This window comes from Platichthys flesus, chromosome 16, assembly GCF_949316205.1.
Source record: "Platichthys flesus chromosome 16, fPlaFle2.1, whole genome shotgun sequence".
Classification (NCBI taxonomy): Eukaryota; Metazoa; Chordata; class Actinopteri; order Pleuronectiformes; family Pleuronectidae; genus Platichthys; species Platichthys flesus.
The window spans coordinates 14028249-14550364 of NC_084960.1; the positions used below are offsets into that span (position 1 = coordinate 14028249).

Below are 522116 nucleotides of genomic sequence, written 5' to 3' on the forward strand. Positions count from 1 at the left end.
GTTTTTCTGATGTTCTCTGTTACACGTAGCACCTATTGCACTTCTGTCTGTCCTGGGAAAGGAGTCCCTCACATGTTGCCCTTTTTGAGGTTTCTACGTTATTTTTCCCCTGTTAATAGTGTTTCCTCTTGTAGAGGGTTAAGGGCAGTGGATGTCGCACCTTGTTAAAGCAATATGAGACTAGTTCAGATTTGTGAAAGTGGGCTACACAAATAAAAGTGGATTGATTGATAAAAATCTCTGCACACAATGTCCAGCACACAAACAATAAAAGTGACAGTATAGTGTAGAACAGTTTGAGGAGGAGTGACTCATGACACTGGATTCATTCTGAAGTAGAATCCAGGGACTGATCACAGGACAAGAGAACAGAACATTCCAAATTGGCAGGTTCAGAACAGGCACTGCACCAGTAACTTTTATCTTTCCCTAAACCCAAAGACATGTTGGAAGGGGGTGGGGTGGGGGCACACACCACTGAAAGTGATTCAGCATCCTGCTTAAGAATGTTGTGATAAAACCAGAAAGAATAACATTTACCTTTGTGCGTTTATAAGGAAACCAGGCGGAACAGGGCAATAAAACATTTCAGCAGTGTAATACTTGCAGTAATAAACAGATAACTCACCCCATGCTGTCACCAAACCTGCAGGGTATTCATATTTCTTACATCTGCGGTGGTAACTCATGCGGGCGGCTGTGTGGGATTTGCACAAATTGTCATCATGTCTTTTTCCTTGAGTTTTTGCTAATCTCTGCTGTGTTTATTGTGTTTCAGACACACGCATCCTCAGAGAATTGCTGCAGACATAGGCCCGGCAGAGTGGGCTACGTTATCCAGGCCGAATTACGCCGCTGATCGACACAATGCGTTCAGTAACCTACTTAGACAACAGAGGGAGTCTCCAGACGATACCAGGTGTCCAAGTGCAGTGCACCTCTGCTCCTGCGTCCCACATGTGCTCTTTTAAACTGCAGCAGTTTCCTGTGATGGAGACGTTTTCAAACCCAGGAACATGTTCTGAAACTTCACTCCTGGCCCCGCAGTGAAGCTAATAGAGAAAGCTCTTGCATCATGTTCTTCTTCTAATCCTTTCTACAGACTCAAACCTGCAGTCCAAGTTGATTTTCCTGTCTGTGCCTTGCTGGACACATTACCATACCAGGCCCTGTCAGAGCTAACGACAAGAAGAGTCACTCTGCAGGCAGCCGCAGCATACTGATGGATACTCAGAGTGGCTGAGGGGAACAGACAACCTGCCTTGTATGATTTTTTTTTGCCTCGTGCCAAAGCAGCAGATCAATCCCGCCTGCATCCGACATCATTAAGCCCCTGTGGGATATTGATTGGGACGCTCGGCCCGAGAAGTGCTGAGTGGCACTTTACGGCCACAAGGTGTCTCACCACGTCAACTGTGGTCCCAGCTCTGAGCGGACACTGGGCTGCTCTCTCAGCTCGAAAGGCACAGAGCTGGAAACTGTGAATACACTCTGGATCTCTCGCTCTCTCTCCCTCTCTGACTGTTACTATGCTTACAAAAAAAAAGTGTGTTAGTCTCACACAAACTAAGTGAACTCCTGAGTGGCCCTGTACCATGCGTGTTGGGATTTGATGCAGGAGGGGTCCTCGCCCTGTGGCTCTGGCTGAAGGCGAATAACACAAAGCAGGTTGTATTGTCTAACCAGGAGCTGGCATGGCCTCAACACGGACTCATATTTTTCTGATCTGCCACTGCAGGGAAGTGACAACAATGAGCCGTACGCAGGCCCAAGGTTCCTGTGAATGCTGCTGTAGAATAGGCAGCATAAACAGACGTTTCCTCTGCCTCTCACTGTTCGTGAAAACACAGTGGCACAGTAAAAAGACAGAGGTTAGCGTCTGCTGCCTGGAAGAAATATGAATTCACCCCATGTGTCAGCAGCTAATTTACATCTGAGGGGTATTGTTCTCTGAGGACACGTCACATGCACCACTCCTATTATAATCGTTGCTTCATTAGAGGCTTTTCTATAGTTGTCAAGTCATGTATTCCCTCTGGCCACACCACCCCCGAATATAACGGAGCGATCAGCATATTGTATTTAAGGGCTGGTTTCAAATGGATTTGGCTTCCAACCATAAAGGACAATTTTTGCAAATCACCTCTCTGCTTGATGCAATATAGGCTCATCGTATAGCCCTGCCCAAAGAGACGAACCCACCCATTCTCTCTCACACACACACAAAGACGCCGATCCGTGAGTTTCAGCAGCTCTCCGTGTTTTCCAGGCTTCCTCTGTCTCGTCCCACTCACACTCTGTCAGAGCGCGGCGTTGACAGCCACTGGCCACTGATCAGCCCACTTTGTCGGGGTCTGTGTTTCCATGCAACACTGCTGAGAAAGAAGCTCCGACTCTCGCTCTTTTTTTGTTGCTTTTTGAGTGCAAAGCAAACACCCGCAGCCGAACAAGCGAGCCCGTGCACGGCATCGAAAGCACAACAAGTGACAAAAGCTTCTTTAAGTCCATTTTTGATTCCAGACTCAACTGTGTCCCTCAGCTCCCTGCAACTATGTCTGGAGAAGACGCACCTGCCCAGCAGCAAAACGACGTGGACCAGAAGCAGGAGACCAAACCAGCGGAGGAGCCCAAACCCGAGCCGCCCAAGACGGAGGTCGCTCCCGCCGGCGCGGCGGAGGCAGAGGCTGCACCCGCGGCCGCCACAGAGAAGGTCCCCGAGGAGGAGACGTTCACCTACCGCGCGCTGGTGCTCACCGGCTACGGCGGCTATGATAAAGTCAAGCTGCAGGTGAAGAAGGGGAAGCCGGTGCTCAAGGCCGGAGAGGTGATGGTGCGGGTCAAGGCTTGCGGGCTGAACTTCGCCGACCTGATGGCCAGGCAGGGGCTGTACGACCGCCTGCCGTCCCCGCCGGTCACCCCGGGGATGGAGTGCTCCGGGGTGGTGGAGGCTGTAGGGGAAGAAGTGACTGACAGAAAAGTAAGCAAACATGACGCTCTGTTTTATATTCCTGTCCATTGAAGTCACATTTCCTTGTGTTTCCTTTTTTGTTTTATTTAAATGATGAATATTTCTGTGGATGTGGTGCTGAGCAGCTACATCTGGATATGGGCGTGTCAGGCTGTGCTGGCTGCTCAGGCAGTGGCACCGGTGCTGCACATTGTTTCAAACTGTTTCACGATTTAATGAATTTAACACTGTTAGTTCAAACAGTCATCACTAAGCTAAACTAACAACACAACCTGCCTCTTATGTAGTTAATTATTGGTGTGGTTTAGCTGCTCATCCATCCATTATCTCGTGCGTAAAAAACGAGACACTTGTTATCTGAAAATGTGAAGCATTGAAGCCTGGTTGTGTTCATGTTGCATATTATCTGTTTAGAAGGAAACCGAAGAAACCAAAGTGTAGAAATGACACGAGTTGAGCACAATGAACGCAGAAGCAGGCGTCGCCCCTCTTGACTCCCCCGGTTTTCAATTGTGCTGCCTGTTCGCAAGGATGAATAAACTTCGTATTTGGCTACGAAATGGACTGGTCTCCTCGGTGAAGATGTACTAAGCGTTCATATACGAAACATATGTGTTAAGTAAATGTTAAGTCGACATGAACACATGCAAATCCGTGGGATGCTTTCCACCCAGGCTGCGCCTACGCGGTGCGCTCTGCTGTGCGCCACGGCGTGTCAAGCGAACCAGAGAAAGCCACGATGAGACCGGAAATTGGACCGTCCCGGCTTCAAAATGAAAGCTTTAACGTCACATGAGCACCTTTGTGTTTCTGTGGAGACAAAGTAAGCCATTTTGAAAATGTGAAAATGATGTGTCCTGGTTGAACCTTTATGGCTGTAACTTTAGCGTCAAATAAATCATTCTTGATAACAAACAACTTAATTTCCTATATCCACGACTTCAGATATGTTTCTCTCCGAATTTGTATTGATAGGGTCCTTTATTCTGGAGAATAAGGAGTGTCACGTTGTTAATACGGCTGACTTCACACTGGTGGGGAGACCGGAGCCACAGGCGTCTTTTGTTAACCGGGAGCGACGGTGGCGCACAGACGCACCGAGCGTAAAGGGCGAGGCGCGTCGCAGATATAGACAGCACGGTGTGATACACGGGATCACACGCCCTCTTTGTCAACACGGAGAAATTATTAACAGTCATTAAGAAGTGACGGTTAAAGTTCAAACTTCAACGAAACAATCACGATCAAACCGAGTTTTGCCTTCAGCGTGGTGGATGGAGTGGGTGATGAGTCACAGGCCTGTGTGCCTGTCTCCTGGCTGCATGGCATCACCACGGTAACGCCTCTGCAACGCAATTAGGCGACAAAGCCCTAACGTTACACATCAGCCTGCGTTGACTCACACCGTTTATCTGCTCGAGCACCACATTCTTCTCACATCAGCCTCTTAATATCAGCAGATAACCCCCCACCCCTCTCACACACACACACACACACACACACACACACACACACACACACACACGATATCAGTGCATGTGTGATGCAAGTGTGGAATCAGTGCATTTGGCTGGGAGTGGCACATGTGTTAGTAAGGTGTCAGATCCATATGAGTGTGATTGGTGATCGGCCGCGGCCTGTGGCTGCCAGGCATCACAGAATTTTGAGACCCCCCGTGTTTTTCAAGATAACTTAACTGCTTTCTCCCACATTGTCAGTAATGTATATTGGACTGAAAGGTCAAGCACGATCTCTCTCACACACACACATACACATGCACAAATGCAGAGCTTGTCACCGAGGCCCCACTTTCCCCCCCCTCGTTGCAGCACTCAGCTTATAAAATCAAGAGCCAATCTTTCTAATGGACTGAGATCTCTCAGATCTTTTGGCAGCAAACTCAGAGGGAATGTGCTGAACCTGGCATTGAGAGTTTTGGGGAGTTGAAATCGCTCGCTGCAGCTTTATCAGTCTGCCTGTAAATCTGTTTCCCTCACACACAAACACTCAAACACACACAAACAAACACACTTACGCCATACATAGACAAAGACAACACCCAGAATCGGGTGTATCTAAGGGTTTTCTCCTCCATACACTGCAGGCAAAGCAATATGGATCACATGCCATTTAATTTAATGATGCAACCAAAACATCAGAGTCTAAGTAAGTGTGATTGATTTTTATTTAATCCTACTTGACATTGCAATATATCGCTGAACCCAATGTTTCCAAATGTCATTGCCTGCTTCCTTACATGTATATCAGATATATTTACTAAACTTAAGTTAAGTTTTTCAAGAAAATAGGATATCTCTTTCAAGATATGAAAAATCCTCATTTAGACAATATCCAGCTCTAAGATATTATTTAAATTTCTCTATAATTAAAACTTATTTCCATAATTATTTTACATAAATGCTTCACTCGCCTCCCAGACGTTGTTGATGTGGAAAAATTATTTCATATGGATTTATTATCCCTGCCTCCTGTTGTGTTTCAATAACTGCCACCGCTTTTAAATGAGTGTCCCCTGGACCGACGGTAAAGTTGAGTGAAGTAAATCTACAGTGAGCTCACCCGAAATGACCTACAATGGAGCACAGGCAGAAAAAAGTATACCAGTGAGTAAGAGAGGGGAGAGGGGAAATATCACAAATCACACTGAAGCTCCCATGACACCAAACATCAGCACTTTTTTTCCTCCAGACCTTTTTTTTCTCATTCTCTTCCTCTGAGTTTTGGTAGGATCTGACCCATATGTTCTCAATTACCTTCCTCTGGCCCACATTGTCATTCTGGTATTTCCTCCAGCCCTCCTTCCCTCCCCATGTCTATCAATCCCTCCTTCCTTCGTTTAATCTCTTGATTCTGCCTCTATCAATTGTGCCGTCAGTGAGTCCTTCTATCATGCTGCCCTCCCTTTATACCTCCATTCTCCTTCTCCCTTCTGTTAAACCGATCTATCCCTCAGGACAACTAAACCCTCCTCCCTGTCCTGCTCTTCCCTGCTACATGTCCCTCTCTCCATGATCTCAACATTCAAAGCTTGATTTCATACTCGACATGCGGCCTGTTGACAGTCGGCCTTAAGCTGCCCGGGTGAGAGAGGAAAATCAGATGTTTCTCCTTGTTTTCACCCCCCCCCCCCCCCCCCCCAAGATTGTCCACTGTGGTTTTTCCCCAAATTCTGGAAATTTCTGAGATTTAAATTGTAGCGTGGCATCAAGGCTGAACTAGCAGGGTCGAGAACAAATGACATTGTGTCAGCGTGATGTGGTGATTTGTGGCAAGCAGCATGTAGGCCCTCCAGTCAGGGACGTAGCTGTGTGTGAGCAGTGCTGGGCAAAATGTGATAAACCACAGTAACACCTCTATGGACACCGGGGAGATATCAATGTTTCATTTGAATTACATCTGCCGGAGCCATAAGGGGTTGTGTGTGGGCGTTCCATTCAACCATCATGTGATGCCTCAACCTGACTCATAAACACTGAATCAGAACATTTTCTGCCCGTCTTTTATTTTTCCTTGCTGATTTATTTTTTTTTGCTGACTTCATCAAAGCTCCGAGCCTAGAAGTAGCTGACTTGGAGGCCTGCACCCCCCAATAAAAAAGCTGAATCACCATCTGATTAACTCCATTCATATACAGTTAACTGGACGTGTCTTTGTTCTGCGGCCACCCCCCACCCCCCGCCTTCTCATACCCATGACCCCAACTGTGACTGCATTAGACGCAGTGGCATGAATGCTGAGAGGGGAAACGCAAAAAGTGTGTTATTGTGTTTCTGTGTCACGCTGGGGAGATGTTGTAACTGAAGTGTCGCAAGGCTCGCTCGCTTGGCCTTGAATGTTCCTACTCAGTTTATTTGTGACTGACAGTAACTCACATCATTTATTTGGGCGACGAAGAATAGCTACCGATGCATTTGAATGGAATGTGTGAGTCATGGTTGTTTGTGTGTTTCCTGGAAAAAGCCTGAACTCCCCCGTCTATTGATTTGTGTCACACTTTACCCCCAATTAAAGCAGCAGGACTGGTGAGTTTGAAGACCCCAGGAGGAAGGAGAGAGAGGGAGAGGGACAGCGAGTCAGCATGAGTAACAAAGAGACGGCCGGAGAAGTAGCCCACGGTGAAAAAGGGAGAGCAGAGTTTTAAAACAAAACCAAATGACTGAGCCTCAGACAGAAAGATGGGGTATGAAAGAGAAAGAGAGAGGGAGATCTCTCTAATTGGAGAGGAGAGACAGCGAGGCGCATGGCTCCCTCCAGACCATTAGAGAGGGCCGGGTAGAGAGGGTTCGTTCCCAGGAGGAGAGAGCTTGTCTTATGCTCAGCCATGGGGAAGAATCTGGCAGGGACTCTGATGAGTGGAGAGAAGCCAGGGGAGAAGATGGGGGCCCATTGTCCTGCGTCGCTGATGAGGAAGAGGTAATACGGGACACGCCTCGCAATGGAAAGGAGATAGAGGATTGGGAAGACAGACAGAGACAGCGGACGATGAAGACATGGTGGATAAAAGAGGTAGCGTCGAGAAGACCGAGACGCAGACAGGAAGAGACGGGGGGAGCGGATAAGGGGAAGGAAGACGCTCTAACGTTGCGAGAGGAAAAGGAGTCGGGAAGTGAAAGAGAAAGAAGGGAAGAGAAAAAGTGAGATTAATGGAAACGGGGCAAGAAAGAGAGAGAGAGAGAGAGCTGTGTCGATAGAGGTGGATAAGGGGAGGAAGAAAACAGGAAGAGAGTTATAATGCTGCAGTCGTCTGCGTTTCCTGTGTCCCTAGAATAGGCTTTCCTGATTGGTTAGAAAGGGCGCTTGGGGGAAGTTTTCATCGGAGCTGCTCCTTCTGGAAAGAGACAGTTGTGAACCGGAGGATCCTGCTGTTGATAAGATATGAAGTCAACAAAAATGACAAGATGGTGATCAGGAGTTAAATTACGCCTGTGGCTTCCTCACAGTCAGAGTATTGGTTCTGAGTGATAAAAATAACTATTACATATTTAATCATATAAAAAGAAGATTCTGATGTTTCCATTAAACAGTTAAACTAAAGCAGGCAGAAAAATACAATTAACACATACATTTTTTGCAATTTTTCTCTGTTAAGTCAACACCATCTTCCCTCCTCCTTTTACTCGTCATTGGGTTACCTCTCTCTGAGTTCGCTTAAACTTGAACACTGCTTACAGACAAGCACTCAACTCCGCAGCTCCTCTGCATTTTCTCTGGAGGGGCGTCTGGGTTTTCAACAGACTTTATACGCCAGGCGTCCTCGTATAGAATCCGTAGAAAGTCCGTAGAATTCAATGTGAAAACACAGCAGGTGATCACACCGACCAAGAGGTCATGTCGAGGTGCTGTAAAAAATTATCACATGATCTCCGCCGCCGAGGAGCAAACTCTTTGAGGGTTTGCTGGTTGAGGCGGCTGCATGTTTGCACGTCACGCTACAGACATCATTCCCATGGTGACGAAGAAACAGTGAGTTTGCAGGATATTACCACGTCAGGGGGGTCGAGCGGTGAACTGAACTGTCGGTAGAGCCTCTTGATTTATTAGTTTAGTTTTCGTTTAATAAGATAGGGATGTGGTCTCTCTGTGAGGTTTGCATGTTCGCCCTGTGTCTGTGAGGGTTTCCTGTAGTTACTCTGACTTCCTCCCACCGTCCAAAGGCATGATGATCGGTGTTTGGGTCATTGGAGAAACTGAATTGCCCACAGGTGTGAATGGGAGTGTCAACTGTTGTTGTGTGTGATAGACTGGTGACCTGATTGTACCCCAACTCTTGCACAATGACACTTTATACAGTGGATGTGGATGAATAAAACCTCCCCATGCTGTCATTGTGCTGTGACGTGGCTCCTTCTTATCTCGGTGTGGTAAAACCCCCAGTTTTGGTGTCAAGTGGTTCAGAGGACTGCGTCTCTAGTGCATTAGAGCAGTGGTATCCAATCCTTTTGTGGCCCCGGTCAGATGAACTCAAGCACCTCTTCATCTCTGCAGCCCATCAATGGTTATTAAATTTTGTCTGATACAAGCAGCACCGTTTGTACCGTCCCCTCACTGCAAGAGGGTTTCAGGTTCGCACAGCGGTTCAACTGAGGCCATTCTGTGTGGAGTTTGCATGTTCTTCCCATGCCCTCGTGGGTTCTCTCCATGTTGAGTTCCACTAGCATGTGACTGGGCTTATTGGTGACTGCAAAACATCACTAGGTGTTATAAGTTGACGACCCAGGGTCTACGGGGTGCGACTGTGAAAGAGTTACTGTGTCACTAATGGACGAACGCATGGATTGCTGATGAAAACTTTTGATGTTCAGGCCATTAAGTCATTAAGTCTGCATTTGTATAGTATCGAGAGCTTGGAGTTGGAGTATTTAATTTTTGCATCACTCATATAAGCTGTTTCATTCATTCGTAAGTATTAGTTCACTGTTTGTCTTTGATTTGCTGCTGAATTGTCAGCTATTGTTTAGATTATTAGCCGCAGTTTGTAATGTTTAATGTGTTCTCTGACTCAATATTTTTAACATATCTTAAAACCAAATAAAAAAATTATAATTCATCAGATTATTTGAGTTTAACATTGCATTAGCACACATTGTTTTCATTAAGTGTGAATGGCATCAGATTCTGAGCCCTTTGCTTCACCCTCTTTCCAGCCCCTGTCATTCTGTGCCTTCTGTTGCAGGTCGGCGACAAGGTGATGGTGCTGAGCCGTTTCGGCCTCTGGCAGGAGGTGGCGGCGGTGCCGGCGAGCCACACCTTCCTCATCCCGGAGGGCATGAGCTTCGAGGAGGCAGCGGCGCTTCCTGTCAACTTCATCACCGCCTACATGATGCTGTTTGACTTTGGCAACCTCCGGCCCAACCAGAGCGTCCTCATCCATGCTGCTGCAGGTAGCTGAGTTACAGGATACACAGCGTACAGGGCTTGCACGTAGAGGACACACACACACCCTTTTATTCTATGGCGGTCTTAGGTTGGGAATCGATGGATCACTCCCCATGAAAGGGCAATTACTTAATTCAATATAAATTGATTCATAATTAATTATTAACTAAAATGAGCATTGTTTTCCTGTTTGTTTTAGTTGCTTTAAATAACTCACACAGTAAAAGCTCCAATATAGGTTTATGTTGCAATCCTGCAACCGAGAACCACATTTAATCAGTTTCCTCTCATCGATTGTTCATAAATTCTGCACAGAGCTCTGCGTGCTGCTCTCCGCTAAGTCGACACAAAGTAGATCTAGTTGTGCAGATCCATAGCGAGTCCTCTGCAAAGCCTCAGCGCGCCGACACAAAAGATTGTGTTATTGCTCCGAAGAAACATCCTGACATATTTATCAGACTTCTTCCTTCTCTGAGCCTCCTGTTTATACATTTCTTTGTTAATGTAAAATGTGGCCGTTTGGAGAGGATCCCACCAAACTTATTCTGGAGCACCTGCCACCTGGACTGTAAGGTCAAAGTTCGTGAGTGGGTGGGGAATAAAGATAGGGATTGAGGGAGTAGAATCACCTGCTTTGGGGCGGATGTACAGAGCCTGAGAGCATTTGATTTAGCTGTGTTTACACAGTCGGTCCAGCTGGAGAGAATAGGAGTGAATTAACAGAGAAAAAAATGATTGTTCTCTCCCCTCTTCTCTATCTCTCTCTCGCTGGGTCTATGTAGAGCTCTCACTTTGCCTCTGGTTCCCACTCTTTTTTGCACATGGAGTCAGAGAGGGGTCCCTCGACATTTGGCAGAGTGTGTGGGTGTAGATGGCTCAGGGACGTAAATTGTATATAATGAAACCTGAGCCTGTTTTCTCTGTGGGACGCACACAAAGTGACAGAGGGCTTTGAGGGAACCCTGCCAACCCAGGTGGATGGATCTCCAAAGGATGCAGATCAATAAATGTGCAAGATTCAAATGAAACCGTTATTTCCCTCAATAGCTGAACGACAGACTCATACTTGTGGGATTTATGGTCACAGAGGTATCCCGGAGGTTTGCGTTCGCAATATCATTCAGCTGACGTCACCCATCCCTGTGAACCCACACATCGCCCGAGGTTTTTCTGCTCGGGGTATGTTTTGCTATAGGAGGAATGCTGTGGAAGTGTGGTGCAAGACGCTTTTCCCCGCCGGTTCGGTCCAGGCGGCGTCTCTGGTTTCTCGGGGCGGGCTGCCAGTCTTGGCTCGCCAGCTGTCCCGACATCAGGATTGTAAAAGCACATTACTGAGGCTCTGACAAAAACATTTGCTCCGCAGTCTGCTTGCCTGCCTTCTGTCAGCCCTTGCATGTGTGAATGATTATCATGCTGCATTACAGCGCTGCTCCACTGAGACCTTGAAGCTCTGCAATAACTGTGTACATTATGGTAGTAGATGTTGTTAAAGAAAAAAAAAAGCTGTCACCGGTGAGTGAGATGTGAACATTTTGCTCTTAACGCTGTCTCTGTGCAGCGTAGGGCTACATGACTCACATGGGGCTGGATGCTGGGCCAACGTGTTTGTGTGTAGCGGGGGGACGACCCACCCCAAAGTCTGTCAGAAATGGTTCCTGATGTTCCCTGATTAGATATATCAAAGGTGTAGGCTGTGACAGTTCCAGAGAGAGACAGAGAAAGCGAGATTGTGTGTGTCCGTGTGTTTGTGTGTGTGTGTGTCTGACATTCTCTAATATTCTACAGGAGGAATATCAACCGTGCCTCATATTACTCACTGGATTAATTTTAGCCATATTGTTAGCAGCAGTGTAAAGTTAAATATATAAATCAATTAGCTGATCAACTGGAAATAATTTCAAACAATTTTAATACTCAATATAAATCAACAAATCTCCTGTTTTCCACCGGTCGATTATCCATACCACTGATCCTTTGAGGGTCGAGTGGGGAGCTGGAGCCAATCCTAGCTGAGGTTGGGTGAGAGGCGGGGTACATCCTGGAGAGTTCACCAGTTTATCACAGGGTCAAAACACAGTGACAACCAATCATTCAAACTCACAGTCACCAGTGAACCTAACCCAAGTCTATATGTCTCTGGACTGTGGACGGAAGCTGGAGAACCCGGAGAAAACCCTCATAGGGAGAACATACCAAAAATCATTTGGACTGTAGGTCGGACAAAGCCAGCGATGTCGAGTCCTCACCCAGCTCTGGTTAACTGTAATGAGCAGTTTGTCTGTAATTTATTTCACATGTCACCAAATGATTAGTCGACAGTTTCACAATTGCGGAAATGTAAATTAAGGGCGTGGCTCAGTATTGCAAATCAATACAAACGCAGGAATGGGTGATGGGCGAGGTAACAATTGTATGTGTTCTGCTCATGGGCTTGAGCAATGCTTAAGCATCGTATTAATATGTATTGAACTTGTTCTATTGCTACTGCAGCATATTATATAGTCATAATTATTATGATTGTTTTGTAGCCCTGACCTTTTCCAAATGTCACTTATTTGGCAGTGACGAGTCACTGGAAGATGTGGAACACCACCACTATTCCCTCAATTAAAATTCCTTGTTTCACTTTAAAAATCTTCCAAGAATTGATGTTTGTCTCTGAGTCAAAATCGATTCTGAGTAAGACATCAGAACACAGAGGGTTTGTTGTATTTTGGTAAACAGTAAACAACAAGTAGCGTGTTACCACCCGACCCCGCCCACAGCTCGGTGAACACCCCATTTCACCACAGACAGTATTAGCATGCGGTTAAATGGCTTTATTTTGTAACGGACAATTTCATAAGAAGTCCTATATACTAAATACACTGCAATCCTTTTGTTTGCCAGACATGTCAGCACAACACTGCAGTCCTGCTGGACCAGTTTACACTGATAAAATAGTGAGGTGTCTACATTACCTGCCCACAGGGTACAGAAGACAGAGCTTCCTTCATGGTGTGGTTTCGGAAATATTGTTTAAACCATCGCTATAACATAACTTCAACAGCGTCTTATTGCTGCAGCTAGACCTTGTTTTTAGGAGCAGTTTCTCTTCATAAGTGAATCTTTCTAGTAAAAGCTTGAGGGGCTCAGCGTCACTATACCTGTCACATGGTTGACCTGTTTATTGGGCTAATCATCCACGGATTTCATCACTTCAGGAAAAATTCAATTACTTTTCAGTATCCCTTTCCCAAAAGTCCCAGAAACTTTGAGTTTAACAGATAATTCGTTTTTAATTACCAAACTGTCACGTTTTACTTTATGTAAACAGCACAAAATCATAATTGTGTCTAAACTGATTTTACATGAGCATAACCTTCTTTCCCTTAAAGTGTAAAACCCCTTATTTGGAACAGAAATGTTGGAAACTTGAGCAACAGATTCTATCCAGGATATAGACAGCCATGCACAGTCTATGGCCAAGCACAACGAGGTTCTGTATGCAGAGAAGTGGTAGAATTACAATATGCAGAAACAGACTAAATATTAATGATAAAGGATTAACAAGGAAACACAGAAGATTAAAGGAAACACAGGATCTGTAGCATTCTCACGTCTGAATGTAAATGTTCTGACCTTTACCCCTGAATGTTTGACAGGTGCTTTGACTTTATCAGTAGGTCATCCTTCTATATGTGCGTGTGTGTGCGTGCATGTGTTTAAGTAAACTGTGGTGAATAGTCTCTCTCTCGTGGGTCCGCTCCTGTCCTCTCTCTCTCTCTCTCTCTCTCTCTCTCTCTCTCTCTCTCTCTCTCCAAACAATGGCTTGTTGTACTTCCTCCCATCGTGCCTCTCTTCTCCGCCACACATCTGCATCCTCCGCTCCTCCTCCTCCCCCCTCCGGCCCTCCGTAACCTCCGCTCCCTCTGCGCAACCTCGCCATATCCGCATAGTCCTCGTTGTTGGGTAACGTGCGCACGTTTCCCCCTTTGTTTTCCCCGGAGGGCCTGGGCGGGGGGAAGTTCGGTGACATTTGGATGGATCTCGTGGGTCCACTCGCTGTGCACCGGCCAACTAGCTTTTCCTCTGACCTCCCCCTGAACTGGTCGTGATGTTTATGAACCCTGGCCGGCCGCCCCGCCACCACACCCACACCACGCATTCCTGCATACATATGGGGCTCCGCTGCTCCCAATGATGACGTGCACCACGCTTTTATTTATGAGATCTTGAGTGACTGCAGGCCAAAGTCAAGTGTCACGCATTGTGTTTGCAGATGTGGAATGCATAATATGGATTAGGTGGTGCCGCAGGAGCCAGTGTCCTCGGATTTATCTGACAATTGTGCTACATCGGCTCAGTTGCTTTGTCAAGACTTTGGGACATTCTGGCACCGATGCCGAGTTGTGGTTGAGTTTCAAATGGAGCTCCTCAAACTGCACTCGCTAATAGCGCTGTAAGGTGCTTTGGTTTACTGAATAACACATGCTATCCATCATCTCTTCTCATAAACCTCCAGAGCAGTGAGTTTGAGGTTTGTGTGTCAGATTCCTCACGTCCTCACATCCTCACGTCCTCACAGCCATTTAGGCATATTAAACCTTTTTTATTTTCCCCCAACCATCCAATTACTGAGGCTTCCTTACATCTACAGCTGCTTCTTGTTGGAGTGTAGCTACACCAGGTTGCACTGACGATTATCCAGAAAATATTTGATGTGTGAGGTTTGCAGCGGCTGCATGTGGGTGCAGCAAAACCTTCACAGTGACGGATGACAGCAGTGGAGGGGTCAAGTCCTCCTTAATGCTCCTCTCAGGGGGTCAAGCTGCTGATTATGCAGGTAGTTTTTTTTCAGAGCTCTATATTAATGTTTAATATTTATAATCCATGATAACCTCAGTGTCCTTTACCATCAAAACGACTCACTCTCCCGGATGATTTAATTTCATTATAGATTTATGCTGCAACCATCAGTTTTCATCATTTTATCTTTGTGTCTTAGAATAGCTGAGCAAATTGAAATTGGTATTTGGAATAAAACTGCCATAGTTGCAAAATTCGACCAAAATGGATAACAGGTATGAACTGTGATGGCAGTCAGTAGAGCAAATTACTCCACTAAGGTCCAACTGTGCCCTTTCATTCAATCAAGCTACATCAAATTTCACTCTTTCATAGATATCAGTTCCTCACATATACCTCAAAATAATTATCTGGGAAATCAGTGAAAATGCTTAAAGCAATTAAAATAAAACTTTGATATGGTCTTTCCTGACCCATGTCACATCCTTCCACTAAGCTTCTTGTGAATCAGTCAAGTAGTTTTTGAAAAATCTTGTCTCCAAACAATCAAACACACAAACAAACAAATGGACAGGCTGAAAACATGAAGGGGAACTTTAAACTTTCTAAAGGATTCCTTCCTGTCGTGATTGTTTGTGTCGTTGTTGTGCATGTGACGCAACACAATTGTCTCGCATAACGTCTTATCTTGTACCATTCTGTTGCGTCTAGCATTGACCATGCAGCACATGAACCTCCTTTTCCCTGGATGCCCGTAATTCCTCCACCCACATTGTAACTCCATCAACAAGGTGTAACAGTGAGTGTAAAAGTTTCTGTCTTTAAAACATCTCTGTGCCTCAGACTGCTCCACTCGTGGCTAGATGTCTTGGGTTTGGTTTGAATGAGAGCTGCATCCTGGTGTAGATCTTCGCGGCTGCAGTCAGAGCTGTCGGCAGGGCCTCAGGCGCTACGAGCCTCCAGTGCACAGATGATTGCAGATGGGGGGCGGATAAATGACGGGCAAAAAAATAAATGTTTTGGGAAGACTGACTATTGCAAAACATTGTGGGCTTTGAGAAAAGAGGAAGATGGCATGACTACGTAGCTTATCTCTCCCCGGACTCCCTTCTAGATTTGATTCTCATTCTTTTTTCACCAGCTGACAAAGCCCCTTGATATTAAAGCACAAGCTCAAGTGTAGTTGCGACTCCCACTTTTAGAGATGCAGCATTCCTGCGTGGGAGCTATGATAAAAAACTCTGACGCCTTGAACCCCCCCCCCCCCCCCTCTCTAGTCTGTCTGCTCGGGAGGTTGCACCCCAGTTTAGAGAATGCTAATTCAGTCTGACCACCAAGCGGGAGTCTGGGCTGCGTGGTTGAACCGTCTCTGTGTTCCCTGGGCCTGGCATCGCCGGCGGCAGATCAGCTGCACTGATAGGAGAGGGAAACCAGGGCAACCTCCAGCCTAACCCGCCAATCACATTGCATGCGCACGCGCACATCGCTGCAGCGACGAAATGACCCCATCCACCCCCGACCCACCCTAACCACAACATGCAGCTGCAGGTGTGTCTGAAACCTGTGTCGTGACACCTGGTCTATATGTGTGTTTGTGTGTGTGTGTGTGTCTCTGTTTGTGCAGGGGAAGAAAATGGTACACATGAAGATGCACATTATAGGTGTCTCTCAATTCTGGTGCTGCATTCTTCAGAGGCTGCATTTGAAAACCACTTAAGTCACACCAGCGCTACTAGATCCTATTTGAAGGCTCCCTTCAAACGCGGCTGAGAAATGCGTCCTTCCATCCCCAAGAAATGTTGGCTCCAATGGGTGGATCCTTCTCTGGCCAACCTATCCCATGATTCATTGGGAATCGGTGGCTAACGGTTTTTCAAAGAAGGTAATGGCCCCCCGCCAAGGGAGGAGATGTCCGATGCTTAGGTATCAAGCTCTAACTCCACTGAACAGCTAATGGTAAACAAGGGGCATAAAAACTTCTGCCATGTCCAACATCGGCTCTGTCGCTAGGCAACAGCAATAAGGGCAGGGACAAGCTGGTGACGCCAATGACAGAAAGCTTCTGTAGACCCGACTGTCTCAATTCAGTTTGGCCTTTGCAGTCCTCTTAGGCCAGATAGACCGAGTCCCCAGAAGGATGTGTCCCCTGAATCGAGCCACAGCCGATGTGTTTTTTCCGTGTCCTGTCTTTGTGTCTGTTTCAATTTTACACACAAGCGAAGGATGTTTTTTTTTAATATACTCACTCAGTAAATAGAAATGTGCTTCCTGCGAGCTGCACTGGGAGAAATTCGCCATCAGAGCGAGCACATTACACTGCTCACGAAGCCCACAATGTGAGCACACACGCACAAAGGCACACACTTACACACTCATCCAAGAAAAACAGCAGGGTTACATAATGCAGAGTAATACCTCCGGAGTGCACATTCACAAACACCAAACCACATCTCCTGTCGCCATTACGCGACTCTATTTGTACTCCTCTGCAGAGAGTGGCGATAAAATGTTCATTTATTTGGTTTCTGCTTTGTTGGTGTTGCAACGCCACAGCGAGTGTGGGTCAAAAAGAGATGCCTGGGTCCACATTTGTATTCCATTCTTTGTCGGCCGCAAAGATAATGATAGGGCTAAGGAAGGAGAGAGTCATTCAGTAAGTGTGGAAACAAATGCAGGAGAAGTCGAACAAGAAAACCACATGGAGCTCAGCGATCAGGGACCAGTCATCTCTTTGGTGTCTCCAAACACGTCCCCCCTCTCACATTTAAACATCGCTGCCCGGCTCACGCAGTTCACAAATGCTCTGCCGTGACATAATCTGTATTTAGACCAAAAAAAAATGTGTGCGGTCAGTGTGCACGTAGCTTGACAGTAAGTTGGGAAGTTAGACACAGCAGACACAGTGTTTTTCTTACGATTCCGAAAGAACACGTCTGAAGTCCCTGTCCGCTCCTGAATGAACTCTGGGTGTGGAGCAATAACAGTGGCCTCAGTGTCAGTGTGGACTCCTCTGTGTTTTGGGGGGAAATTCCTTGTTGCTGCTAACAGTCATGTTATGGAAGCCAAGTGCAATTGGTGCCAGAATGCGAGTATGTAAAGGATTCAGGGAAAGACAAACCCCTGCTGTGTGCCCCATTCCTCCTGAGACACACAAATGGATATGTGGACGTTTTTTTTTTTTTTACATTTCCCTAATTTAAAAGAATTCGCTTAAGCTGCTCTCTGTTTCCTGTGCAATGGGTAAGTGTTTGTTGATGGCCCTCAATCACAGTCCACCTCCACCGAGAGAGAGGATTCTGGTAAAGAGGAGAAACTATAAATCAGGAAACCAGGGAAGCAACGGGAACTAAACTACTGAGTTGATTAAAGGTTAATATTTTAATCTCTGTGCATATTTGTGAAGATTAGCAGACACTGTTTAAGGCTGCAGTCCTGCTCCTGTCTGTTTTGCTCTTTTGAGATCTGTGTATGTATGGATGTGTGTGTGTGTGTGTGTGTGTGTGTGCGTGGTGCGTGTAGGGGCGCGGAAAGGGGTTCTTGGCATGGCTTAGCAGTCTTGTGATGGGATATCAGGAGTTTGTTCTCAGGAGTTTCAGAGACGGTACCTTCTTCTTCTTCCTCTCTCGGCTCAATCTCTCCGTGGAAACTTGTTTTTCCTCACCCAGATTTTGATAAAAAAAAAAGACTTCTGATCGCAAATTGAGGCTTACTGTGAGAAAATAAGAACAGTAAAGCAATATGATGAGTATAAGCACTGATTGTTTCGCTGAGGTTGTTCTCCCCTGGCTCTGCAACACATTCAAGTAAACACAGAAGGGGAAATGCTGTTTTTATGACAGCAGCGTTAGTTAAATATTAATATGTGAGTGCCTGGAGCAATGGATGCATCATCCTGTTGGACACCTCTTCACGCCTGTTTTTGTGTCTGAGGCCTGGCTGCTACTACGTGACACAGCCATGTAATAAAAACAAGCTCTTAACACCTTTAGAGCTCACATAATGTGTCAAAGGCAAACATGCACATTTGCTTGTTAAGTTTGCGTGTGTCAAAATATTTGTAGAAGCGCATTATGCCTCACATTTGACTGTGACTACACAGCCCTTTGATTTTACCATGAATAATACCCGACTATTCTAGAGACATATTCACGGATGATGAAGTTCAGTGGATTGCACCGGTCTGTCAAATGCCAACTGACGACAGACTGACAGACCGTGTGTGTTCGATGGCAGAGCCGTCAATGAAACAAAATGGCTCCCCTTGCTCAGTCATTGTTGGCAAATTGGCCAAGGTTTCCCTGGCAACACAAACCTGGTTTCTTGCTGAGGACATGAGACGAGTGACGGTGAAGTTGTAACACAGAAGCCGCCGCCACAACGCTCCCATCTAACGGCATTGATTCTGTGTTTTCATCAGTCCTCCGCTCAGTGTTCGGCAGCGTGTGCGATTACACAGCAATGCAGAGCAGCCTGTCCGTCTCACACTGACGCTCGGTGTTCGGTCTTTACACTGACATTAAGGATGATGAATGGGATCATATTCGTTTTCCGACTTTATTTTTTTCCATCTGGGAACCATTTCTGTAACCACTGCGTGCAGAGACGCGAATAAACTTTTTCACGTATTAACACGGAGCGATTTGGGTCAGAGATGAATAAAGAGGTTCATCTGATTTGGCCTCAGCCTTTCAGTTCAAGCTGGTTTTATTTGACCATCAGAGAGAAACTGCCAAGATTTCGTTGAGGAAATTGTGCTATTCAGCTCACTTCAAATAAGTTTCGTGAAGTGATGAAGGGAGCAGAGGTGCATCAGTGTACCGATCTGAAGAAATTATTAACATGGCAATATTCTTCACATAAATCATAAAATAAATGAACTAGACCGACTGGATGAAGTAATGATGATTCATCATTTTAATTTTTCTCTAATTTATTTAAACTATTTGCAGTGTCTGTTTGGAACGGGCTGTTTGTTTGGTCTGTGGTGACGATGCTGGTTGCGGCTTCTTATCTGAAACCGTAAAAAAGTGACCTGCAGTGATCGAACCACGGCAAGTGAAGACCTGCTGCAGGACTCAGTGCACAGAACCATGAAGCTGCCCCCCCCCCCCCCCCCCCCAGCTGCACAAAGAGCTGTTCACCTGTAAGTTCAGTGAAGCTCGGCTTAGTGGCCAGAGTCTCATGATCACATCACTTGTGCTGTTCGTCTGTTTATTCAATGTTAATTAATATTCAACTTATCACATCGCACCAAATGTAATCTTGTACCTCCTCAGGCCTTCAACAATACACATGCCAAGTGCGTATGTCGTCCTGCCTTTCAGATAATCTTACTGGGCGTGCATCCTAAATGTTTGGTGTTAGTTCGCCTGTGTAAGTGAGCAAATCGTGATTTGATCATTAGTTTCATATAAACTTGTTCCTCAGCCCTAGTTATGCCATTTAAAGGGATGTTGGTGAATCTCACGTGTTGTTTGATTCTTTGGTATCAGATGTGCTCTTTACTTAGGACTAAAGGAGTAAATGACCTTTATGGATGCCGTTCACTTCAAATCCTCCAGTCGGCCTCCAGTTCAAACAAGTCCCTGCTTATCAGTAACTTATTACTTCTTGCTCTGGCTGCCTTGGCAAACACCGGCTGAGGCATTTGTACACACGTCCAAATACAACGAACACAATTGCAGATATCCAGAGAGTGCACATTCTCTCAGCTTGTAATCTTTAAAAGTTATCTCGGACAATGGAGCACATTTTGATTTTAGCAGGCATTGTTATAGGGAGCCATGGTTAAGTGATTTGCGATAGAATGATCCCGTTCTCCTTTCCCAACAAAAACAGATACCTCAGGGACATTCTTTTTCGTCCTGTGGAATTTCTACGGATGTTGTTTTGTGTAAGGGAACCAAAAAATGGGATGTGCCATCTGAGCTACAATGTCTACTTCTTCCAGAGTTGGATGTGTGTGTCTCTGTGCATCTGTGTGTGGGTGTCTATTCTCCCCAGGCCAGCTGGGGTAATGTGATTGTGTTCAATTCCCTCTTTGCATACCCTGGAGCAAAACACATCCACTGCTGTTATTGACGGTCTTGTTGGGGGACAATAAATAATGTAAATCACATCAGCTGTCAAAGAAGGTATATGAGGACTGGGAATTTTTGGTGTTCTTGAACAGACGTACATTGATCTTGAATCCTCATCCATATATTCTTTGCATCGGAATCAATCACATGTCCCCCCAATTGATATTTTCTCCACAAATTCATTAATGGCAATTTAATTAACCCTACCTTTCTTATTCCAGGTGGTGTCGGCATCGCAGCCACCCAGCTGTGCAAGACAGTGAAGGATGTGACTGTGTTCGGCACCGCATCAGCCAGCAAGCACGAGACCATCGGAGAGGGCGGAGTCACGCATCCCATCGACTATCGCACCAAGGACTACGTGGAGGAAGTTCGCAAGATCAGTCCAAAAGGTGAAACACTTGACTCCCTGCTAGGGGCTGGGCATTAACACAGTATCAATAAATAGTGCAATATATTATTTAATCAATAGCAAAATGACAAAGGCTCAGCATATAATCGATATATTGCTCAATCATTGGGCAAACGAAATGAGGAGCAATAACTAATTATCGTTATCAAGTGTAATTTTCTCCTTATGAAGAAGAGTTAATACCACTTCCTGGTGACATAGCAGTGCGGTGGTTGGCTCTGCCACCTCCCAGTACAAATCCCAGTTAGTTTGGGATCTTTCTGTTGGGATTCTGCATGTTTTCCCCGTATATGCATGGGATTTCTCCGGGTGCTCCGGCCTCCTCCCACAGTAGAAAGACATTCAGAATGGGGTTAGGTTAATTGGAGACTTTAATTGAACCGTATGTGTGAACGTGAGTATAAATGATTCTCTGTCTCTGTATGCTGGCCCTGTGATGCACTGGCAGGCGACCAGTCCAGGGTGTGCACCACCTCTCACCCAATGTCAGCTTATTGGCTCCAGCTTCACCACAAACCAGTATAGACAATAGATGAATGAATGGAAAAACCACAACCTTCACTCTGGAGCAACGTCTGTCTTTAAACTTAAAATACATAATAATATGACATTTATCATGATAAATGTCCTGATGTCCATTTTTATCTGTTAAAAGGTCTCTGAATCAGAAGTTTGTGTGTGACTGGAAATAACGTTTTCAAATTGGCCCTGTTTAGACCGTCTATTAGTCACAATTTACAGTTATAGGCACTGAGATTGTTTCATAGAGAAATAGTCCAGATCAATGTTCCCACCGGCACAGAGCAATACTGTGTGACTGCAGCGATTGTTGAACGGTGCTGAACAAACTGCCGACAGTGAGATGAAGCATTTTCATACACTTGTGTTTTTTTCTCTCTTGACACAATTCTCCACAGAGCTTGCTGCCATGTGCACTAGACAGCATGTAGGGAGTCATTTTCCCCTACCAACAAACTCATTGAACTGAGCAGTGACGTTGTGGATTCTCATTAACATCGATAATGTAGTGTAATGAAATGTATTCTGCAGAGTTTTATTTAAATGTGCTCCTGGACTCACAATGGAGCACAAAGAAAATGCTGCTTTTAAGCTAGATGAAAAAAGAAAAAGACAAAACGCCCAGTTCCTGTTTCTTCTTTTGCTCTCTTCTGTTTTCCTCCCAGGATGTAGACTCTTTATGCCGAGGATCATTTCACAGTCGCCTCTCCAACCCGCCTCTGTTCGCTGTAGCACAGAGAGACAGGCAGAGAGAGACGGATAGGAAGACAGCGAGAACTGACACTTTAGACAGAATGTATCTAATTAGAGGCCCTGGATCAATGTGCAGTCCTGCTCGCTACCTTTCCTCCCTGTCTTTGGCGCGCCGTCAATTCATTGCGCTGTGGTCAAGGCAGAGTCCCGCTGTGAGCCTCTCCAAATCAATACAGCCAGGGTTTACTGGAGCAAGCAGGGGTAGCCCAATTTGAGGAGTCCCCTCTGGCACAAAGGAACGTCATTAAGGTTGAGCCGACATGGTAGAGACGTTAATCAGGGAGCTTAATAGTTAGGTTGCCATGCTTTACCGTCTGCTCAGAGGCGGGCTTGTTTGTTATTCCGTCTTCCAGGAATGGAATGAACTGTAATGGACAGAGATTTTATCCGTCTTGTCTTATCAGTGACAAGAATGAAAAACATAAAACAAGAGGGATCTTGCTCCGCTCTCCTCCGCTCCTCTCTTGGCATAGGTACACGGGCTCCTCTCCATGTAAACATGGCACAACTTGGCACAACGCTCGCTACTCCTAGTCAACTCTGGCATGCGGAGGGGGCCGCTGAAGAGACTTGGCAGGCTGCTCGCTCTGAACTCAAACCAGCGATAACTGTCCCCTTCTTATCTCTCCTGCTGCAGGGCTGGACATTATCCTGGACCCTCTCGGAGGATCGGACACCCATAAGGCCTACAACCTGCTGAAGCCTATGGGCAAACTTATCACCTATGGTAAGTCAAATAAAAGGTATCCTTTACCTGAGTGTTCAACAATGTGAATTTGATGGAACCGTCACTATGGAAAAATATTCGCCTACATCACTGATCCAAAACAACACAATCAGATTCAGAAGAAAGTGCATTCCCCCAAAGACCCGTAAAAATCTAACCTCAATTTCCAGTAGCAAATGTCTTGTATGCTAAAAGTGTTCTACGTACGCAAATCAGGATTTCAACATGGCGTATTTAATGCTTTTTAGCATGCTAAGAAGCACTGACCTTACTGTTAAAGTTACCTGCACAAACAAACATCCATTCATAAAGATTCCCATAAATAGGCCATTTGGTTCAATCACAAAACATCTCTGCAGTTGAAGAACATTCACCGCATCAGTATAGAGCATAAAACATGAAAATATGCATTTTATCTAGTGGATCTAAATTGGTTTCATTTGGGTGTTTTTTTCAGGCACTATATTGTAATAAATAGGATTAGAATCCTGTAACTACCACCAATATGCAGTTGAGATAAGGTAATGTGGCCTTAGCTTTAAGGACTGTTTTAATTTAAGGGGACTCTTACCTGCACAAACTAGCATCTATTCACATATCTACCCATGAATAAGTTCTTTACCATCCAATTAATAGGAAAATAAGGCTTCATATTCAGTGATTTCAGAATGAAATCTCGAAACCCCTCTGCAGTTAGCACAGTGCATCAAACTTGCTGGGGAGTAAAGCTGCTTCCTGGTGGGCAGCGTGACCTCTGCAGAGGTCCGTGTCCTCAGTGCGCTGTGTGTCATCCGTGGGTAGGCCCTATACGCTTGCTGTGCCGCAGTGCCAATCGGGAACAGCATGCATGCAACAGTGGGCAGGGTCGGCATCCATGGAGAACAGGGCCCTGCCTTTGCATGTTGCACAAAAAATCCAATATCCAGCATGGTGCCCCCACATCCTCTCTCACCCCAACCAGCAACCCCCCTCCCACAGGCCGCACCCCGACCGCCCAGTCCCTCTGCGCTGGCTTCTTCTCTTCCAGCTTATCAGAAGTATGCATGGTGGGACAATGGGCGTTCTATGCACACGAAACCTGGAATGTGTCTGAATGTAGCAGACTTGGTCCTTCTCTTCTCTCAGAGCGAGCTTTGTGTCCCCCCCCCATTCCCCTGAGAGAGATGCAGATACAGCGAGAGCACAGGAGGCTGAAGGAGAAGAAGGTGATGTGGTGACAGTCGGAGCCGAAGTGCTAAAGAGGTGTTCACGGGGGAGGGAGACGCTGAGAGGCGGAACAAAAAAAAACAGGAAGTAGAGGCACCTGACTGGAGTTGATGCCTTGTCACTGAAATATGAGTATGTTTTATGTTTGTCAATAATTGTTTGGTCAATAAGATGCCAGGAAATTTGAAAAAAAGAAAAGAAAAGAGGACATCACCAGTGACAAAGCTCATATCTTCAAATTGTCCATTTTTTCCAAACACCAACAAATATTAATCACAGGCCCAGGCAGAAAATTGACACATTTAAGCAACAATAAAAAGTTATAGTATTCTTTTAGATGACTTAAAATATACTTACATCAAAATTTCAAGCTAATGATCAGGCAAGGGCAAAGTGAGTCAGGTGCTGGCAAAAAACACATGCAGTAGAGATTCAGGCCCGTTTCCATCCTCTCTCCATCCTTCTCCGTCAGGTGCGGCGAACATGCTGGCGGGCCAGAAGAAGAACCTGATCGCCGTGGCCAAGAACTGGTACCACCAGTTCTCCATCCACACACTCAGCCTCATCCAGGGAAACAAGTCAGTGTGCGGCTTCCACCTGGGCTACCTGGACGGGGAGACCGAGCTCATCACGGAGGCCATGAACATCATCCTGGATCTGTACAAGCAGGGAAAGGTCAAGCCCCGCATTGACTCCACTTGGCATCTCGAGCAGGTCTGTGTCTGCACACCATTGTCTTTAATGTGGATTTTGGATTCATTCTGAAATTCTCTACAATTATTGTTTGTTTGATAGTAGTAGGATTACACAAAATCAACTGGACAGATTTCCATGAAACTTAATGGAAGGATTTGGGATGGGTCAGGAAAGAACTCATTAGTTTTGATGTGGATCCAGATCTGAGGGTGGATCCAGGAATGTTTTGTCCCTTTCTTAAAAATTGCGACATCTTGCTTTTTTCCAAATTTTGTGTTGCATCTAGGAGAATTATGTGTGAATCTTGATGAAAAATCTGACATAGTAAGGGGGTTGGAATTGGGGAATGTGTGCAATTTCCTGCGGATCCTAATAAAAATCGGTATCTGGTGAATCTAAATGTGGATATGATGATAGACTCTATGAGTTGCATATATCTGGATTTTCACGCCTGTTTGTTAATGTAACTAAAAGCGTCCCTGAGCGCCTCAGTTGGAATGACTCATTGTGACAAGGGTGAGTTCACACATGAAAGACACGGGTTCTTCCACCGTGTGCTTACGTAGCAGTCACCCACAATGACTGTGGATGTCAGGTGACTCTGTGGGTGGAGGAGGGGATCTGCTGGAGCTGGGTGTGGCCCCAGATTCAATAAGACATGCATTCAACAGGCAGAGCTTGGCCACAAAACGCACAGTGTCATAACTCACTGGGAAAGACAGAGTCAGATTGTTGCCGACAAAATTAACGCTGCGAGCACATATGAATAGAGAGAGTGTGAAATACACACAGGGAGAGAGAGAGAGAGATGGAGTCGGAGGCTGACATCTTCTGTTGTCCAAGTCGGAGCCGGTCAGTATTTTGGCCTGCGTGGCTGCTGCCGGAGAGAGACAAACACCTGCTGTCTTTCTCCGCCATCTGACGCCCTTTCTCTGCCCCTCCATCTGCCCCGCTCTTCATATCAGACTCTTTCTCTCTGTCTTTGGGTTATTGACTCCCTCTGTGTCTCTCTCCAACTCGCCGTATTCCCCACTTCTCCGGTCTCACTGTGTAGCTTTTCTTTTCTTTTTTGCTTTTTCTCTCTTGTTGCTATGGTGACATCCTTTAGTCAGTGTGTGCGTCTGTCTCAGGGAGGGGCCCTGATGTATGAAAAAGATGGAGGGTGGAAAAAACAGAGGAGAGAAGAAGGTATATTTCACTCTGGCTTGGTGTTTTAAAGCTTTGGATAAATGACTGCTAACACTGACACCCATAGTATCATCCAAGACGAAAAGCTGTTATATTATAACGAATAGTGTCTTTTATTACAGCCTGATTACAGACACCAGGCCTTGACCCCATCCATCACAGTCTTTTCTTTAATTTTCACCCCTTGTTTTTGCTCCAATAATCAATAATTGAAGCAATAATTAAAATTCAGCGCTCTCCCTCCCTCCTGTGGTTTCTCTTTCATTATCTACATCTGCACCGATACCCAGGAGGATAACGGCCGTGTCTGTAGCTGCAAATATAGCAGATGCCTGGGAGCCAGAGAGGCTGAGGGATCTTAAGAGAGCAAAGGGTGGAGGTGGGCGGAGTCGCAATGAAGAGCCTCAGTCGCTCTCACTGTGACTTTCATTCACATTGAAGATGATTCTTATGATTCCCGGACTCACCCCTCCCTCCCTCCCTTTCAATATCAGGACACCAGTTGCTCCCTCCATCCCCCCAAGCCTCCAACACCTCCTCTCTCTCTTTCCCATGTGTCTGAGTCGTCAGGGCCACGTTTCAGCCAGGCTTTACGTTGCTAGGAGATGGTCCCGTTGCCGTGGCACTGGTCGTTAGGTGGTCTGCCTGCCTCGCACGAATAGGGGCAATGGAAAGGGGGGGGGGGCGGGTGGTGATGGAGACGAGAACAGACAGTGGACAGAGCTCTGCGGTCAAGAGGAGGGTGGGGCTGGACCGGCGATAAGACTCTCCTCTCTTCGTTATGATTGACAGACGATCCTCCCTCAGCTAAAACCTCATGGTGTTTACAGAGCTTTTTCTACCGTCAGTTTTAACTATATAAAAAAATAATTGTGACTGTGGTCAAAGATCCTCCGTGATACACGTTTGATTAACCACTTCTGACTTCCATTTCTCTTAGGCTGTGAGGAAGCTCTATCTTCCAGCAGCGGTTTATTGATTTATTCATCTTCAATGGTTTCCCCATCACCAGAAAAAGAGTTCAAACTATTATGATCATCATTTTATTGGCCTCATTAGTGATTTTGCCACATAAAAAGACAATGAAATCAATTCAAATTGAGTTATACAACTACTCTTCATAAATCATGATATAAGCAGTCGAAGTAGAAGATTTTTTAAAAAAATCCAGCACCTAGTCATCCACAGCCGCAGCCTGTTAGAAGTGAAACGAATGTCTCAATTAGCAGAATATGGATATGTAATAAAATAAGTAATGGTTTGATTTGCCCCTTTGTTGTTTTCCTCAAACAAAATATAATGTTCCGCAGCATCACCCCTTTTTTTATTTGGAATAAACAGGTGACCTGTGCTCTGCGGCAGTCACTGGGGGCTGAGTTGACCGTGTCTTCTTCTACTTCCTCTGATAAACCACAGCAGCAATCGACAACTGGGTCAAACCCCAGGTCAAAATCACAGCTAGATCCTTTGACTAATTTCCCTTATTTTTATTCCATCATATCTGACTGTTGTGAGTTCATTGCAACAACATTCATAGAATCGCTTCCTCTTTAGCAACTATTCAAAGTAAACGCACATTGTTAATTGTTGCTATAATGCTCTATATTGAGTTGAATATAGAGCACTTAGACCATTGAAAGAGCTGACATGCAATGTATGAAAAAATAAGGTCAGCTCAGTAAATCACTCAAACTTGTATTTAATTCGCTATCACAGGGTTTCATTTTATAAAAAAAACTCTGACTATAAAATCATCATTGCAGATAAACCAGGTAGGATGAGCACAAAGTCTGTTTGACTTCACTCTGCACCTTAGACTGTTTATAATAATATAATATAATAATAAGAGCCCTGTTGCAGTGTATTGGATTGGGATTAGATTAATTTGAAACTCAAGTGTTGAAAGGATCAGCGTTTTAGATAATGAACCGATGGAAAATGTAATATTTGAAAAACTCTATTTGCAGTATGTTACTCCCTCCATTTGTTTCTTTGCTGCGTGTCATCTCATTTCCTCTCCAAGATTATTGAAGGCTTGTCTAAACAAATGTAATTTCAAATATACTGCATATTAAAGTCATATTTGTGGGTTTATAAGATGTGTTCCTATCAAAATAGAAGATTATAAGCATAGAATGCAATAGTGCGGTGGAAATGTGTTGGTAGAGGAGAAACTGGCTCCTGTGGAATCTCAATAGATTCTACTCCTCAATGACAGGTGTATTTAAAATCTCTCCCTGCCCTCCTTTCACCTTCTCCTCTTTCGTCCCTCCTTACATAACCATCTTCCCTCTTTTCATCTCTCATCCAGGTGGGCGATGCCATGAGGAAGATGCAGGAGAGGAACAACATTGGCAAAGTCATTCTCAGCACGGAGCCAATGCCCGAGGAGGAGAAGAAGGAGGAGCCTAAGAAGGAGGAGAAGAAAGAGGAAAAGAAGAAGGAAGAGAAGAAGAAGGACGACAAGAAGAAGGAGGAGCCCAAGAAAGAGGAGAAGAAGGACGACAAGAAGAAGGAGGAGCCCAAGAAGGAGGAGCCTAAGAAGGAGGAGGCCAAGAAGGAGGAAGAGAAGAAGGAGGAGGTCAAGAAGGAGGAGAAGTGAGAGGGAGGGATTGATAGTCAAGCAGAACAGCAGGGAGTTTGTGTCCTGGGAGCAGGGGGAGTGGGATGGTGGGGTGGGGTGACGGATGGGGATGGGGCGGCAGGGGGGGAGGGTGGAGCATAAGCAAGAACGGGAAGGAGTTAGAGGGCTAGATTACAAAATGATCTCACCACTGTCAGTCTTACACATCTCTTCTGCTTCAGCCTCTCGAGTCCATACTGGCACCGGTCACTCAGGCCTGGCTCCACCCAAGGCCCCTCGCTTACCATTGTCTAACCAAACAAAAATGATCCGATCACTTTTCCCACCCTGAGTGCTCAGAACTTTTCCCCTTGCCTCACTCCTTGCGTCACCTGAAGGATTTTTCTTCTCCTATTCGGAACGACTGAGACAAGGGAGCCGTGGAGGACTGTGGGTAGGGTCCAGGCTTGGGGGAGCTAGTGGTGGTGGTGGTGGAGGGGGGTTGTTTCCTTGACAACTGTTAATTCCCCCCCCGCCGACCCATGCCACGGCCCCGCCCTCACCCTCCCCCCCATGCCTCTCCGCACCTCAACTCCCACTGTGCTAAATTGTTCTGCTCTGACTTCCACCTGCCACCTCCTCTCGTCTCCCCCTCTCACCCACGCCCCCACTGTGCTGAGTCCACGCATCACACTCCCCCCCCACACACACACCAACCCACGGGCCGGACCCACAGGCAGGCGTCAAACACGGACGGACGGCCAGGCAAACGAAGAACCACGTCCACCCACACTCTCTCTTTGCGTCCAACGCTCAAAGTTATGTCACTGAGAGTGAGTCAGAGATGCCTGTGATTGGCTCATGCACCCCACCTCCCACCTCCCCTGTAGATGTTTGCATCATGGTTTGTGATTATGATCTGAGACAATGGTGTTAACGTTGCAGGGCCTGAATTTTTTTTTGATGTGGCTTCATCAGCAGCTGGAAGGGGTGGGGGGGGGGGCATTACACATGCGTTCCAAACCAAATTTCTGTGGAGTTTATTTAGTGGCTGCGGAATATGAATTTCCCCTCATAATGAGCCTTTCTCTTCTTAGCTCCAGATTTTTCTTGCTGACCAACTGTTGGCAAGAAGCGCGCAGTGCCAATTAAGGGAGAATTTGTTTCTGTTCAAACAAGCCACACACACACAAACATACACATACACACTCTGAAAGTGATGAAAGAGGCCCTGTCACGCTGAGACAGTGAAGCTTCTGAAATGAACAAGTTAAGAAGGTGAATACCAGCTCTTTTTCCTCGGGATCAGACTCCTTCTTTTCTTTTTTTTTCTCCCCTGATCCTCCCGAGGCACTCTGTGGCATTCTGCTCCTCTCACAGCGGCCGCTCGCCTGTCGATCACCCTGACCTGAGAGAGAGGAGAATTCAATTCAAGCCGGCGTCCATACTTTGCCTCCCCTCCTTCTCTCTACTGCCCTTCTCTCTCTCTCTCTCCCTCCTCTTTCCATTTCCCTCTCTACGGTCGGCATAGCAACAGGCGTCAGACTCGTCAGAGATGGCACTGTGGTCTGTTTCTCTGACTCCCTCTCCCTGTGTCTCTCGCTCCTGCCTCCCTCGCGCTGTTTGCCAACAGTCAGAGCCGGGGACCATTTTTTCATCAGGGGTAAAATGTATTAAGAATTCATGAGGCATTGAAGCACCTTTTTTTTATGTTAGTATTGCACCACCACCAAACTGTGTGTAAAAGTTTAAATCTAGTATTTGCAATGTGTACCATCAGCAGTATGCCAGCTTAAACTGCACATCGCTCCCTCTATTGGCCAGTAGGAATTTTCCCTTTTACCTGGCTGGTGTCATGTTAGAAGTTTAGGAGTAAGATCCTCTAGTGTTTCATCACAGGTCCGACTGGGTGGACTCCTAAATCTGTCCCATGGGTGGATATCAACCCTTAAACCGTAGGCATCTACTACCTGCCTGCCTGCCTGCCTGCCTGTCTGCCTGTCAGTCTGTCTGTGAGCCCGGCCTCGGTGTTGAGACTCAGATGGTGACTAGTGACTTTGTAAAAAAAAAAAAAATATGAAAATGTAAAAAAAAGACAGTAAACAAGATGTTGTGTTAGCATGAGTGGCCTCCCTCATGTGCCGTATGTGGTGTGCCATTGTGTGTGAAGATGTGTGTGTGTCCTCAGGTCGTTTGTCAGGTTTCAAAAGTCTCACCCTCCCCCCACCCCCCCCCCACCTGCCACCGCCGCAGCCCCACTCTCCTCTGCTACAGTACTATGTAGCTCCGGCCCTGCCTCCCCTCTCTCTCTCTCTCTCTCTCTCTCTCTCTCTCTCTCTCTCTCTCTCTCTCTTTCTATCTCTCCCCCCGTCTGATAAGAGGCCTGTGTTGTGAGGACAGTTGGTATTAGTATTTTTGCACTCTGCTCGCTGATCTTAATGCACTTACGAGCATGGCAGCCACACTCCAGTCCCACGCGGGCTTTGATAATGCTCCAGGTCTGCAGACCCTGCTTCCCATCATCCACCTCCCAGTGTTGTCTGCTGAAGCTCACTGAAAAGCACTCACACAAGCTCACACGCATGTACGAACACACACTGGTGTTGTACCGGTCCCCTCATTTCCAGCTTGCCAGTCCCTGTCCAGGCCAACTTCACCTGGGTGGCAGCTAAGAATCAAAGCGTCCATCCATCCTCGACTGGGGGAAGTAAAAACGCGGAGCAGGGGCAGAGTCCAACTGGGCTGGAGTGTGACCACCACGCTGGTGTGGGGAGTGACTGTGTCCTGTCAGCCTCTGGTTAGTGTTCTGTTCTAATCTGCTGGGCTCCCTTTGTGAACCTGTGGACGGTGCTTCTGTTCCGAGTGCCATGTGAGAAACAAACGCTTTCAGTAAGACAAAAAAAAAAAGAAGGATGTTTTACTTTATATGTTATTTGAATTGACCTCTTTATATTTTTTTGTTTGTTTATTTGTTTTATTATCCAAGGGTTTAAAGTTCAAAGCTCTCATACTCTCTTTTACCTGGCGACCCTGCGCTCCTTTTAAATGTGATGAAGTCTCTCTGTTGGTCTGAACCATGTGTGCCAAATTGTATGTATATTCCTCTGTCAATGCTTTCAATATTAACAGTGCATAAAAAGATATCCTGAAGGAAAATCCTGTTTTTGGATGCGTTTCCGTCAACCGTGAAGAAACAAAGTGAAAACACAAAAGAGTTGTCAGCTTGTCAGATTTCTATCCCAAAATGCTCAATGGTGCTGACAGATTTTTTGCTGCAGTTTACAAAAGGTTTAACACAATTTGTAGTTTTTTGATGGATCGGAGTCCTGCTCAAGCGTAGGCCTGCACTGTGCCTCTCTCCTTGCACACAGCTTACCTCAATCCGAGGCACCTCCCTCCATATTTATATCCCCTTTCACTGTACTTTACCAGCTCTTGCATCACATCAACCTCGACAGGTAGACGACTCCTGCGCGTTTAACATCCGTGTCACAGTGAGAAGGAACTGGACAAGGTGCGTTTAAGCTTCAAAACTTCGGCCGAATGAAATAACAGATGCACAGACGTTCCAAAAATTCATCCAAACCCAAATCTCCTTGGTATTAATCTCTATGGATTTCAGTATCTTTCAGTTTGTTTCCGAATGGCTTGTATGGCAAGTCGGGGAGCAGATGTTTTCACACGCCACTTCTGTAACACAGCTGCCCAAAAATCCCACCTCGCCGGCTGATCGTAGCTCAGCCCCGGTTCGCCCCAGACGCAACATTTCCGCTTCACAGCTGATCTCAGTTCACTCAAGGATTATCAGAGCTGTTTTTCCCCTCGCAGTGTCCGCAGACTTCTTGGCCTTCACGACAGAGCGCTGGCAGCAGCCCGACAAAAAAGCCCCTCCAAATCCCCCCCCCCCCCCTGTATCTCCACTTCACAGCAGATAAAACGCCACTCTAACATCTGGAATTTGAAATTGCATGCGTTCATCAGCATGTGGAAAACAGATTAAGATTATTTTTTTCTCTCTTTCAACATTTCCCCCCAGGTTCTTTTTGAGCTAAGAAGAACTCAATCAGTGGGGCGGGTGTTTAATGTCAGGGCTTTGGGATCTGTTGGTTAAACTCAAGCCCACAGCTCTCGACCGAGGCCCAGCTACCCGAGAGCTGTTCCACCGTGGTGACGCTGCGACGCACAGCGTGTCATCATGAAACGGTTTCTCAGTCATTCCATACACTTATGCAAGAGCGACTCAGAGATGCGCGGGAGTAAGACAGTGTTTTAAAGTGATTTCTGAATTTTAGATTTGATATTACCAATTAGCACTCGTAGTTTTAGGACAGAAAAAATGCACTAAGACAATGAGTTTGGTGTTTCGAATAGCTACTGTTCATTTTGTCTCGGCTTCCCAGGCACACCCACCGTTCAGCTTTGAGGAGATTCTCTTTCTTTCTCTTTTATCAGGTCATTCAGAACTGCAGACGACAGTGATGTACGAAACCACTTCGTTTTGCATTCAGCGACATCATTCTGTTTCACCGAGTTCACTGCACAAACTATCACGCCGACTTTCCTTCACAGCGTCCATGTTTGATGTAAGCTTTAGCACTGCGAGTCGCAAAAGGAGAGGCTCTGTCAGTGGGTCATTTCCAATCACAGAGCCACTGCGTTCACTCATCCACACCGAGCACCCAAACAACCACATCCGCCTGCAGCTAGTTTTTCGTTTAGAAAGAGTTTTGCAATGCATCAACTTGCAGAGACGCTAAGAAAAGTGCAACCTGGCTGGGCTTGTCATGTACAGTTTGAGGATCCATGGAGAGGAAGTGTACAGCTCGCCCTTCTCTTTCCACTTTACTTTAGTTGTCACGTAGAAGCCCTTCTAGTCGTATCAAGTCGCCAACGGAAGCCAATCCACTGCCCCCTGTGCCGCCTTGGCTCCCTGGCCTCACCTTTAGCACGCGCACTGTCACGGCCAGCTGGTACATTCATGACCCACCTTCAACTATCTCTGGGAATGCTTCGGAAACTCACCCAACATCCCTCCCCTTCACTGGTAATTTTCTACAAGGCATACCCGAAAGGTTGATTTCGAAGCTACTTCTCCGACTCTTTCCTCCCTTTGCATTGTTCCCCCCCCCCACCCCCCACCCCGTGGTTGCAAACACTCTTTCTCTCGTCTCGACTTTGTTTTTTAAACCCTTTGAATTGATGCTGCTTCTGTGCTTGACTCTGGGTTTACTGCGTGGTGCCATGTTGTCCACATGGCCTCTAGAGCTTGTAACGCTTCAGTGTGTAATGTTACCATATGCCTTACATGTTTTCCAGGACTAATAAAAAAAGCATAACAAAAAAAAAACTCAGGAGATGTGCTTTTTTATTTCTTTGCCCATTTTGAGGAAAAATAAAGGAAGCAAAGGAAAGTTTACAACATCAAAACTTTACTCCACGATATTCTCTATATATCTTAATATTCATAAAACCACACAGGACCGTACAAAAATAACATCAATACAATACTATTCACACTTAACGGTACAAAATCAATTTCTGCAAAATGAGCTCTTCACTGAGAAAAAGTTCAGGAATGTTTTTTTATATTCAAACTGTCTAATAAAAAAATGTAATGCACATATCATCAGACATTGTGTAAAAACAACACATAATAAACATCTCCACTGCGTTTTTTTGGTATCCTTCTTGAGATTTGGCTGGTTACGCTTCAATCCCATGAGAGGTCAAGACCTCAGATAAGCGAGTCAAGTAAGTGGAATCTGGGTAGCCTTTCCTGAGAGAGACAAAAAGAAGATTGTTCAGCTCTGATTCATGGACTCGTGTTTGTGACCTATAAACTCCACAGCTGTGGTTGCACATTCCCACCGGACTCGCTCACCCTGATTTGCCTCCCTGTAGGCTGGTCTTGTGCGGGATGGAGTCCCAGGTGACCCTGGCCCCCGTCTCTGTGCCCGTCACCGTGAAGGTGAGTCCCCGCCTGAAGGCCTTCTCCAGCTGGGGCAGCAGCTTCCTTGACTTCTCGCAGTCAGGAAGGAAGGCTTCGAACACGCCTCCTTGAAACGGGTTTCCTGGAAATGGGTGATCACTCTGAAAGGACAGATAGCAATAAACACAGTCATTACCAAAGCCCCTTAATACTACCATGCATAAGACATATTATTAGAGCTCAATGTGATAGGGTCACCCAGTCTGTTGATGATTATTGATGATAAATAAGTGTTGCCTGATGCAGATCACAGCGGACCAAGAAACACCCAATGGACAGAAACCAATAATGATTTCTGCCATGCAAACAGAAAAAAAAACTCTCACTTCCTATGCAGCACTGAAATGTTATTTCCTGTATAACAGAAAATAATAAGCCTCCCTGAAGGGTGTTAGTGTGATGCTTTTTCACATCCTGTAGAGTCTAAATATAAGAAAAGTTACAGCTAGATCTACAATCCAAATGAGAAGTCTTCAAACATAAAGATGTAAGCAAAGGATGTTACTTCTACTACTGCTAGAGATACTGCACATTTAAATGTGTTTTTTGAGCAATAAACTAAATTAAATTACAGTTTTTTTTGTGAAACACATTAATGCTGGATTTAATATCGGGTTTATTACCAAATGTATACAATAAATTTACATCCGTGGGTTTAACATGGCTCATAACTCCTTCTAATGTTTCAAACCACCTGGGAACTATCAGGCCAAATGCTTATGTAGTGTTAACTATTTGGGACGTCTCTCTATGTCAGGAGATTTATGTACATGAAAAAGTTCAGACCAGTGACTGCTCGTTCATTTTCAAATCTATGCTGCACCTAAACCCCTAAACCACCACATCATCTACCATTCAGAGACGTCCCCCATGGTCTCCTGCCCCTCCATGTCCTCAGGCATGGCGGCTTCAGCCCTATGCTTCAGCCCCGGCCCTCTCACAGACACACAATTGTATCGACTGGCTGACAAAGCTACCTGCATCAACAGGTCAAACAACTTGTGTTCTTCACCTACAGAGAATCCCTCTTCTTCAATAAGACTTTCTGTAGCCAAAGTATGTGAGCTGTTCCTGAAGTTGTCGCTTAAAGCCTGAAACATGCTTCTGCGACTGCGTCTGTGTCTTTTCACGCCGCTGTGGCGCAAGACTCGTTTTCATTCATGCTTCCCCAACCGTTGCGCGTCTTACAAAGCAATTCTGCGCCAGAACACTAGGCGGAGTAATGCTTTTTGTCGAAGAGGACCTTAGAGACGCCTTCTTTCTTCTTCGTCAATTGTTTATTTACATAGCCACTGCGGCTCCTCGTAGCCTTTTTCTGGCGGACAAATCCGCCAGTCAGTGACAGGTTATACAAGTGATCATACTATCGGATATCTTCTGCCAAGTGCTCTTCTATTTGGTCCATATTCGTTCTTCTAAATCTTCCGTGATTTCTGCCAGTATTATGGGGCATGAAACCGGAAATGCAGCTCCAGAAGGGATGTAGAGCAGACCAATCACAGCCTTGCGGGCTGAGTGAGCTTGCGGAGCTTTGCCGTGAATTTTAGAAAAGGGGGTCGACACCTGTCAGCACGTAAGGAGGGATACAGAAGCACGTAAGGGACCCGGAAGGGCTCTTGCGCTTACGGGCCCGTGAAAACGCAGAAGCATGTTACAGGCTTAAGACTACACAACAAAGATAAATCGGCTAATTGGTATTACCTGTGTGTGTTTAAGATCTCCGTGTGTGAGGGAAGGGCAGAGAGACGGAGGGGGTTTCTGTGAAAGGCATCTATTACATACAGCTGTTCTCAGTGACAGAGTGCACAGAGTTTGACACTCACCCCCTGGATACCATCAGGAATGTAGTAGGTGATCTTGAGAGAAGAATCCTTGAGGTGACCAGTTAAACTGATGGGCAGCTTAGAGAGGCTCATTCTGCCCTTGATGCCCTGAGGGGTCGGATCCGGCGCATAACAAACTCTGCAGTTGGCATGCACCGAGTCCATACATATTGAGCACATAGTGACCCCACACTTTGTCCTCTTCACTGACATCCCACTGTCCCCACACAAACAGGTGTAACCCTGTTCTCCATGTCCCGCCCTGGACTCCCCCGGGTTGTCCTGGATCTCGACATTTCGTTGTTGCACACCATCTTTTAGGTTGAGACGCAAGGTTCTCTCCGTGTTATGAACGCCCATGGCTTTATCAGGGCGGGCAGTTACGTTGCCGCCACCATTCACATGTCTCATACTTACTGCAGTAGCATTGTCGGTTAGTGCGTTGTCCTTCTGTCCATCCATCTCTGCTGTACCAGTCATTTTCACTTTCTCCTTAATGACAGGGTTTTTCCCAACAAATGTCAGATTCTCACGTTCATTCATAAGCTCTTTCTCATCGATGTCACTATTATGGTTAATTCCCGTTTCCTGTTCTCCATCAGTGCCTATTTGGCTTTCTAGCATCGCCTGAGAATTGCTTTCAAAAGAATATCGCTCCTCATTCCTCTGTGAAGAAGGCGGCGGATTCCGGTAGGAGGTGGATGGGGCAGAGAAGTCCTGTTGTTGGGGTGTTTGGGCCACATCTCCAGGAAACACCTCCTGCAGTGTAGCACTGACCTGAGAACACACCTGCTTTGGACCTAGAAGGATCAAGCTCTTCTTCATAACCTTGATACTGACCTTCTTGTAACGGCTCCGCACCTCAGCACAGCACACCTGTAGAGTTTCATCTTTAGGATCAGAGACGCCCAGCTCTGACAGGTGCAGCTCCTGCACAGAGAAGTCCACACTCACCGAATCAACCAGCTTCTGTAAACCCAGATGGCATGAACGCACTCGGGACTGGTTTGTCCCTCTGATGGTGACGGTTGTCGCACTACTTCCTTCAGGTGAATTTTCTTTAATCTTGACGTCAGAAGTCAGGACGTCCATTCGGGTGCTGTAGGCTTCTTTTATGTGCAGCCACTTCCACATGGAAACCTTAACCTCTGCCTTGTAGACTTCCAGCTTTACCCTCCCTTCAGTACTTGGGCTACTGAAGCTAGAGGACCTGCCCCTTGCTCTGACTGTGGACTTACTGGCTTGCTTCAACGTGGATCCAGACTCTGCAGGTGGAGGTGCAGTACTTCCTGACAAACTGGACTGAGGACTGCTTAGGTGGGTTGTTACCTTTTTGGAGCAACTGTCCATTAAATTTGTGTTCAAGGAGATTTTATTCTGCATTGAGGCATAGGAATCGCCATTTTTAAATAAGATGTCTCCTCCTGTGATTTGGGGTATTGCTGTGGAGAGTCTATCTCCAGGAATCCCTGCCGTTTCAGAGAAGATGTCGTGGCCTAAAATTGGCCCTGTGCCTGTTTGTCTACCCGGAGATGAGAGCCCTCTGAAGGTCAAGTCAGTTGGCCGATTGCCTAAGGCGGACAGCCGTTCATCCCGAAACCGAGCTGCTAGTTTGTACCTTCTGGTTCCTTCAGCTCTTCTCTCATCCTCGTCTGACCTCTCCAGCGCGTCGTTCAAACACCCTTCAGCGGACCGCATGGTGGTGGCTCCCACCTTATTTTCAGGAGTAAATGAACTTGAATCATAAGAGGAATGTCTAAGGAGACTGGCTACATCATCTTTTTTAGCGTTCACTTTGTCTAGGTCCAGGAGAAGGAGCTGCTTCGCTTCAGATATGTCACTGCTGCTCCCGATGAGGAAAATATTTCTGTCATCCTCGTTCAGGAGAAGCTTTGGAAGTCTGATCTTTAGGCTTTCTATCGCCTTTTGCAGTCCTGCCCTGGGGGACAGGATACTCTTAGGGAGCATAGCCCGACGGATCTTGGTCTCATTCTCCTGGTAAAGTCCACTTAATGCCTTTTGTGCCAACGCCAGGCGCTCCCGCTCTTGACCATCCTCCCTCACTTCTGCTGTAACCTGTAGAAACAGTGTAGTCAACCCCTGGTTGGTCATATCCACCACGTCAACGCCATACAGGTTGAGGATATCCTGGTACTCTGTCCAGCAGTGCTTCTGCAGATACTGGAACATGTCTGCATCCAAGATCAGTGAGAAGTCCTCCTCTGCTGCAGTCAGATTCCCAGAATGCCACAGATCTGCACCCTCGGCCTCTCCGCTATCTTCACCGCTGTAAGCACTGGGCATCAGGTCTCTATGAGAGCCTGAGGGTCTCGCTGTCTCGCTTTGTGCTCTTTGCCAGTTGGGTGTCCTGCTTTGATTTTCTGACCCCTGATTATGAGACTTCCTTGTGGACTGAGCAGACTCCGTGGAGCAAGTCGTATCAGGCTGACCTGAGTCCCCGTGTGGTGATTGTGGGCCTGCAGGATGCCCAAGTATTTGATCCAAAGCAGCCTGGACTTTGGAGTAGACGCCACGCAACGTGCAGAATTCTTCTGCGTCATAATTTATGTCGACATCAGCGTGGTTCTTGATGAGGTTTTTCAGCGCCGGTAATCCACCAGGAAGCTGGCTGCAGTTGACAGTGGCTGATAAATCTATAATGACCTATGATCACAAAGGAAGAAAGACAACAAGCGTTCATGGATTTTCCTCAGTATACAGAATTTTCCAACTTTATAGTTAAAACGTACAATGTGTAACTTCTGTCGCTCGGTGTCTCTTATTCAAAACAATCACAAAATATCTTGATTGATTATGAGCGACTAAGGCGCACATCATCATCATGGATGAGTTAATGTCTAAAAGTTGCATTCACAATAAAGAGAGGTCAAAATCATGATAGGTTACTAGTGACTAAAACAAACAGCCCTGGAAGTTATAGCAGAGATGGGCAAAGCCACGGGTAAAGTGGATATGACGCATTAAAAGTTGAACAAAATTCAACATCTGTGGAATATGTATAAATATAAATATAAATATATGAATGGGAATCTCTGTGGGTTTGAACATTGTTGGAATTTTTTTTCGAAAATGTACATACACAGGTCAACAAAATATATGACATAATGAAGAATTGTTATGTATTCTATAGTTACACATACCTTGTCTGGCTCCAGGCCCTCTTGATGCTCCATTGCAGTGAGTTTATACATCTTCCCATCCACTTCCAGAACGTGCCGGCTGAGTTGAACCACTCTGCGTGCCACTGTGTGAGAGGGGTCACCAGAGGGAAATCAATCTCAGTCTGTGAAGCATCCTGACTAAGCGCTTTAACCATTGCCACTCCATTGACCATTGCCAACATTCCAGCTCAGTGTAAATCACTGGTGACAGCCAACACAGTGCAATCCCTCACTATTGCTGCTGCTTTGAATTGGTTGCAACTTTCTTTTGGAGTCTGTAAATTGAAAGGTAATGGAGCAGTTTATGCCGAACCTTGAGACCTGCGTGTTTATGTACTTTCAAACCAGTCAATTCAGTTCAATTCAAATGGGCTTCATCGGCATGAAGAAAAAAACATTAACGGTGCTGAAGCAAGATTGAATTGAAAACGACACCAGCAACACACTTCATATGCACAAACATGCACAGGACCTGACCCCACTGACCTTCACTGTCCTGGAAGGTGATGAGGGCAGATGCAGGTGTTGCCTTGACAATGGTGACAAAGTCTATTTCCCCGCCCCCGTTCTTGGCCCTCAGGAAATAGATAAAAAGCTTGTCTGTCAGTCTGTCACTGTTAATGTCTGTGGGCAGACCGCACACCCTCACCATCCTGCCCCGCTTCGCCATCTGCTGGGAGGAACACAACCACTGTCTTCTGTGAGGGAGAAGCTTTCTGCAAGGAAGCAACACACACACACACACACACACACACACACACACACACACACACACACACACACAAACACACACCCACAAACAGGAATGGTGAGTGTAAACATCAACCTGACAAAATGATATAAATGAGAAAACAAAATGCTGCTAAGAGAAGCTGTAAATGTTAATGACAGGCATACATGTAGGACCCCGCCCTTGCAAATAGGAAGGAATACATACTTGATCATGTGACACCCTCTACTGGGGGTTTATCTGTCACTACATCAGCATGAGATATCCATTTCAGCTGCCAATAACAATAAATAAAATTGACATTCTGAGCAAATAATTCTCCAACTCAAATTGTATGAATGTGTCTCCTCCAGTTCATCTGACGCTGATTTTATAAAGCATTAGCAAGAGAAGACAATGTCAAGCTCTGGAGGCTGATATTTGACATTAATGCTCCAAGAGCAGATATTTGCTCTGGGTTGTAGAAAAAAAACGCAAGAAACTGGCTCCTATTAAAACACAGTTACAAGATACTAAAAAAAAGAGGAATAGGAAACAATTAGAGGCAATTAACAGATGATAAACAAGTATAAACCAGATCAAATAAAACCTTTTATGGGATCAAAATAGTCGGTAAGATCAGTAGTATGAGAAAGCAAACCTATGAAATGTGTCTTTAAAAGAAATGATGAGTAGTTTGCCAGAAGGAGGTGGTTTCAAAGAGCACCCAGTCTCCTCCAGTCCGCATCGGGGACTGTGAACTGGGGGGCAGGGCCTTCACTGTGGACCTCAGGTAGCAGTTCTCAGCATTCTTTAAATCACTTCTAAAATTTAGATAGAGGGGATGGAGAATCCAGGTGCATTAGGTGCAGGTATTGACTGTCAGGGTGAATCTTCATTACCTCGGAATTGTCAGTATTTAGCTGCAAGATATTTTTGAGCCATCCAGCATTAATATCCAGGATACAGTCACTGAGAACACTAACTCTAATACAACATCCTCTTTTAGTGCAAATGCACCTTACAACTAATAGTTGTGTGGTAGGGCGGGGCAATACAACAATATCAATTATTATCATAATTACACAAAAAAATCATCTTCCATTAGTACCTTTAGTAACTTAATTTATTGCTTTATGTACTTTTTATATCTGTTTGTGATTGTGACTATATGTAATTGTATCTTGAGTTCAATAATTCTTCTAGTATTTTGTAGACTTCAACATAAAGGTGTGCTTGATGTCTGAGTTATAATATTGTATCAAATATTTTATTTCTATATGATGATGGTTCCTGTGATGACATCAGGGAAATTAGTCTGTCATCAAGGCTCCTTTGAAGACTACGCTATAAAATAATATAGAAAAGAAACACCCAGTTATGCATGAAATAACACAGGAAATGAATACAGGTAATCTTGACCCATATTGTGCATTAGATGGGGTTTGCATAGCTTGTGCATCAAAGGGTTATGGGGTGCTGGTTATGGCTTAACTCTGTTTTTCTGAATAAGTATTTATCATGCTCTGCCCATAGAGAAGAGTTTAAAACCACATCCTTCACTTCGGGGAAAAAATCAATAATTTCCTATAATTGCATTGTTTGGCCATGTTGTGCAGCCCTGGTTAAATGCGTAAATTGTGCGTAAATAGTGCGTAATGTGCGCAGATTGTGCCAGGTGTTAAAGTTAACGCCCCTTCCCCCTCCTTCCCACATTCAGTTTACGTTCGGTCATCTTCATACCAACAACTATGAGTAAACTACCCCCACAGCTGCATCTGTTGTGATTTTCTGTTTATATTAAGGCAATCAAAACTTATTTGTAACTCTGGTGCTTTAATCACTAGGTTTCTATTCAGCCAAACATTCGAGATATGCGACAAATGTTAAATGTTAACTTCTGCAGGCTGTCATAGAAACAAAACAGAGAAAGACACAACGCACTCAGAGCTGAGAGTCACGGAAGTGGACAAAAAAAAAATCACACATCAGTTCATCTGTCGATCTGTCAACACGAACCGTGTGTCTGCAGCAGACCCTGTAACAATCGATCACAAACATCTGTCAGATTGTTTATCTATACTGACCTTATAGATGTTTGTCGCGGGCGGTTTCTCTCTATCTCTCACAGACCGTCACACTTTACACACCACCGGAAGAAAGTGAAACTACAGCCTGTCCTGTGATTCTTTGTGTCACCGCGAGGGGGAGACAGAGTGCAGTTTGCTCTATTTCGTGTTCAAGCACTGAACTCTCCTTGATGATTTCCACTTTACTTTATACTTTATAACTCCTTCAGAGGACACGAATTATTAAAGTGTTTCTCCTCAAATTGGTAATTTAATTGATTAAGTTACACATTCTTTATTTCAAATAAGAGAATTGTAATAATAATGTTGTATTCATGTAATAAAAATCTGTCAAGTTGTATTCTATTGCATTGTGTTGTATTCTATTATGTGTTGGTGTATTATACAACAATTTATCTTACTGAATATTGAAAAGTAAAGGTGTGTAACATTGTTTCACATTAGATTGTTACAATATTACAGCTGTTAAGGATTTTTACTTGTGGAACAAGGCTGTTGAACTCTAATTATGACAGGTCACCTATAGGGTAGGCATGTAAGTACTATAAGATAAGGTCTTATATAATACAATTTACAATAGATAGTGTTTTATATATATATCCATGAGTGTAGGCCACAGGCTTTTCAGTGGATCCAGTGAATCGAAGTGAACAAATATAACTTTTTACTTCAGTCAAGATGAGCCTATGTTGTTTTGTTATATTTAGCGTTGCCTCATATTGCTGTTTGAAAATGTTATTATTTTCTTAAACTTGGAGTTTTTAGGGGCTGAAATAAAAAATATGGGAAGCAGAGGCATCCAGCTTTGTGTTATAAATGCATAGTGTGCAGCCTATTTGTCAGCCTGCATGTAATAGAAAGACTGATCCATTCAACAACAACAACAAAACACAAGATCATACAAGTCACTAATTCAGTTCATGGTAAGACAGGTTTAATTGTTAACAGTTGTCATATATTGCTATTTTCTGTGGATATGGCAATTTCAAGAAAGCTGTTATTTTTTTTGTATACAGGTAACTGAAATGATTTACTCAAGTAATAATGTTCATTTCAATTTCCATTTCAAATTAAAATCACAGAGCAGACATAAAATAATGAATAGAAAAAGCTAATTTCAAGCAGAAACTCTCATTCACTCATTTTACTCACTAAGATTAATTTGAGTGGCCTGGTTTATATAATGGTAGATACTGATCAGGTAATGGAGCGATTATTTATCCAATCATTCATTTATTCAATCAATGAAGCAGTCACTTAATCTTTGGAGCATGCGATGTCTAGTCAGACACAGTAGGTGGCAGTGCTACGTGGTTAAAGTGTGTGTGCCCCAGTTACACGGACGCCGTAGAAGAAGAAGTTTGCCTTTAGTCCAATCAGAGGCTTGGTTGCTTCATCCGGTGCGCATGCGCAGAGAGGCGGAAACCTCATGTGTTGTACGTAGTGTCCGGTGGAGGTCACACGCATCTGAGAGGATCTGAGGTGAGTTACGACAGCTGCAGTGGAAACTCTCACACGGATCGTTAAACGTTTGCGTATCAACACTTATAAAGCGAGCAGGAGACGCTTGTTTCCCGTGATTTCCGTAGATAACGAGAAATCACGAGTGTTGCGTATGTATATATGTGAGAGGTAACATGCGCACCCGGCGTGCTCGTACTCGGCCGACACTCGATTCATGTTCGTTTTACTATGTCCCTCAAGTATTATGCGTAGTGTGTTATTGGTCCTCTCTAAGCTACAGTAGTGTGTTTATTTAACTTTACTTTCCAGAGGCCGCAGTTAGATGCTAGCTGGGGAGCTAATGCTAGCTAGCGCCCTCAGCCTTGGCATCAGTCAGTCCAAGGCCAAAGCCAACTGTTTTTTTAAGGAGGGGATTTAACCTGGCTTCCCAAAGGCGTGTGTTGTCCAAAACTGCTGAGCGGTTCACAGTTTGTTGGAGGAAGGTTTAATAGAGCCACTCTGTCGTCTTCTCTTCTTCATCACCTTGAAGGTTGCTGTCATCATGGCCAAGCTGTTTGAGTCCATTGGAAAGTTGGGGCTGGCCCTTGCCATCGGTGGAAGTGTTGTGAACTCTGCCCTTTACAATGGTGAGTGCTGGTAAACTGGACACATACTGGTTTGTTTTGGACAGATGCGAGGCTGAAACCTATTTTCAATCATTCGATTGACATTGACATGTGATGATAAATCGTCTGATTTTTCAAGCCAATTTTTTAGAGATGCTTAACTAATGAGTCTTTTCAATTTGGGCCTTCATTTTTAGTTATTACAGTGGTTATTCTAATGCCAGTGATATGAATACTGTATTATTCAGTCAATTAGTTTGGGTCAATATGGCCTGTTAAATATAACTATTATATTCTCTGTTTCTTTTCAATACATCTTCCCACTTAACTGAGGTATAATAAAATGATAATACATGTCAAAAGTAAACCCGGTAGCAGCCATGATAGATATTTGGACAGCCATATAGCTCCTCAACAATGTAATTCTTGTGATTTGAAAAGTTCTCAACAAACGTTTGACAGTCATAGAGCTATAAACTATTTAAAAGTTAACACCCAACTAGAGTGCTATACATACAACCTGTTTGGCAGAGAGTGTAATTGTCCGTTCTCTCCACAGTGGATGCAGGGCACCGGGCTGTGATTTTCGACAGGTTCAGAGGAGTGCAAGAGACTGTTGCTGGGGAAGGGACTCACTTCATCATCCCCTGGGTTCAGAAACCTATCATCTTTGATTGCCGTTCCCGTCCACGCAACGTGCCTGTCATCACCGGAAGTAAAGGTACATGAATAAGCTACTTAGTCAGTCCCCCGCTGCCTCCTGCATTTGCTTAATACACATTGTGAGTCTCTCAAAAATCAGCAGACTGTCCTTATTGTTTAAGGATACAACTACAACGTGACTGAACTTAATTTGAACTGTTCACCCCACAGATCTGCAGAATGTAAACATCACATTGCGTATCCTTTTCCGGCCGGTGACCAACCAGCTGCCCCGCATCTTCACTAGTATTGGTGAGGACTATGACGAGAGGGTGCTACCATCCATCACCACAGAGGTCTTGAAGGCTGTAGTAGTGAGTATCCTTGTTCAATCGAGAGCAACAAACAGACTGAGTTTTTTTGATGAGAAATTAAGAGAAAAACGACTGGAAAACTAATGGGGGTCTTTTTCAAAGGCTCGTTTTGATGCTGGAGAGCTCATTACCCAGAGAGAGCTTGTGTCGCAGCAGGTCAGTGAGGACCTTACAGAAAGAGCCTCCACCTTCGGCCTCATCTTGGATGATGTTTCACTGGTATGAAGCTGCTTGCAAATATTATTACAATGTCCATTTTATATTTTTGATGGGATTTTAACCAGTGGAAATGTTTGTATTTTGCTCTTTCAGACACACTTGACCTTTGGCAAGGAATTCACAGAGGCTGTTGAGATGAAGCAGGTGGCTCAGCAGGAGGCAGAGAGAGCCCGTTTTGTTGTGGAAAAGGTATTGTTTTTAAAATGCATATCACCCCTATACTACTTTTGCATTTAAAGTTTGTAGGCAATTCCTGTTGAGGGGAAAATATCTAAGCTTGAGATCTTTTGTCATTAGGCAGAGCAACAGAAGCAGGCTTCCATCATCTCAGCAGAGGGAGACTCCCAAGCTGCCTTGCTCATCGCCAATTCCCTAATGGAAGCTGGTGATGGTCTGGTAGAGCTACGTAAGTTGGAGGCAGCTGAGGACATCGCCTTCCAGCTCTCCCGCTCACGCAACGTCACTTACTTGCCCCCGGGACAGGGCACGCTGCTCCAGTTGCCCCAGTGATGACATCTTGCATGTCCACCCCACTCTTGCTGTCTCCCCCTGTTACACGGCCCAAGGAAGGGGTTGTTGGAGGATTCACTGACTGACTCTTCCAACTTCACACACATTCCTCCCACTCTTTCTTTAACCAACTCTGGACTGGGTTTTGCTGATAGTAGCATGGTGGGAGACAAAGTGAGAGGACTGATGGGATGCATTTATGAAGTCCACCCATGTGTAAAGGAAGTGGAGAGGGGTTAATTGCTCAATCTGTGTTAACCCACATATATTATATACATAGTACTTTGTTTTGAGAAGAATTGACATTGCAGTAAATTCTCTAAAGATTTGTCTTGCTCCATTATGTCAGATTTACAGTACTGGATGTGTGGAAAGTAACAATGATCTTTACATGATGAGAAAACAGTGTGATTGCTTTAAAAGATAAGCTGATAAGTTATGAAAGATGAATACTATCACTCTGTTATTGTGCTGAAACACTTGATTGATAAACCATAGTTTATTCATTTTAATTAATTTCTGTCCTGACTTCCGAGGTGGATACAAATTGACATTTATCTGCTTTCTAACAAATTCAATCATTTTGTCACCCGCTGACAATTGGAATGTGCCTGTCAGAAAGTAGATGATGATCTTTCGTTCTCTATTGATGTGTCTGTGTCTTTGGTTCATGTGGAGACAGTAATACGACCAATGTTTCACAAATGGCTCAGCTTAATAAAATTTTCTTTCTACCTCCCAGCGGTCACGCTTGTTGTTCAAGACCTCAAGTGTAATCTTAATTGTCACCACATGAGGGTGCCTCATTATTGCATCCCCTTTATTTTTTATTAAAATGCCAAAAGATACAGATGGTTGCACTTATTAGTGGTGCTTCACTTTTAACTCAATGTTTAAAAAATTGTGAAAAGTGTATCATTGGCTATGATGACACAGCGCAAGTTTTGTAGTCTTGTCTTTAGAAAAATGGAGATGGTTGGGAAGAGTAAATCCTAAATGTTTTCAGTTATGTAGTTCAATTCAAATATCTTTACACGTTGGATGTTTATTTGTGTTTCGTACACATTGCTACAATATTCAGAGAGTAAGCAGTTACCACTGTTAAAGTAAAGTTGAAGATCAAAACAATCATATTAATTTTATATACATTTTCGAGTCCTCCTCCGCTGGTTCATTTTCGATCTTACTTGAAGGTCTCCACAGAAACAAAAGGGGGAAATACATGAAATCCCTTCCTGAGACAAATCGTACGTGTCAAAAAACACTGATAAGGTGCAAGTCAACATACATTGTCTGGTGCAACAGGGACTTCCACTTCCAACTAGATCCAATGCATTTTACAATCTCCCAGAAGTGAAAAGCAAACAAAGGTATAACTGACATTATTTGAATGATTACTAAGAGAAATAAGTTTATTTTCCATCAAACACAACTTAGTGGATTGAAAGGCTAAAACAAATCCTTTAAATGAGGTATATGACCGTGTTCGACATTCCTCTGGAGGGTCCTGGTTCCTGACTGTAAGTTACATGGTCAGTGCTTAGAACCTGAAATTATTAGTTAAACTTATTCATTAAATGATTACCTGACTGTCAACAATCTTGATAACTGAATAATAGTTGAAATAATTTTTAAGCGAAGGTTCACATGCACAAGATTATAAATTCTGAATATAAATCTTTGAGTTTTTGACTGTCGGTCAAACAACAAAAGTAATTTGTTCACTTGGACTTCAGGGAATAATGGCAGATCATTTCTTCTATATTTTTGACATTTTATACACTAGAAAAACTATTATCAAACAAACAATAATGATGTAATAATACTGATAAATACGTCTGATTTATTGACATTACAAGAGAGAGGAGCCATCATTGTGGAAACTACACTGATAATTAATAAACTTGCCATCAATAAAATTATTTCGACTAGATTTTTAGAGTTTATTTGTTTTGTGAATTTCGGTCAACTATGAGCCCAATGTCGAGAATTGTGAAAAATAATACATATAAAAAACACAAAAATTATAATATTAAATAGTGAGAGTTAATAGTAAAAATAGACTAAATTACTAAGATTATCAGGACTTTCTAATCAGAGGATAAATTGTCCTCAGAGTCCCACTATGAGCCAAATGTCCAGAATTATGAACAAAATTATGAAGTCAAAGGAGATTATTCAATTGTGAGAGTTCGTAGTAAAATAGACTAAAGTAAGTACACCACCAGGACCTTCTAATGAGATGATAAATGGCCCTCAGAGTCTCCACGTTATTATTTAATCAATCCGTGATTTAAACCCAGCGGGAGCGCGCGCCGCCGTGTCCTGTCTGCACTGAACGGGAGAACCAGACACTCTGTCGCGCGGCCTGGGATGAGCGCGGGACGGCGGCGGCGGTGGTACGCGCGAGAGCTGTGCCGGGGCCACGTAGCGGGGCTGAGGACGCACCGGCGCAGGTTCCCTCCGCTGAGCCCACAAACAAACAACAACAAATGACAGCAGCCTGCCGCATTTTGGACCAAACAAACCAGCGGCGCTTCATAAATGCACGTCCGCGAAGGTGGAGGGAGCGAGAGAAGTGCGCGTGCAGACCCGAATCTGTGCAACTGTGATTGCTCGAGCGCAGGAGGGAGGTCGCTCCCGGCGGAGGTAAGGCAGCGAACCGACAACAAATATGCTGCTACACAACTTAATTTCAAGCCCCTGTAGCGCGGGTGGCATGCGTGGCAGCCGCCGGGGAAAGCGCACACGGGGGTCGCCGATAGCCGGTGGCCGGAGCCGAGTCGAGAAACCAGCGGAGCTCCCAGCATTGACTTTGTGACAGTGTCGAGTTGAGTTGTCAGGAGCGTTGCACAGCTCCGGGGATTTGTGTCGTCTTCCACCACAGGAAAGACGCGGTGTTAACCGAGCGTGACATCGGCTCCTCGTCGCCCTTCATGTCGCTCCAGCTACTGTCAGCCCCGTCAAGGTGCCGTGTCGAAATCCAGTGTAACGTTGATGCTAAAAACCCGAGCTTATGCTAGCTGTAAGCTAACTAGCCTCAATCAGGGCGGTTTGGGGTTTAACCCGAAAGTCTTGAATCTGTTAGCTCGTGCATGTCAGCGAATGCTAGTGTTCAGCCCTAGTTGCATGTGCAGTGTAGTGGGTTTGTTTTCCAGGTCGAGTAACCTATGCTCAAATATCTAATGGCTGCACCTTGAGCTAATGTAGCCAAGTTAGCTTGTCATGTGTGTGCAGGTTAGTACCTATGGAATATTGCTAGCTCGCTAGATAGCCTAAGTTGACCGGGCCTGCACAGTGTTTCTGCAGTTCGGTGTTTTTGTTTTAACGCATTCTTTGTATAATACCCACCGCAACTCGTGTGCTGTCGTCTTGTAGCTGAAAATAGTGGCTTCTGTCTTGCGAGCACTATAAACACAGACGATAGCTGCTGCACCACATCTCGTTATAGTTTCCAAATGTATGTTAAGTGTTCGCCTTCGCGCTGTGTAACCTCGCTTGAAGCTGTTTGTTTTTTACCCAGTCCTCACATTTGTAGTTCAGTATTGTTCCACAATCTGAATCAGACTTTGTACAAAAGATCCGTGTTTAATATTCTCATGTTATCTTTCCCCCCCTTTCAGAATAGAGGATTCACAGTTGTAAACATCAGTGGACTCTGTCTCCTGTCATGTATGACAGTGTGTGTGTGTGTGTGTGTTTTGTGTGTGTTGTGTGTTGTGTGTTTGTGTGTGTGTGTGTGTGTGTGTGTGTGTGTGTGTGTGTGTGTGTTGTGAGGAGACTAAAGAGACATGGAGTGGGAGATGATAATCCGGCCTCTCTTCTATGATACCTCAGACCAAAAACATTAGTTACTGCTCTATGACCAGATTATGAGTTTGAAGGCCAAATACCCACAGAGGCTCTGGGCACCCCTGCAGTGCACCACACAGTGAGCTGGTTAGGTCTTATGAGTTAGGACCGGGTCAGGAATGTGAACCCTTACACGGCCCGCTGCAAAAGGGAAAGCTCATTAATGTCTAGACTTTAGAGGGAGCTTGGATTCAAGGAGCACTGATGCATAATAAGAAGTAAACGTGACACAATTTTGGCTGCTTCGGACTTGTCTCATTTGCTTGACTGTCAGAGCTCAGCCCAAGCACTTGTGAACACTCGTGCCATGTAGTGCTGTGAGGCTTCCCATCCTGTGTCATTCAACTCTTAAGCCTCAGTCGAAACTTCTCGGTATATGAGGCTTTGTGGCTTACGCGATATGAAATGAGGTTTGGCTTCTCGTAATGTCCCAGAAGCATTGTCAAGAAAGGCTTTGAATTGGTTGTTATCTATAAAACTTTTATATTTTTTGGCAAGTTTTGCTGAACATTAATGCTTTGGATCACTGAATGTTGCTGTCAAAGAGATATTCAGGGCAAAGTTTGGCCAACCAATGTGAAAAGCAGATTGAGTCAGCTAATTACCAGTGATATTGAGCACTCTACTTGATTCCCCACATCAAAGGGTTGCATTATGAGTGAATCTCTGAAATGACTCATTGATAACAGAAAGCGAGGCAAAGGATTTTTTTTTTCAATATTGGTAAAATAACACGCTCTTTGTTTATTTGCATGTTTGCAATTTTCAGCTGTAAATATAGCACTTTTGAATTAGTTTAATTTTTTAATTGTAAAATTATTTACATTCTCAACGTTAGCTGTCGTATTAAACAAGACCTAGTTGCATTTTAAGTCAAGTTTGTGCAGTGGTTTATCATGGAATTTATATTCCTCTGTCATCCAGAGGCAGGATAATCTATCAGGCTTTGTGTCTTAGACAGCCATGTGAGTTGAGATGCTGTGGTAGTGCAGAGCGGGCCCTCCCCCTGTGGTCTTAATGCTCTCTCGAGCTGCTGTCCAATTCTCAGAAAGGATCAGAGTCGGCGTGCACAGGAAGACAGGTGTGTCTTGTAGCGTTGACATTAACATTCTGCATAACTAGCTTTCACTTTGAGTTTCAAACTGGTAGAACAGATTTATGTATGTTTAGGCTATAATAAAAAAGCTAACTTTGCAATCTTTTCTATCTGCTAGGTACAATTTATTGTAATGAATGACAGGATGAACAAGAAAATCAGTTAAAACTTAAGCCCTGATTGAATGTTATGATACACAAAATGTCTATGTGACAGTCTCCTTTTTAGCTTTCAAAAATCTGTCTCTGGTTTGAAATTCTTCAGGTTTTATTTTTATATTATTGTTAGCAGGTGCAGTTTATGTTCAGTGGGAATAAGAGTTTGAACTGAACTCTAAATAATTAAGACATTGCTAGGACTATACAATTATAACAATGCAAATTAAAGCAATATATTTTAGGTGTCAAGTGCTGTACACTCATCGTGTCATTGTTGATTTTTTTTTTCTGGCTTTGGGAGGCTTTCTATTGAACCAACCGTCCTGTTGCACACTCATTATGGTTATCAAGTTGTAAGGTTGTTTGAGGTCACTCAACTGTCAGCCAGGGACAACCCAGCAGATGTATGCAAAGCTCCAGAACAGACCAACAAGTATAAAAGTAAAGATACCACAGGGAAATATATTTATTTGCGTTAAGGGCTAAGGTTTGCATTGCAGTTATCTTTAACTTGCATACAAATTATGACATGAATCTAGGCTCCAAATTTTGCAGTGCTTAGGCATCATTGAAAGTTTGATATACAGTTTCCTGTGGTTGTGTTTGCAATACAGGCTCTGGAGCTGTGGTTATCACTACGCTCTCTAACAGTTAACAGTCAATGGGAGGGGTGGTACTTAAACATTTATTGTTTAAAAACTAAGATGATTTCGTGTTTTATCTTTTGTTTTGCCATCAAATTGGTGTTGGTTGTTTTTTCGGGGAAGTTCTTCAAATAGTTTTTCCAGATTTTAAACAGAAAAGACATGAAACATGACAACAGTAAAAGGTGTTTTTGATTGGAGCAACTATTTATTATGATCTAAAGCAATTCAATCTGTGCTTTCATATTTTCCATTTCTAATTAAATGGAACGATTAACAAGCTTTTCAGGTGATATAATATAAATCTTTTCTAACTATCATGGGACCAAGTTGCATTTCCAATGTTGTAAATAAGGGCTGGGCAATAAAACAACCTCATTAATTGTCGCAATATAAATCTCATCATTAACAATATTACAAAGGTTTAATATAAATATAATTTTGCTTATACATTGTGTAAGCTCAGTAAGGACGTATAACACATAATTGATCTGCCTCAGATTTGCTCATAAAGAAGACTTTAAAACCACTACCTTCACTAAAGAGCCGAAATATACTGACACCAAAAATGTCATTGCAGTATAATTTTAGGCCATATAGTAAATCTGATCTTAAATTAACAAAATGTATTATGGTGGATCACTTTACAGGGCAAACCATCTCTGTTATATATTGAAGTGTTTCACTTGTGGTCGGGAAATATTTAGGTTGCTCTTTCTTTTTTTCTTTTTTTGACACTGAATCTCACAGTAATTTGTGAAGAGTGTGGTTCAACTCCTACACACAATACTGAAACTTTTGTGGGCAAATGTGGCGCTCAGCGCTGAAAACTTGACAGTATCGCTTTAGCTTCACCTCACACTCTAGTGACGCTCCACAGTGGAACAGTACCTTCCCCTATTTCATATGTATTTCTCCTTTTTTCTTCTCTGTCTCATCTCACAGGTAATGGACTGTAAATGGCTCTTCAAGCAAGACACAAAGGTCCTTATAGCCGTTCCATGTCTGGCTTTCAGCTTGTCTTTACCTGCTCTGCAATTTGAAGACACTGGTACCAAGCAGAGCTGCAGTCCTCACAGACACTGAATCTGGACCCGGTCTACATCCCGTATAAGTGCCGAGGAATTTAACTTCAAATGTTTGGCATCAGAGACACTGAGGCTTTGATTTTGCTGTAAGATTTTTTTTAAGCATACAAAACAAAGCTTGGAACAGATTGTATGTCTTTCCAACAGCGTTCCCTACCTTGGAAGGCATGGATGCTCTCTTTGAATCGGGTTGACTGTCTCTCACCTCATCCCCTCCTTCCTGTCTCCTTAGCAGAAGGAAGGTGGGGGATTGAAGCGGCGTCCCCTGCCTCTCCTTATAGAATACGCTAGTCTAACAAGGCAACATAGAGGTAATTTACCCCAATTTCTATCACTCTTCATGAAATCCTGCCAGAGCCTCAAGGAAGAGGTTCCCATCCCTAGCCTTGGCGGGATGTCACAGGAGGAAGGACGCAGGGCGCAAGTGTCCCAGTCCTATTTTCACTCCCCTAACCCAGATCTGGACCTGACGGGCAAGCTGTACAAGAGAGAGGTTGGTGGCAAGCCTTATTCTGTGTTAGTGGACAATAAAATGGCGGCCAAGTCATCCATGGGAGATCAGAACATTGGTCACTTGCCCACACAACATGTGACCCCTCAGCAGCACCAGCAGTATTTCAGGGAGGGAGGAGCAGTGCAGGAAGCAGAGATGCAGGCTGGCAACAACGGCACGTCTGACGACACTGAAGATGACGACGACGATGAGGCAGAAGAGGGGGAGGATGAGGACGGGGAAGAGGAGGCCTTTAAACGTGAGCAGATCATTGTTGAGGTTAACTTGAACAACCAGACACTTCATGTTTCCAAGGGTGACAACAAAGCTGGAACCACACCAGATAACTCTGAGAGAGCTGGCAGTGACGATGATGATGATGACGATGAGGAAGAGGAAGACGAGGAGGAGGAAGACGAGGAAAGCCCTGATGAAGAAGAAGAGGAGGACGAGGAGGAGGATGAGATAGAAAGCCGGAGAACAAGGTCGAAGAGGGCCCGTCGGGATGCCAGTAGCTCAGCAGCTCCCAGCAAGCCACAGAGGAAAAGCCTCAGAACAGCTTTGAGCACCGCCACTGGTGGAATGACCACCAGGGGGCGTCGGAAGCGCATGGAGCCTTCGAAGGGCATGCGCAGGTCAGCCAGGTCAGCCCCATCGTCTGCAGGTTCCACAACCACAGCATCCGGAGGGAAAGCAGAGGGGGAGGAGAAGGAGATGCTGGCGTGTGAAAAGTGCCCACGTGTGTTCAATACGCGCTGGTACTTGGAGAAGCACATGAACGTCACGCACAGGCGAATGCAGATTTGTGACAAGTGTGGCAAAAAGTTTGTGCTGGAGAGTGAGCTGGCCTTACATCAGCAGACTGACTGCGAGAAGAACATACAGGTAAAGCAAACATCTCCTTGCCCCTACCATATCTCTGCAATTACCCCTACAAATGTTATTCTTAATGGGAGAGCAGTGTATTTCCATGATTTACCACACAGATATTTGTTATTTAGATAGATAGAATTTGATACATTAAGCACCTGCCTTGGCCTTCATTATATTTATGGTAGATTTGTTGTGTGGTTTTATGCAGTAGCATTAGTTTTTGCTCACTCAGTCACATTCTTAATGTAAAAAATGTGAGGTAAGATAAATAAGTAAGTGTTAGCAGGAAATCTGAAAACATAGTTTTTAAAATATTTGGGGTAGTAAGTACAGTCTTGGCACACCTTTGAGACTGCCAACATGTGGAATTTAAACAAAGCGAGAACAATATGTTTTCACTTCTCTAAAACTGAAAAGGGTGATTTGATATATTGAAACCCAAGGGGAATGAGTTTTGAATAGCTTACTTTACCCTCCTGTTATGCTTAGAATGATTTGCATATTTAGTTACTTTATGAAGAACATACGTCTTAACCCAGTTGTTTAAGCCAGATGAAAGGTAATTTCTTATGATTAATGTTTTCTAATAATTAGTTGAGCTTCATGGAGGTGTAAATGGCTTTTATTGATGCAGTACCTGATTCTGTCTCGTAGGAACAAACAAATGAAAACTGATTATTAATTTCTTTCATTATTTGAAAGTGTTCTTTGAAAGGATCAGGCTACCTCACCATGTAAATTTAGGCTCAAGGGACTTTTTTGACAAATCAAATGCACTTTATTGACATGCTGACTTTTAGATCTATAATTCAGACCATAAAAAGTTGTCAACTCCTCATATATCAGGATTATCAATCGGAACGAATCATAGTGGATGTAATAACAAATTTAAATGCTTATGAACAGGATAATAATTCAAATTCTTTTCAATTAGGTGCCAATACTGTATAACGCATTTAATATCTGTTCCACTCTGATCACACAAAGAAGAATTAATAGCTGGTGGCATCAAGTGTCTTTTAGAATTCACATAATAAGTTGAACGGAGATCGTTTGCATTGGATCTCCGTTTAGTGAGTGAATCTTGAAGTTCTGTCAATTGGTTTGCATGATATTCAAAACTATGATAAAGATAATCACAAATATCATGTTTATGGCTTAGATGGAAGACTACGTGCACAAAACTATTTATGTGGTACTTAATGGGAGTAGGAAAAAAAAGAGAGACTTGCGAAAAAAAATCACATGATAGGTTGGCCAGTGTTTGTAAGAAGGCATGTGGGAGATTCTGCAACAATTCTATTTGATCTAAAGACACACAATTTAATGTTTTGTTCATCATATGAACTGCTTTATTGCTTTCAAATATTTGTGGTGTAATCACAGCGTGATTTTTGCACATCTGCCGCTCCGCTGTAGGCGCTGCAGACTGAGATAACTGCCTGCACAACTGGATTTATCTACTCCGTTTACATCTGTATTTGCTTCCAAAAGTGTCTAACCTGAGTTTAAATTTGAAACGAAGGAAATATATCTGCATCAGTTTTATAAACCTTTATTGTTAACTTTGACATTTAAACCTGTATCCTTTGAGCAATCTCAAATAACATTAATACACGTTAATGTCATTACAAGATATATGTTTAATACCATATACCTTGTAATGACATTAATTCCTGCTGGCTTTCCCTTTGACTAAGGGACAAAAAGTATTACAGAGCATTTATATGAGGTATTCAAATCTTTAAAGTCTTAAATTAAATTTGGTAAACAAAGCATTAATCCTGATACAGGAATACAGGAATTATATCAAGGAACTGGCATTGACAAAGTCCACATATTTCTCCTTGTTTATTTTGGTTTATTGACTGTGATCAGCAGATATCCAGAGGAGTTTCAGCTAATTAAATCCATACTGACTTTAACCCAGCAGAGGGAGCTGGACTATAAGGAAACAATTAAAGCAAATGGGAACCAGCTAATGACCCTCAGGTTGTGTTGCTCATGATACCAAACAGCAACAATAAGCTTTTTTTGTATTTTTATGTGTTTTACTTTTAGTGTGTCTCCTGCAACAAGTCTTTTAAGAAGCTGTGGTCACTGCATGAGCACATTAAGATTGTCCACGGTTATGCAGAGAAGAAATTCTCATGTGAAATCTGTGAGAAGAAGTTCTACACTATGGCTCATGTCCGTAAGCACATGGTTGGTAAGTAGGAGCCTTTTTCTTCTTTTTTTTTCACAATTCAAACCTTAATGGACCAAACACATCCCATAGTTCAGCATGACATGAACTACAACAACATGTTTTATATTATAGATTTTTTTTGATAAGATTGTCAAAAACAATTTCTTTATCTGTGTTCTGGTTCAGACCAAAACTGATTCAGTTATCTCTATGTTGTTTTCCTCTGTCTTCTCTTTCTTCAGCTCACACTAAGGACATGCCCTTCACCTGTGAGACATGTGGGAAATCGTTTAAACGCAGCATGTCCTTAAAAGTTCACTCACTCCAGCATTCTGGAGAGAAACCCTTCCGTTGTGAGGTAAGATTGTGTCTGTTTGGATGTGATATCCTGTATTCACAGGAATCTGGACTGGGCTGGAATCTAGTGGAGTTAGACTGTGCCTGTTAATACTAAAGTTAGGGCCACAAGTAGATCAACAACTGATTTCTGAAGCTGCATCAATACCTGCATGTTTTATTTGAAATATGTGAGGATTTTTATCATACGAACACCTGAAAACTCCTGTCATGTACACTGCTCCAGCTGTTGTTTACAGAAGCCAATTGTCCACTCTACGTTCGGTTGCTTACTTGCAGATAATACTTACAACTAAGATGAGTGTGACCCCGTCATTACCGATATTAATGAGTTTTTTGTGATCCGATCACAAGTGGAGAGCTCTGAGTGTGTGCGTTCACACCTGACATTAATATGTGGTCGCACATGTCTCTTGATCGGATCTCAGCTCCCCCCTCTATACAAACATACTTGTACGTCATCTCTGTTCAAGTCCAACTTGTGTTGCATTTACCCATCCTTAATATGTATGTCCCATGTCACTGTTTGTCTGTGTCGGCATGAGTGAGGGAAAGTGAGGTAGACAGACCAGTCCCGAAAGACTAAATGAATCTCCTACAGCTGCGCTGTGAAGAAATATTTGACCAATTAAAGGAAAGTATCGATCATTTTGTGGTGGTCAGTGTGTCATAATTAAACACATGAACGAGATGAGAAAGAATATGTTTGATTTATAGTGACACTGCAGCGGGTCAGACAACGTCGGCTAAGTAGGAGGTCCCCTCATGTGGCCCAGGTTTGGTTTGCGTTCACACTGCTAAAGAATGTGGACACGTGTGGCCCAGACCACCTCCAAAAGTGGACTGGCGTTATTGGATCGCTATCCGATCTGAGTGCTTTCACACATGTACTTATAGCTGTCCACTTGTGATGGGATCACAAAAAACAAATTGTAATTACACATGTGTGCGGGTTCTGTGTCGTCGTTTCCAGACATCTCCTTGTCTGCCCATTCTAGTTAAACACAGCCCCAGAGTTTTCATCTAAAATAAGGCAGGCAGCATTTATAATGTTTTTTTTTTGGTGCTCGAAACTAAACTAAAATGTATTCATGTCGATGTTGCTTGAGAAAAGCGGCTAAAACAGCATGTGGGAGGTTTTTTGTGCTTTATGCAAATTGTCCCTCTGTGTGCTCACAGTGTTTCACACGTGGCTGCTCAGTATGAGTACAGTACAGAAAATCCCTGTCTTTATAAGTCATATTTTAACCATCATTCACATAACACATATGCCATATGACTTAGCAATTCCCAACCATACACTGGTTTTCCAAAATGGTATAAATGCCACACTGTTGTGTTTCTCATAATTGTAGAGGTATTTTTTACCTCACTGCTCATACCAAGCATGAACAAAGATGTGAACAGAATATAATGTTGATTTAGTGGAGTGATGTTTTTAAAAAGCGATTATTTGTCATAAATACACACACTTGCATTTCATTGTCTTTCCTCTCATCCTTTTCTAACACATTTATTTTGAGCTGGATTGAGCTCTCTAGTCTCATTGTATTGAGTGGAATAAGGTCACAGTTTTGACGAATGTCCCCTTGTTTGCCTTAGTAGAAGCATCAGAGAAGTTTTCACTCATTGGATTAACAGATTGTGGTTTATGAACAACACAATCGTTATTTTCAGTTGAAGTCTTCCTGTGTGAGGGAGAGCGTCCTCTTTTATTTTTGAACCTTCACTGGACTGTTGGACCATTTGAATTCAGCTTCTCTTTAAAACTCAAACCATGTCAAATATTAGCAAACCACATATAAACAGAGTTCACCATTACCTGGAACACAAGAGGAATGTTAGAACAAAATATGTCTGTGTTTTAAAGCTTTGACAGACCTCATTCAATGACAATGTTTACACAGACCGCAATACTCCAACTATTGCCCTTATTCTGAATGACGCATTATTTTGATTATAATGTTTACATGTCTAGCTTATATATTATTCCATTCATATTCGTGTTTACTTTTTGCAGGGCATGATACCTTTGCTATTCCCTTGAGTGGCAAAGCTTCAACTTGTTATTTTTCCATCTTGTTAACACTCGAACCCAGGGCATGTTTCTTCAGGCAGTTGGTAACTGCCGTTTGTCGTTTATTGAGATTAAGACGTTTACATGTCAACATAATGCTGGAAAGGTTGGGAACACTCATCAGAAAATGGTCTTTACATGAGAGTACCTTAACATGCTTTCAAACATTCAATGAACTACCGACAATCTCCAAGTTTTTTTATAGCAGGATATTGTCTGCAGTGTTCACAGCAAGCATGGTGGGAGCGCTGATAATATTTCTAACACGTAATTGACACAAAAGAGACACAAAATAAAAGAGTACAATTATCTTGGGATTCGAGAGCTTTAGGTTGTAAGGACAGACGCAGGGTCATGTGCTATAAACACAAACATATGATCTTCACTCCAGAATACGTTGTGTCCTGCCTCCTGCATGCTCTAACCAGACGTCACCCATCATCTATATAATCTGGAGAATTTCCTGCTGTGAGTGTTTCTGATCCAGAGAAAGTCTGGACCCCATTGTCCTGCAGTTCATGTCATATAATGACCTTATTCACACTATTGTCTTAATCAGGTTCATGCTTGAATATTACTGTCCATGTAAACATATGAAGATACATTTTGTCACATTATGGTTAGGGACTGGAAGCTATTTCAGCTTGAGTTCAGAGTTGGCAGCAGTTGATAATCATAACCCAGTCGAGAATCATAAGTTCAAGGGCTGACAGATGGGCGGCTTTACTCCCACCCAAGGCCTTTTAATGTCCAACCACTTAAATGGACAGCACACAAGGAGCATGTGTGTTTGGGTGGAGCTGCCATTCTACTCCGGAACATGTAATTACATGCTTATTAAATGTGCGTTTCATGTATAGGCAATTCTCCTTAGTGGTCCTACTCTGTACTGCCATATGGAACCTGCTAGATTCTTTTTCCACAACATTTATTTAGTCAGGTTGTGTCATTCGGGTTGTAAAAGTCTCACTTCAGGAATAGACATGACCAACAAAGCCTCATAAGTCAAATATACAGCCTGGTCACATTCACACAAATATTCTGGGTATTGTTGGCTTGGTGCAGTAACCTCCTTTTGTTATGTATACAAAGCTGCTTTCAGACATTCACTAGACTCAACAGAGCCTCCGTGACGACTCCAGAGGAGGTGCATGTGTCAAAGCAAATGTCTGAGTGAGACACTATAGATTCTACGGACTTTATCCTCTTGACCTCCTAGTTTTAAGTCCGTAGAAATCCAGGAGAAGTCGATGTGTTAGTTCATAGCAGGGGATCCCCTGCTGGATTCACCACAAGCAATTGGGTGGGGGGGGCGGTTTATGACAAAAATCCTAAAAGCGGTGACACACGTAGAAGACATCTAATTTGTGTTGATAGGAAGTATTGGTAGACGACTGGGTCGAGGTGCTGTAAGTGTGATCACGTGATCAATGCAGCGGAGTACATACGTCACCTCCTGCCTATGTCTGCTGCACCCTATTGCTCCACCACTTGATTGAATAATGGAGAGAATCTTCCGCTGCATTTTCATGTGTGAAAGGCAAGTTACGGTTAAACCCTGTTGCCAAATCTCTGGATATTACCCCGATATCTTATGTGAAAATGACTCCTAGTGGACTCCTTCATATACATAATGGTTACGACTATGTTGTTTCGCTCTTTAGTGCCCTAACCTAACTTGCCCCTTCTGCCTGGTTTCACTTTTGCATATAAAGTATGCCATGCACAGTGATCACATGACAGCAGTGTACACACAATTCAAAATAGATTATATAAGAACAACGGATAGTCACAATCTTGTTCTATAATCTCGGAAGAGCGTGGCCTAGGGGATAGAGCGGGTGTTCTGCAACAAGAAGGTTGCCGGTTCAAATCCCACTCTTTCCTATCTGCATGCCTAAGTGTCCTTGGCAAGAATGCTGAGTGTTCTGAAAATGTAAGTCGCTTTGGACAAAAGCATCAGCTAAATGACATGTAATGTAATAATCTAAAATAAAATGGATCGTCTAACGTTAGATGAGTATTTTAAAAATTAGCAGCCCAATCCAGTTTTCAATGTTGTGTGACTGCAGGTATGTTTGTGTGTTTTTGTGTTCATCCTCGTGCACTGAACTGGTTTGTGCCTTTTATCTGAATGCCTCTGTTGTCTCTGTTGTAGAACTGTGACGAGCGGTTCCAGTACAAGTACCAGCTGCGCTCCCACATGAGCATTCACATCGGACACAAGCAGTTCATGTGCCAGTGGTGTGGCAAGGACTTTAACATGAAACAGTATTTTGATGAGCACATGAAAACCCACACAGGTGAGAAAAGACATGTGTTGTAAGGTTACTTTGGCCTTTTGTCATGTCTGTTTTTGATCCAAAAATGTTTTCAGAATCCTAGTTTACACTTTAAAAGTCTGTTATGAATACAGAGGCTTCTCTACAAACTGGTAACCTTTGCCAGAACATAGGAACCTAACCAAAGTAATGTCACGCAAATCCTATGTTTAGGCTATAAGATTATAAAATGTCCCTGTTCCAGAGATAGTTCCTGGGCCTTTGGAAACAACTGTCAGGGTGGATTCTCCAGTAAGGCTGTTCCAGCTGGTATACAGGAATACTTCAGACGGGTGGTTGCTAGTTTCAATAGTTATAGTTTGGGAAAAGTAATTTATTTTTATATTTTTGACATTGAAAATATGCAGCCGTCTTTTCCAGCAATTATAAAAGGCGGTAGCTTTACAGAAAATGAGGGAACATGGAACATTAACTAGAAGGTTTTAAAAAAGTTTGCTTGTGAACTAGCTAAAATCTGAAAAATGCTATTTGGTAGATGTGCGTCCAGCCTCTCTGGCGTTTTAGTCGTCCCTTCAATCTTTGCTAATCTCCTTTCTATTTAAATATCATGCAATACTGCAACAGGAAATTACAATGAATAAAAAAATGACTGTGCTTCATGAAAAGCAGTCATTTTGTAATTTAAATCAGTCTCTGTTGCTTTATCATAGTTTCCCAATAGAGATAAGGACATGAATACAAAATATTTTTTTGTTGATATACTGCAGTTCTGTTATGTTGAGCGAAGAAAACAAACAACCATGTTCAGGAGATCGTCGGGCAGCTTGTCTCCATGCACTCCCTAAAAATGGAGAAACATGGGATGTAGCCAAGAGGAACATTATAGTGGTGAGAGCAAAGGGACACTGACCAGTTTATGTAATGAGAGGGATATTTCACATCAAAGAACGGCCTTGTATACAGTATAATGCGGCTTATAATGACTACCCAGACACATGGTGTTTTAGATCCCTCTGATTTTCTGCCCCTGCTGCATTGCTATTTCTAAGACCGAACTGAACAGCGAAGCCTGTGCGTCCTTCACTGGTTTCTCAAGCCGTGCCTATCGTGGGTGGACACACCGCTTTCAATTGGCCCTCGCTGTTCTATTTGTGCTGTGTAATTACACTACCCTCTCCTCTCCCTGCCGCTAGAAACCAATTTAGTCTCCAGCAGGAGGAGACACACCCAGTCATGCCCTGTAATAGGCTGAACACATGTTAGACACCCAAAGTTTGGTTCACTGCACAAAGTTTTCCACGAACTCCTGGAAGTGAGTGTAAGTTAACATTTACTTAAGACTTCAGCACATTAGCTGTCACCTTTTGATATTCAGTTGGTTTTGAGGTGCTTCACACATAACATGGCAGAATAAGGCACTCAGAGAGCTCCTCAGCAGCCTGTTAATAGATGGCTGTGTGGGTGGTAGCAGGCACATTCAGTGGCTCCATCGAGGGAGGTTAATGAGAGTGGCATTCCACCCAGGCTCCTGTTGTTCACTTTCACATCTCCTCTTCTCAAAGTGTGAATGGTAATAGCTTCCTGTGGAGTGGGTGGGTTGACAGCAAAGACCCTCTGTTCAAGATGGCGACTGATTTGCATTTTTAAAAGAGAACTGTTACTCAGAAATGTGAAAAAAGCTTACTTTGTCATTCTGAGGGCTTTAATCAGTTGAGTATTTAACATTTTGAAAGCATCAGATTTGGCAACAAAGGATCTGACTCCCTTGCATCATATTATTTTCTCTGCATAGCCACTGTCTTTTTTTGTTAACTGATACAGTGTCTGTCTCCCTCACTCACTGGTCTCTTATCTTCTGAATCTGTGTAGGAGAGAAGCCTTTCATTTGTGAGATCTGTGGAAAGAGCTTCACCAGTCGGCCAAACATGAAGCGTCACCGCCGCACCCACACAGGGGAGAAGCCCTATCCCTGCGAGGTGTGCGGCCAGCGCTTCCGCTTCTCCAACATGCTAAAAGCACACAAAGAGAAGTGTTTCCGGGTCACCAGCCCTGTGGTTCTGCAGACCAGCGGCCCGCCCTTGCCTGTCCGCATCTTCAGCAACACCTTCTCCTCCTCTTCCTCCACCTCTGGCCCTGGCCCATCAGATGCCAGCTCGGCTACCCCCTCAGCTCCCCTGGGCCTCAGCCCGACGGGAGGGCCCATGCCTCTGCGAGGCCCTGTGGGACACACATTCTCCCATGTGCAGCTTCACTCAACCCCTTCTCACCATCACCCTCCAACAACCCAGCAACATCTCTCAAACACACCCCAACACGCCCCACCTCACCCCCACCACCACCTGGCCGTGCCCCCAGTCTCCCACCTTCCCCCACCCCCTGCCCTATTCAAGAGTGAGCCCCTAAACCACTGTGGGCATGAAGACAGCAGCTACCTGCACCACATGGCTCATCCAGACAAGGGTCCTGGGGCCCCACAGCACCACTGAACTGTGCTCCGGCACTGCGGGCCACACCAGACCACGCCTTGTTCCTCTTGTTTCATAGTCCTGCCTCAGCCCCTCTGATGCAAGGCTCTTAATTTAAGGGTATTCCTCTCAAAAAGAGTTAGATAAGTTAAGCTAAACATACTCACGTGAAAGATCCAGACTTATACATCCTCAGTTCACGCATTATATAAAGTATTACCCCTACTTAAAAACCCTGGTCAACTGATTTTACACAGTTTTTTTGTTTTCCTGGAACATTATCTAAGGAAATCGAACGATTCCTGTACAAGTTCTCTGTTTGTACATTGAGTGTAAAGTATCTCCCTTTCAACATAAGCTGCTGATGAAGTCAACATAAGAATTACCTGGGCTTCTTAAATCTTCAAGAATAAGTGTCATTGAGCTCTCAGTTTAATGTTGATGACTTATGGTTGCACAATGGCTTTCTGTGCAGGTCTGCCCCACAGCAATACTCAACCTGTCCTCCGAATTGTACTGCAGAGGCTCGGGCATCACATAAATGTTAAATGAATGTTGTAACTGGTTCTACCTGAGTCCTTCTCCGCCCTAAGTCGGAGGCTGAGGCTTTCTGTACTTGGGCCACTGAAGTAGTGCGAGATGCAGTAAGGGGGGGGGGTTGTTTGTAACGGAAATGGAAAAAAAATGTTTTGTAACTGCTCGGTTGAATCTTGACATAGTCTAAGATTCATGGCTAAATGGTGCTTTCCATTCCAGTACATGATATATTTCTTAATTTTTCTCTTTCCATTTGATTTTCAGAAGTGTAATATTACACACAATCGTGTAATATTACACACAATCGTGTGATATAGGTAATGTCTTGCCATCCTGGCTTTTCTTCAACAGATTTGAGGTTTCAACTATTTTTGTTTATGAAACTCAGTTTATGCAGAACTTGCCCTCGGCACACGCATCCTCACACCTACTCAAGCACACGCAAAAGACATGAGGCCACATGGTCACTGATTTACTTACTGTGACCAGTGCAACCTCAGTCTTCAACACTGCTGGTCAACAGATGTGTTTAGATAACAGATGACTGTCAAATACTGCCACTGTGAGGGGCCAGACATGCGGCCCCATCAGGATCTACCCCAACTCCCTTCGCTGCTGACGAAATGATACGGGTTACCATGTTAAAGGTCGTTGGACACACACACACACACAGTATACGCAACACGCAACTGGGACCTTTCTCATCACCGGTCTTAACAGACAATTATGCATATTCCTCTCAGCCTGTTTTCCACAGTTTGGTGTAGGGAGTTGTAATGTAAAGGTTTGTTTTTCACTTTTCATCATCCTGACATTCTTTGAGCCACACAGGCAAAGGTGTCGAAACCTGTTGAATGTTGCCTACGCAGAATGATGGCTGAGGAGTCATTTGTGTACTTTTTTTTTTGTTTCATTTTCTCAGTTTTAATCTAATGGAGGGTTCTGTAGTCTAGATATACTGTCGTTAGCACATGATAGGAAACGTCAGGATAAAAGGCAGTGGTTGTACAACCTTAAATACTTGGAATTCTTGTATAGATAAGCATACATTTGAACAAGTCAGTGCAAGAAGTTACATTTATCAATGTAAAAGCCAATGGTGTGAATGTTATTTGTTAAATAGAAGCTGGTTGGCGAGTATTAAGGTTGCTTGTTTGCACCCGGCCTGGTGGTGTGTTGAGGAGGAAGATTGCGGAGAGCGAGTGCTTAGGTATGCATGTGTTATTCTCGACCAGCCTGTCTGTCTCTCGGTCTGTCTCTTTGTCTGTCTGTCTGTCTGGTTGTCCCCAGTGCTCCCGTACCAAAAGCTGCTTTTACACAGTGTGCCCCAATGTATTCGTATTTGGGGATACGTGAGATGGACAATAGAAGTGAATTCAACATCGTTCTGCCACTCTAACAGAATTCAGCATGAAGTGGTAGTGAAGCTCAGTAGTTTAGGATGTCCCTTCTTTTTTTTTTTTTGAGACCTGCAATTATCCTGCCATTTCTGTGGGTCTTAATACCGCTGCATTGATTGCTTATCATCCTTTCCCCTTTGGTTTCACTGCAGTGCTTCAGCATTTTGCAGTATGACTCTTTTGTCTTGTTTTTTTTTAGCCTTTTCATTAGTGTGTATTCTCTGCACTTTACTGCTGCGTGGGTGAGGCGCAGGGAAGGGAGGGACTGACAATGCATTGTGGAAAAGAGTGCAGTTGTGGCTGCATGGGAAAGGGTGGAGGTGATTACTTCGAGTGGATGTTTTTAGGCAAGGAAAGGAGGAGAATCCCTGGGTGGGGTAGGTTGGTATGGAAGGGACCATCGCAAAATGCAGGACATTTCTTTTAGTATGTGCTTACATTCAATTTCTTATTTAAAAACAACACAAAAAAAAAGCATTTTACTCCAGTATGGACATTCACTCAAAGTTAAAGCACTGTTCATCCTGCTTTGTCATCTTTACTCTAGCCCCTCCGAGTAACACCTGAAATACATTCTACATTCTACTTTATGTCTGTTCATGGAGCCTCTCTGTCACGTCCTGCTACGTCTTCAGTTTGACGAAGGATTCTCCTCCTCCTTTCTTTGTTATATAGAATGCACTTTCTACTAAAATTCTTGGCTAGTTAAGAAAAAAAATAACATTGTATATTCTTTAAAGATGTTTTAAAAAAATCTATATACTTTTTCCCCTTTGTATTTTTAACCACTTAATGTAGCATTGCGTATTTTATTATTGTATCTGGTACAAAATGTGCAGCTTTATAATGTCCTGATTTGTCTTTTTTGTATGTTACCTGGAGATTGAGGAGAAGTGTAAAAAATTGGGCCTTTTTTGATAATATACATTTAACTGACTGCTAACTTTGAGAAGTAAAAACGAGTAGCCATGATTATCACACATTTGTCGTGTCTGTGTACTGTCTTCAATCACGATGGGTTTACAGAAGAGAAACTGAATATCAATGATTGTGCACTGATGGGTCAGTGCGATCAAATACAGGTTACTTCCATATGAAACTTTGCTGAAGGGCCTAAATTCCAACTGGCGCCTGCTGCAACTGCACATACTGGATTTGCATAAGCCATAACCTCATTTTCGGGTTGTAGGTCCTCTTCTCTGTCGCACTTCCTCTTATTTCAGTGTGCCTCGCCCTTCACCTATATTTGCAACAACATGCATGTTAGCAAGTCTTTTAGAAATTAGAGTTAGTTCGACTTTGCAGATATGGATTTCCATGCAGTATGGATTATTGTTGTCACCGGCAGTGACCTCAGACAGGAAATCTCCTGGCTAAGTAAATCAAAGCTTCAATCTCATCTAAACCCATACATAAGCAGTAATATATGCGGAAAGCTTCATTAAATTACTAACATTTCAATATCAGACCAAGAGTAAAAAGAGTTATTTATTTTCAAGTATTTTTTATTCTGTGGACACACAGGTGTTTTTAAGTGGTGCACCAATGAGTCACATATTCCTGTAAGGTAGCAGAGCAGGCCGGTGTGTGTGGAGAGAAAAGTGTGAGTGGGTGGTCAGGTACCCAGGCTCACTTCACAAGCAGAGGAGATAATAACACAGCACCGGTACATCTCCGTTTCCATTCAGGGTTCAGAAGTAGTCAGCCACCCCAGCTGTTAGTCATTATGCCCTGTACTGTGTAGAGGAGGGAGGAGGCCACGTCTATCAGGCAGATAAGCAGAGGAGGGCTTCAGTGTCATGTTGTTCAGGCACGTGATTGCCGCTCTCAAAGTTGCTGCATTTGTCCTGCATTAATCATAGTGTATTTGCAGGGTTGTATCGTTTTTTCTTCCAGAGAAATGAGCAAACAACATGCTCCCTGCACGCGAAGATGATTGTTACATTATTACATTTCATTTAGCTGACGCTTTTGACCAAAGCGACTTACAATAAGTGCATTCTACCATGGGTACAAACCCAGAACATACAGAATCAAGGAAGTACAATTTCTTAAAAAAAGCCAAACTACAAATATATGCTTTAAGTAAGTGTAATTTAAGTGCTACTAAATTGTTAGTTTAGCTTGTATTCAATAGATAATGTTTCTCTATGATTAATAAATAGAAATGCACCTTTTTCTAGATTTTAAATTATGTAGGCTACTGATGTAATTAACTTTATTGATTGAATGCTTTATCCTTATTCCTTGGAATTTACATAGATGATTAACCATTAACAATGCTGTTGAGTTTGTTAAGTTAAACTAAAGTTTTCTTGGTGTTGTTGTTCTAATGAGGTGAGCTCGTAATAAAAAGGTCAGTGTGATATTGGAAAAGCAGAAAAACAATGATTCTGCTGCTCAAATGTCAATACAGCTTTATCCTACTTCCTTGATCTCCCTTACAGCAGAGGTCAGAGGTCGCAGCTTCAGTGCAGATTTGGGATTTTTCCACTTTCTCATAGTCCCTTTGACCCTTTTTAGTTGTTTAGCTCATAGGACTATAATACACTTAAATAGTCTGTCACCAGCTGAGCAGTATCCCACCAGTTGGTCACATATTGAACTGTCTGCTTGTATCTGCGGTTTTTCCCGGACACAAGGATCCAAACTGCCTTTTTGCGGTTTCCAGATTTTGCGGATTTGACCTTGGTCTTTTTCTTGGAGCTGTGACCACCAGAAATATAAATTCTCTCCCATGAACAAATGATCCACATAAGGAAAGTGCGTGAGCGGCCTAAACGACGAACAGATACCTCTCTGTGTCAGTAATTGACAAACATATATACACATCTCTGGAAACAGAAGGTAACAAGATGTACTCGTTTTTTGTTCCTTCCACAAAGCTCTTGAAAGTGTCGTGAACGCGCGCGGCAGGCTGCTATTAAATGGGCGGGCTCGTGGGCGCGGTCACGCCCAGCGGCCTCGGGCGGTGTGGGCTGTCACAATAAAAGTGCGCGTCCCCTCTGCCGAGCGGCGGGACTCTGTCTGGACTCTGAGGGACCGGATCGGACCAGACCGACACCGTGGACCGGATCCAGCACCGGGGATGCACATTCAGCCTGTTTGTGAGAAAGCCAGAAGCGTCAGAGCTCCGCGTGCATTTGTCTACCAGGCGCTGATGCTGTGAGGAAGTAGGTTCGTTTTGCAGTAAATAGATAATAGAAAAAAAAACGGTCGCTCCAGAGTCTGCGTTTATCTAGGAATGTTAGATCAAGAGAGGTGGGTTTGACAGCCTAGTATTCCATTTTCAATATATTTAATGTAATGTACAGTAAGGGTAGCCTATTTTATATTGTTAAATTAAATTTAAATTGTGCGTGACACGCTGGTATTCTATTTATAATGGGTATAAGCTATACATATTGAAGGATAAATGTATTTATTCTAAAAGAACGTAAAGCTACTATTTGTTCTGCAGGTGTGGTCTTTTTTACAGGTTGATGCTTTGCCATGCAACTCATTGTGTGCGGGTTTGCGCGTGTGTGTGTGTGTGTGTTTTTTTTCTCATACAGGGAAATACAGCCACCATTGATTGGATCATATCTACACGGGAGGTCAGCTGACATCAACCAGGTCTCAAACAGGTACAGCACCACAGGCAGCAGGCTAACACTGTGTTGTTTGTTCGTGTGATATATAGTTCTATAGTCTGCTTGCTTGCTGGAGCATGAACACACCCAGTCTGCCAATTCAGTCTGGTCTGGGCGTAATCATATTTAATTCTTAGTTTCTCTCCAGCTCGAGCAGCTTCCTCCTCCTCCTCTTCTTCCTCACCCTTTACCTTCATAGACACATTTCCTCAGAGATCCATGCGTTGGAGGATGCTGCCTCCTCTGGGCTGACATGCTGCTGGTTGGCTGCTCTGCTCCCTTTTTATAAAACTTCACATTTATTCCTTTATGTATGTTCCTATATATTAAATCTGCTATTGGTTCTGTTCACTCCATCCTCCACCTTAGCCTCCACCCTACAGTAGGCCTGCCCGGAGTGGGATGCAGGAGAGTGGGATTTGATGCCACTTGGCAACTGTAAGAGGTGTGGCATAGTCAATCATGAGGGATTCAGTCTTCAACTGCTGTGTTGTCCCACCCCATCCTCCAGGAGAGGAGGAAGCCCGCGGGCCCAGACGCACGGAGACCATGGCCTCATCCTCGGCGCACTTCCCCAACGACAAGCGCTTCCTCATCTTCTTTGACTTTGACGAGACCATCGTGGATGAGACCAGCGACGACATGGTGGTGCAGGCCGCCCCGGGTCAACACCTCCCGGGCTGGCTGAAGGACACCTACCAGCCCGGTCGCTACAACGAGTACATGCAGCGCGTCCTGGCCTACCTGGCGGAGCAAGGCGTCACCGAGAGCGACATGCGCAGCGTCATGGAGAAGATCCCGTCCACCCCGGGCATGCCCACCCTCTTCCAGTTCCTGCGCGCCCGGCCCCCTCAGGACTTCGAGGTGGTGCTGCTTTCCGACGCAAACAGCTTCTTCATCGAGTCGTGGCTGCGGCGTACCGGGGCGCGTCAGCTCTTCCATCGGATCTTCACCAACCCGGCCACCTTCAACAAGGACGGCCGGCTGGTGATGAGACCGTTCCACTCCCACGACTGCCTGCGGTGCCCCGACAACATGTGCAAGCAGGTGGTGGTCCGGGAGTATGTGGCCCGCAGGACGCAGGAGAGGGGCCGCCCCTACCAGAGGGTTTTCTACGTGGGGGACGGGGCCAACGACTTCTGCCCTGCGCTCGCCCTCGGGCCCCGGGACGTGGTCTTCCCGCGCCGGGACTTCCCCATGCACCGGCTGATCACGGAGACCCACGAGTCCATGCCCGGGGAGTTCAAGGCGGTCACAGTGCCGTGGGCCAGCGGGGAGGATGTGGTGCAGCGGCTGAGGAAGCTGGTGGCAGAGTAGAGAGGCTCACAGAGGAACAGATCTAGGGCCAGTTTAGACTTTTAGTCATTTTCTCAGGTAAACACAGTAACAGGAACCAACGTGTATAAGGCAATATAAACATGCGAGGATGTGTAAAAATAAACTGTATATCTGGAGTCCAGCCTGCACAGGACACAGCGTCTCCCGTTGTGGTCCAGAGGTCCCTCAGTTTACCATCAGCTGGTTAATGATTCTAAAAGCCTGCCACTGTAAATCAATAGCATACCCAATGCTTTGTGCTTTAAACACTATTTAGAGCTATATCGCTTTAAAGTATATGGGTGCAAGTGCATAATAAATACCATGCAATGGGTATTCTTTACAGATTTAAGGGATACATTTATCACCTTAACATTATTTAAAACGTCACCATTGGCCTACACCACAACCAAGTGACTGGTCGCCTTTGAAATGCTATTATAAGTGTATTTTCAAACAAACTGCACTTTTTTAAGATGAAATATTAAATTATAGTGTCAATAAGTGAAATCACAGTAACATTGTTTTATGGGCATTCCAATAGCTCTGCAAGGTGACTAAGCAAGACGTTTTGTATCTACATGTTTGTCATGAAATATACTGTACGTCTTATTTTACAAATGTATGTATGTATGTTGGTTTTGTTATATTGTTTATCAGTCTGTTGTGTCTTTGTTGTGTATAGGCACTGTCTATAAATATATTAACACCAGCAGGAATAAAGCCATCAACTGAAACCCTGCCTTTGTCTGGTCTTATCATCCACCCTCACAACAATGAACCATTCATAACCATCACATAAATAGCACTCCTGCCATAGAGAGGCCCCATGATAAAGACCCCACAGTTAGAATGAATATCACAACTATTAAGGACTTTCCACTCTTCATACACCATCAGTCCCAAAGCCATTAAAACAGATTTTTATAAATAAACCGATGCATTAAAGGTTTGAAAGACGTATACTATCCCAATTGATTGTCTAAATATTAGGGCCAGAGCACTGACAGGCACTGAGACGCACTGACAGACAGTGAGGCCCTATTGAAATTGTAATAATTATAATTTCAGTGCTGCTTTGCAGTCCTAAAAATTTTATAAATTGTATTTATAGTTTGTACTTTCAGAGGGTTGAGCAATCCTGGTTATTTTTTCAGGCCAATGAATTAGATTTTGTTATTATACATTTTTTTAGGGTTTTTAATTTAATTTCAATTTTTGTATTTTGTTTACATCCTGCGCAGAAGCGGACTGCGCACCTCCTGCGCAAAATCTTGGCCTTTTTCTGTATCACACTCTAAAATGAGCAACTTTTTAGGCACATTTGCAAATCCTTGATACACATCTTTTACAAGATCATTGGATTATAGGGATTCACACTTTAAGGGTTTTTAATTCTTCTTTTTCACACAAAACTTTCGATTGACAAACTCATGATATAGTTCAATAAATCTTGTATTTTATATTATCACATTGATTTATATAACTCCATAATCGTCATAGATTGTATTTCCCTCAGGGTTGAGAACATTGTCCTTTCAACTAATTTCTAGTGTCCATGAGTGTTTAGTGTCATCTGGTGGTCATAGTACGTAACTGAACCTCGGTCCATTTTCATAGATCTACTGTAATAGTCTCAGAATAAACAGAAAATAAACAAACAATATTTGAGGTTTGTCGATGTTTGGTTTTTCTCTATTTACAATGATTAATGTCATTAGAAGGCAAACAGGAAATTGCACTTAGCAGGGTGCCCAACCGATGGAACACACTACAATAACTGTTTGTTATTATTTATTTATTCTTATTTTTATTTAGATAAAATGTAACCAAGCGTTGCGATTTGAAGAAAACCTCGTGAGTTATGTGCCATGTTCTTCTAAAATCAACCAAACGGGCTTTTCTGCCCACGGATTAGATGTGACGTCTCTGTCAGCCAGTAGGGATGCTACCGAGTTTTAACTCTGAATGGTTCTTGCCATCTGCTCAGTAGAAAAAGAAAGCCGGAAGTAGTTTACCCATACGCATGGCGGCATTTGGGAAATTATTTATCTTCTGAAAACGTCTCCAGCTTTTATCTGGTTAAGAATCATATTTACCGACTCCGTTCTAAGAGAATCCAGGTGAGTACATATTAAAGGATTCGAGTCATAGCTCAGTAGCGTGAGTTCGCGTAACAACATCAACGTAACTGAAACGTCGGCCACGGGTCATTCATTTCTTTGCTTGTTAGCGGGTTAGCATGCTAGTTTTAGGCTAACAATTGACATGGTTCAAAACAAAGCACGAGAGCAGGTTATGGTCTATTTCAAAAGTTCAAAGTTAAGTTGAACTTTTCTGGCGGCGGGAAGCTCATTTAAAACTAAATAATCGGTGGTGCGTATTTTGCCAAAGAAGTTAGCGCTAGCTTTGGTGGTAATGTAGCTTTACTTTACATGGCAACATTTTATTTTCAAAACCACACAAATATGACAGAAGCTGTTTTTAAAAATGGGCTTGTTCTGCAACTTGTCACATCTTTGGTTTAATCCACAATCGACACGTTTGGTGTGATATTATAATATAACAGCTAATATGCTAACGGTGAAATAGTTGGATGCAATCTGTTCCTAGGGCACAGAAAATACATGATCTGCATTAACTAGATTTGTTTAAAGTCATTAACGCTGAATGTCTCTCTCAGGTCTCTGCAAGATGGAGGCAGATCTGTATGATGAGTTCGGAAACTACATCGGTCCAGAGCTGGACTCTGATGATGAAGAGGATGATATCGATGCAGAGGACCGAGATGTTGATGAGGTACTCTTCTTAAATCCAGTGTTGATGGATATCGCAACATGGGGCCTGAAGTTAGTGTGCGCAGTGTGTGCTTAACGGTAATAACACTTTACTTGTGCAGGCCGATGAGGATGATGACGACGAACCCGCTGATGCTGATGAAGAAGTCCCGGGCATGGAGGTGGTTCTGCATGAGGACAAGAAGTACTATCCTACAGCGGAGGAGGTTTACGGTCCCGAAGTGGAAACTATCGTCCAGGAGGAAGATACACAACCTCTTACAGGTTAGAATTAAACAAAAGTATAACCTGTAATTGCTCAATTGTATTGGACATGATTGGGATTTTAAAGTGAAGTGGAAGAAGCTAAAGTATAATTTTTTCTCTCTATTCTTTCCAGAGCCCATCATCAAGCCTGTGAGGAACAAGAGGTTCACCCTGATGGAGCAAGAGCTGCCTGCCACTGTTTATGACATGGAGTGAGTAGTGGTTCCCGGCTCATAAGGAAATGTTTCCAAATTTGAACAGCAATATCTGTGCAAAATGATACATTTTTTGGTGAATGTTGTTTAGATATTAGCTGTGTGTCGTTTCAAACTGTGATTCCCTTTTGTCTCTTTTGACAGATTCCTCGCAGATCTGATGGATGGTCCTGAGCTAATCCGTAATGTCACCCTTTGTGGTCACCTGCACCATGGCAAGGTTAGAGCCAGTCTCACTGCCCAGAGTCTCTTTTATCTGGGCATCTACAGCAGTTTGCCAAAGAGGATACTTGTTCAACTGTGACTCATGGAGAGCTAATGGATTTTTTAATTCTCTCCAGACGTGTTTTGTCGACTGCCTAATTGAACAGACGCATCCAGAAATCAGGAAGAGATACGACATGGATGTGAGTGTTATTTACACATGTTTGATAATAGAATTTGCTTTTTATAACATATTCGTTCTGTATATGACTCCAGGATCTAACCTGTTATTTTTTTAAACATTTCTAGCTCCGATACACTGACATCCTCTTTACAGAACAGGAGGTAAGAGATTGGTTTCAACTGTGATGTAAATATGATTCTGGACAGAGGGATGTTTTAAATTGACTATATGACTTAGCCTTTTAAAAATTGCAGCATTATTATTTTAAATAACTTAAAAATAATAGATTTGTTTCGTTTCCTGCAACGCTTTTTCAATAGAGAGGAGTCGGTATCAAGAGTACCCCTGTCACAATGGTCCTGCCAGACTCCAGAGGCAAATCTTACCTCTTTAACATCATGGATACACCAGGTATTATAATATTATTAATGCTTTTCTTGATGAATAAGTGTTTGAACGGCTTGGTCAAAAGAATAACATAAAACTGTAATTTGAAAATGATGTAAAATGTGCTCTTCTCAAAGGCCACGTGAACTTCTCTGACGAGGTCACAGCGAGCATCCGGCTCTCCGACGGCATTGTCCTCTTCATAGATGCAGCAGAAGGAGTGAGTGCCCCAGCCCCCCCCCCCCCTTTTTGATTCTTCCATTCCTGCGCTTTCTCTTGACACAAGTAGATTTGCTCTGCCCTCCATATAACCTCAACCTCTGTGTATCTCTGCTCAGGTGATGCTGAACACAGAGCGACTTATCAAACATGCAGTTCAGGAGCGCATGGCCATCACCATCTGCATCAACAAGGTGGACCGGCTCATTGGGGAACTCAAACTGCCGCCCACAGATGCTTATTATAAACTGCGCCACATTGTCGATGAAGTCAATGGTTTGCTCAGGTAATAAAGGAAACCCGTCGCACTTACAATGTGCTTTAATATCAGCAGAAGCAATGAGCATAGAGGAGAGAACAACTTATTTTACAGAACAGATCTTTTTTGTGTGCAGCATAAGGAAGTGAGTTTTTTTTTCTACTTTCACTAATTTCTAAGGCTGCATTAGAAGTGGAAAATCTGATGCTGAATGTAGTTGATTCATAAAAACAGGAATAACAAGATTTCTTCTAAATTGGAATAAGATTAACCATTAAATCCAAAACACAAAGATTTTTGGGCCATGTTCAAACAGTATTAACATCTGCCCTGAGATATCTGATCACAGGTGGACAGCTCTACATTACTATTATTATTAAAAAGGTGACGTGAACACTTGTGATCATATCTTTTTCCCCCACTCTTTCAGAAAGACCAAATAATGTTGTTTTTAGCCAGTTGTGTCGTAACTCTGCTTGCACGAGTCTGGAAGAGAGAGGAATCAGAAGGTGTTGAATGAATCTCTAGCAGCTTTGCTCTAAGGAAAATTGTAACATTTAAGAGAATCAATCATTACATATGGGCACAGAGAAGAATACAAATATTTTTGGTTCAATGTGGACATGCAGGGGCGGACTGGCCATCGGGAATACCGGGGACATCCCCGGTGGGCCGATGGCCGAAAATATAAATCCAACGGCCCATCACTATGATGTACCGGCCCACGCCCATCATCGCATCAGCCCTACAATGGTTGAAACAGCGGCACAAGCGTAATTTTCTCCAAGAGCTATACCTATCTATTCGCACTGACTGCTTTTATACTGCTACTCGCAATCGGTCTTCACACTCATGGTGACTATTTTTCGATTTTTTTTTAAGTGTCTTTTAATATGTGTTTTACAGACTTCGGAAGTCCAAAGTAAGAAAAGATCTCCACCTTATTAATAAACACCTCTAAATTGGTTCTTACACAGCCGAAGTGTAGAGAATTTGGATTTGCATACATACACGCAACGCGGCACCCAGTTATACGCATGCGCACAACCCATGAGGCCCAGCTCTTCGTTGCCTTCGTTGTTTTGGAGAGTGCGAGAGCATGCCGTCGGCACCAAAACGAAAAGGTGGAGCTGAAAAGCTAAGAGATAAAAAGAAAAAATGTCTGGAGAAAGGTGCCTCAAAACATTTAAAAATATCAAATTTCTTTGGAAAACCACCGACTGGTGACAGTGAAAAGGTAAGATAACCCTAACCCCATAGACCGTTATGATCTGGTAAAATAAGCAAGCTGGTGTTGTTGTCAACATCTAGATTATCTATTTTAACATGTTAGCCGTAGTCACTGGCTTACAATTGATGAGCAAGCTATCCATGGTGGTAGTTGTAAATAGGACAATCTTATAATTTCTATTAACCTGTGACAAATAAGTTAACCAGCTAGTTTGTTATGCTAAAATCTAAAATTATAAATAATGTTTATATGTTATCTAGATTGTTAATATGTTATGTAGAGGCGTTGACTTGGCCAAGTATAGCATGCATTTCACAACATATTAAACAAAATGTTAATATGTTATCTAGATTGATGATTCAGCTGCTGGAAGCAGCAGCCAGGGGCATGAGAGCCAAGATAAGAGCCAGGCATGTGTCCATCCAGGCAAATTGGTGGATCCAAATGTTATTAAAAAACAAACATACATATATGATGTAATTTCTTTGTAATCATCCAAAATAATGTTAAGTGTATGGGTATTTTTCCCAGAAGGCCACTGACTGTTCGATACGCGCGATCCATTGAGTGGGCAACGCGGCTACTTAGTGGGCCGCGCGCCGTGTATTGAGTGGGCCGGTCTGACAGAAACTCCCGGGCCACTTTTTTCCCCCAGTCCGCCCCTGTGGACATGTAGTCAGTTAGAGGATATCCGCTGAGTAGGCATTCCTTCATATGGGCCGAGGACACATTTGTGTTGACACAGCAAAAAGAATTTGGCCACATGAGTCTCAGACAGCCTCTTCATGTGACTTTTGTGATCTCAGTTTGCACTTTGGTATGTTAAAATCGGCCATCGCTGACCACCTGTGATCCGACCAATCAGATTGGCTGTTATGTCCAGATCTGAACAAGTTCTTATTGTTCATTCTGTCAAAATCAGAAAGACCTAACCCTTGGTGTCTGTGTTGGGTCATGTTTCTTGCCTTTTAGCACGTACTCCACCGACGAGAACCTGGTGGTGTCGCCTCTCCTTGGAAATGTATGCTTCGCCAGCTCTCAGTACAGTGTCTGCTTCACCCTGGGCTCCTTTGCAAAGATCTACTCAGACACCTACGGTGAGCAGACTCTCCAGCCCATAAGCACGAACCAACACCTTTCACATCCTCCTTATCTCAAATATAATTAGTGTGGTATTCATTTGCTTTATGTGTATTAAAGGGGACATCAACTATAATGAGTTTGCCAAGAGGCTCTGGGGCGACATTTACTTCAATCCCAAAACGTAAGTTACTTATTTTTATTATGATGCAGCAGATGCTGAGACAGTGTCTTCATCCTCCTCATCCAACACATCTTTTCTCTGCAGTGAATTTAGTTTTTGTTTCTTTTCAGTCGCAAATTCACAAAGAAGGCTCCCAGCAGTAACGCCCAGCGCAGCTTTGTGGAGTTCGTGCTGGAGCCCCTCTACAAGATTCTTTCACAGGTTAGACAATTTTCAAACTGGCAGCAACCGCTACCTCAACACCTTTGGGCCCCATCAGGCTCAGACTAAGTTGTCTTATCCTCACCTGAATCCTCTTTGTGCTCAGGTGGTTGGGGATGTAGACACTTCTCTCCCTCGAGTTCTGGATGAGCTGGGGATCCACCTGACTAAAGAGGAACTGAAGCTGAACATCAAACCCCTGCTGAGGCTCGTCTGCAACCGCTTCTTTGGGGAATTCACTGGTATTGTCTTATGTGTTTGTTTTCCGTCTTAGTTTTGATGGCCAATATTCAGGGCTCTGCTTCTTGATTTGTGACATTTGAAACATTCAATCACATCCCCAAAGTTTTAGAAACTGTTTCCTTTATTTCCGCTGATTTATCAATTATCAAATAAGAAAAACATGGCATTGTCAAAGACTGTACTGATTCCCAATTTTACACATTTGATTCTCTAATTGCTTTGTGCTCATTCCTTTGATAGTTTATGAAATTTGGACAAATGGCCCTAAAGCTCCAGCTCTCATTACATATAATATAACAACTAATTAATGGAGAATAAGCTTTTTTTAAATTTACAATCAAACTCTTTTAATTGCATTAACACTTCAGAGTGCGGTGACAGAGTTAATCTTTTTCTATATAAATGAAGTAACCATGATAGAAGTGCATGCACTTACATAAGATCTGAATCTGTCTCACTTTTCTGCTCATAAGTGTAATTTTAATCTGGGGATAAATGGTCATGCTTCAGTAAACGTGATGAATCAATTTCAAATTGACCATGAACGTCCTCCCTCCAGGCTTTGTGGACATGTGTGTGCATCACATCCCCTCGCCACAAGAGGGCGCCCGGAGCAAGATAGAGCACACCTATGCAGGAGGTCTGGACTCAGACCTGGGGGAGTCGATGGTGGAGTGTGACCCTGAAGTGAGTATAACAACGAAGGCACAGTCTCCTGTTAACCTTGGTTATCTGATGATGCCTGCAGTCTGTTTCCAGTGGAAGTCAATGTTGTCTTTTGAGCTGGTTGTGAAGGCAACAGGATATTTGACTCTGTTTGAAATAATCCAAGTTAAGACCGAGCAGGACAATGATCAAAGTTGTCCAAGTTCCTGTTGATAGATTCCAAGTTCCTTTTGCCGGAGCCATCTTATGTTTAAGGTTGAAATGCTACATTCCAGCGTCCTAATTTCTCTCTCTTTCTGTGATCCCTCGCTCGTCTCTCTGCGTCAGGGTCCTTTGATGTGCCACACCACTAAGATGTACAGCACCGAGGATGGGGTCCAGTTTCATGCGTTTGGAAGGGTGCTGAGCGGGACCATTCATGCAGGACAGCCCCTTAAGGTTTTAGGAGAGAACTACACCCTTGAGGATGAGGAGGATTCCCAAATCTGCACCGTGGGTCGTCTGTGGATCAATGTCGCTAGGTACCATCCAGAGTTTTGCTTCAGTAAATTTGTAGAGACAGGAATCAACAATTGTTTGAATTGTTTTCTGATTTGGCTTCTTCAATTTTAGATACCAGATTGAAGTGAATCGAGTACCTGCTGGCAACTGGGTCCTCATCGAAGGTTGCGATCAGCCAATTGTCAAAACCGCCACAATCACAGAGCCCAGAGGCAACGAAGACGTGAGACATAAAAGAGAAAAACCAATGAGACGTTAAGAACTAGAATATGAGCAGCAGCTTATACCGTTTTTTTTTACTTTCTCTTCCAGGCTCAGATTTTCAGACCGTTGAAGTTTAATACAGCGTCCGTTATCAAGATTGCAGTGGAGCCCGTCAACCCATCGGAGCTTCCGAAAATGTTGGACGGCCTGAGGAAGGTCAACAAGAGCTATCCATCTCTCACCACTAAGGTACGTCATTCATTCCTCTGATGCAGAACTGAAGCGTTTTTCCAAATGAGCCCTGGCTCAGAAGTTCATGTAGTTCATTTCAGTGACATTTGAAAAGGCTGCAGTAAAAAGATTTCAATCTCATTCAGGTGAAAGGGAAATATTATGCAAACCATCACAATGACACACAGACTGTGATTGAAGTCATACTTAGAACTATCCTAGCAGGGATTGTTATTAACCATACCTGTTTGTGTTTCAGGTGGAGGAGTCTGGAGAGCATGTTATCTTAGGCACAGGAGAACTCTACCTGGATTGTGTCATGCACGACTTGCGCAAGATGTACTCTGAGATTGACATTAAGGTAATATTTTTTTATTATGGTCCCATTATATTACAAAACAATGTTTATTTAAGTACCATGTGGTTAACATAAGAATATATCACAGCAGTTCCACGGGAAGTCAATAAAATATTCTATGTGTGTGTTAGAAATGTTCCCGATACCAGCATTATAAAAAGCCTCTTCACGAGTACATAAATCGATGAAACATTACTTTAATTTCTTCACCCAAAACAAAACAGCATCTGTGCTTGTTTTTCGAGCTGAAAAGAAGAAGCCACAGTTGGCAGCATTTTGACTATATTTCACGCTGCAAAGTCCCACAAGTAAAATGGCCACATGTTCCATTTGCACGACTTCAGTTTTGTGTGGTGGCCCAAGTGTTTCCTGTTAGAAATCATCCCTTCCATACATGGCTAGTAGCATGCAGCTTTTTAAATGCTGTATTTAAGTAATTGTTTGAATGCACTGGAATCTGATCGTACTTGTTATCAGCTGAAGGCCAAAGTCAGTGTGTCGAGTTGGGAAAATGCTATTGGAACATCTCAAATATGAATTTATTTTTATAGAATGTTCATCTTAGATTGTTGTGACCATCTTTTCCTCTCCTCTATACACAGGTTGCTGACCCAGTGGTGACCTTCTGTGAAACAGTTGTGGAGACATCATCTCTCAAGTGCTTTGCTGAAACGCCAAATAAAAAGTGAGTATGAAACGAGATATTTTAAATATTTTATTCGCTCACTTAACAACATGTGCATTTTGGAAAAATCTTACTTTTATTAATTTTACTCAAAAGTCAATGCTTTGTTTCTAATTTCTGGCAAATGCTGTTGTTCAGACGGCTGCTTTGGATGATGTGTTTCGTGTTGTGGTTAAGTTTGGGCACTTGGTGACTCTGCATCAGAGGCCGTCCTTCCCTCTGGCCGAGTGTCTCCCCAACCAAGAGTATTTGATTGACAGCTGTGTGATGTGATTGACAGGAATAAGATCACCATGATTGCTGAGCCTTTGGAGAAAGGGCTGGCCGAGGACATAGAGAACGAAGTGGTGCAGATCACGTGGAACAGGTATGATATATAAGATATATTACCACACTCGCACATATTGAAATTTAAATGACGTCTTTATTAATTGAGATGATGAAATGTCAGATGTGCCTATAGATATTATCCACTTCAGTGATAATCAATCCTATTACTTTCTTCATATTTTAGAGATGATCATATATAATTTATCCTTCAGTTAACTGCGATAAATGAGCAGACATGCAAGACTGATGATTAGTCCATTAAGTAAATGTTGTCATTAAAGAAAGTAGAGTAATATAGAAATGCCCATGGCTGAAAGAGTCATATAAAAAGTGCAGTTATTGGAATTGAAGGTAATAAACCTATTTAAATCAATACGTGATGTACCCAATTTTCACTTTTAGTGACGACAATGTGCTGCACTTTGATATCACTGTCGTCACACAGTCTGGTGGACTTTTTTTTATTAAAAATACAATTTTGTTTCATGTGCTTGACAAGTACAGTTTGGAAAATTGTCACTGCTGTAGAGCAAAGTGCCAAAAAACTGCAAATCCACTCAGACTGAGAGTAAATATGAATTCCTGCTTCACTTTGTCTGTTTGAACTCAGTTTTAGAATCCAACCCTGATAAATATAAAAGCCGTATTCATTACTGATACATATCTTATGTTAAATACATGCAGAGCTTCTGTTTAATTTGTACATTGAAGCAAAGTAAAGCTCCATCTGTACATTTCGACAAGTAGGTGCTTATAAAAATCCATCTTAGGACTATTGATTAGTTCTCTCAGTAATTGAATCATGCACTAAAAGCATGCATGAATTTTTCTTGTCCCCGTGACTCAACAAGCGTGCGTGTTAGTGTGTTAGTTTGTGTGTGTTAGTGAATGTGTTCTGCTCGGGAGCAGCTTCCTGTCAGTATGCAGCTCGTCTTTGAGGCCATCTGGACCCAGCACTGCCAGCATGGAGTAGCAATGCCAAAGGAGCAACATACTTCACACGCTATTAAACTAAACCTTCGCTCCGCTCCTCCCATTCCATTAACCCCCGTGCCCCCCGATCAACCAATCTACTTAATGTTCCGGCCTGACACAATGTGCAAAACCTCAGTTTAATCCACGGCCGCTCTGTTTCCTCACGGCAGGAAGAAGCTGGGAGAGTTTTTCCAGACAAAGTACGACTGGGATCTGCTGGCTGCCAGGTCTATCTGGGCCTTTGGACCGGACACGACGGGGCCAAACATTCTTGTAGACGACACGCTGCCTTCTGAGGTGAGTTATGTGTTTAGGAGGCAGGTGATTCACTTCTAAACTGGGCTGCATAAGTTGTCTGGTTTATATTTATTTAAGGGAGATAATATAGATTAACAGCTGTAGTTTTCACACTCTAAATGTGGGGCTCCATGCTGACTCCTTTCCCAAGGAGCACATGTTCTCCTCAATGAAAGCACAGTGAAAAGGAATGGAGGGATTGCAATAGTTGTTAAGAAAGGAGGGAAATATAATTTTACCTTTCGACCGGAGCCACTGTTTCTTATAGTCTAGTGGTTTTAATCTTAACTTGCACACTGTCCTAAATAATAGTTCCTGGTGGCACATTTAGCACATTGTATTTTCAGTGTAAAAATGAGTATGGTACTTACCTTCAGAACCGTGAAATGTCACATTAAGCTGCAACAGTTGCATTTTAAGTTTTTTCAAGTAATCTTGTTCTATAAATCTACCACTCAGATTTATGATTAAGGCTCAAACTATGGCAGTGTTGCTCTGTCAAGCCCTGATTTACACGTATTAATCTGAATCAAGGTTAAACAAGGTGACTGAAGTCAAATTGTTCTGTTGCTAACTCAAAATGTTTGTTTTTCCTCTGTAGGTGGACAAGGCGCTGCTGGGCTCGGTCAAAGACAGCATCGTCCAGGGTTTCCAGTGGGGCACCAGGGAGGGACCTCTGTGTGATGAGCGTAAGTCCTGGAATTCCCTCTTCGCCAGAGCATCTGGCGTCACAAACATTATGCACAGTGCTATAGGGAAGAAAATGTATTTTTTTTCTCATCCGTATTGTGTCACCATAACTCTGTTTCTCTCCACCGCCCTCAGCCATCAGGAACGTCAAGTTCAAGATCCTGGATGCAGTCATCGCCCAGGAGCCTCTCCACAGAGGAGGAGGCCAGGTCATCCCAACAGCCAGGAGAGTGGTGTACTCTGCTTTCCTCATGGTGAGCTCATTCCCTCCAAACAGTCCATTCTTCCTCTCATCTACCATCAGCCCCCCCCCCACCTCTCATTCAGGTTCCATTACCTTGATTACAGCTCAGGATTTTGCTGACGTGCCTCCTCCTTAATTGTAGTCCAGTAACATTGTTTTTTTTCTTTAACGATTTTTGGCTTTGTCCCTTGACTCATTCTGCTCTTTGACGTCTCTTGTCATAAATTCATGGTTTAGCCATAGATTGGACCCCCCCCCCCTTGTTTCTACATGATCCTGCCGTCCCTTTAATGCACAGTCTCCCTTGTGTTGCAGGCCACACCAAGGTTGATGGAGCCCTATTACTTTGTGGAGGTTCAGGCTCCGGCTGATTGTGTCTCTGCTGTCTACACAGTGCTGGCGAGAAGAAGGTTGGTATGAGCCCGGGCTGAGATATTCATTCTAGAATCGAGCACCTATTAAATTGATTATTTATGTGAATTCATTAAGAACAAAAACAACTTGAGGCTTTTTAACTGTAAATATTTCCTGTCTCTTGAGATCATAAAAAGAGGATTATAAAATGTTGGATGCCCGATGGAATGAATGAGGCAATTTTTCAAATGTCAACATGAATTTTGGGAATTTTTTTTCTGATTCCTTGCATGATTCATTGAAAGCAATGAATCAAGACAAAATAATCAGATTAACATATAATGAAAAGAAACATTTCTTGCAGCCCCTCTCAATGCACGTGCCATGTAACGTTTCATCTGCAGGAATTTGATCGTTGATTTAAATTGATCAGTTTTTTATTCTGTCCTGTGTTTGTCCTCTTCCAGGGGTCACGTCACTCAGGACGCGCCTATTCCAGGGTCTCCTCTCTACACCATCAAAGCTTTCATCCCAGCCATCGACTCCTTTGGCTTTGAGACAGACCTTCGCACACACACACAGGGACAGGCCTTCGCTCTCTCCGTGTTCCACCACTGGCAGGTATGATTTACCCACGCAGACCTGCTGCGATGAGAGATATAAGAGAGCTCCTGAGTTGTTTGTGTGCATTTGCCCGCATTTAAAAAACGGTGTACACCAGCTACTTTTGTGTAAAAGGGGAATTTGTCAGTAACAGTTTCACTCTGTTGTCGGCCCAAGATAGAAACCTGTGATCAATTGTTCACCCTGTTTGTTTCTTTTGTTTAGTTCTCAGTATTTTCTGTAACTAAGCAACCAACTGCAGAGTAGACTATCTGCTTCCTGTTTGCACCAGCACACAAAAGCCCAGTATGAGTGAATGTTTTCGGAGCTAAAACGCTTGTGTGGACAGATATTGTTGATAATCACCTGCATGCATCCTTACTGTGACCATCAGCGCCACAGGAACTTGTCATAGTTCTCCAACAAACAAATCCAATTTAGTCTTTCACGAATTGCAATGGTGCATATTTGTTTATTTAGAAAAACTCCTCTGCTCAGGTGGGAAATTGGATTTCTTTGTGTCTTGTCTGGTCTGTCACTCTCGCATAAAACTGTGCAACTTGTGTAGCAGAGTGAACAACCTTTGTGCACATGTCTGACATTCTGACTAAAGCGCTTTTGATGTGAAGTACGGCAGAGTGTTGAGTCATTAAGTTTCAAATGTGGCTGTCGTGCCTGACATGTGTTGGTGTCTGCACTCTGCAGAACTGTGTCAGTAAAAGTTAACTTCACTCAGTGCAGATTAATACCCCCCCAGTTCATTCAGCTGGAAGGAAAATGAGGATTTTATAGGTACAAACGTGAACGTTTTATCCTCCTGTCTTTGTTTTATCCCCTTGCGGTGAAAATGCACATGTTCGACAAGAAGCCAGACATTAATCAAAGAGCGGATACACAATGAATAAAAAGCATTGACATTTTTTTGATTTAGCAGAACCACAGAATGTATTAGTTGTAATATCATCAGGGTGAATACATTCAATTTATTTCAAATCATGAGTTAGCTTAATTTTACACATCTGTTTCTCGGATTTCCTCTGGGACAAATGTTTTTGTGCTTAAAATCGGCCGAATCGGGCCATTTAATTTCCGATCCCATTCAGTGATTTATTTCCATGTGGCCCAACAGTAGGTCCAGAACCAATCACCTTCTCCATCTCGTCCCAAATTACTTTCAAAAGGGCAGCTTCAGTCAGTCCCAGGTTCAATCACAACTCTGAGTATTTTTCTCTGGTCTGGACGTTGACAGAAATGACTCCTGCTATCACATATCAACTCAAGTGCCTCGGAAAATAAGCCCTTGACCTACAAGGCCCTGAACTGTGGCGTTGCCCCATTAAACTATTAAAGAGGCTGTATTCTTTCCCTCATAGGTTTGATTATGTTCTGCTAGTACTGGCATGCAAACGTTAGAGAGTTGCATTGCTGTTGTAAGCAGCTCTCTTCCATCTGTTGATTGGGCTTCAGCCTCTCCATTGACCATTTCCCCTTGTCCTCCTGTTGTATCCTTCCCTGAGGCCGGGAATGTCTTCAACACAGCAGGGGCCTGTTCATCGGAGTGTCTTCAGGTTTAGTTCAGGGTTTCCGGTCCTACGAAGCTCGTTCACGTCGTATCAGGCTTAATCACCATGGCAACTTATGCTGAACAGCTAACCTGCTCCAGACCAATCACAGGCCTTGCCTATTGCGTCGCATTAAGAGCTGCGAATGATTCCAACAGACTCCTTTTTTTTCTTCGTTGCTGTTCTTTAAGAAAAAGGAATTGCGCTTCAACATCGATCGGCTTAATTTCAAATTTCCAGCTGTATTTTGACACAGGCTCACTCAGAAGTGCCGGAACCTTTTGCTTGCACACTTGCTTTCTCACACACAGCCCCTCGGGAGAATATCTGGAGTTCAGTGCCTGTCTGAAAGCAGCATTAGATATTGGATTTACTGAGTCATTTTAAAAGTCTGTAAACTTCTTCCGACTCAACCTGCTAACGTTGCATCGATGCTGTCTTGGTCGCAAACCAAAAGCGTGACAGCACTCACACATTGCTTTTTCCATCATGTTGATGGACGCAGTCCTGACTCGGTAATTACAGAAGAGACTGGCAGCATAATCAGATATTTAGCGAAGGGTCACAGTCACAACTAGAAGTGTCTCCTCAGCTTGTTCAAGCTGAAAGTGTAATGTGTGCACGTCGTGATTTGAAGGGGAAGATTTTCACCGATGCCAGTCACTCATTTATCTCTGCTTAACTCCTGTATTTTTTTTCAGATTGTACCCGGTGACCCCCTGGACAAGGGTATTGTGATCAGGCCTCTTGAGCCGCAGCCTGCCCCCCACCTGGCCAGAGAGTTCATGATCAAGACCCGAAGACGCAAGGTGAGCTTTGCGTCCGCTTGTTGATCATTGTTTATTCTATTGTGCATGTAAATCAGCCTTTTTGCATCACTAATGTATTCTGTGGTCCTGCAGGGTCTCAGCGAAGATGTGAGCATCAGCAAGTTCTTCGACGACCCTATGTTGTTGGAGCTGGCCAAACAGGACGTGGTGCTGAACTACCCCATGTGAGACTGCAAACCTGGCCGATAAATAGTAAATCCTACCTTTACACTGTACTGCGGAGCCAAGGAGTTCTCATAGAATCGGAAACTCACACAACAGAACATACTAAAAGGTCTATAACAATGTAAGATCCCTGGGATCTGTTGTTAGAGTGATGAAAACCACAGAAGTACACATGGCTTTGGGAAGTGTTTCTCTCTTTACTTTGGAGAGCAGCTGTAATTTGTCAAGTCTTCAGATCTTTGTTTCGACTCCTCTTTGTCTTTGTATTTTTATTTTTTACATGTATAAATGATTGTTTTTGTAGAAAAAGATAAGTCAAAAGCTTTTTTTTAAAAAAGATAATGAAATTATCTTTCAATGATCTATGTCTGAATAAAATGTGTAACTCAAAGACACTTTCAGATGTACTTTTTTTTTGTTTTTGCCATTGTTGATGTTTAAAGCTGGTGTGGGTGTAATTAGGGTGTAGCTGGAGTGTAGCGGAGTCAATTCCATCTGTGTTAGTTGGAGGTTTGCTGTTGGTCTGAGTGATCAGTGTCTGTTCGGGATGCTCTGTGGGCGGTGACTGATGGACAGGCGGCGGGATGGGTGGAGGCAGCAGGAGAGGTTGAGGCCACGTGGCTGACTAAAGGAAAAAGAAAGAACGATGGCACTTATCAAACGAGACAGATGTTAATAACCTAAAAAGACTTGGTTTTGTCTCTGAGGTAGGTGGGTATGAAATGTTTGCTTGATCTTTTGAGTCAGTCAGGAACATTTTGGGCACAATAACAAAGACCTGTGTTCAACACTAGGGGAATGTGGACGGGACGTGGGGGAAAAGTGTTGAGTTATCTTTGCCAATATTAGGATTCAAATAAATAAAGTTTATTCTTCAAACTTTTTATAGCAAAAACTAAACTTGAATTGCTCTCACTGCGTGTCTGTAAGCTTTACCAAATTACACACACGCATAGCTATCGGTCGCATAAAAATTAATTTCTTTCCATCAAGGTCTATGAATTATTGATTAAGTGGAAAATGATTCCTGGATCTACATCCAAATGTAATGGGTTCTTCCCAGTCACATAATGCGTCCTTCTACAAAGTTGCATGTAAATCACTTAAGTTGTTTTTGTTACATCTCTTACAAAAATAAATAAATTGAGCAGTTTATAAACTTGTCAACAAAGGAGGCCCTTCTAATACGAAGTGGGGGTTTGAGAAAAAGAGAATAAGAACATAATGTCTGTCAGATGTTGAGGAGATTTAACTTACTAAATAATTAGTAACCAGAGATAATCCATTTGGACTTTTCTAAAATAGTGAGCAAGCAAAAGAAAAGTGAGAGCACAAAGTAAGACACCAGATAAAAGGTTCAAATGTGAATATCTCCAAGTACAAGTTGTGCTAATGGGACCAAATCTGCTGAAACTAGAGTCAAAACAGAATTTCCGGATCTTAAAGAGAACAGAGGTCTTGTTGACGATTTTCTTTAAACTCATCTGATGGGGCTGTGGGGGGGGGGGGGGGGTGTCAGACGAGATTAGGAAGAAGTGTATTAAACTATATTTAATGCAGGGATGCACCGTCATCTTAAACCACTTGAATCTCAAACTGAGGCTGATGACACACTTGGTTCCTTCTGTATGAATAAGTGGCTCTAATTGGGTCAACACCCCTTGTAGACGTCACCTGCAGGATATTAGATCTTTCTCCTCTGTGCTAATTTCACAAAGTGTGGAAGTGATTTGACCAGTTCAAGTGTCCAGGTTGTAGGTGAATCATTTTTCATTTGCAGCTGCTGAATATACCGGTATCCATTTTTTATGTAACATTTTTCAAAGGGATTCTGTTGAATAAACATGTGAGAATCCCATTAAAACATGTTTGTGTTTGTGAGCTGGTAGCTCACCATTTACTTCCATGTAACTGTCCCATAACTCTTTCATTAAAAGTCAACATTTTGGGCGGGGGGGCAGAGAAATGTACATATGAATGCAGATAAATTAAATGCTGATGTAATTCGGTCACCGTCTTTTCCTCTGGCCCCGACATCTTGTCCCCCGCCTACAGATTCTGCATATTCCCGTGCAGGAATCTGTTTCCAATTCAATTTTGGTGTGACTCTGCATCAGGGGGAGGATCTGGGAATTTCTTAAACATTGTGAAACAGAACGCTTTCTGACATTGTCATCAATTATATCAGGAAATGACTCATCGATCTGAAAAGAAGAATATCTGGCATATTTTGGGGAACTGATGCAGCTTGATTAGATTTAAGGTGATTGTTTGGCCTTGACAGATCTATGGGCTCTACTGAATACCATTCTAGTTTCGCCATGTCCTAAGTGATCTTGAATTTGAAGTCTCCTGTTTGTAAGGCAGCTGAATATCCTGTGGGCAGTTTGAAAAGTTTCCACAGATGCCGGATCCACCAGAACTGACTGAGCCACAGCGGTCACCTTTCAAAGCCCAAGTACTTGATCTTTAAGACACAGATATTGAGTGGAGCGCCGGTTAACTACACTTCAAGATGAGTGAATGTTGTGTGGGTCTCGTCACCGCCGCAGACGACTTCTATGTCCGACCGACTCAGTCCCTCATCACTCAACTCCGGCCCCGGCAGTCCTGGAGGTGGTGCAGATCGGGAAGGTAAGAGGGGCCCTGGCACGAGGTTTAAAAAAGAGCTTGTGCTGCTTTGACATTTGGACTGAATGTCAATCCTGTCCAGCGAGACGAGGCATTTTTTTATTTCAGCCGACGTGTGTGGACGGCGATGGGGGATGCTGTGCCCTTTTCAAATGCATAGAGGAGGAAGAAGAAATGAAGGGATCGAGAGATTCCTGTAAACAGGAAGGCACCGCTTGGAAACGAGCCACAGTAAGTAGAGTGATGGTATCGACTCATGTCAGCAGGAGTCAGATGCTTTTAGGGATTTCTATCCTCTCACTTTGCTTTGAAGGCGTCTAGTAAACGTGCACTCAGACGACACGGTCCCGTGGCTCCTCTCTTCTGCTGGCGTGAGCCGGGATCGTGCCTGGCCCCGGGCGCTGAGACGGATGGCAGCAGCTCTTGCCGGTCTGAAACGCAGCCCCGGCCCCGGAGCACTTGCTACAATCTGTGGTTCTTGTGCTAAATATAGACGGGAGCGAGACTCTGTCCTGGTGCAAGGCTGATTAGGAGCAACCCACACCCCCCGCTCCAAGTCAGGCCTTTCACCTTTTTTTTTCTTTTTCCAGCTCCATCTGCTCTCCACGCACCTCATCAGTCACCTCTTCCTGCAGTGAATCTGTCTTCGGCTCTTACCTCTCCTTCATCTTGTCCAGCATCTCCACGCACACCTCTTCTGCTCTGTCCTGTGTCCGACTCAATCACACTTGTCTCTCTCTATTAACGTTAGGGGGGCAGACCTCTGTCCCCCAAGAACATCCAGCCCAAGGTAGGGCATGTATGTGTAGGCTGTTCATAGTTATAGGTTACTACTCTGAGTAAAAAAACTAACTGTAAACATAAACAGTTGTTTTTTTGGTATTCATATATGTCATTGAATAACCTATTAATAATGTACAGTTCTATATCACCTTTAAATGTGAGTCCTAGCATGTTTGCTCTTATTTGCCAAACAACGTCCTATTTCCGATGTCTTCTACTTGGAACGGCCTGTCCTACAGAAACACAGGGGGGCGCCATCACTGTCCAGCAGGTCTGGCAAGGTCAAAGCTGAGAGCACACACACACCAAACGCAGAACCACATGACTGTGTGACTCCTGCACCCTAGGGCACCTGAAGGACCCACAATACTGAGTCACACTCTGCTGACTGAGGATCCAGAGGTGAATCCATCCCAGACCGACTGAGGCTGTGCTTGCCCGGGCAGCAGGATTAGAGGAGGGGTATCGGGTGGGGCGTGGGGGGGTAGCTTGATTTGGAACAATCAAGCTACAGACTCAAAGCAACTCGCTGTTTTAATTGGACGAATGAGCCACGTTCTCCCGTGCTCGAGGCCTAGCACATATTGAGACCAGACGTGCAGCCTCACACACTGAGCTGCTGTATACCATTCAAAAAAACACCTCAGAGACATCATCCGCCGAAGGATCCGTGTGCGGCAGTCGTTTCCTTCGGAACATGGTTTGAAGCCCCGTGGTGAAATTGGTCCTTTTTGCCATATGTCACCAGACTGTGAGTTTCCATCTAACAGGGTAAACTCGTAATAGGTGCACTTGGCTCTGCAACCTAATAACTGAACAACTGAGGGCCTAATGATGCATCTGTGAGGGGCCGACACACACACACACACACACACACACACACACACACACACACACACACAAACACACACGCTAGACCGGTACAAACCAGACCAAAGCTGATCTGCTCTGTTATAACTCTACATTGGCTTTACTGTCAGTGTTTTTACCTCCGGCACGGAGGGTATATTTTAGTCTCTGACTCAAATGATTTCCATGAATTTTTTCTAAAGCGCTGGAGCGTGACTAAAGGAATAACCCTTTAAATGTTGGTGTCGATCCAGATCAGAGGGCATTATTTCCCCCTCTTTCTTTCACATTGTGAGAATGGATGTGTTTTTTTTTTCAACATTTTTGTTAATTTCTCAGGGTTAGGGAATCTTGATGAAAAATAAATCCTTGGCTGAGGTAGGCCCTGTACTGAATGACGTTTGAGTTTCTATATTATTTCATTTGAATTCTTTCACAATGTGTTTTTTGTCCCACTTCACAGCATGCATTGCAGAAAGCCCCTTGAAATTGCTTATGTGTTTAAAAAGCTGCAATAAATAACAAAGTTAAAAAAAACTCCTGACTGCTGCAAGGTTTTATTCTGTGAGGGACGCCAACATTTTTGAATATAGCTAACAAGACGTGGTGCATTGAATTCACAGAATATCAAACACACAAAATAAAAGTGTTTCTACCTTTTTTGGTAATTCTATACAAATCTGTAAAAGCATGATAATAAAACGACACCTCGGCAGTTAATCCCATGGATTGTGGTGGCAGCTGATTATGCCGACTCACATATGCTATACCACCATCATAACAAGTGTTATTGCTGCTCCCTTCATCTCTGGGCTACTTTAAACATTGATGCTAGACACTGTCTTTTCTCATGAATGTTGTAATATTATTATTTTGTTGCTGAGACTCTGAGGTTTCCACATTTTTTCTCTGTTGAAAGTTTTTTTTGTAATAGTTTTTCCTTACTGTTGTCGAGGGTTAAGAACAAAGGATGTAACCCTGTGATGCAAAATGTGATTTATGAATATGAGCTGTACATATAGAATGTAATGGATTGATAGGTAATCCAATGATTATTTCATTCATATCAATATGATATAATTATGTGAATCCACTGGGTAATTTCTTTAAGGCTCCGCAATAGAGGCTGCGAACCTAAAGTGAAGCTTTCGTTTAAATGTGGCTCCGATGCCCTTTTCTTTTAGGGCAGATGTTTATGTACCCGAGATGTGTGTGCGTGTGTGTGTGTGTGTGTGTGTCAACTCGGCTGCGCGCACTGTCAAATACGCGTACGCGCAGCATCCTGCTCTCCTGCTCCTCCTGCTCCTCCTGCGAAGGAGGGTCGCCACAGCTCCAGTCGGAGGATCCAGCTGTCAATCAGCAGAGACCCCCGCTCAGCCGGTGTCAGGTTGTGTGTCTGTGTGTGTTTGTGGCACATCGCGGAATCCCCGCTCCCGATAAATACGAGCCCAAAGACCCCCCGCCGGATGCATGTGGACCTCCGGTGATCAACAGATCTGCAACTCCGCTGTCCGCTCCCTCCGCGAGCAAGACCGAGATGCGGGACCCGACGGACGGAACCGGAGCGAACTGGCACGTGTGACACATTCCGACCAGATTCTCAGGCCCGTCTCACGAGACATGGAGCAACCGGCTCTTTGGTTCTAATCCCCGAACTGTTCCTGGCGGCGGAGCAGCCTCAGTTTGTGCCAAAATGACCAGACCTTTGTCTCGCGTCGCTGTAATGGAACGGGCCCGCTGGAATTTTGGCACGGGTTTTACGCAGCAGACCACATAGTGGAATCGAGGCTCCTCCACCGAAGACAGGCTCGTGCGGCTGGCTTGGACAAAGAGAGCTCACGCATCTCGTAGTGATGCTTTGAGATACGAACCAGGCAAAAGAAGAAGAAGAAAACGCACCAGTGAAACACGCCGCTGGTTCCTCCCGAACAAGTGGAGCTGATCATCAACGGCGGGATTCAAGTTTGGACCTCAACGAGACCACAGCAACCCTTCCCTCCCAAAACACCAGGATCTCCTTACATCTTAAAGCATCTTCACAGACTCGCACAGAGCGGTAAGAACCCGTCAATTGGTAACCAGTAATGTGATGTGCTTGTCTTCCAATGTGGCTGATCTCCCACCTAATGGGAGCCCTGCTGAGGGGGGGGGGTGTCGGGGGGTCACGGGCGCACGGGTTGGCCCCCTGACGCGCAGGCGGCGGTGGCGTCTCCGCGTTTAATTTCTCTGTAATTCGCTGCAGATTCTCGCCCATCTGTCCCCGTGTGGCACTTCGGACGAGGTCAAGCTGTGCGCGGCCACAGATGAACTTCAATTCTTTTTTTGTGAGGAAAAACATCTCGTTTTAATTGGCCTAGGCTGCTAATTAGGAGTCCGCGTGCAAACCTAACAGCTCCAATTCAAATCCAATTTCAGCCTGGGAAAAAAAAATCTTGGTTCGATATCTTACCACAGGGTTTCCACAGCCTTTTGTTCTCAGATCCAGGAACATGGTGTAGATGGGCGGTGCAGGGATTCTCCTCTTGGGTTTGGGTGAAATCCTGCAGGAGATGTTAAAATCAAACGCACACTTTGTTATGACTTGTATTGGTTGACTCATGAGGGTAATTAACAATGAATATATTTCACAACTGCTGCACAGCCTTGCCTGTTTGCACTGTAATGATGTATAACAGGCAGGCTCATATATAAATCTATTGAGTTGAATGGTTTCCATTGGGATGAGAAACGTGAATCGTTATTTAGAATATACAGCAATTCTAATTCATGTGCTTTATCTATGATATATGATGTAGTTGTTATATGTGCGTTTATAATATGTGCACATCTGAACCCTTTGGATTGAATTTGCACCACCATGTTGGTGCTGGTGTTTTTACCCATGATGCTCCGGCTCTAAAAGCCTTTTACCTCTCCTACAACAGAATGTGCCAATTACTGTATTGCTTTGGCAGCTCCTACACACACATGCCACACACACACACACACACACACACACACACACACACACACACACACACACACACACACACACACACTGATTTAGTGATTATCTCATCATTTCTGAAGTCAATATATCAAAAAGAAACACACCCACCACTCAGAGCAGTTAACCCGGGAGCAGCCGGCACCTGGCATCATTCACCGTGATGAGAAACCGTTGCATTGTGCCTGGACGCCTTTGAAATGTGCCACGTTGCTTTCCTGCGTGGAGCATTTGTCAAAGCCACACCGGCAGCCTCTCAAATATGAGCCACCGTAATGAGATTCTCCCCCATGTGCCTCGGAAGAATCCTCGACACACGTAGAGTCACTGTGATGGATTTGGGCTGAAAGACGTTCTGATGCCAGTGAGTGATGCTTGTTTTCCATCCCAGCATATAGGCGGTATGTATGTATTCTGGATGTATTATTTAAGCGGCCGGTTGAAGCTCATCTACTTCCATCCGCCCGTTGTTTTCCATCCAGTGAGTGTGATTTTGGCATTTCACATTTCACAGCCTTGCGTTAGCTGTAGATTTACTGAACATTTTTATTTTGTGAAATTGTTTCTGGGAGGCAGTCCATCTCTGCTGCTCCGGCACCCCCCATCCACCCCTCCCTCAAAACCATTATTTCACTCCCTCTGGCTTGGAGCAGAAACTTGCACCAATATGAGGAGGCGAAGTCGACCCCTGTGCACTCCAGCGCCGGGAGAGAGATGAGGAGCAGATTCCGTGTGGCAGCAAGGAAATGCCCCCATCACTTGAGCTGTAGTGTCATGACCGCGCTGTTCCTGTCCTCCTTTCTTTTACTGTAATATCACACAGCGCTGGGAACACTGCTCCCCGAAAACCTCATGAGTTGGCAGATATAAGTCATAAATTGTGAATCTGATGTTTATTAAATGATCCGAAGACATCTTAGAAAAGAATGAAAAATGTTTCACAGCCTTTTAGGTGAGTGCCGGGTTGATTTATAACACAATGTATAAATGAGTTATTCAATTGGGAGGGATCCAACGTGAGTCCATCCAAGAAAAGGCTCCAAAGACCACCAGTCTTTGGAGCCTGATAGAAACGCTGACAAAACAACTGTGTTCATTTCACATTTAATTTGATTAATGCCTGAAATGTAGAAATATATTCAGATCCTCTAAATACATTACTAATACTGCAATAGATAAATACTCCATGTACAAGTATAAATCCTCAGGTGTTTCAACAAAGTCAAAGCATCAAAGAAAACTCCTATTTCAAAATACGGCCACATACTTGGTTGAACTGTCAAATATTTGACTATTTGATTATGATTACTGATCTGTTAAAGCATAAGTAGCATTTTACCGGCGATGATCGAGTTTAAGTTAAAGTATGATAGTAAGAATTTGAATCTGTTGGCTCTTCATATTTAATTTCTATAAATATTCATGTGGTTTGCAGGAAAAGATTAAATGTAAATAAATCTTATTTGTAGTACATGCATCATCTAGTAAAATAAAAATAAGAATACACTTAATTGCAATTAATTCAGATTTATCCATAGCACTTGAATCTATGTGTTTAGTTGCATTCCACTAATGCAAAGCAAATTCAAATCTTCACCATGCTAGAATCAATCACAATAATTTCATGGTGTAACCGTACCTGGAGCTTTTGGAAACAGGTGGAAGCTGCTCTGCTCTGTTCTCTGTTATTGAATTTTAAATTGCTTGTCACACACGGAAAATCAATATTTTTCTTCCACCTAGAGTTTCACTGGGTGGAAGTGATTGATTAACTGAAGACGAAGCAGATTTCCCTGCAACTTTCCAGTGAATTTTCAAAAGTACAATTTAAACAGTATCATGGTTTAATGTTATATTTAATTACATGGAATAGGGAATAAAAAAAAGACTCAAATTCTTTCATAGCAAACGTTATGCTGAAGCTGTAATGGTGATTTCTAACCAGCCAAGAAAACATCAGCGTCACAGCTCCACAATTCTCACATATTACAGAAAAGGCATCAGTAACTTTCAATCGTTAAATTGCCTAATTTACACCATTTAAACTCAACATCAGCAGAATATCGTCTGCAACAAACCTTTCTAATGTCATTTAAATGCGTTTTCTATGTTAATTGATTGCAATTAAATCAGGCATTTACAATTCCCTTCATTGTAAACTGAAATGTCTGCAGGGATGTGTTTAATCACAATTACACGCTTTGCAGGCAGATATCTTTGAGTAACTGGAGTAATTCACTTCCTGTTTTTCCCAGACTCCTGCCTTCAGAATGTGTGATGTGAAGCCAGGCCAGTAAGAGCTACCCCCCCCCCACAAAAAAAAACAACCACACCCACTTTTGCCGTCCACGAGGAGCGGGGGGGGGGGGGGGGGGGGGGGGCTGCAGCATTCAGACGCTCAACATGTTGTGACATTGACGTCCTGAAAAGTCCACAAGAGTTGTGGATGAAATATGAGGCGCTGATGGGAGCTCCATCACCACTGAGGCCTTGTTCCTTTAAATGGCTTCGTGCAGTATGAAACATCAAGGTGTTGTGTTTATATCTTGTTCGGCAGACATGAGAGCAGTGCCAGCCTTAATTCTCGGAGTGCAGCACACCGCGGGGGAAACGGTGTCTTTGTCCGTGCCAACTCCGTCTGGATTCCCTCCGCCTGACACCCTGTACCCTGCTCTGCGTTTTCTGGCTGCCAGTTCCTGTAAACGGCGTCACGTGCGAGGGCGAGCACGGCGAAGGTGCCTCGCTCTCTTTGTAATTACAGAGTGATTAGAATTGATAGAGGTCATGGAAGTCTCGAGTGGTAGACAGTGGTAGAGTGTGTGTTTAGTCGTCGGGCTCCCCTGTTTGTGTATATTTGTGCCTTATTTGGTGGGAGAACTTTCATCTGCACTGACGCTGTTGAAAGTACAATGTCGATGTGATTTATGGATTTGGATGAAGTGTGTGTGTGTGTGTGTGGGGGGGGGCTGTTAATGGAATGAGCAAACTGTGATTTTCCTGGAGAATAGTTTGAATGACTATGATTAAGTTTTGTTCAGTTGCAGCGATATGGAAATATTTGGAGAGGCTGTGTGTCTTTAGATGTTTGTGACGATTCAAACCAGATTTTAGTGAAGATATTTTTGACCTCCATGTTTCCCCCGGAACTCAGGCAGATCACATGCTGTGGATGAATCTGTTGAGCGACAGATTACCGGGGGTGTTAAGTGGCCGTTTACAGAGCGCAGCTCGACCTGCTTTCGTTTCCACAATGCCTGATGTTTCAGGTGAAACTCGGAATATCAGGCAGCGATGAGGAGAGTGGGCAGGCTGTGTCGAGCTCCCGGTGACTCACGATGACTCCTCAGGAAAACGAGCCCTGAGGTCGACCCTGGCCCTTCGCAAACAGCCAACATGTTTCGAGCTGTGTCGCTGCACGTGTTGCTGCGGTGCCACAGCACATCTCTGAGTCTTTAATTGAAAGAGGAAAAAGAAAAAATTGATAAGAAATGTCTGACAATTTGAATCCTGACCACCACGGCCCCTGTCATCCATGTGGATCTGCAGCAGCCACTGATGGATATGCAGAGTCTGCGATGCAGCAGTACTGTTTACTTCAGATTTTATTCAGTGCTGTGTTTGCTCACACGGAAGCTTGTAATTTAATAAGCACCCAGGAGAGTTGATTGCATTTATTCAACATATTCTCAAACAAATGTGCTGAGGAATTGATTGGCCTGTCAACAGGAATTTACTCATCAACAGTTTTCATAACGGATGAAACTCTAGGATATTTATGAGGCAAAACTTTTTTTCATAAGTTGCTGGTTTGAGATACGAGCATATGACAATCTGCCACTTTTTACAGTTTTATTTCGGTATTCAGTAAATTATCAAGGGTTTTAAATGTTGTTCAGACGTAAGAGGCAATTTAAAAACATGATTTTGGGCACAGAGACGGTGCGATGATACATTTTGTTTACAATTTCATTAGCTTAACAACCAATAATGACCAGAAAAATGAATGAATTATTTGATAATGTAAACAATTGTTGGTTTACCAAATTTACTCTTCAATCAGGTAAATCCGGTTTTACTTAATAAATTGTCTGTATAATGTTTTCTATGCTTTATCCTGTATTTGAAATCAAGCCTTTTTTCCCTGTCATGTGGAATTATCATATTAGGGCTTGAACCAATGATTATTGTCATTGTGCAGGGATAATATCTTTACATGAATCAAAATAAAACACAATTTTTCATCACCAGCCCAAAGAGATACCTAAATAGTAAATGTTCTACGTTTGACTGACCCCAGACCATAAAAACTGAAAAGGTTTGAATAATTTCCAGTGATATGAAACAGAGAGAAGCAGTATATCCTGGTCCCGGCTCTGAGAAGGAGGGAGACCCTCGCTGAGTGTGGATGAAATCTGATGTCACATCCATGTGGCCTCCACTCATGAAGAGATATGGGCAGTCTGGCAAATGAGAACAGTCATGAGGCTCCTTCCCAGCGGGAATGTCACTACAACATACCTCAGACGTACATACTGTGAGCCAGTACACACACACAAACACACACACACACACACACACACACACACACACACACAAACACACACACACACACACACGCACACAGATGCACTGAGCCGTGCACGTACAGAGATGTTTACGCTCCAGTCCGTGTTGAACATGCATATTCAAACTGATATGTCGGACTCAGGAATCTGTGCATGCTGACACATTTACATATGAGCTGAGCCGTCGGGGCCCGGGCTGTGATGCGGGGTGACAGGTCTTATGCCACTTCCCTCGGGGTCACCAGGGGGGGGCGGGGCCACAACATGACAGGCCGAGAGATGCGTTTCATTCACTGTCACGGTCCAATGACACAACTTTACCTCCTCTCTCTCTTTTAGTCAGGCGGAACATTCTGACTCATACCTGTTGTTTTCCTGTCGTCTGTGTTCTGCAGCTCGTGCTGTTGGTGCAGGTTAACTTCCTCACTGGGATGAGGTCAAGTGATCGCTTTGTTGTTCTCTTGTTACTGGACACGGACCAGTCATGAGGTTTGAATTCTTAAAGGACTTATTTAGAGCACATGAATGATATGCACATCTCAGACTTCCCTCTCCTCACCTTTTCTTTACATGTGGGTTGTGGATAATGCACTAAAAGCTCCTGTGTGAGCACATCGAGGATCAGGAGATACATATGAAATGGCAGCAGTATTGTTTTCATCACTTCTGTTAATTGCCAAAAAAAAAAAAACTTCTTGTTTGTAATATAATGCAGTCAGTCGTCCTTAAGTGTGTTAAACTTGTAACATACACAAACCGACTTGAGGGATGATTTGGCTTGGGCAGCACTAGTTTAGGTGTGTTTTAGTTTCTCCCAGAATCAATCTTCACACAGCCTCGACAAATGATATAACGGCTTAAAACGCCAAGTCTCCTGTCTTTTGTCTCAATGACTTCCACATCGCTGTAGCACCTGTTAAAAAAGAACTGGCTCCTAACTGTAAGATAGATACTGAGATACTACTACAGACAAATTTCTTCTATTTGACAAGAAATATGTATATTTCTGTGTTATGTTTATGTTTGTGCCTCTATAGGTTTATCTCACTAACTCGTATATTCCTTCTCAACTCTCGGTTATATTATTTAAAATGAGAGCAGGGTCGTGACTGTGATCAAATGGCTTGGGGAACGGTGAACTCTGGATTTGGGTGCATTATTTTCAGGGTTGGGCACAGTTGTGCTTTCATTTGTCTTCCCTAAAATATTTAGCTTTTACAGTATGATATCTGCTTGTAGCAAACTCAGCACGATTTTATGTTTTTTATTGAAAAAGTAAAAAGTGACTAAGATGTCGAGATGAATATACAATTAGTATTTAAAGGTCTATTGGTACATTTCTAAAATACTTTTTCATCTTATTTGTTCTAATCCTCTTTACATTCCGACGGCCATCAAAAGTTTAAGTGGGGGGAGGAAACCAGATGTTTATGGCCCTCGCAGGACTTTAATAAAAAGGACCAATCACTTTATTTTGACCGGATGAAAGGATTGGCTGGTGTAACCTCTGTCCCAAACTGATGAGAGGGCTGATGGGATAGGACGCCCTATTGTAGCCTGCTCTTGGCATTTTTTCCTGGTTAACCAACCATAGCTTTAAGCTAAACCACCATCTTTCCCAAACATTACACAAAATCCATTTGCCCTGTGTGTAAATCAGGATCCCAAACCCACAGTCCTTTGCTTTGTGTGCTCGCCATCCACCCACTCTAAATCCCTACATACATTCATATACCACCACTGTATTGTTGGAAAAGATAATTAACTCAGATGATATAATCCAGGAAACAAATAAGTTTCAGATCAAAACGCCATTAATGCTCTATAAACATAAATTATATGTGACAAAGAGAGGATACAAGGTTAGATTTTGTTTTCCTTTGAATATGTCAACAATAAGGGTTTGAAACAATTTATTTCAATTTTGTCATAGGTCAGGTTTAACAGAGCCATTAACCATATTAAAACTTTAACAGACTCCAGCCTGGTAAGAGTAACATCCTGGGGGAGGCTGCTGGTGTCAGCTGTATTGAAACATATAGCAGCCAAAGTTGTGTTCACAGACTGTTTCCACTCTCAGGATCTATAGGGGCAGTGGAGGAGGCTGCAGCGATTCACAGTCACCTTCATAATCTGCAAAAAACACCCTCACGAGTGATCAGCAGAGCAACGCTGACACTGTGGAGAACATATTAGAATCCATAAGGGGATCTGTGCCACAGCACTGCACATGGCGGAAGGCACGCGCTGATCCGGCCACGAGCGCTCACGCCTGATTGGCCCAGATGGGGCAGCCACGGCCGGGCGACGTCCCCCTCGCTCTCTGTCACTGGAGTAGCTAAGCAGAGCAGCCAGGTTCAGGGACCGCGGCCGACACCCTGTCACTGCCCTGCCTGGCACACTCCACCACACACTGAGGCAGGCGGACCCACACACACATAGAGACTTACACATAAAGAGACTTACACACATAGAGACTAGCACACACACGTATGCACAGACAGAAATGTGAGGAACACTGGACCACGCAGCGCCGAGCAAACCTGAAGTAGTCGAGGTCACAGCGAGGATTGCGTGATGTCCGAAATGTGTTTCTGGAAAGGAAACATTTTTCGGGGGCGTTTTTGTTGCCCGCGTAGTAATGATTCATCACAACAATAACCAAATGCACATATTACTCCCATTTCGTCAGTGCTGTGTCAGCGTTTTCCGCCCTTCCATCCTCTTCCACTCCTCCCTCCCCTTATTTGCCACATTCAGAAAGGTCACGGCCTCCATTACTGGGCCACGGAGCCTAGCTCAGAGCAATGCACAGGTTTGTGTACCTTTAATTTATTTTCAGCACGGAGTGAGTTAAAGAATCTGTTTGTCTATCAAAGCGCGTTTCTGCCACCTCCACCTTCTCCAGTGTCAACATTGTTTTATTCATCTTAACACGCACAGTAAACCCCAGCTCCTTTCTTGAATCTGTTTTTGAAAGCTCTACCATTTTCGCACTTATGCAGATATTTTTTTTTAAAATTAAATATTTATTCTGTGATTTGGCCTCTCGTCCACACGCAAACAGCATTTTAGTCAGTAAACAGAGATTTTTAGAAACTTTGGTTTCCGTGTATCCGTGTGCAGAACAAATCTTTTGGGAAATGGTGACGTCACGTGAGTTTGTGCATAATGTTATGTTTTGAGTCGTTCTTTTTTTACGGAGGAGAAATGATCATGTTCAAAAGACATATCCGCATTGTGTAGACAAGGACTTGATATTTATCCCCACATGAATCATTAGAGTTTTGTCTCTTTAAACATCTCAGACACTGATTTAACTCAATTGAGCATCTACTAGGGTTCATGAAAAGCTAGAAGGAGACAAGTTAGACCCGGGTTATTTTTAGCCTCTGTTCCATATACAACATGTTCCTCCAGACACTAAGATGCTCCCAGGTCATTCTCAGTGTTTACGGTCATGGAAACCCTGTTTCTTCGACTTTTAACTGGGGCTTTATTGGACTCTTGGATATCACCAGAGTGGATTTCAGGATATCTCACAGGAAGAGTCTGGATTAAGTCTATCTGAATACATTTCTTACATAATAATAATAATAATAATAATAAACGAATGTTTTATCAGATGGTCCAGTGATAACAAAAAGTATGTCTATGAGTTTCATTTCAAACAAACTGGGTACAAAAACTAGCATGACCCTCAGTGGAGCACATACCTCCACCAAGGTCACCAACATTCCCTTATATTCAGTTCAACTGCACCAAAGTTCACACACTCATGAATATCAGTTCTCATAATGACTGTTTTCCTGTAGATCCTTGAATTATTTCTTAGGAAAACAGTGGAAATGTTGACAAACTAACAAAATCTCCCAATGTTAAAGAAAGTGCTTTGGAACTTCTCCCTGAGCGCACATTCTTCCAGCAGGTTTCATGTTAATCCATGCAGTTGTTTTTGTGTAAACACACGGACATTGATGAAAACAAAACCTCCTTGGTGGAGAAAATATTCCTGAAACTGTATAAAAAGCGTTGTATGTACAAAAATGCCTCTTAGTGAGGTTATGATTCTTTTCTTGTCATATATGAAAATAATTATGATAATTTTGGGTTTTCTATCATGGTTGGATAAAACAACAATTTGAAGCGAATTTCGGAAGTCGTTATATACAGTTTTTAGAAGTTTATAGGATAAAAGACAGATTTATTAGACTTAACTAATCACTGAACTAAATTTGTCTTGAGTGATTTCATGCTATTCTGTCAACTTTTCTTCCGTATCATGCAAACTAATCACATTAAGGCTGTGAACAGTGATTTCTTTCACAGTTTAGTGATAATAACATTTGATCTCACAATGTTAAAGAAAGTGATGGAATGGGCCTGATCCAGATCCAAACCAAAATGTAGTGAGTTCTTTCCTGACCCACACCACATCCATCCACCAAGCTTCATCCTGCTTTCATCCAAACAGACAGGGGTTAAATTGTCCCTGAAGGAGATGATGAGATATTGAACGCTCGTCCACTGATTCGATTTTTCCCACGAAAAATTGTTTTTTAGGGACTTCGTGTTTACTTCTATTTGTGATTTATTGTGATCAACTTGATTACACTCTTAAGCAGAGGCTGAATAATGCTTCATCACCAACAGACTGATGAATCAACCTGTCAGCTTCCTTGTGCCTCCATTAGTTTTTTGGCACAGCAGCAACTCCTTTCGCTTATTTTTGTTCTTTCCTGTTACATCACCGACACGTGACATGTCTCCCAGGACAGTCCCGTCCTGTCCTTTCCTCTCTGTCTCTTCTCCTGGAGTCATGTTTAAACAAAGTAACATTCATACATGAGTGGGTTTCCATGGCCACAAGGCCTCAGGATTATCTGAGCCACAGCCCACCATGGTGTGATGGGAAGGAAAAAGCCCAAAGGGGCGCACAGATGCTCTCGTGCTACTAGTGTAGCCTCGCTGATAGCCTCACAGGCTAACACTTTGAGACTCTACATCTAAAACAAAGGGGAGAAAGGGGAGGGTGGGGTGGAGGGGGTTCACTTGACAGAGGAGCTTAAGGCCTAACTTTAAATAGCTCTGTGCTCTGTCAGATTTTTTTCTTCTTCTCTGTTTATTATTGGTGCGGGCCTCTGCTGCACGGGACAGACTCGAACACAGTGAGCAGAGGAGGGAGCGGAGCCTCTCTGCTAAAGAAGCCTCGAGACAGACCGTTTACATAAAGTTTAACTCAGATGACGAACGTGTTTGTTCTCAGAATGATAATGACTTAGTGGTTGTATGCCCCCAGCAGCTGCAGCAGCAGCAGCAGCTTCCTCTGCTGGCACAAGGCGATTGTTTCTGGAACTCATCATTGCTCCGGCCTCCAGCCTGGTGTGGGAGCTCAAGAGAAGTTGCAGCCCCTCGGCTCCAGCTACACACTTCCCCTTCAAGTCAGTGAACTTGCTCAAGCACTTAACCCAAGGGTTTTTGGTTTTGTTCCTTTTGGTTCATTGTCCCCTTGTCTTAAAGCTGTCGTCCTTAAGATTTGGGTCCCGGTGGATTTAAAAACACACGCGATCATAATTACGTAATAAAATTTGTCTTTATATTACTGCAAACATTCCTTTGGAAACTTCGTTTTCATAAATCCAGTAAAGGAGTTTTAATGTGCAGGAAAAGCCCCTAATGTTGCTTTAGTAAAGTGGTCAGTGAAAAACTATCCTCTGATCAATCGGATTCAAACAACCTGATGAACATGCTGCCTTTTATTGCTTCTTTATGACTGTGTCTTTGTTTCTGTTTTGGTTTATTTGTTGGCAAGATTATGCAAAATCTATCAAAATGATGGAGGAGGGATGGAGTTTGGAAAAAACGTAAAAAATGTGGCGCTGATACATTTTTTTCAGGGGCAGATCCTTCTTCTTTTATCACTAGAAAAATTTTCATTAATATTTTCACAGAATAATACATAATTAGAATGTTGTTTTATGATAGATAAATCATTTAGGACATCAGACTTCTTCCTTTCTATTCTGTATTACCACTATGGGAGCTACAGGAAGAAGGAGGTTTTGGGTTTGAATCCTGGTTTATGGAGTTTGTATGTTCTCCTTGTGTCTGTGGTTTTCTCCACATAAAGAGACGCAGAATGGGGTTAGTTTTAATTGGAGATTCTACATTGACCATGGGTATGAATGGAACATGAATGGTTGTTTATCTCTGTTGCTTGGCCCTGAGAAACGCTGGCGCCCTGTCCCTGGTGTATCTCGCCCCTCACCCAGTGTCAGCTGGGATTGGCTCCAGCTCCCCCTGCAACCCTCAAAGGATAAACATTATGGATAATAGATGGATGGAATTTCCCGACTGTATAATGTTTACTCTCCCACTCCTGCCCTAGTATTGAATGTATTGTACTTTACAGTAAAATTAGGTAACCTTGTTGATAGCCCATTTCCTGCAAACCGTGGCTGCTCCTGATTGTGAAACCAACCACACCAAGGCAATTTCCTGTATGTGCAAATAAACATGGCAATAAAAATAATTCTGATTCGGATCTGATTCAATTAAGGAACAATACATTTATGAGAATGACTGACGAGTTTTGTTAACTGGTTGCGGTCAGCACTGGAGATGTTGATATATAGTGTTTAATGTAGCCACTGCCCTGGTATCAGTGTGGTAAAAATCTTATGGGTCGTTCCATAATTGGACTCTGAGCTATAAGAGATTAACATTTCCATCTTACACTTGTGTTTACTTTATCTGTTCTTGTCACAAAAGCTTTACGTAGCCGTAAAGAAAAATATCTTTGACTCTGTCTGTACCTTAATGTGGGCGAACGTAAGCACTGCACTGTGTGGTCCTTAGTGTGATGTGGGAGGCTCCATCAGGTTGCTGTACACACTGCTCTGCGCCTCGGCCCTGAACGAGTTTTCCTCAGGCTACAATGGGCTTATGGAATCCATACTCTCGGCTCCGACACCATGTTAAGGCAATCCTTAATCACACGTCTCTTTATCCAGCACTTCTGTGGCAAGGTTTGAATCTAAAGAAAATACTGATCCGTCAACATTATATAACCATGCCCACGCGGCATCGCAATAACTCTTGTGTGGCCCTATTTAAATGTGTTCTTATGTTATTTTCTCCCTCTCTGTTCTTTCATCGTTTTGCTTGTTCATTCGTCTTCGGGAGACATCGAGACCGTATTGATGACAACGTTTGCCTGGTTTCTTTCATTTCTGGCTTTTATATGCGATGTCAGTTTGAGCCAAATCCAATTTTGTACACAACCAGACCCGTCAGCTGACACGACAAGCCCGATTGGATGATTAAAGTTGCATTGGAACAAGTGTAACCGTAGGCGAGGACATATTGCTGCAAACGGGGCTCTTTTTGTTCTCCAGTCATTCAGCATGTTTCCCTCTCAGCTCCTCCATCCATCCCTCTCAGGCCTTTTTCACTTTCTTTCCTCCCCTTCGCGACAGCCTTTAAGTGCTTTGTGGAAAATGTGATTGCTCCCGGTTCCGTTTACATTCACTCGCCATCTGCCGAAATTGGCTGCGGCTGCGAATCAATTCTTAATGTTGGCAGCTTTGCGTTGACTTGCTTCCTTATCTTCCCCCTGGTCTCCGGCGTGTTTTGATCCATAAGCACCAAACAAAACAACTGTGGAATCCACGGCTCACGTGGAGATGACATCGACATAAAAGACGAGGCCTGCATGGGCGTCTGTCATGGATCTAATAACAGGAGAAAAAGCCGCAGACATTTGAACTGTCGTCGTAGGAAAAGGGCGGCTGTTACTTGAAATGAACACCGGCTCCGTTCTATTCAGGTGTCTCCTCTAAGCCGTGACATTTGGTACGATGCTTTAAATCAAACATAATTCAGTCTTCTTCATTTGTTGATTTATAATACACAACAGCCCAGAGGCCTCTTGGTGCCCTGTTTGCATAAAACTAAATTACAACCACATAAATTACTGATACATGAAAATCAATGCTTGTGGCCATAATCTAGGCAATGAATATAAATCTTATCACAACAAATTTGGAGGACTGGTTTATCCTATTAATACTCATACTTGACCTGAAGATCCTATAACATGGTGTAGCTTTCCAACGAGATAATAGGAAATATGAATGATACCATCTTCATTTTAATCATTTAAACAGTTTAATCCTTTTTACCCTTGAATGCGTTTCAGTGTCAAGCCACAAACCTGACCAGCTGGACGGCTCCTCGTGCCCTCTCAGTTTCTCCACATGGATGAACATTGGAGGGATTTTTCCCAATAAGGCGCCTGTCTTATGGAGATAGGGTTTATAAATCATAAAGTACTTGAGCAGTGCAGTTGCTAAACTCAAAATTGACGAAATATATTAAGTGGTTTAGTTAATTTAGCCTCTTCTCTGGGATTCAACCTGAACTCAGAAATCTTACAGAAGCAAAGGAGATATTTAAGTCGAGCTGCTCCCACTCACTGTTCCCGATTTATGCCTCACCACTGTATCCTATAAATCTGTTATTTACACCAACATCTTTGTCCAGAGCCTGTGCTATTCTGTGGTTGAATTCAGGCTGAACTCTGTACCGTTGTCTGATAAACCTTGGCCGCTGCATCCTGACTGTTCGCTCCTTAAGGCGAGTGCAGTGGTGGCGGAGCAACAGTGTCCATGGTGCAAGTACGTGATGGCTGATGAATGCTTCACAAAGGACTGACTTACTACCCGTTATAATATCTTGAGAGATCCTTGTCCCCGGTTCATTCATGGCCAGAAATAAATATGAACGATGTCCTGTGGATTGCTCAGAATAAACAGTGTCAGGGTCAGTGTCCGCCAACACAGCCCTATGTTTTTGTGATTGGATGTCCCATGAGCGTATCCTTGAGCCTGGTGCTTAACCCGAACCAGCTGAAGGCAGCAAACAAATTACTCTTATAAATAGAAAAAGAGGTTTGTACAGAGATGTTCGTTTTGGGGTAAGTAGCCAAATGTTTCAGGCCAACAAAATTCTTCCAGATTCGACTTAATCCCATTAAAGTTGAGTTCCAACCTGATAATTAAAAACTGCATATCTCATATACTAAGAGACTGCAGCTTGCTCTTCAACAAGCAAACATTGAACTTCTTTCACTTTATGGCCAACTGCACCGAGACAAACACAGGATTAGGAGGTTCATTTAAACAGTAAAAAATTATTCTTAGGTTATCTTCTATAAAAAAAAAGAAAAAAAGAAGCTTATTAAATGTATGAAAATAATTATAAACTGCAGTTTGTATTTAAACTGAACCGATTTCGATGTACTAAAGATGAAGAAGGAATAGGAATTAGACTTTTTGACCTGTGAGTCTTTTCCGAGATTACAGGTCGGGAATACACAAAATGTATTCACTTCATCATTTTATCCTATTATGTTATAAATACATGATTATTTTCTAATTGTGGCCAAAGAACTACGATTTTCTATAAGTTGCCTTGACCTTTTGACCTTTTGACCTTTGACAATTTGACCATTTGACCTTTGATTGTCCAAATCTGATCGGTTCATCCTTGAGGCAGAGTGAGCCTCTGTAATAAATTTGAAGACGCTGCTTCAAGGCGTTCAAGACTGACAAGATGGACAACCCCAAAATGTACTGCCTCTTGCCTCGGCTGCACGGAGCCATAAAACATGTAGTCAGTATCAAGAGGGGATGGAGTGAAACTGCGGGTGGGGGGCTGGCAGCCGACTGCTCCCTCTGCAGACCACACACCACAGGTGGACAAGAACATCAGTTTTAACTGAATTATTCATGTCAACAGGGAGACTCAGTCGCAGATTATCAAGGATTCATGTCAACAGCTTAACTCAAATGAAACATTAATTAGAATAAGGAGTTGCTCTGTGTGTGTGCGTGTGCGTGCACTCCGGCGTGTGTGCATGCCTGTGTGTTGCAGACGTCCCCGCTCTTTCCTCCACACAAGCTCAGCCAAGATCATCTGCTCAGCGTTCAGTCACTGTGATGGCAACGATGTCTCTACTTATCTGGAGTAAACAAGTTCAACTGCGTCTGGCGGTGGCATTTGGCCTCTGAGTGCTCTCCGTCCTGGCAGCGTGTTTGTTTTTGTGTGTCTGTGTGTGTGTGTGTGTGTGTGTGTGTGTGTGTGTGTGTGTGTGTGTGTGTGTGTGTGTGTGTGGAGCTGCTGCCGTTGGACGCAGCAACACAGATCTCCGATCCGGGAGTCAACGGTAGCATCACTCAGATTTGAAACCGCCCACCGCCGCAGGGCGAAAGCCACATTTCATTAAACAATGCAAATTAATTTCTGCAGGAAGTCAAGTGTGCTGCTAATTGATTGACTCACTGCCACACCCCCAAATAGAAGTCCACGACTCATGAGGCCCTAAGTGCCAATTTCACGCTAGCTACAGGGGTGGAAGTTGAATTATTAGCATGTTTGAAGTGAAATGTCAGGTGCAAAGAAAGAGACGCTTTTATTGGGACAGCTGTTAATCAGTCACTCATTAATGTTGTTGCATCGTGTTACATCCTCGGGGGGGGGGGGGGGGGGGGCTGTGGGGGCTGTGATTTACCTTCTGCTCCTCATCTGCACAGGGACAGACTCGGCCCTGACCGAGCAGAGAGCGACGAGCGCAGTTGGCAGGTCTCAGGTCTGCTTTGGCCCGAGACAATTAGCTTCACAGTGAAGACTGTGCGGGAGCAGCCCAATGCTCTTTTGTCCCCCACCCCCACTCACCTCGTTTCCTCGGTCCCGCTTTACCTCGCTTAACCCATTTGTCTTTTCGCTGTGCATTCCTAGCGTCCCTCCTCTCAGGTCGACCCAGCGAAGCTCTTTGAGTGGTTACTCACGGTCACTCGTAAATCTTCGCTCTAATCAGCTCCTGTACACATCAGCTCGCTGGGAACAGCCCCCCCGAGCTCAAGAAAACCATCTCATCAATAAGTGAAGAAGTAGTGCTCTTTTGTGTGTGTGTGTGTGTGTGTGTGTGTGTGCGTATGTGAGTGTGTCTTTGCGTATGTGTGTGTGTGTGTGTGTGTGTGTGTGTGTGTGTGTGTGTCTGTGGTAATTGACCCCTGTGCTGAAGTCTGTAAATCGTCTTGCTCCGTCAGATGGTTACTCATTCCTTTCACTGCTTGTTAGCAGCTTGTTTCACCCCAGTGCTGCATTTCACTGACAGAACATGGAATCCTGTGTTGATGCAGGATGATGTGTGTTTGCTGGTCTATAAATGCACGAATGATTACATTTTTAATTCAAATATATATGTTCTTGTCTCGGCAAAGATAATATTAAATAGCATAATTTAATCCTCATAAAAGACACAATTTATTCCCAAACCCCTAAAGCCAGATCGTCTCATTAGTTTTATGGTGCTGAGCTAAAGGTTTTGCATCTGTGGCCCTTACTTCAAAATAAGATCTATTAGTAAAAAGTAGATGCTATTTATGACTCATACACATCATTTGAAGCAAACTTATTGTGTCGTTTTAATGTTTGATAAGAATAATATTTTGCTGCTAGGTCTTCCTTTAGCCCTTTTCTCTGTAAAACATTATGAATAGGCCTTGGTGGTGTGAAATCTGGTTGGAGGGATAAACAATCACTTGAAGAGATGGTTTGAATTTGGGACACTGTGACATTTCCCATGAATGACCTGCAGGAAGAGAAAGAGCTGCTTGTGACTATATGAGTGTCGCGTAGGAAACGTTTACACTCCTGCACACACATATTGTTTTAAACTCTCACCTTTGTATACACATAATTTGATTTGTGGGGAAACCCTCACTTTACAAGTCATGACTATATACTGTATATAAGGTTGAAGGCACTTCTCCAAAGTCCTTGGGCAGTAGTGCAGTCAGAGACAATATCTCAGAAAAAAATAATCTGATGCTTACTTATCCTATTCTTTAACATGTAGGTGGTTTGATGTTGACCTACACTGCAGCCAGCCACCAGGGGGCGAGCCAGTTGCTTTGGCTTCACTTTTAGGGAGCGCTCATGTGGCCCATCTTTATGTAACGTCTCCGCCCCTGACTCGTTCAGCAGCGATGATTTCCTCTCTGTTTGCTTCTTAACGGCTGCCATGGACACTGGGAACAGAGCCTGAATACTGTTCAGGAGCGCCACCCTCCTGTCTGTGGCACAGGACAAGGTCAAAGTGAAACTTGTGTTTTGTGTAAACGGCGTCAGCATCACCGAACCTGGGAATCTACAGCAGAGGAGGAGGAAAACCCAGAGTTCAACTGTGTGTAGCTGCAGTTACATCTTCCACATATCTCACATTACATTTACTGGACAGGAATCCAAACATTGTTCTTATAAGTGGATTAAGTCTATGAAGCATTAATACATTATTTAATATTTATTACAAAATGTAACTGTGGGCCACTGGGGGTCTCTCAATCAGTACAATAACAAAAGTCCTAGTTCAGTCGTGTTTTGAAGCAGCGTGGGATCATGGGAATTGTTGTCTTCACCATCATTGTCGATGGAAATCTACCTGACGTGACTCAGACACAAGTCATCTTCACCGCTGAGGTAATGTATTGAAGTTTTATTCACGTTACGCAGCAAACAGCAATGATTAATCGTGATCAATCACAAGTGACCAATACAAACAGTGGAAAGACAAAACAGCCGACTGGCTAACTGGCTAACAATGTGTTAGCGTCCTATTACTTTGAATTAAATCGAGGGTTTCTCTGGGTTTGAACATTGTTTGAATCATTGTGCAGAACTCAACAAATATATACTCTTAATACTATATATATATAGAACAAAAATTAGGTAATTTTTTGACATTTAAAAAAAAAATTGGTACATATTATGTCTTTAATGGAGCATTACCTACAACGTAAACCTGGAATATGCCTGTCTTACAGAGAGCTCCTCTAATATCCTTTTAGAGGTTTTATATTAGTAACAATAAAACGACTAATTATTTGTCAATCGACATTAATTTCTATGGCAACTTTTATGAGGATATAAATCATGTTCCTCAACATTAATTAAATTTTTCCCTCTTCTGTTGTGAAGATTTGTTGATTTTCTGATGTGATTCCTCATGGAATTGTCATATTTCACTACTTTCTTACATTTAATGGATCAAATGGTAACCAACAGATTGATCAACAATAAAAATGATCATTAGTTGCAGTCCTGAAGCCCAAAATCTTGAAAAAAAACATCTACTGTGTAAAGGTTGGGTTGTGCAGCTGGTTTCTGGCTCACATGCGTCGGCACTGTACATGAGTGAACTCTACATGGAATGAACCATTATTCACACGTGGTGGCATGCCGTGGATGTGATGTGCAAAAAGCACTGGGTCTGCCCTTATGGTCCTTGATGGATACTGATGAGGAAGAGGAAGTGGAGGTTCTGGAGAGGGGGGATGGGGACCGAGTGAGAACAGTACAGTGAGAGCACGAAGCGGGGAGGTCGGCGGAATGGTTCGGCGTATGTGTCGGGATTTGTGGGGGCGGGTACGGCGAGGGCCCACGGGGAGGAAAGTGGGGGATGGTATTGAGCCGAGTCAACCCCGCCACCACTGCTATCCCCCCCCACCCCTTTCAGATATTATAATACCTCCATACTGTGGAGCTGAGAGTTGGGAGCAGCTAACGTTTTCTGCCCTCAGTGCCAGACTGTGAACGGGGGATGTTGCATGAGAGCTTTGTCTCTTCGCGGAGCTCGGTGCCACGGGCTGAATCAGGGCACTCCATTCATGCACTCTGTCCGATTTGGTCTCATTAGACTGTGGGCACCATGCGTGTTTAGCTTCCCGTTTGTGTCTTCCTGTGCAGATGTCTGTTTGTTTCTGTCTGAGTGTTAGAATTGATTGCTTCGCTTGCAGGGTTTTACTCTGTAGCATATGTGTGCATCAGGCGGAGGTCAGCATCTGTAACCATGGTTTTTTGTTTTTTATTTATGGACATATGAGACCTCATATCAGGGAGGGAGGGATGGTGGGAGGGGTGGACTTCTTTTTTTTTACCAAATTCAGTCAAAGATTTCCCAGCCCTCAGGCCAGTTGTGAAATCGACACACTCTTTTCTGTCTGCGTTCTCCTCAGGATCGGCCTTGTCCCTAGAAAAAGATGGCTCCCCGCGGCCCCTTATTGTTCAGGCTGCTTCGAAGCCTTGACCCCGCAAATATTTAGTCTTTTTTCGTTTTCACGTCATACGAATGTTGAATCGTAACATGCAGACGGGCACGAGTTTGTTTGAAACGCACCATCAGCGCTCTCCTCTGAGTCACCTCTCATCAGCGCTCGGCTCTTTGTATCTATCAGTCATTCAGACAGCAGAATGGCCCCTACAGTGTAGACTGAGGCTGGAAGCTGCAGCTGCTGCACACACCGAGCAGAGGCAGGGGACAGCACTCCCCCTGCTCCTCCACACACACACACACACATATCGAGAGAGAGGGAGAGAGAAAGAGAGAGAGAGAGAGAGAGAGAGAGATGGAGAGAGCTTCTCCTCCCTGTTTGTCTGATGTTTTTGCTTTGCTTTAATAGCAAGACTGATGCCATTTAAATCTTTCGCTTCAATTCACTCAATACAAATCCAGCTGCATAAGTGGGTTAGCAAAGTCCTTTACTGACACATCGGCGAGGACAGTGAATGCAGCAGGCCCACAGACAGCTCAACCTCTTTTAGCTTAATGTCAGATTTTTTTTAAGTGATACATTAAACCAAACATGAAAGAGCGTCCCCCTCCAGAGAGTGCTGCAATTAAGATTTTTTTTCTTCACATAGAGCAAAAACCCTGAATTGGGATTTAAAAACATATGTCTATATATTTTTTTATCTAGATTTTTCATTATGATTATTTGAAGGGTTTCATTTCATATGATACAAAAGCATGGATGGAGGTTACATGCAACTAATGATGATTGCTATCAGGGTTGTTTAGTTTTATGTTTGCATTGTAATAACTCAATATATGACTTTACAATTTGGCTGCACTTAATTTCATTTTTAATTCCTCCTTGACTACATTTACTTGACAGATGCTTCAGAGGTTTGCAAAGCCTTATAAATGATCATGCATAGATCGTAATCTATATAAAACAAGATAAAAATGTATGCTCTGTATGTTTGACAGGAGATAAATGTGATGAGTATGATTTACATTAGTTTGCACTCACTTTAGCAACTTAGATTATTTAGAAATAAACCATGCACAATAATATGTGAAAATATATTACGTACAAATATCCGCTTGTTTGCTTAATTATTTACTTTATTTATTCCTGTATGTATTGGTATATATTACTCTTAACTGATGAGCAAAGAATTAGATATCAATTAGTAGGCATAAGATGTCACTTTCTAACAGGGGTCACTGAGAAATGAGGAAAAGGCAAAAGTTAAAAAAGATTAGAGCAACGCGATAAAATCCTGCTTAGAATTAATGTCACGTTTTACTACTTGCAATGTAAAAATCGAAATACTCCCTGAAGCATAATATTTCACACATTATAAATAGTATATTTAGCTGTATCGTATAACCACAAAATGATTTCAGCTAGTTTATTTTTATGGGATATGATGCCATAAAATGCACCAATATGCTTCCACTTCCAATATGCACACACACATTTAAACACACAGGGAGAAAGCATATATATTAAGTCCACCTTCATTCATCCTTCCCAAATTTTACGGCGTAAACATATAGCTGAATACATTTACGAGCCAACTGCGACATTAATACATATTTTGGACGTTATTCAAAGGAAGCCTCCTCACCTTAATCCGTCTTTCCCCTGCCCGGCGTGTTTCAGCTCCTGCGGTATTAAAGATATGCTGCCATAAATGAAGTCATCCCTAATCCCACATGTGCTGCACAGGCCCTGTGACGAACACTCATCAAGGTGAGAGTGCAGTCCGATTTTGAGGATATTATTAGCATGGTAATGGGGTTTTCGAAGACACAGAATGAGCGGGAGCACCACACACTGTGCATCCAGGTGTGGGATATTTAGCAGCAGCAGCAGCAGCCTCAGGAACAAATATGTCTGACAAGTGAACACACAATGTAATGAAAATCTGGCCGCTTCCCTGGAGATTGTGAATAATATGTTTTGGAATAACACACATGTACAGAAGTTTATGCACACGTGCTTGTTCGCGCGCGCACACACACACACACATTCATTTGATTACACAAACATAAACACACACTTTCTGAGGTCTACACAAATGTAAGCACACACAGTCAGAGGTTTACGTAAATACACATTCACACACAAACACACATACACGCACAGACACACACATAACCTCTGCCCTCCAAACCTGTCACCAAAGGCAAGAATGCTCTGCACACACATAGACACACACACACACACACACACACACGTCAAATATGCTCCATCCATGCCTGAAGACACAACAAGAATCCTGAGTCGCCCTCAGTCTGACTCACTCACAGGCACTTGCACATACACATTCCCACACACACAAACACACAAACACACAAAACCACACACACACACACTCACACACACACACACACACACACACAAAGATATACAGAAGTACAACCACAAAGCAGCTCTTTCCCTCAGAGCCCCTTGCTTTACCAATGCCCTTTAACCTGCGGTTGGGACAGATTTGACTTCCAATTCATCATCTATTGTACAGTTATTGTACAATCAAGTCAATACATTACACAAACACACACACCTTCACTCACACACAGACCCTCAGACCGCACCTCTCACTGCCGTCCCTCCCCCAGCTTCTTCCTCCCTCATCCTCCTCCTCCATCCCGCTCTAATGAGATTTTGCTGGTGAGCCGCAGCCTGAGGAGATGATAGGTGCATGCTACCATGTTAGTGGTTGTGTGTGTATGTGTGTGTGTGTGTTTGTGTGTGTGTGTGTCTTGGTATGCATGATTATATATGATAACGTACACATGCTCGCGGAGATGCCCAAGCGTCCGTTCACCTGAGGTAGCCTGTTTCCTCCGCACTAATTAGAGATGAGAATCTGAAGGCTGATGAGTCGAATGGTTCTTACGACACAGCCTGAGATGAAGTGAGGCTCAGTCTTGCTGGAGAACATGAATTATGAATGAATAATGTCAGTCCACAGCTTTACCAACTGGAAGAACATAATTAGCCTGATGTGTTCATTTAGCATTTACTGCAATAGGGTTTGGCAAATAATAAATGTACAAACTAGAGTGGCGGTCGGTAGAACGCATACGTCCGCCAACGCCCAACAGTTCCCTTGTGAAACCACAATGTTACATTCTTTTAATTTGAATGTATTTGCACCAGATTTTAATGGGTTCTTTCCTGACCCACATCCGTCCATGAAGTTTCATGGAAATGTGTCCAGTAGTTTTTGCATAATCCTGCTAATCAACAAAGAACCAAACGCAGATGAAAACATAACTCCTTTGGCCGAAGTAATAATCAATGATCAAGTAAGAAACGATTTATTACAAATGATCTTTGACTGTGTAAAAGAAAGAAGAAAATATTATGGGCGTGTGAGATGAAATGGAGATTTGTTGATATACAATTATTTCAGCTAAATCTTAATTTTCCCTCTGTCAACTTCAAGCTGTCAACATTGCAAAATACAAGAAAAGCTCCATGATGGCTAATAAAAAGTTACAAACCTTTATCAATAATCACTCAACACATTATTATGGAACAGATCAAGGTTGTGGAGAATATTGTTTCACTACTCATAAACAGATACAGCAGTCAAATATTAGAAATAAAACGATGCCACCATCTCCACGTAAAGTGATATTATCTTTTCACTGTAAGTTTGTGAAAACCTGTAAATCCCCTTTCATCTGGTTCCTTCAGCTTGTCTCTATATATTAAGCTATACTTTGAAGAAAACTGTATTTACCAATGAATAGAATGACTTTTCAGTAGATAAATACAAACGTGGTTAACGTTCCACTGGGATGGTTGTGTATAATGTGTTTCATCAACACACCAGTAGTTGAAGAAAGGAAGTACTTTATCTGCAGCCAAGTGTGAGCCATAAACACGCAGGCCTGACCATCTTTTAGATTACAGTAAGGTGGTGGCTCCTCTAATCATGTTTTGTGGAGAAACATATTGAATATAAATGTGCATTATAGATCTTCTAGGGTTTAATAATCCGTGGCTGCATCCTCTAAAATCTCCCCACGGAGCTGTGTAAGCTCCTAGATGCTCCTGTCCCTCGGTTTTCACATGCTGCACAGCTCGGTCACACATGTAATGTTTATGTTGGTCATAAACACGAGCGAGGGACCTGTGGATCTGCAGTTAAATGCTCTACCATTGACCTACACCCCTTTTATACTACCCTGGAACATCCGTCCTTTATCACCTCCAACAAGGACGTTAGGTCTTCATCTGCGTTTGTTTGTTTGTCTGTAAATAAGCAGGGTTAGGGATCAAAGTACATTTTTCTCACTTTCTTTATCATTATGAGATTTTTCCATCATTCTCATTGAGTTATAACTCATAGATCTTGATGAAAAACTTCAGACATACTTATGAGTGTGTACAATTTCGTGCAGATCCAAATAAAAATCATATGTATTTAAATGTGGCTTCATATTGGGGCTGTTGATCTTCGGTGGAGGTACACAAGCTCTTCTGAGTTTTTAATACCTTCAATGTCTTGTGACGCACTGACTCCAAATCATATCAGATGTTATTACTACCCCAGACATAAAGGACAAATCTCCATTATTAGATTTTAGCAAGTCCTCTATCTAATATGAACCTTACTATTTAATAAAGACATCATTTTTCAAATAGCTTCCATGTGATATGACCCACTGACTCCAAACAAACACAGCTCATAGTAGGTTATGAATATTATTATTTAAAAAAGCATGGTGAGGTGTAAGTCTTGTCAGAGGGATGCGTTCAGAGTGCCCTTCTACTTTTGGCTCTGTTCCATGCGGACACACACACCAACAAGGCCTTAGCTCAGCACCACAACAAACACACACACAAACATTTGCCTTCACTCTGAACTGCACACCGTCAGACTGTGTGTGTTTATGCCAGGGACTCAGATAGGCTGCTCATGTTTGTGTAGGACCATGAATCTTTGCCTGTGGACGCCTCCGTTCTCCCTGTGTTAATTAAATTTTGCTCCCTGGTGATTACCGACAAAAGTCAACAAGGATTTACTGTTCCAGAGGATATTCCTCACGGTCAACAGGGGAGATAAAGAGTTGAAGCACTGTTGTGCATAACATGGAGATAAATTTACCTAAGTCACACACTTTTTATTGTTTCTAATTATTTACTGAAGTCACCAGTAAACAAATGAGATAAAAAATGTTTGCTGTTATTCTTTCATGTTTGTTAATAGATGCCCAGCAAGAAGATTTCTCAGTGGTAGAGCATTTGACTTCAGATAAACAGGTCCCCTGCAGTTCAACTCTGGGTGCCCCCTGCAGGAAACCAATTACTAAATACATTACATTTAACCTTTTTAGGCACTATTTCTGCCAATGTACAGTGATACAGCTTCTCTACACTGAGTTTGTACTCAGTGTACTGCTGTTGTATTATTATGTAACATCTCAGCAGCCTCAGGTGTCAAACACTGTGCACCAGTGAGTCCTGAGAGTCTGCAAATGGTATAGAATGATCTAGCGTTGTAGGCTACAGCTTAATAAAGCTAAACATCATAAACAGTTCATATGATTTAAAAATCCAGCATCATTAATTTGAGTTTTCCAGCATATCTCCTTGCAACAAATGAGTAATGTGGTGCATGGATATACATTTTTGGTGTTGTATAGACTTTATCTTTCACTTAAAGGGGGCACCCAGATTTGAACTGGGGACCTCTTGATCTGCAGTCAAATGCTCTACCACTGAGCTATACCCCCTGTTCTTTATGATGCTGCAAAAGGTATAGAATGATCTAGCGTTGTAGGCTGCAGCTTAATAAAGCTAAACATCATAAACAGTTCGTATGATTTAAAAATCCAGCATCATTAATCCGAGTTTTCCAGCATATCTCCTTGCAACATAGGAGTAAGGTGGCGCATGGATATACATTTTTGGTGTTGTATAGGCTTTTATCTTTCACTTAAAGGGGGCACCCAGAGTTGAACTGGGGACCTCTTGATCTGCAGTCAAATGCTCTACCACTGAGCTATACCCCCTGTTCTTTATGATGCTGCAAAAGGTATAGAACGATCTAGCGTTGTAGGCTACAGCTTAATAAAGCTAAACATCATAAACAGTTCATATGATTTAAAAATGCAGCATCATTAATCTGAGTTTTCCAGCATATCTCCTTGCAACATAGGAGTAAGGTGTCGCATGGACATACATTTTTGGTGTTGTATAGACTTTTATCTTTCACTTAAAGGGGGCACCCAGAGTTGAGCTGGGGACCTCTTGATCTGCAGTCAAATGCTCTACCACTGAGCTATACCCCCTGCATGACACCTATCAGCATGTCTGTGTGTGAAACACATTGAATAATATGGCAGACAATGAATCGTCTCTTCTCTCTCTGAAGCATTTAAAGGGATAGTTCACAGAAAAATGAAAATTCCCTCGTTATCTACTCACCACAATGCCGATGGAGGGGTGGGTGAAGTGTTGAGTCCACAAAACGCTTAAAGATTTACTAGGGTAAACAGCGCTGCAGCCAAACTCAACACAATTGAAATAACTGGGGACCACTACTTCATATGTAAGAACAACAGAAAATACCTCCATACTGCTCCTGTGGTGTCATCAAGCCCCGATATTTAAATTTGATTGAGTTCTCCATAATACTTCAATGCTACAAATAAATAAAAAGGTGTAAGTAATGATATTTGTGGTGTTACTTTGGTATCTGCCAGTTTTATTTAGAGGGGGCACCCAGAGTTGAACTGAGGACCTCTTGATCTGCAGTCAAATGCTCTACCACTGAGCTATACCCCCTGTTCTTCTCTCACTCATCGTCATCCGCTTATCGGGGGTCGGGTCGCGGGGGGAGCAGCTCAAGCAGGGGGCCCCAGACTTCCATTTCCCGGGCCACATTGACCAGCTCTGACGGGGGGATCCCGAGGCGTTCCCAGGCCAGTGTTGAGATATAATCTCTCCACCTAGTCCTGGGTCTTCCCCGAGGTCTCCTCCCACTGGACGTGCCTGAAAAACCTCCCAAGGGAGGCGCCCAGTGGGCATCCTTACCAGATGCCCGAACCACCTCAGCTGACTCCTTTCTAAGTAAAGGAGCAGCGGCTCTAATCCGAGTTCCTCACGGATGACTGAGCTTCTCACCCTATCCCTAAGGGAGACGCCAGCCACCCTTCTGAGAAAACTCATCTCGGCCGCTTGTACCCGCGATCTCGTCCTTTCGGTCATCACCCAGCCCTCATGACCATAGGTGAGGATAGGAACGAAGATCGACCGGTAGATCGAGAGCTTTGCCTTGCGGCTCAGCTCTCTTTTCGTTACAACGGTGCGTTAAAGCAAACGCAATACCGCCCCCGCTGCTCCGATTCTCCGGCCAATCTCACGCTCTATAGTACCCTCACTCGCGAACAAGACCCCGAGGTACTTGAACTCCTTCACTTGGGCTAAGGACTCATTTCCTACCCGGAGTAAGCAATCCATCGGTTTCCTGCTAAGAGTCATGGCCTCAGATTTAGCGGTGCTGATCCTCATCCCAGCCGCTTCACACTCGGCCACCAGCCGATCCAGTGAGTGCTGAAGGTCACAAGCCGATGATCCAATGAGGACCACATCATCCGCAAAAAGCAGTGACGAGATCCTCAGACCACCGAACTGCAACCCCTCCCCACCACGACTACGCCTCGATATCCTGTCCATGTATATCACAAACAGGATTGGTGACAAGGCGCAGCCCTGGCAGAGACTAGCACCCACTGAGAACAAAACTGACTGGCTGCCGAGGACCCGAACACAGCTCTCGCTTTGGGAGTACAGAGATTTGATGGCCCTGAGGAGAGACCCCCTTACCCCATACTCCCGCAGCACCTCCCACAGTTTCTCCCGGGGGACCCGGTCATACGCCTTCTCCAGATCCACAAAACACAAGTGGACCGGATGGGCATACTCCAAGGCCCCCTTCAGGATCCTTGCGAGAGTGAAGAGCTGGTCCGTAGTTCCACGTCCGGGGCGAAAACCGCATTGTTCCTCTTCAATCTGAGGTTCGACGATCAGCCGAACCCTCCTTTCCAGCACCTTGGAGTAGACTTTACCAGGGAGGCTGAGAAGTGTGATACCCCGGTAATTGGTACACACTCTCTGGTCCCCCTTTTTGAACAGGGGAACCACCACCCCGGTTTGCCACTCCTTTGGCACTGTACCCGACCCCTGTTCTTTAGGATAATGCAAATAGTATTGAGTGATCTGGTATTGTATAGGCTAAATAAAGCTGGATTAATCTAAATATAGCTAAATACCATAATTAATTCATGATATATAAAGTGATGACCATTCATTTGATTGAGTTCTTCATAATACAAATAAATAAAGAGGAGTAAGTAATGATATTTGTGGTGTTACTTTGGTATCTGCCAGTTTTATTTAGAGGGGGCACCCAGAGTTGAACTGAGGACCTCTTGATCTGCAGTCAAATGCTCTACCACTGAGCTATACCCCCTGTTCTTTAGGATAATGCAAATAGTATTGAGTGATCTGGTATTGTATAGGCTAAATAAAGCTGGATAAATCTAAATATAGTTAACTACCATAATTAATTCACATGATATATAAAGTGATTACCATTCATTTGATTGAGTTTTACATAATACTTCAATGCTACAAATAAATGAAGAGGTGTGAGTAATGATATTTGTGGTGTTACTTTGGTATCTGCCAGTTTTATTTAGAGGGGGCACCCAGAGTTGAACTGAGGACCTCTTGATCTGCAGTCAAATGCTCTACCGCTGAGCTATACCCCCTGGATGCCGCTTTTCAGCATGTCTGTGTATACACATTGAACAATATGGCAGATGATGATTCACCTCTTCTCTCTCTGAAGCATCTAATAGTATATCGTCGTGCCTTTGAAAACATTATTTTGATCCACATGCAGAGAAAGAGCTTTTTTGACGTTTAGTGTATAAATCCTATTATATAAAGCTAGCTCCTGATTATGAATGGAAATTTTCATTCTTTTCAAATTGCTTTTATAGGGGGCACCCAGAGTTGAACTGGGGACTTCTTGATCTGCGGACCTCTTGATCTGCAGTCAAATGCTCTACCACTGAGCAATACCCCCTGTTCTTTATGATGCTGCAAAAGGTAAAGAGTGATCTGGCGTTGTAGGCTACAGCTTAATAAAGTTATTAATACAGCTTAATAAAGTTAACCTTTGACATAAACTTTTTTAACAATTGTTCTTGACAATATCTCATTGCTACACACAACTAACACTTTTCAGGAATAGATATATTTGGTTTTATACACTATCATTTTCTTTTTTTGTGAGAGGGGGCACCCAGAGTTGAGAGATGAGATCTGCAGTCAAATGCTTCACCACTGAGCTATACCCCCTGAGCTATATTATGTGCAAAAAGTGTAAACTTATCTGGCTTTGTATAGGCTAAATGAAACTAAATAAAGCATACCATAAACAATGCACACTATATATAGCGTGGCACACTGATGAACAAACAAACCATTCAACCATCACATGCTTATATAAATACTCCCGCTCAGCACAAATTAATGTCCACCAGCATGAAAAAAGCAAAGTATGAAGTGGACATGTCACTACAAAGGCTACTGTATCATTATATGACTTCAACTTTAAACAACAGCCGTTTGATATGTGAGGGAACCTACTGATCTACAGTGTTATTTTTTCACTGAGTCTGTTATGCGCGCGCACTGAACAAAAACATTCATACTGTCGCTGTGTAAACACGAGAGACAGCGGAGGCAGCCAGAAGTGAAGAGGGAACCTCCTGACCCGCTGTCAAATGTTTAGCCAATGAGTTTCACCAGCGGTCGGGATGTGTGTTTTAATTCTTGGCTCATCTGTTCCAGTGGGGGCCTCTAACGCAGCCTTGAGAATGTTGTTGTTCTTTTAAAGGAGACGATGATGTCAGTGTTTCTGTCCTCTAGTGTGTTGTGTAGGTTTTTAGTTATTGTAAAAGATCTGCATAGAACATTCCCAGTAAATGGAATTCATCACGCCCACAGCTCTTGAAACACCTCCTCAGCAGTCGGGCCGATACTCCCGCATTATTGTGATCACATTTGCTTAATGCATGTCGAGCAGCTGACCCGCAGCCTAACAGAGCGAGGTAAAGCAAGAGAGGAGGCCAACATTTCTTACATGTGCTGGAAGAAGTTGACCAATAGCAACAGTGTGGTTCTCGCGGCCGATCACATTAGGCTGAGCTTGATCGAGAGGGGGTCCTTGAAGAGACAGGCTGAAAACAAGTCTTTTTCTCACAATTTATCATGAAATGCCTCACACTTCAGTAACATATCAATTTTATATTGGCTGATAGTAAAATGTTTACATCACATTCGTAGTCTACAGAAACATCTACTCTCTATGAAAATTATGTAGAGTCAAGAGGTTTGGTTCGGTCCCATTGGTCCTTTTGTTTTTTCTCACATGATGTCGAAGCAGGATGTTCAGAAAGGACACAACACTGAGTAAAGTTAAGTATGGGAAAGTATTTTGAGTTCAGTCAGTAAACTTCCTGCTTCTAATCTTGGAAATTCCTGACCACCCGAACACACCATATGGTCTTCTTCTTTTCCCTGGACGTTACACTTAAACTTTAAGTCCTCGTTTCATGATGACACTGCTGTGTCGGGCTTAAACGCACATCAGTCGCCACTCGTCAGTGCACAGCTCTGAAATAGAGAGATTTCTGAGTGGAGCCATATTGTAAATAAAAAAAAACTGACAAGAATACAAGTGGAAAATCTGTCACTCAAACATCTTCTTTAACCGCTTTGATGTTTACATGGATGATACACTGTCAAATGAGCCAAATTATCTTGGCTTATGCAGACGGCCTGAAGGATTATGGGAGTTTAGCAACAACCGATCTCCTCTATCCATCTCTTAGCAGTGTGACTCATGACTCAATGATGTAAACATACACAGTTTACAAGTATATTTACTCAGAAAATTACTTTTTTAGAAACAAGACATAGCTTTTTTCGATCCAAAATACTTATCTGCATTATGCTATTTGTATGTATTTCTTTTAATTCTGTATTTACCTGATGACATGTATTTCTGCACTTTACCCTGAGCAGCATAGTGTTTTCCTACCCTCATATGGATTTTCACCAAACTTGGGAATATTAGGGTCAAGGTCAACTTATATATTCAGTTAAAAAATGTTTGTGCAAATAATACGGCCTTTGATTGATTTGCATTGCTCCTCCCATGTAGTCCTAGCGCACATAATGTTGTGCAGCATGAATGAAGGCCGAGATTTATGCACTGAAGTCTGAACAAGTTGTTTTGTACATGAGAGGATATAAGACCTCGGTTTAGCTATGTGCCAAAATACAAATCGGTAAAACTCTATATTTGTATATTTTACCTTTTTATCTCCGACAATCTGGGAACAGCTCAACGACATTGTCTTTCATTTTTAATGCTTGAAGACAGATACAGAGTTTATCTCACCAACTGGCACTGCATTATTAACGCTGGTCGCTGTCAAGCTGGTCTTGTTTGTAAGGGAGCCAGCCGATCGTCCCCGTGTGTGCACCACAGACAGCAGATATGAATCGTCTCTCTCACGTTGGACTCAAGGCACCAAGCATCATGATTATAAGGTGGCACTTTATAGCTACTGCAATATTGGTTATGTAAAGTAGTTGTCTTAACTATTCATCATAAATTTAAGCAGTGAAACGCTCACGTGTTCTCTGCATGGATGAGTGACGAGACGATCGGCCCCTGGGCAAAGACTTGTCTCTATTTCAAGAGGTGAAGCAGAACGCTGAGATTCACTAAAGCAGAAAAATGACTCAGCGATGCCGTTTTCGGTTATTTTGCATCTTGGTTGTCATTTCATTGACTTTCAGACCAACACATATTAAACGTCTCATTAAGAGGCTCTGACCCAGGAGCCCCCTGACTCTTTTAGGGCCCCCTCTGCCCTGTACACTAGTACTGACATAGTTATAACAACAGGAAGTGAGACCAACAGAAAGCCAAATGTTGTTCTTAAGATTAATACTTCTTTTAATTATGATCTTTCTGGAGCTTGGTCACTTCCCACAATGTAATGTGAGAGCATAATATACTATATATTGACTGTTAGAAGTTGATTGTGTTTAAAATAATTTCGAGTTTGAAAGGTTTTCATTTTGTTTTCATTTCCCCAGACTGTTTAGAAAGAATTTGTAGTGTGATTTGGGGAGTCGGTGAGAGACGAGAGCTGTTTTTGCTGAAGTGATAGTGTGGACAATCTCACACAGATTTCTATACAATGTTACTTAATAAGTGAAATAGTGTGTATTTTGGGTTTGGACAGGAAGCGGGGGCATTTTAATCTGCTGTCAAACTCTCACAGCCGAGACAAAAGCCTTTTGTTGAATTGACTGTGAATAACTGCCACCATTCCTCCTTAGAATGTGTGTGTTTGTGTGGGCTTGTTTGTTTGTTAATGTTTTTTTCCGATGGTTTTGAATGATCATTAACATCATTGTCGTCAACACCAACATTGACACCATCATCACATCTGCAGTAGTTGCCCATAAAAAATAATATAGCTGAAAAAAATCTCCCCATAAAAGTGCTCCCAGAAGAAGAAGAAGATGATAACGTCAAATGATTCAAGGTTATTACCAAGATGACGTCTCCAAAAAAAACATTCCACTGCTTATCGACTTCACATTAATGGGGGGAAAAGCTGGACATTAAAGGAAAACACATTTTAACATAAACTGTGACTTTGACTTTGAGCGACATGATATGAATTTAAAGAGGATTTACGCTCAGCACACAATCTGTGAAATTTGGTGATAGCAATTGGTCCGCTCAGAGGAGCGAGATAAGAAAAGAGACGGAGATTGAGCGCATGCAGTCGTAATTTGAGCCACAACCGCTCGTATGTGGATTTGGACAATATCAAACCGACATCTTTTATTGTTTGTAGCGCGGCGTGATTATGACTCCAAGAGAGGCATTAGGGAGGCAGTGGAGTGATGGAGTGAGGAGGGCACGAGGAGGCTGAGAGCGATGCAGAGGATAACGATGGCTCCGTCTTCCTGCAGGCAGAGGCTACGGCATGTGTGGCTGGCATAAAACATTCAGAATAGCCAGGGTCAGCTGATTATTAGGATATTTCCCAACTTTTTATCTCAGAGCTCAGTGTCCCTTCATGACTTGTTCAACTTTTCCAAAGTAGCGTTGGTGTTTCTTTTTCCAAGTTGGCAGCTCGTTGGGCTCCTTTTCTCGGAGCCCCAAATCCTCTGGCATTCGTAACAGGCAGCCTGTTGGGCATCAATTATTTGTTATAGTTTGTCACAACGGACTTGGTATGAAACACATTGCCAGTTCTCTTTAAACGATACGGAAATTAGAGCAGAAGTAATACTGGATTTTTTTATGCAAACATACTGAATAAAGAAATAAACACGTAACTTAACTTGATGAGGATCCAATCAATTTATTGATGATTTATTTAAAAAAAAACAGAGACCAAGTTTTTTTCTGATCAATATATATTACAACCGAACTGAGGGTGTTTTTCAAACCTTTCCTAGACTTTTCTCTTTTCATTTGAGTTGGCAATAAATAAAATGTCAGTGATTCAAGGAAGTTATTCCAGTTTATCCTGAGGGAGGATATAATTATCTGTATCAAATTTTATGGCAAAACATCCAACAGTTGTTGTTCAGATCAACGTCTTTAGGATACATCCTCCGGGGATAAAATACATCTGTGCAAACCATCTTTGCAAACCATCCAATGGATTGATTAATAATGAAAAAGTGATAGCTGACTGAAGGACTGATATTTCACAGACATTTGTAAAGTGCTCTCTTGGCAAGAGACAGTGCCATTTAACTATCGCAAACAGTTGCCTTTTCTGTCCTGCAACCTCTAGTTACTTATTGGCAGAAACAAGCCACTATTAATATGTTGGACATAATCTCTTATTGGTCTTTCATTGCTGCACATTTATTTATTTTGTGTATATTTTATCTTTTTTTTTTCATTATTGCCTCCACTTAATGGATTAGCACTAAACTGTGTGAAAGGATGGAGGTAGGAGTCAAGGACGCACCCATTGCAGGTCTGGGGCCAGAATTATTTTTCCCTTTGTTTAACATTATGAGATAGGACTGATATCTATGAGTGTGGGAAATTTGGTGCAGCTTGATTGACTTTAAGGGAACTGATGCTTCTTGTTGGAGGGATGCTATGTAATAATTTTTTCAAATTTCTATTACAGCATATAAATCTATTTTACTCTTTTTAATTGTCAGCATTTGTCTTATCAGTCAAATGTAAAACACTTTCAACTACAATAACCTGTATGAAGGATGCTTTACACATAAAGTTGAATAGGTTGATTTGCAGTGAATAAACTTAAAGATATTTCTTTAGGGTCTCCCATCTCCATGTAGTACATGTGGCCCTTTTAAATTCATAAATTTAAGACACATTATTATAATGGCCAGATTTCTAAATGCTGCTCTTACCCTCTCCTGAGAGCCTCACCCTGTCCGGCTCCTCGCTGGTGGCCAGAGGGTTTAGGATCATTTACATCCAAACACAATCCATTTCCCCCCCATCCTATTACTGTCTGTCAACCCCGGGCTTCCCCTCCCTCCTCCCCTCCAAGGGGTATTAAAAACCCCACCACCACCACCACCACCTCCTCCTCATCCTCATCGTGAGCACAAATAATACAAACACACACCCATCCATCCCCACCCCCAACCGTGACCCATTTTGCAGGGGGGTGGGGGGGTGGATGATGGGGTAAGTGAGGACCATTGTGAGCACCGAGGGGAGAGAGGAGCAAGATGCTCTGCCTCCCTCATCCCCCTGCCTTTCAGGAAGAGCTCACACTTGGTTGAGCACACACACTGAGGGTCTTCGCGAGAGATCGGCCACGAAGAAGCGTTTTTTTTTGTTTTCAGTTTTTTTGTTGTTGTCTGGATGCCGCTGCCGATTTCAGGTCAGGGCTTTTTGATATCAGCCGAGGTTAACGGGCATGTAAAGGAGGGTAAGTGAGACGAGCAGACAGAGATGAGGGGCCTCAGGCTGGGATACAAAGGACACCTGGCACCTGGGAGAGAAGGAGTGAAGTGAGTACGCTGCTTCATCACGTTGCTCTGCAGCTTGTGTTCGGTTTGTTTGGGATTGTGTTTTTGTACTAGTAATTTGAGCGCGACTGAAAGTGATGTCAAAGAAAATTATCTGATCAGGGGATTCAGGAAGTCACAGATATTTACCAGGTCTCAGGAGAAGTTATATCTCTAACTCTAAACAGTAGTTACTTTTTTCCTGCATGATGCTGAGCAAAAAAGCACAGATGCACACAGGGAGGCTGCTCCTGCCTCAGAGAATCTCCTCGTAACATATGGAACCAGTTCAGCGTTACGTTGCTCCCCTTTGGACACTGTTAATGAGGGAATTGTGAGTTTCCCAGGAACGCTGGGGAACAAATGCTCCTCCACAACTCGCCTCCCTGCTGCAAAGTGATGAAGAAATATCTCATTCATACATCTCAGCCAGGTCTTCCTCCTCTTAAGAGTCTGACCACACAACAAAATAGCAGTTTCTACTTTTATCCCTCACTGCTATGTCTTCTGATTTGCAGTTCATTATATCTCCTGCAAGTCGTTCTATAAGCCAGGGGCCCCAACTCGGGTCCACTGTCAAAACAACTCCACTGGAATTTAATGTCTGGAGTATTTGTGTTTCACGGCCATTTGCATTGATGACCCGCAAGTAGGTTTCCGCTCTGCATTGGTGCGTGTCCGTTTAAATACATGCACCACACAATCTGGTGGAGATTAGTCCTGTGAAATGGATATGATTAACAACTCTGATAACCTTGTGCGGCTGAACTTAATGCAAAGTCAGTTTCGGCATTTATATTCTTAATCACTTCAGGGACTCTTTTGAACACAGTTGCTGCTCTTGGGGGGGACAGGACATTTTGATAAGAAATCCATTTTTAGCTATGTTGGAATTTTTTTATTTGAACATCTCTGAGTGATTAACCAAAGAGCTTATCTAGCCCTTCAGAGCACGAGAAGGGGAATCACAAAATAAGAAACCCCTTGTGTTTTTTAAGCCGGGCATGTGCTGACGGCCGGTGCTTCAAACTGATTTTATTGTGGTTATCTCTACTCGTATTGTGATTTTCACCAGCTTTGACCTTTTCTATGGCATGAATTTTTGCCGGTTTTCCTTCGGGGGATCTATTAGCATCAAAGCGGCCACGGTTTACCCTACATGCGATGATCCAGGTGGTTATGCGGACAGATGTCTGTCCAGCAACTGTGTGAGCAGATTAGTTTGATCCGTGCAGACTGTTTGGGACAGGGGCAAGAGGGAAGCCTGTGGATGGCACTGGGCAGAGCAGAGGGAGAGGGCGCCACGGCAGAGAGCCCCGAACAAGGACAGTCAGAGCAACATCAACCCTAAAAGAACCTGATCCGAGGTCCTGGCCTTTGCTCTCATAGCTCTCCGATACCTTCATTGTTTTCTTTTCTGTTTAAAGAAAGCATTACTACCTCTGGTGCCTTGTGAAATCAACTTCAATGAAATAATAATGACAGCAAAAAGGCCCATGTGACACTCGTGGGCATTGGGATCATAGGGATGAATTTGTTAAGTAATTTATTTATCTTTGAATAGTTTGTAAAAACTTCATCGCCCGAGGGGCCCTCAGACAATGGACCTCATTGTGCCTGCACTTTCTATCTCTTCCAATTAATTATTCCCTACTTTGTCTTTTTTTTATTATTTAACTTCTGCACGCACACGGCATGCAGCCACTTTGATATCAGCGGCGAGGGCGGCTTCAAACTCCGCCGCTGCACATTTAGAAGTCGCAGCTTTGGTCAGGATCTTCTCCGATAACATTTTTGTCGAGTATCTTTGATATAAAATGTAATAAATGTGACTCCTTTTATGCAGATGGCAGGTTTTTTGCAATGAAGCGGCATAATTAACCTCTCTCTCTGTTGAGTTCTTCTTTTGCTGTCTGACTTTGCTACACTGTTGGCTAAGTCATTTTACATTATCTGTTAAGACTGATGCTCAGCTGTAGTTTTAACAACAAATTGTACAACCTATTTGGAATCAACAATTGTGACGTTTATTTTGAACCATTAGTTGGTTTGACAATTCTTACTTTGAGGCCAATATATGCAACGGGACCGTATTATTATTGTATTGTTGTTACTATTGTTGTTGAGCTAAATATCCTGTCTTACATGAAGACCTGGAATCTCACAAATTTGTAGATTTGATAAAAAATACTTCTTATATCAGGGTAATATTATTTCTGTGGATTTCATATGTGCATGCACAGTAATAATAGTGAGAAATAGTAAATAAACTATTGCCACAAAAATAGAAACTAGTAACAGATAAATTAGAAAACAAACTATAGTCCTATATTTTTTCACATTCATCCCCTTTTCCATTGGATTACAGTTAAATTACGAAGCTTCACTCTGCAGAAAATGTTCCTCACCTGATATTGTTTCATAAATAAACAATGGGTGCATAATATTATGGTTTTAAAATGAATGAATCTACTGAAATTTTTATCAGCACACGAATAATGACAACATAACACTCTGTTTACTGCACAGTGCTGCTCTCTGGGCTTTTTAATATTGAAAAAGCAACCGGTTTGATGTTACATTCAGTGTGGTCGCGTGAAGGGGAAAAGCTTTTCTATACCGGTATGATGATGGAGGGAAAACAGTCGAATCATGCAGATCGTTAAAAGTTGCATACGAAACCACTGGAAGCAATCAAAATCACATAAAAGTGTAAAGTTCAAAATGAGGAGTGTTTTAAAGGCAGCGGTCCAACAGCGGATCAGCAGCACCAGGAGCCAAACCATTCTGCAGTGAGCGCTGAGAGTTTAGTTCATTGGCGTAAGATCTATTACAATCTCTGTATAACCACTAAGAAGAAGAAGTTAGTGATGATTATCACGATGGCGAAGGCGAGTGAGGGGATGGCGACCTGAAGCCTGTGCTGACATTCAGACTCTGCAGGGGGGGGGGGGGGGGGGGCACATCTCTGCTCTGAGCTGCGTCACGACTGCTGCATCTGGACGGACGTTTGTTATAATGAAAGCAATAAGGAAACGAGCCGATACACTAACACTATCTGCACTTGCTTGAAATTCACGGACCAGACAATGCACTTATCAATGTTATGTAGGGTAATGGTTTCAGGTAGCAGTTCAGTGGGTTTCATCCGTCTTTACGTTTGTATGCTTCACTTGATTAAAGATCCTCCAGAGGCAAATAAATCTGTTAGTCTTACATATACTCATTAGAGCGCTTTTTCTACCATTTACAGTAGATTCATTATTCAGACTGCCGCTGGCCTGTGCTCATTAATGTGTGTGTGTGTGTGTGTGTGTGTGTGTGTGTGTGTGTGTGTGTGTGGCACTAGGTATACTGTGTCTGAGCTTGAATATGGAATTCAAACAGTTTAGAACCAGAGAGAGGATAGGGAACACGAAAAGGATATTTCAACTCACCTTCACAATGTGTGTTCAGTAACAGGGAACAGACTCTATAAAAGCTTTGAACTCAGGCTATTAGGATGATGACCTCTGATCTTTGTCTATCTATATTTTCTTCTATGATGATTTGACCTCTCCCTGCACTTTTGCAAAGTGTACTCTTGCGTGTACTGGTATCATATAGTTTGTCTTTGTATAGGATACTGAAAATGTACACAGTTCATCTACATATAGTGACCCAGTATTCACTTCAGTGTAAAGTGTATTATTATATTGAATAATTTATGATATTTCTATACAATATTTTAATATATTGATAGTATTATAAATGTATATGTTACATGTTATATATTTATAATCAGACACATTTTTGCATGAAATGATAACTATAATTTAAATTACAATTATACATTTTTACATAAAACAATCATCTACAAAACATCAATGAAACAGGCCATTTTAATACAAATATTTTTTTTAAGTAGTCAAAATCTTGAGTCAACCAGAATACCAATAACTTTCTACGTTTGTTGTTTGTTGTTTTTTGTCTCGCCAGATTTTTGGCTTAACCCACATGTGATTATGACACAGAATATAACAAATACTACAAGAGATTAACACAAAAATACAGCAAAGCAAAGGAAGTTTGCTCAGTGTTCATCAAATGGAGCTGATGCCATTAAAGTTCAAACATGACACACTAAATGGAAACCATGACCTTCTTCCATGTACTTCCACCTGTTGCTGTGCAGAACTCTCCTAATTGATACATGCAGTCGCAGCATCTCCCTGTTATGCAATTACAACCACCGTCCACCTGCAGTCGTCCCGAGGTGGTCCTCATTCCCCCGGTGTCCCTCCCCAGCCCGTGGCCCTTGCAGCTGCAGTGCCGCGCTCCCATGATGAGTCACTAGAGTGAATAAGGAGCACCTCGTCTAACCTCGCTTCAGTTTTTCCTCATAGTCACGCTGCTTTTCTGTGCGTGTGTTTGTGTGTGTGTGTGTGTGTCTGTGTGTTTGTGTGTGTGTGTGTGATTGTCTGGATGTGAGTCTCTGTGGATCCCAAGGGAGGAGAAGGCAGTGACTGTGGGGATCCCTCCAGTGACATTAAGCTTAGTTGTAACTGTCTGTTTGACTCAGAGCACGAGGTCGTGACGTGCAGAATTCACTCCTCAGGAACTGATCTTGTTGACCTTTGACCTTGTGAGGCGTTGGTCTAGTGGCAGAAACTTGGACTATGGGCAGAGAAGGTCTCTGGTTCGTCTCTGGTTCGACTCCACGGAGAGACAACAAAAGACGAACCTGAATTGATCTTTCCAAAAAATCCAAGACTCTCCCTACCCTGTCTAGTGCCCCTGAGCAAGGCACCTTACTCCCCCAACATCTGCTCCCCGAGCGCCGTACATGGTCGCTCACTGCTCTGTGTGTCCTGCACCAGATGGGTCAAAAGCAGAGATTACATTTCCCTACCTGCATGAGTGTGCCTTTGAATGTCTGTTCATGTGTTTGGGACTAATAAATGCATCTTAATCTTAATCTTGTTCTGTTTGATAGGGCTACCAGCAATGTCACCGGCTCAGATGTATCAGAGACACTGATAATTTGATGGCCCATGATTACACAGGGATGACCTTTCGGGCCATTGATCCCAAATGAAATTCCCTTTCAAAGCTCATTAGTCTCCCATTATGTAAAATCCCTGTGAGATTACACTGGATCGAGTTTTCTGTGTATTTTTCTGACTTTGATTTGTTTTTTGTTTCTTTCATGTTTTCCTCCAATTTACTGTTCATTGTTTATATCAAGGGAGAAAAGCTGCCATGCTTTGTCTGGGTGCTGCTGCTGAAGCTGAGTCACCCGGCACAGCTTGATGCACAGAGTCAGCTTCTTACACCCAACTGCCCCACAAGCGCTCGCAGACACAAATCGGATGAGAAAGCAAAATGCCAGGTTATATGTGCCTGTTGTAGCGGGAGTATTAGGCTCGGGCCGAGGTGTGCTGTGTGTTAACAACAACACATAAAGCAGCAGCTGGAGCGTCTCTCCTGGTCAGGAGGGAGTGTGACAGTTCCTGGAGCACAAGCTGCCTGTAGGAGCTCAAGGGATCAAGTTCAAGTACTAAACAAGTTTTTAAACTATGTTTCAAACATATTTCTTATAGGATAGACTTGAATGATATTTAATATTGTTATCTTCTGTCTTTTCTGTTCTGCATTGTTATGGTCTGAAGGACTTTATAATCCTATATTAGTGCCACTGATGTAAAGTGTCATCATTCAATTATTATTATTACTACTTATTATTATTATGTTTAGTGTATACAATGTAGAATCTATTTCAGCAGGCATAAAAATCATGAGGTCTTTGGTTTTAATGTTTGCCCCATTCTTTGAAAAAACACATACAGAACGTACAGACAACCATATGTCAAAGGAATTAAGGTTCATTTGAAAACAGCCGAAGCAAAAATGGTGCACATATAACTATTTTAACAGATCTTAACGGTCAGAATCAGATTCATAGAAAACTCCAGATAAAGAACAAAAAACAGAGTTTCAAATGAAGGAAATGGAAAACAACGGGCAAAATATATCTGAATCAGAATCAGAAATACTTCACTTTCTCCAAGAATAAAGAAATTAAAATTGAAATGGACGGTGACAAGTGAGCAAACCCTTGGGAACAAAACATGTGTCCTACAAAATGGAGAAAAAAGAACAATAAATATTCATTACCCACTACTCCTACTGAAGTGATAAAAGTACAACATTAGCTGGCAACGTAGAAAAACTGAAGAAACTGTGATAGTTTCAATGAACATGCGTGTTGACTCCCCCGTGATTGACTTTGAATATTTCTGCTAAAGGACAACTGTGCAGCCCAGTAAGAGATATGTAAAAACTAAATGATGTAATGCAGGAAAGGTCTGACGGAGCTCGACGGTGGAAGGACACTGCTCTGACTCTTTGTGCTCCTCCGTGGGCTGCTTCTTCATACATGATCGTACTGAAACATATTGTAGGCACCGTGCACTAGAATCTCCCAAGGATTCCCGACATCCTGCTCCTCTAGCTCAGGCATGGCCTTATATGGTCAGAATGACCAATACCCAGCACATGTTTCACAGCAAGGCTTGTTCAAAACGTCCCCGCCCTCTCTGCTCGTCCTGGAGACACGAAGCAGGACTGGGAGCTGCTGCCTGAGACGTCTCCTCCAGCTCCATTTCCTCCGGCTCACTCATGCTATAAGCTCTCCACCTGCTTGGTAAGGATATCGTCCCCTGGAAGCCCTCTAAAGCCCAAACCTAAGCCAGTATTCATGGCTGAATTTTCATCTGCGCCTAGCGCCATAACAGCTCCATGAGTGAGGGGGAAAGTTCTGTGGAGGTTTCATACTCATCCCTCAAAGCCGCCCTGAGGGACAGCAGTGCTTGGGTTCAGCTCCACTGCCGGAGCTAATGTGGGTCTGCTGTCTCCGCGCTCCAACAGTTTGTGCCAGTGCCACCTGCTGATTCTGCTGGTTTGGGAGGATTGCCTGGAGCCCAGACCTAACCTACATAGGCAACATATCCCTCTTCCTAAACTGTGCTCACACGCACGTGCACATGCACACACACACACACACACACACACACACTACCGCACATCTCATATAGCAACTCTATGCCATTTACCTCCAAACCAGAACAAACTAGACAAGTTAATACAATCCTGAAAACTGCACCTCGCACAGAAGACGGCTCACTAAGAGGATTTATTTCTCCAAGAAGAGATAGGCTGTTAAATAAAGAGCTTGTGTTTGGCGATAGCAAATTCCCCATTTGGATTATTTCGCCCTCTCTTCTCAGTGCTGCTTGATGGTATTTCTTTAACACCGATATCCTCTTTCCAGCGTGTTTGGTTTTCTAATTCCCTAAAAGCTTGAACTTGACAGCAACCTCTCGGTGGCACTGAGCCGCTTCTTCTGTGTTTGTGTGTGTGTGTGTGTGTGTGTGTGTGTGTGTGTGTGTGTGTGTGTTTTGTGTGTGTGTGTTTGCGCCACAAGAAGCAACAGATCAAATTTAGAATATAGTGAATTTTGAGCTTTGAGCTTTGACACTTTCATTGTAATTGAGGCAATTATTATGTCTCCGTCTTTTAACATTTTGCCACTGAACTGGCAGAACTAATACTGTTTCCTCAGGGATAAAAGTCTGATGAGGAACATTCGGACAAATCTTACTAGTTGCTTTGATCACATTTCAAAAGAGTTTACTGTGCGCTCATACATTTTTTCTTTTCCCTCCCCCTTCTCTTCCCCCTTTCTCCCCATTTACCCTCTGCAGAGTCTGTGAACAGGTGAGAGAGGGACACTGTCTGCCCCACTGTCCAGCGACACCATGAGCTGGAGCTTCCTCACGCGGCTGCTGGAGGAGATCCACAACCACTCCACCTTCGTGGGGAAGCTGTGGCTCACCGTGCTCATCGTCTTCCGCATCGTTCTCACCGCCGTTGGGGGAGAATCCATCTACTACGATGAGCAGAGCAAGTTTGTCTGCAACTCGGGCCAGCCGGGCTGCGAGAACGTCTGCTACGACGGCTTTGCCCCTCTGTCTCACGTACGATTCTGGGTCTTCCAGATCATCTTGGTGGCGATGCCCTCTCTCATGTACATGGGCTACGCCATCAACAAGATTGCTCGATTAGATGAAGCGAAGGGAGGGGGGGGATCCGCTGCGGTCAGAACAGGAGGAGGGGGCTACACTCACAGGAAGCCCAGGAAAATCTGCTTTGGAGCACGGCAGCACCGGGGTATCGAGGAGACCGAGGAGGACCGGGAGGATGATCCCATGATCTATGAGGTGCCAGAGATCGAGCCCCCTAAAAGGCCTCGGGATCCATTGCAACCCGCACCCAGACCTAAAATCCGGCATGATGGACGCAAACGCATTCGAGACGAGGGTTTGATGAGGGTCTATGTTCTGCAGCTGGTGACCCGCACGGTGCTAGAGGCGGGCTTCCTTGCAGGCCAGTACTTGCTGTACGGATTCCGTGTGATGCCGGTGTTCGTGTGCTCGAGGGAACCTTGTCCTCACAGCGTCGACTGCTTTGTGTCGCGGCCTACAGAGAAGACCATCTTCCTGCGTATCATGTATGGTGTCACCGTCCTCTGCCTCACGCTCAATGTTTGGGAGATGCTCCATTTGGGGATTGGCTCCATCTGTGACATTCTTCGTCGTCGACGCTGCCCACCTCCAGAGGACGAGTACCAGTTGGGTTTACTGGGCACCAACGGAGGTATGGAGGGCTCTGTCGGGGTGGCAGGGCCCGAGGCAAGTTCTGAGGGAGGGGTGGGTGGAGATGGGGCAGCTGATTACGTGGGTTACCCCTTCTCCTGGAACACTCCATCTGCTCCGCCTGGCTATAACATTGTGGTCAAACCTGAGCAGATGCCCTACACTGACCTCAGCAACGCCAAAATGGCGTGCAAGCAGAACCGGGCAAACATTGCCCAAGAGGAGCAGCAGCAGTTTGGCAGCAATGAGGATAATTTCCCCACTGGAGGGGAGGCCCGTGTGGCCCTGAACAAAGACATGATCCAGCAAGCTCACGAGCAACTGGAGGCGGCCATCCAGGCGTACAGTCAGCAGCACCGAGCGGAGGAGCAGCTCGGGGACAACAAGGACGACAAGCCACAAAGCAACATCATCCAGGCCCATCCTCAGCCACAGCCGCAGCCTCAGAAAGAGCGCAAGCATAAATTCAAACATGGCAAAGGTGGCAGCAGCGGAGGAGGCAGCAGCAGCAACAGCAGCAGCAGTAAATCAGGAGAGGGAAAACCCTCCGTATGGATTTAACTCCAGAGTGACATGTAATGAACCGTGTGTATATATAATGATAGATGTTGGATGATGAGCTGTTGCAATCTGTCTTGGATATTTAAACACCGCCATGCCTTAAAGAATCCTGCAAGCTGGAGAAGATGTGTGTTTGTGCACTAAGGTGTGTAAAAAAAAAAAAAAGAAGTGGTGTTGCAGCTGACAACTTGACATGTCTGGGCGCTCACTGTGTAACTTGAAACATCACACCAAAACAAACTGTGTGAGGCTACAGTCTGTCGTTTACATGTCTCATTCTCCTTGATTCCTAGAGCAGATTATTGACCTCTGTTGTCTCACGTTCATCCTCTCCTAGGGATTGGAGCTCCAAAAAATGACGGTGAGATTCCGAGGTCCCTTGCAAATCAGATTGATCCCAGATTCGGCTAAGCTCATTTTCTTCCCGCTCTTCTGCAAAGACACTGAATCCATTAACACATTGGCAGCCTAATTTTTAGGATGTGAAAATGCAATGACGTCAATCAAGTGAAGCATAATTCAGTGTCGAGGCCAAAAGCGGCATCTTCCTAATGCAGCAAGAACATCACCTTCCTGAAGGCTGTGTCCTGTCCCGTCCGTCATGTTCTGTGTTGGCTATTTCCCTGGCGTCAATCACAGTGTTTCGTTGCTGTGACTTTGCATTTGACAGCATGTTTCTAAATGTCTCCCGAGTGTTTGGATGTTTAAATGTCTCCAGCTGTTGCTCAGGAACCTCTGAGTACAGCAGGTGGCTCTATAGCCAGTCTACAGATGAACGTTTTATATATATATATATAAAAAAAAAACATTCTTTTCAACAAGGTGCATAAGAAATCCTGTTTTTAATACCTTACTCCTGAAGTTCTCAGTTTCCCTCTGAGTCTCTTCAGTGGCTATTGAACAAGGCAGCTCTGCCTTGTAGTTGACTGCCCCCTGGTGGCTTCCTCTACAGGGTTTCCTATATTGCAGAGTAGATAACCAGTCGCCAACGCTACCCATCCAGCAACACTTTAACCAGCTGTAGCGTTTCCTTTTCTATTGAGAAAGCCTTGTGTTGATGAAGTCTTCACAGCGCCATGGGTTCAGTGTTAGATTCACAAGGCTGCATTATCACCACCTTGTAATGGAAAAGGTACAAAGCCATTTCTATAGTATAGTGAGACCAAACACTGTTTGTGTGATGCAAGTGTCAGTGCCAAGATTTTAGGCTGCTATGAAGCCTGGTTGTTTGTAGCTTTGGAATACTGTGGCCATGCTACTCCAATTGTGGAAATATGCCTACGTGAGACCAACCCTTTTGTAAAAGCCACTCATTTTTTTGTATTGCTGTGTGTGTAATGCTTTTTGGAAAGGGATTGAAAAAACAAAACTCCAAACTGGAGTTGGTTCTTATGTTCAAGCCTGTGTTTTGTATGAAAACACTTCTTTTTCCAGAGGCTTTTTGTAAATACAGGCAAATACAAGCATTTTTTTTAATGAATTAGTTGTATGAATATTTATGGTTGTTGTGTTTTAAATTGCCTTCCAATTGTAAAAAATGTGAAATATGACATAGTATATTTTTATAATATGTCGGCTACGGTGACTTAATGATGTTGAAGAGAAAAAAAGGCCAGACTCTTTCTTGTATGTTGACGTATCAGTATTTAATGTATTTGGCAACCCTCCCGACTGTGTATGTAATAAACAGTGCTTCTTCTTTTCCAATACTGTTCTGAGATCTGCTGAACAACAGTGTGTGGAGACAAAGTGGCTGATGGGAAAGGACATGAAAAGGGCCAAGTAATTGACACAGTCCCCAGCTTTGCCTCGCGGATGCTTTCCAAACAAGATCTGAAAAGACGACACACAGTGTCACATGTTTATATATTAACTCTTATCTGAAAAAAAAAAGATCAGCATCTTTCTCTCAAGAGCGAACAAACCGCCATTGTGAGGCCTTACACAGAGATGTGGCTTCCTTCACATAAGCATGGGGTTTGATTCTGAAAGTCAGTCTGGTGTTCACCACCAGGCACCACATGTCTGCTGCACAAGCCCAGCCGGCAGCAGACATAAATCACCAGCAACCCTTCAGTCAGCAAATCCCCACAGCAGTGATTGACACTGGCTCCTCAGACGTCTGCTCGGATCCCAATAAGCCACTGGTGATTTGCTGATAGTTTCCCAGTCTGAGTCACACTCGCCCCTTGGAGGCCAGTCAGCCCTTATTAAATCTTTCCCCAGGGAATAAAGTTTTCCCAACTAAACTTCTTGAAGCCAATCGTGAAGATATGATGAGTGATTGGTGAACAAGCAGGATTGGATTTGCAGCTTGAGCCACAGGAGGGCGACATCTTTCAACACTTCAGACAGTCAGGAAGGGGAGTTTTGAGGAGCGGCCATGTGGGAACTCAAAGACTCCATCTGTTAAAAGTGTGCGTCTTCACTGTCAGTTTGGGCCTTACATCTCCACAACTGTTGTACAAGATGGGAATGTCAGGGATTCTGGCAGCTATCCAGGTCTAAAGAATTACCCTGTGGCACGATGATGTGTTTGTGTCTTTTCTCCATTCAGATCAAAAAAGACAGAGAGTTCACTGAACAGATATGGCTTTTATTTATACTTTTTACAAGGGTGTATTCTCCTCTGCATATTGTTGCTGTCATGTGACGTCCAACGTGTCACCAAAATGTCACCGGGGCTTTTTAGAGAAACACATGGACAACAAATGCCTTGTCTGGCTTGATTCTGGTGGTTTGATAGTCTTACATTAAGTGTAAATTCTGACCTTTGGGACAATTCTTAATGATTAATAAGGATTTGGGCCTATTAGGAAGGGATTTTTTCTCAACACAAGGTTCTAATCCTTCAGGTTTACCAGTAATTTACCCCTTCAGAAACATTCCTTGTATTTATGTTTACTCCTTTTATTCTGGAAGGATTTCCAGTCAACAACAGCACTGTATAATTAACTAAAACAGCACTCAGAACAGCATATATGTCTGCTAAGGCATAACAATAACCTAACAGTCAATCAAGCTGCACCAAATTTTACTGATATAACAGTTTCCTAAATGTGTTTTCTCAAAGTTGCATGAATTATTGCCGTGGAAATATATGAAAGTGATGACAAATGCCTGTAATGTAAAGGAAAGGAAAGGGGAAACAAATCTTGGATCTTCCCCAAAATGTAACGGTTTATTCCCTGATCCATCAAACATCCTCCAATGAAACAAATGCACAGGGGTGAAAACCAAACCTCCTCGGCAGTGCGAACACTCTGCAGTAATTTGAAATATTCTTTTGCAGAAGATATTAAAAAAGATATTGTAAGACAAAAGTCACAGACATTTGAGATGTGTTTCACTCGACAGATCCAGTATGCATTTGAGCGTCGACACACCTTTGGGGACATGTATTCTTCATAAGTACAGGTGTGATGCCGCTGTTCACAGGTACAACAGTGTTGGAACACCATCAGCGGGAGAGACAATTATTCCCTTGTGGTTTAACGTATTTGAACTCAGTCAGAGAATTGAACACTGGTCGTATCACAGATGAAATGGGTCTATTCATCAGGGATACCACTACGTCCACCCTCAGCGTCCGTGTGTCTCTGTAAAACAACGTCTGTGTTCAGAAAAGAGACTGTACTCTTTCCTTACATGTTTCTTATATAGGTACCCATGTGGGATGTGTCAATAAAACCAGTGTTATTGCCAGTACAAACTCTGATTCATACATGCATCTGTGTGTGTTTTGTGTGTATTTTCTAAGACTTTTTGTAAAAAGTTGACTTCCTCGAGTGCCATTCTGTTATGCCCTGGCAAAGAGTTTTTTTTTATTCATTTGATTTGCATGTGAAAAGACCTATTTTCCTAGAAAAAAATGAAATAAATCAGAAATACATATTGAATTAAGTCTCTGCATCTTTTTGTTTTGGATCCAGAAAAGAAAAAGATATGAATGAAAGGCTTCACACCCTTGGCAGTGTTGTCCTGCTCATCTTGTCTGTGTGAAATACGCTCCTGATTCTGATTCTAATTGGTGGAGAGGGGGGGTCTCTGCAGTCCTATCAGGGGAACAACAGACACACGAGCTGATGCTGCGTCACTGTCAGGAGACTGAGGGGACGCCACTTTGGCTCACGTCAGCCGGGGCTGCTTTTGTTTGTCAGCGGATGACAGCTGAAGCTCAGCTCTTGATTAGACAGAGCATCTGCAGTGAGTGTTTCAAGTAGCCACTGGTTTAACATAACAGAATCCAGCTCGATGATGCAGTCATTCAGTGTTCGTGGGAATTGAAAACAGTATGAAGATGAAAAGAGCTGGACAGTATGTTTTGAAAAAAGAAAAAAGAAGCCGTTCCCCGGAGAGATGAGTCAGTGGGAACAAGCCCAGTGCTGCAGCTGGATCTACAACGAGGTCACTGCCGATAAAAGTGGATTCCTCATGACCATAATGTCAGCGATGGCAACTTGTGGCAGCCTCCATCCTCTATAAAGAAACACACAACTCTTCCCATTAATGGCCTAATTGGCCAGATGCACTGACCCCAGGCAGAGACGCTGCGCACAACATGTTACAATGAATTTGAAAAATAAGAACAGAAGAAGAGAACTAAAAATGACCCAGTATTTATCATTCCTTCTTTTGGTTACGTTTTGTCCTTGTTGTCTTGTTTATGTCACGGCATCATCCAGATGTTCTCATGTGTTGTGCACATAGCAAGTGTGGGATGATGCCCTGCAGCAGAGTGCAGTAAAGTGCACGCCACTGATATCACAGCTGTACGGGAAAACAAGAGGCCTAATGATGAACAGGAACATAACTCTTTCTTCATGTGTTTGCAAATACATCTGCACATGTCTTTACATCCGGTTACAAAACGGTATAAGTAGTGAACCAAAAACAAGAGAATCGATACAAGAATGCATATGAAAGTATGATGATATTAAAGTACTGGATCATATGTCGTTCCTCTGAAGCACTCACTGTGCTGCTTGCGAGTAGAACTACTGAATTCTAGTGACACATCGTGGCAGGTTTCAGGCACTTAACGGCTCAAAGACACTGAGCCGTCACGGGGAAAAGGTTTTCCCTTCGAGTCATTGATTACAAGCAACTTTTTTCTGATAAATATTTATTCACTTTAACTTCATTTTCCCCTCTCGACTTCGCAAAGAAAACAAAAAAATCAAGACAGGATTCTCCAACAGGCTCGCCGAGAGTTCATCCTCAGCTTGCGCGCCACTTTCTCACTGGTAAGACTTGGTGCGTGTGTTTGTGTAGACACCTCAGCCACCGGTTGTCAGCAACAGATTTCACCCAAAGTGCACAGTTCACAGTCATTGTATCACTTCGCATTGGAGGCGGTGAATTCTACATTGATTTGTCATCGACAGCAACAACCAAAAACAACGTTGTACCAATATGTGGCCACTTTGTGACAGTACGTATTCCTGTGTGGTTGCCACGGTGACAAGGGGGTAACACGCTGTAACGCAAGCTCACCATAGCAACCGTGTGTTCGCTAGTGTTATAATTCCCCTCTCTCTCTCTCTGTTTCTGTGGCTTCTCTGTTCGGGCCTTGGCTCCGAGCCTCACCGATCCTCTGTGGTTTGTACAAAAGGCTACAGGGGCACGACCCCCTTCACTTCATTAGTGAATCGTATCCAGCATCAGTTTCAGCGGTGTGGAGTGAAACTTCCACAAACAGCAACAGCATCTGTGTAATCTACGTGTGCGAGAAACACATACTTCTTGTAACCTCGGTTACAAGAGTACTTTTCAGAGTGGTTAAAGGTGAAATGTCCTTTAAACAAAAAAGAAAAAAAAAAGTCTTTACATTCAGTGTGCTGGTGTTTTTTCATTTCAAGTTTTTGCAGCCAGACAGTCTTCATGTTGATCTTCTTCAAAATACATTCAGGTAGATCTAACGCTCCCATGGTCAGATATATATAACAGTCACTACTGGATGATTGGCATAAGGCACTAAAATGTAGACGCTCACAAAGGCCTCAAAAAGGCTTCTCAGTTAAAAAATACTCCCTCCAGACTCCAGCTGGAGCGTTTGTGTTAATAAATACAGTCATACATACACCATAAGGTTTGGAAGCATTTACAGTCTGTTGCATTTTGCGTTCCGAGCACCCACTTTGCTTGCACTTGTCATCAGCCACAATAGATCCATCCATTCAACTGAAAGTGCATGCAATGGGATTGGCTTTGTCGTGAGAAGGCGGTGTGGCCTAGGTGGTAGAGTGGTGGTTCTGCAACAAGAAGGGTGCCGGTTCAAATCCCACTCTTCCCCATCTGCATGCCGAAGTGTCCTTGGCAAGATACTGAACCCCTAAATGGCCCCTCATGAATGTTGAGTGTAATAATTGTAAGTCGCTTTGGACAAAAGCATCAGCCAAATGACATGTAATGTAATATAAAGAAGGCACTTTGGTGTCATTCCCGGAACCAGGGAACTACTTTTCACCAGGTGGACAGTCTCCCAGGTGAAGCCTGAGCGCGCCCTGACTGTGCAGCCGCAACAAGAGGTCAAACTCTGCCGGCATGGCGTGAAATTTCGTTTTCGTTTGTCTGTTGTCGTAGTAGTGGTTAGTCAGGGCGCGGAGGCCATGTGGGTGATTGCTGAAAGGCCAGAACCCGTACAGATGCACGTTGCTGCAGAGTTCCAGCGCCAGGCTTGCCATGATAATGCCGGTGCTGAGCCGCACTGCTCTGAGGCCCTGGGAGCGCCAGAAGACAGCCAGACTGTGGAGGTACTCAGGGTTGAAGAAGATGGGCCGTGTGGGGCTTTCAAAGTCCTCGATGGTGTAGGCCGCCCGCAGGGACACGGGCGTGTTGTGGCCGTAGGAGAAGGCGGGAAGGAGCAGGAGGGAGTCTCCGTAGCTGCGCAGGCTCTTCACAAACGGACGCCGACGCCCCATCAGAGCCCCGTACCTGAAAGTAAACAGCAGATGTGAAGGAACACAACCAGAGGAACATCATCAGGTGAGACCGTGTGTGAGATGTAATCGTCTCGCTCACTTCTCCACGAGGATGCTTGGGTTTGCTGTCACCAGGTCGGTCTTGGTGCCCACGTGTTTCTCGTAGCCGTTCTGCAGAGGAGGTAGGTTGCATCTGAACGAGCATTCAAGACGACACAGAGATGGTTAGATGGAATTTCAACATTGATCATTCATCATTCTTTCAGTCCGCTAGAAATCGTTCTCACCTGATGACAAACTGAGCTGAGTCGATCATCTGCCCACAGCTGCTGTTGGTCAGGATCCCTCCGTTCCCAACCACAGCACACGTGTCCCATGTTTTATTAGAGAAAGGACGCTCCTGCGATCAACAGCAGTGGAAAAGAGCGTCGTTAATACTAGTTTCAGGATTCTGTTTGAGAGCATAATGGAGGGAAGTCTACAGCCGGATCTGTTTCCTCTTCAATCCACACAAGGCGGAAATCCCCTGCAGCAGCCACGTGTTGCATGAGTGTGTTTATTGATTTCTTTTGCTAATCTACAAGATTAAGGTCCCGTCTTTGGTTGAGTTGCCTCAGACTATTTTCTCTTATCGCTTGAGAGTCAAAAGATTTAAAAGATGCCCAAATAATAATAAGCAAATAATCCCAATAGTATTGATCTTTGTCCAGATTCCATCTGAATCAGCATATCAGTGTTCAGAGGTTTACAGATATGTAATTTACATCATGGTGAGGAATATGGTTTATGTATTGAGTACGATAAGCACTCTTTCCTGGAGCGAAGCCAGTTTCAAATGATAGTAAGTGGCTCATCGTGACATTTAATCTTCGTCTTTGAGATTTGAATCACATCCATTATATTTTGAGTTACATCCAACGAATGATACGACTGTAAACATTGTCATGTATAGTAAGTCCATTAGAGTAAACATTAAAACCTGAATATGTATTATCATATACATTAAACTGCAGGTAGTCCCCCGCGAGTCTTACTTTTCCCCTAAAAAAATTCTAACGAGAATACCTTTTATTCTGCTGAAATAATGACTTGTCCATTTCCATTCATGTAGACATCGAACCGTGTTGTGTCGAGTGTATCAAAGTGTTGACTCACACGTCGACCTACCTTCGTGAAGGTGCTGAAAACCTCCGGGGTCACCTGCAGGCTCCTCCTCTTCTCACCGTCGTACACCAGCTTGTGCCCCACTGGAGTGTTGGCCTGGGTGATAATGGCCTTGTCAAACCCATGGCACTTGCTGCTGAGCTGAGACCTGGGGAAGACACAGGACTGACGGTTCATTTACATGGTGAGACGTAAGGTTTCAGTTTCCTACGAGAGTGAAAGCGTCAGTTCCACTGCTTTTTTCCACATTCCTGTCTGCTTCCTCGTCCATGTCGGTATCTGTTCTTCTTTCTTTCTTTTTAACCAGTAAGTCACATTTCACTTGCAATTATCGTCTTCAGCTGGTTGTGACAAATGTAAACCAGGTGAAGGGACCCTGACTCATCTATTCTGGGTCTGGCCCTGAAGCTTAAACATTTTGGAGGGAGTATGCTTGCTTCTTAATTTAGTGCATTTATCGAGGAACCAAGCTGTGTACATGCTGTTCTGGAATCTCTCTAAAAACAACTGCCGCGCGAGAACAAACAGGATTTAATGTCGCGCAGGGTTAAAGCCAAAAGGGTTGTTTAGTGACAGCGTCAATCTTCTTGTTAGGAAAAGTGGTGCAGCAATGTGGTTTTAAGATTTGTGACGCCAGTGTTGAAAACGAAATGAGCTCGGCTAACATGATTATTGCGCCTGTGATGAGTGTGACTTCATCAGCATTCCGTCTTGAATGTGACAGCGTACTGACATCTCCAGAGGATCGTTGTCTTTTCTCTTTTACCTGAATTTTTGGTAATTGTCCTCTCGCCTCTTCCAGGTTGGAGAGTAACGCTGTAGCACTTTGTCGATGATTTCCCTGTGTAACCACAAACACACATGTTAGTATACACTGTCAGATGTGTATGGTAGGGCAAGTTTGTATGAGGAGAAGCAGTGATCTCACCTGCAGCCTTTACAGGGGTCGGAGGGCTGGGGGGCACTTTTTTTCTGAGCAGGCACTTTTTGAGGTTGCACATTGCTGTGTAACAAATGACACACAAACAGGACACATGAGGAAAGATGCACAGACCTGCAGCCTCACAGCACAGTCACACTGCTCCTGCTTGAACAGTGACAGTCCACAAAAAATCCCTGGGAAAACACTGAAAATGTTGCCATCTCGCAAAATATAAGAATGGAAAAAAATACTAATACAGGGTTTGCACCATAATTGAATGGGTTCTTCCCTGATCCAACTTGCGAACAAAGAACCATACAAACAAACTGACAGGGGTGAAAACGTAACCTCCTTGGTAATCATCTACACTTCTGCCTCTGCAGGGATCTACCATAAGGGGACCAGTTGTAAGTCGTTCAGCTTCATCTGCCATAAATGAACAACCACTGTACAAACTAGACCTTTGCTTCTTTGCAACATTTCACCAGGAGACCGCTGCCTCTTCGAGTCTGCGTGTGTCTGTTGTGATGTCTGTGGTCGATGTTCCTCAAATCCAAACATGTGTCTTCTTAACTTCCTGTTTTTTATATTTGTAAAAAAGGAATAAGGTTTCCAGACAGAGCCTTTAAGAGTGGGGCCCTGGGTTGTGTGCACCTGTGCAACTACAAGAACCACAACCTATGACAGATTGTTTCCACTTAAAAACGATTTAATTGAACTGTGATCGCGAAGAAGATAATTCTTCGTGGGTGGAAGTCTGTAATTGCACCCACGTACGATCAGTGGTTGAGAGAAATGGCAAATATGCTTCAGCTGGAGCGACTGAGACTTCATAATGAAGACAGGGGAGACATATTTGATAGGATGTGGGACCCTGTACTGCAACTGTTTCAAGGAAAGGACTAAAGTATGAATCATTGTGAAACGCCTGCTGTGTGTATCTACTAGTTTACTCTTCACTTTGTGTAATCTTTTGTAAATTTGTATGTTTAATTTATTGTCATGACTGTGGCTTCTGTTAATTCTTTACTAGGATGTGCTGATCCTGTTAGTTTGGGGTGGGTCTTTTTTTTTCTTATCCTTTTCATATTTGTTTGTCCTGTGTTCCTTTTTCATTTAATTTTTACGTGGTTACTATTGTGGTTGTTTATGTTTACCTGTAACAGCAGCTCACATTTCACTGTTAATGACTCAGAGGATATCTATGATAGTTGGCGACTTTGGATCTGATGAACACTGCATGATTTCTGTACATAACTGTCAACCTAAATCCTGACACGCTGTACATATATACATGTGTGGATAAGTATGTAAAGCACACGATGCACATTTCCATCCAGGTGATGTTTAGATAAGCATTTGTTTGTTAGCAGGATTACACAACATCACCATGAAAAGTCTTGAAGGGATGCAGTGTTGGTCAGAGAGGAATAATTCATGGATCGTCATGGGGGAAACAATTCAAATATAGGGGACTGCTATGTATGGTTTGCAGTTTTCGCTTCTGTTGAATTGTATATATCAGTGTTTTATATCATGACAAAGGTAATATTGCATAACCACTACATTTATTTTTGATATCTGTAATATTAAATGATCAATATTTTTATGTATATTAACATTTGATATCTATAATGTAACATATTTATAATGTAACGTATGTTTTCAATGTTTGATATTGGTATTACATTTTTTTTTTTAATGTATGATATCTGTATGTATTTCTTAAATGTGGACCCCACTAAAAGTAGCTCTGTCTTAGGGTAGAGCTAATGGGGATCCTTCTAAATAAACAATTAAACAAATGTATGAGTGTCGGCAATTTGGTGCAAATAAAAATCTGGATCTTGTGAATTCATTTGTGGTTTAAAAAATGGGACTGTTGGGCCTTAGTGGAGGTATGTCCTCTACTGAGTCCCATTCTAGCTCAGTTCTTCAACTTCTAGGTTCAGTTCCATGATGTCTTTGCCTGTATAGTAGCTGTTTGTCTATTTAAGTGTCAGTTAACGAACTTCAATCAATGCTGAACCAGAGTCAGTTTCATTGTATGTGTTTACATACTTTGCTTTTTCCAAATGTCAATTCTCGAATGTGCTTAGTATAAAAAAAAATCGCACATCCATATGAGATGCATTGACAAAAAAAGAAAAAGTGGCGAAAAAAAGGGCTAAATCAGCTTCTTCTTTCCGGCACCAAAGTCATTTATAGACCAACACATTTCACACAAGTGGCAACGACAGTCTGAAGAAAACAATGACAAGAAAAACTTATAAAAGCTTCAGTCTCTCTGCTGTATCATCAACACGTGTATCTGCATTGGTGTGATCAGCATCTTTTACCGTTATTATCCCAGCATGCATCTTTATCTTATCTTCTGCCCTCACCAACACTGTGGTGTGTGTGTGTGTGTGTCTGTGTGCGTGTGTGTGTGTGTGTGTTTGCGGGTGTGTGCACGCGAGTCTCTATCTGAAGGTACAGTCACACACTTACTTGTCGTTGAGCACGTACCAAATGAGGGTGGTGAGCAGGGTCCCCACACAGAGGAGGGTGATCATCAGGGAGACGAGTGACCTCAGGAGCTGTCCCCTCATACCTCGCCCCTCCTGCAGACCTCCCCCCCACTAGCCCCCCTCACCCTCTGTCACAGTTCACCTACAAGCTCACAGCCAACGCTGTCTGCTCTCTCTCTCTCTCTCTCCCTCCCTCTGCTTTCCCAGTTACTCCCCCGACCTCCTCCGCTGTCTGTCTCTGTCCCTATCTCTCTCTCCCTCCCTCTCTCTCTTCCTCCGAAGAGTGTTAATCTATTGCCTCTCTTGCTTGCTCTCTGATTTTCTCTTTATACCTCACTCCTCCTCTCCCTCCCCCTTCCTGCCTGTCTGGTTTGACTCAGTGCTTTCCCCTCCTATGGTGACTGAGAGCACGCCTCCACAGTTATCAGATTGTCTTCTCTTTCTTTTTTTTTCTTTACCCCCTTGTTCTGGCAAGTCCACTGTTCTCCTCTACTTTGTCTGCCCTCTCTTCCTGTTCCTGTCCAGATGAAACCGATCCTGCGTGGCTCCACATCCTACTTCAATTCCGGCCATGTCTCCTCGGTCCTCCCATCTTTTTTCCCCCTTTTTCCCATGCGCACACGGACACACACACACACACACACACACATACAGACAAACTCCACACTCCTACTTTCCGCTGTGTTGGCCCAAAGCTGTGGAGCTCCTTCACTGCTCTCCGCCCCCTTCTCGGAGCCTCAGCCATGCCTCTCTGCTTTCCCTTCCCTCCCCCAGCTGTCCCCCGCCCACACCCCCTTAAGCCCCTCTCTCCTTCGCGCAGAAAGCAGGCAGTAACATGAGTGCCCAGTACTGAATTAGCCCACAGTTTGTCTCGTGTGCGTGTGTATGTGTGTGTGTGTGTGTGTGTGTGTCATCAATGATAATCAGATAGGGGAAGAACAGTCGAGAGGCTGAGGCCTCCTTTCCATTCAGAGTATTAATGCTCAAAACTCAAACACAAACACACTTTTTTTATTCAAATTTCTACAGCTGTATCCACTCATAAACTGAGCGTGTGTGTGTGTGGGGGGGGGGGGTCGGGGGAGCCCACACTCAACTAAGATGGGCGCTTGTTCCTAACATGGCAGCATTGCCGGCTGAGTCAACAGGGGAACTGAGTAAAAAAAAACTATAGATGGAAACGAGAGGAGCAGAAAGTCGGTGGAGGCCGGAGAGAGCCGGGGACAAAAGAGCACAAAGAGATTGGGGAACCGGTGCCCAGAAGAGTCATAACTCATCGGCTGTTTGGCTTCAAGTGCTCTGTGCTGCAAGCCGTGTGGTGGAAGGATAATTAAGACTTGGACGTTAAGCTCAAGCAAAATTATGTGAAATATGTTGAGCAAATGGGATGAATTTGGCAATTAACACCCACAAAAAGATGACCACACCCGGTCCTCCTGTGTGTATCCCTCCTGATTTCATTTTGAGAGGGAAACGCCACGCTGAGCTCCTCGCAATAAAAATATTCATGCCGAGTAAAGGCATGCTGGGTAAGTTGAGCTGTGCCATAGCAACGCCGCCACCTGACGCTCACACACAAGATCCAAAACACAAGGAGCCCTGGGAAAGTTTTGATTTGGCAGAGGTCAGTGTTTTTCATGAAACTGGTTTGGTTTGTTTGAGGCCGCTTGGCTGTGACCAAAGAGTAAACAGGGGCTGAGCAAAAGCTGCTCTTCACCTGCTTACTTGCTTTATGTAATGACTCCTTAACCAACTATGGTCCAACAGTCCCCTCGAATTCACTCATTAATATCAGTCCCCTAAACATCCCTAATTTTTTTCATCTATATTTCTATGAATTATTCTCGGTTAGGAAAAAAACATTCCAGGATCCGCCGCCTGACCCAGATCAACAACACAATTTAATGGGTCCTTCCGTGATGCACACCTCATCCATCCACCAAGCTTCTTGGAACTCCATTCAGTATGAGTTGCGTAAACCTGCTTAGAATCAATCAAACAGACCTGGGGGGGGGGGGGGGGGGGGGGGGGGGGGGGGGGGCAGATCCGGTGACTCCTGATAGCAGCTTGGCTTATCGGGAATGTGTGGTATATGTTTGTGATGGCACGAGTCTAACACGTGACAGCATGCAGAACCAATGTCCTCAATGACTTTGCCATCTGCGTTTGGCACACATCGTGACCTCAAGCGGAACTATAACTATTTGAGTCCACATCTAACCATTTGATAGATCTAACTAGGTTACACTTCAATGGCACTTTTTTTCCTTTTGCATTTATGACATTTTATGTATTTTACTTAATTTTTGCTATATATTTATCCTCAGTTATATCTTTTTATTTTATTTTTATGTTTTCATTTTATTATTATCCGGCGTGTATGTGTTTATCTGTGTGTGTGAGCACATGGGTATGCTTATGTTTGTATACGGTAATTACTTTATTTATGTCCCACGCAACCTTTCAGTCCGAAGCACACGTCCTCACGAGGGCCATGAAGTCTTGGGAACCAGAAGACAATTCCCTGTTCGTCAGCACACCAGCATTTTCTGAATGTACCCTGATCTGAGGAGCGATAACAAGCTCCCCGCTGAGAGCGAGGCCCCGGGGAGGAAAACACACATATGTACAACCTCTCATGCATCATGGGACACGAGCAGGAATGTGAAGAAAAATGTGGAGGGGGGGGGGGGGGGGGACTTTCTCCAGCAATGAAACGCCACTAAAATAACAAGGCTGTGGGCAAGAAAAAAAGAAGCCACTGCCCCAGTATAATTGGAGTGTTCTGTGGACGAGGTAAGGCAGAAAACACCTTGCTTATAGCGGCCGATGTCCGGAGCTCTCATCTGGATTTCCACCTTCATTACAGAGCGTCCGGCTGCAACAGTCTGTCATTAGCTTATTACAGACAATGCCATTTCCGTGTGTAGCCTCCATCTAAAGCTATTTAACCACATCAGAAGCAAGGCAGTGATGATTTTTCACGATCACATTCCTTATCTTGTAACAGAGGGGATTTTCTCAGCGTTGGGTCCTCAGCATGATTGTTTTTCTCAGAACTGACAAATGTGTTGAGATGGATGAACGATTGTGTAATTAGTGGCTGACTTTTTTATTTGCTACGAGCATCGTGAAGACTAAATTGACAAATCGTATATTCTGCAACAATCCGCGATTTAATCGTTTCCGCATGTTCCCGCAAAGTTGTACACTCCCAAATAAGTGTTTGTTGCAAAATTGTTTCAATTTCTGTATTTGCATAGCTGGCGGTTGACAAACGCACTCACAGTCCCGGATAAATATAGGTTTGTCTCGACAGGAAGTGTGAATGCTGCACGCTTCAGGGTGGCAGGCTCTACTGGGGTGGGTGACTCGCTGCAAGGGAAACAAAGTACTTCCCCCGACGAGAGCCCATGTGACATAATCACAAGTCTGACAGGAGGACAAAGGTTCCATTGTCACCCAGACAGACCCTTATAAGTCTGTCCTCCCCCTCTTCCACCTTGTTCATGCGAGCTGCTCCTGCTGCAGCGAGGAGGCCTCTGCCTCGGCTCTGACGCAGGTTGCAGGACTATGCGTGAGGTGAAAACATGTGAGGCAGGATGTGAACCGGGCCAACATTTGTCGGCTACATCTCTGAACGAGGGTAGTTCCGCTGAGAGAGCAATGGGCTTCCTGTCAGGCATCAAGATATGTTTCTGAATTTCAAACCAAGAACGGACAGGTGTGCTGCCAAACAGGGGTGGAATATGAACATTGTTTATGGATAAACAGTTGTTTCCTTGTGCAGACTGACTCAGGCCTGTTGCTCGTACACTACAGTTGATAACAGGCTGTCTTGCAGAAAAACCACAGCGACCAAGTGACGAGCCCTGTCATAGAACGCATGAGACTGATGCAATATATGAATCACCAGGGTCAGGAAATGGTGTGCAAAACATTTCTTTGCTCTCTTTCACTAGGTATCTTCTTCGAGTGTGAGTGTCTATGAATAATAAGAAGTGTAATCATCCATTAATGAGACGATGAATCGTACTGAACTCACACCAATAACTAAATCAATGACACCAATTTGCCACATTAAGATCCGTACATATCGTAACACTTTTTCTGCCGTATTACATTCCAGAGATGGATTTTGAGATCAAATACAAAGTGTAAACCTGCAACTTTCACCTGTAACGAAGAAGATTGAGCTGATTGATTGATTAGTTGATCTGCAGAATATCATTCATCAACTAATTTCATCAACAAGTTGATCCATCAAATGTTAGTATTTGCTGTTTAATGTCAATATAAATTACAAAATCGAACTAATTTGGTACAGGACTGTCATTCAGATTCAAAAGCTAAAAAGGAATAACATTTTCTGATGTTTTTTAGACTGAATGATTCATTGATTAATCAAAACATTTTAATATTTAATTTGTGTGTCTACAGCCTTATTGTTTAATTTCTGTATAGAATTATCTACAACCCCTGACCATACAAAGGCTACTCTACTTTGACCTTGTGTCAACTGTGGCTGAGGGGGAGAGCGGTCATCCTCCAACCAGAAGGACGGCAGTTCAATCCCAGTCTTCCCCATCTGCATACTAAAGTGTCCTTGGGCAAGATGCTTAACCCTGCCTCGCCCTGTATGTGAGTCTGAATGGGAAACTGTGCTGTACAGCGCTGTGAGTGGTCATCAAGACTAGAAAAGATCCATATAAATACAAACCATTGTGTACACACAAGAAGTACAGTACATCACAAAAAGTATTAAATTAAGGCTATGCAACCTAACATGGGTCGACTTTAAATCGTTTAACACATGAGACAGTTGTGAATAATTTACATGCATTTTCTAAATATGAGCCCTGGGACTTCACCTAATGCAGGGGTCGGCCACCTGCGGCTCTTCAGCCCCTCTGCAGTGGCTCCCTGTACAGTGTTGTGCATGTTGCGCATATTTTTCGCGAGCGGTGAACGTTCATTTTTTAAATAATCATCGTATCAGGCCGTCATGAAAAACCAGGAGCGGGTGAATGTGTGTGTGTGTGTGTGTGTGTGTGTGTGCGCGCTCCCAGATAGCGGACACACACAGGCCCCGGGGCTCCGACCCCTGCCCCCGCTCACTCACCGAGAGAGACACAGTGAGATCAGAGCTCGTTCACGTGGAGCAGCCGCTCAGTGACTGACCGGCTGCTTGTTAACAGTTGAAAGAGTGAAAACACTGAGTTTCTCTGGTCTCAGCTGCTCAGAGATCAGCGCCGCAGCCTCCTGATCAGAGCAGAAGCTGCATTTGGTCTGTACCGAGCTTCAGTTTCTGTGTCCGTCTCCAGTCTGACCTGCTCTCACGTTTTGTTTTAATATTTCGTCAACTAAAATATGCCTCACATCCTTTTACGTCTACTTCCCTGCAAGACCCTAATCTATAGTGTCCGAAGCCCCGGCCTCGGTAAACTAACCAGGAACAAATCCCCCTAAAGAAAAGTCTGAGAGTAAATAGAGAGTTTAATTCTTCGTGGACAGATTAATTTGCTTTCAATGCCAACAATGCAGGTTTACCTGTATGCTTGATATGTGGTGAGGAATTAGCAAACACAAACAAATGTAATGTTTAAAGACATTTCCACAGTAAGCACATAGCATCTTCTGAAAAGTACCAAGCTGGAGATGAGCAAAAAAAGCATAGTTCTGTGTTTCATTTATTTCAAAGAAGTCCTACACATGTATTGTGTTCTCCTATTCATAAGAGTTAGGTGTTTTCCTTTTTTGTAACAGGTAAAAATGGCAGTTAAATGTCAACAGTTTTTTTTTTATTGTTGTTCTATAATTTAATAAATGCAACAAACTATAGTTTTTCTATATGTTGTATAACAATATATATATAACTTTATACCCCGTGTAATCAAATATGTTTTGTGGCTTCAGACAGATTTAATTTGGGGGAAGAGGGGGCAAAATGGCTCTTTCGATAGTAAAGGCTGCCTACCCCTGACCTAATGGAACCGTTTTCTGGCCTTTCTCCAGCTGCCAGCCCTTCAAATTGCCGTCACGTCCTTGCTTTGGCTGAGAAATGGTGAATGGCTCCACTGGGAGGTGGGATGGGACTGGCAGGCCTGAGGGTGGCAGTAATGGGGTCATGTGATTGAGGAACAGCTGATCCTGCTGCATTCCACAGCTGCTTAGCACGAGGTTCGGTGCCTTATCTGAATGTTTCTCAAAACACTCGCACAACCAAAACACTCGCGTAAACACCAGGACCAGGATCAGCCTCGTGCTCGGACCCGCGGGCCGCACTGGGCATACTGTATGCCACAAACACCCAACCACCCCCCCCCCCCCCCCCCCCCGCCCACCCCCACACACACACATACACACAACCACTTAGAAGTCCACATGCATAATTTACACTTCCTGCTGTGGCTGTAAACGCACACAAGGGACCTCCCGTTCCAAGGTATTACAAATCAATTTATAATAGCCTGAGTGGAGATGATCGCAGTTGTGATTGTGTAATATTATTGTTAAATTAATAGGTCAATTTTTAATCTGTGGCAAACAGTATGATGCAAACAGCAGCGGGAAACAGGGGAAACGTTGACACTCAGAGGGGCTAATACGAGTGAAATGTGGAATCGCCACCGTTGGGATGCCCCTGACCCTGTGGAGGTGGTAGGAGATGAGAAAAATGTAGAGAACCAGTACTGCCCCCTGTAGGCCACCAGCACCCACACAACTTCTTCAGTGACAGACTGATCCAACTGATTCACCTAGTGTCTAATATTGGGTCATCAGTCCAAATAGAATTCTGCAAATACAACAGACATATGCCTCAACCATTAAATTAGAGTGCAGGTTGAATTACATATACAGAACTGTACATAGCCCCTCTATTATAATGGCAAAATATACAGGCACATTTACAGGCCATAGAATCAACATATATTTTCATGCTGTGTATCCATTTAATAGTTATCTGAAGAAGAGGTATCACAGGCCATTCCTTCCAGCTGCCATCAGACTGTACATTCAGTACAAATACCAAACTCTGGTGTCATCCCTGTATGTTTGCAAGGTTACCACAATATATTACCATTAATCTTGCTGAAGGGATGTGGTGTCTCAGGGAAGCCTGTAAACCTTTGTTACGGTTCATTTGCCAGATCAATCCGGCATATTTAGAGAATTTATATCTATAAATGTGTGTAATATGGTGCAGCTAGGTTGAATTTAAAGAGACTGTTGGGCCATGGCAGAGGTACATGGCAAATTTGATCCTACTGGGACAAATGATTATCATATGATCTTCTCTTTAGATTGTTCATGTCGTCCCAACATTTCCCGATGTGACCTCAAAGCACTTCACACATATTCTAAGAAGTCCTTTCCAATTTACAGACAACTAAAATAGACACGATGTGTGCAGCTATTCATATCAGACCTTTAGATGTTCAATTCCAACTCTGACCACTGGATGGAAACAAAATGTTTTAAATGAGAACCAGACAACATATTTACAGTCTGTTATGTCAAATTTCCATAATAATATTTTAGACTTTTTCGAAATCTGTGGAAACCCTTATGAAAGCTGTAAGCATTGAGGGATTGGGGTATATACAGAGAAAACTTAGGGTGTAGATAACCAGTCTGATCCGTCTTCATTCTCATTTCATCAGTAGTGGTCTTGAAGTAATTTGGTCATTAAGGGCCAACAGATTCACATTATATTCCATCTTTCACATTCTCTCCAACATCCATGGACCATCCGACTGATAAATTGTGTCCCAACTTAACGATTGAGATAAAACAATTACTGCTCAAGGATATTTGGAACCCACTGCACAGCCAAATGCAGAATGCCAAAGCAATTCAATTACTTGAGGACAAGGAGGAAAAATGTCTAAAAACTGTCTGTTGAAGACCAGAGCTGTCTGCTTTTCCCTTCACAGTGATTTCCTGCTAATTACATATTTTCTTTATGAAAGAACAAAGCACAGGAGACCAACAGTGTCTTTATGTACACTTTTATTGTCACAACTTGACTGTTGGCAGAGTCAGGCAGGGCGGACAGAGCCAGATTACTTCTTGGCCTCTTCCTCCAAGGACAAGTTCTTGATGATCTCTTCCTTCTTGGCCAGGAGACGCTCTTCTCTGCGCTTGCGGGCCTCCCTTGTCTTGGAGCGACGAGCCTCGGCCTGGTCGCTGTAGAAGAGGCAGGGAGAAAGCAACAGCTGATTGGAAATACTGAAAAGGTGAAGTCCTGGCTCTGCTGCAACTTTAAGTTCAGAAAATTCAACACATGTTCAAAATGCAAATAGTTTTCAACAATAAATCTGATAAACAATCCGGTGCACCAAAAACAGTGCTGAAATATTGGTGATGTGCAAAGGCATTTCACAGTGCGGAGCCACACATAACTTAGTTTAGCTGTCTAATACAGTTGTATTTAAGTTCTTGAAACAGGAAATGGAGTTTGGGTGTTGACTTACGACAGGAGCTTCTTGCGGGCCTTGTCTGCCTTCAGCTTGTGAATGTGCTCCATAAGGATACGCTTGTTCTTGAACACATTACCCTTGGCTCTCAGGTAGAGGCTGTGGTACCTGAGGGAGAGCAGAACGGGAAAAAGGCATCAACAAAAATGCAGATCACACAAAGTAATAGCAGAGGACTGATACCTTTTAAGAATCTACGACATGGTGTTGTGAGATGTGTCATTGAGTTCAGTTAAACATTTGCAAACACCTTCGGAGTTGTTAATGTGAAATGAGCACATTGCCACAAAGGGAAATAAATGTATAAAAAAAAGTTTCTATGAGAATGTAAGTTCATGCTTCCCAACATTTTCACCAGAAAATTGTATTTAATAATCATGCATGTTTAATTTTAAAAAAGCAAATCAATACGTTTTCAGCTTCCCTGAAATAACCTCATCTTAATGACAAATCATTGTACATCAGCAGCAGATTGACACAACTAACAAAAGGCGCAACAACAGGAAGTCATGAACGTACATGTGCCTGTCAATCTTCTTGGACTCCCTGTAGCGACGCAAAAGACGACGCAGGATCCTCATGCGGCGCATCCAGGACAGCTTCTCTGGCATACGGGCATTGGCAGTACCCTTTCTCTTACCTGAGAAAAAAAATTAAGTATGTAAGTCAACATTACCGGACACATTTATCGCCATCATCAACTACTCCATACTACTGGTCACTATATCTGTGAATACTGTCTCACTCAGATTCTCAAATTGATCCATTTAGTGGAATAACTTAAATTTGTTCGGAAAACATGTTGTTAAAATTTGATAAACATTAATAACAAACATCAGCTCAGGGACAGTTTCAACTCACCGACACCGGTGTGTCTTCCCTTGCGACGTGCAAGTGTGTTCTTGCGGCAGCGGGCCCTAGAGTGGACCGTAACAGGCTTGCGAATGATAAGACCATCCTTCACCAGTTTACGGATCTGCTGGCCTAAACACAGAAAGAAACAAGTGAGCTACAGGGATACACTGAATAACACCACAATAACATTGTATTCCTTCTATCAACCGAACGGTTATGATCCAAGAGAACATTTAAGACCAGAAAACCAGTGCTGTGAACGTGATTACCACACAACTAGAGCTATTCATTAATTATATGAAACACCAGTTGAGGATGTTTAGAAACTATTGATTGCAATGCTGCTATTTGAGAGCAGTTTAATACAGGATATACACTATAGCTGCTTTTAGACATGCACTGAACTCCACATTTTCTCCGGAGGAGGTGAATGTGTGACTAAATGCAAATATCCCCACTGAGGGGCTAAATAGCGATGACACACGCAGAAGTTTTTGGGTGTTGAGAGCAGATACCAGCATCTTGGTGCTGTAAACATAATCTTGGTTAACCCGACCTGTGTGAAAGCCAAACTACAGGTTAACTATTGCTAGATTTGGATTGTGTCATTTAACATTTATTAATCCTCAATCCTCATGTTACTGCAGGGTTCAACAAGTCAATTATTCCATCACACTTAATAATGAACCAGTATTAAAACATGATGGAAAACCAATAGGGACAATATAGGGAGAAAATTCATTTGAGATGAACATCAACACTGATTCCTTATGTTATACACTTATAAATTAATGGAACCTGGGCTCAGATTTAGTGTCATGAAGTGGGCACTTAGATTAATGAAAATGTATGATCATAAAATCAAGCAAGAGAAAATATTTAAGATTTTGAATGTCATCTAAGGAATTTTCAAAGTTATTCAGCCATTGACTGTATTTTCTTTTTACAGGGGAATAAATTGAATAACCTGCAGATACCGCGATCTAAACTCTGGCTTGATTTCACACACTTCAACAAGAAGCCCAGACATAGTTAAAGAGGAGGACAATTTACATGATTTAAGGTCAAATAACAAACAATATCTGACACTATTAAGCTGCAATGTGAAACTGACAGCCATGAGTTTACCTCAAAGGGGTTAGGGTATTTCCACAAAGAACTTTCAACTCATTCGTGAACAACTGTGGACTCGTGTCGATGCAGCAGGTTATCCCACGTTTATGTGACTGTGCTGGAGCCTTTACAAAGAAGGAGCCTGTTGTGGCTGTGATTTCTCTGTCAAAGTCAATGCTGATATTCGGACTGAAAAGACGACTTGCTGCTCCACTTACGGGAGTTGGCGTTGGCGATCTCGTTGGTCTCGTTAGGATCCAGCCAGACCTTCTTCTTCCCGCAGCGCAGGACGCTGGAGGCCAGCCTCTTCTGGAGCCTGAGCATGCTGCGGGACAGACATCACACATATAAACGTACAGCTTCTACCTCCGCGTGATGGACATGATTTGACGTGGCTCGTTTACTTGTGAGAATAACAGTGTTATTACACAGAATCAGATAGCGGAGTGGCCCTTAGCCGCACAGCTAGCACGAAGCTAACAGGCAGCCGGGTTTACAACATGGCCTCCGCGTCTGCTACATCGTGTCACAATAAGACACGTGAAAATATGAGATTTTAATGTTTCAACGAGGTTTAAACTTTGTGTGTCGATGGTTGAGGGATTTGCCATTGTTATTAAGGTGGTGTGAAGTTAACGTGTGTGTTTTTAAAAGCTAAAACTAAGACTTTTATCACGCGCTGGGCTGCGGTCCTACCTCATGGCTGCTACTTCAGTAGGAAAAGGAAGGCTGGAGAGAAGAGCCGGGAGATACCATTACAGAGGAGGCTCCATTATTCAGCACTGACCAGCCTCGTCTTAGCTAATCGATAGTTAACATGTTGAACAATCCTCAGTGCAAATATTTCACTTTATTTGAAACGCACACGTGTATATAGTCAATAAAGACAAACGCAATCCGGACTTTACTTTGAAACTTTAAAATCCCTAAACCCCCTTCGTACAATGATGGTACCGACCAACGTTTTCCCAATGCATTATGGGCGCTGTAGTGGTTAGGTGCCTTCTGCCGTTTCACCACGTGGAGGCGGTGCTGTTACCAAAAACCGCACCAGGAACATTAATTACGGTGTTGGAGTGTTTTTTTAAATATTTTGCATTTGTGACTTTTTAATGGGGAATTCAAATAATAAAACAAAACTATACAAATTCTGCCAGATTTTCAACAGAATCCTTGAAGTGTTAGTTTCAATTCGGCCACCTTCCCAAAAGGTTTGACATTTTGTTGCAAGGATAAAACTAAAATAATGAAATAAGTTATAATTATAACTTTTATTCAACTGTAGTTTAATATAATTTTCCATTGTTTTTATTTCACCTCGACGTAATGTATTTTAAAAGTGCTGTGCAAATAATTTATAATTATTATATTTATTATTACTATTATTATCAGTATTATTGTTTACCTGCTGGTAATATTGGTGTGGCCAATATTTTTGAATAGAAACGGCATCTCAGCATTTCTCTTGTAAAGCCAAAACTTCTGATTTAGGAGAGGGCTGTTCATTTTTTGTATATTTACAAATAAATGACCATTGAAGCATTTAATAAGCAGGGACCCTTGGTACTATTATTTTTATAAAGCACATCCAACTGTGTCTTTAGCAACACAGTTAGAGGGGGGGAAGTTTGTATTACCAAAATATTGTACAAACCCAAAATATCGTGATACGATCTGAACACTAAAGTGATGCACTGTGAAGCTTAACCTGAATTTAACTCAAAGATGTGCGTCTACAGGAGAATCAGAGGGAAGGTGAATATTGAAAAGTAATTAAGATGTTAGACAGATTCCCGATCAGGCTTTTTAGTGGCCTCCGCTGAAAACAATAACTGACAGCAGTGAGTGCTTTACTAAGGGGCCACTTACGAAGACATTTGTAAAAATAGGCAACTGGTACGTTGCCAACTGACCGACTACTTATTGAGGCTGCAACCGACTCTCTGGCAGCAGCCTGTCTCCGTGGCAACGCTGCACCCAGCGACGGTGCATGAGGAGCGGTTGTGTGGCTCCTTCACCTCAGATAACCCAGATTACCAGACAAAATCATTATCACCAGGCAAAGTATAACCTAAAGCACCGGGTGGTGAAAAAGACACTACTTTCTTCTCTGTGAAAGAGTGGGTCCTCCAGTGAGAGAAGAACAAGGTTTAAATCCTAAACAAGTTGGACTCTTGACTGTTTATCCCGATGTGTCTGGACAATGATGCCTGTTCAGGGTAATTTACAATAAACTGTATTATAATGATGTTTCACATGTCTGCGGTTTGGTAACAATCAGGGAATCTATTACAAACCCCCCAAAACGTAGTCACATTGAACGGGGTTTATGTAAAGGCAAGGCAAGGTAAATTTGAATGACCATTTGGGAAACTTGTCCCGGTCTCAATAAACCAAGGGCCCTATTTATTTTTTAAAACCCCCCACACTTGTTATGGTATTGACACTATTTCGTGATTTTGAATTATCAAACCCAATGGTAAACCTCATATATCTGTCCGCATGATCATTCACTGCTTCTTCCTCTCTTTTTTGTTCATATAGTTTGAAGAGTTTAACGAGCAAAGCGTCCTCCTACCAGTCTCTGTGGAAGTATGAGCGGCAGCCACGGAGGGCGGCTCTTGTGGGTGTTTCAATGCCATCAGCTTGAATCAGACCACGTCACGCAGGTTTCCCTTCACCTCCCTAGGTGATTTCTATGAGAAGTGGAGGTGGATGACTCAGCCTCAGCTTGTTCAGGCTTATTCAATCACTAAATGTGATCTCATCTGTGCCGGGTGACCTCAGTATTTAGCTCTCGTCACTGCTACACCGGGAATAAACCTGACAATTTAAAGGCCCTTTCTGCGTTATATGACGATCAACCTGATTTGGGGCTTCAAGCTTTGTGACTCATAGAGATGTGTTTATAAATCCAAACATCATCAAGCAGCTGAAAGTCAAAGTGGCACTCCACATCCTTTGAGGGTCACTGGTGCATCTGGAGCCAAATCCCAGCTGATGCTGTGCAGGAGATGGGGACAGGCTGCCAGTGCATCACGGGGATGATAGATAGATAGATAGATAGATTACTTTATTCATCCCCGAAGGGAAATTAAGTCGTCATAGCAGCCGGTATATTTGAAAACAATAAAATACAATACAATAGAAAAAAAAAAAAAAATATTGAGGTAGAAGAGTAAAAACAGAAACACAAGATAAATAGGTAGATAAGGTGCAGTGGCAAGATGATTGTAATAGTACTGATGATATGATGGTAATGTTAATGTTAGACAGCACACAAAAATAGCACAGTACATGTAGTATACAACACAACACAATATACATTCATACATGATAGTAACCATACCAATACAACAGCAGTACACAGTAACCATGGCAGCAACAGCATATACAACAACAACAGCAAACACAACAATAACAACATGTACACATGTACAAACACGTGCACATAGACCCACATATACAAAGAACACACAAAGAGTAGGACACAATATGACATGATACACAGCAGAGGTACAAATACAAGTATTTGACCACACAACAGACAATACAATACACAGATAACTAAAGCTAAATCCACCTGCCAAGGCCAAAATCAAATTGGGATCTGAACCAGTAACCTACTTGCTCTGAGGCAATATTGCTAACAGCTATACCACTGCTTCACCCATAACTGGTACAAGTCAGAACAATTTAACAAGACATATTTTGATTCAAACATCGAGGTCTGTTTTCAGTCATGCTGTATCAGATTTGGCATCCTGTGACATTGTCATGATGTTACCCAGCTGCTGAGAGGTTATATAAACCACATTTCTTCAGTGAGTGTAAGTGTAGATATATATAGGCTGAAATGAATAATTGGATATGATGAGTTTTCTGACTCTGTGTACCAGTTCTAGTGGTAATTCCATAATTATCTATATGCATGTAAACCATCATTTGTTATCCTCTGACAAAAACTTGAAAAGTTACCGTTCACTAAAAGTACTGTAAAAAGCAAATATTTATCATATTTCTTGTTTCCAGGTGGTGAAACGAGGGTAAAATATTTATATAATTGATCGCCATGATAAATATAAAGTAAAGAGGTTATTATTGTAATGAATTCATGTTCTTTTTTGTATTTGTGTCATTGTTTTTTTCCATTTTTAATGTCTTACCAAACTCAGACGTTACCCCCCACCCACCCATCGATCGATGAGTAAGGGAGGGGTCTGTTAGGCGGGGCGTGGAACACGGTTCTCAGCTGGAGTGTGAGAAAACCACATGACTATACCGGTTGCTTCAGGAAACTGCCTTCAGAATAAAAGCATGATAGCTTGTATTAACATACTCTCCATTTCAAATGTGATATCACTACTATGATATGCCATAGTATAGTGTTAGGTATTTCTAAATCAAACAAGAATATCATGATGTTATTTTCAAGGCACTAACAATATCAGTTCTGTAATTCTTCAGTCGCAAGTGAAGACCCATCGTGAAACATAAAATATAGACTTGAATGCATGAGTCTGGTTTTGCCAGATAACTATCTATCTTTAATTCTTAATTATGATCAAATACAAAACAAATAAACAAGTAAAACACCGTTTTCCTTGTACATGATACAAGCAAAAGACTGATACCTGCAAATCCTGTGTGATCGACGATTGAGGATATGTATTTGAACCTAACTTACCTTTGTGCTTTGTTATAAAGATCACCATTCGATCTCTCATGGGATAGTGATCTCAAAATTGGACCTTTGTTGTTACATAGTTACTAAATATTTTAAGATACTATACTATACTATACTATACTATACTATACTATACTATACTATACTATACTATACTATATTACAATGTGCTCTGCTTTGCTATGATATGATATTCAGTATTGAACAATACTATCTTGTACTATCCTACATTATACATTACTATAAACCTAACTATACATATTACACTATACTACACTATACTATACTAACTAGATAGATGGATATATACATAGATAGATAAATAGATAGACAGATAGATAGCTAGATAGATAGATAGTTAGATAGATAGATAGATAGATAGATAGATAGATAGATAGATAGATAGATAGATAGATAGATAGATAGATAGAAGATAGATAGATAGATAGATAGATAGATAGATAGATAGATAGATAGATAGATAGATAGATAGATACTCTATTGCTCCAGATGGTCATACATAATATAATATATAACTTTTTTTCCATTTAGACTGATTTATGACTGTTATGATTAGATTACATTAGGAGCAAATTAGATATTTCCTAATTTCCTTGCCTTATGGCATGTTTTTGTGATTACTTTGCTTTGCTTTGATTGATCGATTTTTTTATTCAAAATAAAAATAACTCCTGTGAGATGCGTTTTTGAAATTTTCATTTAAAGAAAGAACAAAAGTAAAAATAGGAAAGTTAACGCATTACCACCTATAACCACCTCGACATGATGTAATAAATGCATCAATTGGAACCCCTCCTACATGCTGCCCTCTGTTCTTCACATTTTCACTGACGTTTATTCTGAAATTAGCAGTTGAGTCAATTCCGCAGACTTGAGGGCGCTCGGCGCTCGGTTGCGCTGTGTGTAAATCCACAGGCTGGAGGGAGGCAGCTGTTCTCCTACCAGCTCCCACAGACACATCCGCGGCTCCACCATCCTCCGACCAGAGAGAAAACCAGAGGAAGAGGAGGAAGAAGATGATGATGAGTCTGTCGACAGCCTCATAAACACAGGAAGCTGAGAATATATTTTTGAACAAAGTTAAATCAATGGTACAGAAAAGTAGTATGTCCAGGACGCCTTCCACCTCAACCCAGGAGATCCAAATGGACATGTTCGACCATCAACCACACACACAGGTGAGAGGAGGAGACACAGGGGGGAACACAAAGTCTGCTCCGCGCTCACATTTATTCTGACAGCGACCATTTCACTTGTGGGGATTAACAGGTTGTTCCTCCCAACGAGAGTCCAACGCTTTTTCTTTTTGCACTGATTCAAGCCTGAGTTGCATGTGATGTAGGATTTTTCAGTTTTATCAGGAAGCAATGAATGGATGCTGTGATGCAGTTTTACATCATTTCAATTCAGATCTATTACTTCACACATCATTTCCTTCTGTGTGGCAGGGTAAATGTGTTGGTTACAGTAAGTGAGCCTGTGTGTAACCATATGTGAGGATATGATGTAACGATGGTTCTCTCTCATAAACCAACTAGGTGTTGTGGAGAAGGAGCTGGATTTGAGAGAAAATCATTCAAATGTAAAGTAGTTGAATTGTGTTTGGCCGGGTGATGACTGAAGTCTTGTATCTTATTCCGTAATTTGGTTCGTACGAATTTAACTTGGTGAGTGAATTTCCTATCCAGTGACTTCCCTTCACTTTTTCTTTTCATGGTGTCAGTGTTTTCACAGCCACAAATTTAGGATGTGACATGGTGTCGTGGGCTTGTTTAGTCAGAATGAAGAAAAAAAATGGAAGAAACATGATGAGAATATCTAGAACAAACACACCCACGCTGAGCTCAGTCATTGTATCTCTGGAGAAAAAAAAAAAAAAAACTCACACAACACAGCACCACAGATAACCAGTGCTTCCAGCCATGCCAAGTCCCTCTCTCTCTCTCATCTTTTACTCCCACACCTCCCAGCTCTCCCATACTCCTCCTGCCTCCACTCTGGATGTCCCACCGTCTTCATCCTGCTCCCGCCACCTCACCTCATCCTGGGTGTTTTTAGAAATCAGATCTTTATCTGCTTCAAGGCCGAGAAACAGATGGACCCCCTTCGTAGTGCCAGGCAGCAGGAATTGCTGTGTGTGTGTGTGTGTGTGTGTGTGTGTTAGTGCGGCATCTTTGATCAATTAGATATAAAGTTCATGCAGACCTGCAGTAGGTCATGCTGCTATATGCGCATTTGTAACTCTTGCTGTGGAGAGATGAGCAGGAAAACCACATTTCTAATATCCTGAAGGAGATGGCTCGAGTTCTCTGCCCAGTGTGCCCGGGGCCGCACCACAGAAAAAGAAATTAACTGAGAAGGGCCTGGGGGGTGTGTGTGTGTGTGTGTGTGGGGGGGGGGGGCGACGAAAGATTGTGTCTGCTGATCATCGGCATCAGGTTGCAGATGATAGTGGATCTCTAAGGAATTGGACCATTACGCCTGAAGTGAAGTGTACTCTGGCGGTCGTGATATTGTGCATCTCGCCATCAACCTCCCTCCACACACACACACACACTCGCTCACACACACACACACTTTCCCTTCCAGTTTAACCCGCCCTGACCCCTCACAACTACCTCTTTAATTATACTGTTAATCTGGGAGGATGTTTACCGGGAGTAGACCTCCCCATCATCCTTCCTCTGGCATTTCCCTGCCCTTTGCTGAGAGGAACTCGCCCGATCATGGCACTGAGCGTAGAGAGAGACCCCCCTAAACACACACACACACACACACACACACACACACACCTCTACCAGCACCCACAGAAACGCACACCTCTACCAGCACCCACACACACACGTCATGTTGAATCTAGTTAAAATCTGTGTAAACTGTCACCATCAAATCCTTGAGGAAAATTCTACTTCTATCACCAGGGACTCGTTTCAATAGTCAGGGGTTCGTCTCTATTCCAACATTTTATTTAGAAACTTAATCGGTGAGGATTCTTGGTGGCAGAGCAGCATCTCCAGCTGGAATGAGGCAGATCATCTAAATCACAAGCAGAGGCGAGCAGTAAGATAACTGCTTTAAGTGAAATGGCGCCCTTCACTCTACACGTTGGTGGATGATATCTTGATAATTGGGGTGTGTTCAGCTTCGTTTGCACTTTTCAGATGAACTTGAGATTTGTTAGTGTTAGGATAGTGACACTTTATGGTAAACCTGGATTGATCGACCACTCAAAGCACACTGGGACATTCTGGGCTTCAGCATCTTGGGGTTGAAATCCACAGTGTTTCGTTTTTTTTCTCATTCAGACCTTTATCTGTGACTTCTGAGGCTTCAGCAGCCTGAGTTTGTAAAGCCTCGGCTTCAGATTAGAGAACAATTCAATGTTGTTACACAGAACCAAGACCTTAGAGCTTCTAGCCCATCAGTTACACTGAAAGCACATGAGGAAGGCATCTCTTAATGACCAGTGTGAACAGGAGTAATGATGACAAGACAATGTGACTACTGTTTTTAGACAGACTCAAGAACTTGATAGGTCTCTTGAATCCATCTCGTCCTGCTGTCCAAAGCAAACCTTGAGAGAACATGTGTAACCTCCATTCACAAAGCTTAAACTTATTCATAAACAATCAATTACGCTAATAAAACACAAATCACTGCACCGTTCTTTGTCAATTTAGACTTTATCTTTCAATCACAGTGTAGGTTTGAAACGAGAGTAAGAACCTCAAGGCTAATAACATCAACGCAAGCTAATTGGATGCAGGAGTTGGCAAACATCCATAAAATAAAATGGGTTAGAGCGAGTTTGAGATTTGCTATTCACGAGACACACCTGCTGATGTGAAACATGCCTCGCGGAAAAACAGGGCCCAGAACGTACGGACAAGAATTGCTGATTTGTGTAAAGCTGGAGAGGGTGACTAAGTGATTTCGAAATAACACGATTTTCACTCATTGACAGGAGATGGGGAGTATGCTGTCATCCCCAGTTAAAAACTATATATTTTTATATCATAGATATCATTTATGATGATATGGTATGGTATGAAATGTCATCAGGACTTCATATTTTATAGTCATGCATTTGACAAATAACATTAGAGACCGAACTTCAGTGTATTTAGATGAACAAATCATGCGTCATTGTTAATGAAACGTCAGTGTTACATGATAGAAAAAGCATTAACTTTACCTGTTTGTGGTAAACAGATTGTAAACAGGGTAAACTTCATCCCTCCAAAGCTTTTCATCATTTGTGTTGAATTAACTAAAGCATATTGTCTATATTTTTTAAATAGATCCAGATCAGATCACCTTTTATGAATAATAACAGCTAAATCTTTTATTCCAGAGCGTTCACAAACTTTGTCTCAGTTTGATGGAACAAGGCAGTGATCCATCGTCACTGTCAGATTGGTATTTTCCTGGTATATGTTATTTAAGATGTTACCCATAGATCGTAATTAATGATGGACAAGATAAAGTGTCCTGACTTCTTCCCCAAAAAGATTGCGTATATCGAACTCTGCCATCTTGCCATCGTTGATGCCATTATGAGCCGAGGCTACGCAGTAGCAATCGGAGGATGGAGCCGTGGTATCGAGGTCAGGCCCAGACACGTGCTCAACCAATCATGAGTCAGTGTCAGCTGTCAGTTATGACATTTCACCCAGTTATTATTGGATCAAATTACAAATTAAAACCAATCTTATGAAACAGACAAGAACTTGAACATACTGTACAAACATCGGCGTGATATGAAGTATGATGAGATTACATCAGCGGTTCGGTCCAGCAGCGTTTATTCGAGCGCCAGACAAAAGGCTGAGAGGACACATTATTTTTGCTCTTATTATTTTTTTTATTGAATCTGCGAGTTCTGTTATTTTGGAAGTAGTGTGCAGCAGATTTGTTTTTCTTCTCATCTGTTGAACCTCTCAGAAGAAGAAGAAGAAGAAGAATTGCACTGTAACCTTTGAGATAGAGATACACTTTATTAGTCCCACACACATGCACACACACACAACATGCAAGGGGGGAAATTTGTTTTTCTGCATTGACCCATCTTGTGAAAACAGGAGGACACACAGAGCAGTGGTGTTATTGGAGTAAGGTGCCTTGCTCAGTGGCACTTAGACAGTGGGGTCAGGTAGGCACTTTGACAGTGTGGAACAGATCCAGGTGTTGTCCGTCCAGGTTTTTTTTTGTCTTGTTGTCACTCCGTGGATTCGAACCAGACACCACCGTCGGATTTTCTCCCATAGTCTCACTTTCTGCCACTAGTCCACCGTCTCGAATCAGCTGCAGTGTGGTTGTTTTTCTCTGTGTTCGCACCAGTTGGTGCCTGTGTGGTGTCACAGGTCATGTTTGTTTAAAGGCAGCGTCATCGCTCTGAGGGCCACAGTCTGAACTGTTGCACAGGATGTGACAGTGATCACTGAGTCCAGGAGGGATCACTGTTGGCAGGTAGTTTCCTTGTCTCTGGATCTCGCCTGCTGACCCAGGAACAGATGTTCAAACATTAAGCTTTGAAGCAGTTGACAGGTTTTATCCAGTGTTTGGATGCTTGTGCGCAGAGTGAAGGATTCAAAGCTGGTCGGTTTGTTATAATCCAGTATGTGTGAACAGTTGCTGCTGAAAGTAACTGTTTCTCAGCAATCAGAGGGATAGTGTTCAGTAAAACGATAATAGATATTGACTTATGCACTCATAAATATCAGTCCTCCAACATTGTTTCAGAAAATATCTTTTAAAATCTCACGAGGTAGACCTTTGACTAGATCATCACCATATTTGACACTTTCTGGTTCCGCACGGTACCAGCCAGTCAGTGTGGCTCAACAATCACTTGAATTTGCTTCAGTTATAAATCTCAATGAACGTTTATGGCCTGTAATCGTCATGTTTAGTGTGTTGTTGAGTTAGTAAATGAGACGTCTCAGTATTGTACATTGTACACTATGTTCTTATAATCATGATGTACTTACTGAATATCTATTATAGCTCTGCTTTGCTATGATATGATATTCTGTATTGAACAATACTATCTTGTACTATCCTACATTATACATTACTATAAACCTAACTATACATATTATACTATACTACACTATACTATACTAACTAGATAGATGGATATATAAGTCATTCATGGGAAAACTATGTTCATAAACGCGCCACCTTTACATGTTTATGCTCTTTTATTCTGGATTTTATCTCTGTAAATTAACTATCTTTGTGTTTTGTACTGGTGACTTAAGATGTCACTTTGCACTCTGGGAAGCTGTGATGGGTATTTTCTTACTTTCCTCTGTTTTATTGATAAGTAATGAATCGGTTATATGTATAAATAAATAGGTATTTTGTTTATTCAGTCAGCAGTCCTACATTGATCAGGCAATGTGAAGTTAACAGGGTTAAAGATATATATAAAAAAAAAAACCACCGTCCTTCCTGCTATTAAACCAGGTTATGCAACAGGAAACCAGGGGGCATCCGGATTTGAACCAGAGACCTCTTGATCTGCAGTCAAATGCTCTACCACTGAGCTATACCCCCTTCCTCCTGAGAGAGCAAGAGTACACAGCTGTCTCGTGGGTAATAGAAGTATTAAACGGGCTTTGTAGATGTGGTGACATGTACTGTACATTAACCTGCTGTGTTTGTCTTCCTAAGCATTATTCTGTGCTGCTGCGTTTTCCCAACCAGCTGTTCTCTTCTCGAACAACACAGCCATCCTCTGATTGCCAACAAATGTGATTAGTCGGCATTGTGTAACCATGGCGATGTGGGCAGAGTGGGAACATAATGCAATGTGTGGCCTCTGCCCAACCCGGATAGGCCGTTTGCCAGGGGCCTGCCAATCCGATTACAAGGTCCCAGTTTGCATCAGAACATGAAAAATGACAAGTAATATAGCCTGCTCACGGACACGCTACAGACGAATCTTCTCTGGTCGACTTCCTGTACGGTCTGGGACTCGTGCTGCTTTATCTCTGCCTCCATCTGACCGCCTGATCATATTCAGAGGCTTTTAACAAATGCCACGCCAACTGTTTGTGGTCATCCTGCTCTCTGGAAATGGGGTTTTCAGAGAAATATGTCAAGATGAGTTATAATGGATCAGCACCATTAAACTTTCTTTGTGTTCTTTCCCTTCTCTCCGTCCTCCCCACCCCCCCCCTCCGGTTTCAGGGAAAGTACGCCAAGAGGAAGGGCAGATTCAAGCGGTCGGACGGAAGCACCTCCTCCGACACCACCTCCAACAGCTTTGTCCGACAGGTAACGTGTCACTCTTAATCCTTCCCTCAGAGACCTCAGCCTCCACTTTCCTCGCAACTTATTTAATGAAGAGTCATGTGAGAGTTTAATGGAGTCAAAGTGAGCCCATTTAATGCTGAGAGTTCACTGGCTCCTTATTAAAATGTGAATCCTTTAAATGAGTTTCATTTCCTCTCAGACCTAAGATTATTGTATTTTACTTTTTATTGCATATCCAACTTTCACAATTTACACAAATCATTAAATCATCTTCAGAAGTTAATTGGACAAAACTAGGAAATAACCTGAATGGAATAATTGGATCCTGAACCTTGAAACACTTTGATTCCTGGAGGTTTAGTCTGGAGTTTGTCTTCTATTTTCGCCTTATGTCTATGTTTAAAAGTCAAATCTGCTGCAGGAATCTCTGGCAAAGACAGCCAGGGATACATGAAATATTTGTGGCATGACCACACTCCCTTAGAATGGCACTCAGTACAGTGCATACCTCTGCCGAGGCCCGACAGTGCCCCTACAAAACCCACATTTAAATTCACTAGATATCATAAATATCAGTGCCCTAAACATGTCCATCCACATCCACCAATTATTCTTTGAGAATTTATAGTATAGGAAGTGGTCAAATAAATAAATATATGTGTGTTTGTATGTGTGTGAGTGTATATATTTATACATATATATGTGTTTATATATGTATTTATATATATATATGAGACTTTTATACGGATAGGAGATGTAATGCAAACAGGAATGAAAATAATCCCTGAAAAAGAAATCCTTCTGGTTCCTGTGATAAGTGGAATATTGATCATTTTTCAGCGTTAAAGGCGTCTCATTTGCAATTTGGAATTTTTTTCTATAAGTTATATCCTTATGTCAGCTTTCTCCTCAGTGTTTTTTCATGTCCCAGTTTTATTCTCAGTTTTCACGCTATGAAAACCTTCTATTTTCCTGTGGCTCTCCCTCTCTGCACCTATGTATGTCCCAGCAGCCCACAGACTGCTCCGTATCTGACACATTGAAATGGCTTTGATAACATCAGCGGTAAACCCTGGTGACTACAGCTGTGCACAGCATTATTGTCACAGTGGCGGAGCTGTGAGACACAGGTAGAGATTCCTTCAGGGCTCAGATACTGATTATAAGTCCCCAGGTGTAGTCAGTCCCCAGACTCACCCCCTCAGGCTCCTCCCCTCTGACCCTGACCCCGCCCTGTGGAGGCATTGATTGGGAGAGAGCGAGTAAAACACGTCAGTGCTCCAGTGGCTGAGACTCATTTTATCCTGTGGGACGGGTCAAGAAGGCTCTCGTCCTCGGACAGGGACATCTCCTCTCCTCAGGGACTTCAGGAGGCCGGGTTTAAAGCCTCGCGCCCTGGACCCGCTGAGAAGTCTTCGTCTGGACATGACATTTCTTAAAAGCCATTCTGTGTCACGACTTAATGAGTCCCCCCTTTTTTCCCATCTGACCTCTTCATTTGTGAGAGGAAATGATTTGCCCCGTGCTGAATGACATTTACCCGTCCAGCACTGGCGTTGCTTTCGAAAAAAAGAAGAGAAGAAATCCTATCAGTGTGGGTGAACACAGGGAGCTGAACTCTCCTGTGGTTTCTAAAGGTTACAGCTACATCCTCGCCTGCACACACCACCTGTCCGTCCACCTCATCCTTCTAGGACTCGGGGATGCTGAATGAACATGTGCACTGGGGACTGCAGGTTAGGCAGGATTCATAATCACTTGCACTCTTTGAGGAACTCATTAACCATAGAAAGGATGATTTAACACATCCTGAGACAAATATCCTCCCAGTCCTCCCAGTATTAGTCAGGATTTCACTCATTAGAGTGGAACGAGCAGGGATGGCACACAGTCGAAATGACGCTCATAATCCAGAAATTAACTTAGCGACTCAGCCGCTGAACGTATGAAGTGTCTATTTGTGTTTTTACACATGGAAGTTATTCTTGAATCTTTGTTAAGATAAAAGTATAATAACTGGTTTTCATTGAAGAAAAAGACGAACACAGGCGCCCTATAGGTTTTTGTACACACAGCCTATTTTAGCCTCTCCTTGAGGAACGCAAAGCAGAGCCCTGTATAGGCTTTACAGTCTCACACACACCTACGCAAGTGCACAGTCACTCACCACACACACACACAAATACACAAGAGCCACAATCAGCCAACGGTAGAGCTGGCTGGTACACTGGGCCTGGTTTCCATGGCAACCGGGCCACTGAGTCTCCCTCTGTGTGCAGACACAGTGGGATGAAGAGACGGAGGGGATGATGTTTAGATGGGTTTGTGTGTGTGTATGTGTGTGTGTGTTGGGAGGGAGGTGGTGCCGCCTAGATGTTTGTTCAGTGTCCATGTGTGTGTGTCGGTGTGTGTGTGTGTGTGTGTGTCGAGTTAAAAAAAAACACACTCTATCTTCAGGTGTGTGAAGACAGCCTGAGACTGTTTGCTGCCGTGGCTGCTCTGTGGAATATGCAACATGTCTGCTGTTGTTCCAGCGATGTTGTGTTATCACTGAATAAAAACATTATCACATCAAAATTAATATTTTCCATATTGGAATCATTATCTCATTTCCAGCCAGGAAAACACACACACAAATCGGAAGGTACGATGATCACATTGCAGCTGCGTCACATTCGTGGATTCGCTCTGAGAACGAAACTAATGGTCCGTTCCACTTCCATTTCCAAGTTCCTTCAAATTGCAGAAAGTGGCTATTTACTACCAAATTGATGTAGCGAGATGTGACGTGATTTGCCCAGTGGCACATCACCAGTACCACATGGGGGAACTGAGAAAAGAGCTTAATATATATAACATCCATTTCTCTGTAATCAAACCATATATTCACGCTGCTGACAAGAACAAACAGCAGCTTATGCTCGGCTGCCATTAATTAGACTCTGCAGCGTTTTTTTCAGTCGGCCGCTAAATGTAATATGTTCACCACTGACTGATCACCACCATATTTCCTGGGGAAAACGTGGCACTGTCGCGTGCTTTAACGATTTTTTTGGGCGTTTCCTCATCTCACGCTGCCCTAATTTTCTCTCGTCCCACGGCTGCGATTTACAAAGCGTGAAATGTTTTTACCTTTTTTTAATAAATTGAAAACCATGTTGGGGGGGGGGGGGGGGGGGGGGGGGTATTGGAGAAACATATAAAGATCTATCCATGTTGGTTTTTTCATGGCTGCATAGAGAAGATCACATCCCGGCTCGTGTGTGTGAAAGAGAGACACAGCAGCCATCTTCCTGTCAGTCCTGACACATGAAGACCAGTTGCTGCTGCTGACTGGCTGCACTAGTGGCTCCTTTTTTCTTTTTTTTTCACCTCTCCCAGCTGGCCACCTCGTCATCAGCCCCTGACACAAGAGGAGGAGGTGGTCGGGGGCTGTAGCCATGGAGAAGCCCCCCGTCAGTGCGCCAGAGGTCGCCCTCTAGTGGACAAATAAGACCCCCCCCCCCCCCCCCCCCCCTCCACCTTGAACCACCACCACCCCCCATTCAACCACACCTATTAGCCTGTAGACCTCCTTTCAGATTTTTTACATTATCCAACATTATCTAGCCTTCTAATGTCCATATTAATATACCAGAAAAACACATTTTGGATGGTGTTCAACATGTAATGGGTTTACAAATGGGTTTTGAGCAGCAACTATTCAGCGGGCACTTAAAGGTAGTGGAGCAACAGTTGCTTCAAGGGCTTCTTGTCCTCAGTTCACTGGTGTTTCACCGAACCAGCCGGACTCCCCCTGCCCCCCCCCTCCCCTCCTGCCCTCATATCCATATTAATACCTCGCCTGACACGCTGATATCCGTGAGTAAAGAGACGGAGGGACAGGTCGAGAAGAATTACATCAGGACAGAGGCCGAGAGGAATGAATCGAAGAGATGGAGAGAGAAAGGGGGTGGGGGGAGAGAGAGAGAGAGAGAGAGAGAGAGAAGGGGAGGGGGGTTTCCCTGGGCACTGCCCCAGCCCCCCTCTCACGTCAACGGGGACATCAAATGGCTGACGGCTGCATACCGAGCCTCCTTCTGGGTCTTGGTGTGTTCACGTCCCTGTTTCTGACCGGCCAGGGCTAAATATATTTCTGCAGTTTGCAAATGTAGCACAAGTCCTGCAACCCGACCCCAGACCAGCTCCAGCTCCCCTTCCTCTACACAAGGTTCACGTTCCTCTGGGTAGTGGAGGTGGGTGGGTGGGGGCAGTAGGTGGAGGGGGTGGGCGTGTGTGTGTGTGTGTGTGTGCGTGTGTGTGTGTGTGTGTGTGTGTGTGTGTATGTGTGTGTGTGTTTGTGCGTGCGTGAAGGGGTTGGAGGTTAAGGGAGCGCTCTCCTGGTTTGACACATACCGCACTCTTTCCTGTCTTTCTCTCTCTATCACACACACCACACACACTCACACACACGCACCACATACACACACACACTTTCATACACACATGTACACTTATGCACTTGTCAGACTAACCGGCAGACACTCACACTAGTTGCCACTATCTCTCTCTCTCTCTCTCTCTCACACACACACATACACACCCACACATCACACACACACACATACACGTAACTCTGTCTGTGGACTCCGGCGCTGCCAGCTTGGTTTGCCGTGGTGTGGCAAGGGTGGCAAACGAGGTATGGAGAGAACCGAGAGGATTCAGAGGCCCGTCATGGTAAGATCCACAAGCTGTGCACTTTTTTGGTTGCATCTACCTGAACTGGAATCTGCGGTCGTCCGAGCTTCTGTCCTTGTGTGGGTGTGTGTGCGTGTGGACAGAGTTTGGAAAGTCCAGCAGCCTCTTCTGCTGTGAGGTATGACAGGAGATTATAACATGCAGCCCGTGTCCTGGTAGTTCTAAACCTCCCGGTCTGTGTCCCTCTCCCTCACTCTCCCCTCGCTCCCACTCGTACTGTGCGATTCCATTTTGGGCCGGACCACAGCTGCGGGGAAGGCGCTGTGTTTTTAATTAGACTTCCAGTCCCACCGGTTGCCTGCTGCTATGTGCGCTGCCTCTCGAGCGTCCTACCGCTGTGGCCATTTCAGGGGCCTCCTGTCACTGCTGTTCCCCCCCGTCCCTCACAGGCCTCGGCTGGATCTTGTACTCTATAGTGGACGGAGCAGGAACAAATGTTCTCTGTCGCAGTGTTTGCAGGGTTGATGATTAAAACATTCGGTATTATCATTTGATTTTCAGTGCATTTGCAGAGCTGCCACTAACAAGTATTTATCCTGTAAAAAATAATGAGTTGGTCAACATGGGTCTGTAGATTATGGCGATTAACTTAAACTGGTTAAAAATGTCTTTGACCCAGAGATATTCTGTCTACAATCATGTAAAACTAACGAAAAATAACAAACCCTTTCACATTTCAGAAGCTGTAAAAAGCAAAGCTTGAAACATGGCCTCAAATATCAATTGATTTTTAATATTGTTGTAGTTTACCCTTCTGCTGATTAAGTAGTTATTAAGTGGTTGTTTAAATTGTATGTGGTTTCCCAAGTAAACAAAAGAAAAGAATGTTTCATATTTCTATCAGTCCTAGTCTGTTTACTTTATATTAGATTGTATTCGATTATATTATTCAGAAATTTCAAATCATTAGTCATATGTCAAATTTTCCCAGAGTCTAAGGGGACACTGTGGAATTTCTTCTGTGACCAGCTGTACAAAAACAGATGCTTAAAGTTGTTCTCGATTTCTTTTCATAGATTATCAATAACTTTCTATTTCTTCTTCTTTCGGTTTACTCATAGTTTCACCTCCTAATATAGAATAGAGGAGTTTGGATTTGTATCGCTGGGTGTCTGTAGCATATTAACTATCAAGTGTATGAACTTTATAAGTTTATGTCGTATTTTGCTTGTTGGAGAACATATTTGTTGACATTGATCTGTAAAAGTGGCATTGTATTGACTTATTTAGTCTTTTTTTTACTTTGGGGGATTTTGTTTCGCAAAAACCAAATGACTTTTTCCTTGATTCCCTTGTTGCTTGTTTGTGAAAATGGGAATTTCTGGTGAGGTCAGACCATGACTCACTCATCAACACACACGCTGACACACGCACACACACACACCATCCAGCTGGTTGCCATGACGCTGCTGTGACAGTGGATAGGAATATAGCCATTTCCTGCCACCGGCCATGAGCTTCAGACAGGGAATCTGTCCTTTGTGAAGCCTCAGTTTGTACATCTGCCTCTCCTGTGAGCTTCTCTCTGTACCTGTACTTACCGAACTAATCACACTCTGGATGAGATCTGAATATCCAGCAGAGCTCCGGCTCGGCTACTAATGCGTTCTGATTGGCTTCCAGCTGGAGAGAGATGAGCTGTTTTGTTCTTCTTCCCTGAAATGTTCGATAGGCGAGGCCCGAGGAGACACAGCGTGATAATCCAAATAGGAAAAGGATATTTGATGCTCTCGCTTTCCTGTCTGCTTCTTCTTTTTTTCATGTTTTCACATCATCTGAACTGATAAGTAGATGCAGATATTTTTATCTGTTTAATTACCCGGGCAGGGCTTGGAAGTTTGTGTTCGCTCTCAGATGGTAATCACTTCTCAGTCACACATTGTGAAGCCTGACAGCACCTGCTGCGATGTTCCTGTTGTCTGTGGCAGAAGCAGATTAAAATGTTTGACCTGTGAGCTGTCTCGCGGCACGAGGAAGACGGTGGATTGTTTCTGGCGTTTTTCCGAAGATGTTAAAAAAGGATCAATGAGAATCAAACGGCAAACGTGCCAACGCCAAATCGATATGTGTACACTCCTTAATCAGCTTTGTGCCGATTCCAAAAGCAAATCTTCTTTATTGCCTCAGTTTTTTTTCTTCTTTCCCTTTTTCCTGAAACTCTTTACAAAGGATGCGGCCTCTCATCAGGAGAAACAACGTTAACTCGCTCCCTTGCTACCGGACGACTCTTTTCAACCCTCCTTATTCAAAGCGTTTGTCTTTTGCCATCCCCACCCGTGCACACTATTCCATTTCCTCCATCTCCCTGACGCCACCCCGTTCGTTCTGTGGCTCTTTTCTTCCCACCTCCATTTTCTGAGGTGATCACTTCATTATCAACGCCAAGGTGTCGATTTATCAAGGTGGCAGCCAAACTGCAGAAAATAGAGGAGAAACGCAGATGCCTCATTTTCCTGATAATTACAGAGCCTTGCCTCCTGCCTTTTTCATATTTTGTTGTTCTTGCCTCCCATGCAGTTTAGTTTGGATTTTTATCAACTAAATAAAGAAAAAAGTTTCAGCTCTGTTGTTGTCATTGGTAAGCAGCCAAAGACTTTACTGTCTTGATGTACCGTGTTGAGCAGAGTGTCACTGATGTACCAAACACTGTGTAAGAAAACACCTCATTGATCGCCTGTTGTAAAGCTTTTATGCCAGTTCCCCCCCGCCGCTGATTTCCCCTCAGGGCATTTTATTTGCTATTGATCACTCTATCTTCTGTCCGACTCCCTCCTCATGCAGCTCTCGCCGGCTGCCTGGAATAAGCAGCAGAGATGGTTACTATGACACTTGTGGGGGTCTCGAGTCTGGCACTGCCAATAGGAAAGCGGCTCCGCCATCAGGTGGCGTGTAGCTATTTTGAACAGGAGCTGTATGTGAAGTGAAGCAAGGAGCTAAATTAGAGACACAACCCAGTGACATGAGAGGAGGAGAAGAAGAAGAAGAAGAGGAAGAAGAAGAAGAAGAAGAAGAAGAAGAGGGGAGGAAGGAGAGTGTTAGGAATGAAAAGGTAGAGTGAACGTGTCCAGTTGTTCTCTCAGTCCTCGGTGGAGTCTCAGTGTAGAGAGCGTGCAGGGAGGTTATTTATCAGTTGATATTTTCTCTCTCCCCTCATCTGCCGTCATCGTTTCTATTATTTGTGCTCATGCTTCTCTTTTTTTTTCTCTGCCTCTATTATTTTCGGAGTTGTGTGTGACGTGAATGGAGTGTAAAAGTGACACAGAGACACAAGCATTTGTCCACACACAAATATACACTCGCACAGACACACACGGAGTCATCGCCCATCCCTCCCACTCTCTCTCGCTCCATGTTATATTTTGCTGCATCACCGACCTCTCGCAGGGAGCCGGTTGGTCACATTGTGGATGTTCCACCGGGGGTTTCCTGAGCGAGGTGTCTCAACCTCCGCTCAGTCTGTCCTCGGTGTCAGGATGCACCTGTGCCGTTCGGGGGATGACTCAGAGCCACTGGGTGGGGGGATGGGGGGGGGGGGGGGGTGTGGCTGTTTACCGTCCTCATTAAACTCTGTGTGCCACTCACAGGATGGTTCTTCCTGCTCGAGTGGGAAGCAGGCACGCCGCGGCCTGCGCTCCAGTTCGAGTAAATGAATCAGGAAGTTGTGATGCTCTGTGAATGCCTGAGGATGCGAGGAGTATAGCCGTCGCCTTAGCAACAGGGAGTGTCTCTGCTCTCGGTGTTCCGTTGCCAAGTCACAGAGCGCCGCGGTGCGACAGGTGGCAGAGCCAGAATCAACATTTGGGTTTGCCCATTCATTTGAGATCACCAACAGACGCACAGACGGGAATCAAAGCGTAGAGGAGCGTTAATCACACACAACTGCACGTGTAAACACTGACAAGCGCACAGGTGCTTAAGCTTTTCACCCCGGTACCTGCAGGTCAACTCTATTTCGAGTTCTCTTCACAGGTTTGTGTTTGATTAATGGTACAAAGCACTTTTCTTTTGTTTAATTCTTGTGTTTGTTTTAATATAGTGCAACGTTGTGGAATTTTGCCGTCTGCCTCCACCGAGGCCCAACAGTCTCCTTGTCAAAATATATTTAAATTCATTTGTTACAGATTTTTATTTGGATCTATGCTCATAAATACCAGTCCCCATAACATGTTTGATTAATTCCATTAAATCTCATTACTTGAAAAAGTGTGCCGCCTATTTAGCACCCAACATATATTTCCTGGCATCTTTGTTACCCACATTACTCGATTCCAGAGGATAACTACTTTCCCTCAATCAAATATTCCCCCGTCCTTATCAGAAATCCTCTCAATTGTTATAGATTATAATATATTTGGCTGTAATTTATTATTTCACATGATAAAGGGTGACATGTTTCTCTTCCCCTATAAGGATTTTAAATGTTGTTTCAATATCAGAAACTTGGATAATACGGTTTCATTATCCAGTCCTAAACCAAGAGAGTCTGTTGCACTCACTCATTGAGCGTTTTTCTGACTAAACACGTTCAGGGTTTTTTCTTTTTTTTTATCATCATCACATATGGCGTATGTCATCTTTGCGTATTCTCACCTCTATTTTAAAAGCCCACACCTAGTGACTCACTTCTTCTGCCTGGCACATTCAGCTGTCCGCATTCTTGTCGGCACCTCCTACAAAGCGGCAGGCTGCCTGTCGGCTCAAAGACGGAGGGGGGGAAAAAAACACGGCAAGAAGAGAACAAGTGGGATTGTTATATAAATTGAACACTCAAACACTTCAGAAGTCCAGGCTGCCTCCCTCGCTGCAGCAGGAGAGTACAGTAGGCCGCGGCCGCGGGCTCACCGGAGGCTCGGGTTTTTATTGTGCTATGGCTGTCTGCATGAGGGGTCACCAGGAGAGAGTCAAGTTACCGTGCATGAGTGGTGGATATGCTGGAAACTGTAGCCACTTCATGAGAAATTTATATCCACACTAATGTTATAAACAGTCCTCGGGCCATTTTTTCTCTCTATCTCTCCAAATGTTTCTGTTTCCACTCGACACCCCCCCCCCCAACACGATGATGTGCTCTACCTGTGCGAACCCAGTTAACACCTCGGCCTCTCTGAAGCTGCGGCTCGCAAACGTGGACCTGTTGTCGATGCATCCTCCCCACCTCAAATTACACAGGGTCAGCTTTCAGGCAATATGAAGGCCGAGGCCCCTTTTGTGTGGACTGTACTGTATGTAGGTTACGCTTCATTAGACGGGTTTGACATCTTGACCGCAAACAGATTGCTTAAAGGCTGAGGCGCGACCTCTCTGCATAGTCGAGGCGAAAAAGGAGCAGGAGAACATCGGGAATACCTTAAGATGAGCAAACAGGTTTTCAGACCACACTGAGTTCCTCCTGCAATTTCAAGGGTCCCCTTCCTTCATGAGTTGATATGTATACCCTGCTGTGCACTGTTGTCCTTGCTCCGCTCCTCACCTCTCAATATGCATTTCAGGGCTCGGCAGACTCCTACACCAGCCGGCCGTCGGACTCAGACGTGTCCCTGGAGGAGGACCCAGAGGCTCTGAGGAAGGAGGCTGACAGACAGGCGCTCGCCACACTCGAGAAAGCAAAGGTCAGAAAGAAGCTGTTTTTCTTTCTCTTCCTGGTAAACCTCGTTATCAAATGGACACCGAACTCGACGGGAGGTCGGCAGCTCACTGTGATGTTTTTGGCGAGCTGTTGCTAATGGCTGTCTTCTTCATTGCTGCTTCAGACCAAACCGGTGGCGTTTGCTGTGCGGACGAATGTGGGTTACAACCCCGGCCCCAGCGATGACGTTCCTGTGCAGGGCATGGCCATATCGTTTGAAGCCAAAGACTTCCTGCACATTAAAGAGGTTTGAACTTCCCCAAAATGTTGTTTTGTCCTGAGCCATACCACATCCTTCCTCCAAGTTTCGTGAAAATCAGTTTTTGTTTCATATTGCTTACAAATAAACAAACATACAAATCAACCAACAAAAATTGAGACAGGTGTAAACATAACCTCCAATGTATTGAACAGAAGAATTTATCTTAACATTAGCAAATGATTTTGTTTGTTTGTGGGACAAAATTGTTATGAATATAAAAGTGCCATAATATACTTTGGAAGCATTTGTGCTCTGTGCTGTCTTATACATTCTTATATGCAGCACAAAGACAGCACTGTGTAACCTTTTTCAGATAAGTGCCATACAAATAAAGTTATTATTATAGTGTCATTAAAGTGAATAAATAGTGTGATTAGAGGCACTGGTTGCTGCTGAGTGGTAATATATGTGAGCAGGAAAATGCAGGCGCCTCATTGCTGACGTCTGGTTGTCTGTTCCCTGCGCAGAAGTACAACAACGACTGGTGGATCGGGCGTCTGGTGAAGGAAGGCTGTGAGGTGGGCTTCATCCCCAGCCCGGTCAAACTGGAGAACACCCGACTGCTGCAGGAGCAAAGGATGAGACAGAACCGACTTAGCTCCAGGTGACCACAGAAAGAAAAAAAAAAGGCCTCTGAATCCACAGTATCAGCAGCACAAACAACCACAGTGTTTAAAACAGGTCAACACTGAGTCACACTTCAGCCGCCAGGCAATGTAAAACATCCGGAAATAGACAAAAGCACTGCAGTGAGTCACTGTATTCCACTACGCAAATAAAACGTGTACATATTGTACATACTCCATGCCTCTGTAGTCTCAGGTTGTGTTTAGAAGAAAAAAAAGAATGCATTGAATATTTCAATTATTAATATCTGTATTAGAAAATCCACACCACAGTAACCGTAGAGGTCAGAATTACATATATACAATTCCCGGGGAATGCACTTAAAGCACAAGAGCTCATTCACACTTTTGTGAATCTTTTTTTCTCTTTTCTATTTAATACCAGAGGTCACAGCAGCACCTTGTTTACTACATATCAGTGTCCACTGCAAGAATACAACTAACAATTTCTTGCTTGTGACATCAATTAACAATCAAACAATCATACAATCCATAAATCAAACTTTATCCATGCCGCCACTTTTAACCATGTATTCTGTGCCGAGTAATAATGTCTGCATGTCTGTTTTCACATTTCAGTAAATCTGGAGGAAGCTCCAGTCTGGACGTTGCCACGGGAACCCGCAGGCCCACCCCTCCTGGCACAGGTGAGGTCACAGGGGTCTCCTCATCAAGTGGCGAAGTAGTGACTGCGTGCGCGTGTTTGTGTGGCCAACCTGTCAGAGAGGAACAAGAGAGAGAGCGTGCGTGATCTGCGCGCTGGTATTTAGATGAAGATTTTAATTGGCTAGTTAGTCGGGGAATGATGATGAATCACGCCGCGTCTAAGTGTCTCGCCGTGTGAAGTGAGAGAGGTCTTGAGAGGTCTGTCAGGCCTGAAATAGAGCCGAGAATGGACTGCGCTCATTAAACCTGATAAGTATGCCTGTGTTGTGTACGTGTGTGTGTGCGTGTGTGCGTGCATCACCAGGACTACACAGAACGTCTGCTTGATGTTCAGAGAGACAGCAGGAGAGAGGGAAGTGCAAAAATAAACAGTTTGTATTGACTTCAGGGGGTTTCATTAATCAAACAGAGCCGCTGAACTGAACCCAGTACTTGTGTAGAAGAAACCGCATCCGTCCTAACTCGCCTGGTGCTGATCCGACTGAAAGCAAACAACCTGGTGAGGGAGTTTTTGGACCTTTGTACCAATTGCAGGAAGTTGAGACGGTAGGAAACAGTAGGAAGAGGAAGCGGCTCTAAGGATAACTTTCAGTCTACACCTCCATAAGATGTGATGTTTGAACCACGATGACGTTCATTCTGCTGGTAGTATATTTCGGAATGATATTTCACTGAGTACGAACCGATCTATACAATTTCTACATTGAAACGAAAAGGAGGAAGGTTAGCGAAGACAGCAGCCGAAGTGACAACACGCTGAGGTCAGACACACGCCAGTCTACAAACGAGTCGGTGTCAAGTATAGGTAGCCTACTATTATCATTAAAGTGGTATTGATCAGCTCCGCTTACTCTTAGCAAATAAAAAATAATCAACAAGTGTAATTTCCTTAAGACACCTGCTGACCTAGTCCACGGCCCCCCAGGACCAACCACGCCCACTTCACCCACCAAGGACAATCCCGTCACACTCTCGACTCCCAGTCGCAGCTTCCCCCTCTAAGCTTCCCTCTCTCCCATCTCCTCCTTCTTCCTCCCAGTTTCCTCTGCAGCCACTCCCTTACCTCACTTCTTTCACATCTTGGGGTTTTGTTGCTCTCCTGTCACAGTGAACCCACTTCCTGCTCTGCTCTTCACGTTATCGTTGGCTCCCTTTCTGACGATTCTGACGTTTTCTTTTGCAATCTCTTGTCGCTGTTATTTCTAGTTTAAATGTGTTTCAGTTTTAGCTTGTGCCATCTCTTGCAGTCTCCTCCATGCTTCTTTCTGGATGCATCTCACATTCTTTCTTCTATTTACTCCCACCCCTCATTTTATTTCTCCTCTGCTTCCTTCTCAACTCTCTTCCACTTCACCTTATCTCGCCATTTCCTCTCGCTCCTCCTTTTCATCTTCTCTTTCTGCTCCCCTCTTCTCCTTCTCTCTCTCTCTCTATCTCTCTCTCTCTCGCCCGCCCTCGTTCCTCATTAGCTAACATGGACATGTCCACTGTGACCTATGACGTTGACCCCCTCGACCTGGACGCGGAGGAGCCCCCTGAGTCCCAGGGTGACCCTCGCTCCTCCAAGGGCATGTCAGGCAGCGTCACGTCCCCTCAGGCCAACACCCACCGACTGCCCTTCTTTAAGAAGGTAACACAAGGGGCCCAGGACGAGTCGCATGCCCTGCCAGGCTCCCTCCCCTCCCCTCCCGCACTCGCTCCCCCTTACTCTCCCGGTGTGGTCAGGTCTAATCTCTTCTCCCTCTCTCCACTTCTCACTAACTCCCAACGGCTGCTGCCACTGTAGCTCCTGAGCCCTAACACTGTTTGGCCTCTGAAGGCTCCAGGCACGCTGGTTCCGCTGAGATGTGTTTGGATATTTGTTTTCTGTGCTTGTCAGCCGGGGAGAGGCTATGAACTAACTGACAGACTCTGAAATGGCCGCTGGTGCTGCGTATCAGTCTGGATCTATTTTAAAATGAAGCCACCAAGGAGGGCGTCAGTATGAACTCTGTTTTAATCAATAAACAGCTCCTCTCTCACCCCCCCCCCCCCCCCATCCTAACCTTTCAATAACTGAATGTGCTTTTGTGTTTTGTGCTTCTCTTTTTTTTTTCCTCTTCTGGCTTTTGTGTGGAATGATTCTGTAGGTGGCCCAGCTAAACAGAAACAGAAGTCGGTGAGTGTGAACTAACCTCTAACATTTCTACTCGTCGCCGTGCGTTCTCTGTTCGTCCTCTGTTGTGTCACGTTTTTCCTTCTCGTGGTGGAAAGAAATCGGAATATAACTTTCACACACACACACACACACACGTCTTCATGCTCTTGTGGACACATTAAAACCAAGGTGTTCGCAGGACCATTTACCGAGAGCCCGTTTCGCAGCTGTCGGTGTGAAGATGCAGGTGCACATCAGACCCTGTTAATCAGAGTGTCACAGTAATGCATCCTGACGGGCTTTCATCGCCACTCACGACTGTTGATTTGAGTGACAGTCGCCTGCAATCAGCGGTTTTTATGCTTCTCCTTCAAGTAAAAACATTTCCTAAAGTATTATTAATATATATTTTAATACAAATGTAATCGTTGATTTAATGCAAAGAGAGCAACTTTGAAGAATATCTTAACTTTATTATTATGCTATCATATACTGATGACATTAGACATTTTTAAAAACGGTAATTCCATTGAATTTAATGTTTTTAGTATTGAATATGGATACATTGTGGAAGATATATTAAGGTGTTTACAATTTACCTGTTAACCAATGGTCATCCCTTTGAGTCCAATAGTTTTATTTGACTAGAACAAGATCATTAATTTTCCAAACAAATGATGTTCTCAGTTATAGTTCTTTAGTAGATGCAATGTCTTTTATTTACTGTAAATATGACGGTTATACGAGCCCAATACAAAACACTGACAGAAAATGGTGAAACAGAATCAGCATGTAACACTGTTTTATCTACGCCGCCCTCCCTGTTGCTCACCGCACTAAGCCGTGCACATGTTATTCAAGACTTTAGAGACAAGAGCCATTTGGAAACTTTTAAAATATGTATTTTTAGCCTCTGTGAATACAAATGTGGTGAAATGAGCTTCGGCTGCTGCGCTTTATGTAACGTAATGTAGTGGAACGCTGCCACTCCAGCACTATCTCCTGCCTGAAGAGGGAGGAGGGGGCGTGCTTGGAATACGGATCTGAATAAAAAAAAAAATACATCCACTTTCACGGTGTGTATATATAGGACGTGTGACTGTTTCCCCCCCAGTCTCAGCGAGGAACAGTCGGTTTCTACAGACTACAGATGCTTATGGAGTCCTTATAGATGAATCATTGCTTTCATGATTCATAACACACAGATGAGCCAAGGGTTCATGTGCTGCAATAAGCCGGTGTGTGGGTGTTCTGTAGAAGTCTCTTTGTCAGCTATAGGTTTTTCTGTTTTTGGTGTAAATGGATTGAGCAAAGCAACATACTACTGCATTCCCAGGGAGGTGCATATGAATTTTTTTAAAGAAAAAAAACATTTCTGTTTAGTTTTATTATTAAAAACTTTAAAAAAACATGAAACAAAATGCGTAGGTAAAGTGTAGGTAACATCAGATTCTATTTCGGAGACTATGTTTCATTCTGTTTTAAGCATAAATGGTTGGAATAATAAAATATCTCATGTCAGAAATTACTGGCAATGATAATGTGACAATTTTTTTTGTGATGGTTATTCACACAATAAGTGTGAAGTCTGACGTGTGTGTTGGAGCAGCAGCAGCCCGGTCACAGGAGCTCCCCTGACATCCCGGCGTCTGCTTTAATTATGGACACTTTAATTATGTGAGGCTGCAGAATAAGAAATAGAGTAGCGAGGGCTTTCAGTGAGAAATTGATCCTAAGGATGATTCATAGGAAGTCAATAAAACTCATGGACTCTGGCGTCTGAACTGAAAGTCGCCATCCATAAGTCAGAGAGCTGAAGGAGGACCAGGTTGTGTGAGTGTACGTTTCAAATGCAACATGGCGACGTAATTAACCACATTGTCTGTGCTTTCTTTTCCTTGCTCAGATGGAGCATGTCCCCCCGTACGACGTGGTTCCCTCCATGAGACCCATCATCCTGGTCGGGCCGTCACTCAAAGGCTACGAGGTGAAGACCCCCTCAGCAACATGTGCTCTGTGTCCGTCCATCCCATTCTTGTGAACCTAATATTTCAAGAACGTCTTGAGGGAGTTTCTTCAAGTTTGTACAAATGTCGAGTTGGACTCGAGGATGAAGGGAATCGACTTTGGTGGTCAAAGATCAAAGGTCAAGGTTACTGTGACCCCACAAATCACACCTTTCCCTTGTGAACCCCAAACCTTCAAAATAAATTTTACAATAATAAATTGTAAAAATGTTCTACAAACGTTCAGCTGGTCTCAAAGATTAAATGGTAAATGGTAAATGGTTTTGTATTTATATAGTGCTTTTCTAGTCTTGATGACCACTCAAAGCGCTTTACAGTCCAGTTTTACATTCACACATTCACACACACATTCATACAGTGCATCTATTCGCAGCACTTAGTTATTCTATGGGGGGGGCATTCAGGGTTCAGCATCTTACCCAAGGACCCTTCGGCATGCAGATGGGTCAGACTGGGGATCAACTGATTTGATTTTGTTAGTCAAAGGTCAAAGTTAACTTTGGCCTCACAAAACAGTTTCTTTAGAACATGATATCTCAAGTCTGCCTTTTGGTTCTAGCTTGGACTCAAGAAATGAACTGACTAGATTTCAGTGGTCCAGGGTCAAAGGTCGCTGTGGCCTCATGAGTAAGGAAAACAATGTATGTAGAATGAAACTGCAGTGGTTGGCGGAGGCATACAACTGCAGCGGGGTACCTCTAGTTTTACATCTAATTTAGTTTCTAATGCTTGTTGTCTTTTTTCCTCATCTTTAGGTGACAGACATGATGCAGAAAGCGCTCTTTGACTTTCTTAAACACAAGTTCGAGGGCAGGTAAGAAAGTGTTACCACAGCGACTGTTTTTTAGTTTCCTCTGCCAGCAGCCACTGATCACTGCACTGCACTGTGTCACTGTTTCAGGATATCCATCACACGGGTGACGGCCGACATCTCCCTGGCCAAACGCTCCGTCCTCAACAACCCCAGCAAACACACCATCATCGAGCGCTCCAGTACCCGCTCCAGCCTGGGTGAGGCGACGTGTTTCACTCATACCATCCAGATATTTGATGGGTGATAAAGTTAAGGATAGATGTTTACAGTGGAGATCCGTCAGAAGGAAAACATTTCTGTTCATCTTGTCATGTTGCTGAACATTCATTGAACAATATTTCTCTCTGTGTTTCGTATCTATATTGCAAGATAGAAAGATAGATACATAGGTAGATAGATAGATAGATAGTAGATAAATAGATAGATAGATAGAAAGATAGATAGATAGATAGATAGATAGATAGATAGATAGATAGATAGATAGATAGATAGATAGATGTCCGTCTTTATATATACATAGTCGACACTGAACAGTGATGTACATAATGGCAGTAAAGGCATATTTATGTGTATGGTGAATTATCATACACAGATATGTGTAATTTTTGTGTTTTACAGAAATAGTAGAAGCATTAAAATACAAAAAAAAAAAAAAAATCAAACGGTAAAACATCATTCAATTTATTTTAAACAGTATAAAATAAGAAATTAAACCACTGGAGGTCAGCAGAGGGATTTCAGGGGTGTTGAGTTTATGATTTATATGGAATGATTTTGAGGGCGACATGTAGTTGACGTGATGTTTTTCCTTTTTGACAAGGATGAACAGAACATGTAACCTAAACCAACATTATACCGGAAAATGTCAAGATTTTCCCTTTTATTTACCGCTCTCACTGCCAGAGTCTGATCTCCTTTCTCTCTTCATCCTGTCTTTCTGCCCTTTGCCCATCCTCCCCCCTTTTTCCGTCCACCCATCCTCCCCCCCAATCTTTTTTGATTCAGACGTACTGGGTACGTATGCTTTCCTTTCGACCACAAAATTCTGAAGCCTCTCTCCTCTCTCCTCTCTCCTCTCTCCTCTCTCCTCTCTCCTCTCTCCTCTCTCCTCTCTCTTCTCTCCTCTCTCCTCTCTCCTCTCTCCTCGTCCCTCCCCCTTCTCTCCTCCTCACTATATTCATCATCTGCTCATACATTGTTTGTCTGCCTGTCTGCCTGTCTGTCAGTTTCTCTGTTCCTCATAGATCTGTGTGACAGCCTATAGTCTCAAACAAAAAGGAAAGAATTGCAAACGCAAAGTGGGAACAGATCCGTGGGAGGGCAGCAGGGTGGCTGGTAGCTGCTCTGCTTCTCTGTGCAGAGAGGAGACAGTACTTTTCACACCGCTCTGCAGTGTTATGCCTATACTGTATGTGTGTAATAATAATACATTTTATTTATACAGAACCATATATAAAATGCAGCTCAAAGTGCTTTACAATGAAATCAAAGACGAATTGAATATATAGGATAGATCAATAAGGACTCCAAGGTAGACCTAACAAAGACTTAATATAAAAAAAGGCAAAAGTTCTAAAAATAAGTAAAAACAAATATAATATTTATTTAGAGATAGATAATAGAAATAAGTCCAAAAACTTCAGATTTCCAAAGTCCGAGTCTTTATGGAGGTTAACGGCAACCATGCCAGCCATTGCTATAAACAACTTGAAGCTCGTTTTTTCACCTCCGGCTTCAATTCCCTATTCTCAAGCCCTCTGGAGGCTGCAGAGAAGTGTGCAGGTCCCTGTTTCTCTGCAGATTGCCTTCCCCATGTTATCTCTCTCTGCTGCCGGGCTGGAGTCGCTGAGGTTTGACGAGACAGGCGCAGAGCATTCTGTTTTTTTCAGTCTTTTTAATCTCTCTCCTTACACGTCGACAGAGCTGATAAATAAAACGCCTGGAACTGTGCTCAAAATGCCGAATAACGAGCTCACATAGACGGCTGCTGAGGAACAATGAAAACAAAACGCCCGAGCAGTCCACAGACTTGAGTGGCTCACCTGATAATCACTGCTCTGCAAATTAGTGCTAACAAAACTAATGTTCCACTTCATTCCTTTGATGAGGGTGATTATTTCTTTTTTTGTTGCTGTTTTGTTTACATGGTGAAAAATTGTGCCCTTATTATTATCAGTTAGTCCAAGTGCCACAGGCATCTCATTCTTAAGTGCCTCCTTCCTTCTGCAACTTTGAAATACAAAAGATTACAAGCACGTGCGGTTCACCCTGAATGTCAGGAGGTGGCAACAGAATGAGGATGCGACACTGCTCCATTTAGCTATGTGCCTAAATGGAACTTTGAATTGTGATTTAATCCATACGCTTGGACGTGTTTTATCCTTAAACCTCCACTTGCATGACTTAGTACTAACATGTTGGTTATGTACTTGTTCACAGAGTAGAGGAAGTGTGGCTGATGTACATGCAGTGCTGTGTCTCCTCAAGGAAAGACCTTTTGAGTTATCCTATCTCTGGCTTTTTCGCTGTGTTTACGTGTCCAATCTGTTTCCCCGGCCTTCAGCGGAGGTGCAGAGTGAGATCGAGCGTATCTTCGAGCTGGCCCGCACCCTGCAGCTGGTCGCTCTGGATGCAGACACCATCAACCACCCCTCCCAGCTGGCCAAGACCTCCCTCGCCCCCATCATTGTCTATATCAAAATAGCCTCACCTAAGGTACGGCAACAGAGGAACCCGGTGGACAACATCTATGTTTACATCAAGTGCTCCCTGACAACCCTAACCTGCATGCATGTTTTCCCATTGTTATTGTGCATGTTAGGTAGCTGTTGTTGGTGCATTGCTATACTTGCAGGTGGACTACTGCCACCAACTGTCAGCCAGCGCTGTCAGATCGGAAATGTTGAATCGCACCAGAATCTTAAAATGCTCCTATTTTGTGGGAAATGATCGAATTCGAGTCACTGTCCAGAAAACTAAAACAATAAAAGAGCAATAAAAAGATAAATACTACTTTCATGAAATACATAGCAGATATTAAGACTTATATAAAAAACACATTACCCATATTCACATATGTACATCATCACAACAAGCTTAGACACAAACGCAGGATCGATATTAAACTGCGCTGATTACAAGAACTCCTAATACTGTCCCTAAAAGATGATGTCATTTTTTTTTTATTGTTCGTACAATGCAAAAGTGCAAAATTATCATACATATATAAAAATGATCGTACATCTGGCAACGCTGACACCCATGTCCTTGTGCTGAGGATGCTACTAACAAAACATGGACCTACGCCTCAAAACCTTGCTCCATACAATGTTTTTTTTTATTCAAGAGCCTTTCACGTTCAGATTATATAATACTTTAACTCAAAAACCTCTGCTCGCACTCAGATAAAACCTGCTACTGCTCTAGGTTCAGCTCTCTGATTTGCTTCTTCTGCTAATCTAAATAAGAGGAAGAGATACAGGGCGGCATCTGCTTAGTCTTTTTCATTGCTTGTTGCAATGTTCCCAGATCGTAAAGACCTTGAGATCCCTGATTTTGCCGTTCCGTGTTGACCTTTTGTCCCGCTTCATGAAGGTGTCTTCGTTTTTTCGTTCCTGGAGCCCAGGAAGTCTAAGCACAAGCAGGGCATATATTTGTAATTTCAGGAGTCTTGCTCTCGAACTGAAAGACCATCCTCTTGAATAAAGATAGAAATAAAACCAAACATCCCACTAATGTATATTTATCAAGGATAAAAGTTGTATCAGGAGACAAAGTGTTGTTTTCTCCCTGCAGGTCCTCCAGAGACTCATTAAATCCAGAGGGAAGTCTCAGGCTAAATACCTAACTGTGCAGACGGCGGCGGCAGACAAACTGGCTCAGTGCCCTCCTGTGAGTTCCACTTTGCAAACCATCGATTTTGTGACAGAACAACTATCAGATCCTATAATTTTGGCTTAAACAGAGAGGAATTATTCACTTCGGTTCGACATTGTTTTCATGCAGGAGCTGTTTGACATCATCCTGGACGAGAACCAGCTGGAAGACGCCTGCGAGCACCTGGCCGACTACCTGGAGGCTTACTGGAAAGCGACGCACCCCCCGAGCAGCAACCCGCCCAACCCCCTGCTCAACCGCACCATGGCCACGGCAGCCCTGGCCGCCTCCCCCGAGCCCGTCTCCAACCTGCAGGTACAGGTGCTCACCTCCCTGCGCAGGAATATGGATTTGTGGCCTGAAATGGACGGTGTAGCCAATGATGGGAGAGTGGCCGAACACGCTCTCTGAAGTCCAGTAGAGCGAGAGAGAAAGAGAGAGAGCGAGGGGAAGGGGGACTCACCCTCCTGCGGCCTGCTCTCTTTACCCTGAAGGAGGGGTGCATCTAAAGCCTGTTTATGCTGTATATAGAAACACAACACAGATGCACCTTCGCACAAACACATCTATGCAAGAATTTCACACACAAATGAGCCGATTTCCCACGCATGAACAGCCAGTTTAACAACAACAACCAGCAAAACCAGCTTTATCGTAGCTGGTTTCTCTCCCTGCTCAAACTGTGTGAGCAGCTCAAACTGCAACAACACTGGACCTAAAGAATAACCGATACCTCTGCCTGCCGAGGCCAACCCTCCCCCCCTCCCTCCCTCCCTCCCTCCGTTTCACTGTAATCAAGTGTGAAATGACATCTGCTGCCCCCAACCCTGCCCTCTTTTGCGCCGTGGCCTCCTTTCTCCTGCACTTTCTCTTCTCCGGGAGGCTGAACACAGTTTGCTGTCCTCCTCCTCTGTGTTGCCATGGTACCGCCCCTGAAAACAGCAAGTCATGTCCGCCTCTTCAAACTGAAACACTGAGTTCGGTGGAGGCTGTTTGCTAACACTGTCCAGTTTATTTTGTATTAACTTTTAACAGCAAAAACAAACACTAATCAGAGCTGTCTCGACTGGAGAGTTATTCCTGGCTCGAAGGCACTTATGACGAGTTCCATACTGTCAAAGATATTCAAGTCTTCAACGTTATGGAAATGGAGTGGCAAGTGCTGCACTGACTGGCTGAAAACATCTACTAACTTTACGTCAACACAAGAATCTAACAAATTAACTATCTTTATTTATTTATTCACATAAAATCATTAAATTGATCGAATATATACTGAGCTCTGTGAATCACTATACACATCCCATAGCACAGAGTTAAATTAATTACGTAATCCAAGGTAGTCATGGTGATCGTTCAGCCTCTTTTCTCTGCCATGAGGTCACTCAGCCAGTAGGTGGCACTGCTGCAGTGGTAGACACTGCTTGGTGAATAACTGCTTGGGAGTGTTGGCTGGTTGGGTTTGTGATTAATGACAGCACTGTGTTTTGACAAATTTGTGGAATGACTGTGTTTGTGTTGGTCCTGTGGAGGATTTGAGTGAACGTTAGGGTGTGTATGATAAACTGTGTGTGTGTGTGTTCCTGTACTTATATCTTTGTGAGGGCCATTAATTAAGCATCTATTAAGCATAGAGCCTACAGTGTGAGGACATTTTGACCAGTCCTCACTTTTCCAATGACCTGTTTGGATGGTTAAGGTTAAGGTAAGGGGCTAGGGAACGTAATATGTCAATGATTGTCCTCACTAAGATAGAAGTACAAACGTGTGTGTGTGTGATGTCACATGTCTCATGTAACGAATCCCTTTAATATAACAAGTTGTGGTCCTTATAAAGCCGGTGTTGTAGACCCTGCCTACTAATCCAACTGACTAATAACTGACACTTGGGTTTTGCTCTGTTGTTTGTGTCTCTGCATGGTTTTTCGTGTGGCATGGCTGTGGCTGGCTGCAGGGGTCGTACCTGGGCCGTGGCGAGCAGAAACGAGAAGGGCCCTTGACAGATTGCGGCGGGAGCGGCACTCTACATGACTTTCAGACAGACCTGGGAGGAAAGCCTCAGCAGCAGCAGCAGCAGGCGTACCTGCGCTCCTCCCGTGGCCAGCCACGAGGAAGCAGCGGCCGTGGCCTTTCACGGCAGGACACCTTCGACTCCGAGACCCAGGGCAGCCGGGACTCGGCCTACACCGAGGCCGGTGACTCCTGCATGGACATTGAGACTGACCCCTACGAGGAGCCTGAGCCTTACCGAGGCAGCGGGGGCAGCCGCCTGCACCTAGCGCAGCATCACGCTAGACAGGCATCCTGGGAGGACGAGGGCGCGGAGCCGGACCAGGAGAACCTCAACCACCCTCCGATCCCGAGCCAGATGCAGACGCACGGACGAGCCAAGCTGAAGGAGCGTTACTGCCAGGACCCTGTGGACACAGGGGCCAACATGAGCCACAACAAGAATCAGGACGAGTGGGGGAGGGACGTCTACATCCGCTGAACATGCATCACACCACAGAGGCAAGAGAGCTCCTGGACAGACTGAGGATGGAGGGAGGAATGTGGAGGCGATGCCCGTCAGGCTAAGGAAATGAATCTGTTTACATCCCTGTACAATGTAAATGAATATATCAACTGCCAGATCCCATCAGATTCTCATCACCTTCTTCTTGCAATTCTATTTCTCTATGTTTAGAAAAATAATATTGGTCTGTTTCTTTTGTTTCTTATGTTAATACTGCATGAATATCATGGATTTCTATACTGACAGCACGAGGACAGTAAGTGTTACGATTGTGAATCTATGATTGTGGTCTGTATGACTCAATCCCTCCTTCAGTTGTAGAGTGTGAAGGCTGGTAGAGCCATCGTCTGTACTGTATGTCCTCTGCAGTCTTAAACAGGGTCTAACGTCACCGTCCCCCATGTGTGTACAGAGTCAGGGTTCTTCTTTACCTTAATCGCACTCTGTGCTTGTGGATGTCAGGGTTTCCTCCCATTATGAGATCCAGAGGTCACGAGTCTCACACCTCCACTTTCTTATCACCTAGACCTTAAAAATAAATGAGCTAGTGGAGAAGTTGCCATATTTTATCGAGAACACGTGTTGCTACACTCATGTCGGCTTGATAATGACAAAGAACATGCTCCAAAGATGTTTACTTCTTCCCCCCACCTGGTTCAGCCACTGTACCCGACTGTACACGTCTGACCCAGTCCTCCCATTCTGCGTGTACCCCCTTCTCTGTGGGTGCCGAGGACGCCTGCAGCGTTCACTCGTTCTCTGGTTTTTCTAACGCGGTGCAGACTCAAAGCGGCGCTGCAGTCGTGGTCGTGTGAATGACGTGTCCTGCCTTAGTCGATCTCCCCCCCCTTAATCAAGAAATCTCCAATCACAAGTGCCGGATTGTCTCACCAAGCCATGTCCACCACTGCCACGGTGGGATGTCTTAACCTCTCGTTACACTCGTTTTCATATCATACCCGTGTCTCTTTGTGTCCCGCCCCCACACCGTCGTTTCAGCACGTCACATCTCGTTTTCTTTGCGTCAGCTTTGTCGTCTGTTTTTCAGGGCTAATGGTTATACAAAAAAAAAAAAGTACTTGTGTGTGGCTGATCAACTTCCACCCAAACAGCTAGCTTGTCTGATATTAAATACCACTTTCTTCTTACTTTTGATTTCTGACTGAATTATTGTTGGGTTTTTTTTTCCTGTGGACATTTGCAATTCTTTTTTTCAACTCTTGTGAGCTAGTGAGAGGAGTATAAATCGGGATCGGGGAGGGGTGGGGGGGGTTAGGATCCGCTTTGGTCCCTATTCATTTATCTATAATGAAGAATCCATGAATGTGTTTTGCGGGCTGCCTCGGCCCGCCCGTCTTCAGTCGAATAAATAGATATTAAATAATGATCAGTAAATAATGTTATTGTTGCGTTATCGCAATTGTTAAAAATATGATATAACATGTATCATTGGTGCCTGATTGTAGCTGCATTTTGCTTTTTCTGCCTTTCATTTTTAATCTGTGGATAAATTCGTATTTTAATTAAAAATTTAACCAGAAAATGCCACTGTGTCGATTGGTTTATATGAGTAGATGATTATTATCTGATTTCAAGGATTCGAAAACTGATCATGCACATGAACACTTTGATCTTTATATCTCCACATTCAGTGAGTGGAGGTAATAGGTTTCTGGGTTTCTGTTTGTCCCATTCTTGTAAATATCTCAAAAACAACTTGAGGGAAGTTGTTTAAGTTTGGTCCAAACATTCACTTGGAGTCAAAGATGAACTTATTAGATCCAAAGGGAATTTCATTACATTTGTAAGGATGACCTTATTAGGATTTGGGCACAAGAGTCACTTCTCACAAATAATAAAGAACACCTTTAAAGAATCTTTTTAAGTTTGGCACAAATCTCCACTTAGATTCAAAGATTGACTGATTAATTGTGGTTGAAGGTCAAAGGTCACAGAGATCTCAGAAATCCTGTTTTTGACCTCTTCAACATGATATCTCCAGCCTGCCTTAAGCGAATCTCTTCAAATTTACACCAGTTGTCACCTGAAATCAAGGATGAGCTGATTGGTTTCAGAGTGAATCTTTTCTAGTTGATGGCATTGTTGACTTTTATGGACATCTGAAGTGAGTTTTTTCTCTCTTATTCCTGAATTTCATTCACTTCATTATTTTGAGAAAGACACAACAAAAGACTGTTGTGTAACAAATGTTCAGTCTCACACCTAAAGACCCCCTGCCTGTAGTAATGATTATCCAGCTTAGGTGCTATGATGAGTGTGAACCTGCAAAACAAAGACCAGACAGTTGGCTTCTAGTGAAATACAGATCCACTTCTCATAAAGAATTAAATGAAGAAGGAACTTTGTCAGTTTATTGTTCCTTGCTTTGCATTGACTGGGATGATCAACTCTAAAATGATTCTGTAAAAACACACAATAAGCTAAAGACTGGAGTTGGAGAGCAGCTGCTTCCAGGATGTGGTTTTCTATTTCTCAGTGTCTCCTCCTCACCTGTATCTCGCTGATCGTCTGCAGCGGATGAAGTGTCACAGATGAGAAAGTGGTTTCCAGCTGACGCTCAAACGTGACAGAGTTATTCGACAGTCTATACAATAGAGGTGGTGAAGAGCCTGGTAGGTTTAGGGAGCTGTTGTTTCAAACTCTTTGTGGGCTCGAGCTGAAATGTCTCAATTCAGTCCATAAATAAAGATTCCTTATTAACAGATGCTCTCATCCTCTTCTTTCTATTTCCTCCTTCTTCCTCTCTTTCTCCTCCCATGCTGGCCTGCTATCATCATACATGCTGGACTTAATTGAAAATAGTTTATATAGGCCTGCTGTAGGGTTGTTAACGCCATGACAAATCCATTATGTGTTGGAACTCAAATTTCTCTATAATTATTGCCGTTGGTGTCGTCGCTGTTAGAACAGTGCTTGAAAGTGGAGAGTCCTTGAACAGAGTTGGACTTTTCAGTGGAAATTCTAGGGGAATCCTTTCAATAGCCAGTTTTGCTTTCTGTTAGATCATAATAAATAGTTTCCTCTTGTCACAGAATGAGGAAGGGAAACTGCCTTACCTCTCTGTCCATGTATGGAGTGAAGGAGGGAGGGAGTAAGGAGGGGTGGTTTCCAGTGGACATTTTAGGAAACTTTATTTTTACTTTTACTTTACTTTTACTGTTAGTCTTTATACAGCTTTTATTGTAGCAGTAATGCCTATTTTACACAACTGGGAAACACCCACACTGACCAGGGTTTACTGCCCTGCTGGGTTCCTTATCTGCCTCATTTCAGATATTCCCCATAGCACCTGAACGCAGCACTAATGTGCACTTTGTCCGTGTGAGTGTCAGCCCGAAGAAGAAACTTTGCTGAAGCTCCTCCCACAGATACTGGTGTTTTTATGTGGAGCGAAAGAGAGTTGTACCGACAGTCAGCTTAGATTACACACTGAAGTCTGCCTCCACTTCATTAGTGTCTTAATAATATACAACAACATTTATTTACTCTCCTCATCGCAAACAAGTGTTGGACATGGGATTCCTGCTCACAAAGATGTTGGCTGTGTTTGGTGACAGAGGTAAGACTTTAGACTGAGGCTCATTTAAAATAAAAACTATGATTATTAAGAACACATTTATCACCTTAGTGAAATAGTGGTTTATCAATTAATTGAAAAGTATTATTCAACTATTTTACTATACAATTAAGAGGTATTTTTCCCCATCTAAAGTGTTTGATAACAATATATGAATGCATTTCTTTTTATTCTGGCTGACTAGAGCAAAAGTAAGAATGTTGAGTTCATAATTTTCACTGTAGTGTATTATCACTCTTTTTAACCTACAGTAAAACTAAGACATTTCAGTGTATATTTGTCATATATATGTTTTATCCATTTGTTAAATTATTTTGTTTTGATTCTGTCTGACCTACAATGACACTGTTAAGTTCAGCTTCATTCATTTGAAGTATTGTACAAGAGTTCTTCAACTTGACATCATTATTTTAAAGGCATTACAGCTATGTGGTGATGTAATAGCATCATTTTTACTCTGCTCAGGACACCATGGTCCTGTGCGTGTCCCTGTCTTATCTCTGTGTATCTTACGCTGCCCTCAAACTCAATCACGCAGCTCCAGATTAGAATGAGTTCAAGTGGGAACACAATACACAATACTATTCGTAATCCTGTCCTGCAGAGCACAAAGTCATCATAGTGGGTCTGGACAACGCAGGAAAGACGACCATCCTCTACCAGTTGTAAGTGATCTTGGATTATCTCACGTAACTTCATGTCCGTGCTGCCATTTCTTCTGTTTCATGTAAAGTGTTTCCTCTTCTGCCCTCACACACTCATCCAGTCTGACAAAGGAGGCCGTCCACACGTCCCCGACCATCGGCAGCAACGTTGAGGAGATCATCGTGCGGAAGACACACTTCTTGGTTTGGGACATTGGAGGACAGGACAGCCTTCGAGCCAGCTGGAACTCGTACTTCGGCAACACGGAGGTGTGGATCACTAACTGCACTAAGCTCTTCTATCTGCTGTAAACTGTATGTGCAGATACTGAAACACTATACATAGTTTAGAAATTGATCATAAGAGTCAGAAACACAACATTTTGCAGCTACATAGTCTATGCATATAAGTTTGAGCTGTCGGGCATATTTATCTCTCCAAAACACAACCTAGAATTACTACCAACCAAATTGCTTAATTTGAAAGGGCTCTCTCTGGGAGTTTTTTGAAGGAACACACAAAAAGGGGCTTTGTTTTGTGACCTTTGGGCTTCGACCACCAAAATCTAATCAGTTCATCTTTGAGTCCAAATAAACGTTTGCACCAAATAAGTTTCTTGAGATATCGTGTTCAAGGAAAAACATTGATCACTTAAAATTCAATATATACATCAATGCTAGTTGTCAGAGGCTGTGACATGTGATAGTCTAGGGAGCTAAGACAGAAAGAGAAAGCACTCTAAACGTGTATAGGCTTGTGCTGACTGAGCCTCACATTAACCTACTCTGGCTCTTTATTATCATCCCCTGCTGCTTGTGGTGATAAAGCCTGCTACATAATTAACTATATCACACATGTCCGCAGAAGAGGACTTGTGCTCCCTTCACTGATAAAACGGCTTTGATAATATGACATATCTCTTAATTGTGTTATAGTACAAAATTATTGTAGCAATAATAGCGATAATAATCAATATGGTTTGTTTTTATGATCATGTTTTTTTTCAGATTGTCATCCTGGTTGTGGACAGCACCGACCGGGAACGTCTGACTCTAACCAAAGAGGAGCTGCATCGAATGCTCGCACATGAGGTACAAAACCCAGATCTCCTACATCTGCATTGTGTGTGTGTGTGACTGTGTGGTGTCATGACTGAGATGTTTCTGGTCACGCTTTCGTTCAAGCCCAACATTTAATATTCGGTAACGGCCAAAAAATGGTTTATAACCCAATATGGTTTAGTTAGAAGCAAAAGCATCTTCTAATGAATTACAATTTAATAAAACAAAGTTGTAATAGTATTAAATACAACTTTATAACTGTTATTAGAAAATGTTTATGCTCAGGTTAAGATGTAACTTGAAGCAGCTATTATATTATATTATATTACATAATAATATTGTATATTATATTATATCATATTATATTATGTACTTAAAAAAATATTATTGTAAGTATTCATTCCTGTTTAGTGCAGTATCTTTCTGCTAACAATTCCATGGATTGCATATTTTATTACAAATGTAATTCATTGTATTATCTGTTCATCCATTCATCATGGTTGTTGATAAATACATTAATAACCACTTTTATATCCTTACAAATACATGCATTACATTTGGTTATTAGGAATTTATTAAATAAAATAACTATACATGCTAATTAAATGGTTTATAGTACTTTATAGTGATTTAAGAATCTGCTTTTAACCAGTGATCAACATATATATTTCTATATTATTTGACTTTTATTTACTTGTAAAAAAACAAATAAATAAGGAGAGTTCAAATGAAGTGCCTTTTTTTATTTATAACTACTCATGAATGAACAACAATGATTGTAAAACAACTTTATTTATGTGGTCTTTTGCTTAACAATGTTACAGCAGGCTTCAAAAGGAAGAAATTACATCAGACTGGTAGAAAGAATCACAACTAAACAAAGGGACATTCCTCTTTTAGTTTGAACGCTGCCTTGACGTAAAACCTGCCATGACGTAAAAACCTCATTGAGCATTAGTGAAACTGCCCTGCCTGCAAATCATGTCTTGATATGTGAGATACATTCCCACTGTCAGGGACCGACTTGCGACATAGCTCGATTGCCAACCACAGTAAACAATGAGGAAGTTACAGCGTAGACTGTGTGAGTCACTGCGTCGACATGTGATTCAATATTCCGCTGAGGCTGTTCTTTGTGCTCGAACGTGACGTGGGGACAGCCTTTGGTGGTTTCCTCTTCTGGGCCTAAATATCAGAGCTGAAAAAAACATATATGCAGAAAAGGAAGCAGCACTGTTAATCCATCTACTCTTGTTTGTGCGCAGGACCTACAGAGAGCAGCCGTCCTCGTTCTGGCCAACAAGCAGGACATGAAAGGCTCGATGACGGCGAAAGAGATCTCTCAGTGCCTCACACTCGACTCCATCACCACTCACTCCTGGCATGTCCAGGCCTGCTGTGCCCTGACAGGAGAGGGGTGAGTCCCACACACCCAGCACAATCTCTTTCTCTCCACTACCATCATCAGTGCGTGACTCAACGCTGAAAGTTAAAGCACATAGCCGACAGCAAATTACCATCAACGTGTGCTTGAATGACCTGGTGATTCTTCTCTCATTCTAGTCTACCTGCCAGTCTGGATTGGATGAGGTCAAGGGTCGTAGCAAACTAAAGAAGTGGATCAAACTTCCTGATACTGAGCCAACCTCAAAGACGTTGCACAGGCCACAGTGTCAGGATCATGTACAGTGTTTAGGGAGAGCCCTGTGAACATTTTGTCTGTGATTGAGTCTGTGTCACCACACCTACAGCACAGTATGCCTTACCCTCAAGGGTGGGTCTCGCCCCTTGTCTGGCCGAGCCTCAGGATGGATGAATGAATATGCTGAATATACGGTTTTAAGAGCCGTCCTGTGGCGTGATTATCTTTTAGTAATCTGGAGATGATTCCTCGTAAAAAAAATAGCTTTTGAATCACAAAGTGAGTTTGTGGCCGACAGTATTAACCTGGAGGACGACACTGTAACTGAGGAGATTATAAGCAGGTGCTGTCGCTCTTGTGCAGATTTGGCACAAGATTCTGCACCAGATGAATGACATCATGTTTACACCAGAGAACAACAGGACTGTTTTGTTCAACCTAAACATATTTAGTAAGTTATTTTGAAAACAAGCTCTTCACCTGTATATTTTATATTGACGGGGAAGGAGCTAGCTGCTAATGATTGAATTCATATTGTAAATGTGTATATTGTGTTGTATAAAGTTTTTTAATTAAATATTATTATTTCAATATGTGCGTGTGTCCTCTATCTGTCAGCGTGAATGTTCTTTGTTTCTGGCTGTGCAGCATGCCTGTGCAGGTTATACCTGCTTTAAAAGTACGGAGAACAAATGACTGAGTAAACAGTCACAGTCGAGTCTCAGCACCTGGTTTTGGTACTTAGGTAGCATGACACAATCAATCACATAGTTTTAATAAGAGTATGTGCTACAGATAGTGTTGTTTCTTATATTGTTATTTATCTCCACATTTGTTGTTTTCTAACAAAGGAGCATAAATTAAAGCAGATTTATTACTTTTCTTAAGCAAAAACCACCTTATTCCTACAGTAACTGTGATTTTATACCTACAATCCGTGTGATTTGATCTGATATGTGTGTCTTCCTGTAAACTAAGTAGAATTTAACGAAAGCGAAAATTAAAATAAAGGGGGCATCCGGATTTGAACCGGAGACCTCTTGATCTGCAGTCAAATGCTCTACCACTGAGCTATACCCCCTGTGTTCCATTCATGCTTCAACAATCATTTTTAAATGTTTTCATCAAAACCGTGTTCTGTATGTCGTATTTTACTGATCTGATGAGTATAAGCTATCTGCAGAATAAAGCTGGGTGTATACCGTCGGTCGCTCTATATTCCTGTTTATCTTGCAATAAATCGTTTCGTTGGGATCCAGGTTCTCAGAACGTTGCGGATTTTTTTATCCAATTACGGCTTCTGTTTTGGGAACGTTGTGATTGTGGATTTGGGAATTGTACCATCCACAAAAACTCCACTTATACTTCCGCAAACATGTTGATGTCGTCAGACATGCTCCTGAACATATTCCATATACAAACATAGAGGTATTTTAAGATATAAAAATAACAAGGCACATTATGCACAAATTAAATTATATAAAATGAACAAATATATATATGAATAAATGTAATTAAAATTCTACAATCATAGCAATAGGTCAGTTCTGTTTGAGTTCCACTAGAGGTGCTCATGTGTTTTTTCCACTTCCTGTTTAAGCCCTTGTTGTTTGTATTTTGGCTTGAGGAAGATGGCGGACGGGACTTTGTCTTGTAGCTTTGAATAGGATGTGATTTCCGACTCCATTGTTCCGTACAGGCGGGGACCTGAAGGGGGTCTGCCGGCTGGATGAGGTGGTCCGGGCCCGCTGGGTTCAGCCATGGCTCGGTGGAGCAGAGGAGGCTGCAGTCACGGAGGTTCCTCTGTTCGTCCACCATTGCGTTTTCATCACTAGTGTTTACTGTAAGCACTATAACTCAGTCATTTATCTATTAGAGCAACAGAGTATGATACTAAATCAGAAGTGTTCCTGTTCTTATGCTAAATTAACCTCATAGATACAATCAGTGGGATTTCCTACAACTTATAAATATATACAATTCAAGAAAACAAAAAGGTGCTGGGCAGCATCCTGATTCGAACCTGTTGCATTTGAACGTCAGCTTAGTATCCGCACCATGACCTGCCCAGTGGTTTTGATTTTATTTCAGTAATCTGGCAAACATTCCTCATATGACTGAACTTTAATATTTTGCCATTACAAATAGTATTTGTCACATTCACCAGCCATACACAGTATGTCATGCAGTGAAAAGCATTCTACAACTCCCCTTGACATTAAGACGAGATTAAAGGATAAGAATTGACTATTTACAGAGAGAAATAGTGTGTTAGGAAGGAAGAAAAAAATATATATGTAAGATATATAACTGGTGCGTATAAGTACCACAATAAAGTGCAGACATGAGCTGTGCAACATCAGGCGGAGGTAGTTGTGTTGTTCGGCGTGTAATAAATATGATGGAAAGGACGGAGTATTTTGTGTTTTGGCAAAATACTGTTACATTTTTTTCATGATATACTACTTCAACACTGGTGTTACTAGTTAAGCTATATTATATTTGTTTTTAACTGCTTACAAATACTACATTGGGAGACTTTAAGTTAAATGTTACCACTAACTTTTATAAATACAGATTCTACATGATTGCAACAGTTTTATTGTACAATTCCCATTACCTTGCATGTTACTGCATTTGCTTCTATGAAATCATGACTTTAAATGAATAAACATTATGCATTGTGTGAAATTGTGTTCTGATTTATGAGAAATGCTGAAATATTATCTTAGAGCCCCTTTATAGCTTTAAGTTATTGAAATGTCATGAAAGCTCTATAATGCTGACACAAGCAATTTATCAATTTTTCACTGTAAATATTCTTCCTCCAGGCTAGTCCTCAGCTGAAATAAACATGAGGATTCAGATAACCTGAATTAGACAAATTAAGTATTTATACTCCAGCAGTGTATTATTGTAAATCTGCTACAGTTCAGCATCTGTGGAAACACACATGTCATACTATGATTTCTCTAACTAGTGTACACATTTTAATTTATTCTTTAACTATAAGTAAAATAATAAGGAAATAATTAGTTAAAATAAATACAGACATATCCTTCGATATTGACTACACTGATCAGCAATCTATCATTTTATTTATGCTATTTTAACTTTTTTACTAAACAAAAATTAGGAAATATCATCACAAAGTAAAACACAGATAAGAACCACAAACAAAAGAGCTGCCAGGTTACAGAAACCAATATACACCTTTGCATAGCAATCCAAACTATTTTTTCAAAATATACGGGTCAGATGTTGAAGGCCAGAGGGCCAAAACTCCTGGCTCCAGACAATGCAGTACAATTCAGTGAAAAGCAGCGAACAGTATTATAAAGTATTTCTGATACATTAAGTTCCAGCACTGATGCCTCTTCCTGCTAATATGCATGATTAAAGGTCACCAGATCGTCAAGGTAAAAACAGGAAACCACGTCATTAAGCTATTGTTAACGCAAGGAGGGGAAAAAGTTCCACCCATAATCACCATTTCAATCTATGATCAGGATAATATGAGGGCTTGTAATGCTGGAGAGAGACTCATTAGGTTAATTGAGTCATTCTCTTTATATCAAGCTTCACGCCCTTGTAACTCATCTTCAAGAGTACAAATAGTATTCTCTTTGTAACAGTGTCACCCTTTGTGGTTGCTATGTACAAAAATGGTTTTAACCTGGAATCACCTCTTCAGTACACCTGATTGAAAGTGATCCTAGCTTTATGCACAGTAAGTAAAAAACAACTCATTTTCAGAAAATAGGAATATGAAAATGCCGTATTATTCTTCAGCTGCCATAGTTCTGTATAAATGTGGATGGATATTTTAGGAAGTGGAGAGAGTCACAAGTCTTTTTTTTCTGATTTTAAGGAAATTGAATCACAAACTTATCTTGTAGCTTTTATCACATGATAATAGAGGGCTTGTTGTAATACTGGAGGAAGAGTGCGTATTCCCACCCGGGTCACAAACTCTTTGAGGTTCTTCCCTCCGGCAGGAGGCTGCGGGCCATCAGGACCAAAACCTCCCGCCACAAGACCAGCTTCTTCCCGGCTGCAACTGGCCTTATCAATAAGGTCTTTGACTCTTATTCTGCCTCCACGCCTCAATTCTGTGTTACATTAACACACACTACAGTATATTGCACATTGCACATCCTCATTCTCTCCTGTTTTGCATTTATATCTTGTATTTATTTTGTTTTGTTTGTTTTATGTATAGTTATTTCTTTCTTATGTGAAGTACTTATTGTGTTTTTGTAGTACTTATTGTGTTTTACGTTTTATGTTCAATGTATGCACCTTTTTTACCAAAGAATATTCCAGGTAGGTGTAAACCTACTGATTCTGATTCTGAAGTCACTAAGTAAGTAATTTGAAAGTAATTTCTGGACATTCACTACATTAAGCTACACTTTCTTTCACCAAAAGGACAAATATATATTTTCTTCATACACTTGTCTTCCTGTGTTGTTGCTGTGCATAATATTGGCTTGATCCTAACTTTATGTACAGTAAGGAGAAACATAAAGGGATAGTTTCAGGGGTAAACAGTATTTTGATCTGAATGTCAGTGCTTATGGACCCTTGAATGACACCACACGAGCAGTATGGAGCCATGTGGTGTGATATTCTGTTGTTGTTTTTTTTCCGTCTGAAGCTTTGGTCACCATGTTACTGTATTGTATTGGATCTGGCGTCAACGCTGTTTACCCCTGAAACTTCAGAAGTATTTTGTGGACTCAAACACTTCGCCCACACCTCCATCTCCCCCTCTCTGTGGGACAGTTCCCGCCTGCTGCTGTGGCACTGTGCGCCCTGTGTGTTAGGTCTGGGTTATTGGATGGGGCACTGATTGCCTTTCCATCTGTGAGTCAAGCAGCCATAAGGACCCCATGTTTGTTCCAACAGCAGATACAAAACAATGAAGGCTGTGGCACAGACAAAGAGCCACAGTCCTTGTAAATCTTTCTTTCTGTCAGCTTTACACTTCATAAACAACACAGCTTTTATTTATTTACCTTTTTGCGTTCAGGAAAAACTTGCAACAGAGGGACTCTTCTGTTCCATGGGGACAACAACACGATGTTGTTGTGTGGAAGTATGCTCAGTGTTTTGAGGAGCTATAAACAGTCTTGACATGAAATATGAAACATCATAATTACTACAGATTTAAGGACTGGCGTTGGCAGCATCCATATTCATGTCTAAACTCAGACGGCAGATCTCTTTCTGTCTTTGCAGCTGTTTGGACAGAAGGGGGCGCCATTCTGCTGCTGCTCCCGACTAGATGATCCCATTTACACCTTCATCACACAGCATGCTTTCTGGAATCCCAAACAGAGAAAGACACCGTGGATGGAAAGAAGATAGAAACCCAAGGAAAAACTAAAGAGAAGCAGGATCAACTTTCGCCGAGCTGCTCCAAAGCCTCATCAGCTGATCCTTGTGTCTCTGCAATCCCCATGGCAACAGACGGACAGCAACGAGGAGGAGAGAAAGGGCGTGCTTAGAAACGGGGTGGTGTGTGTGAGAGGGCAACATTGGGAGGGGAGGTAGAGGGCGGCGGATGGAAGTGGGCTTTGGACAAAAGTGTTTTTGCAAAGAGGAAGAAGAAAGGAGCGAAGACAAAGCTTTTATTCAATTTGACTTTGTTTTAAATCTGTTTCTGCCCATGATGTGGTTCGGCTTAGTGATGCTGCTCCTCGGTCTCCCACAAACAGAGCCAGCTGCAGATCAACAGCAAACAGGTGAGCGGGGTTTTTTCCTCCATCATCACTTCATCTTACTTACTAACATCTTACTAACTACATCAATTCCAGCCTCTCCACCTAATATTTTAATTACATTGTTTATTAAATGCCGTGAAACCTCTGCAACTAAACTTTATTAATTAGCTCACACATTAGTCCTGCAATTAAAAAGTTCTTTTTCATCTATTTTTACATGAATACTGTGTCTGAGCCTCGCTGCTATTTTAACTTAACCACAGAAACCGAGGAGGAATCTTTGTGGGGTAGCAAATGGGCATTCCATGCTCTTTATATGTTACACACTAAAGTGAATGACCTAGTTTACAATAAAGTGTACAATAAAAACACCCGATTCCACAAGCATGTGAGTCTGAACAACAGTCCGCAAACAGCTCGTCTCAAGAGTTGTGTAGATCTGGAGTTTGTTTTCCTCTTGCCTCCCTGCTAGAGTGTTGAGGGAGTTATTGTTTGCATCAGCTGCCATGTATAGTGTTTTATAAATGTAAAGAGATATTTTAGGAAGTGGAGAGATTCAGAATGTAACACAGGACTTTATCATGTTTGTATTACATTTTGTAGACTTTTCATATTTTGAGGAAATTTACTCACAAACTTCTCTTGTGCCTCCTCATACACCCCATAGGGGATTTATAACTTTAAATGGTCGGTGTGTGTGAATATGAAGTTGGAATTTATCAGGTTCATGATTATATAAAACGTTATATTTATAACTGGATCAAAATATGAAATGATTCAGTCCTTATCGTGAGTTAAGGAGACACATTCCGCTGAGGGAGACATGTATTTCAGATGAAATAGCATAAAATTCATCTGACAAGTGCAAAATCAGAGGTCAGCTGGAAATATTGACCCGACATACCTTCCTGTCCATCACCCAATTGCTCTTATCTGCTTCGTCACACAACTTCATAAATTGGTCAGTTTTGAAACCTTTGGTCCTGAGGGAGTTCTCTGACTCTAACCAGACTGTAAAAACACAGAGCCCCCATGGGCCAAGATTCAATTGTGTGCCCGGCGATGACCTCAGTGTTTGGCCTCTCGTTTCTCGTCCGGCTGAGAAGTTTGCTTAACAAATTGCCTGAAGTTGCTCCAGACATGTTGGAGCTGCAAGAATGAAAAACATAGGAGGAAGAAAAGGGTTGTGTAAGATTTAATCATGGTAAGTGGTCCATGGATTCCAGATTGACTCTTTATTTTATAAAAGGTTAGGTCCAAGTTGACTTTAGGAGTAAAGAGCAAGTACAAACGCTTTTATCTGCCAACAATTTAGCAATTTATTTGGAATTATGCGGTAATTTGGAGGATTTGCATGTGAAATGATTTTGGTCAATACTCCTTCATTTCTCTTATCAGACAAAAATAAGCAGAAACAACAACTTTATAACAAAATCAGTGCTCCCGTGTTTTCTTTACAAGATTTGGACCAAAATTTGAAATGTCTCTCGTTTTTACATTTTATCATGAAATGTAACTTGTTCAGTGTCTCGTGAATGATCCTAATTGTTTTTGTCATTTGAAAAATTCCAAGTGTTATGCTGTTATATCAGCAGCTCAGATGAGATATTCAGTTTGGAGCCATGTGATCTTTTGAAGTACTTTAAATTTCAACACAAAATGTTTAATTGGATGAAATGTATTGGGTTGAAATATAAACTTTGAGATGAACTATACATGTTTATTGTGGCTGATGTGGAGGCGTCGGTGCCAACTGCTGCAGCCTCGCTCAGGAAGGGTGTGTCCTCTCATACCGCTCTGAGCTGACCACTCACAGAAAAAGACAGCTAAACGTCGTGGTTTGGGAAAGAGAGGAGAGAGGTCAGTTCTTGTAACTAAACAACTGGCCTCTCTACTGCCTTTACTTGGGAAACAATGTTCCTGTTTAATATAACCGGAGACTTTTTTCTTGACTTTTCACCCTTAAATAAGTTGTTTCAAGTGTAAATTGAATTCAGCACAAACCTCATCCGTGTCCACTATCAGCTAAGCGTGAGAGGGTCCATTCAATATGTTTAGGCATTGTCTTCCAACCAAGGCACCATCCCTGTTCTTTGTCCGAAAAGAAGATATTGATCATCACTTTGGTATTCTGCTGCAGTGTTCTCCCTCTGGGTTTTTGGAAAGGATTTTTCAGTAAGTAAATACTTTGTTTATGTAGCACCCTGTGAGAGCAGAGACATAACAATAATTTGTATTATTGAATTAATGTTCATTGCAACAAAAGACAAAATGAGCACTTTATTTCTAGTATTTTTAAGGCAGGATTTTTACTTTTACATGAATGTGGAAGTATTTTTGCACAAGTCAATTATGTTTCTTGTTTCACCACTGAATTAACAAGCTTAAAAAGGTTAACCTTTTACAATAAGGATACCAGCGTTGTTGAGACTATCGATACAGTATTTCTACTTTGAAAACCAATGAAAGTTCAGACCGGAGACTGTCTGTCCGAATTATACAACGTGTCTCCACTTCCTCCCACTATCTAGAAATGAAGCCAAATTATACCAGAGAAGAACGCTGCCATCTTGCGCGGTCAGAGGACGACCTGTTTGTTCCGATACACACATGCGACCAATCATGAGTCAGCCTCATTTGTCATTCATGTTTTTATTTCATAAATAACTAATCAACATCAAACTTAGAAGAGAAATGAACATTTGAACAGACATCAGTCTGATGAAAACTACCTAAAAATGATAGGAATCATCTTGGAGAAAAAATGATTTAACATATACTTTATACTTTTGTCCATGTTCCATCTGCTAACATGGAGGAGCCAGGGGATCTAGATGATTTGGCTTCACTTCGGCTTTTTTTTTACTTGAGAAAAAATGTATTTGACATGTACTATGAATTTGTAGGTTGGTTCATCAAAAATGGAAGATTTATGACCATTACTGCAGCCAGCCACCACGTGGCGATTGAAGCTCTTTGGCTTCACTTTTGAGGAGCAGGCAGGTCGTCCATCTGTATTTACAGTAAATGGTTCAGGTATTACTATGAAAACCATTACAATAAAGTGTACACTGCTTTATCAAGTCGTATGTAAGTTTAAAGGTGAGTTTTATTTTCTTCATTGTAATTTTTTGTACAAATTGTTACACGATGCTCAGCAGTAGGGGCTGAATATGGACGAGGTGTGATCCAGTGAATCATTCATATGGGATTTGATGAGTAAACCTATTGTCAGTTTATACAATATCACTGTTTTTGGTCACCTGCCAGTGATTTCAATACAACTGGCAGACAAAGCGATGACCTGAGTAGATATCATAAGCCGTAAATCCACATTTGACGTCTACTCCCATCTCAGCTTCTATAAACCAGAGAATGTTTATCTGCAGCACTGCAAACAATGTTTCTCCTCTTACCTCATAGATGCCATAACAGGGTGGATCCGGTGCTCTACAATCACACATTAAGTGTTTAATGAATGAGCCGCCATGAATGCATTGACGCACTCCCTAATTAAATCAAAGGGCGTTGGGGGGACTAGCGGACAAATAGAATGAGCGCCCAATGAGGTCAAGGCATTAGGGTTGTCACCTCAGAGCCTTGTTATATGACGCATGAGACATCAGTGTTAATGGCGTGAATGCAGAGTAATGGTTAAACCAGGCCTCTCCAACCAATGTCCCTGCACAGTCGGAACTCTGGGGGTTTGGCATGACGACAAAGCTGAGGGACCGTCAGGCCTGTGTTTCCCTCCCACACACAGGGCAGAAATGCTGGCTGCAAACCAACGTCAACTAACTTTTCCCTGGTGTAGGAGGAGCTGGTCTGGGTGCCCAGAGGATGTTGTTTAGTGGTTCAAGAAAATGTGGCCAAATTGAATATATCAAATTTAACAATCTGAAATTTGTTTTCTGGTTGTTTATCCAGGTTTTTATTAAAGACCAATGCTCCGAAATGCAGCTGAGGCCCCCTGCCTCAAATGCTCACTGTTTTACAATGAGCATCTGCGGACTGCTGTAAGGAAGGATTAAGATGTTGTCTGTTAGTTTTCTCATCAACATGTCCTAGTAAAAAAGTTCTCTGCTGTTCTCTTGAAAAAGCAGAGTTCAGGTGGTCAAGACCAACACTGAAGACACCTCATGATATATTGTGAGTTTGCTTTTTACTGCCATAACTGTGAGCTTTGCCTTCAAGTTAAATGAAATTTAAAAGGTTTTGCAAACCGAAATTCTTGGCTTTATCACAAACATTTTATTGAGCGTGCACCCACAGGCTTTAAATACCTTTCTCCTCACCCATCTTTACCAAGTCTGACATGTTTTATTCTTTTGCAATAAGTGCTGAACACACCCATCCTCCATCAGAAACTAATAAAAACACTGTGCTGCCAACATTTGGTAATCTCAGCCATGTCACTGAGAAACCGTTTCAAAATTTTAAATAGGTATTTTAAAATGTGACCAAGACAAACCTACAACACACAGTTGAATTACCTACTGGGCTAAGCAGGCAACTGTGCAGGGGCCCTGGAAGTCCCAGGTTGACTCGCAAAATTTGATTAACTTCACATTAGAATTAGAAATCTGAACCACTTGGCAGAACAATACTGATTCTGGTGGGGTTTTATATCTTGAGGGAGACAATCAAAATCAAGTTTCAAGGCCTTCATTGTCATCTCCACCAAAGAGTTCATGTTTTCATCTGCATTTGACGTATTTTCCACGAATCCTGGTGAAAGGATGAGGTAAGGCTCAGGGAAGAATTAAATGTAGTTTCGGATTCAGATCACGGGGCAAATACAGGATTTTTAGTATCACTATTTAGCATTGGAACACTTTCATTGACTTCTCATACATGGATCTTAATAAAAAAAAAAATCGACTTCAAGGGAACGGATATCTGTTTTGGTGCAACTTGATTGTAGGGAACTGTTGGCCCTTAGCAGAGGTATGGGCTCAGTTCCTCAGTGATTGACGATAAAAGTGGAAGTTAAATATGGTTGTATATCAAAAACAATCATACAATATGCACTTAAAAAAAATCATGTTAGGTTTACTGTCATAGAAAATTTGGGGAAATAAATGAATATTCTCAATTGAGAGGGTATTTTAAAACAAATGACTGGAACGATCAGTCAGTAGTACATATTTAACTTTCTTCTCATCGCCTCTTTGATGCATCACCCAGTCATCCAGGTCTAGAGAGAAGGGATATGTTTGAGGGTGTTAGCATGCAGTCAGGTGTCTGGCCTGGTGTCAGGTGAGCAGCAGCAGCTAACACACAAGCCCCGATCAAATTACACACGTTTTTCGCGTTAATGCTCACGAAAGCTCTAGCTCACTTAATCTGCTGATCTTAGATTAAATACAAATCACTGGTATACTCCACCTTCACCACAGCATGTGCCAGTACTCCGGCAGCTGGAGGGACTGGGTGTGTGGTGATTAGTGGAACTCAATGGGCAGAGATGGAAGCTAGCTGGCGTTAGCATACGCTGAGAACCAAGCTAGTCGCAAAGTGAGGGGAGAGGCTGAAAACAGTTAGCTGACATGTCTGCATGTGTGTGAGCCGGGGCTTCCTGGCCACACCACTGCAGATGTGGCAGAGTCGCCCTGCTCAGGTTTGCTCTGCTCAGTTTGGGGCAGACTCCCGACACGAAGACACCGGAGCAGCAGAGACCAACTCTTCGCGGCAGCCGGGCTGACCACGGCGGCAAGTTCACGGTGCTTCTGTCGGGACACTGAACGAGGCGGAGTGACCATCTTGGCTTTTTTTTTTTTTTCAGAGCGTCTAGGTGGTAGACGTGTCTATCCGGAGAACAACAAACCTCCTGTAGTTCCCTGAAAGCCAGAGAAAAGAAAACAGCGAACGTCAAGTACAGGAGGCCGCGCTGATTTAGGGTTAGAAATGACACCCCGCACCCGGAAGCTGCTGCGCCAGGGTTTATATAGTCCACCTGTGACGTCACCAGGCTGTCCCGTAATCTACCTAAAACCACCAACCAATTACCTTAATACAAAAAGAAACCACGACCGATAGAAAGACATATAGATAGATATCATAAACATACAAATAGACTCATATATCTATATATGTATATATATAAAGATATAGATTAATAGATAGAGAAATTGTCAACAAATAAGAATGAAATATTTTTTTAAACAATAACATTTAAATTAAAATACATTTAATTAATAAATGATATAATACATATTGAAAAGGACAATCCTGCATAACGAGTATTTTGTATTGTTTTAATAGTTTAAATTTGTTAGATAGATCTCCTGTCTGCTGTTCAGTTTGATTTGAATCATTTTTAGGATATAATTTATTCATGTCTATTTCTTGCCATGCTTATATTATACGGTTGTCTTTATTTAGGAATTCTTTAATCTCATTATGAGCAGACAATTCTTTTTATCAATTGGCTCGTGAAAGAGAAGAAGCATGACTGAAAATGTTCAGCACAACTGCTAACTTTATCAGGTGTTTGTAAAAGAGTGAAGCAACAATTGTTTTGTGGAAGCTAAATATGAGTAATTGAGTTTTACTATTATTGCAGACTTCTGGAATCCTCAGTGACCGACTGTTAGTAGATCTGGAGTTATTACAAAATATTTCTCCTCTTTCTCCTATTTGGGCTCCTCTGGCTGCTTGTGCAGGCGACCACCCAGGTGGCCCATGCCTAAGGACTCGGTATAAATGTACCAGCAGACATGCCTTTTTTCAACACAAATCATAAACTCCTATCTTCTAGAAAAGGAACCCCAAGCGTCAGTGTGGCTTTGCCTCATAAGCTCTGTTCTATTCTTTGGATATGTGGTTTGAGAAAAGAGCCAAAACGTCCCGGTTTCTCACCAAATATGGTTTACATTATTTTTAGGATCTGACAGCTGCTTCTGAGCGCCACTAATGTTTATTGTATAGTTTCTGACTTCATTCAACAATGGTTTAAACTGACAAGGCTGCGGCCGACGATTTCAAAAGCAAAATGTTATGCCTCGTTATGCTGACAAAACCCAGCGCTGAGCCTGCAGCTGTAAACATCAGTCTCATGAGTGAGAAAGTATTTGGCCTCTGAAATGTTTCTCAACAGTGTGTGGTTTTTAAATAAGTTTTATATAAATGAGTGAGAATCAGTGGATTTTGTGTTTCAGAACATAAAATACAATTGAGTATATCGTCATTTTACATAATGAGCAGAACAGCATTGCTAACCCGATGCTCGTGATTTTTCTGACAGATGATCGGTACAGTGTGACCTCACAGGCTCGTGAAGAGTCAACTGGAGGGGAAGGTCATCCTCACAGAGTTCAGAGGTCGTCCCCAGGCCAGTCCATGATAAGCAGGGCAGTCTTGGGTGGAGGACTAACCATTGACACTCTGCCAGACAACATGACACGCGTAGTGGTGAGTGTTGCACCCTGGTTGCACCACAGTGTTTCCATTGACTGTAATGGTTTGTGGCGTTTATTATGTTTTTGCCTTTTGACAAGTTCTATTTGTTTTGGTTGGAGTCAAACACTGCCCTCTTTTGGAAAGTAAACATTACTTTTTTCCACTCACTTCGAGACGCGTGTGACAGCAAAAGATGAAACTGTGCTCACAGTGAACTCTTAATGACTGTATGACACGCTCTCTGAATGCGGTCACACCATCGCAGCCTCTGATCCTCCTGTGTTTTTCTGTCTGGAAGGAGGATTCTGGCAAATATTACACATGGCGTAACTTTGGCCCTGAGGACCAGCGCACACAGGAACTATGGGTAGACATGAGTGACGTACGGCACGGCCAAGTTAGAGTCCATGGGATTCTGTCAAATTCTTACAAACAAGCTGTGGTAAGTTTCTCACACACAACAAAAACACATGCACTCTTTTTTGAGTAGCTAAATTGGTTTTTCTAATTTTCTAATTTTCCAGGCCAACAACAAGAGCCATTTCTCATTACTCATGCTTTTAAAACCAATGTAAATCTGAGTGGTCCAAGAGGCTCTGAAAACATCATGCATGGTGACTTATATTAAGATAGTCTGAGTTCTTTCTCAGGAGCAGGACTGGCAGATATGATTATAATCCAGCCTGGAACCTGACTGAATATATAAATGGATTAACTCACAAGGCTGTGTACCAAACTATTTTCAATCCATAATGTGAAGGGGTATAAACTCATTGGTGGAGCTTTTCACTGTACATCAAGAGGATCCCAAGTTCAAATCTGAGTGCCCTGAGCTGCCCTCTATTTTAAAAAGCAGATACTAATTATTCAAATATGATCGAAAGTCTTGGATGATCTCCGTTGTACAGTAACATGTTTAATATCAATAATTCATTAAACATGTTTGTAGCCCATCAGATTTGAATGAAAGTAACCATAGATTTCTGTGTTCAGATGTGATAGTATGTGTAAAGACAGAAAGTCTTAAAAAGTAACTAAAGTTAGTACATTTTCTTTTCGTTGTCTTCGTTTATACTTTATATTCAAAATGATTTACTAGCAGATTGCAAAAAACACTTTGTAGTATTCTCATTGGGGGTATAGCTCAGTGGTAGAGCATTTGACTGCAGATCTAGAGGTCCTCAGTTCAAATCTGGGTGCCCCCTGCTTAAGTTCATTCATAGTGAAATTCTCTGCAGACAGAGAAGAATTTCTGTGTACGGTCGCATCAGTAAGAATATACTTGATATGTAATTTTAAGTATCTACATGCAACCAGACAGATAATTAAACTGCATTTGTACTGTGTTTTGGGCGGCTGTGGTTGAGTAGAGCAGCCGTCCTCCAACCAGAAGATTGGTGGTTCAATCCCAGTCTTCCTCATCTGCATGCCGAAGTGTCCCAAGGCGTGATGCTGAACCCCTCAATGGCCCCTCAGATAAAAAAGTGCTACCCATAGATGAACATTATGAATGTGTGTGAACAGGTGAATGGAAAACTGTAAAGCTCTTTGAGTGGTCATCAAGAACAGAAAAGATTTATATAAAAGCAGGGCGTTTACCATTTGAACGTTTTTTATTCTTTTTTAAAGTAACATTGTGTATGAGTACAGGTCAGGATGGAAATCAGTCTGAAACAGAGGTAAGAGATGGAGGAGATGATCAATCTGACACTGAGGTAACAAGCGATTTCACAGGTTTCTAAATGTATTTAAACAATTTTATTCAGTGAATAAACAGTGGAAGGCAGGATTTAAAGGGTGTATATCTTAGAGGCAGGGCACTTGTCTGAATATGAAGAGCCCCTCAGTTCAAATCAGGCTGTCTCCCTCTTGTGCATGCAGCATGCACTACACCAGTGAAATATCATTATTGAATGTTTTGAATTGTAATCTTTATTATTCACTTTCTAAAGTCATGATGGAGGTAGGGGGTTGAATCCAAGTGGCTTATTTAGACATAGCAGTTTTCAAGCTTTTACATAGAAATATTTAAACATGCTGGGTTAATAATGTTTCCAATGTCCAATGTGAGATATGCACAAAACTGGAGATATTTCATGATTGCCAATTTGTGCTCACATATTTTATGTGTAGAACAAACCAGGAAAGGATTCATCCTTAATTGCGGGTTTAAATTTGTTTGGAAACAACATAAACTATGAAATATGTGATTCATAGCGGGTGGAGCTCAGCCATAGAGCATTTCAATGCAGATTAAGAGATCTCTAGTTTAACTTTGGGTGTCCCCTGCTTCAATAATCAAAAAGTTATTGTTCAAGCAGAATTCATCATCAGATCTCTTTACAGATTTTAATATAACTATGCAAGAAATTTTGTATTCAGAAACATCAATATGAAAGCACTTGACTTACTCAGGTAGAGAATTACACTGCAAAAGAAAATCATCAAAACAGGAGAGGTTTTAACCTGATTTACAGGTTAAACAATACATTTCTTTCTTTGTTGTCTTATCTATATTTTCTCAACATTATTAACAAGTTGATTAATAACAATGCATCCTTAGTATCTAGTCGGGGGTATAGCTCAGTGGTAGAGCATTTGGCTGCAGGTCAAGAGGTCCCTAGTTCAAATCTGGGTGCCCCCTGCTTCATGTGAAAGGGTTCATCTTCCCCACAATCCCGTTTGCTATTAAGAATTTTTCCCTGTCCTTCTCAAAAAAACAAATTGATCCACTTGACGATTGACTTTCTAAGAGATATTTATGCATATGGTCATTTGTAAGATCAAGACGTCTCGGATGTGAACCCCCTGCTATGTATAAAATGTCTCTACTTGTAGTCTCTGAAGTGATCCACTGTACTGGAAAAGAATGTTGGATGAACTCGCCTTTCATCAATCTGATCAAAGATTTGACGGAAGCCAAACCAAGCAGCTCACACAGGCCAGCGTGCAAATGTACTGTTTTGATAGCAAAATCTATTTTTCCAATGATCTTTGAGACAGTGTTAAAGTGCAAGTACACAGTTACCATGTCTTAAAACTCACAGGAGACCATCCAGGACTTTTGATTGAATTGTTTTTAAAGGGTTCTCTAAGTCATTTATACATGTTTATCCTCTCTATGGTAATGTATGAGGCCAGGCAGCGAGATGTCACTGTGGATCAAGAGGTTCCCTGGTTCAACTCTAGGTTCCCCCGGCTGACGGAAACACGCAGCCTGGAAGCTGCTCTGCTTGTGTGACGACTGTTTTTAAAGCCACTCTTGGGCGGAGTGGTTCAGTTTAGTGCGACCTAGTGCAAACAGTGAGGTCTATCGTGTGTGGTTTTATCACAATATCATGTTTTTAAATACACATGTGCATTTTCAGAGTCAAAGTCAGCTTTATGCTCAATTCTGCCATATGTGCAGGACATAGACAGGATTGACAATAAATGTATCTATGATCCCCGTTTCAAACATATAAGTAGACAGAACATATAAGTACGCAAAAACAGAACATATGAGTACGCAGCATATTAAGTACTCAAGTCAAAATTCCTTAAAAAGTTTTGTAAATAAGAAGAAAAGGGAAATAATTCAAACTGAAGCATAAACAAAGATATAAATACATTCTGTTGTTTAACTTGATAATTACATTGAAATTTGTATTCACAGCAGACCATTTTTGCCACATGATATGAGGGGGTATAGCTCAGTGGTAGAGCATTTGACTGCAGATCAAGAGGTCTCCAGTTCAAATCTGGATGCCCCCTGCTTAATTAAAGAGAAAATAGTTACTTTAATAAAGATTGGAAATCTTGGATTTCGTTTGGACAGTCAAAAGTTTAAATATATGTGATTCATGCATCATCATTGCTGCCAGATCTTTACTAGTGAACTAATGGAAGTTAACTAGTGAAATTAAGTAGTTTCAGTGTTCAGATGCATCAGAATGGAACTCGTTCTCTTTTCTGTGTCCTTGGTGAAATTCAGTCATACAGTAATCACGTACACATAGACAGATGCTGGTTTTGCATTTGTAAAAGAAGTGCAATACATTTGAATGTTTCCATAACATTCAGTGTGAGGGTAAGTCAGGATGGAAATCAACCTGAAGAGTAAAGTAAAACAGGGGGATCTAAGAGACTGGGAGGTGTTCGAACACGCCAAGAGCTGCAGGCGGGCCAGAGGCTGCCAGCACCTGCCTGCTCTCAACCCATTCTGTTGTTCAACACCTGCCACCGTTGCAATACACTCAGCTCACTTTAGTACAGAACATACACAGTGGATGAACACCGATGCACAGAGCCCAGGATTCTCCACTTTGTAGCAACATCCAATCCATGAGAAGCAGCAGTCAGAGAAGTGGTTCTTAAAAACACGACCATAAACAGACAAAATTAGAGAGAAAAATAAAAAGGCTGAACTCAAGGCCGATCGTGTTCATCAGTGGCTCCAGCAGCATTACTTGTTCCATTTGCCTGTTGATCTTGAGACTGATAATAAGGCTTTTGTGAAGTTGAGTCCAAGTTGTGTCTACTCAGATCTTTGCAAAATAGTGACATCAGACTGGGAAAAATTCAGGTACAGGGGTTATATTTCAGTGGTAGATCCAGGATGCCCCTGGTTTGAATCTAGTGATACTTTCAGCCCACTGGGATTTGGAGACAACAATGGTTCACTGTGAAAAATATGAATATTTAATCTCCTCTGTCAAGGCTGTGTGTTAACAGTGAACATGATATGCTCATATACTTCTTCCTCTTCTGTATACTTCAACACCGTGCAGGCAGGCAATTTGAATCCAATCAAAAAAAATTGAATTGCACTCAGTCGAGCGCATATCGCTGCCAAGACCCATCAGCCCCTTCATGAAGCCACATTTAAATTCACTAGATCTGGATTTTTACTTGGATCTGCACCACATCCATCTCACAATGTCACAATATTATGATTTAAAATTGAATGGGTTCTTTCATGACCCATAACACATCCTATCAGCAAGTTTTCACTGTCCTGTGGATTTTGTGAACAAACCAACCATCAAACAAACAAAAAAGACACAATCTCCTTGGTGGAGATAGAAAAATAAATAAACTTAATAGTTACTGCTACAAGAATCAAAGAAGGAGTTGATTTGATACAATTATGATGTTTTTTAAATTGCAACTTTAATGTGTGAATATATATATATGTATGTGATGAAATTACTTATTGAGCAAGAGTAGTATTATAAATGTATAAAAATGACCTTTGAGCGAACTAAATTTAATATCGTAATATTTACCACGACAGGATAACAACATCATAACCTCAACATCAGGGACTGTGGTTTGTGAATTGTATGAAAGTTGCATAAGAAATCTCCGTTCAAATATCTCATTCCCTCCATCCCTTCTTTTTGCAGCGGGTTGCCCTGTCGTTTGACTTCCCCTTTTACGGACATTACCTGAGGCAGGTTACCATAGCAACAGGAGGTACAGTTTATTTTTCCAGCAGATGTCTTCGAGTGACCTTTCCAGAATATGTTTAGAGGGGAAAAGTGTTAAGCAGTGTTAACGGGTCGGTACTTGAGCCTTACACATTTCCCCATCTGGACGTTTTTCAGGGTTTATCTTCACGGGGGACATAACTCACCGTATGCTGACCACAACACAGTACATCGCACCTCTAATGGCTAACTTTGACCCCAGCCACTCCAAAGAATCCACTGTGCAATACCTGGATAACGGTAAGATACGACCTCTGTCTTTTCTTTGGTTTGACTCGCGTTTGACCGCCGCTCTCTCCAGGTGAGGTGTTTGTGGTCCAGTGGGAGCGGGTGAGACTCTCCGGCAGGGAGTCAGAGGGGGCCTTCACCTTTCAGGCTGCGCTTCACAAAACAGGAACCATCTCGTTCAGCTACAGAAACGTAAGAGGCTCACATTTCCCTTGTGCTCATTGCAGCATATAACAACTTTTTGACATTGTTCTCTTTCTATTTCTATTTACTAGATACCACAGTCATTAGATAGGATTGGTTCAGCTGAGCATCCGGTGAAGGTAGGCCTGTCTGATGCCTTCATGGTCTCATCCAACTCTTCTCAATCACCAGGTCAGAAATAATGGTCATGCATGTTCTTTTAGCTACTCAGTCATTCCAGTATCCAAGGCTTCTTTGAACATCTTTAGTAAATCTGAGACATCTCTGACACAGAGGCCCAGCGGCGGACCATTTACGAGTACCACAGGGTTGAGATAGACAGGACAAAGATCACAAACCACTCTGCTGTTGAGTTCACTGCGCTGCCCAGTGAGTGACTCCTGTCTTTGTAAATCCTTGGCAAAATATCAGAGAAGATTCGTTTCAGGGATCCAACATCAACTTGTTCTTCCCTCCGCTCAGCCTGCCTGCAGCAGGACAGCTGTGACCGCTGCCTCTCATCCAACCAGACCTCAGGTTGCAGTTGGTGTCATGTGCTCCAGAGGTGAGTGAGGCAAACTGTCGGCTGCCGTGTAAATATCGCACAGGATCAATGTCTTATTATACTTTTTCATCCCGTGTTGTTCCAGGTGTTCAGATGGCATGGATAGACACAGACAGGAATGGTTGGACTACGCATGTTCGGAAGAGGTACTGCTGGACATCACGAATGAATACCTGCTTGTTTTTGCCATTTTTGAGACTCAAATATATAAATGTATATCATAATCTATGTGGGCAGAGCAAAGATGCAACCTGTGAAGATTACAACAGAGGCGATAGCTCCTCTGTCACACCAGAACTCGAGGACGGGACATTTTTGACTCCGCTACAAAAAGACTGTAAAAGCGATGGTGAGGATGAGCTGATTGTCTGCATCAGTGCAATACATTGTACAGTATTTTCAACTTTACCTTTTATTGACCCATTACGCTGTATATATAAGTGTCCATTGAAGGGGATATACAAGTCCACTGCATTAAGGTTTGTATATCAACAAGAATGGCACTCAGAGAGCACTAACCTCCGCCAAGGCCCAAGTCCATGAATTATTCTCTCAGAAATCGTTGAAAAATTTCGTATCCCACAATATTGAAGAAAGTGAGAAAAATCGTCCCCCTTATCTGGACTACTCACTTTGTGATAATCCATCCCATCATTTTGTAATCTTGCTGACAGACAAACAAACATACAAACCAACAAACAAATGAGAATGGTAGTTAGAGCGTCTGCCTCCATCTAAACCCAACAGTCCCCTTGAATTAAATTAAGCTTCACACGCAGATATCAGTCCCCTAGATGTGCATGTTTTTTCATAAAAGTCTTACAAGGGAAATCAATGAAAATAGTGAATAAAATTCCTGGATCGAGCACTTGATTTGTTTCATGTTAATCTCTCCTAAATATTTGTTGTAATCTTCTTTACAAAGAAACAAGCTAACCAACAAACAAATGGACAGGGGTACAAACATAACCCCCTTGGCGGAGGTAAAGATAAAACCCCACCATAAATTAGACATGAAAACATAACAAAGAGAAGCACTTACAAGTCCATCTGATACATCATTTCCCCCACATTATAAAGCTCTCTCATAATTTGTATTGCACTGTTACACCATTTTTCACCCAATAACATTATATTCGTGAAATAAAATCACATATTTCTCCTTTGAGATGAAACCAAACATCATATATTTAAGACAAGCAATGGTGAGTTCACAGCTGTATTTGCATTTACAGTCAAGAAACAGTGTTTTAAATCCTGCATCTTTATTCTTGATACAGATGTGAAGCCAGATTCTTCCACCTGGAGCGAAGCGTTTCCAAACACAGGAGTGATAGCCGGTCTAGCAGCTGCTCTTGTGCTAGTCTTGGCTCTGATACTTGTTGCTCTCTACATCAACTGCCATCCTGCTGTTGCGTCACCTCTTTACCTCATCCAGGTAAATGCCCCACACTTACAACTAGAGACAAGCTACGGCTGACAAACAGAATTTCCTTGTCAAACATGTTTTTTTCTGTGCTTTCTATTTTTTTCTTTTTTCTTTTAAAGCGACGCAAGAACTTCTGGCCTTCACTGAAGTTTCAGAAGCAGCAACCAGGCTACACAGAAGTGGAAGGAGAAGGACATGAGAGAGACAGCATTGTTGAAGCAGGGCCATGATGAAAGCATGAATACAGACCGGGGGGGGGGGGGGGTTGTGGGAGGTTGGGGGGGGGGAGCGAGAGAGAGAGAGGGGATATTTACAACCAAACATTCACATTTCAAACCCAGTTCAACTTTTGCATTCACCCTATGGTTGTTTTATTGCAGTTCTTGCAAAAAGATAATTTTTTTGCAGCAGTATTGGTGGATTACAGCGAACCATGGCTTGACATTGAATGTTTTTCAGTTTCATGTTATATCTTTGTTGGAATAAACATTGGCTGGACTCCAACTTGTTTATAAACTTTATCAAAATAAATGCTTTGTAAGTCTCCTTCCCTGCTTTTTTAATGGAGAAGTAATTCATTTTAAGTTCCACCTTTTGTTTTATGAGAACAGCACAGTTCCTCAACGGTACATAAGCTTGATGTTGTGTTTTTGGTATTACTTCATGTTGCACAGATATATACAAATATTATTAATTCTTACAGCAGCAGGACAGAAAATAGCAACAGTGCCATAAAAATGGCATAAAAGTAAGAGCACACACCAGCTTTGCCTTAAATCTCCATCTCTACGTGTATGTCAGCCATTTCATTACAGTGTCTGTTGAATTTGGAATTTGGGAGAAATGTTCACAACAGAATAAAGGATTGTCGAAATAAATTAACTTCCAATCTTTCCAGAGGTATACAGGAGGGATTCAGTACAGCCATTTGGCCAGCAGGTGTCACCCTAACAAAACGCATGAACACGGACGTCCAGTGGGACGTGCAGTGAACGTGGCAGATGTGTAAAAATGTGATTTGAGATCAGTGCATCGGTAAAGTGCCCCCCCTCAAAAAGAGAAACCCCTGCAACACAAACAGATGAGTGCATGAGTTGTATATGTGAGCGCAGATGCAGGGGGCGAGGAGGCACACGCACGAATGAGGCCTGACCTGGATTTTCAAAACCCAGAGTGTGCGGGCTTCGTTTTTTTTTTCCTGCGAAAGCGCGCATCACACGGAGGTTCCCACAGTTTCACGTCAAACGATGATTTCCCGACATGTTTCTCTCGAGTGTGACAACATTTGAAAACCCTCCCTCGCTGGTTCTTCCCTTTCTGCTCGGTCACGCGCGGGGGAAGAGCGAGGCAGGAGGAGGAGGGGGGAGGTATCGGGAGCGCGCTTTCCGTGTCTGGTTAGTGGACTGACAGCCAGCTGTGCGGCTACAACGACAACAACAGCCTCCTGGATTAGATTCGTACGAGTCCCCTCGGTCCCGCTGCCCGTCCCAACCGCGCACACCGTGGCCCGCTCGCGTTCCCGGACTCGAACACCCGACGGCAGACAGCCACGACCCGGCATCCCTCGGCGGTTTCCGTGCTAACTCGCTGCGAAGAGCATTCCTCCAACATGAATCCGCTGTGTGGCAGATGTAACCGAGTCGTTTACCCCACGGAAAAAGTGAACTGTCTGGACAAGGTACGAGCACGTTCCTTACTTTCTATTCTTCTTCTTTTAAAAACAACACCGAGTGTGACCCCCCCTCCTCACGGAGCCCCGACCGAGCTCATTCCTGCTCGCATTTAACGGCACGTATCTTTTTGTGAATGAATTGAACACCCCCCACCAGAGGACAGGTATGTCGCTAGCTAAACCAGCTAACGGCTAGCGAACGTCTGGGGAAACAACGTGGACCTGAATCGAACACGCACCATTTGAATGTGGTTATACAACTATAAACCCTCTTCATTTGACATATATCATTTTATCTTATCAAGACGGGGGCTAAAGGCAGATTTAGTCCAAACTAGCGCCTCTCAGTGCTTCCAGACAGCCGGGGCAGGTCTGGGCCTGGCTGGCACCGCTGCCTTCAAGAAAAAAGACTGAGAACGTCTCACACCTTCCGCATAAAGAAATACGCAATAAAATGATCGACCCCGCCAATAATAAACGAAACCTAGCTCTTTGAAGAAACGCCAAAGTCCCAGAACAAAGCTCTTCCTGTCCACCGCTGCTAAAAGCAGCGTGGACTGATGTCTGTGTCCAATTCGCTGGCTAATCCATGTCAGGGATGATCAGTTTGCCAGTCAAACGTGGTGGACTAATCTCAGCCGAGGTGCTAATCCCATCAGTTTTACCCACAGTCCAACCATCGTTCATGGGATCGTCAGTTTGATCTCAGATTGCTGTTCCTTTGACACCTTCATCTTTGAGGGAGTGGAAGGTGATCACATTGCATTGACTCCATGCTGCTGCAATTTGATTGTATTTTTTTTGCAACAAGATAAAGGAGCAAAATGCAACATGGTGGAGTCTTCTCTGCCAGGTTATGAACAAGCAGGGTTACACAGTTTTACAAAAGTGTGGCTTGGGGCAAGTAGATAATTTGTCTAATGGACGTCTGAATGGCTGTAGAAAATCAATCCCTGTTGAGACGTACTTATCTGCTTTGGTTGACAGACAGGGGAAGATGGAGAAAGAGCGCACAAAGCACATTATCTAAAGTAACATCAGCTCTTGATTGGATGCATTACTGGTCCTCTGCAGTGATGTGTTCTTGAATGCACCATGACTAATGTTTTCCTCAGACTGCTCCAGGCTGGAATTGATTTATCTCTGAGACCCTCCTTTCGTGCACAAGCATTCCACTAACGTTACATGTCGTTTTAGACCGTTCGAAAGGCTGATATTGATGATGAGAACCAAATTGCCACAAGTACACCCTGAATGTGCTGGGGGAATGTGGCCTGTGGCAGAGTGCATTCCAGCAGACAGACACTCCCATAAAACGTGCTCTGTCAGAGGCCCACTGTGCTGTCTCCCACCCTGAACCACGCTCAGGAGAGTAGCCTGGCGTCGGTCTTTGCTGTCTTTCCGCATCAGCGCTCACCCCTTCAGACACGCCAAAACAACCTCCCCTTTTCCGTCTCCGAAGCACACTCGCACTGCCATTCTCATTTGTTCAACGCAGACAAGGCCACATTTGCCGGGGATTTTCCCATGTGCTAGGCTAGCTCAGGTGAAAGCAGGAGACTTGAGGGTAGTGCGGAGCTTCTGAATTGGTATTCTCAGCCACTCATGAATAGCTTTTACCTTACAGTCCTCTTCTATAATATACCTCTTTGGCGAGGTTGAGCCACAGAGGCTTGTTGGTCTGTCAGCTTCATACTTAAATAGCAGGGCTGGGCCCAGAGTGAGCAGCCGAGCACATGCAGAGACAGGAAGTGAATTCAGGTTGAGGCTGTGTCGATGAAGGTTTCGCCTTGTTATTTGGCTTCCCCCTCAATACATAAAAGCTTGTTGATAGTAAGGAGTTAGATGTTGCATATTTGCATCTAGTAAAAGGCTTGTATATGTCACTGTAGCTTTTTGTGACTTGAGTTGAACACTACTGCTGAACTGCAGCCAATAAACCTTGTACAAGGAAGTACGAACAAAGCCTACACCATTTAAATTCTCCAGTGCCTACATTTCAAACTTTACCAGCAAAAGCTGTCACATTTGGGTTAATGCATCATGTCTGCAGGAGTGAAATGATTTGTATGTGTGTCCCTTTCAGATTAAAAACCTTTTTCTGCACTCAGGAAGTGTGTATTTCCGAGATAAATTGAGAGATTGTGTAAAGTGGTTAGGTGTAAAACTCATCTCTCACTCAAACACTTGTCTTCTGGAGAGTCTCTCTACTTACTATCACTATGGGCTGTCTGCACGTAATACGTCTGCATTACAGGGCTGGTTCTTTCTGCAGGAAGAGAGATGCAGTCCTCCTACATCACGGCATATGATTAATTATAATTTTATTGTGAAATATGTACCATTATGTCATATATTACAAATTGGTTCCTGGGTTGTAAATCAGCGACAGTATCACTGAATGTAGTGTATGAAAGGTCTATAAATAATGTGAGAAACTGACATTATGACAGCTTATCCATTTAATAAGTATGTGAAGTACTAATATTGCCACTGGCTCTTGAAGATGTCTTTTGGCTCTTGAATTTGTTAGCAACGTCTAAATATTTAGAATTTATGATTACCAACAGTATTGGATTTATTTCTCTTTCTCTCTCTGAGGCAATACCTAATTTAGCTTGTTTCAGATCATAGCTTTTATGAAACAATCTCCCACTGGGCACCAGGTCTCATAATCTGCGGAAGTCTGGACTTTTTCCCAAAATTTTTCCAGAGGTATATGAAAATGCAAATGCCATTCAGTTTCTCCGGACAACTTCTGGTTCTTTCTCTGCTACTTCCCAAGTAAAATGTCCAGGAAGTAGAAAAAGTCATTCAGCGAGTGGGTGTGTTGATGATGAACGGAGAATCGGTTAAAAAAAACTATACAAATATGTCAGAATGAAAAAGAGGTGCGCTATACACATAGAGTACACTGTCGTCTGATGTCAATTGAAAAGTCTAAAAGAGTCTACGCAGGCGCAACCTCTCATCTGATAGATCTTAGTAGTGGGGACAGTCCAAAAGTTATGGTTAGAAAAAATATATAAGTTTTAACATTTACTAACAGACAAGAAACAAACCCATGTTTCAGTTATTCTGCCCCTTTGCTTTTGTTCGGTGTTGTTATACTATAAGAATGACCCACTACAGGAGGGAGTTTTACAATATTATTAACAGATTCCTTCTTTACTTTGAAAGATGTGGTGTAGAGATGTAGTTGGGTTGATAGCAGTGGAAGCACCTCTTGGTTTACATGATCCCAAATGTTCTGACACAGTTGCCATTAACACAAGTGAGTGTAGCAATCAGATTTCATACACCATTTGCCTCACACGGAGTTATATGATACATACTGCGTGTGTGTACTTTTCCGCCCATATATTTGTATTACTCGGCTACCGAACTTTGTCTATGCATTATTTGGTTTCAATGTGGGATTTCTGGTTAAGATGTGAGCCCTGAATGAGCTGCTCCTTTTCAATCCCAGGAAATTGCTGGAAAAGGGGGTTAAAGGTCAGACCTTTAAAGTTGTGCCGCTCTGTATAATCTCAACTGTATGAAGGAGCTTAAAACATGTAGCCCTATGATATAAGTATACAGTTGTGAAACTAAGTTAAAAATGGTCTTATTTACAATCACGAAAACTTTAAGATATATGCATTTGTTGTCACTCTTTAAGCACTAAACAGTTTTGTGCAAGCATTCTTATTTAAATGAAGAACATTTGCCTGCAAACACTTTATCACTAACCCCAGTTTTAGAGGAATTCGTCTACTAGCGTCTCTATATTTAGCAAGATTATTCTGGGTGCTGATTCATGTTGTCCAAATGCCACAAGAGGTGAGGAATCTGTCCAGCCACCACCTTGCTTTGATGACTCACAGGCACAAACGCACAATTACCATCAAATTCAGCACAATGTGCAGCCAGGTACTTCTCCTTTGTTCTTGTTTTAATAAGAAAAAAGGAACTATTGCACATGCTCTGTTTGTTTTCCCAATATAATAGTACAGCTTTATTTTACCCCCCATACAAAAAATCTGGAATCTCTTTGTGTCACTGCCTTAAAAGAGTTTTAGAAAGGAAGTCAGAGAGATTGTATTAGTCCCTATAATTGTAGAATGATTGGATGTTTGTTAAAGTCTATTTATATTTTGACTTACGACAATGCAGAAGGGTTTTGACATTTCACCTATACTCATGCGTGTGTGTGTGTGTATGCATGCTACAAAGTGCACATCACAGTCAGGAGTGGTTCAGAAAGTGTGTTGAGTGCATACTCTACTTAGGCATGGTATGTCTTCCTGCCCCTGGCTTTGGTAGAAGTGAATGGCAACAGGTAGGCTTATAATTAACCAACATGCTTTGATGGATGAAGAGTTTCCTCTATTAGCACTAGCCAGATGCTGGGCTTTGTCTTTAGGCATTTTACCTTACTCAAGAATAGTCTTTCAAACACACACATACACAGACCACGTGGCTATAATGGCCCACTCTGTGTGCGTGAGTCTCTGGTGGTGTTTTTGTTTTGTTTAACCACTATTGGTTTCAATTAATATCTCAATTTAAGAGCCAACACTGCATATTTTCAAAACTGTGACCCTAATCAGCCTCTAATGTAGCAAACAAAGTGGTTTAGACTGAAGTTAATTGCGACTGATTTGACCAAGAGATATCAGACATTTCAACAGGCACCCAAGGGATGTCCTTCGGTGCTATAAGGCACTAAATTCCTCTATTGCTTAATGTGGATATTACCAGAGGACTGGAGCATTCAAATCCATTGAATGCGGGTTATTGATTGTGTAGATATCCTTTTTTTAATCTATAAATAGCATGATTTGGTCAGAAATTCTCAATTAACTGGTAAAGAAAATAACACCAGCCAAGATTTAGAAAATCTGTCTGTTCTAAAGCTACTTAAAATGCTTTTAAACATGCACTTAACTCCACAGTTCCTCAGTATTTTCTTTGGAGGATATGCAAGTGTGAAAGCAAATGTCTGAGGTAGACGCTCCGCAGTTCCTGCAGATTGTATCCTCCTGGCCTCGTAGTATAATGTCCGTAGAAATTCAGGAGAAGTTGATTTTTGAACACAGCAGGGGAGCCCTGCTAGATTCACTGCGAGCAAGTGGGGGGTTAATGACGATTCTAACAAGCAACAGGCGCAAACATTTTAAAAACAAAAATAAAACGAATATCGCTGGGTGAAAAAGTCGTGACACACATAGAGGACAGTGGCAAATGTGTTGAGAGTTTGTCGTGACACTGTTGTCTGTATGTTGTCAAGAAAATCACTTGATATATGCAACAGAGTTAGCACGTCACCTCCTGTCTCTGTCTGCTGCACCTGACTGCTCCACCACTTGGCTGAATAATGCAGAGGATTTGTTGCTGATTTGAACTTGTCTGGGCAGAGAACCTCCCACTGTGTTATGCATGTAGGAAAAGCAAATTGCGGGCAAACTCCATAGCCAATTCTCTGGATTTTACCCGCAGGTCATGTCTGAAAACGGCTTTTGGTACCCAACCGAAGTATCCAAATACCGTTGCAACTATTAGTCGAATAGTGGATGGTAGCTTTTATGAAAATCGATTTAACTTTGTAAGTACTTTCTATTAATTAAAAGGAGGAAACACACCAAAAAAACAAGCGACTAGTCAATTAAATTTAGATTGAACAAATCGGGAAAATTCCTTTTTTCTATCAATAAAAGTCAAATGACAACTGTCATTTTGTAAATGTTTTGCTTTTGTTGTTTGACCAGTACAAGTGAGTGAGTAATGTGCCCTGTTTATATCACAAACTGAGGTTGTTGACACAAAAGACCTGGAGCTTTTAAAGACTTAAGTTGGACAATTTATCGTTTCCTCAGTCTGTATTAAGTGAGAGCCCAGTCTTGGTCAGACTATCACCAACCATCCCTCTGTTTGTGCAAACATGGGGTCTGAAATTATGGCTTCCCTATAGCGGCAGGGTTTTTGTCCAGGCCAACTTGTATCTGGTTCTCACCGGGAGGAAGCAGTGAGGCTGACAGAGCATTTTGTCTCTTGATTGGCTCATTGGATGTATCTGAAATGCATGCATAACACACACAGACATATATCCTACATACAGTAATACACACATGAATACACACGTACACATGTGCCCTTGAGCTACGCTGATGCAGGAAGACACTGCCGGATTTTTTTCACGAGTGTTTTATTTCTAGGGCTCTGTCTCTGCAGTGTCCTCATTTTCCAGCTGACTGCCAGATCCCGTCTCGGTACCCAAGAGCCAGGTTTTCCTAGAGCAGGACTAGGTTAAGTGCTGGATAGCCTCTCTAATGTATGTTTGGGCTCTTTCTCACACCCACAACTTTGTTTGTCCCTTCCCTTTGACATGCATTGGTCTTATCCTAGACCTCATACCTGCCCCAGACTAAAACTATTCCGACCAGATATCCTCATTCAGACTTTGTGTAGGTTTACATGAAATGGGTGGTGATTCCAACCAAACGCTAGAATATGTGTCACAAGTGACCACTTCAGATTGTATTTCACCTCCGTGTGCACGTTTTGATTTTATCTGAGAGAAAATGCAACCACTGATGATCTTATCAAAAATAAAAAGCCATTCAACCAGATAATCTGCCTGCAGTGCCTAAAAGAAGAGTGAATCATCTGTGTCAGTTCTTCCCTTATAGGTGTTAGGGGTGTATTCAACTTTTGATATTTAGGGTATGGTGCAAATGTGGACATGCAGCCCCTGCCTACCTCCAAATGAGGCCTGAGCAATCATTTCCCAGAGTGTCCTTTGAGCTGTCTGCTGGGTATTTGTTAATCTAAGGGTTTGAGTAAGGTCACCTGAGAAAGTTGTGCTATCCACAAGGAGGTGGAAGGAGAGCAAGGGCTGTCCTGATGGAATGTGGTTTAGCGGGTTGGTCGAGGCTTCGGAACAGTTTGCTAAACAGTGTTCAGCTGGAACTTGGTCTCTGGAACAGATCACAGGTCAATATGTATTCTGGGAAACAACGGTAGTATCAAAGTCCATATTCGGCTGATATCTCCTCTTTCTGCACAAACCTTTTCCATTTACTTCTCTGTATAAGCATAACACCTAGACTGTATGTAAAGAGATAGCTTAAAATGAAGCCAAACCATCTTGATTGCCCCATGTTGGCTGCCTGCAGTATAGGCCATAAACACCTGCATCCTTCATGTTAGCAGATAGATAATGGAAAAATCTTAAAATTATTTTCTCTTAGAAGGTTTCTGTCAGTTTGGGTAGTTCTTGTCACACTGATGTATGTTCAAGTGTCAGTTTTTCCGATGTTTGGTTTTGATTAGGTATTTGATACATTAATGAGGTAGAATATGACGTGGTCGAGAATGTATGTATTTGTGATACAGGACCTTGTTATCTCGGATCCACACCTTGATAACTACTGCATAGACGTTGACTCCAATTGACATCAACACTGCAAGATGTCAGCACCCATATGCAGGAAATGTTTAGCTACATTAGCTTTGTTAGCTTCAGCAATTGTAGACACATAATCTGGCATTATATACAGGCTATGGTATGCCATCATTACAGATCTGGACAAAATGGGGATAGAGTAACGGACAGACAGTATGCCTGAAAAGATGACAGCCACCACAGCTGCAAGTCAGCTGAAGCTACAGGAAATGGAATCTGCCTGCTGTATGCTGTTGTTTGTAGAGGGATTTGCTATTGCAGTGCAAGCCAGAACAATGGAGAGGGAAGCAATGGAAATAGTAACACAAAGTGTCCATCTGCAACTCCCTCCAGCCTCGATTGGGCTGTAGTGGGATAAGGAGTTTGCATTCGAAGGCTTGGCCCAGTGTGTTTGGCTCCGGATCACAGTTCAGAGCTTGGCCTCGGTTTTAAATGTGAGCCTGCTCTTTTTATTTAATTTTTTTTTTTTTTATACCTTGGTAAAATATGGTTGACCGACAGCTACAAACACCGATGTCACACACACACACTTACACGCACACACATACACACACACTCACACATTCACTTGTCCTTTTTCAGAGCATACCACTCTGTGTGGTCCATTACATCCAGACATAGCAGACAAAACTGTTCTTAAGACCAGCCTGAAGCCACATTTTGGCCATTCAGTAATGGAATCTGCGAAGTCAGACGTGAAAATGCTCATTTTGCTGTGTATTAAGTCATCTTTCTAAACACAGCACTGCCATGATGGCATCTTCTATCGATCTGTAGCTTCCATAGACCTCAGTGCTATATAGCCAGCTGTGAATCAGTGCTGGCCTGTACACATAAGAAAATTATAGATTATTTATTATAGATTTCTATTATGATTACCGGCTTCTTATCCTGAGAAGCATGTGTGAAATCAAACTTGCATCCTGCATGTTTTTATTGCTAAAGTGATGTTATACTTTTAGGTTGTATCCTCGGTTTTGAATCATCTGTTGCGTGTCGTTTGTTTTGAAGATAAGGTTTTTGTGTGTGAGCAATTGGTGGAGAAAGTGATAAAGAGTGGGTCAAAGAATGAGGGATGTCAGAGTACCCTGAGGCCATGTTAACAAGGACTCCCTCTTTCTTTCCCTCCCATTTTTTTTCTCTCCCTCTCCATGTCTTTGCACTCCTCCCTCCCTTCCCTTGATGATGGCAGGAGCAGCCAGATCATTGCTTCACATTCTGGGGTATTCTCTCTTTTGCCCTCCCCTCCCCTGCCTGCATTGCCTCCCTTCCTCTTGCTCTCTCTAGCTCCTTCCTTTCATGTCTCCTCCCTCCCTCCTTCCAGTTTTTCGCCAATCCTCCCTCCCTCAATCCGTCTTTGAACCCTCAGTCCGCAGATCAGCCGAGCGCCAGGAGAGAAAAGGAAAAGAGGCGAGAGGGTGGGTAGGAGGAAGGGTTGAGAGAAAGATAGAGGCTCAGCTTCTTAGAAGATGGATAGATGAGGTAGATCGACATGAAGGCCTGCAGAGATGACAGAAGGGGTATCAAGAGGTGGATTTCAGACCAAGCACAACCTCTGCATATAAACACAGAAACGTCAAAAGTCACACATAACGTCCAAGCTAGCGGTTGAATAACAAGGGTGTAAAAACAGATTAGACTGCAAAATGCAGATACAGGCTCATCAATCACAAATTATACAGATCAACCTTAACGTTCACACCATCCACTTGTCAAAACTAAGCTTTGAGTAAAAGGGGAAGTTGGTTTTTGTAACTGTCTAATGCAAACATAGACAAACTTCTCTGTTTCCACATTGCTTCATGTTTTCCACACACTCTTTTTAACGGTCACTATTCTTTCTTTCTGCATCCAGCTCCTGTCCCTGTGAAACCCAGAGGGATTTAAATTCCTGGCTTCACTTTTAGCTTCACAATTAGCTTTCCTGTGTTTGTGTTTGTAAGGTTTTGTTGAGATAAGGTGAAAAGAATATCATATGATCTCACCACTCATTGTGCTTTCTGTCTTTGTGTTTTCAACAGTACTGGCATAAAGGATGCTTCAGCTGCGAGGTCTGCAAAATGACTCTAAACATGAAGAATTACAAAGGCTTCGATAAGAAGCCATACTGCAATGCGTAAGTTGTTTCATAACTCATCATTTAATGTTTCATACTGGTTCAGCCATCATCTCAAAGACACTGAGTGCAGTGTTTAATCTGTCAACAAACTGAAATAGGACTCTCTAAATGTGTGTGTGTGTGTGTGTTCATGTTGCAACCCAACTACGGCCCCTCTCTCCCTCCTCTGCTGTTTATCTGTGACTATTCCAGCTCCCCCCTCAGAGAAAAGCCCCATATATGTGGTGTGGGAAAGTGCCTCTATGCCTCCTCCTCCTCGGTGGGGAAAGGGGGGGTATCAACAAAGGAAATTCCTAAAGTTCCTCTACAGTGACACAGGCGGACACTCTAAAACCTAGCATGTCCACTCTCGCTCCAGCACATTCTCACACACTAAAGGCTCATCAGAAGTCCATGGAATCCTCCTCGCCCATTACTTATAATGAATTTCTCCTCCTGTGTGTGTGTGTGTGTGTGTGTGTGTGTGTGTGTGTGTGTGTGTGTGTGTGTGTGTGTGTGTGTGTGTGTGTGTGTGTGTGTGTGTGTGTGTGTGTGTGTGTGTGTGTGTGTGTGTGTGTGTGTGTGTGTGTGTGTGTGTGTGTGTGTGTGTGTGTGTGTGTGTGTGTGTGTGTGTGTGTGTGTGTGATGACGACCAGAGTGAGTGCATGTTCTGAAAGGGAATGCAGAGAGAAGGCGTTGCTTTGTGTTCTGACAAGCTCTTTTGCATTTTCTGCCTCTGAAAGGCCATTTTACTACCAGAGAAGTAAATAAAGCCACGTCATGCTTAGCATTGTTGTTTTCTACCCTAGTGGAAACTCTTTGGTGGTAGGCTAGCTTGTGGTCACAGGTTTCCTATTGCATTTGGCTGATATAATAAAGAGTATTTTTTTACGAAATTGGAGTAAATAACATGACTAACAAGAAAATACAGACCAACAAACTCTTTTTTAAAGGAAAATGGAAAAAAAATGTATGTCTATGAAAGGCTCATATCGGCCATTTTTTGTCAACCAAACAATAAATTGGTTGGGCTGTATTCTTGCCTGATGTGTGCATTCACTCAAATAACAATTTTGCCGGGCTGCTGTCTGGTGTAAAGATACAACTGGTTGTGGTGTTTTCCCAGAGACAAGATGGGTGACATTGCTCTGACACGATATCGACTGCTTCTGCAAGTGGATGACATTAATGTTAATTCTTTAGCTCTGAGGTTGAATGTTTGCTGCCTCAATCCACATTAATATCTAATGATATTTTGAGTCTCAAAGACAGTCTAGAGGAGAAGTAGTAAAAGAGAAAACCTAAAGTCTTAAGAAAACACATATAGCTATTTTGAATATTTCCAGACTTAAACCGGTGCTGCTGTGGCAGCTGGAGCATCACGACAGGGTCAGGAAAAGGTAGCTGCAGCTAATGAAGAGAGAGATACAGGAGAAGGTGAGGAAGACAACAGCCAACATGCTGCTGTGGTAGAGTCAGTTAGGGTAGAAGCAGCAGCAGAAAAGAGTGGCAACAAACACAGAGAGAGCTGTATGCATTGTTCAGATATTTTGTAATAATATTGTTGTCCCATCTGATAACATGTAGTCGGCAGGTTTATACCGCAGGATGCGATCTATATGTTCTGTCTTCAATTTTAAGAAGCTGTAACGTTGTCCATCTTAACATACAATCCATAACCTAAACCAAAGATAATGTTATGCATTACTTACACCTTTTCTTATCCTACCTGCTTTCCTTTCTGGTTTAATATCTCATTGTGACTTTGTCCCTACTTCTTATCTTTCATGTCTGCATCAAAGCATTGACTGTCTGCAGCGTCATCCTACTATCACATTTATTTCCACAGACTAAAGCAGGTTCTTCTTTTCCTGTCCCTGCCTCAGATGTTTCCTCCTCTCGATGCGCCGAACAGGAGCAAGGCCCTTCAGAGCATGTTTATTTTGACTCTTTCCGTTTGTTTAAAACAAGCCATGTTCAAGTAAACAAAAACAGGGGAAGAGCCTCCCACTTTAGGAAAGGAATGCTATGAAGATGGCTACGTTCTCTGTTGTTATTATGTGGGATAACTACTTTATCATTACTCCTCTATATTTGGCCTTCTAAATTGATATAGGACTTGTTTTTTTTCACTGTATTCCCACCCACCTCCTTCTAGAGAAACCTTTCCCTGATTAGATACTAGAGTCACAGAAGGGGATTGTGGGAGATTTAGGAGGGCAGATAAGTAGACGGTTAAATTCTTCATTTCCCCTTGGAGACATTGGTGGGACACTGCCTTAATGACTGATATTAATCTGGACATCAATGTGGTGTTATTAAAACTTGTCTCAAATGTCTTGATTTAGTTTGATCGTTTATTTTTATGGCTGACAGTTTCCTGCAGTGTAAGACCAGCTTTAATCACGGACGATGTTGTTTGTTAACAAGTTGTTAATCATGAAACAATCAAACGGTGTGACAATGCTTGCTGTACTTTTCTATTGTGTTAATCGACAAAGGGCTCTTTCTCTTTGGAAGGTCACCTGCAGAGACGTCTAGTCAGGAAAATATCAGATGACTTCTGATACATGAGATTCACTGTATTGTAGATTTCTTCCTGTCATGTAAAGCTGGGATCTCTGCTTTTGGTTTCACTATGTGTCTTTCTTTTTAATCCTTCCTCCATGTGTGTGTCTGTGTTCAGATTTTCCTCTGTCAGTCATTTACCTTGCTGAGTTGAATGAAATGTACAAGTTTAATCTGAATGATGCATTACAACCTTTCCAGGTCTTACAGGGTCAAGCCGGCCAAAACATCTCCTGATCCCACAAAGCAAACAGGCCTCTCCTCATGCACAGTAGGCGGGTTTTGTGTGCGTGTGTTTTGAATTTGATTACACATGCGTGGCCCCCCTCACCCCTAAACCCCAGCTGCTCCTCCCCTCCATTTTGATCACACCCTTATTTTTTGCGTTCACAAGGCTAACTGAGTTTGTGCATGTGTCACCCACTCTTGTCTGCGACTCATTACCTTGTTATACAAACTGACTAAAAAAAAACATCATGGTTACACACACACACACACACACATAATAAGGCCGCACTGAGTCACAAAGCTTGAATCTACAACACTGTTGTATGTTTGTGTAGAAATCCTTAAGTGCGAGGGCAGTTTCTAAACCCATATTGACGATGACAGCAGGGCTGTTAACGGTGAGGCTGAGTGTGTGTGTGTGTGTGTGTGTGTGTGTGTGTGTGTGTTCAAGCCACATATCCTCTGCTTCAGACAAACAGGGGCACAGTGTTGCTCAGTGACAGGAAGTGTGTTTCACCACAGAGCAGACACACCCAACTCCAGAGAATAATGAACACATATTACTAGTGTCCAACTCTTGATCAGGAAAAATTTGTGAAATAGGAGATACGGCACCAGTGAATATGAGTGCTCAAAAAGTACAACACATATGGCAGGCAGACATTTTTATTTTATTCTTAATGTTGAGATAATCTTGATACAGATATTCAGGACATCAGATGCAACTAAATGATATATTAAAAAAACTAACATATCATACTTGTGCATACTTGCTGAGACTGGGTTGACATCATTGATCAATGGAGATGGAAAAATATTTGACATTGCCCTCCACAGAATTAGAAAAATAAAGATTGTGTCTTTTTAAGGCATTTATAATCTCTGAGCCCGGTAGCTATCAGTTGATGACAAATTAGCCTCTGAGGGCAACGGCCAATATTTTGAGTCTTCTGGTGTAGACAGCTGATATCTGGGCAAAGAGGCTGTCTTCTGTTCAGCATACACTGTTAACAGTCGGTAAAGTTCACCAGAGTCAAACATTTCTCCATGCACAACACAACAATTTGTACTTTTTGATGGATTTTTAGGGCCAGATGACATTTTGACAAATCTCAATTAACAGCTATCTCTACATGTATGCAGATTCATTCAAAGCGGATTTTGTGCATTGTGTTCTGCTTTTTGATCTCGACACAGACTGTTAACCTGCATGCAACCAAAGACTTTTCAAACGTGATCGGTCAAACTAGAAACAGACACCAGAAAGCTTCCAGCCCCAAATATTGTCCCTTGTCAGGCTGCATAATCGCATGCAGAATCTTTTAATTGAGATTAATGTAGACGTTCCTCACTTAATATTGTTCCAGCCCTACTTTACTGATTTGTTAAAGATGTAAATGGTAACTACGGATCTTTTCAATCTGAAGCGGTAGGTGTGCTTGTATAAAATGAAAGTTAGATGGTTAGATATCTTACAACAATGAAAGAGTAGCATCATCTAAATTATTTTTCATTGCAGTTAATCCGCATGCTTGACTGCTAACCTAGATACCAACCACATCTTAATGTTGCCCTTTCAGGAAAAAGTGCTAACTGTTGTGAAAACAAAGTGTGCACAGACCTGCATGTTTTTGCGTGGCTGCTAGCAGGATTCAAGTGCTTGAGTTTGTTATGCATCACACCAACTTCTGTTCTTGTTCCAATGTAATTGCATTGATGTTCTGCTTCCCTTTCTTTCACATTATCATTGGGGTTTCTTTAAAGTGGTGCACATCTCTTTTTATAGCTCTTTGTAAAATAAACCAACCACAATCCTTGTGTTAATTTTTATTACATTTCATAATAAATGCAGGAGGAATGCTGATACAGTTTGTTTCCCATGTTGTCAAGGAAACCGTAAACACATTGCCTAAATGGGTTACCAAGAGGCACGGATAGTGGTTGAAGATTTTTCAGGTCACCTAGTGCCCTGAGGCATGCTGGGAATTGCAGTCCGTAGATAATCTGTGAGGGCTCTTTAGCTCCCGCTGGATTTGAGCCATGTGTTTTTGCTGCCTTAAGGACCACACTGAACTGGCATGCACCATTCTTTGTGGACCTCACGGCCTATTGTGCACAGAAGCCTCCAGTGAATAAAAACACTGCCTTAGGCTTTGCACGCACAGCAGCGGTTTAGGTGATCAATAAAGTACGCGTGTGATGAATGGCTTTTGGAATGATGCGCTGACTGTGTGCTGCATGTCTGCGTGGAAGATGTGCATCTCAGCTTACTTGAGTACATTTATGTTTGCTGTTTGTTTCAGGCAGCGCAGTGGGAGGTTGAATGGTTATTGGTCCGCGACTGTCAAGACATTTCCCAGAATCCATTCAGAAAAGAGACTTGCCTTCATGCTGGGCTTAAGGGGGCTGCCCATGACATCATTCACACTCGCCCAGTGTCTCTTTGACCCTGTTGTGTCTGTTGCATGCAGTTTCTCTTCCTGTTATCCCTTATAGGGACATGCCCATGAGTGTTTGCACACATTTGTGTGTGCCTGTGCTTAGTAAGCTTTTTAACATTACAATTTTTTCCACACCTGCTATGGCTCTCCGCCAAAACTCTGAAACCTTCAGGCTCTCTTCCCACACACAGCCCCTGCCTTCACTTCCTCGTTTCGTTCTAACTACCTTGGCTCCCACTGACAGAGCATTGTGTGTTGTACTGACATACCTTTTGTCTACAGGGGCTTCTAACTCAACCTCAAGACCACCTTGAATAACAAATGCCCCCACTTCGGGGCCAAAGACTGCGCACTGTTATGTTTTTTTCTTTTCTTGGAGTCTTGGCTTGAGCGTCACAGTGGGACACTGAGTAAAAGCTGGCATCTGCTTGTATGTTTGTGTGCATGTTTATGGTGTACTGACATTTTTTACTGTTTTGTGTGTTTACTTTGCAGACACTACCCCAAGACAAATTTTACCTCTGTGGCTGACACTCCAGAGAACCTCCGCCTCCAACAGCAGACAAAGATGCAGAGCCATGTAAGTCAGTAACCAAACATAATATTAACCCTGACCCTAATTCCAGCTACACAGTTTGTTCCACACAAGGTAATAAAACAATGTGCGTAATTTGAAAAACCTTATTTGAATTAACCCTAAAAATTATCTGGGAGTAAGTGCTTCCACAAAGTCAAGTCTCTGATAACTTTATCTGCCTAATTCAGACCTAGTGTAAACATTCAAGATAAGTGCGTACTCAAACTTGAAGACAGACCTGAGAAGTCAAGCATGAAATTGATTCACAATGGACAAAGAAGGAGCCTTGAAGAGAGGGCTGGATGGTCCATAGCCATGTGTGGTTCAGTCAATTGAAACACTAGTACACCTTAAATTATATTGGAGATCAGTAATGACCTGTCAAATAGGACAGACTTAGATGAGTTTCGCAACACATTTGCTTACATGACTCGATGAAACACAATCATTTTTAAACAGGAAAGCATTGCAACACTAATGTCCTTTACACGGAATATAAGCATATTGAGCTTTTTAGTTTGAATATACTTAGGAGAAAGTTTGAGTTTAAGCCCAGTGAAAGGAGATATGTTTGGCTTTTGTTCATTGACAGACTCTATCTTCCAGAATGCTAGGACCCAAAAATTAGCTATATATACCTGTTATTTAATAGTGTTTCTTCAACCAGTACAATTTCTGTCTGGAAAAGAAATGTTTCACTCAACAGCCTCCGTCAGTGTTGAGTATGTGTATGACTGTCATTCATAAGCCTTTTTGTGGGGGTTTCAACCTGGATTATAGCTCCATAAATTGTGTGCTTTTTATACCAATTTGACATAAGGGGGGCTCTACCACTGCACTTCTACTTTTTATGCATCTTTTGCAGCTGTACATTTATTTAGCAAGTTTATGCTTAAATGTTGTGTCTCCTGTTAATAGGTTTTATTTTTTCCTTACACTTGTTGAGTTTTGAGGACAGGGGATGTCGCACCTTTTTAAGCCCTTTGAGACAAATTTTGATTTGTGAATATGGACTATAAATATGCAATTTTATTGATTAAGTGATCCTCCCGAATATTCAGTTTTTCTCCCATTCTGATATGATTTGTTACCCCAAGAAAACATCACTAAAGCTGCTACAGCTGAAGCTAAAATAAAGACCCAAATACATTCCGAGAGATCAAAAAACCTCATCAGACCAAAATATCCATCTGAACTGGGCCATATGTTGACTTAATAAAGACGGCCCTGACAGAGATTCTGCGAGATTTACACTCACCGACAGACTTTCAACAACGTTTTCCTATTGTGGTTTCCTGCAGTTACAGGAAGAATAACAAATCTTAGATAGTGTGAGTAGAAAATGTTATTATATGTGGTGGAGAACTAGTGGCAGAGTGTCATCAATTTTGACGGCTGTCATGTGAAGTTTCACTTCTCTTATTCATGCCATAATATCTGAGCTATGTTTCTTTGCAGCGTAGGAACTTGTCTGTCTGTCTGATCGCTAAAACAACCACAGAAACAGCTACGTAATAAATTTATGATTGGACACTTTTAATAATAATTAAAAAAAAAACTGCTGTCAACTTCCGCCATTTTCAGCCTCATTAATCACAAGATGGGGAACAGGGGAGCATCCGTGGTGAAAAGCGGTTAAAACATCATGCAGCAAAAGAGAGAGTTATTCATGGAGTGGGTGGGACTTATTATAGAAGGCACATCAGTCATCCAAGTGTCTGTGTCAAATTACTACATATGATTCTGTGTGTGTATACAAAATGGGGAATTGTGGAGTATTGGGGTGGGGGTTGGGGGTCATACGGGGAGGGAAATGACGAAGGGATTGAGGGACAGATGGTGTTTTTCTACACGGATTGTGTTATAACAGCCTCCCCCCAAACAACTCTCTACCAAACACCCAGAGATGGTGATCATACAAATGGTTAATCGTAAACAGTTGCCTCAAAATGAGCTTATAATACACAAAAGATGTCTGTTTGACAGGAAGGATTAATGCGATAGTGAATCTAGTGTCATTGCTCTGTTTGTGTGAGAGCAGTGGTCTGAGTGGACAGGGAACTGTGATTCAACTAACACTTAAAGCTTATAAAGGAAGAAGGTCTAAAAGGATTTATGATCAAGACGTTCCTCTCTATAGGGCTAACACTTCTATAGGAAGTTATTCAAACTGCTTGTTTCATTCAACCTAACCATATTCACTATGTTGTCATACATGATTAAAAGCTAGAACAACTCTTAGTTGTATAAAAAAATTATCAAAAAAGTATTAAATATTCTTAAAAAAAAAGAAAGTATAGGAAGTCGTTTTTGAAGAACAGTTTCATAACTGTTAACGTGCTAACTATTTTTGCTGAGACTTGTCTATTTAAGTAGAATGACACTAAGTCAAGTGCATACCTCATCAAGGTTCAGTAATTATTGTGAAAATATCAAACGTCTTGTTTTTAATAAAGTGCAATAAAATTCTGGATGAGCCCCCTGCTCCGGATCCACTCCAAAATGTAACATATCGCACACAGTTTATACATGATAGGTACATATGTAGTTATTGTGTATTTGTTAAGATGATATGACTGATATGTACTGTACACTTTGCAAGGAAGTTGAAAGTGTTTGCCTGAGACTGTGGCCGTCTCACCCCTCGCCACAGCTGCTACTGCGTTGCTACTGGAAACCTATTGCTATGGTAGCAGGGTAGAGGTTTGTCACACCTTATTACGAGACTTCGCGGGGGAAACTGAAACAAACAAGATGGAGAGAAAACTGGGGAGAGCAAATTTGGGAGGAGGGAGAGCAATGAGGTGCACATGAGCGAGGAAAAAAAGGAAGACAGGAAGGCACCAACAGGCAGAGAAAGAGGGAGGGAGGAGTTCAGGGTGAAAAAGGAAGAGATAAAAGTAAAATCCCCAGAGGAAGGAAAGCCAGAGGAATGCAAATAGATGCAGAGAGAAAGATTATCATGGGGAAGAGCTGCTGCTCTATGGGATGTCTGCGTCTGTTGCTGTTGAGGCAGTAAAATATGAATGAATGAAAAAGCAGCGGTGCAAGAGGAGGGAGTGTGGGTGGGGAGAGAAAGCAGACGCATGATTGGAGGAGGAGGAGAAGAAGCTGTTGCATGGATCCAAAAAGACAAAGGAGACGGTCTGAGAAATAAAAATAGGGGGAGGATAATTCGTTGACTGATGGGAGCGGAGCGCAAATGAAGGACAAAGATGGGTCGAGGCCGCATTAATCTTCTCCATGACTTATCTTCGTACGCTGGCTTGAGAGCCGTGTTTAATTTCCCAGGGAATGAAGCTCATCTATAGTTTCAATCTATCTCTCGGTGGACTTCATGGCAAGGATGACAGCGGATATCTCTCACACACACCATCGTTGAATCACAACCATGTCATGTCATCACAAGACGAGAGGAGGATTGGTCAGCACTCTGTTTAGCAGTGTCAGACATTATGTGGACACTGTGGGAGAGGATGGAGGGATGAAGCTTTTGTTTGCTGGTAACGGACTGTGCAGGCAGAGTCCTTTCATGGGAGGAGTGCATTGATATCGCAGTTGCCATGGGGGCGGGAATAAGGATTTGGTGTGGGGAGGAGGAATTAGGTGATTTGTCACTGTTGAAATGTCATGGCGTGTGCCAAGGAGATCATAAGGAAAAAAAACTGAATGCGTGGCTGCGTTTTGGGGTTAATAATAATGACTGCAAGATGTTACGTGTGAGATCAATCATGGTGGCGGCCAGTCACTGAGGAACAGCAAACTTTTTCTGCTATAACTTTTTCGAAACACTGTTTTAAAAACATCATCATACAGAGACACCAGTGACCTTCAGACGGCAGAAATCGTGGCCTTTCTAGTCCAATCCAATACTAAATACCTGAACTTACACTTCATGACGAAATGAAAGGCCTGCACTGTAGCCTCAAGTTTGCCCATGACTACAACGAAAAGCTACAACAGTCCCTACAAACCACCGCAAAAACACCCACCGCAAAATTGGACAATATAGACCAATGTGTAATCTATAACTGAATAGATTGATCTCTGCCTGTAGTTATGAGATTAAGTGTTGTTTACAGGGTTCTCTACTCCATTCTTTAATATTCCTTCATATCTGTCCTACTTGACATAGGTTACTAAATTTATTTATTTATTAATTATGGTCTAAAAACGCCTTGAATTTAACTTGTTGAAACCTGCAGAAACTCAGCAGTGAGAGGGGGGGGGGGGTATCCTGTAGCTTCAGATATTCATCTGACTCTGCCTGGGCTGGACGTTTCCTCTCCTGCCCTTAGGGTCAGGACAGGGTGGGAGGGCTAGAAAAGCACGAACACAATTTGTCATACCAAGCACTACCTCTCAGTCTGACCATATATGGTTGCTGCCACGTCCTGTACGTAAGGCCTTCACTCCCCCAGCAAACAGGAAACAATCGTCACCATAAAAGATTTGAATACATATAGCCAACCTCACTTTGCTTGCACACGTAATGCTTTCTGGAGTCATAGTCGGTATAGGAAATTAGTGATTTATTTCTAGTTCTAGTTTTCTGTAGAAAATCTGAAAATGGGGAAATACCAGAATTGCAGAAACATTTGGACACTCCCACCTAACAGTCAGTGCTTAGGGCAACTGAAGCTCAACGGATGAATCAGCCTGACGGATAATTACCAAATACCCTCAACAAAATGCCAAACATGTTTTTTTTTTTGACATGCTGGATGTTCTGGCAGGGTTCTCTTATGGGCCCCCCAGAATTATGATTTCCATATAGATTGTTGATAATTCTTTTGTTGAGTATCATCAGATAATATTCTTTGAATGTTGTATTATCATTAAACTTCTGTTTTGTAGTGAGTAACATTGTCAATCCACTCTGTTAAATGGAAATGCAATGATAATAGTTGTATTTTCGATTTAATTTAAACATACGCTCCTGAGCCAATCCTCTGCCAAGGAAAAACATTAGCAGAATGTCCATTTCACTGGAGGTGACATTTCCGGGTTCTCGTATTAGTTATCTAATGGTGTCAAGCTGCAACAGTAAAACCATTTTACTCCCGCTATAAAAATATTTTATTAGGCCGGCACACAGCTCATTAAAACTTGGAACGGATCCATTTGCTAGTTCATGTTCAAGAACTTGCACTTTACAGATGCTATAGATACAAATATTATAGTCTTGGCGGAAGTGGAAATTATTCCCATGTTAAGCAAGAAAATCTATTTATGTATGATTAACATATCTAGGTCAGGGTTTCCATAAATAATAACTTCAGCTGCATTTGTTGGATTTTCCTTGTTGACCGCGTAGAAAACTGTTCATAGCTGTGCGATTTGCTTTGTGTATTTTGACCATCTCTTCATTTCCAACATGATTGTGTTTTGTCTACAGGTTCGCTACAGGGAGGATTTTGAGAAGAATAAAGGAAAATGTTTCAGCTCGGTCGCAGACACACCGGAGATCCAGAGAGTTAAGAAATCGCAAGACAATATCAGCAACGTAAGTGTCGGCCACACAGAAACTTAAAAGGATCACCCCTCACTTCATCTGTCCATTCAATTCCTCTAAGTCTCTAATAATCTCTTTTGGCATCAATGAATTGTGGATTTTTTTCTTAGCAAGGTGATTGGTCGATATGAAGTCCACTGAACAGGGTCATGTTCTTTCTTGCTGATATCAAAACTTAAAGCTGACTTTTAGACTACATCCTTACAAATACATTTTCCTTATATTACTACTATGACCTCCGTCCAGTTGTTTCCATTCCCATTGCAGACAAAAGCCAGGTGTAAGAGGGTGTTAATTTTTTTTATTTACCTGTGGAGAAGGGGCGAAGTGTTTGCAACAGTGTCCCCAACCATTCGTGGAGTTGGAAATTTATAAGAACCAAATAAGGAAGTGAATGCGGGTGATGCTGTCATCATTCCCAAATCTCTCTCTTTTAGGCTCTTCAAAAACTACCAATAGAACCCAGCAGAGTTCCAGGAGATTTGCTTTATTTTCCAAGGTGGATTATTTCCTTTATTTTGATGTCCTGGATGCACAACCACCATTTCAGGCCCCAGAGATTCACTAGATGAAAATCTCAAGCTTTATCATATTTTTTTTAAAGTTATGTTTTTTTGGCTGGGTTTTTTCAGAGTATCTTTCCTCCCACTTACTCACCGACACCAGTCAGTCATTCGCCTCCTGCTCGCATCACTCATTTATATTTGTGGAATTCTCCTCAAATCACTTTGCGCATGGACCATTCTCCTCCACTCTCCCCTCGTCTTTCCCTTAGCTCCTGTTATTGATTTGCCATTTCTCTGTAAATACAGAACAGTGATGTATAAATACAAACAGTACTTAACTTGCATCCCCAGACTGCTTAAGTCAGCAGGGAAGGCCTTTTATTTTGACGTGAAACTCCCTTGCTCAGACACGAAACATACAACGTTACACATTACCAGATCTGCGCCGGCCTCGCTAATGGTATAATTAGTGTGGAGGGTGATGGGTAATTGCTGCGTTCATGCGATGAAAGATCTTGCGTGACCGAGATCAAGGAAATCTGCAGGACGGAGAGAGACACACACATACATTACATGTATTTATGGGTGCGCACAGGCAAGCCACATCAAGATTACAAGTGCGTTATGGCAGGATTGATTTGGGCACATCGTGGGCGCATCAGTCATCTTGATAAACACGACATCTGCTTGCAATCATTCACCGTCAGTCATGATGGAACCGCTTCAGATGAATGCTACGTCCCCCTCCCCCTTTGCTCTCTTTCCCGGACACGCAGAAACAAACCAGTTCAACCAGCGCCCTATGCAGAATGTCAGTTGTGTCACCCGTCCCCATCGCTGTCCTCTTGTGAAACACCAACAAATAAATGACAGGTTCCAGTTCATTAGAGCAGCATTCTGGGCTCTTCCTGTAGATCGTGCTTTCAGACATGCACTGACCTTCAGATATTCTACTGAAATTCACCGGAGGGGCTGTATGTGAGAACGCAAATGTCCGAGTCAGTTGCTCCGGACTGCCAGGCCCCTCGTAAAAACAATTCAATAGAGCAGGAAAATGTCTTGAGAATTCACAGAGTGAGGGGGCATGTTGTTGATGTTTCGAAAATGTGACAGACGCACAACTGGAAAAATAAGAACATGAATATCTCAGGACAGAAAAGAGGTGCTTCACATGAAGATGATGTCCTCTTGGAAAGACGATGAGATTAAACAGCTTTTGGTGATGAGAACGTAAACAAAAACATTTGATATCCGAAGCTGAATATATTCCTCATGTCCTGCCTACTGCATGATCTACCCAGGTGCCACACTTCACCTCAAAGCTCCGGACATTCTCCTGTTGATGTGAATGTGTCTGACACAAACAATCTCCTGCTCCATACCTCATATGTGAGATCCTCAGAATCTCCAGACCCTATTTTCCAGACATTTTATGGAGTTTGTCTGTGAAAACACTGCTACTCACATTATCTGTTTGACGAGAATACTCAAAACAAGCCAAATGAATCTCCCTCACACACTCTCACGCAGCATATTGCACTCCAGAACAGCCACTGTGTTCTCTCAGTCACTCGCTTCACTGTTCTTGCACTAACACTCCGTCATCCCGTCCAGTCTGTGAACACACTCCTTGAAAATGCCGCTGGCACAGTGGGCTCATTTAGCGGGGACAGAATCGAGCGTTGTAAATCTGGAGCGGAGACACTGTGAGTCAGTCTGTTATCAGCCCTGGCAGCAAGGGGGGGGGGGGTTATTGAGTGTAGTCATAGTCGGTTTCCTCAGAGTGGCCCCGTTTCATGTTGTTACACTGAATGCTGCCCTTGTCACACCGGCTCGGGAGGTGGAAGGATCATGAACTGAGCTTATGACTCACAGATTCAAAAAGCTTTCAGAAGAATGTTCACTCACACTTGCAGTAGCTGTAATATAAATGATTTAAGTGTGTCGTATGATTCCCCTCCTCCTCCTCTCAGTGTTTCCTCTTGAATCTAGCTGGCTCCTGCTCACACCGAGCATTCAGGCTTAGATTGGTTTCCCTTTTTATTTTACCTCACCTGTTCTTCTCGATATGTCAGTGGCGGTTGCTATGCTACTCTGACCTCACACTACTTCCGGCCACCACTGACATGTCACTTCCTGTCAGTGTTGAGCTGCTTCTGGTGCCCCACCTAACACCACAAGAACAGGAAAGCTGTAGAACAAGTGGGAGCCCTCTGGTGGATAGTAAATTAACTACATGCTGTGACAGCTTTCTGGAAAAACAACTACACCTGTAGATTTAAAGCTCTTGGCAGGGTATCTAAAGGTTGTCAACAGTCCTTTAAAAGTTAATACTTAACAATATTATATATTAAACATATCTAGCTTTCTGTAGGCAGCAATGTTACATATAAATTATAGTGTTTTTTTGGCAATAATTTGCTAGAAAATCTCCTCCAGATCAAAAAAATAGTACTTTGACATTCTTTTCATTTTTTAATCACTGTATTTAACTTATTTTGCTTATCCAGGTGCTGGTATCGTTGATTGGTTTATTAATGTGTTTTAAGAAATCATTCTGGTTTATAACTCCAAAGGCTGGATTAATAAATTCATGCACTTATTAAATAATTCAAGGAATTATCATCCCTCGTAGTTTTCCCTGATGTCTGAAAGTGTATGGACTCCATCTCCTTCTGTGAGCTCACACCATTCTTGTTTGTCTCTTGCAGATTAAGTATCATGAGGACTTTGAGAAGGCTAAGTTGGGCAAAGATGCCCCACAGCCCCAAAGTGGCCACAGCCCAGGTAATTATTAATTATTTTTAAAACACACATTCAGCACTGAGCAGAGGCAGCAACGGTAGCAGGGTAGGTGTGTGGTTGAAAAATAGTACACGGTGGTAGGGAAACATTGTGAAATGTTCCAGAAAATCGAAAAATAAATACAAAGTAAAAGCAAAGTAAATACAAAGGGGGAAAAAAACAATTTTTTGGAGAACTTTAACACTTGGGTTATCTGCTGCACCTACATTTTTCTTTAAGCTCCTTGACTTGTTTGTGGCTTAATTACTGCCACAGGTCATATGAGCTCACCAGGCTGGTCAACTTGTCAAACCACTCTGGGATGTTGGTCGTAACTTGTTCACTGCCGCCCTCGTCTGCAGTCCTTCCATTCGGCTGTAAATAGTCACCTTGCTGCATAAGATGCTGTGTTTCACAGTCTTGTGTAATCTGAACTTTAACAGACAAACTGTTCATTTCTCAAGCCAAAATGGTTTGCTCAGGCTCAGCAAGTTTGAAGTAATAAAAATGAGAAACCTTGACCAGTGTACCCTTAGTTTGTTTTATTTAACTTCCCCTATTTGCACTTCAATACAGAAAGGCATTGTTCACATGGTTGTGTAACAGTGAAATCAAGAGCTAATGGATGCATGTATTGACTTGCCACGTTTTTGAATTCTTCAACCTCTCAGTCAGTGCAGGCAGCAGTTAATACACTTGGCTTTAGCAGGAATTAGCTTTATGCAATCAAAGCTCTGTTCTCCTCCCCAAAAAATGTGAACACAAAAGTAACACCTGTGGCTAAATCCCCGGGCATCACCCCTTTGAGTAAGATCGCTGAGATATTATGTTCCCTGCATATTCATTTATTTTCCTTCTGTTTAAGCAGCAGCTTTCCAGCCCCCTGCAGCATCTCAGAACAACTATGATGCTCCTTCTGAATCAGTGGGCCAGGCAGCTGGTGGCCCAGCTACCGGTTCTGGGGTAGGTCTTCCACTGTCCAATGACCTTTGCTGAAGGTGGACAGAATGCTTGACTTCATATATTCAAAACCTGAAAAGTGTCTCGAGATATTTTTGTAATTTTCTCAATTTAGCAAAAATCATGTTTACACCTTTTTTAATAAACTACTTGGCAAGTATATTGTCAAAAATGCCATAGTTCACAGATTTTTTCTTTTCAAATGTAAATATTTGATGGTTTTCCTGAACTTATCTGACAGAAAACGGAATAATTTGGGATTCTGGCGTGTTGGTAAGACAAAATAAAATATTTGAAGACATTAAATTGGGCTTCAATACATCATAATAGGACTGACTTTTTATAGAACACCACTAAACCCAGATACGTCTCCCAATGTAGAGGTATCTACACGTGTCATCTTTCTCCCAAGTTTCTTAGAAATCAAGAGTAGTTTTTGTGTAACGCTGCGAACAATCAATGGTTATGTTGTTGACAATAGTTTCCTGAAAGATTACAATAAAAGAATTAAGACATTTTATTGCTGTTACTTGAGTGATAGGCATACATAACATAGATGATTTCTGCAGTAGCTCCTCTGACTGAACATCTTTGTTATGTCTGTGTCCACAGAAAAAATACAGGGCCGTGTACGACTATGCTGCTGCTGATGAGGATGAGGTGTCCTTCGTGGACGGAGATGTGATCTTGGACGTACATCAGATCGACGAGGGCTGGATGTACGGGCGCGTGGAACGCACCGGCCAGCAGGGCATGCTGCCTGCCAACTACGTGGAGGCCATCTGAGTGAGAGGGAAAGTAAACGAGGGAGAGAAAAAGAGGAGTAGTTAAAGAAAAGGAGGGAAAGAAAGAAAGGAAAAGCCCAGTGCCATCTCATCTTAACGCCGCTTTCTCTTAATTTGACTCTTGTTCCCTAATCTGTCATGTGAGAACTCAAACCAATCCCACCCCACCCTGCTTTCCTTCTCTGCTCTTAACGTTCAGCTTGCCAACCACAGACACCTGTGTCTGTTTGTCTAGTTCTGTCCTTCTGTCTGTCTTTGCTGATGTCTTTCTCGACTTGGATGACCGCCATCCTCTTCCATGTTTTTGACTTTTCTACATTCCCTTAACCTCTAACCCTGTTGCACCAATCAGCCGGTTATCAGTCTTAACACAGAGGTTTTTAATATATTTATAGATTGACACACATTTTGCCATTGTGTGCTCAAAGAGGCCACCTTCGCGTTCAGCTTTGCATTGTGGGTAGCTGTGTGCAACTGGAATCGCAGCCTAACTGAAGAGCACCTCCTGTTGTTGCCTTTTCACGAGCGTGACGGTTATACGGGAGGGATCAGGGACAAAGTTAGGGGACGTCATCAGTCCATCTTCTGCAGCCGAACTGAAAACATCACCTCAGTGGCTGTGCATTTATCGTCTATACATGTTTATTCCAGTTACTTGCAACCGTCAGTCCTCACATAGTTATGGTGATAAATGTTTGAAGTACAAGATGAGAACAGGTTGAGTCTTTTTTCCCCGTTTGCTTTGAAATCACCAACAAAGGAATAACATTTATAAAATAGAAGGCCAAGCGCAAATCTCTGTATTTTTTTATTTTAAGGTTAATCCACTGTTTTTTTCTGAGAGAACATTCCAGTCTGTTTTTCCATTTAAAGTTGAGAGAAACTGGTGAAACCTTGGCTGTGCTAAATGTTTTTGAAGTTTTTCTTTTCTCATGCTGTTATTCCTTTTATCTTTTCTTGTTATTGTGAGACGATTATTTTCAAAAGAATATTGGTGTGGTAAATAAATGCAACCAGCCACCCAATTTATGAATCGAAACAGAAGTTTATCTTAACGTGTGCACCCCCGCACATTTGATCAGTCGTGGGATTAACCGAGCTGACCTGTAGTTTTGTTCTTACAGCTCATTGGAATAATATTGACGAATACGCTCACACTTAAACCTGTTCCTGAGTAAAGTTAAAGACTGCATTTAAGACACATGACAGAGAATCTTATTTTATATGCTGGTAATTAAAACATCCATAAAGGTCGATTTTTCTCAAATCAATCTGGCAGGTGAATCCCAAACTATTTTTGATATTCGACCGATGAAATCTGCCATAAATTTACCAGGTTTTGGTCGTCTCAAATCACAAAGTCGAGCGTTCACGTTTCTGGCTGTTACAAAAAAGCTGCATCCAACCTCCACTCTAGATACTGTATTTCTGAGAGGACCTTATCAGACTTATAAAAAGATATTTGACCATCTCTCAGTTGTGTAAATATTGCGATTTGCCCATGCTCGTACAGACATCCTCCCCTTTTCCTTGCTTATTAATCCTCCTGTGTGATGCACTGTGACTGTCCCAGACATGGAGCGATCAGGGCGGTGCGCTTTCCGGTGGGCTGGGAGGGGCCTGGAGATATTTCAGCTTTATTAAAACAAACAAGGCTCTCACTATTGTAGCTAGAGGACATTGTACAATTGTATATGTATCATAAAGTTAAGTTAGGGGAAATGTTTTTACTGGTCATGGTGCTCGGGGGAAGTTGTTTGCCTGCAGATAAAAAAAAAAGAAAATGGCAGTTCATATTATTTTGGTGAAATTGGCTGAGGGGGAGGTGATGTTATTTTCAAAACTCATGGAGGAAGTCCGGTGTGATGCAAGTTGTCAGTTGGTGTTGAACATTCATTCAAAAAAATTGCATCTTTATAATGTGATGAATTGTGACAGTGCTGATAAAAGTGATGACTCCACCTCAAGGTGGTTAGTAGGTTGCCAAACTAAATGGAAGGACACACTGTATAGTATGTATGCCTGTGTTGTGCATTAATCCCTATTGACACCCGGATGATTTTACGTACTTGCAAAGCAGATGCTAGAACAGAAAGCTGTTTTAGAGCTCAATGTTGTGTCTCTTGGGTAAACTGGACAGTTTGAGGTTTTTGCTTGTAGTGACATGATTCTTGCTCCTGGCTAATGCTGATGTTTGCTCAAATTTTACTAAACAACAAAGCTGGTCACACTGGTAGCCTCCGTGGCCCTGCGGATGGATGATGTCAGTGGGTGGCCTGGATGAAATGGAAAGGTGGACAGCAAGTGTTTTGGAAGTGAGGCTCAGGGTTGAGTTGTTAAGGCAAAGTCAAATTTGTGCGTGGGATGATGCAAGCGTGTGCGGCTGGGAGTTCAGCGATCTCACTCTCTCACTCTCCCAGCCTGTGAGGCAGGGCAAGTTTTTTTTTTTGGCTGACCTGGATATTAGTCAGAAGTTAACTTCTTGCCACCAAATACCGCTCTTCTGCTCTTGCAGCACTCATCTACTGAACCGTAACGACATATCATATCCCGTTTCCATTCAGTTTCTGTCTAGTATCCTGTCCACCCGTCTGCTGTGATCCCTCTTTTTTTTCCTGCAGCCTCCATCGTGGGCTTCTGCGCTTCTGATGAATCATCCTCTGCTTCTATGATACTGGTTATATACTGTATACTCTGCAGATTGAAATCATATCAACAATGGCAGGTTTAGCCTTCAGACCAGTTTTGTGCATTCCATCTTAAATTGTTTTTGTTTTTGATATAATTTTGTTATTTTTTTGAATAAATAGATAAAGATATCATATGCATATTGACATACACATGTATTCAAAACTCATACTGAATACATCCTCAGAATTAAGGACCTGATATCATCTCCTGTTGCCCTGTTACAGCACTTCAAATTGTACTTATGATTCTGCAGATTCAATAAAATGTCATTTTTCTCAGACTATTGTTTGTGCTGCTTCTTCTGTTCAAATCCTTTGAACCATCGGTGAATAAACTTTTACATTACATGTCATTTAGCTGACGATTTTGTCTAAAGGGACTTACATTTAGTACACTCAACATTCATGAGGGGCCATTTAGGGGTTCAGTATCTTGCCAAGGAAATTTCGGCATGCAGATGGGAGAGAGTGGGGTTTGAACCGGCAACTTTCTTGTTGAAGAACCACCACTCTAACCACTAGGCCACACCGCTCCAACTTGTTATAGATTCTTGTGTAATCCTGCTAACAAACAGATGCCATCAAATATGGGTCTAATGCAGGAAGACTATTATACTTTTTTGTTTTAGTTGCACAAACTACCTAACAAATTTGTATTTAATCAAACTATTATCATCCTTGAACCTGCTGGGTGCAGAGCAGTCTGAAGCAGCTGCCCTCTGACTGAGCCTCATTGACACAAGGTCTAAACTACTGAAACAGAGCTCAGTAAATCTGACTTTTGCTATAATGAACTACATGTTTTGAATGAGCAGCAGGAAACTTAGATTCAGGACAACTGCACCAATGCCTCCGCAGTTCAGATTGGCAGCATAAAGTGCTAAACCTAATATTTGTTTATACCAGGATGATTTCATTTCCATTGAATAAACACTTTGAAAAGTATTGATTCCTGCAGCCACATCATTTTACCTGCACTAGACCATCCAGGTAATGATCTCATAGCATCATTATAAGCATCTAGTTTAAAAGCCTTTTTAAATAATTTACATAGAACAATGTCATTGTTTTAACATCGAGCCACATATTCTTATGTGTTTTTATAATCATTTATTTTTAATCGTGTTGCTGTGTTTAAGGCTGTGTTTGTGTGTGTGTGTATATATCTTGGTCTGCTTGTATTCATATCTGAAATTACTTCAGTGCCGCTCATACAAGTTACAGAAGCAAAACAAAGTTCATTAGCAAATCAAAAGAGTCCTTAAATTAAGGCTAAGGTTCCTACAAAACAAAACAAACGTGGAAAATACAGGAAACTAGAAAAGATTGCAAAAAGGCTAAAGCCATTTTTCCACACCCATTGAAAATTCCTCCAGAATATGCAAATGTTCACCACTTTCCAATTTTCAGCAAATTTTGTTAAGAATTTCAGCATGTTAAAGCCCTCAAAAAGCCAATTAATTTGCCTGAATAATAATAATAATCCTTACAATGTCATTAGGGCCTCATTGTCTGTCATTGCCTCTCAGTGCTGCGGCCCTAATAAACATATTGAGATAAGTGCTTTAACTAATATCTAATACCTAATATGTATTTATCTATTCTTCCTTTAAACTGCGCTGTCACGTTCACTGGTTATTTCCTGTATTGGGCACATATTTGCATTGTTTGTAAATGTGCAATTTTATAAATAAAGTTGGGTGGAAAAATGGAGGAAATCGCCTTTTAGTGAAATGTCGTGTCTTTACCTCACTGCTTCAAAATGCCACATTCTCGTGGCTGAAATAAAACACATGGTTTTGATTCCAACAGTTTTAATATGAATCTTTTAGGCGAGAGTCTAAATGTGGAGTAAAACCGAACCGGAAAAAGATCCTTAGTTTCACTTCCGGTTTTGGAGCAGGAGGAGTTACGGGGGGGAGGGGTCGGCCGGACTCCTCCCGAACACTGCCGATCTCTTCCGAAGCTCCTGCACCGGCTGCTGTTCGTCCTCCTCGCACCTCCACGGCCTGACACCATTTCCACCATGATGGACATTTTGATGCTGATGTTTTTCGCCATCATGGGCCTCGTCTTCCTCTCCTACATCATCTACATGCTGTGAGGAGGAGGAGGAGGATGAGGAGGATGAAGGAGGAGGAGGATGACGAAGAGGGCTCCTGCACACAGGCGGCTGGTAAACATGGGCGCACACGGGATGTTGTGTTTCTCCTTCATCCCTGGTGTCCGGACAATGGTGAGCGATCCCCACGTCTCACATGATGCGTGTGATGTTTCTGTTGTGCTCTTATAATACTATTAAATGTGTTATTCATCTAGTATAAAGCTATACAGCTGCAGAGATGATGATGGTTGAATTCCCCTGAGCCTGTGCACCTTTCTGTTTCTATATGAATTTCAAATCAGCTCTAATTGCTTTTTATTCCAAATAGACGATCTGCAAACGTCTGAGAGCAGCTGTTTGTGTGTTTCAGGAAGAGGAGCCAGAGCCATGATGGTGTCCCATCAGTGCTCTCAGGTGGGGCGTGAGGAGTGATCCAGCGGAAGTGAAGGAGCAGTGGAGGCCAAACTCTCTTGCCTCTCTTGCCTCTCTTTTTCTATATCTCCCACTTGCACTATGTCATCCCTCCATCCTCCAGAGGACCGGTCCAGTCCGAGGAAACTCCCCTGACTTCCTCTTCAATGGAACCCAACTCGTTTTTCTATCCAGACTGTGTGTTATCTGTTGAGGAGGAGTCGTGTCACCTCCGCACCAGTCCAAAAATACCGGTCTGAGTGTGGAATTTGCCTTTTTTCACGACACTGTGAGCTATTTATCCACCTCATGTGCATGTGAGTTTAACAGTATTATCCCTGTGTGGCCAACACCTCTGCACTCGTGGCTTTATTTGTATCATGTGTGTGTTTCATCAAATGTCTCAGCCTTGACGTCAGTGTTAATATTATTTCCTCTGTGTTGCCACAATACGTGCTCCTCCTCACTACAATCAAGGTTTCCCATCACGGGGGGAGCGTCAGTGCAATAACTCAGTGAAGAGATCACAGCACATCACCTCCTCTGTTGAAACCTTTATGTTGCTGTTATTCAGTTTGTCTTAATATTATATACAGTTTATATATATATATATTTATGTTGTTTTTGGCTGCTAATGACACGTATGAAGAACAGCGGGTCATTTCAGAAACGTGTTTCTCATTCTTATCACCAAATCTCAAATATATATTATGTTCGTCAGGATTTAAATGATGTTCAGTTTACTGATGCACTGATTATTGACAGTGTGTTATGTTGAATAAAGATGATTTCAGTAAAGAAGAGTTGCTTCTTTCCTTTGTTCAACACACCAGTGACTTTATTTTAATTCTGATGAGACCCACAGATTATTTGGTTTTGTAAAAGAAAACGTTTTGTCCGGCAAATAGGTTAACTTTTTAAAGTGCAAACACACTTGTAGGTTGTGTAATTAAATGTAAATGTACATGATAAACATGGAGATCGAGAGCTGGAATCAAACCAGCGACGCTGCTGCTGCACTGAACGCCTCTTCACCACAATGTCTCCAGCAACTACAGAAATAATCATTTAGAAAACTGTGTTTTTCTAGATGCAACTAAGACAACTATTTTGAAAAGAATTGACGAGTTGATAGATAAGTACTTCATTATTCCAGAGGTATATGTAAGAATTCAGTATGAGAGTCACAAAGAAAGATAAGAATAAAACTAATAAAAAAAACAATCCTCTAGAGAAGCTAAGAATATAAAAAAACAAATCTAATCATGATTCAGACCCAGAAGACGAACTCTTGTAAGACTTTAGTTATATCAGTTATTGACTTGTGTTATTTCCTTGTGGGGTTTTTCTGATCTTTTATTTTCCATTTGAAATTTGGGGTTGAAATAGAGACTGTAATCTTGCCTACATACAGTTTTTTAAATTTATTAAATGTTTCACATCATGCACCTGCAACATGGAACTAAAGCTTCATTGCATTAACACACTTTTTAATCTCAGCTGTACTTCATGTAGTTCATTCAGTTGCTTTAAATTTAATGCTATATTTATTCATTAGGCTTTTGCTTTTGCCATTATTCAAACTGTATTGTTTCTTACTTGAGTTTTTTAGATTCTTGGAATGATTTATATTGTAATGAATTCTACCTCAATGTAATCCCAATTTGAAATAAAGGTTGAATAAAAGTGAATAAATATAGATGTAAACAAAAGGTGAATCTAAATGTTAGTGTAAACATGGCCTGTTAGTGACTGACAGCTCAGCAGCAGCAAATGAAGTGTTCAGTCGCCATCATCTATTGATTCTTATTGTTTCATTACTTTGTAAGTACATTTACAATAACAGATATTAACATTTAAAAGCAACCTCAAATGACAAAACACTCCACAGTTCCTCAAAAGGAAACTTACACAACAGTCACAAGTTTATTCTTCTGTATTTGTGGAGGGACCTAGATGAAATTTGAAAAGTGCTTTAATGATATCCAAGAAAGTTTAGTAATACAATACCTGAATCTGAGTTCAGGCTTTTAGACCATGTAACATATTAGCAAACATCTTGAGCAATTTATTTTTCTCCTAATGAGCCCCTGAACTTGACTATCACTTTCATTTTAGTTTCTCTTCTCTGGCTTCTGCTAGATTTGAGAAATTAATTGTATTGTTATATTGCTGACTTTTAAGGCTCGTTCTGGATAAGCAGTTAAGATCTTTTGACACCACATGCGCTCGGTCGAAACCTGACGTCCCCATCAAAGGCCCTGCCCACTGTTCCACAGTCCCGGCTGAGGGCCAGAGGTGACCGGGCCTTTTCTATCAGAGCTTCCAGTCTTTTGGGACACTTCCGTCTGGCCCCACCTTTCATGCTCTGCTGAGGAATGTATGTCTCAATTAACAGGTTGAAAATGAAACCATAAGGGCCTTTACCTTCTGAGTTTATATTTTGGTTGTGGAAACACTGGTAGAAAAGTCTGTGTTTTTGATTCCCGGTTACTTTAGTCTTATTTTCCATTAAATCTCTCTTTAAGACACATTTAATTTTTATTTATATAGGTGTAATTTCTTGGTTTTGGGGTCTGAATTCTGCCTGAACTTGTTATTTTTTATTTATTTACCTAAGCTCTGATCTTAAAGATTCTTTTAATTATTTTATAACGTTTTACTTTACTTAGTTTTTTCTTTTTCATCTGTAACAATTTCATTTTTTATTGTAACCTATAGCTGTGTTTAAAAGGGTGCCATATAAATACATTTTATTATAGTTGTTATTATCATTACTATGTACACTATAGTTCTAATGTCTTCCTTCCTATGTCTTCTTCACCTACTCCAGCACTCTATTTCCTCCCGACACTTGGACGATAATCTACTCTGAGCATGATGCCCACTCACGTTTGAAACATTTTCCAGCTAGAGGAGCTGTGATCGTCACGTCCACATGTTGTGAGCAGCCACCGTATGAATGAAAGGATTCATGCAGCATGTGCTCCTGCAGATGGTGCTGCTCACCCACCGCCCAGGCTCTGGAGACTCGTGGCGGCGAGTTCATGGAGAGAAAGAACTCGGCCCCTGTCCAGATGTGTGGAAGAGCAGGTCACATGAGACGGGAGGACATGAAGGCGAGTTTAATTCAGCACTCACAGATGTTGGAATGACGTTAACTATCTTTGAAATGATTCAAACATATTAGGGAAATGGGAGCAGATAATATTCTGAATGACAGTTTATTATATCTTCAGTTTTACACAGTGGAATGAAGGGAATTATATTTATACTTATAATAATAACTTTTTCCAGTAGATATCATAAAGCTTATTTATCAGTGATCGGATCTAAACACGTCACTGAGGCCTAACTTCTTCCTGTTGCTTGTATCTGTTATTGTATCGCCCTGAACTCAGTGCTGCCGTTATGAAACAATATTTATTTCTCCTTTTTCATTTCATGCAGCAGATGAAGGAGCCCCCCCCCCCCCCCCCCTCCCCCCCTGCCTGCCTGCCTGCCCAGGCCTCTCCAATGTGTCCGCCCCTCTCTGGGGTCACAGGTCAGCTGCTCCTTCTGTTCCATAAATTTGAGGACATTTTCTGGGTTTTATACAATCCCTTTAAGTCATCTAAATCTTTTAATCTTTTAAAACCCTTCTACTAAATGTATTTTTTTGAAAACCCAGTAAAAATAGGAACATTTGGGGAAATGTTTGTTTGTTGGCCAATATCAACCAGTCAGACTATTGAAGAAGTATAGATGAATACAGAAATGTAGAAATAAGCAAATTAATGAATACACTCAGGACTACATAAATGTGGAAAAATACCAACATAGTAGTTTTCACTGCAAGCTTACTTTTTGTTCATTTATGTGTTTATTACTTATTTGTGATTAATGACGTTGTTAAACTTTTCCTTTAAGGTCAGAGTCTCACCCTCGTCTCCACCTCCTCCAACCACTTCGCTAAAGTTTCTCCCACATGTGTGCAGACAGACCAACTGTGGCAAATAATCGGAATTCCTCTGCTGATAGTATAATCTACCACCCTCACCATTACAATACACCCGCTGTTCTATCTGAGAGCACACACATACACTCACACACACACACACACACACGCACACACATGTGCTTCCCTTCATGCTGTATCCTACGTGCGACCACATCCAATGACACCACAGCGCTGGTGGTCATTTGGTTGGGAAAAGATAATGAAGTATTGAGGCTGGACAGTGGAAAGTGGGGCAGGGTTTGTTTTGCTGTTTGCTGCCGTGCACATGTCGTATGACCTTGTTGTACTGCTGCTGTAACTTGGACCTGCATTCCTGAGCTCTACACACCACACATACACACAAACACACATACACACACACACACACACACACACACACACACACACGCACACCCCTTCCCTTCACTCACTGGCCTGCCACGAGGCTTCTAGCATGTCACAGCTGTGTTATGTGCCAATATTGAATCAAAATAAGCCAGAACAGGTGCTCTTTGGTTTTTGTGCCGCGGAGGCCTTGGGCTGCAGTGGCATTTTTGGGTAGATGCATTAATATGGGAAGTCTCTATAATGACTTTTAAAAGGAAAAATAGCACTCAAGCAATACTACCGTGCATATTCATGAAAATAATTCATCGTCTTCTTGTATTTTTTGGGCTTCTTTTTTGGATAGCTTGTTAAACCTCCACGATGAGATATCACTGCCAGATGTTTCCAGTTTTGATTTTTGGCAGATTTTGTCTCTTGATCTAAATCCTAAACAAACATTTATATCAAGCACAAACCTCATTGTTCCCCCTCAAAATATCAGACATGATATATTGTAGGAGAAGCAGTGAGTAACCTTCACTTTAAAAAAGTTCTCGGCTGTAACTTTCTGCTTCTCTGTTTCTATTCCTGAGCTTTTCGGGGGGGAACATACTGTATATGATCATTCGCTTAAACAGGCCTCAACAACACAGGCTGAAGAAAAGTGGACGCCATATACAACATAAATTACAGTATTTAATCACACGATAACTCCTGGAATGCACTGAACGGAACAAATCAAGGATATATAGCCATGTGATAGTATCCCAGTGTCTTATTTTCACCTTTAAATTGATGCTTCACAATGTGCCAGCTTGTAAGAACATATCCCCTCTGTGGCACCTGTAACCTCACGCCGCCTTTCAGGAGTGCCAATGAGGCGGAGTTGGGGGCAGGGAGGCGAAGGGGCGAAGGGGCGAAGGGGCGAAGGGGCGTCAAGCGTCAAGGAATGATGCGTAATAATACAAAAGGTAGCGGTGGTGAAGGAGGGGAGGAGAGGGGACAGACATGAAACAAATGAAGAAAGAAGGAGGCCATGAAAGAAATGAGGAGAGAGGGAAGGAGGGAGGGGTGGAACAGATAGGGAGGGGGGGTTTGCCTTTGGGCTTGTGGCCACGATGGCCTTCAGCTGCGGAGATCCTGTTGTTGTGGGGTGGGAGTTTCCCTCTGCACGGGGGCCGAGAGGGAAACGACAGAGGATGTCTTTTTCCTGGCTGGCCAAGAATGCCCGGGCCTCGAGGTCTTTCCTCTTCTCGCGTGTCTTTTATACCAGTTCATGTTAAATGAGATGAGCCGCCCGGCCTCCTCTTCCACGCTGGACGACAGCCAGTGTTACACTGATGCATAAACACCTCTGCAGAAGAGACGAGTGCTAGGGGAGGGGGCGACATTCCTCCCAAGGTCACAGGGATGTCTGCTCTTAAAACAACCACCCAGAGTCCTCCTTCCAGGGGCGGATCTAGAGAAACTGTCATGGGATGGCCGGAGGGTGGCATGGAGAGTTTAAAGGGTGGCCCTTTTAGAGATATAACAAACAGGTTTCGAACGGCCACTGCACTAGTTTCCGATAACAATTTACTTTTGAATTAGATACGCAGGGAGCATCAAACTTACGCAAAAATGCTAAACTATGTATGTTAAATAATTTGTCAGGCATAGATGTGATTGACAACTGATGGGATATGGATAAGTAGATAAGAATGATTCAAGATAATATAAGATACGATATAATAAGGTAAAATAAGATAAGATAAGATAAGATAAGATAAGGTAAGATACGATCATCCTTTATTTGTCCCATTTGTCATATTACAGCAGCAAAGATGATCGAAAACATATATAGATATATTACTACAGCATTGTTATTGCATTACAATTGTATTGTACATTAGTACAGTAATTGAATAATTCAACACAGTGAATTCCTTGAGCTCTGCAGAACTTGGACTACACGTCCCGACATGCTCCTTCCCTAACAACAGAGGGCGGGGGCCGTAAATCCTCCCGGCCAATGGCTTTGTGTCTGGGGGGGGGGGGGGGGGATGCACGGCAGCTGTTGTCAATGGCAACAGAGGTTTTGAGGGGAGGGATGAGCTGGACAGCTGGTAGAGGGTCCCCGTGTCCCGTGTCACGTGCTCCCCCCGCTAGCCAATCGCCTACGCTCGACCTCCTCTCTCCCCGGCTTCCGCTCCCTCATTGGCTCGGCGCGGCTGCAGCAGGCGGGGGAGGGGTGGAGGGAAGCGCGGACAGAGCGGGGAGGAGAGGGGAAGGAGAGCAAACACAGTCCAGGGTGCGAGTGAAAGGAGGTGGAGCAGGAACACGGGAGAGCGGGAGACGTCTTTCCCTCTGCAGGAGAGAGGCCAGGACCCCACGCGCACCCGGCTTGCACCGCAGCGTCCACGGAGGACCCGTGCGGGGACCACACTGACACACCGTGAGACACAAGGAGAGAGAGAGAGCGAGAGAGAGAGAGAGAGAGAGAGAGAGAGAGGGAGTCATGCCCGTGTGGAGCCGTGCAGCAGCAGCAGCGAGCTGCCGGGCTGCCTCGCCTGTGTGAGCGGAGCAGCGCTGCTTTGCAGTTGTGGGAATAGTGAATCCCCCCAAAAAAGGAGGACAAGAGAAAAGAAGAGGAGCAGGAAGGAGGTGATCTCGTGCCATGACTGGGACCAGGAGGAGGGAGCAGGCTCGCTGAGATCATGGACCAGGTGAGGATGGAGAGGAGAGGGAGGAGGAGGAGGAGGAGGGGAGGGGAGGGGAGGGGACCACATATCCACACCTTGACGACAAACACACAGACACACAGACACACACACAAACACAAACAAACATACACACTCACCACCAACAGCAGCAGCTCCTGGTGCATTCATATCATCCATCATCAGCTTTCCCATTCCCCCAAGGCAAAAGCAAACACTTCTTACCCCCCCCTCGCTCACTCTGGGGGTAGAGGTAGGATGCAGGGGCCTACCGGCATGCATGGGCTGGGTGGCCTCTGGTGAGAGGGGGGAGCAGACGGGTGGTGACACAGCTTAAAATCCTCCCGGGCTTTATCTCTGCTCCTTACATCAGCAGCACTTGGGAGGAGAAAAGCGTGAAAAAGGGAGGGGTGTGGCTGAGACATCCTCATCACCATCCTCCTCATCCTCGTCTGTCTTAACATAACCTGTAGCAGCTGACACCCACACATGGATGGAGCCAGGGTGGAGCCTTGCGGTTGGGTGTCATGCAGCAGGGTCCAGATCTGTGTGTGTGTGTTTGTTCATCGAGCCGTAACACCGTGTCCTCCTCGTGTCACCGGCTCTTATGCAGCAGTTGTCATCACTGGCGGCTCGGCTTGTTTACACTGACAGCCCACAGAGCGGTGAGATCCACCTCCTGATGAATCTCCTCCTCTGCTGCACCTGAAGCCTCCTCAGAAACCGACAGGGGGGCCTTTCCCAAATATTTGGTGTGTATTTAGCAGAGAGAGCAGAGGCCGGCTGCTGATGCTGCCTGGCGTTCGTAAGCAGCTGCTGGGAGTCGAGCGTGTGATGAATGGTTGTGGCTCTCAGAGAGAGAGAGAGAGAGAGAGAGAGAGACCCTCCCCACGTCTCCCCTCTGTTGCCCTCAACACGCCGCCAGTGTTCGTCCTGTTCATTGATTACCTCATCCTCCCCCTTCCTTCCCTCCCTCCCTCTGTCTCCTCTGTTGCTTTGCGTCCTCTCCTCCTCCTGAGGTCGAGCATCAGGTTCGTCCTAAAGGAGGAGAAGGAGGGATCTGGGTGTGTGGACAGAGGCAGGGAGGGAGGGAGGGAGGAGGGTGACACACCCAACCTCAAACCTTCCTCTGGGTGAATAATGCATGTGCTCAACTAGAACGACTCCCTGTCTCTGTGCGCCTCCTCTCTCAGGTCAGGGTGACGTTAGCTCCCCCAATTTAGCTGAGATGATGTCATCACTTCTCCTGGCCTCTGTGTGTGTGTGTGTGTGTGTCACGAGGCAGAGGTAAATGCCATGTTTGCACTTTTTCATGTTTATTTCTTAACTTTATTCATTCATACATCATGCACCTCTTACAAAACAGCACAGGTGTATTAGGGAACATGTATGGGTTACAGCCTCACTGTTACACACACACGCACAGAGGAACACACTTTGGTCAAATATGAGCTCACAATCTGGACTGAAAAATAAGAACGGTGTGACTTACAGCCCAATATTGCTCTCAGGAAACAAAAACTATTTATAAGGCATTGCTGTGAAATGCTGACACGGCAAGGCGTTGGCACAGGGCTAAGGCTGGGTCAGTGTCATTTTAATGGACCGACCACGATGTGATGTCACAGCCAAATACGATTATAGCACTTCCTGTTGATCACGTGACTGTGCGTTATTGTCATTTAGCGTTGTGGCCATGAGGCATTATCTCTTGGGTTTCCTGCTGTAGGCCTCTGTGTGTGGTTGTGTGTGTGTGTCTGTGCGTGTGTGTCTGTGTTTACACCAAAGTAGCCCCATCACCCTGCCGTATTAAGACGGCTCTGCACATATACAGTGTGTGTGAGACTTGTCTGAGGATCTACTGTCCTTTGGAAGTGTAAACACGCACCAAAACGTCCGTTAAAATGTAAACAGAAGCATGTGGTGTTTACCATAGTTTATGGAAAAAGTTGTGCTTTCAGTGTGTGTGTGTGTGTGTGTGTGTGTGTGATGGCAGACACACGCGTACAGTGATAAGGAGGCCAGTGGATCAGTGTAGAAAAGGAAAAGGCTGGTTATATAAAGTGTCTGTGAGAGAGAATCCAGGGCAGCAGTGGGACACCTCTTCCTCCTGGAGTCTGTCTGCGCTGCATTCTTCTCCTGCATCCGAGCGTTGCACACTCCACACGAGATGTAAATCATCTCAGAGGACGGCTCCGCTTTTTATCAGCTTTTGAAACTCGCTGACGGACACTGACCCACAACCTCTGCCATTTGCAGGATACTCGCCTGAGGACGATTCAAATGCCGGACCCGCTGCAAATCAGTTTGGGTCATTAGAGCTTCGCGATCAATAGTCATTAGTGCAGACCTGGGCCGGGCTGTGGTGACCGCTGCCCTGTGAACTCTGGGAGCGGAGATGGAATTTTGTTTGACCACATCCATCAGAGAGAAACAAGTGGTTCACGCTCTCTCTCTCTTTCCCTCTGCTGTAAGAGTCATGGAGAAAAGTTAACAGGGAAGAAACAAGCACCTTGATCAATGTTAAAACGTATCGGATATATCAGATGTATTAAAGGTTAGTAATTCTGGAAAAGCTAACAGACTTTTCTGGGACTCACTAGTTTCTAGCTATTGTTTTTGCATCTGTGGTGATTGTCTCTCCAGCTTGTGAAGGTCATGCACAGTCAGGGCCCTGTCACACATATGGCTTTTTACTTTTTTCTTTTATTGATGGTTATTATGATGGATATTTGAAGAGGATAACAAATAAGATTACAAAAAAGTGTCTCAGAAACAACTCACCAACCCTATCTTTAATGTAGGGAATTCCTCAGTGATGTGGATAGTGAAGTGACGCTGTTGTGTTTATTCTGCTGTCTGAACTCGACTCCCTGGAGGCTTGAGTTGGACGGCAAGGCGACATATGTCTCACTGTAATATTTGTGTGTGTGCGTGTGCAAGTGCGTGTGAGTCTCTGCGGCTCTCAGCCAGAGTTATCTGGCAAATTGTTTTGTCTGTTTCCCATAGATGTGACAGACATGGAATGCAGTCAAAATTAGCCCGGAGCGCAGAAGCCACAGAGCAGAGGGACATATTTTATGAGAGTGAAAGTGTGTGTGTGTGTGTGTGTGTGTGTGAGAGAGACAAGAAAGGTTCTTATTAAGTTACAAACGAGATAGTGAGAGGGAATGTGCCAGACAACAAGTGTGTGCGAGAGAAGGATAAAGGGAAAGAGTGTGTGCGCCTCATGGTGGAACAGGTGGTCTAATCTGACGCCCCACCCATGGCACCCCGAGGCCCCCCCCCCCCATGGCCCTCCAATCTATGGACCCTCAGGAATGTCTCGCTCCATTGTCCTGAGCAGCAGACACTGAGCGGCTCTATAAGAATGAACACTGCATGAGCATTTGCATCTAAATTGAAATTAAACACACACATATAAGCATATATCGATCCCCTCACGCATGCTGGGAGCGGCCGCGGCTCCTCTGACCTGTTTGTCACGGAACAACAATGAAAATTAACCACGCTGGTTTTTAAAACACAGAGCTGTGCTGGGACATTCGCCTGACGCGGAGCTCTGGGGACTTCTTGATTGACCCGGCTGGCCACCGTCACAATGTGCTCTGCTCTCAACACTATGATAACATGGAGGCTGTACGGTTTTGAATACTTTGTGAAACATTTAAAGCACAACCACAGAAATATCTGTGGCAACTTTTCTTTCCAAGTTAATTTTGTATATTTATATTTTTTTACACATTTGATCCACTCACTTTTCTGATTTATCAACTTTTCGGAATATTTTACCACTCTTCTTTTCTTCTGCGGCTGTGGCTGTGGGGTAGAGTGGTCGTCCTCCAACCTGAAGGTCGGCAGTTCGATCCCCAGACTGACCCATCTGAATGCCGAAGATGCTGAACCCTGAATGGCCCCCCCATAGAATAACAAATTGCTACGAATAGATGCACTGTATGAATGTGTGAATGTAAAACTGTACTGTTAAGCGCTTTGAGTGGTCATCAAGACTAGAAAAGCGCTGTATAAATACAAAACCATTACCATTTATATGACAAAAATAATATTTTAGCTATTAAAACTTGCACATCGAAACAAATTTAAAAGTAAAGGTCAACTTATCAGTTTTTGGCTGTCAGTACAGAAAAGGACATGGTGTCGAGTGTGAGATGAAGATGTTGAGGTGTAAACGTTTGCGTGTGAAGGATGTCAGCACAGGGTTCACGTTCTATAATCAATTGGTGAATGCCTGCAGGCAGACAATGGGCAGATTGTCATGTGAAAGAAACTAGGACAAACCATCTCCAGGAAGTAAACAGCTCCTGCTCATCTCAGGACGACTGCATTGTCGGACCTCGGCCTCCACGCGCTTAACCGGCGAGCAATGAATGAACGCAGATGGCTGTGGTAGGGAAGGGGTGCAGTGTCTTAGAGGTCGGAGGTCAGTCAGTGTGGGCTAAGGCCCTTCCTGTCGGCAGCACTTTGCATCAGTCCAGCCCGTGTCAGAGATCCGCAGGCTGATGACACAGGATGAGAGCAGCTGAGCAGGGATAAATGGAGAATAACAGAGCAATGAGGTTTATCAGTAGCATGAGACGGCCGTCCAATTAGGAGGCTGTTTGCTACTGGGTTGGTCCAAGTTAACCTAATGGGCCGGTTAGGCGTGCACAGCGCTCGGTGCCATGACCCCGACGCTCTGCTTCTATCTCTCGGGGTCAGTTTTCCAGCCTCCTGTTCCTCCTCTCTCCTCCTTGAGCGGAGGTCGGTGTGGAATGAGCAGCTGTGCAGCCGACGCCTGCTGTTTCATTACTTTGATCATTAAACAGAGCACAGAGATGCCCCAGCGTCAGTGTGATAGTTTGCACCACAGCTGCCTATCAGTAAGGAACTGAGCGCCGCGTCACGCTGACCCAGTGGCCTGTTTTCCAAACTGCTGCAGACATGCGCCGGTCTTAACACAATTCAATGAGAAAGAAGGGTCGTCCGTCTGGCAAGCACACTCCTAGCAGAACACACTGCTCCTCTCCATGTAGCTCAGGCAAACACATTTTTCTTTGTTTTGGTATCATCTCCATAAATCCACTTTAATCCCACTGATGAGGATAAAATGAAAACCTTGCAGCAACTTAATATTTCATTTCCCACCCTTCTCCTGCCTTGTCCTTCCAGCCCTGTGCTGAGCCCCCTTGTGGCGTCCTTATGCAACTATAGCCCACTTTACTCTGTTTTCAGGGGAATTGAGGATTATCTATTTCGGGAAATCTCTGCGGAGGCCAGCAGGGGAACAGATGGCCGTCCTTTTGACAGAATTCAACCTAGAATAAGAAGATGTTTGTTTTTGCTGGTGACATTGATGACAGTGCACATTTAGATACACAATTTGTAGTCCTCTCTCTCACGGTGCTTAATTCTAGTTGCTTATTGATCACGGTTGGAAGAATGCAAGATTTCTTGATTGATTAATAAATGTGAAGAATAAAATAACAAAATTAAGAATTGAGGGCAAACAAAAGAAAACATTTAAAAATGAATTTGAAGTGGACATTAGGCATTACAAAATATCAGAGCACAAGTCTATGATGTTGTCTCAGGCATACAAACACAGAATAATAATTTCATGAGACTCAGAGCAGCGTTCAGGACGTGTGAAGTAAATATTTTTATGGTGAAGGCTGAACAAATGAAAACGTGGACCTTTCTGAAGGTTAAGAACTATTTTTTCCTCTTGCGGGGCCTCCTGTCCTCCTCCAAACGGAGAGCCCGCTGCTCTAACGCTGTGTCTAGACAAAACTTATCTCAGAGTTTTAAGGCCGGGGCAGCACTCAGGATTAGGATATGATCTCCTGGAACATGCAGGATTATTCAGTTTCCGTTATATACTGTAAGGGGTGTGGCCTAAAGCTTTTGTTGTGCTCAGGAGACGCTCAGGAGATCTGTCGTTGGCCATAGGCTCCAATTAAGTCACAAGAAGATTTTCTTTATTACTAGAGTATCCATGAATATACAAATGATATGAGCACTGGATTATAAAATGCAAACAGCTATAATAACCTGACCTTAATGTCTACATTTTCCAAACTGGTTAAATTACGGCACTTTGTAAAACTTTTTACATTAAACCAGTGAACAATGAATCATATGAAAAGTCCCCTTAAATTCTGCATCAAATCTTTCACACTCATTTGGACGTGAAGTCGATTTTCTACTGAAGCCAAATGATCTCAGTTTATTGGCCTATATCCGCTAGATCAAGATTTTGCTCAGTGTGCCTGACTTTTTCCGTCAAGAGCCATGAATTATTCTCTGACGAATTAGGGAAAATGTCTCTAAACTTTTTTTAAAACATAAAACAATAAAAAACACAAATGCATGTGTCGGACCATGTCCTCAGTTAACTCGAGATTTCATATTAACTATTAATATGGATTAACTATTAAAGGGTAGCGGCCTTCTGGATTTTTCCAGTAAAAAAAAAAAATCCCTCTTCCATTGTAAAGTTACAATGACACATTCAGGCAACAAACAACCTCGAATCCAACAATATGCCTCTCTAATTTTGTGTGAGTTATTCTCGGATATTCCTGACTCAGCATTGCCCAGCAGAGAAGTCTGATTTATTGATCAATATTGTTTTTGGCTGATATCCAAGTGGCTGGTTCCCACATGCGACTTGAAGACGTATCTCTTCCCTGGAGGTCACTTCCATTGTGTGTCCTGGTGCCTCAGGAAGCGATGCTCGAGACAGGAAGTGGAGTTGTGAAAGGTAAAGGAGGCTCCAAACACATTTGGGCTCAATGAAGTCACGAGCGGCAGGAAGGAAACTCGCGCCGTTGCTACTGGAACTGCCAGCCTGTGTTTATGTTCCACCTCTGTCTCTCAGAGGAGATTTAGGGGAATCGAAAAGGTGGAGACAGGGGTGGGATGTCCTTTTGAAGAATGTGTGCCAAGCATTTATAGTAACTGCTGATATTTATGGTAACAGCGGAATAACCCTGTATGTGATTCACTTGTTGTTTGTCTGGAGCTTTGAGGAAAAGATGAAACGACACAGACTGGAGACTGAAGCTGTGGGCAATTGTGTAAACTGTGACACCTGAACATCCACCCCGCTCCTCGTCAGGAACGGGGGTATTTCCTTCTCTTAGTTCCCTTATCTTAAACGCTCCCACACGGCCTAATCACCTCTGGACAGTTTAAGACCAATGTTGGTACCAGACAGAAAACTGCCCCTTGTGTTTTGGGACCAGATAGTAGCTCATACTTGAAGACAGGACATAAACATACAGTGGGCATAAAGTACAACCCAGTAAGAAAATTACTGCCGAGGAGATGTTGATGCAAGGGAGTTTGAAAAATATCCTAAATCAGAGTGGAGCTCAGTTTGGGTTGCGGCAAATCAGCTTGTCCATTCAAGAGCACATGCTGGTGGCGTTCCTGTGTGTGTGTGTGTGTGTGTGTGTCTGCATGTTTGGCCCCAATGAGTCATTCTCTCCAGGATCCTACCCAGCCGAACGCCCAGCTCTCCCAACAGCCAAAGCTCCGACTCCCAAACTTGCCCCCGTCCCAGAGATTCAGATTCAGATTCGTCGTCTGCAGGCTCGTGGTCATTTTCTGTTTGAGTTACAGCGTCCTGCAGGAGAATGAGCGAGGCAGCTGCAAGAGAGATGGGGGGAGCTGCAGGGAAATCTAGTGTGGGGGTGAGAGGACGGGTCAGAAGGGAATCAGTGGACGAGGGAAATAAGGGTTTGACTTGTTTTCCTTTTTATAAAAAAAAATCTAAATGTTTCTTAAAGACCATAGTTAGTAAAGCAGCCAAGAAAAATACTGGTAGGTTTTTATTGCCTTTACGTTCTTCTATAAATCTATAGATTTCTTTTGCCCAAGCCATGTACTTTACACAGTCCATAAACATTTGGACTGCTACCCTTTATTTGCTTTGTAGTCTCAGCCCTTTCAACAGGAAATAAAATAATGAAATTGCGTTAAATTTTTTGCATTAGGTGGCGTAGATCTGTGTCATCATTCAGAATTGTGTGCGTTATAGCTCTTTTAACACATAGCACCTAAAGTGCAAAAGCAATAAGACACTTGGCTGCTAAGTGCTTCTTGGGTATTTGTGTCTTTAGATTCAATAACACAAAACAAGCACACACGTTTACTGAGAGCTGAGAGTTGGCATTAGATTGAGGTGGAGTTCTCTGTCGATATGAGGAATAAAGAGATGATAATCCGTTCATTAGTTATTTTGCTTATTCTTTGATGGTCGATGGGGCTCTGTCATTGGGCGAGAGGCGGAGAACATGATGGAGATATCAGAAGTACTACAGGAGAACTAGAAGATGACCAAGCTGGTCAACCAAGGAGCATAAGTCTTCTGGATCATTTGCACGATCAGTTCTTTATGGCTGCACAGCAGAGCAAGCATCCTCTCCAGGATGCAGACGGCCATGTTTCCTTTTCAACGATCAATAGAAGACACCATGAGCAGAGATGCAGAGGATTTACCTAAAGGTACAAGCCCCGAAAACAGAACAGAGCAGGCTGCAGTTCACACACACTCACTCACAGTATAGTCCTGTGGAGTTCCACAGAGAGGAAGGAACATCTAATGGGCCAAAGTTGGTTCTGTAGTAGCGTGGGCTTGTGCTGCTGTCAGAGGAACTGGGACACTGGCATTTATTGATCAGACAGAAGCAGCTGGATGAGTGCAGAGGTACACAGGAGCACTTTGTGTTCTTACAGTCAAATGCATCAAATAACATTGCATCATTGAGCATCGATCCCAAATATACAGCCAAAGCAACCAAACAGCTTCTCGGGGGTTGAAGAGGTGGAACATCCTCGACTGGTTGAGTCCGTCACCGGATGCAAGTCTATTGCGTGAGCAGCGACAGGAGCGCTTTCTGTGTAAACCATGGGGGTGTGTTTTATCCATCTCGTTTTTATTTTTCTAGTGTTCCAAACCTCTGTTGATTCCAGTGCAACATAAAAATCTATTAGCAGACCTCTGAAACCACAGTTTCTCAAATAAATGTTTTTACTCTGCAGGACGGACATTTTAAATTGAGCTGCACTTAAACTGCATTACCACTCAATGATAATGACACAATCCATTTAATCCAGACTGGGATGGGTTGTAAAGCCCGAGCAAGTTCAAGAGTCTACTTACTGATCTTCTACTAATGAAAGGGGAGTGAAAGGAAATCAAAGGCTAAACCAAAATGGGAGGAAATATTTCTTTTCTTTTATTACCCAGACTCTAAATGATACACCACAAATTTGAAAATGGTCAGCAATGGCCCCGGATCCACTAAAATGCTGCTTATGTAAAGTTTTAGTGTGACCTATTTGGTGGAAACTATTTTTGTGGAAACCTGGGGCAATGGGCTCGAGCGGTATAATGGATGTAGGATGGGCCTGAGCAAACACTGCAGGTCAAACTCCGTTCTTCATAACCCGAACATGTCAGTCAGGTTTCCACACGTCTGTACAGCAGAGGTACCAAAGCCTGTGTGTGTGTCTGACTGGTCAGCTGTTTCCTCTCCTCGTGCCAGTTGCCGGGCCAGACAGGGAAGACTCCTCCTGTCACGCAGAGTGGTGGGGGGGTATTTACGATGCACGGGCCAGGGGTCGCTGCCCCTCTTGTCCCCTCAACCTTCCCACAACCCCATTCAAAGAGTGTCGCAGGAGCCTCTGTGTCAACAGGCAGCCAGACACACTCTCAAGTAGAGACGTACAGAATCTACATCACGTTTACAAGCGCGTAAATATCCAAAGCCCCCTTTGCCCATCCACGGCACCCATGGCTTAATCACTCATGTGTTAGTGCATTTGTATATGTACCTGGTCTCTAACTTACTGCTTTCACCAGACAGGTCTCATGTTATCATTGCCAGACGGCGAGAATCAGCTTCTTATTACATTTGAGCAGAGGAAAGGAACAGGGTTTCCTTTTATATCAGATAAGCGATATATGTATATAGTGCAGCTCGGCAGGAGTTGCTCACTGTCTGGTCTTGTCTCTTCACAGTGTGGATGAACATGCAGACACCTTCATTAAATACAGCTGTATCGAGTGGAGGGACGCTGTGAAAAGATTTGGCAACTGCACTCCTTAGAATGAAAGTGTGCGTGTGCAGAGCAGGGTGATGGACAGTTACCCAGAGGAGGGACTCACTAGCTGGAGGGAAGCGAAGTGAAACAGACGAGATCGGAAAGAATGAGGGGCCAGAAGCCTCGGATGGGGGGGGGGTTAAGTTGGAATAAATGGAGTGACCACAATTAATAGTAGCATACCAGCGCAAAGGCTCTGTGAAGTGGCCTAGAACGCAATAAAGGACGGCAGGGGAAGCCCACTCACCACCGGTCCCTCCATCTCTCCCTCGTCTCCTCTCGCCACCACAGCCTCAGCGGCAGAGCGGGAGCCTCGCTCCACCCGGGCCAGAGGAGGGAGGTGGGAATCTGGGCGCGGTCGATTGGGCAAATAGGATGATGGTTGTTTATGGGGTTGTCCTTCGAGGCGCAGGGCTGTGTGTGCGATTATGTAATGACCCAAACGAGCCCCTCTCGCAGTCTGTGGATGCTGCCTGCTCGTCCCCAGCCGGCCCTCGAGGGGAAAACGATCAGGGCGTGTCGCCTCACATCACCGTCTGATCGGGAGCTTACTCACAATCTCCAGGACATGCCCAATGCCCGAGGCTGTGTGTCAGTAAACAGGCCTGACCCAGAGACTAGAGAGTCTTCAGATGCGCACTTTCAGCCACCAAGTGCAGTATATGAAATAGTAGACACTTCTTTAGGCTGGTTATGGATACAATTACAGCTATTTCCTGTATTTTAAGATAAGCGTTTTACCCACCTGCTCAAATGTGACACATGACCCCTGAAACACACAAATCTTCCCGCGTCTCTCTGCACCTCTCAATCTCAGACGCGGCCATCAATAATTGAAGGCCCCATTTTTGCTCGCCTGACAGGCAGATTGACTCGTAGCATGAGTGTGTATCTGCTTGCATTCTGGGATGAGATCTGGAAGAACCCCAGCACAGGTGGGGCGCACTAACACAGGATCGTTCTTCCCACAGAAAAGTGTCAGGGCACGAACTGATTTATCCCACCGACTGCTGGAATAGAAAACACATGGAGTGAGGAAGGCGGCTGCAGAGGTTGATCCATATTTGAGGTCAGAGAGGATAGAAAGCATCCAGCTGTTATATCCCCCCCCCCAAAAAAAGAGGTACATGAACCTCACCTCCTCTCGTCTTAGAGGCCATCTGTCCCACAGTAAGACCAGGATACTCTTTGCAGAGTCTCTCTGGGCTCTCGCTCTGCCCCTGGCGTTCAGTGAAACTACTTGGGCTTTGCTGTATGGCCAACCTTGAGGAGGGGATTTAAGACCCATATGTTAATTATCCATCTCAAATGGAAGATGAGTCGGAGATGAGTGAAGGTCAAGACTAGTACTTAAGAGGAGTGTCCTCTGTAAGCTTTTGACAGGGGCTGTGTGTCCCGGAGCCGGCCAGCAGCAGCAGAGGTTGTAAACCATGAAGAGGGAACGAGCACACGGAGGAGACGTGTTGAGATAAAGGCTGAGTCTGCAGCTGCAGCTCTTGGCGTGGGAAGGGCTCCTGTAAGCTGCTCCCCCCCCATGACTCTGCTCTGTTTCCCCATAGTCAGGCAGGCTTTTGAAGTGGCTCTCTGATACTTGCACCCCACCGAGTAATGGTAGCCACATGGGCACCAAGCTCTGAGGCCATCAGCAGTCGAAGCCAGCACCATGTTTCTCAGCATTTTCATCTCCCTTCTCATTCTGCTGTCTTTTACTAAATTGTCTGGACTGAAGCCCCCACCCCTCCCCTGCATTATGCCACAGCCCAACACAAGACACTGTATATACAGTATGATCTAGAGTAACTTCTTGGCATAAGCGTAAAGTTCCTGTTTGTCTGATGAGTAAGCTTCCCTGACTGTAGCATACGCCTATTGATTCATGTGGACTGAATTCCTCTGCAGCCAGAACCGACTAAAAATACAAATATGTCAACACATTTCTGAGAAGGATGGTCGACTGTGTCTGGGCACGGAAGGAATTCTCTCAATGAATTATGCTTTCAGCCTTTGTTGTCGTTCGCACTGATTTATGATCAGGATGAGATTTTTCTTCCATCTGGATTTAAGCTGGAGCAACAATTTGAATCATCTATTCGGTCTTTAAGTCATTTTTTTTTCTGAAACTGACAAAAGGTGCTGGTTGTCCAAAAAAAGTTATAGCTTTTGTTCAACATTTGTGTATTATTGTCACAGTAAGTACAGTTTGGAGGCACTTTTAAATGTATGATACATTGATCCTACATACAAATTTGAAAAGCCTTTGTGGGCACTATAATGACAATCTACTTGAGGTAAATTGTATTAGCGTCAATCTGATATAACATTAAAATGCTGCTTTAATATAATCCAATATTAGGTTATAATATATCGCTGGCCTCCTGCCATTCTGCCTGCAAAATGAACTCTTCTTCTTTTTATACTTTCAATTTTACGTTTAAGATCATTTTAAATTGGTTCACATCTCAAATACAGCCTATAGTTAAACCGATTGACAACAATGTCTGTTACTTTTACTTTCATATTTTGTCAAATGTTCTACTTTCTGTCCATGACGGCCCCAGCCGCCCTCCCCAGCACCCAACTGGTTTTGGCACAGCCAGAGGGAGCCCGCACGCTGTGGGTTCGCAGGGCGGAGCGCATGGATTTACCCAGCTCAACCTCCTCTAATTTGTCTTCCCCCCAAGATCCCCCACACTGTCAAGTTGACCACAATACAAGTGCACCATTTCCGGTAAAGATGTTCACTATAAAAGTTTCAACTAAAAACTACAGTTAAATGTAATATTCCCCATTTAAATTCAACTTTAATTGACAAAAAAAACAAACTATATGTACCACACTGTTATGAATGAGGTGCAAACTGGGTCAGTGTGCCATTTTTGCCAAAGTTGCTTATCATTTCAGGTTTAAAATACTAAGAGCTATGAGCACTGAGCTCTCAGCAAACAGTGTCCTTCCCTGATATAGGTCTTCTGTCGAGGGGATTTTACGCACGAGTACCATCGTGATTAATCTCACTCAACTGAACCGCTTCTTTTGTCGCAGCTCAGACAACAGCTTGCTCACGAACTTACTGTGAAAGCGGCGTCTCCTGACTTCCTCCCCCCCCCCCGTCCGTGTGTTTTGACGCTGCTGCAGTGCGTTTCCAGGCAGGCCGAGCACAGACGGAATTAGTTATGTACGACTGATGCGGTCTGGCGGAAGAAGAGGAGGAGGAGGAGGTAGAGGAGAGGGAGGAGGGGAGGGGAGTGAACGCCCCGAAACAACGGGAGCAGAGTGGGGGTTTTTTTTAGGAGGAAGGAAGCTGGAGAAGAGTTGAACATATAAAGTTTTGCGCACAGTTACGCACACACGGCTCCTAGTCCGCCTCCGTCGCCGCTTTAGCGCAGCGACAGATCTGCCTCTCTCCTTGTCGCAGCCGAACAGTTTGTGCTGTCCAATGAATGGAGTTGCTTTTTGCCTTGTTGGAATACCACCCTACTCTGAGAACCACGTAAGTACACGCAGGGCGGACGCCGTTAACTTGATACCTGTGCGTTATGTTGTGTTTGGAGAGTGGGGAGCGCGGCGCTGCTGGCGAGGGGCTGGTCAGGGAGCGTGATTTCCTAAGAGGATTACCGCTCGTTTACACAGCCACCGTGTACACACACACACACACACACACACACTCAGTGACATACAGTACATATACACAAATGTTGGATCAGTGTGGTTTCTGTCCCATTGTGGTCGACAAGTGGCGCGCGGCCGAATGAGTTCAGCCGCTGCTCCATAGAAAAACAAGGGATCCAGGGGCACATCTGACGCCCGGGTTGCCTCAGGCTTTTGTCCCCCTCTCACTGCACCAGGAGCCGGGAAGGCTCGTCAGTCCAGACCGGACGTCCCAGACAGGGATGATGCTCGGAGCATGTGTCACCACAGGCTTTGAATATTAACAGCCAACCAGTTAATTGTGTGAGTGGAGATTTATGACAAACTTGGATATTTGCTTCTCTAGGTGTTGGTTTAACCATAGATAATATGGTTATACCTCATATATAGTTACAAAACTTCATTGAATTGACATCACATTTGGACCATTCAACCACCTCAGAAAGATGCTTCACTTCTTTTTTGTTTATGTTTTTTCTTCCTAAGACTATATAAACATACATAGCTACAAGCAGTCAGATAATTTGGTGGGTTTCTCCTCAATGGCCAAATCAAACAGCAGAAGGTGATTGTAACAAGACGTGTTCAGTAAATTTGGCTTTTCTCAAAGTGTCATAGAATTAGATACAGTATAGGTAGAATTCCTCCTGCACTGACTCCAGGAATGTGTGTCAAATCACTGATGTGTCATAGTGAAGTCATGAGGTAAAGAGATGTCAGCCTGGGCTATGGTCTGCTGTGTGTGTGTGTGTGCGTCCTGATTTATTTACCCGGCTCCTTGGCGCTTTATATTTGTGTCTGTGATGTGGACAGGGACAAGCTGAGGTCGCTGATAGTTGCTTCAGTCCTGCGCTTTATGAATGTAGTGTGTATTTGTTTTGGCTACCTCTCTAGGACTTTTTCCAGTATAAACACTAACCCTGTCAGGACCAGTAGACCTGGGGACCGAAGACGTCATTTCTGAGGTCCTGGCGAAGTGTTTGACATAAATTGGTCGTTTTATTCTGATAATCTATTATTATCTGTTGTGTTTTTTCACCTCCAGTTAAGCACAACGCTTCCTCCTCTGTGGTTACTCTTAAATCAAGCCTCTCTGTTTGCATGTTCCTTCATACGGATTTAACTCACTTTAATTTACATTTGACTCTAAAACATTAAACGCGACGCATTAAAAGAGGAACTCGTTAAACTCACGTTTCAAGTGTCACGTTTTACTCTTTGCTTATGTCTCTTTTTACAGAGGCCTCTGTGCCCACCTCAACGTCTCTAAATCCAGCCCCTGACCTTTTTCATACCTGACCTTTGACCCTGCATTTCTCCGTCAGTGCCCAGCCCATCTCAGTCGCCGAGCAGAGAGGAATCCACCATGGACTCAGACTCAGAAATAACCTGCACACATTTTCTTATCATCTCTTCTCTGAGTTGCGTGATTGAACGCTGATCCGTTTACTGGCAGCGGTCAAGACAGTGAAACCCCAAACTGCGCCAGAATCTGATTAAACGCTTAATTTGTCGAAATGAGGCGTGAAGTAAATCAGCCTTTGTGCGTTCGTCCGGCGCCCGAACACAAAGAGGAGTGGCTGAAAGTGTCCGTGTGATGGTAGCAGTTATGATGATGTCCTGTGGGACTGGGTTAATGTTGTGAGCAGGGCTCGCTCTAATGCAGCGGCGCAGGGTTTGTGGGTGAGATCAATGGGGCAGTGGAAGGCAGGGCGGGGCCAGCAGGCAGGATGATGTTCTAATGCTGTAACCGAGCCACGTGATGTCAGGGAATATTGATGATGTGAAACTCGAGAGCGCTTTTATGAAAATCTTGAGTCGAGCCGGTCGATGCTGAAGCACATGTTCTGGTTTGTGTGATACACTGCAGATGCAATGCAGCGTTTTCCCGGCTGACTTCAATGTTGCTGATGAGAGTTTTCTTTTCGTTTGATCATTCCCGCCCTGATAAGGGATCCGCCTCTACATCGATAACAGCTTCTCCAGGATCATTTATAACTCTGACTTCAGATCGAGGCGTGGTCTGACCCACGAACTGCTGATCCAGCTGATCACAGGGCAGCCACCTCAGTACGACGGCAGACCCTCAAAACCACAGAGGTTGGTCCTGTCAGTGGGTCCAGGATCAGTCCCTGGTCCACGCCATGTTAACTGAGAACAGCTGAATTATGCTGCAGAGGAAAGCACTTCTCTGATCACAAGCAGATGGCTTCACCAGGCAGGACCACGTACCACAGTTTATAATGCAACGCTTGCAGTTTCAGGGATTTTCTTTACGTGAACGGTCCCTGAGTTTTCATGTCCATTCATCTACAGTTTGTCCTTGTTTCATATTCCACCCCACCGGTTCCCAACCTGAGGGTCAGATCTGGGTCCAGATCAATTTCAGTAGCAGCGAGATTATCTGCCTAACAATAAAGCTCGAGTGATTTAAGATTTACATTTGTCACTACCCTGGAAAATAGAATGTGTTATTTCTTCTGCTAAATAGGTAATGTTTCTACCCCTGGTTGTTTGTTGTTTTGTGTGTTTGGAAGCAGGATTACACAAAAACAACTGGAATGATTTCCACGTAACTTGGTGGAAAAATGTTGTGTCTTTCAGGGATGAACCGCTTTGGATTTTGTTATGTATTCGTATCAGGGGGTGGACCTAGGACATTCTTTGTAACTTTCTTTATCTTTACATTGTGAGGTTGGGCGTTCGTTTTCTGAAAGAATAATTCATGGATCTTGATGGAAAAGAATCTGGCACATTTAGGGAACTTATAGTGTTTGCAATTTGGTGCAGCTGGATTGAATTTTAGGGATTGTTGGGCCTTGGTGGTGTTAAAGCTCTCTGAGCTAAATTTATTTCACACTTTGAGGTTTAAATGGCTGAATACCCCAAGCCTGATTTTCCCTAACACTGTCTTCATCAGTGCGTTAACACCACGAAAACGTCCCTCACACCTTCACACCTCCGCCCTCCCGCCTCGACACCGTCGCCTCTGCTGCATTCCTCAGCTCCGGGCCTGGAGACGACAGCTGCACCGCCGCTCACACATCACATCCACAATCATTAACCTGGAGAGTGTGTGTGTTGACACTCACTGTCGCACAAAAATTCACACACAGTCGAGCACAGGTGTTCAAAAAATATATAAAAATTCCACGTGTTTACAACACACTCATAATGTGGACGCAGGTGTGTAAAACATGGACTCATCCGGACACACACACAGACACACACACACACACACACACACACACACACACACACACACACATTGTAGTCAGATGCCTTCTGGCCTGAAGTCAAGTACTTTTTCGATTTGGCCTTCTCCTCTCGTGCCTCCATGAGGAAGTCCTTGATGTTGAACAGACATGGTGCAGCCTGTATGTAGGTGGGCGAAGGACATCAGTCATCATTGACCTTGTTTACTGTGGTGAGAGGGGAGCGGCCGCTGTGGTGCAGCTCTGCAAAGCAGCCATGTTTCTGTTGCTAATGGATCTTTATTGATCTCCCTGTAGTCAGTCCGTCACTCTGCTCTCTGTGTGACACACCACTGACTTCAAGTGTTTTCTCTTTGCATGTTAATTGGGGAATAGATGGAGGAGATATGATTCTGTTAGTTTCTCCTTTTCTTCCCTTAAGCAAAAGATTTAAATCTCTTTCAGCTCCGTTTGGCAATATCATTAAATATCTCTTCTGTAGTAATTTTGCACTGAAAAACCAGAAGACCCCTAAGGTATAGGAGCTGATAATGAAGACGGGCCCACAAATACGATCACATTATGTCTTGGGGTCTCTGCTGACACAAAGAACTGATCTGATTCCTCTGTTTTGTTTTATTCAGCTTTTAAATCCGATGACCTCATGGACAGTGACGCAAAAAAACTGAGCATCAGAGCTGATACTGATCCAGCAAATCTGAGCAGAGCAGAGAAGAATGATGATAAAATATCATGATCCAAAGCCTCATGCTAAACAAATGCTCAGCCCCTCGTGTCCCAGCTGTTTGTCATGTGGCGTCTGCCTCCCAGGTGCTGCGAGCGCCTCTGAGAGACAGACGAGAGCTAATTAGATTCAGTCTGCTGATGGTCGGGCCTGTGCCTCTTTGTGTCCCAGCCTGCAGAGATCCTGTGCTGATATGTGTGTTTTCTTTTGTGCGAGGAAATATGAGGCCTGTCGTAGCGCACTGTACATGAAGGGCTTTGTGTTGGTGTGATGCTCGCCTCACAGAAGGAAAGGAGGAATGGTGAACAGGTCATATCTTGTTCTGAAATGCAGCCTTGACTTCGTATCTGACTGCCGGATTCGGCCTGAGGGCGGCCAGGCTCGGTTTGAATCTGGTTAAAGGGTCAGGGGTCAGGGGCCCCTCTAGTCACACACTTGGCCCCCAGTAAAGAGGCTAAGGAGGCAGGAGGGGGACCCCTGTCAGTGTGCAGCAGGGGCCACAGGGGTTAAGCAGGGGCCGACATTTAATTCATTCAGAAGAGCGGGCCCTCATTTCATCCTTTCTCACGTTCTGATATCTACAGATAACATTTTTTCATCGCGTTCCTCCTCGTGTTTACATTTTTGTGCAAAGAGTGTTGAAGATAGGAACAAGTGCGTGTTAGCAGGAAGTTGAAAGGCGCACCGTGTCCTGCTCCCAATCGACTACGCAGGGTTTTTAAGAACAGCGGGGATTGCGCTGGAATGTGGGATGGACAGTGAAGGAGAAGGGCAAGGGAGGAGGAGGAGGAGGAGGAGGAGGGCAGGAGGTGGTAAAATAGAGGTGAATCCCGGTGATTCATGGGGGGAGACGGCATGGCATGGTGACAGTGGAAACACAATGAGGCAGTGAGAAGTGAAGACTGGCTGCAGGAAAGCAAGTTCTCCCTTTATCACCTGCTGAAAAGCTGGCAGGTCTCACACTGCTCTTTTTTAACTCCAAGCACAGAGCTGAGGCCTAAATCAGCTGCTGCTATGTTGCTATTTACTTGTGGTTCTTTTGTTGCGATTCAGACATGTGAAAAGCTCAATATTAATAAAGCCCTCTGTAGCACCAACTGATTCTCAAGTTCGGGGTTCTGTGTACTGAGTGGAGCTTCACCAAACTTTGAATATACAGCTGAACGGCCCTTTGTGCAGCAGCGGTGGTGCAGCTTCAGTGTTTTGTTCCTGCAGCACTTCTTCACTTGCTACAGCTCAATTACTGCAGGTCACTTTCACAGTTTCAGAAAGAAAACTACCACCAGCATCGCCACAGGCAAAACAAGCAGCATTTTCCAAACAGCTAGCTTTATAATGGACACTGCACTCGGCACGTTCAGTTTTTTTGTATCGGGATCATTAAGTCTATTGATTAGCAGAAGTAGAAGAAGAGGGGCTCTGGCAGCAGCAGTGTGTGATGCTGTTGGATCGTTACGTAGCTTTCATATCCGAGATGCTCCTCTGGGCTTGTTTATACTGTACATGGCAGCCGGCCAGCGAACGCCCCTCAACACTCCGGTTGAGAGTCGCTGAACTGTGAATTGCAGGTCAGATGCAGTGAATTACTGTTGTTTCATTGGGGTTAGTGAAGCTGACTCACTCACCTCGAGCCCTGCTTCCTAAACAACCTATGCCACAGTGCTGCAGTGGGAACACAAACACACATACACACACACACACAGACTGGTACACGACTATCAGCGCTCCTGATGGCAGGGGGGGGTTTGTTTTGACCGTCCGGCAAAATCACGGGACAGAGATTATCGTGAAGCCAATGAGGGGCTGTGGATGCTGGGAAGAGATAGAGCGAGCGCTGTGGTTTTTTCCCGATGCCTGCTGGTCCGGCACAACAACAGCCTTGTTTACATGTTCTGATGTTCACCAAGATTCTCTGAAGGAATGATGCTGCAGATACCGACGAATCTAAACTGTCATCTCTCACGGGTGCTGTGTGCGAAATGGGATCCACATGAGATCGGCCTACCTATCTCTACATAACAATTAGAAACACCCTTCTCTGAATTTTAATATGTTTCCCTTTTGTTAAGTCCAGGCTCAAAGAGGAACTGAGGTTTTTTACGTGGAGTTCTTTTTAAAGGTTTTAACTGTATGGTTCGTGTGTAGTTAATCATCTCCATCTCTCTCTGCTCTAATGGAAAGTTACAACAAAATCAATTTGTGGTTTAGTGTAGATTTAGTGCAACAATTATCATTTTGCCATCACAGTGACTTTATGTCTTCTTGTCGACTATCATATATATATATCCTAGATTTGATGTTTTCCCAGTTGTGTTTTTGTGGTGGCGGCGTCAAAATTCTTAGGCGTTGTTTTGAATGAATTAAGGACACTTTTTTTTTCAGTGATTTTTATCATGCTTTCAAATTGGCAGCTAATTTGAAAGTTTCCCAAGTTATGTTATCTGTTTCAGTGTGTTGGTTTTGTTTGTTTGTTTGTGGAGGGATGGGACAGGCCCCAAAGAAGGACCTAATTAAACAAAACAAATTTTGGTTTTGATTTGGCTCTTTAACATTGTGAGACAGAGCATGTTCAATATAATAGAGAATGAAGAAAATATGTCATGCTTAGGGGACTTACATTTATGAGTGTGTGTTTGTTTGCCTCAGATCCAAATAAAAATCCGGATGAAGTGAATTAAAATGTGGTTTCCTAAGGAGACTGTCTGTGGAGGTGTGGACTCTGCCGAGTGCCACTCTAGCTAACTTCAGGATTTGCTTGATTGAAAGCTGAAAAGTTGCAGCTTATCACTAATATCACCTTAATCTAATACAGTAACTCTGACTCACAGTGAGCTGCGTTCATCACTAACTCTCTCTCTGTTTCTTCGTTCCCTCTCCGTCCCTGTTGATGGGATAATGTTCTTTCTCTAACCTTGTTCGACCCTGTGCAAATTCCAGCCGTCTTGTTTTTGTTCCTGTTCTCCGTTTTCTCGTAACTTTCAGCAACCTTCTGTCTGCTTTGATCTGCTCCTCGCTGCCTTCTTTGGTCATCGCCTTTCACTGTCCTCCTGTTTTCAACCGCATTCATTTGTCAAGCCTCGTCGTTTTTTTTTTCATTTTGATTTCAGGTATGCTTTCAACGAGAAAACGCTCCACGTCCCTAACGCAGCAGGTTTTTTCCGGTGTACAATTTGTGCCATAAAAGGTTGTTTCGGTTCAATTCTTGTGTGTCCACTCCCCCTCCTCCTCCTCATCCTCCTCTTCCTCCTCCGCTGCTCAGTTTACAGAATGAAAACTAGCAGGACAGTATGTTTCTGTTAGCATTCCTCTTTGCTCGAAGCAGTGCCAGTGTATCTTTCATCTCAGAAACAGACTGAGCCCATATGCCTGTGTGTATGTGTGTGTGTGTCTCCCATGTCAACATTCGCAGTCCTACGCTGTCATCCCACTAGGCTAAAACAGGGAGACGAGCGGGACACATCGTCCCTTGAGGCCGCACATTTGACCTTTTTTTTTTTCCCTGCGGTGAAACGAGTCATGAAACCATAGAGCACAGTTAATTTCTGTGTGGTGAGCAATTTCAGACTCCGAGCAGCTGCCGTCCTGGCGTTAAAAGTTCGCTAATACAGAGCGACGGGGGCTGGAGAGACAGTCGCAGCATCAGCTTGGCATGTGGAACTAAACATTGCATTAAATATACAAAGGGCGGGGGCCTCTGGGATCAGCAAGAAAACAGCGATCGCAGACACCAGCAGCATCCCTGTTCTCCAGAGATGTCCTCCTGCTCCTCCTCCTCCTTGGCTGGGTCGTACAGTCTGTCAACAGGAAGGAGCAGCAAGATGAAACGATAGCGCAGGGCCAATCCTCCTGTATTCCAAACATGTCGGCCGGTATCGCTGAACCAATCTTTGTGCCATTGGGGATTGCTGAAGAGAGGAGGAGGAGGAGGAAGAGGAGGAGGCAGGGCAAAGGCCAGAAACAGTTTGGATTTGATCGGTGTCCCATCGCAGTGTGAGAAAAAGCTGCTCATGTTAAGTTGTCTTGGCATTTGCATCACATGCCATCGGGTTAGCTTCACCCGCGGCTTCTAAATTGACCCGATTGGAGAGAATTAGGATTTTACAGGAGAGGAGATTTGATTTGTTGGACTTGAAATTCACGCAGTAATTGATTATGTTGTGTGAATATCTGTTTAAAAGAGGTCAGTGGGAACCTGCCGGAGGGTCACGAGGGCCGATGCTTTGGAAATAAACACGTAGCGGTTTGACCTTTCCTGAGTCAGGAATTTGCACAACTTTGGAAAAAGCTGCATATTTACCAGGAATTCTCAAATACTTTCAAATAGCAAATACCGAGACAAAATCCAGACATTCCCAGCTGTTTACATTCTGTTCTGTGAGACCCAAACACAGGAGTGTTTTTGATTGAAATGAAACTTCCGCCTGCTGCTCTGACGGCTCCTTAAACGGCTGCCCTGCACCCAGAGACTCCGCTTTGAGAATCGCTGGGCTGTGCGATCCTGTGCGGGCGGAGCGTTGGTGGACGTCCTCGGCGTGGTGCGAGTGGTGGTGCATGGCAGGAATGTAAAAACCAGATGACCTCAAATGGAAACTCCAGGCCTGTTTGAGGCGGGCAGGCCATCTCGCTTGCTCTAATAAACACTCGAGGCTCCTTCTCCTCCTTTCCCCCCTTTCCCTCACTGGCTCAGCATCGCCTGCAACACGCCCCAAACGTTGGACCGCTGCCTGGGTCCCTGGGACTACGGGCTGAGACGCGAGCTTCAGTGAAGGAGAACAACAACGTCATCTTCAAGTCTCCAAACTTATAATTTCCTCGGCTAATTACACAGAGGCAGAGATGAGCTAAAAATACACATCTGGCCTTTTGGAGGGGGAGGGAAGTATAACCCCAAAAGAGGGGGGGGGGGGGCTCTGACTATGGCCGTCCTTCGACCAGACGCAGACAAAAGGGGGGGGAGGTGGAGAGAGAGTTTAGAGACCTGCTGGAGCCCTGTGGTTTTTCCTGCTGCCGAGGCCTGCTCCTGAAAACAACCGGGAGAGAAAGAGAAGAAAAGAGCAAGAGGCATGAAAAAAGTGTGTGGGGGGGGGGGGGGGGGGGGGTGGGCTCTTATTGCAGCGGAGCTCAGTCATGACGCTCTGATTGCTCCCAGCGGTTGTGGTCAGTACAGAGAAGTGGGGGGGGGGTGTTTGGGGGGTACAGTGCGAGGAGAGTGGAGTTAGCTCTTTGCCAGATGTCGTCATTGGCCCTGAGGGTATAAACTGTATGGTACACACACACGCACACACACACACACACACACACACACACACACACATCAGGAGACGGATTTATCTATTCAAGAGAAAGTACATCAGGGAGCTTACCTGGCAGAACACAGCCGCCGTGTCACGGTGACACTCACAAACGGCGAGATGAGATGTGGCGGTCGAGTGTGAGAGCGGGCGACGGCTCAGGGATAGAAAGCCTGAGATGATATGGCACCTTTAACTGGAGCACATTTGTCTCAGTGTTTGTTGTTGGTGACCTCTCATATCTTCGAGCTCTCGACATTGACTGTATATAAACATAGATGACGGCTCCCTAAAAGTGAAGCCAAAGCATTCCGATCGCCCCCTGGTGGCTGGCTGCATTACAGGTCATAAATCCCACCTCCCTCATGTTAGTACATGAGACATGGACCAAAATATAAATTAGATGTCGGCAAGCTTTTTGTTATCCTATGTAATTCTTTTCACACTGATGTATAAAAGTGTGTATTTTTGCGTGGAGAGATCATGATTGTCAGCTGAGACTTACTTACGATTGGTTGACTGCAGACTTATGCTCTAAATGACTTCCTAAGCGCGAGTGGAAGCCAGGAAATGTTTTCTTAATTTCCAGATAGTGGAAGGAAGTGGAGAAGGGTTTGATATACACTCTAAAGAAAACATACAGTTTTCATTCCAGCTGTAAAATCAAACATGTCTATAAATAATCCTAAAGGTGCCAACTGGTTTTCTACGTGAGAGAGTTCGGACCTGAAGCCTCATGCTGTGAAAACCAATTTTCCACATGTATTGATCGTGAATGGCTCAGCCCTCAAACCTGTCTCCCTGCAGGGTTTGTTCTTTTTGCACCTTCTTGGTTCTCATGGCAACTGTCCAATGGAGGTGAGGGGTGATGAGTTGATGATGATGAAGATGATGATGATGATGATGAGGACGGGTGTCAAAATGGAGAAGCTGGAACAAGTCTGCAGTTGTCGACATTGGTTGTTGAGGATCATTTCTTATTAACCCCTTGTGAAAATATAACAATAGCAAATATAGCTGCTGTTATCTTGTTTAACATGTAGTGGTATCAGTGCAGGGCGGCTGACACTCAACAAAGACCTGTGCTTTGGCAACTATAGCTGGACTCAACAAAAACAACACAACACACAATATTCCAATCTTGTAGCCTTCATCGAGCTGCTGAGCAATGCTAAGCCTGCCGCAAAAATGCAGCCTCATCGTGTCTAAGTGACTGTGGCAACTTTCCTGTCGTTTGCACATTTTCCAGTCAGACGTTTTAGGTCTCTCACCCAGGTCGTTGTCCACAGCACCTCTGTGCCGGCAGCAAACAGGGGAAGCAATAAAATACATTACTCGCACCACATCCAGTAAGTTAACTCTGTTTCTCATAGCAAGAATGGGGGAAGCCCCTGGTCTGAGCCCGTGCTCATCACTTGCCGGCTGCTGAATCTGTAAATCTAGTCAGTTAAGAGACCAAGCTCTCTTTTTTTTTTTTTTTTGGTGAATTACCGGATTTGCCGTAGTTCCACTTGAAGTGCCTGTCAGCTCGCAGCGGAAGTAACTCAGGGTCGGTGGATTAACCTGAGATGGAGATAAGAGTCGTCCAATCACATTTGATTAAAAAAGAAAAAATCAATACCTATTCGCTGTAGATAAAAGTGTCCGGGATGCAGAGAGCTGCGTCCTGTGGAAAGTCTCCAACAACCAATTAAAAGAGCAGCATCAGGTCCAATGTTTGCCGAGGGTTTAAGGACCCACATTCACTTCCATTAGGCCGGCTCCCTGCACCAGGAGGTATATGACAGAAAATAACCAAATACATTTTAAAAACCATTTCTATTGAATCATATCAGGTGCATTGTATGAGTAACCTATCATTACCTAATTAAATTATGTTTAGCATGTTCAAATAGGCTTTTTGGTCTCAGAACATTGGAGGCGCCCCGTATCAACAAGCCGCCGCTGATTTGGCGCCCACTTTACATCGTGATTGCTCAGTGGACTTTTCTCTCTACCTTTATTTCATTCCCCCTGTGTTTGAAAACATGTGCCATCCTCCCCATGTTTGAACGATTATCACGTCTCCTCCCTTTCGACGATGCCCGCCTTTTTTTTTTTTTTCTTTTGTACCCCACCTTCGAATGTTGCCACCGAACAATTTTGGCTCCTGCAGTGGTCGAACAAGTCGTGCAAAATGTTCTCGATTTAGCAGAAAACTCGACCTCAGTATCAACCTCAAAAATCCAGTATTTGGTCGTGCTGTAGTTTGGGTGTTGATCCGTTCGTGTTAAGAGATGTTTCCTTCTGATCCTCACGGTTGCTTGTGCTGTAAACACTTAATTTTGGAAACTACTTTTTTCTTTTTTTAGACCAGAGGGGTATCTTTGATTATAGCGAGAGCTCGTGCTGTTTACATAAAGACATGTTGCTGCTGTGGTGGGTGCAGACGCCTCGGAGGCAGATATCTGATCGAACCATAACAAACAACAGTTGCGATTGGAGGATAAACATGGGAACATTGTGTGGAATGTAGACAATTGTTCATAATTCTAAAAGATTCAGCTTCTTTGGATTTTTTTGTGACCTGAACATAAAGCTGAAGAAACTCCCTGCTAATTAGATTGAATGGGAGCAGCCTCCCTCCACTTAGTGTTCTGGGAAATGGGTTTAGCTGTGGGTTTCTCTCTCTCGCTCTCTCTCGCTCTCTCTCGCTCTTTCTCTTTCAAACACACACACACACACGTTTACAGTTGGATCACGTATGTCATGGACGATTAAACTTTGACGAGCTTTATAAAACAGGGTCAAATATCTCATATATGCAACAGATGCAACTCCAACACACACAAACACACACATGCACACATGAACACGAACACGAGTCTAATTAATAATTCATTAACATGCCAAGACTCCCCTGAATGTGGAGCTGCACGCATGGCAGCGTATGTGTGCTAATGTGTTCTCGGCCATGCACTCGAGTCCGTCGGCATCAGTTTGTTGCACTAAATTCACAGAGTCGAAGAATCCCAGTCACAGATGATAGCGAGGCGCAGAGGAGATGTATCGGAGGTAACTGGAGCGAATCTGCGAGTAAATATGTGTCACGTATACTGAAATGTATTAAAGCTCTGCTTCCTCCTCTTCCTCCTCTCTCTTCACCATCTGCTCCCTCCAACTTCTTTCCTATTGTTTCTGCTTTAAATCACTCGCTGCCCTCATTTTCTATCCTCACTAAGTTGACCCCTCCTCCCTGGTGTTCGCTTTCCAACATCTGTGAACCCCCCTCACCTCTCTCGATCTTTCTTTTTGCCCCCGCAGATGCATGGCTGGCTGGAGGGCTGACTCATGTATCCCACGTTCCCTTGGGGCCCTTGTAACGAGATGGACACATTCAGAATCCCCAGTTGGCCAATAACATTTTCGTGTTAAATTTCCCAAACGACGTGCTGTTGTGTCTCTTTATGTGGTTATTTATAGCTGGGGGATGGAAAAAATTTTATGAATGAATCCGTTAGTGTTTAGATGACATAAGATAAGACAGCAAAGTCCATTTAGTAGCTTATAATGTCATTAAATAATCAGAGATTATTATCAAATCTCAAAGTGCAAGGTGACATCTTCAGATTACGTTTGACAAAACCTTTAGAACTCAAAATCCATTTCTTTGTTGTTCTGGAGCTTTTGATCACATCATGTGACTTTCATCAGGACTGCAAATTCGCCCCGTTGTCATAGAATCATATGGTTCATTTACAAAGATTGAATAAAGCACCATCTCACATCTGAAAAGCTAGAACTAATAAAATAAGATACATTTTACTATCAATTTTCTAATCTATTATCTTTGCAGTGTGTGTGTGCTTACAACAGATGGGTTGTCAGAACATACAGCTTCATTGAGCTGAAACAAAAATTTACAAGGAAAATAGTGGGAAGTTGAGAGAAATGTTGTTGTTTACTGACCAAACAATCGCTTGATTAATCTACAAATATCAGATTTTTATCATGAAATGGTTCCCTGGCTGCAGCTCTAGTGATTTTTTTCAAAGCTGTGTAGTATAGATATCAGTGCCTTGGATTTGTGAAGTCGCTGACGTCAAGCTGGATGAAAAGTGAATGTATGTTTCCAATTGTTTGGGTCCAGCTAAGTGTTTCCATGCTGAGCCGGCTCACATGTTCTGACCTCATGTGGTTGCAATGTAACACTCGCACACATGTTAGCAGGCACATGTAAAGAATGCATACATAATGTTGTTAACTTTCCACTGGAGGAGCACATGGTCAGGTTGGTTGCCTGAAACGGCTTTAATCCTCCAGTCTGCAGGAGAGAGCCGTGCATTGTCGTTGTTGTTGTTGTTGTTGTTGTTATTGCTGTGTCAGTCTTGGCCAGTCAGTCGGGGAGGGAGGGGGCGGGGGGTAGAGGTGGAGGAAGGGAGGGAACAAGGGGGTTAGGGACCACCCAGCTGCCCTCAGCTGTGGGCCGATGGGACGGCCTGACCCTCACACGTTTCCTCCTCCTGCACCTGCTCTCGTCTCTGGACTTCTCGAGGGTGTTTCCGCCTCGGAGCACACGACAGGTGTGACCTCGCTGAGCCCCCCCCCCCCCCCCCACTGACTCTGATGTTTACCATTAGTACCTGACGCAAGAGAGCAGATAACAGCCTCCAGGTCGATGATGTGCACTCACTCCCCCTGCACACACACACACACACGTATACATGTCCTAATGCCAGCCACTGCATTAAATCCTCTTCAGTTATACAGTATGCGGCTGCACCCTGAGTCTCCACCCTTAGCTCTGTGTCCCAGTGCCCTCTGAGCTTTACCCCCCCCATCTGCCGGCAGACTCTTGAGTTGTAGCTGCCCTCTAGTGGCCGCCGGCTCCTCACTACACCAACAAAGCAGTCAAACAGGCCTATAGGTTCTGTGGCACAGGGGGGGGGGGGGGGGGATTTACCAGAGATTAAAGTTAAAATTAACCTGCTTATAACAACTGCGGCCTTTTGCACCTCAGCGTCTGCTTTTGTAGAATCCACTCTGACAGATTACTGGTAATGTCTGGTCTAGACGGAGAGATGGACTCTATCACTGGACAGCAGAGGTTTCCCAATGGGAGTCAAACATTTTAAAGAACAAAAGAAGAAAAGAGTTGAACAGGCATTTTATTCAGTTATTCGTGTAACTGATGAAGTGAATAGTTAAGTTAACTTTGACATTTTCATATTGGCATTAAAACTCAATGGAACCCATTCTCGCTTTATAGCTTGCACGCTTTTAAAATGAAATATTATCTACATCGGTTGGATCCCCAAGAGTTTGTCTTAACCTCACAAATAGTTTCATTTTCATTATAACGTCCAGTATTCCATAAAAAGCTGCAAAATATGTGAAACTAAGCATGAAAAGGTCTGTTTTTCATTATTTTATGTCCCATTACTCATCTCTCTGCCTCTCTAGCAAACCCTTTTTTTGGGGGGGGGGGGGGTTCTAACCACCGCTGTGTAGCCGGCATATTTTTGTGGTTGAGCTTGCATCACTTTTCATATAAAGCGGCAGTGCGATGACAGATAATTCACGTGGCCGCCCGCCGCTGCAGCACATGAAAACTCGGCACGCCGCAGGGCCGTGTCGTGCTGCTGTTACCAGCAGGGGACAGGATTCACACTCTGAGATGAGGACACTTCTACTCAGGAGTTTCCAGACTTCATCTTCTGGAGTTGATCAGCTTGCTCTTGGCTGTTTTCTTTCAGTCTGAAGGAGTTTTACGGAGAGTATCAAACCCAGCGTGTCCTGCACTGACCCTATCTGTGCCTTTTCTCACTCTGTGTTTAGAAGAGACAAAAAAAACAAGCCTTGGTTGTGTCTGCAGCCCGGTTTGTTTGTGACACGCCAATGAAAATCTCCCTCATCAGTTTGAAGCTCTTCACTCTTCTGCTTCCTGTGTATTTTCCTGCCCGACCTCAGCCTCCGTCTCCTCCTCGCCGCTCTCTGTGTTAATGTGCGGCTGCGGCACAAAGGAGAAAAACTTTGTTTTGTCTTGCGAAGCAGCAACAGTGGAAAAAAGGAGGGGAGGCTTCTGTGTGATAATCTGTTGGCCTGCGGTCGTGTTATGAGTATGAAGGGGATTAAAAACACATCACCAAACTAATCTGTCCGTTACGCCGACAACCGTGCTCTGCTATATCCTGCAGTACCTCCCTCGTTCCCTCCCTCGCCCCTTTTCCCTTTCCACTCGTGTTTGTTATCAGAGCGCGGAGGGGGCCCGGACAGGAGGCAACGAGGCATCGCTCCTCCGAGATTAGCGGCGCGTGTCAGGCCGTTGGTTTCCTGACATCAGGAACCTCGTGATGTCAGGTGGTGATAAAACAATTTGCTAATACGCTGTCTGCGGCCTCTCGAGGGTGCAGCACGTTTACTCAGGAATCAAACGGTCAGATAACAGAGGTATGCCTTGATGAGGTGCAATAAGGCCCACATGGATGTGCAGCCGCCTGCCTGCTCGGGCATGCTTCAGCCTACCAGTCGACAGCGTGGGTCACTGGTAGGAGGGCTGCTATTGTCACAGCTCCTCATGTGTGACTGTTTGTCCTCCATGTAAACTGTAACTCAAAGCCGTTTTTGTTCATTTCCCTTTTTGCTCCACCTCTCGTCTTTTGCCCCTCTTCACGCTCGTCCTCCTTTTATTTGTAAATGTCTCCATCGTTCATGAAAAAGGAGAAAGCGAGGAGAGCTGGACAGACAGAGGCCTTTTGTTTCCAAATTAGGCCCCGCTGCCGCCCTCCCTGCCAAAACCACTGTTATAGTGAAAAATGGTGATATGAAATCCCTGCTCAGATCCGCGCTGCCACCGTGAGTGTTTGTAGTTTCAGATATTAAACTCTGTGATCCAGCTGCTGTTCTCTGCACTGGCGGCCTGTGATCTCCTCACGGCTTCACACGGGTGTGGTCTTTTACTTACACATCTTCTCCCCCCCGGAGAAGAATAGGACCTCCTCCTCCTCCGCATCATCCTGTGCCCACCGGTGATCCGCTCGTCTCACCGCAGGGCGGTTCCGCCTGGCGGTGTGTCGGACCCAAAGCCCTGGTCTGAACCGCAGAGAGAAGAGAAACCCCCCACAGCCCCAGTCTTCTGACTTTATGAAGAGCCCTAATTACACAGTCGAGTGTATTTATACTCAGCTGTGACTCAGTGAGACATGTGGCGTGTGTTTGTGTGAGCGTGCGTGCACGGGAAGAACAGCTTTTGCGTTCACACGTCAATGCTGTGTTTGTGTGTGTGTGTGTGTGTGTATGTGTGTGTATTAGTGAAAGTGGGAGCTGACTCTATTTATTTTAACCAGGGTTGAAGCGGCCGTTAAATCCCCCTGAATTTAGTTTGTTCTTTTTACAGAAAAGGTCTTTAAAAGTGATATTGTGCAACTTCTTAATTCAGGGAGAACAACCACAAATGTGAAGTTTAATTCATAGAGCCATACATCACATGTACCTTTTAACTACAGCATTGTTTCATCATGAATGAGTTGTTGTAGATAAACACTGATTTTTATCCTAACAACATTTAAACACGTCGTCTCTGCCGGGAAACACGCTCATATTTTTTTGATATTCTTAATCAAGATTTTTACACCTTGGGGAGCAGTATTTACACTGAGCAGGCTCTCCAAAGTCTGAACAGACAAAACCCTAGTGATGTCGCTAGCTTACTCTTAATTGAAAAGCCTGAGTTAGAAACTGAGAACATGAAGCTTTGAATGGACAGGCATTAACCAGGCAGGAGGCGCTAATGAGAAGTACACTATCGAGCTGCATGGTGGGACGTGTAAGGTCAGTTTTGATGAGACCCTGCACAGTTTTTGTTGTTTTCTTGGACAAAAAACTAATTTCAAAGATGTATGTATATATATATGTGTAACAATTCTTCAATTTCTAATAACAATTAGACCTATGTTATATATTTTGTTGACTTCACTATCTAAAATGTTTCATACTATCTTCAAACCCAGAGAAATCAAAAAAATTTCAAAGTAACATACCGTTTTCTTGGGGGGGGGACTTATTTTAATTGCCTCACTTCTGCTTTACCTGTGGTTTTGCCCATCTCTGCTATAACTTCAGGGGCTAGCGACGTATGATGAAGGGAAAAAACGTTGCTGCTGAACAGTGAGCCAGTCGGTTGTTTTATTCTTCCTCTGTTATTCTTCACTCGTGAACGATCACGACTTTTCATTGCTGTTTGCTGCGTGACGCGAATAAAAGGTCTTAAAACTTACCTCATGATTTACACCTGAATGGTGTCAGGTAGATTTTCATCAGCAATGGTGATGGAGACAACAACTCCGCTTGTTTAGTTTTTTTACTATTTGAATTGACCCGTACCAGCCGAAATTACCTATTGTGTGTTTAAGTAGTATTTGTTGTCATCTTTATTGTCTAGGTAATCTTTTATTTGTATTTTTGCAAAACTACTATTTTCATAAAATAGGAATAAGTACCACAAATGTATTATGTTGTTATAATTTGTTCTCTGAGACGAAACGCTTTTCCTATAAACAAGAAATAGTAAGAAAATCAGACCAGTTCATAAAATGAAGGCTCACCCCATAAATCACTCTTTATGAGTAGCATCTATTCAAGCCTGCAGTGTTTGTTGTTGTAGGCAAAGCGCAGCATATCCAGAGGGTACGGTCTCTGTGAGGATGTCGGCCGGTCAAGTTGATACTTGTCCTCGCCGTGCGGCAGGTGAAACCAGTCTAACCTCACTGGTAACGGATGTGCTGCGTTTTTCTTCCCAACGGCGACGAGCACTGGAGGGAAAAGTCGTCGGCAACAACATGGTCACCTGTCTGCCGCTCTCGCGTGTATCCTGGACACCTGGCTGTTTGGTGAGAACTCTGCCGTGTGGGCGACCGGACGGTGGGGTGGTGGGGGGGAGGTTGGGGGGGGGAGGGGTCGCCTACATGGGAGATTTAGTGGCGTGGTGTTCGGATGTCACTGGGCTGAATCCTGGGAATATGAGTGTGTGTGTGTGTGTGTGAGCAAAAAGTGTGAGGGAGTACAGTTTTGATACCGAGGTCATGTTGACATCCAGTAGCAGCCGTTTTATTTTGAGAGCGCTCCTTCTCTCTCTCTCCCCCGGCTTGTTCCATGTTGTCCTCTCATTATCATCTTCCCTCCTCTGTATTTTCCCCTCCTAAAGCAAAAAAGACAGGCAGGGAACAGAGCAGCAAGGCAAATGTTTTCTTTTCTCTTTTGTGCTGGAAATTGGCCTCTTTCTCTCATTCTCTTTTTTATTTGTTGTTTGCCCCCCCCCCCCCCTCTGACTGGAGGGGTGGTGGGGGGGACGGCAGAGGCAGGGCTGGGTTTTGTGGAGTTTAGCGGCGGGATCACAGCTTTTCTCACTGGGTTTGTGTCTCCTACACACACAGAAACACAGACACACACACATGCAGCACATGTGCAGCCACCAGCCTTCCTCTTCACGCAGAGACTACAGTGGACTGAGCCTATCAGCAGCAGGCGACAGGGGACATCTCCATCTGGACTGTTAACTGCTGATGCCGGGCGCCACCACACGACACCCCAACCCCGACGTCTGGCCCCGGTGATGTCCAGCATCTTTTGGGGGGGATTGGACTACAGCGCAGCACAGTTTTGTTTGTTTGCTGAAGAGTGTTCGACCAGTTCATGCGGAGGCAGTGAGCGGTTGTTTGGAGAAGGGTTGAGTAACGAAAACCAGGAGGGAAGAGAAAGCAACAGAGAAAAAAGGAGAGAGAGAGGGAGGGATGAGATGTCCAATGCTTGCCGGGATAAAGACCTTGGGACCGAGATGAGAGCGAGATGAAGGGATTTGTTTGGCACTAGAGAGAGAGAGAGAGAGAGGGGGAGAGAGAGGGGGAGAGGGAGAGAGAGAGAGAGAGAGAGAGGGAGGGAGGGAGGAGAGTCAGAGGATCCAGCCCTCTGGGACAGTTTTGGGGGTGGACAGATTGGCTTTGTATGCAGAACATCACCGGACACCGACGGGAGGCACGCTGTCAGTTGTTCTCTGTGTGTGTCTGTAGTGAAACCAGACCTACCTCTGATCCCAGCGCCACACACGCTCCTCCATCTGCTGCCCAGGACCCTGCCTTCTGCTTCCGCCGGACTGAACCCCCTCGGAGAGCGAGTGTGTGTTCAGGGTCCGACTCCCGGAGGTCAGGAGTGACAGGCTGTGATATGGAACTTGTGGGATTAAACTTTCCGGTAACGGCGATGGCCTGGAGCCATGAGATGGAATGCACAGACGCTTGAGTCAATGACCGGAGGATCCCAGAGGAAGCTGCACTAGAACCAGTAACCCACCTCCCCCGTTTGGCTTGATTGTACCTTCAATATTTCAGCGTCTGAGACCGGGTGTGGTTACCTGAGTGTGTGTGTGTGAGCAGCTCATGTGGACAGAGAGGCATGCAGATCTGAGCAAACCCTGCGCCCCGATGCCCGCTGCTATGCTCCCTTGCCCTGCACCGGTCGGGTCTGACTGGAGCTTCCAGAACCCGGTGGGTGTGGATTGCAGCTCCCCCGAACCTCGCTGCATCTGGCTGGCGGTTCTGCGCGGCACCACGGGCCCTGTGCCAGCGCCGTCCCCACCACCCGTTATGGCTACTGGGCCCAGAAAAAGCTCTCTTCAGCCCAGGGTAAGGAGATGTCACTCATCTTCGTCTAGTGGTCGGAAGTGGAGTCCGAGACCCCTAGTCCATGGCTTGACTCGTTGATTCATGTACATAGGAGGATATGGAAAGTACATTTATTTTCTATTTTATAATATGTCCGAAAATAAGGCTCAGTTTATGTTTCCATAGTTCAATGAATCCTTTTTACAAATGCTTATTATACAAGTTCAAATCAATTCATCAAGGGTGTCAGGTTTTATTAGAATGCAGCAAATGCTCACACTGGAGAAGCAGGGATCTACAAATGTGTTTTACATGCTGCATCTGGGAAAACCATCATTGGGTTTCTGCCAAACTACTAATCAATCAATCAATCAATCGATCAGCCAATAATCACTAAGCAGCTAAATCCTGCTGCATTTACGCACTGAAATGATTCAGATTTATCGCTGTGGAAGAAGTGAGAGTGATAAACTGTGCAGAAACCGCTGTGTGCTGGATTTGTCAGTCACACACGTCAACATCAAGCATCCATGTAACTGTAGCCATTGTTTGAAGTGTGTTAACCACCCAGCTGTTGACAGATTCCTTTAACCGTTCAGTTGTTTCCCTGCTGACGGTTGTGTTGCCTTCAGGCTGTCTCAGTTTGGTGCTGGCAGCCTCTAGATTCCAGCAAACGCTTTGAGGTCACGTTGTCTGAAGATGCAGGATTAGATTATCGCCGTTTGAACTCCAAATTAGGAATATTACACCTTTTACATGTGGCTTTTTGGTTTGAGATTGTTTGGCAGATTTGACTTTGAGCCGAAGTTTGACAAAGGCATGGAAACCGTGGCTTGTGGCAAACAGCCTCCCACACAGACAGAAATCACAGGTTATGTTTTCGAGACTTAGCATTACTGTAAACAGGATGACACAAAAAACTACCGGACAGAGCAGCATGACATTTGGTGGAAGTATGTGGTGTAGGTCAAGAAACAACCCATTGCATTTTGGTGCAGATCCAGGATCTTCTTTTACCCTGTTGCCAGATATAAATTTAGATGATCGATAAATATGAGTGTGTGCAATTTGGTGTGGCTTGATTGAATTTAAATGGACTCTTGGGCGTTTGCGCTCTACTGCCTGACATTCTAGTTAGGCCTGTATATAATTTTTTAATGTAGAAGTTAAATAGCTTGTTGAATTACTCCTCATGTAATTTATTCAAAGACAAATCGAGCTCACACTATTTTCTTTGTACTGATGAAGATTTATGCTTTAAGTCATGATTTACACTTCTCTAAAAAGATGCATGGGTGAATTTCTTAGGCCACTATGCATGTGTATTGAAGCTGAGGTCGACTACACTACCATCCATTTTTATCTGCTACTTCATTGACACGTGTATTCCTGTACATGGGGCACGTCGGCCCTGTTCCTTCCTCTGAGGGGTTTCTAATTAGCTGCCGGAGATACATGAAGGAGGAAGAGGCCACGACAGTAAGTGCCCCCCCCCCCCCCAGATGCCCTCAGTATTCAGGGCATCGCTCCCCCGACACGATCTCACTGTACTCTGAGCGTTTCTGTGGAATATTACTTCCCTCTTTTTTTTCATTTCCTGATTCCTTACAGGGCCAACCCCCCCCCCCCCCCGCAACTCACTGACACAGTTAAAAAAAAACACACCACAATCGGGAATGTGAGTGTGTTTGTGTGTGTGGGGGGAGGAGGCTGTATGGACACAGCTGGGGCAAACACACACTGTACGCTGTTTATTCCACAAGGAGACTGAGATGTGTCAGAGGAAGGTTCATTGGAAGTGATGAGAAAAGATGTCCCCCTCTCCTGCTGATGGTGAAAAGTCTGCATCGGTACTAGCTCACCTCCGCATCCTCGCATCTTTCCATAGCGTGGTTTCTCTCCGTCTCCGCGTGGCACCATCACATGGATGATTTCTTAGTGCTGTGAATCTGTTGAAGTTGGAGAGCAGTATCGGCCTCGATCTTCTCCCCGTTTTTCGTGTTCCTGCAGGAAAATACCCTCACAGCTCAAATTCCTTGAATCAAATCTCACAGAAAAGAAGCTCCTCAGAAGCCACAGTGGGAAAAAGTGGAAGGTTTTGGTCGTTGATGGCACCATCCATCATTTGATACGTTTTTCTGTGGCACTTTTTCCTCTTAAAAGCAAAAGCAAGAGGATAAAAAGTCCCCATCCAGATTTACTCTGCCCACTGAGCTCCCAAGTCATCCTGTAAAAGTTATTCTGAAACTTCTCCTCCTCCTCCTCCTCCTCCTCCTCCTCCTCCTCCTCCTCCTCCTCCTCCTCGGGCTCGGATCTAAACCAGAGTCGCCAAGATGACTCACATGTATGAAATATTTTGCAGGCATCGTTGGCAGCGAGGCAGGTTTCAGTTAAACAAAGGGAGAGTACAATATGTTTTGCTCTTATAGTAGAAAACCCTGTTTAACCATCATTGCATCATCACCTGTTGGCCTTGTTGAACTGACAATGGGGTTTGACTGGTTTTTGAACACACACACTATATTGATGTTGACACAGAGCTGCGTGAGGCCACACACACACACACACACACAGGTCCACACGCATGGTTAATGAAATGTCTTGTTATGTAAAGTGCAGAGGGATGTACATTGTTTGAACTGTACGTGCTGCTCGACAGCAGGTTGGGGATTCTTCAGTTCGGGAGTTACAGCTGGATGTTATGGATCTCCTTCGCCTCACATAGGATGCATTTAGACCTGCAGCGGCGACGGAGCGCTCCATCCGAGTGGCCGGTGAGTCCAGGAGCTCTCAGGACGAGTGTGGTTCGACTGGCCGCCGTCCCCCCCCCCCCCTCTCGCACTCCCCCTCTTGGCAGTTCGGCTCAGGGCCGCGGGCGCAGACAGCTACGGCCGCCGGGATTAAAGGCTCGTCAGCATTTGTAACGGCCGTAAAGCTCCACTTTTCAAACAGGTTGCAGCTCTCAGCTGTTTAGAGGAGCATTATTGTTCTGCCCTGCTGGGGTTTTAGCAGGAGCCGGGCTCCCCCCCCCCCAGCCACCGCTGCATTCCTCTGTACTGCTTTACCCCTGGATGGAGTGAGGAGAGGAGTGTGTGTGTAGGCTTCATAAAATGTACACCGATGATTATAACTGCAGAATCATGTCCTATAGAGAAGCCACACACAGAGAAAATCTGTTTTAACTGTAGGTTGTCTGTCAACTTTACAACTGAGGCTGTGAAAGATTTACATTTCTAACACTGGATATTCTTCCCTCTGCTTGAGCCACTCATCTTTTGTCTTTTCATTCATGCATCTCAATGATATGCTCCTTAATTGAGATCAAAAGGAGGAATCACCACAGGGAAGAGCCTGCTGCTTTGTGTGTATGAGTATGAGTGTGTGTGTGTGCGTGTGTCCGAATACTCCACTTCACCACTCAAAGCGGGAAACAGTTGTGTGTCCTCTCAAGCTGTTTTGCATATTCATTTGTTTCCAATGGGTTGTATTTGCATGTGTTTAATTACACCCACAGGTGGTAATGAGATCCCTCAGGGCTTTGTGTGTGTGTTATCGTGAAGGACACCCGTATTTATTGTAATTAGCTTCTATAACTACTATAACTCTTAACTAACAGATTTCTGCCATTAAGCGTCTTCAAACGGAGAAATGCCCAGAGGAATGGCAGCATGTACCAAATGTCTCCTTTTCTCAACAAAACAAGAGCGAGGTTTCCCCTTGTCCGTGTCTCGAGCCTCCGTAGGAAGTCAAGTTTAGACCCAAAACCACAGAGAAAATTTCCAAGTGCCTTGTTGGTTTAACTGAATGTCCAACTGGCCAGAGCATTTCAGCAAGTTTGGATCATTTTCTTTGGTTTTGTTTTTGTTTGCAGACAAACCAGTTGCATGAAGGTGACAGGCAGGCGGAGGTGGTTCTCTAGGGTCAGGGGGGAAATGTTAACTGGGCAGAATGGCACTGCAGAAACGCACGTCCCACACAGTCCAGAGCGGCCGAGTGGGAAACGGTGCTGGCTCACAGACCCGGTCAGACCCCGTGTGTTTTGGGTAATCACAGGGTTTAGTATTCTCAGTGCTGGGAGGGGCCATGTGGTAGAAACCGGCGTGCTGGAGCCTGTCTCCACGCTGGAGCCCGATACTACTCCTCCACCTCTTCGTCCTCCTCATCCCTCTCCTCTCATTCACTCTCTCTCTGCTCCCTCCCTCCGCTGCCAGTTACAGTGTCTGTGTTTCAACTTGTCCGAGCCAAACCGCTCCCTCTGAGGAATTCACCCCATCTCTTCCTCCATTCACCCTCTTGTTCTTTCATTTCCTCTTTTTATTTTTCACTCTTGTCTTTTTTTGATTCTTCATTGTTTTAAATCAACACCCTGAACACTCCTCCGTCTTCCTCACGCACTTCTTTATGCTGCTCTCATGCCACATAATGGGCCTCACTGCTCGTAGCTTTGAAAGACATAGCTGGGGTTACTTTACATTGTTTAGACTCCCATACGAAGGATCAGGCTTTTAGTGTCACATAGATTTATGTATCTGAGTCCGCAAAATAAACACTTGCTATTGTATACACAGAATCTGCTTTTGATGCTTTTGAAAATAAGCACAATGTATTTTGCACACAAAGAAAATTACTCTGTTTTCTCCAACATTGCATTTTTCCAACTCAAACTTATTTTTAGTCTCTTTTTCCTGGGACGGAACACGAAAGTAGAGGAGGAGGAAAATGTGCGGTAAAATGTCAGAACAACCGTATTTCCATTACATTAAAAGGGGAGAAGGGAGGAGAGGTGAACGGAGGAGAATGGAAAGAAAGAAAAAGAGGAGTGAAGCAGTGGAAGTGCCTCCATGGCGGAGAGCAACAGAGGCTATATTTACAGGAGTGTCTGGTTATCCCGCTCTGCAACGCTACCCCACTTCCTGCCTCCAGTCCTGCCACTTCCTCTTGTTGTGTGGCCATGTACGGAGTCTGCCAGGTCATGTGTGTGTTTGTGTGTAGAAGGAAGTGAAATGTGGGGTTTGCATGTTTTTTCTTGGGCTGCTTGTAGTCTAGACGTGTTTTCTTTTGGGCCACTACTGTAAACCACATTAACGAACAGATTGTCACACTGCATTTCATGTTTGACTCATTAAACCAAAACAGAATATATAGTGTAGGAGATAAGTACAACATTATCTTATGACGTCAAAACCCAGTTATCTGTCTGATTGTCTGATGGGACGAGTTCAATTTCACAGATTTTGGCTTCTTCAATATGAATATTTCTTAGCTCCTGTAATGACAGTATAGTAAATGTCTTTGGTTTTGGAATAAAACTAAACATTTAATGAGGCTGTTTTGGAAACACACATGTTTCAACGTTTGTCTGATATTCTATGGACCAAAGAACTGAAAAGAAAATCTATAATAACAGTCTTATGTGGCTGATGTGTTGTTTTTATGAAGTTGCAGGAATAGTTCCCTGGGAAAACAATGAATATGTTATAAAGTGTCATATTTCACAATGTTAAAGAGAGTGAATGAAAATTCCTGGATCATGGTCATTGTTGTGTGACAAACGAAGATAAAAACATAACCTCCTCAATCTAAATATATGATGTCAGTCTGATCTGCACAGTGTTCACTTCTAAGTTAAGTGTGCAAAAATACAAAGAGTATACTTTGTCATTCCGACATTTAACTCTTATTTCCACTATTAATGGCTGTTTGGTCTGTCCAGTCCCAGTAAATAGAGTATACATGTCACTGGTTAAGAAAACCATCCAATATTCACATTAGAGAAGATGAAACCAGTGATGTCTTTTGCATTTTTACTTTAAAGATACCATGAACCATTCACTCACTATGACAATTATGCTTCTTCCATTGTGCATTGCAATAAAAAGCACATTTAAAATTCCTATGAGTTAAATGTGCATACTAACCTTAACATTTACTCATGTGTCAACACGCAGTGACACTTTGTCAGAAATATGGAAGTGAGATGCTCTCGCTCCTGTGTAGTGAATGCTAAATGCTCAGTGATTGATGGACGGGGTCGGGATGACATGTGGGTGATTATAGCACGAAGTCGTCTCCATTCATGATCTGTCCCTTTAAGACATCAGGATGGAGTTCAGTGAGTTCAGTTTCGCCAAGAAAAGTTTGAATGTGACCATGTCGCACAAGATAACTAAACCACAGCAGACGTGACCTCTGGGCTGACATGAAGATTCCTCCTCCTCCTCTTTCTGCTCCTCCTCCTCCTTGCTCGCGCCTGTTTGGTCAGGTGATTGTGTTTGACTGACAGATGTGGGCTGCCGGGGCAGCAGGGGGATGATAGTTCTAGCGTGTGTCTGTCAGCTGAGCCGACCGGGCTTATTTACTCGGCAGCAGGGATGAGATATTTAGATAGCGGGTGGAAATCTGCCTTTATTCTCAGCTCTGAGTTCAGATTCTCCCCTGGACCTTCTCTGTGAGACCAAGGTCAGTGTGGTCCGAATTGGGCCAAATCCCCACATTCCCTGCTGCCCCTGTGGCCCAGTCTAGACGGGATAGTGGACCCCCCAGGTGTGTTTGTGGAGTATTGTTCAATGGCTGGGTGGCATGCAGGACTGACCTGGCTCTAAGCTACATTCAGGACTTCATGAGGAAGCTGCTAATGTAGCAAGCAGTTGAGAGCTAACGTCACTGGATCCCCATAGAGTCAGTTCGGGTTTCTATAGAGAAACAGAGTGTTTTACATCTGAAAATCATAAATACTGTTTCATTGTTGGTGCTAATTTTGGAAAAACTCAGAGGATTCCTAGAGGATTTTCTGAAAACCTACATGCACACTTGGAGATGCTTAATTTATCAACATCTGTAAACGTGCACTCATTTACACATGTGCTCGGATCTGGAAATGTGAAGGACCATTCAGACCACAAAAATGTGCTTCAACTCACCTGAATCTCACCAAATTTGCTTTCTCTGTATCTCCACAGGCTAAGGGTCGGAGGGATGGTCTCTCCTCAGCCGGTGACAACCCTCGGCCGCCGATGGCGACCCGGTCGGGAAGGGAGGGGGTCGGCATGGGCTGGAAGGGTCCCCGGACGCTGGTCCTCCGCAAGAACTCCCAGGGTTTTGGGTTCACGTTGCGCCACTTCATCGTTTACCCTCCAGAGTCCACCCTGCACACCAACCTCAAGGTGAGACCTACAGGGGCTTAAAGAACTGTTGGAGAAGGTCTGAAAGCACATTTTATGAAGTTGTAGAAAGTGTTTAAATGTGTTAAACATTTACAGTTGTGCGGAAAAGTGGAGCGTTTTGGAGTGTCATTAAGTCCTAAATGACACTCCAGAACTCCCAAACTAAAGCTGTTAAAACGGAGAAAAAAGATTAGCGGAAGGAACAAAGACTTAAGCTCTTTATTTGTAAGACGAACACAGTCTGCCTGACAGGAAAAGTGTTTTTCCTAATTCTTCACTCAGAAGCCTTGCTGTAGTCCCTGAAGAATTCAAGATTGTTCTGGGGACGTGGAACAAGCCTGAGTGTGAGCCAGTGGTTATTTAGCTCTTTGAGGTGTGGGGGGCAAACGGCTCCAGATGTGAAATTGAGGGATATGGAGGCTGGTATGGGGTGAGTCGGCAGAAACAAGGCATCTATTATTACCCCTCCACCCCACCATGCAGCAGCTGCAGATAGGAGCACAGATTGAATGAGATCTGTTGTCTTAGCCTGGTACCACTTGCTGGCACTTGGGCCGTACCAGGCAGGCCCCTCGGACAATGGGCCCACTGCTGGCCCCTCTGTCCCCGGTTCTGTCCTCATCTACTCTTCCTTGAGGGTCACGTTGTGTTTTTGGACAATCGCAGCCACAGAGCTGGCCGTTCTTATCCGGAGAGCCCTCGTGGAAGTCTCCCAAATTACCCTCATAGTGTCCAATTATCTGAGGCCTACAGGGTGCATGACCCAATTGGGAGCTCATTACATGGTGTCAGCAGGTCCCGAAAGTCTTGGGTCCTCAAGTTGATCATTTAACAAGGATCCACATTTTCCTGCTTTGTTAGAGCAGAGTCTGTCATCAAAAACCTCCTCTTTAGAGATGATAAGATTATTAAAATGTTTGTAGAGGCAAAACATCTTAAGACTTGGTTGACCTGTAACCCCCTTTTGTCCCAATGACCTTTATTTCACCACACGGAGAGTGAGGGGCTGTTTGCCAGACTTGCAGTCAAAACATCCCAAAAAGGAATCCAAAGGTTGTCAGGTTCACTGGTTGGAATTTATTGCAAAATAACCATAATAGGAAAACCAAATGCAGAAGTCTAATGTCTGAAGACCCCCTGAGAAGTGGGGAGGGTGCATGCTAACAAACACAAAAAAAAACGACAATAAATAATGTGTATATAAATAATCTTAAATAATTTTCAATAGACTTATGTCTTATATTATTTACAACCCCGGACTGCTTTTCTCTGCAGCTTATCGGATTCACTGAGGATTGGATTGTACCTGCGTTTATATGTCGCTTTTTGAATAGATGCACATGTGAGGATGATGAGGAAAGGAGGAGGAGCGATGCTTCACGTATCAACCATTGTCTACTCAACTGAGCATGCTCAGTGACCGAGAAGTGGGTCACACATGTGTACGACTTTTTAGTCTTCACTATAACTACATTGTCTATCTGCACAATGAGAAGCACCTGGTTACACAGCTCCAATCGAATAAACCTCATATAAATAAAAACTTCTTCAGGTGCTGCACAGTGAAACATGTTAGAATGAAGGACTGCTCAGAATAAGGCGTAAGCCCTTATACAACTAGGATGGCTCTCACTTACAGTAGGATAGTCTGCTTAAATTCAATCAAGCTGCACCAAATTTCACAGATTCACTGACATCAGTTCTCTAAATATGTCAGATTTCTTTTCACCAAGATCTGTCCACTGGAAAATAGAGAAAATGTCCAAAAAGTTTTTTCTCGTAATGTAAAGAAAGCAAAAAGATGCAATCATATATTTTAACATTACAGTGACCCAGTGGTTGAAGCTCACTCACTCTCCACATTTCCGGTCTGCGTCTCAAAAATATCTAATAAATTAAAAATATGTACATTTAGAAATAGTTTTTCTTATGTTCTAATTCCTTCTCTCTTTATTATTTTTGTCATATTTTATGAAAAAAATTAGAGTCAGGAAATGTGTAGGTTTATACATGTGCGGCCTCAGATGTTGAATCGGGGGTTTGTGAAGTGTTTGGTCCAGGTCCAGTGTCCTGTGTCCACCTCTCACCGTCTCCTCCTCTGTCCTGGATGTGGTCAGACGGAGGAGGGACGGTAAGTTGTGGAGTGTCCGCAGCTCGGAGCTCCATTCTGAGGTCTGCAGCCCATCCTTTCTCTGCCTCTAAACCCCCCGCCATTGTCTGCAGAGCCTGGAATGAGCCCACTCAGCGCAGCATAAAGCCAGGCAGCCGTCAGCCGGGCAGCCGTCAGTCCGACATGCCCCTAACCCCAAACTGTCCACTCAGCTTATGCCCAAGTTTGTGTGTGTGTGTGTGGGGGGGGGGGGGGGTGGAGGTGATCAGACTGGCTGCATCTATCAAACCTCCCCAGTGAAGTGTTTGCTTCATGACGTCATGATCATCTGCACATGGTCTAACCTGAAAGTCTGTTTCGCTCTCCAACATTCAACGCTCTGAACAACGAGCCTGTCAGGAACGTTGCATGTCAGGGAACAAGTCATTGATATTCAGTGAAACTTGTAACTGATAAAAATGTAGATATTAAGTTTTTCAAGTAGAGGATTTTATTTATGGCTTAAAGTTAGACCCACATATGAAGACACAGCATTGCACTGAGTCAGTTTCTTCAGTTTCATGTCTTGACCCCTTAAAATCAGGACCCTGCTCGAAAATGACCTGTTCAAAATGAATAAATCTTGGTTTCTCTATAAAGGTAACACTTGTGAGATTCCTGCAGAGGTGTAAACATCGATATATGTGTCACTAGGTCACAGTAAATTAAGATGGAACTGAATGTTCACTGAATGGAATATTTCCTGTCCATCTGAAAAAATATTTAGATGAAAATATGCAGCTGTCGCCCTAAACCTCAAACATCTCAAGTCAAAGTCAAAAGTCAAAATAAACTTTATTGTCAATCTATTCCAATTTGCTGCTTCGACATGAGGCGATTCCCCTTAGTTGGTTTAATAAAGGGTTATCTTACAAATGAGAAGTCTGGATGTCAATGTGATTTGTGATCAAGGTTTGTTCCGTATTATGTTGATTGAAAAAATACATACACTTTTTATGCTTTCTAGATCTGGAGAGCAGACGCATGTTTATTTATCACCATACATTCTGTAACTGTATATGTATGTGGAAAGATTTGTCTCAACCTTCATTGACTTTACTTTACTATTGTTTTCAGTTACACAGCGTAACACTCATTTATTAAACTGTCTCTGTTCAACACAGAGACGCTTCAACCACAGTTTTCCATAATATAATAAATATGTCTGAGTTGAACTTGAGCACTGATTCTCTCTTTCTGTCGTTCGCAGGATGAGGAGAATGGAAATGGAAAGGGTAAGTTCCCTCCGTCTCTCTCCTTCTGTTATCATTTCATCAGGCAGCAAATGAAGGCCTGTACCCAGGGATAACTATGATGTAATGAGCTGGCAGCTGCTATTCCCCCCCTGTCACCTCTGCTCTGTAGCCTCTCTCTGCCCTCTACAGGATGTTATGCGGCACTGCATCTAGAGGGAGTCCAAGTGCACTTATTGTACTTTATACACTAATAAGCACTACAATGAGAATAAATGTTAGGTATTGATATATTTCCAATTCCAGGAAAGTCATGCAAACAACTATTAAAACTTATCTATAAACCACAATTTTTATTATTGTTTTTTTTAAATGCCGCATTTTTTATAATTCAGCATTTTTGTAATCATGACTTATAATTCATCTCGGTCTTTTTCACTTTCAGGGTATCAGAAAGGTCGCCTGGAGCCGATGGACACCATATTTGTGAAGAACGTGCGGGAGAAAGGTCCGGCCCACCAGGCGGGCTTATGCACAGGTAAGGGGAGCACATGGTGCAGGAGCATTACCTTGCCGTTTTGCGTTGGAAATCAGTTGGTGAGAGAGCCGAGGTCATGTGACATTGCAGACACAAACAGAGGGACGATGTTATGAAGGATGCAGGGAGGGCGGTCGGCCAAGGATTAAAAAAACAGACCTGTTCTTATCAGCATAAATATTAGACCGTTTGCGAAAGAGATAAGGATTTAGTCTTTAAACAGCTGTGTTGGTTGTATAATACGGATTCCAGTTTGACGACTTCAATTTACATGTTCATTTGAATGTGAAGTTTCCCTGTTGTCGTCTCACAGCATCAGTTGAGCTGCAGTCCACTCCCACCAGCTCCGACAAACCAAACCAGTACTGAACATGGTTAAATGCACGCAGTCACATCCAGGGAGTCACATACCTGCCCGAACATTTGCGAACACACACTCACACGCTCACATTCTGAGCCCTGTGTATGTGTTTCAGCTTGCACCAAATCCCCATGAATGCACAGAGACTTTGAACACGAACTGTATGCGTTATCTAATGTTCCTCCTGAGGCTACAGTTCAAAATGTTGGTCACACATCCGCAGCTGAGGTTGAGAGAGTTACCAGACGGACCAACGCTTTGTGTTATTCATGCAACACGTTGATAAGGAATTGAAAGATATTTTCAATTGATCATATTAGTAATTGTTTTAGATTGAGCTCACGGAACAGATGACAGAGAACATTTGTTGATTGCTTTGCCACCGGTGGAGCAGCTGGATCAAATCCCAGCTGCCATAAGGGAATGTTTTTTTTAATTATCTTTTAATAATTCTTATTTATCATTATAAATAATCATAAAATAATGAGATGAAATTTGAATTTGCTTGAGTCTGTGTATTGACAGCAGTCAAGGAAGTGCTCAAACATGTAACTTAAGTAAAAGTATAAATAAAAAGACTATAATACACAATAACTAGCACATTAACTTTTCGACTTGAGTAGTACTTCCTTTTAAATGTGCTAAAATTATTTAGGTGAAAGCATGGAGTAGCACTTGCTTTTAAATGTGCTAAAATTATTTAGGTGAAAGCATGGAGTAGCAGACATTTATAATCACTCACCTACTAAATCTTGCTTATGTCGGTTAATTCACTGAATACGCTTTGTAATGTGCGCAATCACAAACTAAATATAAAATAATACCCGAAGGTAAAGTTTGAAATCGATTTGGATGTTTCTTCACCAATGAGGCTGCTGCTGCAGGAGGCGGAGTCTAATGTTAACTGCCCATATTGTTTACTAATAAAAATGTAATGTAAAGTCAGACTCCACTTGGCGTCTCTTGGCCAAACACGACAGGATTTGGCGCCTGCTTTAGCCGTCACAGGTCGCCCGGTAGGATAACATGTCTGTGTCCTCTGCAGGGGATCGGCTGGTGAAAGTGAACGGCGAGAGTGTTTTAGGGAAGACGTACTCGCAGGTGATCGCCCTCATTCAGAACAGGTAAGTCCTCCTGCCTGTCTGCGCTGCGAGCCAGAGCCGTGTTGATTTACTGAAGCGCCTGTTTGCTTTTTTCCTCCTCACAAGCTTACCGCGGAGATGATGTACACCTAGTTGCGCGTGTTAGTTTGACCTGCTTCTTTATGAAAAGTAGCCTCGAGCCGTGCACTCTTAACACACTCGGGCTCTACATGATCGCAAAGCCAGATACTGTTGTTCTGCAGAGTGGCGGCCAGTTAGGGGCTAGAAAAAGTGACTCATACACAGGACTCATGTTTTAACACCAGTGACATCTGCTCACTGGGTTTGAATCATATTTGACACTAGGAACATTTTGTTGACTCTCTTTCTATCCAGATGCCTGGTTAGACTCAGAATTTTTTTTTCCTAAAATGCATATTAACCCTCCTCAGTTTCTGATCTTTTGTTGGATGCCAAAAGTTCACTGTGAAGTCAAAGGTCAGGGGCAACTATAGCAGTAGTAAATTACCCTACTCTTTCTCTTCCTATATTGATACAGATACCCCTGCTCAGGTTTTGTGCTAGTAACAGTGATGTTTTTTTCCCCAGTATTTAAAATCAACATACCACGAGTTCAGATAGGATATCTAAGGAGATAAAATGGTAACTGATGATGAAACTTAATGTATCACTGTACCTGACTGACCTGATCCACTTATTTAAGTCAATATCAGACTTGATACCAGTTCAGCAGATCGCTGATAGCCGGCATTCTTCTCCAAGTCACATTAGGTTGCCCACACACAAAGAAATACCTACACTTTTTTGTTGATAACAATAACATTACCTGGGACCCGGTAAACGGCCTCAGGGGGCTTCCCAGTCACCGCGATAATTTGTATAGGTACATTTTGTTGTCACTCTATATTAATGCCAAGAACTGTGAGCTGAGCCTGAAAGCAAGGACACAGCAGGCCCTGGTGGCGGAGGAGCTGTATGAAGTAACACAGGAAGATCTAAATATTGGATTTCTGGTTATGTCAGTAGCTGAACTGAAATTATTTTTACAACAAACATATGATCTTGATGAATCTTGAATTATTCTAACGATGTTAGGGACTGCAGAGAAAGCCCTGGAGGCTCTAACGGCACCTCCACCGATCAGATAATTAGCTTTTGTGAATAAATGTCTCTCACACTTTGTATCAAGCTCCAGGTCAGGGTTTTGTGTGTGAACTCACTTTTCATTCCTCACTCAGTGTGTTTATTTCATCTGTATCTCTTGTTTATCTTTATTCTTCCCGTCCTCCCCTCAGTGAGAGCGTGCTGGAGCTCTCCATCATGCCAAAAGATGAAGATGTGCTTCAGTTGGTAAGTGTGAGTATGGGATTTTTCACGCACCTTCTGCTCAAAAACATAAACATACACATATCAAACATGCCATGTATTATTTATTAGCAAAGGAGGGGACTTTTTCAGCCCTGTGCGTGTGTGTGTGTTTTTTTGTTTTTTTTTAAGTTTAAGCAAGATTACCACAAAACTTGGCGGAAGGATGTTGTATGGGTCAGAGAAAAACTCCCCAAATTTGGATGCAGATCTGGATCAGGGGGCAGCTCCAGGAATTTTATTTTCGCTTTCTTCATCCTTGGCATTTTTTCATCTCCTTGTGAATATTGCATGGATCTCGATAAAGAAAATCAGGGAATATTAAGGAGAGTAATTTCAGTGTCATTCCAGTTCATTATTTAAGACCACTTCAGTAAAGTGTGTGTTCTGCGTCGCGTGTATTTGCTTATTTCATCCTGGATTCAACTCGTCACTGTCAAAGAATGTGGCGATTTTGACAGAATGGCTGGAGAGTGACTCAGACACTCTCTGCTCTGTGTTTAGATTACAACACACGTTCATTAACAGCCGCTGGTATCTGACTGTTGAAGCTCGCATGAAAAAAGAAGGGTGCTTGGTGTTCGGTCACACACACCCATGTACTGTTCAACACATTTTTCACGCTCCACAGGTTGCTCCATGCTCGCTCACATGATCAGGCATGCATCATCCCTCGCCCCTCCCACTGACATGGAGCAACATGTCAACACGCTCCAATTTTTTGTTTAGGATGACCTTTGTCGCACACGTAGAAACTTCAGTGTTCCTGCTGCAGGAGCCCCAAACTGCCCCCTTCCCCCCAGCCCCCTGCCCCCTGCCCAACCCCATTTTAGGTACGCTACCATGCCTCGATATTATAAACCCACTTCTCTGTCCTCACACTCCTCCCCTCGCTGCTGTATCTGCTGCATTCCTAGCATGACATCACCAGAGCTGCGCCTCCCTCCACCCTCCCACAGGGTGGAGTAACGCAGACGCTGAGGAGGGAGGAGAGAGAGAGAGAGGGAGTTTGTAGGGATCCGGACAGAGGAGAAAAAACAAGACAACCAACAGATAGAAAACAAGAAGAAACCAAATATTGATCGGATCTATCATGGGAGGTGGAGGGTGCGTGGTTTGAAGGACGGCCGGTTTGAGCAGCGGGAGTGTCGGGTCAGGAGCGTTGGTGAGGATAGGTCTCCTCTCTTGTCCTCTGCCTCTTCTTCCTCCCCTTCTGTTTGTGTTGAATACAAGCTGAACATGCAGGCTGAGGAAAGGTTTTGAACTCTGGTGAGCGGCCTAGATAAGTTAGGTAGAGCTTGAAGAGGTTTCAACTGTCTGTGATTTCATTTTTTCTTGAGTCATGAAAGCAGAGAGAGGATTGTTGGCAAGTTTGTTTTTTTCTCTTTCCGGAGTTGTGAATTTGAAGTGATGCTTTAAATGCGCAGACAAGGGATAATTCACTCATAAGCATGTACTTGCAATGGCGTCTCTTAAAGCGGCACACTGTATATACATTACAAATGTATTTATATACATATATATGTTTTCTGAATCTGTATACAAAACATTGTTGAGGACGTCTCTATCTGCTGCTGGTGGCTGTGCAGCGAGTGTTGTGGCTTTTGCCCGAGGCGATTCATGCATTTTTCTAGCCAGTTAGCATGTGTTTGTGTTGAGAGCCGAGGCCTTGGGGGTAAACTGTGGCAACGAGGTTGAGCACAGAGACGGCTTCACTTCAAGACTTGTTTTGTAATGTACAGCAGCATGAAGATGTCCTATAGAGTTGTGGTTATTCTTTGTGTTGTTACAGCACATTTTGGTTTTAAAGTTGACACACACAAACACACGCACGCACACACTTGTCTTTTCACTTCAAGTTTTCTTCCTGTCATTTCATGCTCTGTGTTTCTTCCTTTCCCAGGCGTATTCCCAGGATGCCTACCTGACAGGCAACGAACCCTATTCAGGGGGAGCTGAGCATCTCCCACCCCCACCGCCCCTCTGTTACCCACGCACCAAGACCACCACCCCTGCTGGAGCCCCTCCACCTACGCCCATGGGCCAGAACCAGCTGGATAACTGGAGTCGCTGGCCAGGCTCTTCCAGCCCCTCTTCACCCCTGGATAACCACTCGGCTTTGGGCAGCCCCGCCAGCTGGCAGGAGGGGCGGGCGGGAGAGCCTGGAGGTGTGGGTCACAGCAGCCCGGCCCACCGCACAGAGGAGATCCAGTATGGTATGACCAGCAAGCAGCCTCAGGGCCAGACCAGGGGGCGCTCCTACTCTTCCTCTTCCTCGTCAGGAGGCCCCTTGTCCAGCCCGCTCCAAGTCCACTACCCCAACCACCACGCTGTCAGTCCCCCTCAGCCCCAGCCACGGAAGTCCAGCTCGGCCTGGAGCAGTCCTCCCCTGCCACAGCTCAGCCACGGTCAAAACGAGCGCTGCCAGCAGGCGCTGACTGACTGGTTCTACAGCCAGCGGCCTGAGCACTCAGGACGCTGCATCCAGACGCGCCACCGCAGCTACTCTCAGGACCGACTCAGTGAAACAAGGAGGCAGCAGCAGCGGTCAGGTGGCTGGCCGCACAGCGCCTCCCAGGACACTCTGCTGTTATTGCAGCAGCAGTCAGGACCAGGACCCCACGGAGAGCCGTGCTGGTCATATGGAGACTGGGAGGGGGGCCCGGGTAGGGGTCCCCCTGGCACTAACTATACTCGAACTCGCTCGGAAAACCTTCTGGCCCAGTACGATCGCCATGGCCGCTCGTTAGAGATGCTGGACCGAACAGCAGCTGGAGTAGTCTCACCTCGGTTCGAGAGGCCATCATGGCACCAACAGGCTCCAAAGCCGCCCCCCAGGACTGATGCTTACCCAAGACAGGGGGGACATTTTGTTGCATCACAAGCTCCTCTGGTACCACGACACACACAGTCACATTCTAAACACCACCCACAGCCACATACCCAGGCCCACTTGCAGCCCCAGGCCCAACAAGCTGCCCCCCAGACCAGGCGGCTACCCACTGGGCAGAGCATGGACGACCAGCCTGTGGGCTACCGCAGCTACAGCCCCTCTTTTTACCGCAAGACAGGCCGCATCATGCAGCAAGCCCACTCTTTCAGGGACCCCTCATACTCTGGCCCTCACTTGAACTGGAACTCAACACCTAAAACCAGCCCCCCAGAGGTCACAGCGGCGCCCATCACCTCCTCTACGGCCTCTCCCCTTGCCTCCGCCACTCCGGAATCCCAGGATAGAGCTTACAGGCCGACGAACCACGAGAGGGAACGAGGGTCGGTGGAGGGGGAGACGGAGGTGGTGCCACAGACCCAGGAAGTTGTGTTGAGGCAGAAACCTCCGACCGGGCGGAGGAACGCCCACGGCTTGCGTCATCCCCACTACGCGCTGCCCATGGACGGGCTGGAACCCTCTTTGTTTTCCACAGATCCTCAGGACCCCGCTCCTGGTTCCTCAGGAGACGTGGCCCCGCGCAAACCAAACGGCAACCTCGCCCCGCTCTCCATAGAGGATGACTCTCTGGCCTCCATCCCCTTCATTGGTAAGTCTCCATTTTCCTGCACTTCATCCTGAGTCTCTTCTCATACTTAAAACCACTCATGAATAATCGCCTTTATAAAATCTAATCCGCGTTGAGTGTGTTTTCTTTTTAAGCAAGGGAAAGCTTAACGGAGAGGAAATACAAGGCTATAATTCCGACTAAGTTACAAGTCAGGGGGAAATGTGTGTGTTTCTTTAATTTCCTTCTTGTCTGTCTATTCTGGCTCCAGGCTTTTCTCAGATGCAGTTTCCATCCTCTCATTGAAATTCTGCTGGTGTGTGTGTGTGTGTGTGTGTGTTTGTGTCTGTGAATGTTTGCATTGTGTAATACAGTTGTTTCTCACAGTCTCACAGACAGCATTAGTAGTTTTGATTGAATCATATCTGTTGGGAGTTGACTAATCCTGCTAACTGCCCATGGTCTGTGAGGTCACCTCACCGTGCGGAGGAAATCAAGTGGAGGCTGACATCAGCGTGTGTGTGTTTGTTTATGTGTGTGCAGGATAGTGCGAGAGATTTACAATAATTCCTGTGTTGTGTTTTCCTGTTGGCATAATCTCCACCAAAGGAGATTGTGTTTTTTGCCCCTGTCCAGTTTGTTGATGGGTTATTTTGTCAGCGGGATTACACTAAAATAACCAAACTGATTTCAATGAGAGAATGGCACATGGCCCAAGAAAGAACTCAATTCAATTTTGATGTGGATCAGGATCAGGTAGCGGGTCAATGATAATTTTTTTATAACTGTCTTTAGGAAGGATTGGAAGACTGGGCTTTTCTTGCTATTTTTACTGATTTCCCAGGGAATAATTCATGGGTCTTGATGCCAAAAAAAAACAGGCACATTTAGGGAACTGATATCTATGAATAAATGTATCATTTGGTGCAGCTTCAATAGTCTTAAGGAGGCTGTTTGGAGGTATATAGTTTGCATGTTTTCTTCATTGCATTGTTTTTTTTTGTCTTTTATTTATTTTTATTATTTTCAACATTTAATAAGATAAGAAAAAGCCATGTACTAGTAACACAAAAAGATTGGATGTTATATGATTAATAGAACTGGGAATCCACTTGACTTGCTGTCCTATCTGACAAGCACTGCACATTTGTTAGACCCTGTTCACTGAATCATTTTCAAATGTTTCCTGTAAAAATCATCGAAGCAAAGAAAACTTGCACTGATCAGTTCTGCAAAGATTTGTTTCAGTTTTATATAATGATTATGCAACTTGATATCACTTTCTAAACAAAGGTGAAATGTCCTTTTATTGACCAAGCAAAATAAAACTTTTTTCATTTTAATTTGCGATATTTTTGCATAAATGTTGGATTAGATCAAGCAGATGTAGTAGATGGTTGCACATGTCGCAGCCCCTTGGTTTACAGGACCTGCAGCTCTGTGTGTATTTGAGGTTGTTGGCACTAATATGTACAGTTGTATACAGCATGTGTTAGTGACAGTGGGCCGGAGACAGTGGGCCAGAGTTGTGATCGTGTCTCGGCTTGTTCCCGCTTTTGAAAAGACTGAAAGCAAAAAGGGGCTCCACAGGCCTCAGACGGGCTTGTGTTGCTCCACGTGGACAACAGGCAAACCACAGGCAAACAAAGTCCCCGTCACAGCCTGAGGAAAAACAGCCGCCACTTCCCCTAATGCTGAGTAGATTGGAATCAGCTGACTTGGAAGCTTCTGACCCAACTTGGAATGACCGCCGTTGTTTGAGCTGAGCCACTCTCTCGATAAAGTCATTTAAAGAAAGCTTTCACTGATCCAGTGGATCAGCAAAGCAGGAGGCATCTCTCTCTCTGTCTGTCTGTCAGGACACGTTCTCGTCTCATCCCTTCACCTGAATTAAATGAAACCACGCAGTCAGAGCTGCAGGCCGGGACACGTTTAATGGCCATAAACTGAAACTAGGCTAGTTTCTCCCCATGGACAAGAACTAGCTTTTCTCTTCATTCTTTCTTCTTTCTCTCCTTCTTCGTCTCTTACTCTCTTTGACAGAGATGCCGATATGATCTCGGCCTCCTCGGGAACATGCGATTTGATAGGCCCGCGTTCTTATCTTTGACATAATGAGCACAAAGGCATGTTGTGTCTTAGAGCAACTATGTTTTTATGACGACTTGTGTGGAGGTATCCCAAAAGTCGGAGGGAGTATTTGGACTATTTTGGTAGCTCGCACAAAGTGGATGAAACGGGAAGAGGCATGTCGACAGACGCAGTGTTTCACTCTGTGCCCACTTAGAGTCTTTCAGCATGAATCTTGGCTGAAAATTACCGGGAGGTTTTTGTGGTGGTCCTTCTGGGGAACAGTAGGGGCCCATACACTCTGCGCCGTCCCTCAATGCTGCTATTGTGCTGCAGTGGAAGATGAAGGGGTTGGTGTGTCTGTGTGGGTCTGTGTGTCTGTCGTTAGTGGCTGGACCCTGAACACGACAAGTCAGGACCAAGACCCTCTATGCAGGCTTCTGTCCTGATCCAAATGGGCTTCTTGTCCCCTGTGGTTTGACTTGCAGGCAATAGATCCCCACCCCCACCCATTGGAGTTCTTGCTCGCCACTTTTTTCTTTCTCTTTTTTCCCCCTCTTATTTTACGTATGTTTTGTTTGTCTGTGTTTAACAAAGTTGAGGCATCAACACTTTTTTTGCAAGGACCAAAATGTGCCTAAGAAGCTGAGTCAAGGAAACTATCAGCAACTATTTTGATAATCTATTAAACATTATGTAATTTAAATCATGTTTATGAGCATCAACTGTCAACATTTACTAGTTCCAGCTGTTCCATTAAAAACATTTTCTGCTGTTTTCTCTCACATGATAATTAAACGAAATAATTCTGGGTTCCATGAAACTTTGAGAGGAATTTTCTCTAATTTTCGATATTTTATCGAACTAAATGATGAACAATATTTGGCAGAATAAACCATTATAACCTTGAGTACAGGGACCGTTTTACATGTAAGAGGGTTTTGCAGAGAACATATAGATATATCTTAAAATGTATATCTTCAGTCTTCATTACGTAAACTGAGTAAAGCCTGTTGTGCTGTAGGCTTGCTAACAATGCACTTTTTAAACTAATCCAATATGATTTTATATATATATATAAAGCAATGCATCATGTAATCCTGCAACTCAGTAAAATTGGTCAAACTAGGTTATATGATGCATTTTCATTGTCATGTTGGATTTCAGTGAAATTTTAGTCTCCTCTATTTGTTCCTTTTTTTAGCATTTTCATACTTTTCTTTCTCTCTTCTCTTTCTCCGTCTCTTCCCCCTGTGTAATGTCTGAATGCTGAGCTCCACGTATGAACCAGGATGGACGCAGGCCGGTGAGGGTAACAGTATGCTGTGGCTTGTTACTCCCCTCTGCTGGTCCATCTGGGCCTCGTGGCTCTGAGCTCACTCCCTGGCTGCCTGTTAATGACGGCCTTTGTTAAACCCACAGCCCGACTATTTCTGGGGCTGCGCTGTAAACAGGCAGATTCCTCGTCCCAGATTGGGATTGTTTCCGCCTTATGTCGGGCGCTGGGTGAAGAATAGAACAGCGAGAGTGGGAGATGGAGGAGCGTGAGAGGGAAGGAGATACAGCAAGTAAAACGGGGGGAATGTGAGGGATGCTGCATCAGTAATGTTAGATTAGATTACAGTTAAAGATGCTGGGACGGAGAGCCAAGGAACAAGAGAGGAAAAACAGGATCAGGGAGGGAGATTAAATGGAAAACTGAGAAACCCCAACAAGAATTTTTAAGACAGACCATGTGGTGGTGTGTGGGGGTGGCTCTCAGACTCAGGCCCTCTGGTGTGCAGGGCTGCCTGACTCTCTGCTGCCTCCTGTTGTCTCCTCACAGCATTTTAGTCCCTGAAAACGTCAGCGGAAAAAACCCTGACTTTCTGTCAGTACGGAAGTGTGTGTGTGTGTGTGTGTGTGTGTGCGTTTGTATGTGTGTGTGTTGTGCTTTCATATCCTTTTACATCCGAAACTATTAGGACTTGTGTGACCTATAAAACTGAATTATGCCTTTGTCCTCTTGAACAATAAAGCTCACTGAATGACACACACATTTCCCTTTATATCTACATTTAATTACCCACAATCCTCTACTCTGTACTTGTTACATTATGTTATTTTCTATAACAAGTATCAGATTACATGACATTACATACATGTACTGCAGATTTGCAGTACTCTAGATTTCATAAAGAACTGAAACCTGGAACCGATAATTCTAATCAAGTGACACATACCTCCTCTGTTAGTTACTCTTCATATGGCGACTGGCGACACAGGTACAGCATTGTGTGTTATCTATATTTGCCTCTTTTATGCTTGAGTGACTTTAAATCTCTGTGATTAGGTTTCAGTTGTATTTATTCCTTCCTGAGACAGTTTTGTTGAATCGTCGATGACATTGAGATGTTTGTGTTTGTGGTCTTTCTTTCCGCTGGAATCAAGAAAGGCCTCATGTTAGGGTGTGATTGATGCATGTGTTTATTTTTGCCGTTAAAACAATGGAATTTAAATGCAAGGTGGAGATATTGTGAAATGCCCTCTTTTGTCCCGTGTATCTGAGGGTAACCCTGTGGTTCCTCATCGTTCCGTTCCCTTAAAAAAACCCTCTCCTGGCCTTAACCTCCTCCTGATCTAACCCCTGCTGTGTTTCCTTTCCCTTCCGACCTCATTTCTCTCTAACACCCTAACCCAATCCTCTCTTCTTCTCTCCTCCTTCTCTTCCACCCCTTTCTCCTCTCCTCCTGCCTCCGCTACCCTCTGACCCTCCAACCCTCCAACAGATGAGCCAACCAGCCCCGGCGCTGACTTGCGCGCCCGCCACGTGCCGGCCTCCTCCGTGGTGTCCAGCGGCATGAGTTCGGCGCCCGCCGTTGTCACCAGCCCCGCCTCCCCCACCTTCACCTTCCCCCTCACTAGGCTCTTCTCACATGACTGCAGTGAGTGCCCCCTCCCTCCCTCCCGGCCTCCCGCGCCCTCTCCCCCACTGCATGCAGAAGAAAAGTGCCTGATCCCTACAGAATATCTGCTAATGTACAGTAGAGCATCGCTCGAGGGAGCCTGATAAATGTGCATGAGATTTTGAAATGGGTTTTGTTCCTGAACAGCATCGTAAGGCTACAGTGATCTTTGTCCGTGGGTAAAGATTATCACGGCCTTACGATGCTACCCAAGTGCTAAAATCCGCTACGGCGCAAGGATCTGTCCCTGCTATAATTTCCATCTTTTGAAGAATTTTATGAGTTTAAGTCTTGTTTTGTCAAAAGAAATCTGCCAATTTCAAACTTTTTTTAATACAAATGAAAAGTTTTCCAAAATCAAGGGCCACACTTTGCCTAAAAAGTTAAAATTCTTGAAACCAGCAGATTTCTATTTGCGATTCAATTTGAAAACAAGTCTTTTGGGGTTTAGTTACAACAAAAAATGTCTGGGATTTTTAGCACTGCCGTAAAATGTTTGCATGCCAGATTTGTTGATTGCATGTTTGAAACAAAGCGAAACATGTTTGTTCAAAATATGTTATATTATATTATTTTTCTGTCATGATTGCATGGAAGTCAATGAGTTTTAATTAAATTTGCACGTTTGGTTTTAAATGGATCAACTGGGACTTGCATGATATTTGCTAGTTGGGTTTCACAGAGGCTATAAACCTGCATGCCAGTGGTGAGAATAAAAAAGTCTAACCCAACGCTCCAGCTCATCTCCCCCACCCCCCACCCTCCACCCTCACCACGTCACTCACTCACTCGGGACCTCCACCACCCCCTGCTCCCTCCCTCGCTATCCCCATCTCCTAATCCAACACCGTCCACTGTGGTGATTGGCATTACATCAACACTCTGTCTTTCTCTCTGTCTCTTTTTCTTTTCTCTCTCTCTCTTTCTCTCTCCGCTCATTCATTCCTCCCATCGAGCAGGCAGTATTAAATCCAGTCGCCGTTCCTCCTATCTTCTAGCCATCACCACGGAGCGCTCCAAGTCATGCGACGAAGGACTCAACACGTTCAGGGAGGAAGGCCGGGTCTTCTCGTGAGTACTGCTGAAGAGACACCGGAGATTTTCATTGAACTAAAATTAAACCTGTCAAATTGAAGTCGCAGGCCAACATTTTGACAGTTGTGTTGTTCTTCTCTACAGGAGGCTACCAAAGAGAGTGAAGAGTTTCTTCACCGACGGGGTGAGTTTAAATGAAATAGTTTATCATCTAAAATCTTGTTTTTTAATATCCTGTCCTTGTTTTTCACCACTTGTCTTGAGTTCGATCCTCTATCGTTGTCAGGTCCGCTGCTGTAGCCTTCACATGTTATGACTTAGTGCTATATGAAGACAGCTGGACATGCCCAGTGTGTCTGGGCTTGAAGTGAACAATAAACAGAACAACATTGTTATTTCTTCCATTGTGAGGGAAGCAGCGATAGAAACAAACTACAATGTGGCCCTGTCAGGGGAACCCAGCCAAGAGCTGACTAGACTCCAAAATGTCATTTTGACCTCTTATTTGTAAGAGGAACAATTTAATACTCCATCACATGCTTGAAACCATTTGGTCACTTAAAAACTGTACCAGAGCTGCTTCAGACTTTGTGTGGGAAGCTACCCAACTGTGTGACATGAGGTTGAATACATGTCAGAACGTTTTGGCCAGGATGGTTACTTCCTGAATTTCTTAAATCTTTTGCCAAATGACGTTATGAAGCAAGAGTCGTCTTGAAAATCCCCAAACAAAATAATGCAACACCAAACCCTCAAGAAACTAAACCCTCTGTAAAGGCAATGTATTCAAAGTGAACACCAGTTTGACCCACAACGATGTTTCTTTAACTTTTTTCAGTTTCAGTTTTTCGTTTTAATACATTCTGTAAATTGTTGGCCATACCTTTTTTATGTTTTTTTTTCATATCAATAAGGTTTCTAAACCTGTCCCTGTGTGTGTTTCAGTCGCTGGACAACCTTGGGACAGCAGAGGAGGTTCGATCTAAACGTCACTCCACCTCCGAGCTGGGAAACATCACATACAGCGACGTGCGGCGGGAAGGATGGCTGCACTACAAACAAATCCTCACCGAGAAGGGCAAGGTGAGCGGACCGAGCTCGACGATGACCGGAGGTGAAGGAAAAGCAGGCGAACGCTTCATTCACTCGACATTTTGTGTTTCCTTCACAGAAGGTGGGCAGCGGCATGCGTCCGTGGAAGCGAGTCTTTTCGATACTTCGCTCCCATTCGCTGTTCCTCTACAAGGACAAGAGGGAGGCGGTGCTTCGCGGGGCCACGATCGGTGGCTCGGCGGAGGACGACCAGCCTATCAGCATCCGGGGCTGCCTGGTGGACATCGCATACAGTGAGACCAAACGAAAACACGCCCTGCGACTGACCACGCAGGACTTCTGTGAGTACCTGCTGCAGGCGGAGGACCGGGAGGAAATGCTGGACTGGATAAAAGTCATCAGGGAAAACAGCAAGACAGACAGCGAGGTCAGAGGTCACACCTGTACAGAACCTGTGGTGTGTTTTTATGAGAAAATCACAGAATCTAATTGTTGATTTGTTTTGTATGTTGCAGGAACTTGGGTTTTCCAGACAGGCCCTCATCAATAAAAAACTGAATGATTACAGAAAACAAAGGTGAGTCCCCCTGATTATATATTCTGTTGTAATGCAGCAACTGTTACCTCTGTTGTCGTGGCTGATGGCTTGAATACAATGCGTATCTCTGTCTCCCCCTGCAGTCCGACAGGCAGCAAGCCAGACTCGTCTCCCAGGATGGCCCGCATGAAGCCTCCCTTCCTGCTCAACAAGACGGAGAACGCCGCCGCAGCGCCACGCTCCCCAAAGCAAGATGGCAAAGGTCAGTGTCGGGGAAAGAAAACATCTGCCACTGTGCTGCACATTCTCTCCTCAGATGGAACTGGAGGACATGTTTAGAAACATGGTCAGAAACAGACAAAACCCTCATGATAAGTTCAGTCTTGGAGGAAGTACATTTTACTTTCACACCTTGTGAACTGGTTCCTCATTTTCATATTTGTGTTTATTCAAATTCTCTCTTCTTGTGAAGGCACTGTTATTCATTAGAAGTTATGGAGATATGGAGTATGAGTAATACCACATTTTAGGACTCATGCTAAGGCTGGGGAAGTCTGTGATTTTTTTCCCACATATTTTAACCATAACCATATCATATTTTTGTATTTTTAATTAAATTAAAATAACAACCTTATCTATCTTTTTATGAAGAAGAGCCCAAAATATATAGATTCCATACATTTGATCTGTATATTTGGGGAAAGTCTTATGGAAATAATCAATTCTACAGTTGCCTCTAGGTTAAATACTCCATAGGTATTAAGGACCCCACAGCAGTTATTATCAGTCCATTGAGTAATATATATTTTGGGATAGCAGGGGACCAGAGTGTTGTGCAACCTTTTTTCATTAAAGCCTTTATCCTAAGAACTTCATAAACCCAAACACTGAGGCTCTGTGTTAAAGTCTTTTGTCGGATCTGTCCTCAGATGAGAGCAGCCCGCCAAAGTCTCCGTGGGGCATCAACATCATGAAGAAAACAAAAAAGGCCGGGCCCAAAGCTTTCGGTGTGAGGCTGGAGGATTGTCAGCCTGGTGTAATTAACAAGGTTAGCAACATCACCTCTCTCTGTAGCTGAAGGCCTTCATTTTCTTTCTTCTTTTTACTGAGAGTTAAATTTGTGATTCCATCCTGTTCCATTCCATCAGTTCATCCCATTGATTGTGGAGATCTGCTGCGGCCTGGTGGAGGAGATGGGTCTGGAATACACCGGAATCTACAGGGTCCCAGGGAATAACGCCGTCGTGTCGATGCTTCAGGATCAGCTCAACAAGGGCGATCAGATCAACCCTGCAGAGGAGGTGAGGCAATACAAATACACAGGGGCGCTTAGGCTACATGCCTCCTACAATGTTTTCATATGAAAACAGCATTTTCTGACAGGAATAATCTCTGAGCAAAAAAGCGCTTTAGCTCAGCATTTCCAAACTTCTCAGTTTTAGCGTCTGTCAGTGTTTTTGAGACAAAGTGCATCTGTAGCAGAGTTAATGTGTTTACAAACATTTTGTACTATGGATGTAGCCTCACTCACACCACAGAGGCTTTAGCAGTTTGTTTTTACTCAATAAAAATGTATGATTAAATACAGATTTTTAAACTCAGTGATCCCTGACTCCTCTCTGTGTTTTGTCGCCTGTCATCAGAAGTGGCAGGACCTGAACGTCGTCAGCAGTTTACTCAAATCCTTCTTCAGGAAACTCCCGGAGCCGCTCTTCACCAACGGTGAGTCCACACGTGACACCGTGCGGCCACACGCTGCCACGCTTCCAATTTAAACTGTGTTATCTCTCATGTGACTTGTTTTAACATGTTTTCTCTTTACAGACAAGTACAACGACTTTATCGATGCCAATCGGATGGACAATGCAACTGACAGATTAAAGACAATGAAGAAACTGGTACGTGCTTGTTTGTACTTCGCGAATGGAAGTAGAACGGGATTATTTACTCATTTGGTTAACACTTCCTGTTTCTCTTTCGCAGATCCGAGACCTTCCTGATTATTATTTCCACACTCTGAAGTTCCTGGTTGGCCACCTGAAGACGGTGGCAGACAGCGCAGATAAAAACAAGGTACGTGTGTGTGTGTGTGCGCTTTAGTGAGAGAGAGAGAGAGAGCTCTAAATGTAATTCAAAATGTACTTGTGCAGCTCTGAGACGCCTCATTGTGTCTCTTCCTGTCCAGATGGAGCCTCGTAACCTGGCGCTGGTGTTCGGGCCGACGCTGGTTCGGACGTCTGAGGACAACATGAAAGACATGGTCACACACATGCCGGACCGCTACAAGATAGTCGAGACGCTCATCCAGCATGTGAGAGGCGCCGCACACAAACACAATTCAAATTCCATTTTTATAATAATGATTTTCAAGCTGAACATTTCTCTCTGTCGTTTTTTTTATAGTACATCTGGTTTTTCACTGACGAACTAGACAAGGACGAAAAGGTATGTTTGTCATGTTGTTGTTATTTATTCATGGTACATACACAGTAATCCTTTATTTAGTCGTATGAAGTGAAAGTGTGCCACACAGGCAAAGATTTAAAAATATGAAAAGAAAAATACTTCTAATTACTTCATATTTGCTAAATGAACACGAAGAAGAAAAGAGAAATTTGTGGGAACACACAGAAATAAGGACTTAAAAAAACATTGTGTTGTCAAAAATGTGTTTTTAATGATACAGAGTCTGTGTTTTACAGTAACGTTGTTAACAATTGAGTTGCCCAAAAAGTAATTAACCAGTCCTACCATTTTATTTCATTAAATAGAAAAAATCGTCCACTGGGAGATCGTTCACCTGATTCAGATAACTTCATATAACTTCAATTGTTTCTAAGAACCCTAATATTGGTGTCATCATTGGGGGCCAACGTGACACGTCGTGGTTCAAATTCTATCTTGTAGTTTTATCTCTATGCCTGTGAGCACAGATACACATCTATATTAAAAAGCTGTAGAAAAACGCATCTGTCAAACACTGATCCTGTTTCTATAACAACAGTATAAAGTCTCATCAGTATGCAGCGGCTGCTTCACTTAATCTCTTAGAAATGTAGGTAAATGAATGGTAGGGGTCACCCGCTAGCTTCAGGGATTAAACCGCAGCCTTTTGTCGGTTTATTGAATATTTTTTTCGGGTCATTTGTGTCCGTTCCCTGCAGACGCCTGTGGACACGGAGGACGTGCAGCCTGTCCCCAACATCGACCACCTGCTGCCTAACATCGGCAGGACCGCTCTGCTCGGGGAAGCCTCAGGTGAGGACCCTGTCTGCCGCTCTCAGCCAGTCACCACGAGCTCTAACCGAGCCGACCGATAGCATTTGGGTGGCTGTAGCTGCCAACCCTAAAATACTGTTGCCTTCTGTTTTATAGGAAGTAGGAAATTCCCATCCAGTGCGTCACAATTTTAAAATGTGGTGGGGGTGGGGGGGGGGGGCGGTCCGATTTTTCTTTAAATAAAACAATAATCGCTCTGTTGTTAGATTTTTTTTATCAAGTCTCAAGAAATAGACACTTGATTTAACACAGATTAGTTTATAATTCACCTCTAGGACTACACATTACTAATTATTTAAAATGTAGCTTTTTTAGTAACACTTTGAAAGCTCTCAAGTGTCGACGGCACTGGCATGAAGTCAGACGGCTGCATTCTTCGCTTGATTTAAATTCCTCGTTGGAAGTTTGTCCCAGTTTGAAAGCAGAATTCCCTACTTCCCAGCAGAACGTGAATGCAGCATAAGAAATGAAGCCTTGTGCCGGATAGCACTTGGAGCGTCTCTGTGTTCGATAGCGTGCCGATACTTCTCTCCTCTCTGCTGACCTCTTTTTTCCCCCCCCACTCCACGTTGCTCATCTTTCACTTTCTCTGTACGTTTCTGCATTTTCCTTTTCTTAGCTGAGCCTGTGGAGCAGCCACTGCGGTAGGATGGGAACTCCCCTGGCAATACACGTGTGTGTGCGTGTGTGTTAGTGTGTGTGTGTGTGTGTGTTAGTGTGCGTGTGTAACCGTGTAAGTCCATCATATTGTGAAAGTGAAATAATGGGGGAGTGTTTGTGTGAGAGAGTGTTCCTGGTGGTGATGGTTGGTGTGTCCATGGTCTCCATTACCCTCCTGAAAGTCGGTGTGTCCCTCTCAGTGTCAGGCAGAGGTGTCTGTGAGAACATGTCACCTCAGTGTCTCCTACGACCACAGGGCCATGGAAGAAGGGGAGATTTCGAGAATATTGTTGTTATATTACAAGAATAAAGTTGTAATGTTATGAGAATAACGTTGTTTTGGAGAATTAAGTCTTAATTTATTGGGAAGAAAGTTGATGTTGAGAAGAAGGACCTATTATTATGGGGGAAAAAAATATTATTGTTAGGAGAGGAAAGCCCTATCTAACACAGTCGACATGCTATTCTTCTTATAATCCCCCTCTATATCTTCACAACATTATGGATTTACTCTCATAACTTCATGTCTTTATTCTCATAAATTTACGACTTTGAATTCATAATATGACTTTATTCTTAAAATCTCCAATTTCTTTCCCATTAAGTGGCCCTAATGTCACGTCGTAGCCTCACCAGTCTGACTAATGAATGGATGGATGACTGGATGCTGTCTGCCTGTTAAAGCTGCTGTGTCTGACACACCAGTGTACAATGAGCTCTGACACTGAGAGACAAGTCCCACACCAACGGCCTCTGTCATCCTCCACTCATCGAGTGAAGAATTTCCGTGGGTGTAGTCCCATCCTTAGGATCTCATCTCCACCCTTTGAAGTCCCGGCAACATCAGCTGTAAAAAAACAAACCTCCTCCTTTAACAGCGGGTTTTCAATCAATATTAAACCTGCTTTAAGAAAAGCTTTAATTTCCCAAAGTGTAGCTGCAGCGAGGACCAGGAAAATCACATGATTCTCTGGTGAAGTCGACTCTGCACATAAAAAGGAAGTTCAGTTAAGTGAGAGGTGTCAGGTTCAAATCCCAGACAAGCCCCCAGTTTGTTACTCTGCGGTTCTGAGACCAAAGCAAATATGGGCAGGACACGCATGGATTAACTAAAACAAAGATGATTTAATGAACAAGATGTAATTTTCATTAAACTAGCAGCAAACAACATAGTGTATTCAAAAAATAAGGCTGGACGGAACTAGAAATGCTATTTTAACTAGTCAGATATTCGGAGAGAGGCTCCATCTCCCATATAACTGAATAAATGTTTTTCTTTTATTATTTATCAATGAGATAAAACAGAAAATCAGATAATCTTCACATTAGCAGAGGCCAAAATCAAAATGGAGTTTTGATAATTAAATGATACTCTTTTATTAAAGATGTTGAAAGAATTTTTGCTGATCAGCCAAACCAAAAAGTGATTTACTGCTTCGGGACTAGAAGTTACAGGTGTGTCAGTAGAGTCTTAACACCTGACTGGTTGATACTTGGTCTAAAGCCTGGGGCTTTTACTCTGAAAGGCTGGAATTAACACATCACTATCACTTGTGAGGCCCTCGTGCTGAGCTGCATTTTGGGAAAACCTAGTCTTTTCCTAGATTTTAATGGAGGTGTATCTGTGATACAAAGAGAGGGGTGAAAACCCTCAATGGTTTTTATTACTGATGTTGGAACATGAGACACGACTCCATCTAGAGCTTCTTAGGAAGCAACGCCCCCCCCCCCATTACCCCTGGGGTTCTCTAAAGATTCAGACAACGCAGCTTTTCCTCCTGCGTCGGTGTGTCCGTCCGTTTGTGTTTGTGAGGGACTGTGTTTCACTTCACGCTGTCGATTATTTCTGCTTTGACTCCCAACGCTTCTCCTCTCACTGATTGATGCCATCAGTGTTTTTCAGTGATATCACCAGTGTGTGCTGTGGTTTCCTAATGCCCCCTACCCCCCTCAAATCAACAAATCCCTGCCCCCACCCAGTCATCCTCCATATTCCCTCAGTGTGTGATTCAGTGTCTTTGTGCAGGGGTCCGTCAGGGGCAGAGGGCACAGAGGAAGACATTTTCCTGAAAATTTAGCAGAGGAGTGTTGTGCTTTGAGCTGCTGCTGCTGCGGTGCTTCTCACTCCAAACAGAAACCTTAAGGTGTGTCGCTTCTGTAGCCGCACCTGAACCAGTGATGTCACAGCGGGTTTTTCCCCCTGTACGGCAGGTGGGAAACACCCGCTGTGGCATGTAGGATTATTTTGTTAAACAGAAGAGCTGATCAGCTGCCAGTTTCAATTTTTTTGTCTTTTATAAAAAAAGTGTTTATCACACAATCTGCCTCTGTGTCCTTCGCCGTGACCGTCCTGACCTTTTGTTCACTCTAGTGGATTTGACCCACTTAGTTTTTTTTCTACTTTCTCGTTCCCCAGACTCAACCAACAGTGACTCAGCTAAATCGAAGGTAATACATCCTATGTCATTAAATAACAGTGAACATTTATACACAAGTGAAACATATGTGAGAGCTTCAAAGTTACATTTGCCCTTTTTTCAGGGGTCGTGGGGGTCAAAGAAGGACCTCACAGCAAAGGATTTCCTGACTCTGTCCATCATGTCAGCTGTATCAGGCCGCAAGCGCAGGAAGCGGCATAACGGCCGCCGCGTGGGCAGCACCGACGACGACGACTCAGAGCACGAGCCAATCAAAGCCGGGGCAGAGGAGGGAGAGGAGGCGGCGTCTCCTGCAGGGGACACTGCTCCTCGGGCAGAGGCAGAGGAAGATGACGATGATGAGGAAGAAGAAGAAGAAGAGGAAGATGAGGAAGTTGTAGAAAGCGGAGTGAAAGAGGAGGTAGAACAAGAGGTGGTGGCGGTTATTCCCAGTCGGCCGTGCTGCAAAGAGGAAGAGGATGCAGGAGGAAGACAGGCAGTGATACTGCTGCAGGAGGAAGAGGCCAGGGCAGAGGTTAAAGGGCCGGCATGGCGATCGCGGGAGGATGCACGCTCCATTGTTTCCGGTTACTCCACCCTCTCCACCTTAGGGCGCAGCCTGGGGTCAGAGGGGAGGGGGGACGATGGTGATGACGAGAACAGCGAGCTGGTGAGCGAGACGGACAACGAGAGCGGCTTTGCCTCGCGCTCCCTCACCCAGGAGAGACCCGACAAACACACAAACACACCCGTGAACACACAACCGCCAGCAGCCCAGCGCAGCTTCCTCTACACACACTACAAGCCCCCGGTTCTCTCACCCACAAACCTGCTCGCACCGCCCACACCGCTCACACATACACCAGACTCTGCGGAGAGGAGTGAAGGAGGAGCGCGCTCCACCACGCCCTCGTCCTCCTCCTTCTCCTCCTCCTCCACCACTCACAGACTGCACTCGCGGCCTTCCTTTAACTCCCACAAGCTGATCCAGTGTGACACTCTTGCCAGGAAGAAGATGAAGTCGGAGAAGTCAAATGCTCGCTCCCTGGACATGATGGAGCTGGCCGAGGCCTCCGCCCAGTGCGACGGGGCCGGCTCTGGGTCGGACGGTGCGCCCAGATTGAGGAGGGATACATCCAGAACCAACCCCTCCTCAGGCAGCAGTCAAGAGAGCCTGCGCCCGGCCCGGCCCAAAACCGCTCTGCCGCCCTGCGAGGCCGCCTCCTTCACCCCGACCGGCCCTGGCGGCAGGTCTCTGGCTGAGCAGGTTCGCGCTCGCCTGCTGGGATCCGCCGACGACCTGCGCAGCGTGGGACTGCGAAAACCGCTCTCACCTGAGACGCGGAGGAAGAGACGGGCCTGGCGCAGACACACCGTGGTGGCCTCCCCGACTGAGACGTCCGACAAGAGACCCACTATGATTTTCAATGACTTCCCCCTTTCTCCAATCAATCAAAACCAGGTCAAATCACCAGGGCTGCCTCGGGATGCAGACGTTCTCGATCAAGAACCTACTGCACGTCAAGTACCCACCTCTAGATTCCACCAGTACCTGTGAGCCCCTAACCCCTAACCCCCCCCCCCCCCCCCCCCTGCAGGTCATTAGACCCCAGCAGCAGCGTGAACAAGTGTTGTGGTTAGTTGCCAGGTGCAACACGGTGAACCAATGAAACGGTCCGTCAGAGCAGCCCACCCTTCTCTTTTTTGATAAGCTCCGTTTGCATGGCGAGGGGCATTCGGGTGTTGCCAAAGCTTTTGTTTTCTCTCTTTCCTATATGTGTGCTTTTATAGAAAATAAACAGGAACAGGGCAGAGACACAAACAGACCTCATCACAATCAATGTCACAGCCAAGAATTCTCATGTGAGCAACCACCGAGCGTCTTTCCCGTCTTCTCCTCCTTCCAGCCTGGCTCACAGACGTAAACATAGGGTTAAAACCCCTTCAAGGGACCAGAGGAGGGTTCGGAAACGCGACCTTCCTGTGTCTCTTGAGAAAAATGGTGCTTCTTATCAAGTGGAATTACAAAATTTCTCCCAAACAAACGTCTGTGAGCCAGAAGAATTAATAGTCAGGTTAAAACAATTTCAAGAGGGATGTCAATTGATCTTTTCATATCAGTCTTCCTTATCTGTTACTCCCCAGACCACACACACTGTTAATCTCCGAACAACACACACATTAGGTCAGAGACACAAAGTACACTCCTCTCTCTCTCTCTCGCTCTCTCTACGTGTTTATAATGTTTTTGCGCAACAATATTCGTGATGATGTCCGAGCGTGCAGGTGTTTGTGTTGAACAATTTTGTAACATTTGTACAAAGCCTTGTTAAGTTAACCTTGTAAATATAAATATTATGTTATCAAATTTGTTTTCACTTTTTTTAGTTCTTTTTTTATGGTTTACAAAACAAAACGTGCGTACAAAGTGCACAGTCATTTCTTTCAAGATGTTACTTGAAAATGTTTCCCTTAATATATTATTTTTTTGTTTTATATTCTCTATATATATATTATATATATATATATTTTGTATTAAAGTGAAAAAAAGTACTTTTATTGTGATTTCACCTCTTGGGTGTACCTGTTCCAAGGAGACGAGATAAACACGACTAACCCTGTTCCTTATTTCTTCATTGATGGCCTTTCTCTCTGACTCTCAGCACTCTGCAGACAACTTTTATCTTGATTAAGTCTTAGAAATAAGTTTATCTGGGGACTTTATACTCAGCAGTGTTGCATCAACATGTAGCAAGATAAAAACAATGTAATCTGTTAATTATTACACCATATTGGACAGTTTGCAGGCAGCTCAGAGCCACACTGTGACAACTGACCTCATTATTTGTTTTTGATATTCGTGTCTGGGTTTACTGAGCGTTGCCTTCACTGATCTGCTCATATATACTGAGCTCGAGACAAAGTATATCCCCTCTTGTGATAAAAGCCGGAGGGGAGGCCTGGCAGTGTTTAACAGACTGTTAAAATATTATGTGGTGCGTAGAAACGGCTACATTTTCACTGTGTTTTCATCACATCCCCTCTGAGGGTTCGTCCGTCTGCACTTTTATTACATTGAGGTTAGATGACCGGGGACTTTTCCACAAGGTCAGGCTCTAATAAATCCTCCCTGACTGTGGAAGCGGTGCATTCAAGGAAATGAACACAGAACACCTGCTAACAATCTTATAGCTTTTATCCCTCGTTTCACAGCCAACGTGCCATCAGAAAACAACACAGGCAGGAGGCGCAGCTCCCAAAGTCACCAGAGTCTCGCTTATTTTCATCAGACCAAAAGACAAAACCCAGTGAGAACTAAAATAATAATAATGATAATAATAATAATAATGATAAGTTATAGTCTTGTCTTACCTCAAGATATTTTCGACAAGTGCCTGATTTTTTCTGGAATGTGTTTTCTTTCTGCAGTGCCATGCTCAGTTCCTATCTGTCCGTTTCCTTTTGTTGTGTCTGGGTCTCCTCCCTCCTCTCCTGTGGTTGACGGTTTCACTGAGGCACCGACCCAAAGAATATGTGCATCAAATACAGGCGGTCTTACTGAGAGGAAATTAAAAAGGAAGAAGCACACTTCACGCCAAGGACATGTCTATGCACTCTCTTTGTCTTTAACACAGGCATCACATAGCTTTTACTGATGCTGCTCAGAGGGAGGAGGTGTGGTTTTCTCTCAGCCGCTGTTTCCCTTACCAAACTGAGGCTCTCTCTTTGCCCAGTGATCCACAGTGTGTGAATATGGTACACCTAACAAAAACTCCCTTAGGTCAGAACAGACAACATCCCATCGTCCTACAGACGAAACCAATAGCCCACTTCATCAACTCAGCTGGTGTGTGTTGTCTGAACTGTGATCCCCATCATGTCTCTTTGTTGTGTTTTTAAAATATTTTGTACATACTATCTTCATATGTAACATACTGTATTGTGTACATTTGGAATTGCTTTTTGAATATAACTAATATGAAAATGACTGGACTTTTTAAAAAAAAGGTTGTCCGCCTGAAACCATTTCCCCTCATGGCTGTGTGCTTTAAAGCAAGGTTATATGATGTAAATAAACAGAACTATGTTTAAAAAAAAAAAAAGATAATTACATGTGTTTTGTTTTTGTGATCGTGGGATTTCGGGAAGACTTGTGCTTTTACAGACAACTTCTAATAGTAGCTGAATAACGCCCTCTAGAGGTTCTGGATGGATACGGTCTCTGCAGGCCCTGTGGCACAGATCAGCTCCTGAAGGAAACTTCTTCTGAAATACTGACACTATGCCTTTTAATTCACTCGATCATAGAGCGACACCACTGAGGATGTTTGAGGGTTTGATGCCGGAAGTAAAACCAAGATGAGTCAATGCAGAGATTAAACCTAACAGAGCGGTTTGCTGGAGGGAAGTGACTTACTGAATAAAGTCTCCACTGCTATAACAGGCAATAGTCTGAAATGAGACAATCACCAAATATCGGTCAAATTCTGGCCGATGCTTATGCTCACTGATATGACTTGAATCAGTTGGGCTCTACTTGACAAGTTATACAGCCTGTGAATGTGAGCTGAAACACTGAATCTATAAGTGGATCCTTTAGATTTTGACATGAAAAATGTTTTCTTTAACCATTCTGAATACTATCCTCAATAGATTTTACTCAAGAATAGAACCTGACCCATGAGGACTTGGGGGGCCAATACCGATACTAGGATGCAACACCCTGTCATGTTATTAAACCCTTATAACATAGAAATATAATTGAGTTCATATTTTAGAGTTTGACTAAAATTATCCTAAGTAATTAAATGTACATTTTTTTATATAACACTTTATAGGACTTGAGATTTAAAATTAATTATGATAAATGTAGACAAATGCAGATCTTTTCTGCATCGTTTATTTTGCTAAATAAAAGGCAAACATATGTGTAGATACTGAAGACTCGCGTCTGATTTTAATCGATCAAGCGATTACTCGGTCTAGCCCTACTCAAGAGTGGGTTAACCTTCATTAAGAGCATGTCCATTACCCATCCCCCCCCCCCCCCCCCCCAATGCTGCTGGCTTCAGTCTGTATTCCTCCTATTCACGGCCCACTGATGTCTTCTGTCAGGATCCCCACAAGAAAGGCTTTGTGATGATCAACATGCTGACGAACAGCCACGTACAGTGTCTTCACGCTGCAGCGCTCATGAACCACTTCCTGTTTCTGAGCAGGCTTTTCACAACACATGACAGGTTTAGGCAGAATTTCAAAATTTTATTTGAACTTAATATTAACACACAACTGTTAAAACGTCCACTCCGGAATTGACTTCTGCAAAACAGTCTTTTGCAACCTGGCCCAATTTGCTGTCATTTGTTTTTCTGTTTGTTTTTTTTTTAAATGGTGGGGGCAACATACAATGTTTGATTTGATCAAAATCAAAAACGAAAGAGTAAATGTTCAATTGGAACCAACAAAATATCCTCGCGTTGTCAAATACATTCTCTTTATAAAAAGAACAATATTTTTTGAAGTATTTACATTTCATCTTGAAAAAAGAAAAACAACAACAGGACACCATTTACAGTCCAAATAGAAAATAAACGTCAAGTATTGCATTGTAATGCAAGGACCCAACAGTCCAGATGACAAACTGATTACAGAGAACTGATGACACTTTTTTAAAACGCAATAGTCCCATTGTGTTACCTCTTTCAAACGGTGTTAACTAGTGTCCTCTAGTTGGTGGCTACCTGGGCCCGGTCGCTGCTCGGCTGGTTCTGCAGAAGGAGCTCCGTGTTCTGGGCCCTCAGTCTGTCCAGTTCCCTCTCCAGCTCCCGGAGCCGGACCAGGGAGCTCTCCACGGTCAGACCCCCGGGCTCCACGGCGCGCCTCAGCCGGTTGTTCTCCTCCTCCATTCGGGACATGCACTTCTCCAGCTCCAGGTACTCCTGCACCAGCTCCTGTTTGGTCATGTTCTGCAGGCTCTCGACGTGGTACATCTCGTAGGTCTCGGAAAAGTCTCTCTGGAGAAACTCCCCACCTGCGTTCCCGGGCCTCCCGATGCCGTCGCTGCCGCCTCCGCCGCTGCCGTCATCCTCGTCCTCCTCTTCGTTGTCGAAGACTTCCTCCTCGCTGCCCGTGTCCTCCATGCGACCACCGACCCCCGAGGGCCGCTTGACCCCGGTCTCGGTGTTGAGGTCCGGCTCCTCCCGGTCGTGCTCGTCCATCAGGAACTGTGTGGTGTTGTACGGGGCCACCGGGAGCCCTTTGGCGAACATCTCCTCTCTCTGACGAGAAGCCCTGGCAGTCTCTTTCTCCTCCAGGGCTTTCCTCTCCTCCCAGGAAAGTTTGTAATAAGGCTTCCAGTTGCGCCTCTTCCTGGTGGTCCTGCGCCGGTGTCTCTTTTTACCCAGGCGCGAGTCCAAGCCGGTGTCGGAGTCGATGTGCAGATTCTCCTCCGGCACCTGGTCCAAAGTGTCCTGCAGCGGTGCGTCTTCGCCGTTTTTCTCGCCCGCGGCGTGAACACCGGCTTTCAGGTGCTCCTGCGCTGCGATCGGGGACACTGGAAGCGCGTTTCCGGCTGCCAAGGCAGGGCACACCCCCCTCTGACCGCCTTTCATTTGCCATAACTTGTCTGTGTTGATATCTCCGCAGCTCTCCGCCCGCTGCTGCTGCTGCTGCCGCCGCTTCTGCTCCCTCTGGCGCCCCCTGTCGCCGTTCACGGGTCCTCCACGGCTACTGACTGGGAGATGCTCCAGCGCGTCTCGGCTGCTCCCACCTGATGGGCTGCCTGAAGTTCTCAGGTGATGGGTCCGCTCCGCTGGTTCCGTCATCCTGCTCGATCCGCTCCGATCGCTCCGCTTTAACGCATTTCTCAACTACGTTGACGCTTTCGAATCTCAGCTTCAAAAGTTCATTAAAAGGCGTCAAACTTTTTTTTTTCTTTCTCAACGAAATGATTCTTATGCCAGAATGAGACAAGAGTCACTGACAGAAGTTTAGCTGATGTGTAAAAAACAAAGTGTGTAAAAGTAAACTTCCGAGCGCTACACACTTGTTACTCCTCCGAGGGTTTGTCAGAGCAACTGTCGCTAACTACCATTAACTGTTTCGATGCTGTCACAGCGGTCGTTCACCCGGAGACCACGTTCCGCCTTCACAACAGTGTCCAGTGTGCTCCTCAAGAAGAGCGAGCTCGTGTTTATATAGTAGCTCCGCCTATGCGCCGTGCGCATGCTGGCGCACGTCGCGCCTGATGAATTGTGGGACATGTTGTTTGGATAGCGGTGAAGCGAATGGCGGAGAGTACCCCTGCGAACTCCAACGCCCACAATTCTACCACAACAGACAACCATTTTAACCAATCCCACTCTAGAATCTTCAGCTCGATAAAGCCCGCCTCCCTCTTCGTCCATTGGACAATAGGACAGCTTTGCTGTTGCTAAGCTTAAAGTATTTTCTAATTGGACGGTGTGGCAGTCTATCAACAGAACGTAATCCACACCAAGAAAGTAGTCCGGGGCATTTTTATGGAAGCTACCATCTACCAATAAAGGGGTAAATAGGAAAAGGGACGGATTACAAATTGGTTTAAATACTTCTAAATTACATCGCACCGTTACTAAAACAAAAAAGTATACAATACTTGTTAATATAGAGTTTAGCCTGACTTGCTGTCCACGTAGCCAGACGTAGAATTAATGATACAGCGAACTACCTCCTACATTTTAACCAAAATGAAGTCAACCTCTGACGAAAACTAGTCCGCGCTGTGTGTTCACATCAGAAAAGAAGTAAATAAACACGTTTAAAAATCCAGATAAATGTTCTCGTTCACTGGTGAAAACACGTGGTTCGTTTTCACTTGGCTCTTTGAATGTTTCCGTTTAAACACGCTGTGCGATGTGCGGAGTGATACACTGTGGGGGCAGCGGCTCAGGAGAAGTGTGGAATCAGCGTAAACAATCGTCAGTCATTGTGGAGCGTCCGCTGCGAGCACATCTCCGAGCCCCTCGCTGTGTAAAGGGCGGGTCAGGCGACCTCACTCTGGCTCAGTGGTCGTGTTCGCAGTGTTCGGGCTGGTGCAGAGTGTTTCTGAGTATTTTCTTCCACTCGTGCTCTGATCTGCAGTGTTAGACCTACGCTGTTGTGTCTTGTTAACAGCTAAGGATAAGCTAGCTAACGTTAGCCAAACGTTGACGCTAGTTAGCAGATGAGCGTCTGTGGTGTCGCGACTAATATTAAACTGTTAACAAATCAATGAATGTGAAGTCAAACACGCCACAACTAAATAAACGTAACAAGTCAACGCCATGTTACTCTAAAGCTAATAGCTTGGAGCTAGGAAAACACACAGTCCATGAAGCTAGCTAATGCTAAATAGTTTACGCTACTACGTTGCGTATAAAGTTAATAAACAATGATCTGCTTTTCATTTTCAGTGAATTGTTTTCCGTATATATTAATCGACAGCGCTGCGAACACTATAAAGGGAATACTGGCCAAACCACTAACAGATCGCCATAGTTAGCCATCTGCTAACTAGGCCTGTGTTTATCCTGGGTCAGATTAGTTGCTGGATAGGAATGTTCGTTTTGTGTTACAGAATTACGATTGATTCCAACATATGTATATGTACTTCCTGTCGGACAGTGTGGTTCTCGGAAACCTAAACGGTTTTATCCACACACTTTGTTCTTAATGATATGTGATGGGAGACCCTCGATGAACTAGTTCAGTTTCAGGAAGTAGACAGGCCCTGATCTTGCAAGGCAGCCCTGAGCCTCCAGTGAGTTCACTGCTGCTCACTAAGCTCTAGTTGTATTCTGCATGACAAAATAAAAAGGTTCTTATAGCAGCTTTCTTCTCATTTTCTTTAATAAAGGTGGTCAGGTTTAAAATATTAATAAAATAAACAGTTTTAAAGATATCTGTGTTATAAATATGTCAGTCTTGTTCTTGCAACTTAAAATATTCCTAAATATAAAGTTCGGGATGCACATTCTTCACCAACACACTTGGAGGGACGGCTTGCACACTCTGTGTCTGTTCACTGTATAGGAGTCAACACACTGACTTCATCTTTCTGAGTGTGCTCTCTTTCCTCACAGTTTTTCCTGCACCAGTCAGTCAGTGGGTTATGCAGGCGGTGACCTCTTATGGTGGCTGACGGCTCTCTCACAACACTGGGAATCCGGTGGCTTCGAACACAACACAGGCCCAGTGTCTCTACTAATAGAAGCAGACAGAGTTTCAGCTCTGGCAAATGAGCGAGCTCAGCCAGGGAGTCCTTTGAGGAGGAGGTGATGTGTTAATATGAAACCTAATGACCACGGAGATTGAGAAATCATACCCATCATACCCCCCCCCCCCCCCCCCCCCCCCCCCATCTTCTCCAATCAAAGAGCAGCACAGGCCAACAGAACCGAAGCTGCTCCTGCATAGATCCCAGCTTGTGAGGATTAGCAGGCATGACTTAATCTCTCGGCCCGTGTAACGTTGGCTGTGGCTGCAATTGAGGAGAGATGAAAGATGGAAATGGTCACAGCACTATGTGTGGCCTTGAAGGGTAAAATGAAGCGTTGTCTGACATTCATCCAGGCACGGCTGGGCTAGGCTGGGCTTTTTCACATTTTCATGAAGTGGGTCCAGATTGGTGTTTTTGCAAGGGATGTGGCAGAGAGAGGCAAACACCAAATACCCGAGCTGCATTAAATGAGTGAGGGAAAGAAAGATATTGCTGTAAGCACACTCCACCCACCCCACCAAACCTGTTTACTTGTGTGTGTGTGTGTGTTGCTCCCTCTTTCTCTTTCTCGCTGTGTGTGCTCCCAATCCAATGTGTGGATGCCTGTGTTTCAGGGAGGATCACATTTTATACCTTCATGGACAGGAGCAGCTCCAGACCGCCCGGCTGAGTCCTGTCCAACTCCTGCTCTCTTATACAACTCCATTACAAAGACTCAATCAAGTTTGAAGCCTATGCCCCGGTGTTTTCGGGCACCTCTCCATCTCTCCACAACAAATAAAGTTTTCAGTCCGGCTCCTCTCTTTTCACAGATCTGCGTGGACAGCGTGCACAGACATCTGGCCACAGGAGATGAATTTGACATTACAGAATTGATTGTTATTGTTTTTGTTGAGATTTCAGCTGTTACTTCAAACAACCAACAGGGGGCGCTGTTCCCCAATTTAACTGGCATTGAAGTAGCTTGTTCCCTCCTGGGAGTAAAGGTGTTTTTCCTCTCTCTCCTTCTGTGAGCAAGAGTTCTTTAGAGAAAATACACTCATTCAACCTCGTTTTTATATTCTCTGAAACGGTCGTTGGACCAAGGACCTAAAAGTGTTTGGTATCTAACAGATTTCAGCAGAAAGATGCCACCTGATGACATGGCAGACAGAAAGCAGACAAACATTTGCACTCTTTGTTACACAAAAGTCCCTTTTTTCACGGAGTTTTTGAGTAGACTAGGCTGTATGGGTTTTGACCTTCATGTTTTTCTAACATCTTTTAATTTTAGAATACGTAAAACATAATTCAAATTTAAAATAAGACCAGTGATTATGTATTCTTCTGTAGTGAAACTCGTCTCCCCTGGTCCCCTCGATAAATTATGTGTAAGATGTCGATGTCTTCTCCACCATCACAATGACTCTGAATATCTTTATGCTGATGAAAATCAAAGAGCCATAAAGCCATACAACTACTGAGATTACTTATTTGTTTCAGTCACTGCATTCTATTGTATCATGTTGATTTCGCAATCTATAGGAGCAAGCTGGAACAAGAATCTCCTTCAGGTTAAATCTAGTCTTGTCTTAATCATAGTTTACGACCAGTCAGAGATGTGTGTGTTATCAATGACTTATAAGAAGTTTGGGAAATGTTTCTATATTAAACTACCCCATCACTTCGTGTGTGTATGCTGGTGCAGGAGCAGGAGGAGGAGGGGGGGGGGGTGCGTAAAGTGTGCGCATGGTTTGGAGTCATATTACGCACGAGCATGGGGAGCAGCGCCGGGGAGGGACTGCGTGGTTTTTTTTTTAAATGTGGAAAAGGAATAACGGTTGCGTTGCACGGTCTCTCGGTGTGTGCTCGGGGTCTTTAAGGTCCTGCACAAATCCGCGTCTGCGCCCGGACACCTGCACCGCTCAGACGTGGTGCTTTTCCCCTCCACGAGTTACCGCGGCGAGTCCCTGAGCACTTAAGCCGTAACCTGCAGTTTATTTTTCTCTTGGGAGTTTCAACAAGTTCTTTAATAATGTTGGGCAGCGGCAAGTCACCGGCCACCAGTTCCCGGGAGCCGGAGAAAAAAGTGGCCGAGAAGACCATGGACCCCATCAGGAAGCTCGGTAGGGAAACCTGCAAACTTTTAAGCGCAAGTTGAGCTGTCCTCTCTCTTTTCCACAGAGCTGACACTCAGCGACCTGAGGTAGAAACACCATCCTTCTGATATAAAATCATACAGTGAATGCGAAACGTGTTTTTCTCTTGAGTTGACTTGACTCCCTGAGTTTAATATTAATCTCAATAACACCGCTACAGCATTTTTTTATGTTCATAGAAAAATACGCATGGAGTCCAACCGATTTTACTTGTATTTAGTGGTGATATAGCATATCACGGTGTTTTCTATACTTAATATCGTAACAAAAAGTGCTCATTCTTGACATGTACTTATCTGAGTTTAAAGAGAATGTTATCATACTTTGTAATCTGAGTTGTAACAGTGCTACTGTATTTTTGTCAGGATTTTCTCCTATTTATTGCTGATAGGCTTAGTTATAACACTGCTAGAGTAGTTTGAATAATCACGTAAACATTTTGCATGAAGTCATCTCACGTATTTAGTGCTTATAAATCTCACTACTATATCATGGTATTTTCTATACCATCTATACACAACCTTGCTACTGATTCAGTAACTTAAATCTGATGATACAGTATAAAGCACATTTCCTTTTTTTTAAAATATGAATGAGCCTGCTAGTAATGGTCAGAACTGGGTGTGTGAGCTCACAGAGCTGAAAAGGACAGTGTTTGTGTGGGAGTGTAGTTGAAGAAATCATGTGTCGATGATCTGAGCTGCTCTCTGAGCTGCTGCGGCTGTGATTCAGGCTCCCCACCATTCCCATCCTGCCCACTCCCTCTGAGTCCACCAGGGCTCCTTAACACAAGCCCACTTAAGAAGCATGGTCACTCTTCGCCCAAAATAGCCACCTGCTGAGCAGCAACACAGCACCTGTCAGAATCTCTGAAAAAGGCCCTGGATGTGCGGAAATGTGCACCACTGTTGATGCTGTGCTTGCCATTTGACCTATTTATACCAAACAAATGTACAATGTGCTTGCAGACAGCAATTTAGGGGGAAATTAATCGTGAAATATAAGTAAAACAAAGACTTTACCCATAATCTTTTCTATAAGGGATCCAAAAATTAGTACAGAAGTATCGAATTACAAATTCTCATTTATGTGATGACAGGAAACCCCCTCAAAAAGCCCAGATGCTCGGTGCTGCCTGTCACTAAGAATCCTATCTTTCTATCTTAAGAAGAATATATAACACCCGACACTCACAGGCAAATAGATGGAGCCAGACAATTAAAATCAGGAGCAATGCAAACATTTTCTAAGGATTGAAGCGGAAGTGTGACATCTGACAAATATGGGCAAAATATCTGGATATATTTCAGATAGCTGTGAAGGTGAACTCGTTTTAATACCTTGTATTGTGTAAGTTGTTGCACATTGTACACTTGAACACAAAATCTACTCTTAGCCACAGCTGCCAAGCAGTTCTAGTTTTAACAAAAAAATGAGCATTAAATGACTCATTTGCTTCTGCTGGATATTAATAATTTCTGATGGGATCAGAACATCTTCCTGTGACAGGAAGTTTAAGGAAAAATGAAAGTAAAGAAACATGGATGCAGGCAAATTAAAATCTGATCATAGATCGGAGAATTTTTTCGTGTGTCTGTAGATGACTCGTTATGCCTCAACTCTAACACAGCTTGTTTTGGCATCAATGAGAGACTGTGTAATATGTGTCACTAAAGGCATCAGGCTGGAGCCGAGCATAAACCTAAAATGACTCCTGCTCTACATAACAACGCAGTTTTACTCATTGGAGTGGATTTTTTTGTAGAAAAGAGGTGAGGTGGGCAAGTGATGAACGTGAGGAACACAACTTAACATCCAACCTACAGCCAGACATGAACATGTCGATTTATGAATATGTGCTGACCAATAGTAAATTGGGAAATTGACAAATCTACCACCAAATACAATTTGGAGATTTCCTCACGCTGGGTGCCCTCCCACCGCCAATTGGTGATAACAAGTTGATACACCGATGTGAAATTATAAGGCATAGACATAATTTCTATTCAGCTCCACCTCTGTAAGTCCACCATGACCTGGATGATCAAGGGAGGACACATGATATAAGATATTCAAATCAGTACAAGCTTTAAATGGGGTATTGGATTGTTAGAGTGACAGAGTGAATTGATTTATAGTAGATCCAATTATATTAAGATTCACTTTTAACACATCCGACCTAAATGCAAAATCACTTCAGCATGAACAAAATCACTGAAGCCCAAATCAGTGGATCTGATACATATAGAAGCAGGTCATCTGCATAAAGTCATGATTTCAGTTCAACCACAGCACGGGAGGTTTCTTTGAAAAGTGGGAAAGATGAAATAGGTTCAGATGAGTGGAGAGTAAAGAAGGAAGGGGACGTAGCTGTCTCGTATCACTTGACATTGTAAAATAACCCGATTGAGTAATTGATGTGAAAACTCCTCTGACACAAAATGGAGGAATCTCTTGACGACGGGCTGCTAAAGCTTGAGTCAGATTTTTGACACAGCATTCAGCAAAGACAGGAGTCCATAGGAGGCACAAGTGGAGCCCCTGTGTTTTTCGTCAAGAGAACGGTTAAAGATGCCTAATTGGCTAGTGACATTAATAGAGGCCACATTTTCATAAAATTTCATACAAATAATTTCTCATATAGTTTAGCATGGCTTTATTAGAGAGTATAAATCCTTCTAAATTTAGAGGTTCATTAAGCCCATTAGCCACAAGTTCACATTAAAATGTCACGTTTGAATATAAAATGCAGTGTTTCCTCCTCTTTATAAACAGTCTATTGTAACTGTTCACCTATTTTCTTTCTTCACGGATTACTCATGTTTACTGGTCCTAACAATAAATCCATAAACTGGACTCCTGATCCCTAATGATTTTGTAACAGTGTGTGTGTGTGTGTGTGTGTGTGTTTGTGTGTGTGTACGCAGGGATCCAGGCCTTGGCCTTGACGCAGCCAACTATGTTGAAAATCTGACACTTTGCATACGCTCATTAAATCATTACTAATGCTTGAGTTATGAAACTGTATATCTGTGCCTGAAATTGTCATATGCAACTGTCAACGCTATATTTGAGCTTTCCACTAATACTAAATAATGAAGCCGGTGAGGTCACCACCCCCGACCCCTTACCGCCATGTGTCGTCATAAATCAGTCAGATGGCCCTCAACCTACACTGGGTCTTTGCATCTATTGGAAAACATCACATAGTCCTTCCACACAGACTTGAACGATGTGAGTTCAGAGGTTTCTGTGTCCTGTGGTGTCACAGGACCAGTCCCACTTGTTTGTTCAGAGATTTCTCACTCAGCCTTTTTGCTAGGGATACATGTGGCCTGCGAGCCTCAGATTTGTTAGTTTTCAGACAATCGGTGTTTGAATCAGACAAGTGCAATTGAATAAATATATTCCTTGCCACAGATGCCCCGGAGGGAATGTGGATTTGATTTCAGAGAGTCCAAGGCTGCCGGCAGTGTTTTTAGCTTCAGATGTCTGTGACATTGGGACACAGCAATTCGTTTTTTGTCCAAACAAACAGCTATAATTTGTGTGCCCAGGATTTAAACAAACAAAGTCCATGGCTTGTGTGTTGTGGGTTTGGATTTGAGCCACTGCACAAGGTTGAAACTATAGGCTGAATGTATTTGCTTAGTGGAACATACCTGGAATTTACGTTTATTAGCAAAACCAAATTTAGAATCCTGCTTCCTCAAACAATACCTGAAAGAGACAAGAAATAGAGAAAATCAAAAATGTATTGATGACTTATATAAACATCACTTAGTATGAAAGTGCTTTTATGCACCACTAGTCCTCCCAATTTCCAAATCTTAATGATTTTCATTTGAATTATATGACAGTTTGTTCATCAGCTCCAAAGTAGTAAGCAGTTATGCATCTTTTTCTGTGATTAATTATTGCACAAATAAAGTTTTTAGATTAGATTTTTAGAGCAAATTCCATATTTAATTGATATTTTGTAAATGGACAGGTCTCCACTAATATCAGATATCGGTATGATATTAGAATGTCATATTTTTAAGAGCTTCATGTCTATGACTGAATTCATTAATAACATAACTTGCAATGTATAATTTGAATAATTAATTTAGCAGAAAAGAGCCTTTTGCCCCATTATCCTGCCTTTCAGTTAGCAATCTTAAACATCCATTCCCCAAAAATGTTTTGAATCATTATAGTGAACCTGCCATGATAAACAAACGTTTGGACTTCCTCCCAACAATACAGCTCACACGATCTTGTTTCCTGCTGAATATTTTCCAATCTGCCAACCTCAGTAGCTGGAGAAGGACTTCCAGAAACCAAATATCTCTGAATTCCAAACAAGACAAGCCAGATATAACTTAAACTTCAGATTCATATTTGTTTTATATGTATTGCTGAACATCTAGATGTTAAGTACTGGCGTATTCTATCTAAGTTACCATGGCAATTATCTCCAAATCCAAATATAGTGGATGGACTAATTTGTATCAATGAGCAAACTAATGATGTATCATTACTTTTGAAAGACAAAGAGAATGAGCAACTGAGAGCTGTGTTTTTACCAACTGAATACAAAAAGGCTGCATTGCTGTCATGTCCAGTTATGTGTGGTCCAAGAACCATTGGCCGTAATCCTGCATTTCAACTCAGTTTGCTTCTGATCTTGTTTTGGGGGGAATCTGTACTCGGATCAGCCGATGCCACAACTCCAAAGAACGTTTTCTCTTTGTTATGCTTCCACCAAACCATCTTTTAACAGTCATATTGGCATGGCATTGTTTTTTGTTACAGACTCGACCCTGTATTGAGGTAGACTTGGCTGCCCAATTTGTCTCCTGAACTCTCTCTTGGGGACAGACGAGGGACAGAATTGAGAAACCTCAGTTGTCCCCTTACCCATATCAACAGAGCAGTAACGCGTCTATCTTTATGCAAGTGTACAATCTTGCTAGCTTGCTTTCGTGACAGTTGTTATGCTGAGAGAAATGTGAACCGTTTCCCAGGAGGAGCTGGTATGTGGGTCTGAGTGAAAGAGGACTCATGCAGACACAATCTATTACTGACCAGCTGATATGGTTATTTTCTTTCTGATGTTTTCTTCAGCGAGGAGGCTTCCCTGCTGCTAACATGTGTCAATACCCCCTCGGAGAAATGTGCCATATTGGATTCATTTGAGTGTTTGTTGGTTTCTCACTGCTCCAGCAGCCATTTTTGTTTTTTAGCCAGGTGTTCAAAGGAACAGTTTAGACATTTTTGGAATGGAAATTTCGGCCTATTTTGGGGAGATAACAGTTGAATCTTGTTTCCCTGCGTCTTTTGAAATATCTCGACATTGACTAGAGGGACTGGAACAAAAAATATTTTGGTTCGTAGACTTTCACAGTTCCCAGATAATCAATGGTAATGACTTTAGTGATGTTTTTGACTGTTCCTGTAGCATGACTGTAGAGTCTTCTTTTGACATTGCATCTCCTCTCTAACATTGCTAACACTGCTGCTCTGTCTCCCCCTCAGCGCTGTGTGGAACTGGTTGCTTTAGAACACATCAGCGTGGTTGTTAGCTAGTCGGCATGCAGGGCTTTGACCATGTGATGAAGTGGATGTCAACCAGATTTTCTGCAGGAGTCGATGAAAAGAAAACACGGCGCAGCCCTTTAGCCGGAAGAATCTAGCCTGTCCTTTCGTTTACACAGCCATGAAGTTGTTTGACCAGCCTGCTCTGTATCAAAATGTGAATTTGCTGGTGTTTACAAGCACTGTGTGAGGTAAACTGTGTTCGCCCATACCAGTTAGATATTAAAACGACGCAGGTAGGAGAGCACAAATGTGGCTGAGGCTGGACAGGCAATAATAAAAGGTGGAGCAGCAGTGGGTCAACCCAGAGGCAGTTAGGCTGCTTGGGCAGCTTAGCATGGCCATTGAACTGCAGTTAATCAGGTCCTTGTGCTCAGCCTGTGGGAAGGCCTCGCATGTGGTAACAGCTTGGAAAAACAGAGTTGCTGTAGATGGAGGGCTGGAAGGGGGATTTCTTTTGTCTTCAGCCCTGGCGGTGGAGGAAGTCTCGGCTGCACCCAGTTTGTTTCTGGTTGGGGGGGAGGAGGGAGTTGAAAGCAGTTTCTGTTGTGCCGTAGCTTTGGGGGCCCTCTGAGGAACTCTGTCGGCCATTTGGCACTGGCAGCATGAGCGCTTATAGGGAATGAGAGAGAAAGTAGTCCAAATGTGCCTGTTCAAATCTTGTGGGGTTAGCACGAGAGACTGAGCCCTGAAGAATAATTTGACAAGAGTGAGAGTTTGTTTGGACTCCTCTTTTGAAATGGCTCTGTGAGTGGCCCCATTCATCCCTTTCAAATGAAGCAATGGGGCGTAGCTGAATGTCTTTTACACTTGTGCTGTAAAGCTGTGGTTGCATTATTTTTTTCATGAGCTTCAAAACAGGTTGCTGTTTCATAATGCTGACCGGTTCCTGAAGAATAATGACTTGGCACCATTGTTACATTTTCGGACACTTTTTTGTTTCCACTAATTTGCTGAAAAATCTTTGATATCACATAGGAGTAAAAAAAAAGCTGTCATAACTACTAAAGTACAAGACAAAGAAGATAAAGATGTATCACTAAAATTTGCTCAAAACATAAAAATATTCTTACTAAAATGACCTATGAGATAACTCTCCATTGAGTCAGCAAAATAGATCTTGTCCTGAAACAATAAATGGGTTTATCATCAAAAAAATTATCAGGAAGCTTTTTGATCATGAGTTAATCATGTCACTTATTTTCTTTCAGCAAAATTCAGAAAACATCTGTTTTTTAACATTTTGGATTCTGGATAGTTGGTCAGATGAAACAAGCTATTATAAAATGTCATATATTGGGCTCTAGGAAATTGTTAAGGTGGTTTTTCACTGTTTTCAGATAATTCATTACTTAATCATTAAAAGAAAATAATTATATGCTTAATCAATTGATAGTTAAAATAAATTGTAGTTGCACCCCTATAATTATACTGTAATTTAAAGAGAAAATTAAGTAACTTGTTCATCATTAACCATTTGACTCTGCAGACTCACACAGGTTGTACGTTCAGAGCATGTAAAGTTTAAACATGTTATAAGTCCACTTGACAGTATTGGATTGTACCATGAACCTTTGGCATTTGAGACACAGAAACATCTGTGTAAACTCACTATAGTCCAAAATCCACAGCAGCCTCAGAGGAGAGCTGCTAGTCACAGTTATGTTCACCTGCCATTTATATTCAATGTTAATGGATTACATGTTTGATCGATAAAATGACGTGTAAAGAAATCCCCATCTGATTTCCCAGAGTTGATGAGACATTTACGGGACATTTATGTTGTTTTCCAATCAGTGAAAAAGAAAGACAGACAAAACCCAAATCCTCAGGATTTAGGAGCTGACTTCAGGATATATGTGGCTTATTTTTGCATTAAATTTAATTGCTGGTTAATTTTCATCAGTTTATTTGACAGGTTTCCTCAGCTCTAATTTGGACATAATTCCATCAAAACCAGTTCCTATGAAAGTATCTTTGTACGTGTCAAATCAAAAGTATAATTTCTTATACAAACATTTGGGCTGAAATGGATTCAGAAAACCTTTCTTTTTATTGTTTTTACAGTCTATAGCTCATGCACTAATCAGCACACAGTAACCTCTTCTCATCTTTGTCTTTTAGTGAATCCACATGACCGAGCTTTAACTCACTGTAATGTGCATTCCATACATCCCTTAGGCTCCTGCTTTCATCTCTTATTTGGTCCTATAACATGCCCGATCCTTTCAGTTCTCACAACAAATAAAAAGGCATGCCTCCGTCCTGAGCCTCCGCATTTTTCTAAGCAACTCTGCCAAAGTCGTTCATGATTGTATTTCCATCAAAGGTAAAAGGAAAAACTGGTATGAGCGAAACAGACAGAAATACTCGGTGTAACTGTTCTAACAGCCTCATTTGCTGTCGTGTTGGCCGGCTGCTGCACCAAGAGAGGAATAAATCTACAAATTAACATTACTGAACTCCAGCTCAGCGTGAAGTATGGTAATCACTTTTCTAGATTTAGAGAACACACAGAAACTTTACTAAAATGTCACTTTTTAAGACGAACCCTGACAGCTTCACACTGATCGAGCACTTGTCTAAATCACTGGTATTTTTCTCTGGGGTTTGTTTATAAAACAAAAATGCAGGTTTATGGCACAAGCGGAAAAGCAGTGTTGAATATATATATATGACGTAAGTTTTACAAGTACAGTCAACAAGGTTTGCTGTCAGGAAAATGTCACTGTTTGATAAGAGTCAGTCATGGGCTTCAAAAAGCAGTCATGGAGTTGGGTGAAGTAGAACAAAAAGACACAAAAACTAAATTTTGATGTTCCGATGGTATTAAGAGAATTTTTGAAATGTCTTTGTGCGGTACAGATTCATATTCTACATAAATAAACATATTGTGACATTATAGTCGGGATAGAAGGGCAGGTCTGAACATCTGATTAACCTTGTGTGACTCATGCACTGTGAATGTGGTCACAACAAAACAATCTTTAACCGGTTGAGCTCCTCGTGACGCATTGGCACATTGTGAAAGCCGAATCACATTTTGTTTCCAGATATAAACTTACTGTTTTGTGTGTGTGTGTGTGTGTGTATGTGTATGTGTATGCATTCTTCAGGGCTCCTGGACAATGAGGATATACATCTGATGATGAAGGGCTCCAGCATGGTGAAAATTCGCTCCCAAAGGTGGCAGAAGAGCCGAAACCTACGGCTGCTGGAGGATGGACTCACCGTGTGGTGTGAGTCGACCAAGAGCTCCCGCAAAGCTAAAGCCCAGCAGACATGTAAGTGTGACCTGATCTTGGCTGTAAGGAGGTTGAGGGAGGCAGAGGGAGCTCTGAAAAGTTGCTGTGAAACAGACCAAGCTCTGGATAATATCCTGATCTGTATGAAGGAGCGGTGTTATACATGTAAAGACACTGACGGAGATGTGAAGAGAGCTTTTGGTGATAGGAGCCAACACCAGTATCGATGTGCGGTAAAAAAAACACACAAGATATCTGCAGCGGAATTAATACGTGAGGTCAAGAACCTCCTTCTGCTTTGTTCATATGTAAAATGCTTTCTCCAGATTAAAGTCTGCAAATGGCTAAAGGGAGAATTACTTTTCTATGATGAAAGCAGAGAAAGCTTAAATGAGACATGCTTTTTAAGTCTTTTAGTGTCACATAGGATTTATGTGTTGGTAAAAGTTCAGCAAATTAAAAAAGCCCAGTTAGAGTTAAAGCTTGAGCAGAGGCCGGCGTTTCCTACACACACTGGAAGAGTTTGGCCATCAGAGCAGACTGGTCTTTGTCGGAAGGGTCTCTTAAAGAGACAGGAGCAGTGTTTCAGACAGAGGGTGAAAAGAGGCAATGCATTAACAGACAGTGAGAAACTAATGTGTTTTCTGAACATTAGAGCATGTAAATCTTTTCAAGTAATAGCCCAGATTAAAATGATGAACCTGAATATGAGTTTAGTTTGTCTCTTTTAAGCAAAATCAGATTAGGAGAAAAGGCTTTGCCTGAAGGGGAAATTATCTACAGACCAGCAGCCCCTGCCCAGCTCCAGTACAGAGTGGGTCGTGAGTCAGTGTGACCATAAATCCTGCTTATTGTTCAGAGCTGTTGAGCTGTTTCATCTCAGCTCTACCTCTTACAAGTTCCTCCACTTTGTCTTTTGTTTAAAAGAGTTGCATGTTTCCTCGATTCTTTGGTGAGTGAAGAGACTCTGCAACCCGGCTAAATAATGACCTCATTAATGTACGAACAAAATAACAAACCTCTTGACCTTTATGGATACAGGTACAATATGCCGGGTAATTTCTGCTGTGTTAAAAGACATGAATCAGAAGGGGAAGATGATATGAGCCTACGACTCTCCCATGATGTTTAATTATTAATTTTCCATCTTCAAATTTTTTCAAATCAATCAATCGTCTACCTACTGTAAACCTCCGGATTTCTTATCAGCTGAGGTGTGCCTAAAAATCATGACGACAAATGGCTGAAATAATACAATTTACAGGGAGAGTGAGACAAAATATGATGGAGTGAGTTGTAATGATAAAAAACAATATCAATGTTGCAGAGGAAGTTTGTTTAAGAAGAGCAGATCAGGATTTTAAACTCTTATTTGACACACTGAAGTTATTCAATCAAAAGAGGTTAAACACACTGAAAAAAGTGCAAGGACATTTAATAATCTGAAATTGACATTGCATTTCAAATACGTGGTTGAAATCTCCTCCTACAATGAGGGGGCTAAAGGTGGAAAGGTGTCAGGTGACAGGCATGAGATCACATCTCTTTCGGCCGCTTTTATTTTCTTCCTTGTTGCCTAACCTTGAGCTCCCCCACCTTTGCCCTATGTGTGTGCTCTCTGTCCTGATGCTGGAATGCATCAACCCCCTATAGCCTTAACATAGTGGCTGGGAGGGTGGTTGGGCAGATTTGTGGGTCAGTGGGTGGTGAAGGCCATCTTCATTGTGCTGCAGCTGTGTCAGAAATAGATACAGGGTGGTTAAGTTGCACCATGTCTCACTTCTCACAATGATGACAACGAGCTATGTGAGGGCAGGGTGACCAATTCTGCTCACAGGCCCTGGTAGAACCACATGGTCACTCTGCGGACTCTATCTACGTGCCTGTGTGCAGGGTCCCTGATGGAGCGTTGGCTTGGATCCTCTTTTCCGAGCTGCAGGCACATCTCTAGATTCAGTGTGATCTGCGACGGCACCTCGGTGGTGCTGTCTCAGCACTTGGCATCGAATGCGACACTTAGAATTGCAGCTTTTCTTCTCTACATGTACATGTCACTTCTGTCGCGTCTCTGGGACGACCACAAACGAGGAATGCTGAGTAATTTCGAAGAGGTGGACAGCAGAGGCTTTAACGACCTCCGGCGAGAGAATGAGGCCATTGTCAGGACTGATGCTGTTTATTGCGAGGCCGAGTGATCACCACGCTGCACTGCATCCCAGCGCAGAAAGAGACAAGCTCCTGTGTTGAATCAAGTTGTGTCAGGAGCCTTTAGGAGCCAGAGTGTGTTTGTGTTGGGCTGTCTTCTCTGGGCAGCACTGTTGCCCAGACTCACCAGAGCCCTACAATTAGATTAACAGATCACGTACATTTGTAAATCTTATCCGTTTGGCCCGTATAAAACCAAGATAAAAAGCATATCAAAAGATGTACTTAAGGTTTACAGAGGATTATTTTCCTTTTTCAGATGCCGAAAGAATGAGAACAGTTCAGTGACGGACAGGAAAGCCAAATACAAGATTAAAAGCATGATACTTAGATAAAATCAGTTTGTAAGTAGAAATATGTTTTTTCAGAAATGAAAAGTGATTTTTGCTATTTGTTAGCATTGCTAAAAAAATAAAAAAGGGACCTTATACAGTCTTAACTCGGCGTCCTTTGAAAGGTCCTTTTGCCTGGACAATATTCATTGAAATAAAAGGGAAAATAAAATCTGCAGTAGGAGAAATTTGTGCAAAAAACTATGGAGCATGGCCACAATGACTCAAGCACTTCTGTGTCAACAGCTGCTGCAGTGATCGAAAATGATTTCCACAGATAGGACCAGGAGACCCAGAGATTTCAGAGAATATATAAACTGTAATTGTCTGAAGTTTAGGTTTGGGACAAATGCACCTAAAGTAGCATATTCAAGCAAAACCATCCCCCAGATGGGACAGTGTATTTTATAAAATCTACATGTTAGCTTTGCCATTGTGGGCATTAAGATATGTTTATTCATACCAAACACATGCACAGACATGCACAACACACCCATGCAATGGCAGGCAAATTCAACCTCTGCATTTAACCCATCTGTGTGCAGGACACACAGAGCAGTGAGCGACCATGTACGGCGCTCGGGGAGCAGATGTTGGGGGAGTAAGGTGCCTTGCTCAGGGGCACTAGACAGGGTAGGGAGACTCTTGGATTTTTGGACAGATCAATCCAGGTTCGTCTTTTGTTGTCTCTCCGTGGAGTTGTGTTTCTATAGCCCTGTTCCAGTCTTATCATCTATTCCAAGTTCTTTAGCCACATTCAAAATCCCACTCCATCCCCCTGAGCCAAAGGCCGACCCAGCCACTACCTTGCCTTTAGACTCTTCAGTCTTGTTTTTTAGATAACTCACACCTCTAATTTGAAAATTATCCTGTGCAGCCACTAGAGGCCCAGCTTTCATTTGTGTGTCAGATTTTGTGATATAAGAGTTGAAATGCTGAAGGTTAATGTACCCTGTTGAGGAGCCTGTATAATGGACAGTTCAGCTGTATCACGTGTTGAATTTGACAATCAGCATCATTATGTCACTCTGCTTGCAGGGATTAACGATTCCCTAAAAACACCTCACACTTGACCTTTAGCTGCTTCGCTCTACGTGTTGAAGTCGTGTTTACTCATCAACACAGAAACATTTTTAGCCTTATCTCCCCCGTCCATCTCTTCTCTTCCATCTTGCAGTCGCAGTGACAGAGGTGGAGTGCGTTCGTGAAGGCTGCCAGTCGGAGGCGCTGCGGCGGGTGTCGGGGTCAGTGCCGGACAGCCGGTGCTTCACGGTGGTGTTCAAGGGAGCCAGGAAGAGCCTGGACCTGCTGTGCCCCGGTGAGGACGAAGCCCAGCGCTGGGTGCGAGGGATCCGCACCTTGAAGGAGCGAGTGGCCAACATGACTCAGAAGGAAAAACTGGACCAATATCCTACCCAATCTCCAATATGCTAGAATAAATATAGTGTAGCTGAGGCAGCATTGCAATGTTGAGTGACTCTGCTGTCACATGTGTCATTCCACGTCCACAGCATAGCTAAGGTGAGCAGTAATGACTGGATAGAAGAGCTCCGTCTAAATATAGGACTTTCCCTGTTAATTACAATCTCTCACAGCCTGAGGATAATATGAGTCTAGGTATCAGATGGTGCACAACATTAAGATGATCTCTGTCTCCTGCATTCCCTGTTTTAGTTTTGTGAACATATAAATCATCAGGGACGTTACACTGTTATCTTGTTTATAATATTTCATACTTTCGTGTGTCAGCAGCTCAGTTGAGGTTTATCCAACACATTAGAAAGTGTGGTCTTTCTGTGCTGCACAACTGCAGGGGACAATGAACTCAAATTAGTTTCTTACTGCTATTACCTCTTTAATGCAGTTACATTACATAATATTCATTTGGCAGATTACTTTTGGTCCAGAGGGATTTGCATTCTACCTGCATAGGAACAAGATCGAGACTCATTAACATAGTAAATGCTCAGTGACAGAGAACCTGCTCAGTGTTGTTAAAAACTGATTTCATTCCAAGAGAGATGACAGTTTTAACTTTTCGTGCCAGAGAACAGTGATGGTGACAGCAATAGAAGAGTTTTGTCTTCCACTATATGTGACTGAACCTCTGTATTTTGATTTGTTTTAGTGTGTGCAATAGTTTTAACTGTCAGTGGGTCAATTATTAGTGAGAGGCATTTGTTCCTCCACCAAGCTTGTATTTTCATCAGCATTTTCTGTTAGTTAGCAGCATTACACAAAAACTACTGGACGTACAACCACAAAACCTGCTGGAAGGATTCTGCTCATGGACAAACCCGTTTATTGAAATAGGGGAGTGATGTCTACTACTGTGTTTTTGGGTGCAGCATTATTGAAATTAAGAGAGCTGTTGAGCCTTGATGGAGGGATGCACTCTTCTGAGTATTATATTAGTTTAAAAGTGCACTCCACTGTTTTAACATTGCCCACCTATAACAGTGTTGTTTTAAAATGGACATTTTATGAAAGCATAATTTAAGATATCGGTATACTAAATGTGCCTGATTTTTCGCAGTGTGGATAAGCAAAGTGTTTTTGCAGCGGTTCCTGGGAAATGTTATGTAAGTGGAAACATGGCTTAGGCACACGATTTTAGCGTATTGTTGAATATTATTAAACGAAAACCTGACATGTCACAGTAGGAAAAGCACAGGTATAAAAGGTGAAGGGACCTGGTATCATGCATGCTGGCTCACTTTCGTACTGTCATGTCTTACTCGGACATGTGAAGTGAACAGTAACACCTGGGTTCTGCTACATTGTGTCCAAATATCTGCTGTGAAAACAAGTCTATACTTTCCGTCTTCTTTTATTCCTTAACTCTCTACACTTGGATCCGAGGCTACCTGAGGCGAGCGGATCAGAACCAAGACGGCAAGATGAGCTACGACGAAGTCAAGCGGCTGCTGCAGATGATCAACATTGACTTGAGTGAGCACTATGCTCGCTCGCTATTCAAGGTCAGGTTCATGTGAATTTTTCTGCACAATGCGATACTGTGTATAATTCATATGAGCTGAATTCTGGGTGTGAGGAGAAGCACAGAGATGTAGAGGTGGGGATATTTCTGCTGGTTGTGGTTGTATCACACAGGCTCTTGAGTCTCGAGTCTGTGTTCAATTACCAAGCCAGCAGCAAGCCCCCCCCCCCCCCCCCCCCGACATCTTGTTCTCTCTCTCTCTTATCTTCCCCACAACAAATCAAGAGCCAGTTATTTATTTATTGTGGGGGATTATTGCCTGCCATGTCCCTCAGCTCTCTATTACAGCTGAGTTGTTAGTTTGTAGGCTCCTTCCAGTTGCAATTTCTAATACTGACCCTCCTCTCAGAACCATATTTTGAATGTGCGCAGACGGTTAGCATCATTATGGAGATGCTTTCTCCACAAAGGACTTTAAGCAATCCCATCGTAATTGCATGTTGTCATTGATACATCTATCTTTCTCTATGTGTTCTTGTTTGTTTTCTTTTTCTTTTTTTAATCCATCTCTCTTCCCTGTGTCCCAGAGATGTGACCGGTCCGGAGATAACCGTCTGGATCATAAAGAGATCGAGGAGTTCTGCAGGGAGCTGATGCGACGGCCTGAGCTGGATGGCGTGTTCAGACACTACTCAAGTAATGGTTGTGTACTCTCCACTGCGGAGCTGCGCGACTTCCTGGGAGACCAGGGCGAGGATGCCTCGTTGAATCACGCTCAGAGCCTCATACTCACCTATGAGCTCAATGACTGGGGTAAGTCCTAAAAGCAGTTATTAAAGGCTTTGCTGTCTCTTGATGGACTAAATAGTTATTTTGCCGATCACTGTGAAGATGTTTACTGTTCTTAACACCGAGGAAGCATCCGCTGCTGCACAAAAACTTCTCACCCCTGCGGTGAGAGTGGTTTGTTAATAGGAAAAGTAAATAGTGGTAAATAGAAAATAGTTATAGGCATAGCTAAAATATTTAATTATTTTTTGAAAACAATGTAACCAGGTTGAGTTTAAGTTTAGTGGAACATTGATCTTTAGTTATTATCTGTGAGAGAAATTTGTCTTATTTACTATTTCAACTTACAGTTAATAATCAACAATATTCACAATATAAATTTTGTACAAAAACACATTTCAGACATGACCTCTGGATAATGTCCAGACAAAGACTTTATATGTGTATAAAGATATAAATATGGCAAAACAGCACCTACTGCAACAACAAACAATGATTAAGGGGTAATGGTAAATGCTAAACTACTTTTTAGCATTTAGCTATGCTGCTGTAATTGTGAAAGTGATTTAATATAAACTTCCTCACCAAATCACAACATTAAAAACATTATCTAAGGTCACTGTACATTTTAAGGTTGAGACTTTACAGTATATTTGACCAACAGTTCCCAAAATGAAAACTTGACACAGGACAGGAGCCTGTTAGCTAAAGATTCGGCCTCCAGCTATTTATGTTCTTAAAACCCTTTATTTATCCAGGTAAACCTGCTACAAGATAAATAACCTGAAGGGTTTTCGTCTAAATTTCAGCCCAGAAGAACCAGTTCATGACCCAAAATGGCTTCACCATGTACATGCTGTCATTGGAGAACGATGTGGTAAACCCCCTCCACGCCAGAGTCTATCAAGACATGAGTCGTCCCCTGTCTCACTACTTCATCTCCTCATCGCACAACACCTACCTTACCAAGGACCAGGTCACCGGCGCCAGCAGCACAGAGCCATACATCAGGTATTTGGACTCACCATCAATCAGCTACGTTGTGTTTTGGATGCAGAAAAAAACCCAACTCACAATGACTGTGTTGTGGTGTAATGTTTGTAATTGTGTGTCCTTCGCTGTCAGGGCTCTGAATCAGGGCTGTCGCTGTGTTGAGCTGGACTGCTGGGATGGAGACAAAGGTGAACCCGTCATCTACCACGGCCACACTCTCACCTCCAAGGTGCCCTTCAAGGAGGTCATTGAAACTATCGCTCAGTACGGCTTCAAGGTAAGAGTGACTTTACGCTTCAATTTTTTTTCCTGTAAAACCTCAGCTTGGTGGCATGTTGGTACAGTGGTTAGTGAGCACTGTTTGCCTTACATCAAGAAGGTTTCCAGAAAAAATCCTACAGCGGCTGAGGCGTGTCGCACATTCACCGAAAACACAACCGCAAAAAGCAACACAATCACAACAAAACAATGGCTCACTTGACCGCAGAGATTTGTTGTGGTTTACTCTCTGGGTGCTCTGACTTCCTCCCACAGTCCAAAAAAATGCAGTAAATCTTGTGCCCTGGGATTTGCTGATGACCTGTCCAGGGTGAACGTCACCTCTTGCCCAATGTCAGCTGGGCTTGGCTCCAGCTCCCCTTGCGTCCCTCAAAGAATAAGCACTATAGATAATGTACGGGTGGATGGAAATCCTCAGCTGTGACAGTGTGCATGCTGCTGCTCCTTACTGCTAATGAAATAAGTCAGAACCTCTTGTGGATACATACTTGGCTCCCAGGCAGCCCGGCGGTATTTTGGTTTTGACATGCTATAGGATTACACTGTGTGGCCCGCTTTGCTAGTATTTGATCTAATTGCATTTTAATGGCTTGGCCTTAGAGTTTTCCTGTGTTTGTCCCTGCAGGCATCCCCATACCCTCTTATTCTATCCTTGGAGAACCACTGTTCTGTGGAGCAGCAGGCTGTGATGGCTAAACACCTCCGCACTATCCTCGGCAGCAAACTGCTCACAAAACCCCTCAGTGACAACCCACTGAAAGATCTGCCTTCTCCTGAGGTACAAAGCATGCACACAAATACGCACATGTACACACAGAGCTGGATCCATTTTCAAAGACCTCTGGCTGTCTGGTTTTCAAATGAAGTAATTTGTTCCAATGACCTTACCTGAAGGACCTGAAGGGGCATATTCTGGTAAAAGGGAAGAAGCATATCCCTCACATCGACCAGCTGGGCAAGAAGGGCAGCTGTGCCAGCTTCTCCTCCAGCTCCGAAGACGAACTAGCCATCAGCAATAAGAACACACCCAAGAAGGATCCCACAAAGGTCAGTGCCGGTAGACTCATCATTAACCCCGGGACTCCAAGCGTTTTGTCGATGATCCGTTCATTTTCTTTTATGTTTGCATTTTACCCTGTCACAGGTTTATTCTAAACTGAGCCCCGACCTATCAGAGCTGGTGGTGTACTGCAGGAGTGTCCCCTTCTGTGGCTTTGAAAACACATCTGAAAAACCACCCAATGAAATGTCCTCCTTCTCTGAAAGTGAAGCCCTAAAGCTCATCAAAGACTCGGGTACAATAGTGGAAATAGCTGCATTTTGACATTATAGCGAGAAAGTTGCTTTACAGCAGCTGATGCTACAGAAAATCTAATCATGCTCCACTGTTTTTCTCTCTCTTTTTATTTGCAGGAAAGCTTTTTGTTAGACACAACAGCAGGCAGCTGAGCAGGATCTACCCCTCTGGCCAGCGCCTCCAATCATCCAACTATGATCCCCAGGAAATGTGGAACGGTGGATGCCAGATGGGTTAGTACTGCAATCTAGTAGCTGGGATGCTTTTCCTACGGAGGGAAATTAAGTCAATTCATTTGACAAACATTTCGGCAGCCAGTGAGAGCCAAAGACATTTTTTACTACCCTTCATTTCTACAATATGCCACCATGACAAAACACTGACATTATTGATGTCGTCATTGATTTATTGTTGTCCGTAAGCGTGTTTGGGATCAGGCGTGGAGCGTCACTGACTCTTCTCGTTGTGCTGTGCAGTGGCTCTGAACTTCCAAACACCAGGGGAGCAGATGGACCTGAACCAGGGTCGCTTCCTTCCCAACGGCCGCTGTGGATACATCCTCAAACCTGGCTTCCTGTGCAGCACCACGTCGGAGTTTAACCCTGAGATCACAGGAGGAGGCCCTGGTCACATCCCCACCCAACTGACAATACGAGTGAGTGGTAATCCATATAGCGTTATAGAGCATTTTAATGGATTCAAAAAACTTGGTAACCCCTTTGCAATTTTGGGGTTATGGAAAAGTTATACAGTTACAGTGAAAATTTGATGCACAAACTCACTGATTACATTTTGTTCGTCAGATCATATCAGCGCAGCAGCTGCCGAAAATCAACACAGAAAAGGCGAGCTCCATCGTGGACCCACAAGTGTGGGTGGAAATTCATGGGGTGGATATCGATAATGCAAGAGACAAGACGCAACGCATTGACAACAATGGTAATCTTGAGATTGAATTAAAGTAAAAAACTATAATTAGTTGTATAGGATCTTGAAGGAGAGATTTAAGACCTTCATCCTCAATAAACATTTGCTTATAATAAAAAAATGCTGGAGAATAATATATATCTATTTATTATTCTCCATATCATATACATATATAATGCTAATGATGTTTATTCATTCTTGTCTTATTATGGTAACATATCAAGGTAGGAGGCTACAAATTATATCCGTGATCTTCTTTGTTCCTGATTCTGGGCAGTGCAGATCTTTGACATATTTTTGTGGGGAGCTTTTCCTGTTCAACGCCATTATTAGTTTGTTCGAAAGCTCCAGTACTGATGGATTTATTTAAAGCTCTTGTGCGCCCTCTACAGGTTTTAATCCACGCTGGGATTGCACGCTGAGCTTCCAGCTGCAGGTCCCTGATCTGGCCCTGGTGCGGTTTGTCGTAGAGGACCACGACCACACTGCTAAAAATGACTTTGTGGGACAGTTCACTTTACCATTCACAAGCCTTCGTTCAGGTGCAAATATAAAACAGCTCTTTGTTTCATAAAACAGACATCATTGGTGTGTGCGTTGTATAATTTTTGTACCGTCTTCTCTTTTCTCAGGTTACCGACATGTTCACCTATTAAAGGCAGATGGTTCTAGTCTGTCCCCTGCCACCCTCTTTGTCCACGTCAAAGTGAGTCGCAAACGAGTTCCCGGCTTAACCGTGTCCGAGCGAATCGCCATTGCCAAAGGCAAGGCATGAATGACGTACATCTAGATCAGATGGAAAGCTGCATTTTCCGACATCAAAGAGCTTTGGAGACGGAGCCCTGACTGTGAGGAGGAGAGGACCTATGCCGCTGCTGCTGCCAGCCGGTCAGCCAGTCCATACCTCGATTGGTCCAATTTAAACCGAGCCACTTTGCAACACAGGAAGAAAGATGGTCTTTATCAGAGATGAAGAAGCATGCTGGCTCTCAGCAAATGAATTGCCTGGAGTTAGATAATAAATCCCTTTTACACTGTGGGAGTAACTGGTCTTGTCAGTGCTAAGGGCCTCTGGAAACGGCTGAGGATTGGGGTTCATGAAACACACTGATACAAGACTCTTAACGAAATTAATCTAAATACAGTTAGCCCTAGTGTGTAGGAGGTTATCTCAAACAGTATATGTTGGACACAGTGAAAGCTGTAGTTCATCGTTAATAATCTGTGATGTATTTTTGATTCAAGAATTAATTTAACATTTTTAAATGTAATATATATTTGCCTTAACTTATAAAATGAAGATGATTTAACAAAAATAGTCCATACTTAACCCATAGGTGCTTTGAAGAAGAATCAGACCATGACTAGCTGTGACTAAAAATGATAAACATTGTTTTACTAATAAAGCTTTCAGCACTGACTCTCATGTATTACAGATGTAGTACTGTGATATTCGTCCATAAATGTTGAACAAAAGTTCATGGGTTAGGTTTACTCCTAGTTTCTCTCTATATTCTCGGACAAATGACTGGATATATTTCCACGACTTATAAATGAACTTGAAACATTAACAGTATTAACTTCCAGATCTACTTAAAGTTTACATATGGTCTTACAAAATGTAATTTATGGTTTTTGCTACAGTGAAATTGCCCACACGTTTACGATAAGGTGTCAAATTGTATTAGACTCTTAAGGTTTGCTTAAGATTTTAGATATTAGACTTTGCATGTCTGCAATCTATTGACCATCCTGTATTATTATTTTATTGTCTTAATGCTATTATATTGAGGTCAAACGCGAATTGCGATGCTAGTGTAGGCCAAAATGAATCATACAATACATTTACAAGGCTAACAGTTATGAAAGGTGCTGAATAATAATTATTGTAATGATAGTATATATGGTCAGATGGGTTTCAGTAGATATTCTGAATGGTTTTCCAGTGTTAAAGCTTATGGCCTGTGTTGTACGACAGGCAGTCTGTGTTATGTATACATGAGAAAAAACTGTTTTCATAAAAGCACTAATTACACACCACTGTGGGAGACCCTTTCTTTTTGTCATTACATATACAATACTATGCACAGACTGTGTGTGTGTGTATTTGTTTTTGTACTTGTACTTGTGCATATGTCTTTGTGATCATTTTGAACATAGACAGTACAGAGTGGGGACATGTTGGCCGGTCGTCACCTACTGACCCACTTTAAAAGGTCACTTGGAGGGTTGAGACTTGATTTTACATCTACAATAACGTTTATATTAAGGTTTGGCATGTTTCTTGGATGATCGAGGTGAGGGTAGGGGGCTAGGAAATGCATTATGTCAATGACACTAAGTCAGTAACTACTGTGTGTGTTTCTGAGGTTGTACTTAATGTTCCGTGTGTAGAATGTAGTGGTGAAGTACCATGTTTCAGCTGAATACCCCTCACCTCCCCCTCCCCTTCCAAACATGAAAAGAGAACCTGTGGTGGCCTTCAGGTTGCATAAAAACTCAAAAGAAGTTTGTTCAGTCTGGGCTTCTGTAAAAAACATGGTGGCCGCCGTACAAATGACCTGCTCCCGATGTAAATATAAAGTATTTAAATATAAAAGGGCCCATTTTAGGGTAACGCAAACAACAATTCATACAATTTAGTGGAAACATCACTTGTATTATTTTATATGCAATTTCTGCCAATGGATCAATTTCATCGAAATCCCCTAAATATTACACACTGGACCTATTCAGGATGATAGGTTAGGGTAAGATCTAAATTGTGATTATGTTAAGGGTAGAGAGGAAGTGTCTACAATGAATGGAAGCCAATGCTTCCTAAAAATTCTCTCTCTCTCTCTCTCTCTCTCTCTCTCTCTCTCTCTCTCTCTCTCTCTCTCTCTCTCTCTCTCTCTCTCTCTCTCTCTGTGTGTGTGAGTGTATGAGCTCAGAGTTAATGTTGGTGAATTAACCATGATGGTTGTGGTCAGGATGATAATAATAATAATAATAATAATAATAATAATAATAATAATAATAATAATAATAATAATAAATACCAATTTGTGAGTGTATGAAGCTAAAAAAACGTTAACTTGACAATACTTTGAACTCAACTATTTGGAAAATGCAATCGTTGCGCCATTGAATCCAGTCATTGATTTAGGTTGCACAACATGAATTTCCAACGCCTCACGTGCTTCCTGTCTAATGCTTCACCGTCTTCATTCGGCCGCAGATCACGTAGCTCTAACAGTATTTGTGTGACTGTGATAGACAAGAGAACAAACACACAAGGACATACATGATCTCTAGTGGGTTGTGTTGTTGTAGAAAGAAACAGTGAGATGACATAGTGAGCCTGTTTTCCTTGTAGATACTTGGAGAAAGAGAGGGGGGCGGGGCAGATCTGAACCAATGACAGCGAGGCAGGTTTAAAGGCGTCGACAACACGCGGTGGCTCCTCACTTCCTGAATGAAGATGGCGGATGAGAATGAGACAGCACCGATGCCGGAGGGAGAAGACGGAGAGGACCACGGTCACTGCAGCGACTGTGAAAATGAGGAGCACCACTCTGACGACGGGTAAGAGCTCAGGCTCGGTGCCGCGGCTGTGTGAGACGTGTCCCGCCGCAGCACCGACCTGCAAAGCGGCTGCAGAATGAAGGAGTCCGCAGGCGGTGAGGGAAAGACAGCCGGGGAACGGACACGTCCCGCCCACTTGTTGTCACCCAATTGGCTAGAATCGCCTTTCACTCACCAGTTCTTTGACACGATTGGCTGATGGCGCGTTTCACTGGGCGTGTCTTAGCGGCGCTCTGCTCTGCTCTAGCCGCGATAGCTAGGCTCAGGATGGGGGTTGGAAAAACTAACCGCGCACGAAAGCGAGCGTTTTGCCCCAAAACCCAACGTTTCCTGTCACTTTTGCAACTCGGGAACCAATCTAGAACCTTTCCATGAAGTTGACAGCTCGTTGTTTTAACCACACATCGCTGCTGGCTGCCGGTAACTGATGCAAGTCATGGCAACCCCTGGCCAACAGCAAGCTAGGCGTTAGCTTGCGTGCTAGCCTAGCTGTCAAACCCCTCTATTGTCTGTGCGTGGGTCTCGCTGCAGACTGGAGACAAATGCAAAATGAAACAAGGAAAAACCGCGTGTCGTTTCACTTTCTCCTGAAGGAGGTCTCACTTGTGCTAGTGTTGGGACATGGGCGATGTCTAGGTAGCGTTTTATTCCCCGTGCAAACCCCGGATATGTGATCCTTAAGCAGCCGAGCTGTAAGTAGCTCCCACTGAACACAGGCTTTAATGAAAATCCTCCTTTTCCCTGCACAGGCTTCTGTAAATGTGTAACAAGCTGTGACACACACACGAGTCCAGGCCTGTAGATATTAAGGCGTGCCCTGATCGCTCCAAGTTTTCTTTCTTTCCGTATTGGCACAGAAAGAGCGGCTGTAGGACAAAAAGTACAATACCTTTTTAAATGAACTAATATCTTCCTGTGATCCCCCTCCACTAGTTATGTTTCGTGTGTTCATGTGCAATGAAAAGTTCGGCAGGAAATTGAAGGATTTTAATTGTTAAGAATAGTAATAATCACCAAGTTATACCAGTGTCAGGATCAGAAATAACACAGATATTGATACCTTTTTTATTTCAATATTAGCCAAAGTAAGGCTAGTCTTCCATGTCGAACTATTCCAATATAATTTGTACTAATAGCAACACCAAAAAAGTCCAAAAGGTTCATGAACATATTACTAATGCATTACGTAAGAGTGACGAGATATTACACACGATTGATCGACCTTTAGATTTGTCAGTCTCTGACCATAAAGAGGTTTTAAACCACAACCTTCACTCAGGATCAAAAGTCAGTCTTTAAACTTAATATTATATTAATCTGACATCTATTGTGATAATTATCGATATCACCTGAAATGTAATAAAAGAACTGTATATATAATTTGTGGAGATTTTGCCCACCCCTAAGCCAATGTATTATCAGGTAAGGGTTATCTTTATGCTGTGGTTGTATTATTTATAAGCATCCCTGAATAGGTCTTATTTACCACAAATTGTCTCAACAATTCTTTAAATTCCAAAAGCAGATGGTTTTTAATGTACATAACACAATATCATAAAGTAAATTCTCCAACCAAAAGTGCTGGTCGCACACAGATGCACGTAACTGAGATGCAATTATTTGCAGGACTGCAATAGTGTTCATGTGCCCAGGATATGATCGAACATGCAAGACTTTATTTATCATGTGAGTACTATGAGGATTGTTTCATTCAACCCAAATGTCTCAAGGAAAGGTCAAATTGTTCGGTGTAAGCAGTCATCCCTTCACTGCTGCAAAGGAAGCTTAATGAAGATGATTATTATTAAAGTGGTGCAAATGTGAGCTTCACTGTTGCTCTTTTCCAGCAACATATACAATCCCCCCTCTCCCCCCGCACCAATTTACACACACACATAAACAAAGAGTTGTTCTGGCTGTTAACTGGCCCACTCTGTGGAAATGGAAGCCTGTGGAACAAACTATTCAATGTTTTGTTGTGCATTGTCCTAGTCACTCACTGACCACACGTACATGCATATGTACACACACGTAGAAGCCACGCACTCTTCTTCCAGAGGTCATGTGATGCACCATCTGCGCTAGTGTAACAGTTAAGGTCCAGAGCTGGCTCTCTCTGCTCTCCGATGCTAATGAGATTATCCTCTGTAAGTATCCAGTCTTTCTTGGGCCAGAAGATGGATAGATGGGTGGGGGTGTGGGGCTCCTTAGGTTTGAACTGATCAGGAAAGGGGGTTGTGACACACTGGTTGTGGGAAGGGGTCACTGGACCTATTTACTATGATTTAATCCCTCTTGTATCCCTCTGCTCAGCTACATACAGGTGAGGAAGAGGGATACAGTCCATATGTTTCTGGTACTATAACTTATGACTGCTTAACCACTTATTCTATTTGAATCACCTTTTATTGCTGTTAGTTTGGTTGTTTCTGTACTTGTCCTAGAGCTACATCTGATTTCTGTCGAGGTAAAAAAAAAAGTGTTGGCTCAGCGTAAACTTTGTTTTTCTCAAACTAAGCCGAAATGAATCATCCTCAACCAACCGCAACTTTGTGTCACAACTGAAATAGTTTATTGTGTTTTGAAATAGAGAGCAGTGGGAATCACTTTTTTAAAGTATTTTAATATCAGGGGTGGATTTATTTAAAGCTGAAAAAATGTAGTCCAGGTACAGATTTCTTTAAATTAAAAAAATCTAAAATATGAGCCTTACATGTATGATGGCGTCAAACTGCAGACAGGTTTTCTATTTATTACCTGATGAGACTTAAAATTAGTGACCTCCTCTGGGATAACGTATGTTTTAGTTGATATAATCCTTAGAATATGGCTGATATTATGGTTGTGTAGTATTTCAATATAAAGTTGAATGTGATGCAGGCTTTTTGTATCCTAGGTAGAGATTTTGAAGATACCTTTCGACTAGGATGTGGTTTCCCCTCTGGAATGTAAGACTAATACAGACATCTTCTATTTCTTTCCCTTGTCAGTGACCGGGGCCTGGCAGACGACACTGGCGCCAAGAAGAAGAAGAAGAAGCAGAAAAAGAAGAAGAAATCTGGTCCCACAGAAGCAGCTCAGGACACCCTCTCTAAGGCATGAATTCCATAACTTCTTTTAAATGAAACCCCACGCCACTCACTCAACAGAAAAGAATGGTATATTTGCTGAGTTGGCCCTTGTAACTGTGTTTCAGTGTTTTTGTTTTGTATTAACTCCCATTAACCTTCCAACAGGTGAATTCATTGCCAGCCGATAAGCTACAAGAGATTCAAAAGGCCATTGAACTATTCTCTGTAGGCCACGGCCCTGCCAAAACCATGGAGGAGGCAACTCGGAGGAGTTACCAGTTCTGGGATACGCAACCTGTGCCCAAGCTAGGTATAACATTTGTCAATTCTTAACAAGTACTTACAAGACATGTGGTATTCAAATGGCAGGTATCCAAGTTTCTGTGCTTCATGTCAGGAATTGTTCTGTTTTCCCTCAGGCGAGACGGTGACGTCGCACGGTTCCATTGAAGCCGACAAAGACCACATTCGAGAGGAGCCTTACAGCCTTCCACAGGGCTTCAGCTGGGACACCCTCGACTTGGGGAGCTCTGCTGTGGTAAGAAATTGGATAAACACACACACTCAAAGCAGGGAGGCACATGAGGAATTTCAAGACAATTATTCCTCTTTGCATTATTTTGTTAGGGAACTAGTTCATTTTTATTTTAGTGGTAATCTGATTGGGCCCTTCATTTAGTTCTTCTCCTCAGTTGTTTATGCAGGATTACAATAATGAAGTTTGTCTGTTGTGTCAAAGTCCAGTTAAAATCTGAAAATGAGATAAATGAACATGATTTGGAGATGAAAACTAGGATAAGAGGAAATTATGGTGAAGCTCGAGTGCACAAAAGAAAACTTAATGTGTAATTTTGCCAAATGCTGGTGCGATTTATGGGTAAGATAAAAAAAAAATCGACAATTTTATTTTCATTCAAATGTTTAATTAATCAAGCTTTGATTATTTAACGTTCACCTATGTGTATGGTATAGTTTGTATTGTCAGAAATGTGCGAAAAGTTGAATAACGGATGCAGAAAATGTTGATTGGCAGAGTTTAAGTATAACAGTTTCATAAAATAGTTAATGGAACATATGCGCATATTCAGAAAAAGACTTAAGATAATATTACGTTTAATGAGAGGTTGTTTCCTTTTGTTTGCTTTGACTTAATGTCAGATTTTGTTTTATTCTATAAAACCAGCTCAAGGAACTTTACACCCTTCTCAATGAGAACTATGTGGAAGACGATGACAACATGTTCAGATTTGACTACTCCCCTGAGTTCCTGCTCTGGTAATTCCTTTCACATCTTTGATTTTTCCAATTTTACACCTGACAAGGATCTTAAATTAAAATGTTCAGTGTCATGTGGAATATTAAACTCTAAATAATTTTCTTTATGGCATTCTTATTCATTTTGTCCAATTTTATTTATCTATCTTTCTTTTTCAGGGCCCTGCGCCCCCCTGGCTGGTTGCCCCAGTGGCATTGTGGAGTGAGGGTTAACTCTAACCAGAAGCTGGTGGGCTTTATCAGTGCCATACCTGCCAATATCCGCATATATGACATGTAAGCAAACAACAGGGCTGAATGAAAATGTTACCCTGTCAACATCGATCTCATTGTAATTGATCTCACATGCTGCATAAAATCAGGGGACAGCGATTTACCTAATTTTATTTCACTCACATCTAAGCGACATGCATATTGTATTGAGGCTTGATAGGCCTTATTATCTTCAGTTAGATTATAAAAGTGGAAAGAAATGTGTAGGATTAGTTTTTTATTAACTGACGATATTAATAAACTGAGTTTTTTTGCAGACCTGCTCATATAATTATTTTTCTTCTGTTATAGAGAAAAGAAGATGGTTGAGATCAATTTCCTCTGTGTCCATAAGAAGCTTCGCGCCAAACGAGTTGCTCCGGTTCTAATCCGAGAGATCACCAGACGGGTCAACCTGCAGGGCATCTTTCAGGCAGTGTACACTGCTGGAGTGGTACTGCCAAAACCTGTGGGCACATGCAGGTGGGTCTGACACAGAAACGCGCTTTAGTTTTCTTCTTTGACTGTGTCGGTACTTACTTGATTTCTTTGCACAGGTACTGGCATCGTTCTTTGAACCCCCGCAAGCTAATCGAGGTGAAGTTCTCCCACCTGAGCAGGAACATGACTATGCAGCGCACCATGAAGTTGTACCGCCTCTCTGACGTTAGTGGAAACGCACACACACATATCTATGAAATTATTTCTTTCATCCAGCATGCCTTTAAATCTCCTCGTCCATGTCTTCTCCTTCAGGCCCCTAAGACTTCGGGTCTGCGGCCAATGACCAAGAAGGATGTGCCATTGGTGCATCGTCTCCTCCGTGAGTACCTGAGCCAGTTCAGCCTGGTGCCCGTTATGAGCCCGGACGAGGTGGAACACTGGCTTCTGCCCCAGGAGAACATTATCGACACTTACCTGGTGGAGGTAAAACACCTTGTCTTGTATTTAAATAATTCTGTTGTGTTTACTTCAGGAGTTTTTATTAAGTGTCTGTTGTTCTCCTGACAGAACGGTGGCAAAGTGACCGATTTCCTGAGTTTCTACACGCTGCCGTCTACCATCATGAACCACCCTGTGCACCGCAGTCTAAAAGCAGCGTACTCCTTCTACAACGTGCACACCACCACCCCACTGCTTGACCTGATGTCTGATGCCCTCGTCCTGGCCAAATCGGTGCGTTCCTCTTCAATCGGTGCAATCATTGTTCGGTTAAATGTCTTGTCCAATAATGGGAACCAATGGAGTTTTTCCTCTCATCTCTTATTCAGAAAGGGTTCGATGTCTTCAATGCACTGGATCTAATGGAAAACAAGACTTTTCTGGAGAAGCTAAAGTTCGGCATCGGTGACGGGAATCTACAGTATTATCTGTACAATTGGAAGTGTCCAAGCATGGGGTCAGAAAAGGTAGACTTTTTCATAACCTCAGCTCATCTGCAAGTGTTGACAGGTCTGGAAAAAGGATAAAAATTGCTTTCTTCAAAAGCAGACACTTTTGTCTATTTAGTTCTATGCAGTAATGTGGGTTAGTTTTAAGATGCTTGTTTCAGATTTTTCAGGTTAGGATACACACAATAGTGAGGTTGTTTTGACACTGGATTGTTATTGCAGCAGTCGGTAAACCTAATCTATAACAAAACACTGTCACTACTATTCTATAGGGGTGGGAATCTCACGATTCGATCAGAGGGCAACGAATCGATTATTAAATGATTATCGATGCATCGAAGATATTTTATTCTAAACACTATTTTGATTATCCCTGACTATAGAGGTTACTATAATAACATCCTTATCACGAGGCTTTGAAAATCAATTAATTTCCCCACCTCTACTATTCGGTACAATAGCATTGCCCTTTCATTGATTAATCCATCTGCTTTTTCTGCTACTTATGCAGGTCCAGGCTGCAATCATTTCATTGATTATATCCAAGAATGGATTATAATAATAAACTACTGTGGTGCTTTGACAGCCCACCCCTCTGCCAAGCCTAACAAATTATCTTACATGTTGTTAAAAGGGGGAAAAAGGTCCTGGATCTGTTCCAAATTCTAATGGGTTATGTGTTGGGTCAAGCCCCCCCCCCCCCCCCCCCCCCCCCCGCTTGGCATACCTCCTACAAGGCCTACATGAAACCACATTTAAATTCACTTGATCAAATCTTTTATTTAGATTTGTACCAAATTGCGTACACTCATTAATATCAGTCCCCTAAACGTACATTTTTTTCATCAACAACCATGAATTATTCTCTGAGATATTAAAGAAAATGTAGGAAAACACCCTATCTGACCAAATTCCTGTGAAAAACAACTTCCTGCATCCACCAACAGTTCCGCACCACAACTGAATGGGATCTTTTCTTGGGCTGTGCTCCACCCCTCCACAAAATTCATTGGAAATTGTTTCAGTATTTTTGCGTAATTCTGCTAACTAACAGAAAAAGTAAAGATTAAACTGCTCTCCTAACGGCTCCAACTTCCTCTTCCTCAGGTCGGGTTGGTGCTGCAGTGACCTCCAGTTACGCCATAAACAAGTGTCACCGACAGGCCAGGAAACCGCACCATCGCACTGACCACCTGACAGATGAACTGATGATGACTTCCTGCTTTAGGAAAGGAAAACCCACCGCCCATTTTTACTTTTTGAACTTTGACCTGCACTACCGCTGCCAGGCGTGGAGGCGGGAAGAGCCTATTCTTCCTCCTCCCTCAATCACATGGACCTTAAGCCATTGTAGTTACCATCGCAAAAAACAACTGTATTACATCTGGAAGCTGTCTTGATTGTACCAAACACACAGACACACAAGAACAGTTTGCACAGATTTCTTTATACCAAACACTCACTGTTGGCTTACAAACCATACAATACTTGTAAATAATATCAAAACATCTCTGCATATTATGCCCTAACAAAATCGAAAGTTATGGATTTATTCCTAAATGTTGGAACTGCTTTTTGCAATTCGAATAAATCTTTCATCCTTAAGTTTTGGAGATAAACAAAATATTCCCAAATAACTCCAAGAGGAAGAAGCTCTAAAAGATGAGGTACTAAATACCAACAGTGGACACCAGTGGCCTGTACTTCAAAGCAATTTCAACGTACTACGCAGCTGGTTATCAACTGTCTCAGTTAACTCTGGGTTTTCTTATCCAGCTACATGCGCCGTTGTAGGAACTATAAATAAAGTTCTTAATATGATGTCATAAATGCTGAGGTCTGGAGGTAGTCAGTTTTAAGTCAAAGTGGCTTTCAACAAAGAGAAACAAATGATAATCACAAAACTAGAATCAGAAATGGTAGCATGATTTTTTTTTTTTTTTTTTTTTTTTTAAATCAAGGTTAAGGATGTATTGTAAATAAGCTGAGGAGTTTTATTAATTTGATTTCTGATCATTTTTTATCAGATGAATAAACTTATTAGCATGTGACACAGAAACATCAGTGATGAGAGAATGTTACTGCTGCCAAAAAGTAATGAAAGCGTGATGACATCAGTCTTACTGAAATGCTCATTTATTATAGTTAGAGATATTTAAGAGTGTGTGGTCCCATAACATTATATAATGAGACGTTTTTTTTTTTTATTTATCAAGTTAGAATTACACTGTCAGGAATCAATTGACCATTATTCACTTAAAATAATAATTAGGCTGTATTTATATATTGTGAAACTTTCAGAAGCTCTGTTTCAAAACTACAGCGGACGCATGAAAGTCTGGAACAGGTTGGCACTAAAGCATAAGGTACTACAGGGACTGAAAACCCAGAGTTAAACCTGACGCTCCCTCTTAAACCACGGATCCTGCTCCGTAGTACAGGCCCAAGAAAGGGCTGTTAATCTCATGCTTTACTTTTTTTTTCTGCCATCAGTCATTATGGAGATGCCTGATTTGGTGTACGTCTTCTGGAGGTCGCCTCATCTGTATTAACTTTCATGAACCCCCTCATCAAGCTTACTGCACTAACAGAAAGAGAAACAGACTAATCATAACAGACCAACTCAGTCAGAGGGGGAAAAACTCCTTTTGGGCGAGGTTGGACTGCCACAGAGGTTTAAAGCTTTCCAGTGGGGTTTACTCAACACGACTTGAATTATTTATGTTCCGGTGTCAATGTCCACCCTTACTAACGTAGAGTTTGACGTATGTCCTGAAAAGTTAAGGGCTTAAAGGTCAAAATCATAAACTGAAAGTGCTTTTTCTTTTCTGGATCTCATGATGCAGGTTTTTGTTGGGGGGGGGCAATCTCACAGAAAGTCTTAAAAATAATAAATTAAAATATAAAATAATATAATACCAGACAACAAAACACCCACAAGAAATAGTGAAAGAACCTGTGTTGTGGCTCCTTTAATGAAATGACATCTCTAATTTAAAGCTATTTATTAGGACTTTTTTAGAAAATGATAACAAATGTGCAGTTTTATTAACTCTCAGATGAAATATGAGCCTCACACAGCATAAAGATCCTCATGCTCAGTTCCTTGTCAGGTCATATGGGATGTTTCAAGAGGGTGGGTGTTGGAGCTGGGCCCGTGAACAGCCATCGTGGTGGTGGTGGTGATGATGATGATGATGATGATGATGACTGGGGAGAAGCCCCTGCTTAAAATAAGTGTTTCCTGTGTGAGTTGTTGGCTCTATTTGCAAACAGATGTAAAAATAAATGAAAAAATAATTGGTCTCATGGTGTTGCAGGAAACGAATGTGAAGATGCAGGTGATTTTCTTTTCTTTCTGTTTTTTTTTGAACAAAAAAGAATAAAATCTAGAAGTTGCTGTGAGAGTGTTGTGTTTTTTTCTGAAGGTAAAGAAACAAATGATATGAAACACACCTTTAAGTCATGGCTTTAACTTAAAAAACAGGTCCATGCTTGTTTTTCAGGAAAACCTTGTGAGCTGACCCAGGGTGTGATCTCTGAGGTGAAGATTATCAAGCCATGATAGATTTGTTACAATTTGTATATAAGCAGACATATTTGAGGATGAATTTATCAATGATAATTAAACTTTTATCGGTCATGTCATCATTGTTCCAGAACATGGTATTTCAGCAGAGTGCTTCCTTCTGTAATTAATAAGACAACTTGGCTCTTCCTCACAGTTCATGTCATATCAGCTAATTTTGCACAATCAGCACAAAGTTGAGTTTCTGTCCTGTCTTTTAGAGCAATCTGTTCATACATCCATTCATTATCTGTACTGTTTATCTCTTCAGTGTCACAGGGGGCTGGAGCCAATCCCAGCTAACATCAGGTGAAAGGCTGGGACACCCTGGACAGGCCTCCAGAGTATCACAGGGCTGAGACGCATGACAGACACATGCTAGTGGTCGTCTGTGTACAAATACAATATAGCGTGCTCCAGTTTTAGGCACCTTTGCAACACTATAAGGAAAATATCTGATTGGTGCAAAATTCTTCCACTGATACTACTAGTACTGATGCTGCTTCCACCATGGTTTATCATATTATCAAATGTTATTGACACATCTATCAATCGAATGTAGGCTATATAGTTATTAATCAAAATTAATAATAGTGTTAATATCTTAATAATTATATCCATACAACTACATTGACGATGATAGTAATTGATGTACAATAATTACATTAGGGTTTGACTCCTTCGGGATCATCATCATTATCATCACATTTTTGTTGTTACATTTATTTGTATTTTCAGTTTTGCCTCTTTAGTAAATCATGAAAAAACTGTGACAGCAACAACAATAGATAATAATATTTATGTTATTATTATGTTATTATTACATAATAATAACATGATATTATGTAATAATAATAACATAATATTATGTAATAATAAGATTTAAATAATATTTATTTAAATCTTCAGTATTCGTTTTTTGTATTTTCAGTTTTCCATCTACAGTCAATTATGAAAAACCGTTAAGACTTTATACAAATAATAACAACAACAATAATAATAATACAAATTTATTTTATCTCCTGTCACTTATGAAACAGCTGTTTTTTTCCATCATCCTGGATTGGTCCAAACTGTCTGCGGCGCCCTAAGGAAGGCTGTGATTGGTCCTCTCCCGTCGGCGTGCATCGGGACCTTAACGCGGAAGTCAGCAGTGGGTGCAGGCAGCAGTCAGTTTCCTCCTCTGTGAGTCTCTCCCCGGCACCATGTGGATCAGTGTGGCCTTAGTCTGCGTCGCTTTGCTCGGACTCATATTAAAATATGTGTTCCGCAGCTCCGGACCCAACCCCTTCGAGAGGGACACCCGGGAACCGCTGAAACCGATGGTTCACGACAGGAAGGAGAAAAACAAAGTGCTGAAACAAGGTGAGTGAAAGGACCAATGTCGTAATTATAGACCGAGATCCAGCCATAGCCTGTAGAAAAAGGGTTCAGATTCACTTTAAACTCTTAAAAACTGAAATGCATTGAAATAATTCATGTCAGAAAGTAAAGTAGCGTGGCTAAAGTAGCTGAAAAAGTTAGATTACCATGTAGAACATAGTGAAGATATTGGCTCAATATTACCTAACAATGCAGGTCAAGTGTCAGTGAATGTGGCTGAGGGGGTTTACCCTCTGTAAAGTTTGTATGTGAGCTCTAACCTGTTTAGCAACTGTCTGTATTTTTCCTGTTTTTGCACTGAAATGAGTGGACACATTTACTACCTTTTGTTTGATATGTCTTCTTTTCATCCACAAGCAAATAGAAGCTAAACATTACAACTATATTAAAATAAACTGAAAAATGAATCCAGTAGGTGCATTTTATTATTATCAAGAGAGAACAATAACAAAGTTATAAGGGCATTTTTGACTCTGCAGTAAACATTTATTCTATAGATTTACTTTTGTTCTGCCCTTTGTGCCACAGTCAAGCTCTTGTTTGAATGTTTTGTTTCCTTTCCCTCAGGTTTTGTGGCCAGTAAAATCCCTGACAACCTTGATGCCATCATCATCGGCAGTGGGATCGGTGGGCTCGGACTCGGAGTGCTGCTGGCCAAAGTTGGAAAGAAAGTCCTGGTTCTTGAGCAGCACGATCGGGCCGGAGGATGCTGTCACACGTTCACTGAGAAAGGCTTTGAATTTGATGTTGGTGAGAAAATATGTGTCTTGTCCCTTTAGAGTATTGTCTATATCTTTCATAGATATGTCACATCTAAAAGAAAATGCTGCTGCTGTCAGGCTCTAGACTACAGAACTTTACATCCTGAGAATCAACCTATCTATTCTCAAAAAACTCAAAAACTCAGCTTTGTCCTTGTCTGTCCTGCTCAGGAATCCACTACATCGGTGACTTGCAGGAACACAAGCCGTTCCGCTGCATGCTGGACCAAATCACCAATGGACAGCTGCAGTGGGAGCCTCTGGAGAATCCGTTTGACCAAGTTGTTCTGGGACCGCCAGAAAACCGACGCCGGTATCCCATCTACAGCGGCAGGACCCGCTTCCCTGAGGAGCTGAAGAAGTGCTTCCCTGGAGAGGAGAAGGCCATCGACGAGTATTTGAAGCTAGCGAAGGTAGGATGTTGTAACTTTACTGGCTGTTTATAAAGTTTCTTAATCTAAGGTGGCTGTACTTTGCAACTTCAATTCAAACACTTGTAATGGCTTTGATAAACGATCTTGTAAGTGCGTTTGTAAGGTACAAAAGATATTCTGCAATGATCCAGCCTCTCATTTTCTTATATGAGCTTCCTTCTAGTTGCAAATGCCTTTTCTCTCACTGTAAAAATAACTGCACTTAATTACACAAGGAGGTCATTATCCAGATTTCTCTCGATGGTGTCACTGATATTCCTCAAAGACTCGAGGGTAAGTAAGCCAAATGTTATAGTAATAAGTGAGGTCTACTTTAAGCTGTCGTATAGTATTAAATAATTGTATCCAGACTGCATCAGAATTTTGCTTTGACACGTACATAAAGGGATGCAAGTCTCCATATCTGTGTGGAGCCACTTCACTGGATCTATTCATTTTAACTGTCAGCGTATTGTTTATCTCTGTTTAACTGCTCAAAGATTAAAGTGCTCAAAGATAAAAGTGCATTGAGCTCTAAGGTGGCCCGTAGAGCTCAATGCACTGCAGCTTAAGAAATCCCATGCAAAAGAAAACCTCTTCATCAATTTGCACGACCAACACAACCAAATCCCAACAACACAATCAAAAAACACCAAATACAACCGAACACAAGTGTTTCCAGGGGGCTCTAAAAAGGGATGACTATGCCTGGGACACGCTTTTTGTTGCCATGACTATTGGCTGATAAAGTTAATGATTGTCAATCCCTCTTGGCCTCGTAGTTATTATTAGCCTGCCAGTTCAAGTTATCTGACGAAATACACTAGGTTAACGGCGTATATCTGCAGAAAGATCTTAATCAATCCATCCCTGAAAGAAAATCCCATTGTTTCTTAAACATGAAGGCATCATTTATAATAAATGAGAACTGTTCTCACCCCAGAAATCTATAGTTTTAATATGCTGCTGATTTCCTTATTTGCTTGTTCATTCTCTTGTGAAAGATGCATCCTGACTCAGGCAATGTTTAACTTTTTCCCTCCTGAAACCAACAGAACATTTAACGAGGACAAACACTGCACATATTCAGCATTGATTTACAAATGTTAGAGTGATAAAGCCCTTCTGTTCAGGATCATTACGGAAACAAAGTGCTTTGATTACTCTCATATCTCTCAGGCGTCTTTCTTCCGAATTTGTTGTATCTCATCAGTGTGTCATTGTGTGTTTTTCTACAGAAAGCCGGGCGGGGCATTTGGCTCCTTGCTGTACTGAAGCTTTGCCCTGTTCCCTTGGCTAAGTTCCTGGTCTACAGCGGCCTGGCCAAACGTCTGTCTTTCTTCTTCAAAATGGCCCCACGCAGCCTGACGGAAGTGGTCAATGAACTGACGGAGAACAAAGACCTCCGGGCAGTTTTCGCATACATCTTCGGCACCTACGGTAGGCCAGGGCCATGCGGGACACCTGACGTCTCTTTTCTTTACTGCTGTTCACACTGTTTGTTTCCTTCTCTGATTTGCAGGGAACATGCCCAAAGATGCCAGTTTTTCTATGCACAGCTTGCTGGTCACTCACTACCTGAATGGGGCCTGGTACCCTAAAGGTGGAGCAAGTGAAATCGGCTACCACATGATCCCCATCATTGAGAAGGCTGGTGGTGCGGTGCTAGTCCGAGCTCCAGTTAACCGCATCTTGTTCAATGATGCCAAGGAAGCTTATGGTGGGTGTGGTTCTTAACACACAGTCACAGCATGTTGCTCCCACAGAAGATTCACTGTGTCTGTTTTTTTTCCTTTTAGGTGTGAGCGTGATGAAAGGTCAGGAGGAAATCCACATCCATGCCCCCATGGTCATCTCCAATGCTGGAATCTTCAACACCTACGAGAAGCTGCTGCCTAAAGAGCTCCAGGCCATGCCAGGTTAGGGAGGAAAAAGAGCTCCATTCAAAACTTTTCCTTTCATTCAATCGCTAAATGATTCATTTGTGAAATTATATGTATATAACATTCCTTTATATTGTTTGCCTAAGTGCTGGTAACACCCAGTGGCCAGAGGTTTTCTTTGTTGGCCTCTTGATCTATCTAAATATCAAGTCTGCCAGTTTAGAATTTCTTCAAATCCTGACCAGTTGTCACATGGCCTAGATTAATTCACAGTGATCTCATATCTCATATTATCGTGAATGCAAAATGTCAGGAACACCTGAAGGGACTGAAACCGCAGGGCAGTAATTCTAGTTTTACACATGGCCTTGATTGAAAAGAAGATTTTATACGTGAGAGATTTGAATAAATAAAGTTATATGGTGAATTAGTAAATTGACGTTTGGACTAAGATCATCTTTACCATAAGAACTTGGTGTCTCTTACTTTTAGACTGACTGATTGTATCAACACGAAAGGAAATCATGTATTAATGAGGTTCAATGGGCAAATTACACATTACTTGAACATCTTTCTGTAACATTGTCCTACTTGTGCGTGGCAGCCATTCAGAAGCAGCTCAGTATGATGAAGAATGGTGAAGGAGGCCTGAGTATTTTTCTGGGTCTGACTGGAACCAAAGAGGAGCTGGGCCTGAAGGCAGACAACTACTGGATCTTTGCTGAGAACAACTTTGACGAACTGTATGTTGTGTTGAATCTTGCATGTGTTCAAATGATTGGAATTTACGATCAATTTGAATTCATTTTTAGTTTAATATTTGAATTGAAGATATTTGAAGTGTTTTATCTGATTCCCCTATTTTGTGTCATTGAGAACTTACACTAAGTTGTATCATCTGTTTTCATTGACAGGGTGGAGAGCTATATGAATGGAAAGAGGGAAGAATCAGCCAAAAAAGTACCCCTGCTGTTCGTCGCCTCTCCATCAGCTAAGGATTCAACCTGGGAGGAAAGATCGCCAGGTAATCAAACATGAGATGCAGCATGGGAATACACTAATAAGTTATAGTTTTACAAAGCATCACTTTTGCTATATTTACCTCTGGCATCCACACAACTCTGAAGTTTCCGACCAGCAAATGGTAATGTGATTACCTGTTTTCAGGCCTGTTAGTTAATGCATGCATTTCTCTGGACAATCCAGAACCAGGGTTCTAGAATGTGGGAGAACAGTTTTCTGTATCGTCATATATATTAATTATATTTAACTTTTTCTTCTCACATTAGGCAAATCCACCCTGAGTCTGGTCAGCTTTGCCAACTATGAGTGGTTTGAGGAGTGGAAGGACAACAAAGTGACCAACAGAGGGGGGGACTACAAAGAGCTGAAACAGGTTTTCATCGACTCTATTGTGGAGGTGGTCATGGACGTCTTCCCAAAGATAACCAGAGACAAGGTAAACGCTCAGATGCACACAGATGTAGATTCATCCTGTGTTGTGGTCAGTCACTGTGGTTATGGCGGATTAATCCAAAAGGACCAAAGGGCTTGTGTGTTCTTGCAGCTTTTTGCTTGGGCACAACTGTATGTGTATGCAAGTTCTCAGTGTGAACATCACATGCTTTGGATATTGTGTTATATCACAGAGCACCCAGGATACTTACTTCTATGTGAATCCAGTCATCAAAAATGCATAAACTTCATTTCCCCAACTCATTTTCATTCTTCCCTGAGCTCAGTAAAAGAGCTTATACCGTGTGTCCTGAAATCTTCTGCAGCGAGATGTAAAACTGCAAAATTAGTTAGAATTAGAATTTTAAATCATTGCTGCAGGAACTAGCGGCCAGTGATATGGATATTTTAGGCGGTAGTGTGTTAATTAATTAAATTATAGAATTAAAATAGTGTTATTTATTATATGGTGTTAAAAAAGTCAATTTTCTGAGGTACCCTCTTCAGTTGTTTCTTGGATGCCACGCTTTATACAATTATAAGCGTTTTTTATGTATGATGCTTTCTGATTAAATGAAAAAAATCCTCAAATGCGTTTTTGTGTAGATTGAGTTTGTCGATGCTGGAACCCCCATCACAAACACACACTACATTGGAGCTCCCAAAGGGGAAATCTACGGAGCAGATCACGGCATGGGCCGCTTCAGCCCTGAACTCAGCTTTACAGTGAGACCTCAGACTCCACTGAAGAACCTCTATCTGACAGGTCAGTTTGTCTCCAGCACATGTGCCTTCACTCAAAACTCTGTTAGGCTGCCTACATTTCCTGACGGGTTGAAACGGTATGAATTTGGTACATTTCATGTTTTGTGTATTTCAGGCCAGGATGTGTTCCTGTGTGGCTTTGCGGGTGCTCTCGCCGGAGCTCTCACCTGCGGCTCGGTCATTCTCAAACGCAACCTGCATCTGGATGCTATCAACCTGGCAAAGAAAACCAAAGCTATGAACAGCAAACACAAAGAGGACTAACTACCTGTCGACATTCAGCTGACTGACCGTTATATACTGAAACTAACCAGTAACTGATTGCACAACAAACTCACAAAAATCTGTGTGTGAGAAGTTTTTGAGTGCCCCAGCGCAAGGTGCAAAAAATCATGACACATGTTTACTTTGTAATATGCACTTATTCAGCTTTGTTAAGCGAGTGGGATGTTTCATGTTTGAATAACGGTTATTGCGCTTCTAGCACTTCAAAAATTCGAATTACCTCATGCAAATACTTTTGTATCATTCACCGTGTTGAAGTTCATAAACACATTTGTTGTTTAGTGTTTGAATTTCTTGTTCTGTGCCCAACTATGCCTCTTAATATTGATTTGCAATCTGTAACAAATTTACAAAGATGACTCCCCATTTGATAATAAACGCTTTGGATGCCATTGAGTATCTGGTGTTCTGTGTCTATTTATCTCAATACTCTGTTGACAGGAAATCTGTATTTATTTTCTTACTGTATTGGATGATGATCCACCCTTTACACTGTGTCCACCAATTCAATCAATAATTTTACCATAGCAGAAGACGTTGTATATGTCTGTTAGTTTGCAGGATTACGCTTAATCTAGAGGACAGATTCATAGAATGGGAGGATGTGGTGAGGGTCAAGGAAGAACCCATTACATTTTGGTGCGGATACAGTTCAGGGGGCAGATCTAGGATTAATTTTCACTTTCTTTAACACTGTCTGTGTTTTTCGACATTTTCGTCAGTTTCAAAGAGAATAATTTGTGGATCTTGATGAAAAGATCTGACATGTTTCGGAGAGTATTTATGAGTGTGACAAATTTGGTGCAGATCCTAATTAAAATCTTGATCTTGAGCAGGGATGCCAGGCTAACGGCCCGCGGGATGGATCCGGCCCGACTGTACGTCACATCTGGCCCGCGGGTGATAAGTGGAGAATATATGTTTTTATTTAATTTTTTTAAAATTTTCGATGGAATCCGTCAGTTGGTCTGTTGCTGCTGCCCGCCTCAGCTGCAGCAGCGCCAGTAGTGCTGATCGAGATGTCATTACTAGCTAAGTACACTGTGTTGAATAAGTACTGAGATGTCTTGAGGGTCAGAGAATAGGTCGGGTTGGGACATGTGACAGTTCTTGACCAATGGCTGTGGGGTTGCGTAGGATGACAGGCTCTCATTGGCTGGTTTGTTGGCGGGTTCAAGGTGAATGAGGAAGTGGAGGGAGAAGACGAGTGTTGATGTTAGGAGTGAAGAGACGAAGCCCGGACATCTGAATGATGTTATGGAAATAGCCACTGCCCAGAAACTGTCCCCCGATATTGACAAGCTGGTAAAAGTTAAAAGGTGTCTGGCTTCGACAAGTAGCTGAAGTAGGCTGGTCTCCCCATTCATCATAATCAAGTGTGAGGGAATAAAAGGGTTTGGGGTTGACTGATAGCCAGATTAGTACCATATAGGCATGTGGGTGTGTGGAAACCAGGGTTGGGGTTGACTGGTGATGACTGGCAAAGTTAATGTGCCTCATCTGTTGTTGAGCCAATTCAATGTTTTTAGATAGCTCATATTTTACTATTTTTTCAAGAAACTTTTTTTTTTACTCTTTCCTACTGGATATTCAATCACATGGCCTATTGTTGGACTACTTTATTCTGCTGCTTACTCTCTGTGACTCGTTGAGGACTACTGGCCTTCTTTTAATTGGCCTAATTATGCATTGACGTGTTTTCATGTGCAAGCCTTCAAAAAATATAATAAAAGTAATTAACAGTTTACACTTGTGTTATTTATAGGAAATGTTTTTTGTTGGCACCTAGTCTATTTTGTTGCATTTCTTATTTATAAATATAGGCTACTTGCATGGATAGGAAAATGTTACTTTTTTAGAGGGTAACTGTCTCCTGCTTTAGGCTATGTAATTGTAGGCCTCATTATGAGGCTATTTTGGTGCAATCCGGCCCCCTGAGGTCTCGCTTGAAAAAAATCTGGCCCCCTGTCCAATCTCACCCTGACATCCCTGCTCTAGAGTAATGTCGAGATCACATGAATCCCACCTGGATCAGTTTTTCTGAACGTAGCCTGAGTTTGCAGGATTACTCAAAAACTACTGGACGGATTTTTATGAAACTTGGTGGAAGGATGTGGGTCAAGAAAGAAGCAGTGAACTTTGGTGCAGGTCTTGATCTGGTCATGGATCCAGAAATTCTTCCTCTTGCTCTTTAACGTGGTGAGATAGGATGTGTTTCACTGATTTCTTAGAGAATAATTCATGGATCTTGAGGAAAAAAATCTGAGAAGATTAAGGGACTGATGTTTATGAGATTGCTGCAGATCCTCTACTGAGTGACACTCTGGTTTCAGATATGAGGCCGTGCATCCTAACATCATAACATGCAGCGTACACATGTAATAACTCTTATTATTGAAGTATTCTCATGTACATGTTTATTTTTCATCACTGAGATAGATATCAACTAACCAGCATCTGGAAACAAAGAACAAAATGGGACAAGAAGTCATTGTTATGTATTTTTTACTTTCCCCAAAATATATATAGTATATAATACAGGTGTGAGGAGGAGGAGGGGGGGGGGGGGTCAGGATGAGGAGGTGCTTTAGGTAGAGGAAAGATGAGAAAGGAGATTAGGACGCGCTCCGTCGTTTAAAATTAAAACATGTAAACATGTTCCAAACTTCTTCTTCTTCTCTCTCCTCCTTCACCTTCTTCTCTCTCTTCTTTAGTTTTTTCCTCTCCTCCTTCTCCTTCTTCTCTCTGTCCTGTTGCTCTTTTTCCTGCTTCTTCTTCACCTTCGTCTCCTTCTTGACCTTCTCTCTGTACTCATCAGACTTCAAGGCGAGTCTCTGAAAAGACAGAGACGATATAAGTTTCAGCATTTTCTTCTTCAAAGTCTGAACATGAAACAAATCAATCCGTCTATTCAAATCTCAAATGATCTGATGTAATGTACCTGAAGCTCAATGTTCTGCAGAATCAGGCGTTTGAATTCTTCATCCATTTTTCTCTCTTTTTCTACTGAGTCCTGGTGCTCAGCAGACAACTTCTCCTCTGCCTCCCTGATCTGGTTCATCAGATCCTCTTTCTTCTCCTCATAGTTCTCCTTCAGATTGTCAAATTTCGCCTTCCACTTGTCTTCCACTACCACCTTGTCCAGGTCCTTGAGCTGAAGATCAGACCTCAGGGAAAAGTTGTCTTCCTCCTTCACATTTATCGTTGCTTTTAGTTCTTCGAGCTTCTTCTCCAACTCTTCCTTTCTAGCTGTTGCTTTGTCCACAGACTTCTCGATCTTGAACAAGTCCTCTCCGGGAAAAAGTATCTGAGAGACAGTAGAGGATATCTGCTCCCTCAGCGTTGCGCTCATAGCAGGTAGCTGTTTCTTCAGAGAACGTCTGTCTGCAGCTAGATCAGCCAGAAAAGCTTTCTTTGCCACCTGCTCCTTCATAGCTGTGTTCGCAGTATTCGACTTCTTCTTCAATGCAATGTTTTCTTCCACCAGAGCAACGTTATGATTCTTCAGAGCATGTCCCTCTGCAGCTAGATCAGCCAGAATAGCTTTCTCTGCCACCTGTTCCTTTATAACTGTGCTCGCAGCATTCAGCTTCTTCTTCAATGCAATGTTTTCTTCCACCAGATCAACATTATGATTCTTCAGAGCATGTCCCTCAGCAGCTAGAGCAGCCAGAATAGCTTTCTCTGCCTCATGCTCTTTTATAAGTTTGTTCGCAGCATCCTGCTTCTTCTTCAGTGCAATATTTTCTTCCACCAGAGCAACGTTATAAACAGCATGCTTCTTCAGAGCAGTGTTTTCTGCCACCTGCTCCAAAACAGCTTTGTTCGCAGCTTCCAGCTTCTTCATCAGTGCAATGTTTTCGTCAAGCAAAGCAACATTATATACACCCTTTGTCTTCAGAGCGGTTTTCTCTGCATCCACATTCTCCATCCCAGCTTTGTTCGCAGGATCCAGCTTCTTCTTCAAAGTGGTGGTCTCTGCATCCACCTGCCTCTTCAGAAAGGCTTTTTCTGCCTCTAGAGCAGTGTTCACTGCCTTCTGCTCCATCAGAGCTTTGGTCTTAGCAGCCAGCATCCTCAGAGACTGAAAGACACAAATAAACCCATGACAGTAAAAGGACAGTCCCATCCTAACTTCAGAGATATTCAAAGACACAGAGATTATTGATATATTTTAGTCATTTTTACACATTTGCTTTTGAAGTCTGTTAAACCACAGTAAAGTAAGATGAATAAATAGACAACAATTGTGTTTTGAAGATAAAACTAAAAATAGTTTAACCTGGAGTCCCCCCTGCTTAAAACAAAACGTACTTCCTCTCTTGAACAGTTGGACCTCTTCATGTTGGAAGACCACCGGTGATCCATCGATCCTGAAGCGCCAGTCTAAGGATGTTGGAGGAGAGAAGATTCTCATGCAGCCGTGCCCATGAAAAGTTTCTCCTTATATGAGCTAGCTGCCTTTGATCTGGTCTGGGTATGATCTGGCCGGAGTCATCAAAGCACACTGTTTGAAGTTATTTGTTTGATCTGAATTAAACTGCACAATTTGCAAGGTTTTCTTTACGTAAAAGTTAATTTAAGACAGAATTAGAGTATCAAATGTAAATAAAAGCATGTAAATATTAAGTTTTGCTAAGATTTCTTATAATTACTTCATTTAATACATATTTCCAATATTTATAAACTGGGAACAGAACCAGTGAGTGGAGAGTGAGGGTGTCTTGCTGGTGTCATTTTTAACCCCAGGAGTCGGGGTGAACATTTCATTCATCAGTAATTGAAATGCAGTTGTTTATAAAGTTATTTCTAACATTTGGACCAGAAGCAGTTGATTCATGACTAGATTTGAACCCTCGTGGTTCATGGCTGTCAAATATTTCATCACATAATCTGAGGAGAAGGAAAACTATCATTCTTTTATTGACTTTCATTAGTCTTTAACCTTCTTTGGATCCCAGTGTGAACGCCGTAAGAAATAAAGGTCTCACACCTCATTGTTTCTTAATTTACAACCTGCTGCCATGTTTGGATTCACAGAGCGTCTCCCGCCTGCACAGTTGTGTGACCAATGTTCTTCTAGAGAAATAAAAGTGGTGTCATAAGGGGACTGTCGGGCCTTGGCAGAGGTATACACTCTATTGAGCGTCATTCTGGTTATTTACGGTTGTATTGCGGCTTTTTGTCTTACTTGTTGATTCTTATTACAACATTGAATGTTCTATTGTTTTGTGTGCCTCAGTAGGTGTTTATGTGATTAAGGATTTTACGATATTTTACCATTTTTATGGATTAAAATTATTTCTTCTTATTGCTATTATTATTATAATTATTAGCAGCAGGTGTCTGCAATGTACTACTAATATTATATTACAAGATACATTATATGCTACATAATATTGTGAGAATACAAGAATGAGATTCTGATATTGCAACAACATCATTTTATGAAAAAAGTGGTAATACACCAAGTCATAATGTAAGGGGAAAAGTCATATTATTGCAACAAAATCGTTGTAATATTATGAAAAAAGTCATGTTATTACGATTATTAAGAATAAAGAAGTAATATTACAATATTATTATTATAAGTAGTAGTAGTGTCATTAAGTAGTACAGTACCACCCAATTTCTTGTCCACAGATAAAGTGTTTGTTTAATTCTTTATTCTTTATTTATTGGTAAATAAAGTAGCTTGTGGTGGACAGGACGCAGCACGTGTTGACGGCAGCATGGAGCATGTTTCCATGTTCAGCTTCCTGATTAGTTCCTGAACAAAGTGGGTGTGATTTTTAATAGTTTTTAGAGAAGCTGGTGTCGGGAGCCTCCCTTTCCTCTGCAGCAGCCGGCGGGTGTGAAGGTCCGAGGCCCACCGAGGTGAGTGAAGGCCTCACATACTGAAGTGAAGCTCAGACATGAAGCCGGTCAGCTGCTTTTAAAACCTGGTCCCCACAAGAGGTTTGTGATTGTCCAACCAGGGGATAATTACAATTAGCTGCTGGCTAACCTGCTAACCTCTGATGGTCACAGCCCGTTGAGCTAGCTTCTTCTGTCTCTCTCCTTACAGTGCAGGTTCATTTCTTTCTCCCGGGAGAACCATGGCCTTCTCCAGACCTTTATGCTACGAGCTGCTGGCGGCGGTGGGCAAAGGCTCCTTCGGCACCGTGTACAAGGCCCGAGAGGTGGGGGACGAGCCGCGCTTTTTGGCGGTGAAGAAGTTCAAAATCTACGGGGACAGCTCAGACAGCGGGATCCCGGCCTCCATCATCCGGGAGGTGGGGCTGCTGCGGAGGATGCAGTTCTTCAACCATCCCAACATAGTCAAGTTAGTTTGTTTTTCTAAACTTTATTTTGTGTTAGTGTGTGTTGTTGTTTGTCAAACTTAGTCCTTCAAGGGCTCACACGCACGCCCAACCAACGCCCTACTGAGGCCAGTTTCAAATGTGTTGCGCCTTCCTGATGCACGGCCTGAATGACTTTTCATTGTGAATGTATTTCTTTCTACCTATTTCTTGAAAAAAGTCGTAATACTACTAAAGCAAAGTGGTAATTTAATGTTTTATCACACAGGTGCCTACGGTCATGAAAAACCTGGAAAAGTCATGGAATTGTAAAATGTTTATTTCCAGGCCTTGCCAAAAGTTGTGGAGAAGTCATGGAAATTTGTTATAATCATATTTTCATGTTGTTCATTTACGCTGATTTTTAAATAATTCATATGCTTTTCAAAGAAATATGCTCAAAATGTAAGCAAGCATACTCTTTCATATTATCTGAAAAGTTCGGTGGGGAAGCAGGCGGGATTATGCACTATGCCAGGCAGGTTTAGGTTTAACCATGCTAGGCTACAAATGGAAAAGTAAATTTCTTTTAATCTAACTATTATCTGTCAGTCATTTGTGTCATTTAAGGTATACTGGATGCTTTGGAATTGTCATTGTTAGTTAAAATGCTACTTTTCGTTGCTTTTTCATGTATTTTACAAAATGTTTGGTCATGGAAATTGGATTTAAAGTTATTGAAAAGTCATGGAAATGCATTGGTCAAAATGTGTATGGACCCTAATCACAAGAAAACACTCCTTATATTACAAGAATAAAGTTGTAAGTTAATGAAAGTAAAGTCATGATATTCCAAGATTAAAGCTATAGTTGATGAATGATAATAAAATTGTGATCTTACAACATTTAAGTCTTCATATTACAGGAATTAAGTCATAATATCACAATTCGTTATAGAATATGAGTCACAATTTAGTTATAATAAAGGAATATTACGAGAATAAAGTCGTAATATTACGAGAATAAAGTCGTAATATTACAAGAATAAAGTCATAATCGAAAAAGTTATAATACTTAGAGCGAAATAAAATAAGTGGCAAGGAGCTTTACTCCTCGACACTCGATCTTGATGCTCTATGATCTGACTTGATCTCATTATTTCTTGAGAAACAACCAAACCAGATGTAACCAATGATAACACACAGTGTGGACCACTACCAGAAATTTCCTCCTCCACCAAAGAGGCAACTTCCTCAAAATGTCTGTGAGGTTCTTTCTTCAGAACAAGCTCAGTCTTTACACAATCATTTCAAAGTCCTGATACTGATGAGCTGAAACATTAAGTATGTGGTTATTTTGGAAACAAATACAAGGTAAACTTGATGCAAGATGCTCCACATTCCTCGTTTTAATGTAGGCGACAGGCTGATCCTTTAAAATAATACGTAGCTTAAAATCCCCCCCCTTTAAGTTGCCCCAATACTCTGTCGTAAATTCATGCTCTGCAGCTGTTGGAGAGTGCAAAGGGGGTCGTCCTTTGGAGGGCTGAAGAGTGTTATGTCTTTTGGAGGCTGATTACTGAGCACAGCAATATTTTGATTGAGAATTAGTCAAAAAAACTAGAAGATCTTCATGAAGCAAACAGAGTCAGGACATACAGTATGTGTCAGTAAGGCCTGTGCCTGCTTCCTAATCTCGTATTAGGTCCATATCTGGTTTAATCTTTGCTCGTCTGACTTCTGTCCTGCTCTGTATGTGTGAGACTCTGACGGATGCAGATGGAAGATCAGATTCAAACCCGTGGGCTATGTTAATTGTCCAGTTCTGCCCGACAGCAGCAGTGGGAGAAGGAGAGAGCAGAGCAGTGCAGCAGTAAAGTGCCGACACAGCTCCCTGGTTGTTATGTTTCACTTCCAGAAAGGTGCCGAGTCATGGAATCTGTGATACATCTAATGTTAAACTTATAACAGATACTGAGAGAAGAGAGCAAAAGTCCTGTCTCTCTGCAGACCTTACATTTTTGATATCTTCCTACTGGGAAATGGGGAAAAAAAAACACTTGAACATGCAGGTACCTTTCAGGTCAATTCATTATTTGTATGCAACGCATATGTCACTTATTGACAGGCAAGTCGTTTTCAAAACAACATATCACTATCCATATATGCCCAGTCTGTCAATTTATAATATAAATTATATATGCAGTTTCTGACCAGGACCTTATTTAATGGTAAAGAATTGTTATAATTCTGTCAGTTCAGTTAGATTGTATAATGATGCGTTTTATATTTTGTCTGTCAATAACATCTATGATAAATTCCAGTCTGGTGTCTGTTAACAGCTTTTTTTCTTTTGCACTTTGTTACTCTGCTCTGTGAGAGTTGCTAAATTGAACAAACTTAACTTTGTTTTCTATTATGTTCTCAAGATCACAGCTCGCTTTGTTTGTTTTGCTTTGAACCAAACGTTTGGTACAAAAAGACACTAACTTGATGCTCAGTGTGTTGTTTTCTCGTCTCATCCAGGCTGTTGGATGCATCTGTTGCCCTAGAGGACAGGACCCTTGACCTGACTCTGGTGTTAGAGTACATCGACCAGGACCTTTGCACCTACCTCTCCAAGGTTCCTCCCTCTGGACTGAGCCTCGAGCGTATCAAGGTGTAAAGTCTGAACTTTTTGGCAGAATAAAATTTTAACGCCTCACATTTTGGCATCCTGTAAACCAAGATATTAGATTCAATTTGCATTTTCTTTGACACACTGAAGTGATTTATCTGCTAAAACTTTAGATATTATTGACCTTCATTCTTCAAATACCAACTTATGAGAAAGGAATTTCCATCATACATTCCTCTGACAAAATCAGGCAGCCTACCACAGCATGTCTCTGCACCTTTTCACAGGGTCAACCAGTCATAACCGTAGACTGTAAATAATGATGGACAACGTGTCTCTTCCTCCCACTGTCCAGAAATGAAATGAACCATGACCAAGACATTATTTGGAGCCAAAGCCTGCACTGTGACGATCTGGGAGGTTCGATCATGACCAATCATGATGCAGTCTTAACTGACAATCAGATAACCGATTAACAGATGAATGTAAATTTGAACAAATATAAAAAGCGATCAAGATGCTTTGGCTTCACTTTTGGGCAGCTGTCATGTCGTCCATCTTTATATACAGTCTATGACCATAACGTATTCAGGCAGACTTAAATGGAAGCCGTCCATGAGTTTAGACACCCTGCTTTCACATGCCGTCCTACATTCTGCTGTCTGTCTGCACAGGATCTGATGTTGCAGCTGCTGCAAGGTTTGGACTTCCTACACACAAACATGGTGCTGCACCGTGACCTAAAACCAGCAAACATCCTGGTCAGCAGCCGCGGAGAAGTAAAGATTGCTGACTTTGGACTGGCGCGCATCTACACCTATAATATTGCGCTCACTCCGGGTGTAAGTGAAGCAGCAGCTCAGAATGAAAGAGAACGTTTAACTGTCATGGTGTTGTATTTTACTGCAGTGATTCTCTACTAAGTCATCCTGGAGCCTGGTTTTTCCTTTATTAAGCACTGTGCTCTGTCTGTTTCTTGGCCTGAGGTGAAAAATCTTCTTGCCATTTCTCGTACGCTTTGCAATTGGCTTTTCATTTCTTTACTTGCTGTTGACGTCTGTTTGTTTTCAGGTGGTGACGCTGTGGTACAGAGCTCCTGAGGTGCTGCTGAACTCAGTCTACATGTCCTCAGTGGACATGTGGAGCGCTGGCTGCATCTTCGCCGAGCTCTTCCTCCTGAAGTGAGTAGAGCCGAGTCTGCCTCTGGGTGGAGGAGATGTACGAGTGTAATTCTCAAGTTAGAGGTAAAATATTCTATGATTCAAAAGTTGTCAAATACGATTTTTTTGTGCCTCGTGTCTTACAGACCCATGTTTCAGGCGTACACAGAGGTGCAGCAGTTGTGGAAAATCTTTGAGTGAGTGTTGCTTTCCTTTCTTTATTCATAATGAAGTAAGGCAGAGATGTTATTGTACTTTACCAATGCTCAACCAGTCACATCTGTTACTTTGATTCTGATTATCAGAAAAGGTCAAAGTTCAGAGGTCCTGTGTGAAAGCCCTTGTTGATTTCAAGTTAATTAACATCCACTGAAACTGAGTTATCACTCTGCTTTGGCAAGGAAGTAGGTCTTTCTGTAGTGCAGTTGAAGGCTGATCTTTAAGACATTTGTTTTTGAACCCATAAATAAACCTTAAAGTTAAAAAAAGTTTTGTCTGTCTGTCTCAACCTCATACAGTTTCTACTTATATCATGGCCGAGTAGCTTAAATGTTTTGGTCTTCACCGGTTTGAACCATTTTCCCCAGAGTTATCGGTTTGCCCGCTGAGGAGGACTGGCCCAGGGACAGTCCCATCCCGTACTCAAGTACCTGGGGACCAAATATTTCCTGCACCGCGATGCTGAACAACGTGGGCAAAGAAGCGAACGAACTTCTCACTGTGAGCAAACGTGTTTCTGTTTTAATGAAATGTCCCAAACTGCAGAGTTTAGCACTCTAGATCGTTGTGGAACCGAACCTTATTCTAGTTTAATGGCACTTAAAACAAAGTGCAGTCTTGGCAAAGGGAAGAATGAGACAAATTAATTGAATTAATAAGCTAAATTGAACTAAAAGAAAAGTCAGACGCTCAACATAGTAGAAACAATTGATCCTGTTATGATATTTGACCAAATTAGTACAATTTCTACCACATGGTGGTGCTAGAGATAAAGTCAGATGATGACCATTGTGTTGGAACCATTCTTTAGGAATCATGATGCACCAAATCTCACAGCAGTAGACCATAGATATAAATGAACATGGCAGTTCCCAAAATTAATCCAGGGTGTCTTGATCGCCTCCTGGTGGATGGCTGAAACAGAGTTCATTAACCTTGCCTCCTCCACTTTAGTGGATGGGACATAGACCAAACTTAAAACTCAAAGTATACATTTAAATACATTTTTCTTAGTTATTGTTTCAATCATTTGAGCTAATTTTTATTGAACTGATAATATTTAAGTGGTCATTTTCTATTAGGTTTTAATTAGTTTTTCACTGTTATTGAAACAAGGGGAAACATGATTGAAAGCTGCAACAGACTCATCATTGGTCGAGTGTGTGTATTGCTGCGACCTTAATACTGTGGCTTTGCTCCACAAACACGACTGCGCCGACTTTGCTCCGGATGATGTCAAAAGTGCAAATGCCATCACCAGCATGTATTCATGATATTTTGGCTTCATTTCTGGATAGTGGAAGACGGTCATCCATCTTTATTTATAAAGCTGCAGCCAGGTCAGACTAGGTGAGCAGGTTTAAGACATTGGGTTGGCCACTTTTCAGGATCAGAGCACAGGTACGCCCCAGTTCTTTTCTCTAAGTCATTAATATTGTGCAACATTTTCTCACCTGCAGAAATGTTTGGCGTTCAAACCAAGCAGCCGCATCTCCGCTGCCGAAGCTCTGGCCCATCCCTTCTTCACGAAGGACTCGGTCGAGTCAGGAGCGGAATGATCCACTTCGGAGTATTCATGCCAACACTCACAGTTCAAGTTGTGAGTGGGATGCTTCATGTTTGAGTTACGTTTATTGCAAATACTTTTGTATTTTGAAAGTGTACTCACACAAAGACATACTGCTACGTTGTTCTTGTTGAATGTTACCACAAAAAATAAGGATTCTCTTGCTGCTGACAGCACTATTATGAGCACTTTCACGATGGCCACTTTGTTTGTTTTGTTTCATCAAAACTTATTTTTCTCCAGATTTAGAATCGTGTACTAGATTTATTTTTGTCAAAGGGAGTTTTGTTGTTAATTAAAGAAGTATTTCTGTAAATATTTGCCTCACTGATCTGTCTCTGCTATTTTATTTAGCCTAACTGGTCTACTGATTGTATAAGACTTTCCCTTGTTATTGCACAGTCTGTACAGATGGGGGCAGTGCTGAAACATTTCTTACACAGAGGATCTATGATCTTCACATAGTTTTGTTGAAGACCCCAAATTCCATGTCTAGCTGTAAAAGATGCAACACAGTTAAACAACACTCTTCAGAGTACAAACAAAAAACAACTCTATTGAATAAGGCATTCATTACTGCAAAATGGAAAACAATTCATGACAGAAATTACAGAATGGTTCATACTGGACAAAATGTACCTATAGTTGAGAACTCTTGGGGGGCAGACCCAGGATTATTGTTTTTTCACATTGTTAGATATGGTCTTTGACATTTTCACAAATTTCGGACAATAATATTCATGGACCTTGATATAAAAAAAGCACATTTAAGGGAACTGACTTCTATAAGTGTGTGAAATTTGGTGCAGCCTGATTAAATGTGAGGGGATTGCTGGGCCTTGGAGGATGTATGGGCTCTACTGAGAGTCAGTCTCATCACTGCAGACACAGGAAACATCAGATCTGAAGAACCACTGCCTGGCTTGAGCCTTAACCAATGGTATGGTGCCTTCTATCACATTCTATTGCCACTTGTTGATTCCTGTGCATGAGACCACAGCTCAACGGGAGCAGCGTCTCTTGGTTGCCTCCTGGGCAGTGGAAGGGGCGTCCTCGTTCATCCATCTATTTATACTCTCCCCCCTTAATACGGAGAGCCCTCCACAGCTGCCACTGTGGCTACATTTGGAGATACAGTCCGTGGAGCGGGGGCCAGTGGGGAGGGACCGCCGGGCTGAGGAAGGGCAGCGGCACCGCTCACGTAAGTATGCGCGTGAATTCTTTCTTCCTGCGTTCATTGATTGTGATAACGGAATTACTGCAGCATATTCCGACATGTGTCATTTAAGCTCGAGTTATGCATATGTTTTCAAACAGTCGCTTATTCCTGTCAATCGTCTCTCGATGATCGCGTCTGAGCTGCTGAACTTCAGGCTGTGCATCGGATATGGACGCGTGTGGTCACTCACTTTCTGAGCTTCAGAGTCAAAGGTTTCATTTTGTGTCTAAAAGTATTTTAAGTCAGACACATTTTGGCACATTATGTCCACCAGACCAGGTTTTACGCACGAATTACGCATGAATGAAAGTGCAAGAACTTTTATTCTATCCATCTAATTGCGACTCTAGCCCACTGAGTTAATTTTTTATTTGTTTCGTTCACCATGACTAAGTGTATATAAGTAGAACTGAGTCCTGATGAAGTGGGTTGTATATCCCCCAAATCCCCTTTGTCATGAATATAACTGTGATCACTTGTCTGGACTTTGAAAAGGGTGTGCCATTGAATATTCCAAGAATGCATAATATGAGTTTTCTGTTTTGGACACTGTGTAGATCATTTTATATAGTGCTTACTGTCAAAACTGCCATCAGACCACCTGTTGATGTTGATTTGCTTCATCCCACTGGAAGCTGATGAGTGGATAATGGTGTTTGCATGAGGGGGGAAGCTGCTCCTCCAGCCTCATGCCTCTAATGTAGAAACTGAGGCTTAACACTGACTCCAGTTTCAGTCTGTCAGGACAGGTGTAATTGGACAGAGGCTTACTCTAGGCCAACATTTTAATCTGGTTTACTTCAATGCCACTGGACAATGAGGTCATACTGTTGTGTAAATTCTAATTAGTTGGCTCTTTGAGTGAAGGCATACTATCAAGCTTGTAATAATAATTCCAAATACAGGCTTGAAATTGTGCCATGAAAGTGCTGCACTGAGTTAATTTACTTCCTCCGGTGAGCAATTAATAGTTAATATATTCACATTCATCTTTGAGTATTAGAGCATTGTTGAGGTTTGAGATTAGATCTCTGACAGGAGGTCAAGCGTTGGCCCTGTGTGCTCATTCACAGGCTTTATTTCCGAGCCAGTGTCAACTAGTGTCTCTGGATTAGAAGCCCATGATCCTTGTTGAGCCTGGATGGCATACTCCCCCTCGATCGAAAATCCTCCAGCCGGTCACCTGACTTCTGCTCTTAACACAAGTGTGGCCATTGTTAACTTTTACTCATGTTCTGTTCAGCAGAGGCATAAAGGAGTGAGGCGTCAGTGAGACTGGGGGGTTCCTGAGCAAGGCCCTCTCTGTGGGCCTGGGCCTGTGGGGGGATGAGTCCTGATGGTTTTTGTTTGAAGCCCAGGTATAGGAAGTGGCGACAGATTTACAGAGCACAGCTCTGAGCCTTGTGTCTCGTAGGGATCATTGCATCATAATCTTCAGCTCATGAAAGCTCACTGTGCCAGGGATATTGATGATTTTTACTGTCCCGCTGACGGTGTCTGCAAATGTGGTCTTCAGTCCCACCACATGTCATAGAGGAATTTCACACGAATGCCACATAATTAGTTTTAATGAAATATGTTTTGGCCGCTCACTTTTCGAGCGATAAAATAAAATAAAAAAGTTGTGACTTTTACTCCGTGATCGCTGCCTCCACCAGAACCATTCAGGCCTGCAGCAGATCTCTGTGGGGCACTAAGTCCATGGCTCATGTCTCTTTGTGCAGGCTCCATTGTGATTCTTTCATCAGGAATGCTGACATCCACACTTTTTGGAAAGTGCACAGATACATGTGCAAACACACATCTATGTTTATACACATTCAGGAGCACACATACGCTCTCAAGCCTTTGCCGACGGAGCTTATGGTTTGGCGACTGTCTTTACGTGCAAATTGTGCCATATCAGTACTATTTATATCTGGCTCACAGGCTCAGGCTTTGTTAATGTTGTTTATTCACCTCCAGGGAAACATGTAGGCATGGACTTTTTACTGACTCATCCTTGTGAGCGTGTCATCATTCAGATACTCATTATTTGTGTATCTAAACAAATTATATACCATAGCTTTGTCCTTTGGCCTCACATATCTCTATCTTGGCTAGCAGCAGTCAAAGTGGCTATGTTGCTCATTAGATAACATTTGATCAGGAGAACAGTGACTTGTTTAAGCTTAAATTACCTGCTGCATTGTGGAAAAGTCCAGTGAACCTGCAGACTCAGTGCATTTAAGGACTGGATCCAGAGTGGAGCTTAGGCGCTGCGGTGTTGTGTTACAGTGCAAGGGGAGATTCCTGCATGGCACCGCAGCCTGGCACAGGTCATCTTACATGGACTCAAGCAAGAGAGAAGAGAGGGACGTGAATAAAGGAGAAAATGTGTTTAATATATAATGAAGGCATCTGCTCATCTGTGATGTCATGGGTCTTTCTAGGAAGACATGCAAACCCCTGAAGGCATGTAGCCGATGTGCATGTGCTGCGATGGGGACAAGTGGACATCTGTTACTTACCTTTATGTTTGGTTTCTCATCTTTAAGGAGAAACGTCTTACTCACTGATGTGCAGACTGGTGTGCAGCCTCTGATTGGTGGACTCCACGAGTCTTTAGAGCTGATGGAATCTGGATTTTACTAGAAAAGAAAGAAGAAACCACCTGCTTTCAATCCCTGAATCTGTCTGAGGGACATCGACGCCATGGAGAACCCAGTCCTGGAGCCCAGATCGGAGCGGATCGCTCGCTATAAGGCTGAGAGGAGGCGAGAGCTGGCTGAGCGTTTTGGTAACGTGGAGGAACTACCTTCAAAGTGGGTGAGGAGGGATGGGAAGGAGGCGCTTGACCCGGCATCCCAGGCCCGTAGGGAAATGACGAACTCAGATGGCCCGAGAGCCAACGGCAGGACGCGAGGGGTCACAAATGGATTAAAGCCAGAGACTCCTGCAGAGTCCAGCTACCTGGGAAGGTGAGTCGTGTCTGGAGTGAATGTTGACTTCACTGAGTGGGTGGAAAGTACAGTGGTCGACATGTCTCACACAAGCACATAACAGAAAACCTGAATACAAAAACTACAACATCACTCTCTGCAAGCGTTATCTCCTTTAACCCATGGTGAATGAAGTGACTTCGTAGTGTGATCATATTATATTAGCTGAGGTTGTAGTCACTACTACTTATTAAATGTTCATGGTTTTTATTTAGGTCTGAGTCAGACTGGATATAAATTAGGTCTTAATTCTAGATTCAAGTACAACAAATATAAAAAGGCAATGGTCTATCCATATAAAAGCATTTACTAAACATTCCAAGGTACAATTTTTTGTTTAAAGCAGAAACATGAAGCTTTCAAAGTTAATCCATATCATTTGTGCCCTTAGCGATATTCAAGAACTTTTAACTTGATCGGTTCCTTTCAGCAGCAGCACAGATCCTTGACTTCACCAGTTGCTCTGCTGCCTTTGTTGCTAATTAAAACTTAGAGGTCTAAATCAGTGAGTCCCAGCAGGGAGCTGTAAAGCCACTCGGATTCTCCTCTTGCATGTACATGTGAGAGCTGTCCCAGCTCATCACTTTTCCCATCATGACATGTGGTATATTGTCTCAGAGTGGGCGTTGACTGGTCACCTCTTCACTCTCAGAAAAAAAAGACACAAACTCATCACCTTTCTCTCTTTAAACATTTGGCAATATTTGATGGAAAGGTTCAGTTTTTTTTTCTTTTCTGAGAGTCTTTGTGTACCCGGGGTCCCCACTCCTGCATCCTCACCTCCTTCCCCTCACTCCCGCCCCCTCCAGGCAGGGTTTCCACGACTCTGCCAGCATGCTGAGTGGGGAGGGGGACCACATCCCTGATGGACACGATGTCCCGCACCTCCACACTCGGGTGTCGGTAGGCCAGTTGAGAAGTGCCCTCCTGCAGCAGACGGGGAGTGGAGCGCAGCCCGAGAAAGTGTAGGGTCACCTGCATGTGTGTGATCCAGACTGTCACTATCACACCTTGTACCTCTGTGACGACACTCGGTTTCATCTCAACATCTTCTTCGCTTTCCTCCTCCTCCTCCTCTTTCCTGTTCTTTGTGTGTGGACGCCAGCTGCCCTGATGCCGGGCGAGCCACGACCTCCCTGGACCTGGCTGTGAACCCGGGCTCTGAGGGAGGCCGTCGACGCACCCGCCGCTACCTTCCTGATGGCGGTCCTGGTGGTGGTCGCAAGACCAGCGAGCGCTTCAGGACACAGCCAATCACAGCCAATGAGATGGAGGAGAGCAGCGGGTAGGGGCTGTTTGCTGTGGGCTGCAGATGAGGCACCTGGTTGGATGCTTCCCCCCCAAAAAGATGCTGTTTGCAGTGACCTGTTTGCATTGAAGCGTATCTTCAGGAAAACCAACGATTTTAATGTGTACACATTAACAGACTTACCAGTTATTGACACATCCTCACAACTTATTACATGGTAGTTTCCAGTCTTTTACTTTACTGGAGACACAGGTTTTGTTTTCTGTCTATTCGTTTGTGCAGCACCTTTACATAAAGTCCCAAAGGTAGTGCGGTTTGCATGTGTTTTTCCTCCTTCATGACATCCACAGTGTTGTTTTACCTAGAATGCAAATATGACACAGCGTCTTGATTGGTGGAGCTGCATGCTGAGGTGCATTGTGGGAGGGAACGCACTGGTGCTGAAAATTAATGTCATCACCTTCCTCTTCATATTGGTGACCTCTTCTTTGACCTCTTTTCTTTTATTCTTCTAGGCTGGTGGTTGCAGAGGATGAGGAGACCTGTAAAGGTAAATAACTCTTCTAATAAAGATTGGTATTGTGTTTGAGAACAAGCAGCTTTTTCAGACTTGCCTCTGCTTCACTGGGGCATTGGCCGAGTGACCTGTGACACAGAGAGGAACAAGGTTACAGTTAATGTCACCTCTGACATTGCGAACACATTGAGAATGACTGCGGGAGGGAAAAACATCTAATGTCGTATTTGAGTCATAAAGTCCAACAGTGAGGAAAGGGGCTTCAGAAAGATATTGAATAATCTCACCACATGTTGTGCGTAGATAGAAAATATTTGGTGAGTGCAATCTGACTTGCACAGTTGCCTCTATAAATGTGTTTAACAGCTCGTGAAATAAATCAGGTGGTATTTTTAGGTTCACAATGTTTAATCTCCTCAGTGATGTCAGATTTACATATCCATGTCACCACGGCTGAGTCTTAACCCCTCCGTAAAAAGGTTGCAAGACAGAATTTTCAAAGATCGACTAAAGAGAATTGACCCCACAGCTACGTACAGACACTTTGTTCATGTAAATCAAGATTTTATTGCTATAGGAACTATTCATTTTGGAGAGAGATAACATTAATTAAGGATTCACTTAAGCTCAAACTTCCAAAAGTATGGATCATTCAGAATGTGGTACTTTTATTTGAATTTCTTATAAAGCCTAACCTCTAAAAGACTGTTAAAAGTTAGTTATGTTTTCTAATTACCTGGTAGTTGATCTCCTGCAGGTCAGAGATACTAGTTTTTGATGCCAGATGTGAGATGAAGGGATCCAACATGAAGCGCAACATTAGTCTGGTGCTCTAGTAGTAGTATTAGTTTCATACATTACGTCAGGGTTGGGGATAAAAGAGCAGGGAACAATACTGTTTTTAATCCAGTATAAAAGTGGGATGTTTCGTTTTAATGTATTGTTAATTCAGGGCAAAATGTAGTTTGATATGATTTAGATTTTGAATGAAATTTAAATAAACCGATCGCTGAAGTTAATTTGCAGAATGGTTTTATATTTAAATACACAAATTCACGATAATAGACAATATGATATGAAAATTTAAATGATACGTAAATATATAGATTGTTTTTATGTGTGTCAGAAACTGTTGGTCCTTTGCCAGTTTCTCGGAATCACTGTTATCTCCCAAATTACATATTTCCATAACCCATTTAATTTAATCTTGATTATATATGTTTTTTTCTCTCCTAGCTGATGTGAAGACGGACGACAGAGCCAAAATGAGTGTGGCCGCCAAGATGTCTTTGTTTAAAGTGAGTCTCTGCGCTGAAACAGGATCTGTGTTGCTGTTGCTGACCTGTCCAAACACCTGCTGCTGAAAATGACTCATCTCAAGCTACGCCGTTGTTTACACTCACAGCAGAGCAATTGAAGATGTACTGAAAGTTAACTCATGTCAATGAAGCTGTGATCAGGGTGTTGTATCCGAGATGAACTCGCCAAACCAGAAATTCCTGTTAATATGTTGCAGAAAACTCAAATACATCCACTGATAAAGAGTAATCATGTGGTGGGTCACACTGGATTCTGACTTTAAGTTATTTTGTCGCCCCTGTCTATTGGCTTGTTTGTTTCTTTGTCAGCAGCATAACACAAAAACGGATTTCCACAAAACAACATTGTTTTATCACTCTCGTTAACATTGAGAGAGAGTTTTTGTTTGGCATTTTCACAGGGAATAATACATGGATCTTGATTAAAGAAACATCAAGCACATTCAGGGAACTCATATGTTTGAATGTGTTAAATTTGGTGCTGATTAATTTAGAGGGGACTCCTGGACTTGGACGCAGATTTGCGCTCAACTGAGTGACATCCCAGTTGGGAAATATATTAAACGGCTCAAGAGAAAGCTTCATGCATCAGCGCCAACCGCCTCAGCTGCTCACCCTACTGTCTGAAGCACACAGCGAGCCAGAGCACAACCTGATCATGGAGAGGGAACGTGATTGGTTTAAACATGATGCTGTAACCGGGTGCACAGTTTGGTTTTGTGCTCTTTGTCTGCACTTATTCAAAGAGGAACTAAATGTTCTGTTTGTTGAGTCAGAACAGAAGATTAAACACACTGTGCATTCTTTTCCCTCTCACGATTACAGTCCTCCTTCCTACATTTCACCTCGCGCACAGTTTTAGTCTTGAAGCATCAGGTAAAAATGTGCCGCACACTGTTTTGCTAGAAACAACCACACAGGGGCTGTGTTATAATTAGCCTGCTGCTCCCTGGAGGCAGGCGGGGAGGTAACAGAAGCCGCCGCAGCTCCGGTTACTCTGTGACCTGTTGGGCCGGCATTCAATCCATGTGCACAGAGACACTCCACCTTACAGCTCGCCGCTTTATTCACCAGCCATCCAAACCCCCAGCCCCTCATCCCCTCCCTCTGTCCATCCAAATATAACAGAGACATCTGGAGAGGGAGTTTTCCCTGCCCTTTTTGTGGTCTCTCTTTTTATTCATTTAGCAGGTGGAGTGTGTCAAACAAGGCCGCCCTATGACCCGAGCGCTGGGGTGTATCTGCGTCGATGTCCTGTTGATTTTAACGTCCTCTCTTACTGCTGTATAGGAGCTGGAGAAGTCTGCAGCCCCAGAGGCCCCGGCCCTCCTGAAGCCTCGATCGGGCAGCGTCTGCCACGAACGCAGGGTGCGGCGTGGCAACGACCATCGCTTCCTCACTCAGCCAATCACCTGTGAGGAGATGGTGGCTATCAGGTGGGCTGTTTGGAAGTGTGGTGGTCAGATGTAATTGAGATGAAGAGTTTAATCCCACTGGTCTAATATTACCAGCATTGGTAGAAACACACATCCATATAAAAGGCATATTATATCATATTTGCACATCATTACTTTAGATAATACTTTTAGATTATCGATTTATAGATGACCCTTATGTGTTGAAAGGCTCAGCTTGGCTTTATTCTACATTTGTTTCCCATTAAAATCTTTAATGACAGTCCACAATAAACACGACAGATGCAAATGAGCTGCCACCTAACTTTGGCCCAATAACTCTTGATTGTAAAATGTCAATGTAAAAATTTAAAATAAAAAAAAAACTTCAATATTCAATATAATCTGAGCTATGTAGTCTTTAGCAAGCGCCTCCAAAACTAGAGCGAGGGGAGCAAATGTTTCTTACTTTTTTAATTTGCAGATAGATACCAATTTGGTCTGCACACAGTGCTGTTTCTTCCTCTCCACCAGGACCAGGATGGTCAGGATGCCTCCAAGGGGCCACAAGATAAATTTAGAGTCATCAGGATTTCATACAGCAGCAGCTTTTGAGTATTTTTTTAACATCTCATTCAATGTGACTAAAGTTAAGTGGCTGCTCATGGGTCATAAGATACGATAAGAAAAAATTATCAGGCACAAGACTGTCACAGGATTTTTTAAAAATACAATAGTTCATAACTTAAAAATATGATTGTGTGGAACTGTTCAATGGTTTTAATGAATCACACAGCCTGGTCCAAAAGTCTGTGATGAAGAAGTGTAGGTTAGAAAGTTTGAGAACAACTTCATTAGTTCATTTTGCACCTCATTTGTTACTACTGACGACACTTTGAAAAACATGTCACAAATAGAAAGTTTAATATAAAGACGAAGTGATTTCAATAAATAGACCAAAACAAAAAGTCATTAATACCTTGGCTGTGGTCTGAACAGTCAGAGTAAAATAAAGAATCATTCCCCACACAAGCCAGTTTAATATCATTTTTTTTTTCCTTCAGTGCCCCAAAACCAGCTCCTCCAGTGGAGTCCCAGTCTGTGCAGGCTGAGCCAGTGGAAGACGTCGACGAGAGCTGCAGGCTGAGCGTGAGCGAGAAGCTGGCGCTCTTCACCAAACTGTCTCTGCCGGGGAGGAAGGGGTCCAGTCCACCTGACGGGCCCCCGGAGAGGAGAAGGCAGAAGGGAGCTCGGTACCGAACTCAGCCCATCACCGTGGAGGAGGTGAGCCTGGTAAGAAGAAGCGCCGAGACAACACATACTCTGAATGAACTTTTTTCAAGTTTAACTCTGACAATAATCTGTTCAATCTAAACATCTCAATTCTGGTTGAATGCTCCAAAAGTATATTCTAAATAATCCTCTCCATCTCTCTCCAGCTCCAGAAAGGCCCCGTACAGCTCCCTGCCTTCTGTTTGTCCCCTCATCTGTCCGACAGACAGCAGGCCTCGTCTGTCAACCTAAAACCCAGCGAGGTTTGTCTCTCCAAGCCAAGACTCGACGCCCAGCCCAGTCCCGGCCAGCAGGGCCTGCAGCGTTCCGACTCTGAGCCCGGCTTGAGAGGAATCCTGAAGAAGAGCCGCTCTGCAGGCTCTGAGTGGAGCGGGATGGAGGACGCCCTGACGGATGCGCCCTACAGCCACGAACAGAACAGAGGAGGCTGTGGAGAAGCAGTGATACAGGGGAGGGTTGAGGGTGCAGAGAGGCAAGATCCTGTTGCACCACCACGAAGAGTGAGACGTGAGGCTTCAGGTGTGGATGGAGGCTCGCTCGCTGCTACTCCCTGGAGGCAGAGGGCTCGGAACAGGAGGGAAACCATTGCCTGCACACCAATAAGAGTCTCATCAGAGCAGGACGCTCCTCGGGAGGAGAGGCCCTGTCAGACCAGGCTGCAGGAGCAGTCAGTGTCCTCTGTAGAATGCAGCCCAGACACCACCAGGAAAGTCCTGTAAGTGATGGGTAGTTGGTGGCAGACTTGGGATGTGGGACATCCTTGCTTTGATCCAAAAATCTATTCAATTGTGCATTTAAGGTCTCTGATAATCAAAATATATCGAAAACAGTGAAAATTGGCTATAAAAATTATCGGATCCGTATAAGTACAAACATTATCAGTGGTTTCTGAATGGAAACGGAAACATACGGCAGTTTTTTATGGTTTATGTTTCATCTTCATCAAGAATCAATGAAGGATCCCCAGTGGCGGGACACGTCCAGGTTACGCTGGTGGATGGAGCCTCGACACTGCAGGAAACGACCAGAACCAGCAGGAGTGAGGTGAGATATGTTGTTTCTTTGATGTCTTCAGTGGGCACAGTGGGAATCCCAGCGGACAACATCTCAGCTGCGAATAACAACCTATGCAGACGCTTTGTAATGGCCATCATTTTCCGCAAGCCCTAATCCTCTCCGGTGTGGAGTTTCAGACTGTCAGCAGTAAGGGATAAAGTTTATGGGTCAGCACATCTACCTTTTGAAATACACTGTCTCACCAGTGGTGAAGGCTGTTTCAAGGGACTTTATACAGCAAAGAGATATGGTTTCTATCCAAAGCTCCAATCATAAAATTTGAGGGGGTTAACACAAACATGTCATGCTCTGGAATAATGTAATCAGCAGTTCTTGGGGGCCTCCTGTCAGCTCAACGCTCCAGGCAATCGCCTGTTTGGCCTTCCCTGCTGCAACGCCCCTGTCTGTGGGTGGCTGTAGCCTTAAGATAAATTATACAATGTCTGAAAGCTCTAAGTCCCTTGATTCTATCTGTGCAAAGCATTGTGGGATCCCCACATGACAGATTGACATTATACATTATGAGATACTTTATTTATTTCCTCAAGGGAAAAACTGAATGTCTACTTACAGACTCTTTTTATTCCAAAAGAAATAGCCGAAGCAATGCAACCTGACATTGGTACTGTGTTTGTGCCTTTGTAACTTTGGTTCTGTGTTTTTTATGATCATGCTGGTTGTAAAATTCAAAAAGTTACCTTTTACAGATCGGGGTTACAACTATAATGAAAAGGGTTGAAGAACAGTAACTGTTGGATGCCTTATTCTCGTGTAAAACAAGTTGAAGTCATAAGTCGGTACATAAATGTCACATATAAAAGTCAGTGTTGCAGTGAGAGGTGATCGGGTTCGCTCCCGTCCTTGAGCCTAAAGAGAGGAAAAGGCCTGTGGTCAGAGTTGGGTATTTGTGATGCCGTTGTAACCAGATATAGAATCTCTTAGCAACAGCACTCTGGCTCTGGCATGTGCTAAATGTCTTGAGATCTGAGTTAAGTTACTGGAGGAATAATCCAGGCTGGTTGGTGTTTATGTACTGAGATGGGTGGAATGTAAACAGACTACACTTTAAATTAGTGGTTAAATGTTGAACCTCTTGATGACCTTGTCACCCCCCCCCCCTCCAGTGAAAGTGTGTTTATGTGTGTATTAAGTTATTAAATTACTTATTTTGTTGATTTTGATTTCAATTCATACCATTTAACTTGTTTTTATGTTGTTTATTATCTCATATCCCCCTATTGACCCTCATATCGCCCTCTGTAGGAGGAGACAGAAAACCTCCATTGTGAAAGTGTCACCCCTCAGATCTGGGTAAGTCTTTCAATAATCCTTTAAATTGCATTCATCCGACTAAATCTCCATCATGATAACATTGATTTTCAGTCTAGCTTTAGAAAAAAGCATTAGCCCCTCTCTCTCCGAATTCCTCCTCTCTCCCAGGAACCTGTGTTCGCCTCTGTCTATTCTAGCGCTACGCCCCAATATATCATGTGTTTCAATCAGGTAACTGTGTGAGCCGCTGCATGGCTGATTAATGGCTGCTTCTCGGTTTGCAGTGATTTGGATGCAGTGAAGATTTGATGTTTTTTGTCACCCCACAGATTCAGGTGGATTGGATTTTTGTACATTTCACTGACACTAAAGAGTCAAGTCTGGTGCTTTGTTTCTAACCTGAGCTGCCATATTGGTTATGTTCAGTCTGTGGTCTTTGTTCTCCTTCACTAGACGGTAACAAACCTATTTTATCACGTCACCACACCTTCCAAATTAATTCATTTTTTAAATATCTGCAACAACTGAAGAATCAGTTACGATATCAAGAAAAGGATATGCATGTTTTTCACTGGATTTTGTGTCTCAAATGAAAAATGAAGGTTAAATTTAAGGCACAATAAGTTTTACTGCTTTATGGGCCGGAAGGTTCGGATTTGTCTGGGTCTTACAGTGAGAAGTTTGCATGTTCTCCTCTTGTCTGTGTGGGTTTTCTCCTGCTTCCTCCCTCAGTCCAAAGACACCTTGAATGCCTCTGTATGATGGCCCTTTGATGGACTAACTGGGATTTACTCTGAGCACTAAAACGAGTTTGTTGTTTTTATCATTACCTGTTTCGTGTTTTTTCTTCATTCTCAGACAAATCAGTCCTTCGAGGCCCAAGAAGTCTCCTCTCCCACCAAGAACCCAATTCAGCCTCAGTGGAAACCGAAGGTTAGAAAATCTTTGGTATGTGTGATGTTTTAGTGTACATTAACTCACCTGTATGACAACCGATGTGTGTCTGTGACTGTGAAAGGGGAAGGAAGAGGTGGAGGATGAACCGCTTCAGACGGACAAAGCAGAGGATGCGAACGCACAGCAGGAAACTAAAGAGGAGCAGGAGCCAGGACACATGGACAGAGGTGAGGATATCACTCTGCTTTACTCTCTTTTATTTTACTCTCATAATCTCTGCATTTTCAAATTCATCCCTCAGTCTCTCACTTCAGCCCCTTTTTTGTGTTTCAACACCTGTTAGGCCTCAGATCTCCAGAATCCGAATCAAACGAGAACTCTCACATCAAGAGACACTCAACTGAGGAAGGTTAGAACCATATTTCAACAAGACTAATTCTTATTCCCGGTTTGTTTCTCTCTAAATCGTTTGTGTGTGTGTGTGTTGATTTAACAGAGATCTCAGTGCTGCCTGTGATGGAGCGTGAAGGTATGAGATAAACAGCCTGTCTTCCATCAATAAAGCTCTATTGATATTGTTAAAGTCTTCTCAAGTTTCCACATTGTTTCACTTCCAGCTCTGCAGAGCTCCCCACCCTCAGCCTCTCCGCAGGAGCAGAACGAGGAGACTCCTGTGGATGAATCCGGTGCGTTTAATGGAGGCAACCTGCCGCCTCCCTCTGCCTGCGCCCCCCCACCCCGTGGAGACGTTGCTAGCACAGAGAGTGAGCAGGACCTGGATGTCCTCTGCCAGACCAACACTCACATGTGAGCCTGGTTTTATCATATTAACCATGTACATCCTCGTGGAAGTTAGGAAATGGCAAAGATGCTGTCGATCTGAAACTTTATTTGTGTGTGTGTGTGTTTGTACAGACTGACCTCAGCAGTAGCAGAGCACAGGCGGTCCGTGCGTCCATCCCGTCGGACTCAGGGCTCCAGAAACCCTCTGAGGGCGCTCGCTGCCAGAGAGGACGTCAGCCAGGACTACATGGGAGAGAGAGTTAACGCAGCTGCTGAGGAAAGGATCCAAGCAGAGAAGAGTGAGATTACATTTCCTCCTGTTTCTTTATTTTTCATCTTCTTCCTCTCAGGTCTCTCACCTTGTGCCTGTTCCTCTCTACAGAGTCTAAGAACTCCTCTGTGCCCAGATCAGAGGACTTCATCGTTTCCTCAGATGCTGCCAAGTCTTGTCCCCCCTCCAGCGGCCTGATGCTCATTCACATTAAAGGTCCGAAAAAAAGTGGTCTGCTTCTGTGTGATGATCTCCCCGTGTTCAGGGGCTTATATTAACTGCTGCCTGTGGTGACAGGTAGGTGGCGTGTCCAGGTGCGCCTGGTGGAGCCCTCGGCGCGGTCGCTGAACAGTGGAGACTGCTTCCTGCTGGTCACGCCGGAGCGCTGTGTGCTGTGGACCGGAGAGTTTGCCAATGAGCAGGAGAAAGCCAAGGTACTTGTTCATGACATATTTATACATGGTATTTGGATCAATACACTTTTTTAAACAGTTTAATAGGTTAAAAAATGTAATACATTTAGTGAAAATGTATACAGGTTTACTAAAATATTCTCATCCCATATTTCCCACACATTCTGAAAAATACTACTATTTTACAATTCAAACCATATGACTTTACATTTTGAGCGGCATGTGCAGTAAAATACATAAAACATGTTTCTGGAGTAAAATTACTTTTAGCTAAAAAGCACCAACAGACAATTTTATTATTTACATTTTTTTTTTTTGGGGAGGGGGACAAAATACAATTATGTTCTTTACTGACAAGACTGGGTGAATATAGATGTAGATAAAGATGTTGGACACCCGAGACAATGGAAATTTCATTCTGGGATTTACAAATTCACCTTTGGCTGTTGTATAGATTATAAAAAAATGTTTTATTTCAGGTGTTAGGAATCTTCATTTTGAGCTATTCTGTTACTATCCAGTCCCTCACTGGTTGCAGGTTTGCAGTAGTAGTAGAAGTTTATATTTTGTTTTTCAGGCCACGGAGCTAGCGTCATCCATCCAGAGCCAGAGAGACCTCAGCTGTGAGGCCTCTCAGGTGGTCCACCTGGAGGAGGGGCTGAACTCTGACAGCAGCGAGGCGTCACACTTCTGGGACCTGCTCGGAGGACGGACGCAATACAAAGGTTAAAAATTATAATCACCCAGAACATAGATAGTTTGATTATCTTTTTTATCAGTTTGATAAACACACAAAAGAGAAGAAAATGGAAATCAGAACAAAAGCACATTTTTTCATTTAAGATTTTGCTCATGCTCGAAATATTTAGCAAATGTTTCTCTCTCCAGGAGCTGGTGCACCAGAGGAGGACGAGCTCTATGAGTGTGGCGTGGTGGAATCGAACTGTGTGTACAGGCTGGTGGAGAACCGACTGGTGCCTCATGAACCAGCCTGGGCCTCCATCCCCACCATCTCCCTACTGGGCTCCACCGAGGTCTGAGTTTCTCTTCTGCGTTTGCCTGATTATTGCTGTTTCTGAAAGGTACTGTAGAACTGCGCCTCTGCGTGTGTGTCCAGGCCCTGGTGTTTGATTTCGGCAGCGAGGTGTACTTGTGGCACGGACGCGATGTTTCCCCGAGCAGGAGAAACGTTGCTCTCCAGCTGACTCAGCAGGTGTGGGTCGGACCTTATGACTACAGCAACTGTCGAATCAACCCACTGGATCCCACGCAGAGTAACCCCAGCATAGAGCTGTAAGTTCACCCTGCAGGCGATGAAGCAAGAAAAGCTTTTAGTCTGTACTTCACTATGGAAAACAACCAGGTAATACCAGAGACTGAGAAAGTACTCACCAGACAAATTCCGTTAATATGCCAACGGAATTTCTCTCCGTCTTCTAACTGTATGCCTCGTTTTTTTTCAAATAGATATTTTGATTCTTCCAATTTCCAAATATTAGAAACCTCATCAACACCCACTAACCCTCCTTCTGTATTCTCACATGGGGTCACTCTGACATTTTCTGGACATTCTACCTGGGGCCTGGCAGGAAAAGTTACAGAAAATGTCCAGAGCCACACTTCTCACATATGGATCACTTCAGGGAAATGTCTGAACATCAGTGTATGTCTGAAAGCCCCTTACATGCAGCCAAACCCCATAAATCTGCTGTTGGTCTGTAGTGCACATTGTAAACCAAAATAGATGACCTGTAACTCCACACTGCGCATGGAGAAAGCCCAGAACACCTGACATGCTGTAAAAAATCCCAGCAGGCTGCTGTAACTCCTTTTCACACAATGAATCACAGTTGTTCAGAAATTCAAACATGTGGACATGAAACTCAGCCCCCTGTAGCCGTACATTCACACTGAGAGACAATATTTCCCATGGAGGAAAAGACTATGTGCCATGATGCTGCTTTACAAACATCCACTCTACCAGAAAGGCTTTCAGTGAGATTGTGAGACCAGAGATTCAGTTACGAAGAGCTGATATTAATTCAATACAACAAAACATAAATGATCTCAAGCAATCCATATAGTGAGGTCACACGTACAATATTGAAGAGAGAAATCTGATAGTTTTAATATGACCAGGCACTTGATGAAGGTTGAGCCAACAAAAACACAAGAATAGGAAGAAACCTCAGACGGAGACTTGAGTCCTCCTTGTCTAGAGAAAGAGAGGAATGGGTAAAAGAGAAGAAAGACTTCGGTGTTTCAGTTCATTGGAAATTTGTTGGACAGGGTTGAAGTCAGAAGACTTCCAATTGCAATATCATTTCTTTCATGTCCACGTACTTTTTGCCATAACGTGTAAACTGCTTGAGCCTCATATTCCAAAATCCAGAGTTCACCTGAATTATTTAGTAGAGAGATTATAGACAGTTGCGCTTATAAACATGATATGATGGTATAGTTAGCAAACTAGTATTTCCTGTTGGAGTAAACAACTCACAAGTATGTTTCAGAAATGATGTTCAATATCAGGACATTTTTTCACTCCCCGATTCCATCTGTTCTCAGGAGGGGAGAGGGTCGTCCCGGCTGGGCCCTGTTCGGCGTCCTCTCAGAGAACAACGAGACGGTTCTGTTCAGAGAGAAGTTTAACGACTGGCCGGGTGGAGACAAGGTGGAAGCTGCCTCAGTGAACATGGAGACACAGGTATACTCATGGTTTAATGGTTCAAAGTTATGATTTAATGTCAGACGTGTAGATGAAATGATCAGTTTGTTAATGAAAACAATGTGTGGATTATTCAAGGTTTCACTTCAAGGTTTCACTCACCAATCTTAATCTGTTTTGAAGCAATTACTTATTTTTTTATACAGTGATACAAAATACGAAATCACAAAATGTTCCATTGAATAGTAATTGAAAACACAGATTGATCAAAGATTGGAATAGATAATAATATACTTTTTTTTTATTGCACAGCTGTGCAACAAAATTTATGTACAATAACAAATAAAAAATATAAAAAAGGCATAGTTACAGCAGTATGCAAATACCTTGTCCACACAATTGTTGCACCAATCCCAGTTCTTGCACTTAAACCATCGCATTATTGAACACTTCCAACCTCAAGAATATATTATTTAATCCTCCTACATACTAAAACTCTTTTCTTTCCCCCTCCCCACAGTCCATCCCAGTTCAAGCGCCACAGTCCGTCTCCCAGCCCTCAAACCTCCTTAGCCCCTGCGATGCTAAGGCTCTCGTGTCGGGCCAGTCGTTGGATGGAGACAGTTTGGTCCATAACGTCCTGGGTGGGGTCGATGTCCAGAGAGGTTACGGCGTCATCACGCTGGAGGAAGGATGTGAGATGGAGCTGAGGACGGTGGCAGTTGACACCTGGCACGTGCAGGAGTTCGATGACAGTGAGGTTCCAGTGGAGAGCACAGGGCAGCTTCACCAGGGAGACTCCTACGTCATCCGCTGGACGTACAGCATCAGTGCTGCTGGTGCGTGAGATTCAGAGAAAGAGACCCCACCACCACATTCCTCACTTCTGATTTCTTGAATTTTATTGTGATATGCACGAGGAAAAGCAGATGACTTCACAGTTTTACTCAAAAATAAACAACAGAAGGCCTTTTTTCTCTGCTGTAGGTAAGACGAACAGTTTGGATGAATGCAGCAGAGCTTCTGGAGACAAAGACAAAACGGCCTTCTTCCTGTGGCGGGGTCGTCACTCCAGCGTCAGTGGACGCGACACTGCTGCTTTCCTTTCAATTGGGACGAACAACCTGGAAGAATCGCAGGTAAATGCAGGGCTTTTAAAATCAGTCGCAAAAAATAAATTTAATAAATTTGTGTCTTTTTCCAGTGTTGAGGAATATAAGTTATATGGTATAATATCCATATTCAATTTGCCTCCATTGCCTCCTTTGCTTTGTTCCTCAAGGTGCTTGTACCTCAGGGAGAGGAACCTCCTTGCTTCCTGCAGCTTTTCCAGGGAGGCCTGGTCATTCACAAGGGCAAACGAGAGGAAGCCTCCACTGAGGCAGGTAGGGTAAATTCACATCTCTAGGGAAAGTTTTCATCTTCTAGTTTTGCTTTACATTTAAATGTGATTTAATAGTTTTTTTCTCGTCGCAGAGTGCCGTCTGTTCTGCGTGCGAGGGGAGCTCCCGGAGGAGGGATCTCTGCTCGAGGTGGACTGCTGCTGTGCAGGTCTGCGCTCAAGGGGATCTGTTGTCCTGCTGAACAGCCAGCAGGGGGTGCTGTACCTCTGGAGTGGTTGTAAAGCGCAGGCCAGCACCAGGGAGGTCAGCAAGAGGGCAGTCGAGAGGCTCACTCAAATGTAAGTCACGTATGCTGGAAGTAGTTTTAAAAGATTATAGACTTGAGTTATGATTCTAATGTTTGCAACGTGTGTGTGTGTGTGTGTGTGTGTATCAGGTGCCCACCAGAGCTGGGTCTCAACAAAAGCTGTCCTGTGAAGGTGCAGGTAATAGAGGAGGGTTCAGAGCCTGCAGATTTCTGGACAGCACTGGGACAGATGGACAGGAAGGCGTATGACTGCATGCTGCAAGGTAAAAAAAAACTTTATTTGGTTTTCTTCCCACAAAACATTATTCTCAGGATTGAGTGTAAAGAAGTATTCTGTCTCCTGCCAGATCCAGGAAAGTATAATTTCACACCCCGTCTCTTCCATCTGAGCACCTCCTCCGGGAGCTTACGGGCCGAAGAGCTGCAGAGTCCGAGCCGGCTGCCGGGGCTGGTGATGGCGATGCCCTTTGTCCAGGAGAGTCTGTACTCTGCTCCACAGCCAGGTGAGAGCAAGACATGACACTTAATTGGTTCAAATCCTCAGGTATGGTTTTAAGCTAGATAATCCTGAATAAAAAAAAACTGGAGACAGAAGATGTATATTAGTGCTTCTAACAACGCTCAAACACACTTTATATAGGTTCAAACCAGAGGAGGGCAAATAGAGATTTAAAATGCACATCATTAATCACACAATCATCACAACAATTTTAGGTTTTTTAAAAAGCACATTTAAAGGATTCAGATTTTTAAAAGTAATGCAAAAGTCATATGTAACTTATCAGAAGTTATGTATGAAAAATATATATGCATATATTTGTTTTTTGTGTGGGTGTATTCCAAATGCTATAAATTAGATTAGCATATACATTAAGCTTGAAGTTATAAGTTGAACTTTTAAGAAATGGTGAAATTACAAGAGGTGTATAATGATTAAAATATTTACCTTAACTACACGTTTACTCGCTGTCTTTTTCATTTTTGTGACTTTTTCTTGTTGACAAAACCCAAGCATCCTGCCTGAACCTCAAACTCCAACTTTATGACTGATTTAATTCCACTTGTTGTCTAATGCTTCCTCCGACTTTTTTGTCTTGCCTCTCCTCCAGCCTTGTTCTTGCTCGACAACCGTCTAGAGGTGTACCTCTGGCAGAGGGGTCAGCCGGAGCTGACGGAGAGCTCAGTCTCGGCCTGTTGCCGTTGGCACGATGAGAGGAAGTGTGCCATGCAGACGGCGCTGCAGTACTGCAAAGGTAATGAGGGATGGGGGGGGGGTGTTGACAAGGATGGCTTGTAGGTGAAAGTATTGTTGGTACTTGATGAGTTTACACATGTGCTGTTTTGTTCTGCATCCCAGAGATGAACCCGAGACGCCCACCTCAGGCTTACCTCATCCTCGAGGGGTCGGAACCTCTCACCTTCACTAATATCTTTCCCCACTGGGGGAGGAGCCTGGGACCCTCCACACAGGTACCAGCACCTTGCAGTTATATGAGAAGTTTATCATTAGAGATGAGGTGTATTTCTCTGGTATATCTACATATGGGTTGTTTTTGCACTTTATATCTGGTTAATAATAATACTTTTTTAAAGTATATTTACTTTATTATTGTATCTTAACTTTAGATTTATTTTGGGTACTTTTCACTTTTATTCTACTACATGAATCAGCAAATATTTTGTGGTACATGTTCAAATTGTTTGTCATATTTTTGAAAATGATTAATACTTAAGATATTTTCTCATCATTTTGCTGTAAAAGACATATGGGTTGAATGGGAATTACTTTATTCAGAGGTATATTAAGTTCATGGAGCCACAAACTGTGGAAACAATTCGAAAGTAATGAACCATTTTAACTATGACTGGGCTCTGTCTAATATCTTTCTTTTACATTTTGTATCACATATCCCTGTTTATCTTGTTTTTTTATTTTGTAGTCTAATTATTAGTGCTGTCTTTTCCTGGGGTGTGTCTGATGTTTGTTTGGGTTTGTCAGGGTGATTCAGGGAGGGTAAAGCTGACCGTGGTGCAGGACGCCCTGGCCCAGCTCATGAAGACCCAGTACCCTCTGGAGGAGCTGCTGCGGAGCCCCTTACCTGAAGGAGTGGACCCTCAGCAGCTGGAGGTCTACCTGTCCGACCAGGACTTCCAGGTAAACTGATGGAGGAACAGCACTGTGCAGGGATGTCTGTCAACCAGCAGGCTGCAGTGTTCACCAGGTTTTGCATATGAAAAGACATGCATGAAAACAAATACATGTGCTTTCAGAGGATAAATCCTGAGGGAAAGTTTAGCTTAACCAAACATGTATTATATTATATTACTATTTAATACATTTTGTCACTTATCACCACAATTGTGTTTCAGACTATTTTGGAAATGAAGAGAGATGAATATGCCTCCCTCCCAAGCTGGAAGCAAATAGATTTGAAGAAAAGCAAAGGGCTTCTATGGTAGAACAGTGAGCACATGTGGAGGCTGACTGACGCTCCTGCAGCACGGACTTCCTCCTCCACTGAGAAGGGAGGACGGCGGGAGGATATTGCCACCGTGTTGTTGCACAAAGGACTTCTCACAACGTAATAAAAAGACGAAAAAAATTCACCTTTATTTATGTCAAAAATTAGTATGGTGTGTGTGGACTTTTTATCGGACATGGATTTCTCTGTAGCTTTTATCCAGAGCTAATAACAACAAAAACAAAACAAAATCTCCTATGAAACTTCATTCTATCTGTACAAATCAATGAAAGATAAAAATAAAAAGATTGCGTGGACATCAGTAACAAACTGTGGAAATAAGGCTGAGAAAATAAAGGAGTGCTTACAAAAAATATCAGTGCTAATACACAATGTAAACAAGGAGAAAAAATAAAAGGTTTCACCACTTTCTAAATGTTTCCTCCACGATCAATATCTTTCCATCGAAACATCTCTGAAGGTTCAGTTCGATTTTGATTAACAGACTTGGCTTTTCTTCCCCACTTAACGATTGTCACCACAATCCTTACGCAACGTGTTTGACCCCCCCCCCCCCCCCCCACGATCCATGTGTTCCTAGTGGCTGTGGCTAAAGCCTTATTAGGGCTCCTTGGGGATTGGCTATTAGTAATGCATGAGGGAACAGGTAGACATGCTCCAATAACATCATCCTGGCCCAAAACAACATGCTAATTCTGCCTCACCGGGATCAACACGCTGTTCAAACGTGACAAAGCACAAAGACGTACTGTACGCAGTCAAACGCAACATTTTTTACGGGGGGGTGGCAGATTTACCTCTTGCATAATTGTTTTCTCTAACATCTCTGGGTCTGCTTTGTTATCTGTATATTTTTCTTATCCTTCTTTCACATGTCAGGTGAAACACCGGATACATTTGATTTTAATATCAAAGTGCTTATTTTTCTGTTTACTGACTTTTGGAGGTTTTGCTGAAGCCAAAACATCTCATTGGTCCCCTGATGGCTGGCTGCAGTATAGGTCATAACCCCGGCCTCCTCCATGTTAGTGGATGGGACATGGACAGGACAAAAGTCACAATTATCACACTGATGTTTGTTCAAGGGTTCATTCTTTTAGTCTGTTTGGTTTTAATTAGTTATTTGATGCAGTAAAAATTGGGTGAAACGTCATGATTTTGATTGGTCGGGGCGGGACTCTGGATACCGTGGCTCCTTTCCCTGACCACTATCGTGCAGTTGGCGTCATTGGCACAAGATGGCAGCATTCGTATCCAGGATATCTTAGCTTCATTTCTAGATATTGAGAGGAAGCGCCATCCATCTTTACAGTGTATGCTACAGTCATGATGCAACAAAAGTATGGAACAAATCATGGTTTTGGCCCGATGTTGCTGCTAGAGGAAAAGTTGATTGAACAAGAAGTAATACTATCTTCAGGGGAACTAGAACATTTGTCCAGATTTTTGTGCCAGTCAGTCTTTAACCATTGCAGAACAAGTTGCAAGAGGAAAAGTCAGGGGGTCAGCAAACTCATAAGGGTTGATCTTCCTGGAACTATGAACATCTGCCCAGTATTTTGTGCCAATCCGTCCAGTATAAATTGAGATATTCTATTATGGATTAAAGTGCTGCTATGGCTGATGACTTTCAAGTGTAAGAGATGCCAATGAATCCTAATACCGTCCAAATTAATCAACAAGAACAAACTTTTACTGATTCTTAAACTACAGACATTGGTCTCTGCAGCTGAATAAATCCCAGATATGGTGTTTTGAGTGTATCAGGGACATTTTAGAGCGTCCTCAAGTCACGCTGACCCCTCAGATTCGACATAAGTCAGGTTAGTGTTCCGTTGGTCCACTGGGTTGGAGCTCACAAGCTAACAGGGTGTTATTTTTCCACAGAATGGATTAGCTGACTAAGCCTCCATGTGACTGTGCAGTGCCGCAGAGATTGGATTTAGGCCCACTGCTGGGTGATGGCGCACTCAAGAAGAAATTTCCAAAGGCCTTTCACTTGCAGGCAGCTTACATCTTTAACAGAGCAACTCTGAAAAACATCTGCTGTAGGGTTACACTCCAAAAAAAAAAGCCTGTATGTGACGGTTACTTTCCAGAAATCCCTATGTCGTGATCTCCAGCACGCCTCGCAGAAAAAATACAATTGTTGGGTCCACGGGCGAGTCTGAAGTAAGAAGTCCTTATTAACTTTGGGTAATGTGCCTTTTCAACACCGTCTATGTGACTGTGAAGTATCAACTGAGCTCATGGATAAAAAACGGAGCCGTGTTCGTGACGGTCTGCTGCTGGTCTACTTCTATCAGTGTCTGTGCTCGCTCTAAATGGCCTGCTCTCTGTGTGTGTCAGCTCCGAGCATGCCCCGATCCGGTTCAGAGGCCAACGCCGCCTCACGCAAAACCACCATGTGATCTTCTGCGGCGTGGAGCGACTGGTCGATCCAGTCCATACTGCCAGACATGTGACAGGCGTTGCGGGTGACCAGCACCAGGTGGCTGACTGAGAGGAGCAGAGCGGTGGCCCTGAGGATGAAGAGTTGGAAAAAAGACGTTTGATTAAACTGTCTTCACTCCCTTTTTCATTTGGCTGCTGCTGGATTAAGAGCATTTATTTACAGAAATAGAAGGGTTCTAGTTTTTGAGTGAATGATGAAAAACACCCACTTTTGAATGACATTATTTTCCTGTTTCCTGCCGTCTCTAAACATATCCTTGTTTATCTCAAAGATAATTACATTCCTGATGAATCAATTTAAGCTCAATGTTCTTTGCTGTCTCTATCTTAAAATGGATAAAAATAGATGTGATTACCTGGCATCCAGGAGAATTGGATCCAAAGGAGGGTACATGGATCTGACAACGTCGTCCACCCTGTGAGCAGGCAGGTAGGGAGGAGGAAGAGGAGGCAGAATAGGAAGCAGGCGAGGAGGAGGAAGCAGGTGTGTAGGAGGAGGAGAAGGTGGAGGCAGATTTGAAGGAGGAAGGTGAGGAGGAGTGAGGAGAAGGAAAGGAAAGCAGATGAGGAGGAAGAGGAGGCAGGTTAGCTCAAGGCAGTACCGTGGGCAACAGAAAGTTGTGGCTAGGTGGGTGCATTACCTCGGGCTGATGCGTTTTGCCACGGTGATGATGTCACTCAGACTCGCTGGCGCTTTGACCTTTGCCCCTGAGCCCATTGTCATGGCAACCAGCTTCTCAGTCAAGGTGTGGCAGATCTGTTTGAGGACAAACAGCGTAACATTAATGAAACTAGGAAATTACAAATGCTTATAGAAAAATGAAATACCTCATAAGCCACTGTGTTAATTCTAATTCATTTCCTGCCTCCTGTATCGACACCAGACACTGAGCTTCCCCCCCTTGATGTTCATTTCTCATGTGGATATTAGTTGTAAATAAAAATAAAAATATTTTAATTCAATATGAGGTCTTGTGACACCTCAGTAATCTAATGTGGAACTAATTTGATAATCATTTAGTCATTTTTCATGCACAATTGCCAAATAATTCCTGATTCCGGCTCCTCTAAAGAAAATAATTCATGCTTTCTTTGTCACATATCACAGTAAATGAAATATTTTGTGGCTTTGAACTGTTGGCTGGACAAAACAAGACATTTGTAGATTTCCTATTCGAATTGTTAAATAATCAGAGGACACTTTAAGATCTGAACAAAACAGGACATTTGTTATTAGCTGCATTTTTCCTATGTTTTCTTATGTTTCATAGACCAAACTATTTGAGCAACTGAATGAAACAACATCAAAATCTATCTCCTACATCCCTGTAGTAAAATACTGTCCAATTAATGAAAAAACTAGAGAGAAATTACTTCCATTACCTTCAGGATGGAGATACAGTGAGAGACCAGACCACTGTTGGAGAAAATGTCATAGAATTAGGATTAGGATTCACAGCGCTGATTGAAAAACAACAGTGACACTGATCGAGGTAACTTCAACTTCTAAAACTCTAAACTTCACGCCATGTCACGATGCTGCTGTTCAGACATACGAGGCGTCTTCGATCCAGTCCTCGTTGTCCAGGATGGCCTCGATGTGAGGGTTGGTGATGACCACGTCGTCCAGCTCCAGCTCCGACAGTTCACTCTGAGTCTCCATGGCTCCGATCAGATCGACCGTCGGTCTGAGAAACAGGTTGAAGCAGAAGCGAGTGAAGCCTTGCTGTCTTCAGTTGGTGGAGAAAAACATAAATGGAAATAATCTGTTTGTAAGATGATTGGACATTTTTTCCTTCTTCCTTGAGTCAAAGTTGCAAACAATGTCACATTTCTCCAAAACTAATATCTATGAATATATAGTGCTGAATTATTGTGCTGAACAAAGAAGCAACCTAGTGCAAATAATTTCCCCCTTTAATCTCATTTTGTTGATATTTCTTAAGATTTGTATGAGAATTCAAAAATGTTTTGGATAATGGAATTATAGTAGATTGTTTTATTTAATGAGGCTTGAAAATGTATCTAAAAATGTACAGGGATCTAAGCACAAGGAAGGACTATTTGAGTATGAGCTGAGGGTTAGTTGAAGTCCTCCTCTCAAACTGAAACACCACACTCTTTCTGCACATTTTCAGGTCTTAATAAACATAAGAATCCATTATAAATCCATTGCACAGAACTGTGCTAAATTCTCAGATAGCACCTGCACACGCTGTGCTTGCACATATTGTTGCTTGGACAGATCTCCTGCGCTCAAGCTTCACCTCTTTTCCTCGAGCTCAAGCTTTCGATTTCTCCTCCTCTCTTGGATTTTGCTTTCTTCTTTGTGCAAAAAGTCTTCAAGCAACAAAATATCTGTGTGCAAATCTGAGCAGAAGCACCTGAGTGCAAGCACCGGGATTCGATTCAAGCATAACAAAATCTGAACGGCAATTCAGTAAGTCCTGCTCTCAATAAGGCTCTTGAATAAAGAAAGGAGGACAATCAATAAAGAAGAGTGTATCATATCAACTTTAGTGATTGTTTTTGTTTACTGCACTTATTTGCTTTTTTCTTTATGATGCATAGAATAATCAATCAAGCAGTATTTGAAGGCAGAAACACAGCATAAACACAAATATGGTCATTCTACTGAGCCTGTTCATACAGTGTCATACAGCAGCAACACAGAGAAAGCAGGATTCAGAGTTGACAGCTAAATACAAACACTAAACTCTGCAGAAGTTGTAAAGTGCTGTTAACTGACTTGGAGTCGAAGTGGTGCAGCAGGTCGTGAGGGTAGCAGTAGCGGTGTCTGCACACCACCACCAGGGCAATGAAGGAGGCCAGGAAAATGGTGGTCAACACCCCAATGGCTACGATCACCACCGTCTCCATGGCTCCCACCGCCAGCAACTCGTCAAGAGGAAAAGAAAAGGTCCAATCAGGGCTGGATGATTGTCCGAGCTCGATCACGGGCGGCTGCTCATCTGTCAAGTGGAGAGAAATGCTTGGTTTCAGTCAGATTGGTTTGACATCAAACCCGTAAGAGAGGGACACATATCGACGCACTTGACGATATAACAGCGAGAAATTTCCCTGATTTCCATTTGGTCGAGACACGAACCACCTCCAGGCCCTTGAGGAGAAGAATCCTATCAGCAGTGTTTTGTCTGTTTCTAAATATGGCACACCTACACTGCACACATACAGCTGATCTTTATCTGAGAACATGAAACACTGAACTGCACTTGGCCTTTGTTTGCACTCTGTATTGAGAACGGATTCAGAGACGTTTTTCCTTCATTCTGCAGCCACCGACGACATCGTACATCGCATCAATTCTATTCAACTATAACAAGCAGCCTCAAAGCCAACAGCTTGAAAAACTGCGTCACAACCCTCAAGTCTTAACCTCTACAAAGAAGGAAACTAGGAGAATAAAACCCCACGTGACCTTTGACCTCTTACCCTCTGATGATTTCAGTGCAGGCTGAACTATTTGGGGATTATCTGCAGGTTGATTTCTCTGACATGCTCCCACACTGAGCGTCTCTCTCAAAACTGTGAAGTAAACTTGCTCTCTTCCCAGTTTGGTCACTCATTAACTCGCCCTGCCCCGCCTGTTCGCTGGCGAGTGAATTCTCCAGAGGGAAGCTGTCATTGGACACTAAGACAGCTCGGTGCAGAGAGTAATTGATTTGTAATTAGGCTGTGGCTTTTTCAAAGCAGGGGCGCTGCTTCCTGTGCACAAATGGCCACAGGAGAGCTGCACTTTCAACATTACGACATTGTAAACCTGCATTTAGTTTTAGCCCCGGATGATTATGTGCGATTCAGCCGTGGAATGTTGTAATTCTTTAATCAGATTAATTTGTGTTACACTCGCCGTATCGTGCAGGGCTTTCTCCCGTCTCACTCATGCCTAGGAGCTTTTTCTTTTCACGGGCTGCTGCTTTCCTTAAGCCTGAAAACCCCACTGCTGTAAAGGAAACATGTTAAAGTAAACTGTGTGACTTTTCAAAGTGCTTCAGGGGAAAGACAAACTCCAGAGGGCCGCTGACTTCTCATCACTCTAAATATCCTTCAGTCTGATAAAAGCCATCAGTGGCAACAGGAGAGTTTCTTTTGTCCACATAACATTTGGTGTTGTTTAAGGAGGACTAACTTTTTCAAACAAACCCTAACTAAGACTTACTTTGATTTTATGGGACTATTTATAACAACTACTGCAAATAACAAATACTGCAGAGAGTATTCTACAGATAGACCACAACAATATAAAACAATCCAAGTGACACTATACATCATCCCGCTGCTTAACTATATTTGTCCCTGTGAGAGCAACTTTCCTGTAAAAAGTGCCCCCCAACTAGCTAAACAGAAACATTTATCATTCCTCCTCTGTAACTAAACATAGAATAAAGGATTAACAACACCATGAGGCTGTTGAAGAACATTTAGGAGCACAAAAACATTACAAACTATTATCAATATGTCGAGAAGATGGACAACAGAGTCCATTATACAAAAGGTCTGGGTTCTGTTCCTGTGCAGATAAAAAAAGTTAAACCAAATGTATTGTCTTCACTATATTTTTGCTAAGATTAAGGATCAATAACAAGACCATTCTTCATGGATAACAATTCAACTTTTTCAATAAAGGATACACTCTTTGAGTCTATTTAAACAACTTTATACAGAAAATTGTAATATAGTTACACTTCAGTAACACTTTAAAAGGTTGTTTATGAAAGGTAGAAAACTCTAAACCTGTTTTGCAGCGACTCACCTCAACATTTTATGCTTTTCGTCGGTTTCCTGTCGGGACGCACACAATCCTAAACTCTCCTCTCTGCCATCGGGAGCGCGGAGATGGCACCGAAATCTCCAAAACCCTGGGGCGTCGCGAACGCGCACAGAGGCAGGCCCCTATTAGGTGCGCGAACTTTTTCAGGCCTGATAAACTTGAAGAGCGCGCTTGGGTGGCAGCCTCGGCCACGCGGGTGGTACTTGTGTGAATGCGTAAAGCGCGCTCCCGCTGTCACGTACTTAAAGCTGCATTGCTCTAGACGAGGAACTCAAGTGGATGCGTGGAACACGTGGTAGCTACATCGAGACCATGAAGTGATTCAGATAGATTAGAAAGGGATGAACATAGAGATGAAAAGTGACCAGGAGAAACACAGCTATGTCAGACAAAAGGAAAACCATGAGACAGACACAAACAATAACAAATAGAGACATCGAAAGACTCACCAAACAACTGCAAAGCCATACAAAATAAAATAATGATCAAAGACAAGCACAAAGGGACATTAATAAAAAATGACTACAAACACACAAAAAATTGGGACCACAAAGATCTTGAAAGTTATCTAAATGGTGACAACATGTTGAAAAGTGACCATGTTGACACAATACTATTTCAAACAAAAAGACAGACTACAAAAAGACACACAATGACGATAGGGACACAAATATGAGCACACAGATACACAAAATGACGAGAAAATAATCCAAGGGATTCAGACTGATGACAAAATAAAACAGGAGACAACAATACACGATGGGGATGGTAGCGATCGTGGCGAGATTACAAATGAGGAAGTTTGTTTTGTGTAGAAGTTCTTGCTCAGCATTAGTGTCCTTAAAGTCATTTTCATTTTACAGTCATCAATATTTAGTTAATGAGATATTTGAGAAAATGAAGGGGTGGATTTATTGGCTAAGCAAGAAATAAGTCATGAAGGAGTCATGGAAATTTACTTAGGAAATCGGAATGAAAAGCAATAATCAAAAGGAAACATCATTATAGTAAGGCAGCATTGCTGGGATGTAGCTAACAGGGAGACACCCTCATGCTGTAGAGCAGGTTGTGAACCAAAAACTGTAAGATATATATTTTATTCATTAGAGTGTGTACACTGCCTAATCCATTATCATTAAGTAGTTGGTCATTTGTTTAAATTCAACTTTTACCTGGTCAGGTCTTTCTGTGTGGTGTTTCCATGTGCTCCCCCTGCCAGCTTCCTGCCGCTGTCCAAAAAAATGCACATGGAGTAGGTTCTTTGGAGACTTTAAATGAAGTGTCTAAGTTTTCTTGTTAATGTGAGTGTCTCTGTGTGTTGGTGCTGTTCTACGCTGGCCACCTGTCCAAAATGTACCCTGCCTCTGGCCCGATGTCATCTGGGGTTGGTTCCAGCTTTCCTCGTGACCCTCTAGAGAACAAGCGGTATAGATAATGGATTTAATGGATCGAATTTGAAATGTTAAAAATGCTTTCTCTTACAGACATTAGAGCTGTGTGAATGGTAAATGTGATTTGACTGCCGTACAGGAAGATTTTCTTAATGCCGTCAGCCTGATTATAAGTCTCGTTCTCAACCACATACTATTTGTCACTGACAGCTTTTCAGTGATGCCAGTCAAGACACAGTCAAGTGTTATCCAATAGCTGTATTGAACAGTGGCAGAGCTAATCAGCCACTAATGGCCGTTTCCCTCTGAGAGCAAATCGGCTCAGCTGTAATTGAACTATTAGCTGTCGATGAAGCTGCAGAGGTGAAAGTAAGAGCTGGACAGGAAAGGCTTGATATATCCACTGAGCTAACACTGGAAAAATAAGAATTTATTCATTGAAAACTGTTTAAACTGCGTTTATATTCCATGGTAGAAAATTCTGGCCTAAATCAGCTATTACCCCGGATTACAGAAGCTTTAAGTTTCTTCCATGGAGAAAACCTGCAATTTACAGGGAGTGATGAATTTGACCTTTCAGGCAGCTGCAATTTTTCAGAGCAGCAACTGTAAGAACTCATTTTTATGAATGAGCAGCTAAAGCAGTTGTACATTAAGGAACCAACAGATTTAAATATATAAACGAGAACGGCCGCCCAAGAGTGCTTACCTCCACCATGGCAGAAGCAATCCTACACATGATTGTCTAGTTTTCGGTCTCCATCTGTTGTCTTGTTGCCTGCGTGCCAGCAGCTGCTGAGTCCCGCGGTTGACGGCAGGTGGGAGATGACTCGCGGTTTCATTTATCAGTATCCAGACTCAGGTGTGCTTCAGTCATTCAGTCCATGGCTGAACCCTTACAGACTATATAAGGACTTGTACAGAATGTAGTGGACTGAGACATGCTGCCTTCTCTCCTCTCGTCCCTCTGCCATATTTTTCCCTATCCAAGCCACAAGCACAATGCATGATGGTATTACTGTTATTGACCCTCAGTTCTACTTTGCACGATGCATATTGGTAAACAGCGAGTCCACTATATAGGTTATAAATACATTTCACTAAACATTCGGAAAGCAATACAAAATGGTGGATTCATCCTGTAGTGGACTATATGGTGATTAGTGAGTGAGGTGGAACACAGTCTTTCTGGTGTTGTCAGCAAACCCTCACTGAGGACAGCGACTCATCACTGCTGCTCTGTCTGCCGCTGACTGATCGATGTGGAGCGAGGAAGTGGAGTCGTTTACAGTCCCTGTGGCCTTTCATGACATCTGTGTATCCTGTGCAGAGGGGGAAGCTTTAAGTGTGTTTGTGTGTGTGTGTGTTTGTGTGTGTGTGTGTGAGTGTGGTGGGGTGTATTTCTTTAACAGATGGCTGTGGGTGGCCTTTTGAGAAGCCGTGGATCTAGAGCAGCACTCCGATGATTTATCTATGGCTTGTTGCGCCTTAATCAGAAACAGTGGGAAACATTCTTCACTGTCAGCGCTTGACAACACGCTTTGTATCTGATGCCTGTTGCTGACAGAGAGCTCGGCAACACAAATATATCTCCCCGGCAGGTGCACTTATTTAAGCAGAAAATCCATCAACTTTAGCAATTTCTTGCTGTGTTATTTCATATTATTTTGATGAGTGGGACTCTGATTGAATTTGATGCTGTCATAAATAGGTGTATATTAAAGCAGCATTTTCTTTCACTTTCTCACTTCTGTGCCTCAGCTGACTTCATTCCCTCCCTCTTCTTTTTCTGCCTGAGTCGACACAGTAAATGAAAATATGTTTTCTTGAAAGTTAAATTCTTGCAAAGTCGTCCGACAGTTCTACTGCAAAATATAGCTGACCTGTCTGCGGGGAGAATTGTTGTCAAAGTTCCACATTGCCTTCTCATAGGCCAACGCTTGTGTTTTGTGGGGTTGGTACTTCCGATTACAATAAAACTGATATTTTGTTTCATCAGCAAACCACTGCAACACCATCTGTATCAAAGAGGCGGAAGAAGCAGAGACAACTCAGACACATGGGTGAAGAGAAAAAAGTAAGTTAAAGTATAACAAGTATAGTTTAAAATTCTTTTCAACATGATTAGTTCTGAGTTCAACCTCTGGGAGGGGTTTGTAACATAGAGGACGATTTGTGTGTTGAGGAAACCAAGCGTCCCCTGTCCTCTGTGTGTTTTACATGTGTAGTGTGAAGCCGTGAGGTTTTTTCATATATCGATTTTGGTTCCGCTGCATTGAGCTTGACTGACCACGCTTGGTTAGAGTCATCAGCCCCAGCGAGCTCGCCATCAGGCGGCTACACTGTTATTAATTGATTTTTGTTATAATCCATGATTACAGGATAAGTGATGGGAGATGGAGCTTTAAGTTGTTACAAGTGAACATCGCAAAACCAAGAGGGCAACTTTGTGTTTTCACACTAAAGCTGCTTTCAGATGTGCACTGAGCTCTGGATAATCTCCTGAGATTCTGCAGAGGGGCAGTATGTGACAATGACCATATCCAAGTGAGAGGCTCAGGACATTCACGTGACGGATGCAAACCCCCCTAAAATCTAAAAGAATACAAATATAATGTATATTATACAAAAGTGGAGCCGTACAAGTAGAAGTGATCGACGAAGATGTCGAGAAGTTTTCTTGATAAGAGCCGACGCCTGTGTCCATGTGCTGTAAACAAAAACATCAGATCTCTGCAGGAATATAAACATTCCTGCCTCTGTCTGCTGCACCAGGGTGTAAAATCTACTGATGCCTTGTTTGAAAGAAAGAAAGTTCGGACTCAACGCTGTGGACATCAGGAACGTCTGAAAATGGCTTAACAGTGTGGTGACAATGGGATTTTCAGTTAAAATTTGAAGAAAACTGGGGGACCAAATAATCAAATGGTCAGAGTGCATACCACATGGTGCAGACGCCTAGAGCGACTGATCCAGGTTCAACTCCTGGTTGGTCGGACCTGTGTCTCATTCCCCTTCTCTCTCACCCTGTTTGTTGTGGAAATAACTTTGACATGACATCATGTGAAGCTTGTTGACAAATGTAGTAAAAACATGTGGAATTATCGTGAATATGGTTCAGCAGCAACATTAGCATCACCCGATGAACAATAATATGTCTCATAGTCAGTCTTTTTAGTCCTCAGATAATTATCTGTCTCTTTAGCCGTTAATGCTCCCTTATGTTCACTAGCATTGTTATATTGGCTGTTCTGCTATTCTGAAAGCCGCTGCCGGCTGTGGCTGAAGGCACTGAGAGCCATGAGAGTGAATCCAAACAGGGAAGTGTCCTCCAAACAATCCCTTAAGATAGAACTGGGTGATGATTCTCCTTAGGTTTCACATTGTCACGCTTGAAAGATTGTTTTTATCTAGGTATAGGGTTAGGGTTAGGGTTACCATCAAGGTATTGATGGTAGCCTTAAAAAGATGCTGTGTCATGTCTTTTTTGGGACCCTTTAGATGGTTGTGTTATTCTTCTCTAATTTTAGAATAATTTTCATTAAAATTCCAAAATGTGTTGCAGTGACCCAACTCCTCCTGCGTCCGCCCAGCTGACATTTGTGTTGGCTGTCTTCATGTAGTTTATCATTTAAAAAATAGTAGCTGAAGGTCCCATATGAGACCAGTGTTCCCAAAGCATGTTCCCAAGGGATTTGCAGCTCTTCAAAGAAAATGTGCGAGAGGCAGCAGTTCTGTCCAACTCATCACATTTTGCGTGGGCCTGCCGTGGACCCGAGACCATTTTGGCACAAGATGACTTCAGATGAGATGCAGAGAGGCAAAGATGAGGAGAGAAAAGCAAGAATACACTTTTTGTTATCTGCAGATCTGTTGACAAGTGCATGTTTTAAATGCTTTTACTGGGTACAGAAGAAATTCTCTGTTACTACATGCACTGTATATCTAAAAGGTCTCCTATGACAGCATAGGATTCTGTTTATTGTGATTTCTCCTGCATGACAACAATACAGCCAACAGAATTATTTTGTGTGATAAGAACATTAGAGCTAATGACGTAAACTGTTATTGCGCCTAGGACTGGATCACTGGCAGATTTCGTAATCGGTCGAGTCTGAATAGATCCGGCAGTGAAAACACTATGACACCCTCTGTGCATACTCGTTTCATAATTTTCCTCTTTCAAGTGTCACTTATGATAAAGTCCCTGCTTATAAGACCTGTTCAAGAACAGTCTCTGTCCTTCCAATTTAAAAAAAGCCAATTTTCAAGGATCGGCAACTTAGACTTTGCGCCTCTATAAAACAAAAAAAAAGTTATAAAAGCAAAACCAGACTTATTCTGAATGGTCTTGCCCCCCCCCCCCCCCCCCCCCCCCCCGGGATCTACAATCCCTGCAGCTCCAGAGGCTTACATGGCTTCCTATTTTATAAGCAGCTGAGCTGGAATTGCAGGAAGCTCTCTGTGACTGAGAGCGATACAATGGGGCTGGGTAGGGTGGGTTTAGATAAAGGGTGGGGGGGACTCAGTGGAGTATAGAACATAGAAATGTCCTTGAGAATCAGAGAATCCAGACGGCATTGAGCCAAACAGCTCTGTCTCTTTAGTTTCCTTGTCTTCGTCTCTGCAGCGCTGCTGAAATCCTCTTGTTGGCAGGAAAACAAAGAAAACAGCAAACATTTTTCCTTTGTCGCTTCTGCTGCAGATCAGCAATTGAGGCCTTTGTGTATGTTGTGTACATTAGTGATACAATCACTCTCAGCAAAACAGTATTTCAGGATCGTCATCTTTAGTATGATAACATTCATATGATGAGAATATATCTCAATTTAATAATGGTTTAATCGTTTTGCGAAATATTTAAGTTTTTCCTGTTTGGCATTTTCCAAAGCCCCTTTTCCACTGGTCCAAAAACCCACTTACACTAACATTAGACTTTTGACTGCAATGCGAGTGGATCTTATCATAATTTACTCCCGGGTCAAATGCCTCTGCAGCAGACACAGGTTTTAATTGGCTCTGACTCAGAAGGGCAGTGATGGAAGTTTGACATGCGGGTGAAAGCGCTAATTTGGTAGGACAGCGGTGTTAGAGCGGCTCAGTGGAAAAAGGCAAAGTCCTCTTCTGACAATGGGAAAGGAGTCAGTTGCCTTTTTTTTACCAGGGTTTCTTGTGTTTAAAAACACCTCAGAGTACCTGATAATAATGCTGTAATAATGTGTCTTTATCTAAGAAACACAGACACAAAGTGCAACGTTATAAATCCAAACTCATGTGTTGATCAGTGGCTGCTTGGGCCTTATTTACTTTTCGCAAGTGTAGTGGATGTATTGTGTTCGATTCCCCGTTTTGGCTGTAAAGATCATTACACATACATTTACTTTATAGTATGTTGTCTTCTGCACCTTGGAGAAAACCTCTGTTAGAATGTTACCTGAATAACAAGCTGACTTATTGTCTGTTTAACCATCTCAGCATTAATTCAGCGTGGGCTCTTACAAAAGTATCTGGATCAACCTATAAATGCTCCTCTGTACTCAGCTGCTCGCTACTTTGTGTGTCTGATGTTTGGAGCTGGGCTGTTTATGTGCAGGACACAAAAAACATCTGCCTGCTGCAACTGAAAATGACTGAATGAGAGCAGTGAGAGTCAAACCAGACAGTGAGGATGTAAACAGACAGCTAAACAATGAGCTGCAGATTCAGGTGATAACTCTATGAATGTTATTCACTACAAGTCACCCTGTCACTGGATTGTGACATTTTCTTTTGATACCTTGTCATTTTGTAAGAACACACTGACGATAAATGCTGGATGCTAATACAATGTTAGAATGTGTGTGCAGGTTTTATTGGCCAATCATTCCTAAGATGTTATCAAACTTGAGTTTAATAATAACATTTTAATTAAACTAAACTATGAATAAAAAGAGAATGAAAATATAACCAAATAGATAGAACTTGAATCAAATAAATATTGAAAACATGTATGCTCTTCTTCTCTGCATCATTTTATTCAGTAAAATAAAATGTTTCATATCAGAGCATCTCAGCAAACAAACGCTGCTGCCAGTTTATCTGTGAGAGGCATACCAACCAATATTAATTGGCCAGTTTATGAAATCAGTCAGTCTCTACTTCTTTAGATTATAGCCACCTTGTTGGAATATGTGCTCCTCTCCTGTTCTTTTCTGGGGGTAAAATAATCACAATATTTCGAGAGAAACATTTCTTTGGAGACACAGTCGCATCCAAACATACTCATCATTATGAGCAAAAGAATCATTCTGATCTCCAGTTTACAAAAGTCATCCTCCAGAAACAGATATACAGTAGAGGTGCTGTAGGTCCAATGTAAAACACTATATGTTTCTTACTTAAAAAGTATCATTAAATTATATCACATAATTTCCTTGTCGGAGGTTTCTTTGAACTAACGCTTCATCATTGACTCTGTAGGACGCACATTTAAGCTTCAACCCTATCAGCGAAGAATTTAATATCGACATTTGAGTCTTGACCAAATGACCACAGTGATTTAACATACTACCTATGTTCTATCAAAGGCAGAAGAACTACGGTGTGAAGTCGACCTGAAAATGAACTTCAGCCCTGCGTCATACCGACCCTCTGACTGTTTGGGGTCGTCCATGTGCTCCCCCATGCCCACCCCCATGCTGTGTTCACTCTGACTTGACATGCACGCTAGCTCGCAGGCAGAACTCAGGCAGTTAATCCCTCTTTGTTAACAATCATGACATCTCTCTGCTGTTTCTACCAGTCAGCAAATGTTTTTTACAATCCCTTGGCACATTTTGCAGGTTTCAGCTCATCTAGAACTTAGTTTTTCCTCCTGTAAACAGGGAACTGACATAGATGACATCTCTCCATTTCCAACTGTGTATTTTCCATTTCTCTCTCCTTTGTAATTTCTCTAATTTGTCCACTTATCTTTCCAGATATTTTCTATATATATATATATTTCTATCAACTTAGATTTACACGATACCCTCCCCTCTCGACTGAGAAATTACTTCCTCCTCAGATTTTGCCCAAAATCTTTATACATTTCTTGCGTTTGAGAAAAGCCAAAGGGAGAGTGTGAAGAGCTTTATCTTTGTTGCAGGTACATTGATAGATCCGCTGCTGCTGTGAGACCAATTCATACAGAAGAGTGGAGTGTGTTGCCCTCTCACACGGATGTATGACATATTAAATAATGCAGCAAGTGGAGTTAACCTGAGCCTTGAGAAACAGATATTTCCAAAGGACAGAGAGGAGAGTAATAACCAGCAGACGATTTCTCTGACTGCGTAGACTGAAGCTTTCTGAGAGGTCAGGGACTAAGAAGACATGAGATGTAGACAATACAAACGAGTTGTACTGAAGAATCTGAATATAAAAATTAGATCAGTATTTCACATCTTCAATATTCATGCAGCCTAGGTGAGGTAGTTAAACAGCTTCCGATTCCGTCGTTGTCATCTAAATATGGGGAGAAAATAAACAGGAATCAATATCTGCTTGTAGACAATTTCTCTCTCTGTCTCTCTGAATGTTTTTTCAGCTAAATCTTCAGACTGCCATCTGTCCAGTTAGAAAAGAAACTGCTGAAAATGTCTACACAGTGTCCTGCTGGCACAGTTGGCAATGTGTAGCCAAACTGGCCTGGTGCCTTTGTGATGTGGAAACTTCCCTCTCTCCCTCCAATGCTGACTCCTCCATCAATAACCAGACAAAGACAAATATATGAATGTGTAAGTGTGTGTTGTCCATATGGTTGGGTATTGTTTGGGTTTCTTCCAATGTTGGTGCTAAATCAATGCTTTAAAAACAGTTCTGGTGCCAGAACAGGAACTTAAAAAGGAAAAACATTGCCGACTGATGTGCTCGCCATTGTTCACACAAGCTGTCAAACACGGCGCATCACTCTCCATTAAAATTACCTAAACCTGTCAGAATCTGTCAGTTGAGTTTGGACCACAATTTAAAAATGATATTGAGGTTTTGGTCAGGTCTGGTACACTGGCTGGCAGATTGATTTCAATGAAAACAAACAATAACCGTGTGTGTCAGGGACAGGATTCAGGTCGGGCTCAAGTAGATTTTTACTAGTGCAGCGGATTTCGGTACCCAACCGGAGTTGTCCAATGCGGCCCTCTTGGAAATTGTTGTGTAATTGTTGTGTTAAATTGAATGACTTGACTCAATGTGTGAGAACACTGGGGCAGAGACACGATTTGAGTGGAAGTAAAGATTTGGGATTTTAGCATTTTAATGGAATGTCAAGATATTGTGCTGATTCAGGCTAGCAGAAGACATACTATCAAACTGGTTATACACAGGTGCTGCATCCAGTGTCATGTGTTCTCCTGCACCAGGAGTCCCAGGGACAGAAGGTAACGTGAGATCCCCAGTGTTCAGAGGGTTTGAGTTCCGAGTGTATTTGCTGAGGTTAGTAGTTGGTTCTCAGTATAGGGAAAAACACAACAGGTTACAATCAGTTTGAAAGTCAGGTAGTTGAGTCGATATTTCTTGATACAAAATGCAGCGCATCTTGCCCATTTTGAGCCATTGTCTTTACAGTGGTGATTAGGGAATGGAGCAGGGGTAGTTAGGTCCCACCAATACAGGCCAATCGCCAGTCAGTCTCAGCTGTCAATCATGACATTTCACCCTGTTTTTATAGCATCAAATAACTTATTTAAACTAAACCTAAGTACATCATGGCGATAAGACCTACCCAAAATGAAATATAATAAAAATCTATTTCAAATTTATTTTGACTTTTTAATTTAGGCTATATTCGATCTACTCACATTTGGGGAGGCAGGGTTTATGAACTATACTGCAGCCAGCCACCAGGGGGCGTTTAAAATGCTTTGGCTTTACTTCTGGGCAGCTGTCATGCCATCCATCTTTATATGCAGTTTATGGTTTCAGTGCAGGTCTGCAGAGCTGTTAGCAAGGATGCAGGAAACCAGAAGCCAGGCCCTGTACACACCGTCAGGCACAGTGTTCATAGAGGGGACTGACAGAAACACACAGGCAGGCTAATAATGTCCAAAACCAGAATAATTAAAACTGACCTAATCTCAACAATAAAGGCCCTGTTGGACATTGCTACTCAGCTGTGTCTCTGATGAGGATCCACGTCCACCTCTGTGTTTTGTCAAAAGATTCAGCTGAGTGATTGTCTGGAACGTCCGTGATGATGCTCTAATGAACAGGCCACCAGACGTGCGAATCAGACATGTATAGGTTCATAGGAGTTGCTGTCATCAAAAGTACTCCCTGATCAGATTATTACTACCTTCATTGTATTGCTCTGTTCTGGTCGACGAAGCTCAGTCGAAGCATGAAGCTTGGTTGTAGCGATCCCCTTGACAAGATGCCCACTTGGAAGTGATATGTACCGAAACCTCGCCGCGCAGCGCTGATGAAATCCACTCTGTGGCCTATTGATCTGGCTTGTGGTTTGATTGATGCTGTCTTTAAAAATTCATTAGTTCGAGGCATGGGGGAGCTGCGGAGCGACCGGCACTCCTGCAGGGCACAATTGTCTATGTTTATAAAAACAGGAACATTCAGTCAGCAGCAAGAAAAGAGGCCCGGACAGGGCCACCGGGGGCCCAGTGAGTCACACTGTCACTCAGCACCACACACAAACACGAGCACATGCTGTCCAAGGTGACAGAAGAAGCTAATAGTTTGCACATTCTTATGCATCTACATATCTGTCTGTGGTGGTTATTGACTGCTCCCTATGATTCCCTCCTCTGGTGACCTTTGTGCTAACTGAGAGAGGATCTCTGTATCTGCAGCTGCAGCAGCTACACAAATCCTTCATCCTAAAATGTCAAATACAAACACTTCATTTAGACTGTGGTTGTTCAATTATCTCTCTGAGTCCCCACTCATAAATCAGCTGCAGTGAGATTTTATGGGACAATATTGATAATGTATCCTGACCCCAATGTCACTGTTTGTATATTTTGTTTTGTTTTACCTCCAATTAACCTCAGGATTATTTCAACAAATAATCATAAACTCTCCTGGTTCATTCCAACCAAGCACTGTTAAAACACATTTTATCTAATTAGCTCTGATGTGTCAAACTCACACAGAGGAGATGCTCGGTCTTCAGCCTGCATCTTTTTAAATGTGTTTATCAGACATCAAGGAACAACAAGCAGTGGTGTGTGCTGCCACAGTGCTTTTAGACCCTGCTTTTTCATCACACAGTCCTGCTGTCACCTTGCACAGTCCGTCTGGCTCCACTTTGAAAAATCAACAAACACTTGCTGTTGTCCACTAGGAAAAAACCTGTCTTTAACCGCAAAAGAAATAATAATGTGACATTTATTGTGATAATTATCAATATAGACTGGTAGGATTATTTTATCGTGATATACTTTTTAGCCATATTGCCCAGCCCTAATTTAAAGGCAACATGTAACGGCAGGGGACAGGAAGTGAGATTACCAACAAGATCACCGTGCTTCTAATAAATACTAACAATCTAAGCTAATTTGAAATTAATCAACTAGATCAGGGGTCTTCAACGTTCTTCAGGCCAAGGACCCCCAAACTGACGGAGAGATGGAGCAGGGACCCCCTCTATATACATTACAACATTCTTGTAATATTAGGAGTGTTTTCCTGTGATTAGATTTCATACACATTGTGACCAATGAATTTCCATGACTTTTCAATAACTTTAAATCCAAATTCCATGACCAAACATTTTGTGAAATCTCGGGGTATACATGAAAAGCGACAAAATGTAGCATTTTAACTAACAATGACAATTCCATGGCATCCAGTATACCTTAAATGACACAAATGAATGAGAGATAATAGTTTGATTAAAAGACATGTACTTTTCCATTTGTAGCCTAGCATGGTTAAACCTACACTTGCCTGGCATAGTGCATTATCCCACCTGCTTCCCCACCGAACTTTTCAGATAATATGAGAAAGTATGCCTGCTTACATTTTGAGTGCATTTCTTTTTAAAGTATATGAATTATTTAAAACTCAGCATAAATGAACAACATGAAAATATGAATGTAACAAATTTCCATGACTTCTCCAAAACTTTTGGACAGGCCTCGAAATAAACATTTTACAATTCCATGACTTTTCCAGGTTTTTCAAGACCGTAGGAACCCTGTGTGATATAACATTATGACATTAAATTACCACTTTGTTTTAGTAGTATAACAGCTTTATTTATGAAATAAGTAGAAAGAAATACATTCATAATGAAAAGTCATTCAGACCGTGCATCCGGAAGGCGCATCACATTTGAAACTGGTCCCAGTAGGGCGTTGGTTGGGCGTGCGTGTGAGCCCTTGAAGGATTTAGGTTGACAAACAACAACACACACTCACACAAAATAAAAAACAAACTAATTTGACTATGTTGGGCTGGTTGAAGAACTGCATCCTCCGCAGCAGCCCCATCTCCCGGATGAGGGAGGCCGGGATCCCGTTGTCTGAGCTGTCCCCGCAGATTTTGAACTTTTTCACCGCCAAAAAGCGCGGCTCGTCCCCCACCTCTCGGGCCTTGTACACGGTGCCGAAGGAGCCTTTGCCCACCGCCGCCAGCAGCTCGTAGCATAAAGGTCTGGAGAAGGCCATGGTTCTCCCGGGAGAAAGAAATGAACCTGCACTGTAAGGAGAGAGAGAGAAAAAGCTAGCTCAACGGGCTGTGACCATCAGAGGTTAGCAGGTTAGCCAGCAGCTAATTGTAATTATCCCCTGGTTGCACAATCACAAACCTCTTGGTGGGACCAGGTTTTAAAAGCAGCTGACCGGCTTCATATCTGAGCTTCACTTCAGTATGTGAGGCCTTCACTCACCTCGGTGGGCCTCGGACCTTCACACCCGCCGGCTGCTGCAGAGGAAAGGGAGGCTCCCGACACCAGCTTCTCTAAAAACTATTAAAAATCACACCCACTTTGTTCAGGAACTAATCAGGAAGCTGAACATGGAAACATGCTCCATGCTGCCGTCAACACGTGCTGCGTCCTGTCCACCACAAGCTACTTTATTTACCAATAAATAAAGAATAAAGAATTAAACAAATACTTTATCTGTGGACAAGAAATTGGGTGGTACTGTACTACTTAATGACACTACTACTACTTATAATAATAATATTGTAATATTACTTCTTTATTCTTAATAATCGTAATAACATTACTTTTTTCATGATATTACAACGATTTTATTGCAATAATACGACTTTTCCCCCTTACAATATGACTTGGTGTATTACCGCTTTTTTCATAAAATGATGTTGTTGTAATATCAGAATCTTATTGTTGTATTAAAACCTATTTCATTAAATAATGACTTTATTCTCGCAATATTATGTAGCATATAATGTATCTTGTAATATAATATTAGTAGTACATTGCATACAACTGCTACTAATAATGATAATAATAATAGCAATAAGAATTGGCTACGTGCTTTACGAAAATAAAACATTGTAAAATATCGTAAAATCCTAAATTACATAAACGCCTACTGAGGCACACAAAACAATATAACATTCAATGTTGTAATAATAATCAACAAGTAAGACAAAAAGCCGCAATACACCCGTAAATAACGACACTAATAAATGACACTCAATAGAGTGCATACCGCTCAATGGCCGCCATTTATTTCAAGATGGCCAGCATGGTTAGGGTTGCATTTCAGCATAATCTTTACCCATACTTTGTAGATGTCATAATATGGGACTCCCATAGTATGTTTTTGAACATTTTCAAACAGGAGTTACCAGTTATAACCATCTGAAACATTTATAAAACATGTCATAGGCTAACTGTGTTATAGGTCACGGGGAAAACTATGTGAAGTTTAGGGTTAATTAGAGGGATAGAGGTATTTGGGGGATATACAGTATAGGAGTATACTGTATAAATAGTAGCGGTAAAAATAGTAGCTAGATTTGTGGCTAGTTGCTTTTTTTTCTTTTTTTTTGCACTGTGGCATGCGAAATTTCAAACCCAAACCCCAATAGTCGCTAGATTTGTTCGCTAGTAGCTTTTTCAGACATCGTAAAAGACTAGAATGAACAAACAATTTGATTGGCTGTCTGGTACTATATAAGGAGTAGCACTACCCTCTGTTCTCATTCCATATACAAATGCAAACCCTCCACGTGGATCAAAAACGTTTAGGGACTATGCTGCAGAAGACATCCTTCCTAAAGTACAGGCATATTGTTCAAAGTACAAGCGAGTTGACATAGTCTTCGACGTTTACAAGAAGTCCAGCCTGAAGTCAGAAACCAGAGCACAACCATTAGAAGAAGGGTAACAGAATCTAGTAAGGCTCAATCAAACTGTAAAAACTTCCTACGAGATGATGACAACATGACTGAACTCTTTAGCTTCTGGCAAGCAAAATATGTCAAGTAGTAGCAGAAAGCACTATTGTGGTGACAAACGGAGAAGAGATAGTAAGCAACAAGAGTGAAATCACAGAATCTTCAGACCTGGCCCCATGCTCCCAAGAAGAGGCAGATACAAGAATATTCGTTCATATGCGACATGCAACAGCAAATGGAAGTAGCACAGTGACAATCAAAGCAAACGACACTGATGTTGTTATAATAGCAATATCGTTCTTCTAATCCTTCAAGGCAATAGGTCTGGAGAAGCTGTGGATTGCTTTTGGCCAGGGAGCCCATTCACGATGGATTCCAATCCATGACATCGTTTCAACAATTGGGCCAGAAAGATCCACTGTCCTACCATTTTTCCATGCATTTAGTGGGTATGACATTGTGTCTGCATTCTGTGGCAAGGCTAAGAAATCTGTATGGCAAACATGGAATGTGTGTGATGAAGTTTCAGGTACATTTACCAAGCCCAGTCTCAGGCCCACAACCGTTGATGATGATAACCTCCAAATGCTGGAGAGATTTTTTGTCATAATGTATGACCGATCAAGTGCAGCCACATCTGTGAATGATGCATGACTGCATCTGTTCACCTGCAAGCAAAAGCCATATGATGCCATACCACCAACAAGTGCAGCCCTCAAGGAACACATTAAATGTGCAGCCTACCAAGCAGGAGCTGTCTGGGGCCAAGCAACTGTCACTCAACCAGTTTTACCAAGTCCTGCATGGGGATGCAAGGACAAAGGTGGTTGGTGAACTGGACACCACTTCCACCAATTTCTGCAAGTTGCCAGGAATTGGCAAAATGCTCATGCAAAATCAGCTGTACTAATGGCAGGTGCAAATGTGTTCGTCTGACTCTGTCTTGTACAGCCTTGTGCAGCTGTGAATGTCATTGAGACGTTTGAGGCCCAATGAAGTTCCATTTGACTTGACACTGAAATAATTGCATTTTCAGACTTATTCTAGCCAAGTAATCACTTGTAAAAATCAATAAAAAAAAAACATAAATGACAAATAAAAGAAAAAATAACAAAAAGACATCATAAAAATGACAAAATAACAAAAAAATATATATCTATCTATCACAATTGGAGAAATATTTCCCCAAATATGCAAGAAATATAGTAATGACTTGAGGATCTGGCAGCCATCTTGAAAAAATGACGGCCATATTGGATTTTTTGATGGCCCCCATTCTAAAGTTAAAGAGATGACCCAGAAGAATGTTTATGCCAAATTTCATGCTTGTATCACGCAATGAACGATTGTTCCCCTTATTTCCTCTCCTATTACGAAGGAGCAGGTGGCAAAGAAAGCTATTCTGGCGGATCTAGCTGCAGACAGACGTTCTCTAAAGAAACAGCTACCTGCTATGAACGCAACTCTGAGGGAGCAGATATCCTCTACTGTCTCTCAGATACTTTATCCCGGAGAGGACTTGTTCAAGATTGAGAAGTCTGTGGACAAAGCAACAGCTAGAAAGGAAGAGTTGGAGAAGAAGCTCAAAGAACTAAAAGCGACGATAGCATAAATGACAATACTTCAATAATAAGAGTTATTACATGTGTACGCTGCATGTTGTGATGTTAGGATGCACGGCCTCATATCTGAAACCACAGTGTCACTCAGGAACTGCAGCAATCTCATAAACATCAGTCCCTTAATCTTCTCAGATTTTCTTCCTCAAGATCCATGAATTACTGTCTTAGAAATCAGTGAAACACATCCTATCTCACCACGTTAAAGAGCAAGAGGAAGATCCAGACCTGCACCAAAGTTCAATGCTTCTTTCTTGACCCACATCCTTCCACCAAGTTTCATGGAAATCCGTCCAGTACTTTTTGAGTAATCCTGCAAACTCAGGCTACATTCAGAAAAACTGATCCAGGTGGGATTCATGTGACCACGACGTTACTCTAGAGCAGGGGTGTCAGGGTGAAATTGGACAGGGGGCCAGATTTTTTTTCGTAAGTAGTCCAACAATAGGCCATGTGATTGAATATCAAGTAGGAATGAGTAAAACCAAAAGTTTCTTGAAAAAATTGTCAAATATGAGCTACTAAAAACATTGAATTGGCTCAACAACAGATGAGGCACATTAACTTTGCCAGTCATCACCAGTCAACCCCAACCCTGGTTTCCACACACCCACATGCCTATATGGTACTAATCTGGCTATCAGTCAACCCCAAACCCTTTTGTTCCCTCCCACCCATATCACACTGGATTATGATAAATGGGGAGACCAGCCTACTTCAGCTGCTTGTCGAAGCCAGACACCTTTTAACTTTCACCAGCTTGTCCATATCGGGGGACAGTTTCTGGGCAGTGGCTATTTCCATAACATCATTCAGATGTCCGGGCGTCGTCTCTTCACTCCTAACATCAACACTCGTCTTCTCCCTCCACTTCCTCATTCACCCACATAGTCATTCAAAAATATATTCTCCCCTTATCACCCGTGGGCCAGATGTGACGTACAGTCGGGCCGGGTCCAGCCCGCGGGCCGTTACCCTGGCGTACCTGCTCAAGATCAAGATTTTTAAAAGAATCTACACCAAATTTCACACAATCATAAATACTGTCCGAAACATGTCAGATCTTTTCATCAAGATCCACAAATTATTCTCTTTGAAGCTCACAAAAATGTTGAAAAACACCGAAAATGTTAAAAAAAGTGGAAAAACTAATCCTAGATCCGCCCCTGAACTGGATCCGCACCAAAATTTAATGGGTTCTTCCCTGACCCTCACCACAACTGCCATTCTATGAATCTGTCCTCTAGATAATTTCTTATCTAACTATGTATAATGTTGTTACTGTTGCCAAACAGATACATAAATTCAGCTGTTTCTGTTATAATTGTTATATATTTAGTGTATTGATTTATCCTTTTTTTTGCAATTCCCCAAAAGTGAAGCCAAATCACCTTAATCACCCCCTGGTGACTGGCTGCAGTAGATAACATATACCCTCAAAATAACCTTTTAAATGTTTAACTCTTGAGTCGAATATAAAAGTGGTATTTCCAGATGGAGAATTCTTAACGTAACAATCATTACATGTAAAGATGTTCTTATTAATGCATGCTCACGCATATGAGTGTAATCTATCTCATGTTAGGTGAAGTATGCAGGGATATTGATTCTCTGTATCCATTATGACGATGCATCTCATAACCGTGACCATACATTATGGAGCGACTGCAGGGGATTTACCCAAATCAATGAAAGTGTGTGTGTGTGTGTGTGTGTGTGTATGAGTGTGTGAGTGTGTGAGTGTGTGTGTGTGTGTGTGCGTGGGAGGACAGCCAAGGTCTTGCAGGAAGTGAAGAGTTAATCACCTGATGAACATCACACGCTGTGGAAAATAACCAGACTTGATAAGCGGGGCTATTAAGATCTTTCAATAAAGGCTTGTTGTTAATTATAGCTGTGTTCTTCAATTTGTGCTGATTGGTGGCAGGTTGAGTCAGAGCCTAATGGGGAACAATGGGTCAGCAGGATAGAGCTCTTGCACTGAGGACGAGTGAAGAGGGGAGGGTGACTTACGAAGAAAATGAAAACAGGCCGAGAGGAGGAGAAGGGACAGGAAAGACTTTGGGCAACCTCATCCTCCTGCTGCTTGTATTATCACATTGAAACGCTCACACCCACTCGGCTGTACGGCACACACATGCATACGCCCTCAACACTTTCTCATGATAGCCGAGACTGAACAGAAGGCGATCCCCGCAGTCTGCGCTCGCAGCTCCCCCGCAGTGGATTCTGGGTCAGGTTGTATTCACTCGCAGAGCGGAGGGAAAGCCTCGGCTGCCAGAACAGGAAAAAAGAAAAAGAAAAAAGCACTACAGAGCCGTTGGCTTTTTGAAGCAGGGAAATGAGAATTTTGCCTCTGCCTGAGCTTGCATCACCCCTGCTTCTCGCACACTCCCACGTCAGAGTGGGGAAGAGTTCACACGCCGCTCCACTCTGGCTTTGTCAGCAAAGACCGGAGCCCACGCTTTGTTCTCCATCGGTGTGTGCACGTTTGACGGATCATCATTTTTCAATGTAGAGTTATAACACAGGGGAGATTGTGTAGTTATTCATTTGTATGTGGCTCAGCTGACACTACAGTGTAGCATGCGTGCTTGTGCTGGTGATGAATGCGCCTGCATGTGCAGTGGTTATGTATGCATACGTCGCTCCTGGCAGACAACCTCACAATACTGTTTTCATCCTCATGACTCAGTTGAATGAAAACAGCACCTCTGGGTTCAGTTCAACTTGTGCAAGAACACAAGGCAGTAATGACTTCTCTCCTCTGCAAACAGGAACGCACATTTCCTACTCCCAGAGGACGAGGGGCAGGCGTCCTCAGGGGGAACACATTTGTGTGGCGTACATGGATAAACACTGATTAGTTGTTTGTGCAGGGGCCAGGATCTGAGGCGGTGCCGTCTCCCACACAGGACTACACTGGAATAATGAGATCTGAGAACGACTCCGGTCTTGACAATAATTTATCTGCCTGTGATTCCAGATTCATTTTCCTGTCATGGTAATTAGACATACCACCGGGCATTTGCTGGCCTGAGGCTTCTTTTTTAAATGTTTTTGTTTAAAGTCGTACCTGATCGCCTTCTGACAGATTAGGAGACATTCCAAAAGTTCAGAAGAATAAATTAACAGTTTATAACTCTGTGGCACTGATTTGAATCCTGATAGAGAAAGAGACATTTTCAGATCTACTGTGATTCTTCACTCAACAGTTCCATGCACAGGGGATGCATGTGCAAGGACTATGTGGACCAGGGTCTCCAACTGTTCTACACTAGTATTCTGATCAACAACAAGTACCTCATACACTGGTTTTCTCCAGTTGGTATACAGTATATAAAGATGGACAAAACATCGTCAGTGGCCCCTGGTGGCTGGCGGCAATATAGGTAATTAATCCAACCTCCCCCATGTAAGGAGATGGTTTGAGCCAATTTCAAACCTAGAGTCCACGTCAAATAAATTTGTCATACTGATGTATGTTCATTTTCGGTAAGTGTGGTTTTATTTAGTGATTTGACGCTATAAAAACAGGGTGAATCATGATGATTGACAGCTGAGACTGGCTCATTATTGGTTGAATGCATAAATGTTTTGAATTTGATCCCCGGCTTCACACCATGGAGCTAATGTGCGGACTCTGACTCCAAACTACCTCAAAAGTGCAAGATGGCAGCACCATTTCACTACAATTGGAGGAAGTGGAGACGTGTCGTCCATCTTTATTTATCCTCAATGACACTGACTGTTCATCATAAACTGCAACTGCAAATGCCTTTTTTTAAGAATCTTAATTGTGACCAAATCACTTTTTTTATCAACCTTAATAATGATACATTGTTGAATTAGTTATTTGGAATAGCGATTATGTTGTTTATTAATGATTATACATTAACATAGAATATTTTTATTGTAATCGCAGCCACTTGTTCTTTGCAAAATTAGGCGATCTCCATTTGTAGTGATCACAGCCTTGTAAGATTTTAATGTTGATGTGAAGGCACTTTCACTCACTATCATGTATTTTTTATCTTATTTGATCATGTTCTGGTTTAATACAAATATATTTGACTGAAACCTTGATCCTGACCTGCCATTAAGCAAGGTGCTTTTGTTGCTGCAAAAGTGTTTCAATGGTTGATCTCTATTTTCTCACTCAGTGGCTTTGTGTACATTCTCTGCAGAACTTTGAGCAGTTTGGTGACGCACATCAAAAAGCCAGATACTTGGCCTGATGTAGGCGAAGACCAAGGCTTAATTTTGCTTGAGCTTTCGCTCATTGATTCCCAGAGAAACTAATGAATGTTGGGACACAAAGGTGATTAACTCACAGCATCAGAGGGCGGAGCAGAATAAAATGGGGTCATGAGGGTGAGGTGCAGCCTGGACTCAGTTTTTCCCAGCAGAGGAACAAGTCCAACTCCTCTAGCCTCTTTTTTAAATTACACACATACTGTGGTTAAAAATCTGTAGGCAAAATAATGATGTTTATTTTGTGATGTTTGCATTTTTACATGTGTTCATATTGCTTGAGATTTTGCCTCTGAATTGAAGTAATCATCTTTATAAGTCAAATTTTTTTCACAATAGGTAGTAATGATCTCATTTATGCTTGTTCAAGTGTTCACCTTTCCAGTAAGTTTGGTTTAATTTATTATTTGATAAAACACATCATGGTTATAGAGCTGCATTATCATATATGGAGCTTGAGTCCACCTAATGAATGTAAGTCCAGTGTTCACTGTCTTTTAGGCTCTTTTCAGGTCTCTGACCTCCTGAGAGAAATATCCGGCTCTTATATACAATTATATGTGTTCACCTGCTATTAGACCCTGTCACAGAGTTTTTGTGCTGAGCTGTAAGTGTGCAGTGGGTGTTTAGACCTTTCATATCTAAAAATGGGGCTGTGAGAGAGGTGAGAGTGAGCCAGGGCAGGAATGTGGTGGGCCAGCAAACAGCTCCAGCTCCATGAACCCGTGGAGAGCTGCAGATTCATGTGACAACCAGATTGGCACTCAGTAGAGCTCATTCTTCTGCCAACAGTCCCCTTAAATTCAATCAACCACATTGCACACACTCGTAGATATCAGTTCCCTCAATGTTTTCTTTCAACAGGTTCCATTAATTATTCTGAGAAATGGCCCAAAAAAAATAAAAATAAACCACCTTATCGCAATGTTGAGGAATGTAAAAACATCCTCAACCCAACACTTGATCCGGATCCTTGGTTCTTTCTCGGCACATTTCCCATCCTTCCACCAAGTTTTCTAGAAATCCTTTCAGTAGATTTTGCTTTATCCTGCAACAAACAATGAATTAACTGACAAGAGCAACAACCTCCTAATTCTAATTATCTAGTTATCTATAGGTTCACAGTGATATTTTAAATATTTACTCATTAAACATTGATTATAATCACTTTAAATTAACTTTCATGGTTTGACACATTACAGTTTTGCACAGATTTTAGTTCCTTTTAGTTTTTTCCCTATTGGATGTGATCTTAGCTTCACTGAGCAGCTTGTGGATATCAATCCCCAGAGTGGGCTTCAGACAGAAGTGTTGGACAGAGGGTGGGTGGGCCGCTGCAGAGAAGTGCCCTGATAAATCACATCTGTTCTGGAGACGTGAGCACCGATGCCTGAACTCAAGCGTGACCAAGTGGTGAGGGAAAGAGAGCTGATCAAACGGGGAGAGAAGAGAGGCGGAAAATTGAAGCTTAGTCTCCTCGCTCCTCACCCTCTTCCCCCTCACCTCTCCCTCATTTGGCATTCTGTCTCTTGGCAGACAGAGAGTGATCCTTGCTACTTTTATAGAGTAAATTATTTTCTTTATACAACTGAATAGCTGGAGCATCGGCTAGGGTTATATAACTATAAACAATCATCCCAAATATCATGAGTGTGGTAAAGTGACTCAGGGATATGTGTTCTAGCATGTAGGCGGTTCTAAAGGTGTGTTCAAATATATGCATTATACACCTCACCAAGCCTTTCACAGCATCAGTATGACACTTCCTGATTCAATCCAACACCTGTCTAATAGTGCTGGCTTGTGTTTCCCCGGGGAGAACATTTAATACTGTGTCTGAAGATGCTGCAAGAGGTTCAGGTGCGGCTGCTTGGGACGCCATTGCACTCCGTTCCCTTGGTTGTCAGTGGCTGGTGTTAAAGTCACGGCTTAATTACCAAGCCGCAGGGCGCCCTGGGCCAGAACGCCTGAATCACCAAAATTAGCCGCCTGTGGTGTCACATTAATTGTGAAGCACACACTCTTCACAATAAAAGATCATTTAAAAAAAAAAAAAAAAAGATAAAGTGAGTGGGAGGAGGCAGAGTGTGGAGGTAAGAGGGGGCCACTGTGCCCAAGGCTCTTACATACCCATGAGAGTTAAGTGTTCCTGAACTCTAATGGCATCGCCGTGCATGGAATTTCTAATCAGGCTGCTGTTTTTGCACACAGGTGAGCTCACTGCTTTATCCTATACTGCATGAGGAGATGTTGTGCAAGGACACTGCCAGTGATCTGTAAATGTTAGTAGTGTCTAGGTAATGTTGAGCCTCTTTTTTAAATGACAACGAGGTAGATATCATATGGAATCAGTACAGTTGAGGCTAAATATCAGATAAAAAGAAAGAAAAACATTTAGGAGATAAAATAGGATGAGATCATCCTTTATTAGTCCCACAACTAATAATTTTGCAGTTTTAATGTAGTTAACCTAATAAGTACATATGCAATATAAATATAAATGTACAATTTAAAAAAAAAAAATATATATATATATATACAGTTAAGGCAGAATACAATGTAATGGATGCAGATGAATTACACAAACAGAAATGATTATTGGACATTTAAACTATCAAGAATCTTATGACAAGTGAGATGTTGACGGTCTTTGTGGTACCAGTTTGTACATCAAGATATTTGCAGAATAACTTTCTGTTTATCAACAAATTGATTGATGGTTGATTATCGATTTTAGATCTAGTTTAATCTTTAGGAGCAATATAATTAATGAAATCAATGCAGTTCAAACAGCTAAGAAACAAACACTCACAAACTGACAAACAGTAACAAAGGGCTGGCAAATGGAAACAGAAAAGGCAGAGGAAAAAAAAAAAACTTTACACAGAGTACACTAGTTAAAAACAAGTTTCACATCAGTTAAAACAGTAAAATCAACCAGATGAAAATAGGACCTTGAATATTTGTCTTCTTTAAAAATAGAGGCTGTGATGAAGATGTTGGCTCATGTCAGCATGTATGTTTTGGAACATTCCAAAGTTTACCACACAGAACTTGGCAGAATCAGCTTTTCCTCCTTTTTTAACACTAAGATTTAACACGGAGACCTGTTTGTTCCATGTTTGTGAAGCTCTTTCTTCTGCTGTGCGAGCAGGGACGTTGCAAGTGAGATGGAGTGTGTTGCATCCTTCATGATGACTGTGTAGTGCTGTTGTTTGTGCTGCGTGCTCAGCCGTGATAATGAAAAGACTCCCTCCTCTCGTCCCCCTGAGTGCTCAGTGTTTCCGACACAACTAAAAGAGCAACTTCTCTGAATTACCTAACATCCAGTCGCCGCCATGGAGGAGTCCAACATCAGTAAAATGCACTTTAATTAAATATGGAATTATTATTATAATACAGCAATGTCTGCTGCGGGGCCGCTCCCCTGTTCACTTGGTGTCTGGTAATGCATGAATCGGAGACTCGTGACTCAAAAGTATGACCAGAAGGAGCAACTTACCAAGCTTTTATTAAACTATCCATATTTAATGTTTTTCTTGTTATTGAGGAACATTTCTAGCCTATTACCATATTTCATGCATAATTTGAAATGAAAACTCTTCCTTTGGATAAAGGTACCAGCTTGTTATTCAGGAGAGTGAAGGGGAAATAATAAGCAGTAAAAATGAGAGTTCCCCACAGCTTAATGGAGGAAATCCAGAAAACTCAAATGTGGTGAATATTATGGATTTCCTGCAGTTGCATAAATAAAATCTCAAGTTGCACATTTGATTTTTATAGTTTCTCATATAGGAAACAATACAGGTTCTTGAAGAGTTGATGCATATATATATATATATATATATATATATATAAAACTGAGTCTTGACTTTTACAGTTTAACCATAAACTTTATTGTATATAACTATAAATATAAAGAAAATGCATACAACTAAACACATAGAAGTTGATTTAAGAAGTATGTAATGCAATTATTTTTACATTAATTGTCAATATAAATGCACAGCTTCTCTGCATAGTTTATCCGATAAAACAGTTTTCACATTGCTGCATATCAGTAAACAACGATATGTCTTTTATCGTCCAATTTTGATCGACCATTAGCAGTGATGTTCTATTTCCTCTCTGAATTAATTTGATTGATTATTATTACCAGGCTACGAGTCTGCTGTGAAAAACAACACAGAGTAACATGATGTGATCGAGGATGTCGCTCAGGTCCTTTTCCACATCTGGGTCCTCGACTGGGGCTGTTTCCAAATAAGAATTCATTTATTCACTGTCCCTGGAAAAGCAGATGATACTGGATTAAATTTGACCTTGTTGGTTGGAACTGAGTGGGAGCTGAATATTATTAACTGTTTAGGTGTCATGCATATTACTGCAAGCTCCCCCTTTTCAATGCACTGAATGAGTTTGGTTGCCATATGGTATGTGCCCAGTAAATCTATGTGCTCATATGGAAATGTGGCTGCTGCTTGTTTGAGTGAAGATTGTCGTATGGGAAATGGAATCTCGTGGGATTCGGTCTAATCTCTGCGGAAATGAGAATGTTTCTGGGTATGTATAAGACCGACAGTGAAGGTGACTCCAAATGCATATTGTAGCCATCTACACTTTCTCAACCATAGCTTTAAAATGATGGATGTAATTTATTTACAACCGAAACTGATTTTCCTGTAACAGAACATTTGATTGGTTGATTTCAAGCATGATGTCAAGAACATCTTCGCATGTTGACCGACATGGCTAAACAACCTGGTCAGTAAAAGCAGTTTAAAAGTCTCTGTGTATTGTGTATTCTCTCCAGGTGTCTCCAGAAGCCAATACGCTTATTGATGTGTATAAAATCGTTTTTCATAATGGCTTCTCTCGTTTGTTCTTCCGATATGATTCAGCTCCCCCCCAAAAAATATAAAGAAAGATCAACATGCACCGGCAGATTTTCACATTACTGCAATTTATCTTTGAAAAATGCAGCCAAACACGAGACAAATGCATAGCATAGCCTTTTTTCCCACAGCGATTCGAGCTATTCATGGTGACTCATGCTCGCCACGGTCATAAGTGAGATGCTACAAAAAACAGGAAGAGAAAAGTGTGCAGGCCCCTCATCCATCCCCAGGCGCCTGGTCACATCCTCTGCTCAGGATGGATATTCCAGCCCTGCAACTACATGCTCATGTTAGTGTGAGCTAAGTGATGGTGACACACACCTGAAGATACAGACTAGCAGTCATAGCACTCGTCAGGACGGAGGGAAATTGTTTAGGCGTGTCCTGTTGTGCTGTTTGTTTAATCTAAATCATTTCTGGCCTGCTCACCCCCTTTCAATCCCCTGCAACAACAACAGCTTGGCGCTCCCCGATCTGACCTGTGCTGCACGGTTGAGAAGAGGCCTGCGGGAAAAAGCGGTGACTTTCGCTGATTCAGTTCTGGATGAGAGCCTGCGTGACATGGCCCCTGTGTGTAATGCACTGCTCTCCATAGATGGGCAGTGTGAGAGAGGTAATAAAAGGTAGATCAGACCTGCCCCCACACCCGGAGCGATCTGATTTGGCTGCAGCTTTTTCCTGGAAGACCCCATCTCTCCACTTGTGCATCCAGGCGAGAGGCCAGAGACTCAGGTGCATCAGTGTCCAGTGAAGCAGAGGGGAGCTCTGCTTGTGTGAGGAACCTACTCTGTATATATATTTGTGTGTGTGTGTGTGTGTGTAGTTTTGAGCTTTATTTTTCGGAAACTCTATTGTTTACTGCAAAGCTTTGTTGCTTTGAAGGCTTTGCACGGCTGCAGCTGCGCCTGTTACTGTCAGGCAGGAGTGTTGGGGATGTAGAGCTGAATAAAAGCTCATGTTCACTCTGGCTCTGCATTGTTCACTTGTTAGTGAACTGTCCCTGTGAGGAGGAGGTTTCCCTGGGGACCTGCACTCTATGGGTTGCTTTTTCTTGCAGAGCCAAGTGACCCATGGGACAAAAACAAGAGGTTAAATGTCTCCCAATGTTCTGTCACATAATGATGAGGACAGATCCTGAAGGAGGGAACATTGGGAAATCACCTAGGAGGAAAAGAACAAATACAGTTTGGTTTTTCAATGTTCTACAGTAGAGTGAAGAGACATTGTGATGACCTGAACATCAGATCTGAACATTTTAAATTTGTTTAAGAATGATTGTTCAGTGAACAGTGTCAGCTACTGACTTTTAATAAATTTGTCACCAAAGAGTAAAGAACACAGAACGGACACTATGGGAAAGTCGAAGACTGATACATTGAGATGGTTTTGTTTTGTGCTAGTATACAGTGTCTATGAATTACAATTTCACATTTGAGGCCGACAGATGTGGATTTTTTGGGAGTAGATGCTGACGCCTTAACTTTAGAGTAAAATATTCTGATACTTATACATATGAAAACAATTATTCACAGTGTTTCCTCAGATGTTATCAAAACCTTATATAAAAAAAGTAATTGAGACATAATATTTTACATTTCAACTATATACTATATATACATTTCAACTATATATATATATATATATATATATAGTTGAAATGTTTATATATAATATATATATATATATATAGTTGAAATGTAAAATATTATGTCTCAATTACTTTTATATATATACACAGAACTTGAATTAATTTATTAAACATATTATTGAATGTAACATGTAAGCCTAAACATAAATGCATGTTTTGTTCTGCATGGTTTATTCTGCAAAAGTAAAGATTTCATATCGTCTAATATAAATGCTGGTACTAGCAATTCTGTGAAAGGCTCATATCGGCAGATTTGTATTGGTGATTTGTTGACTTGGAAATAAACAAGAGCTGATCATGTACTCTGGGGATTTGTGGAAGAATAGAATTGAGGAATGGTGTTTCCTCTGTTGTGCGCCCCCTGGCTGTGTTGGTCTTGCAGTGTTATGATTACATTGTTGCCCAACCGTTACTTGTTTTTTTTAGGCGCACTGAGACACACACACACACACACACACATACACACACATACACACACACACACACACACACACACACACACACACACACACACACAGACATTCACGTCTTGTCTTGTGTCTGCAGTTTAAACTCGTCATATCTTGAGGCTTCTTTCCAAATCTCCCTTTCGATTCTTTGATCGCACATTTGGGTGTTGGCTGCACAAACTCTGCTCAGCTCTTTCAAACCTGTCACTCTATTTAAATTAGGAGCGTGTTAACAAGGGAGAGGAATTCACTCTTCAGGAGCACCAGCACTTGGACATGGTCCCACTTCTGCACAGCTTTGTTAACTGGCTTCAAACTATTTTTTAAAACCAGATCTTGAATCCTTAAAAACATTTTAAGACATTTTCATAGGTGGAACTTGAGGTTATCTCCAGCCGGACCATTATTTAGTACTGAATTAAAGCAACACTAAAATCTAATATATGACAACCTAATATTCTGTGAAAGGAACCACTCTACTTCTACGTTGTTACGATTTGTCCCTACCAGTACCTTCACATTGCTGTGTTCTGCTTTTCCTTTACTGATGGATTTACATTCTTCTTCCTCCACCGATTTAGAAAAAAACTCTTTTCAATTTGCAGCTGCTTATTGTTCTGCTGACACAAGGCAGCTTCCCACATTAAAATCAATCCTTGCCACAGTTCTACAGGCGACATGCTCGGCCTGTATTAGAATGGCAACTTCTTATCTGGTCGTTGATGGATGACGATGAAATGTATTCATGATGCAATATATAAATGGGAGTAATATTTTCTTTATGATTATTTGCATCAGAATGGGAATGGTCCTCAGTGTTTCATCTGGCTGCTGCCCCAAGACAATGCTGTTCTCAGAGGGTGACACACTGTGACAGGTCTGAATGCCTCCAGAGACGAACCTTTGGCTTTGTTCTGTGGCAAAATAGCGAAAATGAAGGATGCAAGTTTCTGTGGCTGATGCAAGGCTGTCGCGTGTTGTCTCAGATGGGATGTAGCACATTTAGGACCCTCTGGGACTTGACAAACAAACAACACCTTCGCTACAAACACAAAAGCCCAGCCAACGGATCCTTGATGGGCTCGCTTTGTTTATTCTGTGGTATTTAAGCCGGATCCCTGTGGTGTCCTCCCGGTGTCACCTGAGGCTGACTCTTCACCGAAGAGGGTTTCCCGCTGGCTCTCTGGACACAGCGAGCTGACAGAGATGGCCGGACCAGCTGGTGGAACTGGGTAGCTGCAGGCCACCTGCCTTGGACCCTGATCAAGTAATAATGTCTGGCTATCCGTGCTGGCTGACTCACTAAACAAGAGCTCTACCAAACCAAGATAGAGAGGCGCTCCAGATAGGATGGTGGTTTCAAAGGAGGAAGCTTGAGCCAAGATTATTTACCTAAATGCCAATGTGAAGCCCCTTACTTACTTTTTAACATTTACTTCAAACAACAGGTCAAAACTCGGATTGGTTTAAGATGAGAACAGCTTGAAACCACTCTGTGACGGCTAATATGTCCAACCTCGTCAGTGGCAGGTGCTTTGGCAAAGAAGTGTGAGAAACTAATCATGGCTGCTGACCTTTTCCAGTCCCATCACGCTGTGCATGGATAATCTCCACGCAGGCTGTTGTCAGGATACATGGATCAGATGAGGCAGCCAATGGTCCAACACTATCTCTGGTGGGGTTGGCTCAGATCGTCCAGGATCCCAGTAGCTGGGCCTGTGACCCTCCTTCCTTCTGAGTGACGTGAAGCGTCTGCAAAGGGTTCTTTGTTCTCAGGTCCGCTGCCTCCTCACACTCAATACACTTTCCTCAGCTCTGTGCTTTAATCAGTTATTTCTCACTGGTTTCTACAGTTGAGTGACCTCATCAGGCCAAGTCTGCACCCTAATTATATGAATTCGATGTGCAAATGGCCTTCTCTCAGCTGCGGGTTTGTGCGTGTCAGGTAATTGACCTTCTCTTTAAAGCAAAACAGCCTGTGATGGTATTCATTTTGATCCAAGATCATTAAGCTTCGATCTTCTAGCACTTTTAAAATCTCCAGATAAGAATAGTGTTATGGCAGAAAATAACTAGTGCATGTGACAAGCTGTCAAAGGTAACAGTGTTTACAGCCGATGAAAAGGCGGGATGAAAAGCCTGCTGTCACAGAGGGAGAGACGCATAATCACTTATATGTGGGGACGATGGTGCGGACAGATCCTCCTGAAAGGCATTCAGTGTTTCACTTGGCCGTTTTCATGAAAGGTGTAATGAATGGAGAAAAAAAAATGAGTTTGCCAGAGAGATTCAAACCCCTGCTTTCTTTTTGATGTCTGGTCTAAGGTGATGTGAATGTGGGATGGAAAGTCAGAGAGTTTCTGAAGTTTAGTGATGTTCATGAAAAATCCATCAAATAGTTGTTGATCCATTTTTTTTCTGTTTGTAAAGTATGAATATTGTTTATAATTTTAAGAAGTGAAGATTGGTAGGTCCCTTTTGTTTGGGACCTCCTGATATCAACTAATATGTTTTATAAAAGGTACCTTGTTTAATTCTGGTCGTTATAATGACACCATATGTCCCCTCATAAAATAGCTTTTGCTTTTAGGGCGTCCATATTGTTGAATTCGATGCACCTTGAATCTATTGGTCCTATTGGAAGTCTCAAGCTTCTTGTAAATCCCTTCTTAAAACTTTTCTTTGTAAAAGCTTATAGAGTAATTGACATTGGGTCTTATTTACACTGAGTAATCCAATTTATTTATATATCTTATAATTTGTATGCTTCTATGTTATTTCTTCTACCTGTCTTGTGTCATGTCCTCATTTTAAAGATTTTCGAAACATTTTGAACAACATTTTTGCTATATCACTGCATTTCGTATATTATATTTTTCATTAAGAATTCTTCTTTTTTATTTTCAAATATCCTGCATGTTTCATTCATCTTGTTTTTTTGGGAACTCCAGTTCCAAACCACTTTTATTTTTAAACTTATGGCCGGTTAATAATATCATTAAGAATTTATTCTAGTTTTATTTCATTATGTTCTCCTCATCCTCTGTATTTTTGCTCACTCTCAAATTAGATTATTTTCAATCTTTTGCCCCACATTCACCTCAAATCTTATATCTTTGCCTTTGCTTTGTGCCTGACCCTCAAAGGAATCATTAAATGTTCATGTAAGCTGCAAACAAAATCCGTATTTCTGAAAACGAAGTCAGGCCTTTCACAATCATCAGATTTCACTCAGTTGTTTTTAGTGTGGAAGATTTCTTGAAGCTGGTGAAAAAGGAGAACTCCGGCAGCAGCTGATGTTTTTTGCAGAAGATTTAATTGTAGACTTGATGCATCAAGGAGACCAGAAGTCAGAACAAAATTCAAACGCTTACACAGTAACATGAGCAACTGTCCCCCCCACGTCTTAAGATGTCTCCCACAGTCTCCCAGTATATCTTCCTTTTACATGTAGTGGTTTGCATCCTGTTTGGATAGTTAAGTCTAAATATGCACATTGTCCTTACATCTTGCCACTGGTGAAATATGTAAAAGAGTTGAAGTTGGTGTCTCACTGTCTGGAGCAGCTGAGTTAGACATGAAAGTCCCTCAATGTGGACACTACAGTGTTCTGTAGGTTGGTCCTTTTTCCATAACCTGACCTTGAGTACCTCTTTGGAGAGAGAAGAGAGTGTCTGTTTTAGACAGGCACTATTCTCCTGTAAAGATATAATATACAATATACATAATATATAGTGGGATAAACATTATGGATGGTCAAAACAGTTTTGACATATTGTTTAGCTATACTCACACTAATGTTCCTGTTCAAGTGTATGCAGTTCATTAAAATAAATGCAGATTTACTCTATATAACAGGTCGTGCATGGTGTTGTCCAGCACTAATGTTGTCCCAGTGCATGCTGGGATATGCTCCGGTCCCTTTAACAGACCTTCTTTGGGACCCGTTCATCAGCTTTCAGGATTCAAATCGAATACTCAGATCAAAGCTTTTTTTAGCCTTTGATCTGCAGCTTCACAGGAAGTGTATTTTTACTATATTTTCAAAAGACACAAATAAAGTGTTGACAGCCACAATGAATAATAATAATGCTCATTAAAATGACAACTTGAAAGCAAAGCAAAATCTTATCTTAGGCAAACAATGAGACTGAGAGTGAAAAAAAAAACATGAAACGAGAAGGAGAGAGAGAAAGCGAGAGAGAGATGCTACGTGTAAGGAATGAATGATTTGATCATCTTCTTAGTACAGAGATGATGATGACAAATGAGGAAGAGGCTTAAAAGCTTAGACCCCACTTGGTTGTTTTTGCTTCCATTCAGATTGTTGTAAAGATTATATGTTGTAGCTAGAAGAGTGTGTGTGTAATGTTGTGTGTGTTTGTGTGCGTGTGCGTGTGCACACTGCAATAATCTTAAATTCTCTAGGTGAAAGAAATTATTACTCAGTGTTAATATATGCACAATTACCATTGAGCCTCAGTACACCCTTCACCTCCTGAGGTGCTGGTGACACACACACACACACGCACACGTACACACAAACAAACAAAGGAAATAGAAAGGTGTGAAATCAAGTTATAAGTTAAAAGTGTGGTATTTTTACTTTTCTGTGCAGTGTTTGCTTAAAACGTTTTAATGTCAAGCATTGCTTTTATGTGTGTGTGGCTGTGTGTGTGTGTTTGTGTGTTCATTTCTGTTGCCTCTGATTGGAGCTTTTCAAGCATAAATACTGACCATGTCGGGACCAGTATACCTTATGGGGACCAAAGCCTAAGGCATGATTTAATCACTGAGGTCCTAGTTAAGGTTAGGGATCGGATGTAAATTGTGGTTAGGATAGGGTTAGTGTTAAGGTTTTGGTTAGGCTGTACTCAATTAATGGAAGTCATAAGAATAGCTGCGCAAACCTGTGTGTGCTCTTCCCTGAAATGTTGTACTAGTCTTTGAATAAGGTTGTTGTATAGCCCGTGTACCCAGTAATACTTAGGGCATCGGAATCATGCAGGTTTTTAAAAACAGCTTTTTGTGAACACATCTATATACTGTACATGTTACTATAAAGCACTACTCGGCTGGTCTTGCTGAAATCTGAAGATGAAACGCTGGCAGTGATGTTTATGCTAATGCATGATGAGCTGTGACCGTACTGAGGGCTGAGTGTCTGAGTCTTGAAGGCAATATTAAGTCTCTTTCATGTGGCCTGGTGGCATGAGTTGAATGTGGTTTAATGGGCGTTTCACTTGGACTTTTACTCTGTGCTGAGGATTTCACATATGAGCCCTGGATGATCGGTCTTACGATGCTATCACAGCCTGATGTTTGACACGCCATGTTGTCAAAGAAAGCTCTCGTCATCCCCCTCTGTACTTTATAGGTGGTGAGTGATCAGAACTGTTGGATTTCTAGGTGATTCTCTGTCAGGGTTTTATCCTGTTTGAACTCAGCTGCTGACATTTTTTCACTGCTAACTAAATAGGAATCCTGTGGGCTGCAATAATTAAACCAGCAGGGAGGAGAGAAAAGATTATTGAGACCACATCCACCAGAGATTGAGTTTCTACCCACGTGGCAACGGAAGCGTCCGCTCTCCTCTGACCACAGCAGTCAAGAGATTAATGGCTGCATTTATGGAAACACTTCATGAAACACTTCTCTTATACTGAGCCAATGGCAGCCTCTGCATGCATTGTCCAGACAGTGGCCTTCTGATAGACCAGTCATTACACACTCATGTCTATGTCTAGAGGCTGATTCAGACAGTATATCTATGAATCTAGCATCTATTGATTTTTGGCCACTTGGAGGCAACGTGTGCTGAAAATAAAATATGGTTTATCACCTATGCCTTAACCAGAGGGGTGCTGATTACCAGCGGCCAATGAAGAAACACTTCCCTGGTACCACATACGAGGATACAAGACACAGTGCATATTTCTGCCAAAATTAAAATACAGATATATGTAATTGTGTGTGTGTGTGTGTGTGTGTGTGTGTGTGTGTGTGTGCGCACACAAGTGAATATGTTAGGTTAAACATTTGCCGTTACTTGAGGACCCTTTGGGAACAAGATTGCTGTATAAGCTGATACGTTTTACCTCAATGAGGCCTGATAGCCTTTATTGTCTTTTTTTTGCATGTAATTGTGCTTCGACACAACATTTTTGGCAAACTGATGAACTTAAGTCCAACACTCACTCCCCTGTTTTGTTTGTTTTGGCCTCCACTAACTTGTGCTACTAATTTTGCCTCTGTAGTTTTCTGATGCTAGGCAGGTTCTTCACAATGGGTGGCTGCAGTTCAGGAGGAGCGGGTCATCCACTAACCAGAAGATTGATAGGTTGATCCTTGGCCCTGAAGCGTCCTTGGGCAAGACGCTGAACCACAAATTAACCTTGCCCCTGTTGGTGTGCGACCCGCTCTACCTCCTGAGCCACAGCCGCCCACTGCATCTGCCCTGCATCAGAGGCAAGCACAGTTAGAAATGTGAATGATGTGTTGTCATCAAAACACACTGTATATAACTGAAAGGATGTATATGTGATTCATAGACTCGTTTAGATTAGGAAGTCCATTTACCTTTTTTAGAGCTGAATCTAGAAGGTGCAATTATTATTACATTCAGATAATTATTCACGTATGGGTAATAGAAGGTCACTGAGACATTATGTAAAGGATAATAGTTCTTTCAAATTGTCCTTTTTCTTTGCATGCTGCACACAAAAGTTGTTTATTCCCATTTATGCTGGGGTTTTCCAAGGCCTCACGCCTCTCACACAGAACAAAGAGCAAATAGGTTGTGGCTCAGATTGAACTTTAAATGTAACCCTCTGCAGCTGAACTGTGCTGACGCGTGCTGCTCTGATGACATTAAGCTCTCCACTTGCTTTTCGGTGAGCTTCTTATAGGGTTTTGCTGTTTTCCAGGAATCTGAGCTAAGAGATGATCCCATAGGCTTTGTGTGTCTGTGAGTATGAGTGTGAGTCTGTGTATTGTATATTGCACTACAGCTTGGTAACATGTATATACACTTTTTCACGTTCAGGCACAGATTCGTCTCAGGTTGTAACAGCACGAGAGTGGACTTCCCCTATTTTATGGCTCATACATTAATATAGATTAAATGTAAGACTTCTTTGGACAATCAGTTTGTTTTAATAGATATTTATAAATATCAGCCTTACCTATTTACCAATTTTTTTTCTCCATTTAAACGATCTAATAACACAAAGTTTTCCAGTCTCATTGTATTATTAAAAAACTGAGTCCATGACAGCCATTTTGTGAATTTGGTTGCATTGTGATTCCAAGGGACAGTTCACATTTTTCATGCTGATTAAAGTGATAAGCTGATTGAACAGTTCAGAAAACTGAGTTTCCTGAAACTATGGCGCTGTATCTCTTATATGCATGTAGCCTTATTTGTTGCGTTTTTGTTAGTCAGCTTTTTGCTGATTTTGGCACGGAGAAACTGTCCCACCCACGAAGGTCTGTTTGGCCGGGTATGTTTTTCAAGCCGAGAGAGAATCTGTCAATGACCTGTTTCCAAGAACTCATGCTTCAGGGGAAAGGATACAACTCAATCCGAGTTGTATCGGACCATGTGTTCACAGGAAGTTTTTCGATGTCCCATTTTGTTGATTTATACAGAGCAGAATCATTTCTTCACCATTTTACATGACGTATTGTTTATATAAAGTTTTAAATTCCTCCTTTAGTGATTATTTGGTGGAATAAAAAGAAAAAAATGCGGACATATATAGTGGTCTCAGTTTCTTTGGAACCCTGTGGGGTGTTTTTTTACCTCAATATCAGCATTGGCCTAAAAAATGGAAACTGAGGTGAACCCGACGCGGCTCCTGGTGGAGATGTTATACCCAGAGCTGTGTGCACCTCAGAATGGTCTTGTGGACTCACACAAAACTGTGCTGATTTCTCAAGTGCTACCAGATAACATGCGTAAAGAAGAAGTTGGGTCAGGTAATCGTATCTATAAATAGAATTTAAGACCTTTTTTTCACAGATCTTCCACATTTATGTGTTTTGTCCTGTTTCTTATCTTTGTCGCGGCTTTGGCCTGAATGGTAGAGCCTGGTTGAAACGTCCAATGTGGGTCAAAGACTAATTGATTAGATCGGTGCTTGGAGGTTAAAGATCAAGGTCACAGTGACCTCTAAAAACATGTTTTTGGCCTCTTGAAAGTGATATTTTAAGACTGCTCGAGGGAAAAACTAAGATTTTCAGATACAGTAATTATGTTTAAGTTGTCAAAGATCAGAGGTCATAGTGACCTTATATGAATCTGGGAGAAAGGTGTGTAGAAATATGAACACAGAAAGTTCACTGGTCGGTGGAGGCCGACAACTGCCTATTTTTAGGCAGTTTATTTGTCGAGTCAAATCCTGCTTTCACGTCATTTAGCAGCAGATTCAGTTGTGAATCACAGGACCTCAGATGTCAGAGTGAAACCTCGTCAAACACAATGAAGTGGGAGTAAAGGCTTTAATCACACCGCCTGGAGTTAGATCCATACTCTACACACAGACATTTACACACACACTTTACGGTAGCCTCAAAAGTTGTTATGATGACAGCATTACAGATTCTGGCTGGGTGTGATTTGTAAAAGTCAGCAGGATCCAGTGGGGAGGTGACGGAGCTGCTCCGCTAAATCCTGGCCTTCGTTAACCTGTGACTTCTTCTCTACTTATGGTCCAGCCGTCACCGCCGCCCTGACGTTCTGTGCAGACTTCAGGGCCAGTGGGAAGTCCAGACAGGGCTCTGGATGAGTTGGGCTGACAGGGGGCCAACCCCAGCACTTACCCAACATCCGGCTTGTCTTCCTCCATCTCCCTCTCTGCTTAACCCCCCCCCTGGATCCACATCCCGTCGCAGAATCACAGATGAACAGCAGCTGATGGGAGCTGACAACCCGTCTGACTTCCCGCTCGACTTACTGCCTGTGGATATGCTAAACGTACTGACTTTCACGTATCGTTGTTGAGGTCAGAGGTCATAGGAAAGCTCACAATATGTGGCTGTTCAAGCAAACAGATGAGAAGGGAAGGAGCAGCAACAATGTATAGTTACATAACTCAACCAATCATCCCTTTTTTAGCTTACAGTCAACAGATACACAGCCCACTATCTTCATTCAATGCTGATGTACAGATCTGTCTTTTATATCCGCTGTGTGTTTTTTGATGGAGAGGCTCAATGGAAGCTTTAAAAATGATATATCACCTGGATATAAAGGATTTTAGAGAATAGAGGAGAGGCAAGGAGGTTCTTCTAGGGCAAAGCAAAAAAAGATGAGTAAGGTTCTGTCTTCTCTAGAGGTGTTGTAAGGCAGACAACAGTATTTTTTTTTATGTTAGAAAAACGTGAGTCTTCAATCTGTCCAGGTATCTTCTGATGCTTTTTTTTCAAGGGATGGGAGGTCAGATAACGGTTGTTGGGTCATCCCCCTTTGGTCCTAGCTGAGATGTCTCAACATCTATTCTGTAGATTAACATGAACCGAAACAGATATTCATTCATCCAAAGGAAGAATCCAAAAGCTTTTGAGGTTCCCCTGACGTCTCCTCTGCACCACAATGAGCCTGGTATTTGTGGCTTTTTGTGATTTTTACGTTTGACAAGGAGGTTATGTTTTCATTACTGTTCGCCTCTCTGTTAGCAGGAAATTCAAAAGCCACTGATCCAACTTTATTGAAACTTGGTGAAAGGCCGGACTATGGGCCAAGGAAGAACCCATTTTCTTCTGCAGGCTTTTTTCATTTCATTGAACCATTAGATTGGCTGTATGGTATAACTACAACTATTGAATGTTTTATCATTATTTTTATTTTAAAGAAGTTACTGTTCCTCTGGAGATGAGCCAAAACAACATTTATCCTGTGGCTTAGACTTTAGTTTATTACCTTAAAAAAGAGTGTTCCATGAGATTCAGTAGTTAGAGTTAAATACTAACATGATAATTTGTCACATGATCCTTATTGGTTCTCAACTGCGAGGCTGTGTTGCCTGAGAGCAGCACTGAAGGTCAGTGTTTGTGTTTACCTTTTGTGTGTGTCTATTTTCAGCAACATCCTAAGTGCACCTCCGATGTTTGCGTGTCTTCTTCCTCAAAGATGGTTTCTGTTAGGTAGCTCTTATCACACTGATATATGTCTGAGTAAAATGTTTCTGATGCTTTTGATTTTAATGACAAATTTGATATAATAAACAGGGTGAAACATCATGATTGACAGTGGAGACTGTAGAATTGTTGGCAAAGTCAGATGTCATCACCCTGCAGCTTTCCGTCTTCCTTGCTTGAGGCCATTACAATAAAATAACTGTCTGAAACAACCTGGATGTTGGAACATTGAGGAAACAGTGGTAGAGGTAGCAGTGGAACAGCACATGACCTGTGGAGAGAGGCTTCATGTGGAGAAGGAGGTCTTATATGTGATCTGCAGTGACACATAGCTTTTATGTGATGGTCCTGTAGTGGCAGCGACCAGCGGTGAGCATGACACCCTGCGCTGAACTCTAGATGTTAGCTATGAGAAACTGAAACTGTGCTGGCAGTTGCCATCATCATCATCATCATCATCATCATCAACATCATCATCATCATCATAATTTCAAAAATATATACTTATTACTTTCTCAGCAGCACATGGTGTCATGTTGTCTGAAATGTTGTAGGAACTAAGGTACTATATGTCCTAGTTCTATAAGGCCTTAAAATACCTTATGTGGTCGATACGGTAACAGGGCAGTAAAACATCAAACATCAAACCCTTATGAAAAAGAAATGTAATTGAGGCTTGATATTTGATCATTTAACCAAAGTAAATATCAAAAATACAAAACGACCAAAATATAAAGAACTTAAATGCATAAAATAAAAAAAGCCACTATGTTGGTCCCAATCCATCTGTGTGTAGCTCTTAATCTGCATTTATTAAAGAGGTTAATTTCCCCCTTAAGCTTCTTCAAGTAAAACATATTAGAAATATTCATTAAAAAATCATGCATCATGAACTTGTTCAAACACTTTTATGAAGCTGTGATACCTAATGTAGGCAATACATCTTTTTTTATTGGTTTTTGGAGCCAAACTAAAAATATGAGAGGTCAAGAAACAAATCAAAGATCAGCTGGAAACCAAAATTTATATTGTGTTTAGTAGAATATCTAAAGTGTAAAAAGAAATGTAAATATTCAGTAATAGGTTAAAAAATAACTTTTTTTATTTGAATGTAACTTTGCTCATTTCATATTTTGAACCCTGAGGTGAGCAGTTAAAACATTTAATTATTTATAAATTTCCTTTCAAGCTGCTAGATAGAACATACAAAAAATCTGATGCATCTAATAACTAAAATGTATTTCTTTACCAGACCGCAGGGAGGTTTAAAATAATTTATGAAGTTATTGATTTAATAATGAACCAATTAGACTTACATATGTATTATTAACCCTAGAATGAACTAGGAAGATAGTGTTGATGAATGAAATCTTTGAAACAGATACTTAAAAGATCTCCCTGTGAATATCTTTTGTAGATAAATTGAACTGTTCCTTGTTACCATTTCGGAAAAGATTCTGCAAACGTTTAAAAGTAAACTATACTGTTTCTCACACTGAACACATGGATAGAGCCATGTTTAACTTGAACAACCATTGAGTTGTGTAGAAAGAACCTTTTTTTCTACTTTCCTCAGTCGATCTTTAAACTGCATTTTAATTTAGTTTTTAAAAGTTTCTAATGTACTCGAAATTTGTGGCAGTTGGATGTTATAGCTGTGTAGAAGTGAATCTGAATCAGTGCCTCTTTGCCCTTTTTATGCTCTACATTTATTTGATAAATAAATAATGATGGTTTGAGATCTGATCTAAATTGCAGAATTGATAATTGCAGAAGAACCTGCCAGCTAAATGATCTATAACCTCAATGCCTTTCCTCTGTCCGATAATTTGTCACATGATCCTTATTGGTTCTCAACGTCGAGTCTGTGTTGTCTGAGAGCAGCGCTGAAAGTCAGTGTTTGTGTTTACCTTTTGTTGTGTCTATTTTCAATAACATCCTAAGTGCACCTCCGATGTTTGCGTGTCCTTCTCTTCCAAGAGGGTCTCCCGCTGTGACTTCAGTGCTGATCAATGTTATTGTCCATTTTGTAAAGGGCATGAGAGGAGAAGAAAAAACACAAAAACATTTTCTTTCACCTGAGAATAAGCGGCCGCATGATTTCCCCAACTACCCCATCATTAACTATGTACAGATTGCAGTAATTGTGATGCCCTACTTTCTCCACCCTGCTAATGTAAATACATGCGTCCAGAAATAGCTGTGTTTACAGAAACCCATGTATGTGAACAGCTGCTCACTTTCTCTTTGTGTCCAGTGTGGAGAAAGGTATCCCATCAGAGCGATATTCCTCGCTGCCCTTCAGTCCCGGAGGCTTGTTGTTGGCCTGTCGTAATTAAAAATGACACCTTGCTCTGATGTTCGATCTCGTGCACATGTTGATGATCTGGTTACTTGTCAGACACTTCCCCTTAAACACAGAGACACATTAAATACTCTTCCTCGACCTGGCTGAGACATGCCCTTTTGCATTGGCATCCAGGTTGCTTCTAGTGGCCACAGGAGTTCTACATGAAAATCCTATCCGGGGCACAGATGCTGCTTTAATAAACCACAGCACATACCTAGGGCTTGGCAATATGACTTCCGATCAATATCATTATCAATCTTTACTTGTTGCACGTCACATTATGATTTGTGTTGTGTGTAGCAGGTGAACTGCATGGATGCAAAAAAAATGTCGGTGTGTTAAAATACGTGCCTCATAAACTCTTGAGCGATCAAACAAACACAAAGTAAACTTAAGTATTGTTCAGGTTCTAACGACTTCTAAATCAGTGATGGTGTTTATTGTTAATGTGTAAAGTGATTATAGATCAGCGGGAGTGGATACAGCAGACGGGTCGGCACAAGGCACCTCGGCCGCTGATGCAAAATGAACATACCATGAAACCCGACTGTTCGTGTATGCACACATTGGGGAAAGTATTAACTGAATTAAACGACGATTAATTCAAGTTTACAAATGGCAGATATGATACATTTTCCATTAAATGCCCAGTTCTACCCAGCAGTCCCTTTAATTCAATCAAGCTGCACCAAATGTGTCTAGTAAAACAATGTAAAATCCCAGAGAAATTAACAGATATGTTGAAAAATTTCACAAAAATTTGATAGATTCTTCCCTTAACCCCATCATATTCTTCTACCAGGTTTCTTGAGTTTCTAGTATTTTTTGTGATCTCTTGCTTACAAACCAACAAATCAACAAAGACAGGGGTGAAAACCCAATCTCCCTGGTGGAGCCAACAACAGCAAGAAGCATCTCTGCCTCCTCTTCAAACAATACAAAACTAATGAGGTCTGACCTCTGCAGTAATGGTGCAGGTGACCATGTGGATCAGGGCTGATCCTGAAGCTGTGATGAGGAGCTGAGTGATGGATGTGTGTTAATGTGTGTGATGACCTCAGAGCTGGGATTCACTATTATCAAAGTGTAATGACTGTGAGACAAATCAAGGAGGTGGTGGGATATGACTAAGAATGCTCATTACTGCACATTAGCACTACATTCTTACAAGGCATTGTTACATGCCCATATCGTTTATTTCCTTTTTAAAGGTAATCAACAACAAGAGGACAAATGACCACCACAGACGTTTAAAGAATCAGTCACCAGTTACTTTGATTGTATTGGATTTTTTGCCTGCAACGCTGTTTACCCCTGAAAGTGTTTCGTGGAATCCAACACTTCCCCCACCCCTCCATAGGACTAGTGGTGAGTAGATAATGAATGAATTAAACTGTTACTTTCATATCCCTTTAATTGAGACGGAATCGTCAAAATGGACACCTGACATTGACTTGTATTTGGTCTTTGTATCACAGGACTTTGTTACTATGGTTACCTCCCATGATCACCAGTCTGCAGACGTCTTTGGCGCAACATGGCAGCTTTCCTATCCAGGTGGGCCCCTACTGGAGAAAGTCTGTTATCATACTGTTGCACTTGGTTGTACACAGTAAAGTGACAGAACTAGAACCTACATTGCTTACTCACCTACACACAGGCAGGCAGTTGCTAAGTGATGTTGGTGACAATATCGTATATTGGTTTTAAGAAATCCCAAACACTAGATGCTGTTTGACCAAACAGTGCTCTGGTTCAAGTTTACCGGTGCTCTCAGTTTCACACATGTTCTGGTTTTATTGTTTGAGATTTTCACCAGATGCAGAGCTTGCCGGGATTTGCGAACCAACAACCCTGACACTTGATCATTTAAGGAAAAAGGTCTTGAGCAAACAAAAAGATTCTTGCCAACAAAGTTTATAACCCCAGACAGTCAAATGACCTGTGTGTGCTTTAGTTCAACAGGTTTTACAAATCTAGCACTTTCAATACTTTGGGTAATTTTAAAAGCAAGTACTTACTTATTTTTACTCAAGTAGAAAAGTCAAAGTGGTACCATATTTTCCCTTGAGAATATTATTTTTATTATTGAACTCACAATGTGGTTACTGCCAATTTGAACAAACCAAACCAATAGCAGATTAAACAAACCATGAATGTGTTAATCGATCCCACAGGTACTGAAGAGTCCGTAGAGCTCATTGGTCCAAACAGTCTGACAGTCACACCGCACGGTGACACCACAGGCCAATATTCACTGCTGCAACATATGGACATCAATAAGCAACCAAAAGCTTTCTGCTGCTGTTTATTACCATAGTGTAATCAATGGCACAGATGGTTCACAAAGCTATCATATGAAAAGGTGCTCTTTAGAAACACCTGTTTTCATTCCTCGTTTGGCTCATGGCATATGAATGTTGGAGAAACACTGAGTCAGACCCCCCCCCCCCTTCTCCAACAGCTTGTGGCTGTTACACTCACGTCCTGACTCATCTGCAGATATCACTTCCTCCACCTCCCGTAGACTGGCCCGCGCCTCGTTGCCTTCTTCCTTTTTTCTTCCTCAAATTACATAAATAACCTTCAAGTCCTGCTTCGGTGAATACGCGCCTGCTAAGTAGAGTTAAGATCAGCCGCTTGAATGACAAATGGGGGAACCTAAAACCTACATGTAGGTTTGATTGAATTGTAGTTTAGGGTAATAATGCATGATCTGAATTACACATGAATAAATCCAGGGCTATTTTTGTTATCATTATTATAATTCAGTTTTCTTTTATATCGCAAATTGTATGTACTGATACTATAAATCTTTTTTCAGAGCATCCTCCACAGATGCTAAACCAGCTCTGGTGCTTCCTTTACGTCTGTTACTCTGGGGTTTTCTTCTGTTATCTCTTGAATATCATGAATGTATCTTTGAAATCATCCCAGCTGGGTACTTGTACTTCTCCGGAGAGTAGATGCAGGAAAACATCGTTAACTGTCACATGACAAATGTCTAAACTTTTTGAGATTAGGTGGGAACCCCTTCCTGCTTTATGCAAATCGACAGTCCGGGATCCTAGAATCTTGGGAATAGTCTCGGCCTGATTCACATCATCAAAGGCCTCTTGTGAGACATAAACTGAAAATGTCTTTTTAATAGGTCAAAGTAACTTTAACTCCAGTTTATAATCTGCTTTCAGTGATTGGAGTTTAGAATTGCTAAATCCTGACTCTTCTTTGTTTTAGTGGATTTCATAGACTGCATATGGACGACATGAAAGCTCCCCAATAGTGCACCCTACCTCCTCCATGTTAGCAGATGGTCAGTTTTGTTTTTATTTGTTATTTGTCGGAATGAAAGGGGTTGAAAAGTCACGATTCACAGCTGAGACCGACTCGCAGAGAGTTGTGTAGGGAGGTGGGTCCGGATGCTGTTCGACCAAACTGTGTTCAAATCGCTCTCAGTCCTACAAATGGTCTACTGGAGATTATTTGGCTAGGCAGAGCTCGCCAAGACTTTTGAACTTAGAACCATGAAACTCAACAAAAATATTCTCGCCCAACAAAGATTTTCACCCCAAACAGTCGCTGTACCTGAGCCGGCATCAGCTGTACAGCCTGTCAATATGTTTGATTCCATCTTTTGCATAAATAGGAACATTTTCAACACTGAGTATTTATTTGATCCTGGATGTTGACATATTTTCTTCAACCATATTATCTGCTGCGATCCTGGCACACACATCCCTTTCTGTGGCTTTGTGTTAGTGTTTTCAGGGAGTCGGGGGCAGCATGCACACTGCATGGGTTGAGATTATGTGTTTGATAGAAGGATGTGTTCTGGCTGCAGTGAACAAAGACCGGAGGGTGTGTTTTTTCTTTGACGTGAGCGGCCAAATGCGAAAAAAAACTTTCCCCCTGCTCTTTCATCAGTGAGAAATCCACAGAGAAAAAGTGTTCATCTGAATCTGCAGAGACGCTTGAATGAGCAGGATTCAACACATCAGGACAGTTTAGATTGCCCGAGATAAGAAGACTAACACACACCCACACACATCCACACACACGCACACACACACACTCACTGCCTGTTAATATGCTCAAACCTGCTGTGAAGCCATTAGATAAAACGCTCTGTAACCAATGTGCCCTGCGTTACAAACTGATTCATTTGACATGTTTTGACACCTTTTCATTATCTTCCACGAGATGAGACTTGAGGGAATTATTGTACTGTAAGTGAGGAAGTTGTAATGACTCGCTTGGCTGGGACACTTAATCTGCACACGCTGATGGGGAAACCTACAAAGCCCGATGTGAGACGGGCCTATAGTCACACATCTCCCTGGCAGTGTTTGGAGGAACGATAGTGAAATATCGACTTGCCAGCAGACGGTCGACACCGCAGGCAGCTCAGATAGTGTTACTCACACATGAGTTGTGGGAAAGTAAGTGTCGGCGTTGTCTTACAGCATTCACAGTCTATAGGTGCGTTAAATGGGATAAAGCTGATGTGTCAGTGTGTCCATTACACTTACATCAGCAGACCTTTTTCCTACACACTGTTCTGTTTTCTTGTCTTTCTTTTTTTGTCATTCTCCCCTGCTCTCACCGGTTGCCAGGGAACAATATCAGATGAACGCTGGGTCTTATCTTGTCACACTCCTAATTTCCTGTGGACCGGCTCTCCCCTGTGGCTGCTGTTCCCGTGACGATGGAGATGAAGAAGAGGGCGGGGGAGGTAGTCACACAGAAAGGTGGAGAGGCCTGTAATCAGTGGGTAAACAAATGGGGAGCATATGGAGCCCTCCATCACCAGGGACACCATCCTCTGAACAAATACATCTCACATTTCACATGGAGATTCAGCAGGACACAGGCCGTGTGGCGATGGTCGCAATCAAATCGCCTCGCTGCAAAATACAGCTTCTGCCGAGCCGGGGCGACTTGCATGCGGCAATGAATGGTCCCGTTTCTCTCATCAGCGCATCGAAGCGCGGAGGGTCTTTTGTTATTGTCAGGGCTTTTCGCGATGGGAAAGTGAGAAGCATTTTACTCTCTCTCTCACTGAAGCTGCACAGTGAATAGTATTTTCACCACAGTGTAAGATGGATAGCCCAGGCAATTTAAAATCCAGCCAGAGATTGATGGATAGCAGAGGCTGTATTTCCGAGCAGGCTGTGAGTGAGTGAAGTGAGTTTGGTGATAAAAGCAGCGTAATGGCGTTCCAGCTGCTGTGCCTACCCTGGATCAGCAGCAGGGAGTCCAGGGAATGAATGAAATCCATCAGGTTCGGTCCAATACTCTCCCACCTTCCCAGGGCATACTGCGGCGTTTCCTCAATGAGTACTATTTACTCAGGTATGAGATAATTGTACTTAACTCTTTATACTTTTACTCCACGATAACTTGCATAACTTGACAACAACATGTATTACTTATTTTGAAAATGTACATTTTACAACATACTAATTTTGCTATTTTATGCAAATGAACAGTATAATAATTATAAATGTAGTTCCAACTCAACATGCTTCCACCAGGTTTTGTGAAAATCTGTCCTTTAGTTCAAAACAATGTAAGTCAGGCGTGAAAACATTGGCTCATTGACAGGGATAATCAAACAAAATATTCCTTTAAAACTAATAAACTTGGTATAAACACTTGTCTGATATTTGTCTGTTTGAAATAAAAGCTACTCTGTGGTTTTACTCTGTTGCATTGCTACAGTAATAGTTGTTATGTTGTTATGTATTCCAGACACTGTCTTGCATCCACATATCCGAATAACGATATTTATTCCATGCACACGTGGCTATAAACACATTAACACATATAAATGCACATGCATGCTCAAGCATTAGCGCTCACCACAACCGTCCAAGGGATTTGACTGTTAACGTGCTTGGTGTTGAATAGCTTTCTATGCTGAGGACCTTTCCCTGGAGTAGCCTGTAGTATAATACAAACACTTACTTCCCTTGAAAGCTGCCTCCTCTTCAATATGTAAGTTCTGAATAATAACCACTCAAACCCTGATTGGTGCATTTAGATTGCAAATGAGCAGGAAACCAAAAGAGAGCAAAGAGAACTATTATTTATCAGCCCTGTTTTTATTATTTTCACGGCAGTGCAGTGCATTGCTTTGTAATTGTTCCTGCAGCAATCAGATGTCAGGCCCGGAGACGTATGAGCCGGCCGTCTGTGCACCGAAGCTCCTGCCTGATTAAGATCTGTTACAGCACACAACACAGCAGTTCAATTAATCAAGGCCTATTCCCCTGTGAACTGTACATGAGAGCAGGCCGGCCCGTAACCCGATTTAGCCCCTGGTGACATATTTTAAATAAAGAACAATCAATTCCTCTGCCTCAAAGATGAATTGCTATTTTTTTTTCCTTTTCCTTTCTCCTTGGTTAATTAAATGGAAAAACGACATCAATAAATGGAAAACTTTGGGAAATACAGATACATCCAGTAAATTTTTATTTGTGCTTGTCATTAATTTATGTGTGTGTCTATGTGTGCAGAGGCATGCTAATAAATTTCTCAGTCACAATGTAAATGCTGGGTAATGTTCCGTCCTCTCTCCTGTACATTTCTCCTCCATACCACCACAGCACTGAATTATCAATTACCTCACGTGCGCGCCGTGTTCGCGTTCATCAATGAAGTATATTAAATCACGGCAGGGCTTCGAGTGGAATTAGTTCCTGTTAACATAATATATTCAGCTCACTTTTTTGTGCTTCCATTGGCCGTGTTTATGTGCATGTTTACACATTGCCCCCCTCACGACCCCTATTGCCGTTTCCCTTAAAACTCCCATTGCGATTTACAGAGCCATCCTCACCGCGTCTCATTATTGTGCATGTCAGGGAGGAGACTGAATATCTCACCCTCATTTGACTCCAACCCTGAATTAAATACGTAAGCTGAGCTGTAAGTGCTTTTTCAACCTTTCTAATGTTAAGTTCCTTATGATGTCACCCTACAATATACTTTACGGGTTAGGAGTCTAATTCCAAGGAGGAGTGCAGAGAGAGAATCCCTAGAATTTCAGTAAAATTACTATAAATGGCATAAATTTGCTCTGCACTTCCTGGGCCAGCTCCCAGAAACAAACCCTGTCTTCTAAAAAATATTTTTTCCTTAGCGACGAAAGTTTAAAAGCAATTTCCATTTGTTTGAAACCTAATTGGTAGCTGGATTCTGCTCAGAGGCGACATCGTTTTTTGGGGGAATAAGTCAAGCACTGCATTTATTATCGGGAGCAGAGTCGCCAGGAGATGTTTGGAGTGAATGGGCATACAGTACAAAGCGCAAGAGTCAGGAGCTAACATCCACGCCAAAAACACATTGGTTTAGATTTATAAGAAGATGTGGTTTCTGAAATCACAGAACGTTTCCCTAACGTAACCCTTGCTGTAATTAGGATTGGGCGATAAATAGCAAGAATTAACTTCATCAAGGAGGTTATATATTCATCAGCGTTTGTATATAGGCAAGATTAAACAAAAACTACTGGACAGATTTACAAAAAAAAAATGTATGAATGCTTCTGCATGGGTGAGGAGGTAAAAACACATTGAACTTCAGTGTCCGTGTTTCTGCCCAAAGAGAAAAACTGTCTGGTTCCTTTAAATCTTTTTGGCACAGCATGTTCAGAGATACAACAAGATATATGGTATTTAACATTTCATTTCAGACTGCTTATGAACATTCACGGCGACAGTGGAGCAGCTCTGGATCTTTTGTTTTTTAGGGCTTGTTCCAAAATTGGATCTTTATTTTACACGATGTTGCTGATTGTCACAATCACAAGACACTTCCTGCCTGTTGCAGCCGAGGCCCCTCATACCCCCCTCCCCAGCCCCCAGCCGGTGGAGGGTCCCCCCCGCTGCCTCCTCTTACCACTGATGTGGCAGGCTTCTTAATCGTCTCAGTCTGCCAACATGTCATCGCAGGACTGAAACCGCACAGTGACATGTGCTAATCATCTGTCCAGCGCTTGTTCACACGTCCGTCCCGCCAGTCCGTGGGACCTGGTCGCCTCTTGTCGCCCACTGTCTGGCTCCCGTTCATTCTCACCTCCTGTCTGTAACCATATCTTTTCATTCTCGCCCGCTATTCACATCCCTGTTCTCCTCTGAAGGCACTCGCACACTCTCCCACCTATTTCAATTTTAATCTCTGCATCACTTTTCGTCTCTTCTCCGCTTTCACCATATCTCTGGATGTCAGCGTATCGCTCGCCTCCCTGCTGCCGCCGCTCCCCCTCACCCATCTTATTTTGACAGACCAGGCGTTCACTGTGATGTAGGGTTGTTGTACCGATCAACACAATTAGACTTATAGGTTTATTATCAAGGAGAATCATGGTTTGTGATGAATTGTATAGTATTTTATAGTTCCATCATTTCTGTCAGGTAAGATAACATTACACATTAATGAAACTGTTGAAATCAAATGGAAATAAAAAAAATCTAGTAGGTTAGCCAGATTATCTAAATATTTTAGTCGGAGATTAAACTGAAAGTGGACATCATGTGAGTAAGAACCTGTTCAGACTAAGTTATTTGAAAAGTTCATCAGTTCACATGTGACTTTAAAATGTGTCTCCTGTGACAACATGAATTCTCCTTCACTCGATATGCAAGTAAACACATACATAATTAATGTTCATGACCAAATTATGTTGTTTTTATCCAGTGTGATGATAAACATGAGTCCTTTGTCAACATGTTTGTGTTTGTGTCAGTGTGAGAGGTGGAGGTCAGAGTCAGGAGGGACTGAGGGATTCAATCAGCTGCTTTACAATGAAATAAGATTAAAACAACAGAACAATTAAAAAAATCAAGACATGTTAATGTTGAGGCAACAAATAATGAATCTGTAGCAGAGTTGAGTAGACACTCCTTCAGATGTGGCCCAGGAGACGTTTGAGGTGACACTGCTAAAAGAAGTGATCATATGTTAAATGAGTCCTCAAGGCGTCTAGGGTGCGTTCACACCTCAAACTTAGAGCAGTCCATGCACTGGTGATCAGATCACTCAGGACCATCAGGTCTGGATGGAGTCTGACACTGGGTCTTGTAAAAATGGTTCCCACCATTAGGAAGGGCTGCTGTAGCTCAGGAGGTGGAGAGGGTCGTCCGTTCACCAGGAGGTCGGTGGTTTGAACTCTGGCTCCTCCATTCTGCATTCCAAAGTGTCCTTGGGCACGATACTGAACCTTAAGTTGTCGTTGATGGCTCTGTAGAAAGAAAGTGTTGCATATCTGGATGAACGTGTGTGTGAGTGTGACTTGTACCATTCAGTGCTTTAAGTGGTCAATAAAACTTGAAAAACGCTAAATATCTAGACACAATCTAGCAACTTTACTGTTCATGCCTTCACCCATATTTAACTGTTTTCAGTAACTCTGGGATTATTTCTGGGCGTTTTAAGGTTTTTCTTAAAGCAACTACAAGCTTGTATGATAAAAACAAGCACATCATTTTTCACTCAGGAGTTGGAGGAGACCTAAAACAGAGCAAAAAGGGAGTTGATGTTTGACTTTCACTCGACGAACATCACTTCAAACTATAATTGAACTAAGTACATGCCTCCACCAAGGCCAAGCTGTCCCCTTATAAAAATGCATTTACATTCACAAAATTCCAGATAAATATTTGGAGCTGCACCAAATTGCACACTCTCATAACTATTAGTTCCCTCAATCTGCCTTTTCCACCATGTTCGATGTTAATTTGTCCAGTAGTTTTTGCATAATCCTGCTATGTAACAGACGAACAAACCAACGCATACAAAATATAATCTCCTTGGCAAAAGTCGTTAATTAAAATGCTAATCCATAACAGTTGGATGTGAAAAAAGCAACGGTTTGCTAATGTGTTCATTCTGTTTGCTTATTTCTTAGGCATAGTTAGGAAGGCAGTAGAGACAGACAAATGTCCTGTGGAATGAGTTTGTGTGTCAATATGTGCAATGGTGCTGATAAGGGATTACATTATCTTCTCTTATATACACAATGAGATTTGCTGTGCATGGTTAACCTATTTTACCTTTGTTAAAAAAGTGATTTGTCTTATTACCTATTCAATTCACTTTATGTGTGTGTGTGTGTGTGGGGGGGGGGGGGGGGGTGTGCTGAGCCTATATAGGTGAGAAGTGACATCATTAAACTCAACTTCTTACAAATTTATCTAATAAGCTTTGGCAGCAGTTTTTGACCATAAGGAGCATTTTCTCCATTTGCATTTTGCCTTCCAATTTTCTACCTATGTCTTCCATCATATTGTGCTACAAAAAATGTGTGAAGTAAATCAGTTCCATTGAACCCAACATCCAAGCTTCTCTAATGAAAAGCTGAAGGGGCACTACTTTGTTTTGCTGATTATCAAAGGTCTGCTGTCAGACTTTAATATATGTGTTTGTGTGAGTCCAGGAGCGAGCAGAAGCTTTTATCAATTCTTAATCGATCTAACCCTAACCCTAAATGCCCTCCATACTCTTTCTGCTGCTGTTTCCTGTTAAAGTTTTCAAAATCTGGAGGAGCTGGTATTCAGGTCTTGTGTGTGTGTGTGTGTGTGTTTGTGTGTTTGTTTGGTTGCAAGTAAAATGCTCATGTTCTCAAAAGTGATGGCTGCAGTTATATTGATGGGGATGGTGAGGCTCCCCCGGTCTTTCCGCACCAATGTACCTCGGCTGAGACCGTACAGAGTGTCAGTGGATTGACCCTGCGATAGTCGGAGGATGAACGGCTGTAGTAGTTCCACCAAGCTCCACTTGATAACTCTGGTAAGACTCAGTGAAGAGGTCGGGAAACATCGCACTCTAGGCTCATTGCCCAGCGAGTTGTGCTGCTCTGTCCTCAGGGATGTTCTCCACTCCTGTACGGTGTATTGCCAAGCTCCATATGGCACTGTAGCAGAACAGAATGGATTTAATTATTTATTTGCCATTTCACCGGGCGTGTGCTTGCATGCGTGCACACGGCCCAAAGGAGGTCAAACGATTAGACTGGCAAAGCATGAGGGATCCGAACTGGGCATTTCACAGAGTAATATGTGTGGTGTAGGAGCAGCCCATAGCTCACGTTCCACATGAAGACAGTGAAGGTGAGATGGCACTGGACGGGTCAAGGACAGAGAGCGGCCTCTTTCTCTTTATCTACAATCTTCATTGTGTCGTTTCCCCTCACCTCCATTCATCATTGACGCCTCCTCGGTTCTGCTCGCCGCCATTTGCGGTGATTAACTGCTTCGCTCACACTAAATCATTCTGCATGAACCAAAGCTACTTTAAAATGCCAGGACATAGAGTGTGCAGGGGGTTACAGAGATGAAATGTCTATACATAATACCTTTTAGATGTTATGTTTAATATTATAGCAGAATATGTTGTGATGATCTAATTTGGTCAACTGTCAGATTTATTTTCTATGTTCAAAGCATGATAGTTTTAATATATCTGTATGTATAACAATATGATAATAATATCTTTAAGAATAAGGCACTTCTGAAAATTTAGTTTAAAATGCTTCACAGAGGCCTAGAAACTAAGACCGAAACTTCAATTTAATTGGCTCCAAATTAGTTTCCATCCATATGTAGTGAGCAAACCACACACGCTGTCAGTTTGTGGAGCTCTCCTGCACGTATTGTCCACTTCTGCCCTCTTAAACTTTTCCTTCTGCTGTGCTTCTATAAAAATTCTAATCTCTCATTACCATTGGTTGACAGTTTATGTTTTATTCATCACATCCCCCGATAAATAACGACCAGCCCGGGCCCTTGACTAATCACGCTGCCCGTGTGGAGAGTTCTTTCCATCATTAGCTTCACCTGTGGCTGCGTTCTCTCATCAGCGGCTGAAGCTATTGCGGCGGTGATGAGGTTAGATACACAACAGCCCTGCCCGCATCTGTAACTGCAGGTCGAAGGATGAGACCTAATCACCTAATCACGTCTGTCATCTTCTCTCTGCTTCTGCTGAAGGCGAGGAAGCATCAGGCATCGCTATAATTGCCATGCAGGGATAACTCGAGTGCCGTGCCGAGGGCTCGCTGGACGCAAGACAGGGGAGGAAGCGTTGTATCAGACAAGTGCAGGAATTCAGACTTCACGCAGGAGGATGAATTCCCAGGTGGGTGTTTTTGTTATCTGTGTTACACTGTGTAAGGCCGTGTCCCTTTGAAGCTCACTGACAGGAATAGTTAGTCCTGACCCCTTTAACCATAACAGTGTATTTCATGTCTCTTTGTGCAGCAGGCTCTCAAACATTGTAAGTGTGACGCAATCCTTGAAGATTGTATTATGCTCTCTCTACGTGAACGTGTGGGTGTAACATCATTACAGCTATGTAGAAGACTGAAGACGTAATTTTAAATATGAACATGAAATATGAATTATCTGTAGTTTGGTTATGTCTGAAAGCAGCTCAATAGTTTATTTGACATTATAGTTGACATTCTCAACATTTGCCGCCTGCTTCTTTTGTATCATATCTCAGTTCTTTCTTTGTTTATTTCTTCCTGCAAACAGGATGTGTAAACGGGCTTTCACAGAATGGGTTCTATATGAGGCTGTGGCTCCCAAGGCAACACTTATTAGTAGGATCGGCTCATTGTTGATCGAGATCCACACGTTGCATTTGTAAAGCCTTGTCCTAGAGTCTTTGACAGAGAAGAAATAGAGCCACCTCTCTTACTGACAGATTTACTCTTCACTTTCTAAGTCAGGAACAGAAAGTATGTAACTTCAGCATGTCACCCAAACAGAAAGGAATGAGCCCACTGAACAAAATAAGCTTGTCTCAGCAAAGATATTTCTTTTTAACACACACACTGTTTTGGTTTCCTCAACTATAAACCAGTCACTGACTGGGATGGGAACCAAGAGTGAGGTGTACAGGGTGTTATGTTTGTGACCTAGACTGTATATAAAAAGGAAGTTAGACTCTGTGTCTGGAGGGTGAGGCCAATTTACAAGCAGCCTGAACTCTGTATTCTCTCAAGCGACCTGCAGAGGAAAAGTCCACTGATTGTTTCTAGAGAAATTTATGAGAAAATGACTCAACTCTTCACCTGATTTATGACTTCCGTAAACCTTTCCAGGGGATATGGTCTCAAGCTCTAATGTCAAGTCTTCTCCTGCAGCACAGCATGATGTGTAATGAATTATGGTCCAATTCACGGTCAGATAGATGGTGACGTGGATACCGTGTGATTGACAGTGAGTACCGTCCAATGGGTGCAGGTTGCAGATGTAAGTGGGCCTCCAACTCTCAGTCAAAAAAAATAAATGGCGCTGGCTTTTGAAGCCTCAAAACGAAAGGTCACAAAGCAGTAGGTGATGTCACAGTGTATCACCACGAGGTTTGTGCACGATACTTCACCTCATCACATTTGAGTTTCCTCTCTTTATTGGTTGAGGCCGTTAATATCCTAATATCCTGCCCTGCTTTCATAAACACAGTAGCTTAACCCAAGTCATTATCATGAGATCAGCATGATAGTGAGGTATCATGTGACCTGGACAAAATGACGAATTAGAAAAAGCAATGAATAAGAATGATCTATTCATGTGAGTGAACTCCGCTCTGTTAATCACAGTGTGTTCCCCCCTGATCCTCCTGATGAAACTAATATCCGTGAGGGATTAACATCCAGGTCTCCTATCAAACAGGAAATGGCGCTGGTGGTGGCGAGCGGGTGGGGGGAGATCGTGAAATAATTGCCACATTGATGGTTAACTGTACTTAGTCTTATTGGGCATTGGGATTATGGGAATTATGGGTACTCACGTACTTCCTGGAAAATCTTATCAAGTGCTTATTATCTATTCTATTAAACTGAGAGATGTACGAAGTGCTTTTTACTCATTTATATACACACACACACACACACACACACACAGCTGCTCACTCATACCCACGTATGATTAGTGTTTGGTAGTTTCATTTAGTTGTTTTGGCCTTTTAGAACAATAAGTTTGAGTTGATTTTCTTTTTATCTTAAAAAACAAAGACAGATTCAAAGGTGCAGAGTGTGCAACAGTCTTTGCACAATCTGATAGGATGCACACTAATCCCAGAATATTGGGGACCACATCATTGTTGCAACAATGATGTATTTTTAAAAGTAAAACATAAAAATGTGGATGAGCTAAAAGGCTTATTCATGCTCAGCGTTGATAAGTGTACGAGAACTCTCAACCTAAAAGATTAGTAACATCAGTCTTGGGGGGGCAGTGTTACCAATAGTCGAAGCAAGATGACACGAGGATGTCGCAAGGAAGAAATTTCCATAACTTATTAAGGTTGCGTGTTTGTAAGAAACCATTGTGTCTATATGATGTTATTTCACCAGAGCACAAGGAGAACGGACGCTTTTCCATCGTCGCCATGTTTGTTGTTGTCACAAACTTTTGACTCCGTAGTTTGATTGTTTCAAATTGACGTATTACATCAATACGTTAAGGCAGCTTTAATGAGCATTGACACTAAAATGACTGGTTGAGGATGACTAAATATGATGCAGCCTAACAAGGACATTGGACATAGAACTATGGCTAATTTAAAAAACGAGTATCACAGCCTTGTTGAGCTGAGTGCTACAGTAATAATGATGTAATAGGCTACACAATATCCAGCTTTAAATTAAAAGGACAATACAGGTCTAGTTTGTCAGGAAACCGATCCATCAAACTACTTTTATCAAGCTCAGTGGGTTTATGCTTCTCTATCGTACCTTTTAATTCTTCAATTATTGACTGGAAAGCCCTCCAACCTTTTCTCTCCTCCAGTTTAGTCAATATTCAGTTGCTAACACTAGGCAGTGTCAATATCAGCAGAAACACTGATTCGTAATTGAACAAAGCAGAGCTGTGGAGTTTTACACTTCAAAGGTTTTTCATTGACTGGCTGTTGCTCGGCTGACAGGCGGCAGCTGACATCCTCCTCAGCCCGCCTGTGGTGACTCACACAACAGTCGAGAAACGACGTCTTTGGCAGGAGTTCTCACACAAAAAAGCAGAAAAGCAGAGTAATTCACACCATTTCCTTTTTCCTTTTTATAGAGTCTTGAACCGTGAATTCAAGCTTGCAGATGCGAGCGCGCTGCAAACATACAGCTGTGATATCAGAACATCAAGAGTCTATTATTGGGAGGGCCGGGTCACTTTTCCGCTGTTAATTAAAGCCTATAACATAATGCCAGCGCACAGGTCACTGTAATTGAGTTAATTACCGCTGGTAGCTCGGCTGTTCACATGCCTCCCACACACTCACGCAGGTCGAGAGGTCAAACACCTACACCGCTGTCATAGAGAGCACTCAGGGCTGCTTAGGCGTCAGAGGACATCGCTTTTGCTGAACATATCGAGTGATTTTTGTTTACGATGAAAGAGCCATTTAGGTTGGGAAAGTAGAAGCCAGCAACACATTCATCATTCAGACAGCAGCGAAACATAATTTAGGCAAAAGCAGATCGACTGCGGAGAGTTGACCTGTGAAGCTGCGCTAAAACGAAAGCTAGAAATATTGAATATTTTCATGCTTTCAGATTTCTCACAAGTGCAGGCTCCTGCATGATTCAACAATTAATACAAACAAAAAGGAAGATGTTGAACCCTCCTTTCTCTCAGCAAGCATTCCACATTTTTCTCACTCTTAAGTTCTCCTTTTTGCCTTCAACTCGTCTTCCTCCAACCCCCCCCCCCCTTTTTTTTTTCTCTCCTCACTTGGGACTCACTGAGCTCCAGGATTAGATTAGCTATCATTTATAGCAGGCCTGGGAGGCTGTGAAGAGCAGACTCCATCAGATGGGGAGATAATGGTGCTTTATGATAGATCCTGGCTAATGAAATGCCACTGTCTGTAATGAGATCAGTGAAAAGTGAGCTTTTGACCCCCTGAAAAGGGATGGCAGCAAGTTTAGAATATCTCCCAGGGATGGTCTTGACATCTAGGATTACTCCCCTCCTCCTGTTTGGGACTAGGACCCTCTGAATTCACGTTTTTATTATTATTATTTAGAACAAAACTGTGAAAAATGTCAGTAATGCAGAGCCTGGCTGCACTTGGGCTGAAGCACAACGTGAGTCACACATGCAAAAAAGCCCAAACAGTGGAAATGCCAAAATGCTAATGCCAACATTTACCACAGGCTGTGAGGTGGGGCTGTTCAAACAGTGGGAGGTGTGTAAGGTCAAGACGGGGATTACTCATTCACAGTGTGCGGAAGAGGTCCACACAAAAAAACCTGCACAACATCATTCCCGACAGCAGCATGACAAGCGTGAAATGCTGCTGAGACTGGACTGACTGCCAACACGGAAACTTCCATCAAGCACAAACACCGTACTAAAACTCAATTCCGCTAAAGCCTCCACCCGAGGACACACGCAGTGAATTTCCTCTCGGTTCGATGTGAGGACGATCTTTGTGATCTCTCGGGAGATGACATGAAAGCAAATGGTGAGGTAATTTACAGGGAGGGTTCATTGAAGGGTTTAATTTAGCTGCAGAATCGTTAAAACACTTTTTAACATTTAATATATGTACGTGCACATAAGGTGACGTGGTGGTGTAGTGGTCAGCAGTGTGGCCACACAGCAAGGAGGTTCTGGGTTTGAAAAATGTGCGTGTGTCTGTGTGGGTTTTCTCTGGATACTTCGAATTCTTCCCACAGCCCAAAGACATGCAGACTGGGTTCATTGGAGACTCTAAATATGGGTGAATGGTTGTGTGTCTGTGTGTGTTGGTCATGGGATGGACTGGTGACAACCAATGTAAGCTGGGATTTGCTCCATAAGTGGCATTGATAATGGATGGACATGCACAAAACAATTTGGCTGTGAGAATATTCAGATTTTGCTGCCTAAGGGCTGGTGCACACTACAGGTGTTTAAGTCTGGGGCTGATTTTGCCTCAGTGCAGAGATACTGAGTCACCTGCACACAGGTAGTTATCAGAAACCTATTTAACATATTTATATGCTCTTATTCTAATTCATATTACAGATAACATATTTTGGTTTCCAGAAACCAGATCTCTCTAAAAGTGGACTTATTTGTGTCGGTTATTGTCTGGTTGGATCCAATCACCTTGTTGCTGTGGTTTTCTGTTATGCTCCTCAATATTTTCCGCCTCATTAGTTGTTGATTTATGATAGTTTCGCTGGGTTTGCTTGAAAATGGACTGGATTATAGATGTTGTGCATACAAGTCATGTTTCATATTGATCCGGGGTATCATCTGCTGGTAGAGAAATGGTCTCATATGAAAAAAAATCTATAGAAATCGATATCAAATGTGCCCTCTCCTGGAACCGTCACCTTATCGTGGTGGAGAGGTTTGCGTGTCCCTGTGAACCTGAGGGCTGTGTTGTCTGGAGCCTTGTGCTCCAGGTAGGGTCTCTCATGGCAGAGTGGTCTCAGGTGAGGGGCCAGACTAAGAATGGTTCAAAAACCCTCAATGAATATCGATACAAGAGGAGATGGGACCCAGCCCGGAGGAAGCCCGGGGCCCCCGTCTGGAGCTAGGCCCAGACGGAGGGCTCGATGGCGAGCGTCTGGTGGCCGGGTTTGCCACGGAGCCCGGTCAGGAGCCTGAACAAACTAGGTGGCACCCCCCCTCTCTTCATCTCATGGGCCCACCACCTGTGGGAAGACCTGTTGGGGTCGGGTGCGCAGCCACATGGGTGGCAGCGAAGGTCAGGGGTCTCGACGGACCAGACCCGGGCAGCAGAAGCTGGCTCTGGGGACGTGGAACGTCACCTCGCTGTGGGGAAAGGAACCGGAGCTTGTGAGGGAGGTGGAGCGCTATCAGTTAGATCTGGTGGGGCTTACCTCCAGGCACATTCTCAGCCCTGGTACCGTACTCCTGGATAAGGGTTGGACTTTATTCTTCTCCGGAGTTGCCAAGGGCGTGAGGCGCCGGGCGGGTGTGGGGATACTCATAAATCCCCGGCTGAGCGCCGCGGTGTTGGAGTTTGCCCCGGTAGACAAGAGGGTCGCCTCCCTGCGCCTAAGGGTTGTAGGGGGGAAAACTCTGACTGTTGTTTGTGCGTATGCACCAAACAGCAGTTCAGAGTACTCAGCCTTCTTGGAGACCCTGAAGGGAGTCCTGTATGGGGCTCCAGTAGGGGACTCCGTATTTCTGCTGGGTGACTTCAACGCCCACGTGGGCAATGATGGAGACACCTGGAGAGGCGTGGTGGGGAGGAACGGCCTCCCTGATCTGAACCCGAGCGGTCGTTTGTTATTGGACTTCTGTGCTAGCCATGGATTATCCATAACAAACACCATGTTCGAACATAAGGGTGCTCATAAGTGTACCTGGTACCAGAGTACCCTAGGCTGAAGATCAATGATCGATTTTGTGATCGTGTCAACTGATCTGAGGCCGCATGTTTTGGACACTCGGATAAAGAGAGGGGCGGAACTGTCAACCGACCACCATCTGGTTGTGAGTTGGATCAGGGAGTGGGGGAAATTTCCGGATAGACCTGGTAAGCCCAAACGAGTAGTGCGGGTGAACTGGGAACGCCTGGAGGAGGCCCCCGTCCTAGGTATCTTCAACTCACACCTCCGGCGGAGTTTTTCTGGCATTCCTGTGGAGGTTGGGGGCATTGAGCCGGAGTGGGCGGTGTTCAAAGCCTCCATTGCTGAAGCTGCGGCGGCTAGCTGTGGCCTCAGGGTCTTAGGCTCTTCAAGGGGCGGTAACCCTCGGACACCGTGGTGGACACCGGTGGTCAGCGAAGCCGTCCGATTGAAGAAGGAGGCCTTCCGGGATATGATATCCTGGAGGACTCCTGACTCGGTTGCAGGGTACCGACAGGCCCGGACGGGCTGCAGCTGCTGCTGTATCGGAGGCTAAGCAGCGGGTGTGGGAGAAGTTCGGAGAGGCCATGGAGAAGGACTTTCGGTCGGCACCAAAGTGTTTCTGGAAGACTATCCGGCACCTCAGGAGGGGGAAACGGGGAACCATCCAAGCTGTGTACAGTAAGGATGGGACTCTGTTAACCTCAACTGAGGAGGTTGTCGGACGTTGGAAGGAACACTTTGAGGAACTCCTGAATCCGAATAACACGCCCTCTATGTTGGAGGAAGAGCTCGAGGTTGATGGTGTTTCATCGTCAATTTCCCTGGTGGAGGTCACTGAGGTGGTCAAACATCTCCGCAGTGGCAAGGCCCCAGGGATTGATGAGATCCGGCCAGAAATGCTAAAGGCTCTGGGTGTTAAGGGGCTGTCATGGTTGACACGCCTATTCAACATCGCGTGGGAGTCGGGTACAGTGCCAAAGGAGTGGCAAACCGGGGTGGTGGTTCCCCTGTACAAAAAGGGGGACCGGAGAGTGTGTGCCAATTACCGGGGCATCACACTTCTCAGCCTCCCTGGTAAAGTCTACCCCCAGGTGCTGGAAAGGAGGGTTCGGCCGATCGTCGAACCTCAGATTGAAGAGGAACAATGCGGTTTTCGCCCCGAACGTGGAACTACGGACCAGCTCTTCACTCTCGCAAGGATCCTGGAGGGGGCCTGGGAGTATGCCCATCCGGTCTACATGTGTTTTGTGGATCTGGAGAAGGCGTATGACCGGGTCCCCCGGGAGAAACTGTGGGAGGTGCTGCGGGAGTATGGGGTAAGGGGGTCTATCCTCAGGGCCATCCAATCCCTGTACTCCCAAAGCGAGAGCTGTGTTTGCGTCCTCGGCAGCCAGTCAGTTTCGTTCTCAGTGGATGCTGGTCTCCGCCAGGGCTGCGCCTTGTCACCAATCCTGTTTGTGATATACATGGACAGGATATCGAGGCTTAGTCGTGGTGGGGAGGGGTTGCAGTTCGGTGGTCTGAGGATCTCGTCACTGCTTTTTGCAGATGACGTGGTCCTCATTGGATCATGAGGACCACGTCATCGCACCGCTAAATCTGAGGCCATGACTCTTAGCAGGAAACCGATGGATTGCTTACTCCGGGTAGGAAATGAGTCCTTAGCCCAAGTGAAGGAGTTCAAGTACCTCGGGGTCTTGTTCGCGAGTGAGGGTACTATGGAGCGTGAGATTGGCCGGAGAATCGGAGCAGCGGGGGCGGTGTTGCGTTCGCTTTACCGCACCGTTGTAACGAAAAGAGAGCTGAGCCGCAAGGCAAAGCTCTCGATCTACCAGTCGATCTTCGTTCCTATCCTCACCTATGGTCATGAGGGCTGGGTGATGACCGAAAGGACGAGATCGCGGGTACAAGCGGCCGAGATGAGTTTTCTCAGAAGGGTGGCTGGCGTCTCCCTTAGGGATAGGGTGAGAAGCTCAGCCATCCGTGAGGAACTCGGATTAGAGCCGCTGCTCCTTTACTTAGAAAGGAGTCAGCTGAGGTGGTTCGGGCATCTGGTAAGGATGCCCACTGGGCGCCTTCCTTGGGAGGTGTTTCAGGCACGTCCAGTGTGGAGGAGACCTTGGGGAAGACCCAGGACTAGGTGGAGAGATTATATCTCAACACTGGCCTGGGAACGCCTCGGGATCCCCCCGTCAGAGTTGGTCAATGTGGCCCGGGAAAGGGAAGTCTGGGGCCCCCTGCTTGAGCTGCTCCCCCCGCGACCCGACCCCGGATAAGCGGATGAAAATGAGATGAGATGAGATGAGATCAAATGTGCCATTGAAGTGCCTCTTTCTCTCTGTGTTCCGTATGCATCTAACATGTGATACTAAACTAACCAATATACCTTTAACCTATAAACCTGTATGAAATATATTGTATAATTATTTGTATACACCATACACACCTGTAAGTTCACGCATTGAGAACAAACCTATGTCTTAAACCTTACAACACTCTCTTTCCTCTATCACTGGATTGGGGACTTTGCTCAGCCCTGAGTCGTGTTCCATCATTTGAAGATTGACCATGAATCTATGAATAATGAAAATCCAGTGCAGCCTCCTTGTTACACGGTGACCATTTTCCTGATTGCCTTTGCTCTTCATCTTTCGCCTCCTGAAATATTCCTCCTTTTCACTCTCTTCTCCCTCCTTTAAACCCCATCATCTCGCGGAGCTCAGCCACGCTCTGTAGAGGAGGTCAGGGCTCAAGTGAGGGATAGTAGCAGGAGGATTCAGAGTGAGCCGATACTTGACTGACAAGTTTTCATTTACACAATTTAATTTACACCTTCTTCCCATCCCCCCGCTCAACTTCATTTTTCATCTGTGCTGTCGTTCCCGTGGGGAGGACACGCACTCATTTTCCCTTGAAAAAATGTGTTTTGCATCTGAGATGGCGACGGTTGAGGATATACAAGTCTAATTTCTCATCATACATTTTTTTAATTGAGGTGCCATCCTCTGTTGTTATATACACTTTCCCCTTGGCTATTTGATGATGCCATTTAAACTGATTGTTTCACGGGCAGACAGATATTTATTTTAAAATCCACCTGGCTGGCAAAAGACAATCTACTATTATTACTAGGGGTGCACCGATTTATCGGTCGTATATCGGTAGCGGCCGATATTCGCCTCGTTTACTGATATCGGCTTATTGGTAATAAACTTGACTTTCACCGATATCATTGGCCGATGTTCATATTTGTGGTAAAACCGCTGGGCACGTGCCGCGGCTGGGGGAGCAGTCGCTCCTTCGCCCTCCTCTCCGCGCCGCCGGAGGCTCAGTGCGCGGCACCGGGAGGTCCTCATCCGGTGGCGCCTCACGGCGTCGCTGGTGCGGGGGCTTTCTTTCTCTTGGGCCGCGGGGCGGTGTCCGCGGTCAGCAGCGGCCACTCTGGACGCGGTGGGTGTTGACGCGATGTGATTTCTGCCCGACACTAAAAACAAGTCAAACTGAGGAGGGCTTGTTAAGTTATCTTGACTCACGCAGTGTAACTTGACGTAAAAAGTATGAGCGTAGCGTCTGTTTAAGTACTTTATTCTCATGTGCATCGTCTCTATTCATCCGTCTCATGCACAGGTAACAAGGGAATTGACAACATACGTCATACAAACAGAAGCCGTAACACATCTAATAAACGGGCAATACTGCTACCGTAAACCAATGAGAAGAGTGTCTCTATAATGATACTTTAACAGGGCTGTTTTAGACAGGGTAAAAAGGTGCTGTTTTAAATTATCCTTGTGGTATTTTGACCAAAATATGTTACAGTCATTTCATTAAGATCCCAAGGAACCATTTCAACTTGCGGTAAAATGGGCATAATATGTCTCTGTTAAATAAAGTTTAGTTAAATCAAAGATTGTTTCATAAATCTGATTAAATTTGTGCTCATTAAAAGATAAGAGTGATGAAGGGCTGAACATTTTTTAAATAGTGCTTTTTAAATAATGATTTAATTATTTTTCTGACACAAAAGGGTGAATGAATAACAACAAAAAGAAAATATCGGTATCGGCTATTGGCTATTGGCCAGATTGTTATTCTAAATATCGGTATCGGTATCGGCCAAGAATTTCCATATCGGTGCATCCCTAATTATTACGTAATGAGATTAAGTCCGAGCCCACGCACACACTAGATTGATTTGAAACATCTTCTCAACTTCTACATTTTGTGTGTTATTGAAGAGGAAGCTCACCCACCGGCGACAGAAGCAAACCAAAATGTGCTGAATCTTCTCCCCTCTCATTTTTTAATAACATTTTCCATTATTGTCAAGAAGTTATTTCCGTGGCTATTCTCCTTTTGAAAGGATAGAGAGAAGTCACAGAGCGTAATATACTTTTTCAGAGTTTGATTTAATTGAGGAGTCGTGGAAGGATTACATTTTATTTGGTCCAGGGCAGCAGCCGGTCCGGGTGAGGTGGCAGAGGAAATTGATTTTGTGCCCCACATCCTTTCCTGCAGGTCATGGCTCGCGTTCAGATGGCACAGCACAGTGCCATACTGGGGCGGAGCTTGGATGCAATAGTCTCTCCTATGTCTCGTTATCTGTGGAGAAAAGCTTGACTGTCCCACTGTTTGGAGACATGAAGCAGAGGGAGTCAAGATAGTGGGTAGAAAAAGACCTGCATTGGATTTCTTTAGTGTAAGTGCAGTTTTGGACTCTGTGGATCTGCCTGAGAGTTAAGAGCATATAAGAGAATGAAATACAAATACAAATATGTTTTGTATATAAGCAGATAATTGGCTTTCTGAACATGCAGAAAGTGAAGGTCTTACATTTGTTTTACCTGCGTGTCAGTAGCTTTCTTTTTCTCATTCTAATTTTTTTATTATTTTATTCCTATTAGAATACATACCTACAGCTTTGAGGAAAAAGCTCGCATTATGGCCCAATGCAATTTTGACCGTTATCAATCCAACTGATGTTGTTTATTTACCATAAAAATTATCAAAGTTATCTGTCAAAAACAGGCGAATACTTTTCGATTATAAATTTTAATTAACTGGACTGAGAAGAGTCCTACATGTATTCATATGTGCACTGGTGACTTGAGGTATACAGAACGCACAAAATGCAAATTAGAAAACAACATTTATATATAAATAAATCAATTTAAATAATTTCCAACAGCCTCTGATGTACCTTGTCCCCTTGCCGTAATTATCCAAACACAGATGTGATGTAAAAACACTTTTGAGCTGTGTGTTGTACCCCTAGACACCCAGTTAGAGCGTGGCATTTAAAGACCTTTGCCACACTTAACATGCTTTACAACTGAGCTCCACCATCATGTCAGCTGCTCTGCATCCAGTTTTGCCATGTTCAGACGGCCAGAGGACTCGTTTTGAATTTCAACGACTCCTTTCCTCTGAGAAAACCCTCTCAGACCCATTGAGCCTGAGGGAACTTTGGGCAGGGTGGACCCCTCAGGGCAACTTGGCAGGCTCGAAATATCGTGGCCAGTGGTCACCTGGGGCGTTGCTAAAGGGCTGAAACGTGCTAAGATGACCTTTGTGCTTCTAATTAAAGTGGGTTTCATTCAGCCAGATGTGGCTAACGGCCTGTATTCTGTCGGCGGAGAGAGGCTCCTGCTCCTGTGACCGCTCCTCGCTGCAGCTCATCTGCTTCCCTGTCACTTCTATCACATCGATGTTTGCTACTTTAATGAGGTGTGAAGTCCTGTCACCCGGCTGACAGCGCATGGGTCTCCATACAGGAGGAATGTTAAGTGCACCAATAACACGATCCAACATGTCCTCCGACGCGGAGATGTGTGGAAAACCCTTCACACAGGTTTTCGTGTGCAACCCCACACGTACGGTGCACATATTTCTACACACAGGCTGACACAAGGGTCATTGTGGACGTGCGCCGCTCGTCTTTCCATTCACTTTTATTCACATACGTGACAGCTGTGAATTAGAAAGACAAACCATTTCTCACCCCATCACACCTTCAGAGCAGCTTGCCTTTGAAATGATCTGTGAGTTCGGTATACGGCTGCACTTAGTGACAGATTTGTCATCGTATAAAAGAAAGAAACAGGATGAAAGAGCAAAGAGAGTGGAGGAAAATGATACCCTTTCATTTAGCATATGTCGAAACATCAAACAAAGCTGGGAACCCGTAGAGGACCTGTCAGAAGTTCTTTGATTCAAACTGATGCGGCTGTTCTTCTCCACTAAATACCCTATAGATCAAAAGTGGCATCTTCATTAGTTCTTTATAATGACGAGCTAATGTAAATTGACTTTTTCTAGCTAGGCAGTCATATATCTCATCACAGCAAAAGCTTTGCTATTATTCTTTTTAATTGAACTTATTTGAAGCCCTTCTATCATAGTCAGGATCTGCAAAGAGAGTGTAAAATGTCTCTTTTGCTGCTTTCAGACGTGCACTGAAGTCTGGAGGGGAGGGGGCTGCATGTGAGAAAGCAAATGTCGGAATTAGTTGCTCTTGACATTTAGGGAACCTTTCCCGCCAGCCCCCCCGAAAAAAATATGAGCCCATGTGAGAATATAGCAGGAAAATATCAGGAGAATTCGCAGAGAGTAAACAGGTGCGTTGATAATGTTTCTAACACGCGACGGACGCAAATCTGCTCGAATACAAACAATGACATACAAGAGTTTTTGGTGATAAGTTGTGTCTCTAGCTTGCAAACACAACGTTGAATCGGTTCTTCCCTGCCGCTGCGTGTGCGATTTACAAAACCACCTTCTCGCCCTGGTTGCAGCGGAGAGCTGGAGGGCTCTGGTAAGCACTTTTACAAAGAAACTACCTCGGTGCTTCTGCCCTGGTCGTGTTTGGACTCGAAGGCGTCAGGAAAGAGAGATTGCTTTTAAGAGCGCTCACACATATTACACAGCTGTCACTTGCAGGAGTGCTGACAGCTGACGGCTCGGTGGGAGTGTGACGCTCAGAGAAGCAGAGGCTGCTAAGATTGCACTTGTCAGGGAGGTTGAAGGTGGACCAACTTTCCCACTGTCCCATTAACAAGATTCCTGCGTGTGTCCTCCAGCTGCAGCTTCTGACACTCCTCAATGTGCCATGACTCCACCAGACGTTAATATCCATCCAGGAAGAATGGATTATAATCACACAAATCCTCTACAGCGTATGAAGTTCAGGCATAAAATCACCAAGAAGGTGGGATTATCCATCATGACCAGGGGTGACGATCAGAGACACACGGCACAAATTGAATGAACACGTGTAAATGTCTCCAAGTTACACAATCACACACAGACTCTTCAGTAGATCCATTTTACACCACACAAAGTACAATTTACAAAATAGTTCATCATTATCTTCGCCTCCTTATCTCAGTGAGAGGAGCTAGAGACCGATTAAAAAGCAAAATGATTCCTCTAATTAGAACTTATTTCCTTGAATCATACAGCGATGTTCAACTTTTATTTACCCGGATATGGCTGATGGGACAATTACGGATATATGAGAAACGCAGCAGGAGATTGTGTGGGTCAGACGTGTTCACACCAACAGGAAAATGAACAGAACATCGAAAATCACATCAGAGAGATTCAAAAAGTGCTCTTCTGCTTTTCTGAAATAATAAATGCCTGAAAGGAAATCAACAGGTTTAATATGATATGAAATATTGTGCAAATTATTGTCTGGTGTTATCACTAAAAAGATGGAATAGATATTTTGCCTGGTTTCATCTTTTTTTAGTTTGACATCTTAATTTTTTTTTTCTTCTTTACCATTCTCTCTCTTATGCAACTATTGTATGCTACCTTGAAACATTCCTGGCGAGTCATGAAGCAGTTTTATCTTCAAAGTATGAGACAGAATATTGATGTTGTATTACCTCCCAGCATGTCATCCAAATGAATGACAGAAATGTGTCTGGTTCAGGCAGCCAACGTGGAATGCAGTGCTCCAATCATGTGACATACCTCACTTCACATTATCATATATAATTCACCCCCCCACATATGTCTATTTAAGCAGAGAACATTTCCCATCACTCCCTTTGCTTGCCCCCCCGTTGCTGTGTCAGCCCCCTCCATCACCCAAGCATCCGCCTGTAGACTCTGACAGGGTGTTATAAATATTTGCTTATCACTCTGATCATATCTATGTAATCATATCTGGAGGAGTGATTTTGTCGGAGCCTTGACGGCAAACACTCACCTGTTCCTCCAGACATAACTACTTTCTTGTCTACTGACCCTGCCAGCAGGACGTCAATTGTGTGTTTCTATATGATAAGTTGATATTCTCAAAAACAGTGTCCTGATGTCACATGTTTTGGTAATTTAAGATGTTTTAGGTTTGGTTCAAAATAGCTGCTTTATTAAGTTTGGGAAATTTCAAACAGAAATTTGCTTAAACAACTGACACGTCGCAACTTCCTTCCTCTATCCAGAATTGAAACATCCCAAATGGTACCAAAGTCTACGCAGAGTCGTGGGATCGACGTCCTGCAGATACAGGCGCTCGACCAATCGCAACAGTATCAGCTGTCAACCATGATCTTTCACCTTGGTTCTATAGCATCAAATAAATAATTTCAAACCAAACTTAACAGAAACATCTGCACTTGAACTGGAATTGGAAATGGTTTGTATTTAAAACTTCATTAAGATAAGAGATTGTGTTTGTTGTAAAATGAGAATAAAGTCAACACTGAAAGTTGTTGCTGAACAAAATCATCAATATGTGTTGAGGAAAAACCATGAGTGAATAGTGATGGGTATCGTCTGGACTTTTTCTGATACCGGTGTGAAGTTGTTACTTTTGAAACAGTAAACAGTAAATAGTACCTGAACCAATACTTGTCTTCTTTAAAAAAAATCACTAAACAGCTGTTGACGACGAGAGAAGAATTTAAGGCTGGAATTTAACATATTAAGTTTAAAGTAAACAAAATTTAAATATACAAAAAAGTGTAAAACTCTACAAACTTACATAACAAAATCACCTAATTGATGTTAATGAAGCAGGTTTTGTGAGACTCTTCTCAAACCAAAACAAACCAACCAATGGGCAAGGGAAAAACTTTCTGCCACTTGAACCGTGGACGCACACATTTCCCCTCCTGTCTGGATGAAGGGTCCGATATCATTTTGATCAGTTCTGAATCAAATTGAGACTTAATTGTCACCTTTTCACAGCACACACACACACACACACACACACACACACACACACACACACACACACACACACACACACACACACACACACACACAAACACACACACACACACACATATGCATTTCCTTCTGTCTGGGACCGTTGTCTCACCATCAGATCAGTCCCCATCTTCTCTCCTTCGCCAGCAGTCAGCATAGTTTATAAGGTTGCATGGCCTTTCTGTTATTATTAGCTGTAAGGTCAGACTGTGTCACACCGTGGCAGCCAATGGCAGGCGAGGACGGCGTGTTCCAGGTTGTCTGGAGGCTCGAGAGTCTGACAGGAAGAGCAGAGGACGGGGGCATCACTCACTCCTACACAGACACATCAAGGATAACTGGCTACATTAACTCTGTCCATTAGTGGCTGTCTCTCGCAGACAGGAAGTGACTGATTGAGGCAGATGTGTGGGTTTTATTTATATCTCAGCTTATTTAGCCGCTCGCTTGTCAGGCTATGATGTCCAGACGTTCTGTGGCAAACAGGCATAAGTAATGAGTGTGTGTATGTGATGTGCATGTTAATAACATCTGTGTGTATGAGCTTTTCTGTGTGAGCCGGGGAGGTTAGTCAACGTTTTTTATGTTTTCCTACATATGTGATCTACAATGTGCAAATGTAAACAAACAGCGGGGGAGGAGAAATGCAAACAAACCAAAGCAACCATCAATACATTAATCTATTATTGTTAAGATGATCAAAACCAAATTATTGCCGAGGAGTTTTGAGCTGTGCGATTGTGAATGTTTTTTCCATATTCGGGACAGAGCCCCAGGGTTTCTCTGAGAGACACTGACTCTGTGGTGTGGTGCTCTGCTCCACTTCAGGAACTGGAGATGTGAAAGGACTCCAGCTTCTCCTGGGTGCTCGCAGCACAGTGGAGCCGATAAACAGACCCAGATCGGATCAGACCCAGCACTGCCATCCCACTGACACAAATACAGGCTTACATCAGGCAGGACTGTCTCAGCTGAAGTTTAGTGAAATTAGTGTTTTTATAATGCAGAGGTGCACCATGTGGTAGTCTGATTTTTTTAATAAAATTGTGACACATTAGGAAATTCAAAGATTTTCCATGAACCCCGAACCCTAAATACAGAGAACACGGTAGATTTGATTCACAGGATGAAAATATTAGTTTTAGTTGTATTGTAATTTCTTTCATTTCACTTAATGTTTAATGCCTGTGTTTTTGTTATATTTGGACTTTTCCTCTAATCTGAAAAATAAATGTTTAGCTTTTGTATGACAATCTTGATTTTAAAGATTTTAACTTCTCACAATCATGTAAATAATAATAATAATAATAAATAATACATTTTATTCATACAGATACTTTGATGCATAAGATACAGATCAAAGTGCTTTACAATCAAATTAAAGACATGTAATAAGATCAACAAGAACACGTTTGCAATACAAATACTAAGGATCGAAACATAAAACTGTCAAAAGTGATTCTGCCTACTGAGTCTTAGCAACAGGTCTTTACTTGGAACAACCACTGCACGGGTTTTTACCAATTTACCAAGATCAAAAATCGAACATGCCGCCCGGAAGTTAGTCCCTTACCCTCATCAATAAAAAAAACAATTAAAAAAAATAGAGCAACACTGGAAAGACATACATTTATAAATATTTAAGTCATTAACAGTCATATTTGTCATCAGTCTATATCATCTTGTTGAAGGCGTGTTGTGATGAGCTCTGTTTTTTAACCTGGTGTTAATATCTGGACGACGATGCTACAATCCCAAGTTCTACTGCTGTATGATATAAAACCACATCTGCATCTGCTTTGGATAATATTATAGACAACGGAGATGCCAGTTGATGCAAGTCTTGTGCTCAGACTTGTATGGATTAACAGATGAGACTCATGTCAAATAAATCATGAAAAGAGAGATTGCAGGTTGATGATTCAGAGCTTTCCTTCCCGGCCCTCCTGAAACATTACTTTCTATATTTGTGACATTTCCAATTTTAAAGGACCCATTGTATGCCCATTTTACCACAGTTGATATGGTTCTCTGGGGTCTTAATAAAATGTCTGTAATATATTTTGGTCAAAATACCACCAGGATCATTTAAAACAGCACCTTTTTACTCTGTCTAAAGCAGCCCTCCTCAGATTGACCTGTTTTGAGTGCCCCGCCCCCTCAACCCCCCTCCAGCCTTCACGAGAAACAAGCACCCAGATTTTTTGCTAACGATTACCGCTGTAGAAATATGGCTACTGGAGACGAAGATACAATCTTGCAACCATTTCGTTTTGAACCAGAGTCAGGTGGGCCGAAGCCTGGCTGGAAGAGCCCCAGCTCCCCAGCGCAGCCCCGCAGTGGGAGCAGTGGGAGCTTGAGCTGGTGCAGCAGCAGCAGCCTTCCACACTGTTGAGTCAACGTTTAGAGGTGTCCCGGGGGTCCCTTGTTTATGCGGCCACTTAAATGTCTGACAGGTAGCAGCAGCGAGCTAACGCTAGTGTTATCTTGCAAGCTCCACCGGCCCGGCTCACGAGCCCCGGTCCCCGGCTAGCGTTAGCTTTCGAGCTAACAAGGCCGGTGGAGCCCGGCTAGCGTTAGCTCGCTCGTCCAAGGCCATGTAGCGAGACTCCCTCATGGTGTGACGTTTATAGAACCACATAGAGGAACCACAACAAATCGCGGGAGTTGTTTTTTTCCTGAGTTTTTGGGACGGTAGACATGCCAGATAACCAAATTAACATGTAGAAGCACTACAAAAGTGGAATTTTCATAATATGTCCCCTTTAAGTTGTTATATAAAGCTGGGTTGCACTCAACAAGAGAGGAGAGAAATGGGTGAGAGAGGGGAGGCGAGAGGAAAGAGGGGGGAGAAGATTTTGGTGTTTCTCTCTCTCTCTCTTTCTCTCTCTATCCCTCTCTTTGTGTCTTACTCTCCTCACTTCGAGAGTTCTGATCCGACCATGACTAAAAAGCTTCAGTAAAAAGCGGGGTTTGTTGTTGTTTTCCCTGAAGATGCAAGAAAAGTGACACCTTCCCAAAAAACAACAGTATAATTTTAACTGTGGATCAGGTTGAGTGAAGAATGCTTTCAATGTTATTTTACTACAAACCAAAGTGCAGGAACAGCTGTCCTCCGCTCTGGGGAGTGTGCAAAAAAAAATTTGATAGCTTTGACTCTGAGGTCAGCTCTTTCGATCCACTAAAAGCTGCTTAGAGGTGTGTGTGTGTGTTTGTGGTTTTCACAATGTAACAACATCCTCAGCATCACTTTCTCTTATGCCAACGGCTCACGACCTGATTCCCAGGATGACAACACGTCCCTCCTCTTCATCCTCCTTCATCAGTTTGTCTGATTGGAGATGATTGAGCCTTAATCCTGGTGTTGTCATTTGTTTGTGTGTCGGGTAAACAGGTTTTGTTTTTGTCTGCAGATCATCATGTAACTTGATGAACAAAATCCGCCATGTTAAGGGGACTGATATTTGTGAGTGTGTGCAGTTTGATGCAGCTTGATTTAATTTAAGGGACTATTTGTGCTTGGCAGAGGATTGAGCTGCGATAAATGCCATCCTGGTTTTAGTTGTGGGTAAAATTGAGTCCGCTACAAATCTACACGGAAAGTCATATTCCCACAAAATGCTCATTATATATAATATTAATATTATAATCTGATTAAAATCTGTTCATGTCTATATAATAAGACTAAGGTCAGAATCCTCCACATGTTTGGTTAATGTTTATTCTGAGCATGACCTTATTCAGGTTAGGTTGGTCAGAAAACACTGTTCACGTATCTTTTTCAGACTATTGTCAAGGAAACGGAGTTCGTAAAAAGGCTTTCATTAGTGTCCCCAGTCTCTTGTCCCACTTCCCAATTAACTGTATCATAAGAAATGTAAATCTACTCACACATCTTGTATACTGCAGACATATTTAAATAATAAGCGGCATTTAATACATACAAGCTTTTACATCTCTGTCTGCTCCACCGCCCACTCCTGCAAACTCCTACCTATCTTTTCACTTTCTGTCTCTCAATACGGTTCACACCAGGAGATGTGTCCCAGCGCCTCATTTACCCTCATTTGTATCTGTCAAATTTTAATGAATGCTTGGGCCATGAATGTTGCATGACTTGGAGAATTACAGAGATTTAGCATTTGCATACTGAGAGACACATGATTGATTCATGATTTTTGCAACACGCCGTTGTGTAGGCTTTTGTACTCCAGTTAATAAAGGGGTGCACAACGCCTAAGTATACACAACAACTCACATTATTTGGATGTTCTGCACACACAAACACAACCTTTGTCAGTGCGTCAACTTAATTAGTGTTTACACTGTTTTGCCGAAGCAACTTCCACTCCTGAAGTGATAAACAACTGTTAGCAGCAGGGAAAGGTCTCTGCACACAGTGTACCCACTGTGCTTGACAGGGATAAATGCAGGAGACGTGTGGTTTCGCCTCTTTCTGCACAGACCTGTCAGGGTTATTAGGAACCCAACTCTGGTTTTATGGCGAGACACCTTGACATCAACTCAAACGCTGCATTTAGTTTGCTCCCAAAGCGAGGACCCTGTCAAATTTAATGCCACAAAAAAACAAGCAATGAAGAAAAAGAAAGGTGACAGGAGCAGCACAGACGCTGGCAAAGGATTGAACCGATCTGGTAAAAACGGGGATTGCGCCGATGCTACAACTCTCCCTGAAACTCTATTTCCTTCCTATGAGCACACATATATCAGGGCAGATGAAATGGAAAGAGGGCATCACTGATGAGTCTGAGATATTCACAGTGGTGCCTTTCCCGAGATAAAATAGAAAATGCATAGTTTCCTGTCTAATGTCAAGACCCTAGGACCCTGGAGACATGCTCTCCAATCAGTTCAGAGTGTCCTGGAGTGTGCGGAGGTGTGCAGCGAACAGAGAAGCCACTCAAAGACTATTCAGATTTCTTTCAACTTTACTGATTTGTTGTATAATTCGTTAGATGTGTGCTCCCCTGTCAGCCTGACTTATAATGACCAATATACAAAACAACAATTTCTGACTGTGTTTGCGTTACGCTTAGCTTTTATTACAGGATCATCTGTAAAGCTACAGTGAACAAAATGCTGGACAGGAAATTCGCCACTGGTTAAATTTCCACATTTTAACGAACAGCTCTTTCTTACTCTGAAAGCGATGAAAGGTCCATAAAAGCACGTTTTTAAAAGTGGCCTGAGACGAATGTAGTGATGCAGGCCATTACTGAGCCGCAAGACTCAGGCTTTCACCACGTTTCCTGTCACCTCGCTTTCCGCGCTGTTTCCATTATTTTGACAGGAACATTCTGTTTACTTGGAGGGAGAAAATCTGTTTTCTCGACACTCGCTGTAGCTCTGTGAAAGTTTTTTTTTTCTGATCAGAAACTCTAGGCGACCCCAAGAAATCCGGATTTTTTCCCCCCACAATCTTCAATCAGCTGTTTGGAGAAAACGGTAAAAGAGTTTTCTTCATTCTTCTGGCTTTGATTACACACTGTGTGAACACTTTACCTATTCTCCCAGGGGCTCATTATAAATTTGAAAAGGTGTGTGTCTGTGTGTGTGTGTGTGTGTGTGTGTGTGTGTGTGTGTGTGCGTGTGTGTGTCTGTCCCTGCTGGCAACAATCGGGGATGTCTGGGATAGAAAAATTTACCACTTGAAGAGCCATCTGTCTGTCTGTCTGTCAGACAGCAAATGTTTCCTGTGTGCGTAAAATGCCAATATGATCAAAAGACTTAGCTGAGGAGGTCGAACCCCACAATCACGGTTCTTTAGTATCTTTAAAGAGGAAGACAACATTTGTTTTAAATTCATGTGGAACAAACAGAAAGGAAAATAGCTCAAGAAAGATTAAAGTGACTTGTCATTCAATAGCTCTCCTTCTTTCTCAGTTTTGCTTTGGGCAGCGTTAGGATTTAATCAGGAAGTGTTTGGTCCACGACAGCTTTTGTTTTCTCATCTAACTCAGGGACAATAAGCCACAGAAGTCCAGGGGAACTTTTCGAACTTTGTCTTTTAACACTTTGTTTCTCCTAAATTTCGTTTAAAAAAAAAAAAAAAAAAAGTATTTCACCTACAAATATGCTAATGTCTTTTTGGATGCCCTTATTACGTCTTCCGCATGTATGACACCCATTACCATACCCAACCGATAGCTGTGATAAAGGTGGGGATTCATTGGCAGGGACTGTTGATCTGATTATGAGTCTGATCTGGCACAGGGTAGGTGAGGTGTGGTGTAAGGTTGAGTCATCCCTGGCTCGGACTGCACTGGCCTCGGGGATGAGATGTTACTCGTGGCCCTATCACATTTTTCACGTTCTTGATACTTTGGCCCTTTTATATCCAGGTTCTTGATACCCTGTCATGGTTCATGACTATTTCAGGCTGAGATAAAGACTTGTTGTTACACTTTGTTGTGAGCTCCTTTTGTGTGATTTGTGTATGTCACCCTGTTTTTATCAAAGAGAATAGTTGGAAGTTACATGTTGATCCAAAATGAATCCAGCTGCACTACATCGCTGTATTTTCTATGCAATGAATCATTCAAATACGAAAACAGACAAAGCTCTTAAGCTTCTGCTCGACGGTTGCAGGGGTTACTGATTAAGATGTCTAAAAGTTTTAAACACTCTTCATTTGAAGCCTACTGAGACCTTCAGCTGTGTTGTTTGAGGAACAATACAATGAGTCCCTGCAGTGCCATCCAGCTGAAAAGATGCGTGTTTACCAAAGCAACCAAGGTCTTTATGGTGCAGAGAACACCCCACCGGTGTGATTTAATTAATCTGCCTCTGTTATATTTCACAACATTTCTGGGGCTCTTTTTAACGAGCGGGTTGGCAGACTGACAGAGGGACAGATGTTTGGAGTGTCTGCATTCTTCTTTTGTTGGAAGGGGCGGCTGCTATGTTTGGCTGCTTTAAGAACAGACCCGGTGCTATGCAGATTAGGAGCAAGCTGTGCACTCGTTGTGTAGTGGGTCAGGCAGGCAGGCGGACAGATTTTACATATCAAAGCCAAGGCGTGGTGATTTAAACTCGGCTCTATACGTCAAGACACCAGGGGCCAGAAAAGAAAGGTTCTGTTGATGATTAGCAATGCAGTAGGAGGAGGAAGGATGTATTGAACAAGAGCAAAGTGACCCTCTTTATCTACAGTTGACTTATTCAGATTTAGTCTTTATCTTGGTTTAAACACCTTGTTCAGCGTCAGACACTACATTGTGTCATTGTTTTGGTCACCATATAGGAAACCAGCATTTCCTGATAGGGACCTTTTATGGCTATAAAACTGCTGTCTATCTGAAGCAAAGACACCAGTACTCTAATGTTGTGATGGTACTGGGGTAGTTGGATTTCAGCTGTCCTTGACACGGCAGACAGCTGCTTGCATCTCATTAGAAGGTAACAGTGAACGTTTGGGGCAACCCAATATCCGAATGGTTAGGGCACATACCATTTGGGGGCATACATCTTGAGCAGCAGACTTAGGTTGTAGCTACAATCCTATTGGCTGGAGTGATACCTTGAAAATACTTTCTTGAACATTAAGCTATGACTTATTTGCGACATACATTTTTTTATCGCTGTAAGCTACAGACTGTCTCTCTGGCCCTATTTTTTGCTGAGATATTGTGGAAAATGTGTTTTTCGGATCATATCGTTGTTGACCACGAACTAGAGCTTGCCTCTTGACTTGAGAGCTCCCAAAGCTAATCATCCAGAGATGCCCTCCTTGGTAAGATTCCCACCAAGATTAGTGAAAATCCATCCATGCATTATTTAGGTATTCTGTACACGCACATGCACACACAGTCACTGTCTGGTAAAAACAATACCCTGCTTGTGCTGGCACACTGGGTTACATGGTGGTTTAAAAGAAAACAACATTGCAAATGCAAATTGGTCTGCTGTGTTTTGTCTACGAATCTGTCCACTTCCAACCTCTTCCTACAGTAGACTTTGTCATTCTATACATTACCTGACTTCCTCCTTTGCTCATGTCACAGAGGCCATCAAAGAAACATTTTTTTAACAAGCTGCTTGCACAGATATGGGGTTGTTGAGGTCAGAGCTTTTTCAGCGGACACAGTCGCCTGCTGCAGCTGAAAGCAACAAACTGACAGGTGGTTAGAGTGAAGCTAAGGCTAAAGAGCCTTTTAGATGGAAATCTCTTGCAATCTCTCTGTTGCTGATGGTCGCTGCAGATGTGAGTGACGTCCTTGAGGGGTTCATTACTACGAGATTTCACATCCTCATTTGATAAATCAGAATCACATTTGTTCAAAAGAGCAAAGTTATGATTGCACCTTTAATGATGTAAGGGCCTGAGGTGATACTTAATAACCTCAATAATACTGTGTAATTCATATTGGAAGGGAATGACCATCACAAAACTAAACACCAGGAAATAAAAAGGCTACTGTTCTTCGACCTTTTTTAATCAAAGTCATAACTCTGGCATCCCTTGTATTTTTATTGTAACAAATTTTTTGTGCCTCATCCATTTTGATGGGCATAAAAAAGGAAATATTAGGTCTGCAGTTGGACAATTTTTGTGAAAAAGCTGCTGCTGTGATCTTAAAAGATTCCCCATGGATAGACTTAAGCCTCATTTATTCTCAACGTTAGATATGTGTATGGAAACGGGAGGAGCATTCAGTCCCTACTCTGTGCATTGCATCCATATTGGTGCAGGTCTTCTGATAGCTTCCAGATACAGACAAAATGGCCCAGTACCACTGGGAATCAGGCGAATAGTCACACAATCAAAGAAATGTCAACAATGCCGGAACCTGGTAAAAAAAATGACTGGCATCTAAATGGTGTCACTTTGCTACGGAACAGGGAAAAAACTCTTTCTTAACATTATCGCAATGTTTTTATTGTCAGGCACAACCGACTCTGCGCTGCCCTCTAGCGGATGTATAGCTAAACAAATTTGTCAACAAAAAATATGCATGGTAGAATGTGGGCTGTGACAGTAACATTGAAATGGAGATATCTCTTTTCCTACGTTAAGGCAGCAACGATAAGGCTTAAGGGCGTTTTTTTTGTTACATTGTTTAAATTTGACCCGGTTAGTTTAGGCCTAACATTGTTATTTAGGGAGCAGACTAAAGAATTATATGACATACGTACGTCCTTAGGTCATCCCCTACATGGACTGCGTCTACCTACGCTTGACATTGATTGGTCTGTAGTCAGAAGTGCCTCTGACATTGGTGTGTAATCACTTCATCGTGTAGTAAAACTATTTAATTTCTTTAATTTACTGACTTTAGGTGCATTATAACACATTAGTTACTGTCTAGTTAACATGCACTAAGGGACTTCACTCGTTGTTCAAACATTCTATTATTGAGGCGAAAACATTCCAAAATCCTATGAGCCAAGGCAACTCTTTCCTCTTCTATCATTTCATGCCGTCTCCACCTCGTGCGACTGGTCCGAAAGTCTGAGCTATCCAATAAAGAGTTTTCACACTGCAAACAGAATGGTTCAGTTTGATCTAAACAGAGACAACCTGTTTTAGCCGGGCTAAGTCTCAGTCCCTTGGTCTGGATTGTGGATCAGGGCAACTTTCACACCTGCTTTTTTGATTCAGACTAAAATGAAAAGTCTGACGGGTCAGACCATAGCGCATTAAATCTATAATTTGTCAAAATTGTGGATGACTGATTCCAGTGCAGAACAGAAAACATCTGAAGGCATCCTATTGACAGGATTTGGCTTGAATGAAGACACAGCTTAAAATGGCCAGTTGAAATTCCAGAAAATAAACTACTCAGCTGTTAAATTTGGAAATGTATGAGATGCTGTATATGAATTATGCGCCCCTCATGCATCAGTAGGGTCCCATTGGTAATTTATTGCAGAGGGCCCAGTTTAATGCAGCAACGCAGACCATCACCTGCCTCATTATATGAATAAATCTTTATTTTAATTAAAGTGATTAACCACACCTATGTGTCAAGTATTACCGGAAGGACAAGAAGCAATCAGACGGTCCAAATGAGCGATGAGTTGTTTGCCACTTTCTTAATAATTTCATCACCTCATTCTACTCACATCCTCAGAAATTGGCTTCATATATAAGTTGACGCATCACAGAATTAATGTTATTATCCTCCATGCAGCGATGCAGTTATACTGCAATGACCATTAGTGGGTGACAACAGGAATTATTATTTCCCTTGGAGCCCTCACCGACTATTTGCTGCAGGGGTCGGCCGAGCTGGGCAGCACTGTGAGGAGACGGAGCAAATCAATTTAGGTCCAAAGAAATTTCCCCCCTGAAAACCCAATTATGTCTCTGTGGGGAAAGACAGGGTGATAAGGGTCGTTTTGTTCCTTCTAATGGAGCGACAGAACAGATGCGTGTAATGATGGGGTCTCTTTTCATTCTCTTGGCTTTCACTCACTGACCACATCGCTGTCAGACTACTCCCTTCGTCTGTGGAAAAAGTATGATTAAAAGTCCCGTGGAAGAGTGTGATTAAAAAGTAAAAGACTTTTCAGGGTCAGAAGATTGATTTCAAATAGAGCCTCAGAATAAAGTTCTCTTGCCGTCGCAGGGGGGCTGTGAGGTGAGGTATTGAAAAGTTAATAACAAGGAAAGTCAGGGGGAGGTTTTCACTCCCTTTGCATTCGAGCCTCCCATGTGGAATCGTGTTTGTGCATTTGTGTGGATTTGTGTAATCATATTTCGTTTAAGCGCACCCCTGCATGTGACAAGTACAATTTCACAGAAGAGGTAGCATCAGACAAATGATTTGTCTGCGGAGCTAAAGTGCTTATCAGGCACAAAGTGGCCTAGACAATACAGCTGTAGAAGAGCAGAACAGGACCAAAACGAAATGCATAGATAAGGAGAAAGGAGTTAAAAGATGAATGGAGCGTGGAGGACAGCAATTGCTCAAGTTTAAAGGTCTGAGGCTCCAGGTTTTCATTTATGACAGACAGAAAGAACTATAGTCTTTACATTCTGTCTTGAAGTCTCCTGTAAATTGCTGATCATAGAATTAATCAGCCATATGTAGGGGACTGATTTCTATGAGTGTGTAGAAATGTCTCGGGTCTTGATTGAATTTAAGAAGACTAATGGGTGTTGTTGGAGGTATGCTCTCTGCTAAGTGCTGTTCTGATTTATTCTATGTAGCCTAATGTGTGGTTTTATGTAGTTTTTATGACAATGTTGGGGTGAACCTTTATAAAAAATAATTTGCATATATTCTCAACACCTGACATTTCATGCTGAAAAATCCGATTTGCAAAGCAGGGATATATAACTGGAACACCAGTTTCTTCTTGTTATGAGCTTAAGTTCATTATTGGAATTCCTCAAGCCTGGAGATATTTTTTTCGGTTTCGGCTGCCCAACCCAAACTCACATGTTTTTGCCTGACCTGATTATACATGCACGTGTTTTCCTGCATCCACTAAAAATGTTCCTCATCTCCAAAATTACAACATTATAAATCTCTCAATTGTTCTTTAATTATGAAGTTGTGTATACATCCATGATACAGTATTTCATGAATATCTGTTTTAATTTGTCCAGCTGCTTCTTTTGTCGTGGATGTGCACAGAAAGTCTTTTGGTGTCTGAGGGCATCACATGACCTGCTTCTCCAGATGTGGTCATGACATCAAAATCCCAAGGGGGTTGGGGGGGAGGGGTTGCTCGCTTGTGTGGAAAAAATGAAAGAACAAATAGGTGTATAGAACGAGCGGCCATACCCAGCACAGCCTAATCCACATGGCAGAGAGTGATACTTATAATTCTGTGTGACTTCACAGCCGTTTGCTATTGATGTGAATCCTAGAAAATGCTTTTACTGATGGTGGGACATAGATTTCGGCTGTGTTTCCGAAAGCTCTATGGCTGCAGATTATATTTGGATTATTCAAACGCTGAGGATGTTGGACGCAAGCAGAAGCTCGGCCTCTGAAGCTGACAGATGTACAGTGGACAAAAAATTACTTTAAATCTTCTAATGTAAAGCAATGAAGGCTTGTAGGTAGCTGAAGGGACTGATACGGAATTCCCTGTCTTTTATCACTACACCCTTGAAGAACCGTAATTCCTAAAAGATGCATGCACAGATGAATGCTAATCTGAGATGACATATGTGTCCACCATGTGTCCAGGGCTCAGCAGGAGCAAATAGTAAGTTTCTGTTGCTGAGAGTCTCTTGCATGTGTCCGCTGTAATGAACAGAGATCAACGCTATGGATTTCTCCTGAGGGGATGCAAGGTCATTGTTGAAGGTTTGCATCAACTTCTCTCTGCTGGAGATGGAGGTCTGTCCTCCCTCCAAACACAGCATTCCCTGGAGATCCCAGTGATTATGCTCGGGCCTTAGCATTAGACTGCATTGCCAGTCAGGGCCCCGGTTTGCGGAAGCGAGACAGGTATTGATTGGTCCTTCAATCTTTAGCCTGGTTGAGTTCGGCGGCGCAAAGAGAGGGGCGTCCCCAGAGGATGAACCTTTTATACCTTTTTCCTCCAAAGATGAACTATTCATTCCAGCCCTTCAGTCACAGACGCTGTTGCTTTAAAGAACCAATATTTAGACATTCCCCCCAAATAGCCACGGGCAAGTATTATGGTAATGTATGCATGGAAAAATCAATGCAGTCAGCCATTCCTTATTTTCAAAGCATGTCACCAGTGTTTACCTCCATTGTTAAGCAGACAAGTTGAAATTAAAATGCTACGCACAGAAAGATGAGCGCCTCTGATGTTATTTGCCGTCTTTTTTTTTCTGGATTCCCACGGGATAAGTCTCCTCGTGTAACGAGGAATAGGGCTGCGGATGAGAGGCTTGATATCTGCAGTTTAGATCAGCTGTCCAACACAACTGCACACACCACTAGCTATACATACACACACACAGGAATACACACTCACTTTTAATTGCTGTATATGAATTTGCTTAATAAGAGTGGGGTAAAAAGAGGGGGATTAATAATACACTGATGATCTCTGTCACAGACACACACAGACACACACACAGTAACACACACACACACACATACACACACACACACACCTAAGCTGTGTGTTTATCCTCACTGCTGCAAGGCAAAGGGGTTTGCGTGTTGCCGTGGTGACTTTGGTGAAAGGAAGTGGCTCGCTTCTGATTGACAGCTGCAGCTCGTGTGTGTCTTTTTGTTTGTGTGCGTGGGCAGACACACGTGTGTACAGTATCTCAATTAGGTGGATCAGTCCGGCACGTTTCATTTTAAGACACCAAAAGTGGCCTAATAAGCCACATTCACAGTTGATGCAGCTCAGCACAAAGACATGATGAACTATTGGGTTGTAAATTAATCTCTATGTCAAAACAACAACACTCATCTATCTGGTGGGAAGAAGGAGAGATGGTTTTTTTTCTCGTTTTTTTGAACAGAGATTAAACTGACTTTCTTTGTCATTTAGAACTTTTTCAACATAATTTATAAGCTTATATTAACACAGTCCGATTTGAGATGGTGAATGAAGAAGTCATTGATTTATGATTTAAGAGATTGTCCATGCTTTGTCTTCTGATTAAGTTTCCGCATTCCAGGTCCTCATATAGTGGACTCTGATTCTGACATTGATTGTCATTTGGCAAATTTATTTTACAATTCCTCAATCAGTAAAGTACGAAAACATAAATTGTGTTTTTGGTAGTTTGGCAGTCTAACCAATCCAGTGTCCCAATAATATTTTGTGTCCATCCACGAAACCTGAGAAAGTGCAATTTCCCAGAGCAAGTTAGATTCCAACCCTTCCAGATGTAAAAGGATAAGAGGAAATCACACTGTTTATTGGGGTTGGTACTCAGGTATTGAGATTGTTGAAATTTGAATTCACCTAAATGTCTATAAGTGTTGTAGTTGTGATATATTTGTGTATGACCTTATTCAGTTGATTTTTTTATATGCTATTTAACCACACAAACAGGTCAACAGGTATATTAACATTAGACTAGAGTGTTTTCCAACTGTTTATGGCACAGTGGGTGGTTGCGATTGACAGTGGGAGCAATAACATCCTGTATCAGAACCTAACCACTTCATCTTTATTGGTGATTTAAATAAGTACATCACGCAATAAAAGCAATGATTAACTTCGAACAAATAGGTGTACATATCCAGTTTCATTATCATCTGTCTGTGTGTGGTCTGAGGTGCCCGGAATTGCAATGAGCCCATTTTGTTTCATTGTCATGTAATTTGGCAAATCATACCCAGCATGAAAACATTGACAAAACCATGTGTGTGGCGAGTAAGTTTACAAAACACACACAGCGCTCAGTATGTGGCTAAATTACAGGGATGGTGTGTGAGGACCAGTTAAGACAATGAGTAAACTGAGTGGGTGGTCGAAGCTGCAGAATGGCAATGGGGGGAGGGTCTCTGAAAGTGTGCAGTTGAAGCAGGGAAAATCTCCTGCCTCCATTGATTTTTCTGTTTTTGCTGCGGACGAGGTGTTTTAAGGCTTGCAGCTGTAGACACTCGAGATGCACTGACCCTGTGCTGCTGAAGAAGCTTTTAGTTGTGCTGAGGTTGTACCTGGATTTAGTGAAGCTTGTGTTTTCTGCTTTTGTGGCTGTAATCGATTGTCGTAGAAAGAAATCAAACTTCTTGCCCTATACTGTTACTATTAAAGTTCCTTTGACTGGAGATACCATAGACTGTTTATACAGATGGATGACACATCTCCTCTTCCTCCCACTATGTATTAATGAGGTCTAAAATTTAGTTAAATTATCCAGAATACGAACACAGCCATTTGTAGCCAGAGTCTGCGCAGTAGTACCAGGGATGGGAACTGATACACATGCTTGTCCATTCACGAATCAGTCAACCATGAATTTTCACTCCGTTATAATAAAACACAATCTTACAGAAAGGTGAACACTTGAACATCAGTGTGATAAGAACTAACTACATAAAATGACAGAAAAAGCATCTAATTTGAATTTGAAGATTGGTCCATATCCCATGCACTGACATGGAGGAGGCAGGGTTTATGACTCATACTGCAACCAGGTGGTGATGGAGATCCTTGTATACAGTCTAAGGTAGATACAGAAACTGACCAATAGTTTGAAAGAGTGAGACTGAGAAAAGTGTCCATGTGTCTGAGTATGCATTTGAGAAATGACCACATAATACATTGAATGGATGTGTTAGTGAGACATGATATCTCAGTGAGCACATTACTCTGTCTGGAGCGAAAGCTTTGACTCTAATCAGATGCCTTTCTCCAGTAAACACCCTTCACATTTTCTCTCTCAGCAGCATTACCCCCCCCTCTCTCTTTTATATGCACTGAGGAATTATGAGATTGTTCCTGCATTAAGTGTCGCTTGCCAAGGGGGCAAATTTAGTGCATTAAGAGCTGCCTATTCAAATTGCATTTTGTTGCACTTTTAGTTTACTTATTGACATCTGGCAAAACTGTTGCACAAACAATTACAATGCGTTCATAAACCAAACATTGATTATGTTGGAGTGTGTGTGACAACAATAAAGACACAAAGGAGGCTGATGATCAAACATCATTTATTATCATCTTAATATAATTTATGTTTAGATAAAACTAAGATTGGCTATATAGTGTAGTGGCGCATTAAACAATGGATTTAGTGTATACATGCACAATTCTGGCAGAATGATCGAGTTTGGATCAAGCATGAGGTTTGTGTTTCCTTGTTGTTTTGGGTGAAACAACGGCTGCATGAATCCCACTGCTATGAAATACAGAAATCACAGTTATTCCAGTAAAAGTTTCGTCTCAGGTAAAAACGAATCAATAAAATGTCGCTAAACCATTTGTTTTTTTTTATCAATGGTAAAGTTCATCTCTGGATCTGTCTCCTCCTGTGTGTCAGCAGTTGGAGGTCACAGGGAGTCTGTTGTGGATTTCAGCGGTCGGCGTTCATCCTCCGCAGCTTTGCTGGCAGGTTGTCCTCCGCCCTCCCTCCAGCAGAGAGCAACGGGCTTTGCATGAGGACCGGAGCAGGGGACGGTGAAGGTTGAAGGCTGTGCTGGTACAGGTCTCCAGTAGACTTGGTCATGGGTTCGAAGCCCACCTTGAGGGACTTGAGTTGCAGCCGATTCTCCGCCTCGGGTACCGGGGAGGTGGAGCTGAGGCGCTGCAGCTTCAGGGGCAAGTCTCCCGTGCTGCAGGCCTTCTCAGAGTGCTGGGAGCTGAGCAGAAGCACCTTCCTCTGCAGGTCCTCCTTCCCAGAAGAGCTCATCCTCTGCAGCTTGCTTGGCAGTCGACCCCCGGCCCCTAAATGACGACCCCTTTCGTCTAAAGTGTTGATGTAATCCACAGAAAACACCCGGTCACGCCGGGTGCCGTGGCTCTCGTTGAGTGCATGGATGGGAGTAGATAGAGGCGAGGGCAGTGAATTCTTCTCTTCGTGTTCCTTGACGCTGTACGCTGGTGTCGGCACCTCAAACGTGTTGTGGAACTGAGAGTAGTCTACCCGGAAGAAACCCTCCTCGAGTGACATCACCGGCAGGAAGCGATGGCCCCATAAAACCTCATCCTCGGTATAAGATGTCCGTGCCTGGCATGTCATACCTACAAGAGATGAACAGGGTAGTACTTTTTATAACTGTCATTAAATGAAGGTCAAGCTTTAACAAAACAAATACTGGCTGATAAGAAGATATGTGAAAGGACACCGTACCCTCCCATCGTCTCTCTTTGTGCTCCGCACTTTCTTTGGGAAACGCTGCTTCATGCCTCTTCCTATTGTTCAATTTTGTCACTTACTGGAGATGTAAATACTTTTTTTAAAGTGAATTCACAGGCCATAATTCACAAAGACTAAAAAGCTGTTACAGGCAGTACAGTGTCAAAGCTAAAGGAAGGATAAAAGCTGCTTAGGTTCTGCTCCAAGATCATTGGAGTCCAGCAAAAAAACCTGTGCTCATTCTGGAAGAATCGAGTGACCAAGAAAGCAAAAGGAATCACAAGCCAATGAATCATGTTCTCTCGAGGGAGTTTTCTCTATTTGGCTACTCGTAAAAAGAAATTGCTGCTTTGATTCCTTAATTGCCACTGCTATCAGGCTTATAAATGCTTAAAATGATTGGTTGTTGTTGTTGATATGTGCACTGGCATGTTGATGTCTGATTATGGCAACTAATTAATTTATTCATTATTCATTATCATTACATAGATGAATGGGTTGGATGTTAAATCGAAAGACCCTTCTGGGATTAAATTGCCTGGATCTATATTACTTTATTACTTTATCATACTTAATGTTTTTCCATATTCTAAGCGTGTCGCCTCCAATATGAACAGAAAAACTCAGATGGTGGCATGAGTAAAGGACAACTTCACAATATATTAATAATCTTTACATAACACTACTACATTCAATGAAGTCTTGTAGCAGTGCTTTTCCCGTTCCCATGAACTGGTGAGTGATTAACACATTTTGTGCTGTTATTATAAGTGAAAGGGGAGTGATGCTTGTCATCAGCGCGTCTTGTGATGGCTGTGATAATTGTGCAATCCGATCAACAGAATTAGCAGTTGCCCAGCACCATTGTCACATCAATATATTGATGGCAGAAACCATCGAACTTGTCTTTACGTGTATTTATTGTGACATTAGGTGTTGATTGTAAATTGTACGGGCTTCAAATCAATTATCCATTGATTTCCTGATGTCTTTCAGCAATTATTTGTTGTTGTGCATATTAGTCATCCGTGTGTGTCTGCCATCAACAGGATTAAAACAGTCTCCAAGTATCAAAAACACCCTTTTCTATTTTATTTTCTTCACATTCGGATGCTTGCTTGGAGGTCTTTTGCGGATCAATAAGCACTTAGTCCATTTTTTTCTCATTCTGATCCAGTGACTTTGCTTCAACCTGAGTTTTTCTGTTAAACACTCTTCACTAAACACTGTAGAGTAAAAGCCTATTCCTGTTCCTCTGAGGGATGGTATGTGCAGTGTTATGTCACAGCCTGATGCTATTCCAGGCTCGCGACTCATCTTCATCCACAGAAAACCTTCAACAGGCCACATCCAAACAAAGGTCAGAGTATTTCTTAATTAGCCCGGAAGCTTAAATTACAAGGGTGAGTCTGGCATAATTTTCCAGTTGTCTTCTTATGTAGCCACCAGCAGAATGACTGTATTTCTGCTGACTGTAAATACAGTACAAGTATTGGAAGCTAGTAGGTTCAGAGCCCGACATGCCTACCAGTTTTGTTTCATCATTCAGGCATCATAGGCATATTCAGCCCTGTGCTTAATGTTGAGTGGATTGTGCATGAGAAGAAAAGCCCTCAGCGCAGCTATGCAAAACACTTGGTAGACATCGAGCAGGGTGTCACTGAAAAATACTTTATGCAAAATTCCTGGCGGTAGCCTTTACAGGCAGTGGCTAGAGAGCATATTATGGTGTGCTGCCTTCCCTTTGACTATATTTAAATCTAAGCATTGTTACTTAGTAAGAATCTCAATTATATCACATACATAGAGGTGTGTGGCGTCGGCATATTAGTGAAAGTAAAAGGCAAAAGAGTAAAGGAACTCAAATCAAGACATGCTTACTACCCATTGGTTTAGAAAGGTTTGAACTAGGTCTTCAGTGTTCTATTGGTTCCTAGAAATCAAGATTCGCTTTAAACTGAGCTGAATAGAATTAGTTCTGCTCAGCTGCTATGTCTCAATCGGAACAGGACCAAATATATATTTTCCTTTGGTCGGTTTTGGATAATTATGAACATCCATCCTGGTACCAAGTAGAATTTTATTTTTTATTAGTTGTTGAATGTTGAGTCCTGCAGTTTTGCATGGGTGCAATTCAAATATTAATATATGTCTGTTAACCCAAGTTTGTCATAGTGAGTCACCAAGAGTCAAACATTAAATATGTGAAATGTATAGCTTATTAGAGACTAACTTCTCCACTAGAGCATTCACTATTGGTGCTTAATCCCTCCCACGGTCTCCAACACATTTCAGGTCGATCATGCTCTTATGTGGAAAAATGGAACCAATTCTGCCTCTAAGAAGTGAACTAAAACTGACAAGTCACAGAGTGGCTGAGTGCTAATATGTCAACTCTGCTCGAACCATAATGGGAATGAGTTGGGGAGACAATGAACAAGCTGCACAGCTGTCTCAGCAGCAGATGGATGTGAGGGGATATTTGTTCAAGAGTTCACTTTAATGGGATATGTGTGAGTGTGAGGATGATGGGATATCGTGGCCTATTGAAGGTGACACTGCCGGAGCTTCCCTCCTCTAGCTCTCCGCTCTGAGTGCTACAGCGGTGAGACTCTAAACTTCTGTCTGCACCCTGATTTAATGGTATTATCAACAGAGCACAGACCGTGTTGCCTGCCCGCCTCCCTGCTGACCCCCCCCCCCTCTAAGCCTGTTCAGTTCTGTGGTTCCTTCTACAGCAGTAGCAAAGTGAGGGTTATTATGGAAGCAGGGCTGAAAAGAAAAGAGGGAGTTGGATTTACTTCTTTGTTGGACTTAGGGGGAAAATCATTCTGTTAAATATGCAACAGAGAGAGAGAACAGAGTTGATGCTGACAGTACTTCAGCAAGGCTGCATGTAGTTTACAGTGGTTGGTGAGGACCAATGTCTCACAGGCTCCGTCTCACCTCTGCTCTCAGCCGTCTGAAAAATGGAGTGGAACTTTCAACTAACATCCCATCTCATCTATCAAACTGACACATGCATCTATGACCACAGGATTTTGTTATGCATAGAGTGGGCATAAACCGATTCTGACATAATAAAATATCCCTCATAATTCAACCAGGGCGTCCTTGTAATGTGTTGTTCTTATTTTTCCTGCATTTTCCCACCATACAAAACTTGGAATGCTGGGAAATGAGACCTCATAGTCTAGATAATTAGTAGCTATTAGATAGGAATGTTATGTTGGTTGATAACGATATAGGAAATTACATTTAGATTAGGAGTGGGTACAGGATACAAAGAGCTAAAAGAAGTGGTGGGTACAGATTCCTCACCAGTGGTTTCAACGATGCCCTCGAGGATAACGACAATCTCAAACTCTTCATTCATTAGGGAGCGCTGGGACAGGTCGAAGAAGGGGCTCTTGGGATTGATTTCGTGGCAGATGGTGAGAGGGGACACCAGGAAGAGCTGGTCTGCACCCGTCCCAAAACCAACGTCCAACTCGCACTGGTCCAGAGGCAGGAACTCGCCCTCGGGTGTCTGACGAGACTAAAAGACAGCCAGGAAATAAAGAGAGGAAGGAATGGACAGAGTGAAAAGAGGATTAAATGCACAATGATTTCTGCAGAAAGGATAACAGAGGCAAGGTGGAGGCCGCAAGTGTGATGAAATGTGAAATGTCTGTGCTCATATTTAAGTGTCTCTGTGTGGGTTACCTCCTGACCCCAGAACATTGCAGATGGGGTTGTGGGAATGTACTGTTCTGTGTCTGGAACTTATCGTCTGATAGGGTGTGACACAGTTAATCCAAAGTAGAGCAAAAGGTCACATGATAAGTTGATATCAGGATCAACTCCTGCAAGATATTAATCGACAATGGGCTCACATGCTAGAAAATGGGTGCACCATCAAATTTCTGTTGTGCTGGAAGTGTCTGTTTTAAGCATAAACTAACTAAACAAAGTTATTGAGAAAATTTCCATTACAAAATGCAAAATGTTTTTATTCTTTATTGAAAAGTAACACCAAAAACAGAACAAAAAGAAAGCGAATGTTGAACACACACATGCAAATGAATGATGGTGTTTTTCAGTAACTGCTGGATGTGTGAATAAGCAACTGTTGCTAAGACCTTCACCATATCTACTTAAAATGTGCTGAGATGTCTTTGTCATGATGATAACTTTTTCTCCACTATTTTCATAAGCACAAAATACAGCCCATACAAGTATATACCATTTACCAGTCCTGTATTCAGAATGTAAATTTAGTATTATCATGGTGAATCCAGTTTTAATTTTAATTACTCCAATGGTCACAAGAAGAAACAAGAAAAAACACACGAAAAAAGCACAAATCTGTTTTCATCTATTACCAGATGAGACGGCCGTGTTTGGACAGGACTTGCCCACAGAGTGTGAAGTGGCGCGGAAGCATTTAATTGCCCTGATGATGTGTGAGCTCAGCACCAATGGTTCCTGGGTGTATTTTTACCTTTTCTGTCTAATTCTGTCTTATCCATCTGTTCATCCTTTCTCTCTCCTCACTTAACAGCCTTTCTTACACTTTCCGCTCATCCCTTCAAATTTGTAGCCATGTTGCTCACATCTGCTTCTCAGAAATGAGGTATGTAGCTTTTTCGACAGTTTTGATGTAAGTTATGTATATAATGTAGGTTTTCAGATGTAGAGGAAGCCATAACATATTACTTCTGTGTAATTTAAGAGACTAAAACATTAAATATCAGGCAATTATTCACCTTTGAGATCAGCAGTTACTTTGTGGTAAGACTCTATCTTGTGTTTTTAAACTGTCTTTCTTTTACACTTTAAATAGCACCAAACTGTCTTGTTTAGTGTAATAAGTATTAAAACAGAATTAATAAAAAGTGCAGTGTTGATTTTCTCATATAATCTTCAGTGGCATACGCTAAGTTTTCTTCCCTGTTATCCTTTTTCATCATTCTTTCCACCCACAACCAATAATTGGGATGTGTCAGCCACCAGTCACCCACTCACACAAACAAACACACTATTCCTGCACCACACAGCTTCGTAATGATCTCCCACACAGATTCACTCACACACACACTGTCCCAGTGTATTTTCCTAATGGAATGGAACAGTGGTTCCCAAACTTTTTACACCCCTACCCCGTACCCCTTCAGACATTCAATCTCCAGCTACGTACACCCCCCCCCCCCCCCCCCCGGCGCACATTTACGGTCTATATCACTTGAAACTGTGTGAAATTGTCAAGGATTTCAGGACTTGGATGGAAGTCTAGATCAAACAGAGTTTTATCATCAAAACAACAAAGTAAAGGGAAATTACAAACAAACAAGGAGGTCGAACTAACTCACTCAGGGGTTGAACTTGAATTACTATTTAACTCAAACAAGGCAAACCAGATGAAAACCAAGATACTCAGCGTCAAATGCCGGAAGAACACAAACTAACAAAGTTTAACTAAGGACATAAATAAACAATACAGTGTGAAGAAGTGTGTGCGTTGAATTTGAAAAGGGGGGCGTGGCCGGAGCAGAGTTCAGCCAGAAATAATCACCAAGGCACAGGTTAATGAGACGGGTGTGCTTGAGAGGATGCACATAATTTTGCAATGTGTGGCTGAATTGGAGAAAGTCTTAATCTTAAATTGTCTTCTACACACAGCCTATGCCTGTATTTAGTTTTCATGCTCGTCAGAGCTGAGAACCCCCTCTCACATAAATATGTGGTGGCAAATGGCATCAAAGTCTTGACAGCATGTTTTGCCACTGCAGGGTACTCTGTGCACAGTCCTATCCAGAAATCTGGCAGAGGCTTCTGATTGAATTCAATTTTAATGGATCCACTTGTTCCGACTTCAATGAGGCTCTCCTGTTCATATGCCGGTGTGCAAATCACCTCGGTCTTTCAGACCGAGGTGATTTGCACACAAAAAATCATGCAACGAAGGAAAGACGTCTGTTTTGTTTTTGTTCATGCAGTCTTCCCAGAGCTTCGCTTTCTTTATCATAGCCTCAATTTTAGCCTCAAAGACTACTCCAACAATAACTTTATTTAATCGTTGTTGGTGTCTTATGTTCGTCCATATAACCTGATGACTTCTCTGTGCACGACACAAACATAAATAACAACATAATTTGGATAAATGTAAGATCAGTTTGTTTTCCATAATTTTGTATTTTGCAGGTGCTTTTGTGCAGAATTCAACCATGTTTCACTTTATACATTGATAGAGAAATTCTGTCAAATCACAGATCGGGGCAAAGCCACAACCATTTTCAGCTTTTCAATCCTTTATAATGATTTAGTTTATGTAATGAATTATGATCTTCGAACTGCTTTCACTTGCTTCATATAGATGCCTTCAATTCTAAAAATATATATTTGTAAGGCACCCTGTGATTGTGATTTTTAAAGGTGCTATATAAATAAAGTTTATTATTATCATTATTATTTATTCCAATGGCAGTTTCTAGTTTAAATTTTTTTTTAAATAAAAGACACTACTGTACTCAAATCACTTCAGACACCAAAATAAAATGTGTCTTGAACTACAGCCCCATCCATATAGAGATGATTTGTGTTCAGGTTCAGGATATTGTTGGAAAACGTTTTGCTGTTAAACTGGCTAATTATTAAATAATTTAGATGAATTAAGTGAAACAAAAATGCAAATGACTTTCATTGAAAATAATTTGACTCTCAGTGGATTTACTACATCTTTGGTTCTGCTGTGTCTCATCCTGGTCGCTCCTGTACTTAAGTCAGAGCTCATCCTGACCTCCTGCTGACATTACCCTATTTATCCCTCCGAGTCACAAATTGTGAATGAAGTATGAGCAAACAGTCACTTTTTGCATTGCCAGAAAGCATTGCATTCTATTTCTATCTCCTGTGAATATCAATGAGATGCACTTTAGGATTTATCTTGAAGAATGGCTTTCACGTCGGGGAGGATATTGTTCACTTGTCGGGTGCTTACAGGCCGCTGAATACTGTTTGGCGGCGTTCCTCCATGTGGGTTATCTCATGCTAGCTTAGGGAAATTCTACTTTTCACTTTCTGTCTTTGTCACTTAAGATTAAGAAGATGGATGACTGTATGCAGACATTGACAGGCCAAGCTTCTTACACAGGCAGTGCTGGCACTCTCCTACACTTCCTCTCGCACAAGCATACAGAGATAGCTGAGTTTGTCTCCTGTCTTTTCTGTAAATCTAACAAGAAGTTCAACAAATAGACAGATCTGTCTCCCAGAGCTCTATAAAATTGAGATATTACTGCAGAATGACTGGATGAGCATGTTGACATAGACCCATCACATTTGAATACTCACCACTCCAGTTATCAATTCAGAAAAATCTCTGTCTGTCCAACTGTCTGTCTGTCTGTGGCTTGCATATCTCCAAAAACGTTCATCTGTACTGCTGTACTGCTTCACTGAACTTTGAATAAACAGATGTGGAGCTCTTTGTGCAGCTTCAGGGTTCTGCAGCAAGCACTATTACCACAGAACAAAAGCCCATTCCAAACAGGCAGGTTTTAGATCGGCCACTACACTGCTTATTGTAAAAAGGACAACATGGGTTTTGTTTCATGAACACAAAAGCTGTGTCTCTGTGGTGTGAATGATGCTCATGGATGAAGACAAGAGAAGAATCAAATTGATTAGACCTGACGTGGCCTGATCTGCACTTAACACCACTCCATTCACTGCTGGGCTTTCATCAATCAGCAGCATGAAAGGAAGGTAGAGAAATGAATTTTTCCAAAGGAGATGGACAGCCCATGTTTCTCCTCCAGTGATAAAATGTACTAGTGTTTCATACGTTATCTACACTGAATCAACTGATTTCTGTTTATGTGAAAAAACTTGTTTGTAGGTTGATTTAGAAAAAAGGCTTGTCCACACAAACATCCGTTGTTGACCCCCCTTTGGTCGCTCAACAACATTGTGCATCACAGTCAGCATCCCTGATTGTGTTTAATGCTGCATAAAGGCCTGTGTTTGTAAAATGTAAGGTTTGAGTAAAGTTAAACATCTAAAACACATATTTATGATCGGACACAAGTCTCCTTTTTTAAACTGGTGTTAATTGTTCATGTATGATATGAACTAAGACGACAAAATAAAAGCACAACTACTCACCCTGACAACTCACTTTAACCATCATTCATTACGGACTGCAGACGATAAAGATCGTTTCTATGGATACTAAGCTCCTTTTCCTCCTTCAAATCCAATTTCTGTTTTGCTGGACTTGTGATCAGAAGACATGAAATCATACTCTTATGGTCCCTATGGAGGCTAACACTCAACCAAAATGAAATAGAAAATGCCAGGGTGGTACAGAGCAACCAGGATAAAACAAGTTGTAGACATTATTTGGAAATACTAAATCCTGAATGTTTTAATTCTCTCTGTGACACACAGTTACTTAGGGAAGAGTGGGCAGTGTCACAATGTTCTTGGTCAAAAATGTGTTAAGTTGTGACTGTGCTGCCTCTGATTTGTACTTGGGTGAAACAACACTCAGATATTACTGTTGTCAAGAGCCTGAAGACGTGATGTGTATACAAGAGGAATAATGCTTCTCTTTAGCGCTTGTGAACTTCAGGTCTGAATTTAGGCAGCGGGGGTGTTATGCAGCATTGTTATGTATTTTTGCAGTGCATTTCCTGGATTTGGTTTAGCGAGTATTTATAGTATGTGTGTTGCCAAATCGACTAATACGAGTGCGGTGCCTGTTCTTAAACTGCCTGTTTGGAAACGGCTGTTTGTTTGGACTGTGGTAATGTTTGTTGAAACTTTCTTTGTGAGAGTGATCATAAGTGATTAAGCCATGGGAAGAAAAGACAGACTGTCTGACTCAGTCCACTGAACCCTGAAGCTGCTCAACTGCTGCTGAACAAAGAGCTTCACCTGTTTATTCAAAGGAGAATCAGTTGTCATTGCCATAAACACTGATCAACATCCCTTACATTGATGAGTCCCATCCACTCCTGCTACAGAAAACTGGTCTTCTGTTTATTCAAAGGTTATAAATATTGAAAGTATCACGTTTCTAAATCGCACCCAATTTGACGCTGCACCTCCTTGGACCCTAAATCAACACAGTAAGTGTGAAGCCCATAAAGTAGATCAATTAAAACAGATGAACGGGTCTCGGGATATTTGCTCCACATGCAGACAGATAGAGATTTCTGGAATATGTAGCTAGATATTTGTATTATATATATTTCATTTTTTGTTTTACTTTCTCTGCCACCATATCAACATTACAGACTTCACCTCACACATTCCTTCTTTTGGACGCATCACTAAGAAAAGAGGAACCAAGGTTAAAAATGTGTGTGTTCTCTTGCATCTTTCAGCATGAACCCTCCAACAGCAAAAGATCCTACATGTTGGCTGAATAATTTAAGAAGTGGATACAAACACAGAATCATGAGCTCTCCTTTAGGTTCACAGCTCTGGGGTTTGCTAATCGATAACAGTTGGGTTTCAAGGCCTTTCTCCCAACCCCCACAACCTGATAGCATAATTGCATCTCTATTCTTATAAGAAAAGAAACGGAAATCAATTCTACTTCTCGGCTCCACTATATACCACATTCTGCAATCCTTTGAGGTGAGGTACACAGCTTTGACGAAAAGAAGAACTCTAAGAGTAACACTTCTTATGTCTCCCCTCTCTTGCAATGAGACTCTCTCCGGCTCCGTCACTATACTTTCAATTACTTTGGATGAAATTCATTACTCTCTCTTTCCTTCTCCCACCTGCCATCCTCCAAGTGATATCAGAGCCGTATTTTCAGCTGGGATGTTCCAGCAGGATGCCCTGTGAAGCCGTCATGGATGCCCGTCAAAGCTGCATTTCAACCACGGACTGTGGGACTCAGGATGACAGGTCCCGTCGGTCTGTCTCTTCAATCTATCCACTGTTATCCAGCAATCATCCGTGACAGTTCAGCAGAGCTCTGGTTCACTGACGTACTGTCCGGATCACAGCAGCGCCAACAAGTGGCCCGCTGTCAAACAGGCTTTGTCCTCCATACCTCTTAAGATAAAGCTCTCATCTTTAGGGATCACTAATAGTTGTGTGTGTGTCTGCTACTTACACCCAGTGGGGGGATGTAATAAAGTTAATTTTCTTACTTACTGTGCTAAAGTAAAATGTATCGGCATGTATCTGTGCTTTACATATGTAGAAAAATGAATGTGGTACATAAACTGTAACTTTAGAACATTTTTGTCTGTTAAATTGTCATGGCCGAACAGTCCAATTAAATTCAATCAAGCTGCAGAAAATTCATCACACTCATAGATATCAGTTCCCTAAACATGCCTGATTTACCTGTCTATTTATTTTAATAAAAAAAAATCTGGATCCGCCCACTGATCTGGATCTGCTCCACTTGAATGGCTTCTTCACTGGCCAAATACCACTTCCCTGGTTTCACCATGTTTCATGAAAACTCTGTCAATTTGGTCAACCAATTGCCTCTTTGGTGGAGGTAAAAAGAGTAACGTCTCCAACCATTTCTGTGTCTTAATGCAACTCACAACCCAACCCACCCACCCACTCCTGTCACTCTTCATGTGAACGACTGAGTGCAACGCCTCTGATCGGGTCTTGGAGTGACACACTGAAGTTGTGCCCTGTTATCCCCCTTATATAAAGGATGTTAGGTCAACATATGTTCAAATTAGTTCTGATCGAGCAAATATGGCATGATGGATATCAAATTTGACATAATAAGTAGCAACTGGCACCGTTTGCCCTCTTGCCCTCCAGTGCCGGAAGAATCCTATTGAAAGTGGTTACAGCTTTTAATCCGTATGCTTTGAAAACACATGGAGTCTGACAACAGGCGTCGCTAATGCCCTTTGACACATACCAACGCTTGGGGTGCAAGAAAATGCCACTGACTGTGGACTAAGAAACACAATCGAAGCACCATTCACAAATATTTAAATACCGTACTCAACTGTCGGTTAAGGGCAAAATGCGTGGAGGTTGGCTAAGGTTCAATTCATACAATTGTGCATTGATGTGTAGGAGAGAAACGCTTACTACGATTTAAGGTGTTTTTCTACTGCAGCTCTTTTGAATAAGAAAAGCAAATTACATGCTCACCACTAAACATGCCTGTGAGCTTCAGGTGCATGAGAGGCAAGAGAAGACTTTACTGTGGCTCCACATGTGTAAACTGGAGGAACACTGTAGTTGCTAAATATTTTATAGAGAACCACACAGGCACTCAGCAGGAAGCATACCCCCATCAAGAGCCAACAGGTGCTGAAAACACCCTCACAATGTTAAAGAAAGTGCTCCTGGATCTGTCCCCTGATCTGGACCCAAATTTAACTGCGTCTTCCCCGAACGCCACATTATACATATTAGTTTCTTGGTGATCTGTCATGTAGTGTTTGGGTAATCTTGCTTAACAAAACAAACAAACCAACAAACAAATGGACAGGAGATAAAAACATAACCTCCTTGGTAGAGGTAATGTGATAAAGACCATAAGTAGGTGCAGATCTGTAACGTCTTACTAAACCGTCTGTACTTGTTCATTCAGAGCTTCTTTTCCTCTTTAAGTGTGAGTCCCATTAAATTACTTGGACCGCAGTCTTGGAACTACAGGTTTACAATACTTTGCAGTTTCTTACAGTGATCTATATCACATTCAAACCCAAAAATTAAAATACCGTCAACTTGCAGTTCTAATCATAACTACTTCAGAGAATAGCCAGAAACAAATAGTCAAGGTACACGCTGGTGTCAGATTTGTTTTGATTTATAAGAACATTTCTGTCTATGGATTTGCGCTGTTAATTTACTCTGTTTTAGATATAACAAATCATCGCAAAACCCTTTTCTCAAGCTCACTGTATCCACACAGGATGAAATAATGTCGCAGAGTATTTTTGATGGAGCATGATTGAAGAGGGCTGCAGTTCAACAGCACCACCAGCATTTCTACACGGGGACTGCAATGGAAACATTTAGTCTAAAATATATCTAGTTTAGTATAACGTTTTAAATGTGAGATGTATATGTAAAGGAAGACTATACATTGAGCTAAAACAAAGCTTTTGTTCAAGCACAACTTATTTTTGCCTTTTTCTTTTTGTGTGGTCTACGCTCGGACAGAGCTGTTGAAAAAATTCGGTCTTGAAAAGAGAGTGTTCGAAGCGAGAGAATAAGGTTAGACCACAAAGCCTGAAGCAAAAATAAAAAATGGATGCTGTATTTATTATATTTCACAGAAAGGACTGTAAAAAGGATGTGGGCAGAGAGGTCTAGGAATTCATACTGATTGTATTTCTTTCAGTCCAGACTAGAATTTATTGCTTTTTCTATTTGTTCTTGTCTCCTTTACAATTCATCTTGCATTCTTATTTGAATTTAACACAAAACCTGATTAGTTCTGTTCCAGTTCTGTTGTCAAAGCTATAAAAACAACCACATCTATCCGTTTCAACACACTATTTATCACTCTGGGATAGAGTGTGGTAATACACCACATTTCATGGTATCATAAGTGTGTTTCGCAGGTGGAGAGTTTAATCGGGATTGCTGAGAGGTTACTTAATTAGTAGAAATGTAGACATGTGTGATTGTGCTTTATGACTATTGGCCTTTTCACTTCCTCCACACTTGTGACTATGGACTCTCCCCCTCTGCCTGCACGCATCATTAAGCCGACCAACGCTTTGCCGTGTGGACAACAGACATAGACAAGCTCCAAACACCTCACCAATGCTGTCTGTCTTCTCTATGGCCCATTTTGCACATTGAACACCGATGTGGCTGAAAGGAGCTGGACTAGGGTCATTAAAGGAAGAGCCGGCCAACCTTGATGCTATTTGTGATCATTTTGTTTTCAGTGTCCGATGCTAATTAGCCATATTCCACAAAAATGAAAAAAATCTGCTGTGCTTTTCATTAGTGGAGTGTGGCAGTGTGGCACAATTGATGACTGCTTATTTGGTCCTGGGTTTTGCTGCAGCCATATTCAAACCGTGTGTGGCTTCATGTCACATTTTATAAATCAGGGACGGCCAATCAAATTATACATTAAGACAAACGATGCGTCCACAGTTGTCATGAATACCTTTCTCGCAGGAGTGCTTTTGTGCCCTCAGTGATCTGTGTCATGTGTGATGCTCCCTTTTCTTCCTCTGGGGGCCATATCTCGCCTCGCTCCTATCTGTCCAGGTGTCACCATCTGAAGGGGAACTGATGCTGGACACAGTGTCCACTCTCCTCACTAAACCACTCGCCACAAAGACCCACCACTGCCTTTGTTCCCTTATCGCCATGGTTTGGGATCCACCTGGCTGCCACTCAGCCTCTGCATCCTGCAGCTGAGGGATATGATAATGCTACCTTAAGCCTGTTTTGTTTAACAAGGCACATAGTGAGGGACCTGCTTACATGTTGCACTTTGAATGAAAAAGAAGGTTAATTTTAATCATAGATATGCAACGTGCAATCATCGCTTATCCCATGGAGGGAAATGGAGTAAAGATTGTTCAGAAATGCAAGCTGTCTGTCAAGATCGCAGCCAGTGTGCCAAAAGGAAATCACTTTCCTCAAGCTTCTACTATTTGCATAAACCCATAATAGAAAGTTCCCCCCCCAGCTGAGATTCAACAACGCTGACCTGTGCAGCGAGATTGCTATTAAGTAATAACAAGTTCATTTCCATGCGTGTTTTGTTGCCCCTTTGATTGACTGTGAGGTTTAACTGTATGTTGTTGATTTGTGCATTATACGGTTTAGTTTAATCATGATCCCTTCTTTGTGATCTTACCTTTATGAGTTTGCACCTGATCTGAGCAGACACCATGTGGCTGTTTCGCAGGTTCCCCACACGGAACATGAGGCACAGTTTCCCGTCTCGCTGAGAAATCACCGCGTCCTGACTGAACATGAGCGTCTCTGCGCGTTTCTTGGGTTGAGACATTTTAATGAACATGCACCCGATGAGAAAAGCGTCCACTATGGAGCCCATCAGTGACTGGAACAGGAAAAGGATGATGCCCTCCGGGCACTTCTCAGTGATGTACCGGTAGCCGTAGCCGATGGTGGCCTCAGTCTCAATAAAAAACAGAAAAGCTGAGGGGAAGTTGTAAACATTGGCCACGCAGGGTGTGTAGGACGAGTCGTGGCCGTGGTTCAAGTCTCCCCTGATGTACGCGATGATCCACCACATGGATGCCATGACCAGCCAGGCGATGGTGTACGTGAGGATGAAGATGAGCATGTTCCATCGCCACTTCAGGTCCACCAGCGTGGTGAAAAGGTCAGAGAGGTACCTGCTGGTCTCCCCGCCGAGGTTTCCGTGCTGCACGTTGCAGCGGCCGTTCTTATCCACGAAGCGCTGGCGTTTCTTCTTGACCTGGGCAGCGAAAGTGGGAGCCTGGTTCGTGTTGACCACCTGGTAGTCCTCGCCAAATTTTCTGCGAAGTGCCGCCATTTGAGCTCTCCTGAAGTAAACCAAAAACTTACTTTCCCTTTAATCCATGTTTTCTGTTTGTTTGAGCCCCAAAACACTGGTTACCTGCAGTGCGTAAAATGCGCCATGGACACCTTTACGCGCACAAAAATCGAAGGATTTAAAAAAAATAAGAGCACGCGTGCACCTTTGTCTCTACTTTTAACCACAGGTGTTATTCTTTTATTTAAAATCCTACACTACACTTCCAGTTAGTCCACATGTGACCAGTCACTCTCTGCAGGTGTGCGCTCTGCTCTTCCTCCGCTCAGTCTGACCTGCCTGATGCTCACCAGCGAAGCGAAATACGAGGAGTTGCCTCCCATTCACAGCTTCTGGTGGACTGTAATGGATGAAGGGGTAAGAGTGTGTGAGTGAGGAGGGAGATATGTGCGGAGAGGTAGGGAAGGGGGCAGGGAGAGAGGAGGGGACAGTTACACAAGACTGCGCTTGTGTGGAGAGAGAAAGAAAGAGGGGGATGGATTATGTGGGCTACCCTTCAGTGCATTTCATTTTAATCAGCTTGGGGCTTAACTGATGTATTAATTAATTAGTTAATTATTATATTCATTCATTTCTCTGAAGGGGCTTCCATTGTCTTTCCACTTTAGCTGATCCTCCGGTGTGATGAACAGTCCACAGACTGGGAGATCCTTAAGTGCTGAGGTAGTAGCGTCTTTTTGCTGTTAAGTTAGACTGTGCCATCTACTGGATGGACGACCCATGTGCATATTTGGTCTAATACCTGCTCTAATCGGGACCACATGAGGGGCATTGACTAATTGATTTGCAGAAACGGATCCAGCAATTCCCTCTGCTTCTGCTCAAACCTGTGCCACATTGAAAGCTTTCATATTGAGGGATTAATGTCTTGTACTTTAATTGTAATGGAAAATAACTTACAGTAACCGACTCATAAGAATTTTAGATAACTCCATGAAATCTTTTCAATTTCTGGACTTGTTGCTTTAGATAGATACAATTTACTGCTCACTTGTCTCCAGGCTTTGTCCATTTCAAGTCAGACATTAAATCTGTGCTTCTCCTCTTTCCTGCGAAGCCCTTGTATTGATTTCGACATTGGATGGCTACTACAGTGGAGGGTTTCCAGCACTAGTACTCTCCCAGAGGACAGTCGTAAAATGGACAGTCCGCCCTTGGATCCCCATTTGCCTTCAATCTAATCATAGAGAACACAGGATCTATATTATATGTAAGTACGACTATTACTAGCTAATTGAGCTTCAGTCATGATGTAGCATGAAGACGTCCTTGGCTTCTTTTCACTGCAGCTCTCATCTCAAGTGCTTCATGTTCCGTTTTGCAATTTGTCTTGTGACCTGCAGTCTCTGTTGTGAAAGAGGTCTGCAGACATCCTAAAGTCAGTTCAGTTCATCATTTATTGATGAAACGCTCCCGAAGATAATCTTTCTAGGTATTTTGAGCACTTTATAAATAAACTATGTAAAAATTGATTTTAGATCTTGCCCAAAGTGTTCATCCTTTTTTAGTTGTTGTTGAGGAGGCAACACACCAGAAGAGGTTTAATCAAACAACAGTTATATCTTTAAATTGTAAATTTGCAGAGACAAGTATTTATAGAGAATCTTTAACTGTAAACTCACAGATGTTGAAGATGTTCTGTCGTCAAGTTTCTTTGGGTCAGTTTATTCACATGTCAGCTCAGTCAGAAATATTTCTGTGAATGAAAAAGGTGTTTTCCTCATCGGTCCATAAACTCGGGTCAGACCTTCAATCAATCTTAAATGATGCGTAGAGTTTTGCATCAGTGTTCTTGCTGTCAATAGTAGATCTAAACAAAATGCAAATTAATTTTTTCCTCACCCTAATCAAGGGTTAAGGGCAGAGGATGGTACACCTTGTACGGATTGCTAAGCACTATGATGCGAACAGTGATTTGAAATTTTATTTTATTTTGTTTGGATTTGACAATACTAATAAGCTGCGATCAGTTACCAATTTATTGTTACACTTAGATAAAACTAATGCAAACTTATATCACAGTCTTTCAGTAAATCCTTTCCATAAAAAGGTTATAAGTATTCATTTTTGTCAAATTTATTTTAGAGGTTTAGAGGCTTCAGTTTCTAGTTCTGTTGAAATGTAATGTGTATTACAGAGGTATAATCCACCCTCACTGATATTGGCAAAACTGTTGGAAATGATTAAAATGTGTTCGGACCCAAATGTAATGAACTGGTTCAAGGCAATAATAAACTGCACATTATTAATAATAACTTATTCATTCAATGTTTAAATACTGCTCTCTGTGTCCCTGTGATCACATGCATGTGTCTCTAGCTGGTTATTTTATATTGCTTTGTAGTAAGTGTGTGTCCCTTTTGAGTCTTTTTATATCTCTCTGTAGTTTTTGCACGTCTTGTTGTTGTTTGACACTATTATGTGTACCTGAATTTGCGCATATATTTTTCCTTGTTTGTGGTGTTGTAACAACTTTGTGGCCGTTTTTTATCTTTTATGTCTTTGTTGTCATCTTGTGTCTCTTTCACTTTAACTTTTTTTTCTTTTTTTTAATTCGCCTTCACCTACTACCCTCGACCTCTAGTAAGGGGCTGCTTATTCTAATCACGCAAATTTGAGTCTATCTACATGAAATGTCATGCCAGCACACAGGTTTGGGAAGCTCACAGCAAACTTGTGTCTCGATAGAGGGAACTCATACACAGACGTGATCCTCCAGACATCTGAGGATTAGATAGTAGATGGCCAGAATCACCATCTGTTGTGTGCAAGCATCAGACTTTCCCAGTGAGAGGAATCCGATTCAGCAGAACACAGACAATCACTGAACCTTGGCTCTCTGCTGTAAACAGTTTTCTTTGCTTCCATTATTAGATGACGAAAGACATTCGACTCATATCCAATTTGTGGTGCGTGAGGCTGGGATTGATTCACAGGAGGAGGGGGAGGGGACAAAGACACGCTGCACAGACTGAATTATTGATGAAGAGTTATAGACCTGATAATCATCTTGGTCATGTGATACACCGACATTAAATATTAGCCTGTTTTTCCAGTTTAACCTCTATCTTATAAATGTGATGTGTGTGTGTGTGTATGTGTGTATGTGCGTGTGTGTGTTTGTGTGTGTGTGTGTGTGTGTGTGTATGTATGTGTGCGTGTGTGCGTGCGTGCGTGCATGCGTGTGTGTGTGTGTAGAAATATGCTCACTCCTCTATCCCCTCCACATTTAGGGCAGATCACAGCCAGCGGCAGAAGACACAACTTATAGAGCAGGAGTCATAATGTCTACGACCTTTATGTCCCAAACACTCAGCTCACTGTGGGGACTGATGGAAAGTTGAGCCATACATTGGGCTCATCTAAATTTAATTAGCATATAAGATTGAGACGATGCCCTTGAAGTAACACCACACTTACAGCACGTCCTCTCTACCGCGAATAGTTTAACACACGTCAGGATTTTTTTCATCATTACCAATGATAGATGATCCAAGTTGAGTTTGAATGAAATAAAGGTTTTCACTCAGTGTGTCTTTTTTGTTCCCCTATGAATCTTATTCATTCAAGTTTCACTATATTTTTCTTCCAGTCATTCTCTCTCCCCTCTTCAGTGGCTCTAAACAATTTTACACTGTTAAACCTAAGGGCATAACACCTAAAAATCTGTACTTGTCATTTTTATACTGACTACCTTTTGTTAAAGTATTAAACAATCAAGATATAAAATGTAAACTAGAATGGCCCTCAGTTGAATGCATACCTCTGCCAAGCCCCAACTGTCCCCTTAAATTCAATCAAGCTGCAACAAAATGTCACACACTGATAGATATCCGTCCAATATGCCTTAGTTTTGTTTTAGCTAGATCCATGAATCATTTCCAGGGGAAACAATGAAAATCAACACCAATGGCTTCTTTCCTGACCTATATGAATAGACCCTTTTGCCAAGGTTTATTGAAATCTGTTCATTTGTTCTGTTTAATCCTGCTTACAAAGAGACAACAGTCAGGGTAAAAGCCATAAACTCCCCGCGAGACTTAATTAAGGAGCTTTAGTTTCCTTCTGTTCCTTATGTCCTTATGCTATCATAGTATTAATGGTATAAAAATGCAGTGAATCTGATATGTCTCTGGATTAGGATCTGCCTCTTGGCTACACCGAAGCTGTAACGTAATTAATTTTATACCTGATTTGAAGTAACTCATCCAGTTGTAATAATTGGGTTTAAAGTAGATTCACTTCATCAGGCAGATTCATCATCACACCATCATACATATTTCAACAGCCCACGATTACAGAACATTTTGAAAGCTGTCATCTGCTTGGGTCATCATCATGGATATGAAAGGAGCAGGGACAGCATGCATTCACTGACCTTTTTTTTGTTACATTACTTTGCATTTCAATGTTACTCGGTTTTCTGAATTAATTGGTTCATTAGTAAAGGCAATTAGGAGAGAGGACACGGGGCCTGACTCTGATGCGCTTTTTACATGTAGACATAGTCAGTGAGCGGGCAGATCTAAGAGCCTCTCTTTTACATCAGAATCATCTGAAGAGCTGGTCTGAGTCTCGCTGTGTTGCGCTGGAGCTGCAAACAACTCATCTTTTAACTATAGGGAAAAAGCTTGTCAGTGGAAATAAAGTGACTTTTAGTTGCCATTTGTAAAAATATGTCAAAGCCACAACTCTGAGACCGGACACAGGTCTCTAAATATGAGCTAAACTGTAACATGTATCTGACTGTGGAGAGATTTAAGTATAGTGTATTTACTGAACTACTTAGGCTTAATAGTTGAGAGAGATATAGATTATTTGTTCATATAAATATGAACTTTACCGAATTAGATTAAGGTTAACACTGTTGTGTTTTGGTTCCTGTTTTTGCTACTTCATAATAATACCTTTGTCTTCCAAAAAATATGTAAGGTTTTTAATAAATAATATTCCACAAACGTTCAGATTATCATTGTGACTGGTTTTGTTGGGGATAATGAATTTGTATTGAAGAGATTATGTTTTTTTGCAACAGAATGTTAGAAAAAAGAGAGTTCCACACACATTTTCCACATGGAGGGGAGTTTGTTTTACTGTAAAAGTGTTGATGGATTAACAAACAGTGACATGTTTCTTTTTCCAAAGTCACAGAGGTTAATCAATAGTGTCAAACGAACCACAAAACGAATCAAAATAATCATTAATGGAAGCAAAACAACCATAACATACACATTTACTGAAAATGGGAGCAAAATAACCACAAACAAACAAAGGTGCATAACAACCACACAGAGTTAAAAACAATACTAAGAACTAGGATATAAATAAATGCACTAAATGCAA

The 522116-nt window shown here is 42.8% G+C and overlaps 22 protein-coding genes, 1 long non-coding RNA gene and 12 other non-coding genes across 50 annotated transcripts; 20 read left to right on the top strand and 15 right to left on the bottom strand.

Moving 5' to 3' along the window:
• Nucleotides 1-2085: 2085 nt before the first annotated feature.
• vat1 (vesicle amine transport 1) lies at nt 2086-28889 on the top strand. Its single transcript, XM_062409048.1, has 6 exons — nt 2086-2977; nt 9663-9870; nt 20955-21125; nt 23055-23144; nt 24823-25064; nt 28546-28889. Exons 1-6 carry the CDS (start codon nt 2552-2554, stop codon nt 28834-28836), a joined length of 1428 nt encoding a protein of 475 aa, XP_062265032.1. The 5' UTR covers nt 2086-2551; the 3' UTR covers nt 28837-28889.
• Nucleotides 28890-34145: 5256 nt separating this feature from the next.
• On the bottom strand, nt 34146-42689 carry si:busm1-163l24.3 (uncharacterized). Its single transcript, XM_062407522.1, has 6 exons — nt 42588-42689; nt 40278-40507; nt 39771-39874; nt 36610-39273; nt 34679-34887; nt 34146-34573 (listed from the first exon to the last, which is right to left on the bottom strand). Exons 2-6 carry the CDS (start codon nt 40459-40461, stop codon nt 34501-34503), a joined length of 3234 nt encoding a protein of 1077 aa, XP_062263506.1. The 5' UTR covers nt 40462-40507; nt 42588-42689; the 3' UTR covers nt 34146-34500.
• A 1264-nt stretch (nt 42690-43953) lies between these two features.
• On the top strand, nt 43954-47145 carry phb (prohibitin). Its single transcript, XM_062408454.1, has 7 exons — nt 43954-44072; nt 44584-44680; nt 45219-45380; nt 45533-45675; nt 45778-45894; nt 45988-46083; nt 46192-47145. The coding sequence occupies exons 2-7, from the start codon at nt 44596-44598 to the stop codon at nt 46402-46404; spliced, it is 816 nt and encodes a 271-aa protein (XP_062264438.1). The 5' UTR covers nt 43954-44072; nt 44584-44595; the 3' UTR covers nt 46405-47145.
• A 1654-nt stretch (nt 47146-48799) lies between these two features.
• On the top strand, nt 48800-66896 carry znf652 (zinc finger protein 652). Of its 2 annotated transcripts, none has more exons than XM_062407495.1 (6): nt 48800-49053; nt 53100-54620; nt 56670-56817; nt 57039-57154; nt 61389-61533; nt 63382-66896. In XM_062407495.1, exons 2-6 carry the CDS (start codon nt 53583-53585, stop codon nt 63996-63998), a joined length of 2064 nt encoding a protein of 687 aa, XP_062263479.1. In that variant the 5' UTR covers nt 48800-49053; nt 53100-53582; the 3' UTR covers nt 63999-66896. The 2 variants fall into 2 exon arrangements, with proteins under 2 accessions (XP_062263479.1, XP_062263480.1); XM_062407496.1 differs by lacking the exon at nt 48800-49053 and adding an exon at nt 49068-49372.
• A 1989-nt stretch (nt 66897-68885) lies between these two features.
• phospho1 (phosphoethanolamine/phosphocholine phosphatase 1) lies at nt 68886-71610 on the top strand. 4 transcript variants are annotated; one of them, XM_062407497.1, is made up of 3 exons: nt 68886-69091; nt 69469-69540; nt 69916-71610. In XM_062407497.1, exon 3 carries the CDS (start codon nt 70009-70011, stop codon nt 70861-70863), a length of 855 nt encoding a protein of 284 aa, XP_062263481.1. In that variant the 5' UTR covers nt 68886-69091; nt 69469-69540; nt 69916-70008; the 3' UTR covers nt 70864-71610. The 4 variants fall into 4 exon arrangements, with proteins under 4 accessions (XP_062263481.1, XP_062263483.1, XP_062263482.1 ...); XM_062407499.1 differs by having other exon boundaries at nt 70058-71610; XM_062407498.1 differs by having other exon boundaries at nt 68886-69087.
• Nucleotides 71611-72871: 1261 nt separating this feature from the next.
• On the top strand, nt 72872-87404 carry eftud2 (elongation factor Tu GTP binding domain containing 2). Its single transcript, XM_062408393.1, has 28 exons — nt 72872-72986; nt 73547-73662; nt 73763-73925; nt 74041-74119; nt 74267-74342; nt 74464-74529; nt 74636-74671; nt 74831-74921; nt 75035-75117; nt 75236-75402; nt 77579-77703; nt 77807-77870; nt 77981-78071; nt 78178-78313; nt 78874-79001; nt 79308-79501; nt 79593-79704; nt 79794-79934; nt 80176-80277; nt 80877-80959; nt 81240-81326; nt 82435-82561; nt 83163-83250; nt 83387-83505; nt 83811-83905; nt 84317-84470; nt 86716-86823; nt 86917-87404. Exons 2-28 carry the CDS (start codon nt 73558-73560, stop codon nt 87010-87012), a joined length of 2916 nt encoding a protein of 971 aa, XP_062264377.1. The 5' UTR covers nt 72872-72986; nt 73547-73557; the 3' UTR covers nt 87013-87404.
• A 5189-nt stretch (nt 87405-92593) lies between these two features.
• gjc1 (gap junction protein gamma 1) lies at nt 92594-141252 on the top strand. Its single transcript, XM_062408475.1, has 2 exons — nt 92594-93328; nt 135842-141252. The coding sequence occupies exon 2, from the start codon at nt 135896-135898 to the stop codon at nt 137351-137353; it is 1458 nt and encodes a 485-aa protein (XP_062264459.1). The 5' UTR covers nt 92594-93328; nt 135842-135895; the 3' UTR covers nt 137354-141252.
• On the bottom strand, nt 118637-118708 carry trnac-gca (transfer RNA cysteine (anticodon GCA)). Its single transcript has one exon. It is a non-coding gene; the product is annotated as a tRNA-Cys (tRNA).
• trnac-gca (transfer RNA cysteine (anticodon GCA)) lies at nt 118916-118987 on the bottom strand. Its single transcript has one exon. It is a non-coding gene; the product is annotated as a tRNA-Cys (tRNA).
• Nucleotides 119195-119266, bottom strand: trnac-gca (transfer RNA cysteine (anticodon GCA)). Its single transcript has one exon. It is a non-coding gene; the product is annotated as a tRNA-Cys (tRNA).
• On the bottom strand, nt 119691-119762 carry trnac-gca (transfer RNA cysteine (anticodon GCA)). Its single transcript has one exon. It is a non-coding gene; the product is annotated as a tRNA-Cys (tRNA).
• Nucleotides 121378-121449, bottom strand: trnac-gca (transfer RNA cysteine (anticodon GCA)). Its single transcript has one exon. It is a non-coding gene; the product is annotated as a tRNA-Cys (tRNA).
• Nucleotides 121679-121750, bottom strand: trnac-gca (transfer RNA cysteine (anticodon GCA)). The gene has a single exon. It is a non-coding gene; the product is annotated as a tRNA-Cys (tRNA).
• Nucleotides 121983-122070, bottom strand: trnac-gca (transfer RNA cysteine (anticodon GCA)). Its single transcript is given in 2 exon segments — nt 121983-122018; nt 122035-122070. It is a non-coding gene; the product is annotated as a tRNA-Cys (tRNA).
• st8sia6 (ST8 alpha-N-acetyl-neuraminide alpha-2,8-sialyltransferase 6) lies at nt 141243-148957 on the bottom strand. 2 transcript variants are annotated; one of them, XM_062408477.1, is made up of 7 exons: nt 148871-148957; nt 146369-146443; nt 146207-146281; nt 145444-145588; nt 144564-144676; nt 144377-144469; nt 141243-144289 (listed from the first exon to the last, which is right to left on the bottom strand). In XM_062408477.1, the coding sequence occupies exons 1-7, from the start codon at nt 148951-148953 to the stop codon at nt 143812-143814; spliced, it is 1062 nt and encodes a 353-aa protein (XP_062264461.1). In that variant the 5' UTR covers nt 148954-148957; the 3' UTR covers nt 141243-143811. The 2 variants fall into 2 exon arrangements, with proteins under 2 accessions (XP_062264461.1, XP_062264460.1); XM_062408476.1 differs by having other exon boundaries at nt 148853-148957.
• Nucleotides 148958-156868: 7911 nt separating this feature from the next.
• Nucleotides 156869-160091, bottom strand: rpl19 (ribosomal protein L19). The gene is made up of 6 exons (XM_062408536.1): nt 160017-160091; nt 159539-159645; nt 158214-158336; nt 157872-157992; nt 157350-157460; nt 156869-157062 (listed from the first exon to the last, which is right to left on the bottom strand). The coding sequence occupies exons 1-6, from the start codon at nt 160019-160021 to the stop codon at nt 156939-156941; spliced, it is 591 nt and encodes a 196-aa protein (XP_062264520.1). The 5' UTR covers nt 160022-160091; the 3' UTR covers nt 156869-156938.
• A 4881-nt stretch (nt 160092-164972) lies between these two features.
• Nucleotides 164973-196110, top strand: cacnb1 (calcium channel, voltage-dependent, beta 1 subunit). 3 transcript variants are annotated; one of them, XM_062407924.1, is made up of 14 exons: nt 164973-165206; nt 171226-171312; nt 181518-181637; nt 181779-181901; nt 182384-182520; nt 183122-183189; nt 184678-184838; nt 187252-187332; nt 188128-188186; nt 188274-188383; nt 190750-190901; nt 191982-192077; nt 192192-192377; nt 194017-196110. In XM_062407924.1, the coding sequence occupies exons 1-14, from the start codon at nt 165117-165119 to the stop codon at nt 194551-194553; spliced, it is 2007 nt and encodes a 668-aa protein (XP_062263908.1). In that variant the 5' UTR covers nt 164973-165116; the 3' UTR covers nt 194554-196110. The 3 variants fall into 3 exon arrangements, with proteins under 3 accessions (XP_062263908.1, XP_062263909.1, XP_062263910.1); XM_062407925.1 differs by lacking the exon at nt 184678-184838 and adding an exon at nt 185338-185366; XM_062407926.1 differs by lacking the exons at nt 164973-165206; nt 171226-171312 and adding an exon at nt 175689-176007.
• Nucleotides 170518-170589, bottom strand: trnac-gca (transfer RNA cysteine (anticodon GCA)). The gene has a single exon. It is a non-coding gene; the product is annotated as a tRNA-Cys (tRNA).
• A 1790-nt stretch (nt 196111-197900) lies between the features above and the next one.
• On the top strand, nt 197901-202114 carry arl5c (ADP-ribosylation factor-like 5C). Its single transcript, XM_062407927.1, has 6 exons — nt 197901-198157; nt 198780-198840; nt 198942-199089; nt 199828-199911; nt 201147-201298; nt 201445-202114. Exons 1-6 carry the CDS (start codon nt 198112-198114, stop codon nt 201491-201493), a joined length of 540 nt encoding a protein of 179 aa, XP_062263911.1. The 5' UTR covers nt 197901-198111; the 3' UTR covers nt 201494-202114.
• A 418-nt stretch (nt 202115-202532) lies between these two features.
• trnac-gca (transfer RNA cysteine (anticodon GCA)) lies at nt 202533-202604 on the bottom strand. The gene has a single exon. It is a non-coding gene; the product is annotated as a tRNA-Cys (tRNA).
• A 4409-nt stretch (nt 202605-207013) lies between these two features.
• Nucleotides 207014-222783, top strand: LOC133970431 (plexin domain-containing protein 1-like). Its single transcript, XM_062407246.1, has 14 exons — nt 207014-207273; nt 214499-214665; nt 214952-215095; nt 220041-220110; nt 220242-220364; nt 220426-220544; nt 220628-220727; nt 220830-220925; nt 221019-221100; nt 221186-221246; nt 221338-221449; nt 222270-222305; nt 222381-222538; nt 222649-222783. The coding sequence occupies exons 1-14, from the start codon at nt 207093-207095 to the stop codon at nt 222757-222759; spliced, it is 1560 nt and encodes a 519-aa protein (XP_062263230.1). The 5' UTR covers nt 207014-207092; the 3' UTR covers nt 222760-222783.
• On the top strand, nt 215787-215858 carry trnac-gca (transfer RNA cysteine (anticodon GCA)). Its single transcript has one exon. It is a non-coding gene; the product is annotated as a tRNA-Cys (tRNA).
• On the top strand, nt 217226-217297 carry trnac-gca (transfer RNA cysteine (anticodon GCA)). Its single transcript has one exon. It is a non-coding gene; the product is annotated as a tRNA-Cys (tRNA).
• trnac-gca (transfer RNA cysteine (anticodon GCA)) lies at nt 218335-218406 on the top strand. Its single transcript has one exon. It is a non-coding gene; the product is annotated as a tRNA-Cys (tRNA).
• A 1104-nt stretch (nt 222784-223887) lies between the features above and the next one.
• On the top strand, nt 223888-253081 carry lasp1 (LIM and SH3 protein 1). Of its 2 annotated transcripts, none has more exons than XM_062407312.1 (7): nt 223888-224207; nt 233670-233764; nt 239479-239563; nt 244959-245066; nt 248293-248368; nt 249231-249328; nt 249938-253081. In XM_062407312.1, exons 1-7 carry the CDS (start codon nt 224139-224141, stop codon nt 250109-250111), a joined length of 705 nt encoding a protein of 234 aa, XP_062263296.1. In that variant the 5' UTR covers nt 223888-224138; the 3' UTR covers nt 250112-253081. The 2 variants fall into 2 exon arrangements, with proteins under 2 accessions (XP_062263296.1, XP_062263297.1); XM_062407313.1 differs by having other exon boundaries at nt 223889-224207; nt 249234-249328.
• A 1654-nt stretch (nt 253082-254735) lies between these two features.
• Nucleotides 254736-256116, top strand: LOC133971266 (uncharacterized). Its single transcript, XR_009924365.1, has 2 exons — nt 254736-255036; nt 255275-256116. It is a non-coding gene; the product is annotated as an uncharacterized LOC133971266 (long non-coding RNA).
• A 19653-nt stretch (nt 256117-275769) lies between these two features.
• arhgap23a (Rho GTPase activating protein 23a) lies at nt 275770-331419 on the top strand. Of its 6 annotated transcripts, none has more exons than XM_062407946.1 (24): nt 275770-275923; nt 302905-303108; nt 306468-306492; nt 306896-306988; nt 308395-308473; nt 309748-309808; nt 311721-313356; nt 318153-318308; nt 319289-319400; nt 319509-319548; nt 320310-320447; nt 320536-320844; nt 320933-320994; nt 321099-321217; nt 321885-322003; nt 322104-322256; nt 322599-322677; nt 322780-322853; nt 322939-323028; nt 323141-323266; nt 323359-323400; nt 324120-324213; nt 327311-327342; nt 327436-331419. In XM_062407946.1, exons 1-24 carry the CDS (start codon nt 275870-275872, stop codon nt 328867-328869), a joined length of 5331 nt encoding a protein of 1776 aa, XP_062263930.1. In that variant the 5' UTR covers nt 275770-275869; the 3' UTR covers nt 328870-331419. The 6 variants fall into 6 exon arrangements, with proteins under 6 accessions (XP_062263930.1, XP_062263927.1, XP_062263929.1 ...); XM_062407943.1 differs by lacking the exon at nt 275770-275923 and adding an exon at nt 294668-295966; XM_062407945.1 differs by lacking the exon at nt 275770-275923 and adding an exon at nt 294668-295966 and having other exon boundaries at nt 319328-319400.
• A 1133-nt stretch (nt 331420-332552) lies between these two features.
• On the bottom strand, nt 332553-334466 carry hexim1 (HEXIM P-TEFb complex subunit 1). Its single transcript, XM_062408606.1, has one exon. The coding sequence runs from the start codon at nt 334133-334135 to the stop codon at nt 333038-333040; it is 1098 nt and encodes a 365-aa protein (XP_062264590.1). The 5' UTR covers nt 334136-334466; the 3' UTR covers nt 332553-333037.
• A 3884-nt stretch (nt 334467-338350) lies between these two features.
• On the top strand, nt 338351-359310 carry plcd3a (phospholipase C, delta 3a). The gene is made up of 15 exons (XM_062407549.1): nt 338351-338654; nt 347384-347551; nt 351227-351455; nt 352901-353030; nt 353578-353803; nt 354589-354790; nt 354905-355049; nt 355677-355829; nt 355946-356098; nt 356196-356346; nt 356465-356581; nt 356825-357003; nt 357152-357287; nt 357668-357817; nt 357908-359310. Exons 1-15 carry the CDS (start codon nt 338564-338566, stop codon nt 358048-358050), a joined length of 2373 nt encoding a protein of 790 aa, XP_062263533.1. The 5' UTR covers nt 338351-338563; the 3' UTR covers nt 358051-359310.
• A 1391-nt stretch (nt 359311-360701) lies between these two features.
• nmt1a (N-myristoyltransferase 1a) lies at nt 360702-370236 on the top strand. Its single transcript, XM_062407275.1, has 12 exons — nt 360702-360842; nt 363833-363938; nt 364079-364223; nt 364333-364451; nt 365097-365188; nt 365348-365464; nt 365753-365923; nt 365998-366106; nt 366197-366367; nt 366452-366616; nt 366712-366849; nt 367939-370236. The coding sequence occupies exons 1-12, from the start codon at nt 360733-360735 to the stop codon at nt 367957-367959; spliced, it is 1464 nt and encodes a 487-aa protein (XP_062263259.1). The 5' UTR covers nt 360702-360732; the 3' UTR covers nt 367960-370236.
• A 1308-nt stretch (nt 370237-371544) lies between these two features.
• Nucleotides 371545-377741, top strand: retsat.2 (retinol saturase, tandem duplicate 2). Its single transcript, XM_062407274.1, has 11 exons — nt 371545-371764; nt 372350-372532; nt 372715-372956; nt 374195-374396; nt 374479-374676; nt 374756-374875; nt 375444-375582; nt 375754-375863; nt 376129-376298; nt 376901-377060; nt 377175-377741. The coding sequence occupies exons 1-11, from the start codon at nt 371605-371607 to the stop codon at nt 377321-377323; spliced, it is 1833 nt and encodes a 610-aa protein (XP_062263258.1). The 5' UTR covers nt 371545-371604; the 3' UTR covers nt 377324-377741.
• A 5701-nt stretch (nt 377742-383442) lies between these two features.
• On the top strand, nt 383443-389458 carry cdk21 (cyclin-dependent kinase 21). Its single transcript, XM_062407276.1, has 7 exons — nt 383443-383669; nt 386151-386283; nt 386916-387083; nt 387313-387422; nt 387548-387598; nt 387989-388121; nt 389081-389458. Exons 1-7 carry the CDS (start codon nt 383443-383445, stop codon nt 389177-389179), a joined length of 921 nt encoding a protein of 306 aa, XP_062263260.1. The 3' UTR covers nt 389180-389458.
• Nucleotides 389459-390290: 832 nt separating this feature from the next.
• Nucleotides 390291-411067, top strand: svilc (supervillin c). 3 transcript variants are annotated; one of them, XM_062408662.1, is made up of 34 exons: nt 390291-390388; nt 392944-393366; nt 394197-394352; nt 394493-394672; nt 395152-395186; nt 396390-396451; nt 397763-397908; nt 398931-399159; nt 399306-399874; nt 400107-400203; nt 401479-401526; nt 401656-401718; nt 402346-402420; nt 402506-402611; nt 402728-402793; nt 402881-402913; nt 403002-403191; nt 403300-403466; nt 403550-403654; nt 403736-403872; nt 404429-404576; nt 404740-404885; nt 404969-405144; nt 406420-406558; nt 407040-407358; nt 407507-407658; nt 407802-407904; nt 407996-408200; nt 408299-408432; nt 408517-408672; nt 409279-409422; nt 409527-409639; nt 410169-410324; nt 410540-411067. In XM_062408662.1, the coding sequence occupies exons 2-34, from the start codon at nt 393101-393103 to the stop codon at nt 410627-410629; spliced, it is 4911 nt and encodes a 1636-aa protein (XP_062264646.1). In that variant the 5' UTR covers nt 390291-390388; nt 392944-393100; the 3' UTR covers nt 410630-411067. The 3 variants fall into 3 exon arrangements, with proteins under 3 accessions (XP_062264646.1, XP_062264647.1, XP_062264648.1); XM_062408663.1 differs by having other exon boundaries at nt 398931-399150; XM_062408664.1 differs by lacking the exon at nt 394197-394352.
• On the bottom strand, nt 410756-418018 carry tmem98 (transmembrane protein 98). The gene is made up of 7 exons (XM_062408665.1): nt 417881-418018; nt 415856-416078; nt 414663-414794; nt 414490-414523; nt 413748-413863; nt 413463-413522; nt 410756-413174 (listed from the first exon to the last, which is right to left on the bottom strand). The coding sequence occupies exons 2-7, from the start codon at nt 415984-415986 to the stop codon at nt 412973-412975; spliced, it is 675 nt and encodes a 224-aa protein (XP_062264649.1). The 5' UTR covers nt 415987-416078; nt 417881-418018; the 3' UTR covers nt 410756-412972.
• Nucleotides 418019-501105: 83087 nt separating this feature from the next.
• On the bottom strand, nt 501106-517122 carry kcnj19a (potassium inwardly rectifying channel subfamily J member 19a). Its single transcript, XM_062408489.1, has 3 exons — nt 516087-517122; nt 505586-505802; nt 501106-502149 (listed from the first exon to the last, which is right to left on the bottom strand). Exons 1-3 carry the CDS (start codon nt 516750-516752, stop codon nt 501482-501484), a joined length of 1551 nt encoding a protein of 516 aa, XP_062264473.1. The 5' UTR covers nt 516753-517122; the 3' UTR covers nt 501106-501481.
• Between the last annotated feature and the right edge of the window lie 4994 nt (nt 517123-522116).

Coding starts and splice junctions, on each gene's coding strand:
- znf652 (XM_062407495.1), top strand. CDS start 53,583: ATGAAATCCTGCCAGAGCCTCAAGGAAGAGGTTCCCATCCCTAGCCTT. Junction 57,155..61,388: donor AGAAACCCTTCCGTTGTGAG/GTAAGATTGTGT, acceptor TCTCTGTTGTAG/AACTGTGACGAGCGGTTCCA. Junction 61,534..63,381: donor GCACATGAAAACCCACACAG/GTGAGAAAAGAC, acceptor GAATCTGTGTAG/GAGAGAAGCCTTTCATTTGT.
- phb (XM_062408454.1), top strand. CDS start 44,596: ATGGCCAAGCTGTTTGAGTCCATTGGAAAGTTGGGGCTGGCCCTTGCC. Junction 45,676..45,777: donor AGGTCTTGAAGGCTGTAGTA/GTGAGTATCCTT, acceptor TCTTTTTCAAAG/GCTCGTTTTGATGCTGGAGA. Junction 46,084..46,191: donor CCCGTTTTGTTGTGGAAAAG/GTATTGTTTTTA, acceptor TTTTGTCATTAG/GCAGAGCAACAGAAGCAGGC.
- cacnb1 (XM_062407924.1), top strand. CDS start 165,117: ATGGTACAGAAAAGTAGTATGTCCAGGACGCCTTCCACCTCAACCCAG. Junction 182,521..183,121: donor CAGAACCGACTTAGCTCCAG/GTGACCACAGAA, acceptor TTCACATTTCAG/TAAATCTGGAGGAAGCTCCA. Junction 187,333..188,127: donor CGTCACTCAAAGGCTACGAG/GTGAAGACCCCC, acceptor CCTCATCTTTAG/GTGACAGACATGATGCAGAA.
- lasp1 (XM_062407312.1), top strand. CDS start 224,139: ATGAATCCGCTGTGTGGCAGATGTAACCGAGTCGTTTACCCCACGGAA. Junction 233,765..239,478: donor AAGAAGCCATACTGCAATGC/GTAAGTTGTTTC, acceptor TTTACTTTGCAG/ACACTACCCCAAGACAAATT. Junction 245,067..248,292: donor CGCAAGACAATATCAGCAAC/GTAAGTGTCGGC, acceptor TGTCTCTTGCAG/ATTAAGTATCATGAGGACTT.
- gjc1 (XM_062408475.1), top strand. CDS start 135,896: ATGAGCTGGAGCTTCCTCACGCGGCTGCTGGAGGAGATCCACAACCAC.
- arl5c (XM_062407927.1), top strand. CDS start 198,112: ATGGGATTCCTGCTCACAAAGATGTTGGCTGTGTTTGGTGACAGAG. Junction 198,158..198,779: donor GGCTGTGTTTGGTGACAGAG/GTAAGACTTTAG, acceptor CCTGTCCTGCAG/AGCACAAAGTCATCATAGTG. Junction 198,841..198,941: donor ACGACCATCCTCTACCAGTT/GTAAGTGATCTT, acceptor ACACTCATCCAG/TCTGACAAAGGAGGCCGTCC.
- eftud2 (XM_062408393.1), top strand. CDS start 73,558: ATGGAGGCAGATCTGTATGATGAGTTCGGAAACTACATCGGTCCAGAG. Junction 74,922..75,034: donor TAACATCATGGATACACCAG/GTATTATAATAT, acceptor CTCTTCTCAAAG/GCCACGTGAACTTCTCTGAC. Junction 79,705..79,793: donor AGCCCAGAGGCAACGAAGAC/GTGAGACATAAA, acceptor TTTCTCTTCCAG/GCTCAGATTTTCAGACCGTT.
- st8sia6 (XM_062408476.1), bottom strand. CDS start 148,953: ATGAGGGGACAGCTCCTGAGGTCACTCGTCTCCCTGATGATCACCCTC. Junction 146,282..146,368: donor GACCCCTGTAAAGGCTGCAG/GTGAGATCACTG, acceptor GTGGTTACACAG/GGAAATCATCGACAAAGTGC. Junction 144,677..145,443: donor TTTTCAGCACCTTCACGAAG/GTAGGTCGACGT, acceptor TGTTGATCGCAG/GAGCGTCCTTTCTCTAATAA.
- nmt1a (XM_062407275.1), top strand. CDS start 360,733: ATGAAGATGGCGGATGAGAATGAGACAGCACCGATGCCGGAGGGAGAA. Junction 360,843..363,832: donor GAGCACCACTCTGACGACGG/GTAAGAGCTCAG, acceptor TTCCCTTGTCAG/TGACCGGGGCCTGGCAGACG. Junction 363,939..364,078: donor CTCAGGACACCCTCTCTAAG/GCATGAATTCCA, acceptor ACCTTCCAACAG/GTGAATTCATTGCCAGCCGA.
- vat1 (XM_062409048.1), top strand. CDS start 2,552: ATGTCTGGAGAAGACGCACCTGCCCAGCAGCAAAACGACGTGGACCAG. Junction 21,126..23,054: donor TCGCAAGATCAGTCCAAAAG/GTGAAACACTTG, acceptor CTCCTGCTGCAG/GGCTGGACATTATCCTGGAC. Junction 25,065..28,545: donor CCACTTGGCATCTCGAGCAG/GTCTGTGTCTGC, acceptor TCTCTCATCCAG/GTGGGCGATGCCATGAGGAA.
- arhgap23a (XM_062407943.1), top strand. CDS start 295,721: ATGTGGACAGAGAGGCATGCAGATCTGAGCAAACCCTGCGCCCCGATG. Junction 303,109..306,467: donor CCCTGCACACCAACCTCAAG/GTGAGACCTACA, acceptor TGTCGTTCGCAG/GATGAGGAGAATGGAAATGG. Junction 322,678..322,779: donor GGAGCCGCTCTTCACCAACG/GTGAGTCCACAC, acceptor TTCTCTTTACAG/ACAAGTACAACGACTTTATC.
- tmem98 (XM_062408665.1), bottom strand. CDS start 415,986: ATGGAGACGGTGGTGATCGTAGCCATTGGGGTGTTGACCACCATTTTC. Junction 413,864..414,489: donor ACTGTATCTCCATCCTGAAG/GTAATGGAAGTA, acceptor GTCCTCAAACAG/ATCTGCCACACCTTGACTGA. Junction 413,175..413,462: donor CCAATTCTCCTGGATGCCAG/GTAATCACATCT, acceptor CTTCATCCTCAG/GGCCACCGCTCTGCTCCTCT.
- kcnj19a (XM_062408489.1), bottom strand. CDS start 516,752: ATGGCGGCACTTCGCAGAAAATTTGGCGAGGACTACCAGGTGGTCAAC. Junction 505,803..516,086: donor TCAGGTGCAAACTCATAAAG/GTAAGATCACAA, acceptor GCTGTCTTTTAG/TCTCGTCAGACACCCGAGGG. Junction 502,150..505,585: donor GGGCATCGTTGAAACCACTG/GTGAGGAATCTG, acceptor CATCTCTTGTAG/GTATGACATGCCAGGCACGG.
- cdk21 (XM_062407276.1), top strand. CDS start 383,443: ATGGCCTTCTCCAGACCTTTATGCTACGAGCTGCTGGCGGCGGTGGGC. Junction 387,423..387,547: donor GCCGAGCTCTTCCTCCTGAA/GTGAGTAGAGCC, acceptor CGTGTCTTACAG/ACCCATGTTTCAGGCGTACA. Junction 388,122..389,080: donor AAGCGAACGAACTTCTCACT/GTGAGCAAACGT, acceptor TCTCACCTGCAG/AAATGTTTGGCGTTCAAACC.
- phospho1 (XM_062407497.1), top strand. CDS start 70,009: ATGAGGGATTCAGTCTTCAACTGCTGTGTTGTCCCACCCCATCCTCCA.
- hexim1 (XM_062408606.1), bottom strand. CDS start 334,135: ATGACGGAACCAGCGGAGCGGACCCATCACCTGAGAACTTCAGGCAGC.
- svilc (XM_062408662.1), top strand. CDS start 393,101: ATGGAGAACCCAGTCCTGGAGCCCAGATCGGAGCGGATCGCTCGCTAT. Junction 405,145..406,419: donor AGTAACCCCAGCATAGAGCT/GTAAGTTCACCC, acceptor ATCTGTTCTCAG/GAGGGGAGAGGGTCGTCCCG. Junction 410,325..410,539: donor TGTCCGACCAGGACTTCCAG/GTAAACTGATGG, acceptor ATTGTGTTTCAG/ACTATTTTGGAAATGAAGAG.
- si:busm1-163l24.3 (XM_062407522.1), bottom strand. CDS start 40,461: ATGGCGAAGCGGGGCAGGATGGTGAGGGTGTGCGGTCTGCCCACAGAC. Junction 34,888..36,609: donor TTCCTGATGGTATCCAGGGG/GTGAGTGTCAAA, acceptor CTGTCCTTTCAG/AGTGATCACCCATTTCCAGG. Junction 34,574..34,678: donor CTACAGGGAGGCAAATCAGG/GTGAGCGAGTCC, acceptor TGTCTCTCTCAG/GAAAGGCTACCCAGATTCCA.
- rpl19 (XM_062408536.1), bottom strand. Junction 158,337..159,538: donor GATCGCCAACGCCAACTCCC/GTAAGTGGAGCA, acceptor TTCTGTGTTTAG/GCCAGCAGATCCGTAAACTG. Junction 157,461..157,871: donor AAGAAGATTGACAGGCACAT/GTACGTTCATGA, acceptor GCTCTCCCTCAG/GTACCACAGCCTCTACCTGA.
- LOC133970431 (XM_062407246.1), top strand. CDS start 207,093: ATGGAAGTGGGCTTTGGACAAAAGTGTTTTTGCAAAGAGGAAGAAGAA. Junction 221,450..222,269: donor AAAAGACTGTAAAAGCGATG/GTGAGGATGAGC, acceptor TTCTCCTTTGAG/ATGAAACCAAACATCATATA. Junction 222,539..222,648: donor CACCTCTTTACCTCATCCAG/GTAAATGCCCCA, acceptor TTTCTTTTAAAG/CGACGCAAGAACTTCTGGCC.
- retsat.2 (XM_062407274.1), top strand. CDS start 371,605: ATGTGGATCAGTGTGGCCTTAGTCTGCGTCGCTTTGCTCGGACTCATA. Junction 371,765..372,349: donor AAACAAAGTGCTGAAACAAG/GTGAGTGAAAGG, acceptor CCTTTCCCTCAG/GTTTTGTGGCCAGTAAAATC. Junction 375,583..375,753: donor GAGAACAACTTTGACGAACT/GTATGTTGTGTT, acceptor TTTCATTGACAG/GGTGGAGAGCTATATGAATG.
- plcd3a (XM_062407549.1), top strand. CDS start 338,564: ATGTTGGGCAGCGGCAAGTCACCGGCCACCAGTTCCCGGGAGCCGGAG. Junction 356,347..356,464: donor AAAGCTCATCAAAGACTCGG/GTACAATAGTGG, acceptor TTTTATTTGCAG/GAAAGCTTTTTGTTAGACAC. Junction 356,582..356,824: donor GAACGGTGGATGCCAGATGG/GTTAGTACTGCA, acceptor TGTGCTGTGCAG/TGGCTCTGAACTTCCAAACA.